The 576,716-nt window shown below is 45.3% G+C and overlaps 5 protein-coding genes across 8 annotated transcripts; 2 read left to right on the top strand and 3 right to left on the bottom strand.

Annotated features, from left to right (window-relative positions):
- The first annotated feature begins 18,786 nt into the window (after positions 1 to 18,786).
- On the top strand, positions 18,787 to 198,354 carry SEMA5A (semaphorin 5A). Its single transcript, XM_060253773.1, has 22 exons — positions 18,787 to 18,839; positions 34,870 to 35,061; positions 51,833 to 51,932; positions 72,843 to 72,888; positions 82,763 to 82,825; positions 85,194 to 85,292; positions 93,826 to 94,039; positions 107,793 to 108,078; positions 118,366 to 118,501; positions 123,691 to 123,895; positions 134,791 to 134,998; positions 139,835 to 139,952; positions 143,220 to 143,401; positions 145,400 to 145,543; positions 156,211 to 156,358; positions 160,322 to 160,547; positions 169,679 to 169,888; positions 174,053 to 174,223; positions 175,562 to 175,717; positions 180,479 to 180,526; positions 185,500 to 185,711; positions 198,191 to 198,354. Exons 2-22 carry the CDS (start codon positions 34,938 to 34,940, stop codon positions 198,308 to 198,310), a joined length of 3,216 nt encoding a protein of 1,071 aa, XP_060109756.1. The 5' UTR covers positions 18,787 to 18,839; positions 34,870 to 34,937; the 3' UTR covers positions 198,311 to 198,354.
- Positions 198,355 to 205,548: 7,194 nt separating this feature from the next.
- MTRR (5-methyltetrahydrofolate-homocysteine methyltransferase reductase) lies at positions 205,549 to 244,015 on the bottom strand. Its single transcript, XM_060254291.1, has 14 exons — positions 243,851 to 244,015; positions 240,877 to 241,030; positions 237,376 to 237,493; positions 233,312 to 233,660; positions 231,492 to 231,611; positions 230,982 to 231,135; positions 229,051 to 229,139; positions 225,829 to 226,009; positions 223,388 to 223,430; positions 212,220 to 212,385; positions 211,256 to 211,374; positions 208,703 to 208,795; positions 208,434 to 208,610; positions 205,549 to 206,234 (listed from the first exon to the last, which is right to left on the bottom strand). The coding sequence occupies exons 1-14, from the start codon at positions 243,992 to 243,994 to the stop codon at positions 206,090 to 206,092; spliced, it is 2,052 nt and encodes a 683-aa protein (XP_060110274.1). The 5' UTR covers positions 243,995 to 244,015; the 3' UTR covers positions 205,549 to 206,089.
- A 3,401-nt stretch (positions 244,016 to 247,416) lies between these two features.
- FASTKD3 (FAST kinase domains 3) lies at positions 247,417 to 268,740 on the top strand. Of its 3 annotated transcripts, none has more exons than XM_060254111.1 (7): positions 247,417 to 247,612; positions 249,510 to 250,966; positions 252,106 to 252,191; positions 254,027 to 254,192; positions 258,518 to 258,587; positions 266,174 to 266,288; positions 268,108 to 268,740. In XM_060254111.1, exons 2-7 carry the CDS (start codon positions 249,538 to 249,540, stop codon positions 268,204 to 268,206), a joined length of 1,965 nt encoding a protein of 654 aa, XP_060110094.1. In that variant the 5' UTR covers positions 247,417 to 247,612; positions 249,510 to 249,537; the 3' UTR covers positions 268,207 to 268,740. The 3 variants fall into 3 exon arrangements, 2 of the variants coding, with proteins under 2 accessions (XP_060110094.1, XP_060110095.1); XM_060254112.1 differs by lacking the exon at positions 247,417 to 247,612 and adding an exon at positions 247,632 to 247,860; XR_009556192.1 differs by lacking the exon at positions 247,417 to 247,612 and having other exon boundaries at positions 249,498 to 250,966; positions 258,518 to 258,576; positions 268,108 to 268,222.
- A 632-nt stretch (positions 268,741 to 269,372) lies between these two features.
- CFAP90 (cilia and flagella associated protein 90) lies at positions 269,373 to 274,222 on the bottom strand. Its single transcript, XM_060254110.1, has 3 exons — positions 273,980 to 274,222; positions 272,523 to 272,639; positions 269,373 to 270,095 (listed from the first exon to the last, which is right to left on the bottom strand). The coding sequence occupies exons 1-3, from the start codon at positions 274,148 to 274,150 to the stop codon at positions 269,916 to 269,918; spliced, it is 468 nt and encodes a 155-aa protein (XP_060110093.1). The 5' UTR covers positions 274,151 to 274,222; the 3' UTR covers positions 269,373 to 269,915.
- A 10,433-nt stretch (positions 274,223 to 284,655) lies between these two features.
- On the bottom strand, positions 284,656 to 503,090 carry ADCY2 (adenylate cyclase 2). 2 transcript variants are annotated; one of them, XM_060253774.1, is made up of 24 exons: positions 502,962 to 503,090; positions 487,206 to 487,403; positions 428,044 to 428,193; positions 413,535 to 413,683; positions 411,164 to 411,275; positions 408,553 to 408,680; positions 398,794 to 398,952; positions 394,835 to 394,967; positions 393,385 to 393,561; positions 388,792 to 388,835; positions 387,228 to 387,308; positions 383,947 to 384,016; positions 378,792 to 378,889; positions 370,534 to 370,618; positions 344,109 to 344,246; positions 340,242 to 340,367; positions 338,698 to 338,882; positions 336,483 to 336,567; positions 321,201 to 321,359; positions 318,005 to 318,151; positions 316,771 to 316,878; positions 313,407 to 313,521; positions 294,215 to 294,339; positions 284,656 to 284,845 (listed from the first exon to the last, which is right to left on the bottom strand). In XM_060253774.1, exons 1-24 carry the CDS (start codon positions 503,055 to 503,057, stop codon positions 284,693 to 284,695), a joined length of 3,021 nt encoding a protein of 1,006 aa, XP_060109757.1. In that variant the 5' UTR covers positions 503,058 to 503,090; the 3' UTR covers positions 284,656 to 284,692. The 2 variants fall into 2 exon arrangements, 1 of the variants encoding a protein (XP_060109757.1); XR_009556182.1 differs by lacking the exons at positions 284,656 to 284,845; positions 294,215 to 294,339; positions 313,407 to 313,521; positions 316,771 to 316,878 and adding an exon at positions 464,000 to 464,161 and having other exon boundaries at positions 318,046 to 318,151; positions 321,201 to 321,342.
- Between the last annotated feature and the right edge of the window lie 73,626 nt (positions 503,091 to 576,716).

Below are 576,716 nucleotides of genomic sequence, written 5' to 3'. Positions count from 1 at the left end.
TGCCGCAAAATGAGCCCCCTTGAGGCTTATGGCGGCAGGGCTCGGGGGAAGCGAGCTAGACTGCTGTTCTTTTGAGGGGTTATAGAGTGTTTCGAGCCCGTCCCTGTGGCATTGGTCCCATCGTTGTGGGACCCAGGGGGCCGGCGCAGCGGCACGCCGAAGCAGCCTGTCACTAATAACACCGGTCGAGATGCAGGACAGGAACCCGGAAGTGACCGACAGGCTGCTTCAGCGTGCCGCTGCGCCGGCCCCCTGGGTCCCACAATGATGGGACCGATGCCACAGGGACGGGCTCGAAACACTCTATAACCCCTCAAAAGAACAGCAGTCTAGCTCGCTTCCCCCGAGCCCTGCCGCCATAAGCCTCAAGGGGGCTCATTTTGCGGCATCTCCCGGCGGGAGGGTGGCACCCGCACGGGACACATATCAAATGAAAGAGGGGGCGCAGGGCTATCAGAAACAGCCGGCGGAGGGAGTCGGGAGACCACTCCACTGGGGGATCCACACCCCGAAAGTGATGAAGGTGGCGCAGATAGAGCCAACAGAGCCAACAGGACAAAATAAATAGGCTGCATTATGCAGCACAGTTGAGAAAGTGCCTTATCCCATATACTGATGAAGTAAATACAGGATCTGAGAACAAAATTGCACTAGAAGACACAAACACAAAGCTCCCTTACACTGAATCCGTGCTTGGGTCCACCAAAGTCAGTATTGTCTACTCCAGTCACAAACACAAAGCTCCCTTACACTGAATCAGTGCTTGGGTCCACCAAAGTCAGTATTGTCACATAAGAGAAGCCCTGTTGGATCAGGCCAGTGGCCCATCCAGTCCAACACTCTGCGTCACATAAGAACATAAGAGAAGCCCTGTTGGATCAGGCCAGTGGCCCATCCAGTCCAACACTCTGGGTCACATAAGAACATAAGGAGGGAGGGAGGGAGGGAGGAAAGGAAGGAAGGAAGGAAGGAAGGAAGGAAGGAAGGAAGGAAGGAAGGAAGGAAGGAAGGAAGGAAGGGAGGGAGGGAGGGAGGGAGGGAGGGAGGGAGGGAGGGAAGAAGGGAAGAAGGGAAGAAAGGAGGGAGGGAGGGGAGGGAGGAAGGAAGGAAGGGAGGAGGGAGGGAGGAAGGAAGGAAGGGAGGAGGGAGGGAGGAAGGAAGGAAGGGAGGAGGGAGGAAGGAAGGAAGGAGGGAAGGCAGGAAGGAGGGAGGGAAGGAAGGCCACCCCCTCCCGCCAGCCCCCCCGCTTTCGGCCCCCTTACCTACGGCGGCGGCGAGTCCAGCGGCGGCGGCGGCGAGTCCGGCGGCGGCGAGTCCGGCGGCGGCGGAGAGGCCTTTCCTACGCCCTCCCGGGCCTCCGCCAGCACCGGGGGGGGGTGGTAGAGGCCGGGGAAGCGTCGGAAAGGCCCGCGGTGGTCGCTGGAGGCCCTCCAGCGACCAGCGCGGGCCTTTCCAACGCCCTCCCGGGCGGAGGAGCACCGGGGGGGGGTAGAGGCCGGGGAAGCCTCGGAAAGGCCCACGGTGGTCGCTGGAGGCCCTCCAGCGACCAGCGCGGGCCTTTCCGACGCCCTCCCGGGCCTCCGCCGCCACCGCCGGGCCCCCTGCGCGGGCGGGAAAGGCAGCAAGTAAGGGAGGGAGCGTCCCTGCGCGTGCGCAGGATCGCTCCCTCCCTCACTCGCCGCCTTCCCCGCCCGCGCGCGCGGCCCCCAGCTCTCTGGCTAGCTAAACCGGGACCTCTAATGGTCCCGGTATACCCAGCCCGGGAGCTGGGAATTGGGGGCCAGAACTGGGAAAGTCCCGGGAAACCGGGACAGTCTGGCCACCCTAACCACAAGTCACTAGTCTGTGTTGAAAGATGTAGCTTTGTGGCTGAGATAACTTTAGGGCATTGCTGGCTTCAACAGAGGGTAACAGCCAGTAGCTCTGCAATGATGGGAAGTTTTCCCCCCCAAGGCCAGAGATTATACAAGGAGAAGGGGGGGACAGCAAGGCAACCTGATTGATGGATCAGGACAGCAAACCAACCAAATACGTCTGGATCACAATCTGGAATGCAAATTCAGCATGTGGTCAGTTATGCGTATAAAAACTTGGCCCTAAAAATGCCTTCCTGTTTGTTCTAGGCCAGAAAAAAAGCCTTAAAATGAACTGGGGAGGGTGTTTCAACACTACAGCAGGGCATTCTGAAGACAAGTGGGCTAAGCCTAAGGGTCAATCGAACCACAGGGTCTCCTGCACTCAGTGGCCTGGGTAGACGGTGCTGGCTTTCAGTACTCACAGCCCCACCTAGATCAGTTTTGGGGGTGGAGTTGCCAACACCTTAATTTCTTGGTTCCCCTTTCCCCTCCACCTTTCCCTCCCCTGGAGTTCCCTGGTCTACCCAGCAGCCACCCCAATCAACTTGATGGCAGCCAGAATTTTTGGAAAGTGGGAGGAGCAGGGCCCTTCCCCCAACCATTCCTTGTCAAAGAACAGAAACTAAAGAACGAATCTTCACTCAAAGCTCCAGTGGTGGAGGAGAGGAGCAAGAGTGCACATAGGTATCGGGGAGAAGTGTACTTTATAATAACACTTTGACTGATGCCTGTCTGATCATTCCCTGAGTGATCAGTATTAGACTGGGAATGTAAGAAAAGAACCATGGGAGCTGAGCACTCATTCATCCCTTCGCAACCAGCCAAAATTGTAGAAATCAGCAACGTATTTAATGCTGTCCATTGTTTTCTCATTGTTTGCCTTATATTCACGTTTGCCTTGTGAGGTAGACTAGCTTAGCATGATAGTCAAAGTTAGGCTTGCTCGCAACTGTAATGCTGATAGCTCAACCAATGGGATTTGTGCACAAAGGAATTCCCAGCTGCAAGAAAACAATCCCTCCAAATAGCCTTTGTTGTATTTGAGAAAAAATAAAAGGGGGGGGGGGGGACCCACGCTGGGCTTTGTTACTGTTGCAATATCTCTTCCTATTGAAAACCAGTTCTATTGGCTAGATCCAAGTGGGCAGCCGTGTTGATCGAAAGCAGTAGAACAAAGTGGGAGTCAAGTTGTACCTTTAAGACCAACAAAGCTTTATTCAGAAGTTTCCGTGTGTTCCAAGCACACTTCATCAGACAAGGAATCGGGTACAATGAGCAGAGCTACATGTAGCTGGTTGGCAGCGGTTTAGAATGCAAAATGGTACAAATGTAAGATCCAAGGACAGAATAGTAAAATTAACAAATTGAGCAAACCTTTGATCTGGGTAGCATGAGCATGCGAAAGCAATAAAACAGGAACATGTCAAAATGTGAGAATGTCTGTTAATCACTCTATTGTTATAAGCCTGGGCCAAAAAGAGGGCATTTCTTTCTCAGAAGTTTTTCCCATCTAACTAATTTACCTTTTAACATGTAACATACATATAGTCTGCCATTAGAAGAAAAATGCATTAAAATATAGTGGAAGATGGGTTTATATGTCAGATAAACATATAGTATGTGTCATATAGTATATGTCAGATAAACAACCAATAGTTCTATTGGCATGAGCATGTATAAACTCTCTCATGGTTTAACCAGGGGTGGCATGTTGATAGCCCAAACTGACAGCAGGAACCTCTGCTTTTTCCACTATAAGCAGAGCAGCACAAGAGGCCACCTTTCCTAGGCAAGACTCTGCCTCTTCCCACTACTGATAACCCCCCCCCCCTCCCAGCCTCCAGCTTCCCTCACTGGGCTGTGTTGCCTGGAACAAAGATGGAAAAGGGTCCATGTAGACATGATAACTCAACAGAAAACTGCCTTCCCCGCATGCATTAAATAAACCTCAAACTCCAGTCTTCCTGGAGACAGTTGTGGACACTGTCTCCAGGTCTCATATAGCTTCTTGACCCAACCACGCCCGTTACCTATGGAAAATCACACCCACCGCAAAACTCAGTAGCATTGGTTTATATCAAGGTGGTAGTTCTCCTAATAAACCACAGGTTTTGTGGGTTAAAAATATTCTGCCTAAGAAGGCACATGCACACTGATGTGGCAACAGGTTTATCCAGCTTTTATTTTTAAAACATACATGTTAGAGGGAGGGGGAAGGGCTAGGCTTCCCAACCCTCCCGCTCTGGTGGAGGATGCCAGGATTTCCACCCTCTTCCCCCGCTCCCCCCAAAAACGGAAGCGGGGGGAGGGGGGAAATGGCAGGCGCCCCATCCCAGAGCGGGCGACGCTGCCGCGCTGCTGCCGCCCCCTCCCTCCCCGCAGCTGCTCCTCCGAGATGGGCCCAGGCTGAGCCCATCTCGGAGGAGCAGCCAAACCAGAGAAGGGGAGGGTGGAGGCAGGCCAGGAGCATGGCGAGCCGCGAATCCGGGCCCTTCTAGGACCCGGACTCGCGGCTCGCCACGCTCCTGGCCCGCCTCCACCCCCCCCCCATTCCAACCCAGAGGCGGAGCGGAGCACGCGCCGCCGCCGCGACGCGCCCCCCCCCCCCCGGCAGCTGCTCCTCCGAGATGGGCCCAGCCTGAGCCCATCTCGGAGGAGCAGCCACGGCAGCGCAGCAACGCTCCCCGGCGCCGTTTCCCCCCACTCCCCCTAGCTCCACCCCAGTGTCTCCTGGCTCCACCCCCAAAGTCTCCTGGCTCCACCCCAAAGTCCCCAGATATTTTAAAAATGGGACTTGGCAACCCTAGGAGGGGCTAAGATGGTTTTCCCAGTGTCTATTTTTCAAACAGCCTTCTTAATCAGAAAGTAGGGCAACAGGCTCAGGAGGACATCCAGAATTTAAAAAATAGAACCATACTCCTAGAACATGCTGCACATGTCAAGGTAACCTAAAATTTAGGGGAAATGAGGAGGGCTGTGAAGTGTCTATGAATATGTTAGTGTTTATGGGACAATGGCTGGCTAAGATCCTGTCTCTGAAGGAAGGTGACTTCCCTCCCATCTGTAAAGCATATAGATTGGGCCCTGCTAACCCTACAATGCCAGAGACATCGTGGTGACTTTCACAGAGGCTGATGTGAGGAAATCTATTTTCCATTCCAGTCCAGCTTTCGGCCAGGTCACGGGACAGAGATGGTTCTGGTTGCCCTCATGGATTACCTCCTACAACATCTGGATTGGGGTGGCTCAGCGGTACTGTTATTATTAGATCTGTCTTAACAGATAGCCATGTTTGACATGGTTGACCATCAGTTACTGTCTAGCTGCCATGCCGACGTGGGGATCCAGGTTGCAGTGGTTGACTTCTTTTCTCCAAGGTCAGGGACAAAGGGTAGTGATAGGAGAAGAACCATCCCAAAGGCACCCACTTATATGTGGTGTGCCACAGGGTGTGGTTCTCTCCCTGATGTTATTCAACATTTATATGTGCCCTCTTGCCCAGATTGTCAGGAGATATGGGCTGGGATGTCATCAATATGCAGCCAACACCCAACTCTATCTATTGATGGGTGGCCACTCCGACTGTACCCCGGAAAATCAAGACCTGACTCTTTAAGCCGTAGCAGCTTGGCTCAGGCTGAGTCGGTTGAAGCTGAAGCCGATGAAGATGAAGGTTCTCCATCTGAGCCGGGGTGGCCCGGGAAGGAAGATCCCTTTGCTGGCTCTTGACGGAGTGCCACTGATATCGGCCCCTATCAACTTCAGGAGCTTGGGAGTAACAATGGAGGCCCAGGTAGAAGCCACTGCCAAATCCACCTTTTTCCATCTTCGACGGGTACGGAAGCTGGCCCCTTTTCTGGAACGTGACAACTTAGCTATGGTGATCCATGCCACGGTCACCTCGAGAATAAATCACTGTAATGCTCTCTACATGGGGCTAGCCTTGAACCTGACTCAGAGACTACAACTAGTGCAGAACACTGCAGCGCGGCTGTTAATGAGGCTCCCTAGATGAGAGCACATTTGGCCAGTGCTGAAAGAACTGCACTGGCTGCCTATTGTGTTCTGAGTCTGCTTCAAGGTGTTGTTTTTGACCTTTAAAACCCTTTATGGTCGGAGGCCTGCCTATCTACGGAACCGCCTTTCTCCAAATGTTCCCCAGAGAGCACTGTGTTCAGGAACACAAGACCTATTGTTCATCCCCGGGCCAAAGGAAGCCAAGCTGTGTTCCACACAGCTAGGACCTTCTTGGTGGCAGCTCCAGAAATGTGGAATGCCCTCCCGGAGGTCATTAGGGCCCTGTGGGACCTTTCTCAAAACCAAATTGTTCCGATAGGCCTTCAACACCTAACTGGGAAGAACTGCCACCTCACATCACTGAGAGTTACAAACATTATGATCACTAACAGCAAAAAGGAAGATCCCGCCATACCAAAGATGTATACCACCACAAAATGTTTTTAAAACGTTTTAAATTGTATTTTATTGGTTTTAAATTGTATTATAGTATTGATTGTTAGTCGCCCTGAGTCCACTTGTGGAGAGGGCGGGATAGAAATTGAACATAATAAGTAAAGAAGTAAGTAAATAAATAAACCTTGCTAAAGAAAAAAGCAATTTGCTTTGCAGAGAATTCCAAGTTTCTGTCTTCCCTGATTTGCCACCAACAAATAAGGAGATCATTAAAACAAGTTACCAACAAGCTGCAGACATGCTGAATTAAATATTGTTGGCTGGCTACAGGCAAGCTTATGGTGTTACATCAAGGCAAGCAGATTACAGCAGATGATCCTGAATCTGGTGAAGTTCTCCTATTTGCCCTGAAAATAGCGGAACCGATGGATGTGGACAAAAAATCTGCCAGAAGGAAGTTGTCCTGCTCCTCCACACCAGAGAAACTTTCAAAAACTCCCATGCTTGCTGCTTCAATGACCTAAAGTCAACAATGTCTGTTTTTATTGCTCTTGCACATCAGGTGGCCTTTTCCTTTATTGATTCCATGCATTTATATGACTCTCCCCGTACCTGTCAGACTCCAGAGTCAAGGAACACACAGGTGGTTGATTCAGATGTTTATTCCAAGCATCTTAAGGCAATACAATGGTTTGCTGAAACTGGGGTTCCAGCTCAGAGACACTGTATATATACCCCCAGAGGACCATTATAATTTCAAGCAAAGAGCGGCAAAAAGCAGCGGGCACATATGGCGGGCATTCTATATCCCCCTCCCCCCCACTACAGTCCAGGGGCAATATATAATACTTCCTCCAGTCTCCTCCAGCCACGACCTTGGTTGCCATGTTAACAAGCTGCTAAGATAACTATTAGGAATGCGCCAGATGAGTAAAGCAAAAGCAAAGCAGCAGCTATATGTTTCAGAATGGAATGCAGGCTGTCTCGCCAGTTACAAAAGTGTCCATGGTCAATTGCAAGCTGTTATATGACAAGAGGATACAATCTGGGGTAGACTCTTGACAGTACCATCCTCGTCTGAAGATTGACCTCAGATCTTCAACCAATTTATGTGACTCTCCCTGTGAGGGCGTTTTCTTAGCTGTTCTGTTCTACAGGTACAGGGTGAATATTGCCTCAATATGCCTACAAAAGGTAGTTCTGTGATATTTAACCTCTGAATTCAAGCATTTATATGGCTCTCCCTGTTCTGGCTGGGCCTTGTTACTCATGTTGTGCAAGCATTTATATTTATCTCTCTGACATGGATTTCTTTTTAACAGGAGTGAGACTACTTCAAGTTGCACATTTTTTGACTTGTGTTGGATATTGAAATTAGATGAAGCTATTTGCATTACGCTGTCATGGAACAGAGGGGGTAAGGGAGGGGGCATTGAAGATGGGATCAATTGCCTCCTTGGGGTGGTTGTTGATATTTGTGACTGACATTGGTTCTAAGTCTGCACAATAATTGTTACAGACAAAAATTTTGTGTGTGTTGATTTTTTACCAGTTTTGAATATCTTGGCACTTTTCTGATAAGCTTAGATTAGAGTTATACTTACAGTTCATAAATTTTGCTTTTATCTTCGTATAAAGAGTTCTGTTTTATAGGTCCCCCATATCCTTTCTAAGATCTTCAGCTAGCAATACACCTTTGAATTACTGCTCTCTTTGCTTAATCTAATTACACACAGTTTGTGTAACATCATTATGATGGTTGAACAGTTAAGGGTTCCTCAGTATGACTGATCTCAAGGTTTTGGCATTGAACATGAGAGGCTGAAATAACAACATGAAAAGAAGATGGATGTCTTCTTATACAAACAAATTTAAGGCGGACATTCTCCTTCTACAAGAAACACACGCTAAGAAATCTGATGTGCAGTTGCTTAAATTTTCCTGTTATACTACACGATTCCAAGCCCCAGGCTCCACTAAATCCTGTGGTGTTGCCATTCTCATAACAAAGACTATATGCTTTGAATTAATTGACAAACTAATAGATCAACAAGGAAGATATATCTTTCTCAAGGGCAAAATAGAAAATCAGCTTTACACTTTGGGCTCTATTTATGTGCCGAACACTGGCCAAATTCCTTTCCTAAAGCACACTTTGCAACTACTTGGTGACTTTGCTGCTGAGGAAGAAGAAGAAGAAGAAGAAGAAGAAGAAGAAGAAGAAGAAGAAGAAGAAGAAGAAGAAGAAGAAGAAGAAGAAGAAGAAGAAGAAGAAGAAGAAGAAGAAGATGATGATGATGATATTGGATTTATATCCCGCCCTCCACTCCGAAGAGTCTCAGAGCGGCTCACCTGTGAGGTGGGTGGGGCTGAGAGGACTCTCACAGCAGCTGCCCTTTCAAGGACAACCTCTGCCAGAGCTATGGCTGACCCAAGGCCATTCCAGCAGGTGCAAGTGGAGGAGTGGGGAATCAAACCCGGTGCTATAATTCTGGGAGGTGATCTGAATTTCATTCTTCATTAATATTTGGATAGATCTCACAAAAGTAGATGGTATCCTCAAACAGTTAACCCATTTACAGACTTACAATCTCTTTGAAGACATTCTTTAGCTGACATTTGGCGGCTACAGCATCTAAAAGAAAGAGATCATACATATTATTCTCCTAGATTCCTCTTATACTTGAGGTTAGACTACATTTTAGTTTTTTCATCCCTGATTAATCTAGTTACAAACACACACATAGCAAATATTGTCTGGTCAGACCATGCTGCAGTCCTTTGCTTGATATCACTCTCAGATAAATGTAAAGAATATAGATGGTTCATGAATAAATCACTGTTACTGCAGGAATCTGTTAGATCGCAAATTAAGCACTATTTTGACTTGAATAACCGAGGATACTTCTCATGCAACTGGGAAGCAATAAAAGCTACTATCAGAGGCCATTGAATCTCCATATCTTCTACCCTTAAAAAGGAAAACCATTACAAAGTTCAGTTATTACAGCACAATATTGCAAATTTGAAAACTCATCTTAAAAAAATGGAGTAAATGGGTTTTCCAAGCTCTGTTTACGGAATGTAAAACTCCGGAAGAGATTGAAACACATTCTATACAGAAACAACTCTTGTATACCAAACAGAAATATTGGCGTAGATCACCCATATCTTTAAAAGTATTGTCATGGAAAGTAAAGGGGAAAAAATTGGCCAATCACATTCACTCAATTAAAGACCTTTCTGGGAAATTACAGGCAGATTCGGAAAAAATTACGAATTGCTTTGCAGAATATTGTAAAAAATTATATACCTCATCCTGTCCTAATGAAACTTCAATCACTAATTTTTTACAAAATAAGAAGATGAACATAAAGAGATGTCAGATGCGAAGGTGACAGAGAAAGAAATGCTAGATACTATCAGCTCGCTCAAGAATAACACAACAGCAGGAAATGATGCCCCAAATGAATTTTACAAAGCCTTTAAACAGGAACTTGCTAGTCCATTAACTGTTGTATATGTGAGTACATACTGTTGTATATGAAAGTAGAGAAAGAAGTACTTTTCTCCCTTTCTCACAATACAAGAACTCGTGGGCATTCGATGAAATTGCTGAGCAGTCGGGTTAAAACGGATAAAAGGAAGTACTTCTTCACCCAAAGGGTGATTAACATGTGGAATTCACTGCCACAGGAGGTGGTGGCAGCTACAAGCATAGTCAGCTTCAAGAGGGGGTTAGATAAAAATATGGAGCAGAGGTCCATCAGTGGCTATTAGACACAGTGTGTATATATATGTGTGTGTGTGTATATATATATATATATATATATATATATATATATATATATATATATAATTTTTTTTGGCCACTGTGTGACACAGAGTGTTGGACTGGATGGGCCATTGGCCTGATCCAACATGGCTTCTCTTATGTTCTTATGTGATCCCACTATATTATACATACATACAGTTTATAATGGGATTAAACATTTTAAAAGCTATCAACTAAGAGAGAAAGAAATAAAACGCCTAGCTATTACCCTTCTGAACTACAAGTGACTTTCTAGTTCTAGTGGCAAGCCAGCCAAATTTAGCAAATTTGAGTATAACCATAGTGTTCCTATCATTCAGAAGATCCTTCAGTTGTTGCATTTTTTTTATTAAGTTTGCAGGAAAAGGAAAGACTTCACAGTAATTGTTGTACACCTTGCAGTCATATAGGACATGCACTAAAGATTCTATCTCTTCATTACAGCAGGGGCATATACAATCTTCAAAAGGTATTTTGTTATAACTGCTCTCCAAGACTGCAAAAGGGAGGGCGTCCCACCTCATGAGGGTAAAAATTCTCCTGTACTCATAATTTTCCAGCTAGTATAAGTATGGCATGGGTGCTATTCTATTAACTGGTTCTACAAGAGCACACCATTTTGAGATACTATTAAGATCATTCTGTCTGGCAATATCTGATATTGTCTGTTTCATCAGCTTTCTGGCTTCATCATATGTAAGAGAGCTATTGTTTTGTAAGGCCATTTTGAATGATGCAGATCTCTAGCAGGCGGATTCTGTGTGGGTTCAGTGCTCATCAAACCTGAGTGTAGAATCAACCTCAGAAACTGACTCTTTCTGACAAATTGTCTAACCAGCCAGGTGAAAGACTAAAAGTAGAATGGCATGTTCCATGTGAAACAAAGGCTTCCCAAGTTTACATTTCCTTCATAACCCTGGGCAAACCAGCAGGAGAAGGTCCCGCATCATTCCATCCTCATTTGCAAATCCTATCCCCAGTCCAGTAGAAAAGCTTCTGAATCTTCTTCTGGATATGGAGAGCTTGAGGGCACTGCAGCCCCCAAACAGAGATTCTCTCTGCTCCCCACCCCCCGCTTCACCAAGATCCAACCCAAACACTGTATTACAAGAACTTGCCCAGCTCTGTAGGGCTGCAGGTCACTGCCACTGCCAGGTCTGCCTTCTTCCATTTGAGGCAGTTGGCTCCATATCTCACCTCCCCTCCCCCGTGACCCAGCTACAGTGACCCATGCAATGGCCACTTCCAGGTTGGATTATTGTAACTCTCTCTGCATGTGGCTGCTCTTGAAACTGGAAAGTGCAGCTAGTGCAGAACATGGCAGCATGAATGTTGACTTAGTTGTATGTGTGAACACTCATCCACCGAGTGCTGTGGTAACTGCATTAGCTGCCTATTGAGTACCAGATCTGGTTCAAGGTTCTGGCTTACCTTTAAAGCCCTAAATGGCCAGCATATCTTTGGGGCCGCCTCTCCCCATATGAGCCATGTAGGTCTTTAAGATCAGCAACTCAAAATCTCCTGGTGGTCACTGGCCCCAGGGACATCTGACTTGCCTGGTGGAATGACCTTCCATTAGAGATCAGAGCCCTGCAGGACCTATTACAGTTCCTCAGGGCTTGCAAGACAGAGCTCTTCCACCAAGCTTTTAGTTGAGGCAGCAGGCGTCCACTTGTTAATAGTGCTCCTGTGATGGACTGGGTAGAAGTCTCAGTGAGTGACAGCTGGAGAAGCTCACTGTGATTGGCTAACAGCCTCTATTGTAATGAGTGTAAGAATTTAAGAGTGGAGTCAACAGTTCAGGGGAGTCTATGGAGTGACAGCTGTCTGAGAAAGAGCTGGTGTTTGAATAGAGCTCTTGTCTGATTAACAGAGTCTGCGAGAAGGAGCTAGAAGACACTCTTTGTGGAGAAGACTCTCAGTTTGTGGCACAGAGTGTCACAGGGCAAAGCAAGTTAAAAAGCTCTGATGAGGACATCTGCTCCCACGACTAATGGGCAGACTCTAGTTGAGAGAAAGATCATAAACACACATTGTGAGAGGGACAAAGGTTCCTGTGTCTGTGTGGAGTCCCAGGAGACAGATTGAGGTCCCAGCAAAGTAAGGGGACTTGGCACAAAGGTTTGAGGTGTCAGTGTGAAGGACCCTCAAAGGTATCAGAGTCCAGGGTTATAGCTCTTCATGAGAAGAGAATAGTTAGAGAGAAAGGGTCTGAGGTGGGGAGTTCTGGTACAGGGTCAGTCGGTCCCTCAGAGTGAGAGATAGTGAGTATATTTAAAAGAACAAAAGAAAGGAAAGGTCCCCTGTGCAAGCACCAGTTGTTTCCGACTCTGGGGTGACATTGCTTTTACAACATTTTCACAGCAGACTTTTTATGGGGTGTTTTGCCATTGCCTTCCCCAGTCATTTACACTTCCCCCCCAGCAAGCTGGGTACTCATTTTACCGACCTCAGAAGGATGGAAGGCTGAGTCAACCTGAGCCGGCTTCCTGAAACCAGCTTCTGCTGGAATTGAACTCAGGTCGTGAGCAGAGTTTAGGACTGCAGTACTGCAGGTTTAACACTCTGTGCCACAGGGCTCATTTAAAAGAACAAAACCATCTTCTAAAAGGTTTATATTAAAGAGTGTTGTCCAGCTGAGGGAAACACTGGTTATTTACATGTATTAACAACTTGCCAACAGAAGGTGTTCATATTTTTAATTTGTTTTTCTGCCTGTCCACAGAATCTATAGTATGAACCTCTGTTCTTATTTCCTCCCTTCCCAGCCTATCTGTTTGATATAATCAGTGCTACCAGTGGCATTCTTTTATTTCTTACAAGTAAAATTTTAGTTCACCCGAGGTGCTGGGCAAGGTGTGACAGGATTCAAAGTGGTCCCCTTTGCCTACTGGCCCTGACTCCTCACAGCTCCCCTCCAGTAACCTCAGATCCAAATGGCCTCCTGGGAACCGACGGATTCTTGCTGAGATATGTTAAGCCATCAGTTCTTTCATACTCATTATTGCTTTTAGATATATTTTTGGATACATTTTTATTGTAACTTTGTTTATGCCGCGCATTTTATGATGGAGCCTGACCTGAGCCTGCTTGAGGGGAGGGTGGGACACAAACCAAAAATACATTTTGTCCCCTTCCCCCAGATGCTGTGGTCTACCTCCTGTTCCTGGTCTCCATTATCACTCCCTCAAGCTGTTCTCCACCTTGTTGGATTTCACCAGTGACTCTTGACAGGTTTTTATGGCAGTAACCTCTTTGGAATCCTCTTTGGGATTTATTTCGGGTATGTGTGTGTGATGTGATTGTGGAAGTTGTGGTCTGGAGGAGTCTCTGGCAATCACACAAGCAAGTCAACACTTAAATGGTGCAGAAGGATGAGACTGAAGATGCAGGTGCTGAAGGGTGGGGTGGATGGGTGTGTGTGTGTGGTGGGCTGGGATGTTAGAACAGCCTGGAAAGAAGGTGGGTTGGGGGGCTTCCAAGATGCTGACAGTTTTGGTTTGGCTGGCCCTGGGCTATGCCCACTGGAACACCGCAGTGGCCTGGGTCCAAGCCACGTGGCCCCTTCCACTCTGCTTGCTTGACAGGGCTCACTTGCTCCTGCCTGCCAGCAGCCCTCCAGGGGAGTGGCCCCCAGGAATTTCCCTGCTAAGTTTAAATGCCAGTCCATCCTCAGACAAGGTGAGGCAGAGCCTAGTTAAATGGCGGTAAACAAGGTCCCTCCACCCATTACCAAAAGCATTTTGGGGGCAACGATCTTGTTTTCCTCCAGAGCAGTGTTTCCCGACCTTTTTGACATAGTGGTACCTTTGACCTCGCTCTGCATCTCTTGCAGTACCCTTGAGGGAAAACACCTATTTTTTAAAAAAAGTTATTTACTTTCTAGTTACGTGAGAGACGTAATAGTTTATTGTTGTTAAGTTTCTGTTTATTAATTAATTATGCTAAAATGAACGTGGATTGAAACTAATTAAATTAAGGTAGAATAGTCAGTAGCATGTAGGAAAAAACAGGTTGACAGTACAATCCTACATGGAGTTTCATCCTTCTAACTTCATCGATGTCGGTGGGTTTAAGGTGTGACTCTGCTTAACGCAGTATGGCTAGCCCTTGACTGGGTGCACTACAACTTTGCAGCCATTCATCCAAGAGTGGCTACTCGTCTCCGCCCTGAGCCACTTGTGGGAAGGGCGGGATATAAATTCTAAATAAATATAAATTCTAAATAAATACTCCAAAATAAGCCTGATTAGAAAACATGTCTAAATACTCTGTGCTATTCTTTCAGAGGGCGGAGGTTACAAGCATCGAGGCACTGCTGTTGAAGACGCAGCTGCGCTGGGCAGGGCATATTTCCAGGATAGAAAACCACCGCCTTCCCAAGATTGCTCTGTATGGCGAACTTTCCACCGGCCATCGAAATAGAGGTGCACCAAAGAAGAGGTACAAGGACTCCTTGAAGAAATCCCTTGACACCTGTAGCATCAACCATCACCTGTGGTCTGACCTAGCCTCAGATCGCAAAGCATGGAGGCACACCATCCACCAGGCTGTCTCTTCCTTTGAGAACACACGCATAGCTGGTCTTGAGGACAAAAGGAGATTAAGGAAGAATCGCACTGCTACAGCACCAACCCCAAATCAGACTTTTCCCTGCAGCCACTGTGGCCGGATCTGCCTGTCCCGCATTGGTCTTGTCAGCCACCAGCGAGCCTGCAGCAGACGTGGACTACTGCACCCTTCTTAAATCTTCGTTCGCGAAGTCAAGCCGAGAGAGAGATTCTTTCAGATCATTAGAAGTAAACAGGAGCTGAGGAGGTGTGCTACAACTTAGTGCGACTCGTGGGAGGATCTCTCTCCACACCCGTGAGGGAGGGGGTCCATTCTGCACCAGTTCGGCACCCCCTATTTTTGGTGCCTTAGAGAAGAGGGGCAGAGTTCTTGCCTTTGCCGACGAGCCTGCCGCCTGCCTCACCTCCCATCCCAATAGTTCCAGCTCTGTGCACTTGCCTTGCCTCACAGCCTCCCATTGCCTCTGTGCAAGTGGAATCACACTCAGCAGCCTTGTGGCACGGCATGTTGCTGAATTGCTGCTTCCCAGTCTGCCGTCAACTGAATACTAGGGCAGGTGGCAGCACCCAGCTGTCAGTCCGAGGGACAGAGAAGGAGGAAAGCAGCCAGGTGATCTGCCTGGTGGCACGGTGAAAAAGGGGCAGAGGCGTCGGGCATTGGCAGCAGTAGTGGCAGGTGACACGAGCTGCTCTGCTCGCTGCCTGCTGCTGATGGGCACAGCACGTGCAAAAAGGAGGATGCCAAGGAGGGGCTAGGCAGCGCCTTCTTGCATGTGCATACAGTGGAGCTGCCAGCCTCGTGTGTGTGCGTTTTTTGGAGTCGTCCTGTGCCTGGCCGGCCTGGTCAGAGGGAGGTGGCAGGTGGAGGGGGGGTTGGCTGGCATCACGGTACATCTACATCTTGTGGTACCCCTAGGAAGTGTTCATGGTACCCCATGGTACCACAGAACCCCAGTTAGGAATCACTGCTCCTGAGGAATTCAGGACAGCATACATGGCGCCCAGTTTTATTTGTGCAACAACCCTGTGAGGTGCGTTCAACCGAGAGTGTGAAGCCACACGGCAAGCTTTAATAAGGATTTGAATCCAGGTCTCCTAGATCAGGAGGGGAAAACTCATGGCAAACCCTCTCGAAGGAAGGAGGAAATATCCTACAAAGTAGGGCTGCCAACTCCAGGTTGGGAAATTCCTGAATTGGGGGGGGGGGGGTGGAGCCTGGGAAGGCGATGGACCTCAGCAAGGTCCATATAATTATTTTGTGGGGTTTTTTTAAAGGAACTTTAAAAAAAACCACAATGCAGTAGAGTCCACCCTTTGAAGCAGCCACTTCGTCCGGGGGAAAGGATCTCTGTAGTCTGGAGATGAGCTATAAGTCCAGGAGATCTCCAGGTCCCACCTGGAGGTTGGCAACCTTCCCACAAAGTTAGTCACATGAGATGTTTGAGAGCCGCAAGACACGGACAAATATTAAACACACATCTTTATTAAAACTCTTAATACTTTCTTTGCACAGAAAGAGAAAATATACATGTATGCACTTGACAACACAACCATGCAAGAATGTGACTTTAAAAAAAAAACAATTTTGGGGAAGAACGGTCCCCATAAAACCAGCATAGGGAAAGGTTAGGAAAAAAAAATTTTGCACCAGTGGGAGAAGGAAACACACATGTACCATATAAATCACTGCCCATCGTTTGCATCATTATGCATCTCTTTTTGCCTTGAGACCAAGGTTAGTCAATACAGCTTCTACAAGAGCTATGAAACTAAGGAAGGATCCTGCGCTACCCTCTTTAATTCCATCCCTCCTTCCAATGGCTCCCTCAACTCTTGTACCCTCTTTCCCCACTCTAGGTCTCCAGGCGATCTCTGTGGTGGAGGAGAAGAGCTTGCAAGCCTGCCTATTTTGTCCTCCTTGGCTTCACACGCAATGGAAATAGCCTACCTGTGGGTCAGTGCTCAAAGGCTGACTGAGGTCCTGATGCTAAGCATGCTTACTTGAGAGTAAGTCTACATTAAGTTCCTCCATGACCTCCAGGAGCCACACAATACGTGCGAAAGAGCCTCACGTGGCTCCTGTTTGGCCACCCCTGCTCTGGAATAAAACCATGGCAGTCTTTGGGGTGTCACAAAGACTCCTGTTTTGTTCTGACAGTAGAAGGCATTGCATGGAATGGAAACCCAACCACTTCAGACATTGGGAAGATCCACACACTACATGTGAAGAAGTGGGCTTTCATTCAGGAAAGCTGCAGCTAGAATAAAACTCTGGATAGTTTCCCAGGAAACCTGCCCCACTTTAGTTCTGGCTCCCAGGGTGCCAACTCTGGGATGAAAAATACCTGGAGCTGTTGGAGTGGGAGGGGCCTTGGCAGAACAGAATGCTGTGGAGAGTCCACATAAGGACATAAGAGAAGCCAGGTTGGATCAGGCCAATGGCCCATCCAGACCAACACTCTGTGTCACATAAGAACAGAAGAGAAGCCATGTTGGATCAGGCCAGTGGCCCATCCAGCCCAACACTCTGTGTCACATAAGAACAGAAGAGAAGCCATGTTGTATCAGGCCAATGGCCCATCCAGACCAACATTCTGTGCCACATAAGGAGATAAGAGAAGCCATGTTGGATCAGGCCAGTGGCCCATCCAGCCCAACACTCTGTGTCACATAAGAACATAAGAGAAGCCATGTTGGATCAGGCCAATGGCCCATCCAGACCAACATTCTGTGTCACATAAGAACAGAAGAGAAGCCATGTTGGATCAGGCCAGTGGCCCATCCAGCCCAACACTCTGTGTCACATAAGGACATAAGAGAAGCCATGTTGGATCAGGCCAATGGCCCATCCAGACCAACATTCTGTGTCACATAAGAACAGAAGAGAAGCCATGTTGGATCAGGCCAATGGCCCATCCAGTCCAACACTCTGTGTCACAGAAGAACATAAGAGAAGCCATGTTAGATCAGGCCAATGGCCCATCCAGTTCAACACTTTGTGTCACATAAGAACATAAGAGAAGCCATGTTGGATCAGGCCAATGGCCCATCCAGTCCAACACTCTGTGTCACAGAAGAACATAAGAGAAGCCATGTTGGATCAGGCCAATGGCCCATCCAGTCCAACACTCTGTGTCACAGAAGAACATAAGAGAAGCCATGTTAGATCAGGCCAATGGCCCATCCAGTCCAACACTCTGTGTCACACAGTGGCGCACGCACACACACACACAGTGGCTAATAGCCACTGATGGACCTCTGCTGCATATTTTTATCTAAACCCTTCTTGAAGGTGGCCATGCTTCTGGCCGCCGCCCCCTCCTGTGGCAGTGAATTCCACATGTTAATCACCCTTTGGGTGAAGAAGTACCTCCTTTTATCCGTTTTAACCTGTCTGCTCAGCAATTTCATCGAATGCCCACGAGTTCTCGTATTGTGAGAAAGGGAGAAAAGTACTTCTTTCTCTACTTTCTCCATCCCATGCATTATCTTGTCAACCTCTATCGTGTCACCCCGCAGTCGGCGTTTCTCCAAGCTAAAGAGTCCCAAGCGTTTCAACCTTTCTTCATAGGGAGGTGCTGCAGCCCTTTAATCATTCTAGTTGCCCTTTTCCGGACTTTTCCCAATGCTATAATATCCCTTTTGAGGTGCGGCGACCAGAGCTGCACCCAGTACTCCAAATGAGACGGCGCCATCGATTTCTACAGGGCGGAGAGCAGCCACGTCCTCCAGGGGAAGCGGCGCCCGCCACCTGCAGACCAGTGGGAACGACGGGAGCTTTGCTGGCCCCCGCGCCGCCCTCCTCCCAGGAGCCCCCCAGTTGCCAGTCGCGAAAGCAGGAGGCCTCCTGGCGCCTTGCCAAGGGAGGAGCGACACCCGCGGCCGCGGGCAGCCGAAAGTGCAGCCCGCGCGCGCCCCCTTCCCTCCCTCCCTGCCTCCCTCGGGAGAAGCGTCACGGGCGAGGGGCACCGGCGGGCCGGGCGGGGAGCGGAGGGGAGAGGCCGGCCTTGCAGCGCGGCAAGCCCGCAGGGGGAGGCGAGGCAGGCAGGCAGGCGGGGCTTGTGCTCTCGCGGCCGGGGGAGGAGCACGTGCAGGCCGCGGCTCCGGCGCCGCCCCCCCCCCGCCCGGTCTCGCGGCCGTCGAGTTTCCACGCCCGGCTCGTCCCTCGGGGTCGTCCCGGCCGCGGTGAGCAGCGCCGCTTCTCCGCTCGCTCCTCCCGCCCGCGGGGCTCCCCTGGCCAAGCCAGCGGGGGAGGCACCGTCGAAAGGGGCTCGCTCTGGAAGGCGACCCCGCCGCGGGCTCCACGAGGGCTGCCTGGCTTGCCGGCGCCCCCTCCCCGCCAGCCCCAGCCAAGAGAGAGAGGGAGAGAGACGCTCGCGGAGCCTCGACGGGCTGGATCTTGGGGCGTCGGAAGGGCCGGAGGTCGCGGGAGCGCCACAGGTGAGCCGCGGCTTGGAGGACGGGACGCCGCCGCCGCCTAGCTTCTGCCTCCCGGGCTTTTCTCCTTCTTGGCTGCCGGAGAAAGACACCTTCCGAGAAGGGGGCTCGGGCAGCGCCGCGTGGTCTCCCGGGCCAGCTTCTCCGCCTCCCCGCAGCCCTTTGCCCGCCGCTGCTCCTCCGAGGGGACTCGCTCCGGGGGCGCCGCTGCACGCTGGTGTAGTAGGCGGTGCCGATGCCAGCAGGGGGCGCGCGAAGCGAGGCTTTCCCCGGCGCCTTGTCCGGCTGCCCCCCCCCCCGCCCCGCTTTCTTTGGAGAGGGTCCGCTGTAGAGAGGAGGGGGACGGGCATCCCCGCTGATCAGAACAGCTCTCGACGTGGTGCCTGGTACTTGTGGCCTGGGAGCGGGAGAACGGTTAGAGTGGCGTCCAGCAGCACCTGTAGGGTTGCCAGTCCCCAGGTGGGGGCAGGGGATCCCCCAGTTTAGAGACCCTCCCACCAGTTCAGGGTCGTCAGGAAGGGGGGGGGGAGGGAAGTGTCTGCTGGGAACTCTGTTATTCCCTATGGAGATTTATTCCCATAGAAAATAATAGAGAATTGATCTGGGGCTCGGGGCGGGGGCTGTTTTTTGGGGTAGAGGCACCAAATTTTCAGTATAGCATCTAGTGCCTCTCCCCAAAATACCCCCCAAGTTTCAAAAAGATTGGACCAGGGGGTCCAATTCTATGAGCCCCAAAAGAAGGTGCCCCTATCCTTCATTATTTCCTATGGAAGGAAGGCATTGAAAAGGTGTGCCGTCCCTTTAAATGTGATGGCCAGAACTCCCTTTGGAGTTCAATGATGCTTGTCACAAGCCTTGATTTTGGCTCCACCCCTAATGTCTCCTGGCTCCACCCCCAAAGTCCCCAGATATTTCTTGAATTGGACTTGGCAACCCTAAGCACCTGAGAGGCCAGCCAGAGTTTCACAGCAGGAGTTTCCGAAGTCAAAGCTCCCTGTGACGTAAGCAGAGGAGATGGCTTGGCTGGTTAATTCCCCTTTTGTGAAATATTAGAGGCGAAATATGCCTTCCTTGGCTTTGCCTCCGGGTAAGACTGTGCCTGTCTTAAAAGAAATTTTTTTTAAAAAAATAACCAAGATAGCAAAAAGCTTTGTCTAAATAATGAATTTAGAACTGAAACAAAGAACATCGTTTTCTTTTCACCGGCTTTCTTTCCGTCCAAAAGCTTTGGAAATGATGTATGACTAAGGGATTTGATTCAGCTAAAGCCGCCTCTGCACGCTGAAGCCATTTTCTTTTGTTTGATTTCTTTATTTCCAATATTAATTTTCTGCCTTTTTAGCCAAAAAGGAAATGACTTCCATCATTCTTATGTCCAAAACAACCTCCAAGGAGTCCAGGGGTGCATAAGTACATTGGCCCTTAAAATTAGAATAATAAAAGGAACAATGGCCTTCTTTAAGCCTCCAGGAAGTGATCCAATTTTGACCTTCTGCCTCAGAATTAGCCCACTTGTGGGGAAGGTGGGATACAAATTCAATTCAATAAAATAAATAAAAATAGCAGGCAGGTGAAAATCTGCTTGGTTTTTTTTTTTGGCAATGGAGGAAATCTGGATTTGTTTGTGATTTCTAAATTCCAGACTTCATTGATGACTCAGTTGGAATTTATAGATCTTTATGAGCAGGTGTCAGCCATTCATCTGAGGTACCCAAAGTTCTGCTGCTTAAGGGCTAGCTCATGCCTCAATGCATATCACTAGATGTTGTTTTGACTTGGTTATGGTGTTCACCCATCCAAGTAACCCACTGATGTTGCATGAAGAACATCCCTGCATAAATGTAAAAGTGTGAGAGGCATGTGTTTGCTTTGCATCTTTGCACTGTGCAAAATGGCCTTTATAAAATGCCAGCGGAGTATGTAAGAACGAAGGTGTATTCTGCTTGCTCAGAAAACTTCTTGTGTGCAAGGAGGCCCAGGAGGGTGCTTTGATTTATTGGCTTTTAATTCCGTGGAGAAAAGCTGAGTGTATTGTGTGAACCTCCCTCATTGAATGGGGCATTGATCTGATAAATGAGTTCCAGGTTGGTTGCCAATCAGGAATGCGAAATTTAAACAAGCAAGTGTTTTTATGTGGGGTTGGATAAACATATGGAGCAGAGGTCCATCAGAGGTCCAACATATGGAGCAGAGGTCCATCAGTGGTTCGTAGCCACAAGATAGAGATGGAACTCTCTGTCTGGGGCAGAGATGCTCTGTGTTCTTGGTGCTTGGGCGGGGGGGGGCAACAGTGGGAGGGCTTCTAGTCTTGGCCCTGCTAGTGGACCTCCTGATGGCACCTGGTTTTTCGGCCACTGTGTGACACAAAGTGTTGGACTGGATGGGCCATTGGTCTGATCCAACATGGCTTCTCTTAACATTCTTGTTGATCAGCTGGTGGAAATCCCACCTGTGAACAGCAACGTGGAAGTGACATCACCACATCAGGGGACACTCTTTGGGGGGGGGGAACTCTGTGATTTGAAGCGCATTTTGCCATAGAGGTCTGCACAACAACAAGAGCATTGCCACCTGACAAAATGAGATCAGCACAGCAGAGTGCTCTGCTCCACTCCTGGAAAGTTCCCTCCCTCCCACTCCTGCTGGTGTGGCTTTCGGACTTGGCAACCCTATGCACATTTAATCAGTGCCTCTGCATTTGCCTCCATGCATGTACATAATCCAGTTTTGTGTGTGGATCAAACATAAAGTGGATTAGCTAGAGGTGAGGAATTTTTCAATATGTGTTGTCCCCAAATACTGACCTCCCCACGCTCTGCCCTCAGATTTCCAGGAATTTCCCAAACTGGAGTTGGCAACCAAGCTCATACTTAAAAATATTAGTTTTTAAGGTACTACTGGGCTTCTGTTTTGCTGTAAAAGATTAGCACAGCTACCCCACTGGAACTGGGGGGGAATGGACCCATTCTGGAGTCTGAAGAAGATCCTGTTACCTCTTGTTTCATCCACTCTGCAGCCTGTTTATATCTTATGTCTTAGTTCCCAGCAGTTATACAGATGCTTTTTCCCCAACAGAATTACGGTCTCATAATTTCCCAAGCCCACAGATGGATTCCAGTTAGTCCTGTCAGCTGCCAATCCAAACGGTTTCCACCTTCGTATTTGATCTATATTACAAGGGCTTGTTATATTCTGTTGTATAAGCAATGAATAAAAAACCTGTGAATTGCTTAATAGTAGAGTCATAGAATCATAGAGTTGGAAAGCATCTCCATTGTCATCTAGTCCAACGCAGAAATTTCACAAATACCTTCTCCACACACCTACAATCCCCAGTGACCCTGATCCATGCCCAGAATCCCTTGCCAAATTGGCCTGGAGAAAAATTGCTGCCTGACCCCAAAGTGTCAGTCAGTATATCCCTGGGCTTGTAAGAAGGGGCCACAAGAACGAAGCATGGATGCAACCATTCCTGCCCTCCTTCTCATGATCTGCCTAAGTTCACAGAATCATCATTGCTGTCAGATGGCCACCTAGCCTCTGTTTAAAAACCTCCAAGGAAGGAGAGCCCACCACCTCCCGAGGAAGCCTGTTCCACTGAGGAACTGCTCCAACTGTCAGGAAGTTCTTCTTAATGTTTAGCTGGAAACTGTTTTGATTTGATTTCAACCTGTTGGTTCTGGTCTGACCTTCTGGGGCAACAGAAAATAGCTCCTCACCATCCATCATTCCAACAAGGGGGGGCATGGAGGTGTGCCATTGGTCCAACAAGGGGGAGGGCATGGAAGCATGTCATCAGTTTGCAGAGGAGACATGGAGGCATGCCATCAGTGTTGTATTATTTCTGGGGGATAGATGGAAGTGACATCATACCACTCTAGGTATGATGAAACTCTATGGTAAAACTATAGTGTTCTCAGTAATTCCTAGAGTAGTGTGATATCCTTTGGGTTTTCCCCAGATGTGAAAGGTGTTACCTAATGGCAATTTTTAAATTTATTGTTCTCCTGCCTGCTGATTGGGCAGCAAGGATTGTGGGTGGGATGTCTCCCACCATAGTGGCAGCCATGGTTTAACCACATCTGGAAATGATACTAACAAAGAACTGCAGTCACAAAGTCTTTATATATCTGTAGACATTTGAGTGTAATGAATTAACAGGTTTATTATTTAAAACAATTTTTTAAAAAACCCAGGATACTTGATTCACTTCTGTCATATTCTTCTTTATGTGACGTATTCCCTCATGAAATGGGCTGCAAAACACTATGCTGCTATCTTCTATATTTCCCAATTTGTCTCTGAAGTATTGCGGACTTGAAAAAATTGCCATTTAACTAGCCATGCCAAACTATATTTCAAACTGATCTCACTGCAACACGCAGATTTTGCCAGCTGTTCATGGTAGACTAGTTTTAATGTCTGGCTTGGAGCACTGGAAAATTGTCTAACCAAGAACAGGTGGCAGTCTGCTATTTCAAATCCCTCCAAGAAATCTGAGGAACTTTGGAGCCCAAATGGGCCTTTACAGGTAAAATTAGTTATTGTAGCCATGGTCTTCCATAGAGATTTATCCCCCACCACCTCTTTCTTGATAGATAAGCACATTGCTTTGCCGTCTGGAAAGTGGTCACGATGCTACCTTAGGGCATATTTTTGCTGGTGCAATAGGGAAAATAAATTTTCTGTTCTAAAACACTACTGTGACAGATACATCCTGGTCCTGGAAGGCAAGGTGGAAGGAAAACTTGAAAGCTAAAATGCAAGCAAAACAAGGACATTTATTTATTTGATTTTTATCCCACCCCTTTCTTTCATGCAGTTCTAACAGGCATAAGCAGTCCCCTTCCCTGCTTTATTTTTTACAACAAACCTTTGAGGCTAAGAGATTGTGACTGGTCCATGGCCTCTTCCATATTCTCATTTTCATCACTTGTGTGTCCCTAATCGTTTTGGGTTTCCCCCCCATTTTCTGTATGTGTTTGCTCCCTCTAATAGTCGATTCAATATTGCATCACTGGGATATTTCCCTGCACTTTAAATCTGCAACAGTGTAATTTTTTTTTAAATAAGAAATTTATTTGAAAATAAAGTTATACAAATCATACAATACAGCATAGGAGGTATCACAGCAAATGATACAGGCATATAAGTGGAACCTAAATATGTTAATTAAAATGTAGAACCAAACAACATTTCAAAACAAAAGTTGGATGATCTCTCTATTGGTATCGTTCAAGAAAAGCATTCAGTCAATCTGCAACTTAAATGAGATTTAAAACAGTTAAGAGAAAAGAGAAAGGACAAAATGTAGGATAAGAAACAAAGTTAAAGGGGAAGTTAAAATATATACAATTGTAGATACCCACTCCTGTGCCTGGAAAGATAGATTGAGATGGATGGTGATAAATAAGAGAGCTAAGAAGGTGAGAAGAGAAACTAGAAGTAGATCATAGCCATCTGTGAGGGATTGTAAGGAGGAAGTTCCTGTGAAGTGACATAATCAACAAAAGGAAACCATTTGTCTGTAAAATGTGATTGTGTGTGAGGTGATGAAGAGCTTAGCAGACTATCGGTGATCTTTTCCATGATGAAATGCTCCCAGACTTTTGAGAGCCATGTAATTGTTGTAGGTGTTTTGGAGGCTTTCCAGTAAGATGCAATGGAGGTTTTAGCAGCAACTAGAAAACTAGTCATCAATTCACGACGTATCTTTGGAATAGAGGTAGAGTCCCACTGATCAGAAATAAGAAGCCAGGTTGAAGAAGTAAATTATAAGTGATAATACGTTGAATTAGGTGAAGAACATCTTGCCAGAACTTCTGTATAAAAACGGACACTCCCACCAGCAGTGAGCATAAATTCCAAGTTGCCTGCATTTTCACCAACATAAGGGAGAGCTTGTTTTGGAGAAGGAGGCAATTCTAATCGGTGTAAGGTACCAGCGATTAAGGATTTTAAATGATTGTAGTCATAACTGGAGAGGAAAAAAGAGATGAGGAGTAGATGTCGGACCATTGCTCAGGAGAGAGAGAAAGACTGCAGTCTTGTTGCCAAACAATTTGATGTCCCATTGGTTTGTTATCTTCTAAATGGATTAAGATGTTGTAGACTGTAGATAAAAGTCCTTTATTATAAGGCATAGAGTGTAACAGATGTTCAAATTCAGTAGGATTAGAGTGGAAGATTCTTTGACGATCAAGCGAAGAAAAGGCATGATTCTACTGCAAATAAAAGAACCAAGGAATAGGGTGGCCTAGTTTTACTTCCAAGGTGGATTTAAGAAGCAGACTGGATTCTGATGATATGTCTTTAATACAGGTCATCTTTACAGTCTTCCAGGCTACAAGTAAAGTGGAAGAGCTACCAGGAGCGAACCATGATTGGTTAAAGACTGAAGAATAGCGAGAAAGTTCCGGGAGCAACAAGTGTCTATGGGAGTCCCAAACTTTGAAAATGGCATTAAGTAGTGGATTTTGTTTGAACTTCTGTGATTGCGAGCGTGAGGTAATCCAAATAGAGTCTTGAGGGGAAAGAAGTGTTCTGTAGGGTTTTGACCATTCTGCACTGTCCCCAGAGCATGCCATTTTAACAATATTGACTAACATAGCTGTTCGGTAGTAAGCTGAAATGTCAGGCATATTCAGTCCACCAGATGAGCATCGTCTTCTCATGATATGGAATCCAACCCCGGGTTTCTTGTTTTGCCAGAGAAAGGAGTTGAGTGACAACTGCCACTTATGCAGAAGAGAAGAAGGGAGAGTGATGGGAACAGTCCGAAATAGGTACAGGAGCTTTGGAAGAGCAAACAATTTTAAAAAGTGCAGCCTGTCAATAAAAGAAGATGCCAGTTTGTCCCACTTGATAAAGTCTGAGCTGATGCTTTTAAATTTCTCCACAAAGTTAAGTGGAATAAGCCGAGTAAGATTATTAGGAAGTTGGATACCCAAATAAGGTATAGATTCTGTCACCCATTGAAATGGGTATTGCTGACAAATAAATGTCTTAGAGGTAGTGGATAAATTGACAGGAAGTATGCTTGATTTATATTGGTTAATACACAAGCCATAGATGGAGCCAAAACTAGACAGCAAATTTTGAAGTAAAAGTATGGACAACTCAGGCCTAGTGATGTATATCAGCGTGTCATCAGCAAACAAGTTTAATTTCATTGTATGGGGACCACCTGTAATGCCATGGATTTTGTCATCATGTCTGATGAGTCCTGCTAGTGATTCAATAGCAAGTGCAAAAAAGGGCTGGGAATAGAGGGCAACCTTTTCTTGTACCTCTCTGAAGTTCAAAGTTTTCTGACCTATGCCATTAATTTTTACTTGTGCCTATGGATTGGAATAAATAGTTTGAATAGCTGTCCCAAAATTGGACCCAAATGACATGTGTTTTAAAAGAGAGATTAGGTGTGATGTTTCCAGTGAATCAAAGGCTTTCTCTATATCTAGAGAAAGAAGAGCAGCTTCCGATCTAGAAGATTCACAGGAAGGTATGATATGCATATTATGCATGTTACCTGTAATCTCTCTGCTGGGCATGAATCCCGCCCGGTCTGGATAAATGTAGCTTGTAATCAGTGAGCTGAGATGTTTGGCTAGTGCTGCTGTGAAGACCTTGTAGTCAACGTTCAGTAACGAAATACGATGAAAGGATGCAGGATTTGTGAGATCTTTGCCTGGTTTAGGTAAAACTATGATGGAGGCATCATTCCATGTGGGGCTGAAGGATTTCATTGCAAGTATCACTGAGTGGTTGAGCAAGAAGGTTAGCATATGTCTTGTAGAATTCTGAGATATTTTCATCAGGTCCTGGGGACTTGTTGTTTTTAAGATTTTTTATGATGTCCAGGATCTCAGATGATTCAAAAGGGCTACCTAAGAACAGGCGATGATAATCAGAAAGTTTTTGAATCCCAGGATGCCTAGAGAGGAAGTCAGAAATAGAAAGCGATGAAGGTTTCTGGGACATGTACAAAAGCTCATAGTAGTCGGAAAATATATGCGCAATGTCAGATGATTTACTATGGAGACGACCATTGGTATCTCGTGTAAATCATGAGGTAAATTTACCTTTAACTGTCCAGGAGAGTAGTTTAAGAGAATGAGGTGAATTGGTCCTAGGGTGGCCAGACCGTCCCGGGAGCCCGGGAATGTCCCGGTTCTGGCCACCCAATCCCGCCTCCCGGGCTGCCTATACCGGGACCATTAAAGGTCCCGGTTTAGCCAGCCCGGGAGGCGGTGGGCCGCGGGCGCCGGCGGGGAAGGCGGGGAGTGAGGGAGGGAGCGTCCCTGCGCCTGCGCAGGGCCCCTGCGCACGCGCAGGGACGCTCCCTCCCTCACTCGCCGCCTTCCCCGCCCACGCGCGGGGCCCGGCGGCGGTGGTGGAGGCCTCTCCGTGGCCTCCAGCGACCAGCGGAGGCCGCGGGGAGGCCGCGGAGCACCCGGCGCTGGTCCCGGAAGGCCTTCCAGAGCCTCTGGAAGGCCTTCCGGGACCAGCGCCGACCAGCGGAGGCCGCGGGGACGCCGCGGAGCACCCGGCGCTGGTCCCGGAAGGCCTTCCAGAGCCTCTGGAAGGCCTTCCGGGACCAGCGCCAACCAGCGAAGGCGTCCCCGCGGCCTCCGCTGGTCCCTGGAGGCCCTCCAGAGGCTCTGGAAGGCCTCCAGGGACCAGCGGAGGCCGCGGGGGACGCCGCGGAGCACCCGGCGCTGGTCCCGGAAGGCCTTCCAGAGGCTCTGGAAGGCCTTCCGGGACCAGCGCCGACCAGCGAAGGCCTCCCCGCGGCCTCCGCTGGTCCCTGGAGGCCCTCCAGAGTCTCTGGAGGGCCTCCAGGGACCAGCGGAGGCCGCGGGGACGCCGCGGAGCACCCGGCGCTGGTCCCGGAAGGCCTTCCAGAGCCTCTGGAAGGCCTTCCGGGACCAGCGCCGACCAGCGAAGGCGTCCCCGTGGCCTCCGCTGGTCCCTGGAGGCCCTCCAGAGGCTCTGGAGGGCCTCCAGGGACCAGCGGAGGCCGCGGGGACGCCGCGGAGCACCCGGCGCTGGTCCCGGAAGGCCTTCCAGAGCCTCTGGAAGGCCTTCCGGGACCAGCGCCGACCAGCGAAGGCCTCCCCGCGGCCTCCGCTGGTCCCTGGAGGCCCTCCAGAGTCTCTGGAGGGCCTCCAGGGACCAGCGGAGGCCGCGGAGAGGCCGCAGAGCAGCCGGCGCTGGTCCCTGGAGGCCTCCAGAGGCCAGCGCCGGTAGCGGAGAGGCCCGGCGCTGGTCCCTGGAGGCCTCCAGAGGCCAGCGCCGGCAGCTCCCTCCCTCCCTCGCCGCGAGGCCGCCGCCGCAGGACTCGCCGCCGCCGCTGGACTCTACGCCGCCCTGGAAACAGGTAAGGGGGCCCGAAAGCGGGGGGGGCGTCGGGCGGCCTTCCTTTCTTCCCTCCCTCCTCCCTCCCTCCCTTCCTTCCTTCCTTCCTTCCTTCCCTCACTCCCTTCCCTTCCTTCCTTCCCTCCCTCCTCCCTTCCTTCCTTTCTTCCTTCCTTCCCTCCCTTCCTTCCCTCACTCCCTTCCCTTCCTTCCTTCCCTCCCTCCTCCCTTCCTTCCTTCCTTTCTTCCTTCCTTCCCTCCCTCCCTCCCTCCCTCCCCCCTTCCTTCCTTCCTTCCTTCCTTCCTTCCTTCCTTCCTTCCTTCCTTCCTTCCCTCCCTCCCTCCCCCCTTCCTTCCCTCCCTCCCTCCCCCTTCCTTCCTTCCTTCCTTCCTTCCTTCCTTCCTTCCTTCCTTCCTTCCTTCCTTCCTTCCTTCCTTCCTTCCTTCCTTCCTTCCTTCCTTCCTTCCTCCCTTCCCTTCCCTTCCCTTCCCTTCCCTTCCCTTCCCTTCCCTCCCTCCTCCCTTCCTTCCCTCCTTATGTTCTTATGTGACACAGAGTGTTGGACTGGAGGGGCCACTGGCCTGATCTAACAGGGCTTCTCTTATGTTCTTATGTGACACAGAGTGTTGGACTGGAGGGGCCACTGGCCTGATCCAACAGGGCTTCTCTTATGTTCTTATGTGACACAGAGTGTTGGACTGGAGGGGCCACTGGCCTGATCCAACAGGGCTTCTCTTATGTTCTTATGTGACACAGAGTGTTGGACTGGAGGGGCCACTGGCCTGATCTAACAGGGCTTCTCTTATGTTCTTATGTGACACAGAGTGTTGGACTGGAGGGGCCACTGGCCTGATCTAACAGGGCTTCTCTTATGTTCTTATGTGACACAGAGTTTTGGACTGGAGGGGCCACTGGCCTGATCTAACAGGGCTTCTCTTATGTTCTTATGTGACACAGAGTGTTGGACTGGAGGGGCCACTGGCCTGATCTAACAGGGCTTCTCTTATGTTCTTATGTGACACAGAGTGTTGGACTGGAGGGGCCACTGGCCTGATCCAACAGGGCTTCTCTTATGTTCTTATGTGACACAGAGTGTTGGACTGGAGGGGCCACTGGCCTGATCCAACAGGGCTTCTCTTATGTTCTTATGTGACACAGAGTGTTGGACTGGAGGGGCCACTGGCCTGATCTAACAGGGCTTCTCTTATGTTCTTATGTGACACAGAGTGTTGGACTGGAGGGGCCACTGGCCTGATCTAACAGGGCTTCTCTTATGTTCTTATGTGACACAGAGTTTTGGACTGGAGGGGCCACTGGCCTGATCTAACAGGGCTTCTCTTATGTTCTTATGTTCTTATGTGACCAGAGTGGTGGAGTGGATGAGCCATTGGTCTGATGCAACAGGGCTTCTCTTATATTTTTATGTGGCACAGAGTGTTGGACTGGAGGGGCCATTGGTCTGATGCAACAGGGCTTCTCTTATATTTTTATGTGGCACAGAGTGTTGGACTGGAGGGGCCACTGGCCTGATGCAACAGGGCTTCTCTTATATTCTTATGTTACACAGAGTGTTGGACTGGAGGGGCCACTGGCCTGATGCAACAGGGCTTCTCTTATGTTCTTATGTGACGCAGAATGTTGGACTGGATGGGCCACTGGCCTGATGCAACAGGGCTTCTCTTATGTTCTTATGTGACAATACTGACTTTGGTGGACCCAAGCACTGATTCAGTGTAAGGGAGCTTTGTGTTTGTGACTGGAGTAGATAATACTGACTTTGGTGGACCCAAGCACTGATTCAGTGTAAGGGAGCTTTGTGTTTGTGTCTTCTGGTGCAATTTTGTTCTCAGATCCTGTATTTACTTCATCAGTATATGGGATAAGGCACTTTCTCAACTGTGCTGCATAATGCAGCCTATTTATTTTGTCCTGTTGGCTCTGTCTGCGCCACCTTCATCACTTTCGGGGTGTGGATCCCCCAGTGGGGTGGTCTCGTGACTCCCTCCGCCGGCTGTTTCTGATAGCCCTGCGCCCCCTCTTTCATTTGATATGTGTCCCGTGCGGGTGCCACCCTCCCGCCGGGAGATGCCGCAAAATGAGCCCCCTTGAGGCTTATGGCGGCAGGGCTCGGGGGAAGCGAGCTAGACTGCTGTTCTTTTGAGGGGTTATAGAGTGTTTCGAGCCCGTCCCTGTGGCATCGGTCCCATCGTTGTGGGGCCCAGGGGGCCGGCGCAGCGGCACGCTGAAGCAGCCTGTCGGTCACTTCCGGGTTCCTGTCCTGCATCTCGACCTGTGTTATTAGTGACAGGCTGCTTCGGCGTGCCGCTGCGCCGGCCCCCTGGGCCCCACAACGATGGGACCGATGCCACAGGGACGGGCTCGAAACACTCTATAACCCCTCAAAAGAACAGCAGTCTAGCTCGCTTCCCCCGAGCCCTGCCGCCATAAGCCTCAAGGGGGCTCATTTTGCGGCATCTCCCGGCGGGAGGGTGGCACCCGCACGGGACACATATCAAATGAAAGAGGGGGCGCAGGGCTATCAGAAACAGCCGGCGGAGGGAGTCAGGAGACCACCCCACTGGGGGATCCACACCCCGAAAGTGATGAAGGTGGCGCAGATAGAGCCAACAGAGCAAACAGGACAAAATAAATAGGCTGTATTATGCAGCACAGTTGAGAAAGTGCCTTATCCCATATACTGATGAAGTATATACAGGATTTCAGAACAAAATTGTTTCCGGCAGTGATATTTGGGGGATTTTTGGGGATGTCACAGGAAGTGCTGTGAAGTCACTTCCTGTTTCCGGCAGTGGCATTTGGGGGAAATGATGTCATTTGGGGGAAATGATGTCACAGGAAGTGATGTCACTTCCCATTTCCGGCAGGTGACGCGGGGAAATGATGTCACAGGAAGTGATGTCACTTCCTGTTTCCTGTGGTGGCATGAAGTCACCGGAAGTGCCGTCGCCGGAAGTGACGTCACTTCCTATTTCCGGAGGCACCCCTACCTCCCCCCCCCCCAACGTGTCCCTGGCTGGCCTTCAGACATTATGGTCACCCTAATTGGTCCAGTGACGTTGTTTGACATAGAGCAGATTCTTCTGTATTTGAGAACTTTCCAAAGACTCTAGGATTTTTCTTTCCATGATGAGTTTCTTGTAAGTCTTTTTACCTCCATGTTCTTTGTTAAGAGCCTCTAGCTGATGAATGCGGGCTAAGAGTTCAGATTTAAGAGCCTTTTTACGTTTCTTCAATGAGGAAGACAAGGAGATTAGACCACCTCTTAGCACAGCTTTTAGAGCTTCCCAGCTTGTGGAGGCTGAGGTATCAGTTGTTTTGTTGTCTTTAAAATACTGTTTAATCTGTGACTCTATTTGGTGGGAGCAATCTGAGTTAAGCAGAAGAGACCTGTTTAAAGTCCAATGTTTGGGTGAATGATGGGTGGAATCAGGATTGAAAGAGCATTGAACCCAAGCATGGTCCAACCAGACTATGGGACTAATTTTGGAGTCAAGAACTTTGCTAAGAAGATGAGAAGAAATTAAAATATAGCCAATCCTGGTATATACGTCGAATTGCGGAGAGTAGTAGGTGTAGTCTCTCTCTGTTCCATGCATTTGACGCCAAATATCAATCAGGTTGAATCTCTGGAACAATCCTGAGAGGTTCTTGATGTGTTTGTTGACATGAGTGCGATGAGGAGCGTTATGTGAACAATCAAGAGCACAGTCTGCTATAAGATTGAAGTCTCCACCTACAGTTACTTCACCATCTTGGAAAGCTTGCAGGGTACCAAGTGTCTCTTCCAAAAATTGCAACTAGTTGTCATTCGGAACATAGATTGAAGCAAGCGTGGCCTGTACGTAATCTAGGAGACCCTTCACAAAGATGAAACGGCCCGGGATTAAGTGAGACTATTGACTTTTGCATCTACAATGTTCTTCATAAACTTCAATACTAATAACTTGATTATACTTTATGGTTTTCTTATACTACAGTTCTAATCCTTAGTTTGATTGCATTGCTTACTATAATACAATACTTAAAACCATTAGCTAGGAAGGTTTCACTATATTTGTGTAAACATTTGCTCATATTACATTGCTGTTGCAGTATTTATACTTAGTTTAGGGCATCCATTGCCACTGTTAGCTCATCAAAGGATAAGATACTGCACCAGCCACATGGAAGGCAGTAAGGACTAGCTGCGGCTTGGCCCGGTGTGTGTGTGGGGGAGGTAAGAATTAGCAGGGGGGCGATGGAGCAGAAGGAAGGAGAACAGTGAAGGGAAGAGGAGGCGACAGAGTGGAGGGAAGGAGAGCGAAGGGAAGGAGGACGACGACGGTGGGGGGGTAAGGATCAGCGGGGGGAGATGACGGAGTGCGGCGCTGGCTTGCGGCACCATGAAGGGAAGGAGGGCGGCAGGAGTGGTAAGGATCAACCTTGGCAGGGGGGCCACGGGAAGCGAAGGTTGGCGACCATGGCGGGGGGCAGCGGGCAGGGAGCCTGCCTGGGGCACCATGCACCCACAGGCTGGCACTGACAGTGCATACACTAGAGTCTACAACCATGGTAAGAGACCCTCTTGATACTAGGCCCTGAAGATAGACAATGACAATCCCTGTGGGTATCAGGAGTGTTCTGGAGCTGGAGTGACTGCCTCCGGAGTGGAATGACAGTCCACTCTGGGGGCTGTAATTTCAGTCCAAGAACACTCCTGCTACACCCAGGGATTGTCATTCCACTCTGGCGGCTGTCATTCCAGTCCCAGAAGACTTCTGCTACATCCAGGGGCTATTCCACTCTGGGGCCTGTCATTCCCACCAAAGAGTAATCTGTCTGGGCCCAGAGAGCTTAATGAAAACTCCATTCTGCATTTTCTTTGCAACTCTTCTTGTGCTGTAATGTATTTCAATGGAGCCCATACAAGTCAATTGGCATTCCTGACTCCCAATTATTTCCAATGTGCCTTTCAGCCTCTCCCATTGTTTCCAATGGGCAATCTTGTCATTCCTTTTAGTACATCCCCTGTAAGTAGCATCTGCTCCCATGGAATGGAATAGCAGCTCTATGATCTGCTTTCAGATCTGCCGATCAAGCTCAGGACAGCTGCTATGGGTATTTCTACAACTCCCAAGAAGACCACCTCCAGCGTTGCCTGGAAATTGATTGCACCAGGTTATTGACAAAAATGAACTGGTAATGATACACCCCAAAACCCATTTTCCATTTTGTGTGTGGCTGCATTTGACGACCTGTTTTGGAATGAACATGAATCAGCCATTTTATGCACGAATTTGATTCTTGCTGTTTTGTGTCCATCCCTAGTCACCACTGGTATAATCTCAGAAGGTGGGGCCACCCAAAACAGGGCCTCAGAAGATGATTTCAATGGTTGGACATGTTTCTAAGGCAGTAGGTAGTCTCAATGACTTTTACTACTGATTCAAGTTCTCTAGCACCTTAAAAAGCAACAAGAGTTTCAGGGTTTAAACTTCCAAGAGCTCCAGGGAAGATTTGACTCCTGAATGCTTTTACCTTGAAACTCTTGTTGGTCTCTAATGTGCTACTGGACTCAAATCTCCCTGTTCTACTGCAGACAACGCAGCTACCCTTTGAAACTAGTTTACCACTCAGTATTTCTTACTATGTCTGAATAAAGTGGACAAGTCTAGCACTGAGATTTAAAAAAAACAAATAGTCCAAGCCTAGTGGTTATCAGACTCCTAAACTTTAGAGGAGCCTTTCCTCATTGACTTGTCTGCCCATGAACTTCTGCAGCTCTCTGCGTTACCAACGATTCTGGAGAGAGTCCTAGGTGCCCTCTCCATTCACACAGGCCTGTCATGCCTCGCTACAGTTCTTGTGAACCATGGAGTGCAGCCTAGAGCACACCAAACAGGTTCAACCCCCCCATGCCATTTAGCAAGATAGCAGAAACGAAGTGAAATCTGTGCAGTGGGGAAGTGAGTCCACAGTTCCCGCTCTTAGATCCAGGTGGGCAGCCATGTTTGTCTGAAGCAGTAGAACAAAGTAGGAGTCAAGTATCACCTTTAAGACTTACAAAGTTTTATTCAGAATGTAAGCTTTTGTAAGCATGCATACTTCTTCCGACGAGGGGCCACAACATTTATTTCTTTGTTTTGTTTGTTTTTGCCTAAGGGCAGATTGCCTGGAGAGGTGGCACAAAAACACTTCAAATACTTCAATGTTAACAGTCCTTCCTTTCTGTTTTTAGTGATCTATAACTGTGGCCCTGAATGTCTGGTAGTTCTGGGCATCCTCTCATGAGGAAATTATGTTTAATGGCAAGCTACACCTCCAACCCTTGGAACAACATTAAGAGGGCAGATTATGCCTCCCTATTTGGAAACTGGTCGTCCTTGATCTAACCTTCATCTTTCTTTTTGCGTTCTGTAGCTCCTCTCCACCTTCGTATACAAGGAGAGTTTCTGGCTAAAGGAGATGCGACCGGTATAAACGTGGCCATGATGAAGGACAGCACCCTGATTGGCCTGATACTCACAGGGCTGGGGGTGTTATGCTGGGGGACAGCAGCACCAGAGGATCCTCAGTGCCAGCAGGTGGAGCACCCTGTCGTTACCAGTGGAGGTAAGCCAGGAGGAAGGTGACCTGGAAATGGACGTTACGCGGAGGTAGTAGGGTTGAGTGCCTGCCCAGTTTTCTTATAGACTTTTGTCCCTGTTCTAAAAATCAGCAATGCTCATAAGGTTGCCAGCTCCAGGTTGGGAAATACTTGGAAATTTGGGGGATGGAGCTGGAGGAGGGTGGGTTTTGGGGATGGGAGGGACCTCAGCAAGGGGCTTGGGGAGAGGAGGAATCCCTCAAGTCCACCTTCCAAAGCAGTCATTTTCTCCAGGGGAGAAAACTCTTAGTCATCTGGAAGTCAATTGCAATCACAGATGATCTCCAGGTGCTACTTGGAGGTTGGCAACCAAATGACTGGAAGCCTCTGCTCTTTGCTGCCCTCTTTCAGCTAGCTTTTTAAGACAGAACTCCTGATAAGATCAGTAATACCGAGCCATCTTATATGCCATTCGACTGTCTTTTAATGTCATATTGTTTTATTGGTTTTATTGTTTAAATTATTAATTATATTATCTATTGTTTATCTGTATCATGGTTTTACCATGTCTTGTTAGCCGCCCTGAGCCTGCCTAGGCAGGGAGGGTGGGGTATAAATAAAAGTTTGTTGTTGTTGTTATTATTATTATTATTATTGTATTTCTTTCCTCTGAGGCAGCTGGCCAGAGCATGAGAGGGCAGCATGGAGGAACAGTAAATAGAATGAAACTGGAATTGCCACTGGAGCTGTTCAGATTGGCACTATTGAATGGCCATTATCGATAGAGGTGGCATTGTTTAAAAAAATGTTGTACTGTACAGAAATGGAGGTATGACATTTTGGATAAAAGGTTCATTTCTTTGCATCCTAAGGTCTTTTCAGTCATTCCAGTACTAGCTACAGTAATGCAAACTTAATTGGCCACTACTTAGCAGCAAGATGCTGTAATGAGATCACAATGAATGCATCGTACAGCAGGGAGGCTATGCGCCGGTTGTGTTGTGTATTCAAACTCACGCGGATTTAAGACTTAAACTGAAATCATCACCTTTGTTTTCTCTGATCGTTGATATGACCATTTTGCCTCTGTTTTGTGGCCCCAAACTCCACCCCTTTTATCTGGACCTAGCCCATCCATCCTGCCCTCTTAGAATGGTATGGCTTGTTCTTGTCTAAAGAGTGTTTTACCAGAAAAGAATGGAGTGAGCCTCAGCTGGTGTGTGCAAGACAAAGAAGGTAAAGATCATCCAGGGAAAAAAAACAGACTCAGATCACATTGGGATATAACAACCAGCCAGGGTGACTGGAAAGGTGCAGTTAGAGAACAAAATAAAACCTAGAGATATATTATTCAAATCATACATGGTTTTATCTATTGTTATTATGCTAAACATTTTGTTGTAGTCAAAGTACAATGCCCTGTTTGGACTCAGTCTAGTCCAGGGATGGCCAAACTTGCTTAACCTAAGAGCTGCATAGAATAAACATCAGATGCTTGAGAGCTGCAAGTGAGGGAAGGAGGGAAGGAATAGAGAGTGTCAAGTCCCTTATTTACTGTGCAGGCCTGTTGTATGTCTTGCATGGAATGTGTGTCTAGATTATAGCCACGGGAAGTTAGCACCTTTTACGAGTGGGAAAACATTCACTTCAAGGCCAGTAACTCCCACCTTAGAATGCCATTATCCGTAGCCATGCCCTGAGAGGATTGCTGATGTAACATTTAACCTTTGTAGTATGCAATGCCTGCCTTTGTAGTTTGAAATGGGTGCGCTATTAACTGTCAGTAACTGCCTATATGATTTTTGTCCTGTTCAAACTGGGTCAATTCCTTCACTGACTCAGTGCCTGAAATATACCATGCTACCTTCTATTAAAATGCTTATTTGAACATACAAAGAGTCTCTTTATTGAAGGACTTGGGGACTTGACATAGTGCAGGAACTGACCATCAGTGCTTAACTGAATACTTGAGAACCTTCATGCTATGGCAGAAAGGACTCCAGATAACAGACAAGCACCAGACATTCCAGAAACCCACAGACCAGTGGGGAAAGCAACAGGAGCCATCCCGAGACAGCCTCTGTGGCACATCATCGACTGGCGCAGACCAGCAAGGAGGGGTTTCTTGCTGTACACCCAGCAGATGTTCATCACACCCAGAGTGCGGAACCCGCGCAGGTCCACCAAGATTATGGAAGTGAGCCAAGCCCGGCATGCAGCTATCCTGGAAACCCAAGCTGCGATGACAGGAGTTGGGGAAGAAGATGAGAGGGTCATCCCTGATGAACAGGAGGACGAGTGAAAGGAATCACAGAACCCCCCGGCACATGCGGCGGCTGAGACCAGAGGGGCCGGCATGGGCGAGGGAGATCCCCTCTGGGTTTTAAGGTTCGAAATGGTGGAACTGGCATTCAGCCTACACCAGGAGATGAGAGCCAATGCCACCTTCATGCTGCAAGAAATAGGGTGGCAAAAAACCAGAACCCTGCACCCCCCGGCTCCCCTGGGGAAGGACAGAGGACGAGGTAGGCCGGCTCCCCAACCTCAGTAACCGCTGAAGCAAGGGGGAACCCGAGAGCTATCAGCCAAGTTTAACGGAGATCCCAATGAAGTGGAGTACTTTGTGATCTAGGCCACCAGCTATATGCACTATTGGGGGAACACTTTACCCAACGAGGCCAGCAGAGTGGACTACCTCGGCTCCAAAGTGGAAGGAGCCGCGAACAGATGGTATGTGAGCCTCTACGAGCTTGGACGGCTGAACTCTACTCAGTGGACGATTTCCTGTAGGCACTCCTAGTGCAGTATGAAGACCCCCTGCAGGAGATGAGGGCACTGACGACCCTGAGAAACTTGCAGCAGGGAACCAGGTCGGTGCGGGACTATGCCACGGAATTCAGTGCCAGCTCCGCCAAGGTGAGAGGGCGGAACGAAGAGATGAAGATCGACCAGTTCCAGAGGGGCCTCAGTGCTAGTCTCCTCGATCAGGCCCTGAACCAAGCCAACCCAGACACACTAGTGGGCTGGATCCAATTAGCTGGTGAAGTAGAGACACGAATGCACAGAATTGCGCTCCAAAGGCAGCAGCAGCAAGGGAGCAGGGGGGGACGTGAGTCTCGGTCAGGGACTAAAGCTGAAAACAGGAAAGCCCTTCCCCCAGGAAGGAAGGAGAAAACCCCGGGAGGGAGACATTGCCGATGCAATGAAGTGGGCCACCTGGCCACCGAATGCCCTGAAGGGGGAGGGGAAGCCGCCCGGGCTACTCCAGCTCATGGAAACTGCCACTCTGCCCTGGTCAATTGTCTCAATGGATTTTATTACAGATCTTCTCCTCTCTGCAGGGAAAACGGTGATACTTGTGGTAGTAGATACCTTCTCTAAGCAAGCACATTTTATACCCTGTGCAAAAATCCCCACAGCCAAGAAACTGGCGCAACTATTCTTTTAGCAAGTGGTGAAACTACATTCATTTCCAGATAAGATAATTAGTCACAGGGGGATCCAGTTCATTGCCACTTTTTGGAAAGCTTTCTGTAAACTGACTCAAATTGAGCAGGGGTTGAGCTCTGAGCGTCACCTGCAGATAGATGGACAGACAGAGAGAACCGACATGATTTTCAAACAGTATCTGTGATGCTTCATAAGTCACCAGCAATCGGACAGGGTGGGGCTACTACCCTTTGCGGAGTATGGTTATAAAAATAGTGTCCACAGCTCCACCAAAGCATTCCCCCTTACTATCATTAACGGGTATGAGGGAAAACCTTTCCCACTCCTGCCAGGGGGAGAGCAACCTGACCCTCCCCCTTCTGAATTCTCTCAATGGTGAACTAAGCTGAGTGTGTCATGGGAGCTTATCCAGCGCAACCTAAAGGCAGCCAAAGAGACTTATAAAAAAAACTACAACAAGCATCACTCCCCTACTTGGGACTTTAAAGTAGGAGACTCAGTATTTTTGTCTACAAAAAATCTTCCTTTGAACCAGCCATCTAAGAAATTTGCTTAAAAGTACTTGGGGCCCTTTAAAATAAAGAAAGTGATAAATAAAGTAACTGTTGAGTTGGAATTGCCCAAAGTGTTTAACAAAGTGCATCCCGTCTTCCATTCCAGACTGCTCCGACGTGACCCTGGTGGATCGAGGTGGCATCCTCGAATCACAGCGCCTGACCCCATCCCCGTGGGGGGACAAAAACCACCATGAAGTCAAGGAAATACTGGATGCCAAAATTAAAAGGACACTGTATTACTTAATTAAATGGTTACACTTTCCCCCATCACACAACGAATGGGTCTCATTCAGCCAGGTCCAGGCCCCAGCTCTTATTCGAAAGTTCTACAAAAAGTTCCCCTCTAAACCCCGAGGGGCCATTTAAGGGGGGCAGTATGTCAAGTCCCTTATTTACAGTGCTGCGCAGGCCTGTTGTATGTCTTCCATGCACCTTCTTCGAGTGGGAAAATGTTCACTTCAAGGCCGATAACTCCCACCTTAGAATGCTGTTTTCTGTAGCCATGCCCTGAGAGGATTGTTGATGTAACATTTAACCTTTGTAGTTTGAAATACCTGCGGGCTCTAAATTGAGCACGCGGTTAACTGTTAGTACCTATATAACAGTAACTACCTATATAATCTTTGTCCTGTTCAAACTGGGTCAGTTCCTTCACTGACCCAGTGCCTGAAGTATACCATGCTACCTTCTGTTAAAATGCTTATTTGAAAATACAAAGAACCTCTTTATTGAAAGACTTGGGGACTTCACAGATATGAGGAAGGAGTGGTGGAAAGAAAGCAACTTTAAATGCATTCTCCAAGCTGCCTGCTGGCTTGGAGAAGTATTTTAAAGAGACAAATGCCTTCTTCAAGCAGCCAACAGGGTGGTGGGGGCTTTCACAATATGTGTGAAAGAGCCACATGTGGCTCCCAAACCACAGTTTTGCCACCCCTGGTCTAAGTTTAACAGCAGGTACCTGTAATAAACCCAACTTGTCACCAAACTTGCTCTAACCCTTCCTTGTTTCATTTCCTTATTTGGAAAATATATGACTTTCAATATCATTCCTGAATACGCATTCCCTCCACCTCAGGCCTTTCCCCTCCAAGCCTATTGTGAGGCTCATTGCCTGATATTGCTGCTTTCACCCCCAGCAAAACTCCAATTTTTGTCTCTATCATTCCCCAGTCACTTTAATAAGACCAGCCTTCCACTTGTGCTTCCAACTCTACCACAGAATCTCCAGGAATTTCCCACCAACCTGCAAAGGTACCACTAAAGGCCTCTGTGTGAGTGCTCCCCCAGACTTGCTGTATTCTCATCCACCCAAGTGAAGGCATTCACTCCCCCCCCCACCTCAAGGGGAGCTGGTCTCTGCCATCTGGATAGCAGTTGTAATTCTGAGAGATCTCCAGCCCTCTCCTGGAGTTTGGGAACAGTGGTTCCCAGGAGGAAAGGCCTCTCCCTCAGAGGTCTACATTGATACCTTAGGAATTTCCCACCAACCTGGAAAGGTACCACTAAAGGCCTCTGGGCAAGTGCCCCCTCAGCCTTTCTGTCTTCCCACCCGCCCAAGTGAAGGTATTAATTCCCCTGCACACACACACACACACACACACACACACACCTCAAGGGGAGTTGATCTCTGCAAACTGGAATTTACTAACCTGGAGTTGGCAACCCATCAGCCTCTACATGGGAAATGGACAGTCTTCACAGTGGGGGCGGGGGCTGGGAGGAAATGGCTGGTAGCATCAAGCAGCTGACACTGTGAAGAAAGCCATTGCAAGCCTACCTTTTGCTCCCCCTGAAGTGGCCCCTCCCTGCTGTGAACAAACTTTCCTTGTCAGTTGAAGAGAACTTAACTTCTACTGTTTGTGTGCATTAAAGGGAGGAAGGTAGACAGAATGAAATAAAAAGACTGAAAGACAGAGATACAGAGAAAGAACAGAAGGGGGAGGTAGAAAAAAAGAGGGGGAGAAAGGAGTGAGAAAAAGAAAAATGAGAAGGAAGATAGACAGGGCCCTGAGGAGGGGCAGTAGTGATCGGTAAGCCCCCAGCAGAGAACTGTCTCCCTTAGAGGTCAGTGTACTTCTGAAGAAAGAAAAATTGTTGTTGTTGTTGTTTTGTTGTTATCTTTTTTTTTTTGGAACTGTCTGGGGCAGTGATGCTCTGTATTCTTGGTGCTAGGGGGGGGCAAAGTGGAAGGGCTTCTAGCCCCACTTGTGAACCTCCTTTTTTTTGCCACTGTGTGACACAGAGTGTTGGACTGGATGAGCCATTGGCCTGATCCCACAGGGCTTCTCTTATGTTCTTATGTGACACAGAGTGTTGGACTGGATGGGCCATTGGCCTGATCCAACGTGGCTTCTTTTATGTTCTTATGTGACACAGACTGGATGGGCCACTGGCCTGATCCTACAGGGCTTCTCTTATGTTCTTATGTGACACAGAGTGTTGGACTGGATGGGCCATTGGCCTGATCCAACATGGCTTCTTTTATGTTCTTATGTGATACAGACTGGATGGGCCACTGGCCTGATCCAACGTGGCTTCTCTTATGTTCTTATGTGACACAGAGTGTTTGGACTGGAGGGGCCATTGGCCTGATCCAACGTGGCTTCTCTTATGTTCTTATGTGACACAGAGTGTTGGACTGGATGGGCCATTGGCCTGATCCAACATGGCTTCTTTTATGTTCTTATGTAAGCCACTCTGAGACTCTGAGTGAAGGATAGATATAAATCCAATTTCTTCTTCTAATATGGATCATCAAATCATCTTCAACAATCCTTCAGATACTTGATACTGGAGGCCATACTACCTGCGTGGACAGAGAGTCGTGACCTGGGAATATGGTTCCCAACCTCCACATAGCACCTGGAGATCTCTCATTATTACAGTGGATCTCCACACAACATAGAGCAGCTCCTTGGGGGAAAATGGCTGCTTTGGAGAGTGGACTCTGACATTGTACCCTGCTGAGGTCCTTCTCCTCCCCAAACTTGGCCCTCTCCAGGCTGCACCCTAGAATCTCCAGGTATTTCCCAACTCCTGAGCTGGCAACACTATTCACGAACCTGCATTGTGGAGAGGCAGTTGGGACTAACCCTCCTTCCCTACTTTGCCCTTGTGCCAATGGAAATGCTGCTGGCAGGAGAGGAAGGTAATTGGGGTGATCTTGCTAGGCTTCCCTTGGTCTTTGCATCTCCCAAGCCATGTGGTTTTTGTCCATGTAGACCCTGCATCAGCTTTTCAGAGGTCTTTGGGGCTCACTGAGGGAGAGCAGGGTAGTTGACAAGCACCCTTGGGTTTGGCTTGTTTGAATTTAACCTGCATTGCTCTGGGTGAAAAATACTATAATGACTTATTCAAAATGACCACTGGTGAAGAGGATACCCTCAGAAACAGCTAAATGTAGCACACATTCTGTTGAGTCACTAAATCATATTCTGGTTAATGGTATGTTAATATTTTAGTACTTTTAAAATGGTATATAATAATGTCTTGTGCCACTGCACATATATCTCCCTACCTCTTCTTATGGTGAAAACAATTTTATTTGGTAACATATGGTAACAAATTATATTTCTTGCATCATTAATACCTTCTTTTATCTATCCCATATATTACTTTCTACCCACCCCTCCCCCCGTTACTTGACCCCCTCTGGTGTTATTTACTTAAAGTACTAATGTTTAAAGGTACCCTTAACTAATAAAAACAAAAATTAATATTCTTTTTTCTAAGACTTAATCATTATCAAAAATTGTCCAATGTCCTTTTATTTTCCACTCTTTTTCTACATATCTTCTGAAAATTTTCCACTCCATCTTAAAAACTTCTAAATCATAGTCTCTTAAAATTCTTGTTACCGTAATTTGTCCATTTCACTCCATGTCATAACTTTTACAATCCAATCCCATTTCTCTGGTATTTTTTCTTGCTTCCACAACTGCGCATATAATGTCCGTCTCCCTACGTTTTCTTGAAGTACTTTGCAGGCTCAGACAGGAAATTTACAATGTAAAAAGTAAGAAGGAATCTTAGCCTTTCACAAATACCTTTTTTATTTTAGGGAGTAAGAAGGCATCAATTCCTTTGTGATCAGCAGCCATCAAGTGATCCCCTACTTTCAGATCAGACCTATTTGCAGGCAGGAGGCTAACCGGCCCTGGCTGCCACATGGTTGAGGGCCCCCAGCATATTGCTTCATCTTGCTTTTGAGCAGCAGACAAACAAAATTGCATGTATTTGACCTTCCGGAGAGGGGCTTACAGTGCAAAATAGAATATTTGTTTGCCTTCAGCATTCATAGTAATGATTGAATTTATTATCATTGAAGACTACATACTAAATAGAGGGAGACTTGGGGTGGGGTCAAGACATGGTAGGGGCAGCCATAAGCAATGGCATGACATCCCTTCTGGGGAAAATCCAGAAATGACATAAATCCTTTCTAGAAATTGCTGAGAACTCTGGTTTTACCACAGAGTTTCCAGTTTGGTGAGAGCCAGTTTGGTGTAGTGGTTAAGTATGCGGTCTCTTATCTGGGAGAACCGGGTTTGATTCCCTACTCCTCCACTTGCACCTGCTGGCATGGCCTTGGGTCAGCCATAGCTCTGGCAGGGGTTCTCCTTGAAAGGGCAGCTGCTGTGAGAGCCCTCTCCAGCCCCACCCACCTCACAGGGTGTCTGTTGTGGGGGAGGAAGGTAAAGGAGATTGTGAGCCGCTCTGAGACTCTTCGGAGTGGAGGGCGGGATATAAATCCAATATCATCATCTTATTATTATTCCTCTAGGAATGTGCTGTCTCCCCCGAAGTGATGTCGGATCATAGACTTGATGGCCATTTTTGAATTTTTTCTCCTGCTGCTCCCACTTGGAGGGGTGGCATCACTAATCCCTGTGTTATATTCTATGTACTAAAATGCATTCTGGTAGCATTTTGGGGGTATATGATGAGGATCCCAAATCCTCATCATATACTTACTCTGTGACTTGTCTAGCAACAGACACATCTTAGTCTAAGAAACAGGGCATGGGTTGCCACAATTATCAGCCTGGAAACATAGGCGGGTTTAAATAGATGAGAAACATCAAATGCATCTGCTTTTTGCACAGAATTTGGAACTCTGTTCTCTAACCCAGAGAGATGGGAGAGGAGGAAGGAGGGGTGGAGTTGCCAGGTCCTACCTGGCAGCCAGTGGCAGGGTCCTGGGTCCTTTCCAGGATCTTCTGCTGCATGTGTGCTGCAATGATGTCACCTGGAAATGACATCACTGATGTTGGAGGCAACACTCTACTTTTGGGGCAAAACTATGGGGGGGGGGGTTGCCTTCAAAACCATAGATTCTGCCCAAAACTACAGTGCCACGCCTGATGTTGGCAAACTGATCATGTCACTTCCTGGTGACATCATTGCAGGATGGGGTTTTCCTCATTGGCCAGCTAGCCAGTGGCAAATCAAAGCCCACACAAGTGGATGAAACCCTGCTAGTACTTGGGGCTGAGAACCCTAAAGAGGGGGTAAGGAGAAAAAAAAGGTGGAGCAAAGCAAGCTGAGGAGGAGGGAAGCTGGTTGGAAACTTTTTCACTATAACAACTATAGCCTCTTTTTAGGGCCACATGGCTATTCCTGGCATTTCATTGCACTGTTCAGAAATGATTCTGTGATTTCTTTTTGTCTTTGAAGGATGGGAGGAGAGCGAATACTCTAGAAACTTATAGTTGCAGGTTATTTATTATAAAAAACAAGAATCAATGAAAAGAAAACCAAGGGTTGCATCAATTGGAGGAAAAAAGATGAAGAGAAAACAATGGTGCAGTGGGAAGAAAAATTTGTTGCATAATATTAATGACCAAACATGTTTTTGATTAAGCTTCCTCCGGAGAATCTCTACATATTAAAAAAAGAGAAGAAAAAAAAGTTGATAAGCATCGAAATGGAAGGAAAGCCTTTTAACCAAGGATGAATATAAATAAATTATCAGTGCTTCTAGAGAGAAAGTTAGGAAAACTCCAGCAAGAGGTTCTAAAAACAACAAAAAAGTTTTTCCCCCTTATGTACAAATTAGGAAAAAGAGCAAGGACATGGTAGGCCCATTGTGAGGGTAGGAAACTGAAATTGTAACTGCTCAGTTCCCACTTTTCTTCAGTCTTCTCTTGTTAGGGAAAAGGTGCTCAGCATTGCAAAAACATAACACATGATGAGGCAAGAGAGTTACAGTCTAGGATTGGCACAGGGGTAGTACATAAACCCCTATACTGATTCCTCATTAGCAGACTTTCTGCCCCAGGGCTTCTGCTTTCCTTGGAGCAAGTGACTGATTCCCCACCAGTTGCTGTGTGGCTGCATTTTGACTCACAGCTCACTCCAATTTCCCCGCGGTTACTTGGTCTGGTTTTTTTTAGATCTGGAAGCTGCGAGGGAATTTGGAGGGAGCCAGAAGTCAAAATGTGGCCATGCAGTGACTAGTGGGGAAATCGGTCACTTGCTCTAAGGCAAGCAGTCACCCAAGGGTGAAGTGACTGCTAGTGAGGAATTGGTCCTAATTTCTTTAAATGAAATGAAGTTCTCAGGGCCAGATGAACTGCATGCAAGGGTAATAAAAGAACTTGCTGACATGATTTCTGACCCCCTGGCCATTATTTTTGAGATTTCTTGGAGAACAGGTGAGGTGCCAGAAGATTGGAGGAAGGCAAATGTTGTCCTCATCTTCAAGAAGGGGGGAGAGGAGGATCTGGGTAATTACTGATGTCAGCTTGATGTCTATATCTGAATAAGCTTTAGAACAAATAATCAAACAGTCCTGGAACATTTATGGATGGCTGTGACTACTAAGAGCCAATATTGGGGAGGGACAGAGGCTCAGTCGTAGAGCATCTGCTTGGTAAGCAGAAAGTCCTAGGTTCAATCCCCAGCATCTCCAACTAAAAAGGGTCCAGGCAAGTAGGCATGAACTTTTCAGCTTGACACCTTGGAGAGCCGCTGCCAGTCTGAGTAGACAATACTGACTTTGATGGACCAAGGGTCTGATTCATTATAAGGCAGCTTCATATGTTCATATGGGTTTCTCAAGAACAAGTCATGTCAGACTAACCTTATCTCTTTTTTGAGAAAGTGACTACCTTGCAGGATCAGGGGAATGCTGTAGACATAATTTATCTTGATTTCAGTAAGGCTTTTGATAAGGTTCCACATACTATCCTTGTTGACAAGTTGATAAAATGTGGTTTGGATCCTGTTACTGTTATGTAGGTCTGTAACCCAAAGAGTGTTTGTGAATGGTTCCTCATCCTCTTGAAGAGGAATGACAAGTGGAGTGCCTCAAGGATCTGCCCTGGGCCCTGTTTTGTTCAACATCTTTATCAATGATTTGGAAGTAGAGGGAATGCTTATTAAATTTGCAGATGATCCTAAATTGGGAGGGGTTGCAAACACAGAAGAAGACAGAAACAGGATACAGGATGACCTTGACAGGCTGGAAAATTGGGCTAAAATCAATAAAATGAATTTTAACAGGGATAAATGTAAAGTTCTGCATTTAGGTAGGAAAAATCCAATGCATGGTTATAGGATGGGGGAGACTTGTCTTAGCAGTAGTATGTGCGAAAAGGATCTAAGGGTCTTAGTGGATCATACGCTGAACATGAGTCAACAGTATGATGCGGTGGCTAAAAAGGCAAATGTAATTTTGGGCTGTATCAACACAAGTATAGTGTCCTTCCTTGGAGGTTTTTAAACAGAGGCTAGATGGCCAGCTGACAGCAATGAAGATCCTGTGAATTTCGGGGGAGGTGTTTGTGAGTTTCCTGCATTGTGCAGGGGGTTGGACTAGATGACCCTAGAGGTTCCTTTCAACTCTATGATTCTATTATTCTAAGTAATATATCTGCCCTAGCCAGCAACACACATTCCTTTCAATAGCAGTGAAAGTCACTTTATCTGGCTAGAGCCTGTTAACTTTCAGTTTTGAAGAAAACTGTCTGAACTGTGGGGAAAAGAAGGAGAGTGTCTTATCTTGGAATTATCGTAATCGCCCGCCAGAATTTGTGCGCCCGAATGCCTGCATAGTTAATCATGGATCCAAGTCGTCAGCCGTGTTGGTCTGAAGTAGTAGAACAAAATAGGAGTCAAATAGCACCTTTAAGACCAACTTACTTTTATTCCAATTTACGTTCTGAATAAAACTAAGTTGGTCTTAAAGGTGAAACTTGACTCCTATTTTGTTCTGCATAATAATGGTTATGGTAAGGTATAAAGGTATAGTCTGACCATTGGGGATCAGTTTTAGCAAGACCAGTCCATGTTGTAAACATTCTTATCATTAAAAAAAGCCTAATTTGATTTACTTCGAAGAGGTGTAATTAATTAATGCTGCACAGAACTTGACACTGAGACCCTAGACACTTCAAATGTGAAGTGTTATTCATTGTTGAAAGTTGTAGGCATTCTTACCCAGTGGAAGGAATTATTTGTGAGAAGCTTGAGAAAGCTAAATGTGAAACAAGGGCACCGGTATGACCTTTTTGCTATATGGACTGCTGGCTGCACATATAAAGAAATACTGGATGGGGGAGACTTGTCTTGGCAGTACTATGTGTGAAAAGGATCTAGGGGTCTGAGTGGACCATATGCTAAACATGAGTCAACAGTGCAATGCTGTGGCTAAAAAGGCAAAAGCAGTTTTGGGCTGTATGAACAGAAGTATGGTGTCCAGATCACATGAAGTGATGGTATTGCTTTATTCCGCACTGGTAAGAACTCACCTGGAGTATTGTGTTCAGTTCTGGACACCACATTTGAAGAAGGATTTAGATAAGCTGGAATGGGTCCAGAGGAGAGTGACAAAGATTGGAGGAAGGCAAATGTTGTCCCCATCTTCAAGAAGGGGGTATAGAGGATCTAGGTAACTACCGATCTGTCAACTTGGTCTGGAGACGAAGTCCTGTGAAGAAAGATTGAAGGAGCTGGGCATGTTTAGCCTGGAGAGGAGGTGGCTGAGAGGTGATATGATCACCATCTTCAAGTACTTTAAGGGCTGTCATAGAGAGGATGGTGCAGAATTGTTTTCTGTGGCCCTAGAAGGTAGGACCAGCACCAGTGGGTTGAAATTAGAACAAAAGAGTTTCTGGCTCAATATTAGGAAGAACTTCATGACAGAGCGGTTCCTCGGTGGAACAGGCTTCCTCCTTGGGAGGTGGTGGGCTCTCCTTCCTTGAAAGTTTTTAAACAGAGGCTAGATGCTATCTGACAGCAAAGCGGATCTAGTGAATTTAGGAGGAGGTATTTGTGAGCTTCCTGCATTGTGTAGGGGGTTGGACTAGATGATTCTGGGGGGTACCTTCCAACTCTATGATTCTGTTAAATTAAATCAGAAGAGTTTTTTTTTTTTTTACTAGACAATAGAAAGTACTTCCTCTCTCTGTTAGAGAGGTTTCGCAGTGGAACAAAGTTCCTCGGGAGGTGGTGGGCTCTCTGTCTTTGGAGGTTTTCACACAGAGGCCATCTGACAGCAATGCTGATTCTGTGAATTAGGTCGATCATGAGAAGGAGAGCAGGAAAGGTTGCACCAGTGTTTGGTTTGAGGCCCCTTCTTACACGTTCTGGGAAATGCTGCTTGGAACTTTGGGGTCAGGCAGCAATTTTTCTCCAGACCAGTTTTGTCAAGGATCCTGGAGAGCCCCCCCCCCATTTTTTGCCATCTTCTGGGCTTTGAGCAAGGGTCACTGGGTGTGCATGTAGGGGGGAGATACTTGTGAATTTCCTGCATTATGCAGGGGTTGGTCTAGATGACCCTGGAGGTCCCTTCCAAGTGTATGATTCTCCTAATTATTAAATACATATCAAAACAATGATAAAAACAAGTTTGAAAAGATTGAACTTCTGTGCACGTACAGAGTTTTAATTATTAAGAGCCTCCAAACACTGCTGGGAACTTAGAAGAATGTTACAAGAATTATTGTAGGCATGGATGCTAAAACTGGGAGATGAATCCAGTTATAAAGCTGGTTCCTTAATACTTAATATTCCATATTGTGGTTTTGGAGTGATTTGGTCAGCTGTATAGCTGCTTAATCTCCCAGTCGTAAAGGTTTCTTTGTGGTTCCTGCTGCTGCTAAGGGCTCTGCTTTTTCTCTACAGGGAACATCATAATTGCTAGTGTTGTTTCAGGTAACCAGCAGCAACCATATTGGCAACTTTGGTAACTGAAAAATTAGCAGTGATACTAAAGAAGAGAGGAGAGGTATGCTACATTGTGAGAAGGAGGGGGTGGGCTAAGCACGTCACAGTAAATAGTGATTACTCAGTGGGGGGAATAGGAAACCAGCAACAGCAGCAGGTTGAACAAAGAAATAACACCCCAGTTTCTCTGCCCTGCAGTATTTGCCGTATTTATTTTTGTAACTGGCATATGTCCCCTTAGGAACAGAACTATCACAGTCCTAGGGAAGAAACTGCTAAATAGCAGCTGGGGACTTTTGCTTGATGCTACAGTAATGATACTGTGTCTCAAATTGATCCATTTACTTCATAGGGAATTATTGCTGCTTTGGGAAATCTAGCAGATAGAAAAGCTTAGCAAGAGAAACAAAGGAGAAAGCCTCTGGATAATAAGAGGGTTCCAAGGGATGCCCCACCCCACCCCACCCTTGCAACTTTCAGCTGCCACACAGTCTCTGGCTGTTCCCACTAAACATAAGGAGCATATTTGCTGAAGGGATGTGGGCAGATTGTGCCAAGGATCCAAAAAGATGCAAGGTTCATTCCACATATGCCTTAGGACAGTTTGACCTTCCACTACCCATTCTCGTTATCTGTGTATATCCTCAAAAACCACTGCTAAGTAATATGCAGCTCTCTCGTATATTTTGCGCAGCAACTCTCTTGCATGGCATCCAGCACTGAATGAGGGGTAAAAACTCAACCGTCTGTTCTCAATCGACTTGGTGGAACTTTCTGCCTAATAACATCCATTCCCGCAGGACTTACTACAGTTCCACAGGGCTTGCAAGGCAGAGATGTTTCACCAGACTTATGAATTAGGACAGCAGTGTTTTTTAGTTTGATCCTTCTTCGCCTTTTCCTGTACGGGGGCAAGAACTGTAAATATGGTGCCATCTAGAATCGTTATTGAATCTGTTTTACTGTTCTTAATTTGATTTTAAACCTGATTTGAATGTATTTTCATGAAATATTGTACACCGCCCTGAGCCCCAAGTATGGGGGAGGAGGGTTTAAAAAAAATCTAATTTATAACTATATTATTTATAAGTGCAGGTGGAGATCCTAAGCTAGCAAAGCCCTGTGCACAATTATTGCAGCTAATACAAATTTGTATATGTTGCATATAAAGTTGCATCACATTTATGCAATTTTATATGCGAAATATACAAATTTATTATGACAAAGCGGCTTGAAGGCAGGTGATGAAGCAATTTCAATGTTACCTTAATCTGGAAGATTTCAAGACCTGTGAGAAATGTTCCAAAGGACAAGGCTGTTCCCCATGACAAGTGTGCCGATTGTTGCCTGGCATAAACAGAAATTAACTGAGCGAGACTCTCCTTGGGCAGAAGGCAGAACAAATGCCACAGAATTTTAGAATGTATCCGAACGCCCCTGGTGATATATGGGATGGAAGAGTGGTTCAAAATGCAGTTCTGTCTTTCTTGTTTTATTGGCCATGTAAAACTGAATTTCTGACTCAACATGGAGATGAATGGAGAAAATCGTAGAATCATAGTTGGAAGGCACTCCCAGGGTCATCTAGCCCAACCCCCTGCGCAATGCAGGAAACTCACAAATACCTCCCCCTAAAATAAATGGGATCCTTCATATTGTAGCTGTATTATTAAGGATTCTATAATACTAAAATAGAGCAGTGACTCCTTCAAGTGCCAGTCATCACGGCATCTTTCCAGTTTTGGAAGGTGTTGTGTATGTGGGCTAATGTTGCTATCACCCATTTTCCTGCCTTGCTCATTGGAGCCTTTAGTCTGAGCTTGGGGGTCTGGTAGACAATGGGTCATAGGACCCAAAACCCTGCCGCCCTGCTCCAATCACAGGCTCCATGCTGGTTTAAATGATCCAATGGCATCCTAGTGTAGGAACCATGAGCAATCTTCTTAGTTACTGGTTACCATGCTGTAACTCAATGAAGAAGAAGAAGAACTGCATATTTATACCCCGCCCTTCTCTCTGAATCAGAGACTCAGAGTGGCTTACAATCTCCTATATCTTCTCACCCCACAACAGACACCCTGTTCCACTTCTCCACTTTTCCACTCCTCCACTTGCAGCTGCTGGAATGGCCTTGGGACAGCCATACCTCTTGCAGAGGCTGTCCTTGAAAAGGCAGCTTCTGGGAAGAGCTCTCTCAGCCCCACCCACCTCACAGGGTGTCTGTTGTGGAGGAGGAGGCTAAAGGAGATTGTGAGCCACTCTGAGTGGAGGGCAGGATATAAATCCAATGTCTTATTATTATTATTATTATTATTACTACATTGTAATATATAATAAAATAATTATACAACTCACAGCCCGGTTGTTAACAGGCCACAGACCGGGACCGGTCCACGGACTGGAACCGGTCCACAGACCGGGTGTTGGGGACCCCTGGCATAAAGATTACAGCTGCGGAAAAGCGTATTGTGGTGCTGACAGCAGGCAAATGCAAACCCAGAAGGGAGACCTTAGAAGGATAATTAGACTGACCTACCTTAATGAAGGTGAAAGTGAAATGCTTTGAACATTCAAAATATGCTATATACATGCTAAATATTCTTTCTTTCTATTTCCATAGAAATTACTCCCTGGTTACATGTTTTCAGAGCAGAAAATGCTGTTGACTTTTCCCAGATAACGTTTGATCCCAAACAAGAAGAACTTATTGTTGGAGCAAGGTGAGAGGATGCTCTTATACTGTATATTATCAGTAGGCTGATTATCTCGGGCTGGTATGCATCTGCCATGAAACATATATACAGCAAACATCCAGGAAACTCTATCAATAGGAGGCTTTAAAATGTAAAGAATTCAGGTTCTTGTATTTGATGTGCCACATTCATCATGGCACAGGGTTCCTTTAACGTCAGGACAGATTTAGCTCCTACACCTCGTATCACAGAAAAAGACGCAGGTCTTCTTCCCCCCTTTATTCTTTAAAGCATAAAGTGGAAAATAATCATAGACGTCAGTAGTGATTGAAATATTTTGTAATCATCTGTAGATGGTGTCAGCTGTCCGGTACTAGTGCTGTCACTCACCCGCCTCAACTCCAAAGCAGTTTTGCAAGTATTTTAAAATACTAGCATTCTTAGTAAACTGAATTAACAAATAAACAGAGCTGGAAGGGACCTGAATGGTCATTTAGTCCAACCCCCTGCACAGTGCAGGAACTTTAAAGCTCCCTTCCCCCACTCCACCTGTAGGCCCCCTGGTCTATGTTGGAAATTTTGTGAGGGAAATTATTTAAACTTTGCAAGATAGTTCAGTGGACCACTGGATCACAAAAGAGTGGAGAGATCTTTAATATTGAAAAATATATTTTATTTCTAAAGGGGTAGAGACATTGGGATGAAAATAATAACACTAAAGACTTCATTCTCTAAGCTATCACTAACAAGCTGTTACTCAGTCAGTTCACTCCAGATCCTAACACAGAACTGCCAACTGCTCTTCTTTAACTGTGTTTTTCAAACTTCTGCTTAACATTCCATCAGCTCTAGTCTGATTGACACGTAAATGTATTTAACACTATAATGACTGAACTTAGACATTGCCTAGACATACAATATAAATATTCAAAATTCCAACACACCTTCTTAATGTCTAAGGTGCAAGTTATGATACATTCAGCAATTATTGACATTCATTGTTCACTGTTTCAGTTACATTTACCAAATTTAGCATTTCACATAAACATTTAAATCTTGTATGAGATAATGGATTGGTGAGAATATCAGCCACCATTTCATCTGTATAATAGTATTCTATTTCAGTCAGCTTCTTCTGGAGTAGATCTCTCACTAGTTCACAGTTCATGCCAATAGATCTACTTCTGGCTCTAGATTGGTCTTTAGGCACCAGTGGTGCAACTTCTGTAGACACAGGCTGGGAGACACCTTCTGAAAATGAGGCTATATTGCTGTGTGGTACAGGGATCTGTTTCACTCCATTCTAATTTCTCCCTGGATCATTTGCTGCTTCAGTAGTTCAGTTTCTTTCTTCAGTTTAGCATTTTCTACACGAAGCTTCTTTTCCTTCCTCAAAGATGTTTGCAAGATGGCCTTTTCATTCAGAAGAGCAACTGGTTGCTTAAGGTATTCGATATCTTGATCTGCTTCTGCTTCCTTCCGCTTCAGTCTTTTCACAACTGCATTGTTACCAGCCATTTTGGGTTCTTTTATAGATTGCACAGTTTCACAGTATCCGTATTTCTGCGGTGGTTGCCCTTTAGTGCTCCTTCCTGATCGTCTGAGAGTGGGTGAGAGTTCTGTTGCGGATTCTGCTGCTTCCCAATATACAGTTCCTGCTTCCCCTTCTGGCTTAGTAGAGTCTTCTGAAGGTAAACCTACAGGTAGACAAGCAAATCAGTCCTCAGGAGCTGTCTCAGAAACCTCATGGATCAGGTACACAGGGTGCACTTGGCGAATTACTGTCATCAACATACACCACATTGCAAAGCTTGACTGTGCGGGTTTGTGGATCATAAATTCTGTAGCCTTTCCCTCCAGTGGAGTATCCAACTACAAATCCAGTTTCAGCTCTGGCATCAAACTTTCCTCTATTCTCTTTAGGAGCATGTGCATAAGCTTTGGAACCAAAAACTTTGATGTGCTTAAGACCAGGCCTCTTGCCAAACCCAGCTTGAAATGGAATGACACCTGTTGATTTTGAAGGTATTCTGTTGCGCAGCTACACTGCTGTATTCACAGCTTCAGCCCATAGACCTTTAGGCAGTCCAGAATACATAAACATAACTCTGGTCATTTCCAGCAAAACATGATTAAGTCTCTCTAAACACCCATTCTGTTGAGGGCTGTGTGGAACAGTCACTTTATGTTTGGTCCCTTCAGCTTCAAAAAACCTTTTAAATTCAGTATTGCAATATTCATCGCCTCCATGAGATAACAAACTTTATGGATTTCCCTCTGCTTTTAAACTTAAAACAGACATCGCATTAGACAGTTCACTTTTCTTGGAATCATGCGATGCTGACTCCTCTCTCAGGGTACTTAGGAGTCCATCTTAAGTCAAATTTTCTGTTCCGGGTTTCAGCGCTTTGTCGTTGGTGGAGTCCACAGAGCTTGTCTCTAGCAGCCCCCCAAATCGGGTGGTTAGAGGGGTGGCACAGCTGTGGTACCCCCAGGGGGGCCCGGACAAGGGTTCCTATCAGCAAGGAGCTTGACAGGAGCCAGGGAGAACAATGGCAGTCGGCTCCTGAGTCTCCTGTCGCTCCAATGCTCCACCACACTGATCGTCATGATGGCAACAAGCAGTGAATGCCTGACTTTTCCTTTGTCTTAGCGACTTTTCTAAGCATCTTCTTTTCTACTGCAATTGCTGAAACTACCCTGCAAGTAAGTTTACTTTGCAATCTAACCAACTAATGGAATTCCTATTGTAAAACCAAATGGGACTGTTCAAAAGGAGGGGGAGGAGGACGATTTCCCCCTCCCCTGCAAGAGAGGTTTCCAAAAGGAGATGAACAAACTGTTGAAAATTGGCATCCTTTTCTCTGGCGTTTTTAATTGGATTGAATACAGGCACTCAAATTGATTTGGTTTATAATTAAATAAGCTACAATTGGAACATTAACATATTATAATACAGTCTGAATAAAAGCTGAATATTTTTCTAAGATAATTTATCTGATTGGGAAGCAGAATTGATGTGGTTTGAACTGGAATATAAGGAAAAAGCACACGGCAGAAGGAGAGCTGGAGGATAAACTAACTGGGACTCTGGGCTATTTATTGACTTTTGCTATTGGACTGAGTAATTCTGTGGAAAGATGATTTGGCAAAATGAAGAAGATGATAAAAAAGATTTTTTTGCTACCATATCTTCTATAAAGCACGGAATTTGTCTTTTAGCAGAGTTAATAGAAAAGCGGGTGGAAAACTTTCTTCTGAAGTACAGCAAAATTGAAAATCGACATGAGCAGGAATGTCACAAGATCTCAGAGGTGTCAAATGAGTTGGGGAAAGTGAATAAACAGCAACCTGGAAATGTGCTGGATGAAATCAAGATGGAGACGACCCACGCAGTTTTAAAAGAAGAGCGGAAATCGCAACTTATTAAAGCTGTTGCAAGAGGAAGTGACAGTGTGTGGGCCTTATCGTTCTCAGCAGAACAGATGAGCGTGTCGAGGGAAGAAGCTATATACTGTTTCAAAAAAAATCAAAACTTGGAATACCTTTAAAAAGAAGGGATTATAAACTGTGTCTTTATATTTGGTCACCAACGGTACAACGTAATGGAACTGATACAGTATGTCACAGAAGTGAGTACACCCTCTCACATTTTGTAAATACTTAAGTATATCTTTTCATGTGACAACACTGAAGAAATGACAGCTACAATATAAAGTAGTGAGTCTACAGCTTGTACAACAGTGTAAATGTGCTGTCCCCTCAACAAGAATGCTAAAGCAAGCTGCTCCCGAGATGAGGAAGAACTCTAATTTTATGTTGAGCCTATTGGTCATGATCCCTATCTGCTATCTCTCAAGATCTTGTTTAACAAGATGCTAAGCTAAGTCTGAGTCTTACATATTTTCACTTTTTTAAATCAAAACCCGGACTTTACGTCCTCATTCTCCCATATAGGCTTCCCAACCCCAGGGTGGGGGATCCCCGAATTTGCAGCCTCCTCCCCCGCTCTCCAAAAATCCGGAAGCGGGGGGAGGGGGGAGAACATACGTGTAGGCATCATGTTGTTGTAGAGCTCCTGATCCGTTTGTAAAATGTGTGCCCCTTTAAGGCTGTGCAGGAAACAGGAAGGGCTTCATTGGAAAGGGTCAGTAACAGTTTCCATGGAGAACGGCCCCTCCCTTTCTTTTGCTTTCGTTTTCACAGCAAGTAGAGTTCTGCAGGAAGAAGATCTAGTAAGTATTTGTGTGTGTGAGAGAGGGAGGGGGCAGGGGATTCCCTGGTTTGGAGGCCCTCCCCCCCTTTAGAAAGCGTGGGGGGAGGGAAATGTCTACTGGGCACCCTATTATTCCCTATGGAGAACGATTCCCATAGGGAATAATAGGGAATTGATCCGTGGGTATTGGGGGCTCTGGGGGCGCTATTTTTTGAGGTAGAGGCACCAAATTTTTAGTATAGCATCTAGTGCCTCTCCCCAAAATACCCCCCAAGTTTCAAGACGATTGGACCAGAGGGTCCAATTCTATGAGCCCCAAAAGATGGTGCCCCTATCCTTAATTATTTCCTATGGAAGAAAGGCATTTAAAAGGGTGTGCTGTCCCTTTAAATGTGATGGCCAGAACTCCCTTGGAGTTCAATTATGCATGTCACACCCTTGTTCCTGGCTCCACCCCCAAAGTCCCCAGAATTTTCTTTAATTGGACTTGGCAACCCTACTCCCATATATGGTCACCATATTTAAACTGGAAATTCAAATCTTCAGCCAGTCCTTCCCCTCTCTCTGTACAGGAATGTATCTCTTTATTTGCATCTTTTTAACTCCTCCCCTTTTTTCTCCCCCCCCCCCATATTTTTCTTTTTCCTTTCCTTTCCTTTTCTTTTTTTTTTTGTATCTCCTCTTTTCACTCCTCCCCCTAACATCATGGTAGCCTATATGAATATTCATAAACAGTATGGGATTCTTTACTTTTTGCTAAATATGTTTCTTTAAATGTTGTAATGTGCTAGCATATCATGTTATTTAGTGCCTGCTATATTTTGTATGATGATGCTAAGCTCAATAAAGATATATTATTTTTTAAAAAAAACCCTACAAAAAAGTAGCCATTGCCAGAAACTTTATGGGGAAGGGAAGAGCTAAAGGAGGGGTATCCAGCATGGTGCCTGTGGACACAATGAAACCCGCTGAAACCTTTCTTGGCACTCAACAAGTGTTTTTGGAAAGTGGGCATGCCCAAAAGAAGCTGTCATGATCCTTGGCCTAGCGAGGCCTGCAGGCCCCAGGGAAGCCTGCTTAGGAGTTACTGGGAAAAGCCTACATCTCCCAGGATCACTTCTGTCTCTCTGATTGGGTAGCGAGGGTTTTGGAGGGAAACAGGTCCAGAGAGGGGTGGAGCCTGGGAAGAGAATATATAAAGGCCAAGCCCAGGAAGTGGGTGTTCTTTTTCCTAGGAGGCAGAGTTGAGGAAGAGCTGCTGCCAGGGAGAGACCCTCACCCTGTGAGATAGGGTGAGTTAGGCTTCCCAATCCCCAGGTCCCAGCGGGGGATTCCCTGGTTTTACAGGCTTCCCCCCTCCCCCAGCCAGCTGGTCGGCGGGGAAAGCTCCACCCCCATAGCCATTATGCACCTCCAGGAACGATTCCCATAGGGAATGATGGGGAATTGATCCGCAGGTGTCAGGGGTTCTGGGGGGGGGCTGTTTTTTGAGGTAGAGGCGCCAAATTTTCAGTATAGCATCTAGTGCCTCTCCCCAAAATACCTCCCAAGTTTCAAAAAGATTGGACCAGGGGGTCCAATTCTATGAGCCCCAAAAGAAGGTGCCCCTATCCTTCATTATTTTCTATGGAAGGAAGGCATTCTAAAAGGTGTGCTGTCCCTTTAAATGTGATGGGCAGAACTCCCTTGGAGTTCAATTATGCTTGTCACATCCTTGCTCCTGGCTCCGCCCCCAGTGTCTCCTGGCTCCACCCCCAAAGTCTCCTGGCTCCGCCCCCAAAGTCCCCAGATATTTCTTGAATTGGACTTGGCAACCCTATGGTGAGTAGGCGCAGGTCTGACTGAGACAGTTAGGGACAGTAAGTTCAGATGCATTAGGGCATTTGGTTATTTTTCCCTTCACCCCTTTTACTGTTTTATGCACCTTGTTTGTTATATTGCACTGACCTTCTAAATAAACCTCCCCCCCCCCCCTTATTGCTAACTCTGCTTGGTCCTCACGCCCATTATTTGACCTAAGCTAAGGGAGGCCTGGAAGGGCTTGGAGGGGTACTCTGGGCCTTTTCAAGGGAGACCCTTAACCCAGAGTGATGGCAGCAATTGGTAAGACCCCCCTGAGTTGGGACAGAGGCTTTCATCCAGCAGGACTCCTAATGGGCTATTGAAGATCTGACTGGCTGTGCAGATTCAAAGAATCACTGCTTTGGCAGCAGCTGCCACCACAACACAGGGCTCTTCACTACATGACTGAAGGTCAATGTCAAGGGGCCTTGCCATTTTTATATTTCTGTATGCTGAAATACCCGTGTGTCTTAAGAATGGGGGAGGGTGCACTGTGCCTGCTTCGCTTTGGCTTTGCTGTGTCCATTGTAAGAACCACAGGAATCCATTTCTATCCTGTGGATGACAGTGAAGCTTCCGTCTCAAGGCTGCTTTATCTCATCCCTGAGACAGCTCACACTATTTAATGTTTTGGGAATGAAAGGTGTTGGTGGGAACCAGTTGGTTCTGCTTTGCATGGACTTTTTGCACTGTATTTTTGGCAGGCTGCATAACAGCCAAGATAAGGTATAAGTACTAGCCACCCCAAAGGTGAGCCAGTTCTGACACAGACATGTTATGCTAATGTTTCTATCTATCAATAAATCCAGCTTTCTGACTGCACTGGAAGCCTTCTTTATTTGAGGACAGTCCCAGAGCTGACAGTCAGCAGTATGCATACAAGAAAATATTTTTAAACAGTGTGTTTATTTGAAAAGGCATCCTGCTAAACAGAGATTCTGCATGAAATGCTGGAGAGGTTATTTTAAAGTTCTGCAGAACTTCACTCCATATCATTTTGTGGCCAGCTCTGCCTGCTGAGGCAGCCATCTTGTGGTATCTACCACCCTCAGTTAGGATTCCAAAGGTGCCCACAGGCTCAAAAAGGCTGGGGACCCCAAGCTAAACAAGCACTGAACTTAGGTTCAACTTTTTGGTACATGTCAGTACCACACACATTGTGAAGCCAGGCTAATCTGTAATTTAATAGCCTGCTGCTACTGCTGCTCTGGAAATGCTGTCTGTGTGCTAAAACAGTATTTTCCAGCTGTCTACAAATGCAGGCTTGCTCCTCTCTCTCTCTCTCTCTCTCTCTCAGGTTGAATTTTAATGATGGTATTTTTAGACAGTGGTTTTGGCTGAGGAGAGATCTGCTGGTCATTTGGTTTTTGCAAAGCTGGTTAAAACCCCCAAAATCTCAAAATAGCCAACAAAATGATTTCATGCTGGATAGAGTATGTGGTGGTCTTTCTGTGGCAGGAACTGACCTTGGTTCTTTGAGTTCACTGAAATCTATTCCAATCAGATTGGTGAACAGAACCAATGTGGAAGAATCTCAGTATCAGGAATTGTTAATGTTCTATAATCACACACAGAATAAGGCTCTGGTAAGACCTCGCCTGGAGTATTGTGTTCAGTTTTGGGCACCACATTTTAAGAAGGATATAGACAAGCTGGAATGGGTCCAGAGGAGGGCAACAAAGATGGTGAGGGGTCTGAAGACCAAGAACATAAAACATAAGAGAAGCAATGTTGGATCAGGGCAATGGCCCATTCAGTCCAACACTCTGTGTCACACAGTGGCCAAAAAACCCCCAAACCCAAGTGCCATCAGGAGGTTCACAATTGGGGCTAGAAGCCCTTCCACTATGCAGCCCCTCAAGCACCAAGAATACAGAGCATCATTGCCCCAGTCAGTTCCAACAATACCCTGTGGCTAAAAGCCACTGATGGACCTCTGCTCCATATTTTTATCCAATCCCCTCTTGAAGCTGGCTATGCTTGTAGTCACCACCTCTTTTGGCAGTGATTTCCACATGTTAATCAGCCTTTGTGTGAAGAAGTACTTCCTTTTATTCGTTCTATTCCAATTGCTTGGCAATTTCATTGAATGCCCACGAGTTCTTGTATTGTGAGAAAGGGAGAAAAGTACTTCTTTCTCTATCTTCTCTATCCCATGCATAATCTTGTAAACCTCTATCATGTCATCCCTCAATCGACGATTCTCCAAGCTAAAGAGCGCCAAGTATTTTAACCTTTCTTCATAGGGAAAGTGTTCTAACCCTTTAATCATTTTAGTTGCCCTTTTCTGCACTTTTTCCAATGCAATTGCACACTGTCTTGACATTTTCAGTGAGTTATCTACCACGACCCCAAGATCTCTCTCTTGGTCAGTCTCTGTCAGTTCACGCTCCATCAACTTGTATTTGTAGCTGGGATTTTAGGCCCCAATGTGCATTACTTTGCACTTGGCCACCAAGTCCTATGAAGAAAGATTGAAGGAGCTGTCATGTTTAGCCTGGCGAGGAGGAAGCTGAGAGGTGATATGATCACCATCTTCAAGTACTTGAAGGGCTGTCATATAGAGGATAGTGTGGAATTGTTTTCTGTGGCCCCAGAAACCAGGACCAGAACCAATGGGTTTAAATTAGATCAGAAGAGTTTTCGGCTCAACATTAGGAAGAACTTCCTGACCGTTAGAGCGATTCCTCAGTGGAACAGGCTTCCTCGGGAGGTGGTGGGCTCTCCTTCCTCGGAGGTTTTTAAAGAGAGGCTAGATGGCCAGCTGACAGCAATGAAGATCCTGTGAATTTAGGGGGAGGTATTTGTGAGTTTCCTGCATTGTGCAGGGGGTTGGACTAGATGACCCTAGAGGTCCCTTCCAAATCTATGATTCTATGATTAGATTGGGGAATTAGATTGAGAGACAGCTGGCCCTAAAAAGGAATCTTTGTTATCTGTGTATACCAGGCTTAACCATTCAGATAGTCAATGCTCAATAAAGGACTCTAATTTAGTAAAATCAATTGTAATTTATTTGATATAATAGTTCTTTCACACAAGGTAAAATACAAAACATTCACACATTCATACAGGTCTAGGAAAAATAGAGAGATCGATAGGGGAACATAAAAGGATGGACATACAGGGTAATACTACCTCTCGCAGACTCCAAGGAAGGCTCCGATGGCGACGAATGAGGGAATGGGGGAATGGACCCGAAACTGATCAGGAATCGGGGATGGATCTATACAGCGGGTTAAGGGGGTTGCTGAATAGAGAGCACACCTGTGGGTAGCTAGTCCACAGGTTATATAGAGTCACCTTAGTCCTGAGGGGATGGGAGGTGACTGGGAGTGGTAATGGGAGGTCCCGCCGATGACCAAGAAGGCTGGACATCGGCTGGACCAATGGCGAGTCTATGGCGACACCTGATTGGGTGTGTGCTTCAACCAATGAACATCACCTTCATCCTGGGCATCCTGGAAACTTCCAAGTTGCGACAGGGCCTGGGGCGGCTCCGCTGATATCAGTACGGGAATGGTTGGGTGATTGGGAAGAAATGGGATTAACTGGGAAAGGGACAATAGAGAATCAGATATGAACCTAGGTATTCCGGTGTAGACAAAAGGGCTTGGATGTATCAGGAGAGATCCTTCCTCTTTCTCATCTCTCCTGGGTGAAGACTGTTGTTCAGGATATCACTTAGTAATCAGGATCAACTGTTGAACCATTAATCCATTCATAGACTAGGTAGGTTGCTTGCGGGCTAGGAATGACTCAAGGTGTGTACGTGAGGTTCCCACTAGGAAGAAATGAAGCCCAACCAGGCAGGAAGATGGCTACATGTGGTGTTAGCGAAACACAGTGGTTTTCATGTTTAGCGCTTCAACACCGTTCGCCTGGACAGCTCCGTGGCGGCGTAGCCTCCTCCTCGCCATGGCGGGTTCCACGCGGTAGCGGGGAAACGTCCGCGTGCGTCTGCAGACACTCTGCGCCTGACTCAAGCACGTGTATACTTGGTAGCTTGTACACAGGAGTCTTACATAGTTCCTGGATAGTTTTACTCGCATTCACTGGCCAGGCGGATGCAAGCTCACTTCTCCAGGCGCCCTGGCAACCATGTTTGTGACAGAGGGGTCATTTTCTCACAGTTGCTGATCTTTGCCATCTGGAGAGCAGTTGTAATTTTGAATGATCTCTAGCTCTCACCTGAAGATTGGCAACAGTGACTTCCCAGGAGAAAATGGCATTGTACCTGTCTGAGGTCCCTCTTCCAATCCCACCCTCTCAAGGCCCTACCTCTTAAATTTCCTAACCTGGAGTTGGCAACCGTATCTCACCTTTATCTGCACCTCTGATTGCAGTTTTCCACCACCTTCCCCTCCCTTCAGCCTCTGCAAAGGAATAGCACAGTCTTTCTCCACAGTTGGGGGGAGGGAACCAAAGCAGCTTACATCATTCTCCTCTGCCCCCTTGATCTGGACAACGACCGTATAAGACAAGTTAGGCTGGAAGTCTGTGACTGGTCCAAAATCACCCAGTCAGGTTCCACAGCAAGAGTCTGTCTGGCAGACCCCGCTCTGAAGCCCTAACTCCTACACCCTTCTCAGACTCCACCACAAAATCTCCAGGAATTTCTCAGCAGTCAAGACTGGCTCCAATGACTTCTGCCACAGCAGCCTTTAGTGATGCCTTTAGTGATGCCTTTCAGACCAACGGTCTGTCTCTGATGACATTGTTGGACTTAAGCACCCTACTTATCTGTCCACCTGCAAAGCAGCTGTTTTCTCCAGGGGAAGTGATCTCTGCCATCTGGAGATTAGTTGTAATTCTGAGTGATCTCCAACAAGCATCTTGAGATTGGCCACAGTGGTTCCCCAGGAGGAAATTGTTGGTTTGGAGTCTATGGCATTGTACCTGTCGGAGGTCTCACCCCTCCTCAAACCCCACCTTCTGCAGGCTGTCTCACAGCAGGGGCCTAGGAGGGCCTTCCACCGGCTGCCACCACTCTGGTCTGCATGGGAGGGCCCAGAGCACCCAACCACCCCTGTATCTTCCTTATTAGTATATACCTCTTAACTGTGACCAAGGAAACATGAGGACCCAAGCAGTATGACAACAAAAGAAGTTTATTATTAGTGCTCTAAAACAATAAGTGGATGATAAAGATTTAGTGCTATGGTGAATATGAAAACAGTAAAGGTTGGTGCAAATAAATAGAAGCTGTGACGCAACTAGAGCCACATAGCACTTGAATTTATCAAGAGCCTCCTTCTTGCTCTTAAGCATGTAAACCAGCATTTCCCATTTGCAGGGTCGCAACCCGTGCCAGGCCATGGAAGCCGCAATACTGGGTGGCCCAACAGCCCCCTCTCCATGCCACTGCCTGTAGCACGCAAAGCTGCCAACGGCTCTTTTTTTAATTGTCATTTCCGACCCTCTCCTTAACATTCTATCAGCTCTCATCTCATTGGCAGTGAGCCAGATATCCCTTCCTGAGTCAGCTAAACAAAAGGAACTGGTAAACATATTTAACCCCATAATGGCTGAACTTAGACATTGCCTAGGCATGCAATATAAATACTTAGAATTCCAACAGTTTACACCTATGTGACGGGGTAAAATAAAACTGTATAATATGACAATGCCAGATTCCCTTTGAATATTATAAAACACTCTTTGTAAGTTTTTAAAGAGAGAAATCGCTTCAAATATTGTAATGTTCTATTGTCTGCCTTCATATATGAGAAATATACTTTATTGATATTGATTACTTCCTTTATAGTGTATAATTATATTAGTAAACTTTTTAATGAATTTCATCTTCCCCAATTCTTCTTTTCGTATCCTAATATTTTTAAATAAAAATAAACAAATTTAGGAATAGGATCTAACCCCGATCCTTCCTTGGAATACAGAAACCTGAGCCCATTTTATCTTTGTGGCTGTCTGTAGTTCCTAGTCTCTCAGCTGGCCCTCTACAAGAAAACAAGAATAGGCTGTCTGGTCTGGTCAAAAGCTTCTGCTTCGGGCTCTGTGTCTGTGCTTTGAGCAGGGCTGCTGACTCTGGTTTTGGAAATTCCTGGAGATTTTGGGGGTGGAGCCTGAGGAGGGTGGGGTTTGGAATGTGGGGGGACCTCAGTGGGGGTATAATGCCTTAGGGTCAACCCTCCAAAGCAGCTGTTTCCTCTGATGGAACTGATCTGTGTCATCTATACATCAGTTGAGATTCTGGGAGATCTCCAGGCCCAACCTGCAGGTTGGCAACCCTGGCTTTGAGCCTGCTTTCTGATTCCTTCGCTTGCTGTGTCCTGACACTCTTTGAATTCTGCCTGTTGCCTGTCCTTTCCTCTAATCCAGCTATTGACACCCGTGCCCTGGCTTGCCCTCGGGTAGGCAAACAACATAAAGTTAACCAAAGGAGACCAGGACTGTAGAAAACACAGTTTTGTTAAATCAATTTAAAAAGTAAATTTAAACTTATATGCACCCTAAAACGCAGGTGTTGTTTCTTTATCTTCTATAGCATGCATCCAACCATCTGTGAAGTTTCTTTATTTAGAACCCAGTTTTTTGGCCATTGTGTGACAGAGTGTTGGACTGGATGGGCCATTGGCCTGATCCAACATGGCTTCTCTTATGTTCTTATTCTATACTGCCTCTTCAGAGCTGTTCTCAAGGTGACTTACAATTAAAGACAATATTGAAATATTTTAATATTTAAATAATAGTTAATATATTAAAATACTGGATATAAACAGCATAAAACTCTCCACAAAACAGAAGCAGGCTGTTAAAAGCTAGAACCTGTAATTTAAAGCCTGGGGGAAAAGATCTCTTTTAACCTAGTGCCTGAGTGAGGTGCCACCACAGATAATACCCTGCTGTCGCCATATGTGTCACCTTTGGAGGCAGGGCTTAAGAGGCAGATATTAACTGATGGGCTGGTTAGGATGGGAAGAGATGGCCCTTCAGAGAGCGGCATTTTCTTGCTTCTCCTTCCCGTTACTAACAGCGCAATTCAGAGGGGGGGCAGAAAGTCTTTTGGGAACAGACGAGCCGCTACGTGGCCACAAGAAGGGTTTTCACTTACGTTCGATTGGCGCCGCCACAGCAGAGGGGAGTTCTGTGGGCGGGGGACCGCCCAAGCGCCGCTCCATCCAAGGGCAGCGGTGCTTGAGGGCTGTGTCTGAGCATGGGCAGAAGTAAGGCGGAGCGCAGCATTCAGGCGGAGGAGGGGATGGAGTTGGGGGCGTGGCCAGGCTTAGGCGGGCTTCCTGAGCAGTTTGACCCATGACACCCCCCCCGAGAGGCGTAACTTTACGCCTGCAAAAACGGCGGTGTGCCCCATAGGCACTCGTTGAAACCAAAAGCAAAGGTTGCCTCCACTGCTGCGGAAGCTCGAAAACCCCTTAGGGAGCGGCGTGATTGCCTCGCCAACTCCCTTGCGCCTCAGTCTGACGAGCCCCCTCCCAAGCACCCAGTCACGGTCTCCCCCCTCCTAGAAATACTTCCACTCTGCCCTCGCACAACTCAGTTGTTAGGGAGAGGAGCGCGTCGTGGGAAGTTCTGCCGGTGAGCTCCCGGCCATACGGACTCAGAGTGAGGGACAGGCAGGCACATTGGTGATGGGTTTTGCACCTCATGGTTGCTTTGGCAGTATCTGTGACTTGTAAGGGGGAGAGAGAGGTCTCTCCCCCGGGGCTAAATGCTCTTGTTTCCAGGTCTCCACAGGTTCCGGGCTCCCGGAGGCTCTGCATGTGAGGACTGTTGCCCATGGCTGGGTAAGTCCACTATCCCCCCCTGCCTCCCCCTCCCCTTGCTCTTGACCGCTCAGTGTGCAAGCGTCTCTGGCACTTGAACCAGGCAGTGGGCTCCGGCAGGGGGCATCTGCTGAACTCGCTAGCTTGTGCTGCCGCCTGCTCCCTTCCCTTGGTCTGCCCTCTGCCGTGCTCCCAACCCCTAGCAGGGCACGGGGCATGTGTGTGTGGCAGCTGCCCCATTGCGGGGAGGTGGGCCAGATACTGTCCCTTTAAGAGAGCACCCAACTGAAACGCAGCCTGCTCTTCTAGCCACCCCTGCAGGTTCTCTTCATCTCTGTCTCCGTTTTGCAGGTGGGACTCCAACACAGAGGCTTCTGCGTGTGCCGCTCCACCGCCCCCCACTCCCTCAACTGCTTTTGCCCGCTGCTTGGAGTGGAACCCCACCCACGGCAAGACTGCACAGCATGCACCAGGGAAACTGCTGCACTCTGTTCCGGAAAAATAAAGTCTGAGCTGTTCCCTCTGTTGTCTCTCCTGCTTGGCATATGCTGCGCGTTTCTGGGGCAACCCGCCCCCCCGTCAGTGACCTCTCCGAAGGAGTGCCTGGGAGGGTGGGCAGACTTGGGTCTTGGGGGCGGGGAATGGGCTATGAACCGCCACGCTGCCCCCCTCATGGCTGGAAAGGGGAGGGGGGTGCTGCCCCTCAGCCTGCCCAGACTGATGGCCTACCCAACCGCACAGGGCTGCTGTGATCTGGGCACTTTGGGGGGTGGTTCTGAAGTGGATGCATGCCCAGCGGCTTGCACTCTGAGTTCTGCGGCCCCCAGGGGAGGTGTTCCTTGCACATAGTGGAGGGGGGGCAGCAGCAGGGCAACACTGGGAGGGGGTACTCCAGGTGGAGGTGGTGGTGTCTTTTGGACTTGGTCTGGCTGCTCCCAGACACACATTCCAGCCGCTGTCTAGGACATGGAACTCCTGCACTTGGCATTTCCTGCTTGTCCACGCTTCCCCCTGGCCGCCAGCCTGCCATTGGCAGAGTCTCTGACAGCGGGAGGGAGTGGGGGGATTGACGGCCTCTCAGGCGCAGGCTTTCTGCCCCCTTGTCTGGTCACGTGCAATGGGCTGGCCAATCCTGTGGTCCCACGCGAGCCTGCGCCTCCCCCACCCCCGCCTTGGCAGCGGGCCAATGGCATGCGCCTGGGTGGATTCACCATGGCGACAGGTTCTCTCTTGCTCGTCGGGCCCCTCTTCCCTCTCCCAGCATCTCCTCTTTGGAAGCCAACGAGCGATGCTGTAGATCCACCCAAGCCTGAGTGGCTGTCCGCCATCTCCCAAATTTTGTTCCTAGGAGTGTCAGCAAGCTCTCAGGAAAGCCACAAAGAGCAAAGTGGGGAAAGACCCTATCCACTTCTTCTGCCAAGGGAAATGCTGTTTCTATGCTTAAGTATTCAAGTAGATTTCTAAACACAAGTAGCAGGTCTCCAGGGAGCAACTTGTATACCCCTCACTGCAAGCCACCCATGTTCCAGATATATCTCAGCTTTTTCTCCCTTCTTTTCTAAATTTAAATTGCAAATGATTTTTCTTTCTCTCTTGTCGCTTGTCATTCTCTGTGATGGGTATTGCACTTGGAAAGTGGGCAAGGGATTCCCAAACATGAGTAAACTCTCTTCTGCCATTGGCAGGCATCAAAGACAGATCAGCCTATCCCCTAGCTGTCTGCCAACCCCTGCAATGGTTAACATCTTCCCATGGTTTATTGCAATTTGCTAACAGTGTGAGAGACGGAGCTGAAAATACAGATTTTTAAAAGTGAAGCATAGTAGGGAGTTCTTTATCAGAAGCATGCATGGGTAGGGGGAAAATGTGGAACTGAAAATGTTTTAAATAATGGCCATCATGAGAAGTCCTTGTTGTCACATTGGAGAGTATGTATTCTGGTTTTCGTATGCTACAGATTTATTTGCCATTTATGTGTGTGTGTGTGTCCCAGACAGCAGTGGACACAAAATAGCTTTCAGCTGGTTTTTTTGAGGCCAGGAAGCTATCGGTGAAGGAAAAAAAAGGTAAAGTGGAAAACAGCAGATGCTGAACTGCTAGGCTTAATTTAATACAAGCAAGCCTTTCACACTGGAATAACCGTCCAGTCCTGAGTAGGGTCTGAGAGACCCAGGTTTGAATCCTCATCTTGCTGTGGAAGCTCATGGGTGTGATTTTGGACCAGTCACATACTTTTTCTGCCTTCCCCCTTCACACAGTTGTGGTGAGGATAAAAAGGAGGGGAGGACAATAATGTGAGCTGCTTTGGTTCCCACTGTGAAGAAAGGTGGGATACAAATGGATTAATACATATACATATAGCTGAAGACAGAAGGCAGTTAAAAGGTAGCTTGTCGAATGGGAGGGACGGTGGCTCAGTGGTAGAGCATCTGCAGAAGGTCCCAGGTTCAATCCCTGGCATCTCCAAAAAAGGGTCCAGGCAAATAGGTGTGAAAAACCTCCGCTTGAGACCCTGGAGAAAGAGCCACTGCCAGTCTGAGAAGACAATACTGACTTTGATGGACCGAGGGTCTGATTCAGTAGAAGGCAACTTCATATATATAATGGCTGAGGAAGAGAGAATGCGACAGAAAAAGGAAAGAGGTTGCCAGGAGGAGGATACTGGGAGAAAGTGAGGTGCCCCACCAAGTCCTTGAGAATTCCCTACCACTAGGGCTTCTTTGGTAGAAAAAGCCCAGCAGGGACTGATTTGCATATTAGGACACACACCTTGACACCACACCAGCCAGAGCTGTGTTCCTGCACGCTTCTGCTCAAAAAAACCCCTGCCTACCACTGTAGGAATTTGTTTCGTAGAGTTACAGGCACTTTTTTTTAAATCACTGTCAGTATTTTTAAACCCTTCCCCCCCCCAAAAAAAAATATATCACCAAGAAAGGGAGATGGAAGCAAGGTGGTAGTAAACTAATAAAGAAATTGGAAAGTTCCTCAAAATTTAACATTATTAGAAGTTGTCCTAGGCTGAGACTGTATGTTGCTGCTCTGTTGGCACAACACTCATTCCTTTGCTGGAGCCTCATTTCTGTCTGCAAAAGAGGTGTGTGTGTGGGGGGGGGGTGTTCGATTTTTGCTCTAGCATCAGACTCCCACTATGTCTTGCACGTAGTTCCTAAAAGTCCACTGACTCACAGGAGCACTATATATATTGGGGGGTGATAGAAGCCTGTAATGGGGAGGCAGGGGAGTCATCTTCCTCAAGTGTGACTCTGCTCACTAGGGATGGGCACAGAACAGAAAATGCTGGTTTGGTTCACGGATAGAACTGGACCAGTTCGCAAACAGAACCACAGCCTGGTTCACGAACCAGTTTGCGAACTGGTCTGGTTTTTAAAAAGCCCCCCACAGGACTTTGAAGCTACAAAATGGCAGGTTGTCTCTTCAATGTACCCACCAAGTTTGGTCCATATTGGACTGGGGGGCTGAGTTACAGACCCCTAAAAAAGGTCATTCACTGCAATACTTTTCAATGGGATGTCACCTCTGCTGGTTCAGAAGTGACAAAAACTGATCTGGGTGAACTAGAGGCCTTCAACACGCAATATGTTACATGCATGTCAGATTTGGGGGGGATCCAAGTAGCAGACCACCAAGCAAGGTGCCTCCAGGAAACTGCTTTTGGGGGAGTTGTCCAGCGTCAGTTTGAGACACTACAGTGTGGACCTGATTAAGCTACAGGCATCAGACTCCCAGACTACTTCCCCAAGGATCACCCGCATGGCTGCAGGTGGCTGTGTCTTCCTGGGACCAGCCACCCAGCCCTGGTGTCATGATGACTGATTGGGACCAAGCCTTCCATCCTACCTGGGAAGGTGACAGGGACAACCAAGCTTGGCAACTGGGACTCACTGCACAGCTGTGGGAGGGGCACTGGTGGACTAGCTAAGGGAATGTGTGGGAATATGTGGCAGAGGAGAAAGAATGCTTTTTTGGAGGAGCAGCAAGGGGATCCCACAGCCAGGGAAGATGGCAGTTAGCCAAGCCCCCCATGGAAGAGAATACTCCCCAGGCAGAGACTCAAGCTAAGCAGGAAAAAACAGGGTGCTTTTTGTAGGAGCAGAAGGGAGGCCCCACAGCCAGCATGCAGAGAAAAGGGCAGTTTTCAGAACCCACAAAAGTGAACAGTCCACCCCCAAATCAAATCAAAAACATAGAATCATAGAGTTGGAAGGGACCTCTAGGGTCATCTAGTCCAACCCCCTGCACAATGCAGGAAACTCACAAACACCTCCCCCAAAATTCACAGGATCTTCATTGCTGTCAGATGGCCATCTAGCCTCTGTTTAAAAACCTCCAAGGAAGGAGAGCCCACCACCTCCTGAGGAAGCCTGTTCCACTGAGAAATCGCTCCAACGGTCAGGAAGTTCTTCTTAATGTTGAGCCAGAAACTCTTCTGATTTAATTTTAACCCATTGGTTCTGGTCCTACCTTCCAGGGCCACAGAAAACAATTCCACACCCTCCTCTATATGACAGGCCTTCAAGTACTTGAAGATGGTGATCATATCACCTCCCAGCCGCCTCCTCTCCAGGCTAAACATCGCCAGCTCCTTCAACCTTCCCTGATATGACGGTCTCCAGATCCCTCACCATCTTCGTCGCCCTCCTCTGGACCCATTCCAGCTTGTCTATATCCTTCTTAAAATGCAGTGCCCAAAACTGAACACAATACTCCAGGTGAGGTCTTACCAGAGCAGAGTAAAGCAATACCATCACATCACATGATCTGGAAAGTATACTTCTGTTAATATAGCCCAAAATTGCATTTGCCTTTTTAGCCATTGCATCACACTGCTGACTCATGTTCAGCGTATGATCCACTAAGACCCCTAGATCCTTTTTGCACATACTACTGCTAAGACAAGTCTCCCCCAACCTATAACCATGGATTGGATTTTTCCTACCTAAATGCAGAACTTTACATTTCTCCCTGTTAAAATTCATTTAATTGATTTTAGCCCAGTTTTCCAGCCTGTCAAGGTAATCCTGTATCCTGTTTCTGCCTTCTTCTTTGTTTGCAGCCCCTCCCAATTTAGTATCATCTGCAAATTTAAGAAGCATTCCTGCTATTCCTTCATCCAAATCATTGATAAAGATGTTGAACAAGGCAGGTCCCAGGACAGATCCTTGAGGCACTCCACTTGTCACTCCTCTCCAAGAGGATGAGGAGCCATTCACAAGCACTCTTTGGGTGCGATCTGTCAACCAGTTACAGATCCACCTAACGGTAACAGGATCCAAACCACATTTTACCAACTTGTCAACAAGCATAGTATGTGGAACGTTATCAAAAGCCTTACTGAGATCTAGATAAACGATGTCTACAGCATTCCCCTGATCCAGCAAAAAAAGAGATCAGGTTAGTCTGACATGACTTGTTCTTGAGAAAACCATGCTGGCTCTTAGTAATCACAGCCATTCTTTCTAAATGTTCCAGGACCGACTGTTTAATGATTTGTTCTAAAACTATTCCAGGTATAGACGTCAAGCTGATGGGTCGGTAGTTACCCAGATCCATCTTTTTCCCCTTCTTGAAGATGGAGACAACATTCGCCCGCCTCCTATCTTCCAGCACCTCTCCTGTTCTCCAAGAATTCTCAAAAATAATAGCCAGAGGCTCAGAAATTACATCCACAAGCTCTTTTAGAACCCTTGGATGCAGTTCATCTGGCCCTGAGGACTTAGTTTCATTTAAAGAAACTAGGTGTTTATGGATTACCACTATGCTGATCCTAGGTTGGAACTTCATACCCTCCTTATATGTTCTGTTTTTGCCGTGTTGAGCACCGTTTCCCTCAGAAGAGAAGACTGAGGAAAAGTAGGAATTGAGCAGTTCCGCCCTCTCTTCATTACCTGTTATAATTTTACTTTCTTGCCCTCACAGTGGACCTACCATGTTCTTGCTCTTTTTCTTATTCTGAACCCCTTTTGGGTTTTTTTCAGCATCTTTGGCCAGCCTAAGTTCATAGTGAGCTTTAGCTTTCCTAACCTTTTCTCTTCAAGCACTGGTGTCTTTTTTATTTCTCAAGTCTTTAGAGAGCTGTTTATGGATCCACTTCGACTTCTTTAGGCGTTTTCCATTTTTTCTTCTCATAGGAAACGTCTGTGATTGGGCTTTCAGTATTTTGCTTTTAAGAAACTCCCACCCCTCCTGAACCTCCTTCCACCTAAGTATTTCTGACCATAGGATTTTACCCAGCATAGTTCTAAGCTTATCAAAGTTTGCCTTTCTTGTCCAACCTTATAAGTCTGACTACATATAAGTCCTACTATGTGTGGACTTACTTTCTGGTGATTGTAATTATAAGTTTATTATACAATCTTATTATAAGCTTGTAATTATAAGGGGTAAGGGCATGGCCGACCCGCCCACTAGGCAAAGTAGGCATTTGCTTAGGGTGCTGGCAGGGCAGGGGCGCCAAATTCAGCCCCCGTCTTGCCCCCTAGGCAAATCCCTAGTTGCCTCCCCCTTCCTCCCTCCCACCCACCCAATTTTTACTGCCCGGGGAACTGGTGGTGAAGCGCCAGCTCTTGGGGCTCTTTCAATGCTGGCGGCTCCTATGTTGCCCTTCCGGCGCTCTCAGCACTTCAGTGCTGGGGCGGTGGTGGCAAGGACAGCGAACTGCTGAAAAAGTGGCGGCCGCTGTCACTGCTTCCTCCCCAGATCACGTCGGAGGGAAGTGGGGAGGAGGCAGCGGCTGCCACTTTTTCAGTGGTTTGCTGTCCTTCCTGCCGCCACTGCCCCAGCGCCGAAAGGCGGAGAGCGCCAGGAGGCCAACATAGGAGCCACCGGCAGCTTTTCCCACAATCAAGTGTTCGGGTCGGGCCTGGGTGAGGGATAAATTGCAGAACAGAATTGTATTGCTTTCCACAGTGTGGAAATTCGTGCCTATCATAGAGCCAGGGCTGACTGCAGCTCTACCCTATGAAAGTAACACACACACACACACACGATTTGCTCTGGTTTCATGTGTAAAATGGCGTTGAAGGGTCTGGATCTAAAGGAATACAAAGAGCTTTGTCTCTGATTACACCTTTCATAACCTGTAGTTATTTCCCCTTCTTTCCCCCACTTTAGAAACTACCTCTTCAGATTACATCTTGAGGATCTTTCTCTTATTCAGGTAAGTCAATGGTGTTGAGGAAATAAAAATGGTATGTATTAAGGAAAATGCTTTTAAAAATCTCAGGATGGCAGCTGATGTAGTTGGCTTTTTGCTGTACGTGATTACATGTTATTTCTCACTACTCTCAAATCCACTTCTTAGCCCTAATTTTACAGCCTTCTTCCAAGCTATAGCCTCCTTCTCGGCAGTAATGGATTCCACCCAGCACCTTCTTTCCTTTTGTTGTGGAATTGCTGACATGCAGGTTATCTGTGGCACAGAGAGGAGAGGCTTCTCAGCCTGGAGGATTACTAGGTAGAAACTACTCACTGCCTGAGGCCAGAGCCTGGGGCCTTTTCTAGTGGCCTCTGTGTCTTCTAGCCTTGCACAGCTTGTGAGTCACCAACACAGCAGATGTTCCCTTCAGACCCTAAGTAGTCAAATACTGAAGAGACTTTTCATCTTGTCCTTTTCAATGCTTTATTATGCTAATAAAAACAGCTTTCTGAAGAAAATTGAAGTAGAATTATATTTCTACAGAATTAAATCTTGAGCTGGATTTGGGGGCAGAGTTGAGTGTTTTTTTGTGCTAGGATGGATTCTGCAAGAGTCCCACTAGTCCCATGAATTTCCACAGATGTCCTACCTTCTGGGGTACCTTCTGGCCCTACCTTCTGGGGCCACAGAAAACAATTCCACCCCATCCTCTATATGACAGCCCTTCGGGTACTTGAAGATGGTGATCATATTACCTCTCAGCCGCCTCCTCTCCAGGCTAAACATCCCCAGCTCCTTCAACCTCTCTTCATAGGACTTGGTCTCCAGACCCTTCACCATCTTCGTCGTCCTCTGGACTCGTTCCAACTTGAATGTATCCTACTTAAAATGTGGTACCCAAAACTGAATGCAATACTCCAAGTGAGGTCTTACCAGAGCAGAGTAAATCTCTTCACATAATCTAGACACTATACTTCTGTTACTACCACCCAAAATTACATTTGCCTTTTTAGCCACTTCATCACACTGTTGACTCATGTTCAGCGTATGATCCACTAAGACCCCTAAATCCTTTTCGCACAGACTACTGCTAAGACAAGTCTCTCCCATCCTATAACCATGCATTGGATTTTTCCTACCTAAATGCAGAACTTTACATTTATCCCTGTTAAAATTCATTTTATTGGTTTTAGCCCAGTTTTCAGCCTGTCAGGGTCATCCTGTATCCTGTTTTTGTCTTCTACTGTAGTTGCAACCCCTCCCTTTCACTGAGGAACCGCTCTGTCAGGACGTTTTTCCTAATGTTTAGCTGGAAACTTAAAATTTTAATTTCAACATGTTCGTTCTGGTTTGACATTCAGGGGCTACAGAAAACAACTCACTATCCTCTATTTGACAGCCATTCATATACTTGAAGATGGTGATAATAGAATTGTAGAAACATTGAAGGGACCTCCAGAGTCATCTAGCTCAACCTCCTGCACAGTGTAGGAATTTCGCAAATACCTCCCTCCCACACAGCTTCCTGAATTTCTTCTCATAATCTGCCTAATTCACAGAATCAGCATTGCTGTCAGACGGCCATCTAGCCTCTGTTTTAAAACCACCAAGGAATGAGAGTGCACCACCACCTGAGGAAGCCTGTTCCACTGAGGAACTGCTCTGTTGGGAAGTTCTTCCTGATATCTGACAGGCTTGAAAATGGGGTAAAACAAATAAAATGAATTTTAACAGGGATCAATATAAGTTGAGTTGTCTTAGCAGTATTCTGTGCGAAAAGGATCTCGGGGTCTTAGTGGACCATACGCTGAACATGAGTCAACAGTGGAATCACGTCAGGTTGCTGTTCAGCATAACACTCTCAGGAAAGAGTCCTCGCTCCAGAACAGAGGGCCCTGACCACACACATAGGCTCTAGTCTGGAGTAGGCTAGGCAAGGTAATGTACCAATAGCGTTATTTTTATGCCCCCAGACCCTCATGGTGTAACCAATTAAAGCTGTTCTGCTCTCTCAGCAACAATTAAGTCCACCTGGGGGGGGGGGCGGTGACTGAGCAGAAAACAATCAGCACACCAATTAACTGGTATGGCCTTGCAGGTGTTTCTTATCACTACTTGTCACTACATTCCTTTACTCTGAATAAACTCTGCAAAAACCCACAACTTAAAAATTCTTTTAAGGGGAGCAGGCCAAATCTAGACCTTTGTTCACATAAAAAACTATTTGGTGCATGGCTACTGCATTACAATGTCAATGTTCAGTCTTGCCATCTCTTGTTTGACTACGTCCAGCTTACCTTGATTCATAGATCTTCCATTCCACGTTCCAATGCAGTGTTGTTCTTTGCAGCATTGAACTGTTCTTTCACCATCAGACACATCCACAGCTGAGCGTCCTTACGGCTTCGGCCCAGCTGCTTCACTCTTTCTGCGGTTACTTGGACTTGCCCTCCGCTCTTCCCCAGTAGCATATTGGACACCTTCTAACCTGAGGGGCTCATCTTCTAGAGCCATATCTTTTAGCCTTTTGTTACTGTCCATGAGGTTTTCTTGGCAAGGATACTGGAGTGGGTTGCCATTTCCTTCTCCAGTGGATCGCATTTTGTCTGGGTTCTCAGCTGTGGCCTGTCCATCTTGGGTGGCCCTGCATGGCATAGCCCACAGCCTCACTGAACCGTGCAAGCCTCTCGCCACGTCAAGGCAGCAATACATCTATATCCTACTGCTTCTCAAAACCCAACTGAGTTAGGTCTGCCTCTGGTGAGGAGGAGGCTTACACAATAGAACCTCACCTAGCAGAGGGTGGGGCCACAGGTTGTCAAAGTATAGCCAATCCAATTGCGCCCGGGCAACAGAGACAAACAAAAACCACACTTACTCAGCAGAAACTACACTTACAAAAATTACTGTCCCACAAGCAATACGCACCCCCCCCCCCCCAATAGTTTCTGCCCAGCTTAGTTAGTGACTGGATCCTAGAATATGCTGCAGAATTAGCTTCCAAGCTCAGAATGTCTGCAGCAAATTGAGGGATTCCTTTGCAAGCCATTTGATGCAGAATGGGTTCTCCAAAAGACAGAACTTAGCTGACAGAAGTATGTTGTTTCTGTCTTATGTACTAATTCCAAATCAGGGAAATAGTTACACATATTGCACTATTAGGGTTGCCAGCTCCAAATAGGAATGCCAGCCTCCAGGCAGAAGCTGAGGATTCCCTGGAATTACAGCTCATCTACAGACTACAGAGATCAGTTGCCCTGGGGAAAATAGATGCTTTGGAGGGTGGGTTATATGGCATTGAGGTCCCTCTCCTCCCCAGGCTCCATTCCCAAATCCCCAGGAGTTTCCGAACCTGGATCTGACAATCCTATTCTCCCATCCCTCACTAGTGGCCATCGGCAACCTGGCAACCCTAGCTCCTGGTTGCGAAATACCTGGAGATTTTGGGGATGGAGCCTGAGAAGGGTGAGGTTTGGGAAGGAGAGGGACTTTAGTGGGGTAAGTGCCAGAGTCCACCTTTCACAATAGCCATTTTCTACAGGTGAACTGCTCTCTGTCATTTGGAGATCAGTTGTAATTCCAGGAGATCTGCCACCATCTGGAGGCTGTTAATGCTATGCAATATTCACACAAAATGGTGGACATGCATATCAAGAGGGCCGCAATATGATAGTATCAAAATCATCACACCTTGAAAGGGGATTCATTGTTGAGTGTGTCTTTGAGCTGTTCCTGCGTTGAAACCAACCCTCAGCCTATTACTTCATTTGCGGTAGTTATAGCCCCTCCCCTAATATACAGAAGCACATAATTCTCAAGTTTTTGTTCTTTTTTTAAAAGCTGACAAACATTTAATAAAAGAATGACGGGCAGATCAATCCTGAGTCCCAGCGTAGAACTAACATAGGCTGCGTTAGTCAGTTTCCAAAGGGGAGTTTCAGTTTCCAAAGTTACGCCAAGTGGGGAGGGGAAGGGAGCATAGGCAGACGAGCGGGCACAAGAGAGAAGCCACCCCATGCCCGAGCTCACACAAAATGGTGGACATGCATATCAAGAGGGCCGCAATATGGTAGTATCAAAGCATTCCTGGCTCGCTTGTAATTCCTCAGCCACGGCAGCTTCAGCATGGGGCTGTGTCTTAGCCAGGGATTCTCTTAAAGGGACAGTCACTGACCTGCCTCCACACAGACAACGGAGCAGCTGCCAGACCCCCCCCCCTTTGCCCCGCCAGGGGTGGGAATGAGGCAAAGGGCAGACAAGGGGGGTCCTCCTGTGGCATGCAGGAGCTGGGGCGACCACCCCATGCCCAAGCTCACTGCCAGGTTCCAGTGCCAGAGATGCTGTCAATCTGTCCAGCCTCAAGCGAGGGGAGGGGGCAGCAACTTGAGGGTGTGCAATCACATGTACCCATCCGTGTGCAAACACAATTGCATGCTGAGCCTCCGGGGGCTGGATACCTGTTGGGGCTTGGAGATGTTAGCCACGGAGTATAGACTTTGCTCTCCTCCTCGCAAGTCAAATACATCAAATACCTCTACGTGCCTTCTCCGTGCAGCTTCCACCACCAAAGTGCTGCAGCCCTCATGCTAAGTCCACATGGCAGGGAGCTCTGCGGCAGAGTCCTGTGCCACGTGCCCGACCCTACCGGAAGAGTTTTGTGAGGCTGAGGCTGAAGTTTTTCTAGGAGACGGAGAGTGACGATTGGATGTTGAGGAGGGGGCTTGCCCAGCCCAGGGCATGAGGGGATTGGTGAGGCAATTACATGGCTCCCTAAGGGGGTTGCAAGCTTGTGCAGTGGTGGACTTTGTTTTCTGTTTCAATGAGAGTCTATGGGATGCGCCAGCATTTTCGTTGTCATAACTTTATGCCTCTCACAGGGGGCTTTCCCAGGCTGGAAGGTCTTAGGGAGCCAACTAATGCTGGCCACGGCCCTGGGGCCGCCCCCTCTTGCGCTGGCATGACTTTCTCCACCCCGGTTGTGCCACAGGCAGGGCAGGGCACTGCTCCTCCAGCAGTCATGGGCGGGCATACACTGAGGTGCCTGAAGACGGGCGCAGCTCCCATTTGTGCTAACACGGAGGGGGTTAGAGCAGTGCAATTCGAACTTCCGCCCACATAGAAGTTAGTTTGCTCCCAAAGCACTTTCAGCCCCCCCCCCTTAGGATTGTGCTGTTAATAGCTTTTGCCTCTCATTTCATTGCTGCCGTCGGGTTTCTGATGTGCCTGGAAAGGCAATAGCTCTGGGCTCTCCTGGGTTTGTCAGGTGAAAACTTTAAAAGGTTCTACTACAGATTAGCAGGTCATGTTTAGAAAGCAAAATCTTGTCTGTTTTGCCAGAGTCTCAGCTGACAGCAAGGCTTATCAGGGATGTTCCCATGGGAACGGGTCCATCAGCAGACAAAGAACTGATGACCTCAACTTCCATTTAATTGCTGCACTGTCAAGGGGAAGAGTCCTTTTGAAGTAGAGTGATGCCACTATTCTATGTGGAATGAGGCACTCTCATGTCTTTTGGTTGCTGGAATGTTATGATTCATAAAATAACGTTGTACCAGTATGCAATTGAAAGATGCTCCATAAAGGAGAATGGAACGTCGAGACAGTACTTTAAAAAAGCAGATGAGGCTCATGTGCGCATCTTGCAAGAATGGCAAATGAATGTACATGGATCAGAACTGTGCTGCCTTTAACAGGAGCATGAATTGCAGAAATCTGTGAGTCAAGCCTTGACGCAAGCTGATGTGTGCAAATTAAACGGATATCAAAGGAATGAGAGCATGAACCAAAGATGGCTTTTGAAGTAAACCTTTAACACTGGCAGGCGAGGTGGGGTTGGGTCTGACCCAGGATTTAAAGTGTCACCTGTTCTGGACTGCTCTCCTCTGTAATCTGAGGGTGCTCTTGGATCCAGGCTTACTGCTGGATAAACAGGTGGCAGCTGTGAGCAAGAGTGCCTTTTCCCAGCTTTGACTAGTTAGCCAGCTGAGACCTTTCCTGGGCAGAAAAGTTATGGCTCCTGTGACGCATGCCCTAGCGACATCCACATTAGATTACTGCAGTATATATGAGTTTTACACGGAGTTGTCCTTGAAAAGTGTTTGGAAACTTCAGTTGCTACAGAATGCTGCAGCCGGGATGCTGACGGGACTGGGTAGTTGGGATCATATTGCTTCAGTCTTGGCCTATCTGCACTAGCTTCCAATTTATCTCTGAGCACAATTCAAAGTGCAGATTTTCAAAGCTGTATATGGTTAAGAACCAACGTATCTGAAGGACTGCCTAATCCCTTAAACCCATCTGATGATTATGGCCATCTTTGGAGGACCTGCTTTGGGTGCCCCCACCTTCTGAGATCAAGTGGGTGGCAACCCTGGAGATGGCCTTCTCAGTCATGGCACCAAAGTTCTGCAACTCTCTTCTCCCCAAGGAGATTTGTCTGTCCCCTTCTCTTGCTGCCTTCCACCAGTGGAAGAAGAATTTTTGTTTTATTTGGCGTTCCCTTCACAATCCCTCCTTCCTGACCAATATTTTTTCATTTTGTATGTGCTTAACTGTTTTGTATGCACCTTAACTTTGTTTTTCAACTATTTAAAATTTGTTTTAATGATGTTTGTTTGGGGAGGGGGGTCTGATTTTGATGGTTTTTAAATGTAATTTTATGTTGTATGTTTTAAATTGTTAGTTGCCTTGGTGGTCCTTGTATGGGCAGAAAGGCAGGGTATATGAACATATGAAGCTGCCTTATACTGAATCAGACCCTTGGTCCATCAAAGTCAGTATTGTCTACTCAGACTGGCAGCGGCTCTCCAGGGTCTCAAGCTGAGGCTTTTTCACACCTATTTGCCTGGACCCTTTTTTGGAGATGCCGGGGATTGAACCTGGGACCTTCTGCTTCCCAAGCAGATGCTCTACCACAGAGCCACCGTCCCTCCCTTAAAAGGACTGAACATGAACATATGAAGCTGCCTTATACTGAATCAGACCCTCGGTCCATCAAAGCCAGTATTGTCTTCTCAGACTGGCAACGGCTCTCCAGGGTCTCATGCTGAGGTTTTTCACACCTATTTTCCTGGACCCTTTTTTGGAGATGCCGGGGATTGAACCTGGGACCTTCTGCTTCCCAAGCAGATGCTCTACCACTGAGCCACCGTCCCTTATTTTGTAAATAATAATAGAAGAAGAAGATGATGATGACGATGATGATGATGGCTGGGTATCTGAGCATCTGTTTGCTATGCAAAAGGTCCCAGGTTCAACTCCTGGCATCTCCAGTTAAAAAGATTGGTTGACAGTGCTGCCTTCGATGGATAAGTGGTCTTAGTGGGGATAAGGAAGAGTCACCTTTTCAGTCTTTACATTCTAAATGGCTGCATTTGTTACACACAGAATACCTACTGAAGGCTAAGCTAGGGCCAGGTCTAGGACGGAGTTCCTGGGGCCCCCTTCCCACTCGCTCACGCCTGTGTCTCACTGTCTGCCTGTATATCCTTTCCTGGTCTGCTCACAAGCCCTCCTACTGCCCAAGCTCACAGCCATCTGCACTGCCCACAGCCCTTTCTCTGACAAGAAGCATGTGCAGCCACACCTGTGCTAAGCTATACATACTATGCAGAGGACTGGGATTAATTTTAACTCTGAGAGTAAAGGAACCTTTCTTTCCTCCTTCTCTTTCTCACTGCCGTGAGCAGTCCCCTACCTCAGGTGCTCTTACACCACGGTAGCCAGGATTGTCCCGAACAGAGCACAAGTGAACAACCTTGGCTACTCCTGTCAAGTCTGTTATTTTTAACTTACTTAATATTTATATTGTGTAAAATCTAAATTAACGAATACAGAATATTTCAGTGTTGGTCCCCAGGTTTTATTTCATTTATAACTGGAATGTTTTAAAATTCAGACGTTGATACACCATCTTTCAGATAGTGTTTGTAGTACACTGTGGTGCCTATAATATAGTGAGTTCTATGCATCGATGAGGAAGGTTGTAGTGATGACAAGCCATTTATTGAGTACGGCATTTATTGAGTACTCGTGCCTGGCTTTTGACCTTTAAGTTTTGGCTGCGCCTTTTATTTAATTCTGATCAGAATTCTTTCACCTTTTTGATGCTGATGGACCATCATGCATCCAAATGGTTGACCCTGATCCAAAAGAAAATCACATCCATAGGAATTTCCTTGGATGCATTTTATCTATCCTCTGCTTCTGCGGTATTTCAATCCATCAAACGTAGACTACTAGATATCCATTTGCAACGTCTAACTGAGGCAGCTCGGAAAACTTGCTCCCCAAGCTATCTGGGTTTATCCCAGATTCCTGGGCTTTTAGCTCCCTATTTCCTCTATTTAACTGATCCTCACCAAAGAAGAGCATTCATGCTGGCTAGATTTAATGCATTACCATCGGCCATCCTTTTTGGAAGATACCACAGAATCCCCCGCAATCTTAGACGATGCCCTTGTAGTCAAGGAGTCATCAAAACGGTCCCTCATGTTCTTTTGGACTGCCCTTTTTATAGCAGTCCACGTGCAAGATATCTAGATGCACTGCTTTCTGACCATCAAGGTCTTTCTGACAATACCAAGGTTTGTTTTTTACTCCACGGGAAACACAACTTTGTCACTACTCACGTTGCTTGCTTTTTACAGGTTGCGATCCAAATCAGAGAGGCTTTTACTCATGCATAGCCTACTGCTATTTTATGTCATTTAACTTTTGCTGTTTTTTTAAGGTTTTATTATATTCTATAGTGTCACTGTTGGTTTTAAAGTATACTGTATTCTTGTATTAATGCCAAGAAAGGTCTATGGTATGGAGTACAGCATGGTAGGTGGCTGCACTAACAAGACTGGAGAATGGGGCCCACTGGGCCAACTATATACAACACTGGGTTTCCGCGCTAGCACGTGATTGGGTCATTCAAACCAGCAAGGGGCCTGTGATTGGAGCAGGGCAGTCTGGATTTGGATCCTCCTGCCCATTGTTCCCAAGTTCCCAAGCTCAGTCCTTCCGGCTGCAATGAGCCAGGGAGGAACACCATTGATAACATTGACTCTCATACATAACAGTGCCCTTGCATGATCAAATGTGTAGTATGAACAACAAACCACAGCTCACCATTTTATGCCACTTGGTCAGTGCCGGGGGGAGGATTAGCCTGACTCAAAAACCACATTTGGCAGAAAGTGATGGATTTCCACAAACTGGAAATGGTGTGTGTTACTCTAGTAGTTCCATCTCCATGCTTGTTTCTGTCCTGACCTGGCTGGTCCAGGCTAGCTTGATCTCATCAGATCTTAGAATCTGAGCAGGATCAGCCCTAGTTAGGACTTTGATGGAAGACCTCCAAGGAAGTGCAAAAGCAAGCAATGGCCTCTTGCCTTCAAACCCCTATGGGGTTGCCAGAAGTTGGCTATGACTTGGTAGTACTTTGTTCCTACATTCTGCATCCATGCTCCACCCTGGACTTCAAAGTTGTCTCTCACAGGCAGCAGCCGAGATGGTAGGCATGACCACACCAGCACTTCTGAAGAATTATATATCCAATTTTGGGTTGCTTTTGAACCACAGGGTAACAGATTTCTCTCTGGTGTGCCGCCAACTTTAGCAGTCACCTTACAGTGCTTATGGCCTATTGCAAATTCTCAGGGTGGTCCATAAGTGCAGCAAAACTCACATCATATTTAATTGATTTAAATTAATTTAATCATATTTAATGTGAAAAACATGAAAAGTGTTTACAGATAAATAATTTCAAATTAGGGATGAGATCAAATGTGTTCTGGTTTCGTTGGGACTTCATGATCTCTTGCTACAATCTGTGGATTTTACTTGCCTTTGCCTACTTTTACTTGCCTTTGCCTACTAATAATGTTTGGGGTTTTTTGTGCTTTAGGGTGTGGAGTGGCAATGTGATGAAGCTACTAAGAAAGCATGTTACAGTAAAGGCAAATCAAAGGTGAGTAAATGTGCCTTGATCTGCATGGAGAATAGGAACTACCAGCTCCTTCTCATATTTATGCTTCGAAATGAGCTCTGGTCAGTTCAGGGAGACATACTCCAAAGGAAGTGTGTTTAGGGTTGTAATATGAATGCAAGGGAGAAACCAGGTCACACTGACAGCATCTCCTGGTGGGGGTCTTTCTCCATGTATGTCTGTTGCTTCTAGTAATTACCCTTGAGGACTTGCAGAATTTCAGGAGACCATGCAAAAAGATGGGATGCATCTATCTTGAAAAGCTGGAGATTCAGTTTAAGAATGTGCTGGCGGCTGAGAAGTCAGAACGTTCCAAACTTGCAGGATCCTGTGCAAATTGTGGCTTTCTGCTTCCATTGCACTTACAGCCATTAGACATTATCTGGAGGTGATTCTAGTTTTGAAATCCATATTTCCCTATTTCAAATTGTACTTTCTAAGGGGCAAATGTGAGGGATTGTTTGTTCTCAGTTATGCCAATTTTCATGGCTAAGGACTGGTTCTCACGACGCTCCATATGAGGGCCTGCGAAGAATATAAGCCGCTGGCGGGCTGATGGCTACGTTAGTCATATGAGGTGCCATTTGTATGAGCCATCATTTCTTCAGCAGGGCAGTACACATTGCTGCCTTAATTTCTGTGATTGTGGTCGCCATCATGATTATTCAAAGCTTATGCTTTGGGTTTTAAAAAGCATGACTTCCACAAGTACAACTCCCATAGACATACTTTCCAACTCCAGCTTTAGAAATTAATGGAGATTTGAGGGAAATGTCTGAGGAGGGCAGAATTTGGGGAGGGGAGGGAAATGATGTCACATCCTGGGATGTCATGTATAGGTCAAAGGCAAACTCCTGCAGCTCCTGCCTTTCCCACAAAAAAGTCAATTCCTCCTGTCAAAATTTTAAGTTTAAATTTGCTGCTTCATATCGCTCAACCTAACAAACCTCTCAAAATTATCTTCAGGTTTTTCTCAGTGAAGGGGAAAAAAATCCAGTTTGAAAACCCAGAGCAGGATGCTAGCCAAAAGTAGTCCCATCCCCCTCTCAGTCCGCAACCAACTCCACCATCTTTTACAGGCCACTATCAATAGGTTTCTTCTAGAAGAAATGGAAGTCCTAGAGACCAACTTCTGTTTTTCCACGATGCTATATTCCTTCAGGGGAACTGATCTCTCTAGTCTACAGATTGGCTATACTTCTGGTGGGACTCCCGGACTCATATGAAAACTGGCAGCCTTAACACTTAACCTAAATATATATTGGTATGAATATTATTCTGACCTGGATAGGTTAGCCTAGTCCAGTCTTGTCAGATCTCAGAAGCTAAACAGGGTCAGCCCTGGCTAGTATTTGGATGGGTGATCTCTAAGGAACACAAGGGTCATTTCACAGAGGCAGGCAATGGCAACACCTCTGAATGTCTCTTGCCTTGAAAACCTTACAGGTCACCATAGTCCGCTGTGACTTTGATAGCACTTTCCACCATCAGCTGTCAACATAACCACTCTTCTTTCTCTGAAAGTACCCATGGGAAGGTTGTTTGAAATTGTGGGTCAGGCAACTTGGCCTTGGTAACAGTGGAGGGCTGATTTTCTAACAGAATCTAAGTGTTCAAACCGGCAAAGTCTGAGAGGTACTGTGCATTTTTGATGTGGTGTTATCTCCATAATGTGACAGTGCACTCTCCATTTCAAATGGTGTATTGTTTTTTCTGGTGTTGTCCCCACATGAGTATCGCCATACCTGCCGTGCTAGAGAGACTGGAAATTTTTCACATGTTTCCTATGTCATTGTAAAGTTGCACAGTTTTCACAGTGGGATGGGCCTGTGTTAGTTGAGTTAATGTGCCCCATAGGAATGGAATTCTTTGGGGAGGGGGGGAAAGCATATGGAAGAAGGGATGGGGGAATTAACAAAATACAGCCCCAAAATGTAAATATTTAAAGAGCCTGAGGAATTTAAGGTTCAGTTCCTCAGAAAATTAAGTAGAGAACATGGTAAATGGGACAAAAAAAATTCTGAAAAAATTCATGTTTTTACTGTGCAGAGCCCTGCCATTATTGGTCTGGTAGATACACTACTGGTAAATAAAACTGATGTGGAGAAACATTGCCGAAAGGACTGAGATTCCTTCGCTGTCATGGGAAATTAGTTATACATTAAATCTGTTTGCTCAGTCCAGTAAATAGATTTGAGATGGTTTGTCCTGTTTTTTCATGTACAATCCAATGCTGGAAGAACAGTATCAAAGAGCAAGTTAGATTTCATTTAGCATATCCTGTTCATGAAAGCTGATGATTTTGAAGTGATGGTTTGTTTGTTTTTTTTGTCCTCTCTTTCTACGGCAGGAAGAATGCCAGAATTATATTCGTGTTCTTCTCATTAGTGGGGACCGGCTCTTTGCATGTGGAACAAACGCTTTTATGCCCATTTGCACTAACCGGACGGTAAGAGTATGGACACAATTATGCTACTGAGTTAAGCTGATCCCTTTCTTCTGAGCACTGTTTGTCTCTGTGTGCACACGCTATGGATGGAGAGCAGAAATTACAAACCGTTCGTCTGCCCTCCACAGCATAAAACCCCGAAGACTCAACTGAACATCATGGTTTTGACAAAGATTATAAAACCAGGCCAATGAGTGAGGGCCTTCCCTACTTGTTCAGGAAGAGCATTTTGAAGGCCTAGAATCAGCCAAAAAGAAGGCCAAGCAATGTTGGGCCAGATCAATTTTATACTAATAAACTACCACACTTTCCTCCAAATGATTTGGTGAAAGTGTTGAGAGAAATTTTTGTTTTATATAGCTGGGCCATTCTGTGGTTTTAGCATCTCTGTTACTTTCTCAGTGGGTTTTTCTGAATGGCATCCCAACAACTGTTGATGGTGGATACTGTTTGAGAGCCAGTTTGGTGAGACCCAGTTTGGTGTAGTGGTTAAGTGCACTGGCTCTTATCTGGGAGAACAAGGAGAATCCTTCTTCAGGCAAATCACCAAGGGATACAATTTCAATTTGGCATTGCTCTATCTATCTCCAAAGGATCAAGCACAGCTCCACTCTTCTATTTGTCCTTGGCTTCTCTTGAAAGGGCTGGACTTGGCAAGCTGCCTTAGAAAGGATTCACTCTGAAAGTGGATGGAAGCAGCAGTCCAGTTACAACCACACCAGTTTGGGAATTGCAATTGCACCTGCACTGGACTTCAGGAAGTCCTACAAACAAAGAAAAAAACATTGTATCTTGTAAAATGGACTGTAAAATAATTCTAAATTAATAAGTGAAAAATGCTGTGGTTTAAAACTTTATTTTCAATTTATGTATTAGTTAAAGCGCTCACAGTGTTCTAAGTTGTATACCTTACTCATATCCATGAGCTCTCTGGTTACATACTCTGAGGAGCAGGCATTGACTGCACATGCCTGGAGTGAGAGGAAGGTGCCCCTCTCACTCAGTTTCTTCCTAACCACCGCATGGACAACACTTAACTTGCTGCGTTCCTTCTCCTCAGCTTGTCTTCTCTACTACTTTTGTGGTATCGTTGTTCCAATTTTTCTCTTTTTCTTCTTTGTCATCGTTTTTTCTTCATTACTAAAAAGAAAAGAAAAGAAAGAAGCCTTCATTCTGCACTTTCCTTTCTATCTTCCCTTCTCCCACCCTCCCCCATTCAGAGCTTATGGAAGGAAAACGACCTTTAAGAAGTCCCGAAGGTGCAGGGCCAAAATTCCAACAACCCACGACCATTCTTACTGTTTATTTTGTTTGGGGGAAGCCCGCCAAGTAGACTCCTGTACTCATGTGCTAGTTTCAGCAAGCAAGAGTGGAAAAACAGTGCTACGAGATGCCAAAGTTTCCTTCTGGAAAAGTCTCTCTCTGTCATGTCTGCCTCTCACGTTTAACTGCCTTCCCCCTCAGAAGCGGGAGATTCAACTGCGCCGGCTGCTTCTCAAGCCCAAGCTTGAGACTGACCAGGGTTCTTCCCACCACTCTGAGACCAGACAAAAGTCCTCCAAGAAATCTTGTCATCACTCCAATTCTTCAGAAGTGGCTCCTAAGAAACCTTGTGACTTCGAAGCCTCATACCTCAAATCGGACTTTGATGGTGATGATATCCTAGTCTATTTCTACACCTCCAGTTCTTGCTGCCTCCTCAACTTCAACACAGTTCACCTTACCATCTGAACTCTCAGCTCCAACCGACACAATCTCCGATATGCCTCAACTCGTTTGTAATGCTCTCTTGGATGTCATAGAATCATAGAGTTGGAAGGGACCTATAGGGACATCTAGTCCAACCCCCTGCACAATGCAGGAAACTCATAAACACGTCCCTCTAAATTCGCAGGATCTTCATTGCTGTCAGATGGCCATCTAGCCTCTGTTTAAAAACCTCCAAGGAAGGAGAGCCCACCACCTCCCAAGGAAGCCTGTTCCACTGAGGAACCGCTCTAACAGTCAGGAAGTTCTTCCTAATGTTGAGCGGGATACTCTTTTGATTTAATTTCAACCCATTGGTTCTAGTCCTACCTTCCGGGGCCACAGTAAATAATTCCACACCATCCTCTATATGACAGCCCTTCAAGTACTTGAAGATGGTGATCATATCCCCTCTAAGCCGCCTCCTCTCCAGGCTAAACATCCCCAGCTCCTTCAACCTTTCCTCATAGGACTTGGTCTCCAGACCCCTCACCATCTTCATCGCCCTCTTCTGGACCTGTTCCAGTTTGTCTATATCCTTCATAAAATGTGGTGCCCAAAACTGAACACAATACTCCAGGTGAGGTCTTCCCAGAGCAGAGTAAAGTGATACCGTCACATCACGTGATCTGGAGACTATACTTCTGTTGATACAGCCCAAAATTGCCTTTGCCTTTTTAGGTACCACATCACACTGTTGATTCATGTTCAGTGTATGATCCACTAAGTCTCCTAGATCCTTTTTGCAATACTACTGCTAAGATAAGTCTTCCCCATCCTATAACCAAGGATTGGATTTTTCCTACCTAAATGCAGAACTTTATATTGATCCCTGTTAAAATTTATTTTATTGATTTTAGCCCAGTTTTCCAGCCTGTCAAGATCATCCTGTATCCTGTTTCTGTCGTCTTCAGTGTTTGAAACCCCTCCCAATTTAGTATCATCTGCAAATTTAATAAGCATTCCCTCTATTCCTTCTTCCAAATCATTGATAAAGATGTTGAACAAGACATGTCCCAGGACAGATCCTTGTGGCACTTCACTTGTTACTCCTCTCCAAGAGGATGAGGAACCATTCACAAGCACTCTTTGGGTGCGATCTGTCAACCAGTTACAGATCCACCTAACGGTAACAGGATCCAAACCACATTTTACCAACTTGTCAACAAGCATAGTATGTGGAACGTTATCAAAAGCCTTACTGAAATCAAGATAAAGGATGTCTACAGCATTCCCCTGATCCAGCAAGGTAGTCACTTTCTCAAAAAAAGAGATCAGGTTAGTCTGACATGACTTGTTCTTGAGAAAACCATGCTGGCTCTTAGTAATCACATCCATTCTTTCTAAATGTTCCAGGACTGACTGTTTGATGATTTGTTCTAAAACTTTTCCAGGTATAGACAACAAGCTGATGGATTGGTAGTTATCCAGATCCATCTTTTTCCCCTTCTTGAAGATGGGGACAACATTCGCCTGCCTCCAATCTTCCAGCACCTCTCCTGTTCTCCAAGAATTCTCAAAAATAATAGCCAGAGGCTCAGAAATTACATCTGCAAGCTCTTTTAGAACCCTTGGATGCAATTCATCTGGCCCTGAGGACTTAGTCTCATTTAAAGAAACTAGGTGTTTATGTACTACCCCTATGTTGATCCTAGGTTGGAACTTCATACCCTCCTTATATGTTCTGTTTTTGCCATGTTGAGCACTGTTTTCCTCAGAAGCGAAGACTGAGGAAAAGTAGGAATTGAGCAGTTCCGCCCTCTCTTAATTACCTGTTACAATTTCACTTTCTTGCCCTTGCAATGGGCCTACCATGTCCTTGTTCTTTTTATCTTACTCTGAACATAAGAAAAGAGCCCTTTTTTGTTGTTTTTAGCATCTTTGGCCAGCCTAAGCTCATACTGAGCGTTAGCTTTCCTAACTTTTTCTCTACAAGCACTGGTGATTTGTTTATATTCATCCTTGGTTATAAGGCCCTCTGTCCAATTTCTAAAGGAATCTTTTTTATTTCTCAAGTCTTTAGAGATTTATGGAGCCACTTCAGCTTCTTTAGTCTTTTTCCATTTTTTCTTCTCATAGGAATCATCTGTGATTGCGCTCTCAGTATTTCGTTTTTAAGAAACTCCCACCCCTCCTGAACCCCCTTCTTCCTAAGTATTTCTGACCCTGGGGTTTTACCCAGCATAGTTCTAAGTTTATCGAAGTTCGCCTCTCTGAAGTCCAACCTATAAGTCTGACTACGTATAGCTTTTCCCTTCCCTAAGACTGTAAATTCCAAAATCACATGGTCATTACTACCCAGGGTGCCCACTATTTCCACTTCTTCAATCAATTCTTCCTTGTTGGTGAGAATCAAATCCAAGATAGCAGATCCCCTTGTTTCCTTCCTCACTTTCTGGAATAGGAAGTTGTCAGCAAGAAAAGTCAGGAATCTATTTGATTTTTCATTTTTAGCAGAGTTGGACTTCCAACAGATGTCCGGGTAATTGAAATCTCTCATGATCACTGTATTCCTTCTCTTGGAGAACTTTGCAATCTGCTGTAGAAGTATCTCATCCAAGTCCTCTGCCTGACTTGGTGGTCTATAGCAGACCCCCACAATAATATCAGTGTTATTTTTTACTCCTTTTATTTTTACCCAGAGACTCTCAACTGAGCTGCCATTCTCAGATTCACATATTTCCTCACAAGTATATACCTCCTTCACATATACTGCTACACCTCCACCCTTTCTCATTTGCCTGTCCTTTTTAAATAAGTTGTACTTCTGAATCCTAATATTCCAGTTGTGAGTGTCATCCCACCAAGTTTCAGTAAGGCCTATTATGTCATAGTCTCCTTCTTTTATTAGGACTTCCAGTTCCTCCTGTTTGTTTCCCATACTCTGTGCATTAGTGTAGAGACATCGGAATCCATGTTTTATGCATCCCGAGGGTTTAGTTTCCATAAAAGTCTGCAAGTTAACATTACTTAGCGTATGCACCACTCTTTGCAAATCTTTAATGTTCTTATCCCCAGTTTCTGGCATCATACGAGGCTTTGAATTATTGTCTCGCTACCCCATACAATTTAGTTTAAAGCCCTCCTTATTAGGTTAGCAAGGATGTTACCAAACACCCTTTTTCCTATCGCCATAAGGTGTAAACCATCTCCCAATAGAAGACCACCAACTCGAAAGCGTAAGCCATGGTCCAGAAATCTGAATCTTTCCTGACAACACCATCGATGTAGCCAGTCGTTTATTTGAAGTATTCTTCTTTCTCATCCTAAGCCACGGCCTGTTGCGATTGTGACATCTCCACCCAAGTAAACCTACCATCTCACCGCTCTCGCTCCCTGTATTGACGGGATTGCTGTAATCATGCTGGCTTAGGCCATGTCATTTGAATCCTAAGCCATGTCCTAAACCATGTCATAGAATCATAGAGTTGGAAGGGACCTCCAGGGTCATTCAGTCCAACCCCCTGCACAATGCAGGAAACTCACAAACACTTCTCCTAAATTCACAGGATCTTCAGTGCTGTCAGATGGCCATCTAGCCTCTGTTTAAAAACCTCCAAGGAAGAAGAGCCCACCACCTCCCGAGGAAGCCTGTTACACTGAGGAATCGCTCTAACGGTCAGGAAGTTCTTCCTAATGTTGAGCCAGAAACTGTTTTGATTTAATTTCAATCCATTTGTTCTGGCCCTACCTTCCTGGGCCACAGAAAACAATTCCACACCATCCTCTATATGACAGCCCTTCAAGTACTTGAAGATGATGATCATATAACCTCTCAGCTGTGTCCTCTCCAGGCTAAACATCCCCAGCTCCTTCAACCTTTCCTCATAGGACTTGGTCTCCAGACCCCTCACCATCTTCGTCGCCCTCCTCTGGACCCATTCCAGCTTGTCTATATTCTTCTTAAAATGTAGTGCCCAAAACCGAACACAATACTCCAGGTGAGGTCTTACCAGAGCAGAGTAAAGCGATACCATTTGATGTCATTTGAATCCCATTGAGATCTCCCTCAGTTCGTAGTGCTTTACCTTCAAAGATACTGGAGCCTGACCCTCTTGTGGATCCTAACTTGCAACATCGAGTCCGTCATAAAAATCTCCTGAATCTAGACTCACTCAAAGACATTTCTCTCTCTCCATTATACCAGGAGTCTTCCCCTAAGGTCCACCGTCACCCTCAGCATTCCCGCTCTCCGGTCTGTCGCGATTGTGACATCTCCACCCAAGTAAACCTACCACCTTGCCGTTCTCGCTCCCCGTATTGACGGGATTGCTGTCATCATGGTCGTTATGATGTCTTTTCTCTCTCCAGATCTCCATCACCAAGGGATCGATGGTATTTTTGCCATTTATCCCGTTCTCCTTCCTACAATGACTACAGGCTCTCTTGTTACAGGGAGTTTGATCCTTCTTTCTTACCTCCTCCAGGTCGTCGCCTCTCTCTAATTCATCATGTTTTTCAACACTTAGCTGTGGCTTCAACCACTGTTGCTACTACAGTTTCTCACATAGTTTCCGCACCCTCAAAATCCTTGGTGTGAATCTCTCTTGTCCAACCACTTTGGGAAGAACTCCGTACCAACTTGTCATCACGGTCAACACCACATCGACTCCCAGACATCTCAGATTCTTTCTCTGAATCTCAGAGGACTCTGATTCTTTGGCCTCAGAAGTGGATCACCCAGCTTCACCGGGTTCTCCAGGCTTTGATGTCACCCAACCAGTCCATCTTTCACCTTCTGATGACTCTAAGGCTTATTTGAACTTGGTAACTACTATGGCTGAAGCCCTCAACATGATGTTACCATCTGATTCATCCAAAATTTCAGATGTAGTCCATGACCTCATTCAGACTGACTTACCTGCAGGCTCCCTCTTACCTATGCTCTCTGCCCATTTTGAGGGGCTCCGTGAAGCTTGGGACAAGCCTGCTTCCATCCCGCCTACTTTGAAGAAGAAGATGATATTGGATTTATATCCTGCTCTCCACTCCGAAGAGTCTCAGAGCGGCTCACAATCTCCTTTCCCTTCCTCCCCCACAACAGACACCCTGTGAGGTGGGTGGGGCTGGAGAGGGCTCTCACAGCAGCTGCCCTTTCAAGGACAGAGTCTCAGAGCAGCCTACAATCTCCTTTACCTTCCTCCCCCACAACAGACACCCTGTGAGGTGGGTGGGGCTGGAGGGGGTTCTCCCAGCAGCTGCCCTTTCAAGGACAACCTCTGCCAGAGCTATGGCTGACTCAAGGCCATGCTAGCAGGTGCAAATGGAGGAGTGGAGAATCGAACCCGGTTCTCCCAGATAAGAGTCCGCTCACTTAACCACTACACCAAACTGGCTCTCTTCTTCTTCTTCCCAGCCTGGTGGAGGTCAGAACAGCTGCCTGGAACTAATTGCAGTAAACAGGTCCCTGCATTCATTCCTCCCCTCTCTAAGAGGCCACCATGTCCAAATTGCAATATGGTAACTGTTTTCTATATCAGTTTGGTGGAGTGGTGAAGTGTGCGGACTCTTATCTGAGAGAACCAGGTTTGATTCCCCACTCCTCCACTTGCACCTGCTAGCATGGCCTTGGGTCAGCCATAGCTCTGGCAGTGCCGGATAAACCTTGTGGAGGCCCTTAGGCAGTCGAAATCTTGGGGGTCCCCTCACAAATTATCTCAGAGTCTGAGCACTCGGCCCACCACCATGGCCTCTGCTGCAGCCTGCAGGCACCTTCATAAAAGCCCCTTTACTAAGCTGCAGGGAAGAGGCAAACTTGGCGATAATGTCAGCAGCAGCCACACCAGCCAAACTGGCTCTTGAATGAGTTGGTTACAGATCTTATCTAGTTTGCATTATGAATGAATATATCGTTGTAACCTATTGTTTTTGATGCACAGGTAGCCATTAAGAGAGATATTGTACATTATTTGAGTCCATGTTAGCAAGGTCGGCTCGCCCATTAGGCAAATAGGCGGTTGCCTAGGGTGGCGGGAGGCAGGGTATGGCAAATTGGACTCCCCCCCCCCCGCCTGGCGCCCGAGGCAAGCACTTAGTTTGGCTTCCTCTCCCTCCCCCACGCTGCTGCCACCATTGTGGCCGCAGCCACTATCCCCCTTCGGCCCGCCACCCCCCCTCTGGCCCGCTGCTGCCGCCCCTTGTGCCTTCCAGTCACCAAGCTCTACTCGCTCTCCCATCCCCTCCCGCTCTGCTCCACTCACCGTGAGTAAAACAAAGGCCTGCTGGCTCCTCGCAGCCAACACCTGCGCGTTTTGTTGAGTCAAAACACACAGGCGCGGGCTGCGAGGAGCCGACAGGCTTTTGTTTTACTTGCGGCAAGCGGAGCAGAGCGGGAGGGGATGGGAGAACGAGAGTGAGCAGAGTTCGGCGGCGGCCGGTGTGGGAGGGCAGGCCGGAGGGGGCTGGCAGCGGCAGGGGGGGGAGGGATGCATCATGCATGCAGCAAACAGGAAGGGAAGGGAGGGAGGAGGCAGGTGGGTGTTGCGCCTCGTCAGGGCATGGGGGGGGGCAGTGGGGGGGTGCCTACCTAGGGCGCCAGGGATCCACAGGCCAGCGCTGCATGTTAGTGCTTTCCCCACACCCATGACATGTCACTGTGGTAGAAAATGTGCAAAATCCTCAGATTTCAGATACATTCCTCAGAGTTTAAAAAGGATTGTTGCTGCTTTGTGTATGTGTCTGTGTGATTGTGTACTGGTATGTCTTAAAGACTACAGAGTGATGAGTTATGGTTTCATGCAATGTAATATGATTTTAATTGTTAATTTCTTTCTCCTACTGATGATAGTTGAGCAACCTGGAAGAGACGCATGATCAGATCAGTGGCATGGCTCGCTGTCCATACAGTCCCCAGCAGAACTCCACAGCCCTTCTCACAAGTACTGGTGAGCTCTACGCAGCGACTGTCATGGACTTTCCAGGAAGGGATCCTGCTATTTATCGTAGTTTGGGGGTCCTTCCTCCTCTCCGGACTGCACAGTACAACTCGAGGTGGCTCAATGGTAAGTTCAGGGAAGACTTTCCCATTTTATGGCATTGAAGACATGCTTTGTGAAAAACACATCTAGATAGCTGAGGCTTTTGTGATGTTTTGCCCCACCCTTTTCTCCTTGCGTGGAAAACTGGTTTCTTAGTCCTCAGCAATGATAGTCTCCACTGAAATTGCAGATGGATTGGAGAGCGTGCCTCCACTCATATTGTCCAACCTGTCAGTTGAGGTCTGCCTCCCAAGGCCAGCTCTCTGTGCACTCCTTCAGAGCTGAAGCCAGTACAGCTAGAGAGAGAGGGCCATTTGGGTGGTGGCACCATACCTTTGAAATCCCACCTCCATGAGACTTATAACCTGACACAGTTCTCTTTTAGGCTCCAGGCCAGGGCATTTCTGTTTACCCAGGCTTTTTACCTGAGGTGTTTTCAAAATATTTTTAGATGCTTCATGGTCTGGTTCTGGTCTGTTTTATTGATATCTTTATACTGTTTATATCTCCCCAGCTGTTTTTCATGGCTTGTTTTGATTTTTTTCACAGTGATAATTTATTATGCTTTTGTTATTTTAATGGTGCTTTTATTTTTAATCTGCCTTTAGGAGAACTTTCAGGGTATGACATAAACATTTTCCAAATAAATAAAATAAACATGGAGGGAATTATTGTGGTTGTAAAAAAAAAAAAAGGAACTTAACTCAGTGTCAAAGAACAGGTTTTGGATGCAGAAAGTCTTACATTCAGTCCTTGGAACTGTTAAGAGAAAAAAACCCACACGAGGCTGGAAAAGACCTCTGATTTGGATTCCGTATTGCTGCTGAAACTCAATTCATATGGGGCTCAACAGACCGCAAAGATTTACTCTGTGTAAGACTGCTTTGTGTGCTTAAGGAGGAGATGGAGAGTGACTCTGCGGTTTGTGGATGTATCCATGCATTCAGGAACATATTAGGAGACTGAAGCCCTATCAGCACCCTATGCCAAGAGTTCCATCTATAGAATACCCCTGCATTAAAAAAAAAACTTACCAAGTGCAGAGTGGATTGTTTCACATCAGGACCAATGCCTTTTCACAATAAAATGGTCCTGGAGTGTCATTTGTCCAGCTGTAAAACTTTGTGTGCTCCTGAATCCACTACATGTGCATTGTCATAATGGGGCATATAGCTATCTTCCAGGGCCAGTTTTGATCAGGAAAATGGTGCAGGGGGAAAGGTCTTCCCTCACTATCCCAATCTGAACCAGGCCCCTCCATGTCTGGTAAGTGCATCAGGAAAATGTACAAGGAACTTCCAGTGAATTATGTAGTTAAGGACTGAGAGGTTATCTTCACTTTGTGCTCAAGCATATGCAATGCCTAGTGCCTTTCCCCCCCTTTTATTTTGTGGGTGAAGAAAGAAAAGCAGATTTCCCAATGGGGTAAATTTAGAGTACAGAAATGGCAAAGGAAAAGAAGAGGAGAGAAACCCTTTCTCTGCCTACTGCTTCCCCCCCCCCCCCCAAGCAATTTTTTTCTTCCCTGTGATGTTCAGAAAGCATGGGTTGCCCTTGTGCTAAATTATCTGCTTTGGCTTTTAAAAAATGGGGTCCAGACCGTCTTATTCACATTTGTAGCTATTTTCTTCTATGTATTTACTTTGTTGTAGTTACGTAGTTCCTCTATGTGTGTGCAAGTTTTGTACATGGGTTTTAAGTACACATGACTGGATAGATATTCATGTGTGTGTCTGAGTAGGTGTATAACAATTGTTAGGATTTTAGATTTTATTTCTGTCTTGATTCTTGTGGTTGCTCTATGTACCTGGAAGTATCAGGGGTGTCGAACTCATTCTTTATGAGGGCCAGATCTGACATAAATGAGACCTGTTGTTCTTAATGGTGCTTTCTTTGTATCTCTCCTATGGGAGCTGGGCAAAGGAAGCTCATGCTCTTTCCTTCCTTCCCCAGGGGAACAGGAGAGGGAGGACACTCAGCCAATTGAATGAAGAAAGGCTTGGCTCAGTAGCCCTGCTGTGTGATTGAGAAAGCCTGGCAAAGCAAGCTTTCCTTCCCCCTCTTCCTCCCCAAGGGAGGAGCCTCAGCCAATGGAGAAAATAGGGGCTTTGCTCTGTAGCTCCTGAGCGATTGAGCAAGCCTTACAAAGCAAGCTGTGATGCAGAAGGAAGCAAGAGAGAGGGAGAAGGAAGTAGATAACAGCCAGTTGCTCAGGGGCCTGATAAGAGCCCTCTGGGGGTTTGATTCAGCCCCTGGGCCGCATGTTTGACACCCCTGGTATAGGTAGTCCAGTCTGCCCTTCGGGTGTCAACATTTTCACCTGTCCTGAATGAAATCTATTGAGGCATGATAGAAATTGGAAAGGAATGCATGTGTTGCAGAGAAAAAAAGAGATCCTTCAGTCTTGTTCTTGTTATAATTGTTCAAATTGCAGCTGAATATTGAAAGTCACTCTTGTATCTAAAATTGGAACTTTTATTGGCTTGTATATGTGTCTACATGCTAGAAATGTTAAAACTTTCTGCACTCCCACTCACATGAATGATATTTGCTCCCACAAGTTAGCCTCAGTAACATTAAGTTTTCCCCTTTGGAAATCAAGAGACCCCATGCCTACACCTGTTCAGATAGAACAGTCAGCAATTAAGCTGTGATATCTGTAAATGCATTAGTATCTGAGCATCATAGTATCTGAGTATCTGGGTGTTATGGTCATATTTTTATATCTCCCCATCCCAACCTTCAGTTTTCAAAAGTTTTATTAGTTTCAGAAGAAAAAAGAGATAGGAAATAGGGGAGATAAAAAGCACAATACATTCTGACCTTATTTTGCATAAAAATACTTTCAGAGAATACAAGGTTAATTCTACAATATTTTCTTTACATAAATTGTCCCATATTATTTTGTCTAAACCGTACATAATCCATTTTAAAATTGTATAGTATAAATCTTTTGTTTTAATCTAATAGTTTTGACAATTCCAGTTGTCCTGGCCAGCCCGGGCTGGGACTGCACGAGGGCCCCCCCCCACTCGCCAGCCATTCCCCCCCACCACCAACACCCGGGGAGCTCCCTGCACTGCCGCAAGTCCCTGCAGCCACCCCTTTTCCTACCTGGGGCGCCAAAGCCCCAGCAATGCCCCCAGCAGCACCCCGCAGCCAGTGTGCTCGCCCCCGGGCTCGGGGAGCATGAACGGAGCAGAGTATCAGAGGCAGCTGAGGCCGGGAGGCTGGGACAGAGCCCAGCGACGGACGAGGGAGGGGCTGGCAGGCTGAGCCACAGCCAGACATGCTGCCGGAGCTCGGGAAGATCCAGACGCTCCCGAGAAGCCAAGCCTTGGAACGCCTCTCCTGGACATCCGGGGTTTTGAATGGGGGTGGAGCCAGAAGGGGGTGGGACTCAGGGAGGAGGGAGAGATTAGGCAGCAGCATAAAAGGGAGGGAGGCACGAGGTCAGGGAGGAAACTGGCAAGTGCACAGTGGGGCTGCCTCCTGAGAGAGAGAAAGGAGTCCGTGCATAGCCAAAGGGGAACGGGGGCCTGAGGTGAAGTAACTGGGCTCCCACCCCTGATTCTGAGACCTCTGGGGGCGCTTGCACCAGGCCAAGAGGGGCAGACCTGTCAAGGGGGGCGACGGCCACACCTGGAGACCACGAGAGGCGCCCGGGGTGCGACACCAGTATAGGTAAATTTTATAGTATAAAATACAGGAAGAAAGAAAAAAAATCAGATCACATCAAAGACTCTTAAGAGTCTTGAATGTCCAATCAGGCATATAATTTCATCCAATGTTTTCTTGCTGCTTCTTTATATTTCCCATCCATCAGCTGGGACCGAAAGTCCAGCTCTGCTGTCTCTAGAACTTTTCCCACCAAGTCCATTTTCGTGGGAATTTCCTGAGATTTCCTTCTCTGTGCCAAAAGGATCCTAGCTGCTGTGTTAAAGTGTGCCAACAAATGTCTCATCTCTTTAGAATAGTCCTCAGGAAATATGTTCAATAAAAATAGTTCTGGTTTGAAATGAATCCGAGTCTTCATAATCTTCTGTAACATTTCATGCACCATTTTCCAATAATCTTTCACCATCTCACACGCCCACCACATATGGTAAAAGGTACCAATCTGCTTAGTGCATTTCCAGCATTTGTTAGACGTATTAGTATAAATCTTACACAATTTCTGTGGGGTCAAGTACCCTCTATAAAACATCTTGTACAGGTTTTCTTTAAAAGTTACTGACCTAGTTAATTTAACATTAAGCTTCAACAGTCTCTCCCATTCTTCTAATGTAATATTATAACCAAAATTTTTTGCCCATTGAACCATACAGTCCTTTACAACGTCATCTTGTGTTTTCATTTGAAGTAGGTATGCATATAATTTAGAGATGAACTTTTCTTGTGGGCCCAAAAGAATTTTGTCAAATAAGTATTGTTCTGTATTAAAACCTGTTGCCTTGTCTTTGGCATATCTGATTCAACTTGCATTCTCAGCCACTAATTCATTTTAACATCCATATTTTCCAGCTCTTCTTTGGTTTTCAATTGATTATCTTTTCCCAACAGGTCATCATACCTATAGCTCTGGTTTAATTTTAGGAGATTTGGATGGGTAAATGCGTCTACTGGTGAAACCCATCTTGGAATTTTTTGATAAATTCTAGTCTTTAACCATGACCACGTATGGTACAAGGATTTTCGAAACCAATGATTCTTAAAATAGGAGTGGCCTTCAAGTCTTTGATATCACAAATATGCATGCCACCCCATAGTCAAATCATGTCCTTCTAACAGCAATTGTCCCTTGTCATTCAGCAATATCCAGTCTCTTACCCAAAGAAGTGCAGATGCTTTATAATGCAATTGCCAATCTGGAAGGCCCATACCTGCTCTTAATTTAGAGTCCTGCAAAGTCTTTAGTTTAATTCTAGATTTTTTGCCTTGCCTCACATATTTGGCAACCATCTTATTCAGTTCTTGAAAAAATCCACTATTTAAAAATATTAGGATAGTTTGAAACAGAAATAATAACCTTAGCAGAATATTCATCTTTATTAGAGCTATTCTTCCCATTAAAGATAGGTTCAAATCATGCCATTTTTCCAAATCTTTTTTAATTTCTTTAAGTAGTTTGTCATAGTTATCTGCTTTTAAGTTGTTACACCTGTTTGTAATAACAACACCTAGATATTTGATTTTTTTTTCGTACAAAAATCCTGATTTTTGCTGGAAGGCTTGAATTTGTTCCGTTGTCATATTCTTTGTCAAAAATTTTGTTTTGTAATAATTGATCTTTAATCCTGCCCAATAGCCAAATTGTTTAATCTTATTTATAAGACAGTCTATTGGGTCCATCGGTTGTTCTAGTATAAAAACTAAATCATCAGCAAAGGCTCTGAGTTTATATTATTCATCTTTTATCACAGCTCCCTTTATACTTGCATCTTCCCTTATTTGATTATTCAATACCCCTAGAGATAAAATAAAAAGTAGAGGTGACAATGGACAGCCTTGTCTTGTACCTTTTTGAATGTTAATTACATCTGTTAGTTCGCCATTCACTGTCACCCTTGCATTTTGTGAGGAATATATTGCTTCTACCGCTCTCAAGAAGTTTTCACCACATTCCATGCCTTTCAGTTGCTGTAGCATAAAGTGACAACGAACATTGTCAAAGGCCTTCTCAGCGTCTAAACAAATTAAAGCCAGTTGCTTCTCTGGATGATTCTCATAGTATTCCAAATATTACAAACTGTTCTGACATTGTCTTTCTAGTACCTTTTAGGAAGGAATCCTGCTTGGTCATAGTGTATTATAGATTGTAAAACTTTCTTCAAACGTTGTGCCAATATTGCAGCAAAAATTTTATAATCCACATTTAAAAGGGAAATTGGTCGATAATTTTTAATATCTTTCAAATCATTATTTTCTTTTGGAATCAAGGATATTGTAGCTTCTTGCCATGAAACTGGAATTTGGCCTTCCTCTTGAATCGTTTTAATAAGATGCTTGAATGGTAAGAGTAAAGACTCTTCATAAGCTTTGTAGAATTCTGCAGGTAATCCATCTGGACCTGGAGTTTTACCATTCTTTTGAGATGACATTGCCTCTCTGAGTTCTCTTATTGTTATTGAATTTTTTGTTGTACTTCTGTGAATTTGCTAAGATTATTTTGATTAATATATTCTTCTAAATCTATTTTATGAACTTGTTTATCTTCATATAATTTTTTGTAAAACTGTTCCACGATTTGACATATTTCTTGCTTTTGAGTTTTCTCTTTATTATTCTCATCTTTCAGTATCGTAATTATTCTTTTGACCTTTTCTTTTCTCATCCTATAAGCCAGCCATCTTCCAGACTTGTTGGCATGTTCAAAGAAATTTTGTCTGGCATACCTCAATTTAATAATCTCTTCCATAAGAATTAAATTCAGTTGCATTTCTTTCACCTTTTTTTGAAATTCATATTTTGTTGGTTGTTTTTTAAGGTTCTTTTCAGCTTCTCCAGCTTGTGACATTAAATTTTGAAAATTTTCAATTCTTTTTCTTAATACTATATCTAATTGCAAGACCCCTATAAAAAGCTTTAGCAGTGTCCCAAACTACTTGCATCTTTACCTCTTGTGTTCTATTCTGTTTAAAAAAGGATTCCATTTCGACCTTAGATTCTTTAAGAAAGTCTTTATCTTTCAAAACTGAAGTATTTAACTTCCATGATCTTCTCATCCGTGGGCCTTTTAGCTTTATCATTACAGGGCTGTGATCTGAAATGACTCTTGTTTGAATTTCTATATCCACTAAGTCTTTAATCAAACTTGCAGAGAGCCAACACATATCAATTCTTGACCAAGTTTGATGACTAGAGGAATAGTAAGTAAAATCTTTGGAATTGGGATATCTTGTTCTCCATACATCCACCAAATCCATTTCTTCTGCTAATTTCCAAAAACTTGTTGGCAGCTGAAGACCTTTACTTTTCATCTGTTTGTGCATTTTTTTATCCAGTTGTCTGTCAGAAACTGCATTGAAATCTCCTATTAGACAGTATTCTACATACTCCAAATTTGATAATTTAAGACGTAAATCTTGAAAAAATTTCTCTTGATGATCATTTGGGGCATAGATATTTGCCAGTAAAAAATTTTTGTTATTCACTGTAATTTCCACTAGTACAATTCTTCCATCTTCAGAAGCAAACTGCAGTTGTGGGTTAAATTTATCTTTAATATATATTGCCACTTCCCTTTTCTTCTTATACGTGTCAGTCGCTGTAAATAAATTACCAAGTTTTTTATTTTTTAGAAAATGTTGATCTTTAGTTAGGATATGAGTTTCTTGTAAACAAATTATGTCCATTTCCATTTTTGCCAAATATCTAAATGTCTTTCTCCTTTTGGCAGGAGAGTAGAGTCCATTCACATTAATTGAAACTATTGAAGCCATTATGGGTTTTGCTTATCATTATCTTTCTTATCTTTTTTAGAATGCTATCTTGTATGGTATCTCTGGGGTTCATTTGGATCTTCTTCATCAGAACTTTCTTCCTCCTCATCATCCTTCTTTTCTTTGCCTTCTTTTTTCTTCATTCTTTCCAAAACATTCTGGGCTTTGAAAGTGGAGTTAATCCTGTATCTGTTCTCCTGATATGTAAAAAGAAGACCCTGAGGCATTAGCCACATATAGGGTATTTCTCTTCATCTCAAAAAAATCTGTTAATGCTCTCCTCTTTTGTCTCACAGGCCTCTCTTAGAATTTTGACCATATTTCCAGCTATCATCATAGATCTATCTCTTACTTGTTTCAAAATGTCATCTTTGGTCCTCTTTCTTGTGAATCTCAAATGAACTTCACTAGGTAATTTGTTTCATCTTGTGTAGCTCGATAGCACCCGTCTAACTTGATCAAACTCTTCTTCCATCCTCTGAGGAGTCACCTGTAAAATTTCAGCCAAGGCTTCACTTAAAATTTTCTGTAAGTCTTCATTTTTCTCTTCTGGTATATTTTGAAACCTCAACATGTAGGCAGCTCTATCTACTTCCAGTTGCAAGAGTCTAGAATCTTTTATACTCTGTTCTTTTTCCAGATGTTCCACCTTTTGGATATTCTCTGTCACCTGGCCATCTAGTATTTTTAAGGCTTTGTTGGTCTCAGCTGTCTGTCTGCTATTCTCCAAAAGCTCTTGTTTAATCTCTGCCATCTGCTCACCAATATTGTCTACTTTACTTTATCATACCAAACCTTTAATGGCATAACAGTTGCAAATAAAAATACACAGAATATAAAAATTTAAACATTGGCGATAAAATCAAAATGAAACTGAGCTTACAGATGCATTCATACATGGTCATATTTAAATTCAAGGTTGTCAGCCAAAATTTTTGCCACAGCCTCGCTAACCTCCCCCTCAGTATCATTCAATAAATAATAACAGGGTGGCAGAATAGACAAATCTGGGGAGAAAGTAAGCTTACAAAATCTTTATGGAGATTATGATAAAAGGAACAATCAAGCAATATATGCTGAATTGAGTCGGGAATATTCGCTCCACAGGAACAGAGTCTGTTGCCAAAAGGGACTTGATGATATCTCCCTTGTAAAACTTTGGAGGGAAACGCATTTAATCTAGCCAACATAAATGCTCTGAGATGACTTGGAATGTTTAAGTCTGATAGATAATTGGGCATTTTGCCACAGAAAGCATAAAGACCTAAGGAAGCTGGGGAGCAAATATAAGGGTCTGTTGGCCGTAGTTTCATTTCCTCCAACTCCCACAGTCTCAATTTAATACATCTGAAGATATATGACTTATCAGAAGTAAAAAAAATCATCAACCTCTATCCCCAACTGGTTAAGTTTGGACATAAGCACTGCTGTCCAGGATGAAATATATGGGTCTCTTTTCATACAGTCAAGAAGGCTGTTAGGATCTGTTCTAAAATGAATTTTGAGCCAGAATTTAAACACTGCAATCCAGGCTTTGTCTCCACCAAAGACTGACCCTCTTCAGAGCAGAGAGCAAAGTAGGATACACATTTTGGCATACCAAGAATTTGTCTAAAGAACGAGGCTTGAATGTGCTCCACTTTCCTGGTAAATGCTGAGATCCATATAGGGATATCATAGAGAATTTGGGCTAGCATTTTGGCTTTGAACACCTTAATTGCTGCTGGAACTAATTGGTTGCCCGTTGCAAAGAAAAACTGTTTAATTTGAGCAGCCGGACATTTAGCCAAGTTAACGGTGTTATTACGATGTGAAACCCAGCTTAATTTGTGATTAAAAGTGATCCTCAAGTATTTAAAAAAATTTGTTTGCTCAGTTGTTGAGTTGCCAATAAACCATCTCTGTGGGCACCAGCAATTTGAAAAGACAACTACTTTAGATTTGGCATAATTGATAGAGAGTGAATTACAATTACAGTAGTCATAGAAGGCTATATATCTTTGCAGGCCCACACTTGTGCAAAAGAGGATGGTAGTATCATCGGCATAAAGTAATAAGGGGACCACTCGGCCTGCTAGTTTAGGCGGATGACCATTAATAGGGTTCAAAAATTGTGCCAGGTCAGTTAAAATAAATTAAAAAGATGCGGGGACAGCACGCAACCTTGTTTAACCCCCTTTAACACTGGAATTTTGCTAGTCAAGTCACCCCTAGAAGAAAATTTCACTTGGCAAAAAGTATTAGAATGAAGTTTCCTCAAGAGAAACAGCAGACGAGGGTAACGTAGCTTAATCCATAGTTGGGCTCTATCTATTGAATCAAATGCGCCCTTCAAGTCGATGAAGGCAGCATATAATTTTTTGTTCCGGTATGCAGCAATGGTCCATAGCAGATTTGCCTTTGGAGAAGCCAATCTGTTCAGGACCTATGATGTTGCCTAGGCGCATCCAGTCAGTTAATCGGAGTTCTAAATGTTTGGCATACAATTTTCCCACTATAGATAATAAACTAATGGGGCGGAAATTTTCTGGTAACTCCAACCCCCCCCCCCCCCCCCTTTTTGTATATTGGGATAATTATAGAATCAAGCCAAGAGTCTGGGATGGAGCCATGCAGATAAATGAAAGAGAATAATTTTGCAAGGGGCAAGAGCCACCAATCGGCAAACTGTGTGAATACCTCAGTGGTAAGGCCATCAGGGCCTGGTGCTTTACCCACTTTTAAAAACTTCAATAAATCACTGATTTCCTCTAGAGTTACTGGATGCCAGACCAGCATATCAGTAACTGTGGGGTTTGCTAAGATAGGAGGGGATACACATGGAGCAGCAAAAATGTTAGAGAAGTAATCAACCCATGTTTGCGCAGAAATATTTGGGTCAGTAACAGAATTGATTTTTAGATTACCTGAAATGATTCTCCAGAAAGCCTTATTATCATTAGATTTTATCAAGTGGCACTTTACTTGTTAGCCATGTTATAGCAGTCATTAAGGTAGTTTGCATTTCTTGCATATCTCCTTGCATGGTCGTAAATTTCCCAGGCCCAGGTAAAGCATTAGGTGAAAGAAATGGTGGCTTTCCTTCTTTAGTTTCTTTTTTTTTTTTGACAGTTTCTTTGGGAGCAGTCCCAGCTTTATTTTCCATTCTTATTAAAGTAAGCACACTCACAGCCACGAGTTCAATAAGGCCTCTTCAACATTTGTTTTAAAACTCTATGCTCCTGTTTGTAACAGATAGGCTAATCTCCTCCAAGCAATGCCCTTATTATAAAATAGTTCCAAAAAGAAAACAACCTTCTAGCTTCTATCAACCATTTGTGGTAGCCAAAACAATGCTAAGAATAATAATACACACAACTTTTCAGTTCACCACACTGAATAGCCAATAGACAAAACAGTTCCGTTCACTACAAACACAGCAATTCACTGTTAAATGTCTTCCAGCAATGCTGATTCAGATACAATCCAGATCACCACCATGTCTTTCAACTACTTTCAAAGTTCAGCAGCTACAAAGTATAAATTTGTAATCCAGGGCTGAATGCCCTATTTGTAATCCAAGAGTGAAACCCAAAATTAAACAATAAACCAATAATCCAGACACAAGGGAAGGAAATCCAGCAAACCCAAAAATAAGTACAAAAAATAATAAAAAATAGGAAAAAGTTTCTCCTATTTGGTGATGCAAAAAAGAATGAAAAATGAAAGGTGCATAAAAGATAAAATCCAAACCAAAAATGTTTAAACCATGTCAAAAATTATCCAACCACAGGACAAAAGGCAAAAAGAGACAAAAATTAAAAGCAAGCTTAAAAGATTATATCTATATCATCCATAAAAATAGATAAAAATCCACTTTGGAAATTTGTAAAGTTATTCTTCTTACAGCCAAAGATCCTGCAATACCTTATAAATCAATATCAGGTGCCCACCAGCCTTAAAAAGTTAATTAAACTTCTTATAAATTCAGTCAGAGCACTTCAGTTTAAACGTCAAAGTGTCTTTTAGGCAACCATCTTTCACATCCATGTAAACTTGTCAGCAAGCATCTTTCCCAAAATCCAAAGCATTTTCCACCCCCAGAGGGGGGTTTAAAGTAAATCAGTTAGGTTCAGTCATCAAGTCTCTTATAAAGCTACAAATTGGTGCAATCTCATGCAGGTATTTTAAATGTTATCAGGTTAGACAGAAACTTTTGCAAGCCTTGAAAAAAAATGGGGGAGAGTTTCCCCTCCCCCCTCAGTCTTTTGCCCCACTTGAAATCTGATTCAGTTCTGATTCTCCTTTTCCCTGCTTCTCAGAAATGTTACCAATCCAAAAATAGTATACGAAAGAAACACTTACAGTAGATGAAAGATCAATGTCACTTGTCTTGAAATATAAAGCTTGAAAGTCCAAAATGTAGAGTGTTGAAGAAAGGGGAAAGAAGCTGGTGGCTGACCCTCTTGCCATTTAAAAGTGGTGATCGGAGCGATGAGGCTCGGGAGAAGCAAGATTGGGGAGCAGCCGCCTCCGCTGACACCCCCGATTTACCGCTCAAGCTCCCCTGCCTTCTGGGACCCTTCCTGGGCCCCAGAATCGAGTCGTCCTTCAGAGGCGACCTCTCAACAAGTCGATTTGAAAGCGGCTCAGGACGCGATAGTCAGAGCCGCTTTCAACAGCACGCCGCCGAAACCGGAAGTCTCCCGATCCCAACCTTAATCAGTCACCTAGTGACATGCTTCCAAATGTGCTGGTGAAATTTGGAGAGGCACCCTCTTGAACCCTCACCAATAGAAAGACAATCTTCTGAGAGTGTCAGCAATCATAAGTGAAGGTTCAGGTGGAAAGAAATGTTTCCCACTTCCGCTGTCCTGTTTTGGAGTAGATCAGCATTCACCTGCCAGATTACAGAACAATCCTGTGCGAATGTTCCATAGAATTGGAAGGGACCTCCAGGGTAATGTAATCCAACCCCCTGCACAATTCAAGAAATTCACAAATACCTCTCTCTCTCACACACACACACACACACACACACAGTGACCCCTGCTCCATGCCCAGAAGATGGCAAAAAAACCCCTCCAGAATCCCTGGCCAAACTGGCCTGGAGAAAAATTGTTTCCTGGCCATCATTCCTGGAGATCAGAGTCTCTGTCTAGGATGGCATTTTTGATTTTTAAAAAAATATTCAATGGCTTTTCTGCATAGGCAATAGAGTTGCACTGTACTAAATTATTCACAGAGTTACTTAGAAAAATTGAAAGAGACTCTGGTCTATACTACTGTGTACAGCTTGCTAAAACTAGGATCCCAGTAAGGAATTTTGCATCAATGAATGTGCCATGTCAATACTTTGCTCCTGTTCTATTTTTAGACTTCTGGTTGGTTCTACATCCCTAATCCTATTGTATTGTTTACTGAATGTCCCATCAGTTGACTGTATTGACTTCCATCTTGAGTTCAAGTGAGAAAGGTGAATTATAAATAACATAATTTTTTTTTTAAATGGGGCTGTTTTCAGACATCTGTAACAGGGCTGAAAACACGGATACTGACAGGTGGAAGAGAAGAAGTATTTAGCACCGTTGAGAATGATGAGCAAAGGTGTCTTTCAAGGGTAATGGATGTATTTCTGATATTTCAGTCATCATCTACCATTTTGCTTGAATGCAAGAACATAAGAGAGGAGGGGCTGTGGCTCAGTCATAGAGCATCTGCTTGACATGCAAAAGGTTGCATAATTCAAACCCTGGCATTTCCAGCTAAAAGATCTGGCAGTAGGGGATATGAAAGACCTCTGCCTGAGACTCTCAAAAGCTGCTGACAGTCTGAGTAGACAGTATGACTTTGATGGACCAAGGGTCTGATTCAGTATGGGGCAGTTTCATGTGTTCATGCGATGGACCAGTGATGTATGTAGTCTGGGCACCTTATTTCACACAGCGGCTAACCAGCTTCCTAGGAGAGACAACAAACAGAGTCCAGAGGCCAAGGCTTTCGTTGATGTTGCTTGCTAGTGCTGGTATTCAGAGGTTTGCTGCCCCTGAATATGGAAGTTTTTTTAAGTCGTTATGGCCAGTTGCCATTGATGTACCTGTCCGCAAAGAAACTGGCTTATCCTTTTAAAGCCATCTGTGCTAGTGACTAACACTAGATCTACCGGCAGCAGATTCCACAGCTTAACTACTAGTTAATTTCTCAGCCTTCTGAATAAGTACTGTCTTGCTTCAAAATTGGACTTTACAGTCAGAATTATTGTTTTGTAAAAAAAAAAAATCCCATTTCTAAAGGGAAAACGAATTAAAGCAAAGGTTATTTTCTCCCTCTTTTTTTCCTCCTGAAATGCATTTCAGAGCCAAATTTTGTATCATCCTATGACATTGGAAACTTCTTCTACTTCTTCTTCCGAGAGAATGCCATGGAATATGACTGTGGGCAAATAGTTTATTCCCGGGTCGCTCGAGTGTGTAAGAACGACATCGGAGGCAGATTTTTACTGGAGGATACTTGGACCACCTTCATGAAAGCTCGCTTGAACTGTTCCCGCCCAGGAGAAATTCCATTTTACTACAATGAATTACAGAGTACGTTCTACCTGACAGAACTGGACTTAGTCTACGGGATCTTTATCACTAATGTGTATGTAGTTTATGCAGTACTTTTATTTGTAGAATATTCTGCAAAAAAGTAAAGTGGTCTGCTTCCACCTCATAGGAGATGTGTATTACAGAACAGTCATCTATCCTGAAAACAGAAGTGCTGCTGAAGATTCTTGAGATGTGAGTCCTTGAAAGAACATAATATGCACAGAATATAGCACATATGCAAAGCATTGGTGCAGCAGACATGCTTGCTTGACACACAGGGCCAGTTTTGCACCAAAGAGACTGGCGTGAACATCTGTGTCCTGGCAGCACTGATGGGGAGTAGTTTGCTCCCTATGTGTTGTCCCCATGCTCTTTTGGTTTGCTGGAATACAACCATCTTCTGAGGTAGATCTACAAGATTATTGGTACTTGGGACAAAGAGACTGTCTGTACCCCTAGAACAGATTCAGGTGGGTAGCCATGTTGGTCTGAAGCAATAGAATAAAGTTAGAGTCCAGCAGTGCCGGATTAAACCCTGTGGAGGCCCCTAGGCAATCGAAATCTTGGAGGGGCCCCTTGCAAATTATCTCAGAGTGCCTACCCTGTTGCCCATGGCCCCTGCTGCAGCCTGCCGGCACCTTCTGGGAGAGCCAGTTTGGTGTAGTGGTGAAGTGTGCAGACTGTTATCTGGGAGAACCAGGTTTGATTCCCCACTCCTCCACTTGCAGCTGCTGGAATGGCCTTGGGTCAGCCATAGCTCTCACAGAGCTTGTCCTTGAAAGGGGAGCTTCTGGGAGAGCCCTTTCAGCCCCACCCACCTCACTAGGTTTGATTCCCCACTCCTCCACTTGCAGCTGCTGGAATGGCCTGGGGTTAGCCATAGCTATTGCAGGAGTTGTCCTTGAAAGGGCAGCTTCTGGGAGAGCTCTCAGCCCCACCCATCTCACAGGGTGTCTGTTGTGGGGGGGAGAAGATATAGGAGATTGTAAGCCACTCTGAGGCTCTGATTCAGAGAGAAGGGCAGGGTATAAATCTGCAGTCTTCTTCCTCTTCAAAGCCCCTTTTACTAAGCTGCGGGAGGCAGAGAGGCAAACTTGGCAATGACGCTAGCAGCAGCCACATCGAGCAAGTCGGGCAAAGAGTGGCTTAGCTGCTGGCTGCACGTGCAGGCTGGGAGGGCTGCAAGCAGAGGGAAAACCAGGGGGGAAAGCTAACCTGAGGCTCCTAAAAGCATGGGGGCCCATAGGCCAGTGCCTACTTGGCCTAATTGTTAATCTGGCCCTGGAGTCCAGTGGCATCTTTAAGACCAACAGAGTTTTATTCAAGGTATGAGCTTTTGTGTGCCAAGCACACTTCTTCATTAGAGTCCAAAGGCACCTTTAAGACCAATAAAGTTTTATTCAAAATATGAGCCTTTGTGTGCCCTCACACTTCTTCAGATGCTGTGTGCACATAGCAGTTCATATCTTGAATAAAACTTTGTTGGTATTAAAGGTACCACAGTACTCAAACTTTATTCTAACCCTAGGACAGGAGGTGAAGAAGGAAACACATTTACTCCTTGAGCTGTTCCATACACTCATTTTTCTTGCTTGGGAGGTCCTGTTGCTTCAGGGTCCCCAACCTCCAGTTCTGCACGTGTTTTGCTCCCTCTAGTGGTGGCTTCAATATTACATTGGTTTATGTCTGGCATAAAAACCTGCAGTTTCAATGTGCAGGGAGATGTGCTGGACCTTGAATCAACTACTAGAAGGAGCAAAACACACGTGGAACAAAAAAACAACAACCACTGGAGCAACAGGAACGTACAAGTGAGGAAAATGAGATTGCAGAAAAGCCTCTTGTTTCTCATAGTGTAACAAACTATAAATAATGAATAAGCAGAGAATAAGTGATGTTTTCAAACCACAACACTTCTCTAGAATAATACAGATATTTTTAACTTGAACATTGCCCAAGGTCTCAACGAATGCCAAAGAACAGGGCAGTTTTGGTTCAACCCACAACTTCTTGTTCATTGTACAATAGTTGTTCCCGGGCTTGGGACAAAGTACTGATTTCTGGAGGAAGGATTCTCTGGTTGTATTTTTTACGCTTTGTTTAGTTCTGCAGTATTTATTTTATTTAATAGCTATGGTTTTGGAAGATACAGATTACATTTCTGTCAAAGGTTAAACTAGTATTTACAATCCTATCATGTTGATCAGGAAATCAGATTTTTTTTTTTAGAAATGAAACTGTTAAATTGATGTATTTATTTCATATTTGATCTTCCATAAGAGAACAACATATCCAGGAAAATAAGAGTAACCATTCAGAAACAATGCAATCTAATCCTTTCTTTCTGTCAATCTGCCCTCCTATAAAATTTCTCTTTGTTATCTATTGACTTTCTAGGACTGCTGAATCCATCACTCCATACTTCCATTTAGTTTTATGAAACAATATTCAGCTTGTACACATAACCTTTCAATTAGATAAATTTTCTAAAACTTACTTTGACCTTTCAGTTAGATGAGTTTTCTAAACACTTGATGAAACAGGAGCATTATGGCTTAGCTACTTATGATTTAGTCTCACTTCTGCATTTATTTAAATGCTGGTTTTCTTGGCTCACCTGGCAGCCTCTGAGACTGCATTATCAAGGAGGAGAACAGCATTTGGAGAGAGGTGAAAGTTGAACTTTTCTCACCTGCTATTTTCTGGCAGGGGGGAAAAAAACTATCCACAAGCTGTTTTTCAAACATCTTCCCTGCCAGGAAAAACCGCAGAAATTGGGATTTTTCAGTTTAGAAAATATATTACCTCGGGGGAGGCATGATAGAGCTTTTTAAAATTATGTGTGGGGTGAAGACAGTTGACAAAGAGAACTTTTTCTCCCTTTCCCAAAATACTAGAACTCAAGGGCATCCTCTGAAGTAGTAGATTCAGGAATGGACCAAAGGAAATACTTCTTTACACAGGGAGTAATTAAAATTTAGAATTGTCTGCCAGAAGATGTGATGAAGACCATTGGCAAAGTCAGCTTTAAAAAGGGATTAGATAGATTCATGGAGGATAGGTCTATCAGCCTACTTGTCATAGTGACTAAAGGGAACCTCCTTGTTCACAGGCAGTCAGCCTCTGAATCCCAGTGCCAGGAGACGTCAGGCGAAGGCATCTGCCTTTGTGCCCTGTTGTTAGTCATCTAGAGGAACGAGTGTTCCAGTGTGTGAGAAAGGATGCTGGATTAGATGGACAACTGGTCTGATCCTGCCGGACTCTTCTTATCTTCTCCTGCAGGGGGAAATTTATATCTACTGTATTATTTCCCTAGTGTAGACACAAGAACCTGAGGGGTGGGGGGAGCTTTTCCCATAAGGAAAGGGTTAAAGTTCCCTTCCCCCCACTTCCACAGCCACACTTTTCTTCTCCTTGAAGCAATCCTGGCAGCAAATTTTGCAAAAGAAAAAGAAAAGGTGTTTAAAATAAACTATAAAAGGAAGGATGAAAGCATAAAGTACAGTTGAGCCTGAGAAATGCTTGCTCTCAGGTCCAAACGAGCATTATGGTGATGCCATTTTAGAGAAGAATCTGGCCATTTAATGGCATTGGCGGGCATGAGTCAGACAGATGGTGACCATTAACATCAAGTTTGACTTTGACAGCAATTTCCTAGCTGGGCTAACAACTCAGAACAGCAGTTTCGCTTCCTCTGGAAATGTCCGATAAAGTGTACCAACATTTTTTTATTTCCCTTTAAAAAAAAAAAGGATAAATCTGGTGTTTCATTTAGTTATGAATCTTAGATGCTGGCAAAGAGTTTTTACATACAGGGACACCTGAAGCTGTCTTTTACTGAACTGCTTTCTACTGAGCCAGGCACTGGTCTGCTGAGGGCAGTCCTGTCTATTCTGACTGGCAGTGGTTCTCCAGGTTTTCTGGAAGAGGTCTTTCACATCACCTGCTTCCTGATACTTTTAATTAGGGATGCTGGGGATTGAACCTGCAACTTTCTGCATGCCAAACATATGCTCTACCACTGAGCCACAGTCACATTTGATAAACCCTGACAATATTATATTTAAATCTCACAACACAATATGGAGTATTGTGCTCCGTTTGGGGCACCACAATTTAAGAAGGATATAGACAAGCTGAAACATGTCTAGAGGAGGGCAACGGAGATGGTGAGGGGTCTGGAGACCAAGTCCTATGAGGAAAAGCTGAAGGAAATGGGTATGTTTAGCCTGGAGAGGAGGCGGCTGAGAGGTGATAGGATCACCATCTTCATGTACTTGAAGGGCTGTCATACAGAGGATGGTGCAGAATTGTTTTCTGTTGCCCCAGAAGGTCGAACCAGAACCAAAGGGTTGAAATTAAAAGAATTTTTGACTAAACATTAGGAATAACTTCCTGTCAGTTAGAGTGGCTCCTCAGTGCAACAGGCTTCCTCGGGAGGTGGTGGGCTCTCCTTCTTCAGAGGTTTTTAAACAGAGGCTGGATGGTCACCTGACAGCAATGCCAGTTCTGTGAACTTAGGCAGATCATAAGAGGGAAGGCAGGAAGGGCTGCGTCAGTGCTTCTTCTTACACACCCAGGAAAATGCTGTTCACTACTTTAGGGTCAGGCAGCAATTTTTCTCCAGGCCAGTTTCACCAGGGATCCCGGAGGGTTTGTTTGTTTTTGCCATCTTCTGGGCATGGAACAGGTGTCACTGGGTGTGTGGTGGGGGAAGGTATTTGTGAATTTCCTGCATTGTGCAGGGTGTTGGACTAGATGACCCTGGAGGTCCCTTCTGACTCTATGATTCTATGGAGCATGCACATGGCCACACTATCCATCTCACTGCAGTTTACCTCACCTCCTCTGTCTATCTCCTGTTGGTGCTGCCCTCAACTTGACAGTTATACTCTCAGTTTCTTAGCTCTTTACTTGTGTCCCCCAAATTGGCTTTGATTGGTTTTTTTAAAGGAGGTGTCAAGGCACTGTGACGTGCACTAACATGTAACATATAATTAGCTCCCTAGAGAAAGAAGCACAGCTTTTTGCTCATGGCCGATGCATGTTGATACATTTCATATCCTTGACCTGCTAAGTTGCATTTTGGATTTAATGAAGGCTGAACACTGCTGTCTTTATTTGCCATACATTTCTTGCTGTCTGAACACTGCTTTCCTTGCCATACATCAACTATGTATAAAAATTGGAAGAACGGAACCTTCCGCTGTTAAGCCTACAGACTCTGCATCTCACTCTAGATCTTAATCCTTTGCAAGCAACTGGCATGTGAGTTTCGTATAGAATCATTTGTCTAAGAGCATGAATGCTTGTGTGAAGGCTGCTCCCTCCAGGGGAAGATGCAACATAACATATAGCAGCACGTCAATTCAATATTGAGCTCAGCTGCAAACTCCATGTTGAGTGCTTGGGATGGAAGAGGAACTTTTAAGCTGAGGCCATTTCAAGAACCATGTGGAAAAGTCACTCATTTAAATGACTGGATGTTTTAAGAATATTTTTGCTGTTTCCTAACTGAACCATAATAACAATTTTCATAGCAAAATCAGGGCAGATATAAGAACATAAGAGAAGCCATGTTGGACCAGGCCAAAAACCCCAAGTGCCATCAAGAGGTCCACCAGTGGGACTAGAAGCCCTTCCACTGTTGCCCCCCACCCCAGCACAAGAATACAGAGCATCACTGCCCCAGACAGAGTTCCAACAATAAGCTGTGGCTAATAACCACTGATGGACCTCTGCTCAATATGCTTATCCATTCCCCTCTTGAAGCTGTCTATACTTGTAGCCACCACCACCTCCTGTGGCAGTGAATTCCACGTTAATCACCCCTTAGGTGAAGAAGTACTTCCTTTTATCCGTTCTAACCCTACTGCTCAGCAATTTCATTGAATGCCCACGAGTTCTTGTATTGTGAAAAAGGGAGAAAAGTACTTCTTTCTCTATCTTCTCTATCCCATGCATAATCTTGTAAACCTCTATCGTGTCACCCCACAGTCGACGATTCTTCAAGCTAAAGAGTCCCAAGTGTTTTAACCTTTCTTCATAGGGAAAGTGTTCCAACCCTTTAATCATTCTAGTTGCCCTTTTCTGCACTTTTTCCAATGCTATAATATCTTTTTTGAGATGCAGTGACCAGAATTGTACACAGCACTCCAAGTGAGGCCACACCATTGATTTATATAGGGGCATTATGATACTGGCTGATTTGTTTTCGGTTCCCTTCCTAATAATACCCAGCATGGCATTGGCCCTTTTTATTGCAATTGCACACTGTCTTGACATTTTCAGTGACCCCAAGATCTCTCTCTTAGTCCGTCTCTGCCAGTTCACATCCCATCAACTTGTATTTATAGCTAGGATTTTTGGTCCCCATATGCATTACTTTGCACTTGGCCACATTGAAACTCATCTGCCACGTTGACACCCACTCACCCAGCCTCGACAGATCCCTTTGGAGTGCCTCACAATCCTCTCTGGTTTTCACCACCCTGAACAATTTAGTGTCATTCGCATACTTAGCCACTTCACTGCTTACTCCCAACTCCAAATCATTAAAGAGCATGGGACCCAGTACTGAGCCCTATGGCACCCCACTGCTTATTGTCTTCCACTGCGAAAATTGCCCATTTATACTCACTCTCTGCTTCCTATTAATTAGCCAGTTTTTGATCCACAAGAGCACCTGTCCTTTTACTCCATGACTCTCGAGCTTACTAAGGAGCCTTTGATGAGAAACTTTATCAAAAGCTTTCTGGAAGTCAAGGTAAACAACATCTATTGGGTCCCCCTTGTCCACATGTTTGTTCACCCCCTCAAAGAACTCTAAAAGGTTAGTGAGACAAGATCTTCCCTTACAGAACCCATGCTGAGTCTTCCTCAATAACTTGTGTTCATCAATGTGCCTACTCATTCTGTCCTTGATAATGCTTTCTACCAACTTTCCCGGTATTAAAGTCAGACTGACTGGCCTGTAAATTTCCAGATCTCCTTTGGAACCCTTTTTAAAGATGGGGGTGACATTTGCTATCTTCCAGTCCTCAGGAACGGAGGCAAATTTCAATGAAAGATTACATATTTTTGAGTTCACCTTTGAGTTCTTTCAGAACTCTTGGATGTATGCCATCCGGACCTGGTGACTTATTAGTTTTTAATTTGTCCATCAGTTGTAGGACCTCCTCTCTCGTCACCTCAGTCTGACTCAGGTCCTTCAACACCCCTTCCAAAATTAGTGGTTCTGGAGTGGGCAAGTACTTATCTTCCACAGTGAAGACGGAGGCAAAAAATGTATTCAGCTTCTCAGCCATTTCCCTATCCTCCTTCAGTAATCCTTTTACCTCTTGGTCACCCAAGGGCCCCACTGCCCTCCTGGCTGGTTTCCTGCTTCTAATTGAAGAAATTTTTATTGTTGATCTTTATGTTTTTTGCAATATGCTCCTCATGGTCCCTTTTTGCCTACCTGATCACAGTCTTGCATTTGATTTGCCACAGCCTGTATTCCCTTTTTTTAACCTCACTTGGACTAGCTTTCCATCGCTTAAAGGAATCCTTCTTACCTTTTACAGCTTCTAATACTTTGTTAACCATGCAGGCTTTTTTTTATACCTATTAGTGCCTTTCCTGTGGTATATATTTTATCTGAACTTCTAGGATTGTAGTTTTAAATAGCCTCCAAGCTTCCCCAAGGGTTTTGTCTCTATTTACCTTTCCTTTCAGTTTCCTCTTCACATGCCTCCTCATATCAGAGAATTTACCCCTTTTAAAGTTAGAAGTAGTTGTGTTGGTCTTTTGGGGCAACTTCCTATTTATACAAATGGTGAAATCAATAACAATTATGGTCACTGCTCCCAAACGGTGCAATCACTTTTACATCTCTCACCAGCTCTTGGGCATTATTTAGGACCAAATCCAGGATCCGCCCATGGTAGGTTCTGTGACCATTTGCTCCATAGCACAGTCATTGAGAGTGTCTAGAAACTCAATCTCTTTCTCCTGACCAGAACACATATTGACCCAATCAATCTGCGGGTAGTTAAAATCACCTATTATGACACAGTTTTTAGTTTTAGCCGCTATCTTTAATTCTTTCATCATATTATAATTGTCCTCTATCTTTTGATAAAAAGAAGCATCCTTGTCTCATTTGTCAGTCAGTCAGTCAGTCATCCATCAGTCAGTTTATTGCGGCTCTAGGCCAATCAACAACAACAACACAACTCATCAATAACAGTACAACACAACACCAAGCTAAAATATAACATAACAATATAAAACTATGTACAACCATCAAAATAGTAATAAAATTATCTGACGTAGGCAACACTTAACTAAGGGCATCTTCTTTCAAATACAAACAGCATTAAATTTCTTCCTGTCAAGGTCGGTAACATATAGAAACTTAGCAAGATCCAGAGAAAGTTGATCACTCCCATCCCCTAAGAGGAAGTAAATGACTTGGGCCTGATTTAAAGATTTAGCTAGCATTAGATGGTTCCGCAGAAGTCTGTACCTTGCCTCTGTATGGAAAAGACAGTTCAGAATGAGATGGGGAACCGTATTGACCTCCTCCAGGCCGCACGGACAGATCCTGTCTTCCAACGGGATCTTGTGGAAACGGCCCCTCAGTACTGCTGTGTCAAGAATGTTCAGGCGTGCCAAGGACAGCATCCGCCTGATCTTAATTGGCTGTATCTTTTCTAGATACCTGGCACATTTAAGATCACTTGTAAAAAAGGTTGGGATATACGTCCCCCCAACTTTGGCCAGAGATTGTTTTAACTCCAATTCCAGTAATCGGTCTCTGATAATTACTTTTGCCCCGTTCTTGAACATGAGGGCTAGGGAATCAATATTCAGATCACATTCCTCTAGTTTGGAATTTAATTTCCTCAACCAATTGCTAACAAATGAGTCATAGAAGATTTGATGTACTATATCATCCGGATTCGCCAGCACCCTTAGAAGGAGACTCAAACCTCTATTCCACATTACTGTGGAGAGGCTTGGAAGCCCCGTTTCCAGCCTATTTGCAATAGATGAGGCATATTTTGGCACCTGTAGGATACATCGTACAAACTTCGATTGAACCATCTCCAATTTAGTTATTTTATTATACAAGAAAATCTCAGCTCCGTACATTAATTGGGGTATAACTTTAGCATTGTAAACCTTAATCGCCGCTAAGGCGTTATAAGCGCCCTTGTCTCATTTGAAAATCATCTGGTTTGCATGCCAAAGGCTCAATTCTCTGTCATCTACAGAGGAAAGGATCAGGAGGGACATGATGTGAAAGACCTCCAGTGGAAATGCTGGAAAGCCACTGCCAGTCACTACAGACAATATTGACTTGGATAGACCAAGGTGCCTGATTCAGTATAGTGCACCTTCATATTTTTCCTTACTGAACCAAGACAACGTTGTTGTTTTCCTGTGTGATGTTAGGAGACCTTGGAGAACTGCTGCCAGTCAGAGGAGATGATGCTGACCATGATAGACCTATAGCTTGACTGAGTATGAGGCAGTTTCATGTGTTCATTGCTGTTTGATTGGATATTGAGGGCGTGAGGAATATAAGGCTGAAATATAGGTCTGCACAGTGGGGATATCCCCCTCTGCTCCTCAGACAAAAGTAATAATAATAATAATAATTTTTATTTATATCCCGCCCTCCCCGCCAAAGCAGGCTCAGGGCAGCTCACAACATATTAATTCAATATAATACAATAAAATCATATAATTCAATAAATACTACATTATAAAACCATCGTTTAAATCAACATTCCAATTAAAATTAACATTTTGATGCTAAATTTCAGGTTTATAATAAATTGATGGCGGAATACAACAGCAGCAAGTCTATCATTAACTCAGCATTCAGCGAAGGCCATCTTAAAAAGAGTAGTCTTGCAGGCCCTGCGGAATTGCGCAAGACTCCGCAGGGCCTGCACTTCATCGGGAAGTTGATTCCACAGGTGTGGAGCTGCGATAGAGAAGGCCCATTCCCTTGTGTTCTTCAATTTGGCCTCCCTCGGCCCAGGGATATTCAGTTGGTTCTTTCCCACTGACCTCAGTGGTCTCTGGGGTTCGTATGGGGAGAGACGGTCCCTCAAGTAGGCAGGCCCTCGACCATATAGGGCTTTAAAGGTAAAGTAGTGCCATGAAATTGTACTTTTCATCTGTATTTCTGAAAAAGTATGACTCATTACAAGTGAGGTAATTTATGAGGAAATGTAAAGAATTACGGCAGGGGAAAGAAAGTGTTGCTTTTCAAAAGTATTCTGCTTGATGTCTCTCTTCATCTTCTGTTCTTCTTTCTTTTTTGTTCTGTGTGTTTTCACAGGAACAGTGTTCCCGTCTCAGCCGTTTGTGTGTTCAACATGACTGCCATAGCCCAGGTCTTCAGTGGCCCTTTCAAGTACCAGGAGAACTCGCGCTCTGCCTGGCTGCCTTATCCAAACCCAAGCCCTGGCTTTCAAGTACTTATATACAAAAGAAGAATGAGAAACCAGATCTATCTATCTATCTATCTATCTATCTATCTATCTATCTATCTATCTATCTATCATCTATCTATCTATCTATCTATCTATCTATCTATCTATCTATCTATCTATCTATCTATCATCTATCTATCTATCTATCTATCATCTATCTATCTATCTATCTATCTATCTATCTATCTATCTATCTATCTATCTATCTATCTATCTATCTATCATCTTATACCATATCTATGATAATTTTTTAGATGCTAATGATATTGATCAAAAACTTTGGAAGGTTCTGAGATCTTGCAGTAACCGTCAGCTCACGTTGCTGTCAGAAACAGGGTCAGGCAGAACTGAAGTATGGACTGAATTTCATGATAAACCAGGCTGGTTTGTTGGATTGCAAACTGCAATTTGGGCAATCATGTTGTTCATGAACTGGCCTGGTTTTTGATTCATTCAGTTTGGGTTTGTGGACCAGGCATGCTGGTGCCCAAGGCAGTGATGGGCTGCATTGCCACAGCTCCGTTCGTTTGCGAGAGCCCCACTGGCTTCTGCAGGGTGTGTGTGTGGAAATGGAGGTATAATGCAGCTGCCAACAAGGAAAAGGGGGTGTAGTGTATTTGACTGTGGTTGCAGGGGTCATGCAATCTGGCTGCTCCTTGGAGGTGGCAGAGGAAAGCCAGGAGGTGAGAGCAATGAAAGAATGGGGGGTCTCCAGCACCCTGGGAAGCTGCTTTTGCAGGGGGAGAAGGCGAAAGGGGGGGCTTGCTCAGGGCGGCAGCAAAGAGGGGGATCAGGAAACAGACTCCTGCATATTGGAAAGGATACTCAGGAGCATCTTTTGGATGTTCAGTTTGGACCCCAGTCCCTTGAGAAGGCAGGGTTTGGTGTAGGGGGAAGAAGCTGTCAACAGGGGGTGGGGTGTTAGTTTTGATACAGCTGTCAACAAGGAGAAGGGGGGTATGGTGGATTTGATGGTGGTTTCCAAAAATAATGTTGTTTTAATAGTTCTAACTCAGCAGTCTCCTTTTACCCCCTATGTGTAAATGTTTAGCATGAAGCATGCTTCTAAATTTAATTCAGAGCCACAGCATTCTTCACAAATCAGAAGCTTGGTCAAAACTAGGATTAATGGTGATTACTAATTAAAGCAGATTTGATAAACTGAGCTGTGGCTCACCAAGTCTTTTATGCCACAATAAGTTGGTTAGCCTTTAAGATTCCACAGGGGTGTTAATTTGGCTGTAGTAGAGATATGCAGCTCCTCTCTGAGCTTGTCTCTGTACAATATTATTAATTGAGAATTCTTCAGGGTAGATGAAGATAGGTAGTGACACTTATCTCTTAAGAATGGTATTGGCATCACCATTAGCCACCTCTGATTGTGCCACTAAGCAATAGCTCCATATGTGTAATTTTATTTTATTTTTGTTGATGTGTTATCACTGGTGACACAACACTGACATCTGTGCGGGAACACATTAAAAAGAGGGGTCTTTGCACTCTGGAAGTGCATTCATTGTGTTCTTTTTGCACATACCTCATCATCTTTAGAGCACAAACCAGGCAAATGTGATTCTGCTTAGTTTGCAGCTGAAACCAGCTGTGCATAATACTGATTGGCTATGCCTTGTGACATTATGAATGCCTTTTCCCTGGAGCAGTTTTTTACACTGAATTAAATCTTGATAGTATATTGTTGTTGGTTTATTAAAATAAGCCAAGGCAGGTCTGGTTCCAGTTTTCTGTAGGCCTAGGTTGAGAGAGTATAACTAGACCCTCCTTTCCACTTTGAGGCCCTTGGAGGTTAGGTTTTAAAAATTTTATCACTCAGCCTTAATTTAGGCTTCCTGTGTAATCTTGGCCAAGTCATTACAGCTTGCTCTAACATAACTCTCAAGGTTCTTTTGAGGAATTTATTCATTTATTTCATTTGTGCCCTGTCTTTCTTCCCAGTGGGGGTTCAAAGTGGAAAAGAGGGAACCAGGAACAAATATTTTAAAGTTTTTTTGTTTAAATGTGTACTCCAATGTGTAAAGAGTAGGGAACAGCTGCTTGTGATATCATTGGAGCACACACAGAGAGGCTAAACACTGGGGTAAAGACAGAAAAATTGTTGAGAGAAACTGCACTTTTTGAGAGTTGACTCCAAAACATGCAATAGTTTTTTTTTTTAATGAGGTCAGTCTCAGTTTGGGAATATTATAAACCTGCCTCCCCTTTTACAGATGTTTATATACTTTTATATGTTTAAAAGGTTTTCAGGTGTGTGCTCTTTGATTGTGATGATAGGCCACTGAAGAAGGCACATCAAGCTGAAACGCGTTTGGCCTGTTGGTTTTATGTACATAATCCTTTTGATCTGTAACTAAGTTTTGTTGAGATAATATTACTGTTCAACAATTTTCTGTATTTTCATTTGTCATAGAGTGTAATAAACACTTGTAATATTTTTAAATCGCTAAACTCAACCTTTGAGTATCCACCAGTATATGTAGTATAGACAGGAGATCCTAAGATTGTCTGGTAATCAGTTCTAGCTTTTTTAGTGTTGTGCAGCACTAGGTGGTTGAGCTAGGCTTGTTTTTAAGGTGTGAACATCTAATTTCCCCTCATGTATTGTTTATTTTGGCACATAAGGAACCAAATGTCCCTTTCCTATAACATTTCCCATAACATTCCCAAAACAGTATTCCAGATTGAGCTTTTCTTATGGGTCATGGGACTTGTCTGTCAGAGTTGCAGGTGTATTCATGAGTCTTCAGGCTGGGTCAGCAATCAGCAGTGAATTCTGGGACTTTCCAGTGTTTCAGACTGGGGTTCAAGGAAAAGTACTTTTGCATAACATGATAGTGCATGCTAACAGCTGGAAGGAGTGTTTCCCTCCCATATATATGTGAAACCCAGTCCTATGCATTCTGGTTCTTATGGCATCTCAGCAGCTGTTTATCTCAGCTTAGTTATCAAAGTTAATATCCCAGTCGACATGCTAGTATCTGAGCTCCCTTACTGAAGCCACACATTTTCCCAAATACATTGGCACAAACACACAAAGTAGGATCAAATTTGTATCAATTCATGCTTCTCTTCACCCCATAATATCATGTAGAGTCAAACATCATCGAGGGTTTCTCATGGGAGGGGCATTCTGCAGTAAAAATGCAAGTTTTAGGCTAGTTTGGGCAAGTTGCCCCCTTTAACAAAAGCTTCCCCTCAATACTAAGTGGTGCTTTCCCAGTGTTTACAGCTACTCGTGGTTAGATGTTCCTCATGAAATGCACAGCAATCACTAGATGCTGCATTGCTGCAATCTCAGCAGAAGTCATAATTTCTGATGGCAAAGCACAAAAGAGTCAGAGAGTGGAATCTATTTTGTTCAAAAATGGAGGCTGTAACTAGGCCAATTCAGGGCCAGATAGATATTAGATTAACATATGTGTTCATTGGCACACATACAGAGTTATAGAGTCGGAGACTGTTTTTGCACATACACTGTTGTTGTTGTTATGAATTGTCACAGTCATCTATTTGTCTGTTAGATGGTGATCTGCATTTCAAGATCAGCCCATGTTCTTTGGAATTGCAGAGGTATCTTTGTAGGATTCTTGCTGTTCCAAGCAACACTATCTTCTGGAGTTGAGCTGGTGTTATATGCTCCGTGCCCAAAATGTCAGATGTTTCTTGAGACTTTTAGCCCCAATTATTGTTACTATTATTTCATTCAATTTTTATCCTTCCCCCAGCTTGGAGTGGTTAACAATATAAATACAAAACAGAAATAAAAATATAAATATTTTATAGAACAATATACTGGCACTCTGATGCACATACATTCTCTGTAAATTTAGGTAAATGAGCTACATATATGAATCCACATTTACCTTTTGAATTTGATGTAAAAGAATGTATCCTTGTTCTGACCAGTATCAGGGCTGCATTGTGTAATTGCTCCTCCCTTGCCTGCTTGCTTCACCCAGCAAAGAACTTGGCAAGGAATTTACTGTTAAAGCCCTGGTTTGGTTTGAAGAATCTATACATATACAAGCCAAAATACAGGCGACAGGAGGCTGATGCTGGGCATTCTTCTAGTCCTGCAGGATAACTGCTTGGCTGCTGCGTGAAACAGGATGCTGGTCAAGATGGACCACTGGCCAGATGCAGCAAGCTGTACTTGTTCTTTAACCTCCTTGTATTGGGTGTGGCAGATAGCTACCAAACTATCCCCCTCCTTTTTTGCTTAAGAACATTAGAGAGGCCATGTTGGATCAGGCCAATGGTCCATCCAGTCCAACACTCTGTCACTCAATAGGCCAAAAACCAGGTGCCATCAGGAAGTCCACTAGCGGGGCCAGGACACTAGAAGCTCTCCCACTGTGCCCCCCCTAAGCACCAAGAATACAGAGCATCACTGCTACAGAAAGAGAGTTCCATCTATACCCTGTTACTAATAGCCACTGATGGATCTTTGCTCCATATGTTTATCTAATCCCCTTTTAAAGCCGTCTATGCTTGTAGCCACCACCACCTCCTGTGGCAGTGAAGTCCAGGTGATAATCACTCTTTGAGTGAATAAGTACTTCTTTTATCAGTTCTAACCAGACTGCTCAGCAATTTCATTGAGTGTTCACGAGTTCTTGTATTGTGAGAAAGGGAGAAAATTACTCCACCAACTTTCCCAGTATTGACGTCAGAATTACTGGTCTGTAATTTCCTGGATCTCCTCTGGAAGCATTTTTAAAGATGGGGGTGACATTAGCTACCTTCCAACCCTCAGGAATGGAGGCATATTTTAATGAGAGAGTACATATTTTTGTCAGGGTTCATATTTGAGTTCTTTCAGAACTCTTGGATGTATGCCTGGTGACTTACCAATTTTTAAATTGTTTTTCAGTTGTAGGACCTCCTTTCTTGTCGCCTCAATATGACTCAGGTCTTTGAGCACCCCTCCCGAAATCAGTGGTTCCGGAGTGCGCAGGCACTTCTCATCTTCTGCAGTGAAGACGGAGGCAAAAAAATGTATTCAGTTTCTCAGCCATTTCCATACCGTCCTTTTGTTTTGACTTTTAATATTCTGCATAATTTTCATTTAGTCAGTGCATGACTTTCTAGTATATATTTTGCTGTATGTCTCGGATGACTCTTTTGTTAACAGTAGTAATCTCATCTATTTCTAGTGTGGCACCATGGACCAAGGTCTTTATCTGAATATGACTGAAAGGAATCTCCAAGATGCTCAGAAATTTATTCTGATGCATGAAGTCATTCAGCCAGTCACACCCATTCCTTACTTCATGGAGGACAACAGCCGTTTTTCTCATGTGGTCGTAGATGTGGTACAAGGCAAAGAGATGCTCTTCCATGTCATTTATTTGGCCACAGGTAAATAGCTGACTTACAGCCCAGGAAAATGTACAAGCTGCCAAAGCAATATTCTTAAAAATCTGCACAGGCAGTCAAATTTCCAGTGGCTAGTTAGAGGCCTTGCTGGGTAAAAGCCACACCTGAATCTGCCCACTTTCTAAAAACTACTTGGTAGGCACCAGGAAAGGTGTTGGTGGGGACCCCTGACTTAAGACTACATCAGATGACTGTTTCAAACACACACACACATATATAGCTTATAGCAGCTTTCTAACATAACAAAGTTTGGGTCCCATGGCACCTTTAAGATCAACCAAGTTTTATTCAAGGTATAAACTTTTGTGTTCAATGAAAGTTACCAGTCCATACAACAACAACAACAACAACAACAAATTTTATTTGTATCCCGCCCTCCCCGCCGGAGCAGGCTCAGGGCGGCTAACAACATGGTTCAGAGTTAAATTATACAAGTGATTAAAACTACATTAAACATTATCAGCATTTACTTAAAATCTGATTAAGCTTTAAAATTAAGTTAATTTTTTAAAAGTGCTAGTGCTATGTTTACTTTTTCTGATGGCGGTTTCCTTCGCAATTTCCATTTCGATCAGGGAAAGCCAGTCTGAAGAGGAAGGTCTTGCAGGCCCTGCGGAACTGTTCTAGGTCCCGCAGGGCCCGCATTTCCTCTGGAAGTTGGTTCACTAGGCTCGGGGCTACAGAGGAGAAGGCCCGGTTACGGGTGCTTTGCAGCTTCACCTCTCTCGGTCCGGGGACAGTCAGCAGGTTTTTCCCGGCTGACCTCAGTGCTCTCTGGGGTTCATATGAGGAGAGACGGTCCCTAAGGTAGACAGGTCCTCGACCATATAGGGCTTTAAAGGTAATGACCAGCACTTTGTAACGAACCCGGTATGTAACTGGCAGCCAGTGCAGTTCACGCAGCCCAGGCTGTATGTGCTCCCATTTAGGGAGTCCCAGCAACAGTCTAGCCGCTGCGTTCTGCACCAGCTGCAGCTTCCGGGTTCGGCACAGAGGCAGCCCCATGTAGAGGGCATTACAGTAATCCAGTCTCGAGGTGACCGTTGCATGAAGCACCATTGCCAGATCTTGGCGCTCTAGGAAGGGAGCCAACTGCTTTGCCCGCCTTAGATGGAAGAAGGCTGACAGATAGGCAGAGGGTGAGAAGCAAATCAGCATGCATCGTAATAAAGATATTTAGCAGATACAAGAACCAGACTGAAACAACAAGCTTAATTTATATGGTCACCAATGTCCCTCTAAGCTGCAGATTCTTGTGCGCAAAAATTCTACTTTGTGAGCTGCCGGCATTAAAGTTGTGAACTACTGCATCAATTAGTGTGCCCTGAGCTAAGAAAAAAAATGTGTGAACTGAAAGCTAAAAAATCTGTGAGCTAGCTCACATTAACTCAGCTTAGAGGGAACACTGATGGTCACTGTTTGTTTGGATTTAGTACCATGGAGAAATTATAGTTAAGGAAATAAATATATCAGAATCAGAGACTGATGGGCAGATGTACCCTTCTTAACTGTGGAATGTTGAGAGTAATTAACTGAGGCCCTGCTATTGTGTTCCATCTGTCTCCTCTCAAAGCATGGAGGCAACAGTACAACATCTTCTTTAAGGTGCTCTGATTGACTGTGCAGTGTATCTCCTTTGTTCCCAGACCAGAGAAATACATTCCTATCTAGCATTCCAAATTACATTACATTCAAGTATTCATTACATTACAATCTACAATGCCAAATAAGAAATTTAAAAAAATAATAAAGAGCCCTCCTAGAATGAGGTTAGCATATGTAGTAAGATGAGAAACCAATATCCCTGTTAAATCCTGGTGGTTCCATTGTTCTGAGTGTAGTAATAACTTGTAACTCAGCAATTTCCCTTTCTAGTCTGTTCCTGAAGTTCCTTTGCAATAAAACAGCTATTCTGAAGTTACACATTGAATGTCCTGGAAGGCTGAAGTGTTCTGCAGGTTTCTCAGTCTTGTGATTCACCTTTGGTCTTCTCGTGCAGCCCCACATTGGAATGCAGTTGCGCGGGCCAGTTATGAGACATTTTCTTCCTTGCTCAAAAACTCCAAAGAAGGGGTGCCCTGCTCTTTTTCAGAGCTGACGCATGCACGGGATTCCTGCCCAACATGTCACATGCTCAGTTGGCAGGCACCCCCTTCCCTCCGTTCCTTTTTTGTTCTGGTCTCTGTACAATGAGCCCAAAGAAAAGGTCTCTGTGGCATTTCATATTTCTGACCTCAGTATCTCCTAGTAAAGACTTCCATTCAGGCCACACCTTGTAAGACTGAAAATCTATATAGAGCAAAGCAGGACTCCTGTGTCCATGAATCAACCACTGTCTTCCTTAATCATGGATGCTTTGGGAAGACAGTTTTATACCTCTTCCCCTCACAATTTTTGATTAGCAATTTATCAAGTGATTATGGGAGACGACCAGCGTTTCCTCTGGAAGAGTCTTTCCTAGTACCAGGACAAATTGCCTGAGAAATCCAAGGCCCCGGCTAAATTTATCCTGTCCAAATGATTAAACTCTCAAAACAGGAGATTAACGTAGGCAGACAGGCATCAGCCAGATCAGTGGCCTCTGCCATAGTTCTCAGGAGGCACTCACGGCTATACAACACTCTCTCCCTCTGAAGACTCTCTGTATATTTGAGGAACTCCCCTTTCGGGAGTCAATTCTTTTTTCACAGTCCACAGATTAGTTCCTCTCCACTAAGACAACCGCCAGACAGCCAGATCGCTGACCGTGTTTTCATCAGCTCCAGTTCAGAGACCTCTCTGTAAGGGTCAGAGACAGCACCATCAGCCGTCACTTGTGTATCCTTAGTGACCTTTCCTGTTGTCCACTTTTCAAAAAGAAAGGGTATCCATGGCCAAGGCCTGCTCAACAGAATTCTCAGAGGGATTGGGGTCAACTGCCAGTAAAGTTCTGACTGTCTGCCCCAGTGGTTACAGATGTTCCCAGTAATAAGGATAGGCTGGCACAAGTAGCAGAGGTTTGGTAGATTAGTTCTTTAAAATTTTGGAATTTAGAATGGTCTCTCTTCTATGGTGTGTGGTTTATGGTCCTTGATTTAGGAAAGGAAAGGTCCCCTGGGCAAGCACCAGTCATTTCCAACTCTGAGGTGACGTTTTCACAATGTTTTCACAGCAGACTTTTTACGGGGTGGTTTGCTATTGCCTTCCCCAGTCATCTACACTTCCCTCCCAGCAAGCTGGGTATTCATTTTACCAACCATTTTACCGGAAGGATGGAAGGCTGAGTCAACCTCAAGCCAGCTACCTGAAAACCCAGCTACCACTGGGGATTGAATTCAGGTCGTGAGCAGAGCTTAGGACTGCAGTACTTGCAGCTTTAACACTCTGCACCCCAGGGCTCTTTCCTTGATTTAAAGAATGCCTATTTTCATAGTTCACCAATCCCATAGGAATTATTTACGGTTCAGACAGGGCTCTTGACAAGTCACCGATGTTCCAGATAACAAGACCCTTTATTATTTCAAATAGGTTCATTTATTTGAGTTAGGTTAGGACTATCATCTGTCAATTTGGTAAGAAGAATAGAGAAGCAAAGCAAAGCAGGATCTTTATAGATAGGTAGGGGCCGTTACCAAATGGTTGGCAAAATTCAAAGTTAGGAGTCACAGGGTTACAACAATATTGTAAATCTCACTACACAGGCTTCTACTACATACTTGGGAACTGATAAGGACCTGGGAACTAGGAGCTGTCACACCTCACATGGATGGACGGTGGCTCAGTGGTAGAGCATCTGCCTGGGAAGCAGAAGGTCCCAGGTTCAATCCCTGGCATCTCCAAAAAAGGGTCCAGGCAAATAGGTGTGAAAAACCTCAGCTTGAGACCCTGGAGAGCCGCTGCCAGTCTGAGAAGACAATACTGACTTTGATGGACCGAGGGTCTGATTCAGTATAAGGCAGCTTCATGTGTTCACATTCCTGCTGAAGACACAACACAGGAAGAGCAAGAGCAATAAAATACGGACTGTGCGATAAATACTCAGGGGCTGTAAATACTCAAGAGAGATGGATGAGGGACTTGACATTCCGGTATGTGTCCCTCCCATTTGATCTTGTTCCTGCACCAAGATTATTCAGCAGGTGAGGAGCTGTAGTGGTGATGCACTTATGCGCACAGGGTTGCTCTATTTTTTCATATCAAGATGATTAGCTTTTTGTGGCCCCCAGTTGTAACCTACTGAGTGACCATGTTTACAGTGCCATTTCTACCTGTCTCAGGTTAGACTTAATGGTAAATTGGGAAAAGTCTTGCCTTGAACTATCTCGGTGAGTACCATTGATTGATGCCGCTCTTGATGCTACCACAGGGAGAGCTATTTTGTCTGCAAACAGGGCTAAAAGCATTAAGACAATGGTGTTAAGCTGTACTAGAAAATGTTGGCACTTGGCAGCCAATGAAAGCAATTTTGTATCTATTAAGACTAATGGGTGATCCCATTAGCAAGATTGCAAATGCAGAGCTTGCAAATTTGGTTTGTTAAGAGGTATGACCCTAACAAACATTCTGCAAGGTGCTGTTTTTTGATACCTAGGGTGGTGGTTAGGTCACCATCCTTGATTTAATTTCAACCCATTGGTTCTGGTCCAACCTTCTGGGACAACAGAAAAAACACTCTGCACCATCCTCTGTATGACAAGTACTTCAAGTACTTGAAGATGGTGATCATATCTCCTCTCACTTGTCTCTTCTTCAGGCTAAATATACCCAACTCCTTCATTCTTTTCTCATAGGACTTGGTCTGTAAACCCCTCACCATCATCATTGCCATCTGGACACAGTCCAGCTTGTCTATATCCTTCTTAAAATGTGGTACCCAAAACTGAACACAATACTCCAGGTGAGGTCTAACCAGAGCAGAGTAAAGCAATGCCATCATTTTGCATGATCTGGACACTATACTTCTGTTGATACAACCCAAAATTGCATTGGCCTGCTGCAGTGGCCCCCAACCTTTTGGCACCAGGTACCGGTTTTGTGGAAGTCAATTTTTCCATGGACCAGTGGGAGTGCTATAGTTGTTGCTGCTCCAGGCTGCCCTCATGGCCACACCCTATCCCTGCCACCCGCCCCCCCCCCCCGATAGAGTTCTTTAAATGAGTAGGCAAAGGTCTCTGCCTCATTCCGCAGCCCAATTGCTAACAGGCCACAAACCAGTACTGGTTTGCCACCAGGGGGTTGGGGACCCCATAGTGTATCACACCGCCGGCTCATGTTCAGTGTATGGTTCACTAAGACCCCTAGATCTTTTTTGCACATACTACTGCTAAGACAAGTCTCCCCCATCCAGTAATGATGCAGTTGATTTTTCCTACCTACATGCAGAACTTTACATTTATCCCTGTTAAAATTCATTCTATTTGTTTTAGCCCAGTTTTCCAGCATGTCAAAATCATCCTATATCTTGTCTGAAACGATTTCTTTTAAGTCACTTCAGTTCAGTTCAGTTCAGACCTTTATTGGCATAAGAGCAATAATGATTCACGATCAAAAGTAGATACAAAGGCCTGAAATATAGTCAGAACAATACATAAACAATCAATTAAAATAGCAGCCAATAATACTAATCGAAAGTAGACACTCAGCAATTAAAATACAGTAGTATGCCTAGATAAAATTTTATAGGCTTCTACTAAGAAGTTCGCAACACATGCAGTAATATGGGGATTAACGTCTTCTAAAAGGCAGGACAGAATTTTCCTTTTAGTAAATACATTGTGTTGGAGATATTCAGCTAAAAATTGTCTACGTTGTGAGGCCAGGAGAGGACATTCTAAAATAATCTGGGATATAGAATCAAGGACTCCTAATTCCCATGGGCATAATCTGTTTTGGAGAGGTATCTGTCTAAACCTACCATAGAGAACTGTTGATGGGAAGGCATTTAAACGCGCCAAAGTAAACGTCTGACGATGGAATGGGGAGTCTAAAGTAAAAAAATAATGGGTATCTTCCCATGTCTTTGGGGTATACCTAAATTGTCTGCAGAGCAAACAGGGGGATGTGAGGGGAACACTTTTTGGTATTCGTGATCCATATTGTTCTTAAGATATATAATTCTTCACATAAGAAAAGAGTGTCCCCTCAATACCAAGTTTTTGTCGTTTGTGGGTAAATGCAGAGAGCCACGTAATGCTGTGCCTGTCTTTCATCAGGTAGTATAATAAACTTCCTGAATCCGTTCTGAAAGGAATTTTTAACCGGAACTTAAAAGCCATAATCCAGGCTCTGGTTTCTAGAAAGTGTAAACCTAGCTCTGCACAAATGGATGAGTAGGGGACACATTTGGGAGCACCTAAAATCTGATGGCAGAATGATGATTGCACAGTCTCCACGCAGGGAAAGGCAGGGACTAAAGGCTCCATGCAGGGACTTAAGTCACTTGTTTTCCAGCCAAGGCCTCTGGAGAATCTGTTGTGTGGTGCCTGATCTAGGTTTGGTCAGGTGGAAAGTACCACCTTCTGATTCCGAAGCAGATGGGCAGATTTCATGATAGAGAAATTAGACAGGAGCCAATATTGCTCGTTGGTTCTTTTGTTCTCAGACAAAATTGAGTTGCATCTGATTGAAGCAGGAGCTTCTCTTCTGAATGATCATCAAATGCACAAATACAGCTATTAAAGCACAGGTCTAAGGAAATCATTTGGAGGGGTGCGACAAAATAACCATAATTACCCTATTTGGTGTAGTATAAGCATTTCGGTGATTTGACAAGGAAATGTCAAAATTCTTGGTTCAGAAAAAACATACATCTGACTGTCTCCTAGTATCCTTGAGATGGAATTAAAGGTGCACACTCTAAATTTCACAAAGGAAATTTAAGTGAATTGTCACTTAGCATGATGCCCATTCAAGTCTCTGAGGAGTTTGTAAATGAATTTAATTATACACATGTTTTTGTAGCCTGTGTATCTCTAATGGATCTTCATACTTTATCACTGACAGCATGAAGACCACATTAATTTTTCCAAGGTTTGGAATGACACCTTGGCTCAGCTCAGAAATGATGCACAGCATGGACATATTTTGGCTGAAGTTAGTTTGTGAAACCAGGATTCAGTTCACAGCTGAACTCTTGGTTTGCTTTGACAAAGGCTAGGTGGCCATCTGACAGCAATGCTAATTCTATGAATTTAGACAGATCATGAAAGGGAGGGCAGGAAGGGCTGCATCAGTGCTTAGTTCTTGTGGCTCCTTCTTACATGCCCAGGAAAATACTGATCGCCACTTCGTGGTCAGACAGAAATTTGCTATAGGCCAGTTTGTCCTGGATCCTGGAGGTTTTTTGCCATCTTCTCGGCATGGAGCAGGAGTCACCAGGAATGTGTGGGGGAGGTATTTGTGAATTTCCTGCATTGTGCAAGGAATTGGACTAGATGGCCCTAGAGGTCCCTTCCAGCTCATAGCACAATTGAGTAATTTGTTCGCTTTCACAGATGTGGACAAAGGACATATTGTTTCCAATATTTCCATCATGTTATATGAATGAGAAGGGAATGTGAGTTCTGATTGGATACAATTACACTTCTTAAATAAAAAGGATGTTAAGTTTCCATGTGGTTTCACTTACAAATTATTGTAAGGTCAATAGACTACTGAGAGGTTTAAAAATCCAGAAGGCTCCTGCGCTGTTCATTGATAATGAGGACTTTAGAATTGTGGGTCTCAATTTTCAACAAATGTTCTGTGGATTTTTATGTTGTTCATCACTGAGAAATCTATTCAAGAATCTGAGAAATTGAATTCTGAAATTAGTGCCATATAGAGCAAAGACTGAAGGAGATTTCCTCTTCAAGTACACATGACCAGTGGCTTTTAAGAACATAAGAGAAGCCATGTTGGATCAGGCCAATGGCCCATCCAGTCCAACACTCTGTGTCACATAAGAACATAAGAGAAGCCATGTTGGATCAGGCCAATGGCCCATCCAGTCCAACATTCTGTGTCACACAGTGGCCAAAAAATTTTATATATATATATATATATATATATTGAGACCAAACTTTATGGAATTCAAGGTGAAGAAATTCAGTAGGGATGCCAGGGACTATGCCCAGTCTAGGATCTGTAATTGTTGGTCATTAACAGCTACAACCAAGAAAAGGGCGTCACAGGTTGATCCAATACAAACATTTTCAGAATTAGAAACCATAGCCGGGGACAACTCAGCTACTACATCAGAGGAGCAGGTTCGTCTTAGAAATACCAAGAGGCCTGTGAAATGAGACTTTCCCCCAATACTGCCCCCAACGCAGGACCTAGTGGTTAATCTTTTCTCCTGGAATCTCACACCTAATGAAAAGCATGTTCACAGTCTGGGTTTAGGTTTCATGACAACTCCAAAATTGATTTTTTTTTTCTGTTAATGTGTGTGTGTTAAGTTATATTATGATTTTTTTGGGGTAATACAGGTCTGTATGAGCAATAGATTCCATCCTAAATCTACATTCATTCCCATTATAAATTACCCTGCTTAGTCTGTTTTTGAAACACTTGTGCTGAGGAACATTACTAGGATTGAGATGTCATATAGTCTGAGCTGGAATACTTTCTCACTCCAGGATCTTAGAGCTTTAACAGATCTAGCAAATGATGAGACTGTAGCCATCAAACAAGCTGATAAAGGAGGCATTATTGTCATTATGAATGTGACAGATTATCAACAGGCAGTCATGCATCAATTGAATGACAAGTCTAATTATATTGCCATAAATACTAATCCAACAGTCCACATTTCTAGATGGATTAAAATTACACTGTAGGAAGTTTTGTTGATGGAATACATTGATGAGTCAACATTTGAATTTTTATGGAGTCAGCATCTGAAGATCCCTGTCTTTTAAGCATTACCAAAAATCCATAAATTGGGAAATCCTCCCCTCCTCAGGATGTCACATTGAATCTGGCTCTATAGTAAAGCATTTTTAGAAGTTTCTGGACTTTTTAACATATACCATGAAGGCAGAACTTGTCCCATTAGAGGAACCTTTGCCTAAGTGTGGCTGCTCTTCATCACTAGCCGACCCTCTCCCTCCTCCCACCTCAGCAAAGGAAAAACATGCTTCCTGGGACTCCCATAGGTACTGCTGGGTTCTGTTTGGGGTCCTAGTATGCCCTTTTTGTGATCTACACTTGAGAATGATATGTGGACGGGAATAATTTCTGGTGCTGCTATTTTTAATCAGCATTCAATTTTGGTTTGGGGATGGGTGAGGAGTGGAGCATTTATCTGCCAATCATTCATCTGAGTGATTAATGAGCTGTGACTCTCTCTTTGATTCTGATTGTTTCAGCCCAGCTTCCCAGCATGGACTGAGAGAAGATGCAGGTGCAAACAGGTGCTCATTTAAGCCACTCTCAAAAAGTCCATGCTTGGGAAGTCAAACAGTGGCAGTTTACGAAAGAAGTTAGAGATATGCTAAATCAAAAAAATTACAGTACAAGCAATATCTCATGCAATTAAAAAGTTTTAAAAGATAAAGCACCAGGTCCAGATGGTTTACCAACCAGCCCTGTTGCAGACTTTCCACCCCCATTTTGGCTCAGCATGAGTTTCAGAGAAATTTTTCTGAAAACGAGTTACTTCAGAAGAAGAGGCAGGTTTGGGGGAGTGCCCTGGAAGTGACATCACAGGAAAAGGTGGATTGTGTGCCCTGGAAGTGACATCACTTGGCCCTTGACCTGGAAGTGACACCACAGGAAATGACATAATTCCTGGTTCCACCCCCAAAGTCTCCTGGCTCCACCCCCGAATTTTAGTGGGTCATGAAGGGGGGGGAGTTTGGGAAACCCTGCAGTAGACTGTTAGTTGTATGGGGGTTGGGTGAGAAATTATTTGTATTGCTTTCACAGGTTTTTTACTGTCTTTTTTGGTGGGCCAGGTAACGGTCCATCCAAGGGTATAAAGATCTGTTCACTTCCCAGGTGAGCCAGATCTGACAAAACTCCTGTGCTTCTGTTACCTATCTGTTAATAAAGACAACCTCTTGAAACAAAGAAGCTGAGTTGAAGATAGTCTCAGAGCTGACACTTGATTGTTGGTCAGTTTCATCCAGCACGAGATATTATTCTAACTAGTTGTATTAATCTTATGAAATATTGATGTGATTAATGTCAGATTTATTATTGGATTTATATATACTTTTACATGAATTACTTGATAATTAGTGATTTATTTAATCAAGTGCATAGCTGATTTTCATAGTCTGTTTCTGTCAATTGACTTTAACCATGATTTTCTTTTGTGTTTGCTACTAAGCAAGTAAGCCACTAAGCAAGTAAGAAGATGATTACTCATTTCCTTCTAGTCTTATTTTGCCTCAGAACCATGCAGCAAAGGGTGGGGGGGCTTAATAACTTCAACCACCATTCAGGTGTGTTCTTTTGGCATTTTAAAAGACAAAAGGTATGGCTTTGAAAGCACACATCCCCCTCACCTGCTTAAAATGCTGAGAAGAAAGCAGGAGGCCTGGTTTTGAATAGCAGAACCGAGTGGAGGTTGAAGAGTTAAACCCCCTCTCGCTGCCATGTATGGCACCACTGCAAATGGAGGCTGCCCAAACCTGTGGTTTCCATTTTATGGGTGGGTATTGACTGGTATTGTGCTTAGCATCTAGAATGGCTCTAAAGATGTTGCAAGGAACTGTCTGTTTTGAGATTCAAGGAATGGTTCCTTCTAGCCGCTGGTCTGCTTCCCTCCTTGTCCGCTGCTGCACTATGGTTCATTTGATCTTCTAAGGCAAAGTGGATAGAAAATGTTACTTTGAGTAAAAGAGTACTTGTCTAGCAAGTTTTGTATGTTAGATTTTTACAGCCTTCCTCCTTTTCTGCTTGTTTCACAGACCATGGCACTATAAAGAAGGTTCTGGCTCCAGTTACTCAGACAGCAAGCAGCTGCTTGTTGGAGGAGATTGAGATTTTCCCAAAGAAGCAAAAGGAGTTTATCCGGAGCTTGCAGATTTCACACAGTCGGAGTGCTCTCTATGTGGGCCTTCAGGGAAGTGTTGTGAAGATCCCACTGAAGAGATGCCAGTTTTATAAAACACACAGGTTTGAGGAGCCACCTGGCTGACTTGCTTTGAGAGAAGTGCATGATTCAAAGAGACCTAGGAATAGGGTTTATTGTGTATCTGTGGTTTTTGTATATGGAAATGATAAAATGGCCCACCTACATGATTTGGAATCATAGCACTGAAAGAGGTCCGAAGATGGCTTGTAATGGGAATTTCTCATAGTTTCAACAGAGCCTCATGTGTGCACAGCTGTCCAGATCAGTGGCTTGGAACCTCCAACCTGAGTATCTCAATCCTTAGAATGTCCTGTAGTGTGTTTTTAAATTGATCTGTGGGTCAGGTCTTGTTCACTGCAGTAAGCTACATTGCAGCATAGTAGACTTTCTATTACCTATTAGATTGGTCTGGGGTTTTTAATTTTTAAAAAAAGATGAAATTTGTAATCTCTAAAGACAAACATACTTTTTCATTAAAAAAGAATGAAAAGGGTTTAATCCAGTCAGTTTTTTCTCTCAGCCTTGTCAATTCCCCCCCTTACTATGGCCCCATACCACATATCTTTCATTCATGCAGTTTCCACAATCCCCAGAGTAGCATTTTTTTTGAGTTTCTCAAGTGAACTCCTCATTTGCTCTTCTAGCAATTGAAAAACTGACTGGATTCAACCCAGAGTCTATGACTATCTTACTATTAGAGGTATCAGAAAATTTAAACATTGGCTGCTTACAGATGGGCAGTTTGAGGCGACACAAAAACGCCTCAGAAGCTAACTAGAAAAACGCATCCAAATGCGCACATCTGTCACCCACCCCCATCCCATACTCAGCTCATCCTCCGACGTCCTCAGAATGGCTCAAAAAGCTACCACTTTCAAAGTGGTAGAAAATTTCTGAGCCGCATGCCAGTTGCCTTTTTGGTGTTTGGACACGGAAGCATGCAAGCAAGGCAGATAGGTGGTGTGAACCCACCAATCCACTCTAGGTGCTCACCGGTATTCTTTTTTAAAAAACTGCCCAGAGTGCATGAGCGCATATGCGCATGGCCACTAAAAATGTATGGAAAAAAGAAACCCAAACCGTGCCAAGAGAATGGTGCCCTACAGCCATCTGGCCTTGTGCTGGAGCATGTGGATGGTTTGAGACGCTTCTTTTTGAGCTGGCCCAATTTGGGATACCTCCCATGCTCCCCAAACTGCCAGGTGTTAGCAGCCATTGTGTGCCTTTTTGTCTTCCATTTTTAACCACTTTATTTAAATATAAAAAAGTATTCATATTTCTGAAACTTCAGTGTAGGCTTGATTTTGAAATACTGAAAGTGTAATATACCTTGCAGTTCAATCTACAAAAAATAACAATGGTGTTAGAAGCAGATGCCATTACATTATTTTCCTTTTTCACTTCTTGTTACTGTAATATGCCAGAATCAGAATAGTCTCCAGATGTGTTATTTCAGTAGACAGTCCTAGCAATTCATCAATGGAAGTTTGGTTGATTGATTTTTTTTCCCCAGTAAAAAACTTGCATCTGTAATAACCTCAGCAATAGAATATTTGTGGGCAATGTATACATTCCCCAGAGATCTATACAAATAGCTAAAATTACCAGGAGGATTTTAAAAGTATTTTAGTATAAAACACTAGCAAAGTCTCCATCAGAGTAAAGAGCCCAAAATTTCAGTCCTTTATATTTTGTTACATATCCAACTATAGATATTCTAAATTATAGATTCTGCTCTTTTAGCAACTGGTCTGAGCAGCTGAACAAACCTTTGAGGTTTTGCTCAGATTCATTCAAAGAGGCTTCTCTCATGAATGCAGAAAAGGCTTTTATTGAAAGATCAGAAGCAGACACTCGGCAAGGGTATCCTTGCCAGAACTGGCTTAATCAAAACTGAGTACATATTCATATGCAGATGTTACAGTTCTAAGTTGTGCACCCAAAATTTGTGCTCTATACACATTTTAAAAGATTTCCAAGCCTTTACACTATCTATGTTAAGTTCAAGGTTAGTTTTCCATGGGCAGAAGCATCTGCCTGAGTCAGTCCAGTCCATTACCTTAGATACCAGATAACAAGATCCTTGAAAAAGCATCCTAAGGCTGATGCTCCCACCAGTTCTCTCCTATAGCTAACAATATTAAAACTTCTAAATAAAGTCTGGTTACACTGTGATTGCAAGATGAATAAAATATATGGTGATTACATGCTAAGGATTATTGATATAATGAGTAAATGAGCAAACAGAATACTAACAAAATACAATATGAAATAGGATTAATAGGCAAGGAAAACAATACTAGAATATGTGACTAATGAGCAAGGAAAACAATACCAAAATGCAGAACACGCCATAGAGTCTATGATCAATGAGCAAAGAAAACTATAAGACCACATGTCAGGAGACCAACCTGACATACCCATTTGTAGGAAGAAGTATAGTTTGGACTAGGGGTGTGCAAAAAAAAAAATCGGAATTAATCGGATTCGGAAATATACGGGGCCAAAATATTCGGAATACCGTATATTTCCGAATACCGGTATTTGGAATAGCCGTATATACTGGAGATATACGGCTATTTCCAAATATACGGCCCAGTTATACCCTATGGGCCATTGAAATCAATTGCAAAATAAGGTATATTGGAAGCCGCCTGGAGGGGACCTGCAGGGGACTCCCCCCTATGAACCCCCCAAGTCCCAAAAAGATTGGGCCAGGGGTTCCAATTCTAGGGGCACCCAAAGAGGGTGCCCCTATCCCACCATTATACCCTATGGCCATTGAACTCAATGGCAACATAGGGCATAATTAGAGGCTACTGGGGGGCAGGGGGTTTGAGGGAGAGCCCCCAAAACTGCATGGAACCCTCAGACTCCAAAAATAGCTCTATAAAAACATGAAAGTGACCCACCCCACACACCACCCCCCTCACACCAACCAGAGGTAATTAAAAGAAACCAAAACATGACAGAAAGAAACTTAACTTTTAACCCCCCCCCCCAAAAAAAAACAGAACCAGGAAAAGAGACAACAAGAGAGGATTCAAAACCAACAGTAACAGATCCAAACAAATCCAAAAAAAGGCCAACAAACTCAACTGTTAAAAAACTGAACTTTTTAACAATAAAAAACCTCAGGCCAAATCAGTCAACACCCCCCCCCCCAAAAAAAAAACCAGAACCAGGAAAAGGGACAACAGGACAGGATGCAAAACCAGCAACAAGAGATTCAAACAAATCCAACTGAGAAAAAGCCAACAAACTCAACTGTTAAAAAACTGAACTTTTTAACAATAAAAATTAGGCCAAACAGTTCCCCCCCCCAAAGAACCAGAACCAGAAGAGAAAAGGAACAGCAGCAGCACAACACAGCAGCAACAAAGCAAACACAAAATCCTTTTAAAACAGTAAAAAAACTTGACTTTTAACAAAACAGGAACTTAACCAACCCCTCCCTCCAAAAAAACCTTCACTCTAACCCCAAGAAATCCAAGCCACCCAAATCAGGAAAAGTAAAAGGACATTGCACTTTTAAAAGTCCTCTTACGAAAGTTAGACTCTTTAAAAAGGTTCTCTGACCTTACACAGAGCAGTTTCAAAAAATGCCACTGCTCTGTGATTGGCTAGAGAACAGTGTTTACTTGGATACCCAAGTGAACGAAAGAACAACAATGTTGCTGATGGCTGGGGGATTAGCCCAGCCATCAGCTACACAACAGCCCTTCAGAGCATGCATTTGCAATGCATTTTGCAAATGCATGCTTTGGATTGGCTGCTGGGGCTCCTCTCCCCCTCCTCCTCTCTCCCTGATCCTAGGGAGGCTATGGGAGAGGCGGGAAAAGGCTTCCAAAGGTGAGAAAGGAGGCAAGCAGCTTCCCTGAGGCTGCAGAAGCTCCTTTCCCGCCTTTTACATTGAGTTCCATATACTTCTGAATATTGATTCGGAAGTATATGGGGAGTCGTAAACGGCTCCCATGTAATGCCTTCTAATTGGATTCGAAAGTATACGATGCCATATACTTCTGAATCAGAGTATTCGGTGGTTTATTTGGTTCAGCCTAGTTTGGACTTTTACACATCTATTAATTTTTTTTATTGTAGTCTTATTATTTCCAGCAACTAGAAATCCACAGAACATCTTCTAATAGTAGATGTTACAGACCAAACCTTATTTCGTTTCTTTAGATATCAAAGTAAAATCAAGGATGTCACTCAAACTCTTCCAGACAGAAACTGAAACACCAGAAAATTTCCATCAGTTGCTTGCTATTAAACATACACAATTTCAGCATACACAGATTTAGATCAAGAAAAATGTTCAGTGGATTAAACACATACACCTGGCACCATTATTCTTATGTCATCAGCAGCTTTATGAAGCTGCTTTTAAGTAAAAATCAATACTCTGGAAGATCCAATTTCATGAGAGACATCCATATCTGTTGTGGCCTTTAAGTCTACTCATTTCCTGCTGGTCGTATGAGAGGCATAACAGACATTGAAAACACATAGGAAAGTGAGCTATCCTTCTGCAATGGAGAAATTTACAACAGACTCAAAAACTCTCTCTCTTTCTTAAATCAACACATCCCCACATTTAGCTTCAGAATTGGGGAAAGAAGACAGGTTTTTGCCCCTCAGGGTCAGCACCCAGGGCTTATGTTCACTTTGGGGAAATGGAGAAGGAGGGCCATTACAACAGCTTCTCCTGATGGTTGAAAGGAAGGGGGATAAGAGGAGTAGGCTTAGAGAAAGGGGAAACTTTTCACTCATCTCTCCCTCTGCCTCTTGTCCAGTTAAGAAATGTCAGCATTTCTCCAAGCACAGATGCATAGATTATCATGCTCCAGTTCGATGTTTTGGGTTTTGTTTTTCAGCACGTGTGTCGGATCCCAGGATCCTTACTGTGGCTGGGATCTGGTGCTGAAGAAATGCACACCACTAGAAGAAAGCCTGAGCATGAGCCAGTGGGAGCAAAGAATCACTGCGTGTCCAGTAAGTTCCAGAGCGATCCTTCATCTTCCTCACATCCCCCCCCCCCCCCCCAATCCTTATGACCCTGGGAGTGACATTCAGATTACTCAAGTTCAGAACTAATTATTCTCAAATAATGTCAGTTGAAACTTTTGTGCTCTTAAGCCTGAGTTACAAGCTTAATCTTCCTCTCTGTTCTTACCCATCTGTTGTAAAGCTGAACTTATATATGGATAGTTAAATTTGTCACCTGTTGTATGACATATAAAAATAGGCTGTTGTGTTAGGTGAGTTGCTGGTATGTACTGACATGTAGGGGAGGGCCATGATTCATTGGCAGAGCCTCTACTTGGCTTGCAGAAGGTTCCAGGTTTAGACCTCAGCACCTCCAGTTAAAAAGACCAGGCAGTAGGCGTTGTGAAAGGCCTCTACTGGAGGCCCGAAGAGCTGCTTCCAGTCTGAGGAGACAAGACTGGTCTTGATGGACTGAGGGCCTGATTTAGTCAAAGGCAGCTTCATCTGTTTATATGATCAAATATTCCAACTGGACAGTGACAACTGTAGAGCACAGATTTTGTGAGAAAAGCTTAAAAGTCAGGATAGCTGTGGATAAACCTTCACAGTGAGTCTTACAGGAAGTGTTGTGCACTTTTGACAGGAAGTGGTGACAGGCCCAGAGCTGCTTGAGAGGCCAGGAAATTCAGATTTGGAGGGGAAGGATGTCCAGAGACAAGAAGGCTGATGAAAAAGTGTTAGTAGTCCACATCTGGAAAGGTTAGGTGGAAGAGAAGTGTCTAGGAGATGACAGAACAATTGACCTTATTTCTAATTGTATTGGCCTTGGAAACCTGCAGGTTTTGGTTTGACTGGCCATTATTTCATGGTTACCACTGACCCATCCCTTCCCTTTCTCAAAGCCTTTAAAATATTAGGGAACTCGAGAAAAGACAATAGTCTTTTGCGTGTATGTTCACACGCTATCAGCTGCCACCAAAGACCTCAGCTGGAGAGAAGATACTTGCAAGCACCTGGCCTTCTTTCCCCTCCTCTCCAGGCCCAGGCAAGAGCACTGAGTTGGGGAGCTCAGCTCCTTGGCCAACTGCCCCTCATCTCCTTTATCTGTGGCTGTGAGTCTCCCACCCTGAGTCTTCCAGTGACCGCCGTGGTTCTTGCAGGATCTGTTGAAGACATTCCCATCTTCTTGACAACTGAACAGTCTCTTATTAGGCTGCCCTGTCCCTTTTGGCATCATGGGACGCTTAGGTTCCATTGCCATAGCTGCAGAGCTTCTCATGGGGCCACCTTACTTGCCTACCCAGGGTGCTCCTTTCTCCCTAGTGTGCCCACTCTTTCCACCCCACAGAAAAGACCAGTGGCTGTCTCCACAGGGGCTCTCTCTCTGGAGCTCAGAACAGGTAGCAACAGTCTGAGTCCTCATTGTTGCTTCTGCACTCTCTGTAGGATAAGTATCCTTTCTCCACCAATTCAGGAGGGGAAAGGGTTTCTAAAGACCCTCACCAGAAAGGTACTTGCTGTTGACAAACTATTGAGTGGAGTTGGGGAGATTTGACCAAATTGGATCAGGGCTGGGCTGCAGCTCAGTGATAGATCTTCAGCGTGGCATGCAGAAGGTCCCAGGTTCAATCCCTGGCATCTCTAGCTAAAGGGATCAGGTGGTAGGTTATGTGAAAAACCTCAGCTTTGACTGAAGAGTCCCTGACAGTCAAAGTAGACAATACTGACTTGGGTGGACCAAGGGTCTGACTTAGCATAAGGCAGCCTCATGTATTGATGTGTTCTCCCCTCACACCATAGAATTTTAGAAAGAGTTCTGTATGGATGTCATGGCAAAACAATTAATAAAGAGGCAGAGCAGATTGCTTTTCTGTACAAAGCTGGAGGTACATTGCATTGGTGATCAGAGGTAGTCCCATCAGGGTGTCAGATTGCAACTGATAACAGGAATGACCTTTGTATTTGTGGTTTCCTTGGTGCACTGAATGGGGAGAAAAGTCAGGGTTTACAGTACAATCCTCACCTGAGTCACATCCTTCTAAGTCTATTGTGGCCAAGGTAACTGTGCTTAGGATTCAATTTGTTTGTTGTTGTTGTATTCTTGATCTGGAATAGAAAGAAAGTTACACAGTATGCACAGTAGAAGCTCACCTACATATTTGTTTTCTATTGGTTTCAAGTTCCAGTGTATCTGTTAGAAAATATGCTTCAGGATAAATGTCTGATGGATGCAACTATAAAAGGATATCTTAACTGGAGACTCCTTAAAGAGAGACTTTCACTTCAGTTTCTTTCTGGGCCATATATGTATGCATTAAATAGAATAGCAAAAAGATAGAAGTGAGACTATTTTCATAAAGCACCTGAAGAAATCTTGATGGTGGCAGGAAACCAGTCTTTTAGATATCATAATTGTCTCTGCAGATTACAGACTACAGCACAGCTGTTGGTGATGTTGAATGGCTTGATGAACTTTGGCTGTCTCAGCCCAAAGACAGCCACGTTAGGGGCACTATGGACTTGATCCAACACTAAATCTTAGACATGCAAGGCCTTCCTCTTCTCCCTGATGAAATGGAAACACACAGCAAATGTGGTGGACAGCGTGTCAAGTCCCCAGCAGTTCAGCTATCAACACCAGACCATTCAGTGAATAGACGTCATTGAAATACTGACTTCCATAGGGCAAGATGATTCTTGTGAAAACTGGTTATGGCAGACTCATACCCTATACTTATAGCCTTTATCTAAACCGTTATGCATTCAAATACAATGGCACCAAGCAGCAAGCTTTCCCTCCTATCAAAGAGCGGTTCCCATACCCCCTTCAGCAGATGCACACGTAATCTTCAGGAGACAGGCTCACAACCTTGACTGTCTGAGAACAGGCAGAAATATGTTTCCACTAGTTGCTACAGAGATAGTGGTGCATTAGCAATGAGGCAACTGCAGGTCACAGAGTAGAACTACATCAATTGCAAGAGGCACTCTTGACAAAGTGTCTTTCCAGGCATATGTTCCCTTTAATAGGAAGGATGAAGAAACCCTGATACTCCATTGTTCTGGTATGTGACTCAAGGAAAGGTAAGGTGTTGCTGGCCAGGATTTCAAACAGCCAGAAAAGTCATTACTTGAACAAATCATGTATTTGGGAGGAATGGAAACCTTGCACAAATAGGCTCGGATTTCATATGAGTTTTCTAGTATGAACGTGCCAGGTTTCATTATGTCATGGAATAAATCATGATTCAAGCTCTGTCTCTCGGTTTCCAGAAAAGGAATTTGACAGTGGATGGCTCTTTTGGATCCTGGTCAGAGTGGAAACCCTGTACACATGTGGACAGCTCCAGCATGGGCATTTGTCTTTGCAGAACACGCTCATGTGACAACCCAGCTCCGACTTGTGGCGGCCAGCCATGTGAAGGACCAAGCATGGAAATTGTCAATTGCTCCAGGTATGTAGGCCCAAGAGGAGAAAACTTTGAATTCCCTGGGAAATTTCCTTTTGATTGGTATTGGTCACAAGCCCCATTTTATTTGGCTAGGACTGTTGGGTCCAAAGATGGCTTCTTTAAGAGCAGATGCACCACTGCCTCCTTTAGCTCCCCTGGGAAAACCCCTGATGTCAGGGATAAGCTAACTATCTCACAAGGGAACTCGTACCCCATCTCCGCAGGCCTTTACCAGCCAAGACAGACACGGATCGAGGAGGCAGTATATATTCTTACAGTATATATTCTGGACTCTTTGTTGTCAGGATGGGCCTGACATGCTATTTCTGTAAAGTACCATCCATATGTATTCTGTAACATGATATTCTATAGGCATCCTGATTGATGGAATCTGCTGATTATATTTTGGAACTTGGAGTTCTCTCACTTTGATTTATAGCCTAGTAACAGACATAACTATGTTAATTGTTAAGAAATGTGCAGGTGGACTAGGGAGGAAACTAAAATGAGACTGAACTGGAACTAATCACATTGCTTGGTAACCCGTAAGGAGGACCTTGATCCTCCAAATAGCTCCATGCCATGCCATCTGTGGGAATTAGCCCTAGGCTGGCTGGGTACTTTTTGTGCACTTTTTTTTTAACTACAACTGTATGTTTTGCTCTTGCTTTTGCTAGTCCTGCTTTGGCCGTTCACAAGGCCTCATGCCCTGTATTTGAACTCAATAAATCTTTTACTGTTTTAATATGAGAACTGGTGAGTTGAATCAATAACTGGCAGAACCTTACATTTGGGTCCCTGATGGTGTTTAGTTTTTGTATGTACCTGTAAGGAATGAAGAAACAGAAAGAAGTAAAGTCACTTCAGGAGGCTTAAATTTCTGAATGGAGAAGGGGCAGGAGGAAGGAGGAGCACTTCACACTTAGAATCATAGAGTTGGAAGGGACCTCCAGGGTCATCTAGTCCAACCCCCTACACAATGCTGGAAACTCACAAATACCTCCCCCTAAATTCACAGGATCTTCATTGCTGTCAGATGGCCATCTAGCCTCTGTTTAAAAACCTCCAAGGAAGGAGAGCCCACCACCTCCCGAGGAAGCCTGTTCCACTGAGGAATCGCTCTAACGGTCAGGAAGTTCTTCCTAATGCTGAGCTGGAAACTCTTTTGATTTAATTTCAACCCACTGGTTCTGGCCCTACCTTCTGGGACCACAGAAAACAATTCCACACCATCCTCTATATGACAGCCCTTCAAGTACTTAAAGATGATGATCACATCACCTCTCAGCCGCCTCCTCTCCAGGCTAAACATGCCCACCTCCTTAAACCTTTCCTCATAGGACTTGGTCTCCAGACCCCTCACCATCTTCGTCGCCCTCATCTGGACCTATTCCAGCTTGTCTATATCCTTCTTAAAATGTGATCCCTAAAACTGAACACAATACTCCAGGTGAGGTCTTACCAGAGCAGAGTAAAGCGATACCATCACGTCATGTGATCTGGACACTATACTTCTGTTGATACAGCCCAAAATTGCCTTTGCCTTTTTAGCCATCGCATCACACTGTTGACTCATGTTCAGCGTATGATCCACTAAGACCCCTAGATCCTTTTCGCACATACTGCTGCTAAGACAAGTCTCCCCCATCCTATAACCATGCATTGGATTTTTCCCATCTAAATGCAGAACTTTACATTTATCCCTGTTAAAATTCAGTTTATTGGTTTCAGCCCAGTTTTCCAGCCTGTCAAGGTCATCCTGTATCCTGTTTCTGTCTTCTTCTGTGTTTGCAACTCCTCCCAATTTAGTATTATCTGCAAATTTAATAAGCATTCCCTCTATTCCTTCATCCAAATCATTGATAAAGATGTTGAACAAAACAGATCCCAGGACAGATCCCTGAGGCACTCGTCACTCCTCTCCAAGAGGATGCCCAACCAATTGTTTCCACAAATTTCAAATGCATGTGTGCACCCACCTTGGCTCTTTTATTCCTACAGGAATGGAGGCTGGACTCCTTGGACCTCTTGGTCTCCTTGTAGCACCTCCTGTGGAATTGGCTTCCAAGTCCGCCAGCGGTCCTGCAATAACCCAAGCCCTAGATACGGAGGTCATGTGTGTGTGGGACAGAACCGAGAAGAACGGTAAAGTACCTTTCCTGCCGCAACTCTCACTCCTGGTTTGAGTCCCTTTTTGATTCAGCTTTCTCATTAACCTCTCCTTTGTATCCTTCATGTCTGTTTCTCTCTTTTTTGCTACCTTGGCTGGCAAGGAAATGAAAACTCAGCTGTATTTTCAGTTAGCTTCATTTCCCCCAAATCGGCCATGCAGGTAGCACTTCTTTTTTTCCTACAAATTGATTATAGTGTGTTCAGCTATTGGTCAACTGCTTTCAATACCTGTAATTTAGAAAAAAAACCTATTATTTGTGTCTTATGCAAGCCTAACCAAGGGCAAACCCATCTCCCCGCAATGGCTTTCCCAATTAATGACCTTAGCTGGCCATCATCTCCTGTCATTACCCAGGTTAGGGCCATGTCCACCTCCGTGGCTTACTGGGCTGGTGTATCTACTGAAGATATTTGTGCGGTTGCCATGTGGTCTTCACCATCAACTTTATTTGATACTATGCTCTGGATATCAGGGCTGGGAAGGATGCTAACTTTGGCCAGGTTGTTTTGTGTTCTGTTTTCCATTACTAAATAAAAAAAAACCACCCACATTTTTAAATAACTACATGCTTGTCAAAACTGTATTAGGTCCTACCACTTAAAAAGGATTCTTGGACATGGTGGGAGAATGCATTTCATCGTTCTGTTTTGGATATTACTAATATTCTGAGTTTTTAGAAATTTCTGCCGGTCCGTGGAATGAGTGAATCAGAGTGGCATCTCCCCCCTCAACCCTCTCATGCAAAACTCTACCCACTCTCCCTCCTGCTGAAAACTCTGGGATGGGATGGAGGGAGGCTGTTATGTATATGGTTTTAGTATGTGATTCCTGCCTGGCTCATTGGAGCCAGGAGAGCAGAGTTTGGGGACTTGGGAACAATGGACAGTAGGATCCAAATACCTACTGCCCTACACCAATCACAGGCCCCCTGCCTGTTTGAATGACCCAATAACGTGCTTGCGCAGGAACCAGTAGTTGTATATAGATTTGGCCAATGGGCCCATTCTCCCGTCTTGTTCGTTCATCCCTATACCATGCTGCCTTTCATAAAGAGCTGTTATCACTGTAGCCTCGTCTTCTCGATGCTTTGAACCCACAATATTATAGTGGAGACAAGGATGGGATCCTGGTAGGCGATCCAGCAACCGGCACCGCACCATGCAACGGCCGCTTCCCGCTCCACGCATTGCACCGCCATCGCTGAAGAAGGTCGCCACGCCAAGAACCAAAGATGAGCACTCCTGCAGAATCCAGCACATCTGCACCAGCAACGGCTCCTCCAAGGCCTGGCTCTGACCAGGCCGCTGCACGAGGGCCTCATGGGCACCTTCCAGAGTTCAATCCCGCTCAACCGGAGCAGTGGGAGAGATGGGAGAAGAAGCTAAACTTCTGTCTCCTCTACCACGACATCACGAATGAGTTAAAGAAGAAACAGCTTTTGCTCAGCCTCTGTGGAGAGGATACGGAGCACTTCTCACCCTGGCCAACGCAGACATCCAGGCACCTGGAATTCCACAAGTGGGTACAAAAGGCCGGGGAGCCCGTCGCCACATTCCTGGCAGAGTTGTGCCGCCTTGCCCAGGAGTGCACCTTCGTTAGCCTTGACGAAGCTCTACTGGACCATTTCAGGTCTTGTCTTCAAGACGAGAAGCTACAGGTGAAGCTGACAAGATACAAGACCCTCACACTGGCAGACACCCAGGCAGTGTAAACCTTCTACCAGGGAGAGCACAAAAATTGCTTTTCTGAGAATTTTAAGATGTCCACTCCGTCAATTTCTTTGGCTATGGATCTTTACTTTTCCCCATCATGTGAATGTCTAACACTTTGTCCTGTGAGGAAAAACAAAGTCAGAATTTGACTCAATATGGCCTGGCTCTCACTGAGAGCAATCCTAAAGCGTTATTTTTGGCGCGCCTTTCCCCTCGTCCCGGGAGGGGGCAGCAACTGCGCATGCCCAGACGAGGGGGAGGCGGCCAGCCCACTCAGTTTCTTCTTTACCGCCATCCGGAAAACACCTATCTCGCTGATCTCCCGCTTCATTGCAGTCCTTTCTTTGATCTACGTTCCCGTTTCTGATCTACGTTCTTCTTCCGATTCCTCTTCTCTTCATTCTGGTATCGTAAAAAAAAAAATCTTTCTCTTTACTTCGTTTTTTCGACCCCCTCTTCCCCCCCCCCCTCTTTCCGGGCGGATGGAAGGGAAGGAAAAAGAAAAAATTACCTTTAAGAGGTGCATTCGCTGTTCGGCGAAACTACCATCTACGGACGGGCACTCTCTTTGCCTTTTCTGCCTCGGGGAAGCTCACCGAACAGACTCTTGTGTGCACTGTAGCCAGTTCGGCAAGCAGGCGAGGAAAAACCACGCGGCAAGACTCAGAAGCCATTTGCTAGAGTCGTCTCTACGCCCGGAAAGAGGGGGGGGGCGGGAAGAAACTGAGTGGGCTGGCCGCCTCCCCCTCGTCTGGGCATGCGCAGTCGCTGCCCCCTCCCCGGGACAAGAGGAAAGACGCGCCAAAAATAACGCTTTAGGATTGCTTTGAATTCTCCGAGATGGGCTCGATCCTGCGGATTACCCATATGTGTGACTGCACAGATGACCACTCGAAGATCATCAGTTACAGGTAAGAAACCTGTCCTTTTTTGCTTTCATATTAAATGCCTCTCAATGATTATTTGATCCAGTGATCCATCAAACTGTTTGAGATAAAGAAGTAGAATTTCAAACAGAATTCCCTACAAAAAATGGTAGCAGAGCAGATGGTGCTTGGTTTTTGCCATCAAAAATTGGTAGCAGTGGGAATGGTTTTTGCCATCAAGCTGGTAGCGTATAACATGAACTGTTTTTTTGAACTCTAAATGATTTTTTAAATCTGGATTGCCTTTGAGAGCATTTGGAATGCAAGTTGCTATGCTGAGCCAGTCAAGCCTGAATTTTGAAACGACGCTTTTTTTCTCTTGCCATTACTGAGAGCATTAAATGAGCTTTGAATTCAGATTGTCTCAATCTGAAAATGCTGCTACTTTGTTCAGAGCTTGCCTTGAATGTACTAGAGAGAGATTTTTTGGAGCTTTTTAACCCTTTTTCTGTGGATTACGTCGGAGACCTTGGAAGAGCCTTGCTGCAGCCATGCGCGCACACCTGGCCACCTTTTCTCTCCAGTGAGGAAGGAAGAATCTTTAACCCTGTCCTGCCTGATTGCTGGGAAAAATGTCAAGCCCAGAGAGAGGAGCCACTGGATCTTCTGTTTCCACGTCTGCAGGAGCAGCCACTGCAAATCTTGGTTTTGGTACCATGAATAGGCTACCTGTGATAGGATTTAAGAAGAAGAAGATATTGGATTTATATCCCGCCCTTCACTCCGAAGAGTCTCAGAGCGGCTCACAATCTCCTTTACCTTCCTCCCCCACAACAGTCACCCTGTGAGGTAGGTGGGGCTGGAGAGGGCTCTCACAGCAGCTGCCCTTTCAAGGACAACCTCTGCCAGAGCTATGGCTGACCCAAGGCCATGCTAGCAGGTGCAAGTGGAGGAGTGGGGAATCAAACCCGGTTCTCCCAGATAAGAGTCCGCACACTTAACCACTACACCAAACCAGCTCTCACTATTTAGTATTGTGAAGTTAACTAAGAATAATTTCTCATTCTGGCTCTCACTCCTAACACAAAGACTTGAGATTTATGGAGCTGAAAGAACTTTATCTGGAAATTCCCCTGAAAATGAGCCAGAAAAATCAACTTTTAAATGGCTAGATGGTTTTGCGAAAACTCTCATTTTAGAGTCTATTGAGCCATGTGAAATTTCTGGATTGCATAATCTTAAAACTGCAAAAGAAATGATTGAATGCCTTAGACGTAAATATAATGAAACTCCCATCAGCACTATTCATGATTTAAAGGGCAAAATATTTGGGTTTTAAGTATGCTACTATAGGAATTTATGTACATGCAATCCAACTACAGTAGCTTGGTGAGCCTATTGCAGAACGAGACTTAACCTCAACTATATTGAAAGCTCTACCCAGTAGTTACAAGCCAATCAAGATGATTTTGATACTGCAAACTATCTGGAAGGTTGGTTAAATGCTATCAAGGAGGAAGCAGCCTCTAGATATGTGGACAAGGACACTGAACTATTTGATTCTATGTTTGCATTAAACCCGAAACCACAGCATAGGAATAAGGCAAGGAAGGATATAATTTGCCATAGATGTGGCTTAAAAGGCCATATTGTGAGATATTGTGATAAACAGGATCCTGCTTCTAGACAAAGGAATGTTGAAGCACATGGTGCAAATGAGGGAACACGGGCGCCATCTCCTGGCCATAGAAATAATAGCAGCCAGAAATGTTTCAAGCCACATGGCCCAGGTGGGAACAAAGAAAAGAACAGAGATAGCACCATGTATACTATTAATGTGAATTTTATTGGTAATAGAGGAAGATTTTTGATTGATAGTGGAACTTCTATGCATATTTGTCGATATAAGGGCATGTTTTCAGAGTTGGATGAAAGTCAGAGACCTGAAATGATAGGTGCCAACCAGAAACGCTTGGAAGTTCTTGGTGTGGGAGAGATCAAAATGAAATTGCTTACCACTGATGGAGATTTAATGCCAGTAAGACTGAAAAATGTGGCTTATGCACCTGAATCAATTGAGAATTTACTTTCAAGCCAAGTGCTTATAAGAAATAATTATGCTGTATATCTTGATACAGGAGATGATGGTGAAATTATTAAGAAGAATTCTGGAGTTAGTTTTAAACTGGATGAAAGAAATGGAGCTCATTATATTATGGACTTAAGTGAAAGGTCAGATGCTGTTGATGTTGTGGAAAAAGACTGTTTGCCAGACTGAAGGCAAAAGGTGTGACCATAGGAGATGTGTTTATGCTTGGCATGTAAAGCTAGCACACAGAAGCATGCAGAGTGTTGAGAAGTTGCTAAAGGATTGTGAACTTGATGTTGTGCGTTGTGATAAATCCAAGGAAAGATGTGATGTTTGAGAGCAAAGGGAACTGCACCTTGCTTCAGTGGAAAAAGCAGTGTGCATAATGAAAGGTTTTTGGAGACAATATTCAGTGATGTTGTTGGGCCAATAAAAGCTTCTATTGGAAGAAATATTTTTTTTTCAGTTTTCACAGAAGCAAAGACAAAATATAGCACTGTCTATATGCTCAAATCAAAAGATGAGACTCTTGATAAATTTAAAGAATATGTTGCCATGGTTAAAAACAGATTTGGATGTGCACCTCAAAGTTTGCTGACAGATGGAGGTGATGAATATTGCAATACTGAGTTTAAGAAATTTCTGAAAGCAGAAGGGATTGAACGCAAAATGACTATCCCATACACTCCACAGCAGAATGGGAGTGTAGAGAGACTTAATTGTGCGTTACAGGAAATGACCAGAGCAATGCTCGTGCATTCTGGATTACCTAAAGGCCTATGGGCTGAAGCTGTAAATATAGCAGTGTATACTCACAATAGAATACCTTCAAAAGTAACAGGAATTACTCCGTTCCAAGCTTGGTTTGGCAAGAAGCCAGGACTTAAGCATATTAAAACTTTTGGAGCAAAAGCCTTTGCATATGTTCCTAGAGGAAATAGAGGGAAGCTTGATGCAAGGACTGAGATTGGACTCATAGTAGGATATCCCTCAGTGGGAAAAGGCTACAGAATCTATGATCCAAAGCTGAATAAGACTAAACATTGTAATGTTGTGTTTATGGATGACAATAATTTGCCTAAAGCACCCTGTGTACCTGAATCTGATCCTGAGGTTATTGAAGATGCTTCTGAAGATTGGTGTACCAGGTAGTACCTGTAGTGACCACCAGTGAACCGGCAGGTCTATCTTCTGAAGACTCTACTGAACCAGAAGGGGAAATGGGGACCACACCACAGGGAGTGACAGAACCTTCACTCATTTTAAGACGATCAGAAAGGATCACAAAAGGGCAACCACCACAGAAATATGGATACTGTGAGATCCATAGAGACTGTGAGACCTAAAGAGACTGTGAGACCTAAAGTTTTAAATTGATAAGTGAACTATGTTTTTATATGTTTTATGGAATTGATTGTTTTTATGATATTGTAAGCCGCCCTGAGTCCGCTTGCGGAGAGGGCGGGATATAAATGTAAAGTAATAAATAATAAATAAATAAATAAAGAGGAACCCAAGGTCTGGAAACAAATGTGTGATTTACCTAATGAAGAAAAAGAGAAATGGATTCAAGCAATGGAACAAGAGATGCTATCCATTTATGAAAAAAATGTGTGGACTCTTACAAAGTTACTTGCAGGAAGAAAGCCTGTTGGATGCAAATAGGTCTACAAAATAAAGTACAAAGATGATGGAACTATAGACTTGTACAAAACAAGGTTAGTAGCCAAAGGCTATGCACAAGAATTTGTAACTGATTATTCAGAGACTTTTGCACCAGTTATCAATAGTACTACACTTAAAACACTACTGAGTATGGCAGCATCTAGAAATATGCTCGTAGAGTACCTAGACATTGACAGCATTTCTTAATGGTGAGTTATCAGAGGAAATCTATATGGAAATACCTGAAGGTTTTCAAGTCCCTGGCAAAGAGAACTGTGTTTTCAAACTCAACAAAGGACTGTATGGTTTGAAACAGGCTGCAAAAAGCTGGTATGACAAAATAACTGGACTATTGCAGGAACATGGATTTGAGCAAGGGAAAGCTGAACCTTGCATGTACACTAGATTCAAAGATGGAGAATATCAATACATTCTGGTTTACGTTGACGATTTGGTTGTGAGCTGCAAGAACAAAGAGGACATTAAAGACATTGTTGAAAAACTGAAAAAAGAGGTTGAAGTCAAAAGACTTGGAGATATTAAACACTATCTAGGAATACAGATTGAGAGACTCGAGGATGGAACTTTTCAACTGTGCCAAAGACGAAAGATTATGGACTTCATAGAATCTCTTGGCACGAGAGACTGTAAAGAATCTAAGATACGTCTTGAACCTGCATACCTGAGAACTCAGGGTGGCCAACCACCCAAAGACATTGGAGAATACAGAGAAGCTATAAGAAAACTCTTGTACCTCAGTAAAACTACCAGACCTGATATACCAGCTGCTGTTGGAATGCTGAGCAGAAAAGTAAGTTCGCTTAATCACCACGATTGGAATGCAGTAAAGAAACTTTCCAGATACTTAAAAGGGACTATGGACTTAAGACTGATCATTGAACCTTCTGAGAATCCCAGACTAGTTGGATACATGGATGCCAACTATGCAGAAGAATCGTACAATTACAGATCGACCAGTGGATACTTGTTCTTCTACGGAAATGGACTTGTAGAATGGACTAGCAGAAAACAGACTATAGTGGCACAATCTACAGCAGAAGCTGAGTGTGTGTCAGCAGCCAGTGCCTGCAGTGAATTTGAATGGATTTTTCATCTGCTGAAAGACTTCAAGATAAAAGAACCTGAGCCTATTTTAATGTTTGAAGATTATCAAGCTTGTATTGTTATATGTAAAGTAGAACAGCCAGAAGTAGATCTATTGGTATTAAATGTGAGCTAGTGAAAGTTTTACACCAGAAGGGGCTGATTAAGATAGAATATTGTTGTACAGAAGCTATGGTAGCTGATATACTTACTAAACCATTACCTTGTGCTAGATTTGAACGTTTACGTGAAATGATGAATCTAGTTGATGTGAATGTTACAGTGAATAATGAGTCATGAGTATTGAATGTATAATGACTTTGACATTAGATATAGAGAAGGGGTGTTGGATTATGTATCTGTTATATGTGTCCTTTGCAATGTTCTAAAGTTCCAGTCATTATGGGATTAACACTGTGCCTGATTCCCTATTGTCTGCATGACCTAGGAAGAAGATACTGACTGCTGTCAATCAAGATCTAAAAGTGGGAAAACCTGTTTTGTTTGTTTGGTCAGTTAGTCAGGTGACTTCCTTTGTTCAGGCAGAGAGGTCAAGAGGAAGGAGGAAGTATTCTCCTTTAAGCATGTGGTCTTCTAGTGTTAGGATGTAGTTCTTTAGTGTTTGTTATTTTCACCTCCCAGTACCCTTTCCCTGTAGTAATAAATATGTTTTTTGCTTTCATATTAAATGCCTCTCCATGATTATTTGATCCAGCGATCCATCGAACTGTTTGAGATAAAGAAGTAGAATTTCAAACAGAATTCCCTATAAGCAGAACGGATGGTGCGAGCAACCAAGGAATCGCTCTGCTGCATCATCCAGAGTGACTGGGAAGCCCGCCTAGCAGAATGCCTACTAGCCCAGCATTACACCCCTAGTACAGTTTCCGGCTGGAGCCCGGCCAAATTTCTCATGGGTTCAATGCAGGAGACTTGGTGTATGCTAAAAACTTGGGGTGGGGGGGCAGCATGGATACTGGCACGAGACTCCAGGGCACTTGGGGCGGTCATGTATGAGGTCACTTCAGAAGGGGGAGCCACTGTGAGGCAACACGTGGACCAGTTATGGTCACGTGTGGCACTGGAAGTCGGGGAGGTGAGCCTAGACGACTCGCTGGCCACCGCCCCAGAGACAGCAGAAGCTCCTGCGGCCGCAGCTCAACCACCAATCGAGATTCAAGGGGAACCGGAACATCCAGCCACACCCGAGGTTCCAGGAGAACCCGAACCACCGGCCGAGGCACCAATGCCACCGGCCCCCCCACTCGCAGCACACGAGACTGCAACCGCTGCTCCAGTGCTTAGACGGTCAACACGCAAGCACCGCTAGCCTGCGTACCTACAAGATTATGTGCAATAGGTTTGCAGACTTAAGGGGGAGGGATGTTATGTATATGGTTTTAGTATGTGATTCCTGCCTGGCTCATTGGAGCCAAGAGAACATACCTTGGGAACAATGGACAGTAGGATCCAAATACCTACTGCCCTACACCAATCACAGGCCCCCTGCCTGTTTGAATGACCTGATAACGTGCTTGCGTGGGAACCAGTAGCTGTATATAGGTTTGGCCCATGGGCCCATTCTCCAGTCTTGTTCGGGCAGCCCTATACCATGCTGTCTTTCATAAAGCGCAGAGTGGTAAAGCAGCAGTACTGCAGTACTGTGGTCTGAACTCTCTGCTCACAACCTGAGTTTGATTCTGGCAGAAGCTGGATTTAGGTAGCCGGCCCAAAGTTGACTCAGCCTTCCATCCTTCCGAGGTCGGTAAAATGAGTCCCCAGCTTGCTGCGGGGAAAGTGGAGATGACTGAAGAAGGCAATGGCAAACCACCCCGTAAAAAGTCTGCTGTGAAAACGTTGTAAAAGCAACGTCACCCCAGAGTCGGAAATGACTGGTGCTTGCACAAGGGACCTTTCCCTTTCCTTTCCTATCACTGTTGCCTCATCTTCTCAATGCTTTGAACCCACTATATTATAGAGGCTGAGCTGCCTTGCCTGGCACCGGGCTGGGGCAGCCTCTGTGCCCATTGGCTCACCCCAGGGCCAGATCTAGGGGTGGGGAGCTTGGGGATCCTGCCCCAAGCAGCAAAAAGAGGGGGCAATTGGTGAGGAGTGTCACATGGATGGCTGCAGGTGCTTTCCCATATTCTATATTTGATTTTTTTTAAAGAAAATTCTTCATTATTTAAAGGCAAAAAAACAACAAAGGAATGTATACTTAAAGAAGTCAATTAGGATTTGGCAAAAACATTTTTAAATATTGGCTCCCGATATCTCATTACTATTGTCATTTGTAAATCAAGATTGGTTCTCTTCAGGGAAAGATCCCAGATATGTGCACCCGGTAGACAGCATACCTCTCAAGACGACAAGTTTGGTTGGCACACTTTATATATTTACTTCATTTATATCTCACTCCCCCCCCCCCCCCCCGCCAAAAAAAAATGGCTTTCATCATTTTCTTCTTCTCCGTTTTATTCTAATAGCAACCCCTGTAAGGTAAGTAAGACTGAGAGAATATGATTGGCCCAAGTCACCCAGTTAGTTTACATTGCTGAGTGGGGATTCAAACCTTGGTTTCCTGGATCCTAGTCCAGCACAATAACCACTGCACCATACTGACTCTCTATAACACACTAGCTCACTTCAAAGAACTGGTTCTAACTGCCTATCTACATGCCTTGATGCCAGGGTATATTAAGGGCCATCTCCTCCCATACTGTCCAGCCCACCAGTTAACATCTGCTTCACAAACCCTGCTCTTTGTGCCTTGCCTACAAAGGTGAGTCAGGCAGTGATCAGACACAGGGCATTTTCTGTGATGGTACTTGAAATTTGCCTGGAACCTCCGGGGTGTGTGTTCTTTTTATTCAGGCATTTATGAAATGCCTGAATAAATTGTGAATTGTCTTTTGATGAATTTTTATGGTTTTAATTGTTTTAATGTATATGTGTCATGTTGTTACCTGTCCTGAGTCTGCTTCAGTGGGATGGGCAGGATATAAATCCCAATAATAAAATTATAAATAATAAATCATTTTACCTTGCTTAATGTTTTACATTTTTACGCTCTGCCTAGAGTTTAGTGAGCAACTTTTATGGTGTGAGATACTTTTTAAAATTACATTTTATTTTGTAAGCCACCTCTAGTGAGTTCCCTGGAGAAATGATGTAGAAATTCATGGAAAAAATTTTTCCCACAGGTATTGCAATGAGTATTTGCCATGCTCCCCACACATGTTCTGGACTGGCTGGGGGGCTTGGGAACGTTGCACAGCCCCGTGTGGAGGAGGGATCCAGGCCCGCCATCGGGCATGCGAGAACAGCCCTGAGTGTCCCGGTTGCAGCACTGTAAGTAGAATTGCCCGGAATGGAGGGGGGGGCTTCTTTATATTCATATTAGCCTATTATATGTGGAATGAATCTGTAAGACATTGAGCCAGGGGAATGCTGGCACAAATGGGTGGTGGCTGAAAATCCCCCCCCCCCATTTTATTCTCACAGCGGCCTTATGAGGTAGGTTAGGCCGAGAGATGTGGACTGGGAATGGAATGGAATGCAGATCTCTGTTACTGAACACACTCTGAAACAATCCCTGACACCATACAACAATCCATGACACTCTGAAACAATCCCTGACACAATAATCTCAGGGAGGTGCCTTTCCTGCTCTTTCTTCTAAAGAAAAAAAAGTTTTATCAGTTAAATCTGAATAAAGGTCAGAGAAAGAAGTCATGCCACAGGAATTTGCATGGCAAGTTCTGCTTTTACCTGTAGTTGGTTTATATTAAAGGATATGTTTTCTCTTTTTTAGCTGCTATAATTATGAATCTCACTTTGAACCAGTGTTAAAAGACCAATTTGTGCTAACTGTATTTAGAACTAAAAGCCAGCTGTCGTGTGCTATATTCCACTAACTCAAGGGCTTAAAATGAGAAGACATCCAACATAGTTTGTTTTGTTCCAGGGTGTCCAGCTTATCCAGCCTGCAGGCCAGACCCTTCCCAGCCAGTCTGCTCAAAGGTTGAACCATCCTCCCAGCCTTTATCAATACCTAATTCTCGACATGCCCAAATCTGTGGATATTTAGATCCAGACACTGGAGCCATGAAGAGATGATACAGCTCTTCTACAAACCTTTTAAAAAGCTCCAGGTTGGCAGAAAAATCTAATATATATCTTTTTTTAAAAATACATTGGCTTAAAAAAAAAACCCTCCAAATAATAGTAGCAGCACCTGTAGCTTTAAGAAATTAATGTTCTCAGTGGCCATTGCTAGGCAGCCACAACAATATTTTCAGCCTTCAAGCTTTGGTTTCTGTCTGTGAAAGGCAGTGAAAGGGGGCAGGGTTGTTTGGGTATCAGGGCTAAGCCCATCAACTGCCACCAGGCTGCTACCTTTTGACTTTCATGACTCACCCAGGCTTGGCTGCTTACTACTGTTCAATAGCAAGTAATACGGTGTAGTGGTTAGAATTTCAGACTAGGATTTTGAGACCCAGGGTCAAATCTTCAGTCTGCCATGGAAGTCCATTGGGTGACCTTAGCCCAGTCATACATTCTCAACCTAACTTACATCAGGTTCTAGTGAGAATAAAATGGAGAGAAGAATTATGTTTGCTGATTTGGGGAAGACAGGCTATAGGTGAAGGAAATAATAAGTGGGAGATGGAGGCAGATAAAAGGTTGATTGTGGGTGAGAAGGAAGCAGGGAAATGTGAGGATATAGGGGTTGCCAGGAGGGAGGAAAGAGGAAATAGTGGGGGAAGCAGTATTGGGGAAAATGAAGTATCCTATGCAAGTGGCTTCTGCTTTGTGCAACTAGGCCCAACCTGGTGTCTGAAACTTTACAACTGGGCCCAGACCAGTGGCTGGAACTGTGCAAGTCTTTATACAGGTATAGGCAAGAAGGGAGAGCTGAAGACAGGGGACAGATAACAGATAAAGGTAGGGTGGCTGGGAAGGAGAAAAGGAAGCAGGGAGAGGGATGATAGCTATAGGGGATTTTAGGGAAAGAAAAGAGAAAATAGTGGAGGAAGTTAAAATGAGATGCCCAGGTCAAGTCCTAGTGGGTTTGTCTATTTAATAAATGTCATTTGGTTGTGTACTCAGAGTAGTTTACAAATGAAATACGATGCATAACAGAACCATTGAAATCAAATCACAGTAATCCATCTCCTTCCTTGGAGGTTTTTAAACAGAGGCTAGATGGCCATCTGACAGCAATGAAGATCCTGTGAATTTAGGGGGAGGTGTTTGTGAGTTTCCTGCATTGTGCAGGGGGTTGGACTAGATGACCCTGGAGGTCCCTTCCAACTTTATGATTCTATGATTCTAAACAGCTTTCAACCATAAGACCTCCTCACCTGAATGCCAGTCCGAAGGTTGGGGTCACCATGGGAAATCTCTGGATCTTTCCTCTCCTATGCTCACTTAGTAGAATTAAGACACTGCAAGGAGGGCATATTGCACTGATCTCAGCAGACTTATATGGGAAAACAATGATCCTTTTCCAGGACATGTGCCACTCCTGACTGAAGTAGTAGAGGCTCCCTTTTAAAAAAAGTTTTATTTTAATTTTTTCAAAAACACCTATAGAATACAAATTACAAACAATAAACCAAAAGAACTGGCAATAAAGCATAACCCATACAGTCGAATAATATAGAGGGAGGGATTAGCTATAAAATTAGAGAAACTACTAGGTATAGACAGCCTTTCTCAAACCCAGAAACATTGTGACAAGTTTGACAATAGAATCAGGACATAAAATTGCTGGGAAGCTAACCTCTTTGATGACACAGAAGCAACCAAGGAACCTGAAATGGCATCAGCAAGGCTGGAACTTGCCCATACCACTTCCACACCCTGGGCATTATGGGTGTTATAGAATATAGCATTATAGAGTAGCATTAGCCAAGCTTTCTACCTGAGAGGGAGGGCGATACAGGAGGCTGTGTAAAGCTGGAATGTGGCTGAGTGAGCCCTTCAGCCACAAAGATGATCACCTAACACAATGTTATCAGCAAAACTGTTAAGACTAGGGTAATGGAGATACAAGTAATATAATTAAGTGGTGGAGTGTAAAGAGAGATTTGACAGTGCACATAAAGCAGCCACACTGAGATTCGCTGCTTCAGAAACATAATCATCCGGGTGGGCAGCCGTGTTGGTCTGAAGCAATAGAACAAAGTAGGAGTCCATTAGCACCTTTAAGACCAACAAAGTTTTATTCAGAATGTAAGCTTTCGTGTGCATGCGTACTTCTTCAGACAAGGAATGAGGTACAGTGAGTAGATCTATACAGCTGGTGGGCAATGGTTTAGAATGTAAAATGGTACAAAGTTAAAGACCTTGAGACCCTGGAGAGCCATTGCTAGTCTGAGAAGACAATACTGACTTTGATGGACCAAGGGTCTGATTCAATATAAGGCAGCTTCATATGTTCATATGTTCAAAATCCAATGGCAAAATAGTGTAATTAACAAATTGAAAGAATATTTGGTCTGGATAGCATATAACAGAAGGATGTTATACATGTAAATCTGGAGACAGCCCTCTAGAAAACGTTGCACTTTTTAGGTGTAATCATTGAAGAAATCTATCCCAGTACGCTTCATCATTCATCTTAGGGCTTTTCCATTCTCATTTTCCTCACTTGAGTGTTCTTGTTGCTTCAAGGTGTTTGTTTGTTTTTTGCTGTTCCACATGCGTTTTGCTCCCTTTAGTGGCTGATTCGATGTTACATCACATTGGTCGTTTTCGCACTCACCTTCCGCCGGCGCGACCCCCCTCTTCACCGCGCAGGATCTGCGCGGATTTCGCACTAAACGCTGCGGAGTAGCCAGAAAAGCCGGAAGCTCCCGGTGCAAAAGCCGCTCAAACTGAAACCGCCAAAAAGCAGTTTGGCGTTTGCGCGGCTTTTGCGACGGGAGCTTCCGGCTTTTCTGGCTGCTCCGCAGCGTTTAGTGCGAAATCCGCGCAGATCCTGCGCGGTGAAGAGGGGGGTCGCGCCGGCAGAAGGTGAGTGCGAAAACGAGCATTATGTCTGTCATAAAAACCTGCAGTTTAATTTTCAGAGAAATATGCTAGTCATAAAGCAGTGTAATATTGAATAACCACTAGAGTGAGCGAAGCATGTGCAGAACAGGAAGAAACTCTGGAAGCAACAAGCCAGGAAAATGAGAATGCAGAAAAGCCTTAAAACTGTTAGATGGCTGTTCTTGAAATCAGGATGTTTGCCAAGCAGCTATAGATGCCGTTATTCTGGTCGCGTGCAGCCTTTGTGGTAGTCAATGAATGCGTTCCCTGCAGGAATATCAAGCTTGCAACACTAGCCCCTGCCCAGAGCTGAAGAAGACAACTCCGTGGACTCCGTGGACTCCAGTCAATATCTCTGACAATGGAGGGCACTACGAGCAGAGGTTCCGATACACCTGCAAGGCACGACTACCTGATGCGAGTTTGCTAGATGTAGGGAAGCAGAGGATTGAAATGCGTTACTGTTCCAGCGATGGCTCCGCAGGATGCTCAACAGATGGTAAGCAGTTGACCCTGTCAGAATCTTATTTACATGCAGAAGATGCAGTCAGTCAGAAATTCTTCCCTCCCATCAGATCACTCTGCAAATGTTCACTCCACTTACTTTTGCACTGTGTACCTTTACTTGTGAGTGTGGAGCAAATTAGGGTGTACTTCTAAGTAAATGACCATTGGATAGAGCTGTAAGATTCACAGAAGCATCCTTTGATACATCTACCAGGGCTTTTTTTTTTTTATCAGGAATGCACAGGAGCGCAGTTCCAGCTGGCTTGGTGTCGGGGTGTGACCTAATATGCAAATGAGTTCCTGCTGGACTTTTTCTACAAAAAGCCCTGTGCGAAACAATGGTAACACCAGGGGGTGTGGCCTAATGAGTTCCTGCTGGGCTTTTTCTACAACTCCCCCCCCCCCCCCCCCGACATCTACCAACCAAACTACTGGATCAAAATTCAGCTTAGCGTACTTTTGACTGTGTCAAGGCTGGTGTCTAAAGTTTAAGACATGCAAAAGCAGTGGGAAAGGAAAAACTGCTTGAGAGAGAGAGAGAGAGAGAGAGAGATTTGATATTGGCAACTATTTATTTAATACTGGAATGAAATAAAACCAGAAGAAAATGTTTGACAGAAGGTGTTGACAAGTCTATGATTAGCTATAGTTATTTTGAATTCTTTTGTTTCAAACTGATCTTTGTATATTAAGTAATTATATCAAGTAGCAGGGAGAAAGGGAACCCAGTAAAGTCCCCTCTTTTTTCTGTCTCCTGCCTATGGAGAGGCTCTTTTACTTGTTTCCCCTTTCATAGCTGCAGCCCACCATTAATGGTTGCCAATCTTCAGGTGGGGTCTGGAGATCTCCCAGAATTACAACTAGTCTCCAGATCATAGAGATCAGTTCCCCTGGAGGATATGGCATCTTCAGAGGGCAGACTCAGTGACTTGTGCCTCACTGAAGTCTCTCCCCTTCCCAAAGCCCATCTTCCCTAGGCTGTGACCCTAAATGTCCAGGTAATTCTCAACTCAGAGTTGGTGATCCTGCAATTCATTTTTCTTGTGAGACTCTGCCAATCCTCAGAGGAATTTCAGAAGCACGGGGCTCCTTCAGGATGGGGAAGACATGGAAAGATGCTCTCAGCCAGCATCCCAGTGAGGCAAATAATACCTCTCCAAGCCATTTTGGATTAGAAAAAATGGCATAGGAGTGTCAGCACTGGGACTATCCTCAATTAAAGTAGGCCTCCAGGATGATCAGAAGGTGGCTGTAGCAGTACAAGATGGTGTCAGAACTGGCTCACTTGGGAAGTGGCCAGTGAGTGCTTTTTACCCCCCCTAGGACCGTTATACAGCCCACCAAATGTTACAGTGTATGAAGCCCACACAAAGCAATACAAATTAGTTCTCACTATCCCTTCACCCCTTCTAGACAATAAGCAGTTTGAGCTGACTGTTGGATGAGATAAGGCGGCCTTGGGATGGCAACTCCAATCTTCTCTACCAGGCAGAAATGAATACTTGTGGTTGTTACACAGACAGAGCCAAGCAGGCAGAGCTCACCCTCCCTCAGATTCCCAAAACAAAAGAGCAAGTCAGCACTCAGAAACAGAATCATAGAGTTGGAAGGGGACATACAGACCATCTAGTCCAACCCCCTTCTCCATGTAGGATCAGCCTAAAGCATCTGACAAATAATCATCCAGCCATGTTTTGAAGACTGCCAATGAAGGGGAGCTCACCTAGGCAGCTGGTTCCACCTCTGAACTACTCTGACTGTAAAAAAAAAATTCCTAATATCCAGCCGGTACTTTTCTGTTTGTGATTTGAGCCCATTGCTTCGAAACATCAAAATGGCAAGACCCCTTGACATACTGCCCCCCTCAAGCTGGCCCCCTGGGTTTGTGTGGCATGGAATTTCTTTGTCAAGTGTGGCACATGGACATATTGGCTGTCAACCTACTCTTTATGCAAGGGGGCCATTTGATGAAATAGTACAGAGTCCCCCTTTTGAATTTAGAGTCCAAGATTTCTTCAATTTCGTGATGATTCTGATTTCCCACGAGAATGGCTTCAGAAGCATTGCCGCCAGGATCTTTCTTGAGCAAACTGGAATGAAAGACAGGGTGTATGTTGCAAAAAGTTTTGGGGAGATCTAGCTCCACAGTTACTTTATTGATCATGTCAAGTCGACAGATTCAATAACGAGTCGTCGTTGAAACAAAATAACTAGTTTATTGATGCTGTTGTTCTCGACTAAGTTCAGATTTAAAGACTAAAGATCATACAGTAGAATGCAATCATATAAGGTACACTTCAAAGGGATTCTTGAGGGAGGGGTACTAGGCAGGGCACATTCACACATTGATGTTACCATTTCGTTCTCAGGCCTGTTTTGGCCTTGAGCGTCTCTGGCTCCAACCTCCCCCGGTGCCAGGCCTGAGAAGGCTCAGATAAAACGTTCACATATTCCCATTTCAAAGCAATACTACATAACAAAGAAAAGGAGGGGGGTGAGGAGAGCTCAAGCTAGCAGCAATGGAATACAGTTTGGCTTTACCCAGGATGCCTCTTTCCTGAGCCAATGTTAGGTACACAGACTTGACCAGAATTTTACAGACTTGACAGATCACTCATTTGATTTTGAATAGTCCAAGTATTTATAGCCCAACTTCTTCAAAGGCTGAGTTAGACAAGTTCTTGGTAGGCAGGAAAACTGAGTCCCCAACCTCATACTCCCATACAGGAACATGAGTCTTATCAAATTATGTTTTATACAGTTCCTTCACTCTTTTTAAATTTTCCTGAATCAGCTGCCAAGATTTGGCTAAGGAGGTCCACCAGGTTGTAAAGTCCACAGCCTGCACCTCCGCTGACAGCACCTTGTGCGAATGCTCAGCATTTCCCCCCAGAAGCACTTAATGGCAGACCTGCCTGGACTCTGTGATTTTGGAGGATCTCTGCGGTTGACAGGCTTTGGGATGATGAACAGGTGGTCGTCTTAAGGGTAGGGTGGCCAGACCGTCCCGGGCACCCGGGAATGTCCTGGTTCTGGCCCCCTATTCCCGCCTCCCGGGCTGGCTATACCGGGACCATTAGAGGTCCCAGTTTAGCCAGCCCCGGAGGCGGTGGGCCGTGGGCGCCGGCGGGGAAGGCAGTGAGGGAGGGATGCTCCCTCCCTCACTCGCCGCCTTCCCCGCCCGCGTGCGGGGCCCAGCGGCAGTGGCGGAGGCCTCTCTGCGGCCTCCGCTGGTCGCTGGAGGCCGCGGAGCGGCCGGCGCTGGTCCCTGGAGGCCCTCCAGAGTGTCTGGAGGGCCTCCAGCGACCAGCGCCGACCCGCGGAGGCCACGGAGGCCACGGAGCGGCCGGCGCTGGTCCCTGGAGGCCCTCCAGAGACTCTGGAGGGCCTCCAGCGACCAGCGCCGACCCCGCGGAGACCAGCGGAGGCCCTCCCCGACCTCCGCAGCCGCCGCCAGCCTCGCCAGCAGCACCAGCCGCCGGGAGGAGAGGCCACCACCCGCCCTGGAAGAAGGTAAGCAGGGAGGGTGGGGGCCGAAAACGGGGGGGGCTGGCGGGAGGGGGCGGCCTGCCTTCCTTCCTTCCTTCCTTCCTTCCTTCCTTCCTTCCTTCCTTCCTTCCTTCCTTCCTTCCTTCCTTCCTTCCTTCCTTCCTTCCCTCCTCTCTTCCTTCCTTCCCTCCCTTCCTTCCTTCCCTCCCTTCCTTCCCTCCTCCCTTCCCTCCTCCCTTCCTTCCTTCCCTCCCTCCCTTCCCTCCCTCCCTCCCTCCTCCCTTCCTTCCTTTCTTCCCTCCCTTCCTTCCCTCCCTCCCTCCTCCCTTCCTTCCCTCCCTCCCTCCTCCCTTCCTCCCTTCCCTCCCTCCCTCCCTTCCTTTCCTCCCTCCCTCCTTCCTTCCTTCCTTCCTTCCTTCCTTCCTTCCTTCCTTCCTTCCTTCCTTCCTTCCTTCCTTCCTTCCTTCCTTCCTTCCTTCCTTCCTTCCTTCCTTCCCTCCCTCCTTCCCTCCCTCCCTCCCTCCCTCCCCCCTCCCTCCCTTCCTTCCTTCCTTCCTTCCTTCCTTCCTTCCTTCCTTCCTTCCTTCCTTCCTTCCTTCCTTCCTTCCTTCCCTCCCTCCCTCCCTCCCTCCCTCCCTCCCTCCTTATGTTCTTATGTGACACAGAGTGTTGGACTGAATGGGCCACTGGCCTGATCCAACAGGGCTTCTCTTATGTTCTTATGTGACACAGTGTGTTGGACTGGATGGGCCACTGGCCTGATCCAACAGGGCTTCTCTCATGTTCTTATGTGACGCAGAGTGTTGGACTGGATGGGCCACTGGCCTGATCCAACAGGGCTTCTCTTATGTTCTTATGTGACGCAGAGTGTTGGACTGGATGGGCCACTGGCCTGATCCAACAGGGCTTCTCTTATGTGACGCAGAGTGTTGGACTGGATGGGCCACTGGCCTGATCCAACATGGCTTCTCTTATGTTCTTATGTGACGCAGAGTGTTGGACTGGATGGGCCACTGGCCTGATCCAACAGGGCTTCTCTTATGTTCTTATGTGACGCAGAGTGTTGGACTGGATGGGCCACTGGCCTGATCCAACAGGGCTTCTCTTATGTTCTTATGTGACGCAGAGTGTTGGACTGGATGGGCCACTGGCCTGATCCAACAGGGCTTCTCTTATGTTCTTATGTGACGCAGAGTGTTGGACTGGATGGGCCACTGGCCTGATCCAACATGGCTTCTCTTATGTTCTTATGTGACAATACTGACTTTGGTGGACCCAAGCACTGATTCAGTGTAAGGGAGCTTTGTGTTTGTGACTGGAGTGGACAATACTGACTTTGGTGGACCCAAGCACTGATTCAGTGTAAGGGAGCTTTGTGTTTGTGACTGGAGTAGACAATACTGACTTTGGTGGACCGAAGCACTGATTCAGTGTAAGGGAGCTTTGTGTTTGTGTCTTCTGGTGCAATTTTGTTCTCAGATCCTGTATTTACTTCATCAGTATATGGGATAAGGCACTTTCTCAACTGTGCTGCATAATGCAGCCTATTTATTTTGTCCTGTTTGCTCTGTTGGCTCTATCTGCACCACCTTCATCACTTTCGGGGTGTGGATCCCCCAGTGGGGTGGTCTCGCGACTCCCTCCGCCGGCTGTTTCTGATAGCCCTGCCCCCCCTCTTTCATTTGATATGTGTCCCGTGCGGGTGCCACCCTCCCGCCGGGAGATGCCGCAAAATGAGCCCCCTTGAGGCTTATAGTGGCAGGGCTCGGGGGAAGTGAGCTAGACTGCTGTTCTTTTGAGGGGTTATAGAGTGTTTCGAGCCCGTCCCTGTGGCGTTGGTCCCATCATTGTGGGGCCCAGGGGGCCGGCGCAGCGGCACGCTGAAGCAGCCTGTCGGTCACTTCCGGGTTCCTGTCCTGCATCTCGACCTGTGTTATTAGTGACAGGCTGCTTCGGCGTGCCGCTGCGCCGGCCCCCTGGGTCCCACAACGATGGGACCGATGCCACAGGGACGGGCTCGAAACACTCTATAACCCCTCAAAAGAACAGCAGTCTAGCTCGCTTCCCCCGAGCCCTGCCGCCATAAGCCTCAAGGGGGCTCATTTTGCGGCATCTCCTGGCGGGAGGGTGGCACCCGCACGGGACACATATCAAATGAAAGAGGGGGCGCAGGGCTATCAGAAATAGCCGGCGGAGGGAGTCGCGAGACCACCCCACTGGGGGATCCACACCCCGAAAGTGATGAAGGTGGCGCAGATAGAGCCAACAGAGCCAACAGGACAAAATAAATAGGCTGCATTATGCAGCACAGTTGAGAAAGTGCCTTATCCCGTATACTGATGAAGTATATACAGGATTTGAGAACAAAATTGTTTCCGGCGGTGATATTTGGGGGATTTTTGGGGACGTCACTGGAAGTGACGTCACTTCCTGTTTCCAGCAGTGGCATTTGGGGGAAATGATGTCATTTGGGGGAAGTGATGTCACAGGAAGTGATGTCACTTCCCGTTTCCGGCAGGTGACGTGGGGGAAATGATGTCACAGGAAGTGGTGTCACTTCCTGTTTCCGGCAGTGGCATGACGTCACCGGAAGTGACGTCACTTCCTGTTTCCGGCGGCCCTACCTTCCCGACCCCTACCTTCCCCCCCCCAAGGTGTCCCTGGCTGGCCTTCAGACATTATGGTCACCCTACGTATGGGAGACCACCAAGGAAATCAGGGCAGGTCACAGCAAACCACCTGTTTGTCTCTTGCCTTGAAAACCCTACCTGGGAGCCGTACGTCGGCTGCAACCTGACAGCACTTTCGTGCGCGCGCACCCCTACCTTCCCCCCCCCCAAGGTGTCCCTGGCTGGCCTTCAGACATTATGGTCACCCTACTTAAGGGGGAGTTCCCCTCCCATAGCCTCACCACAGATCTAGTACATGCCACGGGGCTTTAGGGATAGCTCCAAGTTCGAGGGGAGGTTTGGTTTTATCCTTCCCCAACTCAGGTGCTTTTTGGTCTGTCCCAATGAAGGGTTCTTGGCCACCCATGGTGGCAGTAGTGACTCCAAAGTCAGGTACGTTCTGTTATGCAGTTCTGACACTCTGGGACTATCCTCAATTAAAGTAGGCCTCCAGGATGATCAGAAGGTAGCTTTATTGATAGATGGAAACAGCAGTACACAACAGTGTCAGAACTGGCTCACCTACGAGGAGGCCAGTGCTTTATACCCTCCGTAGGGATGTTATACAGCCCACCAAATGCTACAGTGTAAAAAGTCCGCATAAAGCAATACAAATTAGTTCACACTATCCTTTCACCCCTCCTAGACAGTAAGCCGTTCAAGCTGGCTCTTGGAAGAGATAAGGCTGTTACACAGACAGAGCAAAGCAGGCAGAGCTCATCTTCCCTCAGGTTCCCAAAACAAAAGAGCAAGTCAGCACATAGAGACATCAAAAGCTGGGCATCAAAATAGAGACATCAAAATCTACTTTTCCTCAGTCTTCTCTTCTGAGGGAAACGGTGCTCAACATGGCAAAAACAGAACATATGAGGGCATGAAGTTCCAACCTAGGATCAGTATAGGGGTAGTACATAAACACCTAGTTTCTTTAAATGAAACTAAGTCCTCAGGACCAGATGAATTGCATCCAAGGGTTCTAAAAGAGCTTGCGGATGTAATTTTTGAACCTTTGGCTATTATTTTTGAGAATTCTTGAAGAACAGGTGCCGGAAGATTGGAGGCGGGCAAATGTTGTCCCCATCTTCAAGAAGGGGAAAAAAGATGATCCGGGTAACTACCAACCTGTCAGCTTGAAGTCTATAACTGGAAAAGTTTTAGAACAAATCATCAGTCGGTCCTGGAACATTTACAAAGAATGGATGTGATTACTAAGAGCCAGCATGGGTTTCTCAAGAACAAGTCATGTCAGACTAACCTTTTTTTGAGAAAGTGATTACCTTGCTGGATCAGGGGAATGCTCTAGACATCGTTTATCTTGATTTCAGTAAGGCTTTTGATAAGGTTCCACATACTATCCTTGTTGATAAGTTGAAGAAGAAGAAGAAGATGATATTGGATTTATATCGCACCCTCCACTCCGAAGAGTCTCAGAGCGGCTCACAATCTCCTTTCCCTTCCTCCCCCACAACAGACACCCTGTGAGGTGGGTGGGGCTGGAGAGGGCTCTCACAGCAGCTGCCCTTTCAAGGACAACTCCTGCGAGAGCTATGGCTGACCCAAGGCCATTTCAGCAGCTGCAAGTGGAGGAGTGGGGAATCAAATCCGGTTCTCCCAGATAAGAGTCCGCACACTTCACCGTACACCAAACTGGCAAAATGTGGTTTGGATCCTGTTACCGTTAGGTGGATCTGTAAGTGCTTGTGAATGATTCCTCATCCTCTTGGAGAGGAGTGGCAAGTGGAGTGCCTCAAGGATCTGTCCTGGGACCTGTTTTGTTCAACATCTTTATCAATGATTTGGATGAAGGAATAGAGGGAATGCTTATTAAATTGGGTGAGGATACTAAATTGGGAGGGGTTGCAAACACAGAAGACAGGATACAGGATGACCTTGACAGTCTGGAAAACTGGGCTAAAATTAATAAAATGAATTTTAACAGGGATAAATGTAAAGTTCTGCATTTAGGTAGGAAAAATCCATTGCATGGTTATAGGATGAGGGAGACTTGTCTTAGCAGTAGTATGTGTGAAAAGGATCTAGGGGTCTTAGTGGATCATACGCTGAACATGAGTCAATAGTGTGATGCGGTGGCTAAAAAGGCAGATGCAATTTTGGGCTGTATCAAGTATAGTGTCCAGATCACGTGATGTGATGGTATCGCTTTACTCTGCTCTGGTAAGACCTCACCTGGAGTATTGTGTTCAGTTTTGGGCACAACATTTTAAGAAGGATATAGACAAACTGGAACGGGTCCAGAAGAGGACGACGAAGTTGGTGAGGGGTCTGGAGACCAAGTCCTATGAGGAAAGGTTGAAGGAATGTTTAGCTTGGAGAGGAGGCGGCTGAGAGGTGATATGATTACCATCTTCAAGTACTTGAAGGGCTGTCATATAGAGGATGGTGTGGAATTGTTTTCTGTGGCCCCGGAAGGTAGGACCAGAACCAATGGGTTGAAATTAAATGAAAAGAGTTTCCGGCTCAACATTGGGAAGAACTTCCTGACCATTAGGGCGATTCCTCAGTGGAACAGGCTTCCTCGGGAGGTGGTGGGCTCTCCTCCCTTGGAGGTTTTTAAACAGAGGCTAGATAGCTATCTGACAGCAATGAAGATACTGTGAATTTAGGGAGAGGTGTTTGTGAGTTTCCTGCATTGTGCAGGTGGTTGGACTAGATGACTCTAGAGGTTCCTTCCAATTCTATGATTCTATGAAATTGGCAAGGCCCTTTGACAAGGAGAGAGCTGAAGCCCTTTTCCTGTCCCCTCCAGGCTATGATCCTATGATTGGAGCCCAGCACTCTTGGGAAAGAAGTTCTCTCTTAGCTGGCAAATGATCATCTGAGTCAAAGACAGGATGGGGAAACCCACACACCAAACATTTTAAAATTGTAATGTGGACCAGTTATGTCTTGAGCAGAATGTCCCTTTGGTTCTATTGTGCCTTTGTTTCAACCCTTTTTCTTTTAGGCGATTTCATGCATTCGGGACGATATTCTGCCAACACGATTAATGGGGCTTGGTCCCCTTGGTCTCCATGGTCTCAGTGCAGCCATGACTGCAGCCGAGGCATTCGTAACCGCAAACGTCTTTGCAGCAACCCTGAGCCAAAGTATGGAGGCCTGCCCTGTGTGGGACCATCTCTGGAATACCAAGAGTGCAACATCCTTCCATGCCCAGGTAAGGCATTAGCGAATCAGTACAGTTCAGAAATATTTCACCAGTCTTATGTCCTTTTTTGGAATGCGTAACATGTTCATTGCCCCATTTTTGTTTTTGTCTGTAGCTGTGTTGCTATATCTTTTAAATTCCGATTTATAGATATATTTTGGGTTTTTTTTTTTTAAAAAAATAGTCTTTGTAGATCTTCTTGAGCACATTTCGAAGTACAGCAGTATAGACAATAAATTAGTTTGTATAGAAGATAAATCAACATAGCCTGGCTAAGTGAAGTGTGGAAAAGGACAGTCTGAATTTCAGTCTTGCTTTGACAATTTGCACTACAAGACAAATCCACGCTGAATAACTCCTTGCTTATCATTTGCACTGCCCTACATCAGAATATCTTCGGCTACACCAAGACATTGCGCCAACATCTGCAAGTTTAAAACCACATGGAAGCACCAGTTAGGTGGGTCCTTCCTACCTGACTGGGTCAAGGTCAGAGGAGAGGGCTTCCAAACAGCACCAGGGCTGAATGGACAGATGCCAGAGGAAAACAACTACTTAGAATCATAAAATTGGAAGGGACCTCCAGGGTCATCTAGTCCAACCCCCTGCACAATGCAGGGAATTCACAAATACCTCCCCCTAAATTCACAGGATCTTCATTGCTTTCAGATGGCCATCTAGCCTCTGTTTAAAAACCACTAAGGAAGAAGAGCCCACCACCTCCCGAGGAAGCCTGTTCCACCAAGGAACCACTCTGCAAGAACCAATGGGTTAAAATTAAATCAAAAGAGTTTCCGGCTCAACATTAGGAAGAACTTCCTGACCATTAGAGCAGTTCCTCAGTGGAACAGGCTTCCTCGGGAGGTGATGAGCTCTCCTTCCTTGGAGGTTTTTAAACAGAGGCTAGATGGCCATCTGACAGTGATGAAGATCCTGTGAATTTTGGGGTAGGTATTTGTGGGTTTCCTGCATTGTGCAGGGGGTTGAACTAGATGACCCTGGAGGTTCCTTCCAATTCTATGATTCTATAAGCCTGTCCCACTGGAACCACTCTAACTGTCAGGAAGTTCTTTCTAATGTTTATCCAAAAACTCTTTTGATTTAATTCCAACCTGTTGGTTCTGGTCCAACCTTCTGGGGCAACGGAAGAGAGGAGAGGAGTGACAAGCAGTGTTCCTTCCAAGCTGAGTTAGCATAAGCTAGCTCACAGATTTTTAGCCTCCATCTCACACATTTTTGCCTTAGCTCAGGAAGGATGACTGCAGAGCACACTAATTTATGCAGTAGCTCACAACTTTCATGCCAGTAGCTCACAACTCTGGGTACTGAGTCAAAAGCACCCTTAAGGTCTAGAAAGGCAGCATATTCAATTTCAATTTATTATGGTCAAGTGACCAGCAATAACAATATACAAAATCTCATAGTCACAGACCATAATTTCTGACTACATAAAAGCATTCCCATATTCAAATTCCACCAATGTTAAATCTTAAAAATGCCATAATTAACCATCTCTACGTTGTTAAAAACTTCCACTTATTTATGGCTAAAAACAATATTTTGCTACTGCCTGAGTTACAGACTTCTTTGTATCTTCCAATAAGTATTTCAGTAGCACATCAATCCCATGTAGACGTTGTATTAGTGAATTTATTTAAAAAGGAAAGGGGCCAAAAGGCAGCCTTGTCTAACTCCTTTTTGTGAGGGAATACACCTAGATAACCTACTTTCAGAATTGTATCTAATTTGCAATTGAGTGTTCTCATTTCATTATCAAGAGTAGAAGCCTTTTATCTATGGTTGAACATTCTAATTTTGGACAAAATTAGTCCCCTTGCGAAACAGAATCAAAGACTGCCTTGAGATCTACGAATGCTACAAATAAAGATCTCTTGGCTGATCTTACATATTTTTTAATAAAATAATCTCGTACAAGACAGTGATCCAGAGCTGAATGGCCTTGGACAAACCCTGCTTGCTTCATTTCTAAATATTTCTTAGTCGAGCCAATTGCATAATTTCATACATAGATGTTTGGTATACAATTTGCAAACAATATTTAGGAGACTTGCTTGGTCTATAATTTTTTGGATCAGCTATACTACTCTTCTTACGTATGGGAACAATAATTGCCAGCCCCCAGTCTGTTGGAATTTGGGCTGTTTGATCAATATAGGTAAAAAGGTTAGCCAGAATCAGTGCCCACCACATTGAATTTGCTTTTAATAATTCAGCTGGAATAAAATCACTCCATTTTAAAATTGATTTATCATGAGAGTGACTTCTTCAGTGGTGACAGGAGGCCATAAAGGTATATTTTCCAAAGAGATCACTCTTAATAATACAGGTTGAGGATCACTGTAGAGTGCAGCGAAATGTTTCTCCCAGATCTCTACAGGAATAGTGTTTGCCATCACTTTATTTCTATTTCCATGTCTTCCAGAGACCAGTTTCCAAAACCCTACATTGTCATGGTTCTTAGTGACTTCAAAGAGGGTCCTCCACTCAGAGAGCATATAGACTGTCTTCTTTGACTTTAGAAGTGCTTTATAGGCTTTTTTAAAAACCTGCACTTCAAATATTGTGTTGCTATTTGGATATTTTTAGGCTAATCTTGCACTCTCAATAGGTTTTTGCATTGCCTAACACACTCCTGATCAAACCATCTTTGATTAAACACTTTATCACGACTGAGTTTTACCAGGTCTTGATAACAGTGGTTTTAGTTGCGATGTTAGTTCATTATAAAATTTCCGAGGGGCAGCCTTTTCCTCCAGGGTATTTGTTATCTTATAATAAAGTGATTTACCTTCATTTGATTGTGTCCAAGAAGAAAATTTCTAATTAAGTGGGCTACCCCATTTAATTTTCAATCTACCGCCTTCTGCCACCTCCTTATAGTTTAAGTTTTTATTAAAATTTGGATGCTTACCCTCAACTTCCAATCTAAAATTCCGGTCTTATATCAACTGCAAGTCTTAAATTTCTGGTTGGAGGATCTCAAGACACCAGGATATAATCTGTTGTCGATTGTTTAATACCACAGGGGAAGGTAAATTGACCCAGTTGATCCCCTATGACTGATCCATTTAGTATAATTAGATTTAATTTGGAGACCATTTGGATCAAATATTAGCTGGCTAGATTTACCACCGGGTCTAAGGATATGCGGCTAGGGAAAGGCTGTTCAATTTCTAAACCATTTAGTCCAAATTTATCCAATTGGTCATCATTATGACCCATTTGAGCATTAAGGTTTTCACCAATAAGCAGCATTGCAGATGGAAATTTCTGTATACACTCAAAAATATATAATTCTACTTCCATACTTATTTCCCTTGAGATGATTGAGGTTATAAGTATAAATTTAGGCATGACTATATGTTTATGTAAGGATAGCACTGCAGCAGCAGCCCAATCTTTACCGTTGATCAGCTCTGTAACAGAAACATCTTTCATGCCAGTAGCTTACAAAGTAGAATTTTTGGTCACAAGACTGCCTCTCAGAGGGAACATTGGTGACAAGTAGAATGCCCCAAAGATCCGTCTTGGGACCTGTTTTGTTTAATATCTTTATAAGTGATTTGTATGAATAAATGCAAGGAATGCTTAATAAGTTTGCAGATACTAAATTGGGAAGGGTAGCAAATTCAGTTGCCACAGAAAGTTGGACCAGAACCGATGGGTTGAAATTAAATCAAAAGATATTTCAACTAAACATTAGGAAGAGCTTCCTGAGAGAGCAGTTCCTCAGTGGAACAGGCTTCCTTGGGAAGTGGTGGGCTCTCCTTTCTTCGAGGTTTTCATACAGAGGCTAAATTGACATTTGACAGTAATGCTGATTCTGTGAACTTAGGCAGATCACAAGAAGGAGGGCAGGAAGGGTTACATCAGTGCTTAGTTCTCGTGGCCCTTTCTTACAAGTCCAGGGAAATGCTGATGGCCACTTTGGGGTCAGGAAGCAACTTTTCTCCAGGCCAGTTTGACCAGGGATCCTGGAGGTTTTTTGCCATCTTCTGGGTGTGTAGAGCAGGGGTCGCTGGAGATGTGTGGTGGGAGGTATTCGTGAATTTCCTGCGTTATGCAGGGGGTTGGACTAGATTATCCTGAAGGCACCTTCCAACTCTATGATACTATGAAGAAACAGCATAATATGTTAGGTCTCTTTTCCAGTTGACGGAAGCTGGTCTTGTTGGTCATCGTGGTCTAAGTGCTCTGCCACTTGCGGAAATGGGCATTACATGAGGACACGTTCCTGTACAAACCCAGCGCCAGCTTATGGAGGGGACATCTGTCTGGGACTCCATACCGAAGAAGCACTCTGCAATACACAACAGTGCCCAGGTACCAAAAGTCCCATTTGGGAACTCAGATCACTCTGGCATTGGATAGCATCTGGGGGTTTGGATTACTTCCTGTGTCCTGCCCTTCCTCTCAGCAGGTCTCACAGAGTTCCTCCCTAGACATTTTGTTATATTCTGAACAACCCTGGGGATAGGCTGGGTTAAGAGGAAATAAGCAGCATGAGATCACCCAGTGTGCTTCAGGGCTGAGTGGGGATTTTAACCCAGGTTGCTCTCTGTCCTAGTCCAACACTCTTGTCCACTGCAACCCATTGCCTGTTAACCAGTTTGTATTTGGATACAGGTAAGCTCTTTCACCTTGCACTTGCTAGAGCTCTGTAAATAACACCCAAATGTTCATTAATCCTGCATTGCCATATTGGCACATCATGCATTTACAGGGTCCTGTTGGCAACAGCCAGCGCTGTGGGCTGGAGCAGGTGACAGGTTCTACGGGTACCAGGTTGCGGTAGCTGTGTACACACCTGGGTCACAGCAAGGTTGGGGCACTAAAAACCTTGCTCTGCCTCCAAACAATGTCAAACAAGGCCCTTTTATATATGGAAGCTTGCCCTGTGCATGAATTGTCCTTTTGGGATTAGGGTGATATGGCAGTAAAAACTGATTGGTGTGACAATCTAGAAGAAGATGATACTGGATTTATATCCCGCCCTCCACTCCGAAGAGTCTCAGAGCGGCTCACGATCTCCTTTCCCTTCCTCCCCCACAACAGACACCCTGTGAGGTAGATGAAGATATTGGATTTATATCCCACCCTCCACTCCGAAGAGTCTCAGAGCGGCTCACAATCTCCTTTCCCTTCCTCCCCCACAACAGACACCCTGTGAGGTAGATGAAGATATTGGATTTATATCCCGCCCTCCACTCCGAAGAGTCTCAGAGCGGCTCACAATGTCCTTTCCCTCCTCCCCCACAACAGACACCCTGTGAGGTAGATGAAGATATTGGATTTATATCCCGCCCTCCACTCCGAAGAGTCTCAGAGCGGCTCACAATCTCCTTTCCCTTCCTCCCCCACAACAGACACCCTGTGAGGTGGGTGGGGCTCAGAGGGCTCTGACAGCAGCTTCCCTTTCAAGGACAACCTCTGCCAGAGCAATGGCTGACCCAAGGCCATGCTAGCAGGTGCAAGTGAAGGAATGGGGAATCAAACCCGGTTCTCCCAGATAAGAGTCCATGCACTTCACCACTACACCAAACCGGCTCTCCAATCTAGTTCCATATATGCACAGAGAGAAAGATGACAGTATTCTTTTAAAAGCATATTTGCTGCATTTGAGTTGCTTCATACACTGCTTACTTTTCTCGGTTGTCACAGATAGCTGGTCTCACTGGTCAGACTGGTCTGGCTGTGATCCTTCTGGCACCCAGTTCCGTGCCCGTCAGTGTGATGTTTTGTTTCCTGTGGGTCACCAGTGTTCTGGAAATGCCACTGAGAGACGACGGTGTGTTTCTCATTCCAATTCCATACCAGGTAAGAGCAGGGTTCCCATTTCTGCCTTCGTATTCTTTTTTCATATTTTTATTTTAACTTTTTAAGGGGATGCAGAATAAAGAAAAGGAATTGGGGGAAATAATAAAAGGTAAAATTATGAAAACATAGGACAGAGGACATTTTCTGTTGATATTAAGGACAGGGCGTTTTTTATAGCAGGAACTCCTTTGCATATTAGGCTACACACTCCTGATGTAGCCAATCTTCCAAGAGCTTACAGTAGGCCCTGTACTAAGAGCTCTGTAAGCTCTTGGAGGATTAGCTATATCTAGGTGTGGCCTAATATGCAAAGAATTTCCTGCTTCAAAAAAAGGCCTGATTAAAGATAATCCTTGATTAAGATATGCATATGTATAGAAAAAATACATAACATAGTAGTTTAAGAATCGATTATAGCAACCTGTTCAGCTTATTTTAACATTTTCTCATATTAACATTTTTATCCTGTCTTATCAATTTTATCAGTGATATGATAACCCATGAATAACCTCACAGAAATTTTGTATATAATTTTAACACAATAGTTTGTTGTAATCAACATCATGCAAAAGATAATCACCTTACTATTTCATATTGAAACTGTCATAATATAAACTGTTCAAGTGTATGACTTCAAGGATTGGTTATAGTAATAATAAAAAAAGCTCACCAGTTATTTTCAAATTCCTCTTTTGGTTTTTGATTAATGTAATTTGTCAGTTTTGCCATAACTGCATTTTGTCTATCCAGTTTCCAAGAAATAAACAACCCTGAATTTTCCACTTTGCTGAGAATATCTGCTGCTGCAGTTAACATGTATCTAAGCAGTTCATGCATTGTTCTGCCTTTAGTGGTAGAATTCCTAGTAACATTGTCTCTGGTGACATAGCAAATTTTACATTGATTTGTGTGTGTGTGCATGAATTTCAGTGTGTATTTCTATCTAATATTTGCTATGGGGTTTTTTTTTGGGGGGGGGGGTTACCATATGCAATGGCATATGGTTAAAAGTACCACCTGTCTCTTTGTTTCCAGCACAATCCTTTATATTTTTTATACATCTTTTTGATGTCTTTTGGGGTAATGTACCAGTGATAAAGAGAGGCCCATGGTGCAGGATGTTAAGCTGCAGTATTGCAGTCCAAGCTCTGCTCACAACATGAGTCCAATTCCAGCAGAAGCTGGGTTCAGGTAGCCGGCTCAAGGTTGACTCATCCTTCCATCCTTCCAAGGTCGGTAAAATGAGTCCCCAGCTTGCTGGGGGGAAAGTGTAGATGACTGGGGAAGGCAATGGCAAACCACCCCGTAAAAAGTCTGCCATGAAAACATTGTGATGCAACATCACCCCAGAGTCGGAAACAACTGGTGCTTGCACCCTAACCTTTACCTTTTTTACCAGCAATAAAACATTTTGTACCCAGTGTCTCTGTCTTTGGCTTGTCTAAGAGCACTGTCGCTTCAGTTCCTCTTCCTGCAAAGGCAATACTGTCTCCTTCAAGGAATGGAAGCAGGTGAAGCAAGGCATGTGCCTAAGGAAGAGCTGCTTCAGTGGAGAAAATAACCATTAGGGCACCAGCAGGGCCATCTTAAGCAGAGTTAACTTCAGAGGGCTTTGAAGGGTGCAGCTCTGCTTTGGACTGTATTGCAGATCTGTGACTCAGCAGGTCCATTTAAAAATATGTAGAACAATCACGCAAATAGTGGTCCTTAAATTGTTACCTTTCTCAGCTACAAAAAAACAACAGAAAAGGGTGTGGTATCACCCAAACCCAGTGCAAGTACACTTAGTAACACCTCCCCCCCAAAGAGTGCAAAAAATCCAGTATTTACAAATGCCCAATCTTAAAATCCCGTGGCCCTTTGCTTTAAACAGACACTGTTTCCACATTGGTTATGTGCATGGTGGGAAACATTGTGGAGGGGGGGGGGGTTGTCCTGCTTTTCCACAGCTTCATAGTACATTCATGCAACTGCTAGGGCTTCCCCAATTTTTCTCCAATTGTTTTCCAAACCTGCTTTGCTATGAAGTTTCGGGAAGAACTTCTGCCAAAGCTGGAGAACTATGGGATGGGTGGGAAACTTCATATTTTTCCAGTCCTGCCCACACAGCAGCCATTTTCCCTGCTTCGTCTCCCTGGCAGCCACTCCTTCCCCAAACCACAGCAGTTTTTTTGGTTGTTTTAAATCAACAATGTGTATACACTATAATGTAACAACCCCTGCAGGGGTGGCCAGCCTACAACTCCCATCAGCCCCAACCATTGGCCATGCTGGCTGGGGCTGATGGGAGTTGTATGCAAAAAAAATCTGGAGAGCTACCGTTGGCCACCCCTGGTTGGATTCTCTGAATTCTCAGTTTTCCTGGAACTTGGATGATATCCAGGGACTCCCTCCCTGCTTTCCCTCTGCAGGCATGGGAGTGCACAGTGTACAAGCCAGCTGAGAGATTTCTCAGATCTCCCTCCTCCCTCAGAGGCTTTCCCATTTGCCTTTGCTGGATTTTTTAAGTGCATGAGTGATGATCTAGAATCATTGCAGAATGGAACATATTTTATTTTTCTCATCAAATGTGAAGTGATGAAAAAGAATCTTGCAGGTTTCAGCATTTCTCAGACTGAGTAGGGATTAGCAAAAAGAATGTCAGGAATGATTTAGAACAGGGGTGGCCAGCGGTAGCTCTCCAGATGTTTTCTTTTTGCCTACAACTCCCATCAGCCCCAGCCAGCATGGCCAATGGCTGGGGCTGATGGAAGTTGTAGGCAAAAAAACATCTGGAGAGCTACCGTTGGCCACCCCTGATTTAGAACAAAGTTGGAGTCCAGTAGCACCTTTAAGACCAACAAGGTTTTATTGAGAACAGAAGCTTCCGTAAGCTAAAAGCACACTTCATCATGCAATGAAATGGGGTACAGTGAGCAGTGCTGCGTATACCTTGTGGGTAGTGATTAGGCATGCAAAATAGTATAAAGTTAGAATCCAGTGGCAAGATAGTGAAATTAACAAATTGAAAGAATAACAGTTTGGTCTGGATAGTATAAGTTGCCTGGGAAAACAGCAAAAGGCAATACCCTTGTCGGAATTGGAATCCTCCAGCATGGGTTAAACTGAGAACATCTTTTTCACAGAAGTGTTTCTGTCCCTAGACCGTCTGGCACCCTAGGCAAGGCTACCTTCTGGCACCACCACCCCTGCATGGATAACCTCACAGAGTCATATGGGGGTGCCCAATTGGGCACCCCCAGAAGGCCAGCGCCCTAGGCAATTGCCTAGTTTGCCTAGCGGCAGGGCACCCAGTGTAATTTTAAACAAGTCGCATAGCATTATAAATATCATTCCCGTTTGCCAATACAAAAAAGAATACACCAGAATACAGTGGAAGAAGGGTTTAGCATATGTAATGAAATAAACAACCAATATCCCTTATTCCAGTTTGTCAATACAAAAAAAGACATTCTTTTTATACGTTATTCTAAAAAGAGAAATACATTGGAATAAAGTGGATGTATGGTTCTACTTGGTGAGAATGGTTTTAGCATATGTAATGAGATAAGAAACCAATATCCCTGTTGAGTCCTGGGGAGGTATTTGTTCCAAGTTTCATAATAACCTGTATTCCATGCTACGGTCACCTCGAGATTAGATTACTGCAACGCCCTCTACATGGGGCTGCCCTTGTGCCGAACTCGGCGGCTGCAGCTGGTGCAGAACGCGGCGGCTAGGCTGTTGTTGGGGCTCCCAAGGTGGGAGCACATACAGCCGGGGCTACGCGGACTGCACTGGCTGCCAGTGGTATACCGAGTTCGTTACAAGGTGCTGGTTATCACCTTTAAAGCCCTATATGGCCGAGGACCTGCCTACCTGAGGGACTGTCTCTCCCCATATGAGCCCCAGAGAGGGCTGAGGTCAGCTGGAAAAAACCAGCTGAACATCCCTGGGCCAAGGGAGGCCAGATTGAAGGCCACCCAGGATCGGGCCTTCTCCATTGCAGCTCCACTGCTGTGGAATCAACTCCCAGAGGAGGTAAGGGCCCTGCGATGTTTAGATCAATTCCGCAGGGCCTGTAAGACCCACCTCTTCAAAATAGCCTTCAACTAATGACGAGCTAAGAAAGTGCCGTTGGGAATGCTTTTAGCTACTGAATTTTATTGAAGATTTAATGTTTATAGCACCATAATGTTAATGTTAATTTTAATATAATCTGTAATTGTTTTTAATCATGATTTTATAAGTATAACTGTTGATGTATAATGTATTTTATGCTGTGAGCTGCCCTGAGCCTGCCTTGGCGGGGAGGGTGGGATATAAATGAAAAGTATTATTATTATATTATTATAATTCAGCAATTTCCCTTTCCATTCTGTTCTTGAAGTTTCTTTGCAGTAAAACAGCTACTTTGAGGTCACCCAATGAATGTCCTGGCAGGTTGAAGTGTTCTCTGACAGGTTTCTCCGTTTTGTAATTCCTGATGTCAGATTTTTTTTTGTCCATTTATCCTTTGGCGTAGGGTTTGTCCTGTTAGCCCTATGTAGAGAACTGAAGGGCATTGTTGGCATTTATTGACCTATATAACGTTGGAAGATGAGCAAGTGAATGAGCCTGAGATGTTGTAGTTAATGCTGTTAGGTCTTAAATGTGCTGCTGGACTCCAACTTTGTTCTATTGCTTCAGACCAACATGGCTGCCCACCTGGATCTATCTACAAAGAATAATTTTGGACTGTCATTCTTTACCAGCATTGCATAATTGGATTTTCTGTTGCAGACATAATGGTAGCCAGAACCAGCAGCACCAAAGAAAAACGCTGTGGTGGTAAGCCCTCCCTTGATTCATTCTGGTTTTCTCCTCTCTCTCTCTCTGTCTCTCACACACACACACACTCTCTCTCTCTTCTGGTGCTACTTAGTTTTATTTAGTAGCTGAGGCTCAAGTCACACATTACTTGGCATCCTGTGATTCTTTCCTCTCTAGTGTACAAAGATCGATGCGGAGGGGATGCTTCATCCTTTCCTCTCCATCCTTTTCTACCTCAAAATCCTCCTCGCCAATCTGCTTTTTGCATTATGATGCAGGGGTGGGGGGAGATACAGGTGCTTTTTTCCTGCAGTGTATGAGAAAGTTAACTCAGGAAGGAGCAGAAGCAAAACTTTTGAGCTTTAAAAGGTGGCTGGGGCAGGGGCAGTAGGTGGTGATGGGAGTTCCGGGAACGGTTTGCCCTCATACCCATTAACTATTAGGAAGGGGCTGGTGTTGGTTGCACTGGACACTGTTATTATATGCATACTCTGCAAAAGGAAGTAGGGCTGCCCAGTTGTCCTGTTGGAAAGAAGTATAGCATCGTAGGAACTGTTCTAACACCGCATTCATGCGTTCCGTCTGTCCGTCTGTCTGTGGGTGGTACGTCAAACTGAGCCCGTTCTACCTCGGCTAACTTGCAAAGTTGCGCCCAGAAGCTAGCAACGAATTTTGGTCCGTAGTCAGAAATTATTTTACTCGGAAAAGCATGTAGCCGAAAGATATGCTGCACAAGCTTGCTTGGAAAAAGTTTCCACCACCACCCACACCACTGTTTTCCCTTGGGAGGGAGGTAAGTCAGTTATAAAGTGCATAGAAATACATTCCCAAGGCCAAGAGGCTGGGGCTAGAAGTTGCAGTTCCCCAGGAGTAGCCCCCCTTGTTTTTTTGCCATTATACAAGTCAGGCAGCTGGTTACATATTGTGACATGTCCTTTCAGACCCAGCCACCAAAATTGGCATTGTACCAAGTGAATCATTTTTACAAATCCAAAATGCCACCCCCCCCCCCCTCAGTTTGGAATCATGAGCTCGTTACATGATTTCCACTCGTAGTGGTTCTGGAATAAATAGTTTATTGTCTTTGTTCCAGAGACCCTCAAGGGAGGGAGGGAGATGGAAGTCCTTATCAGGAGGGTGCATTGCCAAGGTTTCCTTAAGCAATGCAAAAGAACAGTGGCAGCACAATATATGAAATCCAAAAATACAACAATACAAACTATTGTGCACAAACAAACACTCTTAACTGGTGTATATAAAGTTCTATTATAATGAAATGAACAGCCTACAACAGTGGGCATACATTCATACAGTATAAATAGAAAACAACAGTCTTAAAACAATATACCAAGGAGGACCCCACACAGTCACTGAGTTTTCCAAAATGAGTACACAGACTCAAAAATAATGTTCCACAGGAGTCCCTCCGTTGTTTGTTGACTTCTGAAGGACAAATTCTAGCCTTCACGCAAACCCTGGGTTTGATTGCGTTCCGCTGCTCCTGCAGCTTCCTCGTAAGTCAAGTGAAAACTCCAGCCAAGTTCTTTCTCAAACGCCGCAAATTAAGATATCAAAATGGGCGTTTGAGAAAGAACTTGGCTGGAGTTTTCAGTTGACTTACGAGGAAGCTGCAGGAGCAGCGGAACGCAATCAAACCCTTAAGGGCAGTTAGGAACGAGTCCAGAGGGCCCGCCCCCCTCTGCTGCTGTGCTCGGGTGGTAACCAAAGCGCTGAGCTGGGCGGGAGTAAACAGCAAGTCTATAACCCCCTCTCTCTTGCTTTCGTGCTGGGGTAGGCAGGATAATGCATCAGCTAGGAAGTTCAGCCACCCTGGGATGTGCCCCAACGTGAATTTGAATTTGTGGAAGAACCCCACCCACCAGACTTGTTTGGTTGTGAGTTTTTGGGTGGCGATTAAGTGAAGCAAGGTTTTTATGCTCCGTCCATAATTCAAAGCGTTCCCTCGCTCCCTCTCAGTAGTGGTGCCATCTTTCTAAGCCCAATTTGATGGCAGACGCCTCTTTGTCCCACACTGTCCAGTTTTGCTCCGAGGGGGAGAATTTCTGAGACAAGTATGCACACGGGTGGAGTTTACCGTCCTCCCGCTCTTGGAGCAACACGGTGGTTCAGGCCACATTTCTTGTGTCATATTGCACCACAAATCTTTTATTTTCGTCAGAGTGGATGAGGCAAGGCTCAGAAATGAAGCATTGTTTGAGGTCCTCGAAACGCCTTTTGGCATTCCGAGGACCAATCCAGCATGGCACTCGCTGTAGTAGTGGCGGCACCTTTTTCCTTGGTTTTTAACAAGTCTGTTAAGGGTGTGGTGATGGCGGCAAAGTTGTTTGTGAATCCTCTATAACGGGTGGCCAACAGTAGCTCTCCAGATGTTTTTTGCCTACAACTCCCATCAATCTCAGTCATTGGCCATGCTGGCTGGGGCTGATGGGAGTTGTGGGCAAAAAACATCTGGAGAGCTACCATTGGCCACCCCTGCTCTATAAAAGTTTGCGAATTCGAGGAAGCTTTGTAATTGCTTCCGGGTCTTGGGCGCTGCCCACTCTGCCACCACTTGTACCTTGGCGGGGTCCATCCCGAGCCCCCCTTCTGAAACTCGGTAGCCTAGGATGTCAAGTTCTGATTTGTGGAATTCACGTTTTGAAAGCTTGGCAAACATTTTAATCTCATATAGGGTCTGCAACACTTGGCATACTAATTGTACATTCGAATGGAGGTCCTGTGAATAAATTAACACATCATCCAAGAAACAGACCACCCTCTTGTAGAGGAACTTGTGTAAGACCTAAGACTTCGTTGATTAAATTCATGGCTCCACTTTGTTAGAGTGGTTTGTGGCCCTTTTTCTTTTTGCTCCTGGGGCCCCACTCCCCCTTGCTGCTTCTGGTGGAGGGCTATGATCTTCTGCCGGTCCTCGATCTCGCAGGCCAGCTGAATCCAATCGACTAGTGACTGGGGGTTCGCCACCTTGAGGGCCTCCCCAAAGATGCTGGAGTTAACGCCTCTCTTAAATTGTTCAATTCTTGCCCCGTCATTCCATTGGTGCACTTTCGTGTTCAAGAGGCGGAATTTGGCAGTGTACTCTTGCACTGAATTTGGCCCTTGTCAGAGTTCCTGCAGGGCAGAGATGGTGTTGCAGGGGGTCTTCGAATTGGGTGCGCAATGCCCGGAGCAACTCCCTAGCTGAGGTTAGGGCAGGTGAGCAGGCTTCATACAGAGTCACTAACCAGTCAGCTGCTGCTCCTTCTAGGCATCCCCCAATATAGATCACCTTCAACTTCTCCATCGTGAAGTTGCGCACCCACACAGATGCCCCCTCACCAACATGAGAAAGTAACCCAACTAGGCTGGGTCCCCGTCAAATCTCACCTCGTGGACTTTTGGACCACCCGGTACAGGGGCTGGCTTGGCGGGGACTTCCGGGGGCCCCCGTGTTTGAGGAGGAAAGGTTGTTTGCCTCCTACTGGGGCTCCCAGCACCCTCCCTCCTGGGACTACAAGTGGTGCTGCCGGCAGATTCCGGGCAGGAGGCGACCCAGCAACCTGATCAGCCTGATCACCCACGTCATCTCCTGCACGAGGAAGTCACTCATCGCCATCATCTCCTCTCTCAGTTGTCAGCTTTGTAGCATTATTGCTTCCATCCACCTGGGCCCTCACTTGTCCCATTCTGACGGGTGCACTCAGCATCCTCGGCCTCATCGTTGGAGCCCCATGTGCAAAAAGCTCCATGGAGCCCAATGATCAAAAGTGGGGAGGGGCCCCTTGGGTGTCTCTGATAATACTCTCTCAGAAACCTCTGGACCCCCACTCCCTTCTTCTTAAAGTCACGGAAGGGAGTACTAGCATTGGCCCCTTCGGTTTCAGCTGTTCTTCCACCGGTTTAGGTGGGTCCTCCTTAGCTTTGTCCTTCTCTTCTCCCAACATTTTCGGGGATGAATAGGTAGCTAAAGTAATTGTGAGTCTTAGCAATTTGTCAGGACCTCGAGTCAAGGAACCACACAGTCTGGTAATACAGCAGTTTATTCCATAGGCATCTTAAGGCAGGACACCATCTTTGCTAAGACTGACGTCTTAGCTCAGTGACTCTCTTTTAACCCCTTGCCCCAACTGTTAATTTTCAAGCAAGCACAGGGATGCAAAGCGCGGGGATAATTTGGCGGGTCCCCCTCCCACCGAAAGTCTTGGAAGTCCAGGTGCATAATCTTCGCTTCTTCAGCATCTGACCTTGCCGGCCTGGCAGAGGTGGCTTGAGTAATGAGTTCCACAGATAGGCAGTATGCGAAGACAGGTAAGAGGAGAAAAGCCAAGCAAGTGCATGAGCATAGCACTGTTAACACACAGAGTTCATGGCAAGAGGAAAATAAATGAGTTCCACAGATAAGCAGTATGCGAAGACAGGTAAGAGGAGAAAAGCCAAGCAAGTGCATGAGCATAGCACTATTAACACACAGAGTTCATGGCAAGAGGAAAACAAATGCTGTGCATATATGACACTTGACATTAAGCTGAGGACAATAGCAAGAATCTGAAACCTAGCCTGCAGATCTTTGGAAGCCTTCTAGATCCACCACTTTGTCTTCCAAGATTGCCACAAATGTCATATTCTAGGATATGGTTTACAGCAGCCAGGGCTAGAAACTTACTCTCAAACCTCAAAGCTGAGATTCTCAGAAAGTTAAAATCTGTAGACTATTGTATTTTCACATTCCCCTTCTCCCTGCGCTGGCATGACATTTTTTTTCCTTTGGATTGTTTTCCCATTGTTTTCTAATTCTGTAAACCTGGTCTCATTGAATATCTTGTGCTATCTGATCCAATTGTTTTCTTTTTTTGTTAACTGCCTTGAGTTCAGCGAGAAAGGTGGCCTATAAAAAGAAAGCAAATACATAAACTGTGAGTCCAGGACATTTATAAAGATGAAAATGGATCCAACATAATAAAAAACACTTCCTTGTCTTCTCTCCCTCACAGAGTTTAACATGTTCCACATGACTGCTGTGGGGCTGAGCAGCTCCATTCTTGGGTGCCTTCTGACTCTTCTCGTTTACACTTATTGCCAACGGTATCAGCAGCAGTCTCACGATGCAACAGTCATCCATCCAGTGTCTCCTGCTGCTCTTAGTACCAACATCACTAACCATATCAACAAACTGGACAAATATGATTCCATGGAAGCCATTAAGGTAAGGAAAAAAAGAATGGTTGTGCGTTGTAGAGGGAGGGTTTCCTTTCGTCATTATTGAGGGCTATTTATTAATTTGAAATTTTCACACACACCCTTTTTTCTTCTCCATTCGATGAGTCTCAAAGGGTCTACTTTTGTATGCATGCTTCTGAGGACCAGAATATATGAGGGGTTTTTTTAATTGGATCTGAGCCAATAATAAAAGAATGGTTCCTGTAGCTGCTATGGGACTGCAGGAAAAGCAAGTCATACTCACTTTCCTTGCAGCTACATACACTTCAGGTGCAAAAAACATCTTAAAACTCTGCTGAAGTCCAATTCAGCTCGGAGCTGACTTGTTAAAATGAAAGTCTTGTGGAGTTTGGCCCTGAGTTGTCCTAGCTGAAACTCTTACTCCAGGTCTTCCCTTCCAAACCATGGCAAACAAATAAATACAACCTTCAGAGGTTGCTGCATGATAACTTCGTCTATCACAGCTGTAGCTTCATAGAGTTTCCTAGGGCACTCACTTCATCATTCCGGTGCAAGGAGATTCCATGGCAGCCACAACTGCTTCTCAGAATTGGTATCACTGATGTGGATGGTGTGGTGGCCAGGTCTACAAGTTACAGCTGTGGCATGGAAAGCTACACCCCACCTACATTATGCACTATGCTCTTAATTTCATTACAGCTTAAAATTGTGGCTCTTTGTGGAGTCTTCTGTTTTGCCACCTAAGCTCAAGATCAACAACAGGAATGTGGAGATGTGACATTGCTGTGGGGAGGAGCTGAAGCATGAATTCCTGCCATGCAGTATGGAACTCCTGCCATGTTTTAGCCCAGCAGTTGCTGCAGTGCACATGATTTGCACCATGCAGAGACTGCTGACAGGCCTGTGTGATGATTCTCGCTGTTCAAATCACTAGTCTTATCTCACCTCCCCACTTGTCTTTCTCCTTAGAGTAGTTGTCAAAACTATTAAAAAGGGCACGATTTGTGGTGACTCACTCACCATTTTATTGTCTGGTTTTCCTTTCTCCCATTGAACTTTGGTTGTTTTGTGTCCATTGTGACATGAAGCATCTATTGTAATTTATCTCTCCCAAGAAAAAACCCTGGTTGCTCATGCATGTGTATTATGTTTTTCCAGCTTATGGCAATCCTGTGAATTAATGTCCTCTGAAGAGCCCAATCATTGGCCGTCATCACACACACTAAATAATGCACTTTCAATGCACTTTCCAACTAGATTTTACTGTGTGAACTGGCAAAATCCAGTTGGAAAGTGCATTGAAAGTGGATTGAAAGTGCATTATTTAGTGCATGTGATCACAGCCATTGACAGCCTTACGAAGGTTTTGCAAACTGAGGGCCATGGCTTCCTCAGTTGAATCCTTCTCATATTGTGGCTTGTTCTTTGCCTATTGCCTTCAACAAATCCTAGCAGTATAGTTGTTTCTAGTGAGTCTTGTCTTCTCATAATGCGACCAAAGTACCATAACTTCAGTTCAGTCATTTTAGCTTCTAGGGAGAGTTCAGGCTTAATTTTATCTATAATCCACTGATTTGTCTTTGTGGTGGTGCATGGTATCCAGAATCATAGAGTTGGAAGGGACCTCCAGGGTCATCTAGTCCAACCTCCTGCACAATGCAGGAAATTCACAAATAACTCCTCAACACACATACATCCTCAGTGACCCCTGTTCCATGCCCAGAAGATGGTAGAAACCTCCAGAAACCCTTGCCAAAATAGCCTGGAGAAAAATTGCTGACTGACCCCAAAGTGGCAGTCAGCATTTCCCTAAGTGTGTAAAAAAAGAACACAATAACTAAGCACTGGTGCAAGATGCAACCCTTCCTGCCCTCCTTCTCATGATCTGCCTAATTCACAGAATCAGCAATGCTGTCAGATGGTCATCTAGTCTCTTTTTAAAAAGCCCACTATCTCCCAAGGAAGCCTATTCCACTGAGAAACCACTCTGTCAGGAAGTTCTTCCTAATGTTTAGCCAGAAACTCTTTTGATTTAATTTCAACCTATTGGTTCTGGTCCGACCGTCTGGGAAAATAGAAAACAATTCTACACCATCCTCTATATGACAACCCTTCAAGGATTTGAAGATGGCGATCATATCACCTCTCAGTCGTTCCCTCTCCAGGCTAAACATACCCAGCTTCTTCATCCTTTCCAGTTTTAATTTTTTATTAAGTTTAGTTATAAAAAGGGAGAATAATGCGGGGTTACAGAAGTAAAAATAAAGGGAGGGGTACAAGATAGAAAAACAAAAAAAGAACAAAAGAAAGCAGCAAATATATCTGTTACATTTCTACCTCAAAACATAATACCAAATTCCTTCTACCTGCAAGTCTTCAGGTTTTTACTCAGTATAGCCATTAAATTTTACAGTCTTATTATTTCATCATATACTTTTAACTATTCTAGCGCTTACAATATAAATCTAAACTATTCATCTTCAGTACATACAAGTGAGAAAAGCAGAAAAGTCAATCATGAAACAGAGCTAACTGGTAAAATTTAGTAATATTAAAAATAAGAGCTAACTAGTTAATTTAACAGTATTAACCATTAACATAAGCATAAAAGATAAATATAGTTTCTTTATCCTTAATATTAACTTATTTGTTTCTAGCAGAAGAGAGAAAAGAAGAACAAAAAACACAATACTTTGTCTATTTCCATACAAACACTTTCTCCAGTCAGAAATATCAGGAGCAAAGCTTTAAGATTACAAAATATTTGTGTTGTCTGCCTTGTTACAAATAAACCCAAGTTAATTGTTCGTCTACTTTTGATGTTTAAAATTCTTTAAAAACTTTTGGAGACTGTAACTCCTATTTTCATATTACTCTGAGAAGCACAGGTTTAATATGCAGTAACTGCCTCATCTCCCACACTTTATTTTTACCTAGAGGAAAAATCATACAATCTCCATAGCCCACTCGCTATTACATTGCTCTATTTAGCTTCCATAAATGAAAATAACAAACGGAAGAGAAACATCCTGGTTCCGAAAGCCTCGCTTGCCATTTCAAAATCGCATGACAGTTCCCTTTTGTTGATTCAATGTTAACCGATTACATGCAGAAATAAGAGTTTATAATCCCTTCTTCTTGAAGGCTTTCCATGTTTTGATCTTATTACTGAAATCTGCCTCTTCTCCCCTTGGCACATTCATCTGTTTTGCTGAAAATAATAAGGCCCCCATGCCGTCCCTTCCTCCTATGAGAACTTTGATCAGTCTTGATTTCTGCCTCTTCTTTGTAACTATGCACGTTGTCGCTATTTTGATTTCCTTCAGCACCTTTCTCAACTAATCTTTATCCATTTTTCTCGACTCAGCAGACATCACTGGGGTCTCTTTACCACTCTGCTCATATAAACTTTTAGTTTTACTGTATTTCAGAATAAAGGTTTCTGTCTGCTTTTGTATCAACTCAGTTAACATACCGATTTCCTGCTTTAAGGAGATTATGGTAGTCATAACATCTTTTTTATCTAATGCTTTAATTTGCAATGCCATTTTCTCCACAGAATAACTCAGTCTGATAATCAAAGTTAAAAAGTAGCCCACAGTCCCCGTTAGTCTGTCTTTCTAAATCTCCTCCAGCCATGTGCTTTTCTCCTGCATTTTAATTGTAGTCGTTTCAGTCCCAGTCAAGCATCACATACATTTCTCTTAAGGTATATCCCATTTTTATTCAGACTGGATTGTAACCAAGTAGTGATCTCATTATAACTTGTTTAATTGTAAACCAAACCAGTTCGAATATCTGTGCTCAGTCCAATTTAAATTAATGAAAATTCTCAAGTTTGTTCTTTGTCTTTTTGAAGCCTCCCTTATGGAGAAGGGGGGGATTATCCTCCTCTTCCCCTTTCTTTTTGAACAGTCCCAATTTTTGTTATGTTAAAAGATCCATTAGCTGGTAGTATTGGAAAGCAGACTTAATTGCATGGTAGCATTTCAGTGATTAAGGTAGAAGAACGATGCATCAAAAGCTTGTTAAAAGAAAAAAGCAGTAGGGCATTTACCTCTTGTCGCCATAATGGCGACTGTGACAGCAGAGCACTGGAGCAGACAGGAAAAACAGGGAACAACCGCCATTGTTTCCCTGGCTCCTGTAGAGCTCCTTGCTGTCAGTAGACCCCTCCAGGGCCCCCCTCGAAATGCCACGGGTGCACCCCTCCTACTGCCCAATTTGGGGGGATCATTGGAGCCGAGCTCCGCAGACCACCACCAAGCTCGAGGCGCTGAAACCCGGAAGTTCTTCATCCTTTCCTGATAGGACATGATCTCATAGGCCATTGTTCTTGCTGTCCCTGCTCTCCCCGCTACTCTTCCCGACCCCACTCTAGCTGCCCTGCTCTTCCCGCTGCCATTGCTCTCGCCGTCCCCACTGCTCTTCCAGACCCTGCTTTCACCACCTGCTCTCCCTACCGCCGCCACTGCTGTCAACACGCTTGCTCTCCCTGCTGCCCCCACTGCTCTTCCTGATCTCACTCTTGGCGCCCCACTCTCCCCGCCACTGCTGTTGCTCTTACCGTCCACACTCTTGCTGCCTCACTCTCCCTGCTGCCCCCGCTGCACTTCCTGACTCCGCTCTCCCCGCCACCACCATTACTCTCGCCATCCCGCTCTCACTGCCCTGCTCTCCAGCTGTTCTTGCCGCCCTCATAGCTGCTCATCTTTTAATTTTTTTTAAAAGTGTGTGACGTCATTTTGGGCCCCAGGTCCCCTCCACCTAAAATTTTATTTCCTGGCTGCGGGCCTGTAAATTGTGGTGTCCATCTGCGAGTTCTTTTAGTACTCTTGGATGCAGTTCATCTAGCCCTGAGGACTTGGTTTCGTTTAAAGAAACTAGGTGTTTATGTACTACCCTTATGCTGATCCTAGGTTGGAATTCCATATTACATGTTCTGTTTTTGCATTGTTGAGCAAGGTTTCCCTCAGAAGACAAAACTGAGGAAAAGTAGGAATTGAGCAGTTCTGCCCTCTCTTCATCACCTGTTACAATTTCACTTTCTTGCCCTTGCAACAGGCCTACCATGTCCTTGGTCTTTTTTTACTCTGAACATAAGAAAAGAACCCTTTTTTGTTGTTTTTAGCATCTTTGGCTAGGGCTAAGCTCATACAGAGCTTTAGCTTTGCTAAGTCCCACCCCTCCTGAACCCCCTTCTCTTTAACTGTGACCATAGGATTTTACCCAGCATAGTTCTAAGTTTGTCTTTCTGAAGTCCAACCTATATGTCTGGCTACGTACAACACTATTTCCACCTTATCAACCAATTCTTCCTTGTTGATGAGATTCACATCCAAGATAGCAGATCCCCTTGTTTCCTTCTCCACTTTCTGGAAAAGAAAGTTGTCAGCAAGACAAGTCAGGAATTTATTTGATCTTTCATTTTTAGCAGAATTGGACTTCCAACAGATGTCCAGGTAATTGAAACCTCCCATGATCACTGTGTCCCTTCTCTTGGAGAACTTTGCAGTCTGTTGTAGGAGTATCTCATCCAAGTCCTCTGCCGGGCTTGGTGGTCTATAGCTGACCCCCACCATAATATCACTGTAATTTCTTACTCCTGTAATTTTTATCCAGAAACGCTCAACTGATCTGCCATGCTCAGATTCACGTATTTCCTCTCAAGTATATACCTCCTTCACATATAATGCTACGCCTCCACCCTTTATTTGTCTATCCCTTTTATATAAGTTGTACCCCTGGATCCTCATATTCCAATTGTGAGTGTCACCCCACCATGTTTCAGTAAGACCTATTATGTATTAGGATTTCCTGTATTAGGACTTCCAGTTCCACCTGTTTGTTTCCCATACTCTGAATATTAGTGTAGAGACATCAGAATCAATGTTTTATGCATCCTGAGGGTTTTGTTTCTGTACATACCTGCAAGGTAATGTTACCTAGTGTATGCACCACTCTCTGCAAAGCTTTAGTGTTCTTATCTCCAGTTATTGACATCCTAGCAAGGCTGTTACCAAACACCCTTTTTCCTACCATCGTAAGGCTCAAACCATCTCCTGATAGAAGACCACCATCTTGAAAGCGTAAGCCATGATCCAGAAATCTAAATCTTTCCTGATAACACCATCGACAGAGCCAGTCATTTATTTCAAGTATTCTACTTTCTCATCCTAAGCCACGGCCTTCGACAGAGAGAACTGACGAAAACACTACCTGTGCTCCCAGCTCCTTCACGTTCTGACTCAGAGCCACATCGTCTCTTAATATGTTCAGGGCTGTGACAGGCAGTATCATTTGTTCCCATATGGATCAGCAAGAAAGGGCTTGATAAGTCTTCCTATCCTTTCTGTCACATCCTGGATGTGTGCACCCAGTAGATAGCAGACATCTCGGAATGATAAGTCCGGTCAGCACACTTTGGGCTCCACCCCTCTGAGCAAGGAGTCTCCAATTACCACCACCCTCCTCTTCCTGTATTGGGGAGCATAAGCATAACCACAGGATCCTGAGAAACTTTCTTCAAGCTTCATGGAGGCTGAGGAAGTAGCCCTTGTTCCAATGGTTCCGAGTCAGTATCTGTGGGAAGATCCTGGAACCGATTGCTAAGCAGCAGAGGATCAGAACATCTTCTGATTTTCCAGCTCCTTTGGGTTACATTTTTCCACGAACCCTCTTCCTGTGTTGGGTTCTCTTCCAGTTGCTGGGACAGCACTTCCTCTTCCTCCTGTTGTCCTTTCAAGAGCACTTTATGGGTTCTATCAAGAAAATCCTCACCTTCCTTTATACACTGTAGTATGGACAATCATGCCTCCAGTCCTCGTATCGTCTCCTTTAGCAGGGCTACTAACTTACATGCTGCAAGTGTAATTGCTGCTACTCTCAGGTAGAAATATAAACATCCCACAGACATTACACGTCACTGCCTCGGCTCCATCACCAACCATGCTATGTGTCATCTAAATTTCTCAGGTTGTTAACATTCCTTCCACTGATTTTCACTCTAACTTCATCTAAATCTCATCCACCTTTCCTTATGATATGTTCTGCACATAGATTAAACAGACCGGGAAATAAAATACATCCTTCTCTGACACCTTTGCCAACTGGGAACCATTCTGTTTTTCCATATTCTGTCTTAAGTATGGAATCTATAGTATGGCATATGGATTGCACATCAAAACAATCAACTGTTGTGTCAAACCCATTTCTTTTAAAACCAACTGTAGTTTTTCATGATCCATACTGGCAAAAGCTTTGCTGTATTTTATAAAACACCAGCTTCAGAAATTCTTTTGTATGTTCCAGTAACTAGCAAAAATTTGCAAGACCACTAGTTTATCTTCCTTTCCTGAATCCACCTTGAACATCTGGCATTTCTTGTTCCATATATGGTAGTAAAATTTGTTGTAAGATTTTGAGCATCACTTTGTTTGCATAAGAAGTTAATGTGATGGTCCAATAGATGGTCTCAGTCTTTGGTGCCTTTTTCTGGGCTTTTTAAAAAAATGGAATGTAGACTGAATGTTATTTTGTTTTCCATATTTGCTGGCATATTTTTGTTAAGATTTTGATGAACTCCTTTTTTTGACTTGGAAGAGCTCTATTGATATCTAATCATAAAAGCATAAAAACATAAGAGAAGCCATGTTGGATCACGCCACTTGTCCATCCAGTCCAACACTCTGTCACAAAAAACCTCCAGTTGCCATCAGGAGGTCCACTAGTGGAGCCAGAACACTAGAAGCCCTCCCAGTATTTCCACCCCGCCCCCAAACACCACGAATACAGAGCATCACTACCCCAGACAGAGAGTTCCATCTATACCTTGTGGCTTATAACCACTGATGGACCTCTGTTCCATATGTTTATCCAATCCGCTCTTGAAGCCATCTATGCTCATAGCTGCCACCACTTCCTATAGCAGTGAATTCCATGTGTTAATTACTCTTTGGGTGATGAAGTACTTTCTTTCATTCTAATCTGACTGCAGCAATTTCATTGAGTGCCCATGAGTTCTTGTATTGTGAGAAAGGGAGAAAAGTACTTCTTTCTCTACCTTCTCTATTTCACGCATAATCTTGTAAACCTCTATCATGTTACCCCTCAGTTGATGTTTCTGCAAGCTAAAGAGCCCCAAGCGTTTTAACCTTTCTTCATAGGGAAAGTGTTCCAACCCTTTAATCATTCTAGTTGCCCTTTTCTGCATTTTTTCCAATGCTATATCTTTTTTGAGGTGTGGTGACCAGAATTGTACACAGTACTCCAAATTTGGCTGCACCATCAATTTATACAGGGGCATTATGATACTGGCTGATTTGTTTTCAATTCCAATCCTAATAACCCCCAGCATAGCATTGGCCTTTTTTATTGCAGTCACACACTGTCTCAACATTTTCAGTGTTCATTTTCAATCTACTCCATGACTCCAATCTACCATGACTCCAAGATCTCTCTCTTGGTCAGTCTCCGTCAGTTCACACCCCATCAATGTGTATTTATAGTTAGAATTTTTGGCCCCAATGTGCATTACTTTGCACTTGGCCACCCTGAACCTCATTTGCCACATTGACGCCCACTCGTCCAGCATTGACAGGTCCCTTTGGAGTGCCTCACAATCCTCTGGTTTTTGCCACCCTGAACAATTTAGTGTCATCCGCAAAGCTGGCCCTTCGCTGCTTACTCCCAACTCTAAATCATTAATGAAAAAGTTAAAAAGCATTGGACCCAGCACTGAGCTCTGCGGTACCCCACTGCTTACCACCCTCTACTGTGAAAATTGCCCATTTATACTCACTCTCTGCTTCCTATTAATTAGCCAGTATTTGATCCACAATATCCTTTTACTCCATGGTTATTGAGCTTACTTAGGAGCCTTTGATGAGGAACTTTATCAAAAGCTTTCTGGAAGTCAAGGTAAACAACATCTATTGAGTCCCCCTTGTCCACATGTTTGTTCACTCCCTCAAAGAACTCTAACAGGTATTGAGTCTTCCTCAATAGCTTTTGTTCATCAATGTGCCTACTAATTCTCCCTTTAATAACTGTTTCCACCAACTTTCCAAGTATTGTCAGACTGACCGACCTGTACTTTTCTGAATCTCTTCTGGAACCCTTTTTAAAAATGGGGATGACATTATCTACCTTCCAGTCCTGAGGAATGGAGGCAAATTTTAAGGAAAGTTTCTGGCTCAACATTAGGAAGAACTTCCTAACCGTTAGAGCAATTCCTCAGTGGAACAGGCTTCCTCGAGAGGTGGTGGGCTCTCCTTCCTTGGAAGTTTTTAAACAGAGGCTAGATGGCCAACTGACAGCAATGAAGACCCTGTGAATTTAGGGGGAGGTATTTGTGAGTTTTCAGCATTGTGCAGGGGTTGGACTAGATGGCCCTGGAGGTCCCTTCTAACTCTATGATTCTATGATTTCCTTCTGAGTGCACATTCCCCTTATCCTCAGCAAGGTGCCCTGTTGCCTCTCGACCCTCAAGCTCGCTGACAGTGGTGGGGCTGCCATTTTAGAGTGGGACACATCTAACAAGTCCCTGAGAGTCATCTCCATGTGCCTGTCTCTGCTTCTCCAGGTCAGTCACCTCGGTCTCAAGGGTGCAAATTCATTCCTTGAGAACCAAGAGCTCCTTGCACTGAGCACACACCCAAGACTTCTGCCCAGTGGACACTCAGTGCAAAACACTGGATAGTCCCCAGCTCCCTGCTGGCATTCTGCCTTTAAAATTGCTGTTTAAATTTTTAATTGTTTTTAAAGAAATATAAGCAATCCCCTTTTTAATACCTTTTGTGTTTATGTGGAACTCTTTGTGGAAAGTCTACTTACCTTATTGGGGACACAAGGAGACTAGGGCCCTGGTTTCCTCACCTTGGCTTCCTAGCCCTTCCTGGGCTTCATTCAGAGCCCCTATGCAAAGAGCCGTTTAACTCTCGCCTCTAGCGAGGTGCAGCCTTACAAATGCAAAGAGGGTGGGGGCCAACAGAGACATTTCCAATCAGCAACAATTGTCACGTCGGCAGATTCAATAACGAGTCGTTGTTGAAACAAAATAACTAGTTTATTGATGCTGACAAAAGGAGATTGAGGAAGAATCGCACTGCTTCAGGACCAACCCTAAATCAGACTTTTCCCTGCAGCCGCTGTGGCCGGACCTGCCTGTCCCGCATTGGTCTTGTCAGCCACCAGCGAGCCTGCAGCAGACGTGGACTATTGCACCCTTCTTAAATCTTCGTTCGCGAAGCCAAGCCGAGAGAGAGGGGTGTTCTCGACTAGGCTAAGATTGAAAGACTAAGGATCATACAGTAGAATGCAATCATATAGGTGCACTACAAAGGGATTCTTCAGGAAGGGGGGACTATGCAGGGCACATTCACACATTGATGTTACCAATTCGTTCTCAGGCCTACTTTGGCCTTGAGCGTTGCTGGCTCCAGACTCCCCCTGAGCAAAGCCTGAGAAGGCACAGATAAAACTTTCACATATTCCCATTTCAAAGCAACACTACATAACAAAGGAAAGGAGGGGAGTAGGGAGAGTTTAAGCTAGCAGCAACTGAATACAGTTTGGCTTTACCCAGGATGCTCTTTGCCTGAGCCAAAGTTAGCTACAGATACATACTTGACCAGAGTTTTACACAGACTTGACAACAATTACCTGATGTAATCACCTACACTCAGCTGCAGCCCAGTCAAAACAGATAAACAGAAATTGCAGTTCCCCTCTCTCTAACCGCAGATTTTCTCCATCCACACAGCAACAGTCATCTAATTCTCCCGGGCAGTTAAGAAAAGGCACACTCACCCTCTGCGGCACCCTTTCCCGCTCTCTCTCTGAGCCCAACTGGCTACTCCTGGTGATTTATGTCTCTCAGTTGCTTTGAGCACAGCTTTTACTTCATCTTCTAAAACTGGAGGTTATTCATAGAAGGAATCTGTCATCTTTTAATCTCTTTTATGTGCACTGTGCACTGTTTACATCTTTACTTCATCTTGTCCTGTTCAATTAATGTATTTCTGTGTTGATCTTTTGGCCTGCCTGACCATGCTATAAATTTCCCTTTGGTTTCCTGAATCTTATAGGACAGATCTCTTGTTCTTTCTTTTTTGTTGTCCTCTTGTATTTATTTCCAGTGGTTATTCTCTTTGTCTCTACATGCCAATTGCTGGAACACTGCATTTAGACTTACCTCTACCTTAACTTTTAGACTTCCGATTCTATTTCTTTCACCTCTTATTTTGGGTTCTTGTCTATCTTTAGCAATTTTAAGAGTTTCATTGTCATCCATCAAGGCTTCTCATTTCTTTTGTCTTTGTGCATTCTTCCTTGATAGTATCTCTGGTTTCAACCCATAGTTCTTTTGGTCCACATTCACTTGAATTTAGTAATGCATAACGGGGGGGGGGTGGTGGTTCATGGTCCTTAAACTCTTCAGGCAAGGTACAATATATTAATATATTTGGGCACTATATATTTTTATATTAACAAATCATGGTCTTTACCACACTCAGCTCCTGGTCTTGCTTTAGCAGACAGAATTAGAGCTTCTCTATCTTCTGCTTTTATTATATAATCTATTTCATTTCTGTGTTGGCCAGTTGATGGTGTCCACATAAACAGTGGTCTATTTGATTGGCTGAAACGTGCACACAGCGGCAAGCTGGTGTCTTCACGGAATTCTATGAGCCGTTCTCTTGCTTCATTTCATATATTTAATAGTCCTAGGGAAAGGTATTATGTATTGCTTTTGGTTTGGGATTTTGATTTGGACCATTAGAAATTGTGAGACCATGTGAGACTCCTTTTTAATTAGTCTGGTCTGAGCTGAATCGAGCCCCAGAGAGAGCCCCCACCCCGCTCCACTGCTGCTTTGTCTCTTATAATATAGCCATAGGGTTGCCAATCCCCAGGTGGGGGCAGGGGATCCCCCGGTTTGGAGGCCCTCCCCCCGCTTCAGGGTCGTCAGAAAGCAGGGGGAGGGGAGGAAAATGTCTGCTGGGAACTCTGTTATTCCCTATGGAGATTTATTCCCATAGAAAATCATGGAGAATTGATCTGCGGGTATCTGGGGCTCTAGGGGGGCTGTTTTTTGGGGCACCAAATTTTCAGTATAGCATCTAGTGCCTCTCCCCAAAATACCCCCCAAGTTTCAAAAAGATTGGACCAGGGGGTCCAATTCTATGAGCCCCAAAAGAAGGTGCCCCTATCCTTCATTATTTCCTATGGAAGGAAGGCATTGAAAAAGTGTGCCGTCCCTTTAAATGTGAGGGCCAGAACTCCCTTTGGAGTTCAATTATGCTTGTCACAGCCTTGATCTTGGCTCCACCCCTAATGTCTCCTGGCTCCACCCCCAAAGTCCCCAGATATTTCTTGAATTGGACTTGGCAACCCTATATAGCCAGTGGAATAAATGTACATGTTTGTTGTCATTCACCTTATTTGGGATGTCATTATTTTAAGGGGAATTATGCGCTTACTCTATACCTTTTCCCCCCTCAGGCATTTAACAAGAATAATCTCATCCTGGAAGAGCAGAATAAGTACTTCAATCCACACCACACTTTGAAGGCATATTCCAATGCCTACTTCACAGACCTGAATCACTATGATGAGTATTAAGTAGGTCTCTGTCTCCCGATGGCCTGAAGAGCAGATCCTGAGGTATTAGCGTCATGCAGATGCCAGTTTTCAAAAATGACGCTCAGGACATGTCTGGGCAAGAGCTGCTTATTGCAGTATAATATCATATCAAGACAAGGAGAGGCTCCGTGAAGGTCGTTTTTATTTTAGGTTTTTGGTCAGCTTGCCATCATTCCATTAATATTTTCATCTTCTCAAGAGGTGGTTTCACCTTCTCACAGGACATTGCTTCTCAGTTGCCTAACAGATTTTTTTCCCCCTGCAAATGGATTGCCTCTATGAAACGCCACAACAGAACAAAACAGAAACAGATGGCCTGAGAAATAATCAAATAGAATTGTTCTGACTGTTGGTAGCAAGTCCAAAACCTCCACTGCCTATGCCTGAGTTGGTGTGACCACCTGTGCCAGGTTTTTAGAGATGTGGAACGATTGGGGCGGGGGGGGGGGGTGTGTCACTTGAAAAAACTGAAAGTTATTATGGTGGGGCTGCAAGCTTGAACTGGTGCAAGGAATGTTTGCAGAGCAAACCGTGGAAGCACTCAAGACCAGCATGTTTTAATCTAAGACTGTTTTAATTGGCTGAAGAGGGAAGCAAAGGAATTATTTCTGCGTTATATTGCTGCACATGGATTGCTAGCATGGCTGTTTGCTTAGCCTGCATAACTATACTGAATCTACTTGGATTGTCCATCACAACATTCACTATACTACACTTGATCTTAGCCAAAGGGCTGAGAACACATCAGAACGCACAACTGGAAGGCTTTCTTGCAGGTCCATCTATTTCCTTTGCTGTGACAAGCTTAGGAGATGGGAAAGCACAAACCTATTTTTAGGTGGTTGGATTCCCCCCGCAAAAAAATCAAGGAAAACACTGGCATAAACTGTATCAGAACTTCATTGTAATAATTCTGAAGAACTAACTGAGCTTGGCCACTATGCTTGGATTGTCAAAACTGGAAGTGCTTTGCTGAGCATAAATTTGACTTTCTGTTGCTTGAACTGAAAGGGGGGATGGGAATAATCAGGCTCCCAGTTTTGTACTGAATTGGTTCCTTGTGGTCTTTGCTAATTTTGAACAATGACTTCTTTGTCTTTTTTAAAAAAAAAAGAAAATCCAGCTTTGCTGAATGAATATCAATTATGTGAAATAATTTGTCAGCTAACTTTGGAAAACATACATTTCAAATGTTGTGTACTACTTAAAAAACACTGAAGAATGTGTTGGGTATTTTTTTGTAATCAAAAATATTATAGAGCATGCAATTTATATTTTGCAGGGCATATACATGTTTCCTCTTGGGCTCAGTATGCACAACTTCCAGTTTGGTGTAGTGGTTAAGTGCGTGAACTCTTATCTGGGAGAACTGGGTTTGATTCCCCACTCCTCTACATGCAACTGCTGGAATGACCTTGGGTCAGTCATAACTCTCTCAGAACTTTCTCAGTCCCATTTACCTCACAGGGTGTCTGTTGTGGGGAGGGGAAAGGAAAGGAGATTGTAAGCTGCTTTGAGACTCCTTTGGGTAGTGAAGGGCAGAGTATAAATCCAATATCCTCCTCTTCTTTTTCATCTCCCTTGCTGTGAGCACATGAATTTCCAGTTTATTACCAAACTACATGATCTGTTTGGCCACACAGCTGCATTTGGCCATACTTGGTAGCAGAGTTGCCAGCCTCTAGGTGGTAGCTGGAGATCTCCTAGGATTACAGCTGACCTCCATGTGACAGAAATCAGCTCACCTGGAGAGAACGGCTGCTTTGGAAGGTTGGCTCTCTGGCATTATACCATATTGAAGTCCTCCCGTCCCTCAACCCCACATTGCTCAGGTCTCACCCCCCAAATCTCCAGGTATTTCCTGATGGGGAGCTGGCAGCCGTACTGGCAGTGGCAACTGTGGGGAAGGCACTTACTTGCCAAGTGCTGCAAGAAGAAGAAGAAAAAGAAGATATTGGATTTATATCCTGCCCTCCACTCCGAAGAGTCTCAGAGCGGCTCACAATCTCCTTTACCTACCCCCCCCACAACAGACACCCTGTGAGGTAGATGAAGATATTGGATTTATATCCCGCCCTCCACTCCGAAGAGTCTCAGAGCGGCTCACAATCTCCTCTCCCTTCCTCCCCCACAACAGACACCCTGTGAGGTGGGTGGGGCTAAGAGAGCTCTTACAGCAGCTGCCCTTTCAAGGACAACCTCTGCCAGGGCTATGGCTAACCCAAGGCCATTTCAAGCTAACCCAAGGCCCATTTCAGCTTCAAACCATGATTCTTGGCGAGGACTCCCAATCCAAATTGCTCCCTACAGCCCTTGGGCAAGTAAGGTCTCCACAGCTCCTGGGATGGGGGAACCCTGACCTGGCTTGTGGCCTCTGAACTCTTTCCTACCTGCTGCCCCATCTTTGCTTCCACAGCTGAGATCGGTAGAAAGCAAAGTGAAGCATGTCTCCTCATTCTTGACCTCTTCCCCCATCCAAACATGCAAGTACAGATTCACACATTACAAAATCCACAAGGATGTATTTTGGGAATTTCCTGAAACAATTATGCATTTTGGGAGCATCCCAGAAGCTCATCAGTTCATGATGAGGATGAAGAGGGAGCCTGGAAGCCCTGCTCTTGGGATGCTGCACTCCCAGCCTGAAGCAGGCCAATGTGCACCCGGGAAGCATGCAATTCCCAAAATACAGCCTTGTGGATTTTGTAATGTGTGAATCTGTACTTGCATGTTTGGATGGGGGAAGAGGAACAGGAACGCAGCTCCTGAACCTTTCTGAATGCCCCCCTCCTCCTCCCCACCTACCAACCTGGAGTAGGTGCAGCTGCATAACAATCCCTCGATTAGGAGAGTGGAAGCCAACCAGCCACCAGGGGCTTTGCCGCACCCCCAGCAGCTCTCATTAACCCTTGAAGAAGCCCGTGCCACCTTTCTCCACTTCTTATATTTTGGGCAGTGGGTGGCTTGCTGGCCTTTTGACTGTGGGTGGGTGGGGGCAGCCGAGAAGAGCCCGAGGTGAGGGATGCCTGCTTGGGCAGGCTGGATCTCTAGCCAGCCCTAGCAAGTCTCACTCGCCCAGGGCTCTCCTTTCTTGCGCCGGGTTGCTTTTGGCTGGGGGGGGGCAGCATATGCTAATGAGCTCCACCACATATTTTCCTACAAAATGACCCCTTTGCTTGCTATGTGTCCATTTCCCTGACAGTTCAACTAGTGCTTCTGTGGGACTTTTAGGTTTGCAAAATGGCACAGGAGGAACAGTTAATCCCTCTCCTCCCTTTACACACCTTTGAATAAAGCACCAGCCCTAGACTGAGCCCTAACTTGTTATTGGCCATTCTCCGCTCTGGTGTGCAGGGGCAGTCCCAAAACTTGCATTGGGGTGGAGGAACTACAGAAGTTCAGGGAAAGAAATCTAGAGCCCAAAGGGCACCTTTTACCTCCAGCCTCCTTGCTGTAGGGATGATTGCACTTCCCTCCCGTTCCACACTCCGGTAGCGAGAGCCTGCCTGTCAGCTTAACCAGAGCAGGTGAGGGGCAATGGCCTACAGCTGGCAGTGGAAAAGCAGAAGTCTTCCCAACAGCACACAGAGATGGTGAAATATGCAGCCTTAGCAGTGAAGTGTTCCTAGCCACAAAAACATTTCTAGCAGACTTTGGGATTTTGCATAAGCATGTTACAAGCAAGTGTCCCCCCCCCCCCCTTCCAATGCTCAGCAGCACCAAAACTGCCCGTGTGAATTACGGCAACCCCAATAATGGAAAACAATCCTTTCCATTTCAGCTGCACAGCTTCTGCAGATCTGAGGAGGAAGAGCTGGATGCATATGAAGACCTATTTAGATGTAGTCCTGAGTTCGTTCAGTTTCTTCCATTCAGTTCCCCACTCAATCTTGCTCTCAGAGCTTGATTTCCTCATCACTGAAGTAGTGATCTACTTTGTAAGTTTGAAAAGAGTGCAAACCACACATGTGGCAACCTGCTTTATAAATATTAGTCTTCCTACTGCAGCTGAGCTCACAGCACCACTATTTGCCCTCTGCTTGTTTCAGTGGCTTCTGTACTTTCCCCCTTTTCTTGCTTTCTTTCTTTCTGATCTTCCTCCTCCCCTCCCCATGTACCTTTCCCCCAACCTGCTTCCCCATACTGTTCAAGGTAGGGAAGATCCACATGCAGTTTATCTTTACACTGAGCATCTTCCAGTTGGGAGTGGTAAGAGAATCTCAGAAAACGGTGGTGCCCCTGCCAAATTGGTATGTGTAAATAGGCCTCGGATAGATCTATCGATGCCAGAAAGTCCTCTTTTTGTAGGGCTAGGAGGATCGAACGCAAGGTTTCCATCCGAAACTTATTTGTCTTCACCTTTCTGTTGAGCCATTTCAGGTCTAAGATTGCTCTCACATCCCTATTCTTTTTTGGGACAATGAAGAAGATTGAGTAGACACCCTGGGTGCTCTCCTCCTCCAGCACCAGTTGTATAGCCCCTATATTGAGGAGGATGGCTGATAGCAAAAGCTGATGTTTTTCAGGAGACTTGTTCCTGAGAACTTCCAGGAATCTGTCTCGTGGAACTGTCTTGAATTCTATACTGTAGCCCTTGGACACCGCCTCCACCACCCATCTGTCTGTTACTGTCTGTCTCCACACTTTGGCAAAGTGTTGGAGACGGCCCCCTATAGCCCCTGGGGGACTGTTCTGGGCATAGTCAGGTGGCATTGCCTTTCCTCAGACCTTTGGAGGACAGCCCTTTGGTACTGAAAGATGATGATCTGGAACCGCGGGGCTTCTGTTGCCATCTTCCCCTATAGGATTTGGAGTAATTCGACTTGGAGTCCCGCCTTTGATCCCGAAAGGGCTGAAAACGTCTCTTATCTCTGTCCCGCTTTTTGGATGGGAGAACCTTCTTATCCTTGTCCTCCATCAGGTAGCGCTCTAGGCCTTGGCTGAAGAGTAAATCGCCTTTAAAAGGGACCGCTGCTACTTTGGCTCTTGCAGACAGATCTGCGTCCCAGTTTCGCAGCCAAGTGTTCCGTCGGGCTGTCACACGCGAGGCTATGACTCTCACAGATTGTTGCATAGCGTCCAGAGTAGCGTCCGCTCCAAAGGCCGCAGACAAGGCAATCTTCTTTAGCTCATCTTTAACTTCCTTGGGCAAGTCTTGTTCCGCCTTGGCCAATTCTGAAGCCCACGAATAAATGGCTCTGACAGTCAAAGAAGCCGATACTGATGCCTGCAAAGAGGTGGCTGAAGCTTCAAAATCCCTTCGTAGGGCTTGTTCAATCCTTTTATCCATGGGGTCCTTTGGTGTGCCATTGGCATCCAATGGTAGAATGGGAGGCAAGGCTGTTAACTGGGTCGTCCACTCTGGGCAGCTTGAGCCGTTTCATGGCCTCTGGAATAAGAGTGTAAAACTTGGAAAAAACTAAATGGTTTGGCTGGGTGTTCCCATTCTGCCTTCATAATGAAGAAAATCCCTGCTGGCGGTGGTACCAGTTGTGGCTTGGATCTGGCCTTCAGAATAGTTTTCTCTGACCCCACTGGGAAATCTGTTCCCTCTTCCTCTTTAAGTTTAGTGTCATAATTCAGTTCCAAGGCTCTGACAATTTTTGGGAAGAGCCGTGAATAAATGTCAGGGGGAAACAACCTATTCTTAGATGATTGAATTACTTCTTCCTCAGAAAGCTCCCCTTCTTCCTTTGAGGAAGATAGTGCTGAGTCCTCAGAGTCTTCCCCCAGCTCAGACGCTTGAAAACTTTCCAAATCTATGCGTCTCTTCTTTCTCTGTGAAGGGGCATTTTTCAGACTTCAGCTTGGGGGGTCTGACTAGGATCCTCTTTGCTAGACTGTACTTCCTCTTTTACTATCTGTTGGATCCAGGCAAAGAGATTTGCCTTGGCCTCTGCTCCTTTAATCATGTTTCCGTCCAGTCCTCCTGAGAGGGGGAGTCAGACAAGTCCAAATCACATATAGCTGTGTCCTTGGCCTTAGGGAATTCAGATGAGGTGGCCATTCTGAAGTGCCCAGGATACTGTAAAAAGAGAAGACACAAAATGGCCACTTTTCCCGCCTAAATTTTCCTTCCCTTTCCACATGCTGTAGGTCCTGTTCATGCCTTGCTACTGGGCTGTGGGACTCCCTTTCGTTCTCTGGACCTCCTGTCGGCCTGGTCTTCCTTTATGGAAGTAATCAGCCTCTGGACTAGTGCTGTTGTGCCATCTGGAAAAAACCTGGCACTAGAGGCCCCTGAGGCTCAGTTATGCCAGCTAGAGGAAGAGTGGGGGGGGGGGGGCGCCCAGCATTAAGTCCTCCCCCAGGCAACCTTGCACAGGCCGCCCTACTTTCCCCCATTACTGAACTTCCTCCTCCACCAATACCCCCATCCGTGGGTCTCTGGGACCCTACCTGTTCCTCAGGAGGGAGGAGGAGTTCGTCGCTGTCCTGTCTGCCCTGTGCGTGCTGCCGGGTCCGGACAGAGGCTCTGGATGTCCGCGGGGCCGTCAACGCATGCTGCTGTCTCCGCCCCGGTTGTCTGCAGTCTTTGCTACTTGCCACCGCGTTCTTCGTTCCCGTGTGCTTCGTTTACCCGCAGCTTAGCTGTGCTGTCGGGAAATGGACTGGAGCCAGCGTGGCTTTGCCACCGCGTTCAGGGAGGCACGGGGAAACTGCAGCCACGTTCCTGGGTCTCCTAGCTTCTGCCAGACTCCAGGAAGCTTCAGGTGCCAAGGGAGGGAGGGGCGTAAGCTGCTCCATCCCTTTCCTCGTCACTTCTGCTGTGGTCTCTCTCTCTCTCTCTTTTTTTTTTTTTGCAAAGTTGAGCCGAAGCTCAGTTGGCACATCCTGCTCTGGAGGCAGGGCCAAGCAAAACTGAAAGCTAAGGGGAATAGCACCCTCTCCTGGAAGGAACTTGTTTGCTGGCCCTGCCTACGGAGAGGAGGAGCTGCATTCCCATAGGTCAGGACTGACCCACTACTGGGACCACTGGAGAAATGTCCATTTGCAGGGGAGTAGAGACTGCATCAAGTATTTGAGCCCCAAACTGGTCCACCTCAGAACTTTTCTGCAAGAAGTGACTACATATGAAAAAGCTCTAATAAAAGCCGCCCTGAGCCACCTCGTGGGAAGGGCGGGATATAAATCTCAAATAAATAAAAATAAATAAATAAAATAATAACAAATTTTAAATCTCTACCCTAAAAAAAAAATCAAATGAGAATAACTGCTGTCCATAAATGATTTCTTTATTAAGAAACACCGTTTGTGCAAACTCTTCTGTGAAATGACTGTGCAGGCGTGGACACTTTTCACTGGGATGAGACAGCCGACTAACAGATGAGACAAATTATGCGTCAGATGGTTGAAAGCAGGGGCACCAAACCTGCAGCTCAGGGGCCGAATCAGGCCCTCGGAGGGCTCCCATCAGGCCCCCGAGCAACTGGCAAAGAAAGCACCTTTAAGACCGAAGAGTGCTAACGTTTTAAGCATCTTTTAGGTTTTTAAAAATATATATTTAATTTGTGTCCTTTATAAAATTTATATCTCTGCTACTTAATCTTAAATAAGTACACACACGGCCCGGCCCGACATGGCCCGGCCCAACAAGGTCTCATTTATGTCAGATCCGGCCCTCATAGCAAATGAGTTCGACACCCCTGCTTTAAAGGATGCAGGTGTAATTGACAAAGCTGTCACTGAAACCGGAAGCAGCCTCCACAGAGATCAACAATGCCAAATTCTGTGTGAGCACAAAGATTGTTCTGGTTCTTAGGCCCAGATATCCTGAAGGTATCTTTTCTCTTCTCTTAATGTAGCCAGTATTTTCAGCGCTCCCAGTTTATCACCTTTTCTCTCAGAGATTAAGATATTCACTAATGTGTCATTCACGTCTTTAGCCATATTCTTTGCATCCCTGAAAGAGAGATACATTGAGAAAAAATCAGTTAACAACTAATTTTGGTTTCTTTGATGGCCTACAAACTAGGATTCCAAACCAGAGTTCAATCCTGATTTGGAATCCTGTGTTCTACGCAGGAAAACAGTCCCCATTGTGCTGTGATGGCCAAGTCAGATGTAGCATCAAACCAGGAAGCATTCAGTTTTCATACTGCACATGAGAGGTCACCAGTACACCAAAGTTTGTTTGCGCCCTCTGACTACAGCCTAACATTCTTGGAGCAGTCGAAGAGGGCGGCGCAGCCGGGGTGCCCGGTGGAATCTGCCGGTACAGGCAGGGAGACGGAGCCTGGCCTGCCTTTTTGCCTCCCAGGTCTGCAGGAGGGCCGCCGCTATTGTCGCCATGAAGAACTGCGAGTACTGGCAGATTCCACCGGGCATCCAGGCTGTGCCTTCTTCAGCGGAGCCTCCTGGGGCAGTCTCTGTGGAACGCCATGGCATTCCACAGCAAACGTGCACAACCACCCAGAGCAGCCCCCCGTCGGGCGTGCAGGGCTCTATAGGGGAAAGCAGAAGAGTAAAGCACTCTCCCTCCACCCCCACAATCTCAATTCATAACAATCATGTCTGAAAGGGGAGAGTCCCAGTCCTCCCCCCAAGCACCCCCGGTAAGAAATTCATGGAGCATTACGCTTATAGAGGAGAGCACATGGGCACTTCCAAATTGGAGCTGTCTCTGTCTTCAGGGGAAACTCCCACCTACAGTGATCGCCGAGAGAACTGAGTTTAACAAATGTTTAAAAAGGGGGGGGGGGGAGAGAAATAGCGGGGGTTTGGGGGGGGAGGGAATAATCAAAAGCTATGGGCCCGCCAGAAGAACCGCACCAGACCCAAGGTGTTCACATGGTGAACATGCCCGAGGTTCTCGCAGGTCTCAGCAGCCGCTGTGGGGCCACACAGGTATGGTAGTTCCAGCGGCTCTGGCTGGGCTCGGCTGCTGCTGCTGCCGCCCTGCATTCGCATCTTCCTGCAAGCTCTGGGGCAGGCAGCACCTTCAAGCAGAGGCTCTCGCAACAACCCCCTCCCTCCCGCTCGTCTGGTCTGTACCCTCCCTTTGGGGGAGAAAAAGGGGCTTGTGCTAACGATGCCGGGGCTGATCAAAGCCTTGCAAAGAGCGGCCTCCCCCCCCCCCCCTTCTCGGTGTGCCGGGCTTTTGTGCCCGTTCTCCACGCTGCCTGCCTGAAGGCCGCTGCTTCTTGCAGCCGTGGCTGCTTCTCCTCTCCAAGTCGCCGTTCTCTCTCTCGCTCCCTCGGCTCCTGGGCTCAGTCTGAGAGCCGCCGCAGTTGCGGCGGCGGCCAAGTTTCCCCCCCCCCCGCCTCGCCTCCACTCCCCCCCCTCGGTTTCCCATGCTGGCTAAATGTGACTTGACCGTTTCAAAAAAGTTTGACATAGAGCTTGAACATTTCGGCATTCCACCCCAACTACAAAGGCAGCCAGTCACCTTCTGCCAGGCAGGCCGGAGGAAGCGAAGCCCAGCGAAAGCATCCCTATTGCGAGCAAAGGGAGCCGTCTCTGCCATGGAATGACAGGCTAGGCGGAGCGCCAAGGTCTGAGGAACAGCGGCAGGCAGAAGCGTGTGTACTTTCTGGCTTTTGTTCCGGCTCCCACTTTCTCTCTCCTCCGCCTGAGGCGCTTGTCGGTCGGGCCGAGTCTGGAACGGAGGACTCGGATTGCATCTGCCCGCTCGTTTGAATGCCACGGAGCCCGAACAAAAGCCAAAAAGTCCTCTCTTTGTAGTCTTCTTGAAGTTTCTCTCTGATCAACAAACAAAAGTCACCCCAACCCAGAAACAGACTGTCATGCAGGGACTGTGACTTAGTGGAAGAGCCTCTGTTTTGCATGCAGAAGGTTCCAGGTTCAATCTCCTCCAATTTAAAAAGGATCTGGTAGGAGGTGATGTGAAAGACCTTTAAGTAAGACTCCAGAGAGTCACCGCCACTCTGAGTAGACAGTACTTGATGGATTTCCCTGAAAACTACAAGAATTATCCTTTCTCAAGCACACTTGCACTCTTCCTTTTATTTTGTTTTTCTGTGTCTTGCCCTCGACACTGTGCTACTCCTGTTCAGGAGGCTGAAGGCTTGTGTCTGCAAGCACATTAATCTAAAAGCCATGCCTGGTTTCACCTGCAAATCCAGCTTCCAGCATCACTCACCCACACACGTATAAATATCCTCTCTCCTCCAGCAGAATCCTGGTAACATCTTTCGAACAAAGCCAAAGGTGATCTTGCACATATTTTGGAGCAGCTGGCTGGGCTGGAGAGTCTCTTGAGAAACAAACCTTAAGGTGAGTCAAAGTGCCATTCTCAACAAAGTGCTGGAGCTCATCTCTGGAAGACAAAGCCAAGAGCAGGCAGGGTTTCCCCAAGCATGTCTGCAAAGGGTGAAGTGCTTAACAAGCAACACGAGGCTCCAGACTTACTGGAAAAAGTAATCTTTGGCCTTTGAGCGGCAGCCAAAAAACAGCCATGTCTCTCCAAAAGTCCTCTCTTTGTAGTCTTCTTGAAGTTTCTCTCTGATCAACAAACAAAAAACAAACAACTGAAGCCAGGGTACGCTGTACTAAGAGTTAAAAAAATCAAGGAATCAAAATTCAAACCGACCAAAGGCCACACTCCATGCCCAATGGATGTTCTACAAAACCGCATTTGTTTTCTTTGATTGCATCATTTATTCTAATCGGAGAGCCCTCTTTGCCTCCCTGTGGATTTCGATCTTTCACCAAACACTGCCCACCACTTCAAGCCTTTCCACAAGAGATGACACTCTCAGGCCATTAAAGCAAGCCAGTGTCCAGTTTTGCCTTGGCTGGGGATGAATAATCCTTCCAAGTAGACAGCCCTGATGACCAAGGATCTGTATTCATGACTCCTGAGATCAGTGGCCCTCAATGTGGTACCTGTGGGTGTCTGGGCACCCATCAACACCTTTCCTAGTGCCTGCCAAGTGTTGTTAGAAAGTGGATGGGGCCAGGTGAGGCTTTTGCCCGGCAAGGCCTCTGACTGACTCCTGGAGATCTGGTTATTGGTGATTTACTTGGTTGTGCAGATTTTTAAAAACACTGCTTGACAGCAGCTGCTACCACAACATGAGAATCTTCACTGTATGACTGAAGGAAAGCTGCAGTGGCTATTTTGTGGCTGACTCCGCCTCCTGTGGCAGCCATTTTGTAGCTGCGCCTACCACCCTGTGCCAGAATTCCATAGGTGCCTGCAGGCTCAAAAAGGTTGGGATCCCTGCCTTAGATTTTAGTTCCCAGTTCTTCTATGGCCCCACCCATTATCTAAAAACACTTGGTGGGCACCAGGAAAGGAGTCAGTGGGCACATAAGGGAGACCCCAATTGAAGCAGACGGGAAGATTTGACCCCTTCTGCCTTCTATCCTCCAGCCACGGCCAGTTAGAAGCCTGAAGAAAGAAAACAGTTTTTCTTGGGTTGCCATTCCTACAGTGGCCACCGCTTGATAGTCACACAGCAGCAACACTGACAGCGTCACTCCAAAGGCTTCCTGTTGTCGAAGGCATCAAAGTCAGAGGCTCCTTTAATTCACGGCTGCCAGAAGCAACTTTGCTATCAGATACAATAAAGGCCGCTGCAATCATCTGCAATGAATTAGATGGGGCAGCTTGTTGAACCTTAGGAGCTCTTGTCACAAGCATGTATAGTATCAAATCTGTTTCTCCACTATTCTCAAAGGCAGCTTGTGGCTGTCCCAGTTAATGTTTCCCCAAAAAAGTATTACCCAGGTTTTTGGGGGTTTTTTAAATCATTTGGCATTGCAACAATTCAATTTCATGCTTCAAATCTACCTCCTTCCCCCTATGATTCCTTTCTAAATGACAAACCAAAGGACCCAATCGACACTGTAAACTCAGCAGCAGACAAATGGGATTCTGAAAGATTAGACTGAGGGATTTGAGTTAAATGCTGAACTTCTGTAGGCCGTCTGCATACCCACCCGTGATGCTCAAACATGAGTGAAAGGCTGTTTAAAAAAATGCACAGTAGACCAGACCAACCAAAAAAACAAAAGAAGAAAAGGCTTGACCAGAGGAGAAAAAAATAATGCATTAGCAAAAGAGTCTTATGGAAAAAGCCCAACGCAAATGCAGAGAAGCTTAGGATACTGGGTTTTGCAGTTTGCCTCCCTTACTTTAGGGTCATAATTGTGGAATATAGTTTTATTTTAATTTTTTTAAATAAAATATATATCCTGCTTTCTGCTCTCACAAGGGACAAAAGATACAAAATAAAACCATAAAACAAAGGTTGAGTCCTGTGGCACCTTAAAGACCAACAAAGATTTATTCCTGATTTAAGTTTTCGTATGTACCCCTCACCCCGCACCCCATTATCTAAAAACACTTGCTGGGCGCTCAGAATTAAACTTTTACTGGTTTGAAAGGTGCCACTGGACTCAAAACTTTGTTTTGCTGCTGCTTTGGACCAACATGGCAAATCACCTGAATCTATAATAAAACCAGATTTTAAAACAATTATCCTCTCTCAAAAAACACAGATAATGAAAGCAATTAAAACCAAAGCTCAAGTACACAGAAAGACATTAAAACAACATTTAAAAGACAGCAACAAAAGGGGATGGATGAGTCTCCCTATGGAGAGAGTTCCAGAGTTTTGGTGCCATGAACAAGAAGGCCGTCTCCTGAGTTGCCACCCACTGAATCCCAGAAGGCACCCAGAGCAGAGCCCTTCAAGTGGATGACAAAGATGTACTCAAAAGACCTCTCCTGTACCCTGGAAATATCTTCTGCACCCAACATACTGATGTCTGGCTGCCCTTGCCAGCGGGACCATTTCATCCCCCACAGAAACCCCGGGCTGGATCTTTACCTGCCTCCTACTGGCAGAGGTCAGATGGAAATGTAACTATTTTGTGTATTCACGTGCTGCAAACTGTTTTCATAAGTTCTTCAAGCTATACCTTTAAAAAGAAATCTAATCATGAAATACTTACCGATGTTGTAGGAAGCCCATGAATGGAGCAATCCCAGTTCCCGGACCCACCATCAGCAAAGGGGCCGAGGGATCATCCGGCAAGTGGAAAGTGTTGATCAGCCGAGAAGATATTACAATCTAGAATGCAGTCAGAGATAATTAAGAAGCAGCCTTGCCATCCCAATTTTTTTTTTGTATTTTATTACTAAAATTTGTACATTTTAGTGTGTGTGTTTGCACCTGGAAGTCATGTCGACCTCTGGTGACTGACCCCTACTGCAGGCCTGGAGGATACTCAGAGAGGTGAATGAACAGAGCCTGCCCTTGCCTCCTGGCTGGGTATTTCAAGGAAGTCTCCCACCCAAGTACTAACTACAATCAACCCTGCTTAGGTTTCGAGATCTGACGAGATCCGGCTTGCCTGGGCTATTCAGGTCAGAGCAAGTTTGTGCATTTTTCAACCATTCCTTGCCTTAATAACATTTCTAAAACCCGATTATCTAAGGACCCAATTATTTTATGGTCTGAAAAGACATTCACTAATGTGCATCTGTCTTTTTAGCGGGTTAATGGCTTCCAGCATGTTTAGGCATGTAGACAAAGAGCATCCCTGGTCTTTATTGCTGAGCCTCCACTAAAAGGGCAGTTCTGTGTTTACAGGACCTATTTTTACTTTTGTACCACCTTTCACCTTCTCTTTCTCTTTGCTTCTTTCCTTTAAAAGGAAAAAATAGTGATCGCAGTCTCTCATGTGATCCAACTTTGGAAGGGGCATTTAAGGGTTTCAGATTAACTCAGCTGGAAGGTCCCATCTCCTGGACTGAAAAACAAGCAAACCGGGACAGAACTGTTTCCTAGAATAGACTTCCCAGACTGCTGAGTTCCACCACCAGTCCCCAGCTTGATCACAACAGACAAATGGAACTGTTATCTGGCATAAGGACACCCTCTCACACGGCAAGGTTTGGGGCCCAGCTAGATACCTCTGGCCTGAAGGGCACTTGGGTCTTCATATCCAACCGAAGCAGCGGGGCAACCTGTCCAGCCAGCCAGCCAGTACAGACGCCTCTTCGCTGTTCACCTAGATGAGATGGAAACTCCAGAACATTAAAGATGAAACTCATCTTTCCAGGCTGAGATAAACTGGAGCTACAATGGAAAAAATGAAAAGAAAACTCAATCGATATCAAAAAGAGAGAGAGGGGACCAAAGGAATATTACAGTGCACAAGTCCTTGGAAACCTTAGTTAAATAAAAATATTGTTATCCTGCTTTTCCGTACCTTTTCCCATCAAAATCACAATAAAGTAAACCACATTACCAAAAATCTACACAACTTTAAATACAGCATACAGCAAAACATCACTAGTATCTTTAAATAAAAAGCAATGGCATTTAAAAATATCTAGGCCCCTAAAAGCTAAAAATAAGTTGGTGTTAGAACCTTAAGACACGAGGAGGCAAGGCAAACCTCCCCAGGGAAGGAAGACCATCATTTCAGGACCACCACAGAGAAATCCCTGTCCTTTGTCACACATCGGCCTCACAGCACCTCAGGCCATGGGGGAACCTGGAGCAAGTCCTTTGTAGATGATCAGAGGAGACAGACAAGTGATCCCAGGGCTTTTTTGTAGCAGGAACTCCTTTGCATATCAGGCCACACACCCCTGATGTAGCCAATCCTCCAAGAGCTTACAGGGCTCTTATTACAGGGCCTACTGTAAGCTCCAGGAGGATTGGCTACATCTGGGGGGTGTGGCCTAATATGCAGAGGAGCTCCTGCTACAAAAAAAGCCCTGAGTGGTCCCATAAGATAGCCCCTGCCACAGACGGCTTAGGGCGTTAAATCTTGCCCAGAAACTATGACTTAGTTCATCTGATTAAAAACGGGAGAACAAAAGCAGCTCTGCTGGATGAGTTGTGCAGTGCACTTACCTCCAGCTTCTCATTTCCTATAGCAGACCGTCAGATGCTACAAGGAACCCCCCAACAGCAGCCCTTCCCTGCTGCCTGCTCCCCAGCATGTGACAACCCATGCCATTCCAACTCTGAACCTGGCGATCCCGTTCAGTTATGCCAGCAATAAACCCATCCTTTGTCAGTGGGCATAGAACAGGGAGCTTTTTGCTCCAAACAACCAGGCCCAGTTTAATAAGATGGCAGCCAAGTTCTGAGTGCCGCATAGAGGCAGCCCTATCTGCTAGAGTCATCAGACCCTGAGGCTGCTAAGGCTTGAGTCCCTGTGCCCAGATGCCTCTGGCCCAGGAAAAGGCACAGCTAGCATTTGCACTGAAACTTGTAAGAAGCCCTCTTATAACCACCAGATCAAAGAGCACCCACAAACTGGAAGCTAGCGTCTTAAGGGAGGTAACATACCTGTCCGCCTACACCTCAACTGTGCCTCCTGTGGATTCAATGGGTTCACCCCTCTCCAGTCCATCACGGGCACTGCAGTTTCATTTTCCACACTTCCTTAGGATTATTTATTGTTGCATCTGAGACACTGTTGGGCATTTTCACACACTTGCAAGCATATCTCTTCAGCCGAAAGAGGTGGGCATTTTTATAAGACGACGAAGACTGCAGATTTATATCCCGCCCTTCTCTCTGAATCAGTCTCAGAGTGGCTTACAATCTCCTCTATCTTCTTCCCCCACGACAGACACCCTGTGAGGTAGGTGGAGCTGAGAGAGCTTTCCCAGAAGCTGCCTTTTCAAGGACAACTTTGCAAGAGCTATGTGGCTGAACCAAGGCCATTCCAGAAGGTGCAAGTGGAGGAGTGGGGAATCAAACCCGGTTCTCCCAGATAAGAGTCTGTGCACTTAACTACCACACCATGAAAACAAAGATTCTCAGGATGCTGCAATCTACATCCAGTACAAATTCTGCCTATTTCCCCCATGCTTCAAAAGCACAGCAACCCCCGATTTTGGTCCCTCCTGAAATATGCCAGCATATAACCTTGCAGATAATTCTTACTCAGTACCAAGACTTGAACTACCAAGACTTCCTGCAGAGCCACTGTGAGACCTCCACTGATGGTCTAAAAGGGTTCTTAATTAAAATAGAGTTCTTCATGGTAAGACTACTTGACATTGTAACAATATCTGACACATGAACATAGGGTTGCTCTTACCTGTAACAGGTGTTCGAGTGGTCATCTATGCAGTCCACATGGGTAGCACACATGTGCATACTGTGGAGAGCTATCATTTAATTTTTTAAGTTATCATTTTACAACAGGACATACTGTCAGGATGGCCTCCTGACATGAGTTCTTCATTTCTAGTAGTATTGTTTCTTTGCTCATTGACCACAGATGCTGTAAGGCCTTTCCCCTCACCGAGCTGTTGAAAATGAAAGGCCAAGCTAGATTGGACTTCGGCTTGCCAGGAGACCTTTGAGCACTTAAAAAGACTGCTCAGGTTGGGCACCCCAGTGTAAACAAGCAATTCCTTGCATGGTGGTGATGTGATGGGGCTGACAGCCAGCTCCACCCACGCACGTACATCTCCAGGAAGTTCTCTGACACTGAGAGAAACTGGTCTGTGTGGGATATAGAGGCTGCTGCTGTTAAACTTCCACTGACTACTTGTGGACTGGCTGGAAGGAGCTAAGTTACCATTTGAAATATGGACTGATCACAGAAACCTAGAAGCACTGAAAGCATCCAGGTCAGGCACTAAACAAGGGAGATGGGCAGAATGCTTTTCAGAATCTAAATTCACACTAAACCATCTCCCTGATGCTCTGCCATGCCTCCCCCACCATAAGAACAAGAGGGAGGAGGAGCTCCAATCCTTGTACACTCTGGCACAGTTGGGGGAGCCAGCACCACTAGAAGTCAAGCCAAAAAGGACTTGGTTCCCCCCCTCCAAACCATGGGTGGGAAAAGCAAAAAAGGCACTTGAGGAGGAACGGGAGGCAGATTTTAAGAGTGGAGACAAGAGAAGATGGTTGCCTATATAAGAGAGATAAAGTGAATGTTCCTGAGCCCCTGAGGGGGGAAATATTGAAACAGTGCCACGACAACCCACTTGCTGGGCATTATGGGTATGTAAAAACACTGCATGTAGTACAGACATTTTTGGTGGCCCTGTATGCAAAAAAGACATTTCTTAATATGTTACTACTTGCTATATTTGAATGATGGTGAAAAAAAGGGGAGGGAGAACCCCTGGACTGTTACACCCACTGGAAACCGCTTCTAGACTATGGGTCTAGTTTCTTGGCCCCAATGTGCATTACTTTGCACTTGGCCACATTGAACCGCATCTGCCACGTTGACGCCCACTCACCCAGCCTCAACAGATCCCTTTGGAGTTCCTCACAATCCTCTCTGGTTCTCACCACCCTGAACAATTTAGTGTCATCCGCAAACTTGGCCACTTCACTGCTCACTCCCAACTCTAAATCATTTATGAACAAGTTAAAGAGCATGGGACCCAGTACCGAGCCCTGCAGCACCCCACTGCTTACCGTCCTCCACTGCGAAGACTGCCCATTTATACTCACTCTCTGCTTCCTATTACTCAGCCAGTTTTTGATCCACAAGAGGACCTGTCCTTTTACTCCATGACTCTCAAGCTTTCTAAGGAGCCTTTGATGAGGAACTTTATCAAAGGCTTTCTGGAAGTAAAGATAAACAACATCTATCAGGTCTCCTTTGTCCACATGTTTGTTCACCCCCTCAAAGAAATGTAACAGGTTAGTGAGGCAAGATCTTCCCTTACAGAACCCATGCTGAGTCTTCCTCAATAACCCGTATTCATCAATGTGCCTACTCATTCTGTCCTTGATAATGGTTTCTACCAACTTTCCCGGTATTGAAGTCAGACTGACTGGCCTGTAATTTCCCGGATCTCCTCTGGAACCCTTTTTAAAGATGGGGGTGACATTTGCTACCTTCCAGTCCTCAGGAATGGAGGCAGATTTCAATGAAAGATTACAGATTTTTGTTAGAAGATCCACAAGTTCAACTTTGAGTTCTTTCAGAACTCTCGGATGTATGCCATCCGGACCCGGTGATTTATTAGTTTTTAATTCGTCCATCAGTTGTAGGACCTCCTCTTTTGTCACCTCAATCTGACTCAGGTCTTTCAATACCCCTTCCAAAATTAGTGGTTCTGGGGCGGGCAAAAAGTTCTCATCTTCCACAGTGAAGACGGAGGCAAAAAATTCATTCAGCTTCTCAGCAATTTCCCTACCCTCCTTCAGTATCCTTTTACCCCATGGTCATCCAAGGGCCCCACTGCCTCCCTGGCTGGTTTCCTACTTCTAATATATTTGAAGAAATTTTTATTGTTGGTCTTTATGTTTTTTGCAATATGCTCCTCATAGTCCCTTTTTGCCTGCCTGACTGGGACCTTCTAACACAGTGTCCCTAGTTGGGTGGGTTGCCATCATCTTCTGCTGAGGTAACGATATGTTGGAGGACCTTCCTCCCAAAAGCTGCTTCTACAGCTGCAATGGTATGGATTTTGTAATGCCTGACAAATGTAGAAATGGATGACCTCATCAAACCTCATTTACTGAAGCATGATTAAGAAAGGCTGCATTGGTTGATGCACTGCACAGAAAACGTGCCGTTATTCCTGTGAGGATCGGTAAACTTGACGACTTGTATGCTTCCCTGATACATGTTTTTAGAATAGAGCTGATGGAATTTCAAGACATTCTGTTTCCTTTTCTTGGAGGGGAAATGTTGATGAACATACCCTCCGTGTGACATATGTCCTGCGTTCTTGCAATGTAAATCTTTAATGCTCTACGTACATCCAGTGTATGCCATATAAACTCCTTAAGGTGTTTTGGGTCTTGACAGAATGTAGGTAGCACGATTTCTTAAGAGTGATGGAATCGTGAGGCTGCCTTAGGGATGAAGGTAGGGTCTGTCCTGAGTACTACTTTATCCCTATGGAAAATGCAAAGGTCGGTTTTAATAGACAGAGCACTGAGCTCTGATACCCTGCGAGTCGAGGTAATGGCCACCAGAAAGAGAACCTTCATTCTTAACCACTTTAGGTCCACCTCTCTTAAAGGCTCAAATGGAGGTTTCGTGAGTGCTATCAATACTGGATTGAGTCTCCAGGTGGGAAAGCAGTGTATCTGAGGAGGTGTCTTCACTGTTGCACCCTTTAGGAAGAGTTGGATATGTGGATGTCTTGCCAACTTGTATCCTGCTGTAGGAGGTAATACCGTGGTTAATGCCGCTACCTGTCATCGCAGAGTGGATGCCTTGAGACCTGACTGAAGCCCTTCCTGGAGGAAGGTCAGTACAACTGCGATGCTGGAGTCATTGGATCCATTTTCTTTCATCTACACCATCTCACAAATGCCTTCCATGTGGTATTGTAGATGCATACCGTTGATTTTCTTCTGGAGGCTAGGATGGTATCAGACACCTCTGTGGAGCATCCGAGCTTCTGTAGGGTGTTCCGCTCAACTGCCACACCATCCTGGATTCGGGTGCCATACTGGCCCCTGGAGAAGCATGTCTGGGTCTATTGGTAGAGTAAGTGGCTCCCGAATTGTTAGCTCCTGGATCACAGAGAACCACGGGCAACGAGGCCAATACAGAGCCACTAGAATGTTTTCCACCTGGGCTTCCTTCACCTTCCGAAGCATCCTGGACAGAAGAGGAATGGGAGGGAAGGCATATAAGAAGCCCTGGAGACCACGGTGATGTTAAGGCATCTGTCTGTTCCGCCTCCTGATACAGATATCTGGAAAAGAAGCGAGGTAGTTGACAATTTGCTGGAGATGCAAATAGGTCCACTTGAGGTTGACCAAAGTGTTGACAGATGAGCTGAAATATTCTCGGGTGAAGACTCCATTCCCCGTCATAAATGGACTGTCTGCTCAGCCAGTCGGTTTGTATATTGTCCTGGCCCCTGATATGTTCTGCCCAGATAGATGATAGATTCCTCTCCACCCACTGCAGAAGGCTCATGGCTTCCTTGTGCAGTTGAGATGATCTGGATCCCCCCTGTTTGTTCAGGTAAGTCTTTGCTGACACGTTGTCCATGCGGACTAGGACATGTTGTCTGTATATGGTAGACTTGAAATGAATTAGTGCTAGTCGAATTGCTCTGAGTTCCAGTACATTGATTGCTAAGGAACGCTCCAAAAGGGACCAAGTACTCTGGGTCGGGGACTCTCGGAGGACTGCACCCCAACCTTGGAGACTTGCATCGGTGAATATTTCCTTGAACGTCGACACATTGAATCACTTGCCTTGGCGTAAGTTGTTCATCTGCGTCCACCACTGGAGGCTGGTTTTGACGCTGAGTGGAACGGTGAGGTACATCTGTCTTCGTTTCATTATCGCTAGCTGATAGGGTCGTAAGAGCCTCTGTAGGTCTCTGGAATGGAAGCGGGCCCACTGGATCAAGTCGATGCAGGAGATCGAGGCCCCTTCAATTTGGCCAATTCTAAAAGCGTCAATGAATAATTTTGGATTACCGATGACGCAGTTTCTCTGATCTTCTGAGCCTTGGTGACAGGAAGTGACAGAGAGTTGGTGGATGAGTTGATTATTGCTCCCAGATGTTCGATGAATTGTGTCTGTAGCAGAGCGCTCTTGGAAAGGTTGACAATGAAACCGTGGTTCTGGAGACACTGTATGGTGATCTCTGTGTCTTCTAGACACTTGGCTCTGCTGTTGGAGCGGATCAAAAGATCGTCCAGGTAGGGGTGAACATGTATCCCCTGGCATCTCAGATGCACCACTGGGGCTGATGAGAAGTTTCGAAAATACCCTGGGAGCTGTGGAGAGACCGAATGGCATGGCTCTGTACTGAAAATGCTGTCCTATTGTGAAGCATAGGAACTGTCTGTGTGTTGGGTGTATCAGTACACACAGGTAGGCCTCCTTCAGGTCTAAAGACGTGAGGAAGTCCCGGGGTTGGATGGAGTCCATTATGAATCTCAAAGTTTCTATCCTGAAACGCCTGAGTTTGACAAATTTGTTCAGAAACTTGAGATCCATAATGGCCCTCCAGTCCCCTGTCCTCTTTGGTATTACGAACAGGATAGAATAGGCCCCCTGTCCTCTTTCCTGAATTGGGACATGTTCTATGGCCTGAATCTCTAAGAAATGAAGCAGTGCCTGGGATACAATTGCTCTCTTGGCCAATCTCCTTGCTGGAGGTGATCAGATGAATCTGTTGTGGGGAACAGAATTGAATTCGATTGAATATTCCTGGGATATGATTTCTAAAGCCCAAGAGTCCGCTTGAGAAGCTTGCCAAGCCGGAAGAAAGTGTAGGAGTCGAGCCCCCATTGGAAGGTGTGAATAGTCATGCCTGCTTGGGTTTCGGATCACGTTCATTTCTGTCTGATTTGTTGAAGACTCCTTTGTTGTATCTTGAATTGAAAGAGCCTCTCTTGAACGATGTTTTGGATGCATCCCAAGAAGGCTTCTTGTTCTTGGGTCGAAATCTAGCCAGGGTACAATGAGATCGAAAGGATTGTGAGCCTCGTCTGTCCGTTCGTCGAAAGGATCTGGGCATAGCTTTTTGGTTTCTATCAGAATGTTTTCTAGCAATTCACCGAAGAGCTTCTTGCCATAAAAGGGATAAGCTGACACCATGGTTTTGGATGCAAAGCCCGCTTGCCAAGCCCTCAGCCAGAGGAGACGCCTGGCCACTGTGTTGGCAGCCATCGTCTTGGATGCGAAGCATATAATATCCAAAGTAGCATCAGTCGAAAAAGATGCCACCTTTAGGGTTCTGGTGACACCGTGTAAAAGCCTTCTGTTGTCCTCTGGAAGAAGTAGGATCAATTTCCTGAGCCAGACTATGGATGCTCTAGATATTAAAGAGGCCGTAGAAGCCGCCCTTACGATCATGGCTGCCAATTCATGTACTTTTTTGAGAGCCACTTCCACTTTTTTGTCCAGGGCATCTTGGATGTTTCCTTGGACATCCTCAGAGAGTAGACCTGAGGTTTGCAAAGCCGCCACAGGACCATCCACGGCCGGCACCTGCAATAACTCAGATGTATAGTTAGGTAAGGTATATAGCTTTTGTACTGTGTTGGAGAATTGCCTGGTAGAGGCAGGCTTTTCCCAGTCTGATCTTAACGGCTTTTCAAAATACTGGGGAAATAGAAACACCTTCTCTGAGGGATCTCCCTTGGGAAGGAACTCAATAGTCCCACTAGCTGTGGATTTAAGCTTTTTGGATTGCTTTGATTTTTCCTATGTGGGGGTATCACAAATCTCCAAGGCTTTTCAGAGTCTTGGCTAAAACACATTGGTAGTCCTCTGATTTGAAAAAGCGGCTAGCTTGTTCAGGGACCTGGGTTTCCTCTCCCTCCTCCTCCCCCGATAAGAATTTCCCTTCCTCTCTGTCGTCTCCCTCTGATCCTGAAGCCTCTGAATCAGCAGGGGATTCTTGTGGAATTGAAGGTCTTGGGGTAGCTTTATGCATTGCCTTGATGAGGAAGGGCTGAGGGGTTGGGGTCGTGGAGAGAAAACCCGCGCTGATGCCTACTCGCAAGTAGAACCTGGCCATTTCCTCCTGCATCGTTTGTCTAAGGATATGCATTGACTCTGGGTTAATCGCACCGAAGCTCGTGGGTACGTTACCCATTTGTGGGATCGGAGTCAGCAGGAAGTTGTTGGAAGGTTCCGACATCGGCCTACATTGTCCACTGTTCCGAATGCCTGCACTGGAAACCGGCGGGAAAAACCTCCCGAAGCCCCAAAATGGCCGCCGCTGCCTGCCGCCGTCCCGTTGGACTCTTGAAGGCGGCGACGCTTCATTCTCTCTCCGTCAGTGTCTTCTGCGGCATCGTGGTGGTCAGCATGATCGAGTCTCGAAGGTTCGTCGGCCCCGTGATTTGCGCTGGCGGTTGCACTGATTTGCACCACAGGTTCTTCCTCTGAGAGGAAACCATCGGAGTGCTCTTCAGACGCCATGGAGGCTGGGTGTTCAGTGAACGATTTTTCTTCTCTGCTTCGCCAGAAGAACAGGAAGAAAGCTCAGAGGGCAGAGGAAGGTATGAAAGTCAGAGTGGAGAAAAAGGAAGGAATTAGACTGAATTTGGAGAAAAGGAGGCAAAGTCTAAACTTTTCTTGCTGCTACTCCCTAAGAGGCAGGAAAGAAAACTGAAAGGGGAGCGTTATCCCAAGGCGCCAAAAGGAAGGAGAAAAAACCTGCCTTCCTAGAGGAACAGTGGAATAACCCAATCACGTCCTCCGCCTCTGAGGGAGAACTGGTGGAAGCATCAGCCTTAGAATGTTTTTTCAAGGATCTTGTTATCTGGTATCCAAGGCAACGGATTAGACTGGCCCAGGCAGATGCTTCTGCCCGTGGAAAACTAACCTTGTACTGAACGCAGGGAGTGTAAAGGCTTGGGAATCTTTTTAAATGTGTGTAAAGCGTGAACTTTGGGTACACAACTTAGAACCGTTGTATCTGTACTCACGTTTTGATTAAGCCAGTTCTGGCAAGGATACCCTTGCCGAGTGTCTGCTTTTGATCTTTCAATAAAAGTTTTTTCTGCATTCATGAGAGAAGCCTTTTGGAATGAATCTGAGCAAAACCTCACACATACACGGTCAGAAAAGCGCATTTGGGGGCCACATTTCCCCGAGTATAAATTTTTCAAGATTTACATTCAAATATTGATGGATCCAGCGTGAAGTATTTTTGCCTTGCCAGAAATACACTTCCTGAAAACAGTTAGAGTTGCCAGGACCCCACTGGCCACCAGCAGGGGGATGGGGGGGGGGTAGGGTTGCCAACGCTGGGTTGGAAACTCCTGGAGAGGGAAGGGGAGGGAGCCCAGCCTCCACAGCATTCATTCTCTCCCAGGGAACTGATTTCTCTAGTCTGGAAATGAGCTGTAATTCCAGGTATCTTGCCATTCCTAAAAAGAGCATCTTAAGTTGGGCCATATTTTTGAGGCCTAGGTCTATAATATAAACCTTCCAATATTTTCCTTCAAATAACCAGTTCAATGGGAGGGTTTTTTTGCCTTGCAGGTGTCAGAACCCCTGCTATGTGTTCTGCCATTATGTATTCACCATGTTTGTTCATGTTCTCAATAGCTCTGGGTCGGTTAAGGGTGAATTATTCTGTTCATCTTATCTTGCTAACTTGCCAAATGTTATGTCTATGGGTTAGGGATGCAACCATCTGGCTCAGAGCCAGTTTCATTTCTCCAGCTGAGAACTGTGTGACCTAAGGTTGTCGATAATTGTAAATAGATCTCTGAAGGACGGAGAGAGGGAAGGGAAGGAAAACCACGGGCTTTTTGGAATTACTTCCAGTTTGGTGTAGTGGTTAAGTGCATGGACTCTTATCTGGGAGAACTGGGTTTGATTCCTCACTCCTCCACTTGTACCTGCTGGAATGGCCTTGGGTCAGCCATAGCTCTGACAGGTTTTCCTTGAAAGGGCAGCTGCTGTGAGAGCCCTCTCAGCTCCACCCACCTCACAGGGTGTCTGTTGTGGGGGGAGAAGATAAAGGAGATTGTAAGTCGTTCTGGGTCTCTGATTCAGAGAGAAGGGCGGGGTATAAATCTGCAATTCTTCTTCTACTTAACGACATTTACCCTGTAAACCTCAGTTCTGGCGATGCCTGCTAAGGGAGAGGTATACTCTTGTAACAAATCAATAGAAGATTTCCTATGTATTCATAGCTGAAGCAAAACCTTACAGCAGGTGATACATTTGATAAAGCATCGTGGGCCCTGCTTTTGAGGCCAAGCTCTGTAAAATAAATTTTCTTCAAATATTGGTCTTTTTAGGCTTGTTTTTAGTTCTTTTCTTCACTGGAAAGGTTTTCAACAGAAGCAGAGAAAGCACAAAGCGAAGAGCATTCCTTCCCCTCCCAAGCTCTCTGGGAAAAGGCAAGAAAGCCTCATAGGGCAGGGGAAAGGAGAACCTCTGGTGTGTTTGAACTTCATAAACCTCTCTAGCGGTAGGCCTGCACATGCACAGTAACCATGTGGGACTGCCCCAGGACCATAATGATGAACTTCAAGGGTTATGGAGACAGGGTGAGGGTGACGCATGTCTTACAGTGCAAATCACATGCAGCAAACACCACCAGTCAGAGAACCACTACAGTTCAGTATCTTTCTGTGAGCTCACACCACACCCATTTTAGGATCCAACCATGTTTAGATGTTATACTACCTTGCGGCAGAGTAGGGTCTAGCTTGCAGTTTGGGAAGATGCTCTAGAAAGGAGAGAAGACGATAAGTGCAGAATTCCACCCATCATTCCATGCTCACCCACATTCGCTGTGCTTTTTCATATTTACTTCCTGGCATACAGAATGTGTTCAGAAGCATTTCACATGTGTTCTTTTACAACAAGCATTTAACATAGTCGGGTACTGGTACCTCTACACTGCAGATGAGGGAACAAAACAATACAAATTTTAACTCTTGTGCCAATTACTCATAAATCACTCTCAGCAGCTCATTCTCACTGCCTTTATTAACTTATGGTCTTACATGGAACTAAAATCTATGTCAAAAGCAATGAAAGAATGTTCTAAATTGAATACGTGTTAAGTAAAACACACAAGGGCCTTGTGCAGGTTTAGAGGGAAATATACTTCCATTTTGAGCTTGTTTTGCTATTCCAAACAAGAGCAATTCACTTTAAAAAGATTTTTTCTTGTGAAGTTAAACCTCCCTGCTGAACTGGAGCAAACCACATATCCACTCAAGGGAATGCACAAATTTCAGAAAATAGGTTGAACTACATGGGGGGGGGGTGGGATCTATTATAGAAAGTGATACGAATACAACACCAAGAGATAAGCAAGAACTAAAATTCAATAAGACAGAGATAGCGACAGCAAGAAAGCGACACAAAAGCAATCTACAGAATCAATAGTGGTGTAGTTCAGAGGGTCACTTGAAACTGCAGCTTAATTAAATATCTGTGGCTAGCTGATTATCTGAACACAGGCCACTCAGCTAACCACAGTTTGTTAGGGCACATCAACCTAGAATCTGAAACCAGGTCTTGAAGTTAGCTTTATCAATGACAGTTAGCTTTAACTGGGGCTTTGCACGACATATGAATGCAGATATCCAAGCATTTCCCCAGACAATGCCCTTACAGGCTCTCACATGGACTCAAGGTGGATTACACACAGTGAGTCAGTACAGTCAACAGAATGGGCATGGAGCGGGGGTCACTGGGGATGTATGCATGTGTGTGGAAAGTATTTGTGAAATTTCTGCATTGTTCAGGGGGTTGGACTAGATGATCCTGAAGATCTCTTCCAACTCCATGATCTACAGTATATTCTGTAACTAATGCATTAGGATATTAGAAGACCGGAACTGCTAGTACAGGAATGTCAAAATCATTTGTTATGAGGGCCAGATCTGACAAATGAGACCTTGTTGGGCTGGGTCATGTTGGGCTGTGCCATGTGTGTTCCTATTTAAGATTACATAGCAGAGATATAAACTTTATAAAGGACACAGACAAACACAATTAACTTGCGTTCTGAATAAAAACTAAGTTGGTCTTAAAGGTGCAATTGACTCCTATTTTGTTCTACTACTTCAGACCAACATGGCTGCCTATTTGGATCTAAACACAATCAAAAAATTTTTCAAAACAACCTTAACGTCACCCTGAGCCTGCTTTGGCAGGGAGGGCAGGATATAAATCCAATAAATAAATAAATAAAACATTGTCATTTGTCTTAAAGGTGCTTTCTTTGTATTTCTCCCATGAGATCCAGGGAACTGGGCAAAGGAAGCTCTGGCTCTTTCCTTCCTTCCCTAGGGGAAAAGAGGCTTGGCTCAGTAGTTCTGTCATGCGATTGAGAGAGCCTGGCAAAGCAAGTTGTGATGCAGAAGGATGCAAGAGAGAGGGAGAAGGAATCATATGACAGCCAGTTGCTCAGGGACCTTCTAGGAGCCCTTCGGGGGCCTGATTTGGCCCCCAGGCAACATGTTCGACACCAGAAGAAACCGGAACTTAGCATATTAACATAACACATTAAGTCCGCAGAATAAATAAACATTAAGCGGTACAGAAATTACATAACAGAACCCTACTTACAAATACTGTACATACTGCAGTAAAGATCCTAATAATTTATTCAAGTGAGTTTGTGAAACCATTTCGTACTGTGCCACATTATTATCTGTGTAGAAAAGCCCTCCTGAATAATAAACCAGAGTATGTCATAACTTGCTGAGTACTGATGGCTTTAAAAACCATCTTGCATTTAACGCAAGGCGAAGAAAGGCTTTGCAGAACGGGAGTAATAGGACCCCTCTGCCTAGCTCCCGTGAATAGCTGAGCCATAGCATTCTGGACCAGTTGGAGTTTCTGAATTGATTTTGATGGAAGACCAATGTTCTCCTATCCGAATACCAGCCAGGGCTGACCCTGCTAAGCTCCCAAGATCTGACAAGATGAGAGGCTAGCGTGGACTATCCGGGTCAGGGCACCTGTCTACTAGCATTTCATACATTAATAGATTAATCTCTTTTATGTCATTCTTTTTCAGTGTAGTAGATGAATCTTATTTTCTGATGGGCCCACGTTCTTCCAGGGTCACTGTGTCGCCTTTTTGTACATCCGGGGCAACCACTTACCAATCAGCAGGCTCAGCGGAGGCTTGCAGGCTGGGAAAGCACAGAGCAGATCCAGCAGGCAGACACCAGCATCTCGGACAAAAGCATTGTAATCTGAGGCCCCCTGTTTGCTGCACAGCTCTTGAAGCCTCCTTTTTGTCCCAGCATCAGCTGTATACTCTACTAGGGAGCGTAAAAATGCCTGTCAGGGAAGAGAAGGAGAGGTGGTCTTGAGCTTGGGCTAAACTGCTTTGCTCCAGAGATTTTCCTCTTACCAGTGCAAACATCTCTCCCCACAAGCATTCCTCTACCACACTTGAGACAAATGCCCTGCCTTCAAGGTCGCAGACAGATGTGAACCACAAAGAGACAAAACTCAAAAACCCATTACGTCAGGCTTGCAAAAGGCATCCAACCACATTCTGCTAGTGCCTTGTGTGGCTCAAAAGGGAAAATAAGAGAACCCAACTTTGTCAGTCTTCTCTGCCTGGACATCATATGGGATCAGGAAACTGGCTCTTTATAGGCCTGTACCTTGCCTAAAGCAACCCATGGAGCTTCAGAGAGCTGAGGAGAGATTGGAACTTGGGTCGCCCTGGCCCCTTGCACAACAATCCCCCTAGCAATCCGGGCCCTGCGGGACTTACCAAAATTTTTCAGGGCCTGTAAGATGGAGCTCTTCCGCCAGGCTTTTAATTGATCTGGCAGACATCCTCGTTACTAGTTTCCTCCCCAACATTTTTATCGTTACTGTGTTATGCTGCCAGATATTGGCCTATATGGCGCTGTTGTGGCCATGCCTTCCTATGTCTGATTGTCAATATGTTGCATTGCCCTCAGACTTTTATATTTTTATGCTTTTATGATGTTCCTCTTTTTCAATTTGTAATATGCGTTAAATTTTGTTGTAAACCACCCAGAGCCCGCTTGCAGGAAAGGGCGGGATATAAATCCAAAAATTAAATTAAATCTGCTTCTCTGGCTCATGCATTGTTAGGGTCACATGGTTAGGGTTGTCAGGCATGGCCTGGCAGCAGGTGGGAGGTGAGGGGGCAGAAACCATAGAGTTTTGGGGGAAGTCCCAGAGCATTGTCCCAACGTGATGTCACTTCCAGGTCGAGCCTGAAACTGCACACATGGAGGACATACTGTTTGGCTGGCCAACTTCAGCCTATTCTCCAGAGTCACAGTAGGCAGCAGATGTGGGTGACAGATCTCCCACCATAAGGGGGGAGACGGAACCCTATGCCCAGCCCATGTGTCAAGCAAGCGGATTTCAAAGTAACTAGTCCTTGCTTTGAAACAAAGTATAGCGTTATTGATAATCCATGTGCTTCTATTGAGCCAGGTATTGGAACTGATACAGTGTAACAGCAGAATGCATATTTTAAAGATGGCACATCAAAGGTTCTATAAACAAAGCTACAATTGCGAAACAGTCTTGTATTCACGTGTGAAAAGTCACACAGTACTTTCTCTTATCTCCCTGCGGTTATTCTTCCTGGGTCCAAGCTAGGCCTGGGAAAATGTCCCTGGAGGCTTTATCTTCAAAGAGCGAATTCCTGCATTTGTTAGAAAAGGCGAGAGAGGCGCAGGGAGGGGCGCCAGCTAACTCTATTGCTTTGATGTGCCTCAGCTTGAATTCATGGTTAGTAACAGGTACAGTATAAGTTATATTCTAATAAACATAGACAGTTATGATCGCATGAAAAATTGCTTGACACCATGAGCATATAAAACAACAACCACAACCATGTGTGCTCACTTTGATTTTAAGGGTCACAAATCAAACACCACAGGATGCTGCATGCCAGATGAGTACTGCAAACACTTCAGGCAGCTCTGGGGAGCCAAGGTACCCTTTGCTTGGACACATATATTAGGATTACATACACTGACAAGTTATGTTAATTTCCAGATTGGTTTGACAGGCTATTTAATGCTGACATCTAGTAGGCCACAATGAAAAAGATCCACAAAGATCAGTCTAAAAACACATCATCTAAAAAGTGATCTTAACTTTATAACACTTCCCTCGAAAAAGATTACATTCATGGTGCAATGTTGTGTTGGGTATATACCAGTCTGTCCCCAAAGAAGCCAGAAAATTTGTACTTTGATACTGCAGCTATGATTTCCCTAATAGAAGGAAAACTCCTTCACAGAATTACAGTTCCCATTCCTAGGGGAAGATGGAAGGACTATAAAAGGAGAATATGTGAGATATGAATACTCCCATGCCTGTTTGGGGAGGGGGGGTAATATTTCAAATGCCACAATATGTACAGAGGATATAAACTCATCTGTTATTCCCACCTTCCTTGGGGAAAGGCTACTTTGAGCCAATTTTTCATCAGGCCTTTGCACTGCATAGATTTGTCACCACTGCCATTTTGCTAAATTTTGTTTTAGTTAGCAAAGCAACTGCTAGATCTGAACTTGCATGATACGAACTTGCACTTAGATGTTTTAAAACAAACATATTCAATTTTTCCTTCACAAGGCTTTACAGGGCCAAAAGGCTCTGTGTGGACTCCAGCAGCTGCCAGTTCCAACAGCTGTTGCAATCACAAATCAGTCATCTCTGTGCCACAGCCACCTGCTCATATGTCCTGCCTACACAGTCCAGCAAGATGTCAGTTCTCCTGAGCAGCAGAGTGAAACAAGGAAGTTATAACTGGATGCTGCTTCCTTGTTCTGCTCAGCTGCTGAAAGTCCAAGAAATTGCTGAAAGAGCAGAGAGGGCAGGATGACTATGAAAGGTTCTCTGCAGATGCCACAGCAGCTGTTAGAATCACTAGCTGTAGTCACCACAATGGCTCTTGTCTGAACCAGAGCTGTCTTTCCCCTCAGTTGTTAAAGCGTTCATGCCTCCCAGCTCACATGTTCGTTCAGAAGTGTACAGAGCAGCAGGTTTGAACTTCTCAGCAAAGAAGCACAAATGTAAAGAAATCTTAGAGGAATTCCCTCAAAATCAGAAAAAAATACCAGTTCTGATGGGCAGTGCTGATACGGGAAACAAAGGCACTCTCTTGCTGGCTCTCATGGTTCCAAATGCCAGGTGTCATGACTGTGACGCGGGAATCAGGCGCTACAGAGGCAGCCACAGCCGTGCTACGGAGGGAGGGAGAAACTAACCCGGGGAGTAAGAACAGAGTTATTGTAGCCAGTAGATTGTACAAAATGTCACTAAGCCTTAGTATCTGTAGAAGTAAATGGTACTTGTAAAAAAAGTAAAATAACCTTTTTGAGAACTGCTCTTATTTCCAGACACCATGTCAGGATAAAATTCACAGAACTTTTTTCAGGTATATACCATGGCACTTCTGCTCCTGTTTAAAGGGAAAACAAACAGGGAATACACTAAGAGTTATTGTTGCATAAATCATAAAAATATGTATTGGCAGACTCAATCTATATCACACAGCAGTGACTTTCAAAGGATGTGCCAGGAAAGAAAAGAGATTCTTTGGAAGCTACTCCGAGATTGCTCAGTGGGGATGTTTCTCCAAAATACAGTTTGTTCACCCCACAGCCTATGCCACAAGTGGCCACAGCCACACAGAATGTCAAATGTTTGACAGTCACAAGACATGAACAAATATTATAAACACGCCTTTATTAAAACCCTTAATAATTTCTTGGTGCAGAAAAATAAAATGCGTATATATGCACTTTACAACACAACCATGCTAGGAGACTTTAAAAAAAACATAAGCTAGGAATAACAGTCCCCATAAGACCAGCATAGGGAAAGGTTAGGGAATTATTTTTGACATCAGTGGGAGGAGGAAACACAAATGTACCATATACAGTATGTCACAGAAGTGGGTACACCCCCTAACATTTTGTAAATATTTAAGTATATCTTTTCATGTGACAACACTGAAGAAATGACACTTGGCTACAATGTAAAATAGTGAGTCTACAGCTTGTATAATAGCGTGAATGTGCTGTCCCCTCAAAATTACGCAACACACAGCCACTAATGTCTAAACTGCTGGCAACAAAAGTGAGTACACCCCTAAGTGGTAATGTCCAAATGGGGCCCAAAGTGTCAATATTTTTTGTGGCCACCATTATTTTCCAGCACTGCCTTAACCCTCTTGGGCATAGTTCACCAGAGCTTCACAGGTTGCCACTGGAGTCCTCTTCCATTCCTCCATGACGACATCACGTAGCTGGTGGATGTTAGAGACCTTGCGCACCTCCACCTTCTGTTTCAAGATGCTCCACAGATGCTCAATAGGGTTTAGGTCTGGAGACATGCTTGGCCAGTCCATCCCCTTTACCCTCAGCTTCTTTAGCAAGGAAGGTTGTTTTGAAGGTGTGTTTGGGGTCGTTATCATTTTGGAATACTGCCCTGCGGCCCAGTCTCCGAAGGGAGGGGATCATGCTCTGCTTCAGTATGTCACAGTACATGTTGGCATTCATGGTTCCCTGTGAACTGTAGCTCCCCAGTGCCAGCAGCACTCATGCAGCCCCAGACCATGGCATTGACTGTAGGCAAGACACACTTGTCTTTGTACTCCTCACCTGGTTGCCGCCACGCATGCTTGACACCATCTGAACCAAATAAGTTTATCTTGGTCTCATCGGACCACAGGACATGGTTCCAGAAATCCATGTCCTTAGTCTGCTTGTCTGCAGCAAACCATTTGCGGGCTTTTTTGTGCATCATCTTTAGAAGAGGTTTCCTTCTGGGATGACAGTCCCGCAGACCAATTTGATGCAGCGTGCGGCGTATGGTCTGAGCACTGACAGGCTGACACCCCCCCACCCCTTCAACCTCTGTAGCAATGCTGGCAGCACTCATACGTCTATTTCCCAAAGCCAACCTCTGGATATGATGCTGAGCACAGGCACTCAACCTCTTCGGTCGACCATGGTGAGGCCTGTTCTGCGTGGAACCTGTCCTGTTAAACTGCTGTATGGTCTTGGCCACCGTGATGCAGCTCAGTTTCAGGGTCTTGGCAGTCTTCTTATAGCCTAGGCCATCTTTATGTAGAGTAACAATTCGTTTTTTCAGATCCTCAGATAGTTCATTGCCATGAGGTGCCATGTGGAACTTCCAGTGACCAGTATGAGGAAGTGAGAGCGATAACCTGCTCCCCCCCTTTACACCTTTTTCCGGTATTGCATCCAAAAGAAGACATGCTGCATTTAAAACGTACCTTTCTTTTTAGTGCCGGGCTTAACCTTCAAGCAAACAAGATGTTCTTTCTTTTCTGACAACCCCAAAAAGTGAAGCAGCTCATCCACCTCACTGGCATAGTTGGGGCAAATGACATTAAAGGCATCGCCAGGCTGGTAGCTGAAAGTTGTCTCCTGTTTTAAAAATACACATTTGTTTTCTTGTAAAACAGGGTCAAAACTGCACGAGGCTCATTCCCTTCCCTTCCCTCCATAATAAATATTTCCTGCTTTAAAGATGTAGCTCATGGAAGCAGCAACATGTAATAGCATGTAATAGGTATGTTTCTTCTGTCCATCATGTTTCTTCAGCTTAGTAGCAAGCATAGTTGTTGCTGAACAAATGTGATCCTATACTATCACACCCCGCAAATTTACAGCAATCTCTGGACACTCCCTCCAATAAAACAGTTTCTCTTTTTGGCCACTACTTATTTATTTTATACTTCATACTCAGTGCATTAGAGAGAAACCAGACAGATACAACTTACAGAGATATCGAGCTCTAACAGCAAAGTTGTTTTCACAGCATCATCCCTTGTCAGTCGAACAGCTCTGGACACAGGAACGTAGACAAGGGGCCTCTCAGAAATCAGAGGCAGGCGGTCCTCCTGGAAGCAAGCCAAGAAAGGTTCAGAGTGAAGAAAGAAGCACACCATGTTATGTAGCAGCAGAAAAGGTCAAGAGTGCAGCAGCACCTTAAAGACTAACCACACTTGTGGCCTCGGGGGGAGGAGCTTTTGTGAGTCCTTGTTCCTGCAGGGTTTATACAGTGACTCACAAAAGCTCATCCCCAGAGGCCACAAACGGTCTATAAATAGCGGTCTATAAATCAGATCTATAAATAAATAAATGTTGTTTGTCTTTAAGGTGCTCCTGGACTACTGCTCTTTTCTACCGCAACAGACAGACTGATCTGGATCTATCACAATGTCATGTAAACAGGAGTGAAATGACTATCCAGCCACCAGGAGGTGAACATATATATGAAGCTGCCTTATACTGAATCAGACCTTTGGTCCATCAAAGTCAGTCTTGTCTTCTCAGACTGGCAGCGGCTCTCCAGGGTCTCAAGCTGAGGTTTTTCACACCTATTTGCCTGGACCCTTTTTTGGAGATGCCGGGGATTGAACCTGGGACCTTCTGCTTACCAAGCAGATGCTCTACCACTGAGCCACAGCCCCATTCATGGCTCTCCAGGGTCTCAAGCTGACGCTTTTCACACCTATTTTCCTGGACCCTTTTTTGGAGATGCCAGGGATTGAACCTGGGACCTTCTGCTTCCCAAGCAGATGCTCTACCACTGAGCCACCGTCCCTCCGCCAGTGTGTGTGTGGGGGGAGCATTTCATTTGGAGGAATCTGGCACATGCTTCTTCATCAAGGGGAACATTTAATTCTGGCTACATCAGCCCTGCCTTGCATCACTTGAAAGAACTTTAAACCATCACAAGAAAATACAATTCACAAACATTTTCCCCACACAAGAACCCAAGCTGGGGAGGGAGTCAGTCTCTAGCCCTTCTTGTCAGGAAGATGTCTGCAATGGAAAGGGTGGCTGACTTTTTAAAAATGAAAACTGGGAATTCAGAGGAACTCTCTGGCCACAGCAATAGGTCACAGGTCAATGATACTGAGAGACAGCCATCTGGAAATGGACATTTTTTTAAAAAATGCCTGGCGATGGTGGTGCTGAGGAAAAAATGGCCATAGGCTGAGGCCATGAAAACACTACCAATTTGGGCACAAGATTTAAAAGTGAGCACTTTCACTTTTTATGTGGTATGAAAATGCACTTTGACTACAACTTGGAAAATTGGGAAATAGTGGAGCAAAACGGGAAAAGTTGGAAAGGAGGATGGGGAAGAAGTGACACGAATGCTTCCAAAAAACATCTAGCTTGGATGGCCAAACCACAGCAAAACCTCCATGTGGAAGCAACCAGTTGAGAAAGCCGTTATGGCCCGGTGGTGAGAATGTGAAATGAGGATCCAGGAGACCCAGGTCTGAAATCCCCTTTTGGCCCCATCAAGGCCATCAAAACAGCTAACTAAAAACAGTCGTGTAAAAGCAGATAATAAAAAGCATATTATAAACCAGTATTGAAATACACACACACAAACATTATTTTATGGGGATTATTGAGGGAATGCAAGACAAAACAAGAAAAAAGGCTACAGTCAGCCGCTTTCCATTATCATTGGAGAGAAAAGCGAGGTATAAAAACACAACCGTAGACTTTTCAGGAACACTGCCGTTTAAGTTCAGAAACTTCCAGAAAGGTACATTTTTGTTTTCAGTGAGGACCTCACCATAGGAGAACTTTCCTGGTTGCTGTTTTCTTGAAATTCTACTTCCAGGTATTCCGGTGACAAAACAGGTACATTAAGAGCAGACTGCGAAAGTGAAGGCGCTGATCGGGAAAGGGAAGGCTGAGAGTCTTGAATGGGAGGCACTGGGTTAACCTCTCCTTCACTTTTAGATAAAACAGCATTTTGCACTGCCAAATCTTCTAGTTTTAAATGCTCTATTCTGTAATCTATGCTTGCCCTAAGAGAGGCAGTCTTGTCACGGTAGCCTGGGTCTTCTTTCCTTGAAGCAAATTCTTGATTGAGGGCAGCCCAAAGCCCAGCGATCCATGGATCAACCACCAGCTCCAAACTAAAACAAAATAGAGGAAGTCCACTTCTTAAATGAATATGATAAAAGCCAGGCCCCATCCATGAGTAGACGTCACTGAAAGAAAAATCACTCCAAGCTTCCTGCTTCCTTCCAACCCAGCCTCACCCTCCTGTATTTTACACCTTACCTCCTCCAAGAGTAGAGCTGCCAGCCCCCTGCTGGGGCTGGGGGATGCCCTGCTTTGAGCGCCCCTCCCCCACTTTAAAAGCATCAGAGAGTAAGAGAAAAAATGGCAGCCATCAAATATTGCTCTAGAATTCCCTTCCTCCTAGTCTATATGGTAGGCATAGAATGGAAGGCTAGAGAGCCACTGATTAGGCCGTACTCTAGAGCTGGCAGAGGGTGCTACGCTGGCCCCTTGCCACTGCCAGGAAGGTGGGAGGTCCTGGGGGACAGTTGCACACGCTCTGAAGTGGATGGGTGAACAATTTTGCCCCTCCCTGTGCTCATGCAGGCCCTATAAAGAGGAGCTATTTTGCTGGCCAGCCCTCTGTCAAGAAAAGGTTTCTTGCCAATGATCTTCTGTCAGCTAATCTCCAATGTTGATCTGGATACATGTGACATGATTTGCCCTTCATAATGCAATCTGCTTATCTGTTATAATTTTGTTTTGCCTGGATTTGCTCGTTTAACACATGTAGTCTTGGAATAGAATGGAGTGCACAGGAGAATCACCAAGCCCTCTCTTTTCTCTGACCTTGAGAAAAAAGGTGCTTATCAGAACTGCTGGAAAGAATGGCTTGGAGTTTCATTTCCAAAGAAAAGACACTTAACAACTGTGGGGTGAAATTGGGCACATATATTTCAAATGCTTTGCCACTGCTTTTTTGCACCTTGTATTGTTTATGTCATTAACTGTCATGCCTGATCTGGCCCTACCCTATGAGGTTAGTTCTAACAAGAAAAATCTTGCTGCAAACATGTATCTCTTCAATAAACTCCTTATTTGATTCAAATCAGAGGCTGAGTTGATGAGAGCTGCACGGAACCTGACACCTTCCTTCCTACCTCAACACAACTCCACATGGCTTTTGAAGAGAGTGGAGTGGGGATCTGCAGAGCCAGCAGGCGGATGGAAGAAAAAGAATGTGTGTGCATGCGTGCATACATGTCTGTGTGTGAAAGAGAAAGAGTGAATGAGAGAGAGAACGAGTGTGTGTCTCACCCAAATCTGCCTGCAGTCGACCAAGAGGAAGAACACGAGAGAGAGAGAGAGAGAGAGAGAGAGAGAGAGAGAGAGAACGAGTGTGTGTGTTTGTCTCATCCAAATCAGCCAGACACTGCAGGAGTTAGAGCTCTTAAAGAGTCCTTTAGAGCCTGTCTCTGCTTTTGCAGAAATGAAATCTGAAGCACTAGTGACTGAAGTCCTTCATGTGAGCAATGAAAACAGTTTCTTTCCTGGCTCAGGTGAGAGAAAGCAGCTTTTCTCCAAAATAAGGGGGAGGTCCTTGGGTTAAGATCAGACAAATGAACTTTGGGCTACTTACTGATCCCTCCATTATGCTATACTGGCGCTGCATTTCCCCATTAGCAATGAAGGCAACAATACTAACCATCTCAGACTGCAATCCTAAAAAAACGCTTTCCTAGGAGGTTGAAAAAAATGGGACATTTCTGAGTAGACTGGCTGAAGGTTGTTCATTCAGAAACCTTCTGGTTGAAAGGCATAAATCTTCTAAAATATGTATAAATAAATAATAGCTCTTTATTTCTTTTTGTTTCTGACCCAGAACATATATTTTTCACCAAGCCCTGCATCAAGGTGAATTTTGACTCTTTATGTAAAAAACGATAATTAATTCCATCTCTTTACTATTTTGACCTTTTTACTAAAGCTTTTAAATTCAGATAGATCCAAGCGGGCATCTGGGTGTCGGTCTGAAGCAGTTGAACAAAGCAGGAGTCAAGTGGCACCTTTAAGACCAACCAAGTTTTATTGAGAACGTCAGCTTTCGTGTGCTCTCTAAGCCCACCTCATCAGACGAGGGGATCAGGTTAAAAAAATACATATTTTTAAAAATTCAGTCTTTAACCAACCCCTCCAGAGGGCTTTGTGCAGGGTTTAAAATAATTCTATCAATCTAAAAACTAAAATATCCATTTAGAATATTACAATACTGAACAGAAGTCAACCATTAAAAGCCATTCCAAGCAAGGATTTACGGCACTTCTGGAAAATGTTAAGGCTCGGACTTTGGTGAGACTGTAGGAAGTGAATTTCAAAACTGTGGGACAAACACCAAGTGTGCTAGCATACTTTTGTGGTACAGACTTGGTACAATCCACTAGAATATTCTCCTGTGGAGGTCACTGCAGAAGGGGCCAGAGATGCACAAAAAACTCCCCTCTACCTCTCTGCTTCATTCCTATTTGGCCCATGCCAGAGATGTTTTCTGGTAGAGTCCACCACTGCAGCATTTAGGAGTATTTTGCAATGTCCTTCAGAATTACTGTGGCTAAGTTCAAACATAACATGAGGACATGATTTAATTAAACTTTGATTAGTGTGCCTAACTGAATGAAAACCACTTTACGGGTTAATAAGGGTCCCTCAAACCATGATCTGAAACCACAGTTTTAAGTTGGATAGCCAAACCAAAATAAGTATTAGCCATGGTTTTGTGCAATGTATCAATGAAGCCATGCTGACTTAACCCTGGCAGGTTTCGTAGCACTGCTTTTACTCACCTGCGACTATAGAGATGCCTGGCCAGAGCAAAGGTGAAACCACCATTTTATAAGGCAAAGGAGGATCTGGGTGATCATTTGTAAACCAAACCCTGTCTTCACAAGCTAACTATGATTTTGGATCTGAACTGAGCTCATGGAAAGTTCACTCTCAAAGTTAGAGATGGCCCAACCCAGGAAAAGTTCTATACACTTATGTCTTCCCTGAACAGCACAGGAGCTGCTTCCCTGTGTCTTTTGACCCTGTGACAACCGAACAGCATAGGATTCCTCCACCACTCAGAAAACATGGAAATGTATGACAGATATAGCAGTTTGCTGACTGGAATGCATCAGTTAGGTTTTTCCGCTACTTTTAAAATAACCAATAAGGCAATTACACCCTCTGTTTTCAGCCAGAATTTCAACACGAGGCATAATTTTTTGTAACTGTATATCATATGGCTATGTTTGATGCATAGGCGCAAATGATGACTGCAATTTTTTTGCTCATTTCAATGGGGAAAAGGTGGGGGTGGGAAGTGATATCCAGCAGTGCGCTTAAATTTGAATTTTGAAAGAAGGAAATGACTTCAGAGGAGGAGGCAGGTTTGGGGGAGTGTCCTGAAAATGACATCACAGGAAGGAGTGGGATTCTGGTGTGCTGGACGTGGCGTCATTGGAAGTGGAGCCCAAGTCTCCAGTTTAAAAACCCTCCACATGCTACTGTGCACACACACAAATACAGACATACAGTTAGGAGCAGGCCAAAGGATAACCCAAATGTAGTTTTATGTTCCAGTGAATTTGCTGGGAACAAAACAGAAATCTTATGCAGGTGTGTATTAACTATTTACGTATTCAAATAATTTCTATGCCACCCTTTCCACCCAGCAGCAAACATTAAAGCATTTCAAACAGTGTTTAAAATACAAATATTTAAAACAAATAAAACATATAAACACATGTAACATATTTAACTATACTGGGAGGAACTCAGAAGCCAGCCAGTCAGAATCCTCCTTACCCTACAGTGTCGTCAGCTAGCCCAGTCTCATAAAAATGCTGTGCTCCGAGTTCCTGAAAACGTTTGTCTATTAGCTTCCCGCCATTGCAGAAGAACGTGTACTCCGAGTCTCCCAGACCTAAGAAAGTTAAGTGAGAAGGAAACAAAGGCATCAGATAGCTTCAGAGTAAATTAAAACGGACACCAGTCACACAAGGTTTAATGGATTTTTTAAAAAAACTAATCAAGTATGCACGTGGAATATTCTGAGACTACTGGAATCTGTCAGACTGGTAGCAACACTGATTCTACGACTCACTAGTAATTTAGACAGCTGATGAGAGGGAGGGCAGGTAGATGTGAGCCACTGCTCTGCTCTCATGGCCCTTCCTTACGTGCTCTGGATAATGTCAAATTTTCCTCTAGGCCAGATTTTGCCTTCCTCTGGGCACAGAGCAGGGGGTCACTGGGGTAGTTGTGGGGATAGGTGTGAATTTCCTGCATTGTGCAGCAGTTTGGACTAGATGGTCTTTGGGGTCCCTTCCAGGCCGGTGCTTCCTATAGCCCACTCTGAGGACTCATACAATGGAAGGTAGAGAGGAGAGTCGGCCAGAGACTTCAGTATTTTGTTCCAAGGTCAACATAAGGAGAGTTGTGGTTGCTGCCAAAACTGATTATTCCTCCCCCCCGCCCGTTTTTTTTTGTGTGACCCATTTCAAAAATGTAGAAAGGCAGGGAAAGGAAAATAAGTGCTTCTTTGGCCTTTGAATCAAGAGACGGATAACCACAGGGACCAATCTAGCCTAATCAGTCATGATTACTGAAAGACATCTCCTCTTCTGTATAGAGTCCGATTAGACACCATTTTGACATCTGTGTGTGTGTGTGGGGGGGTCCCATTGATCACATTTGCTGAATTAAAAGTGTTTACACTTATCATACAGATCAAAGCTATTATTTAGAATGTGACAATGGCAAAGGTACACTGTTTAAAATCTACTGGTATTCATAGAATCGCAGAGTCATCCAACCCCCTGCAGAATTCAAGAACTTCACAAGTACCTCCCCCCACACACACACAGTGACCCCTGCTCTGTGCCCTGAAGATGGCAAAAGGGGGGGAAGCCACTCCAGGATCTTTTGCCAAATTGGCCTGGAGAAAAATTGCTGACTGACCCCAAAGTGACACTCAGCATTTCCCTGGGCGTGTAAGAAAGAGCCACAAGAACTAAGCACTGATGCAACCCTTCCCATCCCCATTCTCATGATCTGCCGAATTCCCAGAATCAGCCTTGCTGTCAGATGGCCATCTAGGTTCTACTTAAACACTTCAAAGGAAGGCGAGCCCCCCACCTCCTGAAGAAGCCTGTTCCGCTGAGGAACTGCTCTGTCAGTAAGTTCTTCCTAATGTTTAGTTGAAAACTCTTTTCATTTAATGTCAACCCATTGGTTTTGGTCTGACTTTTTTGGGGCAACAGAAAACAATTCTGCACCATCCTCTATATGACAGTTCTTCAAGTACTTGAAGATGGTGATCCTATCACCTCTCAGCCGGCTCCCCTCCAGGCTAAACATACCCAGTTAATTCAACCTTTCCTCATAGGACTTTGCCTCCAGACAACTCACCATCTTTGTTACCCTCCTCTGGACATGTTCCAGTTTCATTCTAAAATTGGGGTAATCCAAAATGAACACAATACTCTATATGAGGTCTAACTAAAGCAGAGTAAAACTATACCATCACTTTGCATGATCTGGACACTACACTTCTGTTAGTACAGACCATAATTGAATTTGGCATTTTAGTCACTGCATCACACTGCTGACTCGTGTTCAGTGTACAGTCCACTAAAACCCCTAGAGCAGGGGTGCTGAACTCATCCGTTATGAGGGCCAAGTCTGACATAAACGAGACCTTGTTGGGCCGGGTCATGGGTGTCGTACAATGTAATCCCAGGTAGTGGAGGTATAAAGTTTATGAAAGACACCGGCAAACATACATTATATAGAATCACAGAATGATAGAGCTGGAAGGGACCTCCAGGGTTGTCTACTCCAACCCCCTGCACAATGAATGAAATTCACAAATAGCTCCCCCCACATCCATGACTCTTGTTTTAATTTTAAACACAAACTAAATGCGCTGGGGAACTTGGTCTGGACAAACACTCTCAGCTTCACACAGAGAGAGGGAGATGCTCAGTAGCAAGGCTGTGGGGGGACGGGGAGGCAGACACAGTTGCAATCGGAACTGCAGCATAACAAGGCCACGAGAGACACAAAGAGAGGAACAAGACACAGGAAAGCCCAGACCTTAAAAGAAATGTTTTTAGGTGCCAGTGGACTCAAAACTTAGCTTCTCTCTCTCACACACACAGATGCCTGAGAAGGGAAGTGGCAGGTGGGGGAGGGGGGGGGAGAAGGAAGTGGAGCCAGCTCATATCTGTAAGTAAACATCTTTTTTAGTGCCAGTGGACTCAAAACTTAGCTTCTCTCTCTCTCTCTTTCTCACACACACACACATGCTGGGGAAACCAGGGGACAGAACCACCATAGAAGAGGCAGGCAGGAGGGTGAGAGGGGAGAAGGAAGTGGAGCCAGCTCATATCTGCAAGTAAACGTCTTTTTTAGTGCCGGTGGACTCAAAACTTAGCTTCTCTCTCTCTCTCACACACACACACACACATGCTGGGAAAACCAGGGGACAGGACCACCAAAGAAGAGGCAGGCAGGACGGTGAGAGAGGAGAAAAAAGTGGAGCCAGCTCATATCTGCAAGTAAACGTCTTTTTTAGTGCCGGTGGACTCAAAACTTAGCTTCTCTCTCTCTCACACACATACATGCTGGGGAAACCAGGGGACAGGACCACCAGAGAAGAGGCAGGCAGGAGGGGTGAGAGGAGAGAAGAAAGGGGAGCCGGCTCATATCTGCAAGCAAACGTCTTTAGTGCTATCTTGGACTGGATTCTCACCAACAGGAAAGAACTGGGTTGATGAGGTAGAAATAGTAACCTGGGTAGCAGTAACCATGTGATTTTGGAATTCTCAGTCTTGGGGAAGGGAAACACTGTATGCAGTCAGACATATAGGCTGGAATTCAGGAAAGCAAATTTTGACAAACTTAAGAGTTAAGCTGGGTAAAATCCCATGGTCAGAAATACTTAAGGAATTGTTCTCGAAGGTTGGGAGTTTCTTAAAAGTGAAATATTGAAGGCACAGTCACAAATGGCTCCCATGAGAAGGAAAAATGGGAGGAGCCTAAAGAAGTGAAGGTGGCTCCATAAACAGCTTTCTAAAGACTTGAGAAATTAAGAAGACTCATTTAGGAAATGGACGGAGGGCCTTATAACCAAGGATGAACATAAACAAATACCCAGTGCTTTTAGAGAAAGTTAGGAAAGCTAAAGCTCAGTATGAGCTGAGGCTAGCACATGCAAATAGACTGATCAAAAGCACATACGTTATCTAAAACAACTACATTTTTTTTCTGCATTATTAAGAACAAAAGGAGATTATAAATTACCAAGTAATCCATATCGTAAATGGCAAAAGTAATTCAATGGCAGGGTTTTGTCATTAATTTCTTTAACAAACTTGATTGCTGTGTCTGGCGGTTCTCCATCACCTGTTGTGGAAATGACGAATACCACAGGTTCCTTTTCTCTCTTCAAGTTATACTACAAGTCAGGAGGAAGAAAAACTAGTTTAAAACCCCACTGGACAGGCATTTCAAAAAATCAGACACACACACACAAAGCTAAACACAAAATTCTAGTCAGTTAAGACTCTGAACTCTAGTCAGTTAACTCTAGTCAGTTAAGACTCTGTTGGTCTCTCAAATCTACTGTTATCCTGTTTCAAGTCTCCTGGATGTGGCTAACCGCTAAGGGACCGCTGATGGGAAGGGACTGCGCTTCCTCAGAACTCAGGTGCACAGCCCCGGGGACAATTGTATTTTTTATTATTTATTTTTAATAAATCATTACATACTATGTGGTAATTCTTGACCCAGTCCTACTCCTCAATGACCAGGTGGTAACAGTGGCCAAGACAGACTTTTATCAGTGGAGGCTGATGTACCAGCTCCAGCTCTCCCTGCGCAAGTCTAATCTGGCCTGCTAAGCACCAGACTAAACTACTCTTAAGTCACTTCAAACTGCTTTGAAAAAGAAATTTCAGTTAAGCTGAACTTCAGTACCCCTGGGACTTCCACCACGATCATGTAACATCAACCCTGAAGCATCTTCACTGGCTACCTATTTGATTCTGGGCACAGTTCTTCAAGCCAGCAGTGTGGCTAAACAAATACACATCTGCTGTGAAGATTTTCATGGATAGATGAAGCCAGATTCTCTTCCAAAGGTGCTGCCAGAGTGTGTGAGCCACCCTCAAGCCCAGCTGGCAGCTGTGTGGGTCCGAGAGGTGAGGATGGGCAGTGCCATTCTCAAAACTTCACCACCCATAAAGCTGCTGCCAGCCTTCATAGGTTCACCTCAGCATCTTGAGTCTTTGGGTGATGAGGACAGGTGTGCACCCAGGATTACCTACCCCGCCATAAATATTTGGGGTCTGCTGCTTGAAGGGCACTTGGTGTAAATTAGTCAACTGATCAAAGCCACCAAGTATTACACCGTCTTTAAGTTAGCAAAAATATATTATAAGGATTGTGTACAACACATAATAAACGATACAATAATGATAGAGGCCGGCAGTGCTAGGGCCTTCTATAGCAACAGAAAACCCAAGGGGCCAAAAATCCCGTCTCCAAATGAAAAGATATAAGCCCAAACCTGGAAATAGTCCAACTGAAATTCACAAGGTGGATGCTCCTGAGGAGTGCAGCTTCAATGCAGCTGCTTTCTTGAAAAGACGTCTCTAGATTTTGATAACGTTTCAATTTTTTCTTCAGTCTGACAGCTTAATTATTTAGGAATCCTGTTCTACATTCTCTAATCACAACATTAAGCTTCTCATTTCAGTGTGAACATCAGTGTAATACTTGGTGGCTTTGATCAGTTGATAAATATTCTGGGGGCAGAGTACCCAAAGGACCATCTTTCTCTATTGTGAACTTACCTGGATATCAAAATGTTCTAGCAAGGCCCTGCTTGACATACCCTAGTTTGTGCAGTGGCTACAGGTAACATGGCTCTTTCAGCGCTGAGCCAGATCACAAAATTCTCTCTGCCAAAAGGCTTGATTAGGCACCACTTCAATGGCCTTTTTAAAAAGACTGCCAAAACTGATTTATTTTGTTGCCCATGTTTCAGTGTCTCCCATTATGACTGCCCTGCACCCTCTAAGGCGACTTATGGCGACCCCAGACCCTCTTGCAGCCTTTGTTTCTTCCTTTTCGGTTTTACCTCACGACTACTGAGTAAAGGGGGTGGGTATAATAAGGATTTCTAGTCTCTTCAGGGTTCTCTTTTATTTTCAGATAAGACGGATAACTATGTATATAGGGGACCACTGCTGATTTGCTGCTGATTCCAAATACTCAGGCACCACAGAACTTAACAGTTAACCACAGATTTTTATTTACACACAGTCTTCAGCTGGGGGGGAAAGGATGTATTTACATAGGCTATTTTGTATCTTGGATGAATAACAGTTGCTAAACAGTTGAGGCTTTACAGTACAGAGTTTCACTGAGGTATCTCACGGTCCACAGTTCTTATATTCTTCACTCTCCAAACTCTAATTAGGTTGGCCTCTTGGGCTTTATGTGCCTGGTCTCTTGAGTCGACTGGTGTGTCTGCTCCCAGCCCTCCTGACTCCCTCAGACCCACATCTCTCCCTCAGCAACCTTGTTAGTTCTTAAGAGTAGTGTAAATATTTCTGTGACCACTCAGGTCTTTCACTGTGACACTCGATTGTCACTCTCAGCCACCTGGCTGTTTCCACAGAGCTAACAGCAAGCTTCACTTCACCAGAAGTCTCTTCACAGCTCTCTGTATCCGCTCTCTCTTCAGCTCTCCTGCTGACCATATACTGCTCACTTCAACTGTCTCCGTCTGACAGTTGCTGACAGTTGACTCTCCAGCCGTTATCTGTCACTCATTCATACTGAGAGTTCCGAGCACTCCGGCCCCCACCCTCAGATCACATGACTCAGACTCCCTGAGTCCTTAGCTTTTCTATTAACCCTTCCAATTCCGTCACACCCATGAATCACATTCTTCTCTGCTGAATTCTGTTTTATGGTGATTCTTTATTCCTGTTGGCTGTTTTCTTGGATATTCTACTGGGGTTTTTAAAATATTTATACCAATATTTTATTCTATTTCTTCAAAGGCCTTCTTAAATACAGAACAAACTATGTACAATTTTTATTTGGTCAACAATGGAAAAGAAAATCAAAAATATTTCAGCTGACAAACTTCTAAATGCATACTTTGGACATTCAAAAGAAGAATGAGAAAACTTGTCAGTCACTCCCCCCCCACCCCCATTTCTGAATGTCTAAAGTAGTATCAAGTCAAGGATGAGAATCCCACCTTGTCTGACTCACTGATGCAGTGAGTATCAGCTTTGAATCCATGTTCCGTGGCTTGCTGGCAAATCTCTTCAGCGATGGCTTTCGCCTGGCCCTTCTGGGATGCGTAAAGCAGCAGAAACCTCCTGTTTGTTTCACAGCACATCTTTCAAAAGCCACCTATATGGCAAAAAAAGAATACAGCTAGATGCTTATTTCATAATTTTCAACCAATCCAGGACCAGCTTCTTTCCCACAAGCATAACCTGGTTTTTCCAAAAGCAACATTAACACTGAAATCCTGGGAATTATGTCCCAGTGGACAAAGCACAACCTACACCTGAGTAAACATATAGAAGACTGCACATTAATTGTACACAAGGAGTCAGGTGTCAGGAGCCATGTTCTGTCCCCTGCCATATTTTCTTGCTAAAGTAACTGGAGAGGGGTGGGCTGAGCTGTATTGTGTATTATGTTGCATGTAGCATTCTTGGGATGTCTGGGGAAAGGCCTGTGAAACGCTGTCCACTGAGAGCGCTATGAATGCCATCCTGTGAAAGTTTTCCTCCCCCTAATTCCATCTGGACCTGAAAAAAGAGAAGGGACCTTAGAGGTAAGACTGTGTGAGCTCCCCGACCTGTCTCTTGAAGTGTTTACATTAGCGGCTGTCTCTTTAAGTGTTTATGTTAAGGGGATCTGGGAGGGGGGGGGGCTCACCTTTGGGCTATTTAGGGTTGGTAGTGTTATATGTCTTTATTCCTAGCAAAGACTTTCACAGAGAGAGGTCTTGAATTTGTAGCATATCAATAAAGCTTCACCTATAAACATATAGTGGAAATATATCTGAGTGTTACTTGGCAAACTCACACCAGGATCAAAACAAAAGAAAGAGATCTATTCACTGGTATGGAATGAGAAAAAGAGGCTGCAATTAGGAAAAGCCTTAAGGAAGAAACAGCACAGTTCACCTCCCCCTCCCCAACAAAGAACAAGGCCTTCTTCTTGCTGCCTTTGACTTCATGCAACCAAACAGAACAGATGATTCTAAAGAATTGTAAGAACGTTATATATGAACCTTGTTAAAGATATTGTGGCTCTTTAAGAAACGGTGATCAAATACTGAGCAATGGATTGTTCTTACATGGTGGGGTGATAGTATTTATCAGAATATGGTTAACCGAGGAATAAATTTCACATGAATTATAGAGGTATTTAAATAAGCTTTATTGCTTCATATTGAGTACAAAATAGTCATTCATAAGAATTGAGTAAATATACAGATTAGATAAAATATACAATTAGATTAAAAATTGTGGCACAGTTCTATTAAACACAGTATGTATATAATATTTGATGTTATACACTGTATTCCCTTTTGTATACTTGTGCATCTGAAGGCTGCCAAACTTAGGGGAATAATATAAGGTAAGTAAATTTTATTGAATGTAACCAAACGCTGTTACAAAACTGATGCAGATAAAATATAGATTAAACAAAGGATAAAAATGATAACCAAGGCAGGATGCCAACAAGGTTCTTCCTACCCCAACGGTCAAAAGTGTTGTTGTTTTAAAAAGCAGAAGAAATACACTTAATAAAAACAGCCTACAAAACTACAGATGTTCTGTTTCGAGAACCACTTTTGCACATATTTTCTTGGGGACCAGAACATATAGAGCTGGCATGGGTGAAACATATGGGTCGACATCCATGAAAAAGAATATTATTTTCTCCCCAGCTGTGCATGAAGACAGATTTGTTAAAATGGCTGCCAGAACTTCATATCTAGATCCCCGCTATAGAGGACAACCCAACATGTAGTGAGAAAGACCCTCAACCTGTAACACATCAATATGCTGAGTGATCTGTCTGCATGAGCAACATCCTGTTAACATAGCAGATTGGTAGATGGCGTGGCTTGCAAGCTAATGAATGTAAAGGTTGATCTTTCGTTGCAAAATGTGATATTAGACTCGTAATGGACTCTGCTGTGATCCGCTTGGAGCCATTTGTACCAGGGAGAGAATTTGGAGTCTAGGATGCCCATTCATCAGGACATCAAAAGTGTATGCCCATTCATGGCATCTGGAGCTAACCTGGGGGTCTAGAAGAAAGTAATATTGATCAAGAATCCCATTATGTCTACTATCATTCTGGATATGGGTGAAGTATTGGCTTGAAAGATGGGAGGCTGGGGCTTTTGTCTACTTATACCAACAAAATTAACTAAAGCAACATATACCTTTGCCCTCACTGTAGAGAGGGCAAGTTTGGCCTGCATCAAGGAGCTGCAATACTCTTTGGAAGACCCAGAATCTTAAGGAGTTCAAGAACTAGATCTTTGTCTTGGTGCAATTGATACGGAGGGATTCTTCTTCAGAGCTAACACTAAGCTTCAACAACAGTCACCTAAGACCTACTGGGGCAAAGGACAATAAAGCCATCTTATCTGCATACAAAAAGAATGGCCTTTTTTTAAAGCCACCTGAAGGTGGAATAAACTCTGGCCAGACAGCCTCTCAAGGTCACTGAGAAAACAATGATGTCACTGAGAAAACAATGATGTCACTGAGAAAGCAAAGTGGCTGTCTGATGAGGCTTTACAAATAGCAAAGGAAAGAAGGAAAGCTAAAGGCAAAGGTGAAAAGGAAAGATTCACTCAACTAAATGCAGATTTCCAGAGAACAGCAAGGAGAGATAAGGAGGCCTTCCTGAACAATGCAAAGCAATAAAGGAAAATAATAGACTGGGAAGGACGAGAGATCTCTTCAAGGAAATTGGAGAAATCAAGGGAACGTTTCATGCAAAGATAGCCACGATAAAGGATAAAAAGTAGTGACAGACTTCACATTTCTGGGATCCAAGATCACTGCAGATGGTGACTGTAGCTATGAAATTAACAGACGTCTGCTCCTTGGGAGGACAGCTATGGTGAACCTGGGCAGTACAATAAAAAGTAGAGACATCACCCTGCCACAAAAGTCCGTATAGTCAAAGCGATGGTATTTCCAGCAGTGATGTATGGCTGAGAGAGCTGGGCCAAAAGGGAGGGGATTGCAAATTCATAGACCAGGGTGGGTGGCGGGAGTTTCCATGCTCCACAACAACGCAAATGAGCCGAGCGCCTGGATCTCTCCCCTCCCCTCCCCTCCGGCTGGGTTGCTCTTTCAGCCCTGCCCGCAGCTCCTGGGCACCACCAAACCGCCGCAACCGAGCGGGCCGACCCGGGCCTCTGCCGCTCCTAACATGCGCCGCGGATGCGCAACTCACCCGACGGTGGCCGGCGGGGCACAGGCGAGTAGAAGCCCTCTTCAAGGCGGGCGGGGCTCTTGACCGGGAAGACGGTCTCTCTACTCTTTTCTGATTGGCTGCTCCATCCAGTTGCGATTGGGTAATTTTGTCACGTGAAGAAAGCAAGCCAATCAAGATTAGAGGCCGGAGAGAAAAGGCAGGCGGCCAAGGGATGAATATTGATAAATTTGGGCAGAAAGGCGGGGAGAAAGCAACGAAACAAATGATTGGATCCTTCGCCGTGATGGGGGGGGGGGGCCCAAGTAAAGAAAATAACCGCGTGGGCTTTACGGCGCTACCGACGAAAAGGTCCGTGATTGGTTAGCGTCACTTCCGCCCTCGGGCAGGCGGGATTCTTCAGGGTTAGTTTGCGGTTGTCCTCGGCGGCTACGAAATGCCTGAAGGTCCAAACTTCCTTATCTAGCGCGAATCTTTCCGATTGCGCATGCGTAGTCAGTAAAAGTCGTTTAGCGGAGCGGCTTCCTCGAGATCGGTAAGTCCGGCTGGGTGTGGGGACGGGAGGTGGGCGGGGCGCAGCAGCCGAAGCCCCCCTCGCAGTCACTGGCCCCTGGAGCTGCCTCCCCCCTGCTCTGTGCAATGCCTTTTGAGATGGCTCTGTGTCAAAGAAGGGGACTCAGATTGTGCCTCCTGCTCATGCCAGCCCAGGCGATGCAGCTCCTGCGCGTGCGCAGCTTCCACCCTGCTGGTCTCCCCCTCCCCAGGCTCCACTCCCTAAATCTGGTAATTGGGTCGCCAAGTCCAGTTTGGGGGTGGAGCCAGGGTGGGGCAAGCATCATTGAACTCCAAAGGGAGCTCTGGCCGCACGCCTTTTCAATGCCTTCCCTCCATTGGGAATAATGAAGGATAGGGGCACCTTCTTCTGGGGCTCATAGAACTGGATCCCCTGGCCCAATCTTTTTGGAACTTGGGGGGTAATCTGGGGAGAGGCACTGGGTGCTATACCGCAAATGTGGTGCCTCTACCTAAAAAAAAAAAAAGAAGCCTCCCCAGAGCCCCAGATACCCATGGATCAATTCTCCATTATACCCTATGGGAATGATCTTCATAGAGAATAATGGAGTGCCAGCAGACAGTTCCCTCCCCCAGCCTCGCTTTCTGATGACCCTGAAATGGGGGGAGGGCCTCCAACCCCGGGGGATCCCCTGCCTCCACCTGGGGATTGGCAGCCCTACAAGTAAGGATGCTTGGAGATTCTCCGAAATTACAGCTCCAGACTACAGGGATCAGTTCCCTTGTCGAAAATGAAGTTTTTGGAGAGTATACTCTGTGGCCTTGTACCCCACTGAGGTCTCTGTCCTCCTCAAGCGCCATTCCCAAATCTCCAGGAGTTTCCCAACTTGGAGCTGGCAATCTCGCTCCCCAGGGGACCTAATAACCTTATATCCAGGAGTTTCCCCACACCAACGTTGGCAGCCCTAATGCACATGAAATTTGTAAGCTATATAAAATTCAGCAAGCTTATTCCATATTTCTTGTTTTGCGCATCTCATTTTGCCATATTTATCATTCTCTCTTGTATATTCTGATATTTTTAATTATGGGGAGGGTTAAGAAACTGCATGCAGTACTAGAGCCTCTTCTCTGGCTAATGGGAATCTTCTTCAGCCCCTCTAGTGTATCAGTTTTTAACAGGTGTGGCACACATTCACTTTCTAGTATTTCCTTGGTGACCAGAAGGACACTAACAACTTTCTTTGCAAGGGCGATGAAAGCAAGGTTCTCAAGAGACTGAGTTCTTTTTGGCGCTGCCTGATGGCAACATATTTATTATATTTGATTTATAGACTGTCTTTCCTTGCAAGCAGGGCTTATACACACATCTCTAAATATGAAACCTCTTGGCTTTTCTTTCCAGATGTTGAGATGTGGTACTTAAGAGTGCTGGATTAGGACTTGGGAGACCCAAGTTCAGATCCCTACTCTGTTATGAAACAGAATGTTTACTGAGTCACTCCTTTTCAGCCTAATCTGTCTCACAGAGCTCTTCTGAGAATGGAATGGAAAGGGCAGTGACCTGAGCCAGCAGTGGTACAGAATTTGAGAGACTAGGTATCATGGTCACTAGGATTTTTGAGATCCCTATTCTACCATGGAACCTTGTTGGATGACCATGGGCCAGTCACGCACTCTCAGCCTAACCTGCCTTTCAGTGGAGTTGTAAGGATAAAAGGAAGGAGAGAATGGTGGAAGCCAATTTGGGTTGCTGTTGGGGGGAAGGAAAATAAATTAATAAGGAAAACAAATAAAATAACATTTTGAGCTTCTTGGAGGTTGGGCAGGGTAAAAATGTATAAAATATATGCCATTGTAAGTTGCAGGAGGAGCTGTTATAGCTTTGTTTCAGCATCTGTTTTTCTTTTCCTTTCCAGGGGACAATGTTCACACAGCTGACTTGAGATGGCCTTGATACATTTAAAATGTTTCCAAGCCTGTACTTCCAGAGTACAAGCCTGCAGACAGCTACTAACTGGAGTTATACACCACTTTGGTCCAGAAACAGGGCTACTGTGCCACTATGGCTCTTCAGCCTTGCAAATAGCATGTTCAGTGACTGGTGTTCAGGGTGTGGCTTGTAAAAATTATCATATGGAGCTGGGAAATCCTCACAGCTCCATCATGGGAATGGTGAACCTTCATGGAGAGGCAGGTAATCATTTCAAATCAAATAGCAAACAGACAGAGGAACAGAAGCTACTGAAGGAGTTAAACAATTGCCATTCATATGAAGAAATTTTCAGATTTGCAAACTCCCTGGAAAGTTTAACGGACACCATGGTGGCAGCTGTCTTCCAGCGGCTCTGTGATGTTGAAGTGGAGGATGGGAGACCGAAGCATGCCCAGGACTTGGCAGAGGACACAATCTTTCAGTCCCTTTGCTTCCAGCTGGAACAAGAATCCCGAAACCTGTCTGATACTGGTCTTGTGAGTTCACTGAGCTCATTGATAAAGTTGCGTGTGGATCCATGGAGTACCCTGGTAATTTGTTTGATATCAGAAAGCCAGGAACGTCTCAGTAAGGGCTTGATGTCCATCAAAGATTTGTGTGTTCTTGCAGAAGGCTTATTGGACCTACAAGGTCCATATTGTGCAGTGCTGGAACAAATTATGGACCAGGTGCAGAGTACAGACCTCAAGGACTGGAAGCCTGATGAAATGGCCATGGTGTACAAAATCCTGCAGTTGGGTGTAGGAAAGAGTGGGAAATACCAAAGCCTATTGAACAAAATGAACCATTTAGCGGTGAGTCATGTTTTTAAGCTCAACCCCAAACTGACAAGTGCAGTGCTAAAGGCTCTGGTTGTTCTTGATCAAACCCAAGCTATCCCCCTGGTGATAAAGCTTTGTAAGTATTCTATACGTCATATTCCCTCTTTCACAAATGATGAAATCATTCACGTGCTGGAGGCATTCATTCATTTTGGACACAACGATCCGTTCTTCACAGAAGCTCTAGAAAGGCACGTTGCTAAACATGCCTTCACCATGCACCCCACAGTGGTCTCCAAAGTCATGCAGTACTGCAGCAAGAAGCACATCCTTTCCAAACCTATCTTCAACGCAGTGGCAGAAAGTTTCATTTACAATGCAGATGGTTTCACCACCGCTCAGGTTGCTGAACAGATTATCCCGTTTGGGAAACTCAACTACCTGCCACCGTGTGCTCCATCTCTCTTCCGGAAACTGGAAAAGGTGCTCAGTGCCCGATTTGCTCAGTTTCAGCCCCATATGCTGTTGAACCTGCTTCACTCCTGCACTCTGGTTGAACGCTACCCACTCAATTTTTTGGCAAAAGTATTTAGTCCTTATTTTTTGCAGCAGTTGCAAGGTAAGTATGATTTTTCCCCAGTGGTTTTTCAAACTGTTAATAGCTGCTTGGAGGCACTTCAGTTGGGTGATCGTTGTGGCAGAGATCTGCCTCGGTTAAGTTGCTTGTAATGTCAAGACACAGTTGTGCCCTGGCAGCACAGAGTCTCTTGCTCTAAGTTTACCTTTGTCCTCTAATCCCAAGGCTATGAACCTGGGTTTAGAGGGCAAGCACAGGTTGCCGTTTGGGATGTAATGATGAGTTAGGCCTTGTGCTAAACAGGAAGCATCTCACTGAATCAAACCTTATGAGGAAAACTCTGTTTCTAGTTTTCCTTCTGTGCAGCACATGTTCTTAGTGGAGCAGCCCAGGGTAATGTTTCTGTGTTCACGTGGAGGCTGCAGGCTGAGTTGTTTGCTACTGGGATTGAGTTCACACTCAGCAGTCTTTAGCAACGTACAAGCATTCCATAGCTGCTGTACAGGATTTCCATGGCAGAAAATCGATGTGCAGAGAGTTCTCTGAAACCAGATTAGGGGTCTCTCTCAGCCCTCATCAGTGTTTACATAGTGTGTCAAGTAGCAAAACAACCAGCAAGAGGCTTTCAAGGCAAATGAGTGAACATAACCAGAAGCCCCTCTGGTCAGAATCTTCCCCCTCTATCCCCCCCCCCTTTCCAAAAAAACTTGACAGGCACCATATTGGGGACCATTCTTTTAGCGTTAGGTCTGCCCTGACTTGAACATGGAGCAGGAGTCTCGTCTTATGGAGGTACACTTGCAAACCCAGGTTGAAAAGCAACTTGCTTAGCATTAATCATGGCTGTGATTGGAGTGGAAATGTTTTCAATTATGAATAAGGGTTATTGCAGCTTGTTCCAGGGAAATGGGAGCATTATGATGTTACCAGTAAGAAATGATTCAGAAGTTTAGGAGATCCATTCCAGCATTTTATCAATGGTCAGCAAATTTGATAACTCTGATTGCCTCCCCTCCCCCCCCCCCCGGCCTTGGTATCTCTCATCCCTTCCCTCCTCCCTCCTTGGTGTCTGTTACTGCTTATCTGACAGATCACTTGTAAGTTGTGGTGTTACCTACTTTTTAAAAGGCACATTATGAAACGGTCTCCTTGTTGTGTCTGTCTGGTTCTCTGTATTCTAGCTGAAGGACCTGGTTTGTCGAGATCTGTCCTGTCTCAGTTGACTCAGTTATTTCTAACTATGGCAGTGGAATGTCCATCCTATGAGGTATGAGGATTCGCCATATTATTTTGTGTAGCCCAATTCTATCAGAATGTATTATGTATTTGCTAATAAACCAATACAAATAATTTTATTGGTAACTTTGTCATGAGTCCTGTGACTTGTTAGGTTTTATGTTCAGCAATATAGCTGAACATATGGGACGGAGACAGTGCTGGTCGCCTTGGTGGATGACCTCCAGCGGCATCTGGATCGAGGCGGCGTGGCGGTGCTGATATTGCTGGATCTGTCGGCCGCATTTGATACGGTCGATCATCAGTTACTGGCCCGCCGGCTCGCCGATACGGGGATTGGCCTTACAGTGGCTTTCCTCCTTCCTCGAAGGACGGGGACAAAGGGTGGCCATTGGGGGGGAATGGTCCCGGAGGCACCCACTAGTATGTGGGGTCCCACAAGGGGCAGTTCTCTCCCCGATGTTATTTAACATCTATATGCGCCCCCTTGCCCAGATTGCCCGGAGGTTTGGACTTGGGTGCCATCAATATGCTGATGACACCCAACTCTATCTGCTAATGGATGGCCGGCCTGGCTCCGTCCCAGAAAGCCTGGACCTAGCATTGCAAGCCGTGGCAGGTTGGCTCAGACTGAGTGGGCTGAAGTTGAATCCAACGAAGACAGAGGTCCTGTGCTTGGGTCGCGGTGCCCTGGGAGGGGAAATCCCCTTGCCAGTCCTTGACGGTGTGCAGCTCAAAGCGGCACACAAGGTCAAGAGCCTGGGGGTTCTTCTGGAGCCTTCATTATCAATGGAGGCACAGATAGCGGCCGCTGCCAAGTCCGCGTTCTTTCATCTTCGTCGGGCGAAGCAGTTGGCCCCCTTCCTAGAGCGCCGCGACCTAGCAACAGTGATCCATGCTACGGTCACCTCGAGACTGGACTACTGCAACGCCCTCTACATGGGGCTGCCCTTGTGCCGAATTCGGCGGCTGCAGCTGGTGCAGAACGCAGCGGCTAGGCTGTTGCTGGGGCTCCCAAGGTGGGAGCACATACAGCCGGGGCTGCGCGGACTGCACTGGTTGCCAGTGGCATACCGAGTTTGCTACAAGGTGCTGGTTATTACCTTTAAAGCCCTATATGGCCGAGGACCTACCTACCTAAGGGACCGTCTCTCCCCATATGAGCCCCAGAGGGCACTGAGGTCATCTGGGAAAAACCAGCTAAATATCCCTGGGCCAAGGGAGGCCAGACTGAAAGCCACCCGGGACCGGGCCTTCTCTATTACTGCTCCATTACTGTGGAACCAACTCCCTGAGGAGGTGAGGGCCCTACGATGTTTAGAGGGATTCCGTAGGGCCTGTAAGACCCACCTTTTCAAGATGGCCTTCAACTAGCGGGAAACTGTGACAAATCTAGATATGCTGCTAGAAATGCTTTTATTCTTGAAATGTTTTTACTTCTGAAATTTATTGAAACCTGTTTATAACGGCATACTGTTATGTTAATTTTAATACTCTGTAATTGTTTTAACCATGTTTTATAAGTACAATTGATGTAATGTATGTTTTATGTTGTGAGCCGCCCTGAGCCTGCTCCGGCGGGGAGGGCGGGATAGAAATAAAAAATTATTATTATTATTATTATTATTATTATTATTATTATTATTATTATTATTATTATTATTATTATTATTATTATTATTATTATTATTATTATTATTATTATTATTATTATTATTATAGCGACGTTAAGACCCTTCCCAAAAACTGCAAATGACTTGTGAAGGTTTTCTTGCTTTGCTGCTGTCCTGTTTCTTTCATGTGTGTCAAGGTTTAGGCCATTGATGGGAACAGACCTGGCTTAGTTTTCATTTCCTGTTTTGATAGGGTCCCAAGCTGCTTCCAAAATATCAAGCCAAGTCCTTTCTCCATTTGCTGGAGTCCTCTGTAGACATTCACTTCTACAACCAAGTCAAAGCTGGCCTGACTGACCTCTTGGGGGCTCGGATGTATTTTGCCTCCCGCGTGTTGACCCCTTACTACTATACTGTAGGTAGGCATGAAGAGAAAATTGTAGCGTGGCTGCCTGTGAATGTTGTCTTTGGTTTTTTGCACAGTGGTTTTTTTTTTTAATGTACGTGTGAAGGAACCAACTCATCAGTCCCTCCTGTTTCTTCTGGTTAGCTCCCGGGGGTGGGGGGGAGGCTGGAAAACCCCGTGGCCGTCCCAAGTCTCCACTTGGCAATGCTGTCCCTTTCCTTCACTCTGCAGGGTGCAAAAAACAAACTGAGCGCTCCTTTGCCACCAACAATCCTGAAAATGTCGCCTGTTAAACAGAGTCCTGCGCGTAGCACTCAGTTTGGTGTAGTGGTTAAGTGTGCGGACTCTTACCTGGGAGAACCGGGTTTGATTCCCCACACCTCCACTTTCACCTTCTAGCATGGCCTTGTGTCAGCCATAGCTCTGGCAGAGGTTGTCCTTGAAAGGGCAGCTGCTGTGAGAGCCCTCTCCAGCCCCACCCACCTCACAGGGTGTCTGTTGTGGGGGAGGAAGGTATAGAAGATTGTGAGCCGCTCTGAGGCTCTTCGGAGTGGAGGGCGGGATATAAATCCAATATCTTCTTATTCTTCCAAAGGCTCTGCCTCCTACTATGTATGTACAAATTAGCACGGGGGCAACTTACCGCAGCTCTGGACATTCCAGCTGTTTGCTCCAGGGCCGGCCAGCTGCCCCTCCCCCTTACCACACCTCTGATAGTGAGACTGAATAGGCAGGGTGTGTTTCAGAGACCAGTCGTAAACCATTCAACAAACATGGAAATGTAGTAAATGAATAAAAGAACATATTTTCTGTTTAAGCTTTTGGGCTGAGGAAGTGAACAAAGAAAGGTCTTCACAGAGGTGTCAAACTCATGAGGGCCAGATCTGACGTAAAGATCACTTTGTTGGGCCAAACTACGTGTGCCATAAAATGTAGCTTGAGGTGCCAGAGTTATAAGGTGATTCCAGATGCTGATGGCAATGGCAGATGAATGACAGCAGCTCAGAGTCAACTCCAATGTTATTACAAAGGAGCTTTCAGCTGCTGGAAACAAAACTTGGTTGATTTGAAAAGCTGCCATGGGACCCAAAGGGGAGGGGGAAGACAGCCAGTGGAGGAAAGGGAACTTGGTTTCCCCTCCTCTCCTCAGGGACTGAGAGAGGCAGCCTGCAATGGAGCAGCCACCCCAGAGAAGCAGTGGGCGTGCACACAAACACTTATACCTGGCAGAAAATGCCGCTGGGCTCCTAAAGGCACTCCGGAACCACTTGGGCTCAGTCTCTCTCTCTTCCTCCCAAGCATGCATGTGCTTGCTTGCTTTCTGACAGAGCAACGGGAACTCCTCCCCCACACACCACATCTCCTCAGTGACTGAGAGAGGCAGCCTGCAATAGTCACTGCCCCAGAGAAGCAGTGCATGCCCACAAATGCTTATGCTTGGAAGAAAATTCCATTGGACTCCTAAAGGCGCTCCAGAACTACTTGGGCTTTGCTCTGTCTCTCTCTCCCTTCCCAAAGTGGGAGGGGAGGAGACAGCTGACTTCACCAGCTCCGGAGAAGGAAGGAAGGTGCTCACATGCTGCATACAGTCCCTGCTCAGACCATGTTTGACACTCCTGATTTGCACAATGTACTTCCCAAAGATAGGGGAGGGACGGTGGCTCAGTGGTAGAGCATCTGCTTGGGAAGCAGAAGGTCCCAGGTTCAATCCCCGGCATCTCCAAAAAAGGGTCCAGGCAAATAAGTATGAAAAACCTCAGCTTGAGACCCTGGAGAGCCACTGCCAGTCTGAGAAGACAATACTGACTTTGATGGACCAAGGGCCTGATTCAGTATAAGGCAGCTTCATATGTTCATATTTCAATAGGACAGGATAGCTCTACTTGAACTTTCAGTAGTTTAAAGATCATGATTACCTTACTTTTCATGGTTGGGTCTTCCCTCCATTATCCCTGCTGTGTGAACAAGATGGGAGTCCTTATATAAAATCTTAGTCCTTCATGGCAGATGTGCATCCAAAGAACTGCCCAGTGTGGAAGACGCAAAAAGCAATTCTTCCTTGTGTCCAGAGAATCTGTAGTGTACCCTGGGGAGTCCGTCCCCATCAGGGGTCATTTGGATCTTACTGCCCTAAAAGGGAAAATGTTACTGCTTTGCCATTTGGCTCTTAGCAGCCTCTGTCACGTTTGTTTGAGACCAGGAACACCTTAAGAGACCAACAAGATTTTGGGGCTAGAAGCTTCCGAGAGTCACTGTTCCCTTCTTTGGATACCCTTTTGGGTGCGACCTAGCAGCAGGGTGTGAGGTGGCAGCGTGAGCACAGTTCTCCTTTGGCCAGTGCCATTAGCATGGCCAAGAGTTAGAATCATAGAGTTGGAAGGGACCTCCAGCGTCATTTAGTCCAACCCCCTGCACAATGCAGGAAACTCACAAACACCTCCCCCTAAATTCACAGGATCTTCATTGCTGTCAGATGGCCATCGAGCCTCTGTTTAAAAACCTCCAAGGAAGGAGAGCCCACCACCTCCCGAGGAAGCCTGTTCCACTGAGGAATCGCTCTAACGGTCAGGAAGTTCTTCCTAATGTTGAGCTGGAAACTCTGTTGATTTAATTTCAACCCATTAGTTCTAGTGCTACCTTCTGGGGCCACAGAAAACAATTCCACACCATCCTCTATATAACAGTCCTTTAAGTACTTGAAGATGGTGATCATATCACCTCTCAGCCGCCTCCTCTCCAGGTTAAACATCCCCAGGTCCTTCAACCTCAGAACTCCTTCAACCTTTCCTCATAGGACTTGGTCTCCAGATCCAACATCTTCATCACCCTCCTCTGGACCCATTCCAGCTTGTCTATATCCTTAAAATGTGGTACCCAAAACTGAACACAATACTCCAGGTGAGGTCTTACCAGAGCAGAGTAAAGCGATACCATCACTTCATGTGATCTGGACACTATACTTCTGTTGATACAGCCCAAAATTGCATTTGCCTTTTTAGCCATCGCATCGCACTGTTGAGGGCCTTAGGCTGGGAAGCTTCTTGGCTCCTTTCTCCAACTTGCTCCCTTCTGCCACCTACTAGTCTGAAGGATTACAGCACATGGAGCATGAGATATATATATTAAAAAAAAGCTGTAATAGCGCTACAATAAAAAAGTTCTCAATATTATATGTGTATGTGAGTATAATTTTCCGTTTTATAATTATTATTATTATTAAGCAAGGCACCATTCCAAAGAAATTTCTATGTAAACTGAAGCATTCAATTACATTGTGGTGTAGCCTTGAAATTGAAATCACTGAGGTGAATTGAGGGAGTTTCTCCACAGTATAAAGAGGCCAGACTGTGCTCTATACGGGCCAGGGCCTTCTCAGTGGCAGCACCAATGCTGTGGAATGCTCTCCCCGAGGCCATAAGAGCCCTGCGGGATCTCTCCAAATTCCTCAGGGCTTGTAAAACTGAACTTTTTAAACAAGCCTATAACAACTAGGGGAGAAGGCTGCCACTCTTATTCTGCTGGGCAACTCCACCAGAAGGACCACCAACAGATAAATGGAAAGCCTAGTACGATCTGAGCCACCTAAGCTTTTAATATGTTGTAAAGCACCAGTATTTTGTTTTAAATTGTAAATTATTATGTCTTATCGTTTTATATAGGAAACTGAGATGTTGGTTTTATTTTGATTGTTAGCCGCCCTGAGTCCATTTGGAATGGGCAGGATATAAATGGAAAGTCAATAAAATAAAAATAAAATAAATGCTGCATTCGTTCCAGAAAAATCTGCATTTTGCATATACTGAAACAAAGCCATCCTGGGCCCAAAGGGATTGCAGGCAATCAGCTTGGGCTCCGGAAAAATCAGTCCATAAGCAGATAGTTCTCCAAAGCAGGAATCTTCCGTGCAGCTCAGCCCACAGAAATGAATGCACCTGATGCTCAGAGGGCTCAGGGAACCCGCCCCCCCCCCCCACATCACTAGGAACTCTTCTGCTCTACCCATCCCCCCTCTGTTCCGATTGTTGGTCTTTGTCATCTACTCCCAAATGGACTGAACTTAGAAATAAGATGCAGATGAGACCTCTGACCTTCTTCCTGGGCTGAGGTTTGAAATTTCAAACAGTGCAGTGAGGCCATTGTTTAGAGGAACAAAGCTGCCAAACTTCGGCTGAACCAGCAGAGCTTATTCATGCCTAGCAGCTGCCAAACATTCCCCATTTCATGCACCGAGACTAAGGAATGTGTGTCTCATTCAGATTGCCCAGACAGGCAAAAACATTACAACCAGGTCTGCAGGAGAATAACTGCTGGTTTCTTCTTGTTCTTTCCTCGCACCAGATATCGAAATTAAACTTGATGAAGAAGGGTTTGTGTTGCCAGCTATCCAAAATGATGAGGTGAGCCAGAGGTAAGCCAAGTGCAGCTTTGGGGGCTCTTGTCTTCATCATGAACCTGTTCTGAAGTGACATCCTCATGGATCAGCCGTGTCAGGAGTGTCAAACTCATTTGTTATGAGAGCCAGATGTGACATAATTAGGGTTTGTAGAATCTTTCGGGATCAGGTGCCGTGTTCTACTGGAGAAGGTTTTCCTTCCAGACGTTTCGTTCTCAGCTGCGGAGAACATCCTCAGTGGCGTTGCAGCCGGAGCAGGCGCTCAGACCTTCTTGGCTGCTGTGCATTGAGTGGGGCCAGGGCTGCTGGAGAGCTGCTATTTCTAGGCTGGAGGGGGTGTGATGAAAGGGCAATTGGTTTGTGGATGTGCCCATTGTTTGGTGGGGCTTCCTGGAAGGGTAGTGATAACAATGGGCACATCCACAAACCAATTGCCCTTTCATCACACCCCCTCCAGCCTACAAATAGCAGCTCTCCAGCAGCCCTGGCCCCACTCAATGCACAGCAGCCAAGAAGGTCTGAGCGCCTGCTCCGGCTGCAACGCCACTGAAGATGTTCTCTGCAGCTGAGAACAAAACGTCTGGAAGAAAAACTTTCTCCAGTAGAACACGGCACTTGATCCCGAAAGATTCTACAAACCCTAATGATGTTACCAGCCGTGAAAACCTGAAATCTTTGATAGATGTGACATAAATGGGACTTTGTGGGGCCGGGCCATGTATGTCATAAAATGTAATGCCAGGTAGTGGACAAACTTTGTACATATATATATATATATATGAACATATGAAGCTGCCTTCTACTGAATCAGACCCTCAGTCCATCGAAGTCAGTCTTGTCTTCTCAGACTGGCAGCGGCTCTCCAGGGTCTCAAGCTGAGGTTTTTCACACCTGTTTGCCTGGACCCTTTTTTGGAGATGCCGGGGATTAAACCTGGGACCTTCTGCTTCCCAAGCAGATGCTCTACCACTGAGCCACCGTCCCTCCCGACGGTGTAAAGGACACAGACAAAAACAAATATATATATTTTAAAAAACCTTAAAAGAAAACATACTTAAAACATTAGCAATATTTTGTTTATTTAACTGTCTCTGACAACTGACACCTCTTGCTCTGAGGAGCTTCAGCCAATAGAAGGAAGAGAGGCTTGGCTCAGTAGCTCTGCTGTGTGATTGAGAGAGGCTGACAAAGCAAGCTATTCCTCCCCCCTTCCTCCCCAAGGGAGAAGCCTCAGCCAATGGAGAAAACAGAGGCTTTGCTCTGTAGCTCCTGTGCGATAGAGCAAGCTTGGCAAAGCAAGCTGTGATACAGAAGGAAGCAAGAGAGAGGGAGAAGGAAGCAGATGACACCCAGTTTCTCAGGGGCCTGATAGAAGTCCTGCAAGAGCCTGATCTGGCCCTCAGGCAGCATGTTTGACACCCTTGAGTTATATCATAGAATTGCACAATCAGAGTTGGAGGGGACCCCCAGGGTCATCTAGTACAACCCCCTGCACAATGCAAGAAAATCGCAAGTACCTCCCCTCTAAACACACTCCCAATGACTCTTGCTCCAAGCCCAGAAGATGGCAAAAAAAAAAAACCCTCTCCAGGATTTCTGACCAAACTGGCCTGGAGAAAAATTGCTGCCTGACCCCAAAGTGATGAACAGCATTTCCCTGAGACCACAAGAACGAAGCAGTGGTGTAGCCCTTCCTGCCCTCCTTCCCATGATCTGCCCAGGTTCACAGAATCAGGAGACTAGAGAAGGATTACAGCATTTAAAGGTATATCACAATAAGATAAAAAACTGTAATAGAGCAAAACAAAGAAAAGAAAACTTATAACCACCTTATTAAATAGACAAACCTGGTGTGGTTTGTCTATAAGAAACACATACAAAATCTAATTTAAAACGATGTCTGACCTCCCTTTGGTTTCATTTGCAATATCACTCCCTGGGATCCTCCAAATCCAGAGGTGTTAGAATCCTGCTCTCTGGCAGAACTGGTTTCCAGCTTGATGCTCTTGAGTGAGACCCATTAGGAGGGTTCCTTTTTATCTTAGCTGCCATTGGCTCTAAAACATTTACATTCACGTCTATTTATCCAACAAACCAAGAATAGATTCCGTTTCTATCTTGTATCTTCTCTAAATTACAGAAAGATTATTATCAGAGGAGACTAAAATGCCACCCAAAAAGAAGTTTTAACTCTTCACAGATAAATGTGGGGAAACTGTTTTTACATTTTAATTATTGTGATACTTGGTGGCATCTTAATCTTACCATAAAAGATTTTATATTTTTATTCTCATAGCACCTATCTTATTCAAGAATTGCTTTTTTTAATTTCACAAAATGTGTCAGATTCTGTTACTAGAGCTGAAATTGGGCAAGGCGCTTGGTCCAATCATGTATGGATATCAAGTATTATAACGCTGTAGTAAAAATACTCCGAATGGAGGCTGAATACCTCCCTTTTGCAAAACAAAAAGAGGAGATGGAAATGACTATTAAAATTTATTGAAAATAGCACTTGTGGTGTAGCCCTGGAATTGGTTTGGGAAGCTCTAAATCAGGGGTGTCAAATATATGGCCCATGGGCTGGATCCAGCCTCCAGAGTGCTCCAATCAGGCCCGCCAGCAACTAGCCACGGTCTGCTTCCTTCTCCCTCACTTGCTTCCTGGTCACCATTTTGTGTTTCTCCCCTGCACTAAGCAGCCAGCAAAGCAGCCTTTCCTCTTTCCCTCTTCCCTCTCCCTTTTACCAAAGGGAGGAGGAGCATCAGCCAATGCAGGAGCTTGGCTCTATAGTTCTGCTATGTCAGGCTCAATCAGTCACTGCACAGCTATTGAGCCAAGCCTTTCTTCCTTCTAGTGGTGAAGCTCCTCCCTCTCCTTGTCCCCTGGGGAGAGACAGAAAGAGCCGGCAGGGCTTCCTTTGCCCATCCTCACCATCGGGAGAGATACAAAGAAAGCACTTTTAAGACTAGTGACGTTTTATTGAAGGTATGAGCTTTCTGCCTTGTTACAGAGAGAGAGAATTCTGTTGGGCCTGTTATGGGTGCAACTGGGTTCCCCTCTTTCACTGTGTTCATGCCCTCCAGTCTTTCTCAGTAGGAAAGCAAGTGAACTATTTAGAAGAACAAGAACAAGCAGGCAGCATGTGTCCAGCCCAGCAAATTTCCCTTGATTTTTCTTTCACATTTTCCTTTGTTTGATGATCTTGAATTTAAACTTCCCAGATGGTAGGCTGATATTGACCACTGTACATGGCTGTCTCTCTGTTCTTGCACTGCCACATAAGAGTTGTAGTTATTTTTGTAGGAATGTCACACGACTCAGGGTTGAGGATCTCGCACCAGTCTGTCCAGTCTGTGTGACAGTGGTTGCGTTGCTTTATTCTTATACATGCTTTTTTACACAATCATTTACTAATAATGTGCAGAATAAGGAGACCGATGTTTACCTTAGCTTTCTACTCCAAATGTGTATTCCAGGAATGAGGTGAAAGGGCAGAACCTTCCGAGGCCCTCAGCATTCTTGCATAGGGCAAAGTACATGAAAGCTTTAAGGCTGCCTTCTAAGTCTATAGATGAAGTCGGATCAAGGTTGGCCAGGCCGTTGACCCTTCCTTCATATTTTTCTGGAGAAGGCTATAGCTTTGTAGACAAGCACATCGCCCTCAGACTGTGCCATGGGGCCTTCATATGTTCTTGACCAGCACATGAAGCAACTTATGTACAAAAGCTCACAATGCCCAACTGCTTCATGTTTTCCTCTGGGTCTTAGGCTTAAAGAGATCTCTGTAATGAATGTCAATAAATCAAAAGTAGGTTTGCAACTTGAAGATGTGCACACCTGAACAATACCTGAACAGCATGTTTAAGACTGGTACAGCACAGACATTGTCTGCAGTTTTTAATGCAATAATTCATAGCAAGAGCTAACATTTATCAGAGACTCTAAAACAAAATATTGCAAGCATGCGAATGTTTTAAGCATGTTTAATTTTTAAGAAAAAAATCTTTGTGTTTGTCTGTGTCCTTTATAAAGTTTATGGGTCTGCTACCTGGCATTACATTTTATGACACACGGCCCAGCCCGACAAGGTCCCATTTATGTCACATCTGGCCTTCCAACAAATGAGTTTGACACCCCTGCTCTAAAACCAGTAGTGCAAGGATTGTTTATCTCCCATTCAGCCCACTAAAAAAAGATGTGAGCAAGATAAGAGAACCATTAGAAAAAAATTAAGTCTAGATCAGGGGTGTTGAACTCATTTGTTAAGAGGGCTGGATCTGACACAAATGGAACTTTGTGGGGCTGGGCCCTGTGTGTCATAAAATGTAATGTGAGGTAGTGGAGATATAAACTTTACAAAGGACACAAACACAATGAAATGTATTATTTTTTAACTTGAAATACGAACATGCTTAACTCTTGCAGTATTTTGTTTAGAATGGAAAGGTGGGGGAATAGTGGGATTTGGCAATGCAGATTTTAAAATAAAACGTCAAGAAAAAGCACAAAGGATCACAGCAGAAACTAAAAATATAAAATGCTCTGAGCCTGGGAAAACATGTAAGATGGGGGAATAGTAGGATTGGGCCATGAAATTTTAAAATAAAACATCAAGAAAAAGCACAAGGATCACAGCTGGAACTACAAATATAAATGCTCTGAGCCTGGAAAAACAATGAAATGGCATTGCAGACTTCTCCCCCCACTCCTAGGGTCTACTCAGATTGGCAATGGCTTTCCAGTGTAATATCCTCCTTTGGCTGTGGGTTCCCAGGTTAGAGTATTCGCTAGGTCAGGTCCACCAAGCAGAGACAAGCTGGCTCAAAGCATCAACCCTTTATTTGCAAGCACACAACTCCAGGAAGCCTGACCTTCAGCTGTCTATATAGGAATGCCGAAAGGCATTGCAGCACTGACAAAGTTGCAAGGAAAATGTGGAATGGCTTTTCCATTAAGCTTAACAGTCATTTTGTTCCTGCAGGGTATGCATGTGGTGGGAGAGGGAAGTAGTGTAAGAGTTTCTGCTCTTTCCTCAGTTTTCAGTACTGATTGGGTGAATTGGTGACTCTGAATAGTCTTAAAGACATAACTAGGAAGTTATAAAGATGCCTGCTGTGGTTCTCTGTACATTTGGAAACTTTATCAAGAGCCATCAAACCTCCAAGCCATTGTTCAGAATTCTCAGATGAGAATGTGCATAAACAATTTTATTAGTAACATATGGTAGTAGAACTATATCTACAACTTATAAAAAGCTTAAGATAAAAAAAAAACCACATCATTCTACCCCACATCTTACTTTCCTCCCACCCCTCCCCCCAATACTTGACCCCCGCCAGTGTTTTTTTTTTAAAAAAAACAGATATTAAAGGTACCTTTAACTATCAAGAAAAAACAAAAATTAATAAAGAAAAAGATCCCCCCTTCAAAAGTTATATTCTTGTCTTAAATGTCTTAATCATCAAAAATTGTCCAATGTCCTTTTATTTTCCACTCTTTTTCTACATATCTTCTGAATTTCTTCCACTCCCGATTAAAAAGTTCTAAATCGCAGTCTCTTAGTTTTCCTGTTAATTTGTCCATTTCACTCCATGACACAACTTTTATAGTCCAATCCCATTTTTCTGGTATTTTTTCTTGCTTCCACAACTGCGCATACAATGTCCTAGCAGCTGAGAGCAAGTACCATATTAAAGTTCTATCTTCTTTTGGAAATTTTTCCATTTGTAATCCCAGCAGAGAATTCTCAGATGAGAATGTGAATCCCATATACCTACTCACACATTACTCTTCTTTCAAAGGAGCCCCTTCAGCTCAGGAAAGTGTCTCAAAAGAGTTTCTGGCTCAACATTAGGAAGAACTTCCTGAAAGAGCGATTCCTCAGTGGAACAGGCTTCCTCGGGAGGTGGTGGGCTCTCCTTCCTTGGAGATTTTTAAACAGAGGCTAGATGGCCGTCTGACAGCAATGAAGATCCTGTGAATTTAGGGGGAGGTATTTGTGAGTTTCCTGCATTGTGCAGGGGATTGGACTAGATGACCCTGGAGATCCCTTCCAACTCTATGATTCTAGCAGATGGTACAGCAGCCATATTACTCAGTGTGGGTCCATGGTTCAAGTGGTAAGCCACCTCCTTTGCATGAAGAAGGTCCCAGATTCAATCCCAGGTATCTTCAGTTGAAAAGGAACAGGTGATGCAAAAGATCTCCACCTTGGAGAGCTGTGGCTAATCTGAGAAGACACTGCTGATCTTGCTAATCCCAGACTCAGGAGAAGGCATGGTAGAACATCTGCTTTTCATGCAAAATGTCCCAAGTTCAGTCATTGGTATCAGCAGGGTATTATCGGGAAGGTGATATGAAAGCCCTCTGCCTGAGAACCTGGAGAGCTACAGACAGTCTGAGTAGACAGGGCTGATGGAGAAAGATCAGGACTTTGACTCAGTACATAGCAGTTTCATGTATACTTGTTGGACCTTGCAACCAACCTGGTTCAGAGGGATGCAAGATTACCTATTCCTCCTTCCTCTCCCATTCTGCCAGAGAAAGGAAGCAGGATATAATCTACTGGGACAAACCAAGAAGAAAGTTTTTCTGCCCACAACCACCATTCCTGGTTTGGGTGCCGGCAGCAGTAGAACACAGAATACCATCTCTTGAGACCAGCAGGTCTTGCTAAGAACAGTTGGTCTACGCCCTAGGTTATTTTGTTCTACTGATCAATCCTGAATTCTTTATTCATCAGTAATGCTGTTGAGTTGATTCACAAACCTTAAAAACACAAAACAATAAAAAAGAAAACAAGAATGCAAAATCTCACATAGCTCACCTTCTGTGGATACCCTTGATCTTCATGCATGGATGCAAGGATTTTGTACTTCTGGTCAACGCCTGTGCTGTACAGCATTATAGATGTTTCCAACTGGAGTTGCAGACTTATCTAGTTAAGAGGTCCTCAGCCTTTCTGAGCCTGCACGCACCTTTGAAATTCTGACACAGGAGGTGGAGGCAACCATAAATGTCAGGGAATGAGATTACACGTAACTGTAATAGTAGTTCTTCAATATTTCAGGTAGAAGATCTGCTTAACAAGATTGCTTTTTAAGTAAACATATTATTTAAAAATGACACATAGCTCACCCTCAGGCATGCAGTGAAAATTCTTATACTGTGGAGACAGTTGCTGCCAAAGCAGTCTTTTAAAATCAGCATAGCCAGTCAGAAGCCAAAATTCCCATCTGGTCCCACCCACTTTCTACAAACACTTGATGCCCACAGATGCCATTTCGGGGAACTCGGGGGTTCATAGGAGCATGAAGGCTGGGTTTTTTGGGGCTCACAGGAGGCTGCTTCCTTGTGGCTGGATCCCACGACTCCCAAGAACATTCCAAGGTGGAGCCATCCCACATAGCATTGTGGCCTAAGGTTTGATGGTCCCACTTGATTCTGTTGTTCAGAGGTTCGTGGAACAGCAGTGTAGCCACAGTGGCAGCTAATAAGGCCTGGAAATGGCCTCATCCTTGCTTTGCTCCAGAAATAGATGTATTTGATTCTGATTATAATGAATAATTTTTAATCATGTTTTGTGTTTGATTTGACAGAATAGCTCTCTGTATTGATGATCAAAAGAGGTTTTGCATCAATAGTCATAACCTCCTTGGAAAGGAAGCCATTAAGAGAAGGCACCTGAAGCTGGTTGGTTATGAAGTGGTACAGGTAAGTCCAAATCTGCCGAGTTCTGGTCCTATTGTCTGTGCTCCTCCATGCAGAGCTGAGGCAGGTAATGTCCAGACACAGGGATTTTTTGGTGATGGGATCTTGCCTCTGGGATGGTGTTCTCCTCCCCACCCCAACGAGGCTTGCCTGGCCACCTGCCTTATGGTATTTTAGAGACCAGGCCAAAACATCTTTTTCCCCTCAGGGTTTTAACGAAGGCATTCCAACTTCTTTCACTGTTTTTATGGTTTGTTTGTGGACTATTTTATGGATATTATTTTAGGTTACTGAATGTTTGTTATGCAGTTTTTTCCCCCCCTGGATTGTTTTTAGGGTTTGTTTTATTTTTGATAATTTTCATAATACTGATTTTATTATTTTATTGGTTAGCAAGTTGTTTCAAGCATGTCTTTGGCCAGCAGGGACATTAAGTTGACATGTGGGAGATCCAGGATCCAGTCACCACTCTGACATGAACTTGCTGGGACTCTGTTGTGAGAGGTGGATCAATAGGGATCACCTTGAGTTTCTTGGAGGAAGGTTGGGGTAAAAATGTCATAAATAAACTCTTAGCTGTGGAAGGAAGACCAGTGAGTTCAGTGGGCCTTGCTTCCTGGCAAGTGTGCTTAGGATTACAGCCTTAATAAAATTTAGTTCTCACATAAGTTATTTTGTCCTCTTTTGAACTCCTGAAGGCTGCTGCTTGATTTGACTTTTTGAAGTGTTTGGCCATAAAAAATAAAAACTACAGGCTTTGGCTACAGAATAAAGATATGCAGTGTTCTGTTATGCTTTTGAGGCTTGGAAGAAGAAATTCCATTTGAAATGGTCTTATCCAGAAATACCATTGTTGTGTAGCATACTTCATTCCTTTTTCTTCATTTTGTGGGAGTGTTCCTTGAGCTATTATTCTTAGAAAAAATAGCCTCTAGAACATAAGAACTTAAGAGAAGCCATGTTGGATCAGGCCAATGGCCCATCCTGTCCAACACTCTGTGTCACACAGTGGCCAAAAATTTATATATATATATATATATACACACACACACACACACACACTGTGGCTAATAGCCACTGATGGACCTCTGTTCTATATTTTTATCCAATCCCCTCTTGAAGCTGATTATGCTTGTAGCTGCCACCACCTCCTGTGGCAGTGAATTCCACATGTTAATCACCCTTTGGATGAAGAAGTACTCCTTTTATCCGTTTTAACCTGACTGCTCAGCAATTTCATCGAATGCCCACGAGTTCTTGTATTGTGAGAAAGGGAGAAAAGTACTTCTTTCTCTACTTTCTCCATCCCATGCATAATCTTGTAAACCTCTATCATGTCATCCCGCAGTCGACGTTTCTCCAAGCTAAAGAGCCCCAAGCGTTTTAATCTTTCTTCATAGGAAAAGTGTTCTTGATTGTATGTTTGTATTATTTGTATTTTTAAAATTATTTGTATGTATGGTTAATTTGGATATATGTGTAACAATATTTGTACATAGCCTGTTGGTTTCTTTTTGATAATTTTGACATTTGTGAATATGCTTAAGGAATATTTATATTTTGCTTTATGGTGTGTAGTCTATTTTTGGGGCCGTGTAGCTGCTTCCAGCAGCGAGTGTCAACCAGTGGGAGCAGCCACAGCTGCCTCCTTTCTTTTTTGAGTGGATTGGAAGGGCTGCGTTTTGGTGTCCCAGTTGCAACCCATTAAAACCTGGGAAGAAATTGCAGAGGGGCCAGATGTGTGGAATAAAATTAACAGTGCGTTGTCTGTCTAATGCCATGGCTTGACTAATGGGTTTCTCCCTTCTCTTTACCTGTTTAGATTCCATTTTTTGAATTTGAATTGTTGGAGAGCCAAACTGATATAGTGGAGTATCTACACAAGAAAATCTTTCCTAACTCCTACAGACTCAGCTGGTGATGCAACCAAATCCAAACAATGCTGCAGAGAAGGATTTTATTTTATTTTTTGAAATGCTATATTTGATATGCCCAGTGTGTTTTTAAAAAAAAACCCAGCCCCCATTCAGATTATTTTAATTTGGACTTCTCTTTCAACAATATAAAAAAAAAGAGAAAATACATTAGAAATTGTGTGGGCAAACTTCTCACACCAAATGATGGATGTTTCTTGGAAGCACACTGAAGGTGACTTGGTTTCGAGACTGGTTGATCATGAGCAGTTGCTTTAATTGGAACTGGTGTCACTGAAGGCTGAATCCCTTTCCCTCTTGCTGGATCAACTACAAAGCAGGATTGATTCTGGTGTGATAAAGCAGTTGGTGGGCCTGTGGATGCAAAATAAAAGTACAGGAAAGCAGTGCAGCAGTTTACATGTAGAGGTTCATTTTAGGCATATTAACACACTATGTCCTAGGGAATGAGTGCATGTTTCTTTGCATTTCTAAAAGCTAAGAAAAGGTTTAAAAAGTAAAGGTAATCTCCTGTGCAAGCACCAGTCGTTTCCAACTCTGGGGTGACATCGCATCACGACGTTTTCACAACAGACTTTTTTATGGAGTGGTTTGCCATTGCCTTCCCCAGTCAACTACACTTTCCCCCCAGCAAGTTGGGTACTCATTTTACCAACCTCAGAAGGATGGAAGGCTGAGTCAACCTTAAAAGCTAAGAACCATCCTTCAGTTGTTGATTGAGGGCCAGGGTCTCTGTTCAGTAGGGCATGAGACCTAAACCTAGAACACTTAGCTCCAACTCCTTCTGAAGCACTAAGCTGCTTGTTGGCTTTCTTACAATGGCCAGCAAATCTAGTAAGGTGAAGTAGCTAATATACTCTAGGGGAGATTAGCTACCAGAGAGAAATAACTGCTCGTTTCAAGGGATTCAACGGCATAATATGACAGCTAGAAACTGAATTCGCAAGGGCTCTTTGGTGTCTCCAGAGAAGGCTCAGCTGTCTCAGCTCCTTGGCAGATCCCAGTACATTCTGGGTGGGCTGTGATCAGGTGAGTAGGGTCACAAATTGTGCGGGTCTCACATAAAGTCAAGTTTAAATCTTTCCTTAGCTGAGGTGGGTCTTAATTGGAAGACAAAGATTCAGAAAAACCATACACATATTCTGCAGCTGCATTGAGGAGAATGTCTGCTTTTATAACTGGTACAACATTGGCACAAAAAAGACAGCCTTGTCGTTTCCAAGACTAAAAACAAAGTCACAGTTGAGCAAGGGTAGGGGGTGACCGCTTGCCGGTTTCTAAGATCTGACTGTCATGCTCCAAAATGGCCTGGAAACCTATAGATCTTTCAGGTCTTGAGAAGTGGCCGAGGAAGATGTTGATGGAAGGACACGTAGCTACTTCACTGAGCGGGGATGTGCCAAATACAACCCAAACCCTCTTTGTAGCAGCGACTGCAACATTTTCTAAGTGGCATCCTCTGATGTTATGCTGCTCACATCAATTAAGCGGTTAATTGCTCAAGTTTATAGCCTGTAGCACATCAAAGCAAGTCATGGCCCATCTAATTCAGCTTTAAAATTCTGTAATGAATTCCTAGGATGACACAGCACTGGGAGGGATGCAAAATCACATCCACAACCTATAAAGAATAAGACGGGGGGAAGGAGAGACTGACCCCAAGGCAAACGAGCATTCTGTGGTGGGACAGGAGGCCTTAGACTGGGTCAATGCTTCGGTTAGATTTTTCTGCCAAGCAAGTGATCCCATTTTTCCTATAGAACTCAGCTTGCACACGGTTAATGCGCACGTGATCTCGGATCAGTTCTTCCACAGGCTTGTCAATGCGTCTCCCGTAAACAGAGGAGTCTAAGACAGGCATTGGTCTTGCTTTTTCCTGTAAGAACATTTTTAGATATTATTCCTTGGAGCGGCAAGGCAACCCCCCCCCCCCACATGAAGGTGAGAAAAGAGGAGACACACAACTACTGCTAAAAGCAGTGGCCGGATACTGAATTTTCCCTTCTCTTCCTCTTGCTCATTTAGACAGACTCAGTTCTGTTGTGGCATTATTCATTTCATCTGTACACTGCCTTCAGTAGGGACCTAAAACAACCTACCATATTTTTCACACCATAAGGCTCTCCGGACGATAGGACGCACCTTCCTCCTGGGGGATGATCCGCTGCCTCCGCCTCCGATCCCGGCGCTTCCCCCGCGCCTGCCTGCCTGGCTCCAGCTTCTTCCAGCAAGCGCTGGGATCGCTCCACATGGCCCCACTGCAAACCCAGCGCTTCGCAAGCGCCGGCTGTGGAGAGGGCAGCGTGCTTCCTCCTTGCCTGGCTCCAGCTCTGACGCTTAAAGCAAGCGCCGGGATCGGAGGGTGGAGGGAGCGATCCTGGCGCTTGCTGTAAGCGTCAGAGCTGGAGCCGGCAGGCAGGCAAGGAGGAAGCACGCTGCCCTCTCCACAGCCGGCGCTCGCGAAGCACTGGGTTTGCGGTGGGGCCACGTGGAGCGATCCCAGCGCTTGCTGGAAGAAGCTGGAGCCAGGCAGGCGCGGGGGAAGCTCCGGGATCGGAGGCGTAGGCAGCGGATCGCCCCCCCCCCCCCAGAGGAAGGTACCTTTGCTCCATAAGACGCACACACTTTTTCCCCCACTTTTTTTTTGGGGGGGGAGTGCGTCTTATCGTCCAAAAAATACGGTACATTGCTCCCCATGCCTCTGTTTTATCCTCACAACAAGTGTGTGACTGGCCCAGGTCACCCAACAAGCTTCCATGGCAGAGTGGAGATTTGAACCCAGCTCTCCCAGTTCCTAGTCTGACTCTTTAAACACATCAGCACATTGCAGGTGTTCCTGTCCTTAGCCACAACACTGGCTATAACAGGCAGGGAAATGCCACCAGTAAGTCTATCTCAGTGTTCGGTTGAGAGAACGCCGTTCCACCAGGGATGCCCTAAGGTGTGGCACCATTGGGCTCAGTGGTTGAACATATGAAGCTGCCTTATACTGAATCAGACACTTGGTCCATCAAAGTCAGTATTGTCTACTCAGATTGCCAGCGGCTCTCCAGGGTCTCAAGCTGAAGTTTTTCACACCTATTTGCCTGGACCCTTTTTTGGAGATGCCAGGGATTGAACCTGGGACCTTCTGCTTACCAAGCAGATGCTCTACCACTGAGCCACCGTCCCTCCCCCTGCTGAGGGGACCTTCCTTGTGGAAATTCCTTTAGTCTATTCAAGACAGCCAAGTGATTTCTGAATTCAATTGCAGAAAGTTGGAGAGCTATTTCTCAACAGCCTCTGCCTTTGTTGTCAAAGCAGGAGACAAATTTGCCACAGCTTCCTCTACCCTGTGAGGTAGGGTAGGCTGAGAGTGGATGACTGGCCCAAGGCAGAGTGCAAATTTGAATATGGGTTTCCTAGGCCAGCACTCTGCATACTTAACCTCCTTTTGTTCCCTGTATTCACCAATATTTTGCAAATGTGAAGATAATGATATTGGATTTATATCCCGCCCCCCACTCCGAAGAGTCTCAGAGCAGTTCACAATCTCCTTTACCTTCCTCCCCCACAACAGACACCCTGAGAGGTGGGTGGGGCTGGAGAGGGCTCTCACAGCAACTGCCCTTTCAAGGACAACTTCTGCCAGAGCTATGGCTGACGCAAGGCCATGCTAGCAGGTACAAGTGGAGGAGTGGGGAATCAAACCCGGTTCTCCCGGATAAGAGTCCACACACTTAACCACTACACCAAACTGGCTCTCCATGTGGGCCTCTTTGAACAAATTAGTTAGACTATGAAGTCCTCCACATGATGAGGACTTCAGAGCTGCCATCTCTTATCCCAGCTGAGCACCTGTGCCTTTAACAGCCTGATGTGCTTTCCCTGTTTCACGTGTTGTAAGTGCTTTCTGCCAGACTGCCTTTGAGAGCACAAAAGCTTACATTCTGAAGAAAACTTAGTTGGTCTTAAAGGTGCACTTGTCTACTGCTTTGTTCTGTTACTAATAATAGTGATACTCAGCAGCGCTTTAAGCATTCTGAAGATGTTTCCTACATTGCTTAGCTAGTCCTTACCACAAGGCTGTAATATTTAATGCCTCTGAAAAAAATGACCTTGGAATTGTCAAAAGCTAACGCTTTAATAAGATGCCTTTTCTTGTTCTGCCTGTAAGGTAGATTAGTCCTATTATAGGTGAACCTGGGCCAGCCACATACTCTTGACCTAACCTACTTCATAGGTAGATTCACCCCTCTGCGGGTCTTGGAGGAAATATCAAAAAGCTGTACTACACATTCTGCCAAGTCCACAACTGAGTCACCTCATCATTGATATGAAGTCCTCTGCTTTTCGCATGCTCTCTGTCACATCGATGGAGTTTTGCATCATAGCCCATGGGTCTTTTAAAGACGCAATCATACAAGGAAACAGTTCCTGTCTTCAAATAATAGGGTGGGTGTGGAGGAGAGAAAAACATGTCTCATTAACGCAATAGTTTACAAAGCAGTCCACCATTCAACTGATACAGGGGTCAGTCTTCCGGGGCTTTTTCTCCCCCCCCCCTCCTTCCCCACCCTCACTCTTTGAAGCTCCAAGGCTGATGAAGTTCCCTGCCTTTTCTGCCTTGTCTCTGCAGGCTGTGTTTGCAACCCCTCCCAATTTAGTATTATCTGCAAATTTAATAAGCATTCCCTCTATTCCTTCATCCAAATCATTGATAAAGATGTTGAACAAGACAGGTCCCAGGACAGATCCTTGAGGCACTCCACTTGTCCACTTGATGAGGAACCATTCACAAGCACTCTTCGGGTGCGATCTGTCAACCAGTTACAGATCCACCTAACGGTGACAGGATCCAAACCACATTTTACCAAATAAAAGACTGATGCTTTGAGCCAGCTTGTCTCTGCTCGGTGGACCTGACGTAGTGAGTACTCTAACCTGGGAATCCACAGCCAAAAGAGGATATTACATTGGAGAGCCATTGCCAATCTGAGTAGACCCTAGGGGTTGGGGGAGAAGCTTGCAATGCCATTTCATTGTTTTCCCAGGCTCAGAGCATTTTATTTTTGTAGTTTCTGCTGTGATCCTTTGCTTTTTCATGAAAAATAATATCTTCAATCGTGTTCCTTTCCTTTGTAAAGTTTCTGTTGCCCTGTTCAACACAATGTTTACAGGACCTGTTACATCTGTGACCTACAGAAATTCAAAAAAATTCTCCTTGATGCCCACTTGCTATTAAAAATTAAAGATAGAATGGGTGTGCACAGAGTGAGCAAACTGTCCCTTGGCTTTGGCGAGAGCTAGTATCTCTCACCATTCTTCACTCCATTGAGCTGTGAAGTTTGCTGTGTGACAAAGAACACACAATGACTTCACAGCAGGGACTGGGCTCTGCATGCAATTTGCATCTCTCCAGCTGTTGCCAAATATACTTCAGCTGCTCTTAAAATGCATGCCATTGAAATTAATTCAATATTAGGATAACCAAAAAGCAATCCTGTTGAATGTTCAGTGTGTTTTAATTTGCGGCTTTAAAATGTGTTAATTTCCCTTCTTTAAAATTCAGATATAATACTGTTTCTTTGTATTACAACTTTTAAAAAATTGTCTTAAAATGCGTTATATAGAATTTTCTGAAAAAAGACTTTAAGGTGCCACTGGACTTATATTTCGCTATAACAGATTAGCACAGCTACTTTATGTCTTCATTTCTTCCCATCTCCCATAACATCCCTCCGTCCTCCAACTTGGACCCCTTCCCCCTTCTGTACACACCTTGCACTCTTGGTGAAAATAACTGAGCTCAGAGGGGTCCATGCGCCGGGGTGGGACATAGCTGAAAGCAGACTGTGCGGACAGTGGAAGCTGATGTTTCCGGATCAGTGTCTCGTTGACTCCCTCTTGTTCTTCCTCCTCTTCTTCCTCCTCCTCCTGGGCTCCTTGCATTGTGTAGCCAAGCTGAATTTATTTTGCTGGAAGGCAGGCAAGCAGACTGGCTGGTTCCCAATACTCTTCCCCCCTAGCTTGTAGCTACTGTTGAGTTCTCTGGTTACTAAGAGACACACTCTTGTGTCCACTGTGATGTCAAACAACATCTAAGGGGGACTGGAAGGCAAAGCTGTTGATGGAATGAGCTTTAATCGCGGGTCATGGGAAGACAGCCACAATTGTGCCACTTATGCATAGGCATTTGTAGCGGAGAGGGCTATTACAGTGCTTCAAAGACATACTCAAGGGGTTGAAAGAAAGCAGCACCCTTCCTGAAATATGTGGCACCCATCAGGGACAGTTGTGTCCTTGTGAAGTCTCCAGGAGGTGAGGAAAATGCCCCAGCCCCACTGAAGAGGTGTAAAAAGTTTCCCTCATGATTGATTCATGCTTGGTTGAACTGACCAGGAAGGGGGTTAGGCTTCCCAATCCCCAGGTCCCAGCGGGGGATCTCCTGGTTTTACAAGTTTCCCCCCGCCCCCCCAGCCAGCTAGCCAGCGGGGGAAGCCCCACCCCCCACAGCTCTAGATCTCTGGCAGTTTTAGGGAATAATGGGGAATTGATCCGCAGATATCAGGGGCTCTAGGGAGGCTGTGTTTTGAGGTAGAGGCACCAAATTTTCAGTATAGCATCTAGTGCCTCTCCTCAAAATACCCCCCCAAGTTTCAAAACGATTGGACCAGGGGGTCCAATTCTATGAGCCCCCAAAGAAGGTGCCCCTATCCTTCATTATTTCCTATGGAAGGAAGGCGTCTAAAAAGGTGTGCTGTCCCTTTCAATGTGGTGGCCAGAACACCCTTGGGGTTCAATTATGCTTGTCACACCCTTGCTCCTGGCTCTGCCCCCAAAGTCTCCTGGCTCTACCACCAAAGTCTCCTGGCTCCATCCCCAAAGTCCCCAGATATTTCTGGAATTGGACTTGGCAACCCTAAAGGGGGTGGGGGTGCGGCAGGCTGAACGCACAAGGAGAAGCTTAAGGGAAATCAAACAAGGAACTCAGTCCTAAAATGGCTGACTGACTCCATCTTAGTAATAGTAATGTTGTTTCTGCAATGTCATGCTGCATCATGGTCCAGCTGTTACCTGTTACTGAGGTAAGGTGGGATGACCTCACCTGTAATTAGGCTTTGTGCTGACTCACAAAGCTGATGCAACCTTCTGGTAAGATTGCATGATTGGTACGTGTACTTAGGGAAGCTCAGTGAGCTTGCTCAGTCTGCCTGTAAGGATTGTGGGTACTGTGAGACTCACTGTCTGAGTGGCAGCGAACACTGCTGGTGTTGGATCCTATGCTACTGTGCTTGGATCGTGCTGTGTATACTTACTGCTGTATACTGTTATCTACTGAAGTGTGTACTGATTACTGTGTATGACCTTAGCCTGGCAACGACTCTGAATATTGGATACTATCCTGGTAAATATATCTACCATTGAATACAGTTGTTTCTCTTGTCTATTAATTCCTGTGTTTTGCCTGTCCCTCTCCTTCAGCTCTTCTGCTGCGTGCAAAATTCTCTAACAGTCCCTTTCAATGTGATGGCCAGAACACCCTTGGGGTTCAATTATGCTTGTCACACCCTTGCTCTGCCCCCAAAGTCTCCTGGCTCCATCCCCAAAGTCCCCAGATATTTCTGGAATTGGACTTGGCAACCCTAAAGGGGGTGGGGATGCGGCAGGCTGAACGCACAAGGAGAAGCTTAAGGGAAATCAAACAAGGCTCTGTTCTTTCCCTCTTCCTAGTGCCACTGAACCAGAATGGCTCAGAGGTCCACAAGCTGAAGCCTCAGTCTTGCAGTAAACACAAAAACACACACTCCTAGTTCTTATTATAAACTCAGTCTTGTGAATGAGATACAGATCCAGCACATTCTGATATTTTATTCTGATCACTACCTATAGACCAGCTATGGCAATCTTGATTTGTAGCAATAGTTAGTAGCAATGCATGTAAAAATATAGGAAAATAGGTGAGGTGGAATGCTTAGGCAAATAGTTTCTTTTAAAAATGTTTCTTCAGAAGCTGGCCCCTGGTTGGAGAGAAAAGAGGGGGGTGGAATTCCACCTTTGGCACCAAGGCTCTGGGATCCTAGCAACACCATAAAGGAAGGCATATGTCCTGAGAAACAGCCCAATTTAGATAGAGAACATCCTTGCAATACATTGACGTGGGCATCAATCTTCATTCCTATAGAGACGAGCCTGGACTGTCACCAAATGGCCCAGAGATTTCCCAAAAAGCAGGAAAACAGGAAAACAATATATTTTATTGCCCCTTCTAGGGTATCAGAGCGTCCCTCCTGGATGGGTAAACAAGATCTGGTTTCACCAAACTCCCCCAAGTAAGTCGTGCCAATGAAGAAGTGCCAGGACTATGAGGCCTTATTTTGGGTCCGATGTTTAATGTATTCATGCATCATTGGTAGTACAAGAGGGTCAGCAACCCTTTGTTTCTCTGAGGAGTTTGGGATGTCCTGGAGTCCTTTGTGCTCTGTGGGCTCAGGCTTCTCCTATCAATACCGGTATATTCTTATTAATAAAGCTTTTAGATATTTTTCTCTCCTTCAGGATCTATCCGTGTGTTCCTTGATTGGGCTGGGGAAACACAACAAAACCCAGACCTTCTGTGTATCATAAAGGTAAGGGCAGTGCTTGCTGAGATTCGTAAGTGCAGCAGAGAACAAAACAGGGCTTCCAAGAGATAAGGGGGTGTCTTGCCCATGACTTGTAGAAGCAGGATAAAAAATGAGCAAATACACACACATTTAGGATGCAGAATTTATTCTGGTCTCAGAACTTGAGTGGAATTTGAGGGAGGGAAGTTGGTATGCTGCCTGTTAGAGTTAGGGATTCCAACCGGCCTTGATGTATGTAACGCATCTACAAGCCCAAAGGCCTACAGAACTAAAATTCAGGCCTGAGGCCTTGGTGCAATTTCCATGTGGAAGATGCTGACAGATATTCCAGGCTGTAATTTCTATTGATTTTGAGCCTTCAGGTCTTGGTGTTTGCTCTGTATCTGACAAGTGCAAAGCTTATAGCGACTCTGGTCAGGGATCCCAGAATATTATTGGCTCTGAAGGTTTTTGATTTCATCTCTGATTTCTTATCAGAGCACAAGGGAAGAGTTGAGACACGCACCAGGATAAAGATAAAGCATGGGTGCAACGCGAAACATTTGGGTTCTGGTTTTTCAGAGAAATGAAGCATTCCAGCTTCTGGAGGGAAAATCTCACATCAATACCTGAGGGTTTAATTGTGAGTCAAGTTAGGTTTGAATTTAAGGGAACTGAGAGACATAAAGAAGACTGGTGAGGAGTGACTAGACTAGTTGTGTGATCCAACATACCCAGAGGTTTCATATCTAAGATATGGTCTGATTGGCATTAGGGACAGCAATTAGGACTTCAATGAAAATGCCAATGCCAAGACTTCAATGAGAGTCTAATACAAAGCTCTTGGGGAAACAGCCTGGCTACTGGGGCAGTAGGCAAAATTTGCCTCTTCTTCATATAATTCAACTTCTTCTTTAACAGAAGAGAAGGCTGGGGACTCAGAACCCCCCTTTTTGGTCACTAAACAAAGGACTGCAATCCGTGGGAGGTCTGTAATTTGTTTTGTTCAACTCTCTCTTTTAAAAAATGGGTTAAAGAATTTACCCACACCCTCATCTCTGCCCCATTTCTTGGGCTTAGAGTCTGACTCTGTCTTTGAGCACTTTTTCCAAAGGTCTCAAGAATCCTTCCTGATTCAGCCTGCAGCCACGAGGATTATTGGCTTTGGCACCTTCCCCTGAAATATCCATGGTTTGACTCTCAAACTGAGTATCATTATTGGATGAAGGGGAATCTGGCAGTTAGAATTCAGTTAGAATGCTGAGTCCTCCATGTTGAGTCTCTGGGCTGCAACTGAAAGTGAAAGCAGTCCCCCTAGGACCTAGGGGCTGAATCAGTATAAGGCAGCTCGTAAAATGGCCACCTTCCCCTCCTTTGTTCTCCCTGAAGGCCTGCAGCCTGAGAGGAACAATGGGACCCAGGGGAAAAACAAACCTCTGGCTCCCAGTCACACCAGAAGGGAGGGAGAACTTTTCCTTAGCCACTTGCCCACCAGGTTCCCTTTACAAGTGAGTAACACTGGGGCTCAGGCAGAAGAAGAGGGAAAAGGCTGGATCTGTGCCCAGGCACAACCCTGACTTATTTGCAGGGTGCATCCAGCTTGGACCTCCACCGGCTCTGAATAAATCATCTATGCCGGGACTGATGAGGTCTCTGCCTTCTGGGCTAGCACCTTATTCGCAGGGTGCAGCCTTGGACCTCCATGGCTCTGAATAAATCATCTATGCCGGAACTGATGAGGTCTCTGCCTTCTGGGCTAGCACCTTATTCGCAGGGTGCAGCCTTGGACCTCCACGGCTCTGAATAAATCATCTACGCCGGGACTGATGAGGTCTTCCTTCTGGACTAGCACCTTATTCGCAGGGTGCAGCCTTGGACCTCCACGGCTCTGAATAAAACATCTACACTGGGACTGATGAGGTCTCTGCCTTCTGGGCTAGCACCTTATTCGCAGGGTGCAGCCTTGGACCTCCACGGCTCTGAATAAAACATCTACACTGGGACTGATGAGGTCTCTGCCTTCTGGGCTAGCACCTTATTCGCAGGGTGCAGCCTTGGACCTCCACGGCTCTGAATAAAACATCTACACTGGGACTGATGAGGTCTCTGCCTTCTGGGCTAGCACCTTATTCGCAGGGTGCAGCCTTGGACCTCCACGGCTCTGAATAAAACATCTACACTGGGACTGATGAGGTCTCTGCCTTCTGGGCTAGCACCTTATTCGCAGGGTGCAGCCTTGGACCTCCACGGCTCTGAATAAAACATCTACACTGGGACTGATGAGGTCTCTGCCTTCTGGGCTAGCACCTTATTCGCAGGGTGCAGCCTTGGTTCCCCAAACCACCTCCCCACTCCCTGGAAGGAGGCCAGTCCGAGGCTTAAGGCCAGGGCTCTCTCATTGTGCTGCCACCAGACTGGGTTTTAATTAATTAGGGCCGAGCCAACCCTAATTTCCCTTTAAGGGTTCCCCCTCCTGCCAGCTCTCAAGCCAGCAGGGTTTTGACTTTAATATTTACTCGGCTGAATAGGCACTGATACACAAAAGCCACAGATTAAGAAATATAAAGGAAGTTTTATTCTCTAGGGCAGGTACCCCAACAAAGTATAACAAAACAATAAACCATGCTAGTTAACTAAAATTCAGTGCAAATGAAAGTCCAGCAAACTTGTTCCAACAAATGAAAGTCCAGCAAACTTGTTCCAACACCAGCCAGTTTGGTGTAGTGATTAAGTGCGTGGACTCTTATCTGGAAGAACCGGGTTTGATTCCCCACTCCTCCACTTGCACCTGCTGGAATGGCTTTGGGTCAGCCAGAGCTCTCTTATCTGGGAGAACCGGGTATGATTCCCCACTCCTCCACTTGCAGCTGCTGGAATGGCCTTGGGTCAGCCAGAGCTCTCTTATCTGGGAGAACCGGGTTTGATTCCCCACTCCTCCACTTGCAGCTGCTGGAATGGCCTTGGGTCAGCCAGAGCTCTCTTATCTGGGAGAACCGGGTTTGATTCCCCTCTCCTCCACTTGCACCTGCTGGAATGGCCTTGGGTCAGCCAGAGCTCTCTTATCTGGGAGAACCGGGTTTGATTCCCCTCTCCTCCACTTGCAGCTGCTGGAATGGCCTTGGGTCAGCCAGAGCTCTCTTATCTGGGAGAACCGGGTTTGATTCCCCTCTCCTCCACTTGCACCTGCTGGAATGGCCTTGGGTCAGCCAGAGCTCTCTTATCTGGGAGAACCGGGTTTGATTCCCCTCTCCTCCACTTGCAGCTGCTGGAATGGCCTTGGGTCAGCCAGAGCTCTCTTATCTGGGAGAACCGGGTTTGATTCCCCTCTCCTCCACTTGCACCTGCTGGAATGGCCTTGGGTCAGCCAGAGCTCTCTTATCTGGGAGAACCGGGTTTGATTCCCCTCTCCTCCACTTGCACCTGCTGGAATGGCCTTGGGTCAGCCATAGCTCTGGCAGAGGTTGTCCTTGAAAGGGCAGCTGCTGTGAGAGTCCTCTCAGCCCCACCCACCTCACAGGGTGTTTGTTGGGGAGGAAGATAAAGGAGATTGTGAGCCGCTCTAAGACTCTGAGTGGAGGACGGAATATAAATCCAATGTTGTCTTCTTCTTCTAGGAGACAAGAATTCAGGGTTTTCAGAAAAACTGACTGGCCCTCAGGCCACCTGTGCCTGGACAAAAGCTAACATGGGGGAAAAGATTTCCCCTTCTCTAGCCCCCAGCCGGTAATCTCCAGAACTAATTGCCTACAGCTGGAGGTTCCACCCTGTAGCCACCCAAACCAGGAAGGCATCCTGCCAGGACTCAGTCTTCTTTAAAATGCACCTCCTGGCACTACACCAGGGGATAAGCCCCTCCCCTCCAGGATCAAGTTTGAGCCAGCCCTGTCCTGGAAGAGGAGGAGCTACATTCCCAGTAGTAAGACTGACCCATTACCAGGACGACAAGAAAGTTTTTGCCAAGTTTCACAAATCTTTACTGGGAGACCATGAAGAACAAACTGAAAAAATTCAGCACTGATTGTGTAACAAATTTGGCCAGGATTACGTCAGTTTATGGTATGACAGAGAAGATATCCTGAAAGGGTATAAAAGCAGTAGCAGAGCTCTTAAATGGAAGGGGAAAGGCATGTGGCCTCTCTCTTGCTCTTCTTCAGCTGATTGTCTACCTCCTCCTCCAAGTCTAAAGAATGCTGCTTTAAATCCCTCAAGCTAACTGCTCCAATTAGAAGAGAAGTAGCCAATTCATATCGCTCTAGTCATATCACTTGTGGATATTAATGAGATTATTGTAATCTAGTATTGTGAGGAGTTAGCATTGAGGTCAGATGTTTTAGGGTTTATAATGCTTTCTGCTTTGGGAGGGGCTAGTTTTTTGAGCTAAGAAACTATTTGGAATTTTCTTTTTAGAATTTATCCTCTTGGGAGGAATCTATAATAAGAAACTTGTACAAAGGAATGAATTTTGTCGTCTGAAACTTTTCATTGTTGCATAGTTGAAATAAAGCAAATTATGTTTGGATTATGTCTGTTTCTATTCACAGGGATTTTGTTTATTTTGCACTAAGAACAGAAGACTCCTTGTAATTCAAAGTTAGCTGAGAAACATCTTCATTAAAAAGAAATGCCTAATGCCTGTATTCATCTGTATTTTGAAACTTTTTATGTTGTGATCATTTGCTGCCTTGGGGATTTTTAAGTTTGGTGGAAAGGTGATGTACCGGTGTTTTAAATAAATAAAAAAATGTTCTCACTGTTGGAATGTTGGCTGCAAGCTCTTTTGGAGCCAGGCCCTGCTCACACCCTTAGGGATTACATGTGCAAACTCTGCTTCATACGTGCACAAATAAATTGTCAAGCATGGCTAATTCTGATCAGTAACGAATGATTTTAGGGCCCTGCCAGAGGCAGGTCTGGGAAATGTCTCTGAGAACCAAATGTTGTCAGTTTATTATTCCTTCCTGGCTTTCATCCCGCTTAATGGCTAGTAAATTAGAAGTAGTATGAAGGGAACAAAGTAATCAGCACCTTCCCATGAATTCTCCTCCAGGAGGATGAGCCATCTGGGCATAGCAAGGACGAATGTCTGATAACGCCCTGGGAATTTATGTAGTTTTGATATTCTATGTGTGAACACTCTCCCACGTCCCCCCACCTTTGGAATCCCCTTGAAGTAAGCCTTAAGAGTTTGTTATCAATGTATCCGTTTCATTCTTCTCAAGGAACGGCTTTGGCCAAAGTATCGGTCTATCAATAAACATAGCCTTTGTATCAACTTCGACTCGTCATTGAACCCGCATGCTTGACATAAATGACAATAATTAGAGAAGTCAAGTTTAAAGACATATATAAACTTTTAATAATGTTAATTGTACAAAAGACAATGACATTAAAACTTCAGACACAATCTATACAAAAGTGGCCCTGCTCCACTTGGTGACTTCCTTCTGGAGGAGGCGGCCAATCAGGAGCTCCATGTTGTGTCGGTGGCTGTGAGAGAAAACTGAAGAACACATCCTAAACTGTAGCAGACGGACAGAATTAGATATTACAAATTCAGAACAAAGGGGGTTTATTGGAAAGCTACCATCAATTCCAGAACTTTTCATGCAGCTCAAGTTTATTGCCATAAGATCGTTGTGTGTATTTTCATTTGCAGCCTCGATGTTATCAATTTTTTTTGTCTTTTCAAGTCCCAGGTCCTTAAGGCAGGGGTGTCAAACTCATTTGTTGGGAGGGCCAAATCTGATATAAATGAGACTTTGCCAGGCGTGTATTTATTTATTTATTATTTATTTATTACTTTAAATTTCTATCCCACCCTCTCCGCAAGCGGACTCAGGGCGGCTAACAACATTCATTTTTACAGATTAAAACCAATAAAAATTACAATTTAAAGTTATTTAAAACATTTCATTACATGGTGCTGTATCTCTACAATATAATATAAGTGGTGATCATATAGTGCTCTATAATGATGTAGAGTGGCAGCTCCCTCCCAGTTAGATCTCAAAGGCCTGTCGAAACAATTCAGTCTTACAGGCCCTGCGGAAAATAGAGAGATCCCACAGGGCCCTTATGGCCTCCAGGAGAGGCCACAATTCTGGTGCTGCTACCGAGAAGGCCCTAGCTCGCGCCAGCTGCAACCTAGCCTCCTTTGGTCCAGGGATGGACAATAGATTTTTTGCCCCTGAACGCAGTGCTCTCCGGGGAACATGTGGGGAAAGGCGGTCCCGCAGATAGACAGGCCCCTGACCATAGAGGGCTTTAAAGGTCAGTATCAACACCTTGAAACGGACTCAGAACACAATAGGCAGCCAGTGCAGCTCTTTCAGCACTGGTCGAACGTGCTCCCACCAGGGGAGCCCCATTAACAGCTGCGCCACAGCATTCTGCACTAGCTGTAGTTTTCGAGTCAGCGCCAAGGGTAGCCCCATATAGAGAGCATTACAGTGATCTATTCTTGAGGTGACCATAGCATGGATCACCATTGCTAAGTTGTTGCACTCCAGGAAAGGGGCCAACTGCCGCACCCGCTGAAGATGAAAAAAGGTGGATCTAGTAGTGGCTGCTACTTGGGCCTCCATTGTAAGAGAGGACTCAAGGAGAACACCCAAGCTCTTGACCTTAGGGGCCAGTATTAATAACACCCCGTCAAGAGCGGCAGAGGGATCTCTCCCCCCCCCCCCCCCCGGACCACCCCAGCTAAGGTAGAGAACCTCCGTCTTCGTCGGATTCAATTTCAATTGACTCAGCCTGAGTCAAGATGCTACAGCTTGAAGGACCAGGTCTAGATTTTCCGGGGTACAGTCGGAATGTAATGCCAGGTAGCAGAGATATAAACTTTATAAAGGACACAGACTTTATAAAGATTTTTATAAAGATTTAAAAAAACTTTTAAAAATAAAACATGCTTAAAAGACTAGCACTTTTGAAATATTATTTACTGGCTCTGATAACTGACACCTCTTTCTCTGAATTATTGCAAAAATCTGGAGACATGTGGACATATGGACATATGAAGCTGCCTTATACTGAATCAGACCCTCGGTCCATCAAAGTCAGTATTGTCTACTCAGACTGGCAGCGGCTCTCCAGGGTCTCAAGCTGAGGTTTTTCACACCTATTTGCCTGGACCCTTTTTTGGAGATGCCAGGGATTGAACCTGGGACCTTCTGCTTACCAAGCAGATGCTCTACCACTGAGCCACCATCCCTCCACTAGTGTGCACTGTAGCAATCTTGAGTCTGCTGTTCAGGTGTTGTTCAGGTGTGTATCTGTAAGCTGCAAACCTACTTTTGATTTATTGACATTCATTACAGAAATCTCATGACCAAGGCTTTGTATGAGATCCAGAGGAGAACATGAAATGGCTGGCCATTGTGAGTTTTTCTTCGTAAGCTGTTTCATGTGTAGTCAGCCAATGGAGAAAATAGAGGCTTTGCTCCGTAACTCCTATGTGATTGAGCAAGCCTGGCAAAGTAAGCTGTGATGCAGAAGAAAGCAAGAGAGGGAGAAGGAAGCAGACAGCTGTGAGTTGCTTCCAGGCCTGATAGGAGCCCTCTGGGGGCCTGGTCCAGCCCACAGGCTGCACATTTGACACCCCAGCCTTAAGGTTTCTTTTCCCGTTTCTCAGCTCATAGTTGACAATGCCAGTTTTCATCTCTCTTCCCATCCTAAAGCACATATATTAGCCATCTGAGAACATTAAGACTACTGAGGCGCCTTGACACTGGATGGTGGAGCTAGACTGTAGATGCAACTACAGCAACATTCTATAGATGAGAAAAGTTACACACATGTTGATGGTATGGACCAAAAAAGAGAGAGAGAGAGAGGCGATGCTTTTCCTCTATTAAAGGTAGGGCTGCCCACACCGATGTGGTGGATCTCAGGATGCTATGGTCCCTTGTGAAAGAGATTTTGTCATTTCGGTCTGGACAAAGAAGGTCTGGAGGTCTCCTTTTCCTTTGACATTAATTATGCCTCGGCAGATGCAAATGTAGCCCAGAGTTTGTAAGATCTTACTGGTTTCTTCTGTGACCTGAAATACAAGAAAATGGTTTCAGTTTTCTTTTAAAGAAAAACCTACAGTTGCCAGCCTCCAGGCAACATCTGGAGAGTTCCAGCTATTACACTGGATCTCCAGACTACAGAGATCAATTCCCCTGGAGAAAATGGCTGGACTATTAAAGTTGGACTATGACACTATGGCGATTAGAGCAGGGGTGTCAAAGTCATTTCTTAAGAGGGCCAGACCTGACACAAATGGGATTTTGTGGGGCTAGACCATGTGTGTCATAAAATGTAATGTGAGGTAGTGGAGATATAAACTTTATAATAATAATAATAATAATAATAATATTTTATTTTTATATCCCGCCCTCCCCGCCAGGCGGGCTCAGGGTGGCTAACAGACATGGGAGTCCCATGATTCACATAAAACAACATAACAGACATGGGAGTCCCATGATTCACATAAAACAACATAACAGTTTAAATATCAGTTACAAATAAGTTATTTAAAATAGATAAAACATATAAAATAGGTGCTAAAATGTTGTAATCATGATGTACACAAGATGGCTAGGTGTCTGCTCGTTAGTTAATCAGGTTCTATCTCGAATGCCAACTGAAAAAGAAATGTTTTGCAAGCCCTGCGGAATTGGTTCAGGTCCCGCAGGGCTCGCACCATCTCTGGAAGGTCGTTCCACCAACGAGGGGCTATCACCGAGAAGGCCTGCTCCCTAGTAGCCTTCAACCTAACTTCTCTTGGCCCAGGGATTGTTAGTAAGTTCTGGGAACTAGACCTCAGTGCTCTCTGGGGTACATATGGGGAGAGGCGGTCCTTTAGGTAGGCAGGTCCTCGGCCATATAGGGCTTTAAAGGTAATAACCAGCACCTTATAGCGAACACGGTATACAACCGGCAGCCAATGCAGATTCCGCAGCCCAGGCCGTGCAGGCTCCCACCGTGGTAGTCCCTCCAGCAGCCTGGCCGCCGCGTTCTGGACTACCTGGAGTCTCCGTGTTCGGTACAAGGGCAGCCCCATGTAGAGGGCATTGCAGTAGTCTAACCTCGAAGTGACCGTTGCGTGGATCACAGTTGCTAGGTCGGTGCGCTCCAAGAAGGGAGCCAACTGCCTCGCCCTCTTGAGATGAAAGAAGGCTGATCTAGCAGTGGCAGCTACCTGGGCCTCCATTGATAGGGAGGACTCCAGTAGCACTCCCAGGCTCTTGACTTTGCGCACCGGTACCAGTGGCGCACCGTCAAAGGCCGGTAAAGTAATCTCCCCTCCCGGTCCGCCGCGGCCCACGCAAAGGACCTCAGTCTTCACCGGATTCAACTTCAGCCCGCTCAGCCTGAGCCAGTCAGCCATGGCTTGTAGTGCCCGGTCCAAATTTGCAGGGACATCACCAGCCCGGTCGCCCATCAATAGATAGAGCTGGGTGTCATCTGCATATTGATGGCAACCCAGCCCATACCTCCATGCAATCTGGGCAAGGGGGCGCATAGATGTTAAACAGCATCGGGGAGAGAACCGCTCCCTGAGGCACTCCACAATGAAGTGGGTACCTCTGAGACAGTTCCCCCCCAATTGCCACCCTTTGTCCCCGACCCTCAAGAAAGGAGGAGAGCCACTGTAAGGCTAGCCCCCAAATTCCTGCGTCGGCGAGGCGGCGGGTCAGCAGCCGGTGGTCGACCATATCGAACGCAGCCGATAGGTCTAGCAACAGCAGTACCGCCGAGCCGCCTCGATCCAGTTGTCGTCGGAGGTCATCCATGAGGGCGACCAGGACTGTTTCTGTCCCATGGCCCGGGCGGAAGCTGGACTGGCATGGGTCTAGGACGGAAGCGTCCTCCAGAAATTCCTGTAACTGCACCGCCACGGCCCTCTCGATAATTTTGCCTAAAAAGGGCAAATTTGAGACCGGCCGGTAGTGTGCCAATTCGGCTGGATCTGATGACGGTTTTTTCAAGAGAGGGCGGACCAATGCCTCTTTCAGGGGTGTTGGAAAAACACCTTCTGAAAGGGATCGATTTATAATATCCCGTATAGGATATCTTAATTCCTCCTGGCAGGCCTTAATTAGCCAGGAGGGGCATGGGTCCAGGTCGCAAGTCGTGGAACGTGCAGTGGCAAGAATTCTGTCGACTTCCTCCAAGCTGAGCGGGTCGAAGCAATCCAGAGTTAAATCAGAAGACACGCATTGGGCTTCGAGTCCACTTACTGCCTCCAAATTGGCGGGGCAGTCCTGGCGGAGCGATTGGACCTTGTCCGCAAAGAATTTCGCAAAAGCCTCACAGCCAATTTCCAATTCCTTAGCTTTTGAATTGCCTTGAGGCAATGTAGTCAGATTCCGAATTATTCTAAATAATTGGGCTGGGCGCGAATTTGCAGATGCAATGCTAGCCGCAAAGTATGTTTTCTTTGCGGCCTTGATTGCCATCTCATAGGACTTCATAAACTTCCTATAAGATGTTCTAATCGCCTCGTCACGAGTACGTCGCCATTGCCTCTCTAGCCGTCTAAGGCCTTGTTTCAGCTGGCGTAATTCCGGGGTATACCACGGAGCCAGCTTAGTCCGAGGTCGCAGAGGGCGCCGAGGTGCGATCTCCTCGATGGCCCTAGAGAGCCGGCTATTCCAGGTCTCAATCAGGCCATCGAGGGAGTCGCCAGAGGGCCAGGGGTCCCGCAGAGCCATCTGGAACCGTTCCGGGTCCATTTGGCTCCGCGGGCGAGCCATAATCGGCTCCTCGCCTAAACAGGTTTGGGGGGGCATATTTACACGGGCCTTGAGGGCGAAGTGATCCGACCATGGCACTACCTCTGCGGTTATATCGCTCACTACAATCCCGGCCGCGAAGATCAGGTCTAACATGTGTCCGGCCTGGTGGGTGGGGGTTGCAACAAATTGAGAGAGTCCCAGTGTCGCCATGGAAGACACTAGGTCCGTCGCCTGACTATAAAGGGCACAAACACAGATATTGCATTTTAACGTAAAATATAAACATGCTTAAAACTCTTGCAAATGGGAAGGTGAGGGAATAGTGGGATTCAGCAATGCAATTTAAAAAAAAATCAAGAAAAAGCAAAAGGATGACAGCAGAAACTAAAAATGTAAAATGCTCTGAGCCTAGGAAAACAATGCAATGGCACTGCAAACTTCTCTCCCCATACTCAGATTGGCAATGGCTCTCCAGTGTAATATCCTCCTTTGGCTGTGGGTTAGAGTGCTCACCAGGTTTGAGTACTCACTAGGTCAGATCTATTCAGCAGAGACAAACTGGCTCAAAGCACAATTCTTTATTTGTAAGGACAGAACTCCAGGAAGCATGAGCTTCAGCTGGCAATAGGAATGCTGAAAGTGAAACTGATCTCCATTGAAACACATTGCAGCACAGATAAAGTTACAAGAGAAATGTGGGATGGATTTTCCATTAAGGCCTCTGGGCTCTACTTATCTGGGCACAAAGACCTTAACGGAAAATCATTTTCCTTGCAGCTTTGTTTCCTGCTGCAGCCGGCAAAGACAAGACAGAAAGAACAGGGAACGTTGGCAACCTCAGAGCTTCAAAGGGTGAGGACAGAAGGAGGGAGGGAAAAGGACCCTGGATTAGAGAGTTTAGTCATCCCACAGCTAATTTTACCTGGAGACTTGCTCCATTCAGTAATTGCAACGTGAAGGGGGCTATTTACCTCCTAAGACGTTCCTGTGATTTTTTAAAATATATTGGTTCAAGTATTGGTTCTTTATTCTTGGATATTATACTTGTCTTTCCAGGTACTTTAGTTAAGACATTGTTCATAGTGTCCATTTTATAATGCAATCTATCAAGCCTTTTGCAAATACAGTCCACCGTTTTTGCAACTAAATGTAGTAATTCCAAATAGTGAGCCCCAGCATCTGCTTCCACTTTCTCTTCCCCTTTAAGAAGATCTGGTTGGCTTCCAGTAGATTAATTATTTACAGCTTTGCCCTCTAACATAGAGAAAAACACAGCCGAGGTCTCAGATGAGTCAACCAACTCTTCTAGCACTGTAAATCTATTAGTAATGGGGACATGTGATGGATAAAAGTCATCAATTTTTAATTGTTTAGAAGCAGGTGGGAAGGGGGCCTCTTCCTCTCTGTTTAAATGTTTTCATAATTAAAAGAGAACAAGGGCTGTCAAAACTCTTAGAATCTGAGAAGACTAGTCTGTCAAATGTAGGCAAAACTGCTGTGAGTAGAAAATATAACAAACTCGGAGACAGACAGTCCGGGCTGATACAAGCTGTTCTCACCATTCCTGGAGGTGTCTGTGAGAGGAAACGGTGCCTTCCAACTCCAAAGATAAGCATGCAACTTCACTCAACTCAGCTTGTCACCTTAATAAAAGGCTTATAAAGGCAATAAGTTTAAAAATAGTGATAAAGTACTAAACATAGATGTTTAAAAGAAAAATAAAGGCTAAGGAGCTGAAAATGGCTGGAGGAAGCGCTGAAGCCAGAACTGGAAGAAGCACTGCAAGACATTATTCCAAGGGTAATCAATATGTCCAGTTGCCCTAAGAGCCTTTAATTATAAATTCTGTGCTAAACAGCTCTATGGCATCCCAATTTGGATTCACGGTGTTAATAAGGAAATAAATAGAATTCAATTTTCTTTGGAAAATTTTGGGTTTTCTTTTATGTGTTTCTTACACAGCTATTTGTTTGGAAACCACTCAAAGACTGTTAGAGACCAGAGCATAGATTATAACATTCAAATTCTGGTTTAATCTGCATTTTAAAACTAATGCTAATCCTGTCTTATTTCCCAAATTTTCACTGACTCTCAGGCTTCCTCATGGCTATCATATATAGCAGGGGTGGCCAACAGTAGCTCTCCAGATGTTTTTTGCCTACAACTCCCATCAGCCCCAGCCATTGGCCATGCTGGCTGGGGCTGATGGGAGTTGCAGGCAAAAAACATCTGGAGAGCTACTGTTGGCCACCCCTGATATATAGATAAAATTGCTGTAATTGGAATCAGTTTTGAAAAGCCACTTTTCATGTCAGAAAAATCAGCCTTTGTTTTAATTAGGCAAAGACACGCTTATGGCAGATATTCTCCCTTGAGGTTTGGGATTTCTCCTACTGGGGTGCTAGGAATGTATTTCTTTTGCCTTGTTGATCCATTTATTCACAGAGCGTACATGCCAGCCCATTTTAATGCATTACCTTCATCAATACTTCATGAGAGGTTTTAAAAGATTTCGTATGTGCAAAGGATATGCAGCAACGGAAGGAATGAAGTAGAAAGTGTTGGGCATGTATTAATTCAGGAAAAATGGCCTCAGAGCAAGCTAATTTATGCAGTAGCTCACAATTTTATTCTGACAATTGTGTTATGTATTTAGATCAATTATTATGGGATGTAAAAGGCTTAGCAGATGAGCAAAAGTCCCTTTATTTTCTTTCTACCCAAAGTGTTGTAACTATTGAAATGGTGGTGAATTTTTTGTATCTGGCTTCTAAAAGGAGAGAGATGCATTAGAATTCTATTTTCTCCTTGTTCTACTTTCCTTCCGTTTGCTGTGCCAATAAAGGGTGTTATGACGATGCAGTGGAGGTTTCAGACTCAAGTGGGAAGTGTGGGTGAGTCTGGAAGATATTTTGGCTTAAAACGTGACTTAGAAAATAGTCTTCCAGCTAGAAGCAGAATGCCCTCCTGAACAATTCTGCCCCCCCCACCTCAATTTTGTGAAGTGTGGGGGCCTTCCCCAGAGTCTCAGGCTGGCCATTCCGTAATGTGGAATGCTCCAGAGACTGCGTGTGGGCAGCTGCCAGTTGTATCTGTTTGCAGAGTTCCACCTTCAGGAGGATACGTTTACATGACTGCAGCTGTCATGGCAGAGCATAGCAGGAGAGGCAATCCTGCAGGTATGTGACTCCAGTGCCATTAAGGGCTTTGCAGGTGACAAAACCTTGAATGGGAACTGGTAGATAACTAATGGAGAGTCTGCAGAGTGAGAGTGATATGCAAATTCTGGTTCATAAGGGGAGGGGCCGTGGATCACTGGTAGAACATCTGCATTTAGCAAGCAGAAGGTCCCAGGTTCAACCCCTGGTCGTCTCTAGTTAACAGAGCATGCAGTATAGGTGAGCTGCTGCCAGTCTGAGTAGTCATTGCTGACCTTGATGAACTAATGGTCTGATTCAGTGTACCAGTGTTCCCTCTGAGCTGAGTAAGTGTGAGCTAGCTTACAGTTTTTTAGCCTCCAGCTCACACATTCTTGTCTTGGTTCAGGAAAAATGGCCCCAGAGCAAGCTAATTTATGCAATAGCTCACAACTTTAATGCCAGTAGCTCATGAAGCAGAGGGAGTATTGGCAGCAGCACCAACCAATCAACGATGCAACATCAAGCCACATTTACAAAGCACACATCCTCTCATGTGTATGTCCTCATCTGTCACACCACAGTAGGGTTGCCAAGTCCAATTCAAGAAATATCTGGGGAATTTGGGGGTGGAGCCAGGAGACTTTGGGGGTGGAGCCAGGAGACATTAGGGGTGGAGCCAAGATCAAGGCTGTGACAAGCATAACTGAACTCCAAAGGGAGTTCTGGCCATCACATTTAAAGCGACGGCACACCTTTTCAATTCCTTCCTTCCATAGGAAATAATGAGGGATAGAGGCACCTTCTTTTGGGACTCATAGAATTGGACCCCCTGGTCGAATCTTTTTGAAACTTGGGGGTAATTTTGGGGAGAGGCACTAGATGCTATACTGAAAATTTGGTGCCTGTAACCCCAAAAACAGCCCCCCCAAAGCCCCAGATACCCACAGATCAATTATCCATGATTTTCTATGGGAATAAATCTCCATAGGGAATAACAGAGTTCCCAGCAGACATTTCTCTCCCCTCCTCCCGCTTTCTGATGACCCTGAAGCGGGGGGAGGGTCTCCAAACCGGGGGATCCCCTGCCCCCACCTGGGGATTGGTAACCCTACACCACAGGCAGGCAAGCCAACCCGGAGGGCCTCTGTTTGAGAGTAGTCCCCATAACTGACTGATCTATGGAATACTCACATAAAGCAGCTTCACATGTGCCCAATAGTATCTGGGCATTAGGGAGATCGGCCAGAGAGAAGGGGGGAGGAGTGCCTACAGGAGGATTTCACATCAGGGCATCTGGAGGTTCATGCGGAGGCAGCCTTCTCTGAGGCCCAGCAGGGTTGATCTTTGATGCCTCTGTTACCATTTTGGGGGAGACCTTTGGATGCTGTTTGGGATATCAGCCAAGGAAGGAGGTCTGGGTTGTCAGTGACTGTGGCACTCCCCCAGAGCCTCTTTCTAGAGCCGGTTGTATTTATCTTCACAACGGACCTTATTCCAAGTCCTTTATAATAGTTGGAATAAGAACTATAAATTTAAGTCACAGGCTGTGGTCAGATGCACAATTTGATCCCATGTGGCCCCACCTCTAACTGATCCAGGTTTTTTTTTTTAATGGATAGTTTTGATCAGACTTACCCTCTTAAACCGCTTCAATGCACTTTCACCCTGTCCTTGATTGGTCAGACAGAGCAGCCAGGGAGAGGGGCAGCTTTTAAAAAAATAATTTCTCTTCCAAGCATGCACACAAGCATTTATGGGAAGCAGCGCTTCAAACTCCTGGCAGAACTGGTGGCCAGTGGGATTGCTAAAGGGGATTTCTGGGATATGTAGTTCAGCATGGGCGAAGTGTTTCTGAAACTGCTTTTGATAAATTCAAATGTTTAAAAGCCGAGGGGGGGGGTGTGGTCTGGAGAAGAGAGAGAATAGAGAAGCCTCATCTTGTGTCCTTTGTGCTGCTGCCACTTTTATTTAAAACCTTGGAGCGAAGCTGAAATCACTGGCTGTGCTCTTGGACTCCCCCCTCCCTCTCTGAAACACTCATCTTGTCAATTAACTCCTTCCCCCCTTCGCATGTTGCCAAGCTGCAGACAGGAGAAAGCTGACACAGGGAGGGAGGGAGGGATGAATATGCAATTATGCGCACCTCACTAATTGCCTTAAAAAATGGTGCCAAACAAGAACGGAACATTAGGGTTTGTAGCCGTGAAAACCTGAAATCTTTGATAAGAATGGAACAATCTGATTTCCGAAACATCTTGAGATCATGATTGAGAGATCAGACTGCCGAAATGCAGGGTGAAAGTGCACACATATGAACATATGAACATATGAAGCTGCCTTATACTGATTCAGACCCTTGGTCCATCAAAGTCAGTATTGTCTTCTCAGACTGGCAGCGGCCCTCCAGGGTCTCAAGCTAAGGTTTTTCACACCTATTTGCCTGGACCCTTTTTTGGAGATGCCAGGGATTGAACCTGGGACCTTCTGCTTCCCAAGCAGATGCTCTACCACTGAGCTACCGTCCCTCCCCTCAGGAAGGCACACATCAGGAAGGCTCAGACATTCATTGGTCCATTTCAAAGAAAGGTGAGCAGGGGATGCTGACAGCTCCAGAAAACAGGACAGAATGTGCTGTTAGGGATCAGCAGCAACCTTGGATAAAACTGCACATCTGATTGCAGCCACAGTGTCTTTCTGTATTTTGGGATTCTGTGAATTTAGGTAGATCACGAGAGGGAAGGCAGGAAGGGCTGCATCAGTGCTTAGTTCTCTTGGCCCTTTCTTACACACCCAGGGAAACACACTGGGGTCAATCAGCAACTTTTCTCCAGGCCAGTTTGGCAAGGGACCCTGGAGAGTTTTTTGCCATCTTCTGGGAATGGAGCAGGGGTCCCTGGAGGTATGGAAGGGAGGTAGTTGTGAATTTCCAGAATTGTGCAGGGGTTGGACAAGATGACCCTGGAGGTCTCTTCCAACTCCATGATTCTATGAGTGATGGCCACATTTTGTTCCAAAGGTTATGATATGCACCTCAAAAAAAGGGTTATCTCTTGGGATCAATAAAATACCAACCATTCCCAAACAATATTAATCTTTAGGCTAAGTACAGTTATTAGGACTAATGCAAGCAACAGCTTTTTATGCTGAGGTGTAGCCCCTAGCAGGGAGTCTTCTATGTGTGTTAACCAAAAAAACAATACCTCCAAACATTTATTTTCTCTCACCCAGAAATCTGGTGAGCTAATTTTCCATTGGCGCAATATCCTGGATTTTGGTCTACTGCTGGGTTTTAACTGTTAGCTGTATGCTAAGGACTTTGGTGGTTACAAGCTTCACGTTTGATGAGGCTGGCTGAGAAACCAAGATATCATTGTTTATATTACCATCATTTGAATATTTTCCGCTACAGATGTGACTGAAAGGCCCCCTGACTGGCCTTCCATCCTCAATCCTTTTTCCTCTACAAATATGGGCTGTCTCTTTGTCATCGCACCCCACAGAAGGTGTTGGTAGCAAGGATTTCACCAGGAAAGAAAGCTGTACCTGGATTTTATCTAGGACGCCGGTGCTGTCCATCCTGCTAGCCACATTAACAGTGTTGCCCCAGATGTCATATTGTGGTTTCTGAGCCCCAATAACACCCGCAATGACAGGTCCATGGTTAATACCTGAGGGGGAAAACAACAAATTCAATTACTTTTGTTACTCAAAGTGACCTATCAAGTTCCATGTATAAAATCAAATAGTTTCTTTCATGAATGCAGAGTCAGGTGGGCGGCCATGTTTGTCTGAAACAATAGCTCGGGTCCAGTGGCACCTTTAAGACCAACAAAGTTTAATTCTGGGTATAAGCGTTTGTGTGTATGCACTGAACACAGAATAGTTAACCCAGACTTTGTTGGTCTTAAAGGTGCCTCTATTTCTTTCAAGTAAGGGTTCCCTTCTTGTTCCTACGCTTGTTCAGTGGTTTTATTTAACAGCATCCTACAGTTTTCTGAAAAGATTTCTGTATGAAAATATTTATTTATTTATTTATTTTATTCAATTTATATCCCGCCCTCCCCAGGCAGGCTCAGAGCGGCTTACAACAGAAAAAAGCTAACAAAGTTCAATTTAAATACATTAATAATTATACAATAAAATACATAAAAACCTAAAAATACATAAAACTCACATCGATATACACTATGCTAAATAGCGGTGTGTCCCATAGGCACTAATTGAAACCAAAAACAAAGGTCGCCTCCACGGCATGGTATTAAGAAGAAGATATTAAATGAGAAAGGTAAAATACTATTCTACATCTTCATACTTAGACGGAAAACATAAATGTATATATTACAAGTATACACCACAAGGTAGCAATATTAATTCACAAAAAGGGAAATGGCAGGAAGACTGAATCAGCATTAGACTATACTCAAAGTGAATTCAAAGGAATCTTGTATTAAACATCAAATATTTCACAAGTGTTTATAAGATGAATTTATTCTTTGCTCACATTTCATGTTTCTGAAACATGGAGCATGCAGAATATCTGGCATCGTGAAAAGGAAATTACAATCTTGGAAATTATGATCCTCTGTTAGTTATAGATGCGTTGAAAATTCCCCTTCTTTGCTTTCTACTGATAACCAAGTCCAGCGTATTTGTGGGAAATGACAGTGTGTGTCTGCTGAATATATGCAGAAAGATTATTTATTGAAAGAAATCGAATGAAGGAAGCAGTGAAATAGAACTGACACCTCTGTGCTGTGGAAAAAAAGTGCTGGCTGAAATAAACTAGTTATAATATCATAGAAGTTCATAACGAATTCAGAATACAATTTTTCAGCAATATTCACCAACCAAGTCGGGTTGACCGGGGTGGGGGGCATTAAAGGGGGGCAGGGTTGTCCACAATGCAATATTACACAGAAGTGACATAATCATGTTAGGTGACCAGCACCCTACACGCCTGAACTCCAAGCAGCAACTTTACTTTTTAGAGTTCAGGTGTGCACAGCTTCCCCTCCCTCCCTCCCACATGCTTCTAGCAAAACACATTTAGAGGGACCCTTTCCTCCACCGCTTTCCCTCCCTCTCCCAGATGAATTGCATCCAAGGGTATTAGAAGAACTTATGGACATAATTTCTGAGCCTCTAGCCATTATTTTGGAGAATTCTTGGAGAACAAATGAGGTGCTGGAAGACTGGAGGCAGGCAAATGTCCCCATCTTCAAGAAGGGGGAAAAGGAGGATCCAGGTAAGCACTGACTAGTCAGCTTGATGTCTATGCCTGGAAAAAGTTTTAGTACAAATATTCAGTCAGTCCTTGAGCATTTAGAAAGGACGGCTGTGACTACTATGAGCCAACCTGAGTTTTTCAAGAACAAGTCTTTCTTTGAAAGTAGAATGCATCAAATGGAAAACTGCTATGTAGATGGTGTCATCAGGAAAGGTTTGGATTTTGGATCATGGATTATATTTCTGAATAGAAACTCTTCTATTGGGAGATGGTGTGCACCTCTACCCCTGCACTGTATCCTCTTGTCATAAACTATGCAAACTATGCATAAACTATGCAGACTATGCAGATCAGTAACCCTGAACACTTTCGTAACTGATGAGTGAAACCGTCTGCATTCCAATCTGAACTGTATCATTGCCGCTTTGCTTTGCTTTTGCTTTTGCCTAGGGGATGCATCCTCACAATATTATCTTAGAAGCCGGTCAGCATGGCAACCAAGGTCGCGCTGGAGGAGATCAGGAGAGCCAGTAGATAGAACACCTAGACGAAGGGGGGAGGAAGAGGGGTGTAGGAAGCCCGCCGAATGTGCCCGCTAATTTTTGTTGCGCTTTGCTTGAATTGGTAACGGCACACCGAGGGTATATCGGTGGTGCCTTCAGGCTGAGACCCCAGTTTCAGCAACTTCTTGTATTGCCTTAAGATGCTTGGATTAAACATCTGATTAAATGAACTGCGTGTTCCTTGACTCTGGGGTCTGACATATTGCTGAAACTCCATTATTCTGGGCTGCCTGACCATGGCTGATGAGCAGGACCAAGCCACGGGAACAACCACAACCATGACCACTCCGAAAGGCGATGAGGAGCCCAAGCCAGAGGGGCCTAAGGTGATTCCATCCACAGTCACCGTCAGGAGAAAAGAATGGGGAGCTACTGATTTCCGGGAGAGTATCATCGGAGATCTACACAGCGATGCTCCCTCCCGATTCTGTACCTCGGGCCTACAACGATCCTACCGGCCGTGGGGCTTCCAAGGCGAGGATGACAGCCTGAACCACTCACGGAGGAGTGGATCCAGGGACAGCTCGACTGAGTGGGTGCAAGAAGTACTCACCACGCAGCTACGATATGAGATGCTAGCCATGAATGCATATTTGGTGCAAGAGATGCAAGGTCTCAGTTACCAGTTACGGGATGTCGCCGCAAAAGTAGCAGGGGGGCTGCCTCGCCAGCTACCACTGGCAGACTTACTGAGAGAGGCTCCAGCCAGGCCCCCAGAGTGCCCAGCAGGTGCACCCATGTGGGGGGAACTGCCCGCAGGAGGGGAGCCACCAGCGGGGGGAGAACAACCCGTTCTGCCTCCCCCACCCCAACCAGAGGAACCTGCACCGGTCCCAGGGGGACCCTGAGTAAGTGAAGCCAAATTCGATGGGGACCCAGCAAAACTAGCGTATTTTATAGTGCTGGTGAGGTGGCACCTAAGCATGTGGACCCGTAACTTCCTGACAGAACAGTCGAGGGTGGTCTACATCGGCAGATGCCTAGAAGGGGCCACAGCGGACTGGTTTGTCATCCTGTTCGAGAGCCGCTCCCCCGCCCTCAATTCAGCACAGGAACTCCTGAGAGCCCTGCTCCACCACTTTGAGGACCCCCTACAAGAAACTAATGGCATTTCAGCATTCCAAGATCTGAGGCAGGGGGCGAAGACAGTGCGGGAGTACACGAGCGAGTTTTGCACCCTCAACTCCAAGGTCCACCGTTGGGACAACGGGGCGAGGGTGGAGCAGTTCAAGAGAGGATTGAACTCCAACATCTTTGGGGAGGCTCTCAAGGCGGGAGAACCCCACACGCTCATTAAATTGGATCCAAGTGGCTTGTGAGATGGAAGACCGCCACAAGATCATCGCCCTCCACCGCAATCAACATGGGGGTGGCCAGTGCAATGGGAAGGAGAAGTCCTCCAAACCAACCCCCCCCTCCCAAGCGAGGGACAGAGACGGCAGTATCTCAGGCCAAAAGAGACCAGAGGGCCAAAGCCAAACTGTGCTTCAAATGCGGAGGCGAACATCACATCGCCAATTAGTGTCCCAGTAAGCCATGGGGCCCTGTTACTTCAACACCTATAAAAGCAAGTTCCAAGAAAAAACTGGGAGATTCCAGCCCCGTAGCCCTGCAGTATCACGAGCCAACCACTGAGGCGTCCGGGGAAGAGGACGACGACCAGCTGGCAGGAAACGACAATGACCTGCTGTGGAGTGCGTGCAACAGCAGGTCCACATGACAGCTGCGCCAGTTCGTGTGAGACTTTTGGACACTTTGTATTATGTTCCAATCACATAGGCAAACCCCGTTACTAAGCGTTTCTCCTGTGTGAGAGCCTTACTGGACTCGGGGTGTTCTAGAGACTTAATCTCCCTGAGTCTTGTAGAAGCACTTGGGCCGAGGACTGCCCCACTATCCAGCCCCTTAGTGTTTGAACAGATGGATGGAAGGGCGATGAGGGGGAAACCCTGTACAGAAGGTACTGAGCCCTGCGCCCTCGGGGTGGGGGAGCACTGGGAACCACGGTCGTTTGTGGTTGCCCTGGCTGCCAAATTCCAGGCCATACTTAGCTTGGAGTGGTTGGCGGATCATGACCTGTTTGTGCAATGGAGCGGCAGCGCGATCCATTTTCAGGATAGGGAATGCAACCACCACCGATGGGACAAAGCATGGGGACCCCACCTTCCTCCACAAGTAGAGAGACTGTGCTTAACAGTAGTGGAGACCTCCTCCATCCCCCCCTGAATACCAGGATCTACAAGGGGTCTTTGATGCCCAAGAAGAAGACAAGCTACCCCCACACCAAGATACTGATTGCACCGTTGAATTAGTAGAGGGGGAGCCCCTCCCCAAAGCCAAACTGTACTCAATGAGTAGAGTAGAGCGGGAGGAGCTGCAAAAGTTCCTAGAACTGAACCTGCAGTGAACCTGCAGGCTGGCCAAGTCCCCCCACGCTGCCCCCGTTTTGTTCCAAAAGAAAAAGGACAGCAGCTTGAGCCTTTGAATGGATTTTAGGGGTTTGAATGCGATTTCCTTGAGCAATGCCTATCCCCTCCTACTTATAAGAGATTTGCTAAGTGAGGTGTCCCAAGGGAGGATTTTTACTAAACTGAATCTCCGAGATATTTATTTCCGCGTCTGGGAGATTAGCAAGCAAGACATACCTGGAGGCAGGAAGACGGTCAACCAGAAGAGACAGCTTCCAGCACCGCAGCTCCCAGACGAGTCCTCTGCTGAGCATGCACATCCAGTGCTTCATAAAAGATTGCAGAGAGGACCAGGTGGCAGCCTTGCACACATCCGTCAGGGAAACGTCTTTCAGGAATGCCACCGACGTCGCCATCGCTCTTGTAGAGTGTCCGCAAATGGGCCCAGGCAATGGCTTCATTGCCAACAAATAACACAGTTTAATAGTCTCAGTAAGCCATTTGAAAGCCGCTGAGACGAGATTCTGGAACCCAACTTAGGAGCAGCATAAGAAACAAAAAGATGCTGGTCCTTACAAAAACTCTTGGAGTGACTCAAATAAAACAATAAGGCACGCTTAACATCTAGAGCATGCCACCTACACTCCTCATCCGAGAAAGGTGTAGGATAAAACATGGGCAACCAAACTTCTAAGTTAAGGTGAAACTGAGAAACCACCTTGGGGAGAAAAGAAATATCAGGAGCTAACGATACTCCAGTTTCCTGAAAAACTAGATATGGGTAGTCACAATGCATAGCCGTGAGCTCCACTGCATGGCGTGCTGATGTGATGGCTACCAAAAAAGCAGTCTTCCAAGATAGAAGCTGTAATGAGCATGTGGCCATAGGCTCAAAAGGATGCCGAGTCAGCCTGTCCAACACTAAAGTCAAATCCCACAATTGTGGGGGTGATCTCGATGGAGGATGAAGCCTAAGCAAACCCTTCAAAAATCTCTTAGAATGAGGGTGCGCAAAAACTGAATGCCCCTCAACTAGCTCATGGAATGCAGATATTGCTGCCAAATAAACTTTAATGGAAGAAAAAACAAGGCCAGCATCCACCAGAGATAACAAAAATTCAAAAATCACCAATAGCCCCACCCTTTGGGGTGAAACTGTAGGATCAACTAAAAACTGAAGAAACTTCTGCCACTTCCTATCATAGGAAGCACGGGTAGACAGCTTCCTGCTGTTCAGGAAAACGTGCTGGACTCTGCTGGAGAACTCATAGGGTCGATGAAGTACGCTGTCAGCTTCAGGTGAGGCACGTTGTGATGGAATACATGACCGTCCTGAGCTGACAGAAGGTCTGGTTCCGCCGGAAGCTGGTAGAAGACCCCCCTCGCCAGCTGGAGCAAGACCGGGAACCAGTTCTGCTGAGGCCACCACGGAGTCACCAGGATGCAGCATGGTCTCTCTCTTGCGATCTTATTGACAACTTTTGTCAGCAGTGGCAGAGGTGGGAACAGTTATAGGAACCAACCTTCCCACGGGAACAGCAGACCGTTTCCCAACAACTCTGGATCCGTGCCACCTCTGGAACAAGACAGAGGACACTTCCGGTTTCTGGCTGTGGCAAACACATCCACCTGAGGGTACCCCCAGAGGTGAAACATGGGTTGAAGGAAGCGCCACTGTATCTCCCACTCGTGCGGGGAAGCTGCACCCCTGCTTAGCGAGTCTGCTTGCAGATTGAGCACCCCTGGGAGGTGCGCAGCCTTCACAAAGATGTCGTACTCCAGGCACGCTGACCACAGTTCCAGCACAAAGAGCCGTCAAGAGACTGTCCCCCCTGCCTGTTGATGTAACACAGGGCAGTAGTATTGTCTGTTAGCAGAGCAACAACCTTCCCCGCCACCATGGGACAGAAGGACCGAAGAGCAAAGTGAACTGCCAGCAGTTCCAGGTAATTTATATGACAATTAGTCAATTGAGAAGGCCAAGGGATCCCCACACACAGAGAGTCCATGTGAGCCCCTCAGCCCCACAAAGACACATCTCTTGTGTTTGTCACTGTTGTTGCAGGTAGGTGGAAGGGAGCTCCCTGACAAATGTTGTCCTTTGATTTCCACCACTGCAGTGTTCGGAGTGTCACAGGTGGAATTACAAACCTCTTCCAAGGTGAGTCTCTTAATGGTCGAAACTGACGAAAAAACCATAGTTGTAGGCCTCTCATCCTCAACTTTGCAAAGAGCAGCACACTTGTAGTCGCCGCCATCAGCCCCAGCATCCACTGCAGCTGCTGCGCTGTGCCCCACTTTTGACTCTGTAAAAGCTTGACAAGATTGATGATGTCCATCGCTCTCTGCTGAGGCAGAAAGGCGCGGTAAAGGTTCGTATCCAGCAAAGCCCCTATGAACTGAACTGTCCACGATGGAGTAAGATGTGACTTCTCCAAATTGACCTGCAGACCTAAGGTGTGAAGAAGAGTGGTGGTGATATGGGCTGACAAACTCTCTTTCGACTCCGCCACAAGGAGCCAATCGTCGATGTATGGAAAGACGACTATCCCTTGAAGCCGGAGGTGAGCAGCCACAACGCTCATCATCTTCGTGAACACCCGAGGTGCAGTGGACAAACCGAACGGAAGGGCTTTGAACTGGGGGCAGAATGTCAAGAGTCTACTGCACTGTATCCTCTTGTCATAAACTAACCAGACTATGTATATCAGTAACCCTGAATACTTTTGTAACTAATGAGTGAAACCGTCTGCATTTCAATCTGAACGGTATCATTGCCGCTTTGCTTTGCTTTCACTTTTGCCTAGGAGATGCATCCCCACAATATTATCTTAGAAGCTTGTTAGCATGGCAACCAAGGTCGCGCTGGAGGAGATCGGGAGAGCCAGTAGATAGAACACCTGGACGAAGGGGGGAGGAAGAGGAGTGTAGGAAGCCCGCCGAATGTGCCCGCTAATTTTTGCCGCGCTTTGCTTGAATTGGTAACGGCGCACCGAAGGTTTATAGGTGGTGCCTTCAGACCGAGACCCCAGTTTCAGCAACTTCTTGTATTGCCTTAAGATGCTTGGATTAAACATCTGATTAAATCAACTTCCCGTTCCTTGACTCTGGGGTCTGACAGAAGGTAGGAAAAATGTCTTCTGTAAGAGCCTCGCAGCCCTAATAAGGAGGGGTTTAAACTAAATCATATGGGTGAGACAAAAATTCAAAGCCTAGTAATAAATGGAGATCAGAAGGCTAAAGTTTTGCAGGGAGTGGCACATATGCTAGGTAACATTAACTCGCAGCTAAGTACAGAAATGAAAACCTAAGGGAGCATAAAACATGGATTCCAATGTCTCTACACTAATTGTGTATGGGAAACAAGCAGGAGGAACTGGAAGTCCTACTACAAGAAGGGAACTATGACCTAATAGACCTTCCTGAAACTTGGTGGGATGACAATCACAACTGGAATATTAGGATTGAGGGGTACAATTTATTTAAAAGGGACAGACAAATAAGGAAGGGCAGAGGAGTTGCATTCTATGTAAAGGAAGTATATGCCTGTGAGGAAATAAAGTTCTCAAAGAGAAGAACACAGTGTTCATGGGCGATTTCAATTATCTGGACAGCTGCTGTAAGTCCAACTCTGCTAAAAACAAAACGTCAAATAAATTCCTGATTTGTCTTGCTGACAACTTCATTTTCCAGAAAGCGTAGAAGGAAACAAGGGGAACTGCTATCTTGAACTTGATTCTCATCAACAGGGAAGAACTGGTTGACAAGATGAAAGTAGTGGCCCCCCTGGAATTCTGGAATTTGGAATTTACAATCTTGGGGAAGAGACAAGCTGTAGGTAGTTAGACATAGAGGATGGACTTCAGGAAAGCAAATTTTGACAAACTTAGTTATGCTAGGTAGAATCCTGTGACCAAAAAAGCTTAGTACAATGCCAATAACTGGGGATAAGATGGCTATAGTTTTGCAGGGAGTGGCATATATGCTAAATAACATTAACTTGTAGCTAAGTACAGAGACGAAAACCTCAGGGAGTATAAAACATGAATTCTGATGTCTCTAATTAATATGCAGGGTATGAGAAACAAGCAGGAGGAACTTGAAGTCCTAATATAGGAATGAACTATAACCTATTACTGCGACTTGGTGGGATACCATTCACAATTGGAATATTAGGACTGAGGGATACGACTGATTTAAAAGGGACAGACAAATAAGGACGGGTGGAGGAGTCATATTATATGGAAAGGAGGTGAGGAAATATGTGAATCTGAGCACAGCAGTTCAGAACTGAGAGTGCAAGAGGAGTAGGAGTTTCTTAAAAGCAAAATATTGAAGGCACAATCACAAACAATTCCTATGAGAAGGAAAAAATGGGAGGAGCCTAAAGAAGCCAAGGTGGTTCCATAAACAGCTTTCTAAGGACTTGAGAAATAAAAAAGACTCATTTAGGAAATGGAAGGAGGGTCTGATAACCAAGGATGAATATAAATAAATAACCAGTGCTTGTAGTGAGAAGGTTAGGATGATATCATACTTTTGCAGGAAACATGGTCTCATTATGTGATCCAATTAGAAGGGTTTAATTCCTTCTTTCTCCTAGCCTATAGAGTCAAATCTAAAGGTCATTTTCAAGTTGGGTTGTCTATTCTTATTTCCTTATCATTAAACTGTAGCGATACCATGTTACCATCTGATACTTATTTTGAACAAGCTGTTAAACTTTTTTTTGAAAGCTCCATTTTGATTATTGCTAATCTATATGTATCCCTTACCCTAGATAGTCATGCCCTTTCACAACATTGGGAACATATATTTGTTTTTATGGGAACATTAGAATGGAAATTTCCCTCTGCTGAAATTATTCTGGCTGGGGATTTTAATGCGAGAGTAGGTAGGGACCACCTGATATTTTTCAGAGCTCTTGAAGCCCTTTCCTGTCTCTTTTCCTCAGAGAGATTGTCTAAAGATTGCGACATAAATTCAGCTGGCCTACATCTTACCAAATTTTGTTTTCAGTTCAACAGAGAACGGCTGAATGGACTTGCCTGTTTCCCTAAAGCCAGCAAATTTACTTTTGTTTCTGTTAAAGGATATAGTGTAATTGATTACTTTTTATTGTCTCCTCTTTTGGAAACTTGTGTTCTGAATTCTGAGATTCGGGATTTTGTTATCAATGACCACCTGCCTTTGATCCTAACACTCAGAAGTAGCCTTTTTGCTGCCCCTTTCCATTCACCTGTTTCCCTGACCTCTGAGCCAGAAATCTTACCTAAAATTGTTTGGAATGACCATTCTACGCAGGAGGCATCTCAGCTACTTCCTCAGACCTTTTTCTGATCTTAGAGCCTCTATAATTGATAGTACCATTAAGCCATGTGATTTTTATGATAAGGATTTACCAGCTTGGCCACCTGTGACCCCAGATGAAGTAACAGAATTAATAACCAACTGAAAACTGGGAAAGCTCCCGGCCCGCGATACTGATGCTACTAGACCTGTCGGCGGCATTTGACACAGTCGACCATCAGCTGCTAAAGCGCCGCCTCGCCGACATAGGGGTTGGGGGGTTGGCCTTGCAATGGCTTTCCTCCTTCCTCTCCAGTCGGGGACAAAGGGTGGCTATTGGGGGTGAGCGATCCCAGAGGCACACACTTGATTGTGGAGCAGTTCTCTCCCCAATGCTGTTTAACATTTATATGCGCCCCCTTGCCCAGATTGTCCGGAGGTTTGGGCTGGGCTGCCATCAATATGCAGATGACACCCAGCTCTATCTACTAATGGACGGCCAGCCCGGCTCCACCCCGGGGAACCTAGATCGGGCCTTGCAGGCTGTAGCGACGTGGCTCAGATTGAGTGGGCTGAAGCTGAACCCAGCGAAGACAGAGGTCCTTTGTGTGAGTCGCGGCGCCCTAGGAGGGGAAATAGCTCTCCCAACCTTCGAAGGCGCACCATTGAAATCAGCGTGCCAGGTAAAGAGTTTGGGTGTTTTACTGGAGCCTTCATTATCAATGGAGGCCCAAATAGCAGCCACTGCCAAGTCAGCATTCTTCCACCTGAAGCGGGCAAGGCAGCTGGCCCCCTTCCTGGAGCGTCACGACCTCGCAACAGTGATCCATGCAACGGTCACCTCAAGATTGGACTACTGTAATGCCCTCTACCTGGGGCTACCTCTGTGCCGGACCCGGAAGCTGCAGCTGGTGCAGAATGCGTCGGCCAGGCTACTATTAAGGCTCTCGAAATGGGAGCACATACGGCCGGGGCTGCGTGGACTGCACTGGCTGCCAATTACCTACCGAGTCCAGTACAAAGTGTTGGTCATTACCTTTAAAGCCCTATATGGCCGAGGACCAGCCTACCTAAGGGACCGTCTCTCCCCATATGAACCCCAGAGGGCACTGAGGTCAATGGGAAAAAATAAAATGACCATCCCCGGGCCGAGAGAGGTCAAGCTCCAAAACACCAGAGCACGGGCCTTTTCAGTTGCGGCTCCTGCACTGTGGAACCAGCTTCCGGAGGAAGTGCGGGCCCTGCGGAACCTTGGCCAGTTCCGCAGGGCCTGCAAGACCGTCCTTTTCAGACAAGCTTACACTGATATCGACTGCTGAGTCGCTAAGGATAAAGGAACCGCCATCTATAATACTATTATGGAACTATTTAAACTGGCAGAACCAGCGCCAGAATATTTTTATTGCTGCCAGACACATTTAACTTAACTTAAATTATGTATTTTAATTCTATTAACGGGTTTTTATGTTTAATTTTTTAATTGTTAAATTTAAAGTTTTACCTATTTATGTAAATGTATGAAATGTTGTTAGCCGCCCTGAGCCGCCTAGGCGGGGAGGGCGGGATACAAATAAAATCTATTATTATTAAAAAAAAATCTATTATTATTATCCCCCCGGGGCTCCTAAAGTTAGATCCAGAATGGTGGTCTGTCCCCCTCGCTTCCCTTTTTACCATGATTAACCAAACAGGCCTTATTCCTGATGCTCGGCAGAATGCAATCGTAGTTCCAATCCATAAGAAAGGTGTCTGTACAGTTCCTTCTAATTACAAGCAAATCAGCCTTCTTTCCATCATAGGCAAACTATATGCCAAGCATCTATTAACTAAATTAACTTCTTGGATGTCTCAGCAAAGAGTCTTAGGTCCTGAACAAATCGGGTTCACTAAAGGTAAATCTACTGTAGATTACTGCATCACTCTACTGCACCTGGCCAATAAATACTGTACCCCTAGGAATTCCAAACTTTACACAGCTTTTTTGTATCTTAAAGGGGCATTCGATTCTGTAGATAGAGAGTGACTATAAATTAAACTGCATCAACTGGGCACTGATAAGAGACTTCTCAAATTAATCATAACTCTACATCCCTCCACCACTTGCAAAATCAAAACCTCAACTACTGGTGAACTAACACTTTAAATTCCCTTCAAAAAAGGAGTTAAACAAGGATGCATACTTGCTCCTTTTTTATTCAATCTATTCCTCAATGATTTGGCGCCAGCATTAACAGAAGCAGACTGCCATTCCCCAAAATTGGGCTCTCTGCATGTACCCATCTTATTATACGCAGATGACACAGTACTCTTTTCTCGTACAAGGGTTGGGCTCAGACGATTGTTGAGCAGATGTCTCTGTTTTTTTCAAGAAAACAAATTGCATCTGAACTATGAAAAATCTAAGATACTGGTTTTTGCTAAGTCTTGTAAAATCCACAAACGGCTATTTGACAGGAATGAAAGAGAACAGGTCAGGCATTTTAAATACCTAGGTCTCCATTTTAGCTACAATATGTCCTGGTCATGTCACCATAAATCTACAGTCAACTTAGCAGCCATTAGTGCAGCAGCCATTTCCTGGTTTTTTTAAATAGAGGCAACCAGTTTGTTCCAGCGGCTTTAAAAATCTATAAAGCCAAAGTAATCCCGCAGTTATTGTATGTAATTCCAACTTGGATTAGTGCCTTTGATTCTGATATTGAAAGAGTTCAGTCCAAATTTGTTAGGAAAATCATGGGTTTACCACACTGTGTCTCATATGCCACTCTTTGTCTAGAAACAGGCCTCAATATGTTAGAAACTAGACAACAGCTTATATCAATTAAATATTGGTTACATGTGCACTATTCCGCTAATTGTGGGAGCTATTTATATCAAATGCTGTCTGGATCCCCCTCGTCCAAATGGGTTTCCTGCATAGAGAGAAAAATAATCACCTTAGGTGTGTCTATGAACTCTCTCTATATGCTCCCTTTTACAAACGCATATTATCTAATTAAACGCAGAATTTTAGATACTGAATTGCAAAAACTATTTAGTGCTGCGACTACATCTTGCTCCCCTTTGAATTTTGGAATTTCCCTAACTATTGGTCACTTGCCTTATTTATCAACTCTCCATGTTCCAAAATTGCATAGAGCATTTACCCTTTTCAGATGCAATACTATTCCATCAACAGTTACCTATGGTAGATATAAAAAATTTCACTCTCATTAAGACTTTGTATATGTAACTTAAAACAAGTTTACTCATTGTCCCATATTCTTCTTTACTGTCCCCTCTATGATATTATATGGCTTAGGTGTCTGGATCCAATTTTATCCAACATGACAGGCTGCTCAAACGCTGTAAAGGTTTGCCATCTTCTGAATGATTTGTCATCTGAAATAATTGAAAAGGCTGCTTTATTCTTGAGTTTGGTAATCGATCGATTGTCCAATGTATAGCTGCATATGATTGATTTTGTTATTTCTGTATCTGTTTATCTATTTATAATCTGATATATGCCAATAAAGGCTTCTATGTGCGTGTGTGTGTGGAGAAGGTTAGGAAAGCTAAAGCTCAGTATGAGCTGAGGCTAGTGAGAGATGCTAAAAACAACAACAACAAAAGGGTTAATTTGTTATATTCACATTAAGAAACACAGCAAGGACATGGTAGTCCACTTGTGGGGACAGGAAAGTGAGATTTTAACGGATTATGAAGAGAGGGCAGAACTGCTCAATTCCTACTTTTCCTCAGTCTTCTCTTGTGAGGAAAAAGGTGCTTAGCATAACAGAAACAGAACACATGATGAGGGAAGGCTACTGCAGCCTAGGATCGGCATTGTGCTAGTACATACACCTAGTTTCTTTCAATGAAACCAAGTCCTTGGGGCCAGGTGAAATTCATCCAAGGGTACTAAAGGGACTTGCAGATGTAATTTCTGAGCCCCTGGCCATTATTTTTGAGAATCCTTAGAGAACAGGTGAGGTGCTGGAAGACTGGAGGCAGACAAATGTCCCCATCTCCAAGAAGGAGGAAAAGGAGGATCTGGGTAACTACCGACCCATCAGCTTGACGTCTATTCCCAGCAAAGTTTTAGAAGAATAATCAAACAGTGAGTCTTTGAGTATTTAGTAAAGACGGGTGTGGATGTGATTAATAAAAGCCAGCATGAGTTTCTCAAGAACAAGTCATATCAAACTAACCTGATCTTCTTTTTTGAGAAAGTTACTACCTTGCTGGATCAGGGGAATGCTGTAGACATAGTTTCAGTAAGGCTTTTTATAAGGTTCCCCATACAATTCTCATTGACAAGTTGGTAAAATGTGATTTATATCCTATTACTGTTAGGTGGATATGTAACTGGTTGACAGGTCGCATCCAAAGAGTACTTGTGAATGGTTCCTCATCCTCTTGGAGAGGAGTGAAAAGTGGAGTGCCTCAAGGATTTGTCCTGGGATCTGTTTTGTTTAATATCTTTATAAATGATTTGGATAAAGTAATAGAGGGAATGCTTATGAAATCTGCAGATGATACTAAATTGAGTGGGGCTGCAAATACAGTAGAAGACAGCAGTCAGGATACAGGATGACCTTGACAGGGTGGAAACCTAGTCTAAAATCAATAAAATGAATTTTAACTGGGATAAATGTAACTTTCTGCATTTAAGTAGGAAAAATCAAATGAATCATTATAGGATGGAGGAGACTTGTCTTGACTGCAGTTTGTGTAAAAAAATCTAGGGGTATTATTGGACTATTAGTGGACTAATACTGAATAAGGTAGCTAAAAAGGCATATGCAATTTTGGGCTGTATCAACAAAAGTATAGTGTCCAGATCATGCAAAGTGATGGTATTGCTTTACTCTGTTCTGGTTAGACCTTACATAGAGTATTGTATTTAGTTTGGAGCACCACATTTTAAGAAGGATATAGACAAGCTGGTGTCCAGAGGAAGGCAACGAAGATGGTGAGGGGTCTGGAGACCAAGTCCTACGAGGAAAGGTTGAAAGAGCTGAGTATGTTTAGCCTGGAGAGGAAGCGGCTGAGAGGTGATAGGATCATCATCTTCTATTGTTTTAAGGGCTGTCATATAGAGGATGGTGCGGAGTTCTTTTCTGTTGCCCCGGAAGGTTGGACCAGTACCAACAGGTTAAAATTAAATCAGGAGAGTTTTTGGCTCAACGTTAGGAAGAACTTCCTGACAGAGCAGTTCCTCAGTGGAACAGGCTTCCTTGGGATGCGGTTGGCTCTCCTTCGGAGATTTTTAAACAGAGACTAGATGGTCATATTTTGACTCTGTGAACTTGAGCTGATCATTAGAAAGAGGGAAGGAGAGGTTTCAGCAGTTCTTAGTTCTTGTTCTTTCTTCTCACATGGCCAGTGAAATGCTATTCAGCACTTTGGGGTCAGGCAGTAATTTTTCTCCAGGCCAGTTTTGCCAGGGATCCTGGATAGTCCCCCCCCCCTTTCTTTTTCACCACCTTCTAGGCTAGGAGCTGGTGTCATTGGGTGTTTGTGTAGGGGGAGGGACTTGTGAATTTCCTGCATTGTGCAGGGGGTTGGACTAGATGACCCTAGAGGTCCCATCCAATTCTATGATCCCCTCCTGCAAAATTTAAAGGGCCCTCCAGCTGATTAGTGGGTCATATGGTCCCACTGATCAGCTGATGGGCTCTTTAATTCTCACAGGAGGGAGAGGGGTAGCAACCAGTGGATGCTGTTGGGGGTGGGGCTTCTCCCTCCTGGTCAGATGTCCAGTAGCATGCAGGAGCCTGTGAAATCAAGTGATACCCCCCTCCCCACCTGGGAACTGATATCCCTAGACTCAAGAATTTTTGTCTTGCTTGGACTGTCATCCAGCATTTTGTTTTTCCTTTTACCTATGTAATTATTTGTCTCCATGTCCGATGGCCACAAAAAAGGTTTTCTGGACATATCCCTCTATGACGGTAATGAACGGGTTAACAAGAAAACTAAGGACGTATAGAGCCTGCGTCAGGTGACCTGAGGGTGGGGGCAAGAGTGCTCGGAACTCTCAGAGGTGATTGACAGCTAACGGCTGAGGGCAGTTAGTGTCGGACAGAGTCTGAGGGAGTTAGTGTCGGACAGAGTCTGAGGGAGACTGCTGAAGAGAGCAGTTGGTCTGAGAAGAAGCTGAGACAGGAGCTGAGGAGAGTCTTCGAGAGAAGCAAAGCTCACTGTTCACTCTATAAAGACAGCCAAGGGGCTGTGTGTGACTAAAGGAGAGTCACAGTAAAAGACCTGAGAGGTCACAGACACAGAGACACTTCTCTTAAGAGCTAAAGAGGTGGTTAAGAGAAAGATGTGGGTCTAGAAGTCTGAAGGGCTGGGAGAAGAGACACCAGTCGACTTAAGGGACTTGGCACATTATACCCAAGAGGCCAACCCAGAATAGTGTTGGAGAGTGAAACCTGTATGATCTGTGAAACCTGAAAGACCTAAGCAAACTTGATATTATAAAGCCTGAACTACGAAGAAACTGTTAACTGCTTGATATACAATATAGCTCATGTATATATTTTCCATTCCCCAGTTGAAGACGGTGTGTGTACGTTAATAAATTTCTGTGGTTTACTTTAAAGTTCTCTGGTGCCAGTATATTGGGAAAACTATCAAAGCTGCTGTGGTCCCCTACCTATAAACTGAGTTTATATCCATCTGAAAGCAAAACAAAACCCCCGAAGAGACTAGTAGTGAGAAATCCATATTACACCCACCCCTTGAGTTCCATAGCCGTGAGGTAAAATTCAAAAGGAAGAACTGAGGCGGAAGAGGGGCTGGGGTAACCATAAGCCGCATATAAATGCGATCCAGTGAGACCGCTAGGCACGGCGCTGCTATACCCTCCTTTTCTTATACCCTGAATCCATCTACATTCTGTTTTGAGGGCAAAACTCTATGGTAAAATTGCCCACAAAAGACAGAGTTTTCCTCTCAAACCAGAGCATCCTCTCAAGTGATGATGTCACTTCTGCGTGATATCATTGCCTTGAGGATGGCAATGATATCCATCTGAAAGCATGGGGGTTTGGGGGTGGAGTTCCCTTGTTGGATGGTGGTGGGTAGAAACCCCTCAATGTGGGGTGTCTGCCAATCATGCCTGGGAGCTGTTAAACCTAGTCTATTCTGAGTTTTGGCCTGCCTTTTTTGTGTTCTTAAACATGTGTACAAACATGAAGCTGCTATTGTCAAGTCTGCTGTATTGTTATTACCATGTTGTCTAACTCTGGTTCAGAAGCAAGGGATTCTGGGATCTTACTGAACACCGAATGCTGCTAGCTACCTCTCCTCCCCCCCTCCTCTTAGCTATGCCTTTGTTGTGTAGTCTGCTTTGAAATGCTGATATGTGAACAAGATTGTGGAGCCTTCTCAAGCTGGGTGTCTGTGGGAGTGTTAAGCGCCAAGGCCGTGGCTTGGGAACGAGGGAGTAACATCCTTGTGCGAAAATATACTGCATAGAGTGCCCCCCCCCGTAGGAATCCTTTGATCTATACCTTAAATGCTTGGTTAATGTCCATGTACCCCAGTCCTTCAATCTCTATCATGGTCTTCATTTCTGCTTTCAATAAACTAGTAACTTTGTTTCAACCAAAGACTCGTTATTGAATTCAGCTGACTTGACAGCTATGACCACCCTGCACCACTTGACGACTTATGGTGACCCCAGCCCCTCCTGCAGACTTTGTTTCTTCCTTCTGGTGTTACCTCACGACTGAGTAAAGGGGGTGGGTATAATAAGGATTTCTAGTCTCTTCGGGGTTCTCTTTTATTTTCAGATAGACGGATAACTATGAATGTAGGGGACCACTGCTGATTGGCTGCTGATTCCAAATACTCAGGCACCAGAGAACTTAACAGTTAACCACAGATTTTTATTTACACACAGTCTCCAGCTGGGGGGGAAAGGATGTATTTACATAGGCTATTTTGTATCTTGGATGAATAACAGTTGCTAAACAGTTCAGGCTTTACAATACAGAGGTTCACTGAGTTATCTCAGTGTCCACAGTTCTTATATTCTTCACTCTCCAAACTCTAATTAGGTTGGCCACTTGGGCTTTATGTGCCTGGTTTCTTGAGTCAACTGGTGTGTCTGCTCCCAGCCCTCCTGACTCCCTCAGATCCACATCTCTTCCTCAGCAACCTTGTTAGTTCTTAAGAGTAGTATAAATATTTCTGTGACCACTCAGGTCTTTCACTGTGACACTCGATTGTCACTCTCAGCCACCTGGCTGTCTCCACAGAGCTAACAGCAAGCTTCACTTCACCAGAAGTCTCTTCACAGCTCTCTGTATCCGCTCTCTCTTCAGCTCTCCTGCTGACCATATACTGCCCACTTCAACTGTCTCCCTCTGACAGTTGCTGACAGTTGACTCTCCAGCCCTTATCTGTCACTCACTCATCCTGAGAGTTCCGAGCACTCCGGCCCCCACCCTCAGATCACATGACTCAGACTCCCTGAGTCCTTAGCTTTTCTATTAACCCTTCCAATTCCGTCACAGCTGCCTTCTATTGAATCAACAGTCACAAAGGTCAGTATTGTCTACTTAGATCAGCACTGGCTCTCCAAGGTCTCAGGGTGAGGTCCTTCATGTCACCTACTGCTTGGCCCTTTTAGCTGGAGATGCTAAGCAGATGCTCTGCCACTGAGCCACAGACTGCTCCCTCATCATATGCTTACCCTTCCATTAGAAAACTGACAGGTGCTTCTTTCTCCACTGATTTAACATTCCAACTTTTCTTAAGTTGTCTCTAGCTTATGATATACTTCTAGAACCTCTCCCGTAACCTTTTAAACTACTACTAGAGTGGATCCAACCAGTTTTTCTGCTGGTGAAAATGGGAGGAACACATGAACACCCAGAAAGGTTATGCTGGGGTCATGGGACCTGCATAGACAAAAGTCATGTGAGCCACTAATCAGAGAAGACACCAGTATTCTATCTGACCAATCTTTTTTTTTTGCTGGATGGACTATCTACCCCACTAACCAAGCATTCTAAGCCTCTGTGTAGTTTTAAGTTATGTTATTTTCCTCTATACCTTGATATAATGGTGAGTCCTCCAGAAGCCTCCTGTTGTGATGTGTTGTGGTTGTTGGGTGTGTGTGTGTTGGAATTTAGTTATCTTTGTACTAATGCAGGATGTTGGAATAACCAAAGTGGACTGGAATTGGTAAGACAGTACTTTTTTAAAAAAAAAATGTCTCCTATAATGGATGAGCATTTAATGTCACTTACCTACTCTAAGCTTGAAGTCATTGAAGGAATGCTTGTTTATGACATCCAGTTTTGCTCCAAGGGCAAACGCAAACTCCACCAGAGTTCCAATGTGCATATATTGTCTGTCTGTCTCCTGAATATACACGTTTACACAGAGAGAAACACAGAGGCAAAACCAATAAGGTAACTGTGATTCTGAAATGTATTTGCCAAATCCATTCTCTGAAAAACACTATATGAATATTGCAACCTTGCTGGGGAAAGGGAGACTTAAAATGTAAAAAGCACCTTTCAGAAAACTGTAATTTAGTAATTCTTGCAATTCTGTGCATACTTGTTTGGGTGTAGGAGCTGCTGAAATTAAGGACCTTCTTCTAAGATCAGGCTGTACATTATTCTATTCAGGTCTGGTCAGCATTAACACAAGCCACAATTCTGTTGTACATTAAATATACAATGCAGTTGGTACCTATGACTGGCACTGAGCCACTGACAGATCCCAATTTTGGGAATGTGATAGCAGCTTGCCTGGGTATGATGAAATCCTTGTGGTTAATGTTTCTATCCCATCTGTAATGAGACTTTGGTGCTTCCCAGACACACACCTGCTCTTTTATGCTTGGCATGTAAAAGAAGCTTAACCTCCCCCCACCCTCGCCGCTGTTTTCACACTTGGAGCCACTAAACATTACAACAGGTGAACAGAAGCTCCACAGAGTCACAAGTAGCCAGTGTGTGTCTGAGGCAGAAAATGCCCACTATATGTGTGATGCAAAGTCCTCATGTTGTTACCAACAACCACAAGAACATTGTAATGTGTAGATCATGGTTCCCCAACATGGTGCCTAGGGACACCATGTTACCCAACGACACCTTTCCTGGTACCACCAAGTGTTTTTAGAAAGCGGGTGAAGCACAGCAAGATTTCTGATTGTCCACTGAAGATCTGATTGGCTGTGCTAAAGCTATGTTATGTTTATGCCCTTGGGCTGGTCAGAGAGGCATATTCTGGAGTTCTGCCGTTTGCAGAGAGATGGGATTTATACATCTCATGTTGCATTGTCCCTACTGTGGAAATGTAACAGTGAGCTCATTAGTACACATCAGGGTGGGAAGACTGCATGAATGGGAGGTCCACATTGGGCTTATGCTGAACATTACCCATGCCTCTCCATCTGACCTGGAAATGCTCCCAGGGATCATGTTAATATGTAGTTAGGCCCTCTCTCTGGGGCCTGTGGCTTGCTACATTCAGAGAAGTGGCTTCACACAGCTTCCCACTCCTGGTATTCCAAGGAGGTCTCCCATCCAAGTACTTGCCCGGGTTGGTCCTCCTTAGCTTCTGAGATCTGACAAGAAGAGGCTTGCCTGGGCTACTAGGTCAGGAGATGCCCATTTTATTAACACACAGTTGTGCTGAAGTTTGGGAAGCCCCTTGGCTGTGGTTTATCTGTGATTCCTGACCTGAAAAGCTTTCCCTCATAATTGCTGCCCATCATCTCATAAGCCACCCTGGGTGATAGCCATAAAAAGAGAGCAGGGCTGGATTATTTCAGTGACACATAACTATAGAGCATAAATCTTCAAGAGTACTCAACAGGTATAACATCAGTTCTTGCTAGAGGTGTTCATTTGGATATTTCCAAACTGAAATTATCTGATTTGTTTTGGCTTATGGATATCTGGAATAGAAAAAGGAACTCCCAAAAATGTGGGCTTCCGAAACGTTTCAGGCTTGGGGGCTATTTTGGCTTCCACTGGAATCCATGGGGAATAGATCTGGCATCAAAGAATAGATGCCAGGTCAACCCATTGAAAGCAGCAGCTGTCAAACAGCCTCCAAGTCTAAAGATATCTGACATTACCCCCTCTCCCCCCAAATACATAAAATGGATTCCTGAAATGGTATCAACAGGCCTCAGATTCAGCAAGAGCTTATAGGAGTGCAGTTTCTGAGCCTTTCTGATGGCTGCCCTCTTCCTCCCCACCTACCTAGTCCATTGAATAGCAGCTGCAAAACAATCCCCTGGATTAGGAGAGCAGGCAGCCAGCCAGCCAACAGGGGCTTTGCCACGCCCCCAGCAGCCCTCATTAACCCCTGGAGAAGCCCGCACCACCTTTTCTCCATTTCTTAAGTGATTTTGGGTGGTGGGTGGCTTGCTGGCCTTTTGACTGGTGGGGGGAGGGTGGCCCAGGAAAGCCCCAGGCAAGCGAGGCCTTCTTGGGCTGGCTGGATCTCTAGCCAGCCCAAACAGGCCTCGCTCTCCTGGGGCTCTCCTTTCTTGCATTAGGTTGCTTTTGGCTGGGGGGGTGGCATATGCTAATGAGTTATGCTAATGAGCTCTGCCGCCTATTTTTCTACAGAAGGACCCTTGGGTATCAATATGCCTGAAATTTTGGGATAACCGTAATCATGTCCTTTCTGAAACACTGAAACACAATTAAAATGAAAATGTTTGAAGTCCATACTCGTTGCTCTCTAGAGGGTGAGTGGAGAGAGATGTAAGACACTATTTTCTCACCTGAAATTTTAGGAGTCTTTTTCCTGTGCATTCTGAACTTATTGTAGCAATGCTAAAAATAAACATCATTCTAGGAAGTCAAAATGCTTGGGATTAAAGCTGTACTCAGAGTTAAGAAATGAAAATGTTAACTTCTGTATTGGACAGAACTGCATTTAACTGTATTTAACAAAATAACAAATCTTTATTTATTTTTAAAAAACAATGAACTTAGGCAGAACTTAGTGGGGAGATATGAACTATGTGAGTTTCCTGCATAGATGACCCTGGAGGTCCCTTCCAACTCTATGATTTTATTATTCTATTCTATGATTCTAGCCTGGAAAAAAGTCAACATGACAAAAAAGAAACCTTTGCAGAAAAAGTTTAACAACATAGCTTAAGAGAAGACAGAGCCCTTGCAATGATATGCTGGGGAACAAAGTTTGTTGGGAAGAATTGCCAGGTGGGAGAGGATGTTTGATCTCTACCACTCCACGGACTTCTCCTTGCAAGAGTTCAGTTAACATTTTTAGCCCATATCCCCCAAATGACCTCCAAGATCAGAAGTTTAAATGGGAAGAATATTATCTGAGTGCACCTGCAAAGAAGTGTGGGGTGGATTACGCACCCTGTTCTTCCATCCTTGACTCTACCTACAAACCTCTGCCCCCTGGGTCACCTTCACAAATGTTAGTTTGGTAACGTGTTTCTCAAGTTGAGAGCAGAATCCAAGATTATTTCTGTGACTTGACTTGGCAAGCAGACTGTGTACTGCAAAGGAAGTATCTCCAGGAGCCCAGCTGTTCCCAGATGGCCCTTTGGATCCTGAGCTAAATCAGCAGCAAGATCCAAACAAACTGAGTAGGGTGTTGATGTACCTGGCTGTGTTCTTGGCTGGGCAGTGCGCTTAATCCTGTGGCTGCCATGTAAGTGCTCCCAATGGTCTTGATCTTTTCAACACCACTAAATTTGGGTTTAGACAGCAGCTGCAAAGAAAGAAGGCACTCAGGTATCTGGTGGCTACATAATACATCATCGCAGATATAATAAAAGACCAGCGCATTGGCACATCCCTCAATTTTTATTGGAAGATGTGGCAACCACAGGAGTGGCCTTGCACTCTGTCTGTCACCACTTCCCCCTTCATGCAGCAAATAGCCCATAGTCAGGTTGAAGAGGGTTATTTGAGTGGGTTCCCGGAGTGGCAACCTTCTTTACAATGACATCACAGATTATTTGGCAGTACCCTTTTCAGTTTTAGTCATGGCAACAGATTGGACTGCTGCTTCTAGTTGGAAGGAGCCCCTTGAATGTTATGGTTAATTAGGCCTTATGCTTCCCAGTTCAACCACAATCCAACATAGAGTTAAATGGCCAGTGCGTTAACCATTTCAATCAGTCAAGGCTGAATCCTTCCTCCTCAAACTCAAAGAGAAAGCTGGAAGACCACTTAAAGTTTGGTTGACGAGAGCAGTATTATACAAACCGGTGGTTCCTTGAAGTTATGCTTACTACTTTTAGTCACTACTACTTTTAAAAAAGGAAACTCAATATTTTAAGAATGACATACAAATTATACAGAATTCATCAATATACACAAGCCTATATTAGCTTACAATTTGTTGTACCATCTGTTTCCAGATACCATTGTTTTTATGTGTTTTCTTTTTAAAGAAATCATTAATATTAATCATACAGAACATGTATTTTAGTTTATCTAACCATTCCTTTTTACTTGGAAATGAATTTTTCCTCCAATATCTAGCAAATACCACCCAGGCAGCTGTAAGAGCATACAAAATGAACTCCTGGATGGCAGTTAGAACACTTACAACTTAGTTCAACAGCAATAATTCTGGCACATATAGTATTCTAAATAATGCCAGTGAAATTACTTGCCACAATCATTTCTCAACATTTATCAGCATATGGGCATTCCCACCCTGTATGGAAAAAGGTGGCACTGATACCTCAATACCAGCCATTCTCAGAAATATTATAAATTTAGACAAGCCAGGGTTTTTAAATTCACTTCAATGAGATTGTTATGTGCCGGCCACGTTCACACCACAACAAAACTGTGCATTTTAGCCAATGATACAAAGTACTCACATCATCAAAGTCAGCAATGATCTCGTTTAGAAGCCTGAGACATTCTAGCCCCTCTTTGTTCACATCTGATTCTGTGTAAAACTCTTTGAAATCTGGAATGGAGGCAAACATGACACAGACGCAGTCATACGACTGATGGTATAAATCCTGTTCGATAGAGAAGGGAAAGAGTTCAAAAGCCACGTCTTAATGGAAAACTTCATAAAATATTGCACAGATGAGGGTGGAAAGAAAAAGGAAAAAGGCTAAAGAAGTACCTGCAAGATGTCTTTACAACAACAGACAACAAAATACAATCCACCTCTGTTGTGTCTTGCATTTCGGTCCCTGAATTTACAACACAGCGCAACTAGGTGCGCTGAGGTGACCAGCGGGAAGCTGCGGGTCACCTGACTGTAAGGGACGAAGGCAATCCGCCCATGACTATCAGTGGCGGAAAGTTTAACCAGTCAGGATTGGACCTGACCAGAATGTGGGTTGTTCTGGGGAATATAGATAAGAGGTGCCCCGGTCCTGCCACGTTGTCTTTGTGATGTACTCGCCAATAAAGCATGTTGCCTTATAAACATCTCTGAACTCAGTGCATTACAACCTCCCTCCCAGGCCTTTCTACTACTTCTTGTTTGATTTATGCTACACAGGATTCTTTCTCTCTGTAAGGTGTAAATGCTGCTGAGCCCTTTGGAATCTTCCTGGAAGCACCCAGATTTATACCGCTATCACAAAACATTTTGTGATTTGTTTTTCACAAGTAAAAATGTTAATGTTACCTAATGCCTTATCGAACTGAAATTTAATCTGTGGCACACATTCACAACCCTGCTTATGTGTTGATGATGTTTGAGACACAGATCTGCATTACAGGTAACGAAATCTTTAATCTTGACACCCGTTAAAAAAGCAAAAGTGTGTTTTCCCCATTCACTTAATGACAGAGGAATCTCAAGGTGCACATCCCTTTGCACAAATGTGCATGGTTTCCCCATCCATTGAAGTAGAAAGGCTCACAGAGCTTGCAAAAATGAGGGATCGTAGCGAGTGAAAATGAACCTGACCATCTATACAGTCAGCCAAATGGACTATGTACATTTAGTCACAACAATGGAACAGAAAGTCATCCCCACTATGAATGTAAGATGACACTTGAGGAGTAGTGCCATTTGGCTGAAAGTGAATGTCCACAGACCCACATTACAATGGCTGTTGAATGACTCTTTTGTTAAGTGCCAGTTACATACCGGGTTCACTACAAAGTGCTGGTTATTACTATACTATTACTATATGGTCAAGGACCTGCCTACCTGAGGGACCGTCTTTCCCCATACGAGCCCCAGAGATCACTGAGGTCAGCGGGGAAGAACAAGCTGGCTATCCCCGGGCCAAAGGAGGCGAAATTGCAGAACACCCGCACACGGGCCTTCTCTATTGTAGTTCCACACCTATGGAAGCAGCTCCCGGAAGACGTGCGGGCCCTGCGGAGCCTCGACCAATTCCGCAGGGCCTGCAAGACCACCCTTTTTAGGATGGCCTTTGTGGACTGCTGATTGAAGAATTGATGGATTGATGGGTTCATCTAAGTGACTCTCGCCTAAGTGACCCTCGCCATCATGCTAACCGACAGAATAGCACCAGAAATGCCTATTGTTATTGCCAATTTATGTTAACTGTAAATTAGGATGGTTTTAAGATTAATGTTGATTTTAAAGTTTTGTATAATTACTGTTTACCTTGTTGTTAGCCGCCCTGAGCCTGCCTCGGCGGGGAGGGCGGGATATAAAATTATTATTATTATTATTATTATTATTATTATTATTATTATTATTATTATTATTATTATTATTATTATTATTATGTTGTTGTTGTTGTTGTTGTTGTTGTTGCTAGTGATTAGGATTACAGCCTGTTCTTTTGATTGGAGGAAGAAGAGGAGATTGGATTTATACCCCACCCTTCACTCAAAGTTTCAGACAGGCTTACAATCTCCTTCCCTTCCTCGCCCCACAACAGACACCCTGTGAGACAGATGGGGCTGAGAGAGAGAACTGCTCTTGAGAGAACAGATCTGTTGAGAACTTGTGGCTGACCCAAGATCGCATCAGCAGCTGCATGTGGAGCACACTTCTCCCAGATTAGTCTGCACACGTAACCACTACACCAAACTGGCTGATTGGTTGATAGGTAGGAGCTGTTTCTGAGATTGCATGTGTTTAATTTGATACTATGAGCGTGTCCTTGAAAAGTAGTTTTGGGTTATAATGTACTTAGCAGGAAAGACACAGGTCTGATTTCTGCAACTTGCTTGTAAAAAGAGCCTGAATACTGGTGGATTTCCTGATGTTTGCCTTGAAGAACTGATGCTACGCTTGAGATTACCACGGCCTTCCTGGTAGCTGCTTGTACGCTTATGCTCACCTTATATATTTGCAAATAAACATGTTTCAAAAGTGTCAGGTTCTCTGCCATGATATTATATTTCTAATGTGTGTGAAACTGTATTTCTGAAATGCTTTTCTCGAGGTGGGGCAGGAAGGAGCAAGGTGGATAGAGACTTAACTATGTGTGCTCACTATCGCTGAGAGCCTGCTTATCTGGTGACTATAGCAATGGACCAGTTTTAGAGACCATAACTCTGACGTTGGAGACATCTGGGAAGCTGTGTTATGCCATCTGGTACCAACTCATGGGAACTCCAATGGACACTGGGGGTGGAGAGCTTTTTGTGCGTGCTTTGTGTATCTATAATAGTATCCAATGCATTCCATGAGCCATTCTCGGCAATGGCTTCCTAATCAGAAGGTCATGCTCTATATTCTAATAACTCTTCACCATATTTATATGTGCATGGATTTATTGGGTCAATAAGTGGCAAAACCTCACAAAAAGGCATTGTAAGTCTCCACCGATCATTCATTCAAAATGTGTAGCATTCCTCCTGGTATTTCTCACAGCTTGGGCAAACAGGCAGCAGGTAATGCAATCAGATGTACTAGACAAAATGTGTCACAGTCTACCTCTGTCATGCATTTCAGAATTAGAAATGAAGACAAGCTGTTCCACCAGTTCTCACTTCCAGCATAAAGCAGTAGACAGGATGCTGACCCTATTGTGTGCAAAATGGTTTCTGAAGGTGTGCATCTTCCTTCCCCAGTCAGTTTTATTGCAGAATAGCAGGAAGTTAATGGTGAGGAGGACTCACCTCGTTTTTCAAATTCCTTGCCAGGAAATGCTCAGCCACATGAGCCGGAAGCACGTTTTCCAGAAGCAGCTGGTTCAGATTCTCCATTGTCTCAATCTCCTCGCGTTCTTTTTTGAACTTGTTTTTCCACAGGAAATCTAACCTACAGTAATATTCATTCTGTTACAAAGAGGACACAGAAGTAAAGAAACAATAGGCATCTTGTCCTACTAGTCGGTATTTTAAGAGAAATAAAGAAAATAATAAAACTGCCCACTAAGGTACATATTCATCCCGTTCTTGCCAAAGCCCATAAGTATGTTGCCACCAACCCTCCATTTTGACACCTCTTTCTCTCCGCCCCGCCCCCTATCTTGGGAACTGAGACCAGCTCTCCTCCATCAGTGGCACAAGGCTCAGATTAAGGATTTTAGTCCATCAGCAATCCAAAGGCTATACAGAGGTGGCAGGATCAGCAGCATTTCTCTATCACTTCATCATACTTACTGGGAACAAAGGCAGCAATAAAACTTTCCCTTTACCTAGCCTCCAATTATTAATCAGGTCCTTTCATTCATCAATCAATCGACATTTACACGCAAGGGATCCTGCTACATAATATTCCTGATGAACAAGTCCCAGAATCCCCTTAGCATTCTCCAATAAAATTTCTCCAGCCAAACCAATTCATGCCAGTTGAAATGTTCTCAACAAATCTCAGCACAAAGAGGTAATGAAGACTGTCTTCAACATACTTCCTCTCGGCCTTAGACTTCACTTATTTGAAAATATTCCCAGGACCTAGCACTTTTCCTTTTTTCATTTCTGGCCAGTCAGGAAACAAACTGGTTAACTCACTTGAATTTTCTTCCCCCTTCTCCAAAAAAAGGAATCTTTTGGATTCACTCCGGTCCTATAACTGAAGCAAGAATTTGTCCCCAAACCATGCTCTAATTTCCTGCACATTCTTATTGTGGTGCTCATTCACATACAGTCCTTTTACCCCCACAAGGAGAGCTTTCTTTCACTTAAGGTTATTACTGTCTTGTAAACAGAAAAGTCCTCTTCCTGGCATACACTACATGTTTTCATAGCTCTTGCATCTACTTTTTAAACTATTAGTTACCAAACTGTCTGGGACCTCACCCTAAAGAATTGGTATGGCAGCCAGAAACCTGCATAGGGAGTGGCCCTTTCACTCTGCCCCTCTTGCTTTCTTGAGTAATGTTTAATGCAAACTCTGTGTACATCTACAATACTTGCAAGTTAATGTGGGCGCCCTAGTATTTTTTACATGTATATTTCTGATGAATACATGAAGCTGCCTTATGCTGAGTTAGACCACAGAATCTAACATGTTCAGCACTACTGTAGTCTGACTGACAGACATTCTTCAGGGTCTCAGTATGAAGTAAAAACAGGTTGCTTACCTGTAACTGATGATCTTCGAGTGGTCATCTGTGCAGTCACACACGAGTTTTCTGCCTGGAACGAACCCGACCTCGGAGAATTCAAAGCTAGCCTAAGCGTTTATTTTGGCACGCATTCCCTCTCGGTCTGGGGAGCAGGCATCCACTGCATGTGCCTAGAGCGAGGGGAAGGGGCTCCACCCACCAAGTTACTTCTAGTCACTGTATAGAGAAAGATTAATAAAGTAGAGCATAAACCAGCAGCGGGGACGGCTGCGTGGAAGTGTGTGACTGCACAGATGACCACTCGAAGATCATCAGTTACAGGTAAGCAACCTGTTTATCTTCATCGTGGTCTCTGTGCAGTCCCACACTGACATGCAAGGTGCTGGTTCTGTAAGCTGACGTGCAAGGTGCTGGTTCTGTAATGGAAGAATACATGTTAAACATGCATATAAGAAAGAGAAGTATTGTACTTACAGGGCAGGAGGCATCAGTCAAAAATGGAACGAAGTATGGCCTGCCCAAAGGATACCTCATGCTGAGCACGAATGTCTAAGGCGTAGTACATGGCAAATGTAGATGGAGATGTCCTCCATCGGTATGCCTCTACAGAAGGCTGATGACGTGGAGATGGCTCAAGTGGAGTGAGCTCGTAATCGTTCAGGTACGGGCTGTTTAGCTAATTGGTAGCATAAGGTAATGGCAGCCACAATCCATTTTGAAAACCTCTGTGTTGAGATTCTGTGTCCCTGCTTATGAGTTCCATATGCCATATGCTAGGGTCGTTACGGAAGGGACGTGTCCTTTCAATGTAGAAAGCAAGGGCTCTACGTACGTCAAGATTGTGTAGGGCCCGTTGACCGGTATCACTAGGTTTTTGAAAGAAGAAAGGCAGAGTGGTTGACTTCCCCAGGAGATACGGCGAGACGACCTTTGGCAGAAAAGCAGGGTCAGGGCGTAAGATTACTCTGTCATGGTGGAAGATAGTGTATGGAGGATCTGTCCGAAAAGCACAAATGTCACTGACTCTTTTGCCAGATATGAGTGCCACCAACAATGCCGTCTTTCATGACAAGAGATGCAGTGGAATGGATGCCATTGGTTCAAAGGGAGGTTTCATTAACTGGCTCACCCCCAGAGACAAGCTCCATGTGGGATGTAGTTGATGAAAAGGAGGTTGAAGATGTAAAATGTCCTTTAGGAAGGCTGTTGTTGCGGAGTTGGAGAAGATGGTACGTCCTTCAATGTGTCGATGGAAGGCTGAGATGGTGGCCAAATGAACTTTTAGAGAAGAATAGGTTAGACCTGAGTTAGAAAGAGATAAAGTGTAAGTCAGAATCTGAGCTACAGATGATGATTCAGGGAAAAAGTTGTGCAGGGCAGTGTACGCTGAGAAACGTTTCCACTTTAGAGAGTAGGATCTTCTAGTGAAAGGTTTTCTGGCATTAAGCAGAACATGTCTGACCTCTGAAGGGAAATTCAGAAACTGATTCTCCAGGCAGTCAGTCGCAGAAGTCCTGGGTCATGATGTAGGACTCTGCCGTTCTGTTGAGAGATTAGGTCTCAAACTTGAGGAAAACAATGAAATACACTGTTTGAAAGGAGGAGGGTAGTGAACCATGGTCGACGGGGCCACCAGGGGGTGATAAGGATACAGTTGGTCCGATCCAATTGGATTTTCTGCAGCGTTCTCATCAGTGAGATAGGAGGGAACAGGTAGTGTAGTGGTCCCGACCACGAGTGGAGGAAGGCATCTCCTGTGGATTGCATGGATGAAGGGCCCTGAGTGTAAAAACATGGGCATTGGGAGTTTTCCGGAAAGGCAAAGACATCTATGGCCGGAACCCCAAATGCTCCGAAGACTGTCCGAAGATAATGATGGTTGAGGGACCATTCGTGGTCGTTCATGAGGTGGCGACTTAGTGCGTCTGCTTGAACATTTTGGATTCCCGGCAGATGTACGGCTGTAAAGAATATGTTGTGAGCAATGCTCCAATGCCATAGGGACAAGGCTCTCCTGCAAAGGTGGACAGAAGCGGTGCCTCCCTAATGATTGATATAAAACATGGTCGCTACATTGTCCGAAGTGACCTGGATATGCTGACCCTGAAGAGATGGCAGGAATGACTTGAGAGCTCTGTGGACCGCCAAGAGTTCCAGACAGTTGATGTGAAGGGATTTCTTGTAGGCTATCTGTCAAGTTGATGGATTCAAGAATGAATCAAAGTTGATACGAAGACTACATTTATTGATAACCAATACTCTGGTGCAAGCCTCTAGCTTGCTAAGAATGAAACCAATACATTGATACATGGGTTTTAAGATACACTTCAAAAACATTTCTACGGGGAGGGGTTTCAGGAGGGAACATTCACACATAACTACAAGATACTTTCTCAGGCGATTATCTAGCCTATGTCATTTTGTTGAAATTGTTTTTAAGTTAACTGATTTTATTGTGGATTATTTGGATTTTATTGTTGTACATCGCCTAGAGCCTGGTATCAGCAGGGATGAGAGGATTCATACATTTAATTTATAACAACAGTGGAAGAGGGGGTACACAGCATAGCCTTAACTTTTTCTTTGGCTTCAAACAAAACCTTTCCCATAGCAAAATCGCCAAAGAGCTTTTGACCAAGGATTTCTCAGCTGAGAAATCATACAAGAAAGGAGTTCAGCCTTCCAGTGTTAAGCCACAGATTGCGATGAATAACAACGTTGGCTGTTTGAGCTCAGGCACTGAACTAGAAAGCATCCTGAGAGATAACCAAGGTGAACTCTGCTGCTTTTTTGATCTTCAGCAATGTCCTTTTGCAGGTGAGGAGTTCTGGGTCCAGGTACTGAAGAAGGTTTGCAGAAATGGGAGAGATCTGCATAAGTTCTAATAGCTGGAGAGGAGGTTTCATGTAACTTCAGTGCGACTTCATTTTTCTGTCTGTTGGGTCTTCTAAGGCAATGTCTCCATCCTTAGATAAGAAAGGAAAGGTTCCCTGCGCAAGCACCAGTTGCTTCTGACTCTGGGGTGACGTTGCTTTCACAACGTTTTCACGGCAGACTTTTTACAGGTGGTTTGCCATTGCCTTCTCCAGTCCTCTACACTTTCCTCCCAGCAAGCTGGGGACTCATTCGACCGACCTCATAAGGATGGAAGGCTGAGTCAACCTTGAGCCGGCTACCTGAAAACCCAGCTTCCACTGGGGATCGAACTGTACTACTGCAGCTTTAACAGTCTGCGCCACGGGGCTCTTTTTATCCTTAGATGACAGCCACAGAATGCAGAGCAGCCACCAGGACATTGGCCAAAGGAACTTTTAAGTGCTCCATGAGAGTGAGGGAGTAGAATATTTTTTAGCTATAGAAAGCAAGCACTTGCCACAGCACATTCTGCTCCTGTAGCCTCCTCACATTGCTCAGAGAAGGGACAAACAGATGAAACAGATGCCACTTTCTTAAAAGCCTCGCTTATTTAGATTAGAAGAGGCTGAGAGTTTAACTTGATCTGCAGAATCCTAGTTGAAAGCTTGAATGCTTCTGGTGTGCATAAAAGTCTGGTAAAGCATTCTGCCTGGGATCATCTAGTGAAAGTTTCATGGGATGTCCTCCCCTGACCATTTCTCTTCATCTTTGTCAGACAGGGTTTCTATAACTGAGTGTTGTTCCTAATTATGTCCGGTAGATGGTGGTGGCACTCCATACTTGTTGGGCTCCTGCTGACCACCCTCTGAGACAGTGCAGGACTCAAAAGCCCTATGAGGGTTGGGGCCTTTCTCTTTTCCTGTGCTCTGGAGAGGAATTCACCAGATGACTGGACAGGGAAATCAGCACCTTTTCTGCACCTTCCAAGGTATCTTTTTGATGACTAAGAAGAGGAAGACCCAAGGGGTGTGTTAGTTGCTACAGTGCCTCTTACAGGGCCTGGTCTCCTGCCTTTTCTTTTTGGAAACTGCCTTCCAAAAACATGGCCAGGGAACAAAACCCTGGAGGCCCCAGAGGCTGCCTCTGAAGCGAGATGACTGGGCAAGCCTGGCAGAAAGGACTTTTGCTGGAGTAATTGAAATCCTGCTATGACAAACCAAAGGTGCTTAGAAAAGGGAAAGGGTGGCCTTCCCACCACAATGGAAGGCAGCCCTGAGGGAATTGCTGCAGCTGCACTGCTTGAGCTGCCTGCACAGGCTCTGATTTAGTAAGAGTTTAGTTAGGTACAGTTAGTTGATAGGTTTTTCTCTCACATCATTATTATTAGTTAATTAGTTGTGTTATTTTTACTTAATTATAGGGGGGGGCGTAGTTAGTAAGTTAGGTGGTTTGGGTAGAAGGGAGGGATGATTTTGTTATTACAGTTGTTGATTTTACTCTGCCTATTATTGATTAATATCCTACTGAAACTGTATTGTAGTTATCGGTGCCATCTGTTTTTTTGTATTCCAAGTTATAGTTGCCTGTTGCCTTCTGTTAGATGTTTAGTGGTGTCCACTCGGGACCAATAACAGCGAGCAGGGGAGGCCATGTTAAGGCCAGGGATTCTGGTAATAGCAGGGCAAGGAAGATACAACGGTGGGTCAAGGTAGTGTAGGGGAAGGAGACGGAGATGTAGAAATGCTCAGTTTCCTTCCTACCTTCATTTCATCCCAAGAGATGCTGGTTGTGGGGCTAGGAGGAAATACCCTTCTCTTACACTGTTATTGTACAATGCCAGGTCTATTAATAATAATGCCTCGGCTCTCCAGAATTATCTTTTGGAACAAAATGTAGACCTGGAATGCATGACTGATACCTGGGTAAAAGAGGGTGAGAGCAACTTACTCCCTCAGGTTTCTCAGTTTTTCACCACTCCCAGACTAATGGGTGGGGGAGGGGGTAGCATTGCTTGTTCAGGAGGTTTTCTCCTTCATGGCACTCCTTGTGACAAAAATTGCAGGCATTCAACATGTCAGCCTTCTGTGGGAAGCCAAAGAGAATCTGGCTATCTGGGTGGTGAACTGACCACCTAACGTACTAGCAGATACCCTGCCTGGCTCATTGAAAGCTAGTCCCAGGCCTCTTAGGACTTTAAAGGCTGGAGCAGATCCAGGCTTTTAGTCCTGGGGGATTTCAATCTTCATGCTGATGATCTTGCCTCCTCTCAGGCCAAGGACCTAATGTTGTCCATGGCAGCACTGGGATTCTTCCAGAAAAATGGGTGGGTCTTTGGAGGCTGTGGCTGGGTGGTAGCTCAGATTGGCTGGAACTAAATCCATTAAAGACAGAGGTCTTGAGCCTGAGCTGGTTTTGGAACCAGACTCCTGGCTCTTGGTGGGCACCGCTGGTGCCTGCACTGAGGTTTAGGAGCCTTGGAGTGATCCTGGATGCTTCACTTTCTATGGAGGCCCAGGTCTGCCCTTTATCATCTACAGCAGATCAGGCAACTAGTTCCTTATCTCTCTGCCCAGGACATAGCCACAGTGACCCATGCAATAGTGACTTCTAGGTTAGATTACTACAACTTGCGCTACGTGGGCTTATCCTTGAACCTGACCTTGAAAGTCTAGCTGTGCAAAATACGGTGGTTTGCCTGATGACTGCAATGCTTATTCAGGCGGGTATTCAGCTTGTGCTCCACTAGTTGCACTGGCTGCCAATTGAGTACTGGATCTGCTCCATCCTTTAAAGTCCTAAGAGGCCTTGGACTAGCTTATCTAAGGGAACGTGTCTCCCCATATACTTTTAGAGCCTTGTACTCCTCTGATCAACATTGACTGGTTATCCCTGGCCCAAAAGATGTCCACTTAGCCTTAACCAGGGCCAAGGCTTTTTCTGTCCTGGCCACTGCATGGTGGAACATACTCCTGCCTGAGATCAGTGCCCTGCGGGACTTATTACAGTACCACAGGGCCTGTAAAATCGAGTTGTTCTGCTAGGCCTTTGGTTGAGGCAGTGGACACTCAATTATCTGGGATCCCTGCAAAAACTGTTTTAAAGAGCTTATTATGTTAACTGGTTTTTAATGTCCATTAACCTCTGCTATTGTCCACCCTGAGCCCACTTGCAGGAAGGGCAGGATATAAATCCAACAAATAAATAAGTGGCCCAAATTGAAGCCTAGTCGGCTGTGGCACCTGAGGAAAGCTCTGGACAATTATCCACAGGCGCTCCTAGACAATTGCCACAACCCCCTATCTGGGGCAATGATGGCCTGGCCTGGCTCTGGAGTGATGAGTTGCAAAGAAGCAACCCTCAGAGGACCTTGGCTTTTTTCCTCTGCCAGAAGCTTTCAGGCTGCTGAGGAGGTAGATGGTTTTTTAACTGCCTTTGGCATAGTAAATGGCTGGAAGAAGCTGGCCCCCAAGGCCCCAATAAACATGTTGGACTTCTGGACTGTAAAACTCCTCTCCTGCAAGATTCCGGTAATTCCAGTAATGCAATTCACTCATTTTCAAGCCCAATCAATATCAGAAATAGGAACATCAGTAAAACAATGGGGAAAGAAATGGAAAGAAATCAAAATTAAAATATTTGAGATAGTTGAGACTATGACCAATCAAAAGTTTCCAAGTGGTGTATAACAAAATCGTCAGAAATGAAAAAGTATTGTGGGCAGATGAAAAGGGACCCCTGAATAATTAATGAATACCAATAATAATAATAATGAAAAATCTGGTTGTGCCTTCAAAAGAGAATGTCTGATGCAACATTTAGAGTGACTGTTAAGAGGCCCCTCAGAGGAGCTTCTGCTAAACTGTTAAAACCAGACAGGCTAAGGGTGTGAATCCAAGATAACAAAGGCCCCGCAGAGGAGCTTCTTGCTGATAACACAGAGGGACAGAGCAGGGGAAAACTACGAGAAATTACTGGAAGGAAAGCAGGAGGTGGAGCATTTGAATTAGACAAGCTTGTCTGCTTGTTTTGGGGATGAATAAAAATGGTCAGAAGGCTGATGATTTTAACTTAGTCATTTTGAGCTTATGCTGACAAGTTCTACTTTGATGTCAAAGTAAAATACCTCGCTTCAAACCAAGCAATGTGTGGGGCTTCGTTATTTACCTGCTACACAGATGCTAAAGACAGTTCTTTAGACTGGGACTCCACAGAAGGTGAGGAATCCCCTACCACTTTGGGAGATGAAGGTCCCTCAGATAGACTTTAGCTGAATAGATATTCTAAAATCCTGAGCCCAGGAGAGTTTTTTACAGTATCGTCCTCAATGATGAGGATGGAAGATACATACCGTAATTGTAAATTTATCCTCATGGGTACTTACTGTAATAGAAGAAAAGGCTTCAAACTTGGGACTGGGTTTTGTACTCATCCCCAAATATAACTAATTTTTGACAAAGGTAAGATTGGAAGGGACCTCCAGGGTCATCTAATCCAACCTCCTGCACAATGCAGGAACTTCACACATACCTCCCGCACACACATGATCCCTGCTCCATGCCCAGAAGATGGCAAAAACATCCAGGATCCCTTGCCAAACTGGCATACAGAAAATTGCCGACTGACCCCAAGGTGTCAATCAGCACGCATGTAAGAAAGGACCACAAGAACTGCCCTCCATCTCATGAACTGCCTTATTCATAGAATCAGCATTGTTGTCAGATGGCCAGCTAGCCTCTGCTTAAAAACCTCCAAAGAAGGAGAGCTCACCACCTCCCAAGGAGGCCTATTCCACTGAGGAACTGGTCTGACTGTCAGGAAGTTCTTCCTAATTTTTAGCTGGAAACTCTTTTGAGTTCATTTCAACCCACTGGTTCTGGTCTGACATTCTGGGGTAACAGAAAACAATTCTGCACCATCCTATCTATGACAGCCCTTCAAATACTTGAAGATGGTGATCATATCACCTCTCAGTCATCTCCTAAACATATCCAGCTACTTCAACATTTCCTCATAGGACTTAGTCTCCAGACCCCTCACCATCTTCATCTACTTTCTGTCCTTCTTAAACTGTGGTATCCCAAACTAAACACAATACTCTAGGTGAGGTCTAAAGCAATACTATCAATTGCTTTGTTATGGGACCCCGGGTGCCTGGACCAGGCAAGGTCTAAAGCAATATTATCAATTGCTTTGTTATGGGACCCCAGGGCACCCGGACCAGGCGACCAGAGTAGAGCAATACCATCAATTCATGTGATCTGGACACTATACTTCTGTTGATACAGCCCAAAACTGAATTTGCCTTTTTAGCCACTGCATCACACTGCTGTCTTTGCACACAAGACAAGCTTTTCCCATCTTAGACATTTGATTTTTCCTATTTTTTCATGTTATCTGTTTTAACCCAGTGGTCCAGCCTGTTAAGATCATCCTGTATCCTGACTCCATCTTCTACTGTATTTGTGGGCCATTCCCATTTAGTATAATCTGCAAATTTCATAAGCATTTCCTCTATTCCTTCATCCAAATCATTTATAAAGATGTTGAACAAAACAGGTCCCAGGACAGATCCTTGAGGCGCTCCACTTGTCACTCCTCTCCAAGAGAATGAAGAACCATTCAGAAGCACTCTTTGGATTACAGACCCACCTAGCAGTAACAGGATCCAAACCACATTTTACCAACTTATAAACACGAATATTATATGGAACCTTATCAAAAGCCTTGCTGAAATCAGGATAAACTATATCTACAGAATTCCACTGATCCAGCAGGTAGTAACTTTCTTAGAAAAGGAGATGAGAGTAGAATTATTTAAACTCATCAGAATGTTAAAATTGAGAAAATTATTTGGAAATACAGAACAAATGACTATTAATAAATTCAAACCCAGATCAAAATTTGTGCCAAATATTAGTAATCCTTCCACACAGATTTTTGATCTGAATAAAACTTTGTTGGTCTTAAAGGTGGACTTGACTCTTACTTTGTTCTACTGCTTCAGACCAACACAGCTGCCCACTTGGTTTTGAGGGATATAGGTCTTATAGAGGATCAGACTGCCAAATTATTAACACCTTTCCATGAGTGTTGGTGTTTTATATCCTCTCCAAAATACACAATTTCTACCCACTGGGAGGCCTACTGTATAGGGATCAAGTTCTTTATTAGAACCACTGGCACAATACATTGATTTCTTTTCACAACTGTTGGTTTTCCCATCTATATAAAAGACATGAAAGACTTTATCTGTAAAATAGAAGGGATGCAATTCACTCAACAATCAGCTTTAATTTCTATGGATGTCTCCTCTCTATACACTAATATCCTCCATGAGGAGGCTAGAGCCATAGTTAAATTCATGTACTGAACAGCAACCTTCCACCTATTTTTGATAGAAGTATTAGATGTCGTCTGAGACAAAAATTATTTCAGTTTTGAACAGGATTTTTACTTTCAACTAAGGGTACAGCAATGGAGAGCCCAGTGACCCCCAGCATATCCAACCTTTTTATGACAGACCTGGGAGAACAGAATCTTATGCAATGCTACCGTCAATTGTTTCAGTGGCGCATTGCTTTTTAAGAAGAGATTCATTGATGACATCTTCATAGCTTTTAAATATTATAATTTGGTGGATAATTTTGTACAATGGGCTAATATTGTGCATGACGTGATTAAATTTACATGTCATAAGGATAGGAATCAAACTGCATTTTGGGGCACTTTGGTCTATAAAAACAAGACTACATTAATAGTGAGACCATGTAACAAAAGTACACATAAGAATTCTTATCTGCACTTCAAATTCTTCCATCTAGCCCATCTCATATCAAATCTGCCTTTCGGCCTATTTCTGCAACGCAGAAGAAATTCCACTCAGAATCATGAAGGAAGTGGACAAACTGACATCTCAATTTATAAAACGTTGCTATCCAGAACAATTAATTAATAAGGGAGAGAAAGGCAGGCGAGGAAGGTGCTGGGTGACTGAGAAAGGCGGTGGGTGGCCAAGAAAGGCAGTAGGCGACTGAGGAAGGTGGGGGCAGGAGAGAAAGGCAGGCGAGGAAGGTGGTGAGCAATCAAGAAAGGCGGTGGGCGGGCAAGAAAGGCAGCGGGCGACTGAGGAAGGTGGGGGCGGGAGAGAAAGGCAGATGTGGAAGGTGCTGAGTGACCGAGAAAGGTGGTAGGTGGGTGAGAAAGGCAGCGGGCAACCGAGAAAGGTGGGGGCAGGAGAGAAAGGCAGGTGAGGAAGGTGGTAGATGACTGAGAAAGAAGACGGGTGGGTGAGAAAGGCGGCGGGCAACCGAGGAAGGTGGGAGGGGTGAGAAAGGCGAGTAAGGAGGCTGGCAGGGAAAGTGGCGGGCAGACGAGGAAAGCAGCGGGCAAGCAGTGGAGGGGCCAGAAAGGTAAAGCAGGGGGAAGATTAGTTGGGCCTGCCCCCCTCCATAGCTACGGGTCTGCTTCACATATTCTATTTTTTTTTTTATTTTAAATTCAAATATTGGAACATCATCAATGAGACACCAGGTTGTGAAAGACCTCCTCCCTCCCTGCCCAAAATCAGAAATTGGATTATTATAAAGTCTGACATAGCTTCCAATAAAAAAGGGGGGCCTAGGGATTGTAGGACACTTCAAATGCTCAAATTGTTCAGACTGCTTATTAGTGGAAGAGGGCAGGGTGTTCTGCAGTCCTAAAGATGGTTAAACAGCAGATCTTAAACATTATTCAAATTGTAACACACCCAAAATTGTGTATGTCATCATCTACCCATATTCTCTCTACATGGGACTGCCCTTGACACAAATCCGGAAGCTACAGTTAGTACAAAATGCAGCTGCAAGGATCTTCCTGGAGCTTCCCAGGTGGGAACACATCCAACCAACATTACAACAACTGCGCTGGCTGCCTATAGCATACCTGGTTCACTTCAAGGTTTTGGTTCTCACCGTCAAGGCCCTATATGCCAGGGGCCACCGTACCTGTGAGACCACCTTTCCCCAAAGAGCACTACGGTCAAGTTTGCAACATCGCCTGTCTGTCCCTGGCCTGAAGCATGTTAGGTTGGTCTCAACCAGAGCTCTGGTTCCTAAGCTATGGACTGCTGGAGGAGATCAGGGCCCTGCGAGTCTTGCTACAGTTCTGCAGAGCCAGTAAAACTGAACTTTTCTGGATGGCCTTTGTTAATATTGTCAAGGCTACTGGCAAGAGCGACCTAGCTCTCCTACAGGTGACACTATTATAAAGAATCTATGCTGATCCATGTCATGTGCCCGCTACTGTGGACTGTACTCTACAGAATACTGACATTTGAGCACTTTAGAGTTTTTATAGTCTATGACTGTAATGACGTTTTATTGTATTTTTGATGATACTTTAATTTTGATGACATTTTAATGAAATTATTTAATGTAATGTTAATATTATTGGAAGCTGCCCCAAGCCATTCGCGGGAGGGACGGGGATAAATTAACAGAAATAAATAATAAATTTATTAATTTATGTAGGATATAGTATGCATTCCATCCTCACACAGATCATTGAGCCTAAGTCTAAAATAAGAAATAAAAATGAACTTTGGTGATGCGTTTTATGCACCATTGATATAAGGCTGAAGACTTATGTTTTTTTGGTTCTCAACAAATTTATTAGACATCCACATAATGAGAATGTCCAGACAATATTAATGCAACAAGAATCATACTGTATTCATAAATTAAAGAGCTATGATCCATATGGACTTAATCAAAGTCTAGATCTTACCAGTTTTGTTTAACATATATAATACACTAATATCATTCAGGGATTGAGGATGCAATCTGAGTATATAGCAGACTTCTGCTAGGGTTTTGGTTGCAGAATATGTGAAATAGAAATGCACGTAGTTAAAAAATAGGATTCTGTTTCTTGTTAGCATTAGGGTCCTTTAACAGAACATACATTAAAGAGACCCAATATAAACGTAAAGCTTATCAGTTCTGTTCAACTTGAATGACATAACAAACATTGTCTGAGGCTATAATCAAGGCACATGTAGATCTTTGCCAAGGTTTATTTGCAGAATATGTGAAATAGGAATGCATATGGTTGTAAATTAGGATTCTGTTTCTTTTAAGCACTGAGAAGCTCCATTACCTTGAATTCAAGGTCTGGGCTTCTTCCCAGTGAGTAGCTAACACGTAGGGTTGCCAAGTCCAATTCAAGAAATATCTGGGGACTTTGGGGGTGGAGCCAGGAGACTTTAAGGTGGAGCCAAGAGACATTGGGGGCGGAGCCAGGAACAAGGATGTGACAAGCATAATTGAACTCCAAGGGAGTTCTGGCCATCACATTTAAAGGGACAGCACACCTTTTTAAATGTCTTCCTTCCATAGGAAATAATGAAGGACAGGGACACCTTTTTTGGGGCTCATAGAATTGGACCCCCTGGTCCAATCGTTTTGAAACTTGGGGGGTACTTTGGGGAGAGGCACTAGAAACTATACTGAAAATATGGTGCCACTACCTCAAAAAACAGCTCCCCCAGAGCCCCCGAAACCTCCAGATCAATTCCCCATTATACCCTATGAGAATCGATCTTCACATAGGGAATAATGAAGTGCTCAGCAGACGTTTCCCTCCCCCCCCCCTCCGTTTCTGGCGACTCTGAAGCGAGGGATTGGCCTCTCTACTCACGAGTTGCTGCCAACTTCTTCAAAGTAACACAGACACACCATCCCAAGAGGAAACCTTTCAATCAGAGACTGAAGCCTCCGGAGATGGAAAGGCACATGGTCCTCTGGGGGTGGGGCTTCCCCCCGCCAGCCAACAGACTGGGGGCGGGAAGGAACCTGGGAAAGCGGAAGAACCCCCGCTGGGACCTGGGGATTGGCAAGCCTACTAACACATGTTCAAAATGGAGTCCATTATACAGCCAGCATCAGTCTCAAGGTAAGTGGAACCCCAGAGAGTCCAGGAAGAAGGTTCAGAGAGCTTCCCTTGGTTCAGAAAACTAACCACTCCCTTTGTTGGGATGACCATTTGTCTATTCCTGTGTAGCAGGGAAGGTGACCAAGCTATCTGCCCAGAGAGCTTGACATTGCTTACTCTGCAAAGCAGGCCAAGTACAATGAGTTTCAAAAGAAAACTGTGGGATGATGCCCGTCTCCAGAGAACTATTTAATTTTACTATTAGCAGTATACCCTACTTTGGATGACAAAGTAGGGTATTTTTTTTAAGTCAAATTTCCAGCTAATTGTTTCGTGCCGGTTATGATGCTAAACTGTTTTCTTCTGCTCTTTTATGACATCCCATAATTCTTACATTTTTCTACTGCGGGAATGTCAATGAATACAAGCGTTTGTGTGAATTTTGCTTGTTTTATCTGTTTGCTGAGACAAAACAATAGAGGCAGACAGAACATTATAAAGAAACTCATAGGGTGATACCAGACAGCCGGTTTGGGATGACTTCAAGCTGTCTCAAAGAGAGCCGGCCGGAAATGGAGCGCCCCGGAGCTTCCAGACAGCACTCTGAAAAGGGGTGGGCCATGGGCACCCAGGGAGCATCTGGAACACTCTCACATCATGTCTGCGGCTCCCTGGGTGCTCTCCAGGTGCCTCCCGGCTTTCCAGACAGCCAGGGAGGCACCTCAGAGGTGCCCCAGCGAAAAGGGACCACTTTGAAAGTGGTGCCTTTTTGAACCGGCTCCCAGCAAGCTGGGGGTAGGGCCAGGACGGGGATGGGAGGCAGATACCAGACAGAGATGGGAGGCAGATGTGGACGCACTTTTTTGGTCACCTGCCTCCCGTCCCCCGAGCAGCTTTAAATGCCTGTCTGGTATCACCCACTGTGACCCTTCCACCTTTGTGACAGCTTTGTTTCCAATTTCTGCTAGCCATAGCTCTATCGCATTGCTTATTATATGGCTCATCTTACAGATTGCATCGATTGGCATTATGTAATCCATCTTAAGCCTCAGTGAGAAAAGGCATAATGTAAAATTAAAAATTAAATTAAAAATCTGAAGAAGTTCAGAAAGGTTCCTACTTGTCTGCTGAGAACCAGCAAGGTCACGAAGAATATGAACAGGGACATGGGACCCATCGTCTTCAGATCTTTCAGAATTCCTGGCCTGTGGAAAAAAGACCAGGCTCAGATTTTTGGGAAAATGAAAATGTTCCACTAATTCTGAGTCCAGCCATTGCTTCGGAGTGTTTTGTATCAAGGAAGGGCTCTTTCTACTGGAGTAAAATGCTCTTGCTAGGGAAATGCAGCTGAGGTATCAAACCCCTTATCTGTGGAAAAGGTTGCTGTATTAATTTCTAACAGCAAACGCAGACTCTTGACAGCATGAGATGGCTGGTTTAATGTGCTGTCACTGCAAACCTGAAAGAGAGTTCTCACCCTTACTGTTATAATCTTTGGTCATGTCCATGGTGTTACATTATTTTTATTATTGCTATTTTATAATGGCTAATAGTTGCCAACAAGCTGCTAAACCCAACTAAATTGCTCCCCCGAGAACCACCCCCTATGTCTTTCCTCTGTTCCTCCACCCACTCTCCCAGTGCATTTTGCATCATGCTCATGCCTCCATGAAGCTCAGAGCACCATATGTGGGTCTGTGAGGGACAGTCAAGGTCAGCATAGAAAAACAGACTACTTTGCATTTTGTCACCTTTACCCAGTACCTCGGGGAACCAGAATTAAACCTTATCAGAAAATAAGGAAGGCACTGACGTTTTGAAGTAAAAAAACAAATATTAAGTTTATTAAGCACAGAAGGCAAGGAGGATAGGAAATAATAACTGTTGGCTGTTTATGAAAATCAGTTGGCAGGCAGGAATTCAAATAACAAATGATCTTAGAATACTAGAGATGTCGGCAGGCTATAGTTTTAACATGAAAACAAGCAGTGTTTCTTTCACTCCGGAAAGCATTCTTGGTTAGAGAAAGATTCATAAAATAGTTTCAGGTTTTTCATATATAAATCCTCACGCACTCACTCACAGGACAGACTGAACTCGTGACAGATATATATTTGTGAGTTTCCTGCATTGTGCAAGGGGTTGGACTAGATGACCCTGGAGGTCCCTTCCAACTCTATGATTCTATATCCCCTCACAGACCCTTTGCCCTAGCAGTCAGGTACACTCCAGACTGCAGAGCAATACCCAGGAACTAACACCCTTGAGAGCTATTCACTCCAGCACCTCAATCCCCTTGTGGTAAGTCGCACACAGCTAAGATCTCTGACTTCTGGGATTTCCACTTTTTGTCTCTCTCCCAGTGTGTTTGTGTTCTATGTTAGAACCAGCAGCTTGTCTTTTGGCACTGACAGAACTCCTCAGCAGAGCCTTAAAGTTTCCCTCTGCCTTGTGACACGATGTGCCACAGCTTTGAGAGTTTTCCCTCAGAAAGAGCTTTGGATTTGCCCCTTCTCACAAATTAACTCTCTTCCAGACAGAAGCTATAAAACCAGTTCTGTCTCAAGGAACTGAGCTGACAGTCTGTTCTTAGCTCCTATCTCTAATTGAACTTCAACCGAACTAAACACTGAGAAGATTTACCCCCTCTGCCAGCCTCCTTCCACTGGATACATTCATTTCCATGGAAGCAGCTCAGTCAATCAAAGTGAGTTTTTCAACCCGGACTCAGATAGACTGCTTTAAGTCCATCACAGGTTCTCTATAATTTCAATGTTTCATTCACACAACAACCCTGTGAGGTTCTTAGGCCAAGAGGATGTGACTGGCCCAAGATCACCCAGTGAGCTTATTGTCAAAGTGGGGATTTGAAACCCAGGTTTTCCCAAGCCTAGCCTGACATCATCAGCACTACTCCACACTCCATCTAATCACATGCAACACTTTCACAAACAATGCATGATATAACATTCTCATGTTGTACCCTCACCTCACTGGCTAGCAGAGGCAGGGAGACACACAACACAGTGACGTTCTGTCATATATTGCATTGAATCCCACAGATCCATTCTGCTAACAAAAGTGCATTCCTTCAGAGCAACCTGATGCAAAACCCCTTCCTCAAGATGCTCCAAACGCCTTGTTTCAAGTAAAAGCTCCTTTGGCTGGAGGAAAGCACCTCTGCTAGTAGAAGGGATCCATGGAATCCAACTTGCTATGCTAGATGTTTTAAGGAGGAAAGAAGAAAAAGACAAGAAGGAGTGAGTCTCTGATTCTTATAACATTTCCTTTGGGCCAAAGTTGCTCCTGAATTTAGGGATCACTGAGCAGCCTACCTTTTGAGAGGTGCCTTTGTATATAGGAATTTGCTGTAGTCATCCAGCACAGAGCCATGGGTGTGAAGAAGAATGACATTGTAGGATACCACAGCAACCAACATGATTGCCATTTTCAGCTCATGGTTTATCCGAAGGAAAACGGAACAGGAAACCAGGCCCAGAATGCAGCTGTAGATAAAATACTAGAAGAGGGAGTGCAAACCAAAGAAGAATTTACACACTCAGCTACCAACAATGGCCTAGTTCCCACTACAATTGCCATTTCTGTGCACTGTAGAACTGACCCAAACCCTTTTTAACACAGAGACTGAGTAATTCCTAGGTCATCACAGGGAAGTGACCATGGCGTCAGTGATACTTCCCTCTCCCAGGCTCTGTCCCACCCCCAACAGTTCAGAGATTGTAGAGGCACAGGCCTGGCAACCCTTTTTGTGGAACTGCACTTTCACATGTTCTTTTAAATTCGACAGAATAGAGCTCTTCATACCCATTTGCTTTGGTTTATTCCATGCAACTGTAAATAACTTTTGAGAAACTACAGGCAGGCAAAGTCCTTCCTATCCTATTGTTACCTCAGCTGGGAGTGAATGAGTAGTAAAGACCAGGCCTCATTTTGGGCAGCAGCTCACAGCAGCAGAGCTCTGGAACCTCTAAATTTTATTGTGCTTTTCCTCTCTCTTCCTCACCCCTTCCCACAATACTTGCTTCTGGGCCCCACTGCTTAAACCCCTGTGAGAATTTTGCTGTACTCTTAAGATCTGACAAACTTTCTAATATTTTTTCCCCCTACAAAAATGGGAAAACAAAAACATAAAAAGTAGACAGATGTAAATCTTCATTACGCCACTGTGGCCACATAGGAGAAAGTAATTTTAAAAGTATGATGCGAGTAAGGTTTTATTATGACAGTTATAATTAAGGAAGCATATTAAGGTAGATGCGGTGCTGATATAATATAGTACACCTTCCAGTGATGTGAGAGATGTGTGGCATATGCAAATGAATTGTTTAATGAGCTCCGGCACCTCTTTTCCTATTAAATGACCCCTGGTAAAGACCTTCACACAATGGCTGGCCTCTCACGCGTCACCACTGTGACATGGGATAAATCCATGGAAAACTGCTGTAACACAACTTCATAGCAACATATGAAAGAGAGCCACCGCCAATATAAATGCAGTTAGGATGTGGATTGAAAGCTGCATTCCTGCAGTAGTCCCATGGCACCAATTAGCGTTTTCTTCAGAGTAAACATACATAGTATCAAGGTGCTGGCTTCTTTACATTTAACAGGTTGATATTGTGCTATAAAACTCAGGGAGGGAGTTGGGATGGTGGGTCTCTTGTATGAAATGGTAAACACATCATCAGAGAAATTATACCAGTGGAATGGAATTGGTGTGGGAGCAACTATGGAGAAGACGGCAACTACACTGCTAGCGGTGTGCAGAGAAAAGGTCTCACGTCATTTCTCCACCAGCAATAATTGGAAGGTAATGGTGACAAGCTATAAAAAATAAAGAAATAAGGTACAAACTTACTGGTAGGAAAAAATAATTGTCCTGAATATACCAGAGAGCCTGATCCCTTGCAACAGGAGAACTTGCATTTGATGAATTTAAAATGGGGAGGAATTCAGCCACATCGTCTTCATCATACAAGAAAAACTAGAACAAGCAAAGATGAGATCGCATAATAAAGCAGGAGTCCAATGACACCTTAGAAGCTTAACGATATTTATTTCAGCATAACCTATTATAAATCAGGCGCACTTCATCAGGTATGTACTTTTGAGGTCTTTGTGAAATACACATCAGGAAATAATCTAACATCCATCTGGTTAACAATACATTGGCATTTTTATATTACCTTATGCTAGAAATGTTGTACCTTATTCATTATTTTTAAGCATCTTCTGTCATAAAGAAGCTGCAACTGAATTATATAAGGTTGCATACAGAGAAAATGCTAGTCTTCTTAAACCCGCTGAAACTTCATATTTGAGAAGTTGAAACCACACATGACTAACACTGAACAGCTCCTTAATTGTCTATGACAACAGTAACATGAGACCAGTCCAAACATTTTGTCCATGGTTGTTGATGCTTCCTGAAAATCAAATTAGAGACAGGCTGGAAATAGGAGCAACGTCAAATCACAGGCCCTTGGAACAAAATAGGGATGAAATGCAAATAACCATCTCAATACTATTCAAGAGGTCAGGTTCAAAGGAGATGTCATGGGTACAAACCAAATTTCATGTGTTTGCTTCCTTCATGTGCCAACCAGGGGGCAAATACATAGAATAAGTTTCTACTTCCCCTTCATGCGGGCTGTTGCCTAGCCCACTTTTCTCCCAATTTGGTTCCAATACTAGAATTCAGTCAACTGGGAAGAAAAATGTCTGAAGCAATGAAGCATGGAGGAGAGGCTACTGGTCAGTGGCTACTAGCCATGGTGACTAAAGGGAACCTCCACATTCAGAGGCAGTCACCCTTCAAATTCCAGTGTCGGGACTCAGGAGGCAACATCAGGGGAAAGCCTCAACCTTGCCAGGAACACCCTGTGTGAGGTAGGATGCTGGAGTAGATGGACCACTGGTCTGATCCAGCAGGATTATGTTCTTATGAAGTAAGGAAGTGAAAGGTGCAGCAGTTACCCCTTTCAATATCAATATTACCCCAAACATGTAAACAAGAAAGAGACATGAATAAACAGTTGTGGCTGTCCTTCATACACCATGAACATCAGTGATGTAAATGATACCTTAACATCTGGCATGTTTCAGATATTTATTATCTATTAACAATTTTTTTACCTTGCCTTTCTGCCCTCATAGGGCCACCAAGCTAACTAACAAAATGAGGCCGTTTTCCCACTTACCTTACCCCGCAGCGACGTCCCTCTTCACCGCGCTGCGTCTGCGCGGATTTCGCACAAACTGCTGCGCAGCACCAGGAAGAGCCGCCAAAAAGCAGTTTACATTTGCGACGCAAAAGCCCCGGGACTATGCGGCTCTTCCTGGTGCTGCGCAGCAGTTTGTGCGAAATCCGCGCAGACGCAGCGCGGTGAAGAGGGGCATCGCTCCGGGGTAAGGTAAGTGGGAAAACGGCCTGAGACATACAAATTAAAATTTCTTCTTGAGAGCTGTTAAAAATCAACACAACAAAGACATCAAGAAAGCAATTTAAAACCAAAGCTTAAATAAGTACAAAACAGAAAACCAACAGTTAAAATGTTGGGGAGAATCTAGTCCAACCCCCTGCTCCATGCAGGATCAGTCTAAAGCATCTTGGACAAATAACAATCCAGTCATGTTTTGAAACACCAGTCAGCTTCCACAGCAAGAACCTGCGTCTGGCAGACCCCACTCTGAAGCCCTAACTCCTATGCCCTCCTCAATCTCAATCACAAAATCTCCAGGAATTTCCTACTAACCTGGAACTGGCAGCCGTAGTTAGGACTGGCCCCAATGAGTTCTCCCTCAGAGACCTTTAGTGATACTTTCAGACCAGCACACTTTCTGATAACATTGTTGAGCTTAAGCACAGGACTTCAATCTCACTTTCCCTCCCTATCTCTCTCTCTCTCTGTATCTGGCCTGCTGGTACAGGATACCATTCTCCACCCCACCCCCCATCTCTGTCTGTTTCCCTTCCAGAGGAGGATGCAGAGGAGTCCTCAGTCAATCAAGGGAGTCCTCAGCCAATCAAGAGAAAGCCTTCCACCCTCCCTTAGCCAATCATGAGAAGGCTTTCTCTCTCTCCTCTGCAAAGCAGAGAAACAGGCAGCTTAGCCAGTGGGAGAATAGGGAGAGCCATAAACTGCCAGAACCAAAGTTGGTTGCCAGAAGCAGTTCGGCTGGCTAGCAACTGCCAACCAGGCGGGAGAGAGGAGCAGAGTCAATGAAAGGCCAAAATAGGACTTGAAAGGGCCTCCCCCACAGCCTTTTACTGAGAGAACCAAGCTTGGTTGCTTTTTACTGAGAGAAGCAAGGTTAATTGCCTAGCAGCAGCCACTGCCTAGCAGTTTCCCCAGAGGGCCAATCCTCATCTGTCCTGGGGCCACCAGTGGGTGGGGGAAAGCAGAGTCAGCCAATATAACGCAAGAGCAGTTGACTGATGGTTTGGCGGGCCAAAGGCTGATGCACCACAGCCCACCCAATCCCAACCAATGTATATATATAAAAGGAGAGAGAGCCTGTCCTCTCTCAAACACACTCACACACACATATTTGGACAGTGGGGAGAGTAGAGAATGATGTAAGTTGCTTTCATCCCCACCACTGTGGAGAAAGACTGTGGAGAGAGAATTCAGCACCCCCACCCTGACGGCCCTACTAGTAAGTGCTATACTAGTGAGACTCTGTGGCTGGACAATTTTTAAGACAACTGAAAGTTTGAGGAAGATCTTGCTCCCCAGTTCACATAATGTATACCCACAAGTTTGTTTTTAGGTATCACTGTTCTCTCTGGTTCAACAGACTTTGCAAGTTTCCCCAAAAACTCAAGTTTTCTGAGAGAGAGAGAGAGAGAAAGAAAGAGAGGAAGGAAGGAAGGAAGGAAGGAAGGAAGGAAGGAAGGAAGGAAGGAAGGAAGGAAGGAAGGAAGGAAGGAAGGAAGGAAGGAAGGAAGGACCTGTAAAGCAGGTTTTCCAAAACATTTCCATTTTTGGAGGGGGGGCAGGTGATTTTTCGTTGATTCCTTCCCCTCCATTGCCAATATTTCACAATCCCTTTATGTCTCAGCACTAAGTGACGCTTTGCGTCAAGCCAGGCAGCTTTACTCCTCAGTCCACTGTTTTTAAGCTCATTCTCTGCCTTGTCCCTTCTCATTTAGTCACACTGTCACTTTTTGAGTTCCGTCTTTCTTAACATATTGAAACTGTTGACCAGTACTGGTTTCTCAGAACTCTGTCTCCCCCAATTCTTTTGCATCCCATTGTTTACTCTGCAGCTTTCCTTCATTTACTTTGCCACTGAGATCTCCTGCCTATCTTAGCTTCCTTATCTCTTCACAGTTCAGAGCCTGCCCTATAAAACAGTTCCTTTCCCTGAGATCTGTGTGTGAAATACCAGCTAAATCAACACGCTTCCCTTCCCACACAGAAACTGGATTACATTCTGCTGGTGTTGCTCCCCAATCAGTCAGAATGCTTGTGAACATATCAGGCAGCTGGCATCAGGTTTCATCACATAATCAGACGTTGTCTGCCATACATGTGATAGGAAGCTACAGTTCTAACTACAGTCTTGTTAAAGAATTTTGGGATTCTTAAATGACTGAAAACCCATTGCATCCTCCTCATCACTGAAACTGTTACCTGTGACAGACTTCAGACATCACACAGACAAGTTGGAAGGGTGAAAAAGTGTAGCGGGAAGGACAACAAAACCTTTTCAAGCTTACCATATTAAAGACTGCCATCGTTAATATTATAGCTGTGGTTATCAAAGTGATCATGATCCGTAGCCAGGGGTGGTTTGCAATAACTCCTGATGACTTCAAAACCCACATAAGTGAGTCAGAGACTTTCTTGTTGCATTGCTGGATAAGAGGTACATGAAAAATGCATGCCTATGATTATTCTTGTTTTTCTGGACAACTGACAAAACAAGAATGTTAGCAAATCTACACAAGGGAAAAAAGGAGGCAACTTAAACAAAAGCAATTGGGGAGTATCAACGACTTGCAGTGACAAATTCTTTTATATTTTATTATTTGGTATTCTGTGTGCATCTGCTCCTGGAAGTCATGGTGACTTCTGGTGACTGACCTCTACTGGAAGATATTCCAAGAGGTGGCTGAATAAAGCCTGCCCCTGCCTTGTCCTCCTGGCTACTGGTGTTTCAAGAAGGTCTCTCATCCAAGTACTTGCCAGAGTTGACTCTGCTTAGCTTCTGAGAATCTTATTCATTTGAATTGATTGGAATTTGTACAAAGTTACAACATTTTCCATACTTCAGCCATAAGACAGGAGATGACTGAGGAGATGACTCAGAATCGTATTCAGGTCTACTGAATGGGACTTACACCCAGGAAGATATTCTTAGAATGGCACTGCACCTGCATCACAGATTTATAAGGGCTTTAACCACATGGGGTCGCTGGCCTTCCAAGACTTTTCATCTGGGTGCAGGGGATCTAGCCAGGAGACACTGAACATTGACAGTTCCATAACAGTCTACTCTGGTGTAAACCACATAATTGCAGGTCAATGGTGTTCAGAGAACTGGCTCATCAATAAGGATGCAAAAAGGTTCACCTGCAAAATACACTTGTGGAAATAGCCTGGAATCTAGGACTTTAAAGATGAGAAATCAGCACCTTGGGCAAAGCTCCCACCACATGCTCTTACACTCTGCCATAGCAATGGCATCACGTTGTGTGGGAACAGAATATGCACTTCCCTGTCTTTGGGCTACTTGTTGCTTCTGCCACTCCCTTCTTCCCCCATCATGCCTGATGCTTGGGACTCCCTCTTTCACACCACTTCCTCTTCATGTTCAGTTCCTTAAAGAGCTTCCCCCCTCCCCAGCTCCCTTGCTGATGAGCTGCACTAGAGCACTACATACTGAATAAACGGAACATCCATGTTTAGAGGTAGTAACTCTCTGAATACTGGTGCTGACGGGGTGGGGGGGGGAATAACAAGAAGAAGGCTTTGGCCTTTGTGCCCAATTGTAGACATTACAAGGGCATCTGGTCAATCATTGGATTTAACAGGATGTTGGACTACCTTGATTATGGTCTGATACAAAATGAGGATTGTGATAGTCACATATGGGAACTCATTTATGTCAAAACTATGGTAGGGAAGAAAAGGACTGAACATGAACATATGAAGCTGCCTTATACTGAATCAGACCCTCGGTCCATCAAAGCCAGTATTGTCTTCTCAGACTGGCAACGACTCTCCAGGGTCTCAAGCTGAGGTTTTTCACACCTATTTGCCTGGACCCTTTTTTGGAGATGCCGGGGATTGAACCTGGGACCTTCTGCTTCCCAAGCAGATGCTCTACCACTGAGCCACCGTCCCTCCCCTTACAATAGGGATTGAACCGTCCCTATATATGACTGCTTACCAAAATGAATTCCTTATCCTCCCCCTGCCCCATTAAAAGAACAGCAGTTACAGTATTTGCTCTGCAAAACTAGGTATACCATAACCAAGAGAGAGGATCATATTACATTCATATACAAGTTACAGTTATGTCAACTAAAACAATTGGGGAGGAGGATATAAAACATTCTTAAAGGGGTAGCATTTTACATTCAGGCCCCCTTCCTTTATAGTAATGCATTTATTTATTTGGATTTTTGACTACCCTTCTCAATAGCCTGGCTCGGGGCAGTTAAGAACAAAATTACATTTTAGATAAGGAATAAAATCAGAGCAATTGAAACCATAAAACGTTGCAGTTCCCAAAACAGATGGTGTCTGAATCCTGGAGGTGCTGATATCTTGCGGGGGAGAGTGAAAATGGAAGTGGAAGTGCCAAGATGAAACCGTAGCTGCCCTCAGCTAAATGTCTGGTGGAACACTGGACTTGATCTTTGGCATGGGGGTGGGTATTGATCTGATTGATAAATATGTTGTGCTATGGACAGATTGCCTTACTCTGAAGGCTCAGCTGAGTGTCCCACCCCCGCCATCTAGGTGGCAAGCAGATATTGGCTAGCCCATGAAAACTGATGGATCCCATTGGGCTTCAGAATGCTCTACAGGAGCCAATGGCCCTCGGTGAGGAGGCTGAAGTTGGTTCCTTATTCGCAGATCTTTATTAATTCCTTATTCGTGAATTCAACCAAAAACACTGAAGAGAGTTTGAAAGCTCTGAACCCCAAAATAAGGTTTGGACCCCCGTATATCATACACCCCCTTCTTCAGGGGATTCTGCCTTTTGAGAAAACATGTGCTGCCTCATGGTCCAATGAGCGGTTCTCGTGCCAGCTGCTCCAAAAAAAGGTGCCCCCAGGACACTCAGACACTGGGGACAGGCTGTACCCCAAAACAATGTTTGGACTACCCCAAGTGACACATCCCGACACTCGGGGCACTGTCCTCTTCAAGAAGACATGCAGAGCTGCCCAGTCCAAACAATGGTTCCTGAACTACAAGCTTCCAATTGAGGTGCCACCTAGAAGCCTGTATTTTAAAGGAGATTTGAATAAGGAACTATTTTGATTGCTTGCCCTCTGCACTCCAAAAAGCAATATGGACCACCACATACCCTTCGAGAGGACATGTGCTGCCTGATGGTCCAAAGAGCGGTTCTCGTGCCAGTTGCTCCAGAGCAAGGTAGCCCCAGGACACTCAAAGAGGCAGACACTGGGGGTAGGCTGTACCCTCAAAAAATGTTTGGACCACCCCAAGTGACACATCCCCACACTTGGGACACTGTCCCCTGCAAAAAGGCGTGCAGTGCTGCCTGATCCAAACACTGGTTCCGGCACCACAAGCTTCCAATTGGGGTACCATCTAGAAACCTGTATTTTAAAGGAGATTTGAATAAGGAACTATTTTGATTGCTTGCCCTCTACACCTCAAAAAGTGAATCATCAACAACTTACAACCTCTATGGGATAGTGACAGCTCTCTTTCAAAAGTACTGGGGGGTAAACCTTTTCTTGCACACAGACAGCCCTCTAATCTCAAACAACTCCTCACCCACAACAATACAACATCTCGTTTGAGCATGGACACTGGTACCAGAGCTTGCAATAAGCCCAAGTGCCAACTTTGCTGCCACATACACCCAGACAACGCAATCACTGGACCTAACAGCATTAACTACACTGTCTCAGGCTCATTCACTTGTTCATCTTCCAACATTACATATGCCATTAAATGCCAACAATGCCCTTCAGCTCTCTACATAGGGCAAACAGTACAAACCCTACGCCAAAGGATAAATGGACACAAATCTGACATCAGGAATTACAGAACTGAGAAACCTGTGGGGGAACACTTTAACCTTCCAAAGCATTCAATGGGTGACCTCAAAGTAGTTGTTTTACTGCAAAGGAACTTCAAGAACAGAATGGAGAAATTGCTGAATTACAAATTATTATGAAACTTGGAACAAACACCTCCCCAGGACTGAACAGGGATATTGGTTTTTTATCTCATTACAGATGCTAAACCCATTCTCACTGGGTATAGTTATACATCCACAGTATTCCAGTGTATTTCTCTTTGGTCGTTTTCGCACTCACCTCCAGCCGGCGCGACCCCCCTCTTCACTGCGCAGGATCTGCGCGGATTTCGCACTAAATGCCGCGGAGCAGCCTTTTGTGCCGGAAACTCCCGTCGCAAAAGCCGTGCAAACGCCAAACTGCTTTTTGGCGATTTACGTTTGAGCGGCTTTTGCGACGGGAGTTTCCGGTGCAAAAGGCTGCTCCGCGGCATTTAGTGCGAAATCCGCGCAGATCCTGGGCGGTGAAGAGGGGGGTCGCGCCGGCTGGAGGTGAGTGCGAAAACGACCTTTTAGAATAATGTATCAGAATAATTATATGTACTGGCATACTCAAAACAGGGATACTGACTGTTTATCTTATTATATATACTTAACCCATTTTCACTATATTTTATTGTATTCTTTTTTTCTATGGCAAACTAGAATGATGTTTATATGCTAAAAGTAAATTAGATGGACAAGAACATCACTATCCATTGTATTCCCCTTTTAGCTGTATTGACATACTCAAATAGGGATATTGGATGTTTTTCTGTATACTGAACCCATCTCCCACTATATTTTAATGTATTTTTCTCCAAATGGCAAACTTTATGTATGTTTCATGTTAAAAGGTAAATTAGTTGGATGAGAAAACTCCTGAGATAGAAATGCCTTCCTTTTGGCCCAGGAACAGACATTCTCACATTTTGACATATTACTGTTTTATTGCTTTCGCATGCTCATGCTACTCAGATTAAAGAATTTAGGGGGAAGTGTTTGTGAGTTTCCTGCATTGTGCAGGGGGTTGGACTAGATGACCCTAGAGGTCCCTTCCAACTCTATGATTCTATGAAAGAGCAGAGTTCCCTGAAAGTAGGAGTGTATGGCATGTGGTGGTCCATGCTGTATTTTGGGGTGCAGAGGGCAAGTATTCAAAATAGTTCCTTATTCAAATCTCCGTTAAAATACAGGCTTCTAGGTGGCACCCTAATTGGAAGCCGTCCCGAGCGTGGGGATGTGTCACTTGGGGTGGTCCAAACATTGCTTTGGGGTACAGACTGGCCCAAGTGTCTGCCTCTTTGAGTGTCCTGGGGGCACCTTGCTCTGAAGCAGCTAGCATGAGAACTGCTCATTGGACCATGAAGCAGCACATGTCTTCTCGAAGGACAGAGTCCCCTGAATGTGGGGGTGTATGATATACGGAGGTCCAGACCTTATTTTGGGGTTCAGAGCTTTCAAACTCTTTTCAGTGTTTTTGGTTGAATTCACAAATAAGTAAGGAATAAGGAGTGAATAAGGAACTGCGAATAAGGAACCAACTTCAGCTTCCTGATTTTGTTTTCAGCTTCCTAAGTCTCCCAGATAGTAAGCTCATAGTGACCACTATACATTCCTGTCTCTATTATTTTATTATGTGGCAGTACAATATGAAGACAGCTATGGTTTAATCTATGTAGTTATTTTTCTGGAAAAGACTATAGTTTTGTTTAGTCTTGTAAGCTCCCCAGTCAAGACATCAGCAGCAAAATATTGCAAGAGTGTTAATGTTCTAAGCATGTTTGTATTTTAATTAAAAATAATATTTTAAATTTTATTTGTCTGTGTCCTAAATAAAGTTTATATCTCTGCATTATTAAGCTGCGCCTTGCCAGAGGCTGAGCACATTTCAGAGAGCTCTGAGAGAGAGCAGAGAAGAAGTGCTACAAGGGTGAGGTTTGGCTTTCTAAGCAGCTGGGGAATTTTCTGAGAATTTCTGAGTTTGTGTGACTGTGTGATTGCTGAAAATTCTGAGTTTGTGGTTGCTGGGGAACTGCTGTTTGTTTGGTTTGAGTGGGCTGAAGGTGATTGTTGCTGATTGATTAGGAGTGGCTGTGTTCCCCACCCTCTTTGCATTATTAAGCTGTGCCTTGCTGAGGCTAAGCACGTTTCAGAGAGCTCTGGGAGAGAGCAGAGAAGAAGTGCTACAAGGGTGAAGTTTGGCTTTCTAAGCAGCTGGGGAAGCTGCTGAGAATTTTTGAGTTTGTGTGACTGTGATTGTTGAAAATTCTGAGTTTGTGGTTGCTGGGGAACTGCTGTTTGTTTGGTTTGAGTGGGCTGAAGGTGATTGTTGCTGATTGATTAGGAGTGGCTGTGTTCCCCACCCTCTTTGCATTATTAAGCTGCGCCTTGCCAGAGGCGTAAGCCGCAGGGCGAGAACTAAAGGGCTCTTGGCCTGTGGCTCTTAGCCTGGGGGCTCTGTAAGGACGAACCTAGATCCCTATTTTCGTGTTCCCAAGATTAAACCTCAAGTTTACCAGAAAATACCAGGATGGGTCTCACTGATAGAAGTCTTCTCACATCCTTTTAGAGCCTCTCATGACAAATTGATACCATACAAAGATCTATTAGAAAAAAATGGAGACAAAGACTAAAGAGAAATTAATAGACCAGGACATTGTGTTAGACTGGTGGACAAGACTCCAAGTAGAATCACGCTATGTTAAAGATAAACAAATAGGCTTTTATTTAGAACAGTGCTCTTTTGATAAAAATTTTATGTGGTTTAGAGGTAAAAACCATTAAACTTATTTATACCTTTTTTTTTTACAATTAAAAATGGCACATGAAATTGTAAAAGAATGTATGGTAAAATGGGCACAAAATATTGGTCACAACATTGAACTAGATGCTTGGTTACAGGTGTGGAAGTCTAACGTAAAAATGACCAAATCAGTGACTTACAGAGAAAACATTTACAAGATGTTTTATAGATGGCACTTGACTCCTGAAAAACTTGCTAGAATGTATCCTAATATGTCTAATAAGTGTTGAAAATGTGGAACACAGACTGGAACTTCCTTTCATGCTTGCTGCACATGTGATATTACCAAAAAGTATTGGCAGATGGTGCATGAATGTCTACAAAAAATGCTGGGAAGACTAGTACCATTTAAACCTGAGTTGGTTTTGTTAAATATAATTCCATTGATAAATATGTTAAACATTTATTTATTCATGTGGTAACAGCTGCTAAAACTTTATTGGCAAGGACAGTCAGTCGCAGAAGTCCTGGGTCATAGTGCAGGACTTTTCCGTCTTGTTGGGAAATTAAGTCTCGAACTGGGGGGAAACGATGGAACACATTGTCTGACAGAAGTAAAAGGGAGGTGAACCATGGCTGGTGGGGCCACCTGGGTGTGATGAGGATACAGTTGGTCCGATCCAGTCAGATTTTCTGAAGAGTTCTGGTTATCAGTGGAATCGGAGGAAATAAGTAGTGGAGTGGTCCCGATCACAAGTGGAGAAAGGCATCTCTCTTGGATTGCAGGGATGAAGGGTCCCGAGTGTAAAAATGTGGGCATTGTGCATTGGTCAGAGAGGCAAAGACGTCTATGGTCGGAACCCCGAAGGTCCTGAAGACTATCTGAAGATAGGTGCGGTTGAGGGTCCATTCGTGATCGTTCACAAGGTGGTGACTTAGTGCATCCGCTTGAACATTCTGGATTCCCGGCAAGTGTACAGCTGTCAGGAATATGTTGTGAGCAATGCTCCAACACCAGATGGATAAGGACCGTCTGCAAAGGCAGACAGAAGTAGTGCCCCCGTCAATTGACATAAAATACGGTGGCCACGTTGTCTGAGGTGACCTGGACATGCAGACCACGAAGGGATGGTAGAAAAGACTTGAGTGCCCTGTGGACCACCAAGAGTTCTAGATAGTTGATGTGTAGAGACTTCTCGTAGTCTGTCCACTGCCCTTGCACCGTCAGAGTTCCAAAGGCTCCCCAACCCTACCTCGAAGCATCGGTCATGACAATGGCCAACGGGGGTGTCCTCATGAACAGCATTCCTGCCAGAAGATGATGTTTCATTTTACACCACTCAAGAGATGGGAGAATGTGGTGTGGAATAGTGAGTAGAGTCATTTGGTGTTGTTGATGCAGGCAGAAAGTCCGCACAAACCATAGTTGTAGCGGTCTCATGTGGAGTCTCGCGAAACATAGGACAGAGGTTGTAGCAGCCATAAGTCCCAGCATGTGCTGAAAAATGAAGGCTGTTTGGGTAGGATGCGATATGATGGTAGAGGCCAGAGACTGAATGCGGTGGGCTCTGTCTACAGGAAGGTAGGCCTTGTGGGATACCGTGGATAGGCGTGCTCCTATGAAATGAATGTCCTGCGTTGGAATCAGATTCGACTTTTGTCAAGTTGACCTGAAGACCCAATGAAGAAAGGAGAAGTAGGGTGGTAGAGGTCTTTTTGGAGTTGCTCTTTGGGCTACAATGAGCCAGTCGTCTATGTAAGGATATATGGAAATTCTTTTGTTGGCAGAGTGTCGCCCCCACCACCGCCATGCACTTTGTGAAAACTCTTGGTGCAATGGAGAGACCGAAGGGAAGGGAGCGAAACTGGTAGTGTTGATCCCCGATGGCAAACCTCAAGAATCTTCTGTGATGATGGTTGATGGTAAGGTGGAAGTAGGCGTCTTGAAGGTCTATCAACGCCCTCCAAGCATTTTTTTGAATCAACGGAAGGATAGACTGCAAAGTAAGCATGCAGAATTTTTTGTACTGTACATGGCGATTGAGCTTGCAAAGGTCTAGTATCGGATGTTGTGCTCCATCTCTCTTTGGTACCAGGAAGTATTGGGAATAGAACCCTGTGCGATGGAACTGCAGTGGAACTGGTTCTATGGCTGCCTTGTCCAGCAAGGCGCAGATCTCCGTTTGAAGTGGGAGGGATGGAGGAGTACGTACGAATCGATGGAGCATTGGAGGAGAATCGAACTCTATGGTGTAGCCCCTGCGGATTATCGCCAGCACCCAGGAATCTGATGTTATGGATTCCCATATGGGGTAAAAAGCAAACAGTCTCATGATGCTGGATGGATGTTGTGGTGGTGGTGGAGGTGGAGGAGGAGATGGTTCTGGGAAGTCAAAGGGACTGTTTTGAACCGGGAGTCGTCTTCTTTGTGGTTTGTGTACGAAGCCGTTGATGGAAGGGTTGTTTAGCTGGTGGAGCTTTGCACTTCCAGTAGTCAGCCTGCTTTGGTGAGCGAGGACGTTTATAGTAGGACGGTTTCCAAACTCTCTGCCGATTACGTTGAGTTTGTTGTTGACTGACTTCCAATTTCCTTGCCCTTTTTCTGCTATCATCGACAATAGTCAGGATGTCGTCGGTTGTTGCATTAAAAAGGCCCTGACTGTCAAAGGGCAAGTCCTCGATTTTAAATTTAATGTCTGGTTGCAGTGAGGAGGATCGAAGCAGGCATGATGACGCAAAGCAATGGATGTGGCCATGGTCCTGGATGAGCAAGCCACAGCATGACGAACCGTGTTAATCTGTTGCTTGCTAACCCGGGAAATTTCCTATAGGAGTTGTGATGCACGCTTCTGTGCAGAATCCAGTAGAGAAGGAACCAGTGTAGTTAGCTGAGAAGTTAAATTAAAAGTATAAGCCGAAAAATATGCTAAATAATTATGAATTTTAGAGGTGGCAGTAGTGAGGGAATAAATCTTTCTCCCTAAGGTGTCGAGTTTCTTCCCTTCCTTCTCAGGTGGGACCGGGTGACGTGTCTGTTTGGACTTTGATGAGGAGTGCACAATCATGGAATTAGGTGCAGGATGGTTGAACAGGAACTTAGAATCCAGTGCATGGATTTTATATAATGATTCGACCCTCTTAGATGTAGGAGGAACCGATGCAGGCTTATCCTAAGCCACTTTTAGGCCTTCGAGGTGAACAAGAAGCATTGGAAGGAAAGATCCAGCAGGTAAGTCAGCGTAGACTAAGTTGTGGACCACATCCGATACTCTAGGCAAATCAGTAGTGAGCTTTATATTGAGGGTATTTGCCATGTTGGTTAGGAGGTCTAAATAGGCCTTGCAGCCCTCTGATAATGATAGATCGGCCAGTTTAGTTATGTCAGAGATAGGTGATGCAGGTGCAGATCCCGCAGATTGATAAGAATCGGAATGTTTAGCATCGGACTCTTCAGGTACGTCCATAGGTGTGGTTGGACGGTCGTGTGAAGGCTTGGTTGATATCGATATAGCCTTATCTGGAAGGGTAGGTTGGCCAGGTTGATCTATCTGTTGTTTAGATGGAACGGACTAGGCAGAAGTCGAAGCCACAGGTGATAGTTGTTTCGAATCCTGGCTGTAATGTCTGCATCGATGAGGAGATGAACCCTCGTGGTATCGGGGGTAGTAGAATTCCTCACGGTACTGAGGTTGGTATGTGTCTTCACGGTACCGAGGTTGGTAGACTTCCTCACGGTACCGAGGCTGGTAGGGTTCCTCACAGTACCGAGGTCAATGAAGCTTGTAGGAAGGCGATCTAGAAATCCTGCAGTGCTGCTGATACCGACGTGGTGACGAGGGTGATCCGGACCATAATGGACTGTAATAATAATGATCCCTGCGTCGGCCTGGAGACCGTGGGTCACTATAGACTAGTGTGGAAAGATCTTTGTACGTTGGTGGCCCATGTAGTGGAGATCGTGAACGACGTCTATCACGGACTTGAGTTGAAGACTCTCGATATAGCGGAGAGACGGCTGAGTCCTTACAGCGCCAACACTTCACAAAATGAATGAAATCCAAGGAGATTAGCTCACTGTCCTCAGGGTCGAAGTGATGGTTTGAGAGATTCAGCAGCAAGGATGTCTTCTGGCAGTGATTCGTGGGCAGAAGGGGATCGTGATTGAATGCGGATGACCTCGTCAGTTATGACATTGGTGGGAGTCGAGAGTTCTGCTGGAACATCAGGGCCAGTGATACCACAGCTGAGGCTGCTGCCATCACTGAGTGCAAGGTCAATGCCATGGTATGGTTGGAGAGTCTCGAATCCAAGGACTTATGTGCCTTGGATTTCAAAGTAGTCGAATCCGATCGATGTTTAGAAGATGATTCCAATCTGTGTTTTTTCTTGGAGTCCTCAGATTTCTTAGTATGTTTTTCGGACTTATGCTTGCTGGGAGCTGATGCCACGGAAGCTGCTGATCGAACCACGTCCTTTTGTGGAGTTAGGGAAGGTGACAAATTATGAGACCCGGAATCGTGGGGCATCACAGGCCACAGAGAAGATTCCAAAAGGTGGCTTTTGAGTCAAGCAGTGTCCCGCCCAGCCCGGGCGAGGACTACGCAAGGGGGACCCCCCAGCGCCTGCCAGCCACTCCCGGCCCCCGCCGCCGCCCCAAGAGCCTCCCACACCTTCCCAAGCCCCCGCGGCGGCCCCCCCCTCACCTGGGCTGACGGAGTGCCAACAGCCGCCCGAATGGCGCCTCTCAGCCACCGCGCCCGTCTCCGGGTCCGAGGAGCCCGGCCAGAGGGAGACGTCGGGAAGCAGGAGGGAGAAGCTGAGCCCAGCGCTGGGCGAAGAGGAGGAGAGCCGCCTGACCTGTGGTGGCGAGAGACGCCACACCCCAGCACGCTGCAGAAGTCCGAGACGCCCGAGGCACGCCCAGGCAGCCCAGCCCCGGCGCGCCTCTCCCGGGCGTCTGGGGCTTTGAAGGGGGGGAGGAGCCAGAGAGGGGCAGAACCCAGGAGGGGGGAGGACTCAGACGGGGGGATAAAAGGAGGGAAGGAGGAGGTCGGGGAGGAAGCTGGCAAGTGCACAGTGGGGCTGCCTCCTGAGAGAGAGAAAGGAGTCCGTGCACAGCCAGAGGGGAACGGGGGGCCTGAGGTGAAGTAACCTGGCTCCCACCCCTGTTTCTGAGACCTCCGGGGAACGCCCCAGAGTGCCCGGGAGGGGCGACGGCGGCGCCGGGAGACCGGGGGAGGTACCCAGAGCGCGACAACGTGGTGGAGGAGGCGGGCACTCTCCCGAGCCTAAGACGGCCACGCCCCCATATTCCAGCCCCGCCCGGGTGGCACTCAAGTCGAGTGGCGACCCCACACATCGAGCCGGAGTCCAGCAACTCGTCAACGGATGAAACGAGTGAGGACTCCGTGATAAACTTAGAACTGACGTCCGCCATGGACACTAACCCCGCCCCCCTGGATTTGGCCCAATTTGGGCAGTGGCTGGCAGACCACCAGGCGCAGCTCCTACGGGAGGTCACCCAGCAGCAGACGGCGGCTCAGGCCACCCTGGTGCGGGACCTTCACCAGGCGCTCCTGGCCCGCCCGGAGCCAGCAGGGCCACCACCATTTGGCGCCGGAAGGAGCCCTTGGCCCCCTCTGACGAAGCTGGGGGCGGAGGACGATGTTGAGGCCTACCTGGAGGCGTTTGAGCGAGTGGCTGAGGCCGCCCGTTGGCCCAGAGAGCAGTGGGCCTTTATCCTGGGACCCTACCTGACAGGGGAGGCCCAGGCTGCCATGAAAGCCCTGGAGCGGGCCCAGGCGGCGGACTATACAGCACTCAAGGCGGCCATCCTAGACCGCCTGGAGATCACGCCTGAGGCCCACCGCCAGAAGCTGCGCTCCTGGCTTCCGACGGGGGAGACTCGACCACGCTCGGCGATAGCGACCCTCAAGGATGCTGCCACCCGTTGGCTCAATCCCACCACCAGCGACGGGCAGCGCATCGTGGAGCTGGTGGTAGTGGAGCAGCTGCTGCAGGTGTTGCCACCGCGTACCCGCCATTGGGTGGCCTGCTGGAAGCCAACCCGCCTCAGTGAAGTCCAGGAGCTGTGGGAGAACTTTCAGGCCGCCGACCACCGCAGCCTGCCCCCACGCGCAGAGGGCGGCAAGCCAGGGAAGGGCTCTCCCCAGCCCGGCGGCCGGGCCGCCCCAGGAGCAACACCAGGAAAGGCACCCGGGACCGGAGACCGCGGAGGCTGGGCGCGGCTGCTGCCGGCCCGCACCGCGCCTGGATGGTGGGGACCCAGAGGACGCCCGACGTTACCCGGACCGAGTCTACGCCCCGGGGGCCGCGAGGGGGAGAAGGAGGGACGCCCGCCGCCGGAGGCCCGCCGCACGGGGGGAGACATAGGGCCCTGCTTCACCTGTGGCCAGTGGGGCCATCTCAAGCGGGAGTGCCCCCTGATGGAGTGCGACGTGAGCTGGGAGGAGTCCTGGCAGGCGGCCGAGACGGGGACTCGCCCCCTCCCCCCTGGACGATCCCGGTATCCTTGGGAGGGCGGCAACTGCAGGCCATGGTCGACAGCGGCAGCTCACTGTCCATGATACGGGCCCACCTGGTGACCGCCCCGCTGCCTGTCACCCGCACCGCCGCCATCAAGTGTGTTCATGGACATATTGAAAGGAGCCCAGTGGTGTCCATCCCGCTGAAGTACTTGGGCCGCTACTGGAGCGTGCCGGTCGCCAAAGTAACCAGCCTGCCCTACCCAGTACTGCTTGGGCGGGATGCTCCGTGTTTTGGAGACGTGGTGGAGGCAGCGAATCCTGGCCAGCAGGGCCAGCCTGCCGGGGCCGGCTATGACGCCGCCGCCCCCGCGGGGGAGACAGAGGATGCCGACCCCGGGGAGGGCCCGTCCACTGCAGAGCGTCCCACGACGGGCGGCCGAGAGACGTGGCCGGCGGACCCGCAGTTCGTGGAGGCTCAGGCCGAGGATGAGGAGTTGGAGGCGTTGCAACGGCACGAAGCCGTCCGGGACGGGGTGGTCGTGGATGAGCGCCGGAGCCGGCGCCTGCCTCGGATCATCCGGGAAGAAGGCGTTTGGTTCAGAGAGGTAAAAGGGCGGCTGGGCCCCGGGAAACAGCTGTTGGTCCCCCACCGGTACAGGCCCGAAGTCCTGAAGGGCGCCCACGACCACCAATGGGCAGGCCACCAGGGGGTGAAGAGTACTCTGACTTGGGTGTTAGCCAACTTCTTCTGGCCTTCTGTAGCGCGGGAGGTCCAGGCCTACTGTCGCTCCTGCGACATCTGCCAGTGCCTTACATCTAGGGCAGAGCCGCAAGCCCCCCTAGCCCCCTTGCCGGTAGTGGGGATTCCGTTCGAGCGGGTGGCCATGGACTTTGTGGGGCCCCTACCCCACACCCCTCGGGGGGCCCGCTACATCCTGGTCCTCATGGACTACGCCACCCGTTATCCCGAGGCTATTCCCCTGCCCACCATGAAGAGTGCTGGCGTGGCCAGGGCCTTGATGCATTACTTCGCACATGTAGGGCTGCCTCGGGAGATACTCACAGACCGGGGCACACCCTTCACGGCGAGCCTCATGCGACAGGTGTGCCAGGCGCTGCACATCAAGCAGCTCTTCACCTCCGTCCACCACCCCCAAACTGACGAGCTGGTGGAGCGGATGAACCAGACCTTGAAGGCCATGCTGAGGAAGACAGCCTACGACTACCCCGCCGCCTGGGATCTCTATGTGGATCCGCTGGTCTTTGCCATCCGAGAGACACCCCAGGCATCCCTGGGGTATTCCCCGTTTGAGCTGCTGTATGGGAGGCAGCCTCGGGGGATCCTGGGCCTGCTCGGAGAACAGTGGGTACAAGGCAGGGGAGGGCCAGGGGAGGCCCCAGAGGAATACGTCAGGCAGCTGCAGGAGCGCCTGGAAGATGTGCGGCGGGAGGCCCGGGAGAACCTCACACAGGCCCAGGAAGCCCAGAAGAGGCGGTACGACAGGGGCACTAGGGCCCGGGGGTTCCAGGTGGGAGACAACGTCCTGGTCCACAGGGGAGTGATGGGTCAGACCCAAGGGGACCCGTGGCGGGGACCCTTTCAAGTCACCCGAGTCCTAGGCCCCCTCACTTACGAGGTCCAATGTGGGCCCCGAGCCCGCCAAAAGAAGACCCTCCAAGTGAACAGCCTAAAGGCCTGGGTGCAACGGGAGGCGGGGACTGAGCAGGGCCTCTTGGCCGAAGATCCAGGCGAGCTCCAGGACGGAACCCTGCCCTGGACGACTGCGGAGGGCGCCGGGGGAGGCCCGGTGTTGGATGCTGCCCTCACCCCCAGCCAGCAGCGGGATCTGCGGAAGGTCCTGGCCAAGTGCCCGGCGATGTTCTCCGACCAGCCGGGCTTGACCACCCTGGTCAAGCACCGAGTAGTAACCCCCGCCGGCCAGGTGGCTTGCACCCGTTGGAGGCCCGTGCCACAGAAGCGCTGGGACGTCATTGCCCGGGAGGTGGAGGAGATGTTGCGCCTCGACGTCATCGAGCCATCGCAGAGCGAGTGGCGCAGTCCGGTGGTCCTGGTGCCAAAGCCCGATGGCAGCGTGCGCTTCTGTGTGGACTATCGGGAGGTGAACAAACTGGCCAAATTCGATGCCTACCCAATGCCACGGGCGGATATCCTGATCGACCAGCTGGGGGAGGCCCGGTACCTCTCCGCCTTGGATCTCACCAAGGGCTATTGGCAGGTGCCCATGCACCCGGCTGACAGGGAAAAGACCGCCTTCGCCACCCCACAAGGTCTATTCCAATTCAAGCGCATGCCCTTTGGCTTGAATGGGGCTGCGGCCACGTTTCAGCGGCTGGTGGACAAGGCCCTGGCCCAGTGCGAGGGTTTCGCTCGGGCCTATATCGACGACATCGTGGTGTGTAGCCCCACCTGGGAGGCCCACCTGCTCCACCTCCGCCAGGTGCTCCAAGCCCTGCGAGCCGCTGGGCTCCACGCCAACCCGCGGAAAAGCCGCCTTGGGTTCCAGGAGCTGAAATACCTAGGATTCCTAGTGGGGAAGGGCCAGCTCCGACCCCTGCCAGAGAAGGTCGTCACCCTGGAACAACAGCCCCGCCCGCGCACCAAGAAGCAGTTACGGCGCTTCTTGGGATTCGCGGGCTACTATAGCAAGTTTATCCCCAACTTTGCGGCTGTGGCCACCCCGTTGATGGACAGCCTGCGGAAGACGTGTCCGAACGTCCTACAGTGGGGGCCAGCCCAGGAGGCAGCGTTCGAGACGCTGCGCACTAGCCTCTCCCGTGACCCCGTGCTGCGCAACCCGGACTTCTCCCAGCCCTTTGCGTTGCACACCGACACTTCAGGGACCGGTATCGGGGCGGCCCTGCTCCAGGGGAGCCCCGGGGACGAACGCCCGGTGCTATTCATCAGCCGCAAGCTCATGCCCGCTGAGCGGGCGTACTCCACCGTAGAGAAGGAGGCCCTGGCGGTCAAGTGAGCCGTTGGGGCATTGAAGTTCTACCTCACCAACAACCCCTTCCGGTTGGTGGTGGACCACGCCCCCCTGCTGTGGATGTCAAGAATGAAGGACTCCAACGACCGGGTCCTTCGTTGGTACATGTCTCTTCTCCCCTTTTCCTTCACAGTGCACCATCAAGCTGGGGCGGACCACCGCGTGGCCGACTACCTCTCCCGGATCTTCGAGGAGGAGGCGGAGAAGCAAGGGACACGGGGGGGGTGTGTCCCGCCCAGCCCGGGCAAGGACTACGCAAGGGGGACCCCCCAGCGCCTGCCAGCCACTCCCGGCCCCCGCCGCCGCCCCAAGAGCCTCCCACGCCTTCCCAAGCCCCCGTGGCGCCCCCCCCCCTCACCTGGGTTGACGGAGTGCCAACAGCCGCCCGAACGGCGCCTCTCAGCCACCGCGCCCGTCTCCGGGTCCGAGGAGCCCGGCCAGAGGGAGACGTCGGGAAGCAGGAGGGAGAAGCTGAGCCCAGCGCTGGGCGAAGAGGAGGAGAGCCGCCTGACCCGTGGTGGCGAGAGACGCCACACCCCAGCACGCTGCAGAAGTCCGAGACGCCCGAGGCACGCCCAGGCAGCCCAGCCCCGGCGCGCCTCTCCCGGGCGTCTGGGGCTTTGAAGGGGGGGAGGAGCCAGAGAGGGGCAGAACCCAGGAGGGGGGAGGACTCAGACGGGGGGATAAAGGGAGGGAAGGAGGAGGTCGGGGAGGAAGCTGGCAAGTGCACAGTGGGGCTGCCTCCTGAGAGAGAGAAAGGAGTCCGTGCACAGCCAGAGGGGAACGGGGGGCCTGAGGTGAAGTAACCTGGCTCCCACCCCTGTTTCTGAGACCTCCGGGGAACGCCCCAGAGTGCCCGGGAGGGGCGCCGGCGGCGCCGGGGGACCGGGGGAGGTACCCAGAGCGCGACAAGCAGCACGATTCTTTTTGGCCTGCTTCCCAAATTGGCTGCAGTGAGCACAAGTGTCAACTCTGTGGGCCTCCCCCAAACAAAATAAGTACAAAGAGTGTCCGTCGGTAAAGGGAATTTTGGTTCCACACCAAATGCACTTTTAAAAAGTTGTTTTGCTGTCCTTCCCTTCCATATGCCCGGGGAGGGGGGAAGGGGAGGGAAGGGGTAGCAGTAAGCAGAAGATAAAGTCTTTTTTTTCTTTTTCTTTTAGAAAGAGTAACGATACCAGTAGAAGAATGAAGAAAGAAGAGGTCATCGGTGAAGAGAATTGAGGAGACGCAATGAGGATTGAGGGAATGCAACGAGATAGGTCTAATCTGGATGGCGGTTAAGAAGAAACTGGGTGGGTGGAGCGCCTTCCCTTTGCTCCAGGCATGCACAGTGGATGCCTGATCCCCAGATCGAGAGGGAATGCGCGCCAAAATAAATGCCTAGGCTAGCTTTGAATTCTCTGAGATTGGCTTCATTTCCAGGCGGAAAACCCATGTGTGGGACTGCACAGAGACCATGATGAAGATCAAAAGACTAAAAGATATGGCACTGGAAGATGAGCACCTCAGGTCAGAAGGTGCCCAATATGCTACTGGGGAAGAGTGGAGGGCAAGTCCAAGTAACCACAGAAAGAGTGAAGCGGCTGGACCAAAGCCTAAAGGATGCTCAGCTGTGGATGCGTCTGATGGTGAAAGGAAAGTTCGATGCTGCAAAGAACAATACTGCATTGGAATGTGGAATGTAAGATCTATGAATCAAGGTAAGCTGGATATAGTCAAACAAGAGATGACAAAACTGATCATCGACATCTTGGGAATCAGTGAACTAAAATGGATGGGAATGGGCGAATTTAACTCAGAGGATCACTACATCTATTACTATGGACAAGAGTCCCATAGAAGAAATGGTGTGCCCTTTATAGTTAACAAGAGAATGAGAAAGGCAGTAATGGGAAACAATCTCAAAAATGATAGAATGATCTCGGTCCGTATCCAAGGCAACCCATTCCATATCACAGTAATCCAAGTCTATGCCCCAACCAAATGACACAGAAGAGGCTGAAGTGGACCAGTTCTATGAAGATCTACAATACCTTATAGAACTAACACACACAAAAAGATGTCCTCATCATAGGGGACTGGAATGCCAAAGTAGGAAGTAGGAACCTCAGATATGCAGATGAGTTTTGTCTAGAGAACAAGCTGGTCATAGCAAACACTCTCTTACAACATCCTAAAAGGCGACTCTACACTAGGGATGTGCATTCGGCTCGGCCGAGCCAAAAATACAGCCGAATCAACGCTGATTCGGCTGTATTCTGCATTGCCCGCAGCCGAAAGCCATTGCCGCCCATTATGCGGCTCCCGAACGCGGCCGCCGTATTCTTCCGAACCTCTATTCAGAAGAATACGGTACGGCTGTCAAAAGGCTGCTCAGTGTGTCAACTTCAATAGAAAAGGCGGGAAGTGGCTTTTGCAGCCTCAATGGAGCTGCTTGCTTAGCTTCCCGCCTCTCCTATAGCCTCCCTGGGATCAGGGAGGGAGGGGGAGGGGGAAGAGGAGCCCCAGCAGCCAATCCAAAGCATGCATTTGCAAAATGCATCACAAATGCATGCTTTGCTGGGCTGTTGTTGTGTACTGTGTAGCTGATGGCCCAGCCATCAGCTACATTGTTATTTTGATCTTTTGCTTACTTGGGTATCCAAGTAAGCAATGTTCTCTGGCCAATCAGAGAGAGCAGTGCTATTTTTTGAAATTGCTCTCTGTAGGGCCAGAGAACCTTTTAAAGGAGTCTTCCTGCTGGACTCCTCCATTTCTGTGTTGGTGTATGTGGTGTGGGTTGGTGTGAGAGAGATTGTGCTGCTGCTGGTGACTGGCTGGCCCTTGGCTTCAGCTCCTGCCTGCTGCTCTGTGCTCTCTCACTGCCTTACCACCTCCCTGGACTCAGAGAAGACAAGGTAAGACAGTTTTGGGGTTCTTGTTTTAGTTTTTGTTGGTAAAAGGACTAGAGTCCCTTTACTTGTTCAGGTTTGGGTGGGTGAGTGCTGGGTGGGTAGGGTAGCCTATTTGGGGTTGAGGTGAGGTTCTGCTGGGGGTGTGGGGGCCTGGGGTGGGGTGGTTTTGCTAATTTGCCCATATCTTAATTTAGTGAGAGGACTTTTTAAAGTGCAGTGTCCTTTTACTTCTCCTGATTTGGGTGGCTTGGATTTATTGGGGTTAGGGTGAAGGGGGTTTTTTTTTTGGGGGGGGAGTTCCTGTATTATTAAAAGTTGAATTTTTTACTGTTTCATTGTTTGATTTGTTGCTGCTGTGTTGTGTTGCTGCTTTGTTACTTTTATCTTCAGGTTATTGGGGGGGGTGCTGTTTGGCCTAATTTTCATTGTTTTGTCCCTCTTTTCTAGTTCTGGTTTTAGGGGTGGGGGTGTTGTTGTTGACTTATTGGTGAAAGGCCACTTTTTAAAATCTTGAGTTGGTTTGCTTGGCCTCTTGTGATTCTCTGGTTTTGTTTTGGTTTTTTAAAATTACCTCTGGTTGGTGTGGGGGTTGGCGAGGGTGTGTGTGGGCTGGGTCACTTTCTTGTTGTTATAGAGTGATTTTTGGAATCTGAGTGTGCTCTCGGTTTGGCTAGATTGTGTTGTTTGGGGCAGGGAAGCTGGCACCTGGGTGAGAGACCCAGAGGCAGCAGGCTTTTTGTGGTTTGCCAGCTCTCCCCGTGTTGTTTGGGGCAGGGCTGGAGAGCTGGCACCTGTAGATTGTGTTGTTTGGGGCAGGGAAGCTGGCACCTGGGTGAGAGACCCAGAGGCAGCAGGCTTTTTGTGGTTTGCCAGCTCTCCCCGTGTTGTTTGGGGCAGGGCTGGAGAGCTGGCACCTGTAGATTGTGTTGTTTGGGGCAGGGAAGCTGGCACCTGGGTGAGAGACCCAGAGGCAGCAGGCTTTTTGTGGTTTGCCAGCTCTCCCCGTGTTGTTTGGGGCAGGGCTGGAGAGCTGGCACCTGTAGATTGTGTTGTTTGGGGCAGGGAAGCTGGCACCTGGGTGAGAGACCCAGAGGCAGCAGGCTTTTTGTGGTTTGCCAGCTCTCCCCGTGTTGTTTGGGGCAGGGCTGGAGAGCTGGCACCTGTAGATTGTGTTGTTTGGGGCAGGGAAGCTGGCACCTGGGTGAGAGACCCAGAGGCAGCAGGCTTTTTGTGGTTTGCCAGCTCTCCCCGTGTTGTTTGGGGCAGGGCTGGAGAGCTGGCATCTGGGTTTGCTGCAGCCAGGTCTGCAGAGCAGACCTTGAGCAGATTGTGTTTTGTACTGCCACGACGTTGGCAACTGGGTTTTTATTGGTGCCAGGCCTGCAGGGTTCATAGATTAGATAGAGGGATGTAGTGCATTTGGGGCCTATAGAGATTCTCTGGTGTGAAGTTAGGTTTGGCTTTGGGTGCCCCAGGAATTGGACCCCTGGTCCAATTTTTTTTGGGCCTTGTGGGTTTTGTGTGGGACAGTCCCCTGAAGCTGCACAGCACTTTGGGGGGCTCTCCTCAAACCCCCTCCCCTCCAGGCGGCTTCAATTATACCCTATTTGCCATTGATTTCAATGGCCCATAGGGTATAATGATGGAATAGGGGCACCCTCTTTGGGTGCCCCTGGAATGGGACCCCCTGGCCCAATCTTTTTGGGACTTGGGGGGGTTGTAGGGGAGAGTCCCCTGCAGGTCCCCTGCAAATTTGGGGGCTCTCCCTCAAACCCCCTCCCCTCCAGGCGGCTTCAATTATACCCTATTTGCCATTGATTTCAATGGCCCATAGGGTATAATGATGGAATAGGGGCACCCTCTTTGGGTGCCCCTGGAACGGGACCCCCTGGCCCAATCTTTTTGGGACTTGGGGGGTTTGGAGGGGAGAGTCCCCTGCAGGTCCCCTGCAAATTTGGGGGCTCTCCCTCAACCCCCCCCCTCCAGGCGGCTTCAAATATACCCTATTTGCCATTGATTTCAATGGCCCATAGGGTATAATAGGGCCGTATATTCGGAAATAGCCGCGCATTACCGTATATGCGGCTATTCCGAATACGGCATTCAGAAGTACAAGGGGAATCCGAATTTTTTCCCCCGTGTACTTCCGAATCCGTGTATTTCCGAATTTTTTTTTTTTTTGCACATCCCTACTCTACACATGGACATCACCTGATGGGCAACACAGAAATCAGATTGATTATATACTCCACAGTCAAAGATGGGGAAACTCCTTACAGTCAGCAAAAACAAGACCTGGAGCTGACTGCAGCTCAGATCATGAGCTACTCATTGCAAAATTCAGGCTTAAACTGAAGAAAACTGGGGAAGCCATTAGGCCATTCAGGTTTGACTTTGATCACATCCCTTATGACTGTACAGTGGAGGTGAAGAAAAGGTTTAAGGAACTAGAGTTAATAGACAGAGTGCCTGAAGAACTATGGACGGAGGTTTGTGACATTGTACAGAAAGCAGCAATCAGCACCATCCCAAAGAAGAAGAAATGCAAGAAAGCAAAGTGGCTGTCTGATGAGGCTTTACAAATAGCTGAGGAAAGAAGTAAAGCAAAAGGCAAAGGTGAAAAGGAAAGATTCACCCAACTGAATGCAGATTTCCAGAGAACAGAAAGAAGAGATAAGGAGGCCTTCCTGAAGGAACAATGCAAAGCAATACAGGAAAATAATAGAATGGGAAGGATAAGAGATTTCTTCAAGAAAATTGGAGAAATCAAGGGAACATTTCGTGCAAAGATGGCCATGATAAAGGACAAAAACGGTAGGGACCTCTCAGAAGCAGAAGAGATTAGGAAGAGGTGGCAAAAATACACAGAATTATACAAGAAGGATTTCAATGTCCTTTACAACCATGATGGTGATATCTCTGATCTCGAGCCAGACATCCTTGAGTGTGAAGTCAAATGGGCCTTAGAAAGCATTATTAACAACAAAGTGAGTGGAGATGATGGTATCCCAGTTGAGCTAGTCAAAGTCCTAAAAGATAATGCTGTTAAAGTGATGCACACATTATGTCAGCAAATTTGGAAAATGCAGCAGTGGCCAAAAGACAGGAAAAGGTCAGTTTATATTCCAATCCCAAAGAAGGGTAATGCCAACGAATGTTCAAACTATCGCTTTGCACTCATTTCACATGCCAGCAAGGTCATGTTAAAGATCCTACAAGCTGGTCTTCAGCAGTATGTAGATTGGGAACTACCAGAAGTTCAAGCTGGGTTTTGGAGAGGTAGAGGAACTAGAGATCAAGTTGCCAACATTCGCTGGATTATGTCTATTTCTGCTTCATTGAGTATGCTAAAGTCTTTGCTTGTTTGGATCACAACAAACTGTGGCAAGTCCTTAAAGAGATGGGAGTCAAGGGTCAAGAAGCAACTGTCAAAATGGGATATGGAACAACTGATTGGTTTAGAATAGGAAAAGGAGTTCGACAAGGATGTATATTGTCACTCTGCTTATTTAATTTATATGCAGAATACACCATGCAGAATGCCAGCCTGGATGAAGGACAAACCGGAATTAAGATTGCTGGGAAAAACATCAACAACCTCAGATATGCAGATGATACCACTCTAATGGCAGAAAGTGAAAAGGACCTAAAGAATCTCTTGAGGAGAGCACAAAAGTAGGCTTGAAACTCAACATCAAAAAAACTAAGATCATGGCATCTGGCCCCATCACCCCTTGGCAAATAGAAGGGGAAAACTTGGAAGTAATGACAAACTTCACATTCTTGGGATCCAAGATCACTGCAGATGGTGACTGTAGCCATGAAATTAAAAGACGTTTGCTCCTTGGGAGAACAGCTATGGCAAACCTAGGCAGTGTAATAAAAAACAGAGACATCACCCTGCCAACAAAAGTCCGTATAGGCAAAGTGATGGTATTCCCAGTAGTAATGTATGGCTGTGAGAGTTGGACCATAAGGAAGGCTGAGCTCAGAAGAATAGATGCTTTCGAATCGTGGTGCTAGAAAGACTCTTGAGAGTCCCTTGGACTGGAAGAAGATCCAGTCAGTCAGTCCTAATGGAAATCAACCCTGACTGTTCCCTGGAAGGTCAGATGCTGAAGCTGAAGCTCAAACACTTTGGCCACCAAATGAGAAGGGAGCACTCACTGGAGAAGATCCTGATGCTGGGGAAGACAGAAGGCAAAAGAAGAAGGGGACGGCAAAAGAGGAGATGGCTGGACAATGTTACTGATGTAATTAACACGAATTTGAGCAGACTTCGGAGGATGGTGGAAGACAGGAGGGCTTGGCATGACTTTGTCCATGGGGTTGCAAAGAGTCGGACTCGACTGTGCGACTGAATGACAAAAAGAGTCAGGGGTCTTTCTGGAGAGCCTGAAAGAGTCCATGGTTGTTTCACTCTTGAAAAAGCCAACTTTGGATCCACTGGATCCTTCCAGTTACCACCCAGTTTCAAACTTACCATTTCTGGGCAAGGTAATTGAGAGAGTGGTTACTGAACAGGTAAATAGAGTAATATCGTGGGAGCAAATTGCCTCTACCAAGTGAAACAGAAAGAAGCTGGACTAATAAACTTTATAAGGTAAAAATGTTTCAAGGTCTACAGTTTGGGAACTTGCCAGTATGGATAAAGTGGATCAATATAGTGAATGACAGCTTCAGCTACATAGTGAGGCTGGAACATCGACATTCAAATGCTGTGGACAAAAGGGAAGCTTCCATTCACCCTTGCAGCCTTTTGGAGTAATCCACATCAAAATCATGTGTGCGTCAAACACACATTTCAACACATGAACTATTCTCTCTACTACCTGTCTTAGGAAGCAGGGCTGTTTTCTCAAGACCATCCTAACATCTGGATTCCAAACTGCTTACACAATCATCCTCTGTTCAGCCAACACATACGAAGAACAATTTACTGACGTCAGGAAAAGGTATTTCTCAGTAAAAAAAAGGTTTAATTTTGAAATATCTCATTAGTATGGCTTCTGAATGAATAGAACAATGTAATTACAGAATGGCACCATTCAGCAAGACGGTGGCATTACAAAAGGCAGAGGGGAAAAAAGGAATATCTTTTCAGACTCCTTCCCTCCTTCCTTCCTCTTTTAGAAATCATCCCCAGAGCGTTACGTAGAGTCGCGGCTCTGACCTGAAAACAATGTGTATATTTCATTTCCAGATGGTATTCAGTTGGCTTCCGCCTCCCAAATCTCATACAGGGGCATATCACGTCACAAACCTTCTCTTTTGTACTATACATCAAATCAAGTTATTTTAAGAAACTGCCCTGCCAGCAAGACAGCTCTGTTAATTAGAAAACACAATCTAGCCATGGGAAAGAAAAGAAATTGCTGCTCTGACTGAGCCATTTGGTGGCAGCTCCAAAACGAATAGCAAATTTAAGAATGCGCATCAAATACAACAAACCACTAGTCTTTTAAGATCTCATTTTCCCTTTTAATACTGACAGATCTTGGCTGTGCTTTGAAACACAAAGAGGAGGGCACAGCATCTTCAGTGATTAAGAGAAAGAAAACAGTCAAATCAATTATTTATATTCTGAGCACCTCTTTTCTTTCAGAAATTCTTTTTTAGTCTAACATTGCATCTCATAGTTTCATATATTTTAATTAAACGCCTGTCAATTTTGCTCTCCATTTGCCTTCATATGCTCTTTTTCTGTGGCACAAATGCCTTCTGTGAATCAATAAAGGATAAGAGGCCACAAGGCACAAATCTACACTATAAGTGCTTGTAAATATGATAAGATACAATGTTAGGGGAGGGTCTGTGGCTCACTGGCAGAGCCTCTGCTTGACATGCAGAAGGTCCCAGGATCAATCCCCAGCATCTCCAGTTAAACAGGAGCAGGCAGTAAGTGATGTGAAAGACCTCTGCCTGAGACCCTGGAGGGTCACTGCAGTGACTAAACAATACTGACCTTGATGGGCCAGTGGTCTGAATCAGTATAAGAAAGCTTTGTGCATACTCAATACCACAAGCAACGAGGGATATTGCAGGAAAGTTAATAGTTATTTCGCTGCAACAAAGCTTGTAAGTGAAATCCTAATCATCTTGCTGGTGGAACTCAATCAGCAACACCTTGGTTGGCAATCAGACTGTCTCTGCTGTTCCCGGGACATTCAGGGACACACCATGGGGAAATCTGCATGTGCAGACATATTGTTAGTGCAAAGTACTTGCCAATTAGGAGGTACATTGTGAGAGGGTTACAACCTGCTTGAGCTACAAGCCTTTAGAACTGCAGGAGAGTCCCATCTTCCCTTTGCTGGGACACCAAATGAAGAGCCCAGTTCAAAAGCGAAACGGGACTTAGCAAATTATCTTTGCCTCTAGGAGCCTGCCCAAAAATGTAGGTGCCAGATTTATTTTTTCGTCTGCAGGGCTTTATAATTTTTATGACAATAGTTTCTCCCTATTGCTCCCACAAAACTTTCTACCAGACTCTTCACAGGGGTTTTTGTACTTTTATTTAAGCTGTAATAGGACAAAGCATTGTAGTATATAAATAAACATGTGGGTAAGTCTGGCTGCTGTCACAATTAAAACCTTTTAATAAAATAACTGCTGAGAATACTTGATGCTGCAATGACACTTCTAGGCCACATGGTCACCTGGGATTTGTCAAGCCCTAGGCTAGTCCTTCTTAAAATAGCTTTTCTATCTTGTATTCTCTGATAAATTATTTCTGGACTACTGGGATTTCACAGAATTTTCTGAAAGAGCTTTCCGAGGAGGCTCAACTAAACGGATACTGGCATCCACTGTACTGCCAACTGTGGTGGCTGCGCCCCAATGACAGGATCCCCCCCCCCCACTGCAGCATTCATTCTGTGACTCAGGGGGATAGATGTGCACGTTTTCTCAGGCAGCAGACATCTGTCCCACATGACAGCCTGTTCTTGACACCAAGTGAGATACAATTTCAAAAGCAACTTGAAGTATGGCACAGGAACCTGCTGAGAAGTGTTGAATTCTGGACAGCAGCCATAAAGATCTCAGACTGTAAACCTTTGTTTCAGGATAGTGAACGTAAAACAACCCTCACTGCTCGAAGGATGTGCCGACTCTGTTCTTGGACAGTGTGAAGACCTGCAGTTCAGGGTAGGACCCAGGAGCAGATTCCCAGAGGACTCTCCCCATTCAAAACCAGAGGAGACGGAGGCAATCACAACGGAAGGGGGGTGGGCTGTGGTCACCCTGCTTCAGAGCAAAGCTGTATTTTGGAGGGAAGGGACACCACCTTAATTTAATAGTAAGTTATCATTTTATTTCAGATTGGGGATCCATCTAGATTGAAAGGTGGGGCAGACATCAAATCAATCAATCAAACAACTCTTATTAAATCCTAATTATTCAATTGTTGGGAATCATCATCGATATGGATACTTGTCAGGGCAAAAGCAAAAAATTCATTCACTGTGAAATAGCTCTGTTAAAAGAATCTGATTCCATTAAGACTCAGTGGGTAAGAAATGCCAATGTGACTATTTTCGGGGTGTGTGTGTAGAAATATATTAATTCAAGGGTAGGAAGTCCACCGAGATCTATATTCTTCCCAGGCAACTCGCAATGACATTATGCTGACAATCTTAAAAAACAACAACACAGGCAGCCTTCAAATAATGCAGAGGTCCTTGTGGACTTATTATTTTTGCATGAGCAAGGAAGTTGAGGCAAGCGTCATACTTACCAAAAGCTGTCCAGCAAAACAGATAAAAAGAATGAAGGAAAGCACAAGAAAGGCAGCCCCAAAGGAGATTCCAAGAATAGACTTTCTACAAGACAAGGGAAAAAAGACCTGTTAGAAAAGCTAGCATATTGATAAGGGGCACAAAGGCTCCCCCACCCCTGCTGATAGTGAGAATTAGGCAAGTCTGTAGACACTGGGGGCCACCAAGCAGATGTGACTGTAGAAGCCATGTCCGATGGCTTACATGTTTGCCCTTTTTGCCTGCAAAGCAGAGAATGGACAAAATATGCCTAATTTTAACATCAAATTGGGCACACCCTTGAGAAGAGCTGAACCTGCCCCTCATCTTCCCTTTCTACAGTCAGTTGCCCTAAATATTTTCTCCAAGACTAGTCCCCTTTTTGGCATTGAAAGTATGTGTGGGGGAGGTGAAGATCACAAATTCTGGTTTGTCTATAAAATGCAGACTGCATGCTTGTGCTGCCTCATTTTGCCCCAGGGTTGTGCAAGGAAAGGAAGAGGGGATTTAATCCATCACCCTCTGCTATGTTTTACTATTTAAAACCTGCTCCCCTATTCTACCATTAGCATTTCAAAAGAAAAAAAATATGTAGGACACACGTTTTCCTTTAAGACTTTAATAACAGAGCAGGTTTCAAACAGCAGAGCGGAGTGGAAGGTGAAATGTAAATCCCACTCTGTCTTCCTAAACAACCTGAAAGCAAACTGAGGGTCTTACATGCCAGCAACATGCACTTTGTAGACAGAGCAAGCTACATGATCTCTCTTGCAAGTCTGAACTCTGAATCCAGGGAGGGAAGCACAGGGTGAAGTTTCCGGATGCTCACCTGAAGGCTGCTTTTGTTTCTACCGCCTCAACCCATATTTTGCAAGTGAGTCAACAAGCATCACTGTTGATGCTATAGCTAATCAGACCCTCAGTCAAGTCGGAGGGTGAGTAAAGCAGGGATCCTTCAGAATGATGCATATGTTATTTATACTCTACAGGAGATGAAGCACTGATCGTCTCTTGAACAGATGGCAAACAAGCTTTTGTTTTTTAACAAATAAGCAATGATTCCTGCTTTCATGTGTAACTTTAGAAATATATTGAATTTAATTACCAGCATGATCCAACAATGACCATGGGCAAAACCCAGAACATTGAAATCCTATTTATTTCAATATGAGAAACTTAACCATGCTCCTAAAGGTTGAGGTAGATGATACATGTTCTCTCAACTGGATCAGCAGACTAGCAGCAGGTGACTACAAAACATGGCACCTCATAGCAGGCTGTCAGGCTCTGTAACTCTATCATATTAAAAGTATAGAATACTAACCAAATGGACTCTTCACACTAACCCAAAGCCTTTTGTTGTACTGTAGCTGGCATGCATATCAAAGGGGGGACGTTTGAAGTGTTAACTTTGTTTAGGTTGTAAAAGGAGCAAAGGAATGCGACCATTAGTAGATACCGCGGTCGACCAGCATCTTCCCAGAGGCAAAAAGATAAGTGGAAGCTCTCGTGTGAAAGTTTGCACCTTCACTCCCTGTTGTTTTGAGAATAGTGGTTTTGTTTAGATATCGCTTTGATGTAGATTCCATAAGACTAAGAGACACCCATTCCCAGGTATTAGTCTCAACTTTGTATCCAGCTATGAGTTTCCAATAAAGTATACATTGTTTCAATGAATACTGCCTTGAGCTCCATCGCCTGACACAGGCTCCCTGTGGCCATTTTGGCTTGGCCTTGCACCGTGCTCCTGAGCATGATCAGGCCCTGGAGTGCTTGGAAACTTCAGTTCCACAATGTTGCATGCGACAGGAAGTCAGGTTGGTGGATCCCAATCCAACTTGTATCACAATGTACCATCAAGTTTGGTCCTAACTCTCCCACTTGTCAAATCCCGCCCCCCCCTCTAGTTCTCTTGAATAAAAAGTCTTTTGTTCTTTATAAAGTTCCTTTTATTGTAAAATCCAGAGTTATAGCTACAGACATCTTGTCCAAGTCAGAACTGGAGCATCCCAGATCTTCCTTCAGTATATAGGGCAGGGGTGGCCAGACTTACTTCATGCAAGAGCCACATAGACTAAGTGCCAGATGCTCGAGAGCTGCAATGTGAGAGGTGGGTTTGGGGGAGTGGCCTGAAAGTGACATCACAGCAGGGGGAGGGGTTTCTGTGGTGGATGTGACATCACCGGAAGGCTGGAGCCTAGGAATCACTTGACCTTTGCCCTGGAAGTGACATCACCAGAAGGGATGGAGCTTAGGAACCACTTGACCTTTGATCTGGAAGTGACATCACTGGACATGACATCACAAAGATCTGACTAACCAATATCAGAAAATGTGTACAGAGAGGTGATGCAATTTTGGTCACTGAAAAAAAATCAAAATTTGTGTAAGTTCATGTCTGAAAAGCAGTGCAGCTTTAAAAAAAGAATGGATGGGGAGAGAGAGAGAGAGAAGTGGGGAGGGGAAACTTTGGGAACATAGTAGATAGGAGGAATGAACATCCACTCCTCTTCACCCCCCAAAACAGTGAGGGACAGAACAAACAGGGAGACAGAGGAGGAAGGAGACAGAGATGGGAAAGACCTTGGGAACATAGACTGGGGGGGGGGAGGGGAGAGAAAGAGAGAAAAGTGGAAAAAGGACATTGGGAACATAGAATGGGGGTGAGGAGACAGAGACTGAAGTGGAAAAAAAAAGATGTTGGGAATACAGTAGGTGCGAGGTTGGAGGAATGAGCCCTCTCCACCTGCTCAAAAAGGTGAGGGACAGAGCAAACGGGGAGACAGAGAAAGGAAGGAAAGTGTTCTTATAACATCCCTCCCAAATACAAGTGCTCAGCTTTCCATTCCTCCTTTTCTCTGATGAAGGGGCCTCCCCGCTGCTGCGGGAGCCGCAGGGAACAAATGGCCAGTGGAAGATGAAGCTCTCCCCGTGGACATGTGAATTCCAAATGGCTCGGCTGCTCCAGCCACTCCCTCCCCTCCGAGAGTACTCTAACCCACCTGCCCCCAAGGAGAAGACTTTCCTCAGCCGCCCAGGAGCCGCAGGAGAACACATGGCTGGTGGAGGAAGTTTTCCCCACGACCATGTGGACTCCAAGCAGCTCGCCCGCTCCAGCTCGCCCACTCCTCCCCTCCGAGAGCACTCTAACCCACCCTCCCCCAACAAGAAGACTCTCCTCAGCCACCCAGGAGCCACAGGAGAACAAATGGCCGGTGGAGGAACAAGCTTTTCCCTGCGGCCATGTGGACTCCAAATGGCTTGGCTGCCCGCTCAGGAAGCCGCAGAACTTATCCTTCAGTTTCCCGGCAGCAGCGGCAGCAGGAGGAAGTGGTCAAAGTTACACACACACACACACCCCCGGTTCATCCTGGCCTGAATGAGGGCTCCTGGGAGCTGGGGGTGGGGCTTAGCTGCCTGAGATCAGGACCTCCTGGCTGCCCGCCCACCCCGCTTTATGCTTCTCTTTTAGAAAAGTTCCTCAAACTCCCTTTTCAAAGCAGGGTGCTCGGCGGGGGAGCGGGGGGGGGGGCGGAAAAGGTTTGGGAGCCGCACCGGAGATAGGGAAGAGCTGCATGTGGCTCGCGAGCCGCAGCCTGGCCACCCCGATATAGGGTAACATTCTAACCATGCCCCCTTTCCCCCTTGAAATGAAAGATACAAAAGCATTTTTTCCCAAGCATCTTTGAGCAGAGGATAAAACCACTCAAGGCTGTTCCTTTTGCGGTGATAGATGAAACAAGAGATGAGTTACCATAATACCCAAGGATGAGAACTAAGAGTAGAGAGGATACATGGGAACTGGAGAGATAAGGAGCAACAAACCAAAACTTTCAGGATAAGCAACACTTTCAGTATTCAGCACAAGCAATGATATAACTCTTCATGGCACATACATTTGACACCACTACAATCAGCAGGATTTAACTCCTTAATTTCCACTGCATCTTTGGTTCAATGTAACACTACAATCAGCTATATTTATGTAACAGTTTTACTGAAAATCACATTTCTTTATTCAGGCACACCTACAAGTACACGGGCTGCTGTGATAAATAGTTTGGCCCGAAGCAGTTTAACAGTCTAAAAGCAAGATCCATACAGAGACCTTAATGGAAAATCCATTTCACATTTTCCTTGCGGCTTTGCTTCCTGCTGAAAGGCAGGGAAATTAAAGAGTAGGGAACTGCATCAGACTTGGAGCTTCAAATGGTGAGGACAGGAGGGGGAGGGAGAAAAGAGCCATACAGGCCTGATTAAAGCCCTCGGCAGGCCAGTTCTGGCCTGCGGTTCAGACATTAGACACCCCTTTCTTAGCATATAAAGTGCCAGAAGACTCCTGATTTATTTTTCCTACTCATAATATGTAACACCTGCCTTTCTATCCAGGAGGCAACCTATAACCTAAGGTATAGGTTAGACCAGGGGTGGCCAAACTGTGACTCAGGAGCCACATCTGGCTCTTTCACATATATTGTGTGGCTCTCGAAGCCCCCTCTGCCTCATAAGCCAGCTTGGAGAAGGCATTTGCCGCCTTAAATCACTTCTTCAAGCCAGCCAGCTGCTTGAAGAATGCATTTAAAGTTGCTCTCTTTCCATCTCTTTCTCCCTTCCCATCTGTCTTCCTTCCATCTCGTGGCTCTCAAACATCCGACATTTATCATATGTGGCTCTTATGTTAAACAAGTTTGGCCACTCCTGTTCCAGACCATGATTCCTGCTGATTCCTGCTGAGCATTGTGACCAGCCAACCTGTTTCAGCAAAGCCATACAATATTTTTACTCCAACTTTGATAAACTTCAATAAACTTTTCGTGTTCCTTTTAACTGAAGAGCTTCCCAACACAATGTAACATTGTCCTAGGATAACAGGATAGTGTTATCTTCTCCTTTTTTTTGTTGTTTTACTAAAATCTCCATAGCTCAGTGATGCAAGAGTGCATACACTAGGCCTCTTAGCAGGGTAAAGCATAACTAATCTAGGTTATGCCGTCCTGAATAAAGCATGACAAAAGTGCCATCTGGCGCAGACCAAGATCCCACTCATCCAGTTATGGACAGCATCTACAGGGGATGCAGCCAAGCCTTTGCTAAGCATCAGAGGTTATTTAGGAATCAACCACCTACCACTATTGTCATCTGTCCCACTAAAGGCCAGAACCTCCTATATAAAACAGCTGGAAACGGTGTGCTCTACAGGTGTAGATTCAGTAAGTTGGATCCAGACCATAATTGTCACTTCCACCGATCCTTCCCATGTCATTCTTCAGGGTCCGCTAACTCCCTGGAGCGTCACTTTATGTAGAAAGGCGAGTTGCAGGGGGAGGCAGGTAGGTTCCATTCTGCCAATAAACATTTTAGTTTGGATCCAACCTACGTTGAGGAATGCTAATGGAAAGAAACAGCTGTTGCCTTGGAAGTCTCTTCCCCTGATTTCAGATGTGACAATTCTGGAAGTGAGTACAGTGGGTATCTGGGTTTTAAACAGGGGCTAGATGGCCATCTGAAAGCAATGTTGATCCTGTGAACTTAAGACAGTTCATGAGAGGGAGGGCAGGAGGGGTTGCATCAGTGCTTAGTTCTCATGGCCCTTTCTTACACACTCCCAGGGAAATGCTGATCACCACTTTAGAGTCAGGAAGCAATTTTTCTCCAGGCCAGTTTGGCCAGGGACCCTGGAGGTTTTTTGCCATCTTCTGGGCTTGCAGCGGGAGTCACTGGGGTTGTGGTGGTGGGGGCAGTATTTGTGGATTTCCTGCATTGTGCAGGGGGTTGGACTAGATGACCCTGGAGGTCCCTTCCAGGTCTAAGATTCTATGATGTCATAGCAAAGGAAAGCACATTTTCCATTTTCAAGGGTAAGGCCCTTTGTTTTCATGGGTAGGAGGAAAATGGGATGGAGGAGACAACTGGCAGCTGCATATTCAGGGCCCCACAAAAACTAGTGGTGCATAATTCTCTACCAGATTCTCAGCAAGCAGTGGAGGGTTTGGTGGTTCTTCGCTAACTGGCCAGTGGACCAAGTTCTTTGCTAACCAGCCAGGGGAATCCTTGAAGGGGGGGCTAGGCCACAGGTAGACGACCCCAACCTTCAAGGATTCCGTATATGCATTCTCATTATCAGCTTCAACAGCTTTTGTTTTATTTTGATAATTGGCATCTATTCTTTTCCTCTCATTTCTTTTGCGGAGGGGAGTACATTGAAGAAGCTTTCGACAGATTTCTATCAGCACAGAGGCTTGGCGTGGATAAGAGTTCCATTGTTAGTGCATTTTGAATACAAACACATTCATGGCAGCGCTCCCTTTCTTTTACCAGGTGCAACAGGCCATCAGAAGAATGAGTGGCTTTGAAAAACTGTGCGTGTGTCTGTCAGTTGCTTTAAGACACACATTCATGCAAGGGTTGTTCTCTGGAAATCCGAGGAAGCAAAATGTCCCTGTTCTCCCTGCACCCCCATATCTTCCTTGAAATTTTCTATTTATAAAGGGAATGATGTTCGAAGTGTAAAAGCTTTATTCACGCCATCTTTTTGACGCAGATTTGTTTGTGGAACTCTTACATTGAAAAGAAGCCCACTTTGGAACCAGTAAGCAAGAAAAGCATGCTGCATGGCACCCCCTTGTCTAAAGAGCACTGCTCACACGAGCTTCAAAGAAACAAGTGGCAAGAGCCCCTCAAAGAATCATATTTCCAATGATTGCCCCCTTTGCATGGGGAAGCAACTCATGCATCCAGAAGACTCACGCCACATTTCGAAATGGCTTCTATCTGAAAAAAACATGGCAAAGCTGGGATGGGCACTCTGGAGCCCCAAAACGTAATTCTTTCCACCACTGAGAGATGCATTTGACACTTTAAACCCAAATCCAAATAACCCCTGGAAAAATCTCTCTTTCAAACAATCTCAATTCCCCACCTAAGCCCACAAAAACATACTGAAAAGTTGCCAGAAATACAAAGTACTTCACAAAACATAAATAAACTGGGACTGTCTGCTCAGTTTTTAGCAGCTTTTTTTTTTTTACGAAGGACGAATTCAAGTGAGAACAAAATCAAAGGGGAACAGAGAACAGCCAGGAGGAGAGATGATCTTGTGTTATGAAATGGGTGGAAAGAGCTGAAACGGTTTAGCCCAAGAAAACAGAGCTTGGAAAAGGGACAGCAGAGCTCTCGATGATTCTGAAGGTGGTTTCCCCTGATAATTCTATGCATTCATATTGCAAATGCGGTAACATTAACTTAAAAGTTTATTTAAAAGGTAAAGGTAGTCCCCCGTGCAAGCACCAGTCATTTCCGACTCTGGGGTGACATCACATCACAACATTTTCACGGCAGACTTTTTATAGGGTGGTTTGCCATTGCCTTCCCCAGTCATCTACACTTTACCCCCAGCAAGCTGGGTACTCATTTTACCAACCTCTGAAGTTTATTACGTATATTAAAACCCCCCAACTCTATAGGCACTGGTGCAGTACAAATGGATTATGATGAGGGCTGGCAGACTGGCAACCTGGAGAGCCTTTTGGCTTTTCAGTGATCCACTGCAGCCGCTGAGCAGTGGCAGGAAGTAATCCTGTGGCCACTGAGTATCAACTAAGGAAGAAGAGACCCCCACATCCTCACTGAGAGGCAAGGTCCATCAGCATCATGCAGCTGCTCAGTAGCCAGCAGTATCCTGCGTGGTCCTCCAATCCCCCCATGCCTATCCATCGTCATAACCTACAGCTTAGAACCCTCTTCCTCAGTCATCTCCATTTCTGCTGCTACTTGTTCTTGTCAGATGAGGAAAACGGAGAGAAGAGACAGAAGGAAGAAGAAACTGGCAGGCAGACATAGAAGGACAAAAGCAGAGAGAGACAGACAGACAGACAGAGAGGAGAAATGATATGTAATGAGAGAAAATTTGGCATGATAGAAAATTTAATGGGACTCCCATGTTGCAGACAGATCAAGATGGGTAGCTATGTTTGTCAGCAGTATTAGAAAAGAGCAAGAGTCCAGTGGCACTTTTGTGATTCACAAAAGCTCATACTTTGCAACAAATTTGGTTCATCTTTAAGATGCCACTGGACTCTTGCTCTTTCCCATGTTGCAGTTAGGACCTGGCCTGACCCCACAGCTCTTCTTGCATTTCCTGTGATGTACCTGAGCCAACCACAAACAAGCAGCTAGCAAGTGTGAAAAGGGAGACATCCACAGTGATAGAAATAAGCAGGCATTGATACCAGCTACTTACTTTGGCAGAACTAGAACCTGCACAAGAAAGATGCAGAAGAATATGAGACAAGCGCAGGTCACATAGTACTTGAATGCTGGCAGCGTTGTTGCTCTATACTAGAAGAAAATTAGAAGGAGATTATGAAAGAAATAAAAAGAATTCTACCAGCAGTTAAAACCAATTTGCTAAACAATCACAGGTACAAGCAGTGGGGAAAACAGACCAGTTCTTAACAGGCGAGTGGTGTTCACTGGACATGAGAAAGGATACATCAAGGCAAATGGAACCAAGGATACAACAAGGATACATCAAGGCTAAAAAGGCAAATGCAATTTTGGGCTATATCGACAGGTATAGTGTCCAGATCACATGAAGTGATGGTATCGCTTTACTCTGCTCTGGTAAGACCTCACCTGGAGTATTGTGTTCAGTTTTGGGCACCACATTTTAAGAATATAGACAAGCTGGAACGGGTCCAGAGGAGGGCGATGAAGATAGTGAGGGGTCTGGAGACCAAGTCCTATGAAGAAAGGTTGAAGAAACTGGGCATGTTTAGCCTGGAGAGGAGGCGGCCGAGAGGTGATATGATCACCATCTTCAAGTACTTGAAGGGCTGTCATAGAGAAGATGCTGTGGAATTGTTTTCTGTGGCCCCAGAAGGCAGGACCAGAACCAGTGGGTTGAAATTAAATCAAAAGAGCTTCAGGCTCAACATTAGGAAGAACTTCCTGACTGTTAGAGCTGTTCCTCAGTGGAACAGCCTTCCCCGGGAGGTGGTGGACTCTCCTTCCTAGGAGGTTTTTAAATAGAGGCTAGATGGCCATCTGACAGCAATGAAGATCCTGTGAATTTAGGGAGAGGTATTTGTGAGTTTCCTGCATTGTACAGGGGGTTAGACTAGATGACCCTGGAGGTCCCTTCCAACTCTATGATTCTGTCTAGCAACAGTTGGGGTTAGCTGTGATAGCTAAACAGAACCACAATTGCAGAGGCTTCTTAATGCCAGTGATCTGCTTCCAGGATGGAGGGCTGCCTCTAGGTGTTGCATTGCCCCTAACATCATGCAACCATCCCCTCCTGGGTCCTGGGTCAAGTGCTGCACAATCCCCATTAATGATCACCTCTATGATGTAATCAAATAAGTCTTATTCATTAAATGAAGATGTTACAGGTAGTCTTGGTGAAACTGGGTCCCCCAGGTTCAGTATAAACAGATATACCATCTGGTTCCAGTCGTTACACGAACAAACTAAAAGCACCTTTTTTCTCTACCAATGAAAAGCATCCCCCCTTCCCCCCTTCTTTGAGTTAGCTGGTGCAGGTTTCTCACAAAAGCGAAAGTAGGAATCTCTGGGTAACAGATAAGGCTGTTTGACCTTCGAAGGCTGGTTGTGCCACATTCCCAGGGCAGAAAAGGTTACTTGTACTTGTTACAAACGTAATAAAATAGATTAGCAAAGCAAGCAATCTAATATAGCAAGAGTACAATGAAATGCAGCATAGACCAAAAAGGATAGACTCATAGCAAGCCATATATGGCAAGAACCGTTCTTGACACTGTGCTGCTGATGGCCAGGTTCAAGCCACACCTCCACGGCATTGTGACGTAGCCTGGACCTGGCTTGGCCAGTCATCCAGCTCTGCCTAGGAACATCTAGCTGGAAGCACAATGCTGATCTCAGTGGACCGTTGGTCTGATCCCATCGCTCTTCTTGCATTTCCTATGATGAACTTGAGCCAGCCATAAAAAAGCAAACCGCCTCAGAGCTCATTCAGCAATCAATCAGTAACTGTGTGGAGTCTGGCACAGTGCAGAAAGGCCTTTGCCAGAAACGAAGCCTACACAAATCATGCCATACATCTAGGATTCATTCCTACTTTTCCTCAGTCTTCTCTTCTGGGGGAAACTGTGCTCAACATGGCAAAAACAGAACCTATAAGGAGGGTATGGAGTCCCAACCTAAGATCAGCATAGGGGTAGTACATAAACACCTAGTTTCTTTAAATGAAACTAAGTCCTCAGGGCCAGATGAATTGCATCCAAGGGTTCTAAAAGAGCTTGCAGATGTAATTTCTGAGCCCCTGGCTATTATTTCTAAGAATTCTTGGAGAAAAGGAGGGGTGCCAGAAGATTGGAGGTGGACGAATGTTGACCCCATCTTCAAGAAGGCCAAAAAGGAGGATCCGGGTAACTACCGACCCATCAGCTTGATGTCTATACCTGGAAAAGTTTTAGAACAAATCATCAGTCAGTCCTGGAACATTTAGAAAGGATGGCTGTGATTACTAAGAGCCAGCATGGGTTTCTCAAGAACAAGTCAGGTCAGACTAACCTGATCTCTTTTTTTGAGAAAGTGACTACCTTGCTGGATCAGGGGAATGCTGTAGACATCATTTATCTTGATTTCAGTAAGGCTTCTGATAAGGTTCCACATACTATCCTTGTTGACAAGTTGGTAAAATATGGTTTGGATCCTGTTACTGTTAGGTGGATCTGTAACTGGTTGACAGATTGCACCCAAAGAGTGCTTGTGAATGGTTCCTCATCCTCTTGGAGAGGAGTGACAAGTGGAGTGCCTCAAGGATCTGTCCTGGGACCTGTTTTGTTCAACAACTTTTTAAATGATTTGGATGAAGAAATCGAGGGAATGCTTATTAAATCTGCAGATGATACCAAATTGAGAGGGATTGCAAATACAGTAAAAGACAGAAACGATACAGGATGACCTTGACAGGCTGGAAAACTGGGCTAAAACCAATAAAATGAATTTTAACAGGGATAAATGTAAAGTTCTGCATTTAGGTAGGAAAAATCCCATGCATGGCTATAGGATGGAGACTTGTCTGGGCAGTAGTATGTGTGCAAAGGATCTAGGGGTCTTAGTGGACCATACACTGAATATGTGTCAACAGTGTGATGTGGTGGCTAAAAAGGCAAATGCAATTTTGGGTTGTATCAACAGAAGTATAGTGTCCAGCTCACATGAAGTGATGGTAGTGCTTTACTCTGCTCTGGTAAGACCTCACCTGGAGTATTGTTTTGGGAACCACATTTTAAGGATATAGACAAGCTGGAATAGGTCCAGAGAAGGGCAATGAAGATGGTGAGGGTCTGGAGACCAAGTCCTATGAAGAAAGGCTGAAAGAGCTGGGCATGTTTAGCCTGAAGAGGAGGCAGCTGAGAGATGATATGATCACCATCTTCAAGTACTTGAAGGGCTGTCATAGAGAGGATGGTGCAGAATTGTTTTCTGTGGCCCCAGAAGGTAGGACCAGAACCAATGGATTGAAATTAAATCAAGAGTTTCTGGCTCGACATTAGGAAGAACTTCCTGACCATTAGAGCAGTTCCTCAGTGGAACAGGCTTCCTCGGGAGGTGGTGGGCTCTCTTTCCTTGGAGGTTTTTAAACAGAGGTTAGATGGCCATCTGTCAGCAATGAAGATCCTGTAAATTTAGGGGGAGGTATTTGTGCATTTTACAAGATCCTGTATATTTAGGGGGAGGTTTTCTGCATTTTACAGGGGTTGGACTAGATGACACTGGAGGTACCTTCCAACTCTATGATTCTATGATGCTAGGAATTCTGCTGCGTATGTGGTGTTGAACTGCATGGGAGACGCACAAGAGCACCAGCGTGCATTTCTATAGGGCTTGTACAGAAGAATGTCCCAGTAAACTGCCCAGAGGTGAAATATTTAACCAAGGCATAAAATGTTTCCCTTCCCCCCCTGTAAATTATAATGAACAAAACCTGTGTGGTTTTTCCTGCATTGTACTAGATTGGACTAGGTGGCCCTGGAGGTCTCTTCCAACTCTATGGTTCTATGGTTTAGTGGTTAAAGAGCCAGAACAGGACAGAATAAACCTAGGTTTAAATTCTCATTCAGTCACAGAGTTCAATGGGCCAGTCTTCCTCTCTCAGCCAAACTGACCTTACAGGGCTGTTGTTAGGATAAATGGAGGAGGAAGAGAACTATCTAGGCCTCCCTGAGCTCCTTGGTGGCAGGGCGAGGGATAGATTTCACACAGATGCCATTTCAGTGGGAGTGTCAACAAAATCCTAACTGCATGTACACACACTGCAATAGATTTCAAACTTGAAATGCTCTATAGGTTGGGCTGCCATGTTCTAAACCAGAGAATGTGTGTCCACCATTGCATTGTCAGATAAAGCAGCAGACGGGGCAGCCACACCTCCTCCCACTTGTTCCTCCTCCAGGTCCTTCTGTCCTTCCTTTTCCACATGGAATAACAGTTTATCCAAGAGGGCAGTGAACAGTTGAGAGAAGAACAGTTGAGAGAATCCACAGCTACTCTGCTTCTCACTTCATGAAGGTGCACTAGGCTTGCCAATCTCCAGGTCCCAGCAGGGGTTCTTCCACTTTCCCAGGCTCCTTCCCGCCCCCAGTTAGCTGGCCAGAGGGGGGAAGCCCCGCCCCCCAAAGCCACCATGTGACTTTCCACCTCCGGAGGCGTCAGTCTCAGATTGGAAAGGCTTCCTCTTGGGATGGGATGTCTGTGTTACTTGGAAGAAGTTGGCTGCAACTCGTGAGTAGAGAGGCCAATCCCTCACTTCAGAGTCGCCAGAAAGGGGGGGGGGGGAGCAGGGAAGAGAAGTCTGCTGAGCACTTAATTATTCCCTATGTGGAGATCGGTTCTCATAGGGTATAATGGGGAATTGATCTGGAAGTTTCGGGGGCTCTGGGGGAGCTGTTTTTTTGAGGTAGAGGCACCATATTTTCAGTACAGTATCTAGTGCCTCTCCCCAAAGGACTCCCCATGTTTCAAAATGATTGGACCAGGGGATCCAACTCTATGAGCCCCAAAAGAAGGTGCCCCTATCCTTCATTATTTCCTATGGAAGGAAGACATTTAAAAAGGTGTGCTGTCCCTTTAAATGTGATGGCCAGAACTCCCTTGGAGTTCAATTATGCTTGTCACACCCTTGTTCCTGGCTCCGCCCCCAATGTCTCCTGGCTCCACCCCCAAAGTCCCCAGATATTTCTTGAGTTGGGGTTGGCAACCCTAAGGTGAACTCCTCCTTTCCAGGCACCATTTTGATAATCTGTCCGGCAGGTGAGCACAGAACCAATGGTGGCTATGTCCTGCGTTTGTTTGTTTTTTAATGAATATGCAGCATAAAATACAGTTTGGCATTAAAAATCACTTACTTCTTTTTCTAGAGCTTTGTTGTAGAAAAGCAATGATATCCTTTGAATATCCTCAGATTTAAGCCATTGCCTAGAAGAGATGAGGAAGTGTGTTGTGGTTACAGCAAGGGAAGGTCGCAGGGGAGACTTGGATTCAAATCGCGCCCCCCGCAAGCCAGGAAGCCACGAGCAAACTTGTGCCAGTTCCCTCCTGTCAGCTTAACCTACGACACAGGGTGGTTGTGAGGACATGTCACACAGCAGGGCCTAGAAGGACCTTCTACTGGCTGCCACCACTTTGGTAGGGGTCTATATGGAAGGGCCCAGAGCACCCAACCACCCTGGTCTTCCTTATTAATAAATACCTCGTAATTGTGACCAAGGAGATGTGAGAACCCAGGCAGTATAACAACAAAAAGTTTATTATTAGTGCTCTAAAACAATAAGTGGGTGACAAAGATTTAGTGCTAAAGTGAATATGAAAACAGTAAAGGTTGGTGCAAAGAAACAAAACCTTTATGTGTTTAACTATGCAGTCCCTACTCTAATAGCCAACACTTGTCCCCTTGGGTAAGGGATCTTTCCCTGCTGCCTCTTCCGGAGAGCCCTCCTTCTCTGTTTGCAACCTCTCTGCCTGCAGCTTCTCCAGAAAAAGAACACACCCTGTCTGGTCTTAGCCTTTTTATGCTCTTCTCCCAGACCCCACCCCTCTGTGAGCTAGTTTCCCTCCAAAACCTTGCCACCCAATCAGAGGGACAGACGAGATCCTGGGAAATGTAGGCTTTCCCCAGGAACTCCTAGACAGGCTTCTCTGGGGCTTGCAGGCCTCACGAGGCCCAGGATCATGACAGGACAAAACAGAAGACAGCACTATGGAGTCACACAGAGCTTCTTGAGACAGAGTGGGTTAAAAAAGGATGGATCACTGCAGTACAGAACATCATTAATTCTCACATTTTCCTGAAAAGTAGAGGGGAAAAAATAAACCTTATTTCAAGAGTAGAAGCCAATTTTTATTCCACCCCAGTTTGAGTACTATTTATATACCACTAAACTCTGCCAAAGAAATCCTTGGAACAGTACTCCTGTACAAGGGATTCTTGGTATGTCCTCAAATTAGAATCCCAGGATTCTTTGCATGAAGTCATGACAGTAAAACAGGTATAAAACAAACTGGAATCGGGGCAGTTTCAAAACTGTCTGGAAAACACATTCTAAATGAAGGCTCGCTATCCTGTTAGAATGCACACTTGGTCACAATACTTAGGTATACAGAAAAAAGAAAACTGCAAATTTATACCCCGCCCTTCTCTCTGAATCAGGGTCTCAGAGCAGCTTACAATCTCCTTTATCTTCCTCCTCCACAACAGATACCCTGTGAGCAGTGTTCCCTTTAAGCTGAGTTAGCATGAGCTAGCTCACAGATTTTTAGCCTCCAGCTCACACATTTTTGTCTTAGCGCAGGAAAAATAACCCCCGAGCATAGTAATTTATGCAGTAGCTTACAACTTTAATGTCAGTGGCTCACAAAATAGAATTTTTGCTCACAAGACTCTGCAGCTTAGAGGGAACATTGCCTGTGAGGTGGGTGGGGCTGAGAGAGTTCTCCCAGAAGCTGCCCTTTCAAGGAAAACCTCTGTGAGAGCTATGGCTGACCCAAGACCATTCCAGCAGCTGCAAGCAAGAGTGGGGAATCAAACCTGGTTCTTCCAGATAAGAGTCTGCACACTTCACCACTACGCCAAACTGGCTGCTTTCATCTGAACTATTTTAGGGGGTATGGGTCAAAATCAGAACCTTGATTTCAGTCTCTAAAGTTAAATGCAGCCTCTGATCATCCTTAGACAGCTGTACTTGGAGAGCCAGTTTGGTGTAGTGGTTAAGTGTGTGGACTCTTATCTGGGAGAACCAGGTTTGATTCCCCACTCCTCCACTTGCAGCTGCTGGAATGGCCTTGGGGCAGCCATGGCTCTCTTATCTGGGAGAACCGGGTTTGATTCCCCACTCCTCCACTTGCACCTGCTGGCATGGCCTTGGGTCAGCCATGGCTCTCTTATCTGGGAGAACCGGGTTTGATTCCCCACTCCTCCACTTGCACCTGCTGGCATGGCCTTGGGTCAGCCATGGCTCTCTTATCTGGGAGAACCGGGTTTGATTCCCCACTCCTCCACTTGCACCTGCTGGCATGGCCTTGGGGCAGCCATGGCTCTCTTATCTGGGAGAACCGGGTTTGATTCCCCACTCCTCCACTTGCACCTGCTGGAATGGCCTTGGGTCAGCTAGAGCTCTCTTATCTGGGAGAACCGGGTTTGATTCCCCACTCCTCCACTTGCACCTGCTGGCATGGCCTTGGGTCAGCCATAGCTCTGGCAGAGGTTGTCCTTGAAAGGGCAGCTGCTGTGAGAGCCCTCTCCAGCCCCACCCACCTCACAGGGTGTCTGTTGTGGGGGAGGAAGGGAAAGGAGATTGTGAGCTGCTCTGAGACTCTTCGAAGTGGAGGGCGGGATATAAATCCAATATCTTCTTCTTCATCTTCTTCTTCTACTTAGTACTCAAAGTCCACACCACCAAAATGCAAGAACAGATGTCCTCCTTAAGTATAATGAAATTAGCTAAGGCTTGAGCACATGAAACAAAGCTCAAGGACTGCACATTAACAAATAATAAACAGCAGCATACATTTTAATCTTCTGCCTTTATATGAGTCTACTGGAGGGCAATGCTGCTCTTAAGACTGTGGCCCAAGGCTTTTTAAATATTTATTTATAATTAAAAATACAACCAGTTTATAATCTATAAATAATAATTATCAAGTCAGAAGTGGGCTAAAACATTGAGTGGAGGATGTGATTGTCTAGATTGGCTCAACACTGAGATGGTTTGTTCTTTCTCTAAAAATGGAAGCCATTTTTCTAGGTAGGACTGGTGGTCTAAGTTTAAAATTTGGAGATGGATAAGGTATGCTTTTTGCAGAGCTTTCTGTGAAGAAGGATCTTGTCATCATCTTTTCAGTTACGAGAAGGCTCCATGAACACATCCCCACATAGAATTCAGGGCACTCTACCCTGGTGGGGGGAAAGCACTAAAGGTGGCTCCATCCTAGAGTGCTCAGACACAACAGATCAGGACACTTTTCCCAGTTTTCCTCATTTGTCTCCTATAACTTGCTGCTTTCTGCTTTCTCAATGACCAAGAGACTATCAGAGAGGATCCCTCCTGGTCTGCTTCAAGGAGACTGGCCAGAAGTCTTTCAGATTCCTCACATGCATGCCCTTTCTGATACTATTGGGGGGTAAACGTACTTTTGAGCATTTATGCCATCAATTGCTTGAATCATCCTTTCATTCAGCTCTTCTTCAAACTTTTTCTTCTGAGATTTTGTTCTGCAGAAGACAAGCAACACACCACACGAAAAGAATTAACATACTGGGGATAAAAAGTACGTCAGTAGTAAGAAAGGATGAAACAAAAATCCTGCTTATCCCCATGATGATATTTAATGTTTTGTCACATATTGATCTGTGTTAATTATGTGTTATTTTACAATTTAAAGGTATCTGAAGAAGTGAGCAGCAACTTATCAAAGCTCATTCCCTGCCACAAATTTTGTTAATCTTTAAGGTGCTAAATATGTCTCTTGCTCTTTTCTACTAATATAAAGATTGTCAGCTGGTAGTGTGAACTTAGCTCCGGGAAGACCAGCCTTGTAGCCATGTGGGGGTCTTTGGGGGCCCTGCCCCCGACTTCTGCCTGCCTCCCCCAAACTCAGCGCCCCAACCATTCAGCACTGCTGCCACAATTCTGCTGTTTGAGTGTTGTGGCTGGCCTCTGGCGTGATTTAAAGGCCTGCCAATCAGCTTGCCTCAGCTAGAGCAGGGGCTTTTTAGGCCCTGGCACTTGCCTGGTGGAATGAACTTCTATTAGAGACCTGCTGCAGTTCCACAGGGCTTGTATATTGGGGCTCTTCTGCCAGGCCTTTAGTTGGGGCAGCAGGCACCCCCATTTATTAGGCCTCCCCAACAGCAACCCAGGGATCTAACTAGGGTTGCCAATCTCCAGGTGGGGGCAGGGGATCCCCCGGTTTGGAGTCCCTCCCCCCACTTCAGGGTCATCAGAAAGTGGGGGGAGGGGAGGGAAATGTCTGCTGGGAACTCTATTATTCCCTATGGAGATTTATTCCCATAGAAAATCATGGAGAATTGATCCGCGGGTATCTGCACCTCTGGGGGGGCTGTTTTTTGGGGTAGAGGCACCAAATTTTCAATATAGCATTTAGTGCCTCTCCCCAACATACCCCCCAAGTTTCAAAAAGATTGGACCAGGGGGTCAAGTTCTATGAGCCCCAAAAGAAGGTGCCCCTATCCTTCATTATTTCCTATGGAAGGAAGGCACTGAAAAGGTGTGCCTTTAAATGTGATGGCCAGAACTCCCTTTGGAGTTCAATTAAGCTTGTCACAGCCTTGATCTTGGCTCCACCCCTACTGTCTCCTGGCTCCACCCCCAACATCTCCTGGCTCCACCCCCAAAGTCCCCAGATATTTCTTGAATTGGACTTGGCAACTCCAGATCTAACTTACTAACTGGACAAATGCAGTCATATCTGTTGAAGCGCTGATTTGCTGGCTGTTTTAGATGTTTTAGTCTGTAAATTTTGCTAATATTTGAAACCATGCTGGAACCCGCCCTGAGCCTGCTTTGCAGAAAGGTGGGATATAAATCCAATAAAATAAGTAAGGAATAAAATAAATTAAAACACTTAAAAGAGCAAATCTGACCCGCAGAATGAAACCAATTTAAGCAGTCAACTCCTACTTTATCTTAAGATTGTTTTGTTAATTAATTAATTGTTATCAAATTAACACATACCTTTCTCTGCATCTCTGGAAATTATACTGACCCATCGGCATGTCCTAAAATAGAGTAACAGAAAGTGTCACTCAGTTATCCAAGTATGTTAATAAATGTTCTTTCATTTTGAATATGTGCTGGTCATAAAGATGTTCTGAAATCCAGTTTATCATGGAGCACTCCCCCTCATTCAAAACCCAATAAATAAAACTCATTCATCTGAATGTACCCTTAATAGTTTAAGCAAGGGGTGGCCACGGTAGTTCTCCAGATGTTTTTTTGCCTACAACTCCCATAAGCCCCAGTCATTGGCCATGCTGGCTGGTGCTGATGGGAGTTGTAGGCAAAAAACATCTGGAGAGCTACCGTTGGCCATCCCTGGTTTAAGCTATTCAAAGGCCAGCTATTTAGCTGAATCAGAAGGATGTGCTAATGACGTGAGGATTAGAAAATGAGACCTGCTGGATCAGCCCTAAGGTCTACCTCGTATATTATCCATCTAGATTTTTCCAGGAAACCCAGAACTCCAAGAAAGACCTTGGTATGAGACCCTGGAGCAGCTGCCAGTCAGAGCATACGTTGATAGCCCAAGTGTGTGACCTAGTAGAAGGCAGCTTCATGGGTTTTCTCATCTTTATATGTTTAAAGCAACTGCCCAAGGTTCTGCTGGGACAATTTATAGGAAGGGGGAGTGATGTTCAGATAGAGATATTTGTCCACAATGGAACCTTTCCTGTTCTATGAGACAAAGTAAACAGAATGTCATTTGTGCAAACAGGAAAAATATCACAAAATCCTCAAGAGGAGCACACTCAAGTCTAATGAATATGTAGATAATATATTATATAGAACAATAGATAGCAAAAATACCAAAGTCAGATCACAAGCATCACATATAATATCAAAAAGGGGGGAAATACAAAGTCCACCAACAAATGCAACAACAGACCTCAAAATGTCACGGTACAGAGGGTATAATCATCATGATGAAGAAAGGATATTCTCAAAATCTCAACAGAATTCAATTGTAAAATTGATCCATTTCGGTATCAAAGACCTTTCTCAAGTCCTATGAAGAAAGGTTGAAGGAGTTGGGCATGTTTAGCCTGGAGAGGATGCAGCTGAGAGGTGATATGATCACCATCTTCAAGTACTTGAAGGGCTGTCATATAGAGGAGGGTGTGGAATTGTTTTCTGTGGCCCCAGAAGGTAGGACCAGAACCAATGTGCTGAAATTAAATCAAGAGTTTCTGACTCAACATTAGGAAGAACAGAGGCTAGATGGCCATCTGACAGCAATGAAGATCCTGTGAATTTAGGGGGAGGTATTTGTGAGTTTCTTGCATTGTGCAGGGGGTTGGACTAGATGACCCTGGAGGTCCCTTCCAACTCTATGATTCAAAATTAACAGGCTGGTGAAAAGAAAAAAAGGACACATTGCTGCCTCACACTGCCTCTTTCATCAGCCCAGGACCCAGTCAGCTGAAGGAGGTAGGAGGGCACCGCTCTGCCACTTGGAGACTGCCTTCCTTTGCCACCCCCTCTTTCGCCTGCCCGGGATCCTGGCAGGCCCGGTGCTAGGGCCTTGGGCACCCCAGGCTGACACCATTCCTGTGCCCCCCACCTGCGCCTGCCCTGCTGCCACACCCCTGCCCACGGGGAGAGCAGCCGCAGCAGTGTGGAAGGAGGGGTGGGCAGAGTCTGGCCGAGCCGGGCTTCCACAGTGTGCTCTAAGAGCACGCTGAAGAAGCATTCTCCTCCAAGTCAAGCTCAGAGAAGTTGCACTGATGCCCCAACTGGCTGCATTCACAGTAGAGGTGGGGTGTGTCTACCAGGCGAGTGCAATTTTGGCGGGGAGTGTTACTTGGAGGCGACAAAATGGTGGCAGCATTGTTTGGGGGGGGGGATGGACTGAGGAGAGGCAATAGTAATCAGTAAGGCTCCAGGAGAACCTGTCAGCAGAGAACTGTCTTGCTCAAAGGTCAGTGGCCTTCTGGCCTGACAGGGCCAACAGTAGGCAGATCACAGCAAGGCTACCCAATTTGGGGCGGGGGGGCGGGGGAAGTGGTGACAGACAGTGTGCAAGGCCACTCCTGTGGTAGCCATAACTTCCAAAAAAAATTGAAGATCAAGCCACCCATTAGGCTTTTATTATATCTATGATGATGATGCTTGTAATCTGACTTTAGTATACTTGCTATAGATTGCTATATTTATTTTTGTTCTATATATTACTGCATATTCATCAGACTTGAGTGTGTTTCTCTGGGGGATTCTGTGATATTTTTCCACTGGTTTTGTTCCCCCTGTCCCATTTTTCTTATCATTTGTACCAACGGGGACAAGTGAAGCATTATGGCATCCTTGCAACTAGAGCAAAATACGTCAAGCAACTGACCCAGCTTCAGATCTCTTTAAAGAGGATGTAACTTCCACCTCAGTGAAGAAGGATTTGATTTCCCCAGGGCTTTTTTTTTGTAGCAGGAGCTCCTTTGCATATTAGGCTACACCCCCCCAATGTAGCCAATCCTCCAAGAGCTTACAGGGCTCTTCTTACGGGATCTGCTGAAAGCTCCAGAAGGGGGGTGTAGTCTAATATGCAAAGGAGTTCCCGCTACAAAAAAAGCCCTGGGTTTCCCTGATCTTAGCCTATGTCATCTGGCAAACTTGTACTAATCATTGTAAACTTGTATGAATCACTGGGATCTCTCCTTCCAGCTGGACTACATCTTGGGCTCTTGACGGCTTTTTGTTTGGTGCTCCTCTCTGAGTGGAATGTGACAGGATCTACTTATGTTAGAATTGATCCTATCCCTTCTGCAATTTCTGCAGCTGGAGAACAAGGGTGTATAATATCACAATAATATTCATTCGGTTCATTTTCACAAGTTAAATTAACATTATGGGCCAATCCAAATATAAAAATTGGGAATGAATCTTTTTTTTTAATGGAAGGCATGGGTCACAAAGAGCTGGACTCGACTGTGCAACTGAACAACAACAACAAAGGATCAAAAGGGGGATTTTTACATTTGACCAACTGATAGACTATGATGATAGGTTTTTGTCATTTTCTCAGCTGAGGTCTACATATGACTCATCAACTCTGTTGAACGGACAACTGCAACTGCGGCATTAAACTGTCTCACAGTTCCTTTTGCTCCTGGAAACTCTGAATTAATGAAGCAAATGAAACCTACAACATTTGTCTATACATATTTGATGTTGATTAAGAAATATGATATGAAGGGAATAAGGAGCAAGATCATCCTATTCTTTTCCAAAGCAATGGGATATGACATTGAAGTTTATACCTGCTCTCTCCATGAATCTTAATGTTGCAACTCATTCAGCAAAAAATTATGTTTAGGATATACTTGACACCACAGTGACACTACTCAGTCTTTTGCTAAACTGTCACCACCGTAACCCACAGAACATGTCCCTTAAACATATGCTTTGGCATGTCCAGTCATTCAGTTTTCTGTGAAGAAATTATTACTCATATCCAATGTGTATTAGAATGAATGCAAGTTCAAGTTTATTGTTGCTGGCCATTGTGTAAGGTTTTGCCCAGAATCTATCATAGGACCTCTTGAGTAAACACAAAAGAAGCTTTTAATGAAGAATCAGGTAGCAAACACTTGTAACATGTGCACGCAAGACTAGTCTTGCCAGACTGGCATGAAACCAAATATAGGTTACAGGTTAACGGCCCATTATTTCTTCCACCTAAACGTCTCTCGCTCAAGAGTCTTTGAATTAGTTCCCAGACTCTGGTGTTACTCTTCTCCAAGGTTGCATTCGTACTTGCAGATATCTTTCACTGTTACCTATCTTCCGGTACCAGGGAACCTTGCTTCCCACAGTGGCTTACTCCCTACTGTGACGTCCTTTATTACCAACACTATTCTACATAAACCTTAAAAGAATACAATGAATATATATGAGGGTTAGTGAAGACTGGTTTAGCATAGCGAACACTGAATTAGTTTAGTTATGAATATATATGTGTGAATACATGTATGAACATCTAAAACAATATAGTTATGGATATATGAATGTACTTTGGATAACTGACTTTTCATCAGCAATGACAATACTATTATGAAAATCAGTAGACAGTTTCTGAACCATAAAGAGACAAATCCTTGTCAGGGACTTGTACTTGACACATTGGCCTTCACAGTATATTAGAACGTCCATTGATTTTTGAAGATGCTTATGTACTTTCAATCTCTCAGAGGCTGTCAACAAAGGTGGCCTCAGTGGCCTCACTACAGCTAAAAGACTCGTATTACAAATTAGAAAGATAAAAGCCCACCTCCAGTAAATAGACAGAACTCTTATCAGTATTTGAATGCATGACATATAGGCAGCAATTGCATATGGACTTATTTTTAGATATTTGAAAATAATTTATAGAAATGTATGCGTAGATCCACCACCACTGTTGTAATATTTATTCGGATGCTTGGCTTTTAATTTATTTTGTTCTCTTTTCCTTTAAAAATAATAACTATTTTTTAAAAAAAAAATTAAAAGAAATCTTTCCAAGAACACCTGTTCCTCTGGAAATACTATTCTGCTGCTTAAAATGGTAGCCTGTACCATGGTGTTGATCTTGCCGCTCTCAGTAATCAGGCTGTCCCGTTGGTGCAAATGGGCGAACGGCTTGGCTGCTCCCCAGGATTCTAAATAGCGGGTCATGCGGACAGAGGCTCTCATTTTGGCTCCATCTAAAGTGCTCCGGGGTTGGAAATGATTCTGTGGACTCTGCGTTTCCTCCTGAAAGCACACAAAGCAAATGTAGCTTATATATTTTAAAGTCTGCCTTTGTACCCAGGGTACTTAAGGCAACTTACACATTATTAAGTTTAAAGCAACACATTTGATAATAACACAATCCATTGTTTTTAATGGCCTGGGTTTTTTAATAGCTTGGTTTTTTGTTTTCTAATACTGTGGCTCTTAACTTGAAGCCACCTTGAGCAGGACTCTGAACAGGTAGTATAGAAATGTTCTAAATAAATAAATAATCATGGTGGAGGCAGGAGACAGTAACACTCTCCCGATCTCCACTGCTTTGGACATTCCACAATAAAGAATTACCTTTCTGTGTCCAGACAATTTAAATTCTGCATCAAAACCAAGAAGAAAAACAATGGTGCAATGGGGAAAAGAAATGTTTTATATTGATACCAAAGCTCTCAAAGCATGCTGCTTCTCAGGGGTTCTATAACAATGTATAAATTCAAATTCTACATCAAGCAAAAACTAAATTCTGTAACTGCCACGTTGGACATTTTATCTTATTTTGCACTTCAGCTATGTTGCGCAACTTTTTCTAGCATTGCTGATTACAGACAAAAATTTATTTAACTATTTATTTCCTTCAATCACATCCCATTTTTCTCCCCAAAAGGGACCCAAAGTAATTTAAATCATTTTCTTCTCACAAAACCCCAGTGAGGTAGGTTAGGTTGAAAGTGTGGAGCTAAAGTCAGCCATGGCAAACTGAGGATTCAAACCTGGGTTTCAGAGGTCCTATTTCAACACACTAACCGTGATACCATTCTGATTCTCTTATTTTGGTTTCTAATTTTTTCTGGTTTCTGAGAATTCCACAAGAATCAACTATACGATATCACACATACTTCTACTGCAAGGAAGGTTAGAAACATGTCCGTTTAAATTTTTTAAAAATCAGACTCCTGAAATGTGCAGGAAGCAAAATTCTACATCTAATGCTACACAATAATGGTTTCCTGCCCTCCCTCAGAATTGTATGTCCCCAGTCTTGACTATATCACATGGCAACTTTGAGTCAACTATTTAACAGAAAGATCTGAACTGACACAAATCTAGAAAGATGTACACAGATCCTGATTCACTGTCACAATTCTTACTGAACATGACAAACCAATCCAGATAACAAGGAAAACATAACTTTAGGAGTCCAGAAGCAAAATTATCTCTTTCCCAGCACTGCAGCATTTTCAAATACAATAGCCTACTGTTCTCATTAAAGATATGAGCAATTCAACTGAACTGTACTCACCTTCGGATTGATTATAAAGTAGGTTTTCACTTTGTGCTCTTTAAGATACGGCTCCCTTGCATCTCCGTCTCCGTCTTCCACTTTGTAAGCCCCATTCAAATGTGCCAAGGTGACTGAAGTAATGTGAACACGGCTGAAATCATGGTTTATTTTAAAATAACCATTATACAACATTAACAATTAGAATATTTTTTGTTATTGAGCTGCATTTCCCACAGTTTCAGATATATAATAAAATTAGAGTAATCAAGCGACACATTGTAAAAAAAAATACACACAAGTAATTTGAAGATTGTTATGCAAGCAAAGCCAACTGGCCAAGTCTTAGTAATAAATTAGATGCCAAGAGATCCACAAATGCAAAAGTCAAACATCTTTATAGATAAATGGAAGTCTGTGCATTGCCTGAATGCATTCCCAAATAGCAGCTCCGCGGGACTGTGCAGCCTGGGAAAATTGTGTGTGTGTGTGTGTGGTGGCAAAGGGGAGGAGGTTTAGCATCCCCTTCCCCTTAATCACAGTCCTGATTTGAATAGGGAGAAAGGTCTTGCACTACTGTTTTCCAGTGGAAAAAATACATCTGAGAACATCTGGAGGCACCTGGATCAAGGCGGGACAGAGCTGCTGTTGCTCTTAGATCTGACAGCATCATGCAACATGGTCTTCTATGACCTCTTGACCCACAGCCCTGCTGACGTTGGGATATGGGGGACTGCTTTACAGTGGCTTTCTTCCTTCCTCCGTGGTCAGGAACAGAGGGTGGTGCTAAGGGAAAGGATGTCCCTGTGCTACCCTCTTGAATGAGGGGTTCCACAGGGGATGGTCCTCTCTCCATTGTCATTTAACATCTACATGCACCCCCTCGCCCAGTTAGTCTGGAGAGTTGGGTAGGGTTGTCATTAATATTCTGGTGGAACTCTCTGCCAGATAACATCAGGGCCCTACGGGATCTTATGCAATTCCACAGGGCCTAAAAGGCAGAGATGTTCTGCCAGGCTTTTTGCCATTTTCCACACTCCCAGATGCTTTGTAAGTTTTCTCTCCTCCCCCACCCCCGTCCCCCCCGGATGATGCCCCGGTAGTCCAGAAACACAGATAAAAAACCAAAGGGCATCTGGGCTTTTAAATTATTTCAAAAATTGGTATTGTTATATAGGTTTTTTATTTTGAATGCTATCTTATAACACATGTTGTACATTGCCCAGAACCTGGCATAAGATGGGATCGGGTGATTAATCAAGTGCTGTTGTTGTTGTTGTTAATAATAATAATAATAAGCAGCAGCAGCAGATGGCACCCAACTTTATCTGTTAATGGACAGCCGACTAGACGCCGCCCCAGACATTTTGGACAGGCCATTAGGATCTGTGGCTGGAAGATAGTTAAGAGTCCAGTAGCCCCTTTAAGACTAACAAATTCTATTGTAGCAGAAGCTTTCAAGAAACACAGCTCGGCAATGAGGCTGGCCCGCTGTTGGCTACATGGCCTCCTTGTTGCTGGCTGCCGAGTCTTCTTCCTGCTTGGTAGTGGGAAGAAGGCTTGTCTCCGGCAACAAGAAGGCCGTGCAGCCTCCGCTCTCTCTTTTCACTGGGTCTTCAGAAGACTAAGCCAGCAAAGAGGGTGGTGGGCGCACAGCCTGGGAATGGTTCTTTAAAATTAAATTAAATTAAATTTTAATTAAACTTTACTTGGTGCTCCACCTGCTTCCCCCAAGAGGAAAAAAAAAACTAGTTACAGGCCTGTCTACTTGTAAATAAGTTGTTGTTGTTAGCATATAATTCCTGCTTCAGCAACCTCTATATTCTAGTTGCTAACCACAAAACATACTGCATGGCAACGAACACAAAGCCCTTTAGAACACCTGAGAGGAGAGTTTATAATTTAAAATAAACCTGGTCCCCCAAAATCATAGGAGGCTCTATGGGTCTCCTCAGTTGACAGAAATGGGCTTTCACAGCCCCCTAGCTGTTCCTTTAAATGGGAGGAGGTATCGTGCCTATGAGATAGAAGGTGCTTCCAAGCTCAATGAGGGAGTCCCCAATGCTCTGGGAATAACACTTTTTTCCCCAGGGAAAAGACCCATAAAATGCTCAAGTTGCCAGCAATCCAGAGATGAGTTTTAGAGTTCAGAGAGGTAACTATTTGTCCAGAGTGCAAGGAAGGGCAAAATAAATGGCTATTGCCAAAACAGGATCTGGGTAATGTGAGCTCCATGGGGGGGGGGGCAGGAGCACTAGGACCCCAGAAAGGAGAAGACTCCCGAAGTCAGGACTGGAAATAGGACTTCCTGCTATCTAGGGCACAAAGGGTTAAAAGATCTGAGCAATCTGTTACCGTTGTTCATATGCTTGTTCAGACACCAAGATCAGGGTTTGTTCCAGAGATGTGCCTGAAGGAGGAATACTGAGGTAAAAGACTAGTGAAGGTGTTTTCTTTTAGATCTGCTATAGCCAGCCCCGTAGCCAGAAATTTTGGGGTGGGGGGACCGTGGAGGCTTGGCTGCTTTTTCCAGAGGCAGCTGCCCGGCCCCAGCTCGCTCACTCTCACGGGGGTGGAAGAGCCTGGGGTGAGAGGCAGCAGCGAAAATGAGGCTGCAGGGAGAGGGGGGGAGGCAGGGAAGAGCCCAAGGAAAGCAGCAGCAGCGAAAACAGGGCCTTGGGGAGAGCAGGGGAGGCAGGGAAGAGCCCGGGGAGAGCAGCAGCGGTGAAAACGGGGCTACGGGGAGACTGGGGAGAGTGGCAGCGCGAAAATGGGGAAATGAGCGGTGGGGAACAACCTTCCTATGTGCCTAGCTGCTTGAAAACATGTGTACACACACAGAAAGAGGGGGAAGTAGGAAATAGGAACTACCATCTGCACTTGAGTAGACAGAGCCTTTTACTGGTGCCCCCAGAAAGGAAAGGTCCCCTGTGCAAGCACCAGTCATTTCTGACTCTGGGGTGAAGTTGCTTTCACGACGTTTTCACGGCAGACTTTTTACGGGGTGGTTTGCCATTGCCTTCCCCAATCATCTACGCTTTCCCCGCACAGCAAGCTGGGGACTCATTTTACTGACCCCGGAAGCATGGAAGGCTAAGTCAACCTTGGGCTGGCTACCTGAATCCAGCTTCCACTGGAATCGAACTCAGGTCATGAGCAGAGAGTTCAGACCACAGTACTGCAGTACTGCTGCTTTACCACTCTGCGCCACTGGTGCCCCAAACAACTAGTAAATGTGAAAAGCTGGGGTTAATTTGAGTGGTGCAGAACCCAAAGAGCAAGTGCCTTCTTACACACATGCAAGGCCCTGCTAACAGGATTGGGTCCTGAAAGGGTATACCCTCCATGTGGCCAAAGGGTCTGGTGCTGTGCCCTCCACTATACCTGTACTCTGCTCCTCTTCAAAAATCTCAGCGTAGTTCATGTCTGATTCCTAGGTGGCCTCCCATCTAGGCAGTTTCCAGTGCCTGACCTGCTTACAACCTCAGCAGCAGAATGGCATCATGTGCCATCTACTGCAGGGAAATGAGAAGTAAACAATCTGCAGTAGCTCAGTGTGTGTCTTGTGGGACACTGTTCTGGAGCATATAAAAGTGCACAAATAATGACAGAGAGTGTAATCTAGTCAAAGCATGAAATCCTACTGTTTCAATGGGGAAATTCAGCATGTACTTAATGCCCTCCCAGTAAAATCAGTTTGCCACAAAACACCTTAACTGTAGCTGGATCATACATTTAAAAGGAACAGTCAAGCCTTAAAAATAGAGTTCTCCAGTGAGCAAGCAGTGATATGAACGGGGCCATTCATTTTCCTGATGAGCTCAAGACCACGGGAGGGAAATCCCATTATCACACACATTCACTACAACTCACTGTCATCAACTTTCACTGGAACCATTATATTCTGAAATAACATATTTACCCCACATTTTCATTTTACAGGAAAAATGCGTTAAAATCTATATAGAGGCCAGTCTTACCCTGGAACTCCTCCAGCTTCCATGTGATTAGCCAAGGTAACGTCATGTGACCATACATCATACTGCCATTTCTGCAGTCCAATCACACCACAAAGGACATTCCCAGAGTGCACGCCCACTCGCATATTAATATCAACTCCAGTTGCATCTCTGACCTTCCTATTATTGAGAATATAATTTTCATGAGTAGTATTATCTGCACTTTTATAAGAGCAAACTGTGACAATAACTGCTGGTATCACATTTTTCATAGCCATTTATGTTTACAGATTAATTTGAAAGATAGGTTGGTGGCTTAATGATCATACAAACATTAAACATTTAAATCATATTAACTTTAAATCATATTAATGTTATCATATTAACCTTAACATTAAAAACACAAGATAAAAGCACAGTAACGAAATTTTGCACGAATGTTCGCAAATAATTCACTTTAAATAACAAATTAAATTAAAACCACTTTGAAATTGATAAACAACACAGATTGTTAGATAAGAAGACTATTCGATTCTTGTCATTCTAACTACCATTCTGCAGATTTCAACAGAGAATAACGAACTTTTAAAACTCTGTTCTTAATGTTTTCAGTCTCTGAATGTCTAGCAAATTGTATCAAACTGTATTACACTAAGCAGATTCTGATTTGAATTTTGTATACCATATCTCACTTTACTTGGGCAGGTTTTAACTGGAAATTCTCAGTTATCTGCTCATATTTATCATATTGTTGATATTTATAGTTATGTACTTTAAAAACAATACCTCAATAAAGACTCTGGACATCATACACTGCCAGTCTCTAAAGTTATTGTTTACTGCAAACATTCAATTATCATCAAACTATTTGCAACTTCTTCCCTGTTAAGTATATGAAGGGGAGGAGTTGTGGATTGCTGCAGTCTTGCTGAACACTGGATATGCAGCAGCATGCAGGTGCAAGCCACTGGCTGGGCCACAGGACCATATGCAGGATTTTTTGGGGAAGGGGGGGGCACTCAGTAATTAAATTAAATTAAACTAATTAGCTCCCGGGGGGGGGGGGAAGAGAGAGACAGACTAAATAGTTTCTGTCTGAGAGAGAGTTTTAGCTGTGAGAAGGGGCAAAACCAGGCTCTTTCTGAGGAGAAAAACTCTCTGGTCGTTTTCGCACTTAGCGTTTGCTCCCCTTATTCCGCGGCGCAATTATGTCTGGATCATTTTTCTCGTTTTCGCACATTGCCTCTTTAGTGGAGTCGCTTTCCATGAAGCCCCGGCTCAAATCATTTTCGCACTAGCATCGACTTGAGTTCGATGCCCTGTCAATCATTTTTTTTTTAAGCGCAAGTCTGGTTGCGTAACTACGTAACAACGTAACAAGAGCGTCACGTGTGCCGCTTCTGCTTATGGATTGGCTGCAGCTGTAGCATCCTCCACAGCCCTTTATGTGTTAACAGAAGCATTCACAGTGGAGAATCTGGATGTCAACTTCCCGCCACTGATGGTGATTGGCGGGTGCTCAGCGCGCTCCGCGGAGTCGTCTGGGTGTCCCCAGTCGCCTCCGCTGGCTGCGTGGACTAACGCTATTTCGTTATAACGAAATGGTTGCGCCATAATGAAATGGTTATGGCGACACACTACACGTTGTTCAAACTGGAGAAAGCTTTTACATTTAAGCCTCCCAGCACTAGTGTGTGTGTGTTTGGCAGGTTCTTCCCTTCCCAGCCTCGCTCCCTCCCGGGTGGCGAAGCTGGGATTTCCTCCGCGCTCTGCCCTTTCCCCGGCTGGCGCTTGCAGCTGCAACGGCGACCTAACGAACTAATGAAATGGTTGCGCCATAATGAAATGGTTGCGTTATAACGAAATGGTTATGGCGACACACTACACGTTGTTCAAACTGGAGAAAGCTTTTACATTTAAGCCTCCCAGCACTAGTGTGTGTGTGTTTGGCAGGTTCTTCCCTTCCCAGCCTCGCTCCCTCCCGGGTGGCGAAGCTGGGATTTCCTCCGCGCTCTGCCCTTTCCCCGGCTGGCGCTTGCAGCTGCAACGGCGACCTAACGAACTAATGAAATGGTTGCACCATAATGAAATGGTTGCGTTATAACGAAATGGTTATGGCGACACACTACACGTTGTTCAAACTGGAGAAAGCTTTTACATTTAAGCCTCCCAGCACTAGTGTGTGTGTGTTTGGCAGGTTCTTCCCTTCCCAGCCTCGCTCCCTCCCGGGTGGCGAAGCTGGGATTTCCTCCGCGCTCTGCCCTTTCCCCGGCTGGCGCTTGCAGCTGCAACAGCGACCTAACGAACTAACGAAATGGTTGCGCCATAATGAAATGGTTGCGTTATAACGAAATGGTTATGGCGATACACTACACGTTGTTCAAACTGGAGAAAGCTTTTACATTTAAGCCTCCCAGCACTAGTGTGTGTGTGTGTGGCAGGTTCTTCCCTTCCCAGCCTCGCTCCCTCCCGGGTGGCGAAGCTGGGATTTCCTCCGCGCTCTGCCCTTTCCCCGGCTGGCGCTTGCAGCTGCAACAGCGACCTAACGAAATGGTTGCGCCATAATGAAATGGTTGCGTTATAACGAAATGGTTATGGCGATACACTACACGTTGTTCAAACTGGAGAAAGCTTTTACATTTAAGCCTCCCAGCACTAGTGTGTGTGTGTGTGGCAGGTTCTTCCCTTCCCAGCCTCGCTCCCTCCCGGGTGGCGAAGCTGGGATTTCCTCCGCGCTCTTCCCCCTCCCCGGCTGGCGCTTGCAGCTGCAACGGGGACCTAACGAACTAACGAAATAACGCAACAGCGGAAAAGCAATAATATCGCTATTACGCAAGAAATATGAAGTTTAAAAAAAAATGGCCGTGCGGGCACTTTTGGGAAGCGCCGCGAAGGGCTGATGATTGGCCAAGGGGGTGGATGGGGTGGGAGGACGGAAAGGGAGAGGGTGACGCCCACAAAGCAGTCGATCCAGCGTGGATGGATTTCCCACAGCAAACTCCGCGGAGTGGATCCGGAGGTTTTCAAAAACTCCGGAAGCAGGTGGATCAAGATACTCCAGCGTGAAACCCCTGCAGCACCGGAGCTAACCACAGCGCCGGAGCAACAGGTGCGAAAACCAGGAAAAGATCTGGAGGTAAATGGGGTGCTACGCCGGAGTAAACGCTAGTGCGAAAACGGCCTCTGAGTTGTGGCAAGCAGTGACACTAGAGCAGAGGAAAACCTGAAGGCTTTGCTGAGGAGTTCTGTCAGTGCTACAGAGCAGACTCCTGGATCAAATACAGAACACACAAACACTGGGAGAGAGAGGGGCTACAGATCTCGTGGCTGCAAGGAAATCCCAGAAGTCAGACAGGGATATTAGCTGTGTGGGACTGAACACAGGGAACTGAGGGGCTTGTGTGATAGCACTCAAGGGTGTTAGTCCTAGGTATTACTCAATTACTGGAGTGTACCTGTATGCTACTAGAGAGTATCTGTGTGGGGATATTTCTGACACAACTTCTGACAGTCCTCTGAGTGAAAGACAAAGAGTGTGTGGATTTTTTATTTAAGAAAGTCTGAGCATAGTTGTTATGATCTTTCTCTGATAAGAGTGTTTCTAGCTTTAAGGAAACATTGCCTGTCTGTTTGTTTTACAGTATCAGCCTGCTTGTGTGTTTTTATATTATTACTTCAGCCTGCCTACATCTCTAGTGTTAAGAGATCTTTTATTATTTGAATTTCTGCCTGCCAACTGATTAATAACCAATCAGTAATTATTATTTATTCACTTCTTTGCCTTCTGCAAATTAATAAACTTATATTTGGTTTTTGAATTTAAAAACATCTTGTTGCTTTGTTAATTGCTGACCAGATTTTATTCTGTGTGCCTGAGGGACTGGGTGAAGGTGACAAGAATTTCAAAGTGGTCCCTTCCCCAACGCTGACCCTGACCATTCCTCACATCTTCGTTGCCCTCCTATGGACATGTTCCATCTTGTCTACATCTTAAATTTTGGTGCATAAAACTGAACACAATACTCAAGGGGCGTTTTCGCACTGACCTTAATCAGCAGCGACGCCCCTCTTCACCGCGCAGGATCGGCGCGGATTTCGCACTAATTGCCGCGGAGCACCGGGAAGAGCCGGAAAGTCCCGCGGCTTTTGCGGCGCAAACGGAAACCGCCAAAAACCAGTTTCCATTTGCGCTGCAAAAGCCGTGGGACTTTCCGGCTCTTCCGGGTGCTCCGCGGCAATTAGTGCGAAATCCGCGCCGATCCTGCACGGTGAAGAGGGGCGTCGCTGCTGATTAAGGTCAGTGCGAAAACGCCCAAGGTGAGGTCGAGCCAGAGCAAAGTAAAGCAATACCATCACTTCATGTGATCTGGACACTATACTGCTGTTGATACAAGATCAAATTACATTTGCCTTTTTAGCTATGACATCACATGACTCATGTTCAATGTTTGGTCTGCTAAGATCCCTATATCAGGGGTCTCAAACATGCAGCCCAGGGACCGAATCAGGCCCCCAAAGGGCTCCTATCAGGCCCGCAAGCAACTCACAGTTGTCTGCTTCCTTCTCCCTCTCTTGCTTCCTTCTGCATCACAACTTGCTTTGCCAGGCTTGCTCAATCACACAAGAGCTACAGAGCAAAGCTCCTCCCTTAGGGAGGAAGTGGGGGAAGGAGAGCTGGCTTTGCCAGGTTCTCTCAGTTGCACAACAGAGCTATTGAGTCAAGCCTCTCTTCCTTCTGTTGGCTAAAGCTCAACAAGCCAGTGAGGTGGATTAGGCTGAGTGTGTGTATTTGTCTGTGTCCTTTGTAAAGTTTATATCTCCCCTACCTGGCATTACATTTTATGACACATATGGCCCAGCCCCACAAAGTCCCATTTATGTCAGATCCAGTCCTCATGAGTTCAACACCCTTGCCTAGATCCTTCTTACATGTACTATTGCCAAGACAAGTCTCCCCCATCCTATAATGATGCATTTGATTTTTCCTACCTAAATGCAGAACTTTACATTTATCCTTGTTAAAATTCATTCATTCTATCTATTAGCCCAGTTTTCCAGCCTGTCAAAATCATCCTCTATCCTGACTCTGTCTTCTACTGTATTTGCTACCACTCCCAATTTAGTATCCATCTGCAGACTTGCGATTTCCCTGTCTTCCTTCATTCAAATTCTTTACCTAGAGCCAGTTTGGTGCGGTGGGGAAATCCATGGGCTCTAATGTGGAAGAACTGGATTTGAATCCCCAGTCCTCCACATGCACCCGCTGATGTGACCTTGTGTCAATCACAGTTCTTGAAAGAGCTGCTCTCTCAAGAGCAATTCTCAAAAGAGCTCTCTCGGCGCCCCCTACCTCACAGGGATGTCTACTGTGGGGAGAGGAAAGGAAAGGAACATTTGGAAGAACTTCCTGACAAGTTAGAGCGGTTCCTCCTCAGTGCAACAGGCTTCCTTGGGAGCTGGTGGGCTCTCCTTCCTTGGAGGTTTTTAAGCAGGCACTAGATGGCCATCTGACAGCAATGCTGATTCTGTGAATTAGGCAGATCATGAGGAGGAGGGCAGGAAGGGTTGCATCGATGCTTCGTTCTTGTGGCCCTTTCTTACATGCCCACGGAATTGCTGATTGATCCTTTGGGAGTCAGTCAGCAATTTTTCTCCAGGCCAGTTTGGCCAGGGATCCTGGAGGTCTTTGCTGTCTTCTGGACATGGAGCAAGGGTCACTGGGGAAGGTATTTGTGAACTTCCTGAATTGTGCAGGGGATTGGACCTTTCCAACTCTATGATTCTAAGGAGATTATAAGCCGTTCTGAGACTCTGAGTGAAGGGTGGGGTATAAATAAAATGTCTTCTTCTGTCAACATTAGGAAGAACTTCCTGACCGTTAGAGCGATTCCTCAGTGGTACAGGCTTCCCCGGGAGGTGGTAGGCTCTCCTTCCTTGGAGGTTTTTAAACAGAGGCTAGAGGGCCATCTGACAGCAATGAAGATCCTATGAATTTAGGGGGAGGTGTTTGTGAGTTTCCTGCATTGTGCAGGGGCTTGGACTAGATGACCCTGGAGGTCCCTTCCAACTCTCTGATTTTATGATTCTATCTCAAAAGCATCTATTCTTCTGCGCTCGGCCTTCCTTATGGTCCAGCTCAATGGTCAATGTATTTTCTGCTAAGATCCCTATATCAGGGGTATCACACATGCAGCCCAGGGACCTTCCAACTCTATGATTCTATGACTCCTTAAGACAAAGATGTTGATCAAAACAGGTCCTGGGACATATCCTTGAGGCACTCCACTTGTCAGTCCTCTCTAAGAGGATGAGGAATCATTCAAAAGAACTTCCAAGGTGCCAACTGTCAACCAGTTACAGATCCACCTAATAGTAATAGGATCCAAAACACATTTTACCAATTTGTCAACAAGAATATTATGTGGAATCTTATTAAAATTCATACTGTAACCAAGATAAACTTTGTCTACATCATTCCCGATACAGCAAGGTAGTAACTTTTGTGAAAAAAAGAGATAAGGTTAGTCTGACATGACTTGTTCTTGAGAAACCCATGCTGGCTCTTAGTAATCACAGCCATCCTTTCCACTTGCTCAAGAACTGACTATTTGTTCTGAAACTTTTCCAGGTATAGATGTCAAACTGCTGGGTTGGTAGCTACCTGGATTCTCCTTTTCCCCCTTCCTGAATGTGGGAACAACTTTTGCCTGCCTCCAATCTTCTGGTGCCTCACCTGCTCCAAGAATTCTCAAAAATAATGGATTTGGGAACAATATTTCCTCTAAGCTTTGAAGTCTTGTGAGCCAAAATTTTACCTTGTGAACTACTGGCATTAAAGAAGAAGATGATATTGGATTTATATCCCGCCCTCCACTCCAAAGAGTCTCAGAGTGGCTCACAATCTCCTTTACCTTCCTCCCCCACAACAGACACCCTGTGAGGTAGATGAAGATATTGGATTTATATCCCACCCTCCACTCCGAAGAGTCTCAGAGCCACTCACGATCTCCTTTACCTTCCTCCCCCACAACAGACACCCTTTGAGGTGGGTGGGGCTGGAGAGGGCTCTCACAGCAACTGCCCTTTCAAGGACAACCTCTGCCAGAGGTATGGCTGACCCAAGGCCATGCTAGCAGGTGCAAGTGGAGGAGTGAGGAATCAAACCCAGTTCTCCCAGATAAGAGTCCGCACACTTAACCACAACACCAAACTGGCTCTTAAAGTTGTGAGCTACTGCATAAATTAGTTTGCTTTGGGGGCTATTTTCCTGAGCTAAGACAAAAGTATGTGAACTGGAGGCTAAAAAACTGTGAGCTAGCTCACACTAACTCAGCCTAGAGGGAACACCGTTCAGGAATTACACAAGTTCTTTCAGTACCCTTAGATGAAGTTCATCTGGCCCTGAGGACTTAGTTTCCTTGAAGGAAAGTAGGGGTTTATGTCCTTCCCCTATGCCAATCCTAGGTTGCAACTCCCTTCCTTCATCATGTGTTGTTTTTGCCATGGTCACTATTTCCCTCATAAGAGAAGGCTGAGGAAAGTAGGAATTCAGCAGTTCTTCCCTCTCTTCATCACTTGTTACAATTCACTTTCCGGTCCTCTCAAGGGACCTGCCATGTCCTTGGTCTTTTTCTTTCTTTGCACATAAGAAAAGAACCCTTTTTTGTTTTTAGCATCTCTCACTAGCCTAAGCTCATACTGAGCTGCAACCTTTCTAACTCTCTCTCTCTACAAGCACTGGCTATTTGCTTTTATTCATTTTTGGTTATAACACCACTTTCCATTTCCTAAATTACTCTTTTATTTCCCAAGACGTTAGAAAGCTGTTTATGAAGCCACCTTGACTTCTTTAGGCTCTTCCCATTTTTCCTCCTCATAGGAATCATTTGTGATTATGCCTTCAATATGGAATCATAGAACCATAGATTTGGAAGGGACCTCCAGGGTCATCTAGTCCATCCCCCTGCAAAATGCAGAAAACTCACAAGTGCACCCCCCCTATGTTTTGCTTAAGTTCACAGAATCAGCATTGCTGTCAGATGGCCCTCTAGCTTCTGTTTTAAAACCTCCGATTTGTTGCTTTTAAGAAACTCCCACCACTCCTGAACTCTTTTCTCCTTAAATATTTTTGACCATGGGATTCCACCCACCACAACTTTAAGTCTGTCAAAATTTGCTTTCTTGAAGTCCAACTTATATGTCTATGTAAAGCTTTATGTACGTTAATATTGAAAGGAGTCACAATGGGTAATGTTAGAAGGAGTTCTAGGGTGATCTTAGGAGTCACAAAGTGAAACATTACCTTACACTGGGTTGAAGGTAAATGGGCAGAATAATCTGTGAGCAGAGCAAAAGTTGTGTGTTAATCTCCCCCCCCCCCCACCACCAATAACTCATTGCACCTCCCTGAAAGGCACCATCCCTTGGCTGCAGGAACAGCACTGGGTATAATGTGGGGAGGGAGGTTGCAGTAGGAGAAGAGAATCAGTGAAAAACTACCAACACCCCCTTGCACTGATGGGAAACAACTTCAGTGTAATGTATTAAATACATTATCCTCCAATGGCTGGACCCAGCAGAAGATTTCTGTGCACGCCTGAGACCTTCCACAAGCAGAAACGTATTAAAAATACCACAGTAGCAGTTGGTGCTAAGATAAACTTATTGTGTCCCAACTTGCATTTCAGGTTTATTTCCTTACTGTATTAACACCTTGTCTTTCTCCCCAGTAGGGACCCAAAGCAGCAGGCATCATTCTCTTCTTTGTCTTCACCGCAGCCATGGGAGGTAGGTGAGGCCGAGAATGTGCAACAGGCCTAGGGTGTCACCCAGCAGGCCTCCATGGCAGAGCGGGGATCTGAACCTGGGTCTTCCAGACCGGAGTCTGACACTCTGAATCACTACACCACATGGGCACGTGTGCAATGCATTGTGCAATTAATTACAGCTAGCATTATTGCTTGTGCAAGTGGTATTTCACTAAGGGTGTTTTCGCACTCACGTTTTACTGGCGCCACGACCATCCTGACGCCGGCGAATCTGCATGGATTTCGCACCAGAAGTGCCGGCGCTCCCAAAAGCGCCGGCTACTTCCGTCGCTAAGCCAGCGCAAACGTTTTCCTGCATCTTTGCGATTTCCGTTTGCGCTGGCTTAGCGACGGAAGTAGCCAGCGTTTCTGGGAGCGCCGGCGCTTCTGGTGCGAAATCCATGCAGATTCGCCGGCGTCAGGAGGGTCGTGGCGCCAGTAAAACGTGAGTGCGAAAACGGCCTAAGTGAATCTCTGGGCATTTTCGCACTCACCTTCAGCCGGCGCGACCCCCCTCTTCACCGCGCAGGATCTGCGCGGATTTCGCACTAAGTGCCGCGGAGCAGCCAGAAGAGCCAGAAACTCCCGTCGCAAAAGCCGTGCAAACGGAAACTGCTTTTTGGCGGTTTACGTTTGAGCGGCTTTTGCGCCGGGAGCTTCCGGCTCTTCCGGCTGCTCCGCGGCATTTAGTGCAAAATCCGCACAGATCCTGCGCGGTGAAGAGGGGGGTCGCGCCGGCTGAAGGTGAGTGCGAAAACGCCCTCTGTTTCTGTACCCACGCTGCTTAATCCAACCCGAAGTCTGTAATGCTCTTCGCTGAAGCAGCAGCAGAGAGAATCGACTTCCCCACCCCACCTCGGATTCATTGCTTCAACAAAGAGCAAGCTACTGAGATATAACCCAAATGTAAAACAAGTGCCTATTCTTTTTTGAAGATAAGAATATCATCAAATTACGAAATGTCTATACCTACTTTATGGCTTCGCACATATCCAGGCCCATTTTCACACAGTTCTTGGCATGGTTTTCAAGAGAGATAGGGAGGCCAGAGACACAGTAGTAGCAATCTCCTAAGATTTTAATTCTCATGCATTCATTTTCCTGAAGGGAAAGGAGTTCAATTAGGATGGAAGATAGATTATATATCTACATAACACCAATCAAGAGTGTTAGACTGGTGGGACAGACCCAACGTTATCACACGTATTCCATCTGGATGAGGAAAGATAGCGGGGCTGGAATATGCAAACTGAAAAGAGAAGAGAGTGTTATGTGCATTCCATTTACACTGACCTACTTTCCTCCTGATGTGCGAAATCAGAAGCATGCATAGGCTACGCAGTACCCAGAGAGCTAGGAAATTAAATAAAAACCTCTCCTGTCTGATACAAAAATAGAGAGCTCCCTTGAGCCTGGGCTTGAAATTTCCAACACTTCTTGCCTATCACATTCGAGTCCTCGCTTGGATAATAAGCACACTTCCTTAAGCCAAGCCTTCAAATTGCACTGTAACTCTCCAGAGTCTCTTCTATGGCAATATAATTAGTCTTCTACATGACACACAAATGAATGATTTTTAATTCACTCCAAAACACAGACAGTTGTCAAGTTCTGCACAGGTCTCAGTAAGAAACCTCTATGATGTAAATCAAATAAGGTTCTTTATTGAGACATGATACAGCCAAGATTCTTCTGGGAAGAACTTACCTCCAAGGGTCAGTCCATACAATTATACTGTTACCTTAAACGTTACTACATAAGCAAAATCTGGCGGGTCTGCAAAGTGGGAACTAAGATTCAAAACATTTCCCCAGGAGGAGAAAGAAACCCCCCTCCTGGAGCAGTGTGCTAAAAACAGAACTCGGGAAGCACTGGTACAACAGGTAACACATGGCCTTCATGAAAAGGGAGGCATGCACACTGTCTGAGAAACCTGCTTGTTGTCCAGGGCATAACGTTGCAGTCAAAATAGAGCTGGAGTTACAGGTGCAAAGCGTTAATCATGCATTCATGGCAAGTCAGAACTCTTGAGAGCAGTCGGACTTCTTCATTAGAACCATAATCCTATACGTGCTTACCTTGAAATGAGCTCTGCCAACTCAGCAGAACTTACTTTTGAGTAAGCATTCAAGGATTAAGCTACAGGTTTTCGTTTAGTAATGCACAATATTTGTTCTGTAGAATTCTAGGGTTCCTTGGTGACAAGGTGATTGGTAACAGCGGCTAGGATGCCCAAAATAATCCTGTCCACTCTCACCCATCTTCCCTGCATTGCTCAGGCACAAAAGAAGCACAGTGCATTTTAGTGTATGCCCCTACTTTGCATCCAGAGACCACCATGACAAGCCTTCAGGTTAAGAAGTAAAAAACCAACATTATTTTCACAGTCATCCAGTGAGGTCTGGACCCTATAAAGCGAAGTTGGAAATAAATGCCATTTTGTTGCAAAGGGCACCAACACAAGTTGACTGTTATGCCCACACATCCTCTGCCTCTTCCTCTAGAGAGAGTAAGTCCAGTTAGTTCAAAGTCCAGTCCCAATACAGGTGCCTGGCTGAACCTTTACCACCAGAAGCCAGAATTTTTCTATCAAGATTGAATGGTGCCTTAGAATCCTAGAGCAGTGGGACAAACCAATCATTCATTCAAGTACCTACATTTAGAAGTCACAGGCAGCTAGAGTTTGTTTTCTACTGGTCACACCCCATGCAACTGGGCGAAGGGAACAAAAGAACTGTGGAAGTACAATGAACAGACCATGTTCAGACAATTAGACTAAGCTTAAGTCTAACTCAGTGTGACTTTAATACATGATCATAGAAAAGACACAGAGGTAAGAGGGACATGAGGAGGGCAGATGATGGTAGCTGTGGCAACCAAATTTATTTATTTAATTTGTACCCTGCCTTTTCCCCAACAGCTTACAATTGTTCCTCCCTCCTCTCCTCCACTTCCTTTATTACAATCTTGTGAGGTAGGAGAGGCTGAGAATGTGGCTGGCCCCAAGTCAGATGGCAGAGTGGGGATTTGAACCCAAGTCTCCCCTGATCGTAGTCTGACACTGTAACCACTACATCACACAGGAGCAGGTGTAAAACCTTTCCTCAGCTACAGTTAGCAATAAGAACAACAATTACAGTAACAAACAGGGCCACAGAAAGGTAACTCCAGTCAAAACACAGAGCTTCAGGCTCCTCCTCCCTAACTCCACCTCCAATGCTTTCAGTAATAGGATTCACAGCATCAGTACAAGAATTATAGTTCAGTATGTGGAATTTCATGATATGTTCATTAATAACCATGAATGCCCATTCACTGGAAAAAACGTCTGGCATGGTATCAGCTTCCATGGATCACTGCTCACTTCTTCACGTCTTGATCATTCACTAGAGAGGCAGAATGTCCTGTTGGCTCATGTTCAAAGATGACATCTCATACCGGCACAACCGTGTTTGCTTGATAAACAGATTAGGGGTTTTCCGCTTTGTGGGGTTTGTAGAGTCCAGAACAGGTTTCCTTCCTCTGCACACCTGATAAATAACATTCAAATTCTGGCCACTATCCAAACTTCTGCAGATACTTACTTTTGCTATCTGATCAAATTTCCCAAAGAGCTCGTTCAGCATGTGCACCAATTCTCCGGGGGAGCAGTCGCTAGCCAGACGTGTGAATCCCACAATATCAGCATACAAAATGCTACAAGAAAAACAACTGGCACTTACCACTTTCTTTCTTTAAAATGCAGCAATGATTTACTCAAGATTTTTTTTTGTAAAAACATAAAAGAATTGGAATACCATCAGGATCAAACCTACAGATCGGGCACCAGCTTCTAGCCCATGCATCACAGAACCAGAGAGTTGGAAAGGACCTCCAGGGTCAATTAGTCCAACCCCCTGCACAATGCAGGAAACTCACAAACACCTCCCCCTAAATTCACAGGATCTTCATGGCTGTCAGATGGCCATCTAGCCTCTGTTTAAAAACAGAAACTGCAGGTAAGTTTAGCCAGAGGGTTAGCAGCCCATGATCCCCAAGTATCAGGTGACACTGGAAAGGCTACCTAGTGCCACTCTTAGGTTTGTTGATTTCCTCAATCTGGGCAGCTCACTGCTGGTGAGACAATATAGGGCTACTGCCTTTGGAAAATCTACCATCAAGATACATGTCAGCTCTGAGGCCTGGGGGCCTGACTGTACCAACCTCAGCTTATTCACGAGCAAACATTTTTATGAGGACCAATTTAATGGTTAGAATTTATATATGTGTGTTCCTTTAACGGTTGGTAAATTGCAGTACAGAAAGGAGGGATGAAAGAGGGAAGATGAGTGAATGAGGTGACTGAGAGAGTGTGGGCAGAGCTAAGAAATATATGTGTGGAGAGAGAGGGAGAGGGAGAGAAAGAGAGAAGTCAGCCAGCAGTGAGCTCTTGGCAGAGAGGCAGCAGTTAACTGTCAGTGGTGGTCAGTCAGCAGTCTACAGAGTCTGAGAAGCAGTCTTCTGATTAGAATCCCATATAGTGCTGTTCTGTGATTTTAATATCATAAGAGTCTCAACGAAAAAGCCTTAGAGCTTGGGCACAATTCAGTGGGGAACGTTAAATAAAGTGTTTGGAATTAAATTCCTGGTGGCACCATTACACCAGTTAAGAGGGAAGTTGTGACAACCAATTTATGCAGCTCTGTTTTAATGACTTGGGAATGTCAAGGAATGGTGGTGACCAAGTTCCCAAACTGTGATATCAGCCACCTACCCAGATAGTCTTGCAATTTCTAAATCTTTCCATCTTGGAATCTGAGCACCTTTGAGGATGAATTAATAGTGCTAAAACCCCAGAACTGAGCCACCCCATCAGCCAAGACAATTCACTCTTCAAGGAGCACCGCCCCGCCCCCCCGCCCAGAAGAAGCCACTGGCCACAACCTGGGGTGATTCAGCAGCTGCTCAACATCAGGTTCTAATCAAGAAACTACCTCTTTAAACTCCCTGAAAATCCTTAAAGGCAGAGGTCTGGTATATAGGGAGAGAACCACTCAATTAAGCTTTGGATGACCGTGGATCCAAATTTTGCCTTCCTTAGGAGCTTAGGTTCTGTAGAGCTGATGAAGACCCTGGTTTTCCAGAACTTCCAGAAGAAGCAAATGTAGTTGGAAGTCTTTCACATGGAGATTTCCCCTGCCTTTTGGGTACCAAACTACAGGAGGTTTTCTCCAAGCTTCCTCATGACATCACTGGCCATTTTGCTGTCTATCCTTGGTTTTCTCACTTTGTGCTTTCTCAAAACAGGAGCAAACATAGGCTGAAAAAGCATGCAGAAAAAAAAGAGGAAATCACACAAGGCAACAACGTCATAAGAAAGGCTCCGAAAGAAAAAAACATTGCCAGTTGGCACCCAAATGGCAAGAAAACCTCAGTGTGAAGGACCATGTTTCACTGCGTTTATACTTGAAAAGTTTCTTGAAATGAGTTCAGCAACAAATGATGAAAGGCAATCTCGGGACAGACCACAAGGCATTTCAAGGTGTGTGGTGTGTTAAAAATCAACTTGGAATAGTGATGGCTAATCAGTGCTGATTGCAGCCAAGGCAACCTGGAAATGCTTTATCAACTATAAGAGAGGAGGGTGTCTTCTTGTTTTCCAAGAGCAATTTAAAATGATTATAGTTAACAGCAATAATATTTCATTATGTGGATTGCTTTTAAGTTTTAGACACTCAGCAATCTTCCAAAATAAACATGTCAGAAGTCAGGGAAAGATTATCCACTTCTACTGTTCTCAAGAATCAATGCACTAAAACCTCCATATCATCCGCACAGAGCCCCACAAAAAAGAATGATTTGGCTTTCTTCCTCCAAATACTGCCCTTTCTTGATGAAAGCATTTTTGCTACCAATAAATTTCCTGTTTAAAATACTTCAGCACTAAAAACCGGTTGTGTTCATGTCAAGCAGTACCTTACATTGGTGTGTCTTTTGACATACAAGTTGTGAAAGTTGTTGGTATTCTCCAGCTGTCCTGCTTTGGGTCCCTGCAGCCTCTGGATGATCTCTGCTTTCATCTCCATGGCTATGTGAGCAGGAAGTAAAGACAGCAGGAGACGCTCCTGAGTTGGGAAACGGTAAGAGGAAAAAAGGAATAACTTTAAGTTTCAGTAAAGGCAAACTGGCTAAGGAATATAATCTTGGTATTATATAATCTTGGTATTATGGCCACATTTCCATGGAGCGGTGGATGGAGAGATCTGCACACTTGGACCCAACCTACACACAACGCTCACTTCACACATAATTTTTCTTCTCTCTCTCTTTTTTAGAATTTGTGTGAGTATGAATCCTCACTGCCATGGAAGCTCACTGGGTGACTTTTGAATAAATCTGACAAGGCCAGTGTCAGCCCTAGGGTGCATGGCGTGTCCCAGGCAGGCTCCCTGCCCGCCGCCACCATCGCCTCCCGCCCTCCCTCCCTCAGAGAAGCGCGATGAGGCTGGGCCCCACCAGCTTCAAGGCAGCTGACATCTGTGCGTTTTCCGAAGAGACTGCTGGAGGAGGCTTCGCCACCCCCTCCTTTCTGGAGCCACAAGTGAGGGGGGATCGAAGTCTCCTCCAGCGCTCTCTTCGAAAAACATGCAGATTCTGGCTGCCTCAAAGCCAGTAGAGCCCAGCCTCGTCGCAGCGAGCTTCGCAGGGGGGAGGGCGGAATGTGGCAGAAGGGAAGGGAGGGGGCTGGCAGAGGTGGAAGCTGAAGCGGCGGCAGGGGGGGGTAGAGGGAAATTTAGGTAGTTGTCTTGGGTTCGTTAGCCAGTTTGGCACACCCCCCCATACCACTGCCCTAGACAATTGCCTGGTTTGCCTAGTGGGCAAGCCGACCCTGCTTTGGGCAAGCAGTTACTGCAATCTTTTCTTTGCATTTCCACTTGTACAAGAGTTCTAGAACAGGAAAAAAGCTTGCACTGAATCCAACTCACAGATTTGCTCTGAAACTATCCTCTAAGCAGGGCTGGCACGTGGGAGTTGGTGAAGTAGGCGGCCACCTGGGGTGCCACTTTGCCACAGCAGCGGGGGCATGCACCCCCTCCCCATCTCTGCCCACGCCAACCCAAATGTGGCTCGGCCATCCCTTGCTGGGAGGCGGCAGGAGCGACTTTGGGCCACTCTTGGGAGGGGTAGCCTCCAGGACCCCGGCCTCTGCCCCACCCGAACGCAGCTCGGCCTGTCCATTGCCCGTCCCTCTCCCTCTTCAGAGTGTTCACACAAAGTGCGCATGGCCTGATGACGTCGCTTCTGGTGATGACATCGGGCCAAATGCGCTTCTCGCGCATGAGATCATAGAAGAGGGCACCGGCACAGGGTTTGGCCTGGGGCGCCGGAAACCCTAGCATTGGGACTGCCTCTAAGGGAAGCAATTGCCACTACGAGTCTTGTACTTGGGAAGAAGATACTGCATGTGGCAAGCCTGACTGTTGTATTACAGCAGAAAGTCCCACAGCAACATGGGAAAGTGTGTTTCAGAAGCCCATGACCCTCATAAAGCCACAAGTTGCAAAAGAATGTATACAAGGTAGTGCTGCCAGGTCCCGCTTGGGAAATACCTCAAGATTGTGCGGGCAGAGCCTGAGGACGGTGGGGCTTGGATGGAGAGATTCATTAGTGGGATATAATGCCACAGAGTCTACCTTCCAAAGTAGCCATTTTCCTCCCAGATGAACTGATCTCTGTTATCTAGAGATAAGCTGTAATCTCAGGAGATCTCCATTCGTCAACCTGAGGCAGTAGTGCAAGATCCTCTGTGGGCAAAAGAGGGAGGCCAAGGCAATTTCAAGCAATCTCCCTTCTCACACCTAGGATTGTCAGGTCCCCTCACCCATCTGACAGGAAGATTTAAGGTGTGGTTTGGGGGTAGGCAGGAATGATGCACAGGGGATGCTCTGGTTTTGGGCAACCTGTAAGGTTGAACTGAGCTTAAACCATATAGTTTGCCCAAAAACCAGAGCATCCACCATGCGACATCCCTGTTTAGGGGAGAAGATTCCTCCAACAACCAGCTGTTCCATGGCGGATAGGAGACCCCAAAACTGGGGGATTCCTCATTAGAACCTGGGGGCTGGCAACCCTACCCACACCACTCTGAAGACCCAGCATGGGGCAGTGGTTAGGATGTCAGATTAAGATCTGGGAGACCCAGGTATGAATCCCCACTGCCATGGAAGCGGTTGAGTTTTGGCTAATTACATACTCTCAATCTAACCCACCCCATAGGGTTGTTGTGGGGTTAAACCGGAGGACAGAACACCAGCATAAGCCAATTTGAGTCTCCACTGGGGAGAAAAGGGAGGAGGGGTATAAATGAAGTATCTTCTTTATAATAAAAGCCCTGTAGGGTGGCCAAATCCAGGTAATCCATTTGCTGAGAGGTACATTCCATGCACTCCATAAACCACTGGCCCATCACAGCTCAGTCAGCGTTTCTGGCCTCCCATTGGATGACTTCCCTGCCCCACCTACTGCAGGCCTGGGAATGTTGAACAAACCACCCAAACAGTCTTAAATCACAGAAAGACAGATCTCTGAAACTTCTGAATCCTCTTGGTCAACCATACTCAGAAAGGGCTGCCATTCTACTGTGGCCTCACAAAAGGTGTCGTGGCCAGCAGCAGCAACAGACCTCTGCCGCCCACACAGGCAGCCTCACAGCACACAAAACCTCCAAAGGCTGCTGAAATAGCCAGGGAGCCTCTGTTGCTGTAATGTGACTTGGTGGCAAGACCTGGTCTCGCCAGAAGTGTTTCCTCAGAGGCCACGGCTCCTGCCTCTTTCCTGTTACTCCCTCTCTCCCTCCTCCCCTGAGCCTCACCCCAGGACAGACAAGGATTGGGTCACTGGGGAAGCTGCTAGCCAGAGGCTGTTGCTAGTCAGCCAAGGTTGCTTTTGGCAGTAAAGGGAGAGGCCCCAGCATAAATAGAATGCCATAGAGTCCACCCCTCCCCTCTCCCAAAATAGTTATTTTCTCCAGGGGGAGATCTGTTGTCTGAAGTTCAGTCATGATCCCAGGAGATCTTCAGGCTCCAACTAGAGGCTGGCTGCCCTAGGCCTAGCTGCTTGCTACTGCTGCTGGGAAGAAGATAGGGTTGCCAACTTCAGGTTGGGAAATTCCTGGATATTTGAGAGATGGAGCCTGGAGACGGTGGGGTTTGAGGAGAGGTAAGACCTCCAACAGGTACGCCATAGACCCTCCAAACCAGCCATTTCCTCCTGCGGAATCATTCTTGCCCATCTCCAGGTGAGGACTGGAGATAACTAAGAATTACAACTTATTTGACACTTATTTGACATTGACTGTACAAGGGGATCCCTTTTGCACAAAGGCTTTTCCACTCTGGTTCAGGGGAAGTTGAATCCACTATGCACAACCATCACTGTCTTTATGCAAAGGCTTGGCAGAACGTCTCTGCCTTACAGGGCCTGCAAAACTGTAAAAGATCCCACAGGGCCCTGATGTCTTCTGGCAGAGTGTTCCACCAAGTCCGGGTCAGGACTGAAAAAGTCCTGGCCCTTGTTAAGGACAGCCGGACCTCTTTCGAGCCAGGGATCACTGGCAGATTTCGATCAGTGGAGCGCAACGCCCTTCCGGGGACATAGTGGAGGAGGCGCTCCTGTAGATAAATTGGTCCCAGACCGCTCAAGGCCTTAAAGGTCATAACCAAAACCATGAATCTAACCCGGTATTCAACCGGCAACCAGTATAGCTGGCACAGCACAAGTAGAATATGTGCCACCCGTGGTGTTCTTGTCAGGACTCACGTTGCTGCATTCTGGACCTGATGGAGCTTCCAGATCAGATTTAAGGGTAGGCCAGCACAGAGTGAGTTACAGTAGTCTAGTTTGGAGGTGACTGTTGCATGAATTACTGTGGCTAGGTCTGAGTAAGATAGGAGGGGAGCTAGCTGCCGAACTTGACGAAGATGAAAAAATGCCACCTTGGCAATATGCGTGACCTGTGTCTCCATTGAAAGCGAGGTATCCAGTGTCACTCCTAAGCTCTTGACGGTGTTAGTAGCACCTCGTCAAGAGTCGTCAGTCTACACTCCAGCTCCACTCCCGCCAATCACAGAATCTTTATCTTTGATGGGTTCAGTTTCAACCTGCTCTTTTTTAGCCAGCCCACCATGGCTTCCAAACCCTCAGCCAGAGTTGGCGAAAGTGTAGCCAACCGGTCGTCCAATAGCAAATATAGCTGGGTGTCATCTGAATATTGATGACATCCCAGCCCAGAGCTCCATACCAGCTGGGCTAGGAGGCGCATATAGACATTGAATAACACTGAGGAGAGGAGTGCCCCTTGTGGAACCCCACACAAGAGGGGATATCCTTGTGCCACCCTCTGTCCCCATCTGTGCAGAAAGGAGGAAAGCCACTGCAAGGCCACCTTGCGTATTCCCACTTCGGCAAGGCAGTGAGTAAACAATGCATAGTCAACTGTGTCGAACACTGCTCTAAGGTCTAACAATAGCACCAACCCGCCTTGATCCAGCTGCATATGGAGGTCATCCATTAGAGCAACCAGGACAGTTTCAGTCCCATAGCCAGGGCAGAAACCAGACTGGAATGGGTCTAGCGCCTATGTGACCTCCAGAAAGCCCTGAAGCTGCTCGGCTACTGCTCTCTCAATTACCTTGCCCAGAAATGGCAAGTTTGAAACTGGGCGGTAATTGGCATGATCTAAAGGATCCATTGATGGCTTTTTTAAGAGCGGTAAGGCCACTGCTTCCTTGAGGCCCTCTGAAAACATACCTGTCTCCAGGGACAGGTTGATGATTTCCTTCATAGGGCCCCGGATCCTCTCATCACTAGCCTTAACCAGCCACGAGGGACACAGGTCAAGTAGGCAAGTGGTGGGCCTAACAGCACTCAGGCCTCTGTTAACATCGGAAGAGGAAAGCAGACAAAATACCAGAAAAGTGGGAATGGACTTTAAAAGTTATGCATTGGAGTGAAATGGACAAGCTTACAAGAATTTTAAAAGAACATGATTTAGAGAAGTTTAAAAATGAGTGGGGAAAATTTCAAAAATATGTTGGAAAACAATGGAATGTTAAGGAATATTTGGCGATCTTTGACAATGATTAGATTTTAAAGGAATGTTAAATGGATTATAGTAAAAAAAGTAAGACTACTGGAATATATCTTTTTTCGTTCCTTTGACAATGACCAAAGGACTACTATGAAGATGGACTACAATTATAACATATGGGGTTTTTTTTCCTTTTCCTTTTTGCTTTCTGATGCTTTCTTTTTTATGAAGACTCTTTAATAGATTAAATTGATTACTTTTTTTAGCAATTTAATTAAAATACACTGTCGGGGGTCACTGAAAGGGGGGAGGGGGAGAAAATGTAATGTATATGTATTAATTTTTAATAACAAATGATAAGTGTTATTATATATTACAGTATAATAAATTATTTTAAACCCGGAAGAGGAAAGCCAATTGAACAGATTAAACACCTCAGGGGCTGCTGCCACTGTCCAGAAGGTGCTGAATGGCATCAAGGAGGAGATGTTTTTGTGGACAGTTGTTTCTTGGTACCTGAAGAAATTTGTTGTGAGGAATGGAGCAGAGTTCCAGCTTTGACATTGTTTCTAATACCCACTTATTGCCAACTGTGATTTCCCATTAAGTTGTGGAAAGTTGAAGATGACCTATTATTGATAAGCCTGAAGACTCATGATAGTTATGTTGAGGAAATCTTCTTGGGCCCTTTTGTATTCTATCCTGATGTTCTGGAATAGGAAGAGTTATTGCCACTTGACTGCTTGGATTGCCATCTTCCTTTGGAAGGTCTGAGTGCTCAGCAACCTGAAGCACATTTGGGTTCATGAAAGGAAGAGAAAAGTTTCTTGGGCTTGTTTTTCTTGCATGAAGGCTTGTTGTCTTTATCCTTCAGTAGATACATACCTACACTGTCCCTGAAGAGATGAATTCCTTTGAATGGTACACTAGCCACTCTAGCCTGGAGGGAAGGATCCATTTTCCAGCTATGAAGCCAAGTATTGCGTCTAGCAGTGATGTCTGAAGCCACAGCTCTAACACAGTTGAATTGCATCCAAAGAAGTATCCACTGAAATGGCTGCTGCTAGGACAATCATCTTTCATTCATCTTTTAATTCATTAGGGATTCCACTTTCTGCTGCTGAAAGATCTGAAGCCCAAGAGTAGATTGCCCTAGCGAAGAGTGAGCTCACCGTGGATTCCTTGAGGGAAGCTGAGGAAGCTTCAAAGCTTTTTTGCAGCGCCTGTTCTATTCCCGCCACAGGGATCCCTGCAAAGGCCATCTGCCTCTGCAGATAGGACTGAACTGAAACACAGGCTGGCCACTGGATCACCCAGTAGTGGTAATTTGAATTGCTCAGCTGCCTCCGGCACCAGAGACTAGGAGATGATAGGGTGGTTTGATTTGCGTCTGGCTGGGGACCACCTTCTTTAACACAGCCGGGAAAGGGATCCAAGAGGAAAAATCATGCTCTGGGTCAGGCACTTCCACCTTCTTACTGTTCACCGGAATTTCCAGAATACCACACTTTTGGAAAGATCTTGTGAAAGACAACCGGCAGGAAGAGACAAGTCTGCATAGTGATAATAACAGGCTCCTCCTCATCCCCCTCTTCCTTATGAGAGGAAAAACTGGAGCGTTCGGAGTCCGGTTCTTCGTATTTATTTTATTAAGTAGGCTCATATTCCGTCTTTTCCCACAAACCGGCTCAAGGCGGATCAAGGTGGATATCCCAATAGAGGGCTTTGTTCTCTGCCAAGCCTGAAGTAATGCTCCATCCCCCTATTGCATGATGCATTACTAAAGGGGGAGCAATGTCTATATCTACTAGGAGTATGCTCTGAGGGGGAAGAACCTCTAAGGTTAGGAACAGACTGAGAGATAGTTTCTCAATCTCTTTCTGCATCTCCTCTTTTACTCATGCTAAGAGATGAACCTCAGCATGATCCCCTGAAAGGTCCAAGGCAGGGATTCCTGTCACATCTGACCCATGTTGGGATGCATGTGAAACTGTGGGGAAGGGGGGGAGAGGCGGCGGAGAAGCTCACAGAGGCGATGTTATCCTGGTGCACAGACTAAGAGAGGCCTGCCTACACCGCCATTTCCCACCTTTTAAAAAGGAAAGCAAAATGAAGGAAACTCTTCCAAGGGCTTCTAATTTAGACCCCTTCTTACCTGGATTCTGAAGGATTTTGGATGGCTAAAGGCTTGCTGAGCCCAGCCTACTCACAGGAGCCTATATACTAAAATGTGCAGAGAAGCCTGAGTGCCACTGTATGATGACCACCAATGCTCCTACTTGAAAGGAGCAACTGGAAAAGTCAAGGCCTGAGAGCTAGAGACCTCATGGCTTGGGAGATTCTGGGAGAGGCGAAAGAGCTGGGGAGAGGAGTCCTCATCACTGCAGACATCTCCTGGTTCCTGCTGCCACCTAGAAACTTGGTTGGGATTTCCCAGTTCATCTCCCAAATAAATGAATAGTAGACAAAAAGCAGATAGAAAGAAAACACAGAAGGAAAAGGAGAATGAGAAGAAGGAAAAAGAGAATAAGTAAACCAATCAACAGAAGTATAGTGTCCAGATCACGTGATGTGATGGTATCGCTTTACTCTGCTCTGGTAAGACCTCATCTGGAGTATTGTGTTCAGTTTTGGGCACCACATTTTAAGAAGGATATAAACAAGCTGGAACAGGTCCACAGAAGGGCGATGAAGATGGTGAGGGGTCTGGAGACCAAGTCCTATGAGGAAAGGTTGAAGGAGCTGGGCATGTTTAGCCTGGAGAGGAGGTGGCAGAGAGGTGATATGGTCACCATCTTCAAGTACTTGAAGGGCTGTCATATAGAGGATGGTATGGAATTGTTTTCTATGGCCCCGGAAGGCAGGACCAGAACCAATGGGTTGATATTAAATCAGAAGAGTTTCCGGCTCAACATTAGGAAGAACTTCCTGACCGTTAGAGCGATTCCTCAGTGGAACAGGCTTCCCCGGGAGGTGGTAGGCTCTCCTTCCTTGGAGGTTTTTAAACAGAAGCTAGATGGCCATCTGACAGCAATGAAGATCCTGTGAATTTAGGGGGAGGTATTTGTGAGTTTCCAGCATTGTGCAGGGGGTTGGATTAGATGACTCCGGAGGTCCCTTCCAACTCTATGATTCTATTAAATAGTTAATTAGGAATCATGGCACCCGAATTGAGCACAGCTAACAATCTCTATCTGCCTTGAGGCAGGGTTGAAGACTGGAGCCTGAGAGAGGCAACTCCACTTGCCTATAAGAAAAAACTGCATGTAAACTGAAATCTAGTTCTTGTACTGAACAATTTGTAAGCTGTACTTTACAGCAATCTCTGAGACAGTCAGGCAGTGAACATCTTTACAACTTCTTCTATGAACATCCTTACAACCTTGACTCCAGTATATTTAGTGGCTCCAAATGATGAAGGATTTATAGCTGAAAACATCAGAAGTGAATCTGGACGCAACATTCTGGACTTTGCCGGGAGTCTCCCAATTTCTCCGGGATTGTAAAAGACTGTTATGAATGTTATATGGATATAGCGTGGGTCTATGAGATTATACTACATCTTCAAGAATTCTGTACTTTGAATAAGACATATTAATGGTTCTTATCTGTGTTCTATACATTTTTGTACTGCATATAAGAAAAAAAGACATTTAAATTTGGATATAACTTTACTGTTTCATTTTCACAGTTCCTTGCTATTAAATACTGTTCTTTAAGCTGTGATTCCTTTTTGGTTTATGTTGTGCCTACAGAAAAGAACTTTTCCCAGAAGCGGAGGCTGCCCTGCCTCAGACCACTGGAGAACAACTTGGTTGGTTTGGTAGCATCACCCCTAGCAAAGCATTACTTCCTTATTTCAATCATTCTTCCCCCTCCCCACCCTCTCTCTCTACTAAAATGCAAGTTTATCTTTGCCTGAGACCACTGCTCCTTCAGTTCTACCATGCTGTCCCTCCCTATTAGGACCTCCTGTTGCTGTATATGATTATGCCAATTCTCCCTCAAGGAACCTTATGCCTCACATTCCCTTCCAGAACTCCCACCTTTCTGTCCTTCATAGAGGAAGTCTCTGCTTTTACTCATTCATCTTTGTCTCCTCCAAAAACTAACCCTTAACAGAACTTGGTCGCATTCCTCCACTACCCTCTTGACACTGATCTTTCCTCTGTTCTGTTACAGCCTCTCTAGTCAAAAATCCTAAAAGCATGCTCCTTGGGACAGGAACCTGTCCTTTTGATTACATCAACCTGTAAAGCACCTGACAAATTTATGCTATATGATTAGAAAAGAGCAAACATCCAGCAGCACTTTAAAGACTAACACAAATTTTGTGGCAGGGTATGAGATTTTGTGAACTGCTGCTCACTTATTTGTTGTTGTTCAGTCGCACAGTCGAGTCTGACTCTTTGCGACCCCCTGGACCAAGTCACGCCAGGCCCTCCTGTCTTCCACCATCCTCCGAAGTCTGCTCAGATTCGTGTTAGTTACATGTTAGTTAGCTCACTTCTTTAAGCTGCTACTAGACATGTGCTCTTTCCTATTGCGACAGACAAACACTGCTGCCCATCTGGCTCTATGTTATATGAAATATCAAAAACTTTAGTTCATATCCTACTCAACCATGTTTGAAGCCTTCACATTCGGCTGAGCAGTGGATCAAATCCAGGTTTGACTTCTTTTGCTGGAGATAAGCATCTTCACTAGCAGAACGGATTCACAGGATCCAACCCAGGGTCTTTGATAAATGAACATAAATGTTCCTTTACTGGATGTTTCTGAATTAGCAATTAATCTGCAAGGGGAGGGCAAAAGAGTAGTGCCCAGCAGAGAAATTTGAGTGGCAGCAATATATTCTCATTTATTTGGAACAAGGGCCTTTTCTTCTGGATTCATTCTGCAGGGCAAGTTAAAACCCCTTTTCATTCTAGTAAAAGTAAGCTTTGCTTCAGTTATACATCATGCATTCCACTTGGTTACCTCATTCATTTCAGCTTGTCACAGCTTCTGAATCCTTTTCCCTGAGCCTATTATTATTACGATCCTGTCTCCTCCCAGAAAATGATTTTCAGTGACTTCTCTCAGGTAATAACACCACCTCCTGCACAAATCTTTCAACACATCTTTTGATGCAAAGCACACAACAAGAGCCTGGCCAATTATGCTAACTGCTTGTCAAAGTCACTGTCAGGCATGATACCCTGAAATTTCCCATGTTTATTTTCTGCAACAGTTTACCAATGGGGAAAACTGTTTTTAATAGAATAGTTCAAATATGCACTAGGATGTGTGTGTGTATAAAATTTCATAGTATGAGTGGCATATACATTTACATTTGTCACAAGAGATTGCAAAGGCGGAGATGGAAACAGCACACATGCATTAATTCCACATTCCAGCAACACCATGGAAGCAAGTTGGGGTACATGCAGCATACCCACATCAGGGGACATTTATGGGAAAACAGGCCAGGGAGTGGATTCAGCAATCTGCAGCACAAACTTTGCAGATCTTTCCTGTGTTCCTGCAGTGGTCTCTTCCAACCTGATAGTGAGAAGGGGCTGTGGTAAAGATTCACATCTGCCAGTGCTTTCTGGAAGAACATTGGAACAGATAGGTCTAGAATCAAAGACCTTCTCACTCTGTTGTCTGAGGCAAGATATCATAGCAGTTAGGCCACAGATGGAGTTCTGTGTGCAGTTCTGGAGGCCTGACTTCAAAAAGGCTGTGGACAGAATGGAGTGGGTGCAGAGGAGAACAATGAGGAGACCACGCTAGTGTTCAACATGGCAAAAACAAAACATATAATGAGGGTATGGAGTTGCAAACTAGGATCAGCATAAGGGTAGTACATAAACACCTAGTTTCTTTGAATGAAATTAAGTCCTCAGGGCCAGATGAACTGCATCCAAGGGTTCAAAAGAGCTGGCAGGTGTGATTTCTGAGCCTCGGGCCAATATTTTTTGAGAATTCTTGGAGAAGAGGTTAGGTGCCAGAAGACTGGAAGCGGACGAATGTTATCCCCATCTTCAAGAAGGGGGAAAAGGGGGACCTGGGTAACTACCAACCTGTCAGCTTGACGTCTATACTTGGAAAAGTTTTAGAACAAATCATCAAACAGTCAGTCCTGGAACATTTAGAAAGGATGGCTATGATTACTAAGAGCCAGCATGGGTTTCTCAAGAACAAGTCATATCAGGCTAACCTGATCTCTTTTTTTGAGAAAGTGACTACCTTGCTGGATCAGGGGAATGCTGTAGACATTGTTTATCTTGATTTCAGTAAGCCTTTTGATAAAGTTCCACATACTATCCTTGCTGACAAGTTGGTAAAATGTGGTTTGGAGGTCTGGAGATCATGTCCTATGAAGAAAGGTTGAGGGAGCTGGAGAAGAGGCAGGTGAAAGGTGATACGATCACCATCTTCAAGCACTTGAAAGGCTGTTATATAGGGGATGGTGTGGAATTGTTTTCTATGACCCCAGAAGGTAAGACCAGAACCAATGGGTTGAAATTAAATCAGAAGAGTTTCCAGCTCAACATCAGGAAGAACTTCCTGACAATTACCGTGGTTCCTCAGTGGAATAGGCTTCCTTGGGAGGTGGTGGGCTTTCCTTCCTTGGAGGCTGACAGCAATTAGAATCCTGTGAATTTAGGGGGAGGTATTTGTGAGTTTCCTGCATTGAGCAGGGGGTTTGACTAGATGACCCTGGAGATCCCTTCCCGCTCTGGTTCTAAGCCCTATGAGGAAAGGCTGAGGGCCTTGGGAATGTTCAGTCTGGAGAAGAGGAGGCTGAGGGAGGATGTGATTGCTTTCTTTAAACGCTTGAAAGGCAGGAGGGAAGGGTGTGTTACTGTTGGCAGCAGAGAGTAGAGAGATATGACTCTTCCAAAACTGTTGCCTTCTATATGTAGTTCTTATCCAGCTTCTGAATAAGACTTTTATCACTGAGGACAGATTCCTGTGTTATGCATGACATGTGAACACCACCAGAAGTACAATCTCTGTGCCAAGTTCTACTTTTCCCCCTACAATAGCAACCCCTAATACAGCAACAATAGGTGACATTTATTTATTTACTTCATTTATACTCCACTTTCCCCCCAATGGGAACCTATAGTGGCTTACAACAATCTCTCCTTCTCCATTTTATCCTCACAATAAAGCTTGGCTTGCAACCTCTCAACATTGGGTGGAAATTTGCTCAGCATTTTCATGCTATATCTGTTCCCCACGGCTACCATTTTAGTGGTAGCACCACCCTTCCTCAGTTTTCCAAAAATGCTTGCATGCTCAACAAAACTGTGGACTCTTGCTCAATAACACACAATCCTGTACCCTTATGCTGTCTAAAGAAGTCATTAGGTAAGGAGACCATCAGGTAGGCAGAAGGGTGTAGGGAAGGTTGAGTGAATGACTCAGGAGGGTTTGTCCCACAGAATGGGTGCAATGTCCTGTCTGAACTGGTTTTATCTGATTGATAATTTGTTTTTACATGTCTGTGTCACACAGGCCAACCACGCGAGTGCCTTGTTTAATCTGTAAACACATAAGCCAATGAGAAAGCAAATACAAGCTGCAGCAACACATTCATCCAATGAGCTCTAGTTCTAGGTACGGTACCAAAGGGCGGAGCTCTTTTTTTTTTTTTTTCGAGCTGGAGCCTCACAGCTGTGTGATTTTCTAATAAAGAAATCAAATGACCTGATTAAGGTCTCTGGACTCTCCGTCATGGTTTCTGCCTCGACCCATCACACTGAGTGTTTACCTGATCCAGCCGTGATTATCAACTATGTAAGGCAGGGAGAAACACCATAAGAAGTCATTGTATCACATGATAACCAATCCTTCCAGGATACAAGAGAGAAAAGAAAAATTGTAAGGGCATGGGAGCCTTAATGGTCCTTTTATCTTCTAATATGATGTCAAGTAAGTGGGGGGAACGGAAGAGGAACAGTAATTCCATCTCTTCTGCATTTATGTGGAAATTGCAACAAACAACAGCCTTAAATAGATTTCAGAACAGCTCTTCTTCCCTTCTGGCCTGATCACTGTGCATTTTAGCATAGGCAACAAGAAAAATGGGCTAAAACAAATAAAATGAATCTTAACAGGGATAAATGTAAAGTTCTGCATTTAGGTAGAAAAAATCAAGTCCATAAATATAGGAGGGGGACACTTGTCTCAGCAGTAGTATTTATTTATTTTTATTTATTTATTTTTATTTTATCAGATTTATATCCCGCCCTCCCCTAACGGGCTCAGTATCTACGAAAAGGATCTAGGTGGTAGCTAAAAAGGTCAATGTGATTTGGGGCTGTATCAACAGAAGTATAGTGTCCAGATCACCGGAAGTGATGGTATCGCTTTACTCTGCTCTGGTTAGGCCTCATCTAGAGTACTGTGTTCAGTTTGGGGCACCACATTTTGAGAAGCTGGAGGCCATCGAAGATGGTGAGGGGTCTGGATCAAGTCCTCTGAGGAAAGGTTGAAGGAATTGAGTATGTTTAGCCTGGAGAGGAGAGAATTGAGAGGTGATATGATCACCATCTTCAAGTACTTAGAAGATGGTGCAGAGTTGTTTTCTATTGCCCGAGAAGATCAGACCAGAACCAATAGGTTGGAATTAAATCAAAAAAGTTTCCATCTAAACCTTAGGAAGAACTTCCTGACAGAGCAGTTCCTCAGTGGAACAGGCTTTCAAGAGATGGTGGGCTAGTTTGGTGTAGTGGTTAAGTGTGCGGACTCTTATCTGGGAAAACCAGATTTGATTCCTCACTACTCCACTTGCAGTTGCTGGAATGGCCTTGGGTCAGCTATAGCTCTCAGGAGCTGACCTTGAAAAGGCAGCTTCTGTGAGAGTTCAATCAGTGCCACCTACCTCACAGGGTGTTTGTTGTGGGGGAGGAAGGTAAAGGAGGTTGTGACCGCTCTGAGATTCAGAGTGAAGGTCGGGATATACATTCAATATCTTCTTCTTCTTTGGAGGTTTTTAAACAGAGGCTAATGGCCATCTGACAGCAATGCTGATTCTGTGAACTTAGGCGGATCATGGGAGGGCAGGAGGGGTTGCATCAGTGCTTCGTTCCTGTGGCCCTTTCTTACACACCCAGGGAAATTCTGATTACCAATTTGGGTTCAGGCAGCATTTTTCTGTAGGCCAGTTTGGCTAGGGATCCTGGAGGGTTTTGGTCATCTTCTGGGCATGGAGCAGGTGTTACTGGGTGTGTGTGTGTGGGGGGGAGGTATTTGTGAATTTTCTGCATTGTGCAAGGGGTTCAACTTGATGACCCTGGAAGTCCCTTCCAACTCAATGGTTCTGTTATTCTGGGGGGGGGGAGGGGAGAGAAAGGAGCAAAAGGAAAGGTCAGTGGATTCCTGAGAGAGGAGCTTTACCTGCTGCTGCTTCTCAAATTCCAACTTGATGCGCGACTTGATGCAGTTGCAGGTGTCCTGATAGGTCTGTTGTAGAGCAAGTTCCATCAATTGTTTGTGGTAAGCTCCAGCAAGATTCCCACAGATAAAAATGATCACATTGGCCAGTATCTAACCACAAAAATAAGATGAGGCCTCCATCAGTAAGTTTCTTTTTGTTTCCTTTTAGTCCTATAGAATATTGTTTTTAAACTAGTCCTAAATCTTCATAAATATTGTAAAAGAACAAACAAACCACCAAACAAACTTAATTTCGGACTCTAGATACAAAGTATAAAATGGGTTTACACTTACCTGTAACCATTGTTCATGAAGGGGTCTTCTGTGCAGGCCAGCCACAGAGGTAAAAGCTCCAAAGTTTTCCTTCTAGTGCTTTCTACAGAACCAGTGTCAGCTCTGGGACTATCCTCAATTAAAGAAGGCTTCCAGTGTGATCAGAAAGATGGCTTTATTGATAGACAGGACAGTAGCAATACATGTCAGTGTCAGAACTGGCTCACCTATGAGGTGACCAGTCTTATATACCTTCTCTTGGGCTGTTAAGCAGCCCGCCAAAACTACAGTGCAAAAAGCTCATGTTTAGCAGTACAAATTGGTCCCCACCAACACCTCTCTCATTCCAGACAGTGGGCAGCAGAGCTGCCTCTACAAAGAGATAATATGGCCTTGAAAGTCCGGCTTCACTCCCTCTTGTAGGTCATAAATGAATACTTATGAATTGAATTTATTTATAACGGTCATAGATCAGCAAACAATTCATAAAAGTCCAATTCATAACCAATAAAAAGGTGATATAAATATACAATAATTATTATACAATACTAAAATATGATACCACCTAAAATATACGTAATACGAATACAGACTTTAAGACACTGACACTAAAGATGTAAAATTAGTGTTAAAACCAAGGATAAACTAAAAACCCTGTCTAGACCTCTTTGTTTTTTCCCTTAATAAATAAATTGCTTACAGCATTTAAAGCTGTAAAATCATACAAAATTAAAACTGATTGACCATAAAATCATACATAAAAGGCATAAAATACTGTTATAAAACTACAAATAGAACAAAACATGGCAGTTACAGTAAACAGATTGGCAAAGGAGTTTAGCCATTTCCTGACTGAATTATTAGAGTTTTCCTTATTCTTGTGGCAAGTCAGCCAAATTTTGCTAATTTGTATGCAACCTCAGGGTTCCTATCGCTAAGAAGATTCTTAAGGAGTTGCATTTTTTGGCTACCGGTAAAAGGTATGGCTGTGGAAAATGGAAGTACTTCTCGATGATCATTGTAAGCCTCACAGTCAAATATGACATGGATTAGAGATTCAATACCATCATTGCAGCAGGGACACAATCGTTCTTGGAATGGCACCTTTTCGTATCTCCCCTCCACCACTGCTGAAGGGAGAACGTCCCACCTCATAAGAGTAAACGTTCTCCTATATCCATTATTTGTTAAGCGGTATAGGTAGGGCATCGGGGTCACCCTGTTGATTGGTTCTGTCAGAGCTCACCTTTGATTGTGCTATTGAGGTCATTTTGTCTGACAACGTCCAATATTCTCTTTCATTATCTCCCTAGCATTATCATGTAAGAGAACTGAGATATTGTTTTGAAAGGCCGTAATAATGAATTCTGTCCTCTATGGCCCTAATCCATCTTGGGACCAAGGTATCTTGCAGAATTAAACTGATCAAGCCCTTAGGAAAAAACATATGGTAAGTTTCAACCAGAAGTGGATGGCCAAAATCCAAAGCCTCATTTCTACTGTAATCATGCCAGTTTCTATCCCAAGTAATGCATTCGGAATGCCCTTGGGTACCTGGAGAACTGTTCTTAAAAATTTTGATTGAACACTTTCCAGTTTTTTTGTAGTTTGTAGTGATGTTGATTGGGGCTGTAATACTTATGACTGTTTCAAAGTGAAAGGCAAAGCAGGCACAGTGCACCCTCCCCCCTCCTTCATACATTCAGCATACAGAAGTACCAAAATGGCAAGGGCCCTTGGCAACCAGGAGCACTCCCCTCCATTACCCCCTCTAAGCTGGGGAATCTTGTGAGCAAAAATTCTGCTTTGTGAGCTACTGGCATTAAAGTTGTGAGCTACAGCATAAATTAGCTTGCTCTGGGGCCATTTTTCCTGAGCTAAGAAAAAAAGGTGTGATCAAGAGACTAAAAAACTGTGAGCTTGCTCACACTAAATCAGCTTAGAGGGAACACTGTCCCCTTCCCCTCAGCTCATGTCAGCTCTTCCTACCTAAACTGACTCGTGACCAGAGATGGGGTGGATTCCTTCTCTTCGTCTTGGCAGTAGTATGTGGGAAAGGATCTAGGGGTCTTAGTGGACCACACACTGAACATGAGTCAGCATTGTGATGTAGCTGAAGGACCTGTGTATATTTGCCCTGGAGAAGTAGGGTTGCCAATCCCCAGGTGGGGGCAGGGGATCCCCCGGTTTGGAGGCCCTCCCCCCGCTTCAGGATCGTCAGAAAGCGGGGGGAGGGGAGGGAAATGTCTGCTGGGAACTCTGTTATTCCCTATGGAGATTTATTCCCATAGAAAATCATGGAGAACTGATCTGCGTGTATCTGCACCTCTGGGGGGGCTGTTTTTTGGAGTAGAGGCACTGAATTTTCAGTATAGCATCTGGTGCCTCTCACCAAGATACCTACCAGATTGGACCAGGGGGTCCAATTCTATGAGCCCCAAAAGAAGGTGCCCCTATCCTTCATTATTTCCTATGGAAGGAAGGAATTGAAAAGGTGTGCCGTCCCTTTAAATGTGATTGCCAGAACTCCCTTTGGAGTTCAATTATGCTTGCCACAGCCTTGATCTTGGCTCCACCCCCAAAGTCCCCAGATATTTCTTGAATTGGACTTGGCAACCCTATGGAGAAGAGACAACAGAGAGGTGATTCCCCACTCCTCCACTTTCACCTTCTAGCATGGCCTTGGGTCAGCCATAGCTCTGGCAGAGGTTGTCCTTGAAAGGGCAGCTGCTGTGAGAGCCCTCTCCAGTCCCACCCACCTCACAGGGTGTCTGTTGTGGGGGAGGAAGGTAAAGAAGATTGTGAGCCGCTCTGTGTGCCCTCTTTGGAGTGGAGGGCAAGATATAAATCCAATATCTTCTTCTTCTTGATATGATCACCATCTTCAATTTAAGAAAGATATAGACAAACTGGGATGTGTCCAGAGGTGGGCATTGAAGATGGTGAGGGATCTGGAGACTAAGTTCTATAAGGACAGATTGAAGGAGCTGGTTATGTTTAGCCTGGAGAGGAGACAACTGAGAGGTGATATGTCACCATCTTCAAGTACCTGAAGGGCTGTCATATAGGGGATGGTGCAGAATTGTTTTCTGTTGCTCCAGAAAGTTGGACCAGAACCAGTGGGTTGATATTAAACAAAAAGTGTTTCCAGTTAAATATTAGGAAGAACTTCCTGACAGAGCAGTTCCTCAGTGGAACAGGCTTCCTTGGGCTCTCCTTCTTTGGAGGTTTTTAAGCAGGCACTAGATGGCCATCTGACAGCAATGCTGATTCTGTGAACTTAGGCAGACCGTGAGAAGGAGGGCAGGAAGGGCTGCATCAGTACTTTGTTCTTATGACCCTTTCTTACATGCCCAGGGAAATGCTGACTGCCACATTGGGGTCAGTCAGCAATTTTTCTTCAGGCCAGTTTGGCAAAAGATCCTGGAGTTTTTGCCACCATCTGGGCATGGAGCAGGGGGCACTGGGAATTGATGTGTGTGTGTGTGTGTGTGTGTGTGTGTGTGTGAGAAGAATGCTTCTTGCCATGAGTACTTCCATTTTGGTCCAGACTTCTGTAACCTCACTGCTATGTTGCTATATTTGCTTACTGGCTCATCAAATGTGTTTTGTCTGTAAAACATAAAAGCAACCTTTTCCCACCTGAGGTATGTGGTATGCCTAGGCATCAAGGTCAACCACACTTGGAGACTTTTGCTTTTGAAGTAACTTGCTTTAGCTGGAAATGATAACAAGGGGGGGGGGGGAGATGCTTCATTGGTAGAGAAAGAAGGTGCTCATTGCTTCAAACCTGTAACAGTCTGGACCTTATAGTATAACTGGCTGTCTGAACCTGAGGGACTCAGTTCTACCAAGACACAGTCTTGGCACTGTAACGTCTTCATTAATTGAATAAACTTTCATAGAGGTCGTCATTGATGGAGATTGTGCAGCACTTGACGGGGGGAGGTGTCAGGATGGTCTCCCAACGTGAGTTCCCAGTATTATTGTCTTTGCTCATTAATCAAATGTTATGTATTTTGGTATTATCATACTTCTGTGTTATATTCATATATTATGATTGTTCACTATACTTATATCACGTAACCTTACTTCCATTTCATGTAGCCTGCTTATAATTAACAATTAACTTTAGTTTTATATTATGGCTCTAACAACTGTTAAAAAGGGGGAGCTTGGTGGGAACGATGGGCTCTGGATGTTACTTCAATGGAATGCTATTATCTGGTCTCCTAGGGGATGGAATGAGGCAGTACAGCCAGATGCTACAATGCGCTCATAATTAACCTTGGAGTAGACAATCCTATTGTACGGCTTGAGAATCTCTTTAAAAGTGTTAAGTACACAAAATATTAGGCGTGCAAATGCAACCATTCTAGGCATCTATGAATATTTATTATGTTTCCTTTGTGTCAGTTCTGGCAAGGAAGACCTTGCCGAATGTTTGCTACTGATCTTTCCATAAAAGCTTTTTCTGCATTTATCAGAGAAGCCTCCCTGACTGATACTGCGAAAACCTCACAGAAGGTATTTGTGAGTTTCCTGCATTGTGCAGGGGGTTGGACTAGATGACCCTAGAGGCACCTTCTATGATTCTATGTACAAGGAGCCTGCTGACAGATGAAAACAGCACCTTCTGCAGACGTGTGTAAAAATGCTTTCTGCTCACAGATGGCTGAAGGTGTGCATCCTAGCCACTGTCTCTAGAAACCAGTTTCCAAGGGTTCCAGTTTGGCAGTGTGTCCATTACCATGGCTGTAGGTAAATTTGGTTTGTCGTGGAGGGCCACCCAAGACAGACAGCAGAGAACCCAGACAAAATGTGATCCATTGGAGAAGGAAATGGCAACCCACTCCAGTAACCTTGCCAAGAAAACCCCATGGACAGTAAGAAAAGGGTAAAAGATATGATGCCAGAAGATAATCCCCTCAGGTCAAAAGGTGTCCACTATGCTATTGGGGAAGACCGAAGATCAAGTACAAGTAACCCCAGAAAAAATGAAGCAGCTGGGCCAAAGCTGAAAGGATGTTCAGCTTTTGATGTGTCTGAGGGTGAAAGGAAAGTTCGATGCTGCAAAGAACAATACTGCATAAGAACCTGGAATGTAAGATCTATGAATCCAGGTAAGTCGGATGTGATCAGACATGAGATGGCAAGACTGAACATTGACATCTAGGGAATCAGTGAACTAAAGTGGATGAGAATGGGTGAATTTACCTCAGATGTCCATTATATCTACTACTGTGGGCTAGAATCCTGTGGAAGAAATGGTGTGATTTTAATAGTCAACAAGAGAGTGAGGAAGGCAATTATAATATAGTGGGCTCTATGCATTGATGAGGAAAAGCAGAAGCGATAACAGGTTCTTTATTACATACAGCATGGTAAGTGGCTGCACTGCAAGACTGACCACAAGACTGCAAGACCAATGGGGCCACAACGATATAAAACTCTGGGTTTCCGCACAAGCACGTTATTGGATCATTCAAACCGTCCGGGTCCCTGTGATTGGTGCGTGGCTGCAGGTATTTGGCCCGTTGTTCCCCAACCTCAGTTCGCATGGCTCCAATGAGCCGGCAGGAATACCCACCATAATCTACATCTATCATTAGTCCACATAATAACAGCAATAATGGGATAAAATCTGAAAAATGACAGAATGATTTTGGTCCGAATACAAGGCAAACTATCAAGCCCACAGGGGGTTGAACCACAAACTTAGAGCTAACTACAAAGGATGAAAGGCAAGGATGCACCACATGGCAGCAGGCAATAATTTAAAAATTTCTGTAGTTCTTTAAAAACTTCTGCAAGGCCCTCGTCTGGATTGGGCTCACCATGTGGCGGCCCCAAGAACTCATGTCTTTTAATGTACAGAAACAGCCCTTCCTATGGCTATTTCACCACTTGAAGGGGGGCAAGAGCTCCTGGGGGCGTGTCATGTCCAATTCAGGGCATCGTAGCACTTTTAAAAAATAACTACAAATGCTTTTAGAATAGTGCTGGTAGCCACAAGATGTATCTGTGCCCTCCACTGCTTGGATTTTGGCCCTAAGTTAGACAACCAGTTTGGTGTAGTGGTTAAGTGTGCAGACTTTGATTCTCCATTCCTTCACATGCACCTGCTGATAATCTTGGGTCAGCCACAAGTTCTCTTAGAGCTGTTCTACTCTCTCAGCCCCACCCACCTCACAGGGTGTCTGCTATGGGGGAGGGGGAGGGAAAGGAGATTGTAAACTGCTCTCAGACTCATTTGGGTAGTGAAGGGTGGGGTATAAATCCAATCTCTTCTTCTTCTTAGATCAGTCCCGAAATAAAAGTGTCTGATTTACAAATACTAGAACAGCTGTGCAACATAAAGTCTTGTTTGTGTATATTACTTCCTAAGAAGACAGAAGAATACTATCTTCAATAAATTCCTTCAAGTACATTAATTTTGTGCTCCGTCATATAGAGATATTGACAAGTACATATTTCCTGTTTATTTGTTCACTGTACTAGTAACAACTAGACTAGAGGCACGGTTGTCCACACTGCAGTGTATAAAGGAAGATGGGGATTTTCTTGACAAAATGCATGAGGCACTCTTGAAAGGACAAGAGGAGGGAGAGGAAACAGTATCTCAGCAATTAGAAGAGAACCCAAACAGGATTCCTAATCCCCAGGTCCCAGCGGAGATCCCCCGTTTTTACAGGCTTCTCCCCGCCCCCAGCCAGCTGGCTGGCAGGGGAAGCCCCGCCCCCCACAATCACCATGTAGTTTTAGAGCTCCTGCAGGTCCGTTTTTAAAATATGTGCCTTTAAGGCTGAGCAGGAAACAGGAAGGGCTTCAGAGAACGGCCCCTCCCTTTGTTTTGCCTTCGTTTTCAGATGAAGTAAAGTTCTGCAGGAACAAGACCCAGTAAGTATTTGTGTGAGAGAGAGGGAGGGGGCAGGGGATTCCCTGGTTTGGAGGCCCTCTCCCCGCTTTAGAAAGCGTGGGGGGGAGGGAAATGTCTATTGGGCACTCTATTATTCTCTATGGAGAACGATTCCCATAGGGAATAATGGGGAATTGATCCGTGGGTATTGAGGGCTATGTTTTGAGGTAGAGGCAGCAAATTTTTAGTATAGCATCTAGTGCCTCTCCCCAAAATACCCTTCAAGTTTCAAAACAATTGGACCAGTGGGTCCAATTCTATGAGCCCCAAAAGATGGTGTCCCTATCCTTCATTATTTCCTATGGAAGAAAGGCATTTTAAAAGGTGTGCTGTCCCTTTAAATGTGATGGTCAGAACTCCCTTGGAGTTCAATTATGCTTGTCACACCCTTGTTCCTGGCTCCACACCCAATGTCTCCTGGCTCCGCCCCCAAAGTTCCCAGATATTTCTTGAATTGGCAACCCTAAACCCAAAACAGGAGGGTTCCTGGAAAAATGTAACCCGAAGAAGAAAGAAAATCAGGAGCCTCTAACCCAGCATGGGTTTCTCAAGAACAAGTCATGACAGACTAACCTAATATCTTTATGAGAAAGTGACTACCTTGCTGGATCAGGGGAATGCTGTAGACATTGTTCATCTTGATTTCAGTAAGGCTTTTGATAAGGTTCCACATACTATCCTTGTTGACAAGTTGGTAAAATGTGGTTTGGATCCTGTTACAGTTAGGTGGATCTGTAACTTCACGGCTAGAGAGTCAGGAAGTAGAAGTTGGAAGAAGGGGAATCTTCAAGCCTCCAGAGACATCTCTAGAGCCAAAAACCACAGAGAAACACTGGCAGCCATTAAAGAAAGGTCAAAGGTTTTATATTCTTAAATAAAGAACGAGACTTTAAAAGTTTTTAAAACCTGCAGGAATCAGAGCCTATTTTATGCACTGGGAGGACAGTGATGTCTGATCAAAAGCCGATAACACGTTTGAGATCAGGCTTATTTGGGGAAGGAAAAATGGCAAAACAAGTTCAAGAGCAACTGGATGCGATGGAGGCAAGATTGGTGAAGGTGATGAAGGTTTTGATAATTGGAAGTGAGAAGAAATTAACTAAAGAAATTAACTCTAGTGCTGAAGAAGTCAAGAAAGAAATTAAAAAAGAGATTGAAGATCTCAGGAAAGAGTCACAAGCAACAGCGCAGAAGACACAGGAGATTGAAGCTAAAGTTAAAGACCAAGATGTTATTATTAAGAAGATGCAGGAGAAGGCAACACTACAAGATTGCAGATTAATGGAAAGCTTGATTCGTTTAAGAGGTGTTCCTGAAAATGAACAAGAGGATTTAAAGAAGTACATTGCAACAATCATTGCTGAATATATGGGAGAAGACCCTGAGGGAATGGGACATTTATATGACTATGTTTACAGGGTTAACTCTGAATTTGCTAGAAAGCGTAAGCTACCAAGAGACATGGTAGTAAAATTTACTACAAGAGATATGGTGGGAAGGATCTTAAGTAAACAATTTGAAAAAGCAATGGTGGTGGAGGAAAGCAGAGTAAGAATAATGAAGGAGCTGCCAAGGAAGGTCATAAGTGACAGAAGATAATTTAAGAAATTGACAGACAAGCTAAGGGTGAAGGGAATAAGATACAAATGGATTCTACCTGAAGGCCTTAGCTTTGAGTATAATAGACTAAGAATCGCAATAGTAGATACTCAAGGCATGGAAAGGTTTTTTGCAGACAATAAAGAATTTGGAGATACAGATTAATTGAAGAATCATTATGGATTACAAATTAATTTCATGGAATGTAAATAGACTAAATTCACCGCAAAAAAGAAAAGCAACATTTACTTGGATTAAAAAGCAAAAATGTAATATAATTTGTTTACAGAAAGTACATATTAAACAAATGGATTACAAATTTTTATGGAATAAATCCTTGGGTGAAGAATTCTTTTCATTAGCTAAGGAAAAGAAAAAATGAGTGGTTTTTTATATCAAAAAAGAATTGGAGCCAAAATTGATTTTTAAGGACAGTGAAGGCAGATATGTTGCAGTGGAGGTGTTGACGAATGAGAAAAAAACACTGTTGCTGGGACTATATGCCCCAAATGGGGCAAAGAATGCTTTTTTCAAAGATATTATGCAACAAGTAGACCAACTGCCATATGACCAAATAATGTTAATGGGAGACTTTAATGGAACTATTAAGAATTCTTTGGATAGGTCTGGGAAATAAAATTCAGATGGCAAACTGCCAAAGTCATTTTTTGAACTAATAAAACCAGAAACTCTGGAAGATGTATGGAGAAAGTTCCTAATGTACGTGACTACACTTTTTTTTCAGCAAGGCACAACTCCTTCTCAAGAATTGATATGTTGTGGACTACTAAAGATTTGGGACTTATTACAAATAAGATAGAGATTCTTCTGAAAATAGGTGCAGACCATAATCCATTATTGTGGTTGGTTAAGATAGGAAAAAGGTGAGGAGATGGAGATTAAACGAGGATTTACTGCAAAAAACAGAAATAGTGGCCTCTCTTGAAAAAGAAACTAAAGCATTCTTCCAAATAAATGAAAATCAGGACATACAATATCAAACCGTGTGGGATGCGTATAAAGCAGTAATGAGAGGAATTTTAATTGCATTGAACAACAAAGATAGAAGGGATAAAGAAAAACAAATGGTGGAGTTACAAAAAGAAACTGGCAAAAAAGAAAGAGAATTGAGAAAAAGACCAGGAAAGAAAAAATTCTGCGGGAGATTACAATATTGAACATATGAACATATGAAGCTGCCTTCTACTGAATCAGACCTTTGGTCCATCAAAGTCAGTATTGTCTTCTCAGACTGGCAGCGGTTCTCCAGGGTCTCAAGCTGAGGTTTTTCACACCTATTTGCCTGGACCCTTTTTTGGAGATGCCAGGGATTGAACCTGGGACCTTCTGCTTCCCAAGCAGATGCTCTACCACTGAGCCACCGTCCCTCCCCTATTACAGAGTCAATATTACAGAGTCAAGTGAGACATCTGTTGAATAAGGAGGTGGAATGGAACTTAAGAAGACTGCAGCAGAAATCCTTTGAGGGTGCTAACAAATCTGGGAAATATCTAGCGTGGCAAATGAAGAAAAAAAGGGAGACCAAATTTATTAATAAAATTACAGTTGGAGGTAAAGATATTGTGGATCAAGCAGGAATTAAAAGGGAATTTTACAAATACTATGCTAAACTATTTAAAGGCCAACAAGTAGATAAAGAGAAAATAGAAGCGTACCTGCAGAGAATAATAATAATAAATTATAAATAATTTTTTATTTATATCCCGCCCTCCCCGCCTAGGCAGGCTCAGGGTGGCTTAGAAGACATGGTAAATATACCATGATATAACAATAACATACAGTTAATACAATAAAATACAGTTAAAATACAAATTCGTGACTTTGAGTTAAATAAATAATTTAAAACCAATATAAATTAATGGTGCTACAGTTTCAGTACATATATCATTTCCAAGATTCCACCTTAGAAGGCAAGTTGGAAGAGGGCGGTTTTGCAAGCCCTATGGAACTGGTTAAGATCTCGCAGGGCCTGCACCTCCTCTGGCAGCTGGTTCCACCATTGGGGAGCCATTATTGAAAAGGCCTGCTCCCTTGTTGTTTTTAGCTTGGCCTCCCTTGGCCCAGGGATTTTCAGAAGATTTTGCGAACTAGATCTCAGTGCTCTCTGGGGAACATATGGAGAGAGATGGTCCCTAAGGTAGTTAGGTCCTCAGCCATATAGGGCTTTAAAGGTAATAACCAGCACCTTGTAACGAACTCGGTACACAATTGGCAGCCAGTGCAGTTCCCCCAACCTAGGCCGTGCATGTTCCCACCGACAGTCTGGCCGTTGCATTCTGCACTAGCTGCAGTTTCCGAGTTCGGTACAAGGGCAGCCCCATGTAGAGGGCATTACAGTAGTCCAACCTCGAGGTGACCGTTGCATGGATCACTGTTGCCAGGTCACCGTGCTCCAGGAAGGGGGCCAACTGCCTCGCCCTCCTAAGATGGAAAAAGGCGGATTTAGCAGTGGCTGATATCTGGGCCTCCATTGTCAGGGAAGGCTCCAGTAGCACTCCGAGGCTCTTGACCCTACGCACTGGTATCAGTGATGCACTGTCAAAAGCTAGTAGGGAGATTCCCTCTCCCAGCCTGTTGCAACCTAAGCAAAGGACCTCTGTCTTCGCTGGATTCAGTTTCAGCCCACTCAACTTAAGCCAGCCTGCCACGGCTTGCAGCGCCAGGTCCAGTAAAGCCATTAACAGAAGTAAAGTGAAGCCATTAACAGAAACTATGGAAAAAACTTTAGATGAACCAATTGAAAAAGTTGAAGTAGAAGCAGCAATTACTTCATTAAAATTAAGTAAAGCACCAGGTCCTGACGGTTTTTGAGCAAAATTTTATAAAGTACTGGCAGACGTATTAGTACCAAAACTCCAAAAATTGATTAACAATATCAGACAAGATGGGAAAGTGCCAAATACATGGAAGGAAGCAGTTGTTTCTTTGATACCAAAGGAAGACAAAGATGCCATGAGTGTTAAAAATTATAGACTGATTTCATTGCTTAACAACGACTATAAAATCTTTGCTAGGATTCTTGCAGAATGACTCAAACAGCACTTAAATATCTTTATTCAAGAGGAGCAAGCAGGCTTTCTCCCCAGAAGGCAAATAAGAGATAACATCAGAACAGTAATAGACATTGTAGAGTATTACGAAAAGCATCCAGAAAAAGAGGTAGCATTGTTTTTTGCTGATGCAGAGAAAGCTTTTGACAATCTTAATTGGGACTTTATGTTTGCGGTGATATTGAAATTGGGAGGTGATTTTATAAAAATGGTCAAGGCAATCTATACAGAACAACAAGCGAAACTTTGTGTGAATGCAGACTTGACTGAGCAAATGATAATTAGCAAAGGAACAAGACAAGGTTGCCCTCTATCTCCGTTGCTATTCATAATGATGTTAGAGATTTTGCTGATGCAAATCAAAGAGGACAAAGAAATAGAGGGGCTGAAACTGAAAGGTTTTTCTTATAAATATAGGGCATTTGCAGATGATGTGATGTTCATTAATGAAAACCCATTAAAGTGATGTCCTCGCTGTTAAGTAAAATCAAAGAGTATGGAGAGCTGGCGGGCTTCCATATAAACAAGGAAAAATCGAAAATTCTAAGTAAGAATCTGTCATTGAGCAAACAGAAAGAACTACAGAGTATAACTGATGTGAAGTTACCTCGAAGGTAAAATATTTAGGTGTAGAGATTACGATGAAAAATATTGTTTTGTATAAAAACAACTACGAAAAGCTTTGGCGTAAAATTGAAGAAGATATGTTAAAGTGGAATAACTTGAATTTGTCTATGCTGGGTAGTATCTCTGCAATTAAAATGAATGTTCTACCAAGAATTATGTTCCTTTTTCAAACAATTCCAATAGTGAAAGACAACAAACAATTTAATCATTGGCAGAAAAAGATTTCAAAATTTGTATGGGCGGGGAAAAAGCCAAGAATTAAAATGAACATTCTGACAGATGCGAAAGAAAGGGGTGGTTTCCAGCTGCCTGATTTTAAGTTATATCATGATGCAATTTGTTTGGTATGGATTAAGGACTGGATAACCTTGCTTAATAGGAAATTATTGGAATTAGAAAGCCATGGGAATGTTTTTGGTTGGCATGCTTATATATATTATGGGAAGCAGAAGATGGATGGACTTTTCTCACACCATTATATAAGAAGAAATCTGTTGAATACTTGGAAAAAATATACTAAATATGGTGATGAGAGAAAGCCATTATGGATTATGCCAACTGAAATCATAAAGTTTTCATTAGATCCACAGGAAGACAAATGGTTATCATATAAACAACTGCTAAAAATACAGGGAGGCAAGGTGGAATTAAAACCGACAGAAGAATTGCAGGACAAACTTAATTGGTACCAATTATAACAAATTAAAAGTTTGGTGGAGCAAGATATTAGAAATACAGGAATAAGACAAGAGCAAACAGAACTGGAAAAAGTGCTGTTGGGTGAGAATGAAAAATTGATTTCAAAGGTTTATAAGTTATTATTGAAATGGTCTACAGAAGATGAAGTAGTAAAAACTCAAATGATAAAATGGGCAATAAATATGAACAAAGAAATACAAATGGAGACATGGGAACACCTATGGAAGAACTGTATGAAATTATCGATGTGTTACAACATAAAAGAGAACTGTTTCAAAATGTTGTATAGATGGTATATGACACCTAAGAAATTAGCAAAAATGAATAATCAAATATCAGATAGGTGTTGGATATGTAAAAAACATGAAGGTTCTTTCCACCATATGTGGTGGACTTGCAATAAAGCAAAAAAAATTTGGCAAATGATTCAACAAGAGACCTCTAAAATCTTGGGTTATGACATCATGAGAGCACCAGATATCTTTCTGGTGGGATTACAAATGAAACATTTTCCGAAGCAAGATAGGACATGGTTTTGGTACTTGTTTTCAGCTGCAAGGACATTATATGCGCAAATGTGGAAGCAAGATAAAATGCCAGAGAAATGGGACTGGATCTTAAAAGTGTTACACTGGAGTGAAATGGATAAACTTACTAGAATCTTCAAAGACTGCAATTCAGAAAAATTTAAGGATGATTGGAAGAAATTTCAAAAATATGTTGAAAAGCAATAGAAAGTCAAGAGACACTTAGTAGTTTTTGACAATATTATCTGAACTTTTAAGGGGAAGATAAAATGGTAACATGGATTTCTGAACTGATATATAACTTAGTAGAAGTTAGACTATACAATAAATATAGGGTTAATTTTAATAATAATCAATATATAGTCTTGGTTTATTTTATATTAAGGTAAACCGGAAGAGAAGATTCTATAAGCATGAATTTTACCTTTTTTTCTTTTTAATTGTTTTAAGCACCGGCGGAGGTCAAGAAATAGAGGGCTGGGAAGAGGTGGAAATTTTGTAATGTATTGATCAGTATTTTGAAATTTATATTTGATAAATGTCTTTCAATATGTTGCGAAAATAATAAAATTGTTTTTTTTTAAGTATTTTATTCTTTATAAAGTTCCTTTTATTGTAAGATTCAGGGTTATAGCTACAGACATACTGTCTGAGTCAGATCTGGGGTGCTGCCAGATCTTCCTCCAGTAATATAGCGTAAACTACTAAGTAATCACCTCCCTTTACCAGCATAGTAAGTTACATAAGTTCATTTTCCCAAGCATTCTTGGGAAAGAGTATGGCTTGGGGAAGAGTATGGCTACCAGGTTAGATACATTGTCTGTTACTTTTGCAATAGAAGACTAAATGGTGTGCTACCATGGAAGCTAGAGGTTAGGGAGTGAAGGGAAAGGAGACACAGGAAAGGAGTAAGGGAGATGAGAAAGTGTGAGAGCAACTTTATAAGTTTTCAGAACAATCAGTGCTTTTAACCCTTCGTGGCATATTTATTTGACACCCAGCTGGCTTCTTAAAGAAAAATGTGGAATCAAACCTGGTTCTCCACATTAGAGTCCATTACTCTTAACCACTTTGCCACACTGGCTCTCTGATAATTGTGCATGGTAGGGGTTCTGTGTCAAAGGAGGGCTTGACACACTTCACAGACTGCTGCAGGACTCCCATCAGTGAGGCTATCCAGAGTCAGGAGTGATGTTGGGCGGGGAGGGATCCCAGAGAACTGCCTCAATACAAGACCCTTTCCCAAAACTCTTGCATCATGGAAAAGCTCCTTCTGCCAGATGGAAGTGCCTCCACTGATGGAAGAGGCCTGCAGGACAGAACCCCATGGCAGGGCTGCCTGGGGAGGCCTGGCAACTGACAGAGAGTTGGTGGCAGGGACATAAGGGGGAGGGGTCACAATGTCACCTCTGCCACTAGGTCACTTCAGGGGGAAACCCGGAAGTGACATCAGTTAGCTTTGGAAGGTGGATTTCATGTCATTATGACCCACTGAACTCCCTTTCTACCTCAGGCTCCATCCCCAAAATCTCCAGCTATTTGACAACCCAGAGCTGGCAATCCTCATTATGGCCCAAATCCCTCTAAAGCACTTTCTGGACTTCAGTAGAAGAAAGTTAAGCACATGGAACCTGAACTTTCATTTTTCTCACAAGAAGACACCTCCCTCCAGTTTCTATAACAACAGGACACTCATGAAGCTGCCTTTGGTCCATTGAAGTATTGACTACTCAGACTGGCAGCAGCTCTGGAGGGTCTCAGGCTGGAGGGTCTTTGACATCACCTACTGCCTGGTCCTTTAACTTCATTTATTTCCTTCAAAGAAATGTGCAATTACTGGCTTCCCTTCCCTTCACCATATCTTGCATGGCAATATTCCCAATAAAGGGCAGGCTACAAAGAACCAGGAAACTAATAAGACAGGCAGAACAGGGCTTTGAGTTTATGCCTCAGGAGTCATTGGAAAGCACACTCCAGAAAGAGAACTCTTTTGCTCAGAGGAAGGGGTGGGAGAGGAACACAGTTCTGTGTAGGAACAAAAGTCCTCGGATGCCATGAAAGTGTCCTTTGGGAAATTTCTCAGGTCAAGCCAAGTTTCTGCTTGAGGTAGAAGCGTAAAGAGGGCACTGATACACCTCAGAGGTTCAGCTCACTAAAACTCACCGCCATCAGCAATCTTGGAGGTGACTGACATCACCTCGTGGGCCCACAGTGCCACCGGCCACAACCAAATCATGCTCCTGTGGGCATGCCCAGCCAGTGAAGGACCAGGAGGCAATGAGCACACTCTTCCCAGGACACAAAACACTTCAATCCAACTGGGATTCAATTGCTTTCCTAGTGCTACACAGCTGAACTCTTCCTTTGGCAAGGAATCTGTGGCTAATGGTGGCACTTAACATGCAAAAGATCCCATACTCAGTCCCGGGCATCTCCAGCTAAAAGCAATAGGTGATGTGAGAGATCTTGACCAGAGACTCCAGAGAGCTTCTGCCAGTCAGAGCACACAACTCCAGCCTTGACAGAGCGAGGCTCTGACTTGGCAGAATGCAGCTTCATGTGCTCCTATGAGCAGAGTGCTTGGGCAAATATAAAGGGTTTAATTTTGCCCCTAAACATGAAAAGGCTATGGTGAAGAAGGGTGGTTTAGGGAAGGCCTTGTCTCTCATAGCCCCCTGCCCTAACTTCTGGAGGTAGGTACACACACAGAAGAGTCACAGACGGCATTCCTCTTATCCTAACATGCTCCTGATATGAGCAAAATGTTTCCCTGGTACCTTCTGCCCCAAGCTTTCTTCCTGCTGGATGCTTTTTCAGGTGTCAACTGGCTTTTAAAACAATTGGGAAAATTCCTGGAAGGTGAGTCTGTCAGTGACTACTAGTCATACTTGCTGAATGGAAGCTCCCTGTGTAAATGCCGTCCCATACAGGGGACAGAAACAACAGCTGAGGCAAGTGACAAAGGAGAACATAAGAGAAGCCCTGTTGGATCAGGCCAATGGCTCATCCAGTCCAACACTCTGTGTCACATAAGAACATAAGAGAAGCCATGTTGGATCAGGCCAATGGCCCATCCAGTCCAACACTCTGTGTCACATAAGAACATAAGAGAAGCCATGTTGGATCAGGCCAGTGGGCCATCCAGTCCAACACTCTGTGTCACAGAAGAACATAAGAGAAGCCCTGTTGGATCAGGCCAGTGGGCCATCCAGTCCATCATTCTGTGTCACAGAAGAACATAAGAGAAGCCATGTTGGATCAGACCAATGGCCCCTCCAGTCCAACACTCTGTGTCACATAAGAACATAAGAGAAGCCATGTTGGATCAGGCCAATGGCCCATCCAGTCCAACACTGTGTCACATAAGAAAATAAGAGAAGCCATGTTGGATCAGGCCAATAGCCCATCCAGTCCAACACTGTGTCACACAGTGGCCAAATATATATATATATATATATATATATATACACACAAACACACTGTGGCTAATAGCCACTGATGGACCTCTGTTGGGAGCAACATCAGCACGTGAAAGACCTCTGCCAGATACCTTGGAGAGTCACTGCCAGACTGAGTGATCTGGATGAACCAAGGGCCTGATCCACTATAAGGTACCTTAACATGTGCTCTGAGCTGAAAGGTGCGAACACTTTGCCTTCAAGGAAAATTTCATCATATTTTTCATAAGAAATGTCAGGATGAGACTTTTAATGGGACAGGACCAGGCTGGTTCCGATAAACTTGGGGACACTCTCCAGCTATGTCTGTTTAGGCATCAATAGCAAGCCTTGTCGAGGTATGAATCTATCTTAACCCAGGATGACAGCTATACTTTGACAGGTGGTGATCTAGCAGGCATGCTAGGTCACAGTGACCTTATCAGCAGGCTGGTTTGAGCCGGCTGAGAACAGGTGAAGGAACATGCTGAGTCAGCATGACACTGCACAGCCTGGATTGGCTGACTGAACTATAAGTAAGCTGTGTGTGCAACACACGGGTCTCTCTTCGAGAGTTAGCTGTCTGGTGGAGCATTTTGTCCGTGTAATCAATATATTGGACTGCACTAGTGAGCACTTACTGTATACTCTGTAAATACACTACTTTGGCACTAGTTGCAGGTGTCTGGCTGATTTATTTCCTGGAGCTCAGAGTCGGGCACGTCACGAAGCTCACTCTGCTAACTACCGCACCGACAGGGTTATGGGCCCAGGATGCTTCCGCTGCGCGGAGGAGCACCGTGAGAGTTAAGCTGACCGAGAGTTCGGAAGGAGCCGGAGGCGAGGAACGCCGGTTGAAGGACAAAGAAGCACCAGCTATCTCGTTTTGAGAGCCAGAGGGACGACGGCAGCCAGCTGTGTGGAGGAGTCGGCATCATGGCTCAGCAGCAGCTTGCAGTGGCCGTTGAGAAGCTTAACTCAGCCAACTACGCGGTGTGGAGCCTGAGAATGCAACACTACCTTAAGCGTGAAGGGCAATGGCTGTTTGTAAGTAATCCCCCTGCTGCGTTAACTCGTGCCAAGACTGTGTTAGCCGATAAGGCACTGGCAAACATCGTGCTAGCAGTAGGAGATGACCAGTTGGTATATGTGCGAGGGAAGGACACTCCCAAGGCTGCCTGGGACGCGCTCAGTGGGGTTCATGTTAGTACCACTGCTGGCTCCCTCATGGCCTTGACTAGGAAGATGTTTCGCACTGTAATGCCAGCTGGAGGGTGTGTGAAAGAGCACATCAAGAAGCTAACGGACTGTTTCGTTGAGCTTGAGGCCAGAGGCAAGACTGTAGCTCCCGATGACAGAGTTTACATTTTACTGTCGTCGTTGCCGCCTGAGTTTACTCCCCTGATAACGTCCCTGGAGACGGTTGATGTGGCGACCCTAACGATGGAGTACGTGTGTGCCCACCTGCTTGATTTCCAAGAGAGGATTACAGCAGTGAGTTGTCCGGGGGTGTCGGCTGAGGAGCGTGTGGTTATCAGCTCGTCCGGGAAAGCGTCCAGGAGTGAGCCAGCTTTTGCTGCTGGCAGACGGCCAAAGGCTGAGAAAGAGGAGCCGACTGCACTGGCAGTCCGACGCTGCTATGGTTGTGGATCATTCCGGCACCTGCTTCGAGCTTGCCCAGAGAGGGGGAAGCGGCGTGGACGGAGGCAGCGAGAGCAGAGGACCACCAGCCCGTGTGAGGAAGAAGCCCGGCTGGTCACGTCTGTAGGAGAGAGCACAGGGTCTGCTTGGATTTTAGACTCTGGTGCTACGAGCCATCTCTGCTGCGAGAAAGAGCTGTTGAACAATATTGACATTCCTGAGCACAGGCATGTCAGATTAGCTGACGGGACTTCCGCCGCTGTTACTTGTTCAGGGAGTATTGAATTTCCTGTATTAGATTGCAATTTGCAGCATATTCTGTGTGTACCCACACTACGGTCGAACCTGCTGAGTGTGAGCATGTTAATTGACCAGGGATACCAGGTAAAGTTTGAAAAGACCTGTTGTAAAATCCTAGGAGGTGGGGGGAAGCTGCTTGCAACTGGGAAGAGAGAAGGTAACATATATGTGGTCCAGAGTCATTGTGCCCAGGTGGCACAGGTGTCAAATGTGCCAGTGCACAATCAGTGTATACATCTGCTCCACAGGAGACTCGGGCACTGTGGGTTTAGAGCGTTAAAGAAGACCCTGCAGTTGGTGCCAAGTCTAAAGGTAAAACCCTGCAACTGTTACCTAGATTGTCAGGTCTGCAAAAAGACCAAGAGCAGGGCTTGTGCTGTTTCTAAGCAAAGCACAAGGGAGAGTAAGCGTGCCCTAGAACTCGTCCATCTGGACGTGATTGGCCCATTGCCAAAAAGTCTGTCGGGGAGGAGGTACTGCCTAGTGGCTACCGACGACCACACAAGGTATTCTTGGGTCTTTGCCATGGTGCATAAATCCGAAGTGTACAAGGTGTTCACTAAATGGGTCAAAGCGGTTGAGAGGCAATTAGGTGTAAACCTCCAGGCTATTCAGAGCGACAGAGGGGGGGAATTCTTATCAAATGAATTTAAATGTTGGCTGGAGAACAAGGGCATTGCCCACCGTTTAGTGAACCCAGCCACGCCCCAAGTAAATGGGCATGGGGCTGTACTACAGACTGTAATGTACAGCATGCTAGAAGATGCAAAGCTGCCAATATCTTATTGGGCCGAAGCTATGCATTCTGCTGTTTATGTGTACAATCGTACTTGGTCCAGAGCTGTAAATGATTTGCCTTACAGATTGCTGTTCAATAGGATCCCAAGTCTGAAGTATCTGAGAGTCTTTGGGACACAAGCCTGGGTTGGCATCCACTCCGAGAACAGGAGGGAGGGGGATGGCCGGGCGGAGAGCCTAACTTTTCTGGGCTACAAGCCAGAAGCTAGGTGTTATCGCTTCTGCGATAAGAAAAGGAAAATAAAGCTCAGTAAGACTGCCCAGTTTAACGAGACTGCCAGGTGGCCCCAGTTACATTCAACAAAGAGGGAAGACCTTGTACTGCTGCCAATTACTGATAATGATGCTGGAGTCCTGCCAAGGGTAATTAAGCAGGAACAACAATCTCCCGACCGGGGGCTGGCAAGCCGAGGGGCAGAGAAACGTGAGCTCCAAACTGGCACAGAGCCTCAGATGCAGAGTCAGGAGGTAGAACTTGAAAGTCAGGAGGTGCAACCTCTAAATCAACAGGAGGTGGAACCTGAAAGTCAGGAGGTGGCAGGCCAGGAGGTGGCAACAGACCAGCCTGAAGGAGACGAGGCCGGTCCAAGTACAAGAGCATCCACTAGAGCCACAAAGGGCATCCCTCCTGCCAGGTATAAGGTGCCTTATGTTACATGGGTAATTAAACCAGACCCACCAGGGTTCCAGGAAACGCTCAGGAAAAAGGCTGAGGCGTGGAAGGTCTGGGTAGCAGAGTGTGAGGCACGGAATAAAGAGGCAGAAGCCAAACGCCAGAAAGAACTGGCTGACCAGGACAGTGATGATGAGTTCCTGGATTGGAAGCTGTAAATATGTATATATGAGAAGCATGTAACATTGCTGTCTGTGTACCAAATGTGAAAGCATGTATGTATAACCATGCAGGACATTGAGAATGATGTACAGTTACCAGATGTGAACATGTAAACTGTGTCCAATGTCGGAAATCACTGTGGTTGGGTGCACTGGGTTCGATAGATTAGGAGGTGTGTCGAGGTATGAATCTATCTTAACCCAGGATGACAGCTATACTTTGACAGATGGTGATCTAGCAGGCATGCTAGGTCACAGTGACCTTATCAGCAGGCTGGTTTGAGCCGGCTGAGAACAGGTGAAGGAACATGCTGAGTCAGCATGACACTGCACAGCCTGGATTGGCTGACTGAACTATAAGTAAGCTGTGTGTGCAACACACGGGTCTCTCTTCGAGAGTTAGCTGTCTGGCGGAGCATTTTGTCTGTGTAATCAATATATTGGACTGCACTAGTGAGCACTTACTGTATACTCTGTAAATACACTACTTTGGCACTAGTTGCAGGTGTCTGGCTGATTTATTTCCTGGAGCTCAGAGTCGGGCACGTCACGAAGCTCACTCTGCTAACTACCGCACCGATAAGCCTTCCCTTCAGGCCTGTCTCTCCCACTCCAATGCCTGCCAGATGTTCACTTCTGGAAGCAATGTTTGCACAGAAGGGATCGGGTCCATTCCGGTTTGGCCACCATCCTCACGTACTGCTCATGGATGCCTGATGTGTGGGTCGGTTGCTACTGAACGCAGAACCACTAGATGACAAGAACATGCCAATGCTGTGGTTTTTAAAGGTGAGACCCTACTTCTAAGCTTATTGTCTTATGAGACCCACTGCTCCTGTACAGCAAGTGGCCAGCAGGAACGGATCATTCCCCTTCCTGTTTAAATTTAATATTTTGTTCTGTCCTTTGTAGGCGTATACTTTGTTATGTACTATTAAGGAATCCAAGGTAATTTTCTAAGTCGTTGTTATTGGTCGCCTGCAGCCGCTGTGGCCGGACCTGCCTGTCCCACATTGGTCTTGTCAGCCACCAGCGAGCCTGCAGCAAACGTGGACTATTGCACCCTTCTTAAATCTTCATTCGCGAAGCCAAGCCGAGAGAGAGAGAGAGAGTGTTATTGGTTGTTATTTCTTTAATAATATTGTTTGGGTATTTTACATGGAAGCGTTGCTTCTCTTGCTTCCCACCTCCATTTGTGAGTCTCATTTTGGTTGCCATACCATCTGGAAGCTGGCTACTAGGGATGTGCAAAAAAAAAAAAATTCGGAATTACACGGATTCGGAAGTGCACAGGGAAAAAAATTTCGGATTCCCCATGCACTACTGAATACCGTATTCGGAATAGCCGCATATACGGTAGATGCACGGCTATTACCGAATATACGGCCCTATTATACCCTATGGGCCATTGAAATCAATGGCAAATAGGGTATATTTGAAGCCGCCTGGAGGGGGGGGGTTTGAGGGAGAGCCCCCAAATTTGCAGGGGACCTGAAGGGGACTCTCCCCTCCAACCCCCCCAAGTCCCAAAAAGATTGGGCCAGGGGATCCCATTCCAGGGGCACCCAAAGAGGGTGCCCCTATTCCATCATTATACCCTATGGGCCATTAAAATCAATGGCAAATAGGATATAATTGAAGCCGCCTGGAGGGGAGGGGGTTTGAGGGAGAGCCCCCAAATTTGCAGGAGACCTGAAGGGGACTCTCCCCTCCAACCCCCCCAAGTCCCAAAAAGATTGGGCCAGGGGATCCCATTCCAGGGGCACCCAAAGAGGGTGCCCCTATTCCATCATTATACCCTATGGGCCATTAAAATCAATGGCAAATAGGATATAATTGAAGCCGCCTGGAGGGGAGGGGGTTTGAGGGAGAGCCCCCAAATTTGCAGGAGACCTGAAGGGGACTCTCCCCTCCAAACCCCCCAAGTCCCAAAAAAATTGGACCATGGGGTCCAATTCCTGGGGCACCCAAAGCCAAACCTAACTTCACACCAGAGAATCTCTATAGGCCCCAAATGCACTACATCCCTCTATCTAATCTATGAACCCTGGGCCTGCAGGCCTGGCACCAACATAAACCCAGTTGCCAACCTCACTGCCACACAAAACACAATCTGCTCAAGGTCTGCTCTGCAGACCTGCTTGCAGCAAACCCAGATGCCAGCTCTCCAGACCTGCCCCAAACAACACGGGGAGAGCTTGTCAACCACAAAAAGCCTGCTGGTTCTGGGTCTCTCACCCAGGTGCCAGCTTCCCTGCCACAGAACACACAATCTACAGATGCCAGCTCTCCAGCCCTGCCCCAAATAACACGGGGAGAGCTTGTCAACCACAAAAAGCCTGCTGGTTCTGGGTCTCTCACCCAGGTGCCAGCTTCCCTGCCACAGAACACACAATCTACAGATGCCAGCTCTCCAGCCCTGCCCCAAATAACAAGGGGAGAGCTGGCAAACCACAAAAAGCCCGCTGGTTCTGGGTCTCTCACCCAGGTGCCAGCTTCCCTGCCACAGAACACACAACCTACTCTATAAAAACAAGAAAGTGACCCAGCCCACACACACCCTCACCAACCCCCACACCAACCAGAGGCAATTTAAAAAACCAAAACAAAACCAGCAGAATCACAAAAGGCCAAGTGTTAAAAAAAAGTGGCCTTTTCACCAACAAGAAAAGGGGGACAAAAGTGGCCTTTTAAACAATGGAAATTAGGCCAAACAGCACCCGCCCCAAGAACCCAAAGAAAAGAGTAACAGCAGCAGCACAACACAGCACAGCAGCAACAAATCAAACACTGAATACTTTTAAAACAGTAAAAAATTAACTTTTAACAATACAGGAACTTTGCCACCACCTCCCCCCCCAAAAAAAACCCTTCACCCTAACCCCAAGAAATTAAAGCCACCCAAATCAGGAGAAGTAAAAGGACACTGCACTTTTAAAAGTCCTCTCACTAAATTAAGATATGGGCAGATTGGCAAACCCCCCCCACCCCAGGCCCCCTCCCCAAGCAGAAACCCCAAATAAGCTACCCCACCACCACCCAAATCTGGATAAGTAAAGGGACTCTAAGTCTTTAAAAAAAGTCCTTTTACCAACAATAAATAAAAAAAGAGAACCCAAAGAGTGTTTTACCTTGTCTTCCAGGGAAGTCTGAGTGAGAGAGCTGCAGCAGCTTAAGCAATCTCTTACACACAGCATGGAGGAGTCAGCCAGGAAGTGAAGACTCCTTAGAAAGCCCTTCAAAGCATGCATTTCCAATGTATTTTACAAATGCATGCTTTGGATTGGCTGTTGGGGCTCCTCTTCCCCCTCCCCCCTCCCTGATCCCAGGGATGTTAAGGCAGAGGCGGGAAGGTGCCAAAGGAGCTCCTTTGAAGCTCCAGAAGCTAATTGCCGCCTTTTGTTTTGAATTGACACCTGTTTGCTTATGAATAGCTATTCGTAACTACACAACGAGCCTATTCGGCTGCCGTGTAATGGGCGCTTATGGAAGTCGGCTGCAGGCTATTCCGTATGCGGCCGAATCAACACTGGTTCGGCTGTAAATATGGCTCGGCCGAGCCGAATGCACATCCCTACTGGCTACCCCAGTTGCTACACACTTCTGGGTCTCAAGAACCACTGCAGTAAAAGAAAAGTTTGTAATCATCAAGAAAGCTCCAAGAGCCAAGGAGTCAGGTCATTCTCCCTAGTATTCCAGATGGAAATGGCCTGCTCTTTTTCGCAATTTGGCCATCTACTACATCATGGGGTGGGTGGGGGGGTGGGCTCCCTCTGGGTATCCTACCCCCCCCCAGGGAAAGTGTATGCGCAATACATAGCCTCTCCTCTCCCGGTGTAGTGAATGCCGCGTGGTCACTGCCTGGCTATGCCTGGCAGATGGTCACTGCAATGGCCTCTCCTGCATTACTGCATCCGTAGCAACACCTTCTCGCTGGTCCCCCCCGTTTTTCACAGAGTTTGCTACGTCATGGTGCGACCGAATTGTCCAGCGGTATAACCAGATGGGCAGGCTGGGCCCACCAACCTTGTCAGCCTAAGAGAAGGAAACCTCTAACATCAAACCCGGGCAGATAGAGCTTGTTAATGTAACACCTACCACCTGGAGGACTCGCTGCCGGCGTCCCGGCTTACTGGGCCATGGCAGATGACCCTCAGGTGAAAGGGTGGAGCCAGTACCGCGCACACTGGGCTTCCCCTAAAAAATTCCTCTGCGCAGGCCTGAAGGGCATATCCACATACACAACCCACAACGCATCAAGTCCTGCAGCGATGGGCAAGGGGCGAAACGGCAGGTGGAAGGTGCCACTGGAAGCCGCAGTCCCGATCCTGCATGTAGGCGGTTCAGGGTATTGGTCGCCTGATGCTAACCTGGAGACGAAAGCATTTTTCGGCAGCACCCTGAACGACCAAGCAGCCTTATCTAGGGACAGCACTGCTTGCTCCACACGGAGAGGGGCCTAGAAAAGGTGGCCTAAACAAAGCTCGTCTCCTCCACCCCAGTTGGCTAGCCGCGGTCAACGGGCATCCTTACTTGCGTTCAAAAAATAACAACAAAGAAAAGGCATGCACCTGCCTCACAAAGTGTGCAAAGACTAAAGCTTGCGTGTTGGAACATCAGAACCATGCTCGACACAGTAGACAGTGGTTGCCCTGAACGACGCTCTGCTCTAGTTGCCCACGAACTTCTCAGGTTGAATATTGACATAGCAGCTCTCAGTGAGGTCCGTTTCCCTGAGGAAGGTAGTCTTCAAGAACACGGTGCTGGCTATACCCTCTACTGGTCAGGTAAGTCAAAGGCTGAGAGCCGCCTTTCTGGCGTTGGCTTCATGGTCAGGAACTCCATTGCCTCCAAACTCGAAAACCTGCCAACAGGTCACTCAGATCGCATCATGTCCATGCGCCTCCCACTTCAAAACAAGCAGCATGCAACACTCTTCAGTGTGTATGCCCCAACCCTTCAAGCAGATCCTGCAGAAAATAACAAGTTCTATGCTGATCTACACAACCTCGTACGGAAGACCCCTACAGAGGACAAGGTGATCATCCTTGGCGACTTCAATGCCAGAGTAGGTAAAGACTCGGAAGCCTGGAAAGGAGTACTTGGCAAACACGGCATTGGCAACTGCAATGACAACGGGCGCCTCCTGCTAGAATTCTGCATGGAGCACCAGCTCACCATCACCAACACTATCTTCCAGCAGAAGAACAGTCTGAAGACAACCTGGATGCACCCACGGTCCAAGCACTGGCACCTTATCGACTACATTCTGGTGCGCCAGAGAGACCTTTGAGATGTCTTACACACCCAAGTAATGCCCAGTGCAGAATGTCATACGGATCATCGTCTTGTACGCTGCAATCTCCGTCTTCACTTTAAACCCACACCCAGGAGAGGAGGTATCCCTCGGAGGAAGTTTCAGGTTGGCAGTCTCCAGTCAGCCGAAGTTAAAGCTGCCTTCCAGGCAAAACTCCAGTCAAGAATTGAGGACCCCAGTTGCCCCACAGACCCTTCTCCAGAAGCACTCTGGGAACACCTAAAAACTACCGTCCTGCAGATCTCTGAAGAAGTCCTCGGGTTCTCCACAAGGAAGAACAAGGACTGGTTTGATGAGAACAATCAAGAGAGCCAAGATTTACTGGCGAAAAAGAGATCTGCCTACCAAGCACATCTTGCTCAGCCCTCCTGTCCTGGGAAAAAAGCAACCTTTCGCGCTGTATGTAGCAACCTCCAGTGCAAACTTCGAGACATTCAGAACGAGTGGTGGACCAAGCTTGCTGAGAGAACCCAGCTGTGTGCAGACACTAGTGATTTAAGAGGGTTCTACGAAGCCCTGAAGGCAGTATATGGTCCATCATATCAGACTCAGAGTCCCTTGCATAGTGCAGACGGCCAAGTGCTCCTCACAGACAAGGCATCCATATTGAACCGGTGGTCGGAGTATTTTCAGGTTCTCTTCAGTGCCAACCGCGTAGTTCAAGATTCAGCAATTCACCTCACCCCACTTCAACCAGTGAAAACAGAGTTGGATGAGATCCCCACTCTAGAAGAGACTGTTAAAGCCATCAAGCAAATGAAAAGTGGCAAGGCAGCAGGAGTTGATGGAATTCCACCAGAGATCTGGAAGCATGGGGGCACAGTACTACATAGCTCACTTCACAAAGTACTTGTCACCTGCTGGGAACAAGGCAAATTACCACAGGACTTTCGCGATGCAATCATCATCACCCTATACAAGAACAAAGGGGAAAAGTCAGACTGCTCCAACTACCGGGGGATAACCCTGCTCTCCATCGCAGGCAAAATCCTTGCCAGAATACTCCTGAACAGACTGGTGCCCACCATTGCAGAAGAACTCCTCCCAGAGAGCCAATGCGGCTTCAGAGCTAACAGGAGCACCACCGACATGGTATTTGTTCTCAGGCAGCTCCAAGAGAAATGCAGGGAACAGAACAAGGCTCTGTATGTGACTTTTGTCGACCTTACCAAAGCTTTCGATACCGTTAGCAGGAAAGGCCTGTGGCAAATCTTGGAACGTTTAGGATGTCCCCCAAGGTTCCTCAGCATGATCATCCAGCTACACGAAGACCAGCGAGGCCAAGTCAGACACTGCAACGACCTCTCGGAGACCTTCCCAATAGGCACAGGTGTAAAGCAAGGCTGCGTTCTCGCGCCAACTCTCTTTACGATCTTCTTTAGCATGATGCTTCAAAGAGCCACAGTAGATCTAGATGATGACAATGGTGTCTACATCTGCTATCGCACCGATGGCAGCCTGTTCAACCTGAGGCGACTAAAGGCCCACTCCAAGACAATGGAAAAACTCATCCGAGAGCTACTGTTTCCTGATGATGCTGCACTCGTCTCCCACTCGGTATCAGCTCTGCAGCATATGACGTCCTGCTTTGCAGAGGCTGCCAAGCTATTCGGCCTAGAAGTTAGTCTGAAGAAGACAGAAGTTCTCCACCACCCTGCACCCCAGGAAGATTATCACCCTCCCTGCATCACTGTGGGTGAATCAGTTCTGAAGACAGTCCAGCAGTTCAGCTACCTGGGGTGCATCATCTCCTCAGATGCTAAGATCGACAAGGAGATTGACAACAGGCTGGCAAAGGCAAACCGTGCCTTTGGCTGACTGCACAAAAGAGTGTGGAGCAACAAGCATCTGAAAAAAGGCACAAAGATCAATGTTTACAAAGCGGTTGTGATGACAACCCTCATCTACGGCTCCGAATCGTGGGTTTTATACCGTCATCACCTGCGACTCCTTGAGCGCTTTCATCAGCGCTGCCTTCGCACCATCCTCAACATCCACTGGAGTGACTTTGTGACCAACACTGAAGTTCTCAAGCGGGCGGAGGTTACCAGCATCGAGGCACTGCTGTTGAAGACGCAGCTGCGCTGGGCAGGGCATATTTCTAGGATGGAAAACCACTGCCATCCCAAGATTGCCCTGTATGGCGAACTCTCCACCGGCCATCGAAATAGAGGGGCACCAAAGAAGAGGTAAAAGGACTCCTTGAAGAAATCCCTTGGCACCTGTCGCATCAACCATCACCAGTGGTCTGACCTAGCCTCAGATCGCAAAGCATGGAGGCACACCATCCACCAGGCTGTTTCTTCTTTTGAGAACGCACGCATAGCTGGTCTTGAGGACAAAAGGAGATTGAGGAAGAATCGCACTGCTACAGCACCAACCCTAAATCAGACTTTTCCCTGCAGCCACTGTGGCCGGACCTGCCTGTCCCGCATTGGTCTTGTCAGCCACCAGCGAGCCTGCAGCAGACGTGGACTATTGCACCCTTCTTAAATCTTCGTTCGCGAAGCCAAGCCGAGAGAGAGAGACATCATGGGTATCCAAACTTGTTTAACATAAGAGCCACACAGAATAAATGTCAGATGTTTGAGAGTTGCGAGGGAGGAAGGAAGGACAAATAGATGAGAGGGAGAGGTGGAAAGAAAGCCACTTTAACTTTAAATGCATTCCCCAAAAGCCACTTGCTGGCTTGGCTTGGAGAAGTGATTTAAAGAGAGAAATGCTTTCTCCAAGCCAGCTGCCAGGGTGGTGGGAACTTTGAGAGTCACACAATATGTTTGTGGCTCGCAAGCCACAGCTTGGCCACCCCTAAACTACATTGCTATTTTAAGAAAAGGAAGACCAAAATTCCACCAGTCACCGCGGGGCCTGCAAGACCGTCCTCTTCCAGCTGGCTTTTTAATGTGGAATTATTATACCACCGCTATGTAGCACCAAACTAATTTGTGTCTTTAAATTTTGGTTTTATTGATGTTTTAATGTTTAATTGATGAATAATTGTAAATTCGGCTGTTTTATTTTGTTTTATTATTGTACTATAGTATATTGCATTTTATACTATGTGAGCCGCCCTGAGCCTCCTTCGGCAGGGAAGGCGAGATATAAATTATTATTATTATTATTATTATTAAAAAGGGATGTTTGACTGAATTAAACTTCTGTGCTGAGAGACTTGCCATAGAAGATCCAGTGTCATGAGCACTGGGAGAACCATCAACCTTGCCTGCCCAGCTGCTGCTGAGTCATCTCCAGACTATATAAAATTCCAGTGGAACAAAAGTGTGTCTCAGGCAACACTACTGATGCGCTCCTCTCCATTTACTCACAAGACAAAATTAAGCAAAAGGTGTTCCTTCCCCGCAGAATTCTTTAACAGTAAAAATACAGCCATTTAGTGAAATTAATTGCTTTTCTATTTACAAATTATCTCTCTTTTCTGATCGCTGATGTGGGGAGGAGAGCAACAAAGGGAAACAGGAATAGAGATTGTTTAGTACAAAGAAGAGCTTGGAGCAAAATGGATATTCAAATTAGTGAACATTTAGCAGATAATCTATGACTCTGAATATTTAAATGTTTGCCTTGCTTTGGAAAACAGCATTTCAATACAGAATCATAGTTGGAAGGGACCTCCAGGGTCATCTAGTCCAACCCCCTGCACAATGCAGGAAACCTACAAATACCTACCCCAAATTCACAGAATCCTCATCGCTGTCTGATGACCATCTAGCCTCTGTTTAAAAACCTCCAAGAAAGGAGAGCCCACAACCTCCCAGGGAAGCCTGTTCCACTGAGGAATCGCTCTAACCGTCAGGAAGTTCTTCCTAATGTTTAGCCGGAAACTCTTCTGATTTAATTTCAACCCACTGGTTCTGGTCCTACCTTCTGGGGCCACAGAAAACAATTCCACACCATCCTCTCTATGACAGCCCTTCAAGTACTTGAAGATGGTCATCATATCACCTCTCAGCTGCCTCCTCTCCAAGCTAAACATCCCCAACTCCTTCAGCCTTTCCTCATAGGACTTGGTCTCCAGACCCCTCACCATCTTCGTCGCCCTCCTCTGGACCCGTTCCAGCTTGTCTATATCTTTCTTAAAATGTGCTGTCCAAAAATGAACACAATACTCCAGGTGAGGTCTTACCAGAGAAGAGTAAAGAGATACTATCACATCATGTGATCTGGACACTATACTTCTGTTGATACAGCCAAAAATTGCATTTGCCTTATTAGCCACCGCATCACCCTGTTGACTCATGTTCAGCGTATGATCCACTAAGACCCCTAGATCCTTTTCACACATACTACTGCTAAGACAAGTCTCCCCCATCCTATAATTATGCATGGGATTTTCCTACCTAAATGCAGAACTTTACAATTATTCCTGTTTAATATTGGTTTTAGCCCAGTTTTCCAGCCTGTCAGACATCCTGTATCCTGTTTCTGTCTTCTTCTGTGTTTGCAACCCCTCCCAATTTAGTATCATCTGCAAATTTAATACGCATTCCCCCTATTCCATCATCCAAATCATTGATAAAATGTTGAACAAAACAGGTCCCAGGACAGATCCTTGAGGAACTACACTTATCACTCCTCTCCAAGAGGATGAGGAACCATTCACAAGCACCCTTTGGGTGCGATCTGTCAATCAGTTACAGATCCAACAGGATCCAAACCACATTTTACCAACTTGTCAACAAGGATAGTATGTGGAACCTTATCAAAAGCCTTACTGAAATCAAGATGAACAACGTCTACAGCATTCCCCTGATCCAGCAAGATAGTCACTTTCTCAAAAAGTTAGTCTGTCATGACTTGTTCTTGAGAAACCCATGCTGGCTCTTAGTAATCACAACCATTGTTTCTAAATGTTCCAGGACTGACTGTTTGATTATTTGTTCTAAAACTTTTTCAGGTATAGACATCAAGCTGACAGGTCGGTAGTTACGTAGATCCTCCTTTTCCCCCTTCTTGAAGATGGGGACAACATTCACCCACCTCCTATTTTCTGGCACCTCTCCTGTTCTCCAAGAATTCTCAAAAATAATAGCCAGAGGCTCAGAAATTACATCTGCAAGCTCTTTTAGAACACTTGGATGCAGTTCATCTGGCCCTGAGGACTTAAGTTTCATTTAAAGAAACCAGGTGTTTATGTACTACCCCTATGCTGATCCTAGGTTGGAACTTCATACCCTCCTTATATGTTCTGTTTTTGCCATGTTGAGCATCGTTTCCCTCAGAAGAGAAGACTGAGGAAAAGCAGGAATTGAGCAGTTCCGCCCTCTCTACATTACCTGTTAAAATTTCACTTTCTTGCCCTCGCAATGGGCCTGCCGTGTCCTTGTTCTTCTTCTTACTCTGAACATAAGAAAAGAACCCTTTTTTGTTGTTTTTAGCATCTTTGGCCAGCCTAAGCTCATACTGAGCTTTAGCTTTCCTAACTTTTTCTCTACAAGCACTGGTGATTTGTATTCATCCTTGGTTATAAGGCCCTCCTTCTAATTCCTGAAGGAGTCTTTTTTATTTCTTTAGTCTTTAGAGAACTGTTTATGGAGCCACTTCGGCTTCTTTAGGCTTTTTCTATTTTTTCTTCTCATAGGAATCGTTTTCAGTATTTCGTTTTTAAGTAATTCCCACCCCTCCTGAACCCCCTTCCTCCTAAGTATTTCTGACCACGGGATTTTAGCCAGATTGTTCTATCAAAGTTTGCTTTTCTGAAGTCCAACCTATACGTCTGACTACATATAGCTTTTCCCTTCCCAAAGACTGTAAATTCCAAACTCACACAGTCACTACTGCCCCAGGTGCCCACTATTTCTACTTCTTCAGTCAATTCTTCCTTGTTGGTGAGAATCAAATCTAAGATAGCAGATCCCCTTGTTTCCTTCTTCACTTTCTGAAAAAGGAAGTTGTCAGCAAGACAAGTCAGGAATCTATTTGACTTTTTATTTTTAGTAGAGTTGGACTTTCAACAGATGTCCGGGTAATTGACATCTCCCATGAACAAGTTCTGGGTTTCGTCACCTCAAGCTTGGTGGGGGTCCGCAGAGCTCGTCTCTAGCAAACCATCACCACCACCCCCCGAACCAGGCAGTTGGAGAGGTGCCGCAGCTGCGGCATCTCTAGGGAGACCCTGGAGGGGTCCCGTCAGCAAGAGGCTCTACAGGGAGCCAGGGAAATAGCAGCAGCTGTTCCCTGTCCTTCTTGTTTGCTCTGGTGCTCCGCCGCCATGTTCACCATTATGGCAGAAAGAGGTAAACACCCGACCACTTGCTTTATTCTTCTAACAAGCTTTTGATGCATCGCTCTCCTGCCTTAGGCACTGAAATTCTACCTTGCAAGTAAGTTTGCCTTTCAATACCATCAGCTAATCGGCCATTTTACATAACTACAAATGGGACAGTTCAAAGGAAGGCAAAGAGGTGGATTTCCCCCCACTTTTCCACGAGTGTGGCTTCAAAAAGACAAAGAACAACTCTGAGCATTTGCAACAATCTGAATTGGACTGAATATAGATAGCTAAATCGACCCAGTTTATGATTGAATAAACAACAAGGAGAACATTGCTCAGTTATAATTCGGTCTGAACAAAAACGAGATATATTTTAGAGAGATTTGTATTTGTTGCTTGAGCGGGACTGAAATGACAACAAGCAGAACACACGGCTGGAGGAGATCTGGAAGGATAGACTAACTGGGTTTCTGAGTTATGTTTCAACTTTGATTATTAGACTGAGTTATTCTGTGGAGAAAAATGTCACTGCAAAGCAAAATGTTTCACAAAAAAAGATATAATGAATACCATAATTTCTTTAAAGCAGGATTTTGGTTCATTAACAGAGTTGATAAAAAAGCAAATGGAAGCTCTTATTTTGAAAGGCAGCGAAACCTTAAATCTATATGAGCAGAGTGTCAAAGAGATCCCGGTGAAGTCTGTTGAGCTGAGACAAATGGATAAAGATCCATTGGGGAAGGAGTTGAAGAAAACTAAAATGGAGTAGATTGCGCAGTTATTAAGAAGGACCGGAAATCAAGACCGACTAAATCTGTTCTGAGAGGAAGTGGTGATGTGGAAGCTTTATTATTTTTACTGAGATGGGTGGTCTTATTAAAGAGAGAAGAGGCATACTTCAGTAAAAAAATCAAGACGTGAAAAACTTTCAAGAAGAAGGGATTTAAAAAAAAAATTCTGTAGGTAATTGGCTAATATGGAACTCTCAACAAGAACTGGCATGCAATTTCAAAAGGGCAAGTGAGACTCTCGGGACATGAATGCTTCTCTTCTATCTGTAATTTTCTACATTTTTTAATATAAAAAAGTTAAATAGAGCCATGTATTAAAGAATGGGATATAGAGACAATAGATGCCTTTTTTGTTCTTTTTTTTAAGGTAAAAATAAATAAGTGTGGGAGTTGTGGCTGTTCCGGTATATTAGGTTTGTGCCTCTCAGAGTAATATGGATATAGGAGTTATAGTCTCCAAAAGCATTAAAAAGAAATTTTACATAAATAAACAATTAACTTGGGTCAATTTTTAATAAGGCAGACAACACAACTATTTTGTAATCTTGTAGATCGGCTCTTAATATGTTTGACTGGAGAAACTGTTTATATTGAGACAGATAAACTATCGCGCTTTTTGTTCTACACTTTTTTATCTTTCTACTTTTTATGTTATTTTAAATTTGCTTTCCTTCTCTCCATTTGAAATAAGTAAGTTAGAAGGATAAAGAAATGATATCTGTTTTTTATGCTTATCCAAACGATGACATTGCTAAAATAACTAGTTAGCTTATACTTCTAATATGGTTAAATTTAGCCAGTTAGTTCTGTGTGGTGACTTCTCTGGCTTCTAACATCTATATGTGCTGAAGAAGAAGAATTTAGATTTGTATCTTAAGCAACAGATTAGTAAAAAGGTGTATAATGCAAAATGAAGACTGTAGAATATAATGCTTATATAAGGGGATAATTCAACACTTGCAGGTAGAAAGTATTTTGTTTTGAGGTAGAAATGTAACTGATATATTTGCTGCTTTCTTTGTTTCTGGCTTCCCATTCTGTATCCCCCCTCCCTCTTACTGTTGTTTCTGTATCTATACATATGCTTTCTCTTTTTATATCTAAAATCAATAAAAAATTTAAAACTCAAAGTCTCCCATGATCACTGTATCCCTTCTCTTGGAGGACTTTGCAATCTGTTGTAGGAGTATCTCATCCAAGTCCTCTGCCTGGCTTGGTGGTCTATAGCAGACTCCCACAATAATATCACTGTTATTTCTTACTCCTTTTATTTTTACCCAGAGACTCTCAACTGAGCTGCCATGCTCAGATTCACATATTTCCTCACAAGTATATACCTCCTTCACATATACTGCTACGCCTCCGCCCTTTCTCATTTGCCTGTCCCTTTTAAATAAGTTGTACCCCTAAATCCTAAGATCTCTCTCAGCCACCTCACAGGGTGTCTGTTGCGGGGGAAGAAGATAAAGGAGATTGTATGCCACTCTGAGACTCTGATTCAGAGAGAAAGGTAGGGTATAAATCTACGGTCTTCTTCTGTAAAGAATGCTTGTAAACGATGCAAAGGGACCTTGCATATTGTAAACAGCTTGATTGGAGCAGAAGGGAAAAGCTGGTGGGGGCAGAAAATTAGCATCTGCAGTGAGATAAAAATCCTACATCTCTATTCAGTCCTGATGAGCTACACAGTGTTTCCCACATGCACACTCACAAGTGTAGATCTAAGCTGGAAAAAGTGCAGCTAAAGGCCATGACAATCAAGAGGCACCGCGGGTTTGCTATACAGATCACTAATGTACGCTGAATAATGGTTAAGATATACAAGACCTTATCTTCAAGTGTTCTCTTTCATCTTTTAGAAGCACAAGAGAACCCGAACGCCTGTTCCCCAGAGACAGCAGAAGTATGCATGGCTGCTCTGGGCAGGAAGGCCTCTGTAATAGCCATTGTGTGTGAAAACAACAGTTCCTGAAATGGGCAAGAACAGTTTAGACTCTGCCTCTGTAGTAGCAGGCAAAGGAAGGCCACACCAAGCATGGAGCAAAAATCAAGAGACAGTTGGTGCAGTGGGAGAATTAATTTTAATTTAACTCTGAGACCCCTACACTTTTTGCATATATTTCGTTAGGGGAACCTAATACATAGAAACCTTAAAGGCATTAATTAAAAGACAGATATTTTAAAAGTGTCCTTGATGGCACATTTAGGGGGTTCTGAAGGTTGAATTAAAATTAATTCCCACACTGCACCAACTGTCTCTTATTTTCAGATTCAGTCCCAGCATCCACACCCTGCTACAAATTACCCCAGGAGTAATATGGGGGTAATAACTCCAGCCTGCTTTACAGGGATATTTACAGAGATAATATTAACAAAGAATTTCAGCAAAAGAACTGCATAAATGCTAAGAGAACAGCCCAGCTCTCGTTGCACATTTTCACAAGTCCATTTAACATCATCGATAAAGTTAAATCTCTCTCACTGAAACCCACTGAATTTGAAAGTGCTTCTCTCTGGCTGAATAATCCCTCTTTTATATTAACAGCAAAACGTATATGTTTCTCGCCTGCCAAATTTTATCAAATGACATTGATTTGAATAAAACCATGAAAACAGTATACAAAAGAAAAGCAGAATTACTATTGTAAACAACATATAGTTACCTATATTTAAAAGAGGTAATGATAATCTTTTTTTTAATGCCCTTAAAAGTAGGCATCGTGGAGATGTGCGTGGCGTTATAATAAATGCGGAAAACTGACTGAAGCCTTAAAAGAATTCACTTGTGTCTCTAAACACAAACCACTTTACCCTGAATAATGATTGGGCTGCAGCATACCCAGAAAACCTACCTGCCAAGCCAAGTGCTCTCTGATGATGCCTGTTGAGGACAGACAGATGCTCAAGACAATGGTATGGGAGACAAAGGTGAGGACCCCAGCAATGATAGCATCCTGCATACTGAAGGGCAACATCGTATAGACCACAAAAATGATGAATAAGAAAAATGACACCTGTGCAGGAAAGACAAAAGGAGATGCTTATTAAAACCTTTAAAAAACCCAAACCTTTAACAGGTATAGTTTTACAACTAGTAAATCCATGGCTATAATTCAAAAAAGCTCCCTTAGATATGCTCAGAGGATTTTTTTTTAAATACCCCCCACTCAAAAAAAAAAATAACTAACAGACTTTTAGCCATGACAGATGGCAAGCTGCTTTAGAAAGTCCTCTGCTTAAAAAGCAGTTTGGGAATGGTTTGGATTAATGTGGGACTCCGTAAAAAGTCTGCCGTGAAAATGTTGTGAAAGCAACATCACCCCAGAGTCGGAAACGACTGATGCTTGCACAAGGGACCTTTCCTTTCCTTCCTGTTCTAAAACTCAAAGGCTTTTTCAGCACATGAGTCTCTGGATTCTACTGAGATAATTTTCAGTCAATAATCACTGTAACTTGTGTTCCAGCTTCGGTGCAGCAAGATCGGGGGGGAGGGGGGGGATCGCAGCGCCTGTGACCTCCCACCCTGAAGTGTGGGTGTTGAGGGGGTCCAGACATCTGGAGACCCCAGAAGAGGAGTCTCTGAAGCATGGGGAGCGACAAATCCAGTGATCTCCCTAGGACTCTTTGTCTGCCCTGAAGGGGTCTGGAGACCAAGTCCTATGAGGAAAGGTTGAAGGAGCTGGGCATGTTTAGCCTGGAGAGGAGGCAGCTGAGAGGTGATATGATCACCATCTTCAAGTACTTGAAGGGCTGTCATATAGAGGATGGTGTAGAATTGTTTTATGTGGCCCCAGAAGGTAGGACCAAAACCAATGGGTTGAAATTCCGGCTCAACATTAGGAAGAACTTCCTGACAGAGCGATTCCTCAGTGGAACAGGTTTCCCCAGGAGGTTTTGGGCTCTCCTTCCTTGGAGGTTTTTAAACAGAGGCTAGATGGTCATCTGACAGCAATGAAAATCCTGCGAATTTAGGGGGAGGTGCTTGTGAGTTTCCTGCATTGTGCAGGGGTTTGAACTAGATGACCCTGGAGGTCCCTTCCAACTCTATGATTCTATGAAGCCTTGCTGTTGCAATTGTCATTTTTACTGGCACCAAACTGACTACCATCAATAAAATAATCTGATTTCAAGAATTTTTCTACTACAATTAGCAAAAATATACCTTGCAAGTAAGTTTATTTTGAAATGTTACCCATCAGCTAATTTTTTTCTACAATACCAACTTAAGTTTTCAGAAAGAGGGGAAGGAGGGACCCACACACACAGAAGATCGGCTTTCAAATTTAAAATTATCAACTTATAACAATTGTTATTATTTCAAATAGAAGAAATTGGAGTGAGTACGCATATACGAACTGATCTGGTATAAAATTAAATAAGCAGTATTTGGAACTTCAATACAATATAATATAATTAAAGGCTGAATGTGACTTTATATGTGAGAAATTTATTTTGTTATCTGTCAGGACTTAAGTAAATTTAACTGGAAATCAGGAGAAGAATAAATCTGGAAGGATTTGCTAGCTGGGACTCTGAATTGGTTTCCTGGTCTCAACTGCTCTGCTACTGAACTGATTCATACTGAGGGGAAGATAGTGTATCAAACCGAGGTGAATAGTCAAAAGGATTTTATGGCTATCATGCGCTCTATTCAGCCGGGAATTGCTCTCTTAGAGGAGCTTATGACAGATCAGATACAAAAGCTTCTGGAGAAATGTGACAAAGCTGAAAATATACAGGATCACACGGCCCAAGGAGTACACGAGCTATCCAATGAGCTGAAAAAGGTGGACATACAGTTGATTGAGAATGGATTGTCTAAATTTAAAATGGAAGAGGGACGCTTGCTTTTGCAGGAGAAAGGGAAAGCACAAACCATCAAGATAAAGGAAGGGGAGAGTAACTTAGATATGCTTCTCAAGCTTGTTGCAGAATCAGTGAGGGATAGAAGGGAGAACTTTGCTGATTCAATTAAAATCTGCAGGGCCACTGCAATAATCAATAGGATTAAAACTTGGAAGGCTTTTAAGAAGAAGAGAGTATATGACTGCACTAATTCTGGCACAACACTGACATAATACTTTGGGACTTTCTTTTTTTAAAATCAAACTAGAATTTTGATTTTAAGGAACTTTTCAAAAGTCAAACCAGGACTTAAACATTATGGGATTTTTAATTTTATCTGAATTTTTACTTTTTAAATTGAATAGGAAGTTTGTTTTGTTTTGTTTTTAGGGATTTGTGAATCTTAAAGCCATAATGAAGGTTTAATAATTGTTGTTAAAATGAGGGCCTTTAATGATTTTTGCTTAACAGGATGATTAAACATTAAGAGCAATAATGGGAAGTGAAATTTAAAAAAATAAAACATGTATATGGATACTCTATAGTCCATAATTTTAATTAACCTGAAAGGTTTGAATGTTAATTTCTGAAATTGATTGGCTAAAATGATAAGCTGTCCAATACATAGATATTTTTACAGTTTTTTAATAACCAAATATATTACATATATCTTCAATATTACATCATGATTAGGAGTACTTTAGTTAAAAATAAACATACATTTACGCGTATACAAACATACATACACATAAAAAGGCATGTGGAGGGGGAAAAATGGGGGGGTAACGTACATATACCTTGAATACATTTGCTCCTTTCTGAATAGCTGAAGATGATAAATGCTTTTGATAAAATCCCCATGCACTGAGATATTTACCAATGAATTAATCCACTATTCTCTTAATTTCCAGGGAAGCTAGTAGAAAGAATCTGCTGTGACTGAAGTAAACCCCCTTACTAAGTGGAAAATTCCTTCTCTATCTAGCATGAAGGTTGTAAAGACAATTAGGAACTGTCATCTCCTTTTGCTCTGTTCTTTTATTGGCGGAGATAATTAAGGCTTTAAAGGCAGTCCATTAGTCTAGTTCCCACTAGGCTCCCCTTTAAAATATACATTCCATGTTCTTTAAAATGAGCTAATTTTCCAAACAGGGTGTGCAAAATTATCTGTATTAGCTCACAGAGCATGCACATTATAACTGAACTTTTCAACTTAGAGTTCTATCTGAAGTAATGAGAATTCTTTTCCCTTATCTTTTAGCCTTGAAACTTCCTAATTTTTAACTCAGACAAAGGAACACAGCTGCAGCTGCTTTATACTGAAACTCTTTTGGTGTAGTGGTTAAGTGCGAGGACTCTTACCTGGGAGAACCGGGAGAACTCCTCCACATACACCTGCCTGAATGGCCTTTAGCCCTAGCTCTCATAAGAGTTGTCCTTGAAAGGGCAGCTTCTGTGAGAGCTCTCTCAGCCCCACCCACCTCACAGGGTGTCTGTTTGGTCAAATTGGTCAAAAATGGCTCACAGCAGTAAACCTTCTCTCATCCCTGAAGAACATACACTGGCTTGCATAGAACTGATACTTAAAGACAGCATAAGGTATATAAACTATTCCATGTGCAGCCACGAATAAAAAAGCAGTGTTCAAGTTGAAAGTAAATAGTTTTTTAAAAAGATTTTAGTTTTGCAGTCTTGAATACCTGATCATCAAGAAATGTGCACTGAAAAAAGTTTGCCAGCGACATTCCCTTATGTCACAAACAGGGCTTTTTGGGAGCAGGAACGCAGTTCCGGCTGGCTTGGTGTCAGGGGGTGTGGCCAAATATGCATGTGAGTTCCTGCTGGGTTTTTTTCTACAAAAAAAAGCCCTGGTCACAAATTAAGTGTCAAACATGAGAAAATGCAGATATAGGGGCAGAAAATCACACTTCCGAGTAAGAAATTCCACTGTTTGTTAGAATTATTTTTCAGTCCCAATATTCAGGCTGATCCATATACACATAGAGGAAAAAGCAACCCAGGTCTGCAAATGAAATGTCCCAGAGTCTCCCTCAGTTATTCATGAAAATCTAAGTAGAATACAGTCTCTTTCTTTTCAGAAAAGTAGAAGGATTCACTGGGCTACTTGTCTTTCTATCTTTTTAAATTTTTTCAGCCATCAAATTGCAGCTGAGTTAGTGTGGCCCCTCATGGGGCTTTCAAGGCAAGAGACATTCAGAGCTGGTTTGCCACTGTCTGCCTCTGCACAGCTACCTTGGACGTCCGTGGTAGCCTCCAATCCAAATACTAACTGGGACCGACCCTGCTTAGCTTCTGAAATCTGATGAGGCCGTCCAGGTCAGGGCCCATCTAACTTTATGCCTGGCAAATCACAAACTTGCACTTTTATATTTATTTATATACTCCATTTATACCCCACCTTTTCCCCCCAACAGGGACTCCAAATGGCTTATATTGTTTTCTTCATCTCCTGTTACCCTGTGAGGTAGGTTAGGTTGAAGGTGGCCCAAAGTCACCCAGCAACTTTCAAGGCAGAATTGGGATTCACATCCAGGTCTCCCAGTGTCAAGCATTGTGAATGTTCTAGTTGTTATAATAGTCAGATTATAGAATTGCTACTAACCATGAAATAAATTCAGGCACATCAAAGTAGCAAACCCCCTCCATTGCTTCTTTTGCTTTTACTAACAAATGCAGGAATGTCCTCTTTGAAGATAAGACCTCCTGAGACTCATTCCCAGGCCCAGCAAGGCCTGGACCCAGGATGCGCCAACCGCAATAGAGATAAGAAAGTTAGAGTGTGAATTTCACACATGAATGTAGAATTGTTTACAGAACCTTTGATGTGCCATTTTAAAGAGTGTATTCTGTTGTTACTAAGTATCAGTTCCAATACCCAGCTCAACTGAGCCACGTGGATTATCAATAAACAACATGCCAAGAAAAAAGTCTGGTTTGTGTTCGTGTTTGGCAGGGTCAGACAAACCATTTTGGGATGAACCAATTTGCAACAGACCACAAATCAGCCATTTTTAGCACAAATCATGATTTGTGGTTCGGTTTGTGCCCATCCCTAATGGAGATTTCCAACACTAACAACCAGGGGACATTTTGTAGAAAAACAGGTGGTGGAGCTCATCCAGGGATTGTTATGCAGCTGCACCTACTATTCAATGGACAAGGAGGTGGAACTCTCAGAAGGAGGAGTGGAACTCTCAGAAAGGTTCAGGAGCTGTACTCCTGTGAGCTCCCACTGAATCTGAGGCCTGCTAACAACACCAAGGCTGCTTCAGGCAGTTCAGGAAAGCAGCACACCAACTGCCTCTCTAACTTCCCTAAGACATTCAATTGCATACACAAAATTATATTATGTGAGTGTACCAAATGTGCATCTGTCACACACACAAACACAAATACCATATAAATCAAGAAGTGATGATTAATTGGAAGGATCTGCTGAGTATATAGCTGGTAGAAAATTAGGACATTTCTTTGTGGAGTGTATGAAATGGCATCCAAAGGCAGAGTGTATCATGAATTCCAGCACTCATAGAATCATAAAATCATAGAGTTGGAAGGGATCTCCAGGGTCATCTAGTCCAAGCCCCTGCACAATGCAGGAAACTCACAAACACCTCCCCCTAAATTCACAGGGTCTTCATCGCTGTCAGGTGACAATGTAGCCATCTAGCCCTCACACTACAAACCTCTCTAGGCTTCTGTTTTTCTTATAACATCAGAAAATGGCACTTCCATATCATAATAGACAAGGCTGGGTCTGGAGCTGCTACTAAAATCCAGGTGTCCCGCCCAGCCCGGGCAGGGACTGCGCGGAGGAGACCCCCCGGCGCCTGCCAGCCGCTCCAAGCCCCCGGCATCGCCCCAAGAGCCCCCCCCACCTCTCCAAGCCCCTGTGGAGGCCCCACCCCTCACCTCGACTGACGGGGCGAAAGCAGCCACCCGAGCGACGCCTCCCAGACGGCGAGCCCGGCTTCGAGTCCGTGAGGTCTGGCCGGGGCAAGACGCCGGAGAGCAAGAGGGAGAGCCATTCAGCTCGTCGCAGCACGAGACGCCCCCTTGCAGCACGCCGCTGAGGGCTGGGACGCCCGAGGCACGCCCAGTCAGCCCGGCCCCGACGCACCTCTCCTGGGCGTCTGGGGCTTTGAAGGGGGGAGGAGCCAGAGAGGGGCAGGTCCTGGGAGGGGGGAGGATGGGTCGGGAAGCATAAAAGGAGGGAGGGAGGAGGTCGCTGAGGAGAGCTGGCTGATGCGCAAAGAGGCTGCCTCGCGAGAGAGAGGGACAGGAGCCATAGCACAGCCAGGAGGGAACGGGGGCCTGCGGTGAAGTAACCCAGTGCCCACCCCCCTGTTTCTGAGACCTCCGGGGAACGCCCCAGAGTGCCCGGGTGGGGCAACGGCGACGCCGGGGGACCGGGAGGGGCACCAAAGACCTGACAACGTGGTGGAGGAGGCGGGCACTCTCCCGAGCCTAGGACGACCACGCCCCCATATTCCGGCCCCGCCCGGGTGGCACTCAAGCCGAGTGGCGACCCCAACCATTGAGCCGGAGTCCAGCGAGTCGTCGACGGACGAGTCAAGTGAGGACTCCGTGATACCATACCATACCAAACCTTTAATGGCATAATAGATTCAGATAAAAATACACAGAATATAAAAATTTAAACATTGGAGATAAAATCAAAATAAAACCAAGCTTACAGATACATTCAAACATGGTCAGAATTAAATTTAAGGATGTCAGCCAGAAATTTTGCCACAGCCTCACTAACCACCCCCTCAGTATCACTCAATAAATAATAACAGGGTGGCAGAATAGACAAATCTGGAGAAAAAGAAAGCTTGCCAAATAAATCTTTACGGAGGTTATGGTAAAAAGAACAATCAAGCAATATATGCTGGATTGAGTCAGGGGTATTCGCTCCACAGGAGCAAAGTCTGTCGGCTAAAGGGACTCGCTGATATCTCCCTTGTAAAACTTTGGAGGGAAACGCGTTTAGTCTGGCCAACATAAATGCCCTGCGATGACTTGGAGTGGTTAGGTCTGATAGATAATTGGGCATTTTGCCACAAAAAGCATAAAGACCTAAGGAAGCTGGAGAGCAAGTATAAGGGAGAGTTGGCCGTAATTTCGTTTCCTCCAATTCCCACAGTCTCAGTTTAATACATCTGAAGATATATGACTCTTCAGAGGTAGAAAAATCATCTACCTCTAACCCCAATTGATTGAGTTTAGACAGAAGCACTGCTGTCCAGGACGAAATATATGGGTCTCTTTTCATACAATCAAGAAGGCTGTTGGGATCTGTTCTAAAATGAATTTTGAGCCAGAATTTAAACACTGCAATCCAGGCTTTTGTCTCCACCAAAGACTGACCCACTTCAGAGCAGAGAGCAAAGTAGGACACACATTTTGGCAAACCAAGAATTTGTCTAAAGAATGAGGCTTGAATGCCCTCCACTTTCCTGGTAAAAGCTGAGATCCATATAGGGATACCATAGAGGATTTGGGCAAGCGTTTTGGCTTTGAATACTTTAATAGCTGCTGGAACTAGTTGGTTGCCCCTTGCAAAGAAAAACTGTTTAATTTGAGCAGCTGAACACTTAGCCAAGTTGATGGTGTTGTTACGATGTGAAACCCAGCTTAACTTGTGGTTAAAAGTGATCCCCAAGTATTTAAAATTTTTTGTTTGCTCGATTGTTGAATTGCCAATAAACCATCTCTGTGGGCCCCAGCAATTTGAAAAGACAACTACTTTAGATTTGGTATAATTGATAGTAAGTGAATTACAATTACAGTAGTCGTAAAAGGCGTTCAAATACCTTTGCAGGCCCACTCTTGTACAAGAGAGGATGGTAGTGTCATCGGCATAAAGTAATAAGGGGACCGCTCGGCCTGCAAGTTTAGGCGGATGACCATTGATAGGGGTCAAAAATTGTGCCAGGTCAGTTAAAAATAAATTAAAAAGATGTGGAGCCAGCACACAACCTTGTTTTACCCCCTTTAACACTGGGATTTTACTAGTCAAGTCACCGCTAGAAGAAAATTTCACTTGGCAAAAGGTATTGGAATGAAGTTTCCTCAAGAGAAACAGCAAACGAGGGTCCATTCCCAGGTAACCTAGCTTGATCCATAGTTGGGCTCTATCTATTGAATCAAAAGCACCCTTCAAATCGATGAAGGCAGCATATAATTTTTTTGACCCGGTATGCATATATTTTTCAGCAAGGAAGGCCAGAGTGCAGCAGTGATCCATAGCAGATTTGCCTTTGGAGAAGCCAATCTGTTCAGGACCTATGATGTTGCCTAGGCGCATCCAATCAGTTAATCGGAGTTCTAAATGTTTTGCATACAATTTGCCCACTATAGATAATAAACTAATGGGGCGGAAGTTTTCTGGTAACTCCAACCCCCCCTTTTTGTATATTGGGATACACGTGGGGCGGACCGCCGCCATGGACACTAACCCTGCCCCCGTGGATTTGGCCCAGTTTGGGCAGTGGCTCGCAGACCACCAGGCGCAGCTCCTACGGGAGGTCACCCAGCAGCAGACGGTGGCCTGCTGGAAGCCAACCCGTCTCAGCGAGGTCCAGGAGCTGTGGGAGAACTTTCAGGCCGCCGACCACCGCGGCCTGCCCTTCCGCGCAGAGGGCGGCAAGCCAGGGAAGGGCTTGCCCCCACCCGGCGGACGGGCCGCCCCAGGAGCGACACCCGGGAAGGCGCCCGGGGCCGGAGACCGGGGGGGCCGGGCGCGGACGCCGCCGGCCCGTGCCACGCCGGGGTGGTGGAGGCCCGGAGCACGCCCGGCGCTACCCGGACTTGGTCTACGCCCCGGAGGCCGCGAGGGGGAGAAGGAGGGGCACCCGCCGCCGGAGGCCCGCCGTCCAGCAGGAGACATAGGGCCCTGCTTCACCTGTGGCCAGTGGGGCCATCTCAAACGCGAGTGCCCCCTGATGGAGTGCGACGTGAGCTGGGAAGAGTCCTGGCAGACGGCTGAGGCGGGGGCTCGCCCCCCCCCCCTGGACGATCCCGGTGTCCTTGGGAGGGCGGCAACTGCAGGCCATGGTCGACAACGGCAGCTCGCTGTCTATGATACGAGCCCACTTGGTGCCCGCCCCGCTGCCTGTCATCCGCACCGCCGCCATCCGGTGCGTCCATGGGCACATCGAAAGAAGCCGGTGGTGTCCATCCCACTGAAATACTTAGGCCGCTACTGGAGCGTGCCGGTCGCCAAAGTAAGCAGCCTGCCCTACCCAATACTGCTCGGGCGGGACGCTCCGCGTTTTGGCGACGTAGTGGAAGCAGCCAACCCCGGCCGACCAGGCCAGCCTGCCGGGGCCGGTTATGATGACGCCGCCCCCGCTGGGGAGACAGAGGACAGCGACCCCGGGGAGGGCCCGTCCAACGCAGAACGTCCCGTGGCGGGTGGCCGAGAGGCGTGGCCGGCGGACCCGCAGTTCGTGGAGGCTCAGGCCGAAGACGAAGAATTGGAGGCGCTGCGGCGGCACGAAGCAGTCCGAGACGGGGTGGTTGTAGACGAGCGCCGGAGCCGGCGCCTCCCTCGAATCATCCGGGAAGAGGGCGTGTGGTTCAGAGAGGTAAAAGGGCGGCTGGGCCCCGGGAAGCAGCTGTTGGTCCCTCACAGGTACCGGCCCGAGGTCCTGAAGGGCGCCCACGACCACCAATGGGCGGGCCACCAGGGGGTGAAGAGTACTCTGACCCGGGTGCTAGCCAACTTCTTCTGGCCTTCCGTAGCCCGGGAGGTCCAGGCCTACTGTCGCTCCTGCGGTATCTGCCAACGCCTCGCGTCTAGGGCCGAGCCGCAAGCCCCCCTAGCCCCCTTGCCCATAGTGGGGGTCCCGTTCGAACGAGTGGCTATGGACTTTGTCGGGCCCCTACCCCGCACCCCTCGTGGGGCCCGCTACATCCTGGTCCTCATGGACTACGCCACCCGGTACCCGGAGGCTATCCCCCTGCCCACCATGAAGAGCGCGGGCGTGGCCAGGGCCTTGATGCACTATTTCGCACATGTGGGGTTGCCCCGGGAGATGCTCACAGACCGAGGCACACCCTTCACGGCGAGCCTCATGCGGCAGGTGTGCCAGGCGCTGCACATCAAGCAGCTCTTCACCTCCGTCCACCACCCCCAGACTGACGGGCTGGTGGAGCGGATGAACCAGACCCTGAAGGCCATGCTGAGGAAGACAGCATATGACCACCCCACTGCCTGGGACCTCTATGTGGACCCGCTGGTCTTTGCCATCCGAGAGACGCCCCAGGCATCCCTGGGGTATTCCCCGTTCGAGCTGCTGTACGGGCGGCAACCCCGGGGCATCCTGGGCCTGCTCGGAGAGCAGTGGGTGCAAGGCAGAGCAGTGCCGGAAGAGGCCCCGGAGGAGTACGTCAGGCAGCTGCAGGGACGCCTAGAAGACGTGCGGCGGGAGGCCCGGGAGAACCTCGCACAGGCCCAGGAGGTCCAGAAGAGGCGTTATGACAAGGGCGCTAGGGCCCGCGGGTTCCAGGCGGGAGACGATGTCCTGGTCCACAGGGGAGCGATGGGCCAGAGCCAGGGGGACCCGTGGCGGGGACCCTTCCAAATCACCCGAGTCCTGGGTCCCCTGACGTACGAGGTCCAGTGCGGGCCTCATGCTCGCCAAAGGAAGACCCTCCATGTGAACAGCCTAAAGGCCTGGGTGCGGCGGGAGGCGCGGCCGGAGCAGGGGCTCGTGGCCGAAGATCCGGGCGAGCTCCCGGACGGAACCCTGCCCTGGACGACCGCGGGGGGCGCCGGGGGAGGCCCGGTGTTGGACGCCGCCCTCACCCCCAGCCAGCGACAGGAGCTGCAGAAGGTCCTGGCCGAGTGCCCGACGGTATTCTCCGACCAGCCGGGCCTGACCACCCTGGTCAAGCACCGGGTAGTAACCCCTGCAGGCCAGGTGGCGCGCGCCCGGTGGAGGCCCGTCCCACAGAAGCGCTGGGACGTGATCGCCCGGGAGGTAAGGGAGATGCTGCGCCTCGACGTCATCGAACCATCACAGAGTGAGTGGCGCAGCCCGGTGGTCCTGGTGCCAAAGCCCGACGGCAGCGTGCGCTTCTGTGTGGACTATCGGGAAGTGAACAAACTGGCCAAATTCGATGCCTACCCGATGCCGCGGGCCGATATCCTAATCGACCAGCTGGGGGAGGCCCGGTACCTCTCCGCCCTGGACCTCACCAAGGGCTATTGGCAGGTGCCCATGCACCCGGCCGACAGAGAAAAGACCGCTTTCGCCACCCCACAAGGCTTGTTCCAATTCAAGCGCATGCCCTTTGGCTTGAATGGGGCTGCGGCCACATTCCAGCGGCTGGTGGACAAGGCCCTAGCCCAATGCGAGGGTTTCGCTCGGGCCTATATCGACGACATCGTGGTGTGCAGTCCCACCTGGGAGGCCCACCTGCTCCACCTCCGCCAGGTACTCCACGCCCTGCAGGCCGCCGGGCTCCACGCTAACCCGCGGAAAAGCCGCCTCGGCTTCCAGGAGCTAAAATATCTAGGGTTCCTGGTAGGGAAAGGCCAACTCCGACCCCTGCCAGAGAAGGTCGTCACCCTGGAGCAGCAGCCCCGCCCGCGCACCAAGAAGCAGCTACGGCGCTTCTTGGGATTTGCGGGCTATTACAGCAAATTTATCCCCAACTTTGCGGCAGTGGCCACCCCGTTGACGGACTGCCTGCGGAAGGCGTGCCCGAACGTCCTCCAGTGGGGGCCAGCCCAAGACGCAGCGTTTGAGGCACTGCGTACGAGCCTCTCCCGAGACCCCGTGCTGAGAAACCCGGACTTCTCCACGCCCTTTGTGTTGCACACAGATGCTTCGGGGACCGGTATCGGGGCAGCCCTGCTCCAGGGGGGCCCTGGGGACGAACGCCCGGTCCTATTCATCAGCCGCAAGCTCCTGCCCGCCGAGCGGGCGTACTCCACCGTAGAAAAGGAGGCCCTGGCGGTCAAGTGGGCCATCGGGGCATTGAAATTCTACCTCACCAACAACCCTTTCCGGTTGGTGGTGGACCACGCCCCCCTGCTGTGGATGTCGAGGATGAAGGACTCCAATGACCGAGTCCTTCGCTGGTATATGTCTCTTCTCCCCTTTTCTTTCACAGTGCACCATCAAGCCGGGGCCGACCACCGCGTGGCCGACTACCTCTCCCGGGTCTTCGAGGAGGAAGCGGAGAAGCAAGGGACACGGGGGGGGGTGTCCCGCCCAGCCCGGGCAGGGACTGCGCGGAGGAGACCCCCCGGCGCCTGCCAGCCGCTCCAAGCCCCCGGCATCGCCCCAAGAGCCCCCCCCACCTCTCCAAGCCCCTGTGGAGGCCCCACCCCTCACCTCGACTGACGGGGCGAAAGCAGCCACCCGAGCGACGCCTCCCAGACGGCGAGCCCGGCTTCGAGTCCGTGAGGTCTGGCCGGGGCAAGACGCCGGAGAGCAAGAGGGAGAGCCATTCAGCTCGTCGCAGCACGAGACGCTCCCTTGCAGCACGCCGCTGAGGGCTGGGACGCCCGAGGCACGCCCAGTCAGCCCGGCCCCGACGCACCTCTCCTGGGCGTCTGGGGCTTTGAAGGGGGGAGGAGCCAGAGAGGGGCAGGTCCTGGGAGGGGGGAGGATGGGTCGGGAAGCATAAAAGGAGGGAGGGAGGAGGTCGCTGAGGAGAGCTGGCTGATGCGCAAAGAGGCTGCCTCGCGAGAGAGAGGGACAGGAGCCATAGCACAGCCAGGAGGGAACGGGGGCCTGCGGTGAAGTAACCCAGTGCCCACCCCCCTGTTTCTGAGACCTCCGGGGAACGCCCCAGAGTGCCCGGGTGGGGCAACGGCGACGCCGGGGGACCGGGAGGGGCACCAAAGACCTGACACCAGGTGTCTTACTTCAAATTATGAACGCCCAAGCACAAGAAGCATTTTTCTCTATCCACTTTTAGTATTTGCTAACACTGTCTGGCACCAAGACGTTGTTCATTTAAGAGGGCCATAAGACACAAAGAACAACAGGATTTACAGTTACCAAGAGGAAAATGAGTTTTTGCAGACAGATACCATTGTTATGCTACTTGCTCATGCCCATAAAAGACTCGGCGTGATTCTAAAGAAACATTGAGTACACAATGCATCATAAATATTTTGAGGTACTGCTGAATTTCAGGGATGTCTAATTCCTATAAAATCTGCAAACTTTCAAGTATCTTTGAGAAAAAAATCTGGGCTACTAAATATTAGTGAAGGCATCTTGGAAATTAGCATTCAATCCCTTCCAGAACTTCAGAGGTTCTCTTAATATGCCCTCTGAATTGTCCCACAGTTATGTCATCTGGTCTAATTACTCCCAATACATTTGTGAAGCTTCATGAAGTGCCAACCTCCAGCATCCCAAGATAACATCCAAAAAGGAGTGAGACAGAAATTATTCAGATTAGGATAAATGCTACCTCCTTCTAAATAAAGACAGATCCCAATATCCTGCCCTCTCAACATTTGGGAGAATTCTTTTAGTATGCTAACATTATCAAAAGAGAGAACATGGGCAGACATGCCCTGGATACGTGCATCTCCAGAGGTTTTTTGTTTGTTTGTTTTGCACCCATCTCAATGCATTCCTGGATCTACTGGTGAAGATTTATGGAAGTTAGATCTATCACCCCAATAGCCAAACGAGACCTTCAGGTTTAGAGGTGTTCCACCTCTGGTTGTCACATGGTGGGGAGCAGTTAGCAGGAGAGAGCTGCTTTCTGTGGGCCTTGTTTGTGGGCATTCCTGACTGATCACTGTTGGAAACAAGATACTGGAGTAAACTGGCCATTTGGTAAAAGAAAGTAAATGGAATATCATCAAGGAAACAGCAACAGAGTTTGTAAGATGCTTTCCCTGAGACTGGGTCATGCCAATCTGTGAACAGAACAGTGATGGTTTCTGTTGGGAATAAACACCACAATTCACAGAACAGAACTGTGGAATCCAAATTAGTGCACTTCAGGGTACCTGTCAGAAGATTTATTTGGATTTCTAAATACTAAATTCTCCTCTTTACCCACCTATTTAAAAAACAAGCACCAAACTTGGAATATGTGAAAAAGCGGTAAAAGAGATGCATCCTCTCAGTACATGGTGAACTTATTTCCTTTTTAAATTCTAAGCTTGCCCCTACGCATGGGGAATGAAAAGTTTCCAGTATGCTTCAGTCTCACTGCAGTCTACATACTAAGTGCCAATCTTAGGACTCAACTCTGAAAATTCATTTCAATTTAATGTATTTTAATAAAACCAACCGACAGCACAAAGATGAAAATCATCCCTCACAAAATTATGTCCCTACAGGCAAGATTGAAGAAGAAGCACAAACCTTTAGGTCCAGAACATTAATCTTGAAGCTTTCAGAGTGTAAATAAACATCAGATATTTCACAAATAGAATGTTCATCAAGATTAAATCAAAATCTTTTTTCTCTTTCTCATCCATCTCCCTTTGTCCCCCCCCCCCTTTTTTTTTGTAGAACACATTTTCGAGTGCAAAACTAGTCCTAACAAAAGAAAACAGACAGAAAATAATAAACAAGATGATACTGGCAAATATGGAAAAATTTAGCTTCTCCAAAACCACAAGGCAAATGATAGAGACTTGCCTTCCCTTCTTGTTAGAACTGCCAGCCATAACAATGAACAGCATGCTTAGTTAGATTAGGGGTCTACTCTAGTTTAACCTTCCCCATCTGTTTGTTTTTTTTTAAATTATTATTATTTCTTAAGGCTCTGCATCCTATTTGGTGGAGGCCAGTATACCCCACTGAGCTCTGTTGGCACTTCAGTGAAGCAGTCATAAAAATCACTGCAAATGATACTGCTGAAGCCCTACTACAAGAGTAAGCAGAAGACCAGTTACCACCTTAATTGCACAGGAGTTCGAAGGAAAATATGTGGGCAGAGAAGAGGCAATGGCAAAACCCGTCGGAGCCAGCTGCTGGGTGGAAGCCTGGCAAAGTGCCAGTCATCCTCTGACCAGTGGCACAGCAAGAGCCCCCCCCCCTTTTCTGAAACCCTGTGGGATTAGCTAGTTGCCTATATGAGGTCAAGCAGGAATTTTTGGGCTCTCACTTGAACTGCTATTGTGATGTGGCCTTTTTCATCTGCTCCGCAGAGTTCATTTCGGGAAGTATAATTAGGCCTGGTTTTCCATTTAGGCTCCAGCTAGGTTGGCAGGGAAAACATGGGTTAAGGCAGTGGTTCCCAACCTTTTTGGCACCAGGGACTGGTTTAGTGGAAGACAATTTTTCCACAGACCAGTGGGGGGGTATGCTGGGGGTTTTGCCACCCCAGGCTGCTCCCCTGCCCCCCATGAGGGTCTTTAAATGAGGGCTAGGCAAAGGACTCTACTGCAGTGCCCTTTCCACCCACCCAGAACCAGGGTGGAAAGAAGTGGTGCTTCGGAGTTAGGCTGTGCTGCCTCTTTCGTCCACCCAGGTCCCTGGCAGGTAAAAGGGGCAGCAAGGCTGCTCTGCCTCTTTCAGCAGAAGGGGTGGCAGGACTGCTCTGCCTCACTCTGTGGCCTGGTTGCTAACAGGCCATGGACCAGTACTGGTCCACAGCCCAGGGGTTGGGGACTCCTGGGTTAAGGGTGTCAAATCCCCGATGTCAAGAGTCATCCCTTCTGTATTCCTCTTGCCATGCTTTGTGTAATGTAACCAATTTTGCCTGGGTGCATTCCTGCTTAGCTTAGCTCATCTCCCTGCACGCTTATCTTGGGAACTTATTATTTAAGCCATTTCCACCGACCTCAAGGTCAGACGCTAATGAAGTATAGATTAGACACCTGAACTCTAAAACTTGAGGTGGGAGGGGGTCCCACCAAAGCCCCAGTTCCCGCTCTGCTTTGCTGTGCTTGCACTTGGAATGTAACAGTTGGGGTGAGAGGTTAAAAGGAGAAGCACTGGGCTAAGACGTCAGTCTTAGCAAAGATGGTGTACTGCCTTATGATGCTTATGGAATAAACTGCTGAATTACTGGACTGTGTTATTCCTTGACTTGAGGTCCTGACACCCGACAGTTCAGTAATCAACACCAGGCCATTCAGAGAACAGATTTTATTGAAGCGCTGACAGATCTGGAGCAAAATGGTTCTTGCAAAAAACTGGCTTTGGTGGGCAAATGGCTTCTACTTATACTAGGTGCTTAAATCATTATACATTCAAACTCAAGGTGTGAAGCAAGCTGTCCCTCTCCCCAGTAAGCTGTCCCTCCCCCCGTTCTCAGGCCCCTTGCAGGTGCACACATATCAGAAAGAGACAGCCTTCGCTTGTTACATAGCGTTAGGCGCAGGCTGCAGGAAAAGTGAAAGTAACAGTCTAGGAAATTGGCAAGAGGCACTCGACAAGGGGATGTTAAATTGATGAGAACCCTGAATCTGCTATCTACTATCAAGCTGGGCACCTATTGGCTACACAGTCAGAGTCACACAATGAGGGTCTCCTCAGGGTTGAGGGGAGCATATGATAAGTCCAATGGCTGAACAGTTGGGGGTAGGTACTGTGTTCCTTCATCCCCCTCTACTCACTCAAGTGCAAGCTGTAAGGAGAGAGGTTATGGAGAAATCCTGAACCTGACTCTGAGTCAGGGTGGTATTGCCCATGCTTTAAATATGTTGCAGATCAGCTGTGTTTAATAAAGTTACTAGTTTAACCCAAATTGTGTGTTGTATTTTCGTCAGGGGTGTGTGGGCAAATGGAATTTTATGCATCTGCAATTTCTTTGGTTCATCCATTCATTCATACATGAAAGCATTTGTTCAGCATCAGCATAGGTACTAGGAATGGCAAAATAATGTTGAGTTATTTTTAGTAATTCACTGTTTTGCTCTAGAGGCAGAAAAGGCAATTGAAAAAAACTTTGTCCACTTTCATGCACCAATGCTTCCATTCTACACACTGATTTCTTTCTTTTTTTGTAATTAACATTGTTATTAATTTTGAAATATATAGAATATACATGCATCTATATACATACAGAGATAAGTTAAGAGAAGCATAAATACTTACATGCGTACAATAAGATTAATAAAATAAGACATATAAAACTGTACAGATACAGGCAAAATGAAACCACATGTATGAAGCAGATGAATTAAACATGTTAACAAAGTATGAAAATAAATCTTTACATAGAGAGAGGTCAGTATTTGTGTAAAAACAGAATTGTAGAAACATTTTCCGTACCAAAAAGTCAACCAATCGAAATAAACATAATACTATAAAAGAAGGAAGTTGTATTAATTCATTGAAATGAATGTGTAACTAACTAAATAGGTTGTATGTAGAATATTCCCAAAGTACCATAAGGTGTAGACCATGGCTAACATAGATAAAGGAAAAAGAAGACAAAGGAAGGAAAGGAAAGGAAAGGAAAGGAAAGGAAAGGAAAGGAAAGGAAAGGAAAGGAAAGGAAAGGAAAGGAAAGGAAAGGAAAGGAAAGGAAAGGAAAGGAAAGGAAAGGAAAGGAAAGGAAAGGAAAGAATTATAAAGAAGTTCAAGAAGTTCTGGTTTGTGTGGTTGAATGTCATTTGCTGTAATAAACTCAATAAAAGGAAACCATTTCTCCATGAATGTTGAGTGTTAAGTTTCTGAGTTCAAATGGTGGGTAACTCTGTGATTTTTTCCAGGATGAGAATGTCCTTGGATAACCAGCTGGAAATTGAAGGAACTTGAGGCGATTTCCATTTTGAGGCAATTAGAGTTTTAGCTGCTACTAACAGGCTTGGGTATCAGCACTTGTCTGAATCAAGGTGAGTCCTGCCAAATGTCCAGAAAAAGCAGTTGCGGGAGAAAAGGAATTTCATACCGTGTTATAAATTTAATTTACTGTAGTATCTCATGCCAAAATGAATGGGGACATCTCCACCAGCAATGGGCAAAATCACCCACCTCCCCACAATTCTTTCAGCATAACAGAGAATGTTTAGATGAGATTAAAAATAGCTTTTTCGGTGTACGATACCAATGAGTTATGATTTTGTAGGATAATAGTTTTGAGTTGATCAGGCTAGTGTGAAAAAGGTTGGATGACCAGACCAGGCTCCATTGATCTTCGTTGAGAAACTCACAATCGTGATGCCATTTAGATTGACATGGTAAAGGTTTAGTTCTATCTAGAGTAATCAGAATAGCATAAACTTTAGAAATCATTCCTTTGAGACTGTAATCTGACTGTTTAAGAAGTAGTACAAAAGCAGAATGTGAAGACGTAACTTTTTTCAAGTTGAGAGTAGAGAAGGTATGCTGAAGCTGCAAATAAAAATACCAGGGGATCTGTCGTTGCAACTTCTGTTCCAATGCTGCTTTGGGTAGGAGGCCAAAACTGTTAGATATATCTACTAGTCTTGTTAATCCAGCGTGCCTCCAGACTTCAGCAACTCTTATGTCACTGCCTGGGTTTTAGGAAAGCATTGTGACTTAAGGAGGAAGGACATGACTTGGAAGGAGACCAAATAATCTCACTAACAGAAACTGGTGATGTAATCATTGATAATGAAGGAGTCCAATCTTCCTGCTCTGGGTTCCAAAGTAGTTTGATTACTGATGCTGACATTGTAGATTTGGAGTATGTTGACAAATCTGGATAATTTAAGCCACTCCGAGAAGTGGGTTTTTAAGAATCTTAAAGCTAATTCTTGGTTTTCTATGCTGCCACAGAAAGTCATTTAGTGTTTTAAGCAGAGTACGAGCTAGATGGACTAGAAGTGTACAAAACAGGAAGAGTCATTTAGGGAAAAGGAAAGATTTTATGATGCGGTATGTCAGAGAAAAATGTACTAAACTTGTCCCATTTGCTTAAAGATGAATTTCTTGGGAAATGTGTTGATGTTTGAATTTGATTATGTCATTTAAATGGTAAGGAAACTGAACTCCAAGATAGAAGAGTGACCTTGATGACCTCGTTGACAAATTGGTAAAATGTGGTTTGAATCCTGTTACCATTATAGTTGGATCTGTAACTGGTTGACAGATCGAACTCAAAGGGTGCTTGCGAATGGTTCTTCATCCTCTTGGAGAGGAGTGACTAGTGAAATGCCTCAAGGATCTGTTCTGGGATCTGTTTTGTTCAACATCTTTATCGATGATTTGGATGAAGGAATAGAGGGAATGCTTATTAAATTTGCCGATGATGCTAAATTGGGAGGGGTTGCAAATAGAGAAGACAGAAACAGGATACAGGATGATCTTGACAGGCTGGAAAACTGGGCTAAAATCAATAAAATGAATTTTAACAGGGGTAAATGTAAAGTTCTGCATTTAGGTAGGAAAAATCCCATGCATGGTTATAGGATGAGGGAGACTTGTCTTAGCAGGAATATGTGTGAAAAGGATGTCAGAGTCTTAGTGGACCATATGTTGAACATGAGTCAACAGTGTGATGCAATGGCTAAAAAGGCAAATGCACTTTTGAGCTGTATCAACAGAAGTATGGTGTCCAGATCACGCGAAGTGATGGTATCGCTTTACTCTGCTCTGGTAAGACCTCACCTGGAGTATAGTGTTCAGTTTTAGGCACCACATTTTAAGAAGGATATGGACAAGCTGGAACGGGTCCAGAGGAGAGCGATGAAAATGGTGAGGGGTCTGAAGACCAAGTCCTATGAAGAAAGGTTAAAGGAGCTGAGCCTGTTAAGCCTGGAGGCAGCTGAGAGGAGATATGATCACCATCTTCAAGTACTTGAAGGGCTATCATGTAGAGGATGATGTGGAATTGCTTTCTGTGGTCCCAGAAGATAGGACCAGAACCAATGGGTTGAAATTAAATCAAAAGAGTTTCCGGCTCAAAGTTAGGAAGAACTTCCTGACTGTTAGAGCGGTTCCTCACTGGAACAGGAGGTGGTTAGCTCTCCTTCCTTGGAGGTTTTTTAAACAGAGGCTAGGTGGCCACCTGACAACAATGAAGATACTGTGAATTTAGGGAGAGGTATTTGTGAGTTTCTTGCATTGTGAAAGAGGTTGGATTAGATGACCCTAGAGGTCCCTTCCAACTCTATGATTCTATTAGGAAGGGAATTGAAAAAAAATCAGCTAGTATCATAATGCCCCTGTATGCTGATGTTACTACAATAAACAACAAAAGAGGAAGAACTGCATACCAAAGAGATGATGTTTGAAGCTACTAGAGTATTCGTTCTCACACTTGTGAGACATAACAGTGGTCCATGAAAATCTAAACATCCCCTGGCCAGATGGCTCTGGCTATTAAGTAGTAAATACCACAATTCAGCTTCTAAGGGAAAGATATATGCAGGAGCTGGACACAAGCCTTTCTTAATTTCAAGTCTGATCTGAATAGAGACAGGAGACTGTCCCTAGGCTGATCAGTTCAAACAAATGGGACTTGGGATTCAGATTTTAAATGGGAAAATGTGACTAATAGGGTGAAGTCCCTATCGGGACTTATATTTTCCATAATGCTCTCTGCTTTACTGTAGAACTATGCTTTATGCTTGACTGAATTCTAACTGTGTAACTGTTTTGTGAAAGTTATCTAAACTGTTTTCTGTTTTGCTTTTCTATCCATATATTTTAAGCCTTCTTTCCAAAGGAGAACCTTGGAGTCCCATAAACTGTTTTGCTTTTAGAAACTTGGAAGCTAATAAAGTTTATCCATGAGATCTTAAAACTTATTAGTGAGTGTGTATTAGTCTTTCTGATAACTGCAGGTTGTTTTGGTAACTTCAGGTTTTGGGCTTGGGTTTATGGAGAGTCACTCCATCTTGTTCCTCTTGCCATATGTATCCAGCTATACAATACTATGCTTGTGCTAGCTATGCTGCTTTGATGTAGTTGCTGCTTGTTGCTTATCTGAAGGGAGGATGGTATGTCTGGGAACTGGGTAGTTGCTATGTAACCAAGGCCGCGAACAGGAGGAGAAGCAAGAAATGATAACGACACCGGTAGTCGTGATGAGAGCTTAATAGAAACCCTGCACAAAACCCCCGCTTTAGCTTGGCGCGCTTTGGCTTGAATTATAACGGTCAGGGCAAAGGTTTATAAGTTGGGAGAACTGGTGGGCTTGTCAGTTCTGACAATGCGTGTGTACGCCCATGAAGCTGAAATAAAGATCTTGAACTCTTTGTCTTTTCCATGGCTCTGGGTCTGACAGCTATGGGTACAAAAACTGGGCTAAAACCAATAAAATGAATTTTAACAGGGATAAATGTAAAGTTCTGCATTTAGGTAGGAAAAAATCCAGTGCATGGTTATTGGATGGGGGAGACTTGTCTTAGCAGTAGTCTGTGCGAAAAGGATCTAGGGGTCTTAGTGGGGCTGGCAATCCACATTGCGTGGCTAACTCCAAATCCTGGAGCATCCTAAGCAATGTTTGCTCTAAACCGTGGAGTCTTGCGAGCAAAGATTCTACTTTGCGAGTTACTGGCATTAAATTCGTGAGCTGCTGCATAAATCAGTTTGCTCTCAGGCCATTTTCCCTCAGCTAAGACAAAAATGTGTGAGCCAGAGGCTAAAAAACTGTGAGCTGGCTCACATTAACTCAGCTTAGAGGGAACACTGCTCCTAAGGCAACCGTCTTGTGGCAGCCATTTTGTGGCTGTGCCCATCACACTGCATCAGAACTGAAAAGGTGCTCACAGGCTCAAAAAGGCTGTGGAGCCCCGCTTTAAACAAAGCAAGTATACACATGTGGTCCTTTGGGCCAGCAACCTACTGGAGTATTTGTGATTCTGCCAGGTCAGCTGGCTTACAGAGAACTGTTCATCTTGTCATTTGGCCAGAACCTCAAGATGAATACCCACCTGGCCTGTTTTAAAAGATCATAAACAATTACATCATAATTAGGGTTTGTAGAATCTTTCAGGATCAAGTGCCGTGTTCTACTGGAGAAAGTTTTCCTTCCAGACGTTTCGTTCTCAGCTGCGGAGAACATCCTCAGTGGCGTTGCAGCCGGAGCAGGCGCTCAGACCTTCTTGGCTGCTGTGCATTGAGTGGGGCCAGGGCTGCTGGAGAGCTGCTATTTCTAGGCTGGAGGGGGTGTGATGAAAGGGCAATTGGTTTGTGGATGTGCCCATTGTTTGGTGGGGCTTTTGATCCCGAAAGATTCTACAAACCCTAATGATGTTACCAGGCGTGAAAACCTGAAATCTTTGATAATTACATCATAAACAGCTACCTGTATGCACTTATGCAACTGTAATTCATTCTGGTCGTGCTTACGGGAAAAAAAATTCCCACTGGACTGCAATTTAAGATTTATGAAAATTTAAAACATTTCCCTAAATATTTGTAACTATGTTCCCTACCAGAACATATGAGTCAAATCACCAGTCTATCAAGGTTACTATGCTCTATTTACATATTTATTTTATAAATATATATTCCACCTCTGCAGAGAATGGCCAGAGACAGTTCACAACTAAAACAATACACAGCGAAATCAAACAAAGATTAACAACAAAACCTATTCTTCATCTCTCAGAGATCTCAGGTTAAGAATGCTGACATCCTTTTGACTGGAGATGCCCAGAATTGAATCTAGGACCTTTAGCATAAAAAGCAGATGTTCGATCACTGAGCTACCACGCTCAAAAATCCCCTCTTCCCAAAAACATTTTGGAGGCTTGAAATTCTTTTTACTAGAAGTTTTCCTATTTGAACAATGGGTTTGATCCAGTGCAAAATTTCCAGTTGCAACAGAGCTCTTGCACAAGCAACATGCACGGAAAAGACGGTGGTAAGTCACTTGCATCAAGTTATTGTATCCCCCACTTGGAGGGGCAGTGGCTCAGTGGTAGAGCATCTGATTGGTATGCAGAAGGTCTCAGGTTCAATCCCTGGCATCTCCAAAAAAGGGTCCAGGCAAATAGGTGTGAAAAACCTCAGCTTGAGACCCTGGAGAGCCGCTGGCAATCTGAATAGACAATATTGACTTTGATGGACCGAGGGTCTGATTCAGTAGAAGGCAGCTTCATATGTCCATTTCTGCATGCACCTGATCTTGTGCAACCAGCATCTCAGCACTGTACCAGAAGCATGGACATACTAGGCATTACACAAGATCTTGTACAAAGCAAACAACATTGTCCATTTATGTTTCCACTTGCATGACCAGATCCAAGCCTATGCTCTGCTTCTCTGAAAGCCTGCATGAGTAAATTTCATACCTCCCTCCGGGGGCGGGGGGAAACAGACCTACCTGGTCCCAAGGACAGATAATTCCTCCAAACCACATGAAGAGGTATCCCATGGCAACCAGACACACCCAGACTACTAAGGAGAAAACACGAAGAAGCTTCTTGAACAGGGGCTCTATACAGGCAAGGATAAATATGGCCGAGAAGATTGCCAGAGCTGTTGGAACAGTTATTAAGAACGCCATGTGATCCTCAGTTTCCTGAAAGCAAAAAGACAGGAAAGCTTTCAATTTAACTAGTGCAAACAGAAAAAGCAACACCTGGCTTCATTAGGATACATCAAGAAATACCTGATCAGTAGACTGACTGTATATCAGTTGCCAATTTGGGAAGACATTTACATGACTTGAAATTATATTTAAGAATATCAACTGTGCTCAGTTTAACTATTCTCAGTTTACATCGCAGGATGGATTGGCTTATATCAAGGTGATTCAAAATCACCAAGATAAAAGTCTGATTTAAATAATTAGTTTTACACCATTTTAATTAATATACTTTAAGGAAAAACTCAAATGAAACAACGAAAACACCATTCATTTCAAATTAAGTACAGCCTTTGTAGTACTCAGCAGCAGAGTCCCAAACTCTAGCAGTACTAAAGGTGAAGGTAGTCCCCCTGTGCAAATACCAGTCATTTCCAACTCTGGGGTGACATCGCATCACAAGGTTTTCATGGCAGACTTTTTACGGGGTGGTTTGCTATTGCCTTCCCCAGTCATTTACACTCCCCCCCCCCCAGCAAGCTGGGTACTCATTTTACCAACCTTGGAAGGATGGAAGGCTGAGTCAACCTTGAGCCGGCTACCTGAACCAGCTTCCGCTGGGATCAAACTCAGGTCATGAGCGGAGCTTGAACTGCAGGACTGCAGCCTACCACTCTGCGCCACTGGGCTGTTTTCAGGAAACTCAGCAGCAGAGGCCCAATTTCACAAGCTTTTTGCATTACCAAATAGCATCTGCTTGAAGGCAAAGGAGCAATTATAAAATCAATTTCTGTTAGACTCTCTCTGTGAACATGCAAGGATACTACCCCAAATCCTCATACTGGTCTGTAAACTGCTTAGGGATGGCTACAAAACCCCATGCCAGCATAACATGAAAATACGCCATGTAACACCACCACAGTGTCAGCGTAGGAGCCAGAAACAGGCTGGGCTAGAGGTTGTGCTGGAGGGAAGTGAGGTTTAGTCAACAGGCATGAGCATGAACCAATTCAGACTCAGAGGTTCGGGCTGAACTAGGGCCACTTCAATGTTTGCAAACTACAGATTGGGAACCACATGCTTGAGATGGACCAATCCAAGCTTTTTGCCATGACTCAGAAGAGGTCCAGAAAAGAAAACCCACCCAGGAACTTTCTGTAACGCACGGTTAATTTCCTCCTAAGATGGCTACTGTATAGTCAAGTAAGAGCCCTAGTTATTCTCCATTAATTACAACCCCTTTTCTCACGTCCCTGCAGCAATCTGGCAAAGGATGTTTATCTAACAAAATTGTCTGGCTGTGTCTCTGTGCCCTAACTCCCCCGTTTCATCTCAGGCACTTCTCAGGCCTTGGTCACGGGGGTTCAGGAGGGGTGGGAGCTTCTTAAAAGCAAAATACTGAAAGCGCTATCACAGACAATTCCTGCGAGAAGAAAAAATGGGAAAAGCCTAAAGAAGCCGAAATGGCTCCATAAACAGCTCTCTAAAGACTTGAGAAATAAAAAAGATTCCTTTAGGAATTGGAAGGAGGGCCTTATAACCAAGGATGAATATAAACAAATCACCAATGCTTGTAGAGAAAAAGTTAGGAAAGCTAAAGCTCAGTATGAGCTTCCACTGGCCAAAGATGCTAAAAACAACAAAAAGGGTTCTTTTCTTATGTTCAGAATAAGAAAAAGAGCAAGGACATGGTAGGCCCATTGCAAGGGCAAGAAAGTGAAATTGTAACAGGTAATGAGGAGAGGGCGGAACTGCTCAATTCCTACTTTTCCTGAGTCTTCTCTTCTGAGAGAAATGGTGCTCAACATGACAAAACCAGAACATATAAGGAGGGTATGAAGTTCCAACCTAGGATCAGCATGGGAGTAGTACATAAACACCTAGTTTCTTTAAACAAAGCGAAGTCCTCAAGGCCAGATGAATGGCATCCAAGGGTTCTAAAAGATCTTGCGAATGTAGTTTCTGAGCCTCTACCTATTATTTTTGAGAATTCTTGGAGAACAGGAGAGGTGCCGGAAGATTGGAGGCAGGCGAATGTTGTCCCCATCTTCAAGAAGGGGAAAAAAGACGATCTGGAGAGCCAGTTTGGTGTAGTGGTTAAGTGTGCGGACTCTTATCTGGGAGAGCCGGGTTTGATTCCCCACTCCTCCACTTGCACCTGCTAGCATGGCCTTGGGTCTGCCATAGCTCTGGCAGAGGTTGTCCTTGAAAGGGCAGCTGCTGTGAGAGCCCTCTCCAGCCCCACCCACCTCACAGGATGTCTGTTGTGGGGGAGGAAGGTAAAGGAGATTGTGAGCCGCTCTGAGACTCTTCGGAATGGAGGGCGGGATATAAATCCAATATCTTCTTCTTCTAACTACCAACCCATCAGCTTGACGTCTATACCTGGAAAAGTTTTAGAACAATTCATCAAACAGTCGGTCCTGGAATATTTCAAAAGAATGGATGTGATTACTAAGAGCCAGCATGGTTTTCTCAAGAACAAGTCATGTCAGACTAACTTGATCTCTTTTTTTGAGAAAGTGACTACCTTGCTGGATCAGGCGAATGCTGTAGACATCGTTTATCTTGATTGCAGTAATGCTTCTGATAAAGTTCCACATGCTATCCTTGTTGACAAGTTGGTAAAATGTGGTTTGGATCCTGTTACCGTTAGGTGGATCTGTAACTGGTTGACAGATCGCACCCAAAGAGTGCTTGCGAATGGTTCCTCATCCTCTTGAAGAGGAGCGACAAGTGAAGTGCCTCAAGGATCTGTCCGGGGACCTGTTTTGTTCAACATCCTTATCAATGATTTGGATGAAGGAATAGAGGGAACGCTTATTAAATCTGCAGATGATACGAAATTGGGAGGGGTTGCAAACACAGAAGACAGAAACAGGATATAGGATGACCTTGACAAGCTGGAAAACTGGGCTAAAATCAATAAAATGAATTTTAACAGGGATAAATGTAAAGTTGTACACTTTACATTGGAAATACAAGGAACAATCAGAACATTGCAATAAGAAGTTACTTCAGATTCATCTCCTGTTGACCTAGGCTGATGCACATCCAAGCATCTTAAAAGAGACTAACTTCCAATAAAGACTTGTGTGTCTTGGAATAATTATGCCTCCAGTTAGGGATGCTCACAATACTATCTATTGCAAAATTTCTGCAATTTAACCCTCTACTGGGCCGAACCCAACTGCTCCTCCCTCCTCATTTCATGAACATGATTTTTTAAATTTCACTTAGAACCTGGTTATTTTATATATATATTTATGTGACGAGCTTTGACTCTCACTGGAAGTGATGCCAGAATACAGAGAAGCCCGAAGGTGGTACAGCCTGCATAGCAACAACTGATTTTTTCCACACAAGTGTTACATTTTAAGTACAAGTCCCAAGTGTGTGCATATAAGCGCACACGCAAACGCGCACACAGCATCAGAGAAACATATATGAAATGTCATAGCCAAAAGCAAAATAAAATATGTATTTTTGTATGAAACACTGGGACGGGATGGGACATCTTCACACAGATAATCAAAGGAATGGTGATGGGATGGAGCAAGGTAAATTCACTCATCCATTGGTTTAGTCTTTGATCAAATACTAAGGATCTAAGGCAATATAAAAATGCTGCCAAACCTTCTAGCAGTTGAAGCAAAATGCTACTAAATTTGGCATATCTGTGAGTAGGGAAATTGCCCCCCCGTTTCCAATGCAGTCCCATTTTATTTCAAAGAACAAAATTACTCTAACAGATGCCCTCTGGTTTCATTAAGATCAGAGAGTGCCTGGCCACGAGGAGGTGTATTGCAGTCAAAAAATATGCACTAGCCGTAATCATTTTGTTACAGCAGAAAGTATGAGGAGCGCAGAAGGTTTTAAGACTATCCATAAAGACCAAGACGGCCAAAAGGCCTCATCATTTTGGAGCCAATCCTTCAAAAGCAGGATTCTAGTGCCTGGCTTTGAATAGTTCTGGATTCAAAGGCCAATGCAAACATAACATAGGTGTCCCCTTAGGAATTATTCCCCCCTCCTCTTGCACACAGCCTTCTAAGAGGCGGCCTGCCCCTTTGCTAATACTAGCTTTGAGCCTTCCATTTCTCTATTATGTTCCCACATACCAAAATACTCTGCTTTTCTGTGAAAATACACCCAGATGTCAGTTTAGATTAATTCATATCATTTCATAGGCATTTTCTCCTTGCATGAAGTGAAAAGTGATGAACATGTTTTTATAGAAACTTAGCTCTAGTGCCAACAAGCTGTGAGGCTCATGTAATGACCTGGCCCAGAAATGCTTCCTCAATAGAGATAAGGATGGCACACTTTTCCTCACAGCAGCATATATGAGGACAAAGTACTCCAATAGATGGAAGATGGTAAAAATGCTCGTCTCCTTAAACAAGAAGTTGAAGATGCATTTTGCACCACTTATACTGTATTCTAAACGTGACATTGCAATATCTTAACAAGTCTTGGCTCGCAGAATCTTATGCTTGCAGACTGCAGCGTTGGTGCATGAGCAGAGTTTGCTTCCCTGGATGGGAAGAGTCAGGGGGCGCCTGTTTCGGCACACGGAGAAAAAGGCGGGATCTGACGGTCTAACTGTCAGATCTGCGCTCCTCGTCTCCTTCGTCTTGGCAGACGATCAGCCCTCCCGCCCGCCCTGCATGTTATGTGGGCAATTTGCTGGTTGCCTCCTTGGAGGAGCCGGGTAGGAATTTTTTACACCTTGGCTGATTGGCAGTGGCTGGGGTGCGTTTTTTGCCTACCCTACATAGCAATGCAGTGGATTGAGGATTTGGCTATCGGGAGGCGCTGTTAAATAAGTGGTCGCTTTAGTGGCAGGTTTTTGGGGTTTAGGGCACTATGCGGCTAGGGGAGGACTGTGAAGCATCCCCCTTTTGGGGAATTTGGGGTCTGGCATGATCAGCCTTCGGGTTTGAAGACCCGGGTTTGGAGAATGCAGACTGTCCAGGAGGCTTGGCTAGAGGGTGACTTTCTGGCGAGACGTGCGTCTGGGTTTGGGCCCTCTGGTGCGTGCCTCCCTACTAGGCCTGCCTGGAGGGAGCTGAGTAACACTCAGCTCTGGCTGGGGGGCTAGGTCTCTCACCCGTTAATGGCAGGGGAGCGGTCGCGGTGACCCCTAGCCCTGGCCAGGCCACTGGTGGGGTACTCTTGCTGTTTATTAGAATATCAAATAAAGTGGCCCAATTTTATACCAATACTCTGTGTCTGACTCTTTATTCCATCCTTGGGGAGCAAAGGATGCAGGTCACTGGCCTGATGCAGGATAAGGCAGCTCTCAGGGAGGAAAAATCTAATATTGGTCTTGAAATGTGTTCTAATCTCCTCCTGCTCCATGCAGGGAATCTTGCTGTGAATTTTTGTACAAAAGTCCAGTGGCCCTGCAAAAAAGATTAACAGCCTTTTTCTCAACAAGGGCTTTCAAGAGTCACAGATAAAGTTGCTAACTCTGAGTTGGGACATTTCTGAAGATCTGGGGGGAGGATGTACTCTGGGGAAGGGAGGGAACTCAGAGAAGATGTAATGCCACAAAATCCATCCTCCAAAGCAGCCATTTTCTCCAGGGGAAGTGATCTCTATAGTCTGGCAGTCAGCTTTAATTCTGGGAGAACTCCAGGCCCCACTTGGAGGTTAAAACAATACAGAGATCCACGGAAAGAAGATAACAATACATGATACAAAACTGTGGAATAATTAATATTTTAACTGTATTTCCTAATAAATATTTACAATTAATCATTTGTACACATTCCATGTCCTTCAACATATATCAGTCCAGCAAAGTGCATTCCAACACACTGAAAGTTGATCCATTCCAATTCTCAATCCAAGGAAGTAATTTATGATGATATCAATAATTCTCATGTTGAAGTTCTAAAGTGCCAGATGTACTCCCCAATGAATTAAAGTACCTCAGCTTCTAGAAAGTGTGGATGTATGAAATATTCACAGATCATGAATTTGGAAGATACACTGCAAATAACTGTGCTTGTGATGTTGGTTATGTAACAAATATTGGTATGAAGAAGTTGGATGATAGGATTATCTATGACTATCCAGACCCCCTTTGAGAAAGGGTACAGGAATGGACTTTTTCCAAGCCGGCAGGGCTCCATCAGAGGTGGCATAAAAGAGTCTGGTCTATACTGTGAATCCTTTATCATAAAAGCCTAAAAGTCTTCTGGTGAAGTCAAATCCAGGCCCCTCATTGGCTAAGCCTGCACTCCATGAGCCACTGGCCCATCACGTGTCCATCAACCCCTCTGGCATCACATTGGCTCACTGCCCTGTCCCCCACCCTATGCCCTCCCCTGCCCACCACCAGCCCCGTCAGGCAAGAACACCATCAGATGGCCACGGACCTCTGACGCAAACAGTTCTCCGCTGGGAGCTTACTGATTACAACTGCCTCTCCTCAAGGCCCTGTCTCTTCCTTCTTCTCATTTTTCTTTCTCTCACTCCTTTCTCCCCCTCCCTCCTGTTCTTTCTCTCATTCTTTCTCTGATTCTCTATCTTTCAGTCTTTTTATTTCATTCTGTCTGTCTGCCTTCCTCCCTTCAATCCACACAAACAGTAGCAGTTAACATCTCTTCAACTGAGAAGGAATGTTTGTTCACAGTAGGGAGGGACCACTTCAGAGGGAGCGAGAGGGAGGCTTGCAATGGCTTTCCTCACAGTGTCAGCCATTTCCTCCCAGGGAACCACTGTTGCCAACCTCCAGGTGCTTGGCTCCCCTCCCCCTATGAAGAAAGACTATCCTTTCCCCATGTTGCCAACTCCAGGTCACCTGCCCTTGAGATATGTGTGTGGGGGGGGGGGCGGAATTCATACCTTCTGGAAGACAGCAAGGCACTCCAGAACCATTAACTGATCACAGCTCAGTCAGAATCTTTCGCCTCCCCCTGGCGGACTCCCTGCCCCTGCCTACTCAGGCCCAAGAATGTTGAACAAACTGCCAAAAGCAGTCTTACCTCAGAGAGGGTGCAGTCAGACGTACCATTAGTGGCGACACAGCTCTGTCTCACTGACGCATTAAATGTGTTCGTTCAGACATCCACATCTGGCAATCGAGCATCATCCAGGGTCATCCCGGCTTGCTGCACCTCAATGCCGCATTAATTTGACAGCGCAAAAAGTCCGGCCCTTTTTCAAAAAAGCGGCACAAGATCGGCTTTTTCCTGTTTGGACAGCTCACGCGTGATACTGCCCCTTGGAATGTTTACTGCCCCTCCCACCTTTTTTTTTTTTTAAAGCCCCAGCAGATGTGCGCATTGCCAGATCATCCGGGAATCTGAGGTGATGCTTCTGCTTCTCCAATCAACACAGGATCGGGGGGGGGGGGATGTTATCCCACTATTCAGAACAGGAAAAAAAATCTTTTTTTTTTCAATGTGGAGGATTTCCAGATATCACTGTCACTGCCAATTTCTAGGAAAGTAATTCCTGGCAGTTCCTTGGTTTGAATCGGCAACGTTAATTCCGGAAACTTTCCCCCTTCCCGCCTGCCTCTGAAGCAACATTTGATTTCCCACCTCCAAACAGCTGGGCACATGTTCAATGGACCCCCCCCCCCTCCCAGAAATCACCATCTGATCAAGCATGCTCCAAGAAAAGAGCGTGATAGTATTGGATGTCTGATCACTCAACAACAGAATGAGTCGCATTCTTGAATGCTCGTCTGAATGGCCCTGCATCGAATCAATATTCAGCAGTTCAAATTTGAGCGCTGCACACCTGCTTTTAATGTGACGTGTGACTGCACCCAGAGAGACCCATCTCCCACTCTTCTCTCTGTCAACTGGCCTCAGAAAGGACTGCCGCTGTACTGCAGCCTCACAAAAAGTGTCATGGCTGCCACCGGCAACAAACCTCTTCCATCCTATCAACTGCCCACACAGACGGCCTGCCAATACAGGCAGCCTCCGAAGGCTGCTAAAATAAGTCAGGGAGCTTACTTCCTTTCTTTCCTGATTCTTTCCTCACTCCCTGTCTCCCTCCTCCCCTCACCATCATCCCATGATGGTTGGTTAAGAAGGAGATAGGGTTGCCAACTCCAGGTTGGGAAATCCCTGGAGATTTGAAGGGTGGAGCCTGGATTGGATTTGGTGTGAGGAAGGGTGGGGCTTCAGACAAGGCCACCCTCCAAACCAGCTGGAGATCATTCAGAATGGCAGAGATCAGCTCCCCTTGTGCGGGGCGGGGGGGGGAGTGAATGCCTTCACTTGGGTAGATGGGAAGACAGCAAGACTGAGGGGGCACTCGCCCAGAGGCCTTTAGTGATACCTTTCCAGGTTGGTGGGGAATTCCTGGAGATTCTGTGGTGGACTTTGAGGAAAGTATACAAGTCAGAGCTTCAGGGTGTGGTCTGCCAGACCCAGGTTCTTGCTGCGGAAGCTGACTGGGTGATTTTGGACCAGTCACAGAATTCCAGTCTAACCCGCCTCACAGGGTTGTTGTTAGATCAGAGGTGGGGGGGGAGAGGAAAATTATGTAAGCTGCCTTGGTCCCCCCCCCCTCACTGTGGAGAAAGGCTGTTTTTTCCTATATAAAAGCTGCAGGGAGAGGGAAGGTGATGGAAAGCTGAAGTCCGAAGGGCAGATAAAGGGAGAGATAGGGTTGCCAGCTCCACGTTAGGATTTAAGGGGTGGGGCCTGGAGAGGGTGAGTTTTGAGGAGGGGTGGGACCTCAGACAAGCGCAATGTCATTTCTTCCTGGGGAACCATTGTTGCCAATCTCCAGGTGAGGACTGGAGAGCACTCAGAATTACAACTGCTCTCCAGATGGCATCTGAGGGAAAGGTGTTCCCACTTGGAAAACCACTGTTGCCAATCTCCAGGTGACAGCTGGAGAGCACTCAGAATTACAGCTGCTCTCCAGATGGCAGAGATCCACGCTCTTCTTGAGAGGTTTTTTTTGGGGGGGGGGTGACAGCAAGGGTGTGTAGGGCACTCGCCCGGAGCCTCCTTCTAGAGTCTGTTGTATTTTTCTTCACAACGGGCCTTACTCCTAGTCAATTTCATAAACTTACATTCCACTTGTCCCGAGAAGGAACCAGGCTGCTGGTGCTTAAAATAAAAAGGTGGCAGAGCAATATTTAACCTGAATATTGGGGGGAAAGCCGACAGGAGATGAAATCTCTGGTTCGGGATGACTCATCTCAAAGAGATGATGGGTCAGCTGTTCCTTTTCTACAGGGCAATGGGTTAAACTTCTCCACTGAGACGGTGACAAACAGTATGGACTGTCTGGCAAAGTCTCAAGGAAGCAGGAGGAAGGTTGCAGCCAAGCTTGCCTGGGAAAATTATAGATGTTTATATACAAATGCTAGAAGGGGGGGGGGCTGCCACTGTGTGACAAAGAGTGTTGGAGTGAATGGGCCATTGGCCTGATCCAACATGGCTTCTCTTATGTTCTTATACATCTGCACTCAAGGTCAATATGCTGTAGCATCACAGAATGGCGACGATCATGCAGATGCTGAAGCTCAGCATTACTTTTGTCTGCAGTCCGTTGTTGCCACCTTTTCCTGTCAAATTTGGCCTTGTGGCATTTAGCATCAGCCTGTGCTTGTGGCATGATCTGGGAGTTTTTTTGGCCTGGCACAGTTATGTTATGATATACAACATAGAGTATGTGTCTCAGCTGTCTTCTGTAGGGGAACTGACCTGACTTCAGCTTTCCATCTCCCCCCCCCTCCCTGCAGCCTCTACCTAGGTCCCCACAGTGGGGACCAAAGCTGGAGGGAAACAACCTTAATAGAGCATAATGTCACAGACTCCACCCTGCAAAGCAGCCATTTTCTCCAGAAGTGATCTCTGCCATCTGGAGAGCAGTTGTAATTGTGAGTGATCTCCAGCCCTCACCTGAAGATTGGCAACAATGGTTCCCCAGGAGGAAATGGCTGGGTTGGAGGGTGAAGTCTATGACATTGTAGCTGTCTGAGGTCCAACCCCTCCTCAAACCCCACCCTCTCCAGGCTCCACTCCTCAAATCTCCAGGAAGTTCTCAGCCACTCATCAACCTACCTTTAACTGTCCCTCTGACTTCAGCTTTCTACATCCTCCCCCCTCCCCACAGGCACTACCTAGGTAAAGAACAGTGTTTCTCCACGGTGGGAACGAAAGCAGCTTACATCATCAGTGAGGACCAAAGCAGCTTACGTCCTGTCAGGTTTTGTGCAGTTCTCATCAACTCAGCTGCTTTCAATCAAATAAGGAGTTTATTGAAGAGATACATGTTCACAGCAAAATAGGGCCAGATACTTATACACTATGCAGGGCAGTTAAAAACAAGCAATTCAAGGTGCGAAAAGGAAGTGGCAAAAGCATTTAAAATATATTTGCCCAAATCCCGCCCCCCAGCACAGTTGTTAAGTGTCTTTTCTTGAAAACGAAACTCCAAGCCATTTTCCCAGCCATTCTGATAAGCACCTGGTCTCCAAAGTCAGAGAAAAGGGAGGCCGCAGTTCTCTTGTGAATCTGCTGTGCACTCTACTCCATCTTTAAAATTACTTGTTTTAAACAGCAAGCAAAGCAAGGCAAAGCAAAATCATACCACATATTTCCAGGACATATGTCTAATCAACATTAGAAATCAAATGACACAAGATCATTGGAAGAAACCTGGAGATGGCAACCCTCTCTCCTTCCCAGCAGTAGCAAGCAGCCAGGCCTAGGGTAACCAACTTCCAGGTAAAGCCTGAAGATCTGGTATCACAACTGAACTTCAGACAACAGATCTCTGTCCCCTTTCTTGAGCAAATAATTGCTTTGGAGGATGGACTCTATGGCATTATATTCAGCTGAAACCTCTCCCCTCCCCAAACTCTGGCTTCCTTAGACTTCTCCACAAAATCTCCAGGAATTTCCCAACATGGAACTGGTAACCCTAGTCAGGACTGGCCCCAATGAGCTCTTCCACAAAGGCCAAAATAGGCCTGGAAAGGGCCTCCTCCCGCACCTTTTACTAACAGAACCAAGCTTGGTTGCCTTTTTCTGAAAGAACCAAGTTTGGTTGTCTAGCAACAGCCACTGCCTAGAAGCTTCCCCAGCAGCTCAATCCTCATCTGTCCTGGAGCTTGGAGGGTGGAGTTGCTCTTTGAGTGACACTTGGCTCAGCCAAAGGGGAATAAGTGAGTTGTCACCAGTACAATTTGGTTTTTATATCTATAGAATACCCAACTGTGTGCGTATAAATATTGTATGTATTTGGGGGGGGGGGATCCATCTGTCTAATTGGGACTGAAAAACTGCAGACCTAATTTACCTCAAGCTATCCCTTCTCTAGTTCCTGTTTATTTGTATCTGCTCTGAAACTGCTAGACACATCATATTCTGTACCAACAAAACCTTGAAGGCCTATTATATCCCAGTAAGTAACTTTCCATGGCTCATAGCCATGTATCGCTTGGATGACCTAGTTTAGTGAAGCAACTCTGCTGGAGTGAAATCACTGCTCATTTGATTCTTATGCAAACCTCCACGCAAGGAAGAAAAACAGGAGGTCTCCATCCAGTTCCAGCAAAAACGCTTTGCTCCAAAACACAAAGCCCAACTGTTTCACACAGGTATGTTCAGTGCCTGCAACATCAAATGATGATTTGTATGTGTAAAGGGTCGTCTCAGATCTCATACCACAGTGGGACTGTTCTCATATGACATACAATGCCTGCCAGTGGGGTCAGTTTACCCATTCATCTTCTCCCAGCCATCAAATACAATGGTTTAATGCAAAGCAATGTGTGTTGATATATTTGTTTGTGTATGCACGTGCACACGAACACCTTTATAGATGAGTCAGTCTTAATCCAACGGCCTTCATAATTCCAAATCTGAAAACATTTAAAGTATTTTCACCATAAAGATAGAATTGATAAAGACTTTTTTTAATTGCACAAATTATAGCAGCCCTAAGGTTTGGATCCCAGGGTTGATCTCTGCCATCTGGAATACCACTTTACGGTTGGATGGGAAACCTTCTGAGATATAAATGCCTTCCCTTTTGACCCAGGCATAATACAATATAGTCATTAACAGACATTCTCACCATTTTATTGCTTTTGCATGTTCATGCTACTCAGATCAAAGGTTGGCTCAATTTGTTCATTTTACTATTCTGTCATTGAATCTTAAATTTGTGCCATTTTGCATTCTAAACCACTCCCTACCAGATAATTTTACTATACTGTCATTGGGTCTTAAATTTGTACCAGTTTGCATTCTGAGTCACTGACTACCAGCTATGTGTGGCTTTGCTCACTGAATTCCTTGTCTGATGAAGTGTGCTTAGAGAGCACACGAAAGCTTATGTTCGGAATAAAATTAAGTTGGTCTTAAAGGTGCAACTTGACTCCTATTTTATTCTACTTTACAGGCTGTTACAACTGTCAATTCCAACTCTCCTTAGCTGGAACTTACTTCCGAAATCAAGCCTAATAAGCTATTATTGTATCTACATGGGTTGCAAATCTGATAACGAACTTCCACCCTGAAATTATCCAGCGAATGGAGAAGGAAGACAGCCAGAGCATCACTCCCTCTTCCTTCCTTCTCTCCCTGCACAACAAGCCAGATTGCTGGTGTGAGTGAAACAGGCATAGGGAGAAATGCAGGCAAAAAGACCAGGGAGGGTGACAATGGACAGAATAAGAAGGCAAGTCTAAGAGATGTTCAAAGAACACCACCGTTCTCTTGCTTCAACTGGAATTTTATGACAGAATGGCAATTTCTTTCACTGTTCTTTGCAATCAAGGACTCAAGCTTAGTTTAGCTTACTGGCTTTAAAAAGTCTGGCACCAGACAACACGACACATTTCCCTGCATTCCTGCTCCTTCGGAACTCTATAGCAAAACTCTCATCGATTTTGATGGGAGATGAACTGCAGCCTTGTCAGCAAGTAAGGAATCTCACAAACGCCCAGTTTCCCTCTCCTGAAAATTAGAGGCTTTTCCCTACAGAAAGTCCTGACCTGGATAGCCCAGGATACACTGATCTTGTCAGATATTGGAAGCTAAGTAGGGTCCACCTGGGTTAGTGTTTAGATGGAAGACCACCAGGGAAATCCAGGGTCACTAGGAGGAGGCAGGCAATGGGAACCCACCTCTCTTCTGCCCTGACCAGATAGTCCTCTTCAGATCTGGTTAGCATCTGGATGGGAGACCACCAGGGAAGCTACACAGAGACAGATAATGGCTAACCTGGATGGTCCAGGCTCACACAATCCCTTCAAATCTTGGAGGTTAAGCAGGATTGGCTCTGGTTAGCCCCTGGATGGGAGACCCCCAAGGAAGCCCAGGGTTGCTATGCAGAGGCAGGCGATGGCAAGCTACCTCCGGACACCTCTTGCCTTGAAAACCCTACAAGTCAGTTGCAAATTTATGGCACTTTACACACACACACACACACACACAAAACAGAACACACAACAGCGTGTGGCAAATCGTCTGAGATTTGTTTCTAATTACTCAGCATCAAGTATGGGTGGTGGCTCATGCAGATGGGCTCCTCAACACCTCCCAGGGATGAATGAGGGCGTTGGGGACACTTGCAGTTTTGTAGCTTTAACATCTCATTGCTTGGGGGAGAAAAAGAAATGCCAGAGCAGCTGATCTGTCAGTGGGAAGGAAGCCGAGCAAACGAATTAGAGGAATTAAAACTGCACTGCAACCCCAAGTGTGCTGACTTGGCTGCAAGTGCCACCGAAATGCAGTCTGGTGGATGACCAACTGTCATCATGTTTGTTTATTCCATTTGCAGCCCATTAAAAGGCTACTGAAAGCAAAGGACCAGGGAGTTAGAAAGCACCCCCAAAGGAATCCTGGGGGAATTATTAACTGCCCAATCCCCTCTGCTATTTACAGGATGCACACCAATTACCCAAAGGAGCACAATATCACTTTGTGCTAAGAACTGCTCTTAAAACAGCAAATAACTACAAAGCACAGAAGCACAAAGTGGCCAAACTTGGTCTCTGCCTTGCTATGGGTTAGTATTTAGTAGCAACAGCATGCTTGCTGTTTTTTATTGTGGAGAAAAAGCCATGAATTTATCTATCAATATAAACACGTGAAGGAAAAATGCTTCACCAGCTGGAAAAACGGGAGGATTTGCAAAACTGCTGTAGAAAAGATGACAACAGGGAGAAGGAGAAACAGCTGAGATGCAAGAAAGATTCCCGTTCCCTCTACTTCTGACCACCTGGTTATATATCCAATAGAATAAAGTGAGACTTGCTTCAGAATAATTAGGCACACAATTAAACTGCACAACTAGCCAACAGGCTGTGCCAAAACGCAAAAACTAAGCATAGTAATAAAGTGAAAGGAATAGTTGCTAATTTCCCCCCTGCTGACCTGTCAGTCCCTGTATCACTGCCAGCATGCCAGCAAGGTGCATCGAACCTCTCAGCAAAGGAAGGTTTTTGATTAATATCTAATGGCCACAAAATTCTTTAAGTTATAGACGCAGGCAGGTTTTTTAAAAAAAAAAGAAAAAGAAAACAAAATTCTGAAGTGATTCTGAAATAGCACTGGATGCAAACTGAATTTTTCAGGTCCCTGGAGGATTTGGAATCCATCAAGCCAGAGCTCAGGATAATACAGCATGCTGCAAGTAGAGGGAAACAGAAGACAGCAGCAAGTGGTGCGGCCAACTCGTTGAGTGTTCTGTTTCAAGGAGAGCACGCAGCTTCTTCCCATCAGAAACATCCTGTCTACTAGCCCCACAGACAGGCTATAGTAATTCAGTTGTGAAGACCAGCACTCTGCCCATGCAGTCTCAGTCCACTTACCCTTGCAATGAACTAAGGGTGGGCGCAGGTATGCTCTCCCCTCCTATGTTTAAACCCATACAACAGCCCTGCAAAATTGGTTAGCTGAGCAATTGGCCCAAGGCTGCAGGGGAGATTTGAACCTGGATCTCCCTGGTCCAGCAGCCTAACCGCTTCACAACACCAGCTCCTGCTCCCTGTGGCACTCTGCCTTCCAATCAGCTGGTAGGATAGACCTTCTCCCCCAGGATTGCTTTGGGGTGCACAGCCCACAACAAGAGCACAGCAGCGCCCCCCCCCCGCCCACTTTCCAAATCAATAAACGAAACCCATCCAACTGGTAGGTCCTGTTGTCAAAGCAAAACGCTGGGTCGGAAATGTGCCCACCAGCCAGAAATGCCTACTTTGACATATCCGCTTTCTTGACTTGCAGGCTGCTTATTCAGCAGAGGCAGAAGCCCTCTTTGCACCTCTCTCTCTCTCCTCTCTCTCTGCCTGACACCCCCGGCCCCTTCCCAAGCGCTCCAGGGCTGATGAAAGCCCCGCCAGCCTTCAGGATTTCTAGCTCTGCGGAACCCACCATCTCAGCAGAGAGAACTTTCTCCCTTTGCCAACCTCCCTGCTCCAGTTCACCGGTTCGGGGCGGAGGCGCTCTGCACGTGCTCAGGAGCGCCCGGCGCCGGAGGCGAAAAGCAGGCCGGCCACGAAATCCGCGGCTCCACTCCCGCGAGCGCCGTCGGGCCGAGGGGCCAACTCACCAGGCCGGAGGCGACGAAGAAGACGCCCAGCAGAGCCAGGCAGGCGCCCATCACGATGAGCAGCAGGAAGACGAGCAGCGGGTGCTGCTGGCTCATGCAGTAGTAGGACTCGTAGAGCCAGTCGCGCCCGCCCCGGCCCCGGCCGCCGCCGCGCTGCCTCCGCATGGCCTCTTCACCGAGCTGCTGGGGCCGCGCGCCTGCCGCCCGCCGCCTCCAGCAGCAGCCTCGCCATGGCCGACACCGCGCCGCTCCCGCAGGACCCGCGCCCCGGCAGCTGCCCTCCCTCCGAGCGCCTCTTCCCGCCCCGGGCTGCGCAGCGAGCCTTCCTTGGCGCTGGCCTCGCCTCTCGTGAGCCGCCTCGAGAGCCCGCCAGGCGCCGCTTGGGGGTCGGGGGAGGGGGGTGAGCCCCGCTTCCAGGCTGAGCCCCGCCCCCCCCCCCTTTGGGGCGGCTCTGCGCTGCTGCGCCAGGCGGACTAAGGCGCTGGTGGCGGGACTGGCTCGAGCGCTTGCGGGCCCGGAGGGAGACTCGGCCGCCTCTCAGCCTTCAGCTTGCAGGGCGCGCTCCGCTTCGCCCAGCTGCAGCCCAGCCGAGCCAGGGGCTCCGGGAGGACGGAAGCCTTCGCGCCGGGCAGCCCGCAGCCCGCAAAAGGAGATGCGTGAAGAACAAGGATTTGACAAATCGCTCTGACAAACTGAGCAGCGGGGAAGAGGCACAAGCCTGCTGGAAACCCTGGGCTGGGCCTCTCTGGGGGAGCCGGTGCTTGCTATGCAGGAGGAGGCAGGACTTGGGGGTGCCATCCTCCAGGGGGAACTTGGGGATCCCCTGGAATCACAGTGCATCTCCAGACTACAGAGATCAGGTCCCCTGAGAAAAATGGATGCTCTGTCTAGAGCAAGGGTGGTCAACCTGGGGCTTGGGAGCCACGTGTGGCTCTTTCACACATCTTGTGTGGCTCTTGAAGCCCCCACTGCCCTGCTGGCCAGCTTGGAGAAGGCATTTCTCTCTTTAAATCACTTCTCCGAGCCAAGCCAATAGAGAAGGCATTTAAAATTAAAGTTGCTTTCTTTCCACCTCTCTCCCCCTCCTTCATCTATTTTGAACATATGAAGCTGCCTTATACTGAATCAGACCCTCAGTCCATCAAAGTCAGTATTGTCTACTCAGACTGGCAGTGGCTCTCCAGGGTCTCAAGCTGAGGATTTTCACACCTATTTGCCTGGACCCTTTTTTAGTGGAGATGCCAGGGATTGAACCTGGGACCTTCTGCTTCCCAAGCAGATGCTCTGCCACTGAGCCACCGTCCCTCCCCTTTCCTTCCTTCCAGCTCTCAAACATCTGACATTTATTCTGTGCTGCTCTTACATTAAGCAAATTTGGCCACCCCTGGTCTAGAGGGCGGACTGTATGGCTTTGTGCCTGTCATGCCCAGGCTCCATCCCCAAATCTCCTGGAGTTTCCCAACCTGGATCTGACAGCACTACCCCCCATCCCCTCCAGGTGACCAGGGAAGACCTGGCAACCCCAGCTAAAAAGTAATGGGAAAAGACCTCCACCTGAGATCCTGGAGAAGTCTCTTCCAGCCAGAGGAGGCAATACGAACCCTCACTGGTGGTCTTTAAGTAGCAGCTGGACAAACACTTGGCAGGAATGCTATTGGCTCGTCCTGCATTGAGCAGGTGGTTGGACTAGATGGCCTGCAAATGCCAAGTTACACACAGCCCTCATCAGTCATCACCTCTCAAGATTTGGCAGAGTGTTTATTGCATGATAATAGACAGGTACTGTAAGCCAAAATGCCCTCAAAACGAGGTTGGGGAATTAGTTAGGTGGGCACCTGGCTCACTACGAATATTTTTACCAATGTATACAAGGTTCAACCAGCCAGAGAGTGATGCTCAATAAAGGATTCTAATTTAATAAAAACCAATTGTAATTTATTGAGAAAAATATAGTCTTCCACACAAGATAAAAATACAATACAATCATACATTCACACAGTCCTAAGGAATACAGATAGATCGATAGGGGAACATAAAAGGGTAGACAGACAGGGTGATATTACCTCGCGTAGTCTTCGAGGAAGGCTCCGGTGGCGACAAGTGAGGGAATGGGAAAGGACCCGAAACTGATCAGGAATCGGGGATGGATCTATGCAGCGGAAGGTGGGATACTGCTAGAAGCACACCTGTGGGTAGCTAGTCCACAGGTTATAAGGACTCTCTTGAGCCCTGAGGGGATGGGAGGTATCAGGGAGGAGAAAGGGGAGGCTCTGCGATGACCATGAAGGCTGGACATTCGCAGAGCCAATAGCGAGTCCATGGGTGGCACCTAATTGGGTGCCTGCTTTTGACCAACGAACTTCGCTTTCTTCCTGTGAACCTGGAAACTTCCAAGTTGCAACAGGGCCTGAGGCAGCTCCAAGGTGTCAGACGGGGAGAAGAATGGGGAATGGCTAGATACTTAAGATAAAATGGGCTTATCTGGGAAGGTGTCAATAGGGAATCAAATATGGACCTAGGTATCCCTGGTGTAGACAAAAGACTTGGTTGAGACAGGAGATGTTCTTCCTCTTTTCCATCATCTTCTGGGCAGAAGCCTTTGTCTAGGGCTTTGCCAGACAATCAGGAACAACAGTTGATCTGTTAATCCATTCATGGGGCAGATGGGTTGCTTGCGGGCTAAGGGTGACATAAGGTGTGTACGTGAGCCTTCCACTATGAGGGAATGAAGTCCAGCCTGGCAGGAAGATGGCTACGGGTGGTGTTAGCGATACACGGTGGATTCCATGTTCAGCGCTCCATAACCGGTCGCCTGGATAGCTCCGTGGCGGCGCAGCTTCTTCCGTTCCCTGGCTGGCCCATGCAGTGACGGGGAAACATCCGTGTGTGTGTGTTAGCAAGCACTCCGTACCGGGTTAGAATGCCTGCAAACTTGGGGCTGCTTGTACACATAAGTCCCTTGAGGTTCCTGGATAGTTTTGCCCACACTCTCTGGCCAGACGTGTGCAAGCTCACTTCTCCAGGCGCCCTGGCAACCATACTGGTGACTATGATGTTCGGGGAAAAGGGGGCTTTTCCTCACAGTTCCCCCCCTCAAGACCTACGTCACCATCTGGTGGCGAGGTCTTGCAATAACACAACAAGCAAAGTCCATGGCTGTGGTCGACAGGCGGCGAGTTCACGTAGCTTCAGGTGTCTACCGGGGAGTACCAACTATCTAAAAAGGTTGGAGCCACTATCTAAGCTACTCAAAAAGCCATTTTTAGTATACCAATGGGCCAAAGGATTCTTCCTCAAATACTACAATTCAGAGGGTGCCTACCTTGGCTACATTGTATAACATTCAGCATTCATATTACATTATAAAAATTTCATAGAAACACAGGATATAAAAATATACTAAAATCATGGATTCCAATACAGTAAAATCATGAGCGCCGTCTAGACCAGCTAGACTGCAGTATTCGATTTGTCAAAAGCACACATTGGATAATAGCAATTGATTACAAAAGCAAAGCAATCACATTTGAATTCCGGGTTACATTTGAATTCATTCATTCTATAGCTAAGCTAATACAAAGTTTTCCTATCTATTTTCTAACCTTCGTCTTCTGTTTTCTTCTTCTCCCCCCCCCCCCTCGATAAGCTTCTTATGTCGAAGTTGGAAGAGGCTTCCTTGCACATTCCGGCTTGTCGGGCATCTTATTCTGGAGGGGAGGAGGTAGAGGGCGCCGGGCGGCTTGCAACGGTCGTCCCACCCCCCCTAGTATCCAGGCTGCCCAAAGTGAAGTCAGATCCTCCGCAGAGCATGCTTAATGCGGGGGTCTCCGATTTTGTCCGAACCCATTCGTGTTCGGGTTCACATGTCTGGGGAGACCCTATCCTGGGAGATCTCCTACATAATCATGTAAATAATAAGGGAAAATGGATTCTGGGAGAAGATATACACACTTTTTGTTTAAGTTTTTACATGTTTTGGAAAACAATAAGCACCATGAGCACAACCCTTCTGCATAACCAGATCCTACAAGGATTTCTGTCTTTTCCTGGGCCTCAATCTCCCCAGATATAGCTTTGAGTCCATCTGTTTTACATTCAAAATGCTAAGTGCCGAAATCTACCAATTGCAGGCCCCCTCCTCCCCTCTAAGAGCATCCCAGGCAACATCTGTGAGAAGAAAACAAAAGTACATTCTCTGAGAATAAGATAACACAGGATGACCTTGGTACCATCGTGCACGCTTTCTCAGGGCAGAAGTGATTACTTAGTGAGACATCATGAGCAAAGTAAGAAGCCAAGCTGGACCCTATGAGGTTACATTAATCACATAATAACCACATAATAATTCATGACAAGAGGCACTCTCGACATTATGGCCCCTTCCAGCTCTGTGATTCTATGATGGACCAAGGGTCTGATTCAGTATAAGCAGGGGTGGCCAACGGTAGCTCTCCAGATGTTTTTTTGCCTACAACTCCCATCAGCCCCAGCCAGCATGGCCAATGGCTGGGGCTGATGGGAGTTGTAGGCAAAAAACATCTGGAGAGCTACCGTTGGCCACCCCTGCAGTTTAGCCTTCATGGGTGTTCATGAGAAAAACTTCTCTGGCCTATATGGATATTGCAGTATTTGGTGCAGCCTGGTTCTCAAGGGCAAGCCCTATAAAGCAAGTTACAGTAATCAAGCTTGGAAGTGATCGTTGCATGGGTCACTGTAGCCAAGTCCTGGGGGAAGAGGGATGGGACCAATTGCCTAATCTGCTGAAGGTAGAAAAAGGCAACTGCAATAGATGGGCCAGTGGCCTGAATCGGTATAAGGCAGCTTCTGAGAATCTGTTTTGCTTTGCATTAGCGAGTGGTCTGAGCCTCTCTAGTGACTAAAAATTTGGGCTACTGGCCCAGTGAGTGAGATGCTTCCTATGCCTACTCTCGAAGGCAGGCCTAAAATATTTTCATCACACTCTTCCTTCAAGGAACTCAGTGGCATACCTACGTGCAATGGTCCCTCTGTTTCCCCCCCTACTGAGCTGAGCAGGTCACATTCTGAATATAACGGTTATAATCTAAGAATGGGCAATGGACAGCGCAAGACCATGTGCAGCTCTGGACAGCTGTTGAGTGGGGCTTCCTGTGTTAATGAGTGGCTGCTCATGTACACAGCTTAGAGGGAACACTGCCTATGTGAAGATCTTTTCGTCACAACAGCCCTGTGAGGTATGTTATGTTGAGAAGGTCAGACCAGGTCCAAAGGGTTGAAGTTAAATCAAAAGAGTTTCTTGCCAAACGTTAGGAAGAACTTCCTACTTCGATCAGTTCCTCAGTGAAACAGGCTTCCTCGGGAGGTGGTGGGCTCTCCGCCTTTGGGGGTTTTCAAACAAAGGCCATCTGACAGCAATGCCAATTCTGTGAACTTTGGCAAAGCATGAGAGGGATGGTGGGAAGGACCGCATCAGGGCTGCGTCAATGGTCTAATCTGCTGAAAGTGGGAAAAGGCAGACCTGGCAGCAACTGCAGTAGATGGGCCAGTGCCCTCACTGGGTAGGAGACAGCCTTATTCTGCCCAGGAAATGCTGATTGCCACTTTGAGGTGAGGAAGTAATTTTTCTCTTGGCCAGTTGGGCCAAGGATCCTGGAGGGTTTTTGCCACCTTCTGTGTATGGAACAGGGGTCACTGGGGGTAGGGGGAGGTATTTGTGAATCTCCTACATTGTAGGGATTGGGCTAGAATCTCGATGACCCTGGTGGTACCTTCCAACTCTATGATCCTATAACAAAGAGTGTCTGGCCCGAGGTCATACTTCCACAGCCCCCGCCAGCCTATTTGACATTGCTAACACTCCCTGCATACAGTCAGTCCTTTTTTTCTAGCCAGGATGAATGCTATCCCATCAGCCATTCTAAGCAGCTGCTAGGTGAAGATCACTTTCCAGGGCAAACATTGCAGATGTGGGTGGAAAGAGCTTGATCTTTGGATTTTGTTTGTTATGATCTTGTTTTGCCCATCAATACAGAGCAAAATGTTGATATAACTTATGATTGTACCATTTTTATTAAAGGATTCAAGGACTACTTTAGTTATGGCAAAATATTCCTCAGTGGTGATGACATGGAAAGAAAATACTAACTTTTAATGATGCAGTTAAGAAAATTTATATGCTTAATCTCAAATTTAGAAATAAAGCAGAATTTAAAATATACAAACAAATGGGAGACCTGCTCTTGCAGGGGGAGCATTACCTCACCTTTGCTTCCCTTTCTCCCCATGTTCCCTGCCTTTCTCTCCCCAAGCCAATTTCCCCTTATTTTTCTTTCCAACCTTCCACCAAGCCAATCCTTCCTTCTTTGTCTTTTTCTCCCCGAGCCAATCTCAATCCCCCTTCTTTCTTCTCCCCAAGCCAATCTTATATTCTTTGTCTTTCTTTTTCCTCCTCAAGACAATCCACCTTCTTTTCCCCCCTCCAAGCCAATTCCCCCATCTCATTCATTCTCTCTTCCCCAAACCAATCCTCCTTCTTTCTCCCCCCCCCCCTCCCGCAAGCCAATATCCAGCCCCAGTGCTAGGGGTTCTGCTGCTCGAGGCAGACCCTCACACCATGCCCCCTCCCCCTGCAAGCTCCCTTAAGAAAAATCCTCATGCACGGCAAGATGACATCACTGAAAGTGACGTCATCACACAGGGCAGTGAAAGGGAGCAACAGGCGGCACACAAGAGTGCTGCCATGCAACTGCTTACTCTACAGTACGCTCTTCGGAGGCTTCCAAGGAGCCTGGTGTGCTCTGTAGTACTCCTCCTTTAAGGCAGGTTTGGAGGAGGGTCAAGGGGGAGTAAGCAGGTGCCGCCAAGGCGGGGTAGCGCTCTAAGCAGCCACCGACCCCGCCTACTCCCACACGCTGGCCCTGTCAATATCCCCATCTCTCCTTCCCAAGCCAATCCCACTTCTTTCTTTCTCCCCAAACCAATAGCCCCAAGGCCCCAACACACACACACACCCTTTCCCCTGTCTTTGACCCTGGCAGCAGCTCCACGTCCATTAGTGAGTGCTTTGTCTTCCTCCTCTCCCTCACCGCTCACCTTCCTCACCCAAACTAGTGCCTATCACAGGCTCCCACCCTGGGGTCTCAGGGGCCTGTTAGCAGTGCATGTTGCTCTTGCTCAGCAGAAGACATCTTGTTAATTAATAATGCGTTTACCTGATTAACGCTATAAATTTACATGTAAATAAAACGTTAGTTCTGAAGAAAAATAAGCTTGCTTTGTAGGTGAATTGCACCTGTCAGAGTAGGCATTTCCCAGGGCCAATAACAGGGCAGGAAATGGGAGGGGGCTTCTTTCAGGGGGAATTGTGTCATTTGCATTCTTTCACACAAAGGTTGCAATCAGATGAGCAGTCACACATGCACTCTGACCCCCATTCCCCACTCATCCTTACCTCATGCTACAGTGGCTCACATGCAGATTAAATAGATACTGGCAAAATTCTGCTATCTTCTCAGCCAAGTGCTTTCATGGCAGGTTCCCCACCATCTGATTACCCCAATGTGCCATAAGTGATGTGATCATTCCACTCCATTTCCAGCTCATCCTTTGTTTTTTCCCCTCCCCAGCCCAGAGTGAGTGCACTTCTCCCCTTCTGCGGGCAACCATGGGCCCATGCCATTTGGATGCTGGTTTAGCCCGCTGGTTTAGCCCGCTGTCTAATTGAGGTGGAGCAACACAAAATGAAGCAGGTTTTTAAAAGGCCACATCCTGCTGTGGCAACCTGCCCGTCTGATCACACACAAAGTAAAAGCACTGAGAAAAGTACCTTTTACAGTCAGTGATTTTCTCCCCCCAATAGCCGGATGAATCAAATTAGAAAGATCAGCAAGGTGTGATGTAACATGGAATGTGTGATCTACTTTTCTATCCAGGGGATTCCTAGAGCTGAAAGATAGTTGTTCTCCGAGGCATCTGTAACATCTGGGCAGGAAGTGGGGGGTGTATTGAGAGAAGATGCATCGTGACAGCATTGCTGGCCCGAGAGTGGAGTGCTGAATAAATAGGAGTCTGTGCTGCAGTACATCCTCCCTTGTAGTCTTTGTAGTCCAGTGTGTCCTTGTATCTGCCACATGCACCAGATGAACAGTTGACAGACAAAGGAGTGCTCCGGGAGCTGAGCCTGTTTGCTGCAAGAAGTTACTTCTGTTTGCCACAAGGCCTTTGTAGAGCTTGAGAGCAGAATGCACTTGTTTCCTGCTCATTGATGGTCAGAATATTTAGTCTTAGAAACTGAAATGAAGGTTGAAAACTATGCTGCCAGAGCTAGAGTTACAGCCAGCATGATGAGATGGGCCCAAATGAATTCTTTTTCAGTTGAGTGTCATTAGCATACTGGTGACACCCAAGTCTGAAACTCCACACTAGCTAGATAGGGGGATGCATATAAATGTTAACATTGGGGAGAGTACCCCCTGAGGGACCCTGCATATTAAGGGGTATCTAGAAGACACTGCTTGATGTTCTGCAAGAGATAAGATCCTCTCCCGAGTTTTGGACTGGGGGTGGAGGGGTGGCCTATGGGCCAGATGGGCTCAGAGTTTTCAGTGTTTGCATCCTGATGGGATGAGCTTTCTGTACACAAAGGTGTCTCTTGTGGGGGAGCAGGGTGGTGGTTTCCCCGGTGCTGAGGCAGTGAGTCCTCACTATGCTGCACGAAACCCACCCGAGGATCGTGTGCATGAAGGAGCTGGCCCACAGTTACGTTTGGTGGGAATAGACGAGGCTATTGAGTCTTGGGCTGCCTGATGCCAACCATGCCAGGAGACATGTCCGGCTCTGCCCCAAGCACCAGCCCAACAGTGGGAGTCCATACGCAACCCCTGGTCCTGTTTGCACCTGGACTTTGCAGGGCCCTTCCAGGGGCAAATATTCTTCCTTATTGTGGACTTCTACTCTAAATGGCTCGAGGAAGTGAAAATGTCAAGATGTCACTGAAAATGTCAAGACAGTGTGCATTTGCAATAAAAAAGGCCAACGCCATGCTGGGAATTATTAGGAAGGGAATTGAGAACAAATCAGCCAGTATCATAATGCCCCTGTATAAATCGATGGTGCGGTCTCATTTGGAGTACTGTGTGCAGTTCTGGTCGCCGCACCTCAAAAAGGATATTATAGTATTGGAGAAAGTCCAGAGAAGGGCAACTAGAATGATTAAAGGGCTGGAGCACCTTCCCTATGAAGAAAGGTTGAAACGCTTAGGGCTCTTTAGCTTGGAGAAACGTCGACTGCGGGGTGACATGATAGAGGTTTACAAGATAATGCATGGGATGGAGAAAGTAGAGAAAGAAGTACTTTTCTCCCTTTCTCACAATACAAGAACTCGTGGGCATTCGATGAAATTGCTGAGCAGACAGGTTAAAACGGATAAAAGGAAGTACTTCTTCACCCAAAGGGTGATTAACGTGGAATTCACTGCCACAGGAGATGGTGGCGGCCACAAGTATAGCCACCTTCAAGAAGGGTTTAGATAAAAATATGGAGCACAGGTTCATCAGTGGCTATTAGCCACAGTGTGTATGTGTGTATATAAAATTTTTGCCACTGTGTGACACAGAGTGTTGGACTTGATGGGCCGTTGGCCTGATCCAACATGGCTTCTCTTATGTTCTTATGAAGTCCCCGTGGTGTCTACCTCCTCCCGGGCCACAATTGGTGCTCTCCATAAGGTCTTTGCTACCCACAGCTTGCCCGACACACTCGTTTCTGACAACAGAACGTCCTTCATGTCAGGCGAGTTTCAGGACTTCTGAGGCTGAAACTTAATCATGCGCATTAGGTCAGCCCCCTTCCACCTAGCCACCAATAGCCAAGCCGAGCTATGGTGCAGTCCACAAAGGAGTCACTCCACCGCATCATCCATGGGGACTGGGAGGCCTGCCTTGCCGAATGCCTACTGGCGCAGCACACAATCCCCCGCACAGCCACCGGCCACAGCCTGGCAGAGCTACTAATGGGCTGGCGGCTGCCAATGCTCCTGGACCAGATGCCCCCCAACACAGCCCTAGACTTGCAGGAGGTGCTGGAGGTGGTCTGAGCACCCCAAGGGTTCGATACGGGGGATTTGGTGTTTGCCAAAAGGAAGGAAGGAAGGAAGGAGGGAGGGAGGGAGGGGGGGAGGAAGGAAGGAAGGAAGGAAGGAAGGAAGGAAGGAAGGAAGGAAGGAAGGAAGGAAGGAAGGAGGGAGGGAGGGAAGGAGGGAAGGAAGGAAGGAGGGAGGGAGGAAGGAAGAAAGGGAGGAAGGAAGGAGGGAGGGAAGGGAGGAGGGAGGGAAGGAAGGGAGGAGGGAGGGAAGGAAGAGAGGAGGGAGGGAAGGAAGGAGGGAGGGAAGGAGGGAGGGAGGAAGGAAGAAAGGAAGGAGGGAGGGAGGGAAGAAGGAGGGAGGAAGGAGGGAGGGAGGGAAGAAGGAGGGAGGGAGGGAAGGAGGGAGGGAGGGAAGGAAGAAAGGAAGGAGGGAGGGAAGGAAGGAAGGAAGGAGGGAGGGAAGGAAGGAGGGAGGAAGGAAGGAAGGAAAGGAAGGGAGGAGGGAGGAAGGAAGAAAGGGAGGAAGGAAGGAGGGAGGGAAGGGAGGAGGGAGGGAAGGAAGGGAGGAGGGAGGGAAGGAAGAGAGGAGGGAGGGAAGGAAGGAGGGAGGGAAGGAGGGAGGGAGGAAGGAAGAAAGGAAGGAGGGAGGGAGGGAAGAAGGAGGGAGGAAGGAGGGAGGGAGGGAAGAAGGAGGGAGGGAGGGAAGGAGGGAGGGAAGGAAGAAAGGAAGGAGGAAGGAAGGAGGGAGGGAAGGAAGGAAGGAAGGAAGGAAGGAAGGAAGGAAGGAAGGAAGGAGGGAGGGAAGGAAGGAGGGAGGAAGGAAGGAAGGAAAGGAAGGGAGGAGGGAGGGAGGGAAGGAGGGAAGGAAGGAAGGAGGGAGGGAGGGAGGAAGGAAGAAAGGGAGGAAGGAAGGAGGGAGGGAAGGGAGGAGGGAGGGAAGGAAGGGAGGAGGGAGGGAAGGAAGAGAGGAGGGAGGGAAGGAAGGAGGGAGGGAAGGAGGGAGGGAGGAAGGAAGAAAGGAAGGAGGGAGGGAGGGAAGAAGGAGGGAGGGAGGGAAGGAGGGAGGGAAGGAAGAAAGGAAGGAGGAAGGAAGGAGGGAGGGAAGGAAGGAAGGCCGGCTGCCCCCTCCCGCCAGCCGCCCCCCCCGCTTTTGGCCCCCTCCCTCCCTGCCTGCCAGCTTACCTTCTCCCAGGGCGCGGCCTCCCCTCCGGGCGGGCGGGCTGGCCAGGAGGCGCAGCGGCGGCTGGTGCTGCTGGCGGCGCTGCTGGCGGGGCTGGCGGCGGCTGAGGAGGAGGCAGCCAAGCCCACCGACCCGGGGCCTCCCGCCACGCCGCCGCAGGTGCCGCCAGCCCGTCTCCCGCTCCGGCCACGGCCTCCGCCGCCTCCGCCACCGCCTCCGCCGCCTCCCCCTCTGCCGCCGCCGGGGCCCTACGCCAGTGAGAGGAGCCGGCAGGCCGCGCGCACGGTCGGGGAAGGCGGCGAGTGAGGGACCGAGCGTCCCTGTGCGTGCGCAGGGCGGTGTGGCGGGCCCTACGCCACCCACTCTCCTGGCCCCGCACATGCGCAGAGCCCGCCACACCGCCGTGCGCACGCGCAGGGACGCTCGGTCCCTCATTCGCCGCCTTCCCCGACCACGCGTGCGGCCCGCCGGCTCCCCACTGGCTAAACCGGGACCTCTAATGGTCCCGGTATAGCCAGCCTGGGAGGCGGGAATTGGGGGGCAGAATCGGGACTTTCCCGGGCAACCGGGGCGATCTGGCCACCCTAGATGAGATCACCACAGTGGGCGGGTTCACAATGAGGCGCCATATAGACCAGCTACGATCATGTGAGGTGCCTGGGGACGAGATCAATGAGGACAGCCCAAGCGACCCGCCTGCCGCTTTGACCCCCAGGGGCAAATATTCTTCCTTATTGTGGACTTCTACTCTAAATGGCTCGAGGAAGTCCCCGTGGTGTCTACCTCCTCCCGGACCACAATTGGTGCTCTCCATAAGGTCTTTGCTACCCACAGCTTGCCCGACACGCTCATTTCTGACAACAGAAGGTCCTTCATGTCAAGCGAGTTTCAGGACTTCTGAGGCTGAAACTTAATCATGCGCATTAGGTCAGCCCCCTTCCACCTAGCCAGTGAATGAGGACAGCCCAAGTGACCCGCCTGCCGCTTTGACCCCCACGGCCACTGAACCAGTGGAACCCAAGACCCCGACCCCCATTCTTCCATTTGAGCCGGAGGCCTCTGTGGACTCAGAACTGCTGGCTGAAAGTCCAGCATGCTATCCTCTCTGCTCACCACGCCTGAAGCTGCAACCACTCCACCACCCACTCCGGCGCTCAGGGAGCACTGCAACCCTTCCTACTTAAGAGACTATGTCTGCTAAGGCTTGCGAACTGGGGGGGAGGGATGTTGTGTAAACGGACTAAAGTGAAGACTAAATAGGGTGTTCCTGCCTGGCTCATTGGAGCCATAAGAATGGAGCTTGGGGACTCGGGAACAATGGGCAGCAGGATCCAAATCCCTGCTGCCCTGCTCCAATCACAAGGCCCCTGTTGGTTTGAATGATCCAATAATGTGCTTGCACGGGAACCCGGAGTTGTATATAGCTGGCCCTGCTGGTCCAGTTCCTCAGTCTTGAAGTCATGTATGAGGTCACCACAGAGGGTGGGTTCACAACGAGGCGCCATATAGACCAGCTACGATCTACCTAATGCTGTACCTAATAAAGAGCTGATGTTCACTACTACTTCACCTCTTCAGTGCATCGAACCCACCATATTATAGGTTCACACATTTTTGTCTTAGCTCAGGAAAAATGACCCCAGAGCAAACTAGCTTATGCAGTAGCTCACAACTTTAATGGCAGTAGCTCACAAATTAGAATTTTTGCTCACAAGACTCCACAGTTTACAGGGAGTATTGGTTGCAGTATATAGCTCATGGCCAGCAATCTTCTTCAATGATGTTCTATTGAGCTGGAGATTAGTCTTGATGGGTGCCAAGAAGATTTTTTTGTTTAGAGAAGATGACACTACAGCAATCCATTGCTGATGGCTACGCCTTTGCATCTATATTTCCAAAGCATTGGCAGAACTCTGGAATGTGGTGCATTCAGAATAAACTTTCTCTGCATGGAGGTTTGCAGGGAGAGTGTTGTCTTTTAGGAACATGTCAGAATCATAGTGTCAAGCATACATGTCATTCCTAATATAAAGCTGTATTGTTTACTCTCTGACTCTGCTGGTGCATATCAAAGCTATGTAACCCTTTTGTCTAGTTCACACCTCTTGTAACAAATGCAGGAATGCCAGCTTTGAAGATAGTGCCTCCCCGGGACAATTCCCAGGCCTGAGCCTGGGACCCAGGATGTCGCTAACCGCAAAAGATAGCTGAACCCATGGTTGTAGCTTTTCACATGCCTATGTTAGAATTCCTAGCAATCTCTAGTATCTCTTTGATGTATCCCTTAAAGCCAGCTGCTATGTGTTATACTGTATCACTTTCAACCTGTTCCCTCCATGGGCAGAATAGATTATCAATAAACTAAGACTTTATATCTAAAACATCGCTTGGTTCTTTTGAAACTCCATGCTTGACACATAGAATAATAGAGATGGAAGGGATCTCCAGGGTCATCTAGTCCAACCCCCTGCACAATGCAAGAAACTCACAGATACCTCCCCCTAAATTCACAGGATCTTCATTGCTGTCAGATGGCCATCTAGCCTCTGTTTAAAAACCTCCAAGGAAGGAGAGCCCACCACCTCCACTGAGGAACCGCTCTAACGGTCAGGAAGTTCTTCCTAATGTAATCTTACGAACATGGCTTCTCTCGGGATTGCTTCTGGTGTTGTCTTCTTCTTTATTTATTTGATTTATACCCCACCCTTCCCGCTAAAGCAGGCTCAGGGCGGCTTACAGCATAACATTCCAGAAACAATAAAATTAATAAGTATTAAAAATACATATTTGGTAATAAGCAACAATGATTAAAACAGTTAAAACAGAAAAAAACAGACTATTAAATTGGTGCTATTCTGATGGCGATGGCCTTCTTCCACAGCTCTTAAATACCGGTGCCAGCCAACTGTATGCCAGCCGGAAGAGGACAGTCTTGCAGGCCTTCTTGAAGGCAGGGATGGAGTTGCTGTTCTGCAGAACTGGGCAGCTTGCTGGTGAAGCACAGTCTGGTGTTCTCTTGGTGTTGCAGGCATAGGCAATCCACACACTGGCAGGCACAGACTGGAGTCTGGCCTGGTTCACTGCTGTTTAGTTCATAAGAACATAAGAGAAGCCATGTTGGATCAGGCCAATGGCCCATTCAGTCCAACACTCTGTGTCATACAGTGGCCAAAAAAACCCCCAAGTGCCATCAGGAGGTTCACAAGTGGGTCTAGAAGCCCTTCTACTTTGCCCCCCCCCCCAAGCACCAAGAATACAGAGCATCACTGCCCCAGATGGTTCCAATAATATACTGTGGCTAATAGTCACTGATGAACCTCTGCTCCATATTTTTATCCAATCCTCTCTTGAAACTGTCTATACTCGTAGCCACCGCCACCTCCTGTAGCAGTGAATTCCACATGTTAATGGAGAATTTTAAACAGAGGCTAGATGGCCATCTGACAGCGACATAAAAGACAAATATCCATAGCTAGGTTGGCATAACAGCCAGATGTGGGGAGGGGAGGGAAATGTCTGCTGGGAACTCTATTATTCCCTATGGAGATTTATTCCCGTAGAAAATCATGGAGAATTGATTTGCGGGTATCCAGGGCTCTGGGGGGGGGCTGTTTTTTGAGGTAGAGGCACCAAATTTTCAGTATAGCATCTAGTGCCTCTCCCCAAAATACCCCCCAAGTTTCAAAAAGATTGGACCAGGGGGTCCAATTCTATGAGCCCTAAAAGAAGGTGTCCCTATCCTTCATTATTTCCTATGGAAGGAAGGAATTGAAAAGGTGTGTCGTCCCTTTTAATGCGATGGCCAGAACTCCCTTTGGAGTCAATTATGCTTGTCACAGCCTTGATCTTGGCTCCACCCCTAATGTCTCCTGGCTCCACCCCCAAAAGTCCCCAGATATTTCTTTAATTGGACTTGGCAACCCTAGAGAGAAAAGGAGCTCAGCATGTCAAATACAGAACACATAATGTGTGTCAAGAGAAGTACAGTGTCCAGATCGCATGAAACAATGGTATTGCTTTACTCTGCTCTGGCAAATACTCCTCACTTAGAGCAGGGGTGGGGAACCTTTTTTCAGGGCCATTTGGATATTTATAACATCATTTGCTCACAGCAGACCTTTAAAGGCCCTGTGAACTGTGACAGCAACTTTTCCAGGCCCCGTAGCAATCCAGGGAGGCTACCAAGCAGTGCGGCTGGGCGCCACAATCCTTGCTGGCCAGCCGGGCCTTGGGGAGGCCGCTGCACAGCATGGGAGGGTCCCATGATCCTCACCGGCCAGCCAGGCCCCAGGAAGGCTGCCACATGGTTCAGCTCAGCCCAGCAATCCTCGAGGGCCAGACCAAGTGATCTTGAGGTCCATAAATGGCCCTTGGGCCTGACATTCCCCACCCTTGTGTTGGGACTCATTCCCAACCCCTGTATTGTGTTTAGTTTGGTGCACCACAATTTAAGAAGGATTTAGAGTAGCTGGAACATGTCCAGAGGAGGGCAATGAAGATAGTGAGGGGTCTGGAGACCAAGTCCTATGAAGAAAGGTTGAAGGAGCAGGGTGTATTTAGCCTGGAGAGGAGACAACTGAGAGGTGACATTATCACCATCTTCAAATACTTGAAGGGTTGTCATATAGAGGTTGGTGTGGAGTTGTTTTCTATGACTCCAGAAGGTCCGACCAGAACCAACTGGTTGAAATTAAATCAGAATATTTTTGACTAAACATGAGGCAAAACTTCCTGACAGTTAAAGCAGTTCCTCAGTGGAACAGGCTTCCTCAGGAGTTGGTGGGCTCTCCTTCCTTGGAGATTTTTAAACAGAGGTTAGACGGCCATCTGACCACAATGCTGATTCTGTAAACTTAAGCAACCCAAAAAAGAACGCAAGGATATAACCCAAAGGTTCCATGATAAACCAGCCTTAAACCTCTTAAATATAATAAATTGCAATAAGCAATTCTTATGAGAAATAATGAAACCAATTTACAAAATGAATTCAGAATATATATTGTAAATAGATTATCAGGCATGTAAATGATGAGTCCAAAACCTATTTCACAAGAGAAATATGTTTTTAAATTATGTAGGTGTTATTTTATATGTATTTGTTTTATATGTATTTAGAATGCCTACTGGTTTTTAAGGTTTTAACTGTTTAAATGTTTACTTATTTATATATTTAAATTGTTTAATTTTTATGTTTGACCAATTTTTGGAAGCTGCCCTGAGCCACTTGTGGGAAGGGCAGGATATAAATCCTAAATAAATAAATAAATAAACATTTTTGTCACATCCACCCAATAATGTTTCTAGATTATAGAACAAAGTTTCAGTCTAGTGGCACCTATAAGACCAACAAAGTTTAATTCTGTGTATATGCTTTCTTGTGCATGCAGCTTTAAGTGGTCTTGAAGTGGTCTTCACTCTTCTGAATGAAACACCGAACATCAAGTTGTGCTTCTCAAGCATCTTGCTAGCACCTAAAACTGATAAAAAAAATAACCTCCATTTATCCTTTTAAAAATAACTCTGTAAACTGTGCCCCTCCAGAGCCCACTGTAAAAATTTCAACGTTCTTTATGCCCTGTGTGCAGGGAAAATGAATTTTATTTTAAACCCACTGCCTTCAAATACATTCAAATATATTTAATTGCTTTCTCCATTAGCATGCAGATTTCAAAGTGCTGATATATAATGGCACTCACTGTTGCTATACAATCAGCATTGCTAAAGAAAGCCATGCACAAATGTTATTGAGATGTACTTGTGAAAGTGAATATACATATTCATAAGATTTAAAACACACACACACACAACTGGAGCAGCACTGAACAAGCTGGGAACTAGTGGTGGATTACTGTGAAATGTCTAGAAGAAGAACTGTCTGTTTCTCAGCCCTTTCTTCCATGGGAAAGAGAGTCCAACTGTTCCAATTGACCAGGGACAGCATCATTTTCTAGTCCCTCTCCCTGGTAAAATGATCCTTCCTTTGCTTATTTGAGGAAGAGCTTAAGAAGAGCTTTGTTACACCAAGAGTGTCTAAGTGAGCAGTCTGACCCATCCAAGCAACTCACAAACCAGACATGAACACAACAGTCTAGAAGTGCTGATCAGCTCTTATGGCTAACAGTCATTGGCTGTCTTATTCATCAGAAACGTATTAATGTTGGGGTCCTGCTCAACAATTTTGCTGATGTGCAAATGTGAGGGGTTTTTTGGTGCCCTAGGAACGCTTTGGCCTCCCGCATTCATTAGAGAGAATGGGTGCTTTCATATGACAACTGTTTCCAAGTGGATTTTGCTATTCTTACACAGTAAAAATTCAGTTGCAAAGTATGTTATTTAGTGTGTCTAGAAATAATGTCTGGAAATAACACTTTATTTACTGGACAATAAAAATGAATAAAGGAAAAAATAGATAACTTCTTCAAAAGCTTGCCAATCATGGCTAAGGTTGCCAAGCAATCAGCAGGACACTTCTGGGTGGGGACATAGGGGTGGTAGTAATGGAGTGACTTCAGCTGTGGGAAAAACAGGAAGTCACATCATGTCTCTTTAGGAATTGACAGAAACCTATGGTAAAACCATAGATTTTCCAGCAATTCCTAGAGAGGCGCAGTGTCTCTTCCATATTTTTCTAGGAAGTGTTTTCATTAATGATTTGGAGTTGAGAGTAAGCAGTGAAGCGGCTAAGTTTGCAGATAACACTAAATTGTTCAGGGTAGCGAGAACATCGGGGGAATGTGAGGCATTCCAGAGGGATCTGTCAAGGCTGGGCAAGTGGGCATGGCAAATGAGGCTCAATGTGAGCAGGTGTGAAGTAATGTACAATGGAGCAAAAAATTCAACTATAAATATGCATTGATGAGGTTCAAACTGGTGGTAACTGACCACAGCAGGATTCAAATAGGCAACTTGTGACAGCAGCTTCTCAGCTTAACAAAAGACTGGCACAGTTTGATGTGCCCCACCATAAGCAGACAGTGCATGCCCAGCTGCCAAGAGAGGCACAGGCTGCACATTCCATGCGTATGCAGGTCACTTCCATGGCATGCCCTGGCTGTTCAGATGGCTTGGAAACATGCCAGGGAAGTGCTTCAGCAGTTTGCCTCCGGGAAGTACCCAGTGGCTTTTTGAGGATGAGTAGAGCTATTGGATGCCGAGGTGAGTGCACTTCTGGCTTCATATGTAAACACGCCTTTAAATCCAGGGGTGGTGGTGGCTGTGTCAGGTCAAAAGAAAGACCTTGAAGTTGTGGTAGATAACTAATTGAAAATGTCAACTCAGTGTATGACTGCAATAAAAAAGGCAAATGCTATTCTGGGGATTATTAGGAGGGCACTGAAAACAAATCAGCCTGTAGCAATAATGCTATTGTATGGTGTGATCTAATTTGGAATACTGTGTAAAGTTTCAGTCACTGCACCTCAAAAAAGATACTATAGCATTGGAAATAGGGTTGCCAAGTCCAATGGAAGAAATAGCTGGGGACTTTGGGGGTGGAGCCAGGAGACTTTGGGGGCGGAGCCAGGAGATGTTAGGGGTGGAGCCAATATCAAGGCTGTGACAAGCGCCGCAGGTTCCCGCACTAGCAGCTGTCCCTCCCTCCTCCTCCCACTCGTTCTCCCCGCCCCTCGGCGGCCGCCTGAGGCTGAAGGCCTGGGTGAAGCAGGTGGCGCGGGCATGGAGAGCGGGGCCAGGGGCTCGGGGCCTCCTCCTCGGCCACGAGCGCTGCCGCACGTGGAGAAGCGGGGCTATGCTGCAGAGCTCCCTCACCGCCCTGGGCCGCGCCTGGCTCTGCCGCCTCCGCCGCAACCGTCCTCCTCACCGCGCTCCTTCTGCCCCTCTGCTACGCCTCTGTGCGTGGAGAGCGGGGCTGTGCTGCGGAGCTCCCTCAGCGCCCTGGGCCGTGCCTGGCTCCGCCACCTCCGCGCCCATCCTCCTCGCCGTGCTCCTGCTGCACCAACGCCGCCGGCCAGGCCCTCGGCCGACAGCTCCTCCTCCGCCGCCGCCACCTCCTCCTGCTGCTGGGCGCAGGCGGGCCCGCCGCCTACGGCCTCACTGGGCGGGGAGGGGGCGGCAGCGGCGCGGCGGCCTCGCACGCTCCAGGACGGGGCGGCTCGCCATTTCCCCCCTCTCCCCCCGCTTCCATTTTTGGGGGGAGCGGGGGAAGAGGGGGGAAATCCTGGGGTCCCCCGCCAGGGCGGGAGGGTTGGGACCCCTAATTGGAAAAGGTGCCGAAAATGGCAATTAAAATTATTAAGGGGATAGAACACCTTCCCTATAAAGAAGGAGGCAAAATTGCAGAACACCCGCGCACAGGCCTTCTCCGTTGCAGCTCCATGCCTGTGGAACCAGCTCCTGGAAGAGGTGTGGGCCCTGCGGAGTCTTGACCAATTCCGCAGGGCCTGCAAGACCATCCTTTTTAGGTTGGCCTTCGCAGACTGCTGACTAAGTAGCTTGAAAATATGCTAGACGTTCCAATATTATTACTGTAATGCAACTAAAACTTGTTGTGTTACTATTTTAATGGAAAAAATGAATGAAATCATTTTTGAGATACTTTATATTTAAGAATATAATAACAATGAAAAATAATTCTGATTTGTGTTATGTAAGGCCAATGCATACATTATATAGGCTCAGCTCTTTACTATTGCGACCGCGCCATGAAGCTTCGCTGGGACTCCCAGTCTGGGATCGTGATGTGCAGCCAGAGTCAGCTTTTCGAGCTATTGCACACATTGCAAAGACAGCAAATATTTTTCACTGCATCCCCACTCCTTCCTTTTATTTTTCTTCTTAGATAGTGTGTGTGTTTTCACCATGTGCTATCTGTGTATGTTTTTAATCTTTGTTCTTTTTCTTAATAAAATATCTTAATGGTTATCCAGCCTGGTTTATTTGAGCATTCTCAGGGAACAATCTCTGTAAAACACTGGTGGAGATCTAGTTATCCCCATTTCACCAGTCTCCAGTTATGCTAATTCCCCCCAAATTAGGAGACATCCCATTTGGGTAAAATTTTATCCTTATGAAACATGCATTTTAAAAAGATCGTCTAGTTAATATGTCTTTTGATATTCTCATCTGTAATAAATGGTGCAATTTTCTTCTGATCTTCTGTGCTCTTGTACAGGTTAATTATAAAAAACCCAATATTTCCTTTGGGTTCTGTCTACAGTTTTTCACAAGGTGTCATGATCTGAGGCCTAGAGGGCAAGGAGAGGCCCATCTAGTGAGGCCTAGAGGACCTGGGGAAGCCTGCCTCAATTGGTTTGTGGGCCTACATCTCCCAGGATCCCTTCTCCCTCTGATAGGGTGAAAGCAGAGAGGGAAACTGACCCACAGGGGGATGGGACATGGGAGGAGAGGATAAATAGGCCTGACTAGAGAAGGAGGTTGCTTCTCTCTAGGATGCTGAGCTGGAAGGAGCTTCAGCAGGAGAGTTTTTCCCCTCACTTAGAAATGGAGTGAGTTAATACAATGTTAATAGAAGTAGGGAATGCTAAGATAGTCACGTTAGGGCTGTTTATTTGATTTCTACCACCCGTGCCGTTTTTCATCTTTCACCATCACACCAAAATTATTGTTTATAGCCCACTATTAGTTTGAGCACTAAGGATAAAACTGTTGTTGAACTGCCTGGTTCCTCACTAGGGGTCCCAAATCCCCCGCTAGGCCTGGAGACCCCCGATTTGGAGCCTCCTCCTCCCGCTGGCCATAAAAGGGAAAGCGGGGGGGGGAGGGGGAGAACGGCAGCCCTTTGCACCCAGCCCCGATCGCAGCAGCCAGAGCTCTTCCGTTTTCTCAGGCTGCTTCCCGCCCCCAGTCAGCTGGCCGGTGAAGGGAGGGGAGCCCAGCCACGCCCCCAAAGGACCATGTGCCTTTGCGCCTCCGGAGGTGAGTGAGTTCTGTCTCCTGCATCAGATTTCCCAGAAAGGGGGGGGGGCGGGGGGGGAGGGGGAAACGTCTTCTCATAGGGTATAATGGGGAATTGATCTGGAGGTTTCGGGGGCTCTGGAGGAGCTGTTTTTTGAGGTAGAGGCACCAAATTTTCAATATAGTATCTAGTGCCTCTCCCCAAAGTATCCCCCAAATTTCAAAACGATTGGACCAGGGGGTCCAATTCTATGAGCCCCAAAAGAAGGTGCCCCTATCCTTCATTATTTCCTATGGAAGGAAGACATTTAAAAAGGTGTGCTGTCCCTTTAAATGTGATGGCCAGAACTCTCTTGGAGTTCAATTATGCTTGTCACACTCTTGTTCCTGGCTCCGCCCCAATGTCTCCTGGCTCCGCCCCAATGTCTCCTGGCTCCACCCCCAAAGTCTCCTGGCTCCACCCCCAAAGTCCCCAGATACTTCTTGAATTGGACTTGGCAACCCTATTCCTCACGTCTCATTGGTCACAAAAGATTTTGCTGATAAGGACGGCACAAGGGTTGGGTGGGTGCTCTGGGTCCTCCCAGATAGACTTTTCCCGGAGTGGTGGCAGCCAGTAAGAAAAAAAACCTCCCTGGTCCCTGCTGGGGTGGGACATGAGGTCACACAGAAGCCCAAAGGTCAAATGCCGAAATAACAGAGGCTAGCCCAAATGAGCATAACCCTGAAGGATACTGCCAGGGCAAAAGCATCTATTGTCAGGATCCCCCCCGAGGACTTAATAAATAGGCTTAAGTTGGTTTAATAAGTTCCATTTCTTAGACTCCCAGGGAAGTGCACCCAGACAGGCTGTCTGAGTCAGATCTACCCCATACAGAACATTCACTGGTAATATCGGTTTCAGGAAAGCATAACAAGTCATGGTAACTATCCCCCCCCCCTTTACTCAGAAGTTTCCCAAGCATTCTTTAGACAGTTCTCACAGCCCAAGGTTGCAATTCTTGTACACACTGAGCCAGGCAATAGTCACAACAGGTGTATGAAAAAGTGGAAGAAGGAAAGGAGTAAGATAACGTTGGTATGCAAAACAATTAAGGCAGCAATTGTAAGACAGTACCAGGCAAATAATCTTTCATGGCAATGCATTTGACATAGGGTTGCCAATCCCTAGGTGGGGGCAGGGGTAGGGTTGCCAAGTCCAATCCCAGAAATATCTGGGGACTTTGGGGGTGGAGCCAGGAGACTTTGGGGGTGGAGCCAGGAGACACTGGGGTGGAGCTAGGGGGAGGGGGAGAAACGGCGCCGGGGGGCGTGGCGAGCCGCCCCGTCTCGGAGCGGGTGATGCCGCTGCGGCCTCTTCTCCGCTCGCTGTGGCTGCTCCTCCAAGATGGGCTCAGCTTGAGCCCATCTCGGAGGAACAGCCACGGCGAGCGAAGAAGAGGCGGCAGCGGCGCGGCGGCCTCGCCCGCTCCACCTCTGGGGTGGAATTGGAGGAGGGGTGGAGGCAGGCCGGGGGCGTGGCGAGCCGCGAGTCCAGGTCCTAGAAGGGCCTGGATTCGCAGCTCGCCATGCTCCTGGCCTGCCTCCGCCCTTCCCTTCTCTGGTTTTGCCTGCGCTGCTGCCGCCTCTTGGCTGCTCCTCCAAGATGGGCTCAGCCTGGGCCCATCTCGGAGGAGCAGCTGCGGTGGGCGGGGAGGGGGCAGCAGTGGTGCGGTGCGGCGGCCTCGCCCGCTCCGGGATGGGGTGGCTCGCCATGCTCCCCGGCGCCATTTCCCCCCCTCCCCTTGCTTCCATTTTTTTGGGGAGCGGGGGAAGAGGGTGGAAATCCTGGGGTCCCCCGCCAGGGCGGGAGGGTTGGGAAGCCTAGGCAGGGGATCTCCCGGTTTGGAGGCCCTCCCCCCGCTTCAAGGTCGTCAGAAAGCGGGGGAAGGGGAGGGAAATGTCTGCTGGGAACTCTGTTATTCCCTGTGGAGATTGATTCCCATAGAAAATCATGGAGAATTGATCCGCGGGTATCTGGGGCTCGGGGGGGGCTGTTTTTGGGGGTAGAGACACCAAATTTTCAGTATAGCATCTAGTGCCCCTCCCCAAAATGCCTCCCAAGTTTCAAAAGGATTGGAACAGGGGGTCCAATTCTATGAGCCTCAAAAGAAGGTGCCCCTATCCTTCATTATTTCCTATGGAAGAAAGGAATTGAAAAGGTGTGCTGTCCCTTTAAATGTGATGGCCAGAACTCCCTTTGGAGTTCAATTATGCTTGTCACAGCCTTGATCTTGGCTCCACCCCTAATGTCTCCTGGCTCCACCCCCAAAGTCCCCAGATAGTTCTTGAATTGGACTTGGCAACCCTAATTTGACATCTATAAGTTTCAGTGACCAAGAGGCTACTGTACAGGAGCAAACTGTTTGGCACAGTGCTATGACTGAGATGAACTTTACTTAAAAGCCATTCCGCACGTTCCCCACAACTGCTGTGTGACAGCAGAGACCCCAGACCCAACTCTTTAAAATCCTGAATGTGGCCCTGAATGTATTAATGTCACTTCGTGCATTTCTTCTTCTAAATATTACTGGGTTGATGCAGGGAGGGAGGGTGGAGTGTTACAAGGCCGTAGCCACATATCCCTTGTAACTTTTGGTGAAAGCTGTTATAAATCAAATAAGTGTTAGTGAATGCTAGAAAAAATTTCACTCATGAGCTACTGAGGAGCCAGAAGCACAGAAGAGGAAACATTTCTCAAGACACATTCTTTCTCATTTAGGACACTTCTTCTGTGGCTTGGCTGCCCGGAATTTCTATCAGTTCCAGAAGATGGATAAGCTTCTGACAAGCTGTAAATTATGATTGATTTGGTAAGTTAGATTTTTCCCTTTAAGATTAATCACATAGTTCTTACTGGGTATAAACATGTTATGAATTTTTTTCTATAGAAGTCTCAGGAGCCAGTTTTGGTGTAGTGGTTAAGAGCAGTGGGCTCTAATCTGGGAGAACAGCGTTTGACTCCCCACTCCTCCAAATACAGCCAGCTGGGTGATCTTGGGTCAGCCACAGTTCTCTCAGAGCAGTTCTCTAAAAGCTCTCTCAGCCCCACCTACCTCACAGGGTGTCTATTATGGGGAAAGGAAGGGATTGTAAGACTCCAAGTAAGGGGTGGGGTATAAATCCTCCTCCTTCTTCTTTTTCTGGATGGGGCAGTGTATCTTGTTTTGTGCAGGCCTCATTTTGGGCAGGAGCTCACAGGAATGGAGGTCTGGAACCTCTACATTTATGGTGCTCTTTCTTTCTTAACACGCCCCCCCCCCCCCAAAAAAAACCCTTGCCTCTGGGCTCCATTGTTCAAACCCCCTGTAAGAATTTTGCTGACTCCAGGATTTGGCAAACTTTTTAATATTTTCCCCACAAAAAAAAATGGGAAAATAATCCAAACATGTAAAGCAGACAGATGGAAATCATCATGTCACTGTGGCCACATAGAAGAAAGTAATTTAAAAAGTATGATGGGAGTAAGGTTTTATTATGACAATTATAATTCAAGAAGCATTTGAAGGTAGCTGCCGAGCGGATCTAATTTAGTACACCTTCCAGCGATGTCGGGTGTGTGGCATATGCAAATGAGTTATGCAAATGAGTTGTGCTAATGACATCCGGCACCTCCTTTTTTACGAAATGACTCCTGGTTTTGTGCCTGCTTTCTTTAGCCACCTCCAGTCCTCCGGAGGAAAGACGAGATTCACTTTCTCTAGCGATTCTTTGCAATGCAACAGAAGGCAGGAATTAAAGTTCCATTTTTTGCAGTCTTTGTGTGTGTGAGGGAAAGAGGGAAGAGAAGCTTGACTTTGAATCTCCTGCTGAAGCAGGAAGGAATGATTGAGGGAGCTGTATGTGTGTTTATGTGTGTGTATATAATCAGGGCTGGTAGGTTTTTTAAAAGTATGGGGGGGGGGAGTGAGTGTGTGTGTATATGAGACTGCTTATGCTTGCTTCCTGGGAAGCAAGTCTCTGGATCTCTGCTCTGGATCTTTTCCCAAGTAAGTCAAAGCTATTGAGGGTGGGTGCAAGGAAACAGCCTTTCTGAGTTTCTCCTCCTTGGAGAAATATGAGCAAAAAACCCACTCTGAGATAGTCACGTGTCTATCCTTGCCCTGCTCAGAGGAAATACCTCTCCTGTAATCTCCTCCTTTCTCTTGCAAAGCCTTTCTCCTTTCCCTTGTAAAGCCTTGGCAGTGTGCTAAAAGTTGAAAAGCAGATTGGGAGTTTGGAGGCAGCTTCGTGTTTGTGCGAGCTGAAACCTCCCCCCCCCCCACCCCGCCATCTGAAATAATCTGCCAGTCCTGTAGGAATGCTATTGTTGGAAGAATTTGGTGCCTGTCCCAGGAAGGGAGAATTGGACTGGTGGGCCTTTGCTGAAGGAAGCTGTAGCATTGGTGTTGTGTCTGGCGTCCGTCCCGGAAGGTACAGCACAGCGTGCCTGTGGGCGGTGCCTGGAAGGGATGAATGCAGCCTGCCTATGAAGATCAGCGGCGGGAAGTTTAACTGGCCAGGATTGGACCTCACCAGGAAGAAGGTTGTTCCGAAAAATGTATATAGCAGTTGACCTGGACCCGCCATGTTGTCTTTTGTGATGTACCGTATTTTTCGCACCATAAGGCGCTCCGGACGATAGGACACACCTTCCTCCTGGGGGGCGATCCGCTGCCTCCGCCTCCGATCCCGGTGCTTCCTCCGTGCCTGCCTGCCTGGCTCCAGCTCTGACGCTTACAGCAAGTGCCAGGATCGCTCCCTCTGCCCTCCGATCCCGACGCTTGCTGTAAGCATCAGAGCTGAAGCCAGGCAGGCAGGCACGGAGGAAGCACCCGCCCCCTCCGCAAACCCAGCACTTTGCGAGCGCCGGCTGTGGAGGGGGCAGCGTGCTTCCTCCGTGCCTGTCTGCCTGGCTTCAGCTCTGACGCTTACAGCAAGCGCCGGGATCGGAGGGCAGAGGGAGCGATCCTGGCGCTTGCTGTAAGTGTCAGAGCTGGAGCCAGGCAGGCAGGCGCGGGGGAAGCGCCGGGATCAGAGGCGGAGGCAGCAGATCGCTCCCCCCCCCAGGAAGGTAGGTACTGTACCTTCGCTCCATAAGACACACACACTTTATCCTCCACTTTTTTTGGGGGGGGGGGAAGTGTGTCTTATGGTGCGAAATATACGGTACTTGCTAATAAAGCATGCTGCCATCTGAACATCTCTGACTTCAGTACATTACAATTGGCTATTTGTATTTTTGTGAAATTAGCAAACAATTGACTTCAGTCTGATTTTCACAAATGCATATTCTACTTCTAAACTCCTGGAGCCATACTTTTATCTTTGTATGGATTGTATGCATGCATTGCCTAGTCAGCTTGCTAAAGTACTTTAGAATCATAGATTCTGAAGGGACATCCAGGGTTATCTAGTTTAACCCCCTGCACAATGCAGGAAATTCAAAAATATCTCCCCCCCCCCCACATCCATACCCAGCCAGTGATCACCATTCCATTCCCAGAAGATGGCAAAAACAAAACCCCTCTCCGGGATCCCTGCAAAACAGGCATAGAGAAGAAAACTGCTGCCTGACCCCAAAGTGGCCATCAGCATTTCCCTGAACATGAAAGAAAGGGCAAGGAGAACTAAGCACTGATGCAACCCTTCCTGCCCTGCGTCTCGTGATCTGCCTAAGTTCACAAAATCAGTATTGCTGTCAGATGGCCATCCAGCCTCTCTTTAAAAAAACCCAAGACAGGACAACCCACCACCTCTTGAGGAAGCCTGTTCCACTGAGGAATCACTCTGACTGTCAGGACGTTCTTCCTGATGTTTAGCCGGAAACTCTTTTGATTTAATTTCAATTTGTTGGTTCTGGTCTGACCTTCTGGAGCAACAGAAAACAACTCCGCACCATCCTCTATATCAGTGCTTTCCATTTGCAGGGTCGTGACCTGGTGCCGGGCCACAGAAGCCTCAATACCGGGTCACCAGGGGGCAGCCTGAAAGCCCCCTCCCCTCTCTATTTATCTTCAGTGTTGCATGCCACGCTCCAGCCCCTGCCCCCATGCCACAGCTGCCTGTAGCACTCAGAGAGCGCTACAGACACTGCGTGCTGGCCAGAAACCCTCCCCCATCCCTCTCTGATATTCAGAAACGTCAGAGAGGGCAGGGAAAGCTCCTGGCCAGTGCACAGTCTCTGTATCACTCCCTGAGCATTCTCCACCCGGACCACAGGGAAGGAACCAGGCCATAGAAGGGAAAAGTTTGGGAAACCCTGCTCCATATGAGAGCTCTTCAAGGACTTGAAGATGGTGATCATTTCATCTCTCAATCGTCTCCACTCCAGGCTAAACCTACACAGCTGCTTCCACCTTTCCTTGTAGGACTTGGTCTCCAGACCCTTTACCATCTTTGTTGCCTTCCTCTGGACGTTCCAGCTTGTCTAGATCCTTCATAAATTGTGGAGCCCAAAACTCTACACAGACTTCTACAGCTGCCCATCTTGAACTCTTTACGGCTCTGTTTAAATCATTCCTAAAATATAGTTTAAAAGAATTAAGAAATACAAAAAAAGAGAAAGAAATACAAATGCAAGTAAGTTCCATATAAATAGTTTGTAATATAAATGGTAATTGTTTATGTTTTGTTTTGTATGTTTGTAAACTAAAATATAAAAGAAAAGAAAATGTAGGCCCACTCACATTTTTAAAACTGATAATAGTTGCTATTTGATCTATCAATAATGCTTCTTCTGCATATACTCAAGGAGTCTTATGATAGTTCCTGTCAAGAGTCACGCCATTTTGTTTATTTCAGTTTGTTCCTCTTGCCATATGTATCTAATTCATACAATGCTATGCTTGTGCTTTGCTATGCTGCCTTTGAAGCATCCCGTGCTTGCGGTTTATCGAGAGGGAGGATGGCATGTCTGGAAATTGGCTAGTTACTATGCAACCAAGGTTGAGACACTGGAGGAGACACAACCCAAGAACTGATAACACCACCTGGGGTGATGCGAGCTTTTCAGAAACCCTCTGCAAACCCCCGCTTTAGCTTGGTGTGCTTTGGCTTGAATAATAACAGTCAGGGCAAAGGTTTATAAGCACCAGGAACCGACAGGAAGGTCAGTTCCGACAACGCGTGTGTTTGCCCATGATGCTGGATTAAAGATCTGGAACTCTACTTATTTTATCCTTGTCTCTGGGTCTGACAGTTCTTTGACAAAACCTTACAGGTCCAACCCACAAAAAAATTGGGATGGAAATGTTTGGGACCGTTCTAAGTGTTGTGCCTGATTAATGACATCACCGTGGAAGTGGATTTACCTAAGAATTTTCAACACATTAATCCAGTCTTTCATTTCAGTTTGCTGCAACGAGACCCTGGACCTGATGTGTGGAACCCCCAACTTCCAATGCCTCCACCAGTGATGATTAGTGACCAATCTCACCATAAAGTGAAACAAATCCAAGACTTGAAAAGGAGGTGGGGAGGGTCTCTATACTACTTGGTTAAATGGACACATTTTTCAGCAGGTCACAATGAATGGGTCAGATTTGAACATGTACTAGTCCCCAAATTTATCAAAGCTTTTCACAAACAATTTCCTGGGAAACCAGGTGTCTGGAACGAGTCCTTTTTTTTTTTTTTTTTTTTTTTTTTTTTTTTTTAATATTTTATTGTTGTTTTAAAAACCCCACATGTGAAACCCCAGTGCATAAAATTACAATAGTTACTCAAGTTAAACATTAATAGATATCAGAAAGAAGAACATCAACCCAACTTTCATATAGTGAATACAAGAAAAGTAAAGCGATACAGTTTACAACGATATCAAATCAAATCAGCTAAACATTCATCATTTGCATAAATGGACTCCAAATCTCATTAAAACGACACATTTGTCTACGACCAGAAAACGATATTTTTTCAAAAGCTGCAAGTTTCAATAAGTCATCTTCCCAAAGAAGAATTGGAATTACATCATTTTGTTTCCAGTGTTTAAGAATTTGGCGTTTTGCTATCAACAGAGCCCTTCCTAACCATAATTTTTGCCCCTTCTTTAATTTCCATTCTTTCGGAAAAAAGTTTAGTATTAAGTGACTATCTTGCCATGGTAGTTGACGTTTAATTGTATCCTTTATTTTCAATAACACCTGTTGCCAAAAATTCTGAATCACCTCACAGTTAAATAGCATATGTGTGAGATTCGCCTCTCTGCTCTTACATCTCTTACTTCCGGTCTATGGCGGGCTGAGAAGGACGCGTCTACTCCCTGCTCCGGTAAAGTTTAAAGCTTTCTCCAGCTGTACTGCCCGAAAAGAAAACATTGAACTTTTTTGCTCACAGTTTACAAGTGATGAATTGCTTAAGTGCCTAGTTGCGCTTATCTGGTGATTTATAGCCGCCTGGCAACCTGTTTAAGTTGCGAGCTGTTAAATTTCCTCTGGTGCTTCTGTGCTCCTGTGTTCTGAGCTGGCCGTTTGTGCTGTTTGACTCGTCCTTGTTGGAGTTAAGACCCAGTGAGGTGGCTGTTTCTGTTTCTGTTCTTGGTTTTGAGAAGAACTTGGAAAGAACTTGGAAAGGTGGCGTCTGGAACTAGGAGCGCAGCCAGAATGGGGAAAAACAACAAAGATAAGCCTGGGGAGGCGGCTGAAGCTCCTTCTGCTACACTTGACTCATTAGCGGCCATGTTAGAAACTATGCGGCAAGAACTCAAGCCTTTGAAAGATATACCAGTCTATATTACACAGCTTCGAGCTGATATCAGAGAGCTAAAAATTGAACTTTCTGCCATGCAAGAAAAATTCCAGTCAGTGAGTGCCAAATGCATTGAAGTGGAGGAAAGACTTGCCACCCACGAGACATCATGCAATGAAAAAATTGCCTCATTAACTAGTCGGGTGGATCAATTTGACTCTGCACTGAGGCGCCGTTCTCTCAAGGTACTCGGGTTGATTGGTGTGGAGGCAAGAACCAACGCCGAGTGGGTAGACTTCATGGACCTTTTTTTCAGGCAAGTCTTCAAGTTGGACCAAGCATACCCCTTGGACATTGAAAAAGTAAATAGATTCTTCTCCCCCCATCGTGAGGGGGAGGGAATACAAGTTATTTCAGTCCAATTTCTCAAAATTGCAACCCGAGACGATATTTTGGCTAAGTTTCGACAGTATACTGCTAAGGAGCCTCTGTGCTGGGGGGCAAATGAACGGAAAATTATGATCTTTCCTGATTATGCAAAACATACTGTGGAGGCCAGGAAAAGATTCAAACTAGCGAAGGACATGGCCCGTCAGTTGCGACTGGAATATTATTTGGGCTTCCCAGCAGTCCTATCAATCACACATGCAGAAGAGACTAGGCGCTTCTCCAGTCCTAGAAAAGCAGAAAAGTACCTGCAACAGATTAAGGACCAGTCTTAACATGTCCTTAGTCTAACTAATGAGAGTATTAATTCATTTATTAATCTATTAATTATTTGAGTTTCTGAGTCTCTAGGGATTTGCTATTAAGTGTAAAAACTGTTATATGTATATATATGTGGAGGGCAAATGAATTAAATTAATTAAGCATTTAAGTTGCCGGTTGGGTAAAAGAAAATGGGTATTTATGAAAGCAGATTTCTAACAGATTAAGGACCAGTCTTAACATGTCCTTAGTCTAACTAATGAGAGTATTAATTCATTTATTAATCTATTAATTATTTGAGTTTCTGAGTCTCTAGGGATTTGTTATTAAGTGTAAAAACTGTTATATGTATATATATGTGGAGGGCAAATGAATTAAATTAATTAAGCATTTAAGTTGCCGGTTGGGTAAAAGAAAATGGGTATTTATGAAAGCAGATTTCTAATTTAAAATGGAGTGTGGTAGATCTAGTAGCGGGGAAATATATATATATATGGTGTGAACTGTTTTTCTGTGTATGAGTTGGGCAGCAAAAACAGCTAAACAGCTGGAGGTTTTATAGATACTTCTCTAAGGGGGTAGGGAGTGGCAGAGATCCCGGAAGCACCCCATATAATCGGAAGTCCTTGGGAGTATCACAGGGGTGGGTCAGGGGTGGGGGGGAAAAACACACATGTATTAAACAAAATGAAATTGATAGGCTTAAACACTAAATGGTTAGCTTTAAGTTCTAGAAATGGACAGAAACAAGAAAGAAGGCACTCATCTAATATTATAATCTATGGTATATACAAGATTAAGTTGAAAGTATTGTTTCTTTGTTTACATGTTTCATAATTAAGAATAAGGGTGATTTAAGATGGTAAAGATTCTAACGGTTAATATACATGGCGCTAGGACTACAAAAAAGAGAATGTTGCTCTGGCAAACGTGTAAGTCCATGGGTGTAGGGATAATATTTATTCAAGAAACCCATACCTTAAGTTCGGAATGTAGTTGGTTCTGTCAGGAGAAAGGAACTCAGGTTTTTTCCACCGATTATAATATTAATTCACGTGGTGTGGCAATTCTAATACGCAAGATTGCTAATGTGTCAGTTCAACAAGTCATCTCAGATCCAGAAGGAAGATATATTGTGTTGCATACTCATATGTATGGAAAAAAGGTTTTATTGATTTCAATATATGGTTCAAACCGTGATCAACCTGCTGTTCTTCATAAAATAGGAGAAAGTATCCAGAATATGGAGTGGGATGACATTGTTTTTGGTGGTGACTTCAACGTAACTATGGACCCGCTTCTGGATAGGAGCGACGCTAATATAAATAGACTCCCACAAGTTAGAGCAGTGTTGAGTGGCTATATGAAGGATTTGAGGTTGACTGATATATGGAGATTGTTACATCCTACACTCAGGGAATACACATTTTATTCAAGGGTTCATAACCTGATGTCTAGACTTGATTTCTTCTTGTTATCTCCCGATTTAATTTCAAAGGTGAATACTTGCGAGATAATCCATGCAACAATCTCTGACCACAATATGGTCCTGTTAGATATTCACTTGGCTCTTCAAGAAAAACCAAAAACAGCTTGGTGCTTTAATGCTACTTTGTTAGCGGATGACACATTTGTATCACAAATGCGAAGAGAAATCAATGAATTCTTTGAGATAAATGAAGGCTCGTCATCTTCTAGATCTATAGAATGGGAAGCATTTAAAGCAGTGATCCGTGGGAAAGTTATTGCCTATACTGCACATAAAAAAAGAACAAGCGAAGAGCGGCTTGTATCTCTGGAGAATGAGTTAACTCAGGCTTGGACAATAATGTATCAAAGCCCAAATGTGCTATCCTATAAATTGATCCAAAATTTGAATTATCAAATTAATTTATTAAAATATCATACACTTGAGCAAATCATGTACAAATCTCGTCATCAGCACTGGGAGTCAGGTGACAGAATAGGAAGAATATTATCAAATAAATTAAAAAGGGAAAAAGCTGATAAAAAAATCATTGCGATTAAAAATAGACAGAATAAGATCTGCATAGATTCACAGGAGATTGTTAACTCTTTCTTTGAGTTCTATCAACAATTATATAATATCCCACAGATAGCAGAAGAGTCACAAATATCTAGCTTTCTGAAATGGGTAGAACTAAGTAAATTAAATAGTGAACAAAAAGTGGATCTTGCGCAAAAAATAACTAGTCTAGAGATTAAGGTCGCAATTGATTCCTTAAAACGCCGTACAGCCCCTGGCCCAGATGGTTTTATATCTGAATGGTACCTTGAATTTCAGGATGTGCTGATTCCTAAGTTACATCAGTTATATAACTCTTGGTATCAAAATGACTCTATACCAGAAGTAATGAATGAGTCTTTGATAATCGTGATCCCGAAACCCAATAAAGATCGGTTGGAATGTACTAGTTACAGACCAATTTCTCTAATAAATCTTGATATAAAAATCTTAGCAATAATTTTGGCTAATCGGGTTAAGAGAGTAGCGGGGTCTTTGATACACAAAGACCAAACAGGATTTATGTACGGCAGAAATGGGCAGGACAATATCCGGTTGGCATTAGACATAATTGATCTGCAAAGAGATTCTATGGAAAACTCAGCGCTAATCTCTTTGGATGCTGAAAAAGCGTTCGATTCAATCCATAAGAATTTTATTTTTTCGGTTTTATCACATTTGAATTTTCCTCAATCATTGATAAAATGGATTAAATTACTATACCATAATCCATCATCCCGATTAAAAATTAATGATAATTTATCACCTCCTATTCGATTAAATCGCGGTGTGAGACAGGGGTGTCCTCTCTCACCTCTTATTTTCAATTTGTGTATTGAACCTTTAGCGGCAGCCATTAGAAAATCTAAGGACGTCATAGGGATTAAATTTAAGAGTTTGGAATATAAACTTGCTTTATACGCAGATGATCTATTGCTGTTTGTGTCGAACCCTGAGCATTCTATCCCAGCTGTAATGACAATAATTGACAATTTCGGCAAGTTAGCTGGGTATAAAATAAACTGGTCTAAATCTGAGCTGATGCCATTAGGGCGTGGAAGTTTAGATTATAGCTCTTTCCAGTTAGCAGTTACAACAGGGCAGGTGAAATATTTAGGCCTTTTTTTGCCCAACGATCTATCGCAGCTAGTTAAGATTAATTTAGATAGGGTATTAACCAATATAACGACAGATCTAGAAAGGTGGAAGGGCTTGACCCTGTCATTATGGGGGAAAATTAATACTTTAAAAATGTGCATATTTCCAAAATTAATTTATATTTTGAGAGGCATTCCTATTCTAATCCCTAAGAAATGGTTCAATAAAATCGATGGGATCCTATCTAAGTTTATTTGGGGCTCCAGTCGACCTAAGATCTCTATGCTTAAGCTTCAGAGAGAGGTGAAGGAAGGTGGTTTTGGGGTTCCGAACCTGTTATTATATCACAGAGCCCTTTTATTAGCTGCAGTTAAATGGTGGAATCTTGTCAGCTTGGATAACGCACCGACCTGGGCATCGCTTGAGGGAGCAATGATATTTCCATTGGAGGGATGCTATGCACTAGGTTCGACGTTCTCTGTGATAAAACATCCACTGAGATCAATTACTTCAGCTAGAAAAGTATGGGAGCTGACACTGAAACTGGTTAACGCTGACCCTTTCTCGCATGAAAAAGCCTCTTTGTGGGGCAATCCTTTAATTAAGATAGGCAATAAGCCGGTTTTTTGGCTTCGGTGGATGCACGCCGGTATTGTTTCTTTGGATCAGTTAAAAAATCAAGAGGATGAGTTTATTGCACACTATGAACTTCCAACTCAAATAACATCTTTACCATTATATCAGTGGAATTTTATGCAAATAAAACAAGCCTTGCGAACTGTGTTCGGGCCTGATGCGTTGGCGGCATCACAGTGCCCGCCATTGTTTGGTCAACTGTCTGAGGCATTTGAGCAGAAGAAATCCAATTTAGTGTTGTATAATATACTGAAGGAGATTACAATACCTGACCTATCTGCACTAAATCAAAAATGGAATCTAGAGGTTCAATGTCACGTGAACTTGGACCAATGGGAAGATTGTTGTAATAAAATTAGGAAGTCCACTCTGGACATCAGGTTGATAACTATACAACAGAAAGTATTGCATAGAGTTTATTGGACCCCACTTCGTATGTTTAAGAGAGCAATGCTATCCTCAGCAGAGTGTTGGAGATGTCTGGAACGAGTCCTTGACAGTTATAGTTTGAAATGGCACTACTGTTTGTTTTGTTGGTATTATTATCCTTTATTATTAATGATCCGTTATTATGTTTTGGTCATTGCATTTATATGTTGTCCTAACTCCATACTGTGATCATATCCATGAATCCTAACCCCAGTGATTTCTGTAGCTATTTAGTATTTTTTGTGCTGTGGGATTTCAGGCCTGCAGGTGGAAGAGGGGCATGGGGAGATAGCTCTAATCTAGTTTCTCTGGGTCACACTGATAGGAACCCACTGAACTGGGAAGTGTGTGTGGGATGTGACCTTGGTAACACTGAGGCCTGGGAAAGGACTTTATATTAATTCAAAAGACTTTTGGCAGGTGCAGGGAAAGGAAAGCTGTTGTGTTGTAACCTGTAATTGCTAGGGGTCTGTTAATTCACTTCAGTCTGGCAAGACCCAGTCTTGCAATGCATGTCATTAGTGTGTGCTTCAAGCCGCATCATTACAGCTTCTTTTGAACCAACCTAAGGAGCTTCATTATTGAACTTGGGCAAAACTTTACACGGAGGGGGGAGGTAGATTTGGGGGGGGGGGCAGAAATGTCAGATGTGCTTGCCGTGGTCTATACCAGGAGCGTCAAACTCATTTGTTATGAGGGCCGGATCTGACATAAATAAGACCGTGTTGGGCTATGTCTGACCAGGCCATGTGTGTATCTATTTAAGATTAGAAAGCAGAGATATAAACTTTTTAAAAGGACACAGACAAACACAACTAAAGGATTTTAAAAAAAAAACTTAGAAACTTTCTTAAAACATTAGCACTTGTTGGTCTTAAAGGTGCTTTCATTGTATTTCTCCCATGGGATCCAGGGAACTGGGCAAAGGAAGCTCTGGTTCTTTTCTTCCTTCCCCAGGGGACCAGGAGGGGGAGGAGCCTCAACCAATGGAGAAAATGGAAGTTTTGCTCTGTAGCTCCTGTGCAATTGAGCAAGACTTGTAAAGCAAGCTGAGATGCCGGAGGAAGCAAGAAAGAGGGAAAAGGAAACAGACAAGAGCCAGTTGCCTGATAGGACATGATAGGAGCCCTCGGGGGGGGGGGGCTGATTTGGCCCCCAGGCCGCATGTTTGACACCCCTGGTCTATACTGTTTGTTAAACCTGTTGGAGGGAGTGGAACTGGAGTGGGGGGGAATCGGAAACTTCTGTACTTTCACTTTGGCTGTTAGCTTAGCATGCATGGGATACACTAGAGCAGGGGTGGCCAGCGGTAGTTCTCCAGATGATTTTTGCCTACAACTCCCATCAGCCCCAGCCAGCATGGCCAATGGCTGGGGCTGATGGGAGTTGTAGGCAAAAAAATATCTGGAGAGCTACCGTGGCCACCCCTGCACTAAAGTTATCTCGCTGCTAAGACAACCAGTGTCTGACCCTTCCAAAGATAACATCCTAACTATAGCGGTCTTGGACTGAACCGACGAGAATGGTGGGAATGTGTTTGAATGTTTTGGAGGCGGGAGGAATGGGCGCCAGGATTTACCTGTGCAACTGCCCTATGTCTACCCCACTGTAACTGTTAATGCTAATCCCTGGCAACGCTGGTCATGTATAGGTTAGCACTGGCATTTCAGTACTGATAAAATGTATCTATGGTTTCATCAGAGAAGTTTGCTTGACTGATACTTGGCTGATCCTGACAAACTATGTTCTAAGGATCACAGCTTTTTAGACTATTTAGAAAATTTAAATGCTTGGTAAAAAAATGAGAGGTTTTTTTTTGGGGGGGGGGAATCCAAAACAATGTTTTTTTTAAAAAAAGCTGGCATTTGAACCTGAAATGTGAACCTGCGATCTGTTTGCATGCTCCTCATTTTGGTATCTTGGTATTCAACGGGGGGTCACAGGCAGGCAAACAAAACAAAATGAATTTAGGAACAGATGGACAAACTGATGAATTAATTCAAAGGCTGCATTTTATTGTGATGATAAACAGCCTCCTCTGCGTCCTGCGCAAGTGTTCCTGTCCGCAACAACCTTCATGGGAACATGCTTGGCCATCAGCACTCACAGGATTCCATTATAGCAGTGGCCGTATGCAGGGAAAGCATCTGTCCAAAGCACATCAATTAGGAATGCACAGGGGCTTCTTCCACTGCATATACAATTTCTACATTTCAGATTTGGATTCCTTAAAGAGTCTTTGGGTCTTGAACCAATCTGTACCCACCTGGACTTACTAATTTGTACATAGTTCCCATTTTTCCAGAGACGCCACATGATAATGCATATGATCCCATTAAAACAACAACAACCTGGTAACATAGATATGGGGGTAGAAGAAACTCACAATAAACTACAGTTCCCCTTTTAAAACAATCTTGTCTTTTTACCCTTCCCCCCATTTTTTTCACTGTTTGGTACTATGCACTTCCTGCTATCTCCCGGAACAATGTACATTAGAAAGTTTTTTTCAGTTTTCCTCTGCTGCAAAGATTGTTCTGGGTATTTTAAGGAACCATTCGATAGAGTAACCTACTTTTGTGCGAATTACTTTCCATAAAGAAACCCCGGAAAATACTAGCCCTTTTTTTAATAACAGAACATTAGCTACTTCACTTGATGGCCGTGCCTTAGTGTAATTATGGGGTGCAAGTGAAATGACATTACATTTTCCTCTCAAATTCATGTCATTAAAGAAAATTAATGTGAGAAGCCCACAGCGCGCAGATGATGTTCTCTTTCTATATGGAGCTCAGATTTAATCTTATCTTAGATGATGCTCTGTATGTGGCGTCTGAGCTCAGCAGTGTGTCAATATAAATGGTGGTAATTGAACTTAATTTGCCAAGCGGCACATTTCATCTGGCAGATCGAAGAGCAGGGGCCAGAGGCGGAGAAGATTGTGTGAGGCTTTCCTCAATCCTGTTTTGGCCACTGGGAAGTAGCTTCAGATTCAAAGGCTCTTTGTGAAGCTTCTGTGCAGTACTATTAGGGCAAAAGGAAGGAAGGCCCTGAAAGAAAGATGCCAAGGAAGGGAAGTGGCAAGTAGAATGGGAGAAAGAAAAGACCAAAACAAGGTCCAAGAGGGAAAAGAAAACAGGGGAAATGGACAGGGAAGAGGGGGGTTCACAATCAGCTGGACTTGCAGATGTAAGGAAGGCTGAAGTTCACATATTAATTTGAAACACCCTTCACATTTTTTACTGGAGGCCTCTAATCTCCTCCATGCAATGGAAGCTTGCTAGGTGACCTTTCAGTCAACAACTCTAACCTATCACAAAGGCAGAGTTGATAGTTGGTGATTTGCACCTGGTAGGAGACTGGAAAGCAGGATATGGAGGGGTGACAGCATGATATTTCCAGAGTGAACTCACAAGTTACATCACACTCCTCTAAGATTCAATGGAAACTCTGCGTTTCTGCTGAACCCTCGAGCAGCATGACATCACTTCTGGGTTTGCTTTGCAAATGACATTACCAGTGCATTATTCTGCACCAGCAGCAGCAGCTGAGTAGTTGAGGGGGCGAAGGGGCTGCCAGCAGAATAACTGGCAGAGGTTTGGCTAGAGGATAAAATGAAAAGGAAGAGAATGATCTAAGCCACTTTCGGTCCCTACTGGGGAGAAAGGCAGGGTGTAATTGAAGCAAACACCTGAATAAAAAGTGTACTATGTGCACCTGATGTGTAATGAGAATGTCTTAACATCCTTAACACACATTACGAAGTCCTCATTCCTCTGCCCTGTGCATCAGCAATGGGTACTGTCCACAGATATGATCTGGTAGTTCTGTGCTCAGAACTTAATTCCAGGGCCCGGTTTGAATTGAGACTGTGATGTGTGGGAAGAGGGGGCATAACCCCCCATGCACCACCTTTCCAATCTAAAACAGCACTGGGGCAAATAGCAGGACAGAAAAATTGTGTGAGAGAGAGACTTAAGAGCCCTCTCCTTTCCTGTGTGCTGTGGTGCTGATCTGAATCAGACCTGGGCTTGTCTGGAAATTATATTCCAAGCAGAGAATTCACCATGCATCTCTGTTGTCAGGACCAATGGTAGATGCATAGAGGACACAAGGACTAATGTGTGGTCTGATAGTCATCCTGTCTTTTTACAAGTGCACATTAAAAATTAACTAGGTTTCTGCCCACAGTCAGATTTTCTGTAGTAGAGGCTCAGTTTCATACATGAAGTAAAGTTGTTCCACAACACTTGTATAACCCCAGATCAGAGCCAGATTAACAATTAGGCCAAGTAGGCACTGGCCTATGGGCCTTCACGCCTTTAGGGGCCCCGAACCAGCCCCCACCACTTGCTTCCACCTTCTTGCAGCCCTCCCAGCCTGCACATGCAGCCAGCAATTGAACTGCTCTTTGCCTGACTTGTTTGACTTTTGCGGCTGCTGCTGGCATTGTCGCCAAATTTGCCTCTCTGCCTCTCCGCTGCAGCTTAGTAAAAGGGGCTTTTAAGAAGGTGTCTGCAGGCTGTAGTGGGGGCCATGGGCGGTGCAGTGAGTGCTCAGACTCTGAGATAATTTGCAAGAGGGCCTCCAAGATTTCGACTGTCTAGGGGCCTCCACAGGTTTTAATCTGGTGCTACCCCAGATATTGTCCAATCCACACCTCTGCACACACAAGCTTGTATTTTGGGTACTATGATTACTGGTGGATCAAGGCACACACACACACACTTTTAATAAAGCTTTCAGGATGCTCCCTTTAAAACTTTTTCTTCCTATGCTGACTATTACTTTTAAGCAAGCATTGTCTTCCTGAGTATGAAGAAGAAATGGCTCAGCTGCATTAGAGGAAGGTGCTTGGAACTGGGACAGAACTGCTGGTAAGCTGTTGCTGAGTGAGGAGAGCTTGTTTGCCTGGGGGTAGTTGCTGGCGCCACCCTCTGCTGTTGCCCTGGCTGTTGAGTAAGAGGTGGGTGGGGGCTTGAGCCTTTAATTTGCAAGGCTCATCCTTGCCAGAGGCAGAAGTGGCTCACTTGCATTAGAGGAAGGTGCTTAGAGCTGGGACAGAACTGCTGGTAAGGTGAGTGTTGATTTGCTTTTCTAAAACTGCTAGGGAGCATTACCTAGGGTTGCTGTGGGAGGGAACTGTGTGAGTGCTTGGTGCCTACTGGAGAGGGGTTTCTGATTGCTTTTGTGTGTCTTTTGTGTAACTGTTGCTGAGTGAGGAGAGCTTGTCTGCCTGGGGGTAGTTGCTTGCCCCACCCTCTGGCTGTTGAGTCAGAGGTGGGTGGGGGCTTGAGCCTTTAGTTTGCAAGACTCATCCTTGCCAGAGGCACAAGCCTTTGGTGTGAGCAAAAGGGCAAGAGCCAAAGGGCTCTTGGCCTGTGGTTCTTAGCCTGGGGGGGTCTTGCTGGGGGTTCCTTAGAAAGGTGGGTAATTACAAGTAGTTTCAAGTGGCAGTTGGCAGTGGAATTTAAAGGAAAGTCAAGATAAAGAAAATTTTGAAATTGATTGTAGCAGCATGGCTGGTGAGGGAGCAGAGGCAGTGATATGTAAAGACTATGGGATGTTTGTATTTCTACCTGAGAGTAGCAGAAATTACACTTGCAGCAAGTGTAAGTTAGTAGCCCTGCTGGAGGAGAAGATACAGGGACTGGAGGCACAATTGGAGGTTTTTAAACAGAGGCTAGATGGCCATCTGACAACAATGAAGATCCTGTGAATTTAGGGGGAGGTATTTGTGAGTTTCCTGCATTGTGCAGGGGGTTGGACTAGATGACCTTGGAGGTCTCTTCCAACTCTATGATTCTATGATTGTCCACACTGCAGTGTATAAAGGAAGACGAAGATTTTCTTGACAGAACGCATGAGGCGCTCTTGAAAGGACAAGAGGAGAGAGAGGAAATGGTATCTCAGCAATTGGAAGAGAACCCAACACAGGAGGAGGGTTCCTGGAAAAATGTAACCCGAAGAAGCAAGAAAATCAGGAGATGTTCTGAGCCTCTGCTGCTCAGCAATAGGTCCCAGGATCTCCCCACGGTAACTGATTCTGAACCATTGGAAGAAGGACTACTATCCCAGCCTCTGTGGAGCTTGAACAAAGTTTCTCAGGATCCTGTGGATAAGAAGCCTGGAGCTTCCGCTCCCCAATATAGGGAGAGGAAGATGGTGGTGAAGAGAGACTCCTTGCTCAGAGGGGTGGAGCCCAAAGTGTGCCGACTGGACTTGTCATCTCGAGAGGTCTGCTGTCTGCCGGGTACACGCATCCAGGATGTGACAGAAAGGATTGGAAGACTTCAAGCCCGCGGATTACTATCCTTTCTTGCTGATCCATGTGGGAACGAATTATACTGCCCATCATAGCCCTGAACATATTAGAAAAGACTATGTAGTTCTGGATCAGAAGGTGAAGGAGCTGGGCGCACAGGTTGTGATCTCGTCAGTTCTTCCTGCTGCAGGCTGTGGCTTAGGATGAGAAAGAGGAAAGGGAAGGTCCCCTGTGCAAGCACCAGTCATTGCCGACTCTAGGGTGACGTTGCTTTCACAATGTTTTCACTACAGACTACGTCGATGGTGTCGTCAGGTAAGATTCGAATTTCTGGACCATAATTTACGCTTTCGAGATGGTGGTCTTCTATCGGAAGATGGTTTGCATCTTACAGCAGTAGGGTAAAGGGTGTTTGGTAACAGTCTTGCTAACCTAATAAGGAGGGCTTTAAACTAAATTGTATGGGGGAGCAAGACAATAATTCAAAGCCTTGTATGATGCAGAAACTAGGGATAAGAACACTAATGATTTGCAGAGAGTGGTGCATACATTAGGTAATATTAACTTGCAGGTATGTACAGAAACTAAACCCTTGGGATGCATAAAACATGGATTCCGATGTCTCTACACTAATGCACAGAGTATGGGAAACAAACAGGAAGAACTGGAAGTCCTAATACAGGAAGGAGACTATGACATAATAGGCCTTACTGAAACTTGGTGGGATGACACTCACAACTGGAATATTAGGATTCAGGGGTACAACTTATTTAAAAGGGACAGGCAAATGAGAAAGGACGGAGGCGTAGCAGTATATCTGAAGGAGATATATACTTGTGAGAAAATATGTGAATCTGAGCATGGTAGCTAAGTTGAGAGTCTCTGGGTAAAAATAAAAGGAGTAAGAAAAAACAGTGATATTATTGTGGAGATCTGCTATAGGCCACCAAGACAGGGAGAGAACTTGGATGAGATACTCCTACAACAGATTGCAAAGTTCTCCAAGAGAAGAGATACAGTGATCATGGGAGTTTTCAGTTACCTGGACATCTGTCGGAAGTCCAACTCTGCTAAAAATTAAAGGTCAAATAGATTCCTGACTTGTCTTGCTGACAACTTCCTTTTCCAGAAAGTGAAGAAGGAAACAAGGGGATCTGCTATCTTGGATTTGATTCTCACCAACAAGGAAGAATTGATTGAAGAAGTGGAAATAGTGGGCAGTAGTGACCATGCGATTTTGGAATTTACAGTCTTAGTGAAGGGAAAAGCTATACGTAGTCAAACTTATAGGTTGGACTTCAGAAAGGCAAACTTCGATAAACTTAGAACTATTCTGGGTAAGAAATACTTAGGGTCAGAAATACTTAGGAAGAAGGGGGTTCAGGAGGGGTGGGAGTTTCTTAAAAACGAAATACTGAAAGCACAATCACAGATGATTCCTATGAGAAGAAGAAATGGAAAAAGCCTAAAGAAGCCGAAGTGGCTCCATAAACTGCTCTCTAAAGACTTGAGAAATAAAAAAGACTCCTTTAGAAATTGGAAGGAGGGCCTTATAACCAAGGATAAATATATACACCAATGCTTGTAGAGAAAAAGTTAGGAAAGCTAAAGCTCAGTATGAGCTTCTACTGGCCAAAGATGCTAAAAACAACAAAAAGGGTTCTTTTCTTATGTTCAGAGTAAGAAGAAGAGCAAGGACATTGTGGGCCTATTGTAAGGGCAAGAAAGTGAAATTGTAACAGGTAATGAAGAGAGGGCAGAACTGCTCAATTCCTACTTTTCCTCAATCTTCTCTTCTGAGGGAAACAGTGCTCAACATGGCAAAAACAGAACATATAAGGAGGGTATGAAGTTCCAACCTAGGATCGCATAGGGGTAGTACATAAACACTTAGTTTCTTTAAACGAAACTAAGTCCTCAGGGCCAGATGAATTGCATCCAAGGGTTCTAAAAGAGCTTGCAGATGTAATTTCTAAGCCTCTGGCTATTATTTTTGAGAATTCTTGGAGAACAGGAGAGGTGCTGGAAGATAGGAGGCGGCGAATGTTGTCCCCATCTTCAAGAAGGGGAAAAACGACAATCCAGGTAACTACCAACCTGTCAGCTTGATGTCTATATCTGGAAAAGTTTTAGAACAAATCATCAAACAGTAAGTCCTGGAACATTTAGAAAGAATGGATGTGATTACTAAGAGCCAGCATGGGTCATGTCAGACTAACCTGATTTCTTTTTTGGAGAAAATGACTACCTTGCTGGATCAAGGGAATGCTGTAGACATCGTTTATCTTGATTTCAGTAAGGCTTTTGATAAAGGTCCACATACTATCCTTGTTGACAAGTTGGTAAAATGTGGTTTGGATCCTGTTACTGTTAGGTGGATCTGTAACTGGTTGACAGATCGCACCCAAAGAGTGCTTGCGAATGGTTCCTCATCCTCTTGGAGAGGAGTGACAAGTGGAGTTCCTCAAGGATCTGTCCTGGGACCTGTTTTGTTTGACATCTTTATAAATGATTTGGATGAAGGAATAGAGGGAATGCTTGTTAAATTTTAACAAGGATAAATGTAAAGTTCTGCATTTAGGTAGGAAAAATCCAATGTATGGTTATAGGATGGGGGAGACTTACTTAGCAGTAGTATGTGCAAAAAGGATCTAGGGGGTCTTAGTGGATCATACGATGAACATGAGTCAACAGTGTGAAGCGGTGGCTAAAAAGGCAAATGCAATTTTGGGCTGTATCAACAGAAGTATAGTGTCCAGATCACATGATGTGATGGTATTGCTTTACTCTGCTCTGGTAAGACCTCATCTGGAGTATTGTGTTCAGTTTTGAGAACCACATTTTAAGAAGGATATAGACAAGCTGGAACAGGTCCAGAGGAGGGCGACGATGTTGAGGGTTCTGGAGACCAAGTCCTATGAAGAAAGGTTAAAGAAGCTGGGTATGTTTAGCCTGGAGAGATGGCAGCTGAGAGGTGATATTATCCCCATCTTCAAGTACTTGAAGGGCTGTCATGTAGAGGATGGCGTGGAATTATTTTCTGTGGCCCCAGAAGGTAGGACCAGAACCAGTAGGTTGAAATTAAATCAAAAGAGTTTTTGGCTCAACATCAGGAAGATGTGGTGGGCTCTCCTTCCTTGGAGGTTTTTAAACAGAGGCTAGATGGCCATCTGACAGCAATGAAGATCTTGTAAATTTAGGAGGAAGTATTTGTGAGCTTCCTGCATTGTGCAGGGGGTTGGACTAGATGACCTTGGAGGTCTCTTCCAACTCTATGATTCTAAGACTGCAGCTTTCTACCCTGCCCTTCTCTCCAAATCAGAGACTCAGAGCGGTTTACAATCTCCTATATCTTATCCCCCCACAACAGACACCCCATGAGGTATGTGGAGCTGAAAGAGTTCTCACAGCAGCTGCCCTTTCAAGGATAACTCCTGCGATAGCTATGACTAATCCAAGGCCATTCCAGCAGCTGCATGTGGAGGAATGGGGAATCAAACCCGGTTCTCCCAGATAAGCGTCTGCACACTAAATCACTACACCAAACTGGCTCAAACTGTATGCGAAAAGATGACCGAGTGGAATTATCTATTATCCAATATGTTGTGGCCATTCCACTCCCTCATGCCAACTCTTCTCTGCTGGAGATTACATTAGGAAACATGCACTTCAGCAAGCTATCAAGACAATGAGATTACTATTGACAAATTTACTGTACAGCATTGTGGTCCATTTCTCAAATTAGATGTACTTTCTTCAATATCTGGGTCTTATTAGTTATCACCGGTACTAATTGGTAATGCCAGCGGTGTGTTGAGGAGGAAATGGCTGCTTTGTAGGTGGGACCAGGAAAATCCAAACCTTCCCACCCAAATTGGCAGCCATCCAGGCTTTGCTGTGATCTCTCCTAAAACCTTGTAGCAAAGCAGATTTGATAACAGTTGGAGAGAAGCTGGGGAACCCTGGAAATATATATGAGTGGTAATTCCAAGGATCCTCAGGTCCCACCTGGAGATTGGCATCCCTATTACATGTGGAAAAGGTCTTGGACTCAACAGAAACTTGGCATTAAGTTACAAAAATGTAATTGTTCCCGTTCCAGACTTATAGATACTATCTACCAGGGCTTTTTTGTAGCAGGAACTCCTTTTCATATTAGGCTACACCTCCTGATGTAGCCAATCCTCCAAGAGCCTACAGTAGGCCCTGTAATAAGAGCCCTGTAAACTCTCGGAGGATTGGCTACATCAATGGTGTGTGGCCTAGTATGCAAAGGAGTTCCTGCTACAAAAAAACCCACATAAGAACATAAGAGAAGCCATGTTGGATCAGGCCAATCACCCATCCAGTCCAACACTCTGGTCGTTTTCGCACTCACCTTCCGCCAGCGCGACCCCCCTCTTCACCGCGCAGGATCTGCGCGGATTTCGCACTAAACGCTGCGGAGCAGCCAGAAAAGCTGGAAGCTCCCGTCGCAAAAGCCGCGCAAACGCCAAACTGCTTTTTGGCGGTTTCAGTTTGAGCGGCTTTTGCGCCGGGAGCTTCCGGCTTTTCTGGCTGCTCCGCAGCGTTTAGTGCGAAATCCGTGCAGATCCTGCGCGGTGAAGAGGGGGGTCGCGCCGGTGGAAGGTGAGTGCGAAAATGACCTCTGTGTCACTCAGTGGCCAAATATATATATATACACACACACACATACATACATACATACATACACTGTGGCTAATAGCCACTGATGGACCTCTGTTCCATATTTTTATCCAATCCCCTCTTGAAGCTGGCTATGCTTGTAGCCGCTACCACTTCCTGTGGCAGTGAATTCCACATGTTAATCACCCTTTGGGTGAAGAAGTAATTCCTTTTATCTGTTTTAACCTGACTGCTCAGCAATTTCATTGAATGCCCACGAGTTCTTGTATTGTGAGAAAGGAAGAAAAGTACTTCTTTCTCTATCTTCTCCATCCCATGCATAGTCTTGTAAACCTCTATCATGTCACCCCGCAGTCGACATTTCTGCAGGCCAAAGAGCCCCAAGCATTTTAACCTTTCTTCATAGGGAAAGTGTTCCAAACCTTTAATCATTCTGGTTGCCCTGTTCTGAACTTTTTCCAGTGCTGTAATATCCTTTTTGAGGTGCGGTGACCAGAATTGCACACAGTATTCCAAATGCGACCGCACCATACATTTGTACAGGGGCATTATGATACTGGCTGATTTGTTTTCAATTCCCTTCCTAATAATTCCCAGCATGGTGTTGGCCTTTTTTATTACAATCTCACACTGTCTTGGCATTTTCAGTGAGTTATCTACCACGACCCCAAGACCTCTCTCTTGGTCAGTCTCTGCCACTTCACACCCCATCAACTTGCATTTGTAGCTGGGATTCTTGGCCCCTTGTGTTACCCCTTGTGTTACCTTTGTGTTACCCCTGTCAATTTCATGTTATTTTCGTTGGTTTGTATGCGCGAAGCCAAGCCGAGAGAGAGAGATGTATGATGAGTGAATTTATTTTCTTGTGTGATTGCCTTATTTTATAATAAAAAACATTTATTGTAGTCAGCATCTTCTCGTTATTTAAAGGGGAATTTCTGGAAGTCATCTCCTATATACATAGGTCCTGGATCTCACTGAGCCTTAATTGCCCACCACTATAATTCCCCAGCCTCTATTGAGGGCAATTCAGCTTACACTTACAGTATTTCCTTAAAGTATCTCCCTTTAAGGCCCACTCTCCCACTTCTACCCCTCTCTACTCATTAGCCTGTAATTTCCTCCACCGTTTAGTGTAACAAACTCTGTATTTCTCCATGATATAACTTGTAGAGCTGTGCAAAGAAATTTACATTCTGAAATCGGCCAACTGACACACATTACGGGATATAAGCAAGAAGAATGCTGGCCCAGACGTACAGTAAGTGATCTTTGCGCATTTCCAGGCTTTAGTGCTGGAGGCCCAGCTCTCCCAAGTTTCATCTCTACGATGACAGGATTACTTTTCCCAAACAGAAATGAAGTCACAATTGGGTGTAGAAACATAACAATTCTCCCCTTTCAATTGTCTAACAAAGATGGTTAATTAAGAAATTGAAGGGTTCAGAGGTAAAAACTAAAGAGACATTGGTTTAATACCAATGGTATGAAACTCGTGTCTCTTTAGCTTTTAGCTAAAGATGCACCAAGCATCTCTTTCGCTTTTAGCTGGCGCACCTGCTAGGCAACCTTGGGCAACAGCCTAGGGTGCACTGCCCCTCAAGGGGCTTCGCATTGGGCACGTGACTTGGCATGGCTGCCGGCTGCAATGCAGCGGCGGTGTCTTGCCCATGTTCATGTCCCCCAGCGGCACCACCTTGCCATCAGGCTTCATGCTGCCTGGTTGCCACAGCACAGCCCCTTGGCAGCAGGAAGGCAGCTGCCTGAGATGCTCAAGGTCTGAATGGTTCCTCAAGGTCTGCCCGAGCTGCTCAGGGTCCCTCTCACCCTCCTCCTGGGAGGCTGGAAAGAAGATGATGATGAAGAAGAAGATATTGGATTTATATCCCTCCCTCCACTCTGAAGAGTCTCAGAGCAGCTCACAATCTCCTTTCCCTTCCTCCCCCACAACAGACACCCTGTGAGGTGGGTGGGGCTGGAGAGGGCTCTCACAGCAGCTGCCCTTTCAAGGACAACCTCTGCCAGAGCTCTGGCTGACCCAAGGCCATGCCAGCAGGTGCAAGTGGAGGAGTGGGGAATCAAACCCAGTTCTCCCAGATATGAGAGCTCTGGCTGACCCAAGGCCATTCCAGCAGGTGCAAGTGGAGGAGTGGGGAATCAAACCTGGTTCTCCCAGATAAGAGAGCTCTGGCGGACCCAAGGGCATTCCAGCAGCTGCAAGTGGAGGAGTGGGGAATCAAACCCGGTTCTCCCAGATATGAGAGCTCTGGCGGACCCAAGGGCATTCCAGCAGCTGCAAGTGGAGGAGTGGGGAATCAAACCCGGTTCTCCCAGATAAGAGAGCCATGGCTGCCCCAAGGCCATGCCAGCAGGTGCAAGTGGAGGAGTGGGGAATCAAACCTGGTTCTCCCAGATAAGAGAGCCATGGCTGCCCCAAGGCCATGCCAGCAGGTGCAAGTGGAAGAGTGGGGAATCAAACCCGGTTCTCCCAGATAAGAGTCTGCACACTTAACCACTACACCAAACTGGCTCTCCAAGGGAAAGGGAAAGAACCAGGCGGGTTCTTGAGAGACCTCACTGCCCCAGTTGCAAGTTGGGTGAGTTGAGACATCCAGAGGGCACCTGCCCATTATTTATAGAAAACAAAGTGGATGCAGAGGTAAGACCCGGGGGGGGGGGGGGGCGGGGACAGGAGCCCCTTGGGTGTCCTGCCACAGCCACCATCACATCCTTGCCACTGACTGCAAAGATTCACTGCTCATGTCCATCCCTTCAACTCCTGGCTGCAAGCTGGAGGTTTCCAGCAGCCCAATTTTACATCTGGTGGGAAGACACTCCATGCTGCCTGCCTGCCTGCCTACCTGACCTCAAAGGCACTGGGCGGAAGACAGTTCCTTCACTGCCCAGCTTGTGCACTTGGCTTGGAATTGTGGCAGTAAAACACGCTGCTTCTCTCTGTCTTTGGGGTGGAAGGCCAACACGGGCACTCAGGGCAGGGTCCTGGATTGCCACAGTGCAGCCATTAAAAGATCAGTAATCTTATTTGTGATCTTGTTTCAAACCATTTTGGGAATGCAGGGGTGCCAACGGGGAGACTTGTGCTCCCGACTCTGAGGGGAGCCCACTGGCTCTGCCTCTTAGGGGGAGGGGAAGGACTGTGTTCACTCAACCTTCTTCTCCTCCTCCTCCTCCTCCTGGGCCACTGCTGCCACCTGCCAGGATGGGCCGGGCTGGTGAGAGCACGGGGGCGGGGGTCCTCAGGGCAGCTGAGATCAAGGTCGCCTGTCTCCCTGCTGCTCTCAGCCAGGGTGGAGCTCTTGCTGGTGCTTGCTGGGAACAAGGGCCGGTATGTTGTCAGGTCACCCAGGCCGCCTCCCTCCCTCCCTCCCTGCCTGCCTCCCTTGCTCACTCTCCAGCATCTGGGGAGTGGAGAGAGGACTCTGGCACCTCTTCCCACTCGCTCAGTCTCACTTCTGCTCTCCACTCCTGCGCTTCCAGTGCCCTTTGGTTAGAACTTAGGGGTGCTCGGAGGTGGCGCTGTGGAGTTTCCGAGGAGCCAAGAAGCCAGGGGAGGGCACACACCAGCTTATGCCCCCAACCCTCTGGCACCAGCCCTGGATGCACCAAACAGGAAAAGTGCAGCTTAGGATGCGTTTCACTACGCTAAAGAATGTGTTTTTCAAGTGATATTTTTGCTATTCTTACATAGTAAAAATTCATTTGCAAAATGCATTTAGTGTAGTGTGAATTCACCCTTAGTTGTTTTTAAAAGGTGCAAATTTTAGAAGCCATGCATTTTTCTTCACACATAATTGCTAAAGGCGATCCCAAAATAAAATAGCAGTTGCACAGAGCCAAAAGGAGCTTAGCCTCAAAAAAATTCTCAGAATTCGCATCTTGCAAATGTTGATCTTTATGCTTTCTTTATCTGTGGGTGCTTTTATTGAGGTAATACAGAAAACACAACAGGTTGCAAGAGATAAAATGCTTAAAAACCTGCAAACCAATGGCAGAAGACATCCACAGTAGCCCAACCAAACTTATAGGGGTCTTCAAAAGCTCTCTTAAATTAAACTAGTTTGCAGACAGCGAGAGGGCATTCCATACTTCTCCTGGGAGCACATTTGGTTGTGTTGGGGCAAATGCTGAAATATGCTCCAGAGTGAGTGAAGGTCATTTGCAACTCCCTAACTGAAAGGTTCTCAGAAGTTCTGCATGGAGGATGGCCAGCCTCCACAGGGGATCTGGAGTTCTCCCAGAATTACAACTGATCTCCGGACTGCAGACATCAGTTCCCCAAGAGAGGGCGGCCTCCATGGCATCACATCCCTGCGGAGCTCCTTCTCCTCCTCAAACTCAGCCTTTTCCAGGCACTTCCCCAAATCCCCAGGAATGTCCCAAATTGGAGCTGACAGTCCTAACTCCAAACCCTCTGCTTCCACTCCCTCCCTAAAGGGCCTGTGGGAGCTGGAATGGGAAATTTTACCCACCATCTTGGATACACTGTGGATTTATAGCTGCTGTTTTTAAGGATTTTAATTTGATTTCTGCTATTTATTGCACTTTTGTTGGTACATTGCCCTGAGCCCTATCCCAGGGAAGGGCAGCATAGATATCAAAATAAATATATATATATTTTTATTTAGGCAGTTTCTATTCCACCCTTTCTCAAAACAGGCTCAGGGCGGATCACAACATTCTAAAAACAGTATAAAACAACAGTTAAAACCAAATCAATATAACGAGACAACCTGATAGATCACATATGTTATAAATAGCAGTTCAGTTGGGCACATGTTATATAAACTGAGAGTCTAAAACAGAACATAGAGTAGAATTCATATTACAGCAGAGATGGTACCGTAGCATAGGGCCAGCCCATGGAGTAGGACACCCACTGTCAGGCGTGGGTTCATTGAAGCTCACAAGAATGCAAACTTAGTAGTTTTAAAACAAAGTTGCATTTATTGGATACATCAGAGTTACTCCATCGAGGCAGATATTGGAACTGATAAAGATTAGTTCAAGCTATGGATTTTTATTCTTCTACTTCAAAGCAATTACTTCTACCCCTCATTTCCCAAAACAAAAGGCTGCTTTTGCATGTGAGACTTTTCCCAGCACTCCCCCCTTATCTCTTCAGTTGGTGGTTACTTCATCTGGAGGCACTGTCCTTGGAGCCTCCAGAGAGGAGGTGAGAAGCTGGCACATATTGCTCACTTCAAAGGGACCTTGGCAACTTTTGATATTCTTGGGAAGCTATTCTCTGCTCTCCCGCCCTCCCTCCTTGCTACCCCCAGCTTCTATGTTAGTGGCATTGCTATGCATTATTGAATATGGTTAGTAGCAGCTTTTAATAACATCATAAATGAACAGGGCCTGACACCCACCGCCTCAATCAGTCAATATATTTATTGTGATCATAGATCAGAATAAAACAAAGAGGTATCAATCAGGAGAGATAATATAAAACTAGATTAAAATTCTATTTCACCCTGAAATAAAACAAATCAACTTGTTGCTGTGGATCTCTGGCATATTCTATAAGCAGCTGTGAAGAATTTTGCACAGCTAATAGTTGTTTGAGAGTTACTTCCTTTCAGAAGACTCCAATAATGAGAGATATGCAGCCGGTGCAATTAAGTACTTGTGATTCTCTGGAATTAAAAAAATGAGGTACCTTAGTGTTATCTTCCTGCCTCTCGATATTGAGTATCCTTTGTTGAATCAGTGCCTTGGCATGGGAGCTGTCTAGTCAGAGGATACTGTCTTCTGCCGGTCCAATAGACTGGAGATTCTGAAGAACCCCTTTTGCCCAGGACAAATAAAATCTGTCTTTTAAAAATAAAGTCATAAGACCCTGTGGATTTTGCCTAAGTCTCAGCCAGTGAAGAATGGTGGTAAGTTTCACCTTAGCTTCAACTTTAACCAAGCCCGATTCTAGACGTAAACTTGCATTAGTCACTTGGATACTTGGAAGATGGATCTTAAAAATTTGGATTGCACTTTTTTCAAATAAGTATAGTTAGTAGGTAGAGGTCCTAACATAGAGCCATAGAGCAATTGTGGTGGAACTTTTGCCTCATAAAGGCAAAGGGCTGCTGGAAGGAAATGGCTACCATTAGTATGCTAAAATTTGAGGATACCATGAGTAGATTTCTGTCCTACGGCGGCTACATACTCATGGTGCATTGCTCTCTTTCCAGAGGCATGAACCATTACCCCTAGGTACTTGGTGCAGGAAACTTGCTCTAATGTGTGACCCTCTAGTTTCTAAGGCCTAATTTTCCTATTGCTGTCAAAAGAAATAATTTTGGTTTTGTCAAAGTTGATCATGAGACTATTAGTAACACAGTATTGACCAAAAGTCCTAAAAGGCCCACCAGAGTCCTAGACAGAAATACTGTGTCATCAGCAAATAGAAGAGTTGGAATATACCTATCAGCCAGTTGAGGTGAATGAAGATCTATGGATAATAATAATAATAATAATAAATTTTATTTATATCCCGCCCTCCCCACCTCGGCAGGCTCAGGGCGGCTAACAACATTTCATAAAACATACAATAACAGATAAAACCTTTAAATTTAACAATATAAAACATTAAACTTAAAAACATTAAATCCAATATATACAGTTAAATAACTTCGTCTGACAGTGCTGATGGTGTTTGACGCTAGTTCTGCCAGTATATACACAGCGGTATAGGTCTTTAAACCGCATTGGCGGATCCTTAATTAACGATCTTCTTTAGCAGTCCGAATGTGCAAGTTTAAAAAGGGTGGTCTTGCAGGCCCTGCGGAACTGATCGAGGTTCCGCAGGGCCCGCACCTCCTAGGGGAGTTGGTTCCATAGGGCAGGGGCCGCGATTGAAAAGGCCCGTGCTCTGGTATTCTGATATTTAATCTCTTTCGGCCCAGGGATAGTCATTAGATTTTTCCCAGCTGACCTCAGTGCTCTCTGGGGTTCATATGGGGAAAGACGGTCCCTCAGGTAGGCGGGTCCTCGGCCATATAAGGCTTTAAAGGTAATGACCAACACTTTGTACTGGACCCGGTATATAATCGGCAGCCAGTGCAGTTCACGTAGCCCCGGCCGTATATGTTCCCATTTCGGGAGTCCCAACAACAGCCTGGCCGCCGCGTTCTGCACTAGCTGCAGTCCAGCACAGAGGTAGCCCCAAGTAGAGGGCATTACAGTAGTCCAATCTTGAGGTGACCGTTGCGTGGATCACTGTTGCAAGGTCCCGGCGCTCAAGGAAAGGGGCCAACTGCCTTGCCCGCTTCAGATGGAAGAATGCTGACTTGGCATTGGCTGCTATCTGGGCCTCCATCGATAATGAAGGCTCCAGTAAAACACCCAGGCTCTTTACCTGGCGCGCTGCTTTCAATGGCGCGCCGTTGAAGGCCGGGAGAGCTATTTCCCTTCCCAGAGCGCCGCGACCCACACAAAGGACCTCTGTCTTCGCTGGATTCAACTTCAGCCCACTCAGCCTAAGCCATGTTGCAACAGCCTGTAAAGCCCGGTCGAGATTCCCTGGGGCGGAGTCGGGCCGTCCGTCCATTAGTAGATAGAGCTGGGTGTCATCTGCATATTGATGGCATATTGGAGCTTAGATGTTCAATCAAATTGTTGACATAGAGATTAAAAAGAGTTGGAGCCATAACACATCCCTGTTTGACTCCTTTTGCTGTATGAATTATGTTGGAAAGATGACCAGCTTGGTTACATCTAACTCTCGAGGAGGTATTAGTATAAAGGGTTTGAATTAAGAAGATAAGTCTGGCATTGATATTCATAGCTTTCAACTTGTTCCATAGTAATTCTCTAGAATAGAACCAAATGCAGATGTTACGTCCAAGAAGACAGCATATAGTGAAACTGGCCCTTTTGATTTACATTTCTTTAGTAGATGGTATAATATACTGCAGTGATTCATTGTACACCTGCTTTCTCTGAAGCCAGCTTGTTCCATGATGAGGATCTCTTCTTGTAAAACCCAAGTTGTCAATTTATCTAATACAACTGGCATACAACTTACCAATTACACTAAGAAGACTGATGGGATGATAATTGGCAGGATCATCTCTTTCTCCTCTCTTGTAAAAGGGTACGATTATTGCTTGCCTCCAGTCTTCTGGTATATGTCCGTGACGTCTATGTAGGTAAATAAAGAAGCTAAGGGTGGTGCTCACCAATCTACGTTAATCAAAAAGTCAGGTGGTATAGCATCAATACCGGGAACCTTCCCTTTTTAAAGTTGTTTGATAAGTGCTGTTACTAATTTATTCTGAATGGGGCTACAAAAGGAGACTTCCCCCCAGGTGGGTTTACACTGGCAGGGCCCCCATTTACAGTGGGGACCAAAAATAGTACCGTCGACTGCTTCTTGGTTAATACAACTACCCTTCCACTTGTGAGAAACCTACAGATCTTACCTGCTTTTGCAAATAATCACCATCCTTTATGTCTACATCTCACTTTTCTATTTCATGAGATTCATCTTAAAACCCAAACAGGGCAGCACATTCGGAAACATCAGAGAAGGATGGGAAAAGCTCCTGGCCGGCGCCCAGTGTCTGTATCGCTCCCTGATAGTCCTCTGCCTGGACCGTAAGGGAAAGAACCGGGCCACGGGGAGGAAAAGTTTGGGAAATCCTGCTTTAGAGCAATGACTTAAAAAGCAGCAGCATTCTGTACTGGTCAAAGTTGTCTTTAAAGGTCAGCCACACAAAGGGTGCATTATAGTAACCAAGCCTTAAGTAGTCCTTAAACTTAGGATCTGGGAGGCCTGGGTTCAAATCTGCACTCTGCCATGGGATGCATTGGATAAGTTTGGGCCAGTCACTCCCTCCCAGCCTCACCTGTCTCTCAGGACGGTTGTGGTCAGGGCTGCAGCTCAGTGATAGAGCAGCTGCTTTCAGAACGTCCCAGATTCAGTCCTCAGCATCTCTGGCTGAAAAGATCTGGTAGGAAGAGATGACTGCGGACGGCTCCTGACAGCTTGAGTAGATGGTACTGCCCCGATAGACCAAAGTTCTGACCAGTGTTCCCTCTAAGCTGAGTTAGCATGAGCTAGCTCACAGATTTTTCACCTCTGGCTCACACATTTTTGCCTTAGCTCAGGAAAAATGGCCCCAGAGCACAATAATTTATGCAGGAGCTCACAACTTTAATGCTGGTAGCTCACAACTTCTTGGTTAATACAACTGTGTGATACAACAGGTCTGTGTGACCGAGACCTGGGTGAGGGACGGGGAGACAGTAGCTCTCTCCCAAATGGCCCCCCCGGGATACTCGGCCTTTCACCAATCACGGATTAGCAGGCGGGGGGGAGGGGTGGTGCTACTCATATGGGAGGGTTACTCCTTTCGGGCCCTCCCGGACCCAAAGATTGATGGTATCGAATGCACTGGTCTGGCGTGGGATGTTGGAAAGGGATTAGCAGTTTGGCTGGTGTACCATCCGCCTAATGCACCAGCCAACGCCTTACCATCACTATTGGAGGCAGTGGCGGGCTGGGCGTTGAGGTTTCCGGGGCTTATGGTCCTGGGTGACTTCAACGTCCATGCTAACGACACGGCCTCCACTCAGGCGATCGACCTAGTGTCTTCCATGGTGACACTGGGGCTCTCTCAATTTGTCACGACTCCCACGCATCAGGCCGGGCACACACTAGACCTGATCTTTGCGTCCGGGATTTTGGTGAACGATATCGCTGTAGAAGCGGTACCATGGTCGGATCACCTAGCCCTTAAGGCCCGTGTGGGGACGCCACCCCAACCCTGTATGGGCGGAGAGCCTATTTTGGCTCGCCCCCGGGGCCTGATGGACCCGGAACGGTTCCAAATGGCCCTGAGGGATCCCTGGCCCACTAGCAATTCCCTCGATGGCCTTGTGGAGACCTGGCAAGACCAGTTATCCAGGGCCATCAACGAAATAGCACCTCGGCACCCTCTGCGCCCTCGTGTGAGGCTGGCCCCATGGTACACCTTGGAATTGCGCCAGCTGAAACAAGGGCTCAGATGACTAGAGAGGCAGTGGAGACATACTTGGGACGAAGCAATGAGAACATCCTATAGAACGTTTATGAAGTCTTATGAGATGGCAGTCAAGGCTGCAAAGAAGAATTACTTTGCAACCAAGATTGCATCTGCAAATTCGCACCCGGCACAATTGTTTAGAATAATTGGAGACCTCATAACATTGCCACAAGGCAAACCAAATATTAGAGAATTGGAGATTGGCTGCGAGGCATTTGCGAAATACTTTGCAGATAAAATCTCATTGCTCCGCCAAGACCTGCCTACCACTTTGGAAACAGTAAGTGAAATTGAGGCTCCGTGCCTGTCTTCGGGTTTGGTACTGGATCACTTCGACCCACTCAACCTGGAGGAAGTCGATGGGCTCCTCTCCGCTGCTCACCCAACAACATGCGATCTAGACCCTTGCCCCTCTTGGCTGATTAAATCTTGCCAGAGGGAGCTTAGATGTCCTTTACGGGACATCATAAATAGATCCCTCACAGAGGGGCACTTCCCAACGAGGTGGGAAAGAGGTGTTGGTTTGCCCTCTCTTAAAAAAATGTACAGCAGACCCGGCCGAATTGGCGAATTATTGACCGGTGTCTAATTTACCATTTTTAGGTAAAATTATTGAGAGGGCAGTGGCGTTGCAGCTACAGAGGTTCCTAGATGACGCTTCCGTCCTTGACCCATGCCAGTCTGGTTTCCGACCGGGTCATGGGATGGAGACGGTGCTGGTCGCCTTGGTGGATGACCTCCAGCGGCAACTGGATCGTGGCGGCGTTGCGGTACTGATGCTATTAGACCTGTCGGCGGCATTTGACACAGTCGACTATCAGTTGCTAAGGCGCCGCCTCGCCGACATTGGGGTTAGGGGGTTGGCCTTGCAATGGCTCTCCTCCTTCCTCTCAGGTCGGGGACAAAGGGTTTGCTATTGGGGGGGAGCGACCCCAGAGACACACACTAGATTGTGGCGTGCCTCAGGGAGCAGTTCTCTCCCCAACGTTGTTCAACATTTACATGCGCCCCCTTGTCCAGATTGCCCGGAGGTTTGGGCTGGGCTGCCATCAATATGCAGATGACACCCAGCTCTATCTACTAGTGGACGGCCGACTCGGCTCCGCCCCAGGGAACCTGGATCGAGCTTTACAGGTTGTTGTGACATGGCTCAGATTGAGTGGGCTGAAGTTGAACCCAGCGAAGACAGAGGTCCTTTGTGTGGGTCGTGGCGCTCTAGGAGGGGAAATAGCTCTCCCAGCCTTCGACGGAGCACCATTGAAACCAGCGTGCCAGGTAAAGAGTCTGGGTGTTTTACTGGAGCCTTCATTATCAATGGAGGCCCAGATAGCAGCCACTGCCAAGTCAGCATTCTTCCATCTGAAGCGGGCAAGGCAGTTGGCTCCTTTCCTGGAACGTCGCGACCTCGCAACAGTGATCCATGCAATGGTCACCTCAAGATTGGACTACTGTAATGCCCTCTACTTGGGGCTACCTTTGTGCCGGACCCGGAAGCTGCAGTTAGTGCAGAACGCGGCGGCCAGGCTATTGTTAGGGCTCCCGAAATGGTAGCACATACGGCCGGGGCTGTGCGAACTGCACTGGCTGCCAATTGCATACCGAGTCTGGTACAAAGTGTTGGTTATTACCTTTAAAGCCTTGTATGGCCGAGGACCAGCCTACCTGAGGGACCGTCTCTCCCCATATGAACCCCAGAGGGCACTGAGGTCAGTCAGAAAAAATAAAATGACTATCCCTGGGCCGAGAGAGGTCAAGCTCCAGAACACGGGGGCGTGGCGTCGCACGCATAGGGAATGGACGCCTGAAAACAGAGCTCCTTACTTACCCCTGCCAAATCCACTTAAGCAAGCGCCCAGCGTTGTTGTTTGTTTTCTTTTTTTTTCTTTAATTAGTATGGGAACAGTAGATGGTCAAAAATCCAGATCAAAAAGAAACTCAAGGAACTCTGTTAAAGACTATTTTCCCAAAAAGCCTAAGGCTAAGGCCTCAGGAAAAGCAAGCAGCCCTGCAAGCAAGATGGCGTCGGGAGAAGGGGAAAACACAGCAGCAGACCTAGCTTCATTTCGTTCTGAGGTAATGGAGGCTTTTCAAAAACTGGAAAAAAATATGACTGACAAAATATCTGCCATGATCCAGCCCCTTTCTGCTCAGTTGGAGGGTTTCAAAACGTCCTTAGAGAAGGTGGCAGAGACTGCAGATTCTGCTTTTAACATGGCATGTGCTGTGCAGGAGGACACTCAGTATTTTTATAAAAGAGATGAATGGGCCACTGATAAAATTATTGCACTTGAGAACCAACTGAAAATGGGGAATGTTAAAATTCGCGGGCTCCCCGAGAACTCTGCCTCTCCCTCTGACCTAAAATCTCTTATAGCCTCCTGGCTATCAAAGGCATTGGGTTTTTCTGAATCTGATCTTTGTGCCCTGGAGGCTGCATATAGAATGGGCCCTTTGCGCAGACAGAAAACTTCGTTGCCTAGGGACATTTTAGTCCGTTTCTCTTCTGCCTCAGTTAAATCCAAGCTGCTGCAAAAAGCCCGGGCTATAAATCCACTTCTGCTAGGAGATTACAACATCCAAATTCTACAGGATTTGTCTTCTGAAACCTTGCAAAGGCGGAAAATTTTGAAGCCAATTATTGAAATCCTGAACAGGGAAAACATCAGATATCGATGGGTTGCTTCGTACAAGCTGCAAGTTACTGTACAGGATCGGTCGTTTGTCGCTGGAGGCCTTGACTCAGGCCTAAGCATGCTGAGAGATTTGAATCTTCCTGTTCCCACCGGCCTTATAGAAGCAGCCTCTCAAGCTCATTCAATAACTTCAGACACTAGATGGCGTCGTGTGCCTATGAACCGTCCTGATCAGCCTGTTTCTCCTAGAAGCTAAACGCTGGAACTGTTGCTATGCAGAAATCTTCCCTTTTTTGTGTGGATCCTTTGACGTCCCTTTTTTTTTTTTTTTTTCCCCTGACATATAAGCTTTGCCTACTGAACTGCTGACTTATAAGCTTTGCCTACGTGTAACTCTGTCACGGCTTAGAAATATGCTGATGATTGTTTCGTGCCTATGAAGCAATGTTTATATATGAAATTGGGGGGGTCCCCCCCTTTTTTTTTTGGTTATTTATATCTTTTGAACACAATGTTATGAATGTGAGGGAGTTATTAATTCAAATCAACTCATTAAAAGAAATCTTCTTGGTTGATTGGGTATGCATGATTGGAAGAATGGGGTGACTTGGAACATATGGTTTGAGTAGGAGCTGGAATGGGGAGGCTGGGTGTTGAGTGAGGGAGTGGGAGAGAGGGAGGGAGAGAGAGAGAGTGAGGGGGGGTAGATCAGAGTGAGAAACTTGAATAGTATGATTAGGGTTTTATATCAATATATTTCTTTCTACTATGAGTGAATGAATTGTCAGGACCTTTTCCCTTCCTGTGTGAATTGTTGAATGGAAATGAAGCTGTGAGACAGAGAGTGGGTAGGGAATGTATGTGTGTGTCAGTTTGTGCCTTATGCTACTATGAAGGTTTGGAAACTTGTTTCCCTCACCATCATATCTCCCTACATAGGCTTATAAGTGGCTGAAGGATAGTTGGTGGGGAGTGTTTGGGGAGACCAGTATTTAATAGCGTTCATAGTTCTGTTTAAAGTTTCATTGTATTTTTATCATAGTGTCTTAAGTCTTACAATAACTTTGTGATCGAGATCTGATGCTGTTACACATGGTATATTAGTTTGCCTGTAATTATCTTTAATTCACTAACCTGAGTTGGTAAAAGGCACAGGTTTTATTATATGTGGCTTTCTAGGCATTTTAGCCTTGACTCGATCAGCTTTGTTTGGCCTTTCATTATAAACTTTCTATACATTCGGCTCTGTTATTCTGTTTATAAATTTTATTTTTGCTGGGTTGATAGTGTTAAATATAAGCATTTTTGGCAGAGAGGGAGAATGGAGAACTTCAGTTTTTTTTAATTAGCTCCATTTGGTAGTTGTTGCTAGTTGTGTGGTGTCTTCAGTAACGAAGACTTCCGCTTCAAATTTATCCTTTTAAGTAAATAGTTGTTGTTTTCCCAAGTTTGGGTTAACAGAGTTGGAGGGTGAGTTAGTGGCTAGTGTCTGTTAATGCTAGACCACTGGTGTTGGTTATGGTTTTTTGTTTGTGTTACGGGCAGCATAACTGTATTGAATTATTATGGATTTAGTTGGAAGTTTTTTAAAGCCTTTGATCTGAAATCTGTCCTCATACCTTTGAAATTTGATCTACAGGATTCGCCTCTAGCTATCCTGGTGGCACCTGGGTTCAAAGCTATGAATTGCAATAATTTTGATAACCTTGGTTATTTCCTCTTTCAATTATGGCAGAGTGCCACTTGAAATTTCTATCTCTAAACTGTAATGGGCTAAATAATTTAATTAAGAAAAAACGGGTTGCCTCTGCCATCTCTCATCAGAAACCAGATATAGTTTTTTTGCAAGAAACTCACCTTAAGGGTAACCAGCCCAAGGTCTTCCAGTCAAAATTTTTTGCTCATCAATTTCAAGCTTACGGGTCCTCCAAAGCAAGAGGTGTGGCCATCTTAATAGGTAAATCAGTCCAATTCACTTTTGAAAATTCCTCAATTGACCCTAGGGGTCGGTATATTTTTATCAATGGGGTCTTTAATGGTAGCCCTTATACTCTGGCATCGGTGTATGCTCCAAATGATGGACAAATTGCATTTATTAAAGATACGTTGTCACAACTTCAAACTTTTCATAAAGGGCCCATTATTTTGGGAGGAGATCTCAACTATGTTGTCAATCCTTCTTTAGATAGATCTCAAAAAAGCCTGCTACCTCTATCTGCCAATAAATGGTCTCAATCAAAAGATTCGAATGGCCAAAATGATTTAGCTCAAATTTTTCAATCCTATAATCTGTCAGACATTTGGAGAAGCAGGCATCCAAATGAAAGAGACTATACCTTCTTTTCTTCTCGTCATCAAACTTATTCCAGAATAGATTTTCTTTTAGTTTCAGATTCTATTTCTAACCTTTTTTTTAAAGTAGACATTGGCCCAATGATTTGGTCTGATCATGCATGGTTGGAAGGTTATATGTCAGGAATCACTGAAAGATCTTTTTCTTTTAATTGGAGATTGGATAGTAAACTTCTGTCTATGAAATCGGTTACAGATTCCATTGAAAAAGACATTAAAGAATTTTTTCAATTCAATACTGAGTGTGGAGTACCTCAGCATATAGTTTGGGACTCGTTTAAAGCTGTAATTCGTGGCAGATTTTTGGCTATTGCCTCTTCGTATAAAAAAGAAAAAGACAAAATTAGATCAGATTTGGTTGCCAACATTACCAAATTGGAAGAGAAATTTAAAAAATTTGGTAGCAAAAAAACTTATTCAAAACTTCTTATAGAAAGGAAAAAATTAGAATCTTTTGACGTCTCCAAGATTCAAAAACAAATGGCTTATATAAAACAAAATATTGGTTTCGAACTCCTCAATCCCTTAAACTCCTATCATGGAAGGTTAAAAAGAGAATATCCTCAATGGCTATTTCTTCCATTCGTTCTAAATCCGGTACCTTGAAACATTCCACTAAGGATATTGTAGGAGTTTTTAAAAAATACTATTCATCTCTATATTCCTCCCAGCATCCAGCATCAGACCTTATTTCATCTTTTTTAGACACTCACTCAGTTATTAAGCCTGTTTCTCCTGAGGTTAAATCCCTTTTGGACAAACCTTTTACTGCACTTGAAATACAGGAGACTATCAAGTCTATGAAATCCAATAAATCTCCAGGCCGAGATGGCTTTATACCAGAATTTTATAAATTTTTTAATACTTTGTTGGCTCCCATCTTGGCGGACGCCTGTAATCAGTTTGTACAGTCTGGTTCTTTTCCAGTTACTTGGTCACAGGCAAAAATCATTCTTCTTCCAAAGAAAGACAAAGACTTGCTAGACCCTAGTTCATACAGGCCGATATCACTCCTTAATTGCGATTACAAGATTTTTACAGCAGCCCTGGTGGCTAGGCTTAATACTTTTATAGGGAACTACATTCATCCTGACCAATCGGGCTTTATCCCACACCGTGAGTTAACGGACAATACTAGAATGGTCCTTGATGTTATTCAATACTGCCGGAAATTTAATATTGAGTCTTCCTTTATCTTGTCTATTGATTTTGAAAAAGCCTTTGATTCCGTTGAAGTTCCTTATCTTACAACCTTACTGCAGAAAATGAATTTTGGCCCGAATTTTCTGAAGATAATCCATTCTTTATATAAGTCGCCTTCTGCTATTCTTTCTATTAATAATTTGGATTCTGAAGAATTTAATCTTTTCAGAGGGACGAGGCAAGGTTGCCCCTTGTCTCCTCTGCTTTTTGCAATCGCAATTGAACCTCTTGCTAATGCTATCCGTAATACCAATATTATTGCTGGTATCCCTATTAGAAAGAAACAAATTAAGGTGTCTTTGTTTGCAGATGACCTAGTGCTTTTTGTTACAAAACCTAAGACTTCTTTACCAGCTGTCTTTGATTTATTATCTGTATTTTCTTCTATATCGGGGCTTCGAGTAAACCCATCTAAAACCATTCTTTATCCCATCACAATTTCAGATGCTCTCCAAGATTCCATCTACTCAAATTATCACTTCAAAAAAATGGATAGATATTGGACATATTTGGGGATCAATATACCTTTAAAATTGGGAGATATTTTTAAAGTCAATCATCATTTATTGATTAAGGACATTCTTACTATGCAAAAGAATAAAAATTCTTCACTCATTCCCTGGAATGAAAAAATTCAGATTATTAAATCTTTTATTTTTCCCAAATTTCTGTTTTTATTTCGAGCCATTCCTATTCTTATTCCTGAGGACTTATTTGTGGGTTGGCGTCGTTCGTTCTTAAGATACATTTGGAACAAGGGCTTATCTAGAATAGGGTATGCAACTCTTATTCGTTCTAAATCCTCAGGTGGTCTGGCTCTTCCGGATCTGCATAAATTTTATGAAGCTGCCATTTTAGGAGGCCTTGTCAGATACCATGATGCTGATTTAAATTCAGGCTGGAAGGTCCTAGAAGATACCTATCTAAATAACAAATCGTTTCAATCTAGATTATGGGAATTTCCAAAGAAGAGACCTCCTAATATCTCCTCCAACCTTTTCCTTAAAGCCATTTTTCAGATTTGGGACAAACGCCGCCTCTTTTTAGCCCCTCCTATGTCTCCACTATCTCATTTTATGGATGTTTCTTGGTTTCAACCGGGGTTTTTTTACAAGTCTTTTCCAATTTGGAAAAAATATAATCTTTATAGGTTTGTGGATATTTTGTCCAATGGAAAAGTGCTCGACAAAAAATCTTTAGAAGAGAAAACTGGTGGGACAAAAATCCCATGGTTTGAATACTTGCAAATTAACAACTTGGTGACATCACTCTCAAAGAAATACAATTTCAATCGACCTCTTACTTTCTTTGAATCCTTGCTACAATCTCCTTTTTTAAAGCGGAAGGGACTGATTTCATTTATCTATAAGGGTTTGCTAGACATTGATGCTGTTGATTTGTTATCCTATCAAGAAATTTGGCAAAGGAATAGTTCAATTAATTTTCAGGAGGATGTTTGGCAACAAATCTGGTCATCTCCTTCGTTTGTTTCAAAATCATTGAATATACAATTACAAACTCAAAAAATTTTGTTCCGGTGGTATTTAACACCTCAGAGATTAAGCCATATGGCGATAAATCAATCCTCCAAATGTTGGAAAAATTGTGGAGAGGTGGGCACATTTATACACTGCTGGTGGTCTTGCCCGAGGGTGCAGTCGTTTTGGGCAGTAATTGTGGCAAAAATCAAGGATATCACGGGCTATAGTTTACCCTTAAGATTGGAACTCATTTTGCTTGACTGTTGGAAAGGTATTTCTATTACTTCTCTCAATAAATCCCTGATATCCCTTTTACTAGCTGCTGCTAAAATGGTGTTAGCCCAATTTTGGAAATCTCCCAATATTCCTCCAGTTAAAGCCTGGTATGCTAAAATCTGGGAGGTCTATGCTATGGACAAGATAGCAGATAGTTTATGCAATATAAATAATTCAGAAGGTAACGATTCTCTGATGTACAAGTGGCTTCCATTTCTTAAATTTTCTTTTAGTCCTGTAGATCAGATGCGTACATGTATTCCTGGTAGATATTATGACATTATTAATTTGATGTAATTAACATATGGACAGAGTACTTATTTTTTAATTCAGCTGCCAAGTATGTATGTATGTGTGAATGTATGTATGTGTTGTTTTGTTTGTATTTTGTGTATATATATATATTCTGTTTTCTGCTGGTATGCTATGCTTATACACAAAGAATGATTGCAGATACAGTCATTGATTGCTTTATTTGTATGTTTACTAAATTCAATAAAAAAGTTTTTGGACATAAAAAAAAAAAAAAAAAAAAAGCTCCAGAACACCAGAGCACGGGCCTTCTCAGCTGCGGCCCCTGCCTTGTGGAATCAGCTTCCGGAGGAGGTGCGGGCCCTGCGGAACCTTGATCAGTTCCGCAGGGCCTGCAAAACTGTCCTCTTCAAACAAGCATACACCAGCTGCTGAATTACTGTGAATTAAGGACCCACCAGCATGGTCCTGCTTCAAGGACCTACATTATCACGGAATTGTTAAACTGGCAGACCAGCATCAGAATGCCACCACTGCTGCCAGATCGGGTTTCCGGAAGATGGCGGAGTGACGCAAAGCTCCTTTCCCCGTCTCGGGAGGGAACTTTGTTTGTGGGGTAATCGAGGGGGCTTCCCGGCCGGGAAGTACCTCTTAAGGAGCTGTCTGGAGACGCTCCGAAGCCAGGGGGGCTTTCTGGACGTCGGGGAGGAACGGAGGTTCCTCACTCAGTGCCAGTTTTCCCCCTGGCTGATACCCCAGCAACACCTCGGTGCCTAACTGTGCCGCCGGGAAAGGGAGATTGAAGAGGAACCTTAACTCCCTCAAGTGCACCCCATAGCGTTTTTTTCCTACCTGGGTTGTCCCACCCTTGGAATGCGAATGGTGCAGCTCATGGCGATGGCGAGAAGAAAATAAAGCTGGTAAGCGGTTTGTGTGCTGCACAGGCTGATAGGGAGCGGAGCCGCGGCGTGTGGGCATCGGTGGAGGACGTGAATGGCTGAGGAGGCGGGCGGCTTGGCAGCTTAGCGGCGACTGAATGAGCAATCGTTTTGAGGGGAAACAACAAAGAGCTTGGCTGTGATCAAAGAATATTGGCAGAAGGAAGACAGGGGGAAGTAGGGGGTTGAGAAGCGATTCTTCTTTTCCTGTCTCTGAGACATTAAAAGTGGCTGTCAGTCCGTGACCGATGTGAGAACTGTGATCTGAGTTAGGAGAGAGGAAGCTGTCGGTAATGGCGGACGGGAGCTGAAGTTCTCCTTCAGGAGGCCGGACGTGGAAGACGCAGGCGGCGCTGGTGGTGAGCTGAGACAGAAACTTTCTGAGTGCGTTTGACGATCTTAACTCCCCCCCCCCCCTTCGCTTGTCCACCTCTGGTTTTCTTTATTTTTTTCTGCCTTTCATCTGCGTTGTCGCTGGAGCCTTATTTTTCTTTTGTTATTTTACTTTTCACCTTGTTGAAGAGGATGGGTTTTGTTTATGCAAATACTTATTTTTGGGATAATTAATCGTTGGTATCAGCTCAAAGGGTAGAGTAGTGGTTCTTAGCAGCTTTTGCTGCGGCTGCTCTCTATTGAAGATTGTGGTTTTTAAATTTATAACTACTGGAAACGGATTAGGCACTATATCTGGATCTTTGAAACCTTCCTTCTTGGAGTATAAGAGACTGGAACTTTTGGACTCTAGAAAACATTTTCCTTTTCATCTTTCAAAACGTGGGGATTTATTAGGGCTAAAACTAGAACTTGGCTTTTAGAACACTGAAGACAGCTAAAAATCTATTTGACACTAAGACACTAAGACATTAAAATTGGACACTAAGCTACCAAGACAATATTAAGATCCTGAAACAGTTAAGTAACAAGAGAGGGAAGGAAGAAGGAAGAAGAAGGAGCAGAGAAGATAAGGAACAGAGAAGATAAGACTGTGTAAATACTTATGTTGATTATTTCTTGACTCAGAACTGTAATTTTTGAGTTATTTACTTATTCACTTACTATAAATAATTCTAGGGCTAAATTTTGATAGGTAATCCCTAATGCATTAATGAAATGAATTGATTTAATATCTGATACCTAATAATTGATTGAATTATTGACTGAGCTCAAAGAATTATTGATTTTATAGAATTGCTGTATTACTTATTGAGCATTTTTATTGGATCCCAGATAAGCTTGAATCACTGACTGAGCTTAAGAAGTTATTTAGCTGAATATTGATTATTGATAGTCTTTCCGCTTATTGATATATTGAGCTGTTGAAAATTACAAATTGGGTCAGTTTATAAGGTTAGTGACAGTAGCATCATTATGACGGAAACAAAGATTAAAAAATACCTACAAGGTACTCCTCCGGCAGGGGGAGGTAAGGTGCAAGCCGCTGTCAACCAAGACGCGTTGGAAAAATTACAGAGTACAGTTACTGCTGGATTTAAACAGAACCAAGATGCTTTAGATGGACTGAAAACAGACTTGATGATTCAAATCAGGAAAACCAATGATCAATTGGCAGAATTTCAAAAGCAGCTGTTGGCCAATACACAACAAGTTCATGGTTTGACAGCTAAAGTTGAGAGAATGGAAGATCGGGAGAAGCGCACAATCAATACGGTTAGAGAAAACCAAACAGGATTGATGGAGCTAGAAGAACGGGTGATGAGGCTCGAAATGGAGAAAGCTTCAACTATTCTTCGCTTTCAAAATCTACCAGAAGAAAAGGAGGAAGATATAATTAGTAAAATTAGAGACATCTTAATTATTGATGATGAAGAACTATTGGAAGAAGGTCCAAGAGATATTCTTTGGGCCAAAAGAGTTTCTTCAAGCTACATAAGGAAATTCAAACTTCCCAGAGAAGTTCAAATAAAGTTCGCGCATCCAGAAACTGTGGAAAGGATTCTGCGGAAGGCAAGAGATTATGAAATGAATTGGAAGGGAACGAAGATCAAAGTATTGAAAGAGATACCCTGGAGTGTCCGACAGAGGAGATTCAAGTTCAGGAAATTGTCTACTTGGTTAATGAAGCAAGAAATTCAATTTAGATGGCTTGTCCCGCAAGGTCTTTTCTTTACATTTCAAACTAAGAGATACAATATTACTACTGAGGCAAAGATGGAAGAATTTTGTGATGAGTTTGTGAAGCGAAATGGATCTGAATCGGGAGACGAACAGGAGGTAGAAGGAGCTAAGAAGTTCACTGATGATAAGTCTCCCAAAAAGAAACCTGAGAAGATCAGAACCAGGCTCCAGACTAAGAAGGACTCAGCCATGATATCGGATAGTATTCACTCACCAAAATGAATTCTAAGATGGAAACTAAAATACTCTCTTTGAACATCAACGCATTAAATGAACCCGGGAAGAGGAAGAGAACTTTTACTTTACTTTACTTTATTCGATTTACTTTACTTTACTTATTCGATTTTCTGCAATTGAAAAAATCTGGCGCCCACATTATCTGTCTACAAGAAACGCATATTAGGAAAGACAATGTGAAGTATTTGGAAAATAAGAAATTGGGTACTTTATATGCTTCATGTGATCCTTTTAAAAAGAAGAAAGGGGTAGCTATTTTTGTTCCTCATCATATTAAGTCGAGCTGCCTATTTTCGGATGAACAAGGAAGAATCATCATAGTCGAGTTGGAGTTAAATGGACTTAAAACAATCCTTGGGAACATTTATGCCCCTAACGAAAATCAAGAAAAATTTTATCAAGTATTGTGCACGAAACTTAGGGAATTCAATTCAGATAGGTACTGCATAGTTGGCGATTACAATGCGATATTTGATATCAAAATGGATAAAAAATATGACGACCCTCAAAAAAAGAAGAAGAATCGGAATTTACTACCTAATTCTTTTTTGAAGCTGGCTGAAGAATTAAACTTAGTAGATGCCTGGAGAACAAAGAACCCGAACACGACAGATTTTACTTTTTATTCACATTCACATAAATCTTGGTCCAGAATAGATATGACCTGGGTATCTTTGAGTATGATTCTGTCAGTTAACCAAGTTGATATCCTCCCTCAGTCATATGCTGATCACAACCCAATTTTGTTATCTTTACAGGAGCAATCAAGAAATCCTCGATGGTCTCTCAATTTGCAAATTTTAAAAGAAACTCAATTTCTGGAAGTAGCTAAAAAAGAGATTCAGGAATGAATGAATGAAAGTTTAATACGGTCAAAGACCAATCAATTAAATACAAATAACTTAATAAGATACAGTCAGGCAATAGTAAAATGGGAATAAAACATACACAGTATAAAATATAATTAGGCAATACTATAATGAGAATAAAACATAGACAGTATAAAATATAATTTCCTCCCCAAAACACTGATTAAATTCCAGAACCAAGGCGTTCAATTGGGTATTCCCCTTAAGAATTGCTTCCGGAGACTTATGGCTCGCGAAGCAAACTTTGCCACACATAGAGTGGTTCCTTTGTTCCTATCAGCCAATAATCTGTCTAGCTGAAATCTAATATTTCTTCCAGGGACACTGGCACAGATCGGGAGTATATACTCGGCCCTAATATGCTGATATAATTTACATTGGGATAGTACATGCTCCCTATCTTCCGGTTTATTGTCCCCACAAATACACAGTCTCTCCTCGTATAATTGTCCTGTGTATCTGCCTTCAATAATAGCTGACGGTAACATATCAAATCTGAGAAGAGTAAATGCTCTCCTATACTCTGCTTTGTCAAGATTTTGCAAGTATGGCATCAGTGTTATTTTATGTAACTCCTCTATTCCTGGTAAATAGCCTTTAAGCTGATTCAGATCATGCTGTCTTTCAACATCCAAGATCCTCTGTTTAAGAAAGGGTTTAACCAGATTATGCTCCATATTGAGCAAAAATTGTTTAGATAGTCCATAATAGCCCAACTTGGACTCCATTTCTCTGATCCACAGAGGAACAAATGAATCTCTTACTATCAGCCCCGCCAAACTGGTGGGCTGAATCATTAATTTGTACCAGTAGAGAATAGCAGCAATCCACAATCTTGCTTTCACTGTAACCATACCCGTTTCTACTCTGATAAGTGAGTTGGGAGCACATGGAGGGACTTGTAGTATATGCCTAAGGAATTTGGATTGCACTTTCTCCGCTAACTGCCAGAGATGCTGATATGGTGTTATACTCAAAGGTGCCCCATATAACATTTGGGCGAGGGCCTTGGCCTTAAAGACCTTGACTGCAGCCGCCACGTTCTGCCCCCCGGAGGTCCAGTAGAATTTCTCTATGGCTCCTGAGCTTTTTGCTGCACTAGTTGTAACGTAGTCCACGTGTGCCTTCCTGGCCCCTGAGGCCTGAAAAACTACCCCTAAATACTTAAAGCAGCGTGTCTGTTCAATAGCCCTGTCGTTTATCTTCCAATGATATACCTTAGGTCTTTTTGCAAAGGCTAAAATTTTTGATTTTGAGTAATTTATTTCAACCTGGTTAACTTGACAGTAATGCGCTAGAATCTTCATTGCTCTCTTTAGCCCAATTGGGGTCCTAGAGATCAGCACTGCATCATCTGCATATAGCAGAAGCGGGATATGCCTATCTGCAATCTTTGGAGCATGCACCTCTGGACCACTTAGATGTTCCCCCAGATCATTTATAAAGAGGTTGAACAAGAGTGGGGTCAAGATGCAGCCTTGCTTAACTCCCCTCCCTACTTGGATAGCTTTCGTGAGATGTCCCTTCGGGTTTATCCTTATCCTGATCTTGGTGTTCCTATATAATGCCTTTATCAATGCCAGTAGCCTCTGTTCGATTCCCATCCCTCTCAGTTTTTCCCGCAGTATGTCCCTCTGTACCATGTCAAAGGCAAATTTGAAATCTATAAAGGCAGCGTATAGGGCAGCGGTGCTGTTAGAGGAATATTTGGTAATAAGATGGTCCAATACTACACAATGGTCCAAAGTGGAACATCCCGGTCTAAACCCAGCCTGTTCTTCTCTCAAGATGTTATTATGCTCGATCCACTCCCACAGTTTCTCTTTAAGATGGCTGGCATATAATTTGCTTAGGATACTTAAAAGACTAATAGGTCTATAGTTATTTGGATCATTTCTATCTCCTTTCTTATGAATAGGTACAATAATTCCAGTATCCCAGCCCGCGGGTACCCTCGCTGTCCTGTCTATTTCGGAGAATAATTTGGCGAGTACTGGAGCCCACCAGTCAGCGTTTTCTTTAATCAGTTCAGCCGGGATTAAGTCAAGTCCTGGTGCTTTATTAAGCTTCAGGGCTCCAATTAAAGATTTTATTTCTGAAGGCTCAACTGGAGGCCACTCTGGCAATTCCTGACAATCCTCCAGCGAGCAAACCACCTCATCTGATGTCCCATACAATGCCATATAGTAGTTCTCCCATACTTCTGGAAGAATAGTATTAGTAACCTGTGTGGAGAGTCTACCTGAACCACTGTTTACCAACTTCCAGAATAGTGACGGGTTTTTAAATTTAACGGCGTGACCCAACTGTAGCCACGCTAGTTCTTTTGCCTCTTTCTTCTTCCTGACAATTAACTTTTTATATCTAGATTTCTGTTGTTTTAATTGTTCTCTATTAACTGCCTCTGGATCCGCCCTATATTTCAAATAGATTTTACTAAGCTCCTTCTTTGCCATCAAGTATTCGTTATCAAACCAACCGTTGTTCTTCCCTCCTCTCCTTGCTGAACTAGATATCTGCCCTTCTAATGGGGGTTGAAAATGCCAAATGAGATCCTCATATAATTTGATGGTCTCTCCCCCCTCCTCCGAAAGCCTGATGTCATTTGCTAATTTAGATATGTGCTCTTGCTCGAGAAATTCCTGCATATATTTCCTCTTTTGGTCGTCCCATTTGATCCTAACATGTTGCCCCCCAAATTCGTTGTTCCTCAAGAAACGGTCCTCAATGTGGGGGTGAAGATTGGGGATTGCAATAGTCAAGGTGAGAGGAATGTGATCACTGCCAGGTCCAGATGGACTTCCGATTGAGTTTTTTAGAGCCTTTGAAGATTTGTTATTGCTGCCCTTTAAGAAGGTAATTGAGAATGTCTATCATTCAGGCGAGACTCCAGATTCTTGGAAAGAAGCGCTTATTACTCTCATTCACAAAGAAGGCACCGACCCATCAGAAATTAAAAATTATAGACCAATTTCACTTTTAAATAGTGATTATAAGATTTTTGCAACAATTTTAGCGAATAGATTGAAGAAGGTGATTACCGACTTAATTCATGAGGATCAAACAGGTTTCGTCCCAGGACGACTAATGAATCAGAATGTGAGGCTACTTTTAAATGTGATTGAATATTACAGAGATCACCCGGACAAAGAATTTGCTGCTATTTTTGTGGATGCAGAAAAGGCTTTTGATAATGTTAATTGGAATTTCACCAAAGTGACATTGGATGCGATTGGTTGTGGTGATAGGTACCGCAGAATGGTCGAAGCGATTTACTCAAAGCAGAATGCGAGAGTGAGTTTTAATGGAGTGATGTCTGATTTAGTAGAAATACAACAAGGCACTAGACAGGGATGCCCGTTATCCCCATTGCTTTTTATCTTGAAGTTAGAACCTTTAATAAAGAAGATTAGAGAAGACAACAAAATTCAAGGAACCAGAATTAATAACGTGGAATTTAAGTCTTTGGCGTTTGCGGACGATTTAGTATTTATCTTGGAACAACCCATCTCTTCGATAGTCCCTCTGAAGCAAAGACTACGAGAATTTGGAGAAGTATCTGGTTTCAAGCTGAATGTGTCTAAGACAAAAATTTTAATGAAAAATATGGAGAAAATTCAAGTTGAATCTTTAGAACAGCTTTCAGGATTTAAGCAAGAAAAAAAGATAAAATACCTTGGAATTTATTTGACGAATGATTTAAAGACTTTGTACAGAGACAATTATGAAAAAATATTGAAAGAAATACGGGATGATCTAACTAACTGGAAAGATCTCCATATTTCGCTCTTAGGTAGAGTCGCTACAATAAAGATGAACATTCTTCCAAGGATCTTATTTCTCTTCCAAACAATCCCAATCACCTTACCCAAACTATTTTTCCAGAAACTTAATTCTATGATCAAGTTGTTTATCTGGCAAGGGAAAAAGGCCAGAATAAAATTGAAAATTTTACAAGACAGCAAATCAAGAGGTGGTCTTGCTCTCCCAGATTGGAATCTGTACTATAAGGCTTGTTGTATTGCATGGTTAAGGGATTGGTGTAAGCTAGATAATAAGAGGCTAATGACTATTGAAGGCGTAGGTTTGGGAGAAGGCTGGCACAATTATATGTGGTATCACACTCCTGTAAAAACTGGACGCTTTTTCAGACACGAAATAAGAAGATCCTTGTATAAGATTTGGGATGAAATTAAGCTGATGTATACTTATACTCCAAAGTGGCTATCTCCGATAGAAGCTCTGACTCACCCCAACTTGTATAATTGGGATAACCCACAAGATTATGCCTATTTGTTGAATAGCCAAAATGATTTGATTGAGGAAGAACTATCTAAGTTAAATTGGTGGCTCCAGTGTCAACTCAAATCAAGATTTCAGAAAGACAAAGAAAGGGGCTTTTCGAATAAACCAATTGAATTAGATCTTATCTTAGAGTCCAAGCAGAAGATAATTTCTAAAACGTATGATTGGCTACTTCAAGTTAAGATGCAGGATGAAGTTGTAAAGTTTTTATCTATTATTGTACATGTATAAAAGGTTGTTAGCCGCCTAGGCAGGGAGGGCGGGATACAAATAATTTATTATTATTATTATTATTATTATTATTATTATTATTATTATTATTATTATTATTATTATTATTATTATTATTATTATTATTATTACTAATGCCAGTAGTTCACAACTTTAATACCAGTAGCTCACAAGGTAGAATTTTTGCTCACAAGACTCAGCAGCTTAGAGGGAACATTGGTTCTGACTCTGGATAGGACAGTTTGCTATATTCATGTGATTGCTGTTGTGAGAATAAAATGCAGAAGAAAACTATATGTCTTGCCCTGAGTGCTCTTTGAGATAAAAATGTAACAGAACTCTGGTGTTATATCAAAAATCCAAGCAAACACAGGCTAACACACACTTGAAATGGAAAGATGAAGAAGGCTTTACTGTCATTCTTATCGCTCATTAACTGCAGTTGCTTTCAAACAAGAGTCCAGATCACTGAATGTATGAAGGGAGTCTTGAATAAGATGCTTTCATCATGAGCCCATTAACTGCTGGAAGGAAGGCAAAATCAATGGAAAGGATTCAACACAGAGCTTTCTGTTCCTACCTGCTGCTCTCAGGGCTCAGTGCATTTGTTTCCCACATCGATTTATGAAGAAGCTCCAGCCAAAGACAGACTGTCACATGGTCTCTCAGCAAGGCACCAGGATTCATTTACCTTTCTTCCTTTGATGGAAATGAGTGTAACTGAGAGCTTAGCTAAGATCAGCAGGCTACACCAACTTGTACCTAACAGCCACTCTGGTCAGCCAAGTTTGAAGCCATTCCGCTGTCCAAGGAACACTCTACCAACACTCTACCAATGGCTATGGCTCCTTGGGATGGAACCTTGAGTGGTCTGATACAAGTCTTATGTTTAAAGAGGTTTGATCTGCTGCAAACATGCTCAGAATAATAAGTCGACACTAAAAACATGTTCATAGGAGATTGATTGAGGAATACTTATGCTTCCTTTAATCTTTGCCAACAATCTGCCAATTCTTCATTGAATTAAGTCTGTTACATAAGATCATTTATTGTAGTAATAAAGACTGGGAGTGACTGGCCAGTGATCAGCTTCCTTAAGAAAGCAATTGTCACCAATAAGGAGAGGCAGATCCATTCCCCTTCCTCTTGGCAAGAGAAGAGGATTGGATGGG

Source organism: Heteronotia binoei, chromosome 14 (assembly GCF_032191835.1).
Source record: "Heteronotia binoei isolate CCM8104 ecotype False Entrance Well chromosome 14, APGP_CSIRO_Hbin_v1, whole genome shotgun sequence".
Taxonomy (NCBI): Eukaryota; Metazoa; Chordata; class Lepidosauria; order Squamata; family Gekkonidae; genus Heteronotia; species Heteronotia binoei.
The sequence above is the reverse complement of the archived record's forward strand: the minus strand, read 5'-3'. Positions and strand labels throughout refer to the sequence as shown.

Excerpts from the sequence above, each read along its gene's own strand:
- ADCY2 (XM_060253774.1), bottom strand. The coding sequence starts at position 503,057 with ATGAGCCAGCAGCACCCGCTGCTCGTCTTCCTGCTGCTCATCGTGATG. Across the intron at positions 370,619-378,791 it reads CAGGTTCTAGTTCTGCCAAA|AAAGTCTATTCTTGGAATCT; the intron begins GTAAGTAGCTGG and ends CTTGTCTTGTAG. Across the intron at positions 338,883-340,241 it reads ACAATTATTTTTTCCTACCA|TATTTTATCTACAGCTGCAT; the intron begins GTAAGTTTGTAC and ends TCCCTCTTCTAG.
- FASTKD3 (XM_060254111.1), top strand. The coding sequence starts at position 249,538 with ATGGCCTTGATACATTTAAAATGTTTCCAAGCCTGTACTTCCAGAGTA. Across the intron at positions 254,193-258,517 it reads CCCTTACTACTATACTGTAG|ATATCGAAATTAAACTTGAT; the intron begins GTAGGCATGAAG and ends TCCTCGCACCAG. Across the intron at positions 266,289-268,107 it reads TTGGTTATGAAGTGGTACAG|ATTCCATTTTTTGAATTTGA; the intron begins GTAAGTCCAAAT and ends TTACCTGTTTAG.
- SEMA5A (XM_060253773.1), top strand. The coding sequence starts at position 34,938 with ATGATGAAGGACAGCACCCTGATTGGCCTGATACTCACAGGGCTGGGG. Across the intron at positions 123,896-134,790 it reads TGTCATTTATTTGGCCACAG|ACCATGGCACTATAAAGAAG; the intron begins GTAAATAGCTGA and ends CTTGTTTCACAG. Across the intron at positions 156,359-160,321 it reads AGTGTCCCGGTTGCAGCACT|GAATATCAAGCTTGCAACAC; the intron begins GTAAGTAGAATT and ends CGTTCCCTGCAG.
- CFAP90 (XM_060254110.1), bottom strand. The coding sequence starts at position 274,150 with ATGCAAGGAGCCCAGGAGGAGGAGGAAGAAGAGGAGGAAGAACAAGAG. Across the intron at positions 272,640-273,979 it reads ATTTTCACCAAGAGTGCAAG|ACAGGAACTGTTTCCTTGTA; the intron begins GTGTGTACAGAA and ends TATTATTTGAAG. Across the intron at positions 270,096-272,522 it reads GACTTCATATCAATGATGAG|GAAAAAGCAAGACCAATGCC; the intron begins GTGACTCAGTTG and ends ATGTTCTTACAG.
- MTRR (XM_060254291.1), bottom strand. The coding sequence starts at position 243,994 with ATGTGCTGTGAAACAAACAGGAGGTTTCTGCTGCTTTACGCATCCCAG. Across the intron at positions 231,136-231,491 it reads TGTTAGAGCTCGATATCTCT|GAGACAACTTTCAGCTACCA; the intron begins GTAAGTTGTATC and ends TTTTTAAAACAG. Across the intron at positions 226,010-229,050 it reads TAAGAGCAGTTCTCAAAAAG|GCATTTTTACGCTCCCTAGT; the intron begins GTTATTTTACTT and ends CTTCCCTGACAG.